General features: G+C 48.7%; 2 protein-coding genes and 1 long non-coding RNA gene across 29 annotated transcripts; 2 read left to right on the forward strand and 1 right to left on the reverse strand.

Annotated features, from left to right (window-relative positions):
- Positions 1-76,564: 76,564 nt before the first annotated feature.
- EYA2 (EYA transcriptional coactivator and phosphatase 2) lies at positions 76,565-337,741 on the forward strand. Of its 4 annotated transcripts, none has more exons than XM_058685842.1 (16): positions 76,565-76,657; positions 160,526-160,644; positions 173,940-173,985; positions 177,402-177,544; positions 185,542-185,658; positions 239,177-239,244; positions 240,875-241,052; positions 251,212-251,354; positions 258,295-258,378; positions 291,509-291,598; positions 313,237-313,295; positions 318,070-318,230; positions 323,518-323,632; positions 324,570-324,691; positions 330,069-330,169; positions 337,304-337,741. In XM_058685842.1, exons 2-16 carry the CDS (start codon positions 160,536-160,538, stop codon positions 337,382-337,384), a joined length of 1,617 nt encoding a protein of 538 aa, XP_058541825.1. In that variant the 5' UTR covers positions 76,565-76,657; positions 160,526-160,535; the 3' UTR covers positions 337,385-337,741. The 4 variants fall into 4 exon arrangements, with proteins under 4 accessions (XP_058541825.1, XP_058541824.1, XP_058541827.1 ...); XM_058685841.1 differs by lacking the exon at positions 76,565-76,657 and adding an exon at positions 76,986-77,172; XM_058685844.1 differs by lacking the exons at positions 76,565-76,657; positions 173,940-173,985 and having other exon boundaries at positions 160,560-160,644.
- Positions 337,742-350,647: 12,906 nt separating this feature from the next.
- Positions 350,648-477,128, reverse strand: ZMYND8 (zinc finger MYND-type containing 8). Of its 24 annotated transcripts, none has more exons than XM_058685868.1 (23): positions 475,926-475,998; positions 474,980-475,214; positions 466,016-466,086; positions 438,006-438,154; positions 430,200-430,343; positions 427,195-427,308; positions 423,905-423,997; positions 422,636-422,723; positions 420,129-420,184; positions 415,600-415,677; positions 414,436-414,551; positions 408,007-408,488; positions 395,419-395,559; positions 384,723-384,875; positions 381,395-381,904; positions 375,987-376,355; positions 373,552-373,742; positions 368,339-368,419; positions 365,188-365,266; positions 362,623-362,862; positions 360,556-360,701; positions 359,447-359,513; positions 350,648-352,367 (listed from the first exon to the last, which is right to left on the reverse strand). In XM_058685868.1, exons 2-23 carry the CDS (start codon positions 474,991-474,993, stop codon positions 352,228-352,230), a joined length of 3,522 nt encoding a protein of 1,173 aa, XP_058541851.1. In that variant the 5' UTR covers positions 474,994-475,214; positions 475,926-475,998; the 3' UTR covers positions 350,648-352,227. The 24 variants fall into 24 exon arrangements, with proteins under 24 accessions (XP_058541851.1, XP_058541842.1, XP_058541853.1 ...); XM_058685859.1 differs by having other exon boundaries at positions 430,200-430,418; positions 475,926-475,997; XM_058685870.1 differs by having other exon boundaries at positions 376,119-376,355; positions 475,926-475,994.
- A 1,953-nt stretch (positions 477,129-479,081) lies between these two features.
- Positions 479,082-482,474, forward strand: LOC131485884 (uncharacterized). Its single transcript, XR_009249055.1, has 4 exons — positions 479,082-479,552; positions 479,900-479,973; positions 480,723-480,839; positions 481,310-482,474. It is a non-coding gene; the product is annotated as an uncharacterized LOC131485884 (long non-coding RNA).
- The last annotated feature ends 94,242 nt before the right edge of the window (positions 482,475-576,716 follow it).

Consider the following 576,716-nt stretch of genomic DNA (forward strand, 5'->3'; position numbering starts at 1 on the left):
GTCAGCCGCATCCCCAAGAAAGATGGCTCGAGGCTTAGGCTTCCCGGTCCCAGACAGCCTCTTCCGTATCTTCACAATGAGGAAGCAAACTCTCCCACGTCCCTTTCTATCAGCTTCCTATAAGCTCCACCCTCGTGACCTAATCACCCCCAAAGACGCCACCTCCTCGCACCATTACACGATGGAACAGGGCTTTAACATATGAATCTGGGTGGAGACAAACATGTGGTTCATATTGGGGCACCCGGGAGCTCAGTCGGTGAAGCGTCCGACTTCGGCTCAGGTCATGATCTCGCGGTCCGTGAGTTCGAGCCCCGCGTCGGGCTCTGGGCGGACAGCCCGGAGCCTGGAAGCTGCTTCGGATTCTGTGTCTCCCTCTCTCTCTGTCCCTTCCCCCCTTGTGCTCTGTCTCTCAAAAAATAAATAAACGTTAAACAAATTTAAAACAAAACCTTTAGTTCACAAACATATTTCAGCCAAGCCAGGTGGCCGATTCAAGTGAATCCCGTGGCTTTTTTTTGAGCCTCTGTCAAAGGAGTTGGTTTTTCTCTCTCTCCAGACCAGGAGTTATAAGGTGTCAGGCTCAAGCCCGGTCAGCTATCTGGACATCCCGGTGGGAAATCCCACCTCAGAATCAAACCAGGGGAGACAGCATCTAGAGGAGAAATGGTCTGAGCACTTGGAAGCTGTGGCTGTGGCCATGGCCCACCCACCCTCCTGGACTTCTTAGTCATAAAACCTGATGGATTCTTGGGGAAATGGCCAGCTAATGCTGAATGGGTGCAGAGTTTGCATTTGGGGCAATGGAATGTTCTGGGAATGGATAGTGGTGATGGTTGCTCAGTAGTGTGAAAGGTACTTAATGCCACCGAATTGTCCACCTCAAAAATAGCTAAAATAGTTAAAATGGTAAATGTTATACGCATTTTACTGCAGTGAAAAAATGCCAGTAAACTCCCGTTTCGTTTAAGTCCGTTTGAATCAGGTTTTTACCTCTGACAACCACAAGGCCACAGTGGCACCAGCCTTCAGCATTTGGAAACATATCCGTCCTGTGTCCCATCCCCCCCCCGGTTCCACCGGCCCCCGTCAAAGCACCTGGGTGCCACGTGCTCATCTTGGTCACGTGGCTCATCTTGCCACGTGGTCACAGGTGTGTATTTACAAGGGCTCAGGTAGGAGAGCTCAAGTTCAGAGTCGTGACTCAGTAGGTCGGTGGCATTCAGGCAAACGATATGGGAGGGAGGCGGCTTCCCCACACATCCCAGTAGATTCACTCAACAAACAGCTTGCCCTGCAATCCACACCGCCCCCCCCCCCCGCCCCACCCCTGCCAGCCCCTGGGAGAGGCGAGCTCCCCCTCCCCGCGAGGCATGCTGGGCCGCAGGAACCTCTAAGGATTTCCCATCTCAAGGGAGTGTTCTCTCCTCTCCTACGAGGAAGCAGACCAAGACTGGGCCAGACAGCCGTCCCACTCACCCACCCTGCGTGGCCCTAAGTGCCTTCCCCATCGGATTATTTATCCCTTGGGGCAATTACATATGATTTCCTGATGACAGAGGTTGTCAGCTTCTGAGGCCCTGGTGGGGCAGGCAGTTGGGCGCTTCCCTCCCTCCCTCCTCACCTTGTCTGGCTCCCTTTCCTCAGCCTCCCCAGCCTCCACATGGTTATTAGAGGAATAAGCCGCATTTCGGGTCCAGCTGCGACATTTCTGATGGGTTGCTGCCGCCATTCTAGGAGGAGGATTCACCCTCCCCCTGCAGGGGCTGGGGTCGATCTGCCCCAGACGGCCTCCCCTCCAATTTCTGGAGCTATAATAGGTCATCTGTTCGTCCATCCATTCATTCAGGCTGCTGTAACCTATCTGCCCTCATTTCCTACCTTTTTGCTCTGATCTTGGGGGCTCCGTTCTGCTCAGTCTTTTCTGTTTCTCCAACACGCCCAGTTTCCCCCTCCCTCCCCTTTCCGGGCTGACCCCCCAGCCTTTGCACTGGCTGTGCTCTCTGCCTGGCACACCCTTCCTTCAGAGCCTCCCATAGCTGGCTTCTCCTCGGCCTCTGCATCAGAGATCACCTTGCTTGACCCCCTGACTAAGGTAGCCTTCACCCCACCCCTAGACATTTTCTGTCTACTCCTTTGTGGCATCAGCATTATCAGATCCTTTTCTCATTGATTTGCTGGCGTCCCTGCTTATGATCTGTCCATCCCAACCAGAGGAAATAGGGTCACAGGGAACACGGTCACTTCGTTTCTGGAGACCAGAGCTGGTTCCAGCTGGCGCTCCGAATCTTTGAGTGTCTTCCGCTGGGTCTCCCCAGAAGTTAACTCTGAGACGAGGATCTCAGCCCAAGGAGTGTGTTTGGGGTGTATGGGAAACAGCACTAGGGGTGGGGGAAGTGACATGGGAAAGAAGGCAGCCCCCTCACCCCCACCCCCACCCCCAAGCGGGTTTCCACGGTAGGCAAATGGAGCTAAATCTCTCAGAGGTACCCTCCCCCAAGGAGTGAGCAAGGTGGAGTGTTTTGTCCCAAACTCCCATCAGTCGTCAGTTGAGAGCTGCTCCCAGGAGGAGAGAGGGCATTGCCTCCTTGGTGCCTCCTACCTGCCATGTGCAGGGCAGAACTGGGCTCAGTGGCCTGAGAAAACCCTCTAGCAAAGAAATGCAGGCGGTTAGGTAAAGACCAAGATTACCCGGGGCGGGGCAGTGGGGAAGGTTGCGAGGCTGCAGCGTCTGCTAAGTGAAGAAGTGAAAACCACCAGACAAATGCAGCCCTTGGTTAATTCCATAAGCCTGAAGACCCACAACACATAAAGCATTAGATATGGAGCATTGGTTCATTTCAGTTGTGGCACAGGCCCCAAGGGGACCAGGGGCTCTCGGGGTTTGTGACGTGGAGACCTGAGGCTGGGGTGGGGGCAGGATGGGGGCACCTCCCTGAGAAAGCCACATGGAACCTGAGCCCTGTTTAATAACTCGGAGGAACCGCATTCCAGACAGTGGGAACAGCGTTCTGAAGGCTCAGAGAGAGGAGAGTGGTTTGTTCGAGAATCACTTCAGTAGCGTGTAAGTTTCTACAGTCCTCTTTCTCCAACCTCCTGCCCCACATCTCCTCGGAGTATCTAACAAACAGCTCAGCTCAACATGTCTGGAAAAATTCTTGGTTTTCTACTCCCAGCTCATCTCGATCAGTGGCACTTTCCCGGTTATTCGAACGTCACCTTGACAGAGAAAATCCCTCTGACCACCAGGATGAATGAACATGAAGTAATTCCCCTCCATGGCCACTTCCACCTCCCCAGCCTCCTGTGTTTGTTCATCGCTGGTGTCATTAGCTGACCAACTGTTCATGCTTAGTTTATCATCGGCCTCCCTGAGAGTCCAGATTTTTGAGATGAAAAGCACAGCTCCCTTCCCCGTGATACCTCCAGGGCACATACTTAGCGCTCAATCGATAGCTACTCAAATAAGTGAGCACATAAGCAAAAACATGATTTCTAAAGCAGTCCTTCTCCACCAGGGGTGATTTTCCCACCAGAAGACACGCAACAGTGTCTGGGGAGACATTTTTAAAAATCGTTGTCATGACTGGGATGTGGGTAATGTTAGCATCTCTTAGCTGGAGACCAGAGATGCTGCTGAACATTCTACAGTGCACAAGACAACTCCTCATAACAGAAGATGTCCTGATCCAAAAAGTCAGTAGTGCTGAGGCTGAGAAACCCTGGCTCCACCATTCTGCAATGTCAGGACTCTGACTTTGTGCCTCTGTGATTTTAACCTCCTGGTTGCAAAATGGTTGCCATGGCTCCAAGCATCATACTCATCATTCCAAGAAAAGTGAATTCCACCCCCCCCTTTGGGGAAAATCTTTCCTTGTATGGCCAAGTGACCACACTAGGTCACATGTTCATTCCTAGTCTAATCACTCTCTAAGGAAGATCGAGTTGCCATGATTGGCTTGGACCAACCGACTCATCTCATGGGGCTGGACCCAGGGCCTTGGAAAACATTCAGGGTTTAGAGGAGTGCCAAAGTAGGGGGACTGGCTGACGGGCAGTCAACTCAGCAGTGGTCTCTGCCATTGAAAATTATTTCATTTTTCTCTTCTTATTGTTCCTACCACCCAAAGCCCAAGCAGCCAACAAGTAAAAGACACTTTGTTCTCTCTCCCAGTTACTTCCCACCCAGAACGCCACCTTTGCTGACCTAGTCCCATTTCCTCAGCTCGCCGGGGAGAGGAGGGCCACTCTTCCCCGTCCCCCACCAGACTGCATTGGCTCCGAGTTTGCCTTTGAAGCCCGCTCCGTCAGCCACCCCTTCCAGGGTCCTTTCGACAAAGCCAGGCGCCCACGTCCTATCAGAAGTCTCTCGCTGGTCGGGCAGATCTACACCGCTGGTCGCATCGGCAACAACCTCCAAGTTCACCAAAGAGGCCTGGCTCCGGACGGGCAGGTGGGGGTTAAGCAGCCTGAGCCAGCCCACAAATGCCAGACAGCTGTGCACATCTTTGGAGCAGAGACGAAAAACAGATACTTAATGTATCTGGTTAGAAATGAGGATTTTCTGGTTCGGTTATGCCTGTCATTTTGAATGTGTCTCTTCTATTATTTACAGCATGTGTGCACCTGACCTCGTCAGTTTCACCCCGAGAGGCGACTCGGTGAGCCACCTTCAGAGGCTGACCCAGAGGCTCAGGGGGCCCCCTGCCCTGCCTCAACTTGCGAGGGCCAAGGCTGCGTGAAGATGTTCGGGCAGGAAAAGGTTAGGGAAGCCGCAGAGAACACTTCTCAACTCAGGGCACAGCCGAAGCAGACTGATGCCTCGATTCCACCCCCCTCCGCCTACACCCCCAAACCCACCGACGGCCCCATGATCCAACCAATACCCTGCCCCACGATCTCAAGGTCATCCTTGTTTCTCTCCCACTGCACATCCCGTCTCCGCATCTCCACAGCCCTCAGCCCGGTCCAAGCCACAGACCAACTTCCCGCAGCGTCTTCTCACTGGTCTCCTGGCTTCAGTTCCTGCCCCCTTTTCCGGCCCGTCTCCACGCAGCAGCCAGAAGGATCTCTACAAAAGCAACCAGATCAGGTCCCTGCCCTGCTTAAAATCCACCGACGGCTGAGCATTCGATCTGGAATAAAATCTGAATTCCTGCCTATGGCCTCAGAGCCCTGCACGGTTGGCCTGGGAACCTCCACTCCAGCCACAGCTCCTGCCCGCTCCCTAATTGCTGCAGGCCTAGTCCCGCCTCACAGCATAGAGGTCGCTGCCTCCCCGCCCAGGAAGCCTCTGCTCTCACACTCGCCCTGCCGTTTCCTTCACGTGGCTCACTCCTTGTCCCTCACATCTTTGCTCAAACAAATGAATATAGCCTTTTCTCCAGATAAACAGATGATACATAGATAGATAGATAGATGATAGATAGATAATAATATAAATAGATAGACGATAGTATAGATAGATGATAGATGATAGACAGATGATTGATAGATAGATAGATAGACAGATAGATAATAGATGATAGATGATAGATAGATACGATAGATAATAGATGATAGATGATAGTATAGATAGGCTGTCACGAGAAGTAAATGGGCCCGATATGAGTAAAACACTTAGAACAGTGTCTGGTCTGTGACGCATGCTCTGTAGCCCCCGTTCTTCCTTGGTGGTGGCTGTCGTTAGGGCAGCGATGTTCCCAGCTCCAAGTGATAGCTCACCACTGGTCTGACTTTGTTTCCTGATATTCCTGCCCCACGTGCACCTAAGGATCGCAGGGCGAGGCCCTCGTCAATGGGTCCTTAAAGGAAAGTCAGCCAGAGGAGAGCTGGAAAAACTTTGCTTTTCTTACCAACGGGCCATTTACAACTGTCATTACCCTTCATTCTCTCCTGCCTTCTTTCTCCCTTGAAATCAAGTGTGATGTCTGGAGTTGCAGCAGCCACCTTGCAGCCATGAGGCAAAAAGCTTGAGAGACATGCCAAAAAAAAAAAAAAATGCAAAACTGCGATGTCACATCGGACATCAGTGAGCTGGTGGGGACCAACACCAGCAGCTGTTTTTTTCAGATTTCTCATTATGTGGTCTCATTATTCTTAAATAAGAATATTTAAGGCATCAGTAGTCAGGTATTGTTACCTAAAGTCAAACCAATACAGGATGTTTGTCAATGTCTCTTTTTCTTTTCTCTTTCTTTCTTTCTTTCTTCCTTTCTTTTTTCTTTCTTCCTTCCTTCCTTTCTTTCTTTCTTTCTTTCTTTCTTTCTTTCTACCTCCAGTGCAGAAGGCTGAGTTATTCCTATTTTTCAGTTCCTGGCACATTGCCATTGGTCGAGGAAAGACCCTTCTTGATAGGTTAATAATTGGTTCCTTTTTATCTCATTCCCCACTTGTTTTCCTTTCCCTTTCACAGGCAGCCATTCTAGTGTGTTTAAGATGTATTTCTGGCTGGTATGTATTCATATAGCATTTGTATTATTTTGTGGACAGACATATTTTTATCTTGTACAAATGCTGTTGTGCTGTATCTCCTGCTTCTTGCACCAGGACTAGGTTCTTAGGATCCGCCCGTGCTGTGATGCGCATGGCTTGTCCGTTGTTCTAATTGCTGCTCAGAACTCCCAGGGCGCATCCGCATTTTATCCATCTTCTCCCCCTGAAACGGACATCCTGGTAACCTCCCTCGCCTCGCCTCGCCCCCAGTGCTGGAATGATGGCCTCATCCGAGGTCCTCTCGTGGATCCTGAAGATTTGTCTGGGATTGATGTCTGGGAGGCGAATGTTGGGTCCCCTGCTTTTGCCTATGGTTAACTGGACTCAGCAGCACATGTCTGGACTCCACAATGGCCGCATCAGATCACCCTCCTCCCACAAAACTTTGTTTTATCCATCTTTGATTACTTTTTGCATTGTGAGGTTCCATTGTTAGATTCACCAAAAGCAAAGGCTCTTTTTGGTCGGAGTTTTCTCTTCATGCAATTTCTCCCCTTGTCCTTTTCAAAGTTCTTCACCGTGAATTTTAATTTGTTGGGCCCCAGAGCCCAAGCACTTTGCAATTTTCCATGCTGCCTGTCTGACTCAAAACTCGTGCCTACAAATCCCGCGTGATAAGGATTTATGGAATATCCATAATTCGTGCATGCCCATTGTCAAGATGGGATCATTCCTCTTGATGGATTTTTTTCAAAACAATAGCCTTTTGAAGGCAAAGAAAAAGAGACTGAGAAGCGTGATGGACATCTGTTGTTCATGCCTGCCCAGAATCCAGTCCTTCTTCCATCCATAGAACCCCAGTTTTCACCTGGAGACTCCCTAGCCCCCCCAGTCGTAGTCTATGAGGACCCATCACTCTCCCAATCCAAGTTCTGGCCGGTCAGAGTACTTCACATCTCCAGCCACAGCGACTTGGTCAGTAGTTGGCAACTGACGGGGACCATCTGATAAAATTTTAATACAGGATATTAGCTGGAACATTTCAGAAAGAGGTGTTTCTGCTGAGGTTTCTAAGCTTGGAGAATCAGTCACGGAATGGCTGGAAGGCACCTTTGCCATGATATGGGAAAAGCCTGCTTGAAAGGGAAAGGAACGTTGAGAAAGAGAGAGTCAAAAATACATCAGGACACCGTCATCTTTTGACCTACTGGGTTCAGCTATGCCTCACACCTGTTACCTCCGTGTTTGTTGGTTTTGGGTTTTTTTCAGATCCATGGTCCAATACAGTCCCCTGTTTCGAACAAGACAGCTTGAGCTGGATTTCCATCACATGCAGCTGAAGAGCATCTTGAGTAACATGGTGAATGGTAAGCAGTTTCCCCCAATGCCTTTGAGAAACAACAAACAAACCCTGTCCAACAATCATCTGTGGGCCCTTGCTCACTTCTTGAACCTCATATCCTACCATTCTTTCCCTCGCCCACTCTGTTCCAGCTATCCCAGCCTCCTGGCTGCTCCTGGAGCACACCGGCTTGTCCCACCCCAGGGCCTTTGCACTGACTATTCCCTCTGCCTGAAGTGCTCTTCTGCCTGATTATCACACGACGGTTTCCTGCGCATGCTTCAGGACTCCGCTCAGACCCTGACTCCTCAGAGGGACTACCTCGGCAAGCCTCAGATGCTCTCCGCATCACTCTGCTTTTCAGGTTCGCACAGGACTCCTATGTGATGCCGTCCCATTTATTCAGTCCTTTACTTGGTCACTCCTTGTCTCCCCCAGTGGAGTTCAGCTGTATTTCCCACCACAGCCCTGATGTTTAGAACAATGCTTGGTTCACGGAAGATGCTCAATAAATATATTCGAAATCGTGAAGGAAGGAAGGTTGAGAGGGAGCGAAGAGGTGGGAAAGAAAGGAAGGAAGGAGGGCAGAGGGAGGGAGGACAGGAAATGAGGGGGGAGGGGGAGGGATGGGAGGTTAGGGTCACACAAATGCTCCAGCTTTAAAAGCCTCTTCCTTCCCCCCACCCCCAGACTTGGTCCAGAACCAAACTCAGAAACAAGAGCCTTTGAAATCCCATCTTGGAATGTCCCTCTGGCCTGCCACTTAATTAAATAAACCCATAATGAAATTTCTCCCCGTTGAGTCCATATTTAATAATTAATTGACCTCTTCAGCCCAGCCACACTCGGAGCCTCATCAATTATGCATCTTTCTCTTCTGCACTCAACACTTACCCCACCCCAGCCCCCCCCCAGAAAACAGGGCCCAAAACAGGACCGACTCAGAGTGGTCGGAGACGATGGGGGGTACCTCTGAGGGGTAAAGGTCTCCCACAGTGTTGACCTCCTGGGGACAGATAGGGAGGGGTGGGAGAGGGGCAGATCCAGTCTTGGGCCTGAAGCTCGAACGATCTGCGGGGCCCTCTTGAAGAAGACAAACTTGGAGCACTCAGGTGGCTCAGTCGGTTAAGGGTCTGACTCTTGATTTCAGCTCAGGTCATGATCTCATGGTTCATGAGTTCGAGCCGCATTGTCAGCACAGAGCCTGCTTGGGATCCTCTCTCTCTCTCTCTCTCTCTCTCTCTCTCTCAAAATAAGTAAACTTTAAAAAAGAAGACAAAATTACGAATATAAAATCAGGTATAAAGTAAATATTTACATAGAAAAAAGAAACGAATCACTTTCTTAAAAGCTGACACAAACCACAAGATCCAGCCGAAAAAAGCCCTTTTTTTATTAACTGCCTGGCACGCTTTGAGAGTCATCGAGTCAGTGAGTATTTAAGATTAGTTACTTCACGGGGTGCCTGGGTGGCTCAGTCGGTGAAGCGTCCGACTTCGGCTCAGGTCATGATCTCGCGGTCCGTGAGTTCGAGCCCCGCGTCGGGCTCTGTGCTGACGGCTCGGAGCCTGGAGCGTGCTTCAGATTCTGTGTCTCCTTCTCTCTGCCCCTCTCCCCACTTGTGCTCTGTCTCTCTCTGTCTCTCAAAAATAAATAAATGTAAAAAATAATAATAAATAAATAAAATTAATTTTTAAAAAGATTAGTTACTTTACAAGAAAATTTGAAATGCCTTGAGGTGTTGCAGTTCCCGTAGGAAAGAAACTTGGTGGCCATGGGCCCTTTTGACCACAGATGTCTTATAAATACCATGTTCCACAGAGAGAAAAGAAATGCGATTCATTCTTTCCTCTAGAAAGGTTGATTAGAAAAAGAAAAAGACATTTTGAAAGGTTTCCTTTAGCTCTGTAACCCATTATAGGTAATGTCACAGACTGCCTCAGTTTGCTAGGCCTGTCATAACAAAGCACCACAAAGTGACTGGCTTAACCAACAGAAATTGATTTTCCCATAGTGCTGAAGGTAGGAGTCTGAGATCAAGACGTCAGCAGGTCTGGTTTGTCCTGAGGCCTCTCTTCTTGGTGTATAGACAGCCGCCTTCTGCCTGTGTCCCCCGCCCCCCATGGTCTTCCCTTGTGTGTGTCTGTGCCCTGATCTCCTCTTCTTTTTTTTTTAATGTTTATCTTTTTCAAGAAAGAGATACATAAACAAAGTGGAGGAGGGGCAGAGAGAGAGGGAGACACAGAATCCGAAGCAGGCTCCAGGCTCTGAGCTGTCAGCCCAGAGCCCAACGCGGGGCTCGAACTCACAGACCGCGAGCTCACGACCTGAGCTGAAGTCGGATGCTCAACCGACTGAGCCCCCCAGGCGCCCCTTGGTCTCCTCTTCTTACGAGGACACCAGTCATATTGGATCGGGTCCCACCCTAATAACTTCATTCTAACTTCGTCACCTCTTCATTTTTTTTTTAATTTTTTTTTAACGTTTATTTATTTTTGAGACATAGAGAGACAGAGCATGAATGGAGGAGGGACAGAGAGAGAGGGAGACACAGAATCGGAAGCAGGCTCCAGGCTCTGAGCCATCAGCCCAGAGCCCGACACGGGGCTCGAACTCACGGACCGCGAGATCATGACCTGAGCTGAAGTCGGACGCTCAACCGACTGAGCCACCCAGGCGCCCCCTTCGTCACCTCCTTAAAGAGCCTTTCTCCAAATACAGCCACATTCTGAGGTCCTGGGCTCTAAGACTTCAACGTATGACTTTGGAGAGGGACATGATTCGGTACATGTCACAGGTGTTTGTTGAAGGGCTGTCAAGTTCGGGGAAAGCATTACCCAGTGTCTTTCCTACAAGAGCTAAGATATTTCAAGGCATTTCAAGTTTTCCTGGCGCAGTGACTCATCTCAAATTCTCACTAACTGATGACTCTGGTCAACCAGTTTGCGGATGATGTCCATCCTTGCACCGTGATGATGGCTCTGGGGCCGCAGTGGGTGGGAGGGGGTTTCTGGGAAGCCATTCTCATACCCGCAGGACAAGCAGTGACCTAACCGTGCCCAGAGATGGCTGTGAGCCACCCGGAATGTCTCATGTGGCCAACTGAATGCAAATCGCAGGCAAACCTCCCTTCAGCTAGACCCCTAACACACCACAGCCACCCCAATACCACACAGTAAAAGGGGAAGTATGCCGGGAAAGTCAAAGCAGAGAGAGACAACAGTCTTCAGGGACAGCAGTCGAACTATCACACTTTTGCGGATTTTACAAACGCGTGGCCCCCCTGACTGTGGCTCAGGGTTTTGGAAGGTGCCTGGGCAAGCGGTGGGCAGGTTTGAGTTTCATTAACTTCGCAGGAAATCCACCTCCAGGTGGGTCCGGGTCACGAGCTTCCCTTTCCTCAAACCCCACATGGTTCTGGCCCGGCCAGAGCTACAAAGACAGAGAGAAAAAGCAAATGGGGCTTTGTTTTTACAGCGGGAGGCATATTCATCTCCTAGAGCCGCTGCAGCAAATGCCCACAAACTTGGTGGCTTAAAACAACAGAAATGTACTCTCACAGCTCTGGAGGCCACCGGCCCAAAATCAAGGTGTTAGCAGGTCCACACCTGTCCTAAAGGGGAGAGTCCTTCCTTGCCTCTTCCCTGGCTTTGGGCGGCGTCCCCCAATCTCTGTCTTCCCCATGCTTCATCCCTGTGTCTCTGCGTCTTCTCTTCCTCTTCTGTCCCTTGTAAAAGCACGGGGCTCGGATTTAGGGCCTACCCTCATCCAGGAAGATGTCATCTTGACATCCTTATCTTAATTATATCTGCAAGACCCTTATAGCCGTCCTGGGGTTAGGACTAGGACATAACTGTTTAGCCGGGACCCTAGTCAACCCCCTACAAGGGTTCAACAATGTCCTCACCAGTCACGGCCTCAGGAGGGCAAGCCTAGACCTCAGTGTTTTAACTGAAACGGAAAGACCACCAACTCCCAACTGAAATCCCCCTAGTATAGTTCTGCTTTAGGGTCTGCCTGATTTCCAACACTTCCTTCCAGCACCTGTAGGTGAGGGCTCTGAAAACAAACACTCGAGGGGCAGGTTTTTCACCAACGGAGCAGAGCGGCCCAAACTTCACGGTTTACTAATTAACACGAATTAAACAGTTAATTAATTAATTAACTGTTAATTAAATTAAACGGTTTTGGGATGAGCACTGGGTGTTGTATGGAAACCCATTTGCCAATAAATTTCATATATTGAAAAAAAAATTAAAAAATAAATTAAACGGTTAATTCGCGTTTTACTAATTCACTTAATTTTTTTTTTTGCAAATGTATTTATTTTTTTAAAATCCAACCTCATCCAAAGCAATAATATCTATGCCAAATAGCCATGAAGGATTTTGATATGCCTCTTCAGTTTGCGTTTGTCCTAATACATAACACACTCAAATGATTAGAGGGTATTGATCTCTAGCTTTGTGCCCGGGGATCTGGAAGCCCTGGTCAATTAATCCTCGGGACAGGAACTTTTGTTATCATCCCATTTTACAGTTGAGAAAATTGAGGTACAGAAAGGGCAGGTAACTCGAGGCAGCAAATACAGGGAAAAAATGAGGAGCTGGTAGAGAAAGGGACAGAGAGAAGAGACAACAGCCCGACAGTCTGGTTCTTGGTATCGAAGGGGCGAGTTGGGGAGGTAGAGGAGAAAAGACGGAGAAAGGGGAGTCTCTGAGCCCGGACATGGAGAGGGAGGAGTGGCCGGTAGTCACAATGCAGAAGTCAGCTCTGCCAGACACGGTTTCCCTTTCAGCATCGGGATGGGTCATCAGAATTCTGTCCTATTGGTCAGGGCTGCCCTCAGTCCTTCAACATGAGACTTGAAGAAACAGACACTCAATAGGAGATGATGGGAATTATAAGGGGGGGGGGTTGGGCAGAGCCCCCCCACATTGCCCATGCAAATGACTCTTGCCAGATTGGTCGCTCCGCCCCCTCGCCCCGTCCAAGTTCGAACAGCCCAGGCTGCAGGCTGCCTCTGCCTGACATTCCCTTTGCCTTCCTCAACCCTCAAGCCTGTTTCTTTTTCTTTTCTTTTTCTTTCCTTTCCTTTTCTTTTCTTTTCTTTTTTCTTTTCCTTTCCTTTCCTTTCCTTTTCTTTTTTAAAGGTATGTTTCTCATTTACATCGAAGCCCACCACAGGTTGGCAGACAAATGTTTCTGGGACAGCAGCCCCTACTCTCTGGTGGCTCTGCCCTAATGAGCCCAGAGCTATTAACCCCCTCTGTGCCATAGTCCCCCTTTGCAGCGTGATGAAGGTTATGGACCGCTCCGTGGGATAATAATGTTTTTATTTTTTATTTTTTTAGTGTTTATTTTTGAGAGAGAAACACAGAGACAAAACGGGAGCAGAGGAGGGGCAGAGAGAGAGGGAGACACAGAATCCGAAGCAGGCTCCGGCTTCCGAGCGGTCAGCACAGAACCCAATGCGAGGCTCGAACTCACAAACTATGAGATCATGACCCGAGCCAAAGTCAGTCGGCTTTACAGACTGAGCCACCCAGGCACCCCTAATGTTTTAAAATGTAAAAAATAAAATACATAGGATTATAAAGGACACAAATTATATTGAAAGATAGTTATTAAACTATACTTTTCAATTTGTTACATAGTCACATGTATGCTTTATTAACACATTAAATGCGGCAAGTCTAACAGTGACCATAATTTCAAAGTAGTGATGAGAATAAACCCAGGGTCAGTAAACTATGACCACAGGCCACATTGGGTGAGCTGCTGCCCGTTTGTGTAAATAAAGTTTTATGGCACACAGCCACACTCACTTGGTCACATAATGTCTGCGGCTGCTTTTCTACAAGTAGTTGTGACAGAGATCACATGTCCTGCATTATTCACTACCTGCCTATTTACAGGAAAAATTTGCTGTAAACTGAATCTTTTCAAACAATATTCCCAATACACCTGCCACAACTGTCCTATAATATGAAAACGTGTGTAATTTCTCCCGGAGAAGAAGTTACAGGCTTTGCTGCGACTACTGTGAGTGCTTGACTATGTTGAAGGAAGAGATAATTTCCCATCAGAGGTGTGTGAAAATAGAGATGCAAGTTTTTAAATATCCAAATTCGGGGCCCCTGCTCTGGCACAGAAAGCCATAGATCCCTTGGGGGCCATCAGACCGATCCCAGAGTAATAAGTCCAGCCCTGTCCTAGGGCCTCGGGGTTCCCCTTCTCTGTCCTCTGCAGCCACAGCCCAAGAGGAAGGACAGCAGGTGTGGAGGACTCTGCAGAAGGTTCCATGACCCAGGCCCGAAGGTGACGTCCATCACTCCCACCACATTCTATTAGAACTCATCACAGGGTCTCATGCAGTTGAAAGGAAATAGAGCTGAGCAGTGTGTTTAACACAGATATCGGGGACAACAAGCCGCAAACAAACAAATACACGATATGTCAGATGGTGATAAGAGCTATGGAGACAAACAAAGCCCAATAAAATGAACAGGGAATTCTGGCAGGAATCGTGATTTTATTTTCATTTTTTGTTTGATTTATTTTTGAGACAACGCAAGTGGGGGAGGGGCACAGAGAGAGGGACAGAGGACCTGAAGCAGGCTCCAGGCTCCGAGCTGTCAGCCCAGAGCCCGACGCGGGGCTCGAACTCACAAACCGCGAGATCGTGACCTGAGCCGAAGTCGGGTGCTTAACCGACCTAGCCACCCAGGCGTTCTAGGAATCATGATTTTATACAGAGTTTTGTTGTTGTTGTTGTGTGTGTGTTTTCTAACATGTATCCATTTTTCAGAGACGGAGACAGAGCGCAGGCAGGCTCACCATTCGTGAGTTCGAGCCCCGCGTCAGGCTCTGTGCTGACGGCTCCGAGCCTGGAGCCTGTTTCGGATTCTGTGTCTCCCTCCCTCTCTCTGCCCCTCCCCTGCTCACGCTCTGTCTCTTTCTCTTTCTCTCAAAAATAATAAATAAATATTAAAAATTTTTTAATAAACAAATCATAAAAAATTATTTCCAAAAAGGCCCCACGGAAGAAAAGGCAACATTGAACAAAAATTTGAAGACAGTAGGCACGTGAATTTCTGGGGAACGATGTCGTAGGCGAGGGAAATAGCACGTTCAAGGGCTCCGAGTTAAGGGCGAGCGTGATGACTTTTGATCGTCACTGGGAGTTGTCTGCTCCTTGTCGGTCTCCCCAGCTAGAATGCCAGATTCATCCAGAAGGGACTTTTGTTTTTCGTTTGCTGCTCTTTCTTCTTAGCCTACAGCAGTGCCTACAGCACATACTAGGCTCTTTCTTGTGGAATGCTGCCTGAATGTGTCACTGATCAGCACATACCAGGGAAACTGAGCATGAAGAGAAGCCAAAGAGTCAACCTTGGGGCGAGGCCACTCAAGCCCTTAGGCCACGGTAGGGGTCAACATTTTATTCTTGGGGAATAGGGAATTATCGGAGGGGTTTTCGCTGGCAAAGGGAGGACCTCAGATTTTCATTCTGAAAGGATCACTCTGGCCGCTGCGGGTGAAAACCTGGCAAAGGGTCTGACGCTAAGGATATGGGTTCTGTCCAACTGGCCCCTGAGGCAGCCAAGTGACGTGGTGTCTTGAGAGAGAGAGAGAGAGAGAGAGAGAGAGAGAGAGAGAGAGACACCCCTGGTCCTGGATTTGCACGGCTGAGATGAGCCTCATATGGGGCCTTTGGAAATTACTCCCAAATGAGCTCTCCTCTCAGTCCCAAGGACCAAGGAGGGTGCTGAGGGGAGGCTCACCACCCAGTTAGACCTGTGGCCACATTACTGGTCCACCTCTGTCTGCAGGGCCCTAGGGAGCCATAACTGTACAGGTCAGTCCTGTAAACATCTTAGGAAGAACACAGTTTGCAGCTTGGTTGGTCTTTCAGAGGAAGGCAAGCGTGTTCAAAAAGGCTGACACAGGGGCACCTGGGTGGCTGAGTCGTGAAGCAGCTGACACCGGCTTAGCTCATGATCCCACGGTTGGTGGGTTCGAGCCCCGCACTGGGTCTGTGCTGACAGCTCAGGAGCCTGGAGCCCGCTTCGGATTCTGAGTCTCCCTCTCGATCTCTGCCCCTTCCCTCGCTCATACTCTTTCTCTCTCAGAAATAAATAAACAGTTATTATTGACACAGTTCAAAGAAAGCGTGCGCAATGGGACAGAATTTCAAAACCCCACGCAGCGTCTCACATGCATACCTGGAACAGCTTTTTTGCTGGAAGTGGAGGGGTCACTCAGCGCCACTGCGTGTCTCTTGGGGACAGCCCTAAACCGGGGTCCCCTGGTGGAGCTACCACCTGCCGGCTGTCCTCGGTGCTCGTCCCCACCCAAGAGCGAGGTCACGGGAGCCGAGACGCTCCCTGGAGCTCTAGGTTCCCGTCGGGAGGAGACTCTGGCCGCGACAAAGGAGTTAGGGGTTCCGGCCCGGCCCCCTCGCCCCCTCACTTTCTCCTGAACTCTCGCTCCCCACCTCCACCCCGCACCCCGCACCCCCCACCCCCAGCGGTAATGACCCCTCGACAGCTGCGCGCCAGCGAAGCAACCTCCCCCTCCCGGGGCCCCTGCCCTCCTCCGCGCCGCCTCCCGGGACAGGTTCGCACCTGCTCGGGGCCATTTCTCATCAATTAGGCCTTGGCAGCGCTCGAATGGGGCCCGGCGAGGGCGCGGCCCGCCGCCCCTCCCCGCGCCGCCCCTCCCCGCGCCGCCCGCGGCCTCTCCCGGCGGCGGCCCGCAGCCCACAGATGGCAGCCCTGGCGCAGCTGCCCGCCGGGCTCGCGGGGGCCACAATCGGCCAAGTGTTCGCAGCCCCCAGGTGGGGCGGGCGGGCCGGGCACACCTGCGCCGCGCAGATGGCGCCGCCCGCGGCAGCAGGCACCGGGGGCCCCCTCCGGGGACCGGGAGGCGGGGGGGGGGGGGGGGGGGGGGGGGGGGGGGAGGGACGAGAGCGGGGCCCGCGCTCCTTTCTGAGCTTGGAGTTGGGGGGGGGGGGGGAAGGGGCCACCGAGAAACTGACACCGGCCGGTGGGACCGAACCACGCCCTCTTCCCTCCACCTCCCTGGGCAGTGCGCTCCAGGACGCGTGGCCTCCCCAGCCGGCTTTGCTGCCAAAGGTGTGGGCCCCTTTCTGCAACCTGAATGCCCATCAGCAGGGGATTGGGTAGGAAATGTGTGCGGGACGGGGCACCGGCGCGCGGCCGTGAAAGAGGGGGTGCGGAGGAAAGGCAGGTCCCAAAGCAGCGATGCTCGGCATAATCCTCCTCCGGGGGGTCCAAGGTGCAATTCCGGCCCTATCCCTCTGGAGCTCCGCAAGCCTGGTCGGGTCACTTCTCTTCTCCAACATTGGTTCTTGTATGCGTAGAATGGCGTAACGGGGCTGTCGCGAGAGTTAAGTGAGATAGTGCCTTGGAAATGCCTGGCGTGGCACCTGGTATAGAGCGAGAACCTCATAAAGTATCTCTTCTTATTTCTCATTATAAAAACAGCACACACTCCTGGTTAAGAATTCACACTTTGGGGCGCCTGGGTGGCGCAGTCGGTTAAGCGTCCGACTTCAGCCAGGTCACGATCTCGCGGTCTGTGAGTTCGAGCCCCGCGTCAGGCTCTGGGCTGATGGCTCGGAGTCTGGAGCCTGTTTCCGATTCTGTGTCTCCCTCTCTCTCTGCCCCTCCCCCGTTCATGCTCCGTCTCTCTCTGTCCCAAAAATAAATAAAAAACGTTGAAAAAAAAAAATTTTAAGAATTCACACTTTATCCAATTACGTAAGATTCAAAGCTAAAGTGGCCAACACTTTCACCTCCACCTGGGATAACCAGTAGTGACTGTTTTGTGTTTTGTCCCATGACTTTTCCCACATTAAATGCACGTACGTGAACAGATTCCAAAAGCAAATGAGAGGCCGTGCAATTTCGTGGTTAGAATCTTGGACCCGTGGGGCCTGCATTCAAAAAACCCAACTCTGCTTTACCTACCCTGCTGTGTGTCCTGGGAAAATTGCTTAACTTCTCTGGGCCCTAGTTTCCTCATCTATAACCTTGGAGGAAGGTTGTGGGCCTCACCGACCAATGCACACAAAACACTTTGAACAGGGCAGAGAGAAATATCAGATTTATCGTGTGGATAGTGTTTTGTAACTTCTTTTTCGTGACATTTCTTAGACGCATTTCTGGGCCAGGAAAGTCGGAGCAATCCTATCCCTTTGTGCATATTTAAGCTGTCTTCTCTGAGGGGCTTTGGGGTTGGCTTCCCAACGGTACAGGGAACACCACTGCGTGGCACATCTTTGTGGCCGGCTGTGAGATTTTCTATAGAGTCAGGTCCTAGAGGTGGCGTTGTGGGCTAAGGCTCCATGTGGTTTGGTTGGACCAGGGCTGGGACCAGGGCGAGGCAACTGTAGGGACTCAGTCAAAGTTAAGAAGACACTCAAAAAAAAAACAACAACAACAACAACAACAAAAAAAAAACAGCTCAATGATCAAGATAAATCGTATGTTAATGCAATACAGTAAAACCTTGGTTTGTGAGCATAATTCCTTCTGGCAACGTGCTTGTAATCCAGAGCGCTTGTCTATCAAAGCGAATTTCAAGAAGCATCGGGTCAGTTGTGACCATGTGACCATCGGCTTCAGGTACTATTATTACTAAGACATCGCTCATTTATCAAGTTAAAATTTACTGGAAATGTTGGGGCACCTGGGTGGCTCAGTCGGTTAAGCGTCCGACTTCAGCTCAGGTCACGATCTCATGGTCCATGAGTTCGAGCCCCGCGTCGGGCTCTGGGCTGATGGCTCAGAGCCTGGAGCCTGCTTCTGATTCTGTGTCTCCCTCTCTCTCTGCCCCTCCCCCGTTCATGCTCTGTCTCTCTCTGTCTCAAAAATAAAAAAATAAACGTTAAAAAAAAAATTTAAAAAAAAAATTTACTGGAAATGTTTGCTCGTCTTGAGGGACCCTTCCGGAACAAGTCACCCGCAATCCATACTTGGATCCTGTGGCCGAAGGAAACGTGTTCCTCTATATGCGTCGTTTTATGTATTCTTTACCGGTAGTTTTTTTCTAGAACATTAAAATAGTTGAAAAAATATATTGAAAAGTTGAAAACCAGGCGTATCAAACCCACAGTATTTTACGTTTAAAATCTTTTTAAGCGTATTTATTTATTTTTGAAAGAAAGAGAGAGGGAGCCGCAGAGAGGGCGAGAAAATCCCAAGCAGGCTCCATGCTGTCAGCACAGAGCCTGATGTGGGGCTTGAACTCGTGAACTGTGAGATCATGACCTGAGTTGAGATCACGCGTCGGACACTTAACTGGCTGAGCCACCCAGGCGCCCCTGTTTAAATATTTTATTTATGCCCCAAACAGACTTTGTATCAGTTTTACTTTCCTGACTTGAATGGAAGCAAACTCATCACTAATATTTTCACAATCTACTTCTGGAAAGAAATGGGGGGGGTGGGGCTCAGGTTACCGCAGGCTCTGAGTGAGGCCTTATCTCAGATCTGCAATGCCCCCCCCCCTCCCCCCCAAGGCCCTGCATTCTCAGGAAAACCTTTCAGCTCTGGCGTAGACAAACTCTAAAAACCCCCGGAGGCGCCTTGGGGCAAGGAAAGCGGCTCCTGAATGGCCTAGATGTTGAAATACTGTCATTAGTGTCCCCTCACCCTTGGCAGCCAAGAGCCGCCCCTTGCCTCCACTTCCTTGTGAAGCTCCGAGGGGCCCCGTCCAGCCGGGGGACCAAGGCCAGGCAGTCACAGTCCCTGGAGCCCAGAGGGACGGACGTAGCGTAAACAAAGGGTTTCCAAGACCCTTTCATGTCTGTTACCATCTCACCACACTGTCCCCAGAGAGTTGGGAGCGCCTGGGCCTTGATAGACCCGGATATCAAAGGGTGTCTCAATCTTAGGTCCAAAGCAGTCGCAGTGGTAGACATAATAACGACACAGTGTTCACCACGCTGGGAATATTCTAGGTGCTTTGTATATACCGCCTCATTCAGTCCTCCTGGGGACCCTCTGAGGAGCTTTTTAGCGCCACTTTCCAGATGCAATAACTGAGGCCTACAGGGGGCCTCGTCCCTTGCCTAAGCTCCTGCATGTGGTGAGCAGCAACCTGGGATATGAACCCAGGGGCCCAGAGTCTGCTCTTCGCTGCTACACGGTGACCTTGTGCTCCTCAGCTTCTCCCGCTCCCAGAAAGTGGCCCCTTCAAGACAAAATGAAACAGAAAACACAACAAACAAACAGACAAAAAACCCCAAAAGATCCAGGCCCCGTTTCTAGGCCACTCCTGCCCAGTTCTTTCCACCACCGACTTCTCATCCCTCAAATACCAGAGACACTTGACATTTGGGTTTTCCCGGAAGCAGCCACCGAGACGAGTACAGGAAGGCTTGTCACGTATTTGAGACGGGGGAGGGGGATGGTGCACAGAGAAATGGGGAATGAGACCGGGAAGAGAAACAGGGGACACAGCATGTCTTCTCAGGCCAGGGACCGCATGGGCGACCACGGCTGGCTGCCTCGGTCACAGCCCTGAGGAATGGCCTGGGCGCACTCAGCCATTCTGCCCAAGGGGAGGGAGCTCGGGTGTTCGCACGCTAACACCTGAAAGTCCCTGTTTGAAAGCCGCTGGGGGGGGGGGGGGGTAAGGCCTTCCGTGTTTCCAGGGAAAGGGGCTCCCCGGCACAGAGGCAGATATCAGCAGCTCTAGAAGTTACCAGAGCACCCAGGGACCATTTTCCTGGTGCCTCCCATACTCCTCATCCCTTCTATCCTTGTGCATACAACGTGAGGAACTGAATGTTTGTGTCCTCCCAGAATTCGTATGTTGAAATCTAATCCCCAGTGCGATGGTATTTGGAGGGGGGGGGGGCCTCTGGGAGCTAGGCCATCATGCTGGAGGTTAGCGCCCTTCTGAAAGGGGCCCCCAGAGACCTCTCCCGCTCCCTGTCTCCGCATGGTGAGGCTGCAGTGAGACCTTGGCAATCTGCCCCGTGGCAAAGGGTTCTCACCAGAACCTGGCCAGGCTGGCCCTCTGGCCTCAGACTTGCAGCCTCTGGAACCATGAGAAATAAACTTCTGTCATTCCAAAGCCGCACAGCAGGTCGCACTTTGTTAGAGCTGCCTGAACGGGCTAAGACGGGAGAGAAGATGGGGAAGAGAAGGAAGCCAATGCAGCGTGTCACCAAGAAGGTTACCGCCACAGGCAACTTCATCCCACGGGGTCCTCTGGGAGGCGGCCCGGAACACCCCCCCCCCCCCCCGCGGGGAGAGGGAGCAGAGACATTTCTCCTCCAAACCCGATCTGCCTGTCATTGGATGAAGGCTGCTTCTGCGGGCGTGAACTCATCAGCGCCCTGGCTTGCCCTGCACAGGGGACACGCGGGCTCCCGGGGCCAGAAAAAGTGCAGGCAGAGAATTGCAGGCGTCTGCAGTGAACATTCTTTGGTGGGAGGTGGTCAGTTCAGGAGGATGTAGGGGGGCGGGTGGCAACGGTGGCTGCTCCAAATAGCTGACTCATCAGATGGAAGACCAGATGCCAGCCACCATTCATTGAGCACCTACTGTTTGCTCGTGTCACACTGAGTGATTTCCTTGTAAATTTTCACAGCAGAAGTTGCTCACTTAGTTGCTTGCCTAAAGCCACATACTGCTAAACAGGGCAGATTCCGGATCAAAACCCGGTCTGCCCGATTTGCCAGACCCGATATGTGTCCCGTCGTGCTGTTTCTCTGGATTTCTCTGCGTCCCGGAGATCCGTGATCCTCAGCAGTCTGGCCCATCGGGGAATGCGTACCAAAGCTCTTATGAGGGCTGAAGTGAATAAAATGCTAATCCTCATCAATAGATTAAACTGAGAAATTCTTAAACCAGAGATCTGCCTGCAATAAAAACAATTGGGTCGTTTCTTTGTAATTTGACTGCTCACATGAGCCCAGGAACCTGCCTTATAGCTTTACAAATCTGTGATAATTTCCTTCAACTTCTCCATTTTATTGCTGCCATTAAAATCCCGTTGTGTTCTTAAAGCAGAAAAAAAAATGATTAAAACAGATGTGGCTCTTAAAGTTACAATATGAATTTTACAACCCCAGGTTTTATGATACTGAGAGAAATTTCAGCCACCAGGGTCAGAGGCAAGAAAAGGGGGACCGGATTTCTGAAATGGGTTTGGGGAGGGGCGAGGGGTTCAGAATGACAAAGACAGCCAACAGGGCTCATTTCCTGATGTTTACTTCTCTCTCCAACCTTAGGGACCAACTGCAGAATGTCACAATGGCAGCACTTCCCCCCCCCCCCCCACCCCGCACCCCAGAGCCACGTCCCCACAGCTCCTCGGGTTTGGGGTTTCATGACACCACTTTCCCTCGCTCCGGCCTCCCTTCCCTTCCCACTCCTCCTCCTCGAGTCATACTTTCCGCTGAAAAATTCTGCCTCGGTCTTTTTTTTTTGAGACACTGTTCTGTCATACAGAGAGCATTGAGATGTGCAAGTTCTGGTCCCAGATCTTCACCAAATGCACCTTTTGATTTGGACAGATCAGTGAATTGTGTACTTCAATCCCTATTCTCCTTTGAGGGGCACCTGAGTGGCTCAGTCGGTTGAGCGTCCAACTTCGGCTCAGGTCATGATCTCGCGGTCTGTGGGTTCGAGCCCCATGTTGGGCTCTGTGCTGACAGCTCGGAGCCTGGAACCTGCTTCGGATTCTGTGTCTCCCTCTCTCTCTGCCCCTCCCCTGCTCTCATGCTCTGTCTCTTTCTGTCTCAAAAATAAATTTAAAACATTTTTAAAAATTATAAAAAATATATGAAATAAGCGATGGGACTAGCGAGGATTTAAAACAGCTATACTCAGTGCTGACAAAAATGTGGAGAAATGGGGATTCTTCTCTACTGCTGGTAGGAACGATACAAAGAATCATTACCAAGATGCTGAATGGACATATCCTTTGAATCAGCAGTTTTGCTCTCAGGAGTTTATCCGAAGGAAATAATCAGAAAAATGTGAGAAAATACCCACCGCATAAAGTCCGCGGGAGAGAAAAAAGAAGGCAAAAACATCTATAGAGTATCATCCCAATTTTATGTTTACAAAAATAACTGCATGGAAACTAATTGAAAGGAAAGCCCCAAAACGTTAAGCAGAAATGTCTTTGGTCGGGAAGATCGTTTCTATTTTCTTCTTTCTATACTTGAATGCTGGTCTCATTTGGCTCGGCCTTCAGGTCCCTGCGGAGAAGTCATCACATCATCAAGTTCCATCCGACCAGCTTCCTGGAAACAGCAAACCCTCGCCCCATCCCTCCCAGCCCTCCTTTCCCCTTACCTTGTTGTGTTTTCCTCACTGCCGGGCGCGTGCTGTACTTGTGTTTAATCATGTATCCTTCATCTGTGCCCCACCACTTAATGTCAAGTCCACGAGGACGGTCTCCCCAGCACCTAAACACGACCTGGCACAAAGGAGGCACAGAAACATGAATGCTAATTTGAGTGGATGGCTGCCATATGCAAATATACATACAAGGATAATCTACTCCAGAATTGTTTCTAATAGCGAAACGGCGAAAACGAACCAAATGTCTAATGGTAGGAAATTGGTTAGATGTAACACGGTACATCTATACAGTGAAGCCTATGTGCCACTTTCTCCCAGATTTTTAAATACGTACGTGTGTAAGCATGTTTGTGTGCACAGGATACCCACAAAAGCAACGCATGCTATTTGCAACAAATCAATCCAGGGAGATTGGCTTCAAAAGCAAAAGACAACCTCACACCCTGACATTCAGCTCACACCTGAAGCTATGGTAATTGGGTAGCCATCTCCCGTATACTCTTTTTGTCTGATGCTGATACAAGCAAATGCTAATATATGGTCATGTAAATAAGATCCCTGTCCTTTCTAAAATTTGACTAATCAACACACGATGGACGCCTCTGCAGGTTGATATACAACTTGTTAAATGATTACACTATGTCCACTAGAGCATTCAGACTGTTCCCAAATTGTTGCGTGTATAATCGATGCTGCAAAAAAACATCCTTGCCCATATGTCCTGATACATCGGTGATCGTGGTTATGGGGAGTGGGTTTCCAAATGTGGCATTTCTGGGTCAAAGTTTCCAAGCATTTTTAGTTTAGTAATACTGTCATAATACTTTTAATGTAATAATAACTTCATAATATTCTTGTTAATAATACTTTTTAATAATAGCTCGAAAAGCACCACAGCAACTCACATTCCACTAGGAATCATGACTATTTTTTCAGATCTTTGCCAACCCTGGGTGTTATTCATCATTTCACTTTTTGTCAACCAAGGAGTATAAAATAGTATTCTACTATTTAGATTTTCTTGACCGTCAGCAAGGTTGCAAATATTTTCATGCATATCGGTCATTCTGCGAATACCCTTGGCCCATTTTGCTATTGAACTGTGTATCTTTTCTTGTTGATTTCTAGAAGCTGTTTGTAGATGAGAAATATTGCATCTTTGCCCTGTCATTTTGTTGGGAGTTTCCTCCCATGCTACCCTGAGTACATATAAATATTCTTTGAAGTGTTTATTCAAATGTTTCTGTTACTTTTCTACATTTAGATATTTGATCCATCTAGAATCTTTTGTGTATATTATTTTTTAACTTTTTTTTTTTTTTTTGAGACAGAGACAGAGCATGAACGGGGGAGGGGCAGAGAGAGAGGGAGACACAGAATCGGAAGCAGGCTCCAGGCTCTGAGCCATCAGCCCAGAGCCCGACACGGGGCTCGAACTCACGGACCGCGAGATCGTGACCTGAGCCAAAGTCGGACGCTCAACCGACTGAGCCACCCAGGCGCCCCATTTTGTGTATATTATAAAGTAGAGCCTAACCTACCTTCTTATAAATGGATAGCCACTTACGGCAGTGCCATTATCCAATAAAACATCCTGTTTCTAGCAAATTTAAATGTTACCATTAAGTAAACAAATCAACGAATACATAAATATGTATAAACAAATATATATATTCCCTTATATAGTTTGATTAACAGGTGTATACATTTCCTGTGTATACCTAGACTAATTTCTGGAGTTTCTATAATGTCCTACTAACCTGCTTACTGCTTTTCCTTCTCTAGCTTCCTAGTAATACATCAGCCAGCTTCCAGCAGGAAACAAATGGCCCACTCAAGCCGGACTACATGGAAAGGTTTTTTTTTTTTTAATTCTTTTATGTTTATTAACTTACTTTGAGAGAAAGAGAGAGAGAGAGAGAGAGAGAGACAGAACCAGCAGGGGAGGGGCAGAGAGAGAGGAGGACAGAGGATCTGAAGCAGGCTCCATACTGACAACAGAGAGCCTGATGCGGGGCCTGAACCCACGAACCATGAGATCATGACCCGAGCCGAAGTCGGATGCCAAACCGACCGAGCCACCCAGGCGCCCCTACGTGGAAAGGTTAACTGAAGAGACTCTTTGCCAAGGGATGGGCAGGGTTGATAGAAGCCAACAAGGGGTAGAGCAGTAGGGGACTATGAAGGGGGGGCTGTTACTGCCCCTAGACCTGAAGGAGGAAGCAGAGGAATATGCATTTGCTGGCACGAGACCGTTGTTGGCGTCTCTTTCCAGCTACGTAAGACTTCACATGGGTAACTTGAAATCAGCCATGGTGGGAATATTTACACCAAGGATATTGGCAAACGCTAAACATCAGGGCTTCCTGACCCCAGAGCGTGATGTCCAACATTTACAAGCCCAGCACTGGGAGGAGGGAGGGTAGGTCAGAGAAGTCAGAGGAGGAAGGAAAAGCAGTCTGGAGTAGGAGGACATGACCCGCCCACCGCAGCCCTGCAGGGAAGGAACTTTGATCTTTTCCTACCCTCCGGCCTTTGCAAGTGCCTCCCACTGCCCAAACCCCACCACACGTCAGAGGACTGGGGAACAGCGGTCACAGTCAGAGGGGTCAGCTTCCAGGGGAAATCTGGGAGGGTGGTGAACAGAGGATCCAGGTGGAAATATCCAGCCCAAGACCCTCTGACCATCTGGAAAGACGGCCCGCCCCATCCCCACCTGAAGTCCTCATTTTCAAAAATTCCTTAGAGATTTTTCCACACACCCCCCCCACGCCCCCCCCAAAAACCTTGTTGAGATAAGGATTGGAATTTTATACGATTTAAAGATTAATTTGGGAAGGCTTGGCACTGTGAAATTAAACCTTCCCATTTGAAAACATCCGCCATTTAGTTAGGCTTTTGTTTTCCATCCTTTAAGCAAATCTTACGGTCGTTTCCGTATGTCTGATAGTTTTGTTGTTAAATTCCATTGTATTTTATTGTTCTGATCGCTGACGCAAATGAAAACTTTTTCTCCATTAATTTTTTATCTGGTTACTCCTAATAAAAAGACGAACTATTGACAGCTTCATATTGAGAACATATTCAAGTAATTTACAAGTAATCATTTATACATCCTCCTGTGAACAACATTTTTTAAGTCGCCTCTTTTGAGTTTTCTAAGCCTGCAGGGATAGCATCTGCAGATAAAGAGGTAATTTTCCCTCTTTATTTGAATATTTACACAACTTCTTTCACTTTTGTGTGTAATCACGTTAGCTGGAAACTCTAGGCAGTGACCATCCCGCCTTAGTTTTCATTCTGTTGGGGCTGATTCACGTTTCACGGTATCGCAGCACGGCTACTGTGAGTTTGTAGGAATTATTTCTGTTCTATTCCTGAAGTTTCTTTCTGGCCTCAGTCTTACTTGGGGTTTTTTTCCAGCAACAGCTGTGGAATTTTATCAAATGCCATTCCAGCATTTTTTTTATACAACCCCTGGTTTTCCTCACTTAATTTGCCAATGTAATGATGTAACGAATTACATTGTCAGATCTTCTAACGAGGAACTACTTCTGCTCCTGAAACAGACGTTATTTGCTCATGATCTATTATTCCTTAATACATCTCTGAATTCTATTTGCTGATGTTTTGTTGAGAACTGTAGCATCCCTATTCACAAGGAAATATGGTCTAGAGGTTTCCTAACTGTGCTATAGGAATAACAAACCTGGTCATTAAGATTCTTCATTGTCTTGATAAATGACTTGGGGCACTTGGGCATCGCTTTCTGCTGAAACACTTTGAATAACATTTTGGTATTTTTCTAACGACTTCGCTTTTGCCCGCAGTTAGTTGTTTTTTAATATTTCTGACCCCTTCTTCAGTCTATTTTGGTTATTCCCTCCAGATTTTCCATGGGTTTTTTTTTTCTCTCTCTCTCTCTCTCACAAGGGATTTATTTGCTTCATTTCTCCCACATTTTAGCTCCATGCTGTGTCTGTAGTGGTGGGGGACCTGGGGAAATCATTTCCCCTGGGTGAACCTCGGATTCCCAGTCTGAAGAAGAATATGCCTCACTCTCAGGGCAGTGATGTAGATAAAAGAGAAAAAAACAAGCCTGTAAAAGCACCGAGCACAATTCCTAACACACAGTGAGACCTTGGCAGTAAGAGTGTTAGTCTCCAGAAAATTCTTCAGAGAAATAGAAAATAGGAGATAGAGAGGGGTGTGTGTGTGTGTGTGTGTGTGTGTGTGTGTGTGTGTATGTGTATGTGTGTGTGTGAGAGAGAGAGAGAGAGAGAGAGAGAGAATCAGGAGTTGACTCGTGTGATCACGGAGACTGACCTGTCCCAAGGTCGCAGGGTGAGTCGGCAAGCTGCAGGTGAGGATTTAGCTCCGGTCCGTAGAGCCTCAGAAACAGCGTAGCCGAGGGTGTATGTACTTCCAGTCTGAAGGCTAACAGGCTCAAGACCCAGGAGGAGCTAATGTCTTAGTCTGAATCCAAAGGCAAGAAAAAGCAACGTCCCTGTTAAATGCCACCCCACTCTGGCTATGAGGCTGAGCATGTGAGGCAGAAAGAGGCCAATCAACAGAGTTTATTTTCCCGGCCCCAGTAATTCGGGGATGGACACATGACCCAAGACACGGAATGATACTCAAGCCTTAGAATTTGTTTGGAATTACTGAGGGAAAAAAGATCCTTTCCACTGGATTGGTTAAAACTGGCAGGAAATAAGCCGGGAGCTCCTGGAGGTCATCTTACCACCCCAAGCCTGCTGGAGAATGAAGCCAACAGAGGAGAAAATGGGTCAGAAAGATAGAGTGAGAACAAGTCCTTGGGACCTTCATCGAGCACCTGGATCTAGCCGAGCCTGAAGCCTTTCCTTTTGTACTTTATCCATTGTGTGAACCAATAAGTCAGTTTTAGTTGAGTTTCTGTCACTTACAACTAAAAGAGACCTGAATAACTCTGGGGGTAACCTATGAATTTATTCGCAGTTGATTTTTCGACCCAAGACATCCCCTCTCTCTGCTTCTACAGCCTTCAGTGCTTCCACCCTTGTGTCCCTCCCTAACCCCAGGGTCTGGGATTTGCCTCTCTCTTCCCTGTCTTCCTCAAGAGACTGTAGCTACTTGAACCCAGAAACCTACTTTTTTTCATTTCTGTGTCCTCTAAGCTAGTCTAGAGTCCAGAACCAGTGGTTACTGGGAATCTACAGTGTGGAAGCCCACTCTCAGCACTAATCCTTCCCGCCCCCTTAGGAAGGAGGTCATGTCATCCCCAAGTAACAGGTAGGGAAACCGAGGCACACGGTGGACAGTTTCTCAGCAATTTAGTAGGGGACAGGCCCCACATTTCAACCCAGGCCTTTCTGATTTCAAAGCACCAGTTGGTGGATGTTTGTTGAATGAATGAATGACCCCACAGAGCGACCTTGACATCAATCCTAATGAAATTTAACCTTGTTAGTTCTCACCCACAGATCCTGACGCTGGAGAACCTTCGGAATTTTGCTAAAACATGCCACAGGGTCTGGAATTTCCAGGACAGCTGTTCCACGGCTGAATCGGTACCTCCTTTTCAACAATTCTTCTGGGACCCCAATCCGCAGCCCCCTGGACCGCTGTTCTGAACAGCTGCCTCTTCCTCCTCCCTTGGCTAAACCCCGGCCTGTCTTCCTTCTGAAGCAGCTCTCGGGTTCTGTTTTGTTTCCTTTTGTCTTGGGGGGAGAAAATCTACTTCTCAAATCCCTAAGACCTTCATGCTGGGACTCCGGAAGACCTCAGCTTCCCTTCTCTGTGACGACTTCCAAACACCCCTGTCCTGAGTCCCCTGTTCCCTGGCTCTTGCCTGATGCCACCTTCTTTCCGGTTCCCCATGACAAACCGCCTCCGCTTCGGTCCTTACAGCTCCCACCAGAGGTCTCTGCAGAAGCCCTGCTATCCCCCTGAAGTCCTCCCCCCTCGTCCTCAAGCACTTGACCTTGCTCGGTCCTGCACCTTGGGAAGAGCGTTGGCCAAAAACAACCCCACAGGGAATTCTCCCGGTGTCCCCACACACTCCATAAATATTCACTGACTGGATGAAAGAACAAAGCCAACTAACCTGTGCTCAGGTCTGGAGGTTAATGACCAGACCCCTCAGATCACAGCCTCATTTGCGTGTCGTCAGGCACCCCCCAAACCTCCACCTGGAACCGGACAAGTGAGCGCCACGGCGGCCTGACATCCCCCCCTGGTCTGGGTTGGCAGGAGAACCCCCCTCCCAGCCCTCCCACCCCAAGCTGCCCTCGCTCCTCTGAGCTGAGGCCACCCTTCCTGCCTGCACAAAAATTCCTGCCTCACGTCTGCCCTTCCTCTCATGAAAATCTCATCCCCTCAAAGATAACACGAACAGGGGTAACGATAATAAGTGCTTGTTGTGTGCCAGTCACGTGTCACTCACTTCCCACAAACCCCTGTGAGGTGGAACAATTATTGTCTCCATTTTACAGACAAAGAAACTAAGGCCCAGAGAGATTAAGTCAGTTACTCAAGGTCACACAGCTGGTAAGTGATGGAGCCAGACAGTCTGACCCCAGAAGAGCCTCATATAACCACTAAACTATATAATAATAACTTCCCAACATTTCTGACTGTGACTCAGGGCAAAAAATACTTTTTATATCGTGGCCTAGTTCACACATACGCACTCACCCACAAAAGACTGGAACGAAAGTTTCACAAAGCAACACTTACTTTTATTATGTGTTACGCACTCTATTTCCTTGAAAATAAATGATGACCGTGACCCGGGGCAACGATCGGCGGTGCGTTTTCAGTGGATTAGAATTAGGTACACGCCACGTTTAAATATGCAATGCAGCTCTTTATTCAGCCTGAAATTAACATACACGACACCTTGACTTTAGCCAAGACCCGTGTCAGACTTCTGTCCCGCGGAACTAAAAGTAAATAAGTTGGTGTTGTTTCCAGCCACTAAATGTTGTGGTGATGTGTTACAGCAGCAATGAGACATCCAGACGGGTATTCAAGAGACTGGTAACAACCCTGGTGGCCTCTGGGAAGGGGGGAATAGCTAATCAAGGGAAAGGACTAAGAAATATTAAGTGAAAGTGTATACCGTTTGAATTTTGAACCAGGTGAACGTATCGTTTCCACACAAACAGGAGGTTTTAATGTTTGGGGATTCCCTTTAAGTCTCCCCTAACCACGATCTGGAAGCCACTGATAACACCTAATCCCGCTGGCAACATCAGGTAGGCGTCTCAGCATGAACCCCCCTTCTTCCGGCCAACTCTCAGACCTACCTCCCACTAGGAAAACTTTCTCAGCCGACCCCCTCCCCGTGGTACAGGTAGGTCTGGACTCCAGGGGTGAGCATGTGATCCAATCCGAGCCTTCTTCAGCCAGCCACGGTGATTGGCTCTAGAGTGGACATATGACCTCAGCCAAGCCGATGACGATATTTCCCCTCCTGAACCCGGGGAACGGTTGAGGATCTTCCAGATCTCCAAGGCGTAGCTTCCAAGAAGAATCTCCAGGAAGAAGGAATCAGAGTCCTTCAAACTGAGGAGATGTTGAACTAGTGACAGTAAATGTGGAGTTGCTGGGTCTATCTTAGCCACCAATTTGGGGAATACCCACTGGAAAGTGAAATTAAGACAGAGGAACAGAGGAATCAGAGCCAGGAGATGAGAAGTGATCCTGTCACAGTGACAGGACACCTGGATCCAGCTATGCCTGATGCTACATATAGCTCCATAGGCCAATTAAAAAAAAAAAAATCCCTTTTATGGCTTATGTCAGTTTGATTTTTTTTTTTTTTTTGGTCAATTACAACAAAAACCAAAACAACACAAAAACACTGATATACTCCTTATTTCACAAATGGGGAATCAGACCCAGAGTGGGCGCATGGCTCATCCAAGTGTCCACAGGGAGTCTGTGGCATAGCTGGGAACACAGTCCATTCCTGATTCTCTTTGGTTGCTTTTGCCACTGGTTCACAATTGGCCCTTCACGTCCCCCCAACCCCTCTATCATACCCCACCTCCCCACCCCCCAGCCCTCACACACACCTAATCCTAGAATCTGACCTGCTGTTCCCGTATCTTGGGAAAGAAGTGAGACATGCCGTTCAATGTAAAACAGAAAAGGTTTCATAAGGCGCCTCAAGTCTCCGGGTTTTAGGGGGCGACATGGAGATAATCCCCAAAACCCACACAGCTCATACTCAGCATGGACTTGAGATCCTAGGCTTGGATCTTGGTGCAAAAATCACATTTTGGGCATTGTGAAAATGTGTAAAACCACCAGGAGATGGGCCTGGATGACTCCTAAGCTGCCGTGGACACAAAGATGGGAGATGTTTTGCTGGTGGAGCAGGACCCTCGCAGGGGTGAGGGTGGCTGTGCCCATTTCTCCAGAATGTCAGGGATAAGAGAGACTCACCTGGAAAAAGGAAGACTTACACCTTGCGGAGGAACGAGGAGATGGTCCATTGTTTAAAAATAAATACAGTTCAGGCATTGACCAATCAGAGCAGACGCAGAGAACAGACCAACCAATCAGAACCCTCACCAGGCAAAATCAACATCTGCCTGAGAGCCCCGGGTAGCATCTTGCTGAGTGAGCGCCTTACTCTGCGCCAAGGCAGGGCTGTGCCCTTCACAGGCTTTAGCCGGGATGATCCTCACTCCCAGCAACGCTTTGAAGTAAGAGCCCTGTTGTGCCCCCTTTAACTGAGGCTCAGAAAGGTTAATTTGCTGGCAGGTAGCAAGGCTGGGCTTCAAACCCAGGATCCGAAGCCCCAGGCTGTACTGGCAGGGGCCCAGGGCAAGGAGAAAATGAGGGAACCCTTGTTAAAAAACTATTAAGGATTTCAAGATCATGACAGCAGAACACAAATCCAAGGGCAGGACCCTTCTAAGCGCGGGCCCCCCCGTGACTGTGCAGGGTCCCACACCCACGAAGCTGAGTCATGGCCGGGAATGGGCTTCCCTACAGCCACATTCGGAAAAGCACCTGCAGATGAGACCGGAGTGACTAACGTGCTTTGTCCCCAGGCTGGGGCCATCTGAGAAGGGATCTTGGCATAACAATGGAGTCTAGACCGGGGCTTCGCTATTTTTGTTTCATTATTGCCTCCCTAAGGAGACTTTTAGACACGTTTTTCCTAATTCACTTCTCCGTGGACTTTCAATGCCACAAATGTACCATAGATCTGTGTTTTACACATAAAAGGAATAAGTTTTGTTTTGTTTTGTTCTGTTTTGTTTTTGCCCCGCAAGAATTAATTTTCAACCCCTCGGAGGCAAAACTCCCTCCTTACCCCCTGTTGAGTATACGTAGTCAGGGATGAAAAAAAAATCATACTTTTTATGTCTCAAGCACAGATCTACACATGCTACATAAACAGATATACAAAATGTCCGTGGATTAAAATTTCATGGTGAGGAATGATTACAAAAAAAATATTTAAAGACTCCTTAGGGGGGCGCCTGTGTGGCTCAGTTGGCCAAGCATCTGACTTCAGCTCAGGTCATGATCTCGCGGTTGGGTTCGTGGGTTTGTGGGTTCAAGCCCCGCGTCGGGCTCTGTGCTGACAGTGCAGAGCCTGGAACCTGCTTCGGATTCTGTGTCTCCCTCTCTCTCTCTGTCCCTCCCCTGCTCATGCTCTGTCTCTCTCCATCTCTCAAAAATAATAAACATCAAAAACATTAAAGAAAAAACTCCTTAAGGTAGAAGTTAGAAGCTCCTTAGTAATAATTTTTAGAAGATCGAGAAACTGGTCTAGACCGGTGGTTTGGAATCGCCTAGCTAGACGTACATGGGCTCAAGTTGCAAGTATTACACGAGAGGTGGGTGGTCTCCGGGGGGCTCGTTGGGAAGAGGGGGCTTCTCTCCCTCTGGCTCTGAACATCAGCAAGCAGCTCAGAATGACCCGGTCACTAAAGTTAAGGTCTCACAATAGCTCACTGGCATATTTATTTGGCTTGTTGCGTGTTTTTTAAGAATTTGAACTCATCGCTAATATTTAAAAATTGGGATATCTTACATAAAATATAGATTTATGGCTCTTTATGAAAAATCTGAAGATCTGAAGACACTGGGACCCTATCTGTGCATATTAACAATTGACTGGAGTTGGTTAGTGATTGGCTCATTCAGAAACACTTAACCTCTCAGGGCGTCTGGGTGGCTCAGTGGGTTAAGCGTCAGACTTTGGCTCAGGTCATGATCTTATAGTGCGAGCTGGAGCCCTGCATCAGGCTCTGTGCTGACAACATGGAGCCTGCTTAGGATTCTCTCCCCCTCCCTGTCTCTCTCCCTCTCTCTCTGCCCCCCTCCACTTGCCTGTGTGTGAGCGTACACACTCTCTCTCAAAATAAATAAACCTACCAAAAAAACCAACAACAAAGAAATGCTTCACCTCTCTAATTTGCCACAGTCCACACCCTTCCTCAATGTTGAAGTCAAGTGTCTGTTCCATTCATCAATTTGTACATCGCATCAGTTTCTATATGGCTGACATATGTCATTTATTTATACTCCCTGTGTGGCCCTAGCCCTGGGGCAGAGCAGAAGGAAGGGACTATGGGAGGGAACGCAATTTCACTCCCACCCTTATGTCTATTTCTTAAGTAGTCTTCAGCAATTAATAATACCTTTTATCAAGCACCTGCCGTGTGCCAGGTACTGTATGAAGCACTGGGCTTCTCTGTCTAAAATAATTCTCCCCATATCTCTATGGAATATATATACTATGATTATCTACATTTTCTTGATTAGCAAACCTGAGCTCAGAAAGGTAAAGCAACTCACCCAAGGTCACACAACAAAGTAGTGGCACATTCTATTTACTATTCCTTTGTAACAAACCAACTCCAAGCTTAGTGATGTAAAAGACCCACCATTCCGTGGTCCTCACGTATACTGTGGGTCAGAAATTCAGAAAGAGAACAGCAGGGATGGCTTATCTGTCCTCCACAATGTCGGGGGCCTCATCCGGGAAGACTCGAAGGGATGAGCTGGTGGCCGGGACGGAAATCACTCACTCACCTTTTTGGCACTGGGGCAAGGCTGACTCCAACTCTCCACTCACTTGCCCACTGACTACAGCACCTACAGGTGGCCTGCCCTTCTGGTCGTCGTGGCCTCCCCTTGTGCTTGGGTTCGCTCACGGCATAGCAGCCTCAGGGAAGTGGAACTTCTTACATGAGGGCCCAGGGTTCCAGCAGGGAGACTCCAGCAAAGGAAAACCGCATGCCTTAGCCTCGCAAGTCCGGTGGTTTCACTTCTGCCATGTTCTATTAGTTAGAAGCAAGCCCCGAGCCTGCTGAGATTCGAAAGAAGGAGACATTGATCCCGGCTCTGGGGAGAAGGAGGGTAAAGTTATAGAAGAACATGTGAAATGGCAGATATTGTTGCAGCCATCTTGAAAAAAAATATAATCTACGACAGGGCACGACTGGGACATAGACTCAGGCAGGTGGCTCCAGAGACATTCTTCTTCTTTTTTTTTTTTTTATTCATTAAATATAATTTATTGTCAAATTGGTTTCCATGCAACACCCAGTGCTCATCCCAACAGGTGCCCTCCTCCATGCCCATCGCCCATTTCCCCCTCTCCCCCACCCCCCATCAACCCTCAGTTTGTTCTCAGTATTTAAGAGTCTCTTCTGGTTTGCCTCCCTCCCTCTCTGTAACTTTTTCCCCCTCCCCCTCCCCCATGGTCTTCTGTGAAGTTTCTCAGGATCCACATATGAGTGAAAATATACGGTATCTGTCTTTCTCTGCCTGACTTATTTCACCCAGCATAATGCCCTCCAGTTCCATCCACGTTGCTACAAAGGGCCAGATTTCGTTCTTTCTCATTGCCACGTAGTACTCCATTGTGTATATAAACCACAATTTCTTTATCCACTCATCGGTTGATGGGCATTTAGGCTCTTTCCATCATTTGGCCATTGTTGAGAGTGCTGCTATAAACATTGGGGTACAAGTGCCCCTCTGCATCAGCACTCCTGTACCCCTTGGGTCAATTCCTAGCAGTGCTATTGCTGGGTCATTGGGTAGGTCTATTTTTAATTTTTTTGAGGAACCTCCACACTGTTTTCCAGAGCGGCCGCACCAGTTTGCATCCCCACCAACAGCGCAAGAGGGTTCCCGTTTCTCCGCATCCTCGCCAGCATCTAGAGTCCAGAGACGTTGTTCTTAACCACGACAACACGATGCCTTACTAGGAGGTGGTAAGAATCAAATGAGAGAAAACACACAAGCTGCTTCGGACAGGGCATAGCACAATAAATGCCAACTCAGGGGCGCCTGGGTGGCGCAGTCGGTTAAGCGTCCGACTTCAGCCAGGTCACGATCTCGCGGTCCGTGAGTTCGAGCCCCGCGTCAGGCTCTGGGCTGATGGCTCGGAGCCTGGAGCCTGTTTCCGATTCTGTGTCTCCCTCTCTCTCTGACCCTCCCCTGTTCGTGCTCTGTCTCTCTCTGTCCCAAAAATAAATAAAAAATTAAAAAAATAAATAAATAAAAAATAAATGCCAACTCGGCAAAGCTTGCCTTCCTGATTTTGTTCACTCTCTTCAACTGCCCCTCCATCTGTGTGTTCCTTCACCTCTGACGCACCTGTCTCCACACTTCCGGAGACCTGGCATCCACTGGTCTCCCTCAGGAGAAAGACGGAAGTCAGCCAGCTCCTCGACAACAGCTCTGGAGGAGAATTGCTCTGAGGCCTCCCCCTGGGGACGGCTGGGCCATGTCTCTGAAAACCCGGGCAGGGCCAGAGAGCCATGCCCCAGCCCCAGGCAGCTGACCCAGGGAACTGAAGTTCAGAGTTGAAGAGTTCAAGCCCAGCACAGTTCATGAATGTTCCTGGGCCCCAAAGAGTAACCCGAGAAATTGTTTGTATCAGCGAGGAATGACTTAACTCTTGGCAAATCCTAGAAAACAGCCTCTTTTCCTGTTTCTAGGGGCCTTCCAAAGAAAAGAAACAGTTTAGGTTTTGTTCAGCTCTGTGGTTGACTGTAGACTCCCACCCATGCGGCATGGGGGACCTGTGGGTGAGGTCTCAGCTCCCAGGAGCAGCGGGAGGGAACATTCAGGGAGTGCAAACCAGACTGTTTGGTTTTCTCTGGCCAAGGGGGCCTCTGAGTCAGTTTCAGAGACCACCACAGAGTGGAAGGGTCTTCAACACGGATCCCAGAACCTCCACTCTAAACAGTACCTTCCAACCAAACAAGCCCGCTCCCCTCACCACCCCTGATCGGCCTCACCTATTCACTTACCACCACCTGGCCTTTGCACATGCTGAGCCACCTTCCCAGAATGCCCTCCCTCCCTCCCGTGGCTAAACAAACCCATTTGAACTCTCAGGACTCCGTTGGAGCTCTATGTCCACCACGTGAAACTTTCCCTGAAAACCACAGTCTGACAACAGCTTTTCTTTCTCTCCCTCAACTTTGCTACACAAAGTAATTCTTCATTCGTTAACCCAGATCATTTTTAGGGAGGCGGTTCTCAAGGCTTTTGGCCTCATGACCCCTTTACCTTCTTGAAAATTACGGAGGAGCCCAAAGGATTTTTGTTGACACTGGCTGTATCTATCGACTTTTACCGTATTAGAAATTAAAACAGAAATTTAGAAAAGAGTTATTAATTTATGTGAAAAGGGCAGTAACAAACCCATTTCGTGTTAACATCAGGGGGATGACATCATTGTATGTCATGTAACTTCTGGAAAACTCCACCATACACTTGCGAGAGAGTGGAAAAGGCAAATGACATCTTAGTATTGCTTGATCAAAACAAAAATAGTTTCGATCTTGTGGCCTCCCTGAAGGACCTGGTGGGGGCCCAGGATCACTGAAGCACACTGAGTGAGCATCACTGTATTAGGGTGTTTAGAGGTGCTAAGATCTCTCTCTCTCTCTCTCTCTCTCTTCACAAGCCTTCTTATCTTTTATCTATCATTGCATTTTTGGTGTAACTTCAGTATTTATTTTACTGGTCGGTTACCATTTAAAAAAAGTTAAATAGATAAGAATTGGAAAGGAAAAGGAAGGGAAGGAAATACCAGGGAACCAAGCATGGATTCTCAGTAAGGACTGTGTATAGCACCCTAAGTACTTTTCTGATACACTATTCCAGATACAGGCGAGGGTATAGATAGAGGCATAGAGGTGACTATGAATGCGGGTATGTATTTGTTACCGTAGATTCGGGCCATAAAATTTTGGAAAATAGTCTGTTACAAGTACTTTTATGGAGGTTCCTCAGTGGAAGGCAATGTTTAGCGAAGTGCGGGTCATTTTTCCCTCGTGCAAATGATGTTTTTGTTGCACACCACACGTGGATATGTTATTAAATAATGCTTTATTGGGGTACTTGGATGGCTCAGTCGGGTAAGCGTCCAACTTCAGCTCAGGCCATGATCTCACGGTTCATGGGTTCGAGCCCCCGTCGGGCTCTGTGCTGACGGCTCGGAACCTGGAGCCTGCTTCGGATTCTGTGTCTCCCTCTCTCTCTGCCCCTCGCCCACTCACACTCTGTCTCCCTCTCTCTCAAAAATAAATAAACATTAAAAAAAATAACACCTTATCACACACTGATAACATTAATAATCCCTGTCCAATTATCTTTCAATCCTTCTGATTACATCCAGGAGAGGGTCTCACTTGGGGGCGAGGATATCTTGAACACTCTCTAACATCTGCTAATCCATAACCAAGACAGAGATAGCTGCCAGCCCAGAGCTCTTAGCCAGCCACAGTGTCTAGGTGGGATCGAGCAACATCGTTTTGGTTTCATTAAAGATATATGTATATATAGTCACATCTATATAATGTTATGGTTACTGTCTATGTGTTACGGTGAGGCTGGTTTTCCATTTTGGGTAGAGAGCAACATTTCTTATTTAAATAAATGTATTACAGTAATCAAATAAGCTGCCTTAAAGGACTACCTTAAGGACGTAATTTTGCAGGTGGTGGGCATATCCAGCAAAAAGTGTGAGATGAAGGTGCTTACCGAGTGCTTGAAGTTCGAGAAATACTGGCGGGCTGGAAAGAGCCCTCGATGGGGTCGACGTGCGTGGGTTCAAATCTCAGCTCTGCCACTCACTGGTTTTGTGATTTGGGGCAAGTGAGCCAACCAGCCTGGGACTCACGGTTCCTTTGGGCTCTGAAAGTTTTCAAGGATCAAAGACACGCTGTGGTGACATCAGATGACCTCAGGTGAGAGAAGGAGCCCAACCACCATGTCCCATGCTCTGCTAAGCAAACACTTCACAGCCATGATCTGATTTGGGGCCCACACCAACCTTGAAATAAGGACATTACTTCTTTGGTTGAGGAAAGAAAGGCTGAGAGGAAACGCAGTGACCTGTCCAAGGTCACCCAGCTGGAGAGTGCAGAAGCAGGGATTTGACCCCAAGTCTGTCTGGATACCAAATCCATTTTGTTCCCGCTTTGCTTGCCCATCTCCATGGGGACAGTTACAGAAGTAGGCGTGGCCACCTGGTCAAGATTCCCTCCCTTCTGCCTCTTCCTCTCCTCATGTCACTGAACAAGGTGGGAAAAGTTGAGATCATTTTAATTACTCCTGCCATAACCATAGCTTATTTTCACTCGCTTTGTAATTTACACGTGAAATACAAAAAACCCGCAAAAAAAAACACCAGGGTCTTTTTTTTTTTTCCTTCTCTTAGTCCAAGAGATTAAGAAGACCGACGAAGTCCCTGTCTTAATATTGAGTTAAATATTCAGACGCTAGTTTGTAAGTTCAAACTCAAGGTTACATTTGCTAACCATGTAGTTGAATCGAATTCTTTGAAGGCAAGTTGCAGAATACGCATAAATCTGACAGAAAAGAACTTTCCCATCCCTCCCGGTTACACTGACATTTTTGAAGCCTTCCAGGTCCGACTTCACAAACAGCCAACAGCTTTCACCCTTATTTAGGTAACAGAATGTAATGGCCGGCTCAATGGTTTGTATTTTGACGTGCTCAAAATTGGCCTTTCTGTGAAGGTGTTATTAGGAGTGTGCGGCTTCTGATGGTACATTTAATTTTATTCCAGACTAAATACAAGAACGTTGGGACCATCACTTTAACTGCTCCCACCCAGCCAGTGATCTGAGTTTCCAATCCAGATTCCCACAAGGGAAGATTATCACCAGGCACAGCTTTTACATCAGGCCATCTCATAGAGGGAGAGGCATTCAAGGAGAGGGAAGGGCAAGGGGTGAGATCTGGAGCTGAGAGGGACCCCCACTGTATGAAAGGAGCTGCCAGGATGCCAAGGTGCCTGGGGCCGAGGGAGCCAGATAAGGCGGGGTCCGAGAGGTGACAGAGTTGGGTAGAAAAGGCCATTCTGGGCTTATTCTCCACGATAAGGATTTCCGGTTTTACTCCGAGGGAGATGGGAAGATGGGGAGCTCTGCATGGACAGACAGGATGATCCGTCTCAGGTCTGAGTAGGATCCACTTAGGAAACTGTGTTGACAATAGATCACGGCAGGGGGACCAGTGAGGATCCTATACAATGAATGAGCCATGGTGCAAGCCATTGGCGTGGCTCAGACCAGGAGTTAGCGTGGGGCCAGGCGAAGTCTGAAATGCCCATCGGACGCACGTAATAGCAGGTGTCGCGTAGAGGGGAGGGGACAGAAGCTGGAATGCAGGGGAAAGCCTGGGCTGGAGGTAAACACTGGGAGCTGTCGCTGTAAAGATTGTGTTCCAAGCTCAGAATGTGTTTACCGAATGACTAAAGGTTGCTGAGGGAAGACAAGCGTTTCGTTGGAAAGGAAATTTGAACTCTGAAAACTTAGAGCTTCTCAAGAAATTGAGGGGGTGTTCTCAGCCCAGGAGGAGGAAGTAGAACCCACAAGCTGTCACCCAACCGGACCCCAGCTCGAGGGTAGGGATTGCACACAGGCACCGGCATTCCTGGGGACTGTTTGTGTCCTCGCCTGCCACCCGATTCATCTGCTGGCATCCTAGTCCCCAAGGCGATGGCGTTAGAAGGTGGGCCTTTGGGAGGTTTAGACTGGGACTAGTGCCCTGTAAAAGAGGCCCCATGGAGCTCCCTCGCCCCCTCGGCCACGTGAGGTCACAGCGAAAAGGCACCAGCTGTGACCCCGGAAGCAAGTTCTCACCAGACGTGGCTACATCTGCTGGTGCCATGATCTTAGACTCCCAGCCTCCAGAACTGGGAGAAACACATTTCTGCTGTTTATAAGCCACGCTGTGTCTGGTATTTTGTTATAGCAGCCCAAACAGACTAAGACAGGCATCCGAGCCAGGGCAAACCACAAGCCCTGCTACAAAATAACACCAGACGTGTCTCTCGGAATTATAACTGAATCATAGGCCTCTGCCTCTTCTTTTTTTTTTTTTAAATAAAAATTTTTAAGTGTTTATTTAATTTTGAGAGAGAGAGAGAGAGAGAGAGAGAGAGAGACCAGGCAGGGGAGGGGTTGAGAGAGAGGGAGACAGAGGATCTGAAGCAGGCTCTGGGCTGACAGCAGAGGGCCGAACGCGGGGCTCGAGCTCATGAACTGTAAGATCATGACAGGAGCCAAAGTTCGATACTTAACCAACTGAGCCACCCAAGCGCCCCTGGTCTCTGCCTCTCCTTTAAAGTATTTTCCCCAAGGGGCGCCTGGGTGGCTCAGTCGGTTGGGCATCCGACTTCAGCTCAGGTCACGATCTCGCGGTCCGTGAGTTCGAGCCCCACATCGGGCTCTGGGCTGACAGCTCAGAACCCGGAGCCTGTTTCAGATTCTGTGTCTCCCTCCCTCTCTGACCCTCCCCTGCTCATGCTCTGTCTCTCTCTATCTCAAAAATAAATAAAATGTTAAAAAAATTTTTTTAAAAAAAGTATTTTCCCCAAGACCCTGATGGCTTCTGGTCTTCCCATCCCTCTGTAGGCCTTTCTTGCCAAGGATCTGGGTCAAAGGAAGCTCGCCTTTCATGGTTGATGGCTTCCCAGCCACTAATTCCTTCCACCCAGCATGCACACCCCTTTGCCACATGACTGCTTTTCACATCCAAAGGTTCTGCCTTTTCTCTATCTCTTTGAATCTGGGCATGACTTTGACTTCACCGATATAATGCAATGGAAACACCATTGTGTGAGTTCCAGAGCTTGGGTGCTCAACTGACTCGAAGCGTCTGCCTTCACCCTCTCGGAGAATTGAGACCACCTCGTCAGGCTGTTGGCTTAGCCTCGGGGGACGAGACGCTCCGGGGAGGAGAGCCAGGTGCCTCAGTCAACAGCCAGCCAGATGCGTGAGGGATGCTATTTGGGTCCTTTCAGCTCCAGCCAGTCTCCCAGCTTTACGCAGCCACATCGGGGCTTCAGCAAATCAGCTGAGAAACTGCCTCGCCGACCCGCAGAACCAGGAGAAAGAAGAAACCATTGTTGTATGTCAGTAAGGGTTGGAGTGATTTGTTACACAGCGGTAGATAGCTGATACACCCCTCCTAGCTGCCTTTTCCTCATCTGTGAAAGGGGAATAGTGGTCTCCATCCAGCAGAGTTATTTTGCACATTAACCAACTTACTGGATGTGGAAATGCTTGCAGTCTGTAAAAAAAAAAAAAAAAAAAATCAAATGTGTGGTTTTTGTTAATAAACCTAAAGATGTTGGTAAAATAATATCTGGGACCCCCTGGAAAGGAGACCTGAGAGCATTTTGGCACAGAAGATAAAGATAACAGCTAACACAAACAGAGTGTTTGGGCACATGCCAGGCACTGTTCTAAGCCCTTTCCGTGTATTAACTCATTTATGTTCATAATAAGCAAGTGTATGAGGTTGGACCCTGTTTTACAGATAAGGAAATGGGGTTCCCAGGTAACATGTGAGCTAGCCCAGGTGATCTGGTCCCCGAGGCCTTGAGATAAAAGGAGGGAGCAGCTCTAAGGAGGCCCATCCATAGAGACATTCTAGACTGAACGTTAACAGAAAAGGCTGTTTTTCCCCCAACTCGGATGGGGATCAGTCTCTGTGCAACTTCAATTCAGGAAGGTGTTGTTGTTGTTTTTAAGTCTATTTATTTTTGAGACAGAGAGAGTGAGCAGGGGAGGCACAGAGAGAGAGGGGGAGACAGAAGATCTGAGGCAGCCTCTGTGCGGACAGCACAGAGGCCGACGCGGGGCTCAAACTCACGAACCATGAGATCATAACCTGAGCCGGAAGCAGAGGCTTAACTGACTGAGCCACCCAGGCACCCCTCAGGAGGGTTTTTTTTATGGCAGGGCTTCTGGGATTTTATTTTCAAAAGCCGTAGCCCGTTGGCAGAGATTGGGATTTTTCTAGACCAAGAGGAGATTTCCCCCAGCTGGGTAAGAGAAGAGAGAATTGTCTGGGTTCTGGAGCCCCCGGGGTTGCTCCCTGCTCGCTGGCAATGCCCCAGGTTGTGGTAGGTCTCAGAGGAGGCTGCCACCCCTCTCCACACCTCTCATTTTAGCTCTGCTTCCCGGCCAAGGTCCCCTGCTCCAGGCAGGAAGGGGGCATCAGCCAACACATCTAAAGGGGCCACGTGAGCTGGGCCAATAGGTCCCTCGTGTGACCAGTGTGTACCAGTGACTGGTACTGCCTCAAACTGCAGAACCCCAAACCTTCGTATAGCCCAGGGGCATGGGCCCAATCAGCCCCGCTCGTGACACAAGTGAGGGGCTCACATGGGAAACACGGGGTAGTTAGGGAGCATTTCTAACTGGCTTACCACCTGCAGGCAAGCAGGGCGGCCAGATAAATACAGGATGCCCAGTTAAACCTGAACTTCAGAGAAGTAGCAAATGATTTCTTAGTGTAAGTCCCAAATATCACCAACAAGAAGTTAGCAGGGCAAGCTGGCCTGTTTTCAGTCCGTCTCTCTCCTGACCACCCTGCTCCCCACCCCTGCCCCCAATATTTGGGACCTATTTATACTAAACAGTTATTCATCTAAAATTCACATTAAAAATTTTTTTTAACTTCTGCTTATTTTTGAGAGACAGAGAGAGACAGAGTGTGAATGAGGGAGGAGCAGAGAGAGGGGGAGACACAGAATCCAAAGCAGGCTCCAGGCTCTGAGCTGTCAGCACAGAGCCCGACACGGGGCTCGAACCCGCGAACCGTGAGATCACGACCCGAGCCGAAGTCAGACACTTAACGGACTGAGCCACCCAGGTGTCCCTATCTAAAATTCACATTTAACCAGGCATCTTTTTTTTTCTTCTTTACTTTATTTTATTTTTATTATTATTATTTTTAATATGAAATTTATTGTCAGATTGGTTTCCATACAACACCCAGTGCTCATCCCAAAAGGTAACCAGGCATCTTGTATTTCTACTTGCTAAATCTGACAATCCTACTTCCAAGATTTTTAAAAAAAAAAAAATTTTTTTATAAGTTTATTTATTTATTTTGAGAGACAGAGCACATGAGCAGGGGAGGGACAGAGAGAGAGGGAGAAGGAGAGAGAATCCCAAGCAGGCTCCACGCTGTCAGCACAGGGCCCGACACGGGGCTTGAACCCACAAACCGTGAAATCGTGACCTGAGCCGAAATCAAGAGTCAGACAACCCACCGAGCCACCCAGGAGCCTCTGCAAGATTTTTACCATAACCACACGCTGCCCCATGTACTTTATGAGAATGAACCAACTGCTCTAACGTTCGCTTAATATTCGTGCTTTGAACCCATATACTTTTCATTTAGATAAAGTTATTCTTCAAAAGAACTTCATGTCACGAACAAAAACGGAACTATCACTTTAAGTAGTCGTCTCGGACAGAGGTAACTGAGAAAATGATGTTCAGCAAGAGTCAGGCAACATTATTGAATCTAGCTAAGCCCTCCTGCCTCCCCCGGGGCCTTTCCTCTCTGTTACCAAAGGAGATGGGTGCATGTTAGGGAAGTGTTAAGGACAGGCCAGTCCCCCAGGGAGACTTGGGACTTCAGAGAATTAGGGAGGGAATATATTTCTCTCCATGTGACTCAACGTTCTGGAGAGCCAGGTCCACATTCCAAACCCCCTGCTCGCCTACGACCATTTCGGCTGCACACACTTGGGGAAATACTGATTTACAGAACACAAAGGGATGCGGTGTGACCCCACTCATTCTTCCCGACCAGCAAGAAGGGCCTATATTTTCCGGTGTTTCTTTTTTTTTTTTTAATTTTTTTTAACGTTTTATTTATTTTTGAGATAGAGGCAGACAGAGCATGAACGGGGGAGGGTCAGAGAGAGGGAGACACAGAATCTGAAACAGGCTCCAGGCTCTGAGCTGTCAGCACAGAGCCCGACGCAGGGCTCGAACCCACGGACCGCGAGATCATGACCTGAGCCGAAGTCGGCCGCTTAACCGACTGAGCCACCCAGGCACCCCTTTTCTGGTGTTTCTAATGCAGCAGCAGTCACACCCCAAAGTCACCCAGCTAATCCATAACAGGATCTGGGAGGGGTGGGGGGAGGGGGTTTGCTCACATCGTGTTCCTCTCTGCACATACGCTTCTCCCAAGCCTCAGCGGAACAGGCTAAGAGGAAAAGGTCTGAATTAGTCTTTTGGGCTGTGTCTTCCCCATCTCTCCTCCCCACCACCCAACCCCCAGCCCTGCTCCCGAGTTATATAGCACTTGGAAAACTCAAAACGTCCAATTCCAGGGCAATACAAATTTCCAATTTTGTCCCCAGCAGACAAGAGATTTTGGTCTGAGTGTTTCCCACAATTTGCAACGATTTGCCTTATGAGATGCCCCAAATGCTTCTCTCTCCTGACAAGTAGGCAAAAGCCAGTTCATCTCTCGGGAGGGCCGGGTTTTAGCCCAAAGAGAAAACACTTGTGTGTTTCGCAAACACCATCCAAATCGAGTAGAGATGTTCCCATTTTCGTTTCATTTTTTTAAAAAATGCAATCAATTCCTTCTTTTTAAAAAAAATTTTTTTAATGTTTATTTATTTTTTGAGAGAGAGAGAGAGACAGCGTGTGAGCAGGGGAGGGGCAGAGAGAGAGAGAGAGAGAGAGGGAGACACAGAATCCAAAGCAGGCTCCAGGCTCTGAGCTGTCAGCACAGAGCCCGATGCGGGGCTCGAACCCACGAGCTGTGAGATCACGACCTGAGCCGAAGTCAGATGCTTAACTGACAGAGCCACCAGGCGCCCCTCAATTGATTCCTTCTTAATTTGAAATTTTACGTGTTATTAGAACAACTTTAAGCCTCCCCAACCCTTGGGGGAAACCCCCCCCACATCTTTCACCCATTTGTTTCAATACATACACACATTTCTTTCTGGTCTTGCTTAACCATTATCCATGGACGGTATGTCATTTGTGAGGGGAGGGGGTATACTACAGTGACAGCATTGTGATTTGCTTTTCTACACTTAAAATATTGGGTATGCCGGGGATCGGCCAGCTTTCTCTGTAAAGGGCCTAACAGTAAATATTTTAGGTTTTGTAGGCCGAACGGTCTCTGCGGCCGCTACTCAAGTCTGCCATCGTAGCACAAAAGCAGCCACAGGCCAGAGCAAGTGAGTGGGTGTGGCTGAGTTCCAATGAAACCTTTTTGCAAAAACGGGTTTTTGCAACCCCCGGGCCACAGGTTGCCAACCCCCCTGGGATACACTCGAAGTATGCAATATAGCCAGGCGATTAGAAGAGGGTTGGAACCAGGGGGCCCTGCGATCCAACTTGGGCTGTTCCAGGACGAGTGGTAAGATCTGGTTGTACAGCCCACATAACGTCCCTCTGCCCTGGTTTCTCATCTGTGTGATGGGAAGAGTAGGAGGCAGATCGCAGTGCTGGCCCCGCAGCCCAGAAAGGGTCCCGCAGAAACAGTGTCTGTTGTCATGATCTGCTCCGGCGAGAGCCAGCCTTCTTGTTTGCCTTCCATCCGTCTGCGTGTTAGTCCGTTGAGTAAATACGCTTTAATCTGCTCTGCTATGTGCCCCAGACTGTCTACTTTAAAAATCATTCAACACCCTTGAAGAGTTGGGGCTGAAGGGGGAGAAACTGATTTTCATTTCTGGACAAAGTGTCTGAGTAAACGTATGTCGTGGGGGGTGGGGGGGCAGCGTTGTTCAGAGACATCATCAACAGTGAAATGTGTGTGCTTAGGAAGAACTTTTCTCCCTCCCCCCATCAAGGACGAGTCTACTATAAGATGAGAACACATCGCAGAATCCTCTGGGAGGGGTCGGGTTTGGTAGGCCCGTCACCGGAAACGGGAGAAAAATAAATTCACAGTGGTCCTTCTAAACCAAACAGAGGAATTGGGGATGGGGAATCAAAGATGTCCTGTGGGCTCCGAAGTCCAAACGCACAGGTGAGCCTCAGCGGATATGAGACAAGAATGCAAAGCCATTGGGACCAAGACGATGACACCTGTCATCCTGGGGCAACATGGCCTCTCCTCTCTGCAATCCTCTGCAGACACAAGCACATCCTGATTTTGCCTTTTAAATCTTTGCTCTGGGGGCGCCTGGGTGGCTCAGTCGGTTGGGCGTCCGACTTCGGCTCAGGTCATGATCTCGCGGTCCGTGAGTTCGAGCCCCACGTCGGGCTATGGGCTGACGGCTCAGAGCCTGGAGCCTGCTTCCGATTCTGTGTTTCCCTCTCTCTCTGCCCCTCCCCCGTTCATGCTCTGTCTCTCTCTGTCTCAAAAATAAATAAACGTTAAAAAAAAAAAATCTTTGCTCTGTGTGGCCCCTTCCTCACATCCAGGACTTGAGAGGTATCGTCACTGGGTGGGGACAAAGCGTTTCTTAACTGAGAGAAGACGAGAAAAGCAGGCATCTGTGTCCTAATTTCCCACGCTTGGCTTCGGCCAGGAGAGGGGGGCCCTCGAGTCAGACAGGTGCGGGGAAGCCTAAGGAAAGAGAACTTCCACTGAATGCCCCCAGAAGGCTCTGGAAATGGGCTCTCTCTCTGGCTTCCTCTGCACCAGGAATGGTCACACTGTGGCACACATATCCCAGCTCTTCATTTCCAGGCCCACGACAGGCATCACTGATCAATCACCACATTTTTCCCCCTGATGAATCTGGATTTAGTCTCAGAATTCTCAACACAGTAAATCAGGCATGGACTCTGAATTTCTCAAAACTGATAGCTGTAGTCACCTAGATAGAGGCCTAGTGATTTTAATCAACTAAATAATTTATCTGAGCAACAAAAATTACTAACAGCCTACTGTATGCCGGGCACAGAGCTGGACACAAGAGTGAGTGCCGCTGGGAGACTCACGCTCGCCTCGCAGGGTCTGGGGAGAGCCTCAAAAAAGTCAAGGGGAAACTACAATGCAGTGGTTTGAGTGTGGGACGTGTGGAAAACACAGGGTTCTGGGGAAGTACAGAGGAGACGCCCAGCCCAGACTTGAGAACCAGGGAAGCTCCTCAGCTGTACATGAAAGATGATGAAGAATTAATCAAATAAAAGGGAAAGTTATTCTTGAGGAAATTTTAGTTGCAATTAACAGAAGCTTAGCTCATGTTGCCTTAAGCAAACAGGGAAGTACATTGGCTCGTGTGACCGAAATATATTCGGTCCATGTGAATGGAAATTCCCTAAGTAGTTGTCTTCAGGAATGGCTGGATCCAGGCGCCCAAGGGCTATCAGGAGGCTGTCTCTGTCTCTTGGATCTGCACTCCTCTGTGTAGCTTCATTTTCAAGCAGGGTCCCTTCTCACAGTGGCAGAGATCTCCGTGAGCAGCTCCAGGCTGACATCCTGTCTGCTCAAAACCCCAAGAGAAAGGCATCTTCTGACAGCACCGGCAAGTCCTGAGGTTGACTCCGGTGGGGCCAGACGTGGATCCTGTTTTCACCACTGTGGGTTGGTCAGTTCATGTGGACTGAGTCTGGGGAGGGTGAATACCCAAGGACACTGAAATGCCTTTACCGGGAGATGAGGGAATTATGCTGGGCCAGCAAAACATAGCTGATCTCTGCAGGAAGTAGGAAGGACAGGAACATTCTAGGCAGAGGCCCTGAAGACCAGCGAGAATCTGTGATGCTTTGGAGGAACTGGGGAAAGCTCAGGATATGAGATACTGCATCTGACCTTTTGCACTGTGAGAGATGAGTCTGGGAGGCCAGGCCAGCAGAAGCCAGGTCCCAAAGGCAGGTCCCGGGGTTTAACCTAAATCTCAAGGGGCAGCCGGAAGTCACTGCAGTGTTTGAAGAGAGGGCATGAAGAGTCTGAACTGCCTTCACCTTTGAGGAGTTAATAGCCTTGTGGGCAGTGGGGAGAGTGGGGGAAAGCATGGCTTTACAAGGTCAGATCTTGGGAACAACCCTGTCACGGCAAACCATGAAATTTGGTGATCGCATTTGCCGGTGAAATGTGCTCAGATGACATGTGCTCCTCCAACTGGTATAAAAACCCAGAGAAGGTTTTCCGGGCCAGGGTGACCCTCTAGTCACCATGTTCTTTGCTGGGATTCACGCAAGCGACTTCATTCCTCAGTTGAAAGAAGGGGTTACTCCTACCAAGGGCCATTGCCCCCCGACGTGCCTGCAATTATTTGCAAAATGTGCTCCTTGTGGCATGTGTGACCAAAAGCCCAAATGCTTCTAGAAATGGGCAGAGTTAACCCTACAGCAGGCAGGTCGCAGCTGTCTTCCACGGGAGGACAGATCCCCCCTTGGAAGGAGCCATGCAGGGCAAGCCTCAGTTCCGCTCCACAGACAGCGTCTGTGAGTCTGTTTCTACGCGTAGTTAAATTGCACAGAAAACAACGCGGAATTTGTCCCCGGGTTTCCCATTAGGGATACTATGAAGTAGAGGTGGAAGTTAATTGAGTTCGGAGTTCACTGTGTCATGTCGGGGAATTGGGACTTTGGCAAGCAGTTCGTGTGTAGCCTGTGTTTTGGGGGTAGCATTTTCACACGACCTCCCCTGGGGGAGAAGAGTTTTCTTTCAGCAGGACTGCAATCTTCAGAAAACAGGCTTCTGGGGCTCCCAAGGGGCCGTTCACCTACATTACCGGATAAAGGTCTCATTTGGCTTATAGGGACTTTCTTGGAATAGGGCATGCTCATGACATTCAAGAAAAGGTAATAAAAAACCCCTGCCTTTCAACAAGAGCCATAAAGTCCAGTGGTTAAGAGCAGGGACCCTGGAGCCAGACTGCCAGATCGCTCACAAGCTGGAGCCATGGCATGGATCCATTTCACCCTCGGGGCCTTGATTTTCTAATCTGTAAAATGGACTCTTCGGTCACACCTACCTCATAAACACAAGGTGAGGATTAGACAAATCAATATACACCAAGTGCTTAGAACATTGCCTGGTTCGGGGAGAGTGCTATTGAATTGTTATCTGTTCGTAACGAGCACTCTTGTGCTAGGACACAGTCCTTAGTTCTTTAAGTGCCCTATTTCATCATTCATCGTTAAAAAAAAAATAAAGATAAAAGTGAGGTGGGTGAGCAAAGTTGGATTTACCGTGAAGCTATTGAAATTAGCCATCAGGGCCCTCCCTCACATGACGTCTTCCCAAGCCCTGGGAGGGCCCTTGAAATAAACTCATGAGGGCATGTGTTGTGATATTTGTAAAAGTAAAACCTGTTTCTATCCCTACTCTTGCAAAGGGTTCCCAGAGGTATATAAGGCTCCACAATTTTGCCTACTGAAGACTCTGCTCTCAGGTGGATCCTTCCCGTGTGATGGCCCCTGCCCCCCCCCCCCACCCAGGATTCTAACATCTTCATAACTAGTGCTTCCCATGGAAAGAGAGGACTGCTCTTTCTCAAGATTTCTATAAAATTCTGGGACGGGGTCTCACTGGCTCAAATGTCCATCTTTGAAACAATGACTGTGGACAGAGGGACCAAATTCTCTGTTTGACCGGGCCTGTGTCAGGTGCTCACTGTGGGTACTAGGTACATCCCCACAACCACATGGTCTAATCTGGGGGAAAGGGGCTGGAGACCATGGTTTCCTGGGGCCAGGAAAGGCAAGGGACATAAGGGACATTTGGAAGGAGATGCAAATGTTTTATTTCCTGATTGTGCTGGTAGCTACACAGGTTTAGGCATTTATCAAAACTCACCAAACTGATAACTTAAAATGTGTGCATTATACCCCATTAAAGTTGATTTAAAAGACAACCTGCCTTGACAGTTCTCCGTCTGATTAGACTCTTATCTGAGCATCATTCAATGACATAATAAATTCTGAATATTTTTAAATGTAAGGTTTTTTAAATGTCCAGATTACCTTTTTTTAAGTTAAAGTTTTAAATATTTTTTATTTATTTTTGAAAGAGAGTGTGTGAGCAGGGGAGGGACAGAGACAGAGGGAGACACAGAATCTGAAGCAGGCTCCAGGCTCTGAGCCGTCAGCACAGAGCCCGACATGGGACTTGAATGCAAGAACCTCGAGATCATGACCTGAGCTGAAGTCGGACGCTTAACCGACTGAGTCACCCAGGTGCCCCTGGACTGTTTTATTTCATTGACTTTTGTTCTTTATTATTTTCTTCCTTCTACTTACTTTGGGTTTAATTTGTTTTTCTTTTTCTAATTTCTTAAGGTGGAATCTTAGGTAATAAAGTATAAATTTTACTTAGTTCTAATAAAAACGTTTGAAGACATACATTTGCCTCTACATACTGCTTTAACTGCATCCCGTACATTCTGATATGTTGTATTGTCATTATTATTCTATTCAAGATATTTTCTCATTTTTTCATGACTGCTTTCTTAAGAGGTGTTTTGTCTAATCCCCAAGGATTTCACAAATTTTCTAGATATCTTAGTGTTATCAATCTCCAATTTAATTCCTTGTGGTCAGAGAACATCACCTGTATGATTCCATCTTGGTGAACAGACTATAGTAAAGCTCGTCATGCTGAACATACAATCCGCACTTGAGAGGAATTTTATATTTTTTCATTGTTACGTAAATTTTCCATAGATATAAATTCAGTCAATGCGATTGATAGTGTTGTTCAAACCCTCCATGATTTCGCTAATTATCTAGTTGTTTTCTCAACTGCTGAGAGAGCTATATTAAAACCCACAATCATAATGGTAGAATTGTCTGTATCTCTTCTTGATTCTGTCAGGTTTTGCCTCATTCATTTTGAAGTTCTGTTACTAGACACATAAATATTTATGATTTTTATGTCTTCTTACGAAAGCGATGCTTTGATCATTTTGAAGTGTTCCTCTTTTTTTTTTTAAACTTGAGCCTTATTTTATTTCATTTTAGTCACCTGGTCTTTACCCCTCTCTGTGTCCAAATTTTCTCTTCTTATAAGGACACCAGCCCTTTTGGATCAAGGCTCACCCTGATGACCTGATTTTAACTTAATTGCCTCTTTAAAGACCTTATTTCTGAATACAGTCACACTGTGAGGTATTAGAGGGTAGAACTTCAACATCTGGGGAAGTTGCGGGGACATAATTCAGCCCGTAACAGTTGGCTGTATAAGTCTATTGGAATTTTTGCATTAACTTTTAGCTAGACTACTTTGCATTACTTTTTAGTGGTTGCTCTAGGAATTACACTGTATGTCCTTAATTTTTCATAGTCGACTTACAATTAGTACCAGTAATTATACCACTTCATGTAAAATGTAGACTATTGCAAGTGTACAGGTTCACATGCTCCCATCTTTTATGCTATAATTGTTATATGCATTAAGTCAACATAAATTATAAACCCAGTAAGACCGTGTTGTAATTGTCATTTAAGCAGTCGTATATATTATAAAGAAATGGAAAAGGGAAAAAGTAGAAACATAGTCTTTGGCAATCATCCAGCTTTTTTTTTTTTTTTAAGTAGGTTTCACACCCAATGCGGAGCTCAGCGTGGGGCTTGGCCTCACGATCCTGAGATCAAGACCCAAAATGAGATCAAGGGTCGGACAGTTAACTGACTGAGCCACCCAGGCGCTCCAGTCCAGCTCTGTACCATATGCAGTGGCCTTCGGTTTTATCTGAGGCACCAAGTTTCCATTTGGTACAGTTTCTCTTCAGCCTGAAGAACTTCCCTCAGCATTTCTTGCGAAGGCCTGGAGGCAAAACAAAGTCTTTGTTTTCCTTTGTCTGGTAACATTCTCCATTCTTGAAGGATATTTTCACCAGATATAGAATTCTAAGTTGACAGGTTTTTTTTCCCCTCTTTCACCATTTTATTTTTTTTTTTTTTTAATTTTTTTTTTTAACGTTTATTTATTTCTGAGACAGAGAGAGACAGAGCATGAACGGGAGAGGGTCAGAGAGAAGGAGACACAGAATCTGAAGCAGGCTCCAGGCTCCTAGCTGTCAGCACAGAGCCCGACGCGGGGCTCGAACTCACGGACCGCGAGATCATGACCTGAGCTGAAGTCGGCCGCTCAACCGACTGAGCCACCCAGGGGCCCCTCTTTCACAATTTTAAAGATGTTATTCTCCTCCTTCTGTGCTCTGTAGTTTCTCATGGGGTGTCAAACATGAATCAAGTCATTGCCCCTGTACATAATACGCTGTTTTTCTCTTGCTGCTTTCCTGACCCGCTCTTCAGTTCGACTTCAGTATGGCTTTTATCATCTTTATTCGTCTTGGTGTTCACCGAACACCCTGAATCTGTGAATTTGTGTCTTTCATCGCCTTGGAGACACGGTCAGCCAATCTCTTCACATTTTTTCCCCGCCTCATTCTGGCTCTCCTCACCTTCTCCCGATGTCTCCCATGAGATCAATTTCAGAGCGTGGTTTGAATCACCTGCAGGGTGAGGGGTAGGGAAGCCTTGTCAGCAACACAGATTCTCGGATCTTGCTCCAGACTTTAAATTAATCTCTGAGACTGAGACCCAGAGAATTGGAGATAAGTCCCTCCTGTGATTGCTATGCACCAGAGAGTTTGAGAATGACCCGACAGCATTTTACAGCCTTCAAGGGCAGGACCGTGTGTTAGTCATCTCTCAGATACTCCTGACTTGTTCCATGGTGCCTCATACCACACCTTGTACGTACATGTTTACTTGCATGTAATATTCATGCTAATACATGAATACATGGGCTTTATCCTTCACAATTCAAAAGGTATTTCTTATGCCAGTCTTTACTTCATCAGCAGGCCTTAAAGTTGAGGTGATCGTGGTTCATACCAGGTTAATTAGGACTCAGTTAGGTTTCTGGTTACAGAAACACAACCCTAACTGGCTTGCCCAGAGCAAAGGAAATTTGTCAGGCCATGCAACTGAAAAGCCCGGTGTTTGTGTCAGCTTTAGTCACGGCCAAATCCGGGGCACCAAAAACACATCACTGGTACCTTTTCTCTCTGGCTCTTACCTCCTTTTTTCCTTTGGGTTGTTTGTTTGTTTGTTTGTTTACATGCAGGTCTCTTCCCACTTTGAGATAAACACTGCTGTCAACAGTTCTGGGGTCCCATGGTCCTCATTCTTTTGTCCCCAAATGGAGCAACATTTCCCCAGAAGCTCCAAACAAAGCCCTGGAAAAGACTCTTATTGGCCTGGCTTGGTTGTGTGCCCATTCCTGAACCAGGTGCTGCAGCCAGGGAGATGGATGGCTCTGATTGGCCCTCCTGGGTCACATGGTCAGCCCCAAGGTAGAAGGGGCAGGACCATGAAATTGATGGTCCCTATGTGGGGGGAAAGGATGCTGAGCGTACAGAGTAACAGATGTCTCCTTCCACAGTTTTCAACATAATGGATATGAACTCCTGTCAATGCCTTTCAACTGAGAAACTTTAGAATCACATTTGTAAGATGGGCCCCCTTCTTACACCAGGGAGGTTAGAGCAAACTCCATAAACCAGTCACTCTCCACCTTGGCTGTAAGTCAAAATCCCCTTGGCATGTTTCCTAAAACTACAGATGCCTGGACCCCTCCCCAGACCTAAAGAAACGGAATCCCAGTGGGTGTGACCAGAGACAGTGTCTACGATTCGATGGACAGGGTGGTAATGGCTTTTCCCAGTCAGTGCACATTCCCCTTTCCTCTAGAAATTGCAGCTTTCCTTCTAAGCCCCCTTCCCCGAGATTACACCATGTGGTTGTGGGGATGTACCTAGTACTCACAGTGAGCACCTGACACAGGCCCGGTCAAACAGAGAATTTGGTCCCTCTGTCCACAGTCATTGTTTCAAAGATGGACATTTGAGCCAGTGAGACCCCGTCCCAGAATTTTATAGAAATCTTGAGAAAGAGCAGTCCTCTCTTTCCATGGGAAGCACTAGTTATGAAGATGTTAGAATCCTGGGTGGGGGGGGGGGGGCAGGGGCCATCACACGGGAAGGATCCACCTGAGAGTGAAGCCTTCAGTAGGCAAAATCAAGCTTAAGAGGGAAAGAGGTGATTCTAGAGATACTTGGGGCAGCCAACAAGAATGAGCCAACATGCTGAAGGTCCAGACAACTGAGGGTATCAGAGAAAACGAGGCTGGAGTCCTAAAAGCATCTCACTATAGTCTGTCTCACCTGCAGACTTGCTGCTGGGAGCTCGTCTAATCTTCCTGTGGAGAGAATTCAGTCTGAATTGCGTTTTTCTGTTGCCCGTGAACAGAATATAGCGAGGTTCTTCATTCATGTTCCAAAGCTTATCCATTCATTCAACAACCGTTTATTGGGTGCCCACGATGCCTCAGTACTATCTTCGATACTGGGGATACGGCAGTAATCAAAACACACAGACTCCCTGTCCTCATGGAGATTAGAGCTGGGAGGGGCGACAGGGAACCGATAACACTCATTTGCATACATGCATACATCATGGGGGATGGGGTTGGGGGTGTTCCAGGCTGCAGGAACAGCCGGTGCAAAGGTTCAGACAGACTTGGGAGCATTTTTTAAGAAACAGCAAGGAAGCCACTGTGGCCCAGGGAAAGTGAGTGAGAGACAGCGGGCTATGAATAAAGTCAGGGCCTTCGTGGGAGCCAGATTGAGGGGGTCTGCGGGACTCTTGTCAGGACCTTGGCTTTTCCCCCGGAGATGGAGGCTGTGGCAAGATTCTGAGCGGGGCGGGGGGGGGGGGGGGGGTCTTGGTTTTTGTAGCCTTGGGCAAGTCAGCTCTCTGAGCCCCATTTGCCTCATGTATGAAATGAAGGTGAATTCCATTAGGCAAACACCACAGCAATAACTATTGCAGGCAAGATCCACCCACGAATGCTCAAATCAGTGGGTGAATGTTTGCAGAGAAACGATACTTACATAGCTTTCAAGTATTACCCCCAAGCTCTTTGTTAATTACAAAGGGAAAACTAGTAACTTTATAGTGGAGAAACCCAGCAGACTCTCCCTGGACCAATGATCAAGGTTAACATCATCAGCAATAAGATATATCAACATCATGTAGTCTCTGATAAGGTGCCATGAGGTTGCAAATCACTTCTGTGGTGTTCCTGCCAAAAATTCACAAGGTCGATCTCATCATGAGAACACATCAGACTAACCCAAATTTAAAGACATAACTGACAGCTATTTGCCGCAAGTGCCAAAGCCACGAAAGACAAAAACGATAGAGAAATTGTCTCCAATTGGAGGAGATTGAAGAGACAAAACATCTAGATGCAATGTGCCTTCCCAGATTGTATTTGGGGACAGAAAAAGGGCAAGGGTGGGGACACTGGTAAAGATTTAAGAAGGTCTGTGGTTTAGTTAATAGCCTCGCACCGCTGTTAATTTCCTGAGCTTGGAGACTGATAGTGTACTATACTGTAGGTAAATTGTTGCCATTAAGGGAAGCTGGTTGAAGAGTATATGGGCAATGGGTGATGGGCATTGAGGAGGGCACCTGCTGGGATGAGCATTGAGTGCTGTACGGGAACCAATTTGACAATAAATTACATACATATTAAAGAGTAAATACTAGCTCTTACTATACAGAGATGATATGCAGACTGAACACGCATAAAGTCTGCAATTCGGTGCCAGATAAGCGTTCTACGCATGGTGGTGATTATTACTCCTGGCTCCTTCACATCTGCTATCAAACACTCGCTCACATGGCACCAAAGTGCTCACCACTGCATGGGGGCTTTTGCCCTCTCCTGCACTCAGCAGTGACTTCTCTGGGATTGGGTAAACAGGATTCCTCGCATCGGTCCTAAAAACCAAGAGTTTAAACAAAGGCAAAATGTGCCTTCTGGCTGCCTGCATCACTCCAATTATGAAATAGAAACCAGAGGTTCCTGAGCGTTGAACGCATTCGACTAACAGCCCAAGCCCCACTGCCCCCAGAAGCAGATGGCATAATTTATTTGAAAAGGTCTAAGAGGAAAAAGAAGAAAGCATTCACTCTCAGATTGACCTGCCAAAGTGCCGATGACAAAGAGGCCACATTTGGTTTTATCTTGGATCGTATTCTACCCTGAATCAGCGGTCTCTAAGCTTCTGAGCGGGCAAGATGTTTTGAAACAGCTCCCCCATATTTATTTTTTTACTTACAAATTATATACGCATTCTACTGTATTAACGTACTCTGTGAATGGTAAAGCATATAAAAAATGTAAAGAGGAAGTGATGAAAAATAATTACTGTGAAAAAAATTATTCAATGGCAAATTATTAGTATTTGGAGTTGAAAACAATGTGATTCAACAGCCTTCACCATTTTCAAATTCGTGACTTATAATTATAGGGTAAAGTATATATCAAGACTTGAATTTAATGGCTGTCCTAAATGAAAAAGTAGGCTCTTAAATACGTCTTCCCACTGGAAGAAGGGAATCACTGACAGTAGTTATTTTTATTTATTTATTTAAAAAAATTTTCATGTTTATTTTAGAGAGAGAGATATAGAGAGAGAGAGAATGCAAGCGGGGGAGGGGCAGAGAGAGAGAGAGGGAGACACAGAATCCAAAGCAGACTCCAGGCTCCGAGCTGTCAGCACAGAGCCCGACGCGGGGCTGGAACCCACGAACTGTGAGATCACGACCTGAGCCGAAGTCCGACGCTTAACCAACTGAGCCACCCAGGCACCCCCGTAAGCTGTTTTTTAAAAATGCTTTCCATCTTTCAATTTCACACACCAACTTTGAAAGGTTTTTGTTGAAATTTGTCTGGTTACTTCTATCTTTCCTGAGGTTAAGCTTTTGCTCTTGAAAACTAATTGAAAAATATTGAATTTTTACACTTTTAATACATGAGTTTGAAATCCACTGAAATGTTAGTTTGGGGTGGATTTTAATTATATTAGGAAATTCTGTTTCCAGGTCTTTGAAGTGTGTGCAGTTTTGAGCATTTATAAGAGATTTACATAATTCTGAAAAATGTAAATATGTCAACAATAATCCCTTAACAAGAATGTTTTCAAACATCTGTTTTCAAAATGTTCTCTCCAAAGTCCGATTTTCTTTCAAAAACAGTCCTTTTCTTCTTTCATTTTTTTAACTGCCACCTTTACCTTGAAGGCCTCGAGTAACTAGGTGGCTGACCCAGCTCCTTGTGGGGGGAGGAATGTGAACTCTGCTCTCTCCCTACGCTTGCCATATTCCTATTATCTGCTTCCCCAAGGAATCTCTTTGGCCACTCGTCCATTGCCATTTGGGAAGGGCTGGTTCAATTAAAAGGACAGTGGCCACAAAGCCCCCATCTGGCCCTCTCTCCATGGGGGAGCAGACAGGGAGACTAAGGGGACGTGCACACCAAGGTCTCCCAGACCACACACCACGGGACCGTGTGAGCTCCTTCCCCACAGCTGTCCTCCCAAGAGCAGACCGCATCACCAAGATGCATACCCTCCCATCCCAGGGGAGGTCAAGGGAGCTCGGACACACTGGCGAGCAAACACATGTGCACAGAGCCCTTCGTGGTTGGATGGAGCTAGAGGTAGAAAGAAAAGGGAGGTGGGCTATGGGCCACGTGACATTCCAACCAGATCACGGAGAAGTCCAAGAATGCGAAACCTGAATCCTCAACCTGGCACTCCAGGTCACCATGAAGGTATAGTTGTAAACGTAGGAGTCTCGAACATATTGTAGTTAAAATTTTGATGTTTCGACATATAGTTAAGTGGGCTCCTTTGTACAATTGTCCTGGGTCCCACAAACTGATGGGGGCTGTCGATGGGGACAAATTGGCATCACTCAGCTGCCTCTTCTACATGTGCAGTCACTCAGAAGGCCATTCGATGAGGCTCCCTTTGTCCCATGTAAGTGTCAGGCAAACTCTCACCAGGGCTCATAGTGTAAGAGATTTCTAGACAGCTGCTAACCTACAAGACAGCGCACAGGGTTTAGCCTCTCCCAGTTAGAGACCACGGTGCCCACGGACTCAGTGAAAGGTGGACTGGTGTAGATCTCAAAGTCCAGACCCACCAATATGAGATGATTCACTTTGGGGAACTGAGGAAGAGAAAAGTTCTCAGCAATTCCCAAAACCTAAAAACCCATCTCCAGGCCTGCTCTAATGACTTCCATGGCCAACATGAAGGCTATTTCAAAAAATATTGGTGGTGGGGGGCAGGGGGCGGGGAGAGTGAAAAGTTGTGCGAGAATGGAGAGGGCACCCAAATAGTTTCTAAGTAGCATTTGTTAATTTCTTACTGGCATAATTTAATTGATTTAGCTTCACACATCACAGAGGTAAATGAATGGGTGAAAGTGGGTTGCTTCTAAGCCCTCAGCATTGGAAAATGCCAGGTCTTTCCTCTGGACATCTCCAATACCCTAAGAAACCCAAGACTATCTCACACACAGTCAGAGGGACCACCACGGCCAACTGGAATATTAAGTGTTAGCAAAATGGAATTGCTTTCTTATTATTTTAGATTAAAATGATACTTAGAAATAGAAGGTCGTATGTTGTCTTCCAGACCCCAGTGGATGATCTGGCCTGCTCCACCTTGGCAACACTGCCCTAAGTCATGAATTCCGATTAGAGGTAACTGTAAATCCTAGGAGGACATTTCCTGCTCAAACAAATACCAAGCAATTACAGTTTCTAAGAAAGAAAGAAAGAAAGAAAGAAAGAAAGAAAGAAAGAAAGGAGAAAGAAAGAAAGAAAGAAAGAAAGAAAGAAAGAAAGAAAAGAAAGACAGAAAGAAAGAAAGAAAAGAAAGAAAGAAAAGAAAGAAAGAGAAAGAAAGAAAGAAAGAAAGAAAGAAAGGAAGGAAGGAAGAAAGGAAGGAAGAAAGAAAAGAAAGGAAAGAAATACAGAAAGAAAGAAAGAAAGAAAGAAAAGAAAGAAAAGAAAGACAGAAAGAAAGAAAAGAGAAGAGAAAGGAAAGAAATACAGAAAGAAAGAAAGAAAGAAAGAAAGAAAGAAAGAAAGGAGAAAGAAAGAAAAGAAAGAAAGAAGGAAAAGAAAGAAAGAAGAAAGAAAGAAAGAAAGAAAGAAAGAAAGAAAGAAAGAAAGGAAAGAAAGAAAAAGAAAGGAAAGAAATACAGAAAGAAAGAAAGAAAGAAAGAAAGAAAGAAAGAAAGAAAGAAAGGAAGAAAGAAAAGAAAGGAAAGAAATACAGAAAGAAAGAAAGAAAGAAAGAAAGAAAGAAAGAAAGAAAGAAAAGAAAGACAGAAAGAAAGACAGAAAGAAAGAAAAGAGAAGAGAAAGGAAAGAAAGAAAGAAAGAAAGAAGGAAAGAAAGAAAGAAAGAAAAGAGAAAGAAAGAAGGAAAAGAAAGAAAGAAGAAAGAAAGAAAGAAAGGAAAGAAAGAAAAAGAAAGGAAAGAAAGAAAGAAAGAAAGAAAGAAAGAGAAAAGGGACAGAAAGAAAGAAACAAAGAAGGGAAAGAAAGAAAGAAAGAAAGAAAGAAAGAAAGAAAGAAAGAAAGAAAGGGAGGAAGGAAATTCATTAATACATTTTAGTCACATACTTGGAAAGAAATTTAAAGAATTTCAATTCCTAGTGATGAATGTGGAGAAATAGAGGCAGGGTCACAGCAGAAACAGAAATTGCTATGGAGTCAGAGTACAAGCCTCCAGTTAAAAATGAGTATGTCTGAAGATCTATTGCACAACATTGGGCATTAACAATACTCTACCGTATACATGAAAGTTGCTAAGACAGTAGACCTTAAATGTTCTCACCGCAAGAAGAAATGGCAATCATGTGATGTGATAGGGGTGTTAGGTAAGGCCAGGGCAGTCAGCTCGTTGTGATACATGATCATCAAATCAACACATGGTACACCTTAAGCTTATACAATGTTATAAGTCAGTTACACCTCAGTAGCGCTGGGAGGAGAGTCAGTCAGGAGACCGGGACCTAATTCGCTCCAGCCTCTACCTAACGGTGTGATTGCCTCACCTCTCCTACTTATAAAATCAGAGGGTTAGACTCGATGTTCTCCAAGATGTGCATCACATTAAGAGCTGCAAATTCAAATTGTTATAGATCAGGGGGTAAAGACAAATGAAGGAAGAAGGCCAGGTGTGAGACACCGGGGTAGCGGTAGAGACTGGTTTAACTGAGGCAGGAATATGAGCCTCATGTTGATGGATGTTCCTTTTTTTCTTTCTTTTCTTTTTTTTTTTTTTTCAGGAGAAGCCAGGAATCCAGATGTTAAGTGAAATTTTCCTATTATTAATGGTGACATTTAACTGAAAAGAAAAACTTTTTTAAAACACTGTGGGGGATGGGGCGCCTGGGTGGCTCAGTTGGTTAAGTGTCTGACTCTTGATTTCAGCTCAGGTCATGATCTCACGGTTCATGAGTGTGAGCCCCGCATTGGGCTCTGCGCTGACAGCACGGAGCCTGCTTGGGATTCTCTCTCTCTCTCTTTCTCTCTCTCCCTTTGCCTCTCTCTCAAAATAAATAAACAAATATCTTTTTTAAATAAAAAAATATAAATTAAATTAAAAACACAGTGTGGGGGACAAACAAAATCCATCATGAAGTCAGTTGCTTTAGAACACTTTCTTTTTTTTTTCAACGTTTTTTTTTTTTATTTTTATTTTTGGGACAGAGAGAGACAGAGCATGAACGGGGGAGGGTCAGAGAGAGAGGGAGACACAGAATCCGAAACAGGCTCCAGGCTCTGAGCCATCAGCCCAGAGCCTGACGCGGGGCTCGAACTACGGACCGCGAGATCGTGACCTGGCTGAAGTCGGACGCTTAACCGACTGCGCCACCCAGGCGCCCCTAGAACACTTTCACACCTAACTGCATTTCAACTTCACCGGCACAGTGAGCTGGAAAGTACTTTATTTCGCCCTGGCCGGACAGACACCCTTCGTGTTTACATGCACTGAAGATGTTTATTTGCCTGGGAAGCGTCTCTCTAACAGAAACATTTGTTTTAACCATTGTGGCGAATCATCCATTTGCCTTGGGGGTGGGGGGGGGCCCAAGAACAGCCAAGTCTTTTCCCCCAGTAAACATCTCTCTAGGCTAGTTTATGATTTGTTTCTGTTAATGGGTGCACGGTCCTCTCGGATTGGACGGTGCCTGCCTGTCCAGGTGGGGTGCAAGTTTATATCCCACAACTGCAGATCTGGCACCTGATGGCGAGACCCTGAGAATCACAGTCGAAGTTCCACTCAATCCTAACAGGCGGTGTCCACATAAAGACCCGTTCTTCCCCCTTCTGCTTTCCCCCACCCGTCTTTCTCATCTGAGTCTGCTTCTAGGTCGACATTGCCGTGTTTTTGAAAGGATATCGGATTAATTCCTATCCTCCTTGCTTCACTCGATTTCATGCAAATGATTGATGCCTAAATGCACATTTCAAAGGGGAATCTTTTTTATTTGATCCTTCCATCTTAACTTTGCCCTCCGAGCATGCCAGAGGTACCCAGGGCCTCAATGTTTAATATAAGCTTACAAAAAAAAAGTTATGGGAAAAAAAGGAATCCAAATGATGGACTTGCTTTTTTTTTTTTTTTAATAATCAAGCAGGAATGAATTTTTCAAAATAATTGTCTAGAGGTGATTCAATTTCACACACTCTTTTAAATATGTATTTGTCAGTGCTATCTATGGCTTGAAGGGGCAATTTACAATTAGTGTATATAGTAAGCTCTGAATCATAAATAAAAACTCCAAGTTAGGCTTTTGTCATCTTTGCTGCAAAACTCCAGTTTGAAAATGAAATTCTAACCTCCTGATAAATCCTCTTTCTTCCCCCACCCAACTCTACCGTTTAAATAATTTCATCAATGGAAAGACAGAGGATTGTTCTTTAATAATTGCCTCCTAGAGATGTTGTGGCAGGCAGAATTTTAAGATGGTCCCCATGATCTCCACTCTCTAGTGTTGATGACAGAGAGTTCCCTCCACTAGTTGGGGGGGGGGGGCGCGGTGGCACTTGTGATTTGCTTCTAGCCAACAGAATTTGGCAAAGGCAATGAGATGTCAGTCCTTTAGTAATTTCATTATGTGGCAAAGGTGATCGATGTCATTCCTGTAATCGTGTGTGTGTGTGTGTGTGTGTGTGCACGCGCGTGTCACTGTGCAGCTAGCATGCACTAGAGTAAGAGATTATGGCCTTGAAGAAGCAAATATCTGTGTGTGAACTGCCTATGGTGATCTGGTTAGGACCACATGGCAAGAAACTGCAGGCCGCCTCCGGGAACTGAGGGGCGACCTCCAGCCAATGGCCTTTAAGGAGCTGGGCCCTCAATCATCCAGCCACAGGGAAATAAATTGTGCCAACCACCCGAATGAGCTTGGGCGGGGTCCTTCCCTAGTTGTTAAAAGCCTCCAGGTGAAAATGCAGGCTGGGCCCACCTTGACTGTAGCCTGGTGAGACATTGGGCAGAGGACCCACTTGAGCTGTGCCTGGACTCCTGACCCACACAAACTGTGAGCCAGTAAATGTGTCTTGTTTTAAGTCACTTAGTTTGTGATAATTTGTTACACAGCAACAGAAAGCTAATACAAAATCCATTTGTGAGTGCTTTTGCAAAATGGTCCAATCACAGAATTTTAACGCTGAGAGCCTTTAGTCCAACCCCTTCATTTTACAGAGGAGCAAGTGGAAATCAGATTCGGAAAGGTCACACAGCAAGTTGGTGACAAAGCCAGGAATCTGGAATCTTGCCTCCTAGAGAATGGATTTGATCAAAAATCACGTGCCTGGAAACAGAATCACAAGAACTGGCATTTGCATCAGCTGTTTTTTCTAACCTAAAATCATTTCTTTTTTTAATTTTTTTAAATATTTTTTTTAACGTTTATTTATTTTTGAGACCCAGAGAGACAGAGCATGAACGGGGGAGGGGCAGAGAGAGAGGGAGACACAGAATCCGAAGCGGGCTCCAGGCTCTGAGCCGTCAGCCCAGAGCCCGACGCGGGGCTCGAACCCACGGACCGTGAGATAGTGACCTGAGCCGAAGTCGGACGCTTAACCGACTGAGCCTCCCAGGTGCTCCAAATCATTTCTTTTTTTAAAATGAATGGTTTAGCAACTTATTTTTATTATCCCAGTAATATATTAATACATCATCATCGATTAAAAAATAAAAAAATACAAATAAAGTGAGGTTTCCCTTGATTTTTCTTTCACTCTTCCTCCAAAACCAATCCCCTTCCTTTAAGGAACCACTGATAATTAGTTTTATGTGTACATTGCTCCCCGAGTATATGGGGTAGTGGGGGGGGGGGGGACAAAGGGAGGAGGGGAAGAGAGTATTGTATTTTGTGGCATTTTTTTTTCACATAAATGAGATCAAAATTTACACATTTGTTTTATAATTCTTGTTCATTTAATGGTATGTCTTGGGAAGTTTTTATGAACATACGCCTCTATTTTATTCTTTTCAACTGCTGCATAGAGCTTTGTATCCTAATTTAGTTAACCAACCCCCTATTGGTTTCACTGGTTTCCAATTTTTGCTATTATAATACTTTGATGAAGTTCCTTATATGTGTTTCCCTGTGCCCCTACATGATTCTTTTTGTAAGATAGATAATAGAATTTGAATTTCTGAACCGAGGTATGCATACTTTAAATTTATCTGAATATATAAAATTTTAAAACATAAAAGAATATAAATATACATAAATTTAAAATGTAATAATGTACATAAAAATGTTCTAAGAAAGTTGAATAATTTGCGTATCTCCCGATACTTTGTGAGCATATCCGTTTCCTTACAACTTCACCCAAACTGGCTATGATTCATTTTTTCCATGTTTACCAGTCTGCAGGTACAAAAGGATATTTCAGTGTGTTTTATTTTGGATACTCCTGATTTTTAAGGAGGTTCAACATCATTTTCAATGTTTGTTGGACACTTCTACTTTGTGTTTTGGTTTTGTTTTTTTTTTTGAGGTTTATTTTTGAGAGAGAGAGAGAGCACGCATGCGTGAGCTAGTGGGGGAGGGGCAGAGATAGCCGGGGACAGAGGCTCCAAAGTGGGCTCTGTCCTGACAGCAGTGAGCCCAATGAGGGCTTGAACCCACGAACCATGAGATCATTACTTTATTCACTATTACTGGGTTGTCTTCTTAGTAATTTGTAGGAGCTCTTGGTAAGTGTATTCTGGACTATTACACTTTATCTGCTTTATTTTCAGCAGACGTTTCTTCTAAACTGTCCTTTGTCTATTAATTTGGCTTCTGGGACATTTTGCTGGGCACCTTGAAGCCTTTTAATTCATCAATTAAATGTAATTCAAATTCATCAATTTCTTCATTATAGACTTTGTCTTTTTGTTCGTTTCTTTATCTTGTTTGTTTGGTTCTGATTATTATTACTGTTTGAGTTTGCTGAGACATTCTGCCCTGCCCTGATTCTATAGAAATAGTCCCGTGTTTTTTTCTAGCATCTTTATGCTTTCTTTTTTTCTTTTTTTGTGTACCTTTCATTACGCATGGAATTTGTTTTAACGCCTGAAGAGAAGGGAGCGTGTTAGCCTTTCCTGATAGAGAAATTTGCTCCCACAGCATCGAGTAACCCACGCCTTCCCCACCGAGCAACGAATTTGCATAAATACATGCTCATTCCTGGGCTCCGTAGTTTATTACATGGATCCACTTGTCTTCTTTTAACTATTATGGCTTGTATTCATTTTCAAGATGTGCTGGTTGGACATTCTCTCTTTCAGAAGAATTATAGAATCAGCTTAGCACGTTCAAAATATAGTGACGTGAGTGTTGGCATGTTTATACGTAGCTGTATGTTTCCATGTATAAGCATGTGTATATATTCATGTGTATGTGTATACGTGGCTGTACGTATGGATACGCTTGTGTGTGGAGATGTGTCTGTGTATGAGTGTTGGTACCTGCCTGTGGATATGGCTCTGCCCAGTGAGGGGCCCTGAGAGCAGAGACAGAACGGCAGCAATACAGAGTGCACGCTCAGCACCCACCTCTTGGTTTCTAAAAATTATTTCCCACTCCAGATTTTTGGAGAAATGGCTAACTCCGGGACTGAGTCAAGACAACTGGAAGATGAACCTGAACATTCTGTTGAGCCAGAAAGGAAAGAGGTCCTTCCAAGAATGATGAGGCCATGTCAAGTGGGTAGAGAAGCCAAGGGGAAGAGGCTCCCACTGACTGGGACAGTCTGGACGCGAAAATAAATATGAAAGTAATGGACCAAGCCCATTGAATAAAAGAGTCTGAATAAGTAAGTTAATAAATTGAAAGTTTGATGAGGAACAGGTTGTGTACATAGTCTCAGAGTATTATCCCCCCAAAATACTTATTAATCATAAGGGAAAAAAGAGTCACTTGATAGTGGAGAAGCTTGGCAGATGTCACCTTGATTAAGTATCGGAGTTTAATATCACCGTTAATGGGACAAATTGGAAACATGTGCTGTAAAGAACACATCAGCACTTCCGTGGTGTTCTTGCCAAGGCGAAACCGAGTCTAATCATGAGAAAACATCAGATTAAGCTACATGAGGGACATTCTGCAGATAACATACTCTAATAGCATATTATACAATATATAATGAGACTATATTATAGTAAAATAAAAAATATATCTTATATGTATGTATCTTAAAATATAGATCTTTCCAGACTTACCTTATTTATTTATTTATTTATTTATTTATTTATTTATTTTAGAAAGACAGCATGCAAGAGGGGGGAAGTGGCAGTGGAGGTGGGGGCGGGGGAGAGAGAGAGAGAGAGTGCGTGGAATCTGACACGGGGCTCCCATGACCTGAGCCAAAATCAAGAGTCCCACGCTCAACCGACTGAGCCACCCATGCACCCCATTTCCAGATCTTTTTAATATATAAATTCTTCCTGACGGTTCTCTAAATATATACACGCATGTGTGTATACAAATATATTCTTGTTCAAACGTGTAGACATACTGTTGGGGACATTCTACAAATTGCATTTCCCATACATACAGATTCACCTCCTTAAGAACTCAAAAATATGGATATGCCAGGTCAGTTAGCCATTTCTGTTCGATTGCCAGTTAGTTCCTCCCCACCTTTTTAGTCTTGTAACCAACGCTCAATGAACATCTTGCCCATGCGCTCTGCAGACGCCTTTATGTGTTTCTGTAGAAAGGACACAGGTAACAGAATTCCTGGGTCACACTTTCCATTTTAATAGGTGTTTCCAAATTTCTCTCCTAAGCAGCTTACAAGTAATATTTCATAAGAGAAATCACAATGCAATCAAAACTCAATCACCTACAGAGGGTAATGTTGGATGTGGCAGAGACTGATGGCTGTCACTCAGCATCCGTTCTCCCTTTCCACCATGGCAATAGAATATTTAACTCGTCACTGTCTGCAGAGATAAAGCCTACATTTCCCAAACTCCCATGCAACTAGGCATGGACATCTCATTAAGTTCTGGCCAATAGGGTGTGAATGAAGGTGACGTGTTCCCTTACTAGAAAGAAATGAGCCCTACGGCTCTTTCCCCCCTTCCTGCTGGCTAAAACGCCAATGTCATAACTAGAGTTAGGGCAGCCATTTTGGATTGTGAGATGGAAACCACTTATTGATGATGGCAGAGGACGAAAACAAGGATCCCGGGTCCCAGCCATCGGCTGACTACCCAGACTTTTAAGTGAGGAAAGAATAACGTATTAAATAAATACCACTTTGCGGGGATGTCTTTCTGTCAGGGCAGCCAAACTGATATCCTAAATAATGCAGTCACTGAACGCCGGAAGAGAATCATCTGGTAAAGAAAGCAATCATTTCAAGTTGGGGGATCGAAAAACAATTTGATCTCCCCAACAATTCAGTGAGGAGGAAGTTTGTGTATTGGTATTTAGTTGCCATTAATGTTGTAGATTGTTAAAAATGCTTAGTGTACAACTCTCGCATTCCCCTCAGGATTTTCTTACAGTGTTGGAGAGGGCAGGCCAAGGGATCAACTCTGCTGAAGGAGCCGGGGAAAAAATGCCGTCCAAACCAACTGGGGTTTTGGCAATGAATATACATTTGTTCACCAGTTTAGCATTTGTTCAGATTCCACTGTTTTGAAAAATTAAGTGGTTCAGTATTTTAAATTTGTTCCTAAGCCCAGTGTAACAAATGACCTCTCTTCTCCTTAGGTTACTGAAAAGAATTTTCTTGTGTTTGTGGCTAATTCCTCAATGGCAGAGGCCCAGATGGGGGCCAGGAGGGATGCTTAGGTCGAAAATAAACATGGGGTGAGAGAAGGATCCTGGATTTCCTGTGGCTCATTCCGTTTTCAGCCGTCCATACTGCTACATCTGAGTTTGGGTGGTTTTTATATACTAAAACTATACCCAAAAGGGAGGAAATAATTTTGAATTACCAAAATTACAATTTACCAAACCTAGTTTTCCCGCCTGAGCTTGTAAGTTTCCTTTTCAAATCTATTGTTTTATTTCTTTTTTTTTTTTTTTTTTTAATTTTTTTTTTCAACGTTTTTTTTTTAATTTTTGGGACAGAGAGAGACAGAGCATGAACGGGGGAGGGGCAGAGAGAGAGGGAGACACAGAATCAGAAACAGGCTCCAGGCTCTGAGCCATCAGCCCAGAGCCCGACGCGGGGCTCGAACTCACGGACCGCGAGATCGTGACCTGGCTGAAGTCGGACGCTTAACCGACTGCGCCACCCAGGCGCCCCTATTGTTTTATTTCTAAGAATAGAATAACAAAAACCAGCCTTTGTTTTCAGATAAGTCATTGATCAATACCCAGTCCCATATAAGCTTAGCTAATTAAAGGCTAATTAAAAGCCTTTAACATTTTAAACTGCATTTCTAAATTTGATATTTTGGGTTTTCTTTGCAAGCACTTCAACTGTCCCACACTTGTCCTTAATCAATTCTTATAAATCTAATAAATGACGTTTATGCATCAAAACTTGAATCACCTTAAGGGTTCCAATGATTGCATATAAACTTAGCAAGAAAAAAAATTACACGTTTAAGCAATGATTCAACCACATTTTAACTGTAATCAACAAGTCTGACCAACATGTTATTCTAATAGTCTAAGTCTCTTAGACATAAGTCTCTTAAATTATGCAAATTACTAAATATGAACAGATTCATTCTTCACAGAAAAAATACCGATCCGATGATTTGACCTTGTCAAAAATGTTCACATTTATATCTGCTTGTATCTCAGTTAAAATATGCTTTCCGATAAAATTCCTTTCCGGTGTAGGACATTTCCATGATTGATATTCCTGGGGTTTAAGGATGCTTACCTTTCAAAGGAATTATTAATGGTAATAAGGTAATAACCCAGGTAATAAGGTGGCTGGGGTTGCCTCCAAGTGGATTTCTTAACCTGGGGTCTTTAACTCAGGGATTCTCTAACTAGGATGGGAAAAAGTATCTTTATTTTCACCAGCCTCTAACTGAAAGTTAGCATTCCCTTCAAATATGAATGTGGCAACAAACCACAGGAGCATTAACAGGACCTGTGACCCTGTTACCAACAGAAATCACAGATATTTTCATGGTTGTTAAAAACATCTCGAAATACCTTTTCCACTCAGCACCACTGCAAAGTTATGGAAGTTTTAGGCCTGCTGCTAGATCTTATTAGTAAATGTCTTAATAAAGAAACTCATGGGCGCCTGGGTGGCTCAGTTGGTTAAGCGTCCGACTTTGGCTCAGGTCACGATACCTTGGTTTGTGAGTTCGAGCCCTGCGTCGGGCTCTGTGCTGACAGCTCAGAGCCTGGAGCCTGTTTCGGATTCTGTGTCTCCCTCTCTCTCTGCCCCTCCCCTGCTCATGTTCTGCCTCTCTCTGTCTCAAAAATAAAAAATTTAAAAAAAACCTCGTATGTCTACAGCACAACATGAATATTTTTTATCATGGTAAAATGAAGTGGCTCAGGTCGTGATCTCACGGTCCGTGGGTTCAAGCCCCATGTCAGGCTCTGTGCTTAGTTTCAGGTTCTGTCTCCTTCTCTCTCTGACTCTCCCCTGCTCACGCTCTGTCTGTTCCTCTTACAAAAACAAATAAACACTAAAAATTTTTCTTAAAAAAACAAACTTGCTTTTAACATTCGTGTACAAGTCTTTGTGTGGATTCGTGTTTCCCTTTCTGTTGGGTGTCACGTGGGGGATATTTAACTTTTCGAGAAACTGCCAAACTGTTTTCCAAAGTGGCTGTACATTTTACATTCCCACTAGTAGGATATGAGAGTCTAATTTCTCCGCATCCTTGCCAACACTTGGCACAGTAGTCCTTTCAATTTTAGCCAATCAAATGGCTACGCGATGGTATTTCCTTATAGTTTACTTTGCATCACCCCGATAACTAATGTGTTGAGCATCTGTTTGTCTGTCTATCAGCCACCCGTGTATCCTCCCTTTTGAAGGGTTCGTTCCCAATTGTTTGCCCTTTTAACAACCGAGTGATTTGTCTTCTCACTATGGAGTTGTAAAAACCTTTGTATATTTATGATTCTTACATGGTCCGATGGATGTGTCGTATTTCTCCCACCATGTAGCTTCCCTTTTCTTTTCTCAATTTTGCCTTTTGAAGAACAAAAGTTCTACATTTTGATGAAGTCCAATTTATCAGAGGTTTTCTTTTAGAGGTTGTACCCTTTGTGTTCAGGAGAAGCTTTGTCCACCCCTAGGCTGCGGGGACTATCATCTAATGTTGCCTTTTAGAAGGTTTATAGTTTTAGGTTTGGGGTGAGTTTTTCTGTGTCACGTGAGCTAAGGGTCTAGGTAATTATTTTTGGTCATCAGTGTTCACTTTCCCAGCAGTTGTGTGTGCATCACATTTTTCTGTAGTTAGAAGCATTTTTTATTATTATTATTTTTTTGTGTGTGAGATGTCCCGAGACTTCGCCAGACTGCCAAAGAGGTCCCGGGCACATGCTCTAGGGATTCCAGCAGAGTAAGACATAAGGAAGGACTGACACCCAGGGAAAGTGCTCTTGGTATCCTTCCATGCAGGAATCCATTATATCAGCCCACGAGGTGTGCAGAGCCCCTTGCCCAGCGTGATATGGTTGCTTTAACAGCTAGAGATTGGGGCCAGAGCACTGAGTGGTGCATCACCAGAGATATGGACGGGATGCCCTGAAATGTACCAAGAATTGTTACGTCGATGATTTCATAACTTCAAGAAGTGTTGCTCACCACCCGTGGTCTGCTCTTGGAACTGCCTCCCAAGTGATTATTGATTACATTTCACGTGTGTTTGGTCCTCAGAACATCTTGAAGTCATCATGCTCAGGCGGGGTGGTCAACTGTCCCAGTTTGCCGGGACGTTCATGCTCAAAAGCATTCCACTCTCAGAAGGTCTCTAGACCTTTGAACTTGGACTGTGGAGATCTCGGATGTCTCCCCGTCAGTGTTTCTAAGATCACTGCCTCGATACCTATCAAAGACCGGTTGGCTCTGTTCACTATCAAAGACAGTACAGACAGCCAAAAGCAAGGAGAAAAGAGAAGCCAAATGTATTAAAAAGCCAGAAATCTTGTCATCCTATTTGCTTTTGCTCTCTAGGGGACAAGGAAAGGAAAGAGTGGCAAGGTTTTGAAGGAAAGCATAAGGAAGTGGCCTGGCTGGGAGACCATGCTTGGAGATTTATGGGTGGTTTTCACGCCAGAATTGATTTGAAAGCTGATCATGACAAAGGATCTGGGAAATCATCAAGGCATTTGCTCTGTTGTTGGATTTTACAATCAAGGGGCAAAGGCTCCGTCTCCTTCTCCTCTCACCTGGCACCTTCTCTGTGGTCTCCCAACTAGTCCCCAAAGGGAAACGCGGACTTCAGCCACCCAGGCTGCTCTCAGTCTGCTGTGAATCCTCAGGGCTTCGCCAATGAGCAAATTGAAAAAGAGAGCAGGAGAGAACTAGAGAAGAAAACCTTGCCCTTGAGTTCTGCTCTGGTTCTCCAGAAGAACGGGCTTCTTGAACGCCTTCCTTCCTGTTTGTTTCTTTCAGGGTGGGTGCAAAGGAAATGAGAAAAGGCAGCGTGACTCTGGCCATTTTGCGTGCAGAGCGGCAAGCCCAGGCCCTCTCATTTGTATCTGTCATTCATTCATCAACTTTTTCCTGGGTGCCTACTCGTACACCAGGCACTGTTCTAGGCACTGAGGATATAGCCATGAACAAAACAGCAAGTCCCCGCTTACATGGAGCTGACACTCTACATGGAGAGGCAGCTAGGAATAGATCGACAGGTAAATATGTGATGTAGTGTTGCAGTGTGATAAATGTGCTGAGTGAGAACAAGGGAGGGCAGGCCATGTGATGAGGATGCTATTTTGGACAGGGAGATCAGGGATCTGATCTCGGGGGTGGAGGGTGGGGAGACATTTGGCAGAGATCTGAAGGGAATGGAATGAAACCACCAGACTGTGTCGGGGAGGGGTAGTCTCGGCCAAAGGAACTGCATGGATAGGGGTCTCGATGTACCTCCCTACATGGGAATGAGTGTCTCCCGCTGAGCATCAGAGATCCTGAAATTCTGGTGCAGTATTTTAAATAGGAAGAATTGTAATTCATGACATGTCAACCAGAGCCCCCAATCAATTTCCTAAAATGGGACTAAGCACTTAAAATGCTGACCAAGAGGCGCCTCGGTTGAGCGTCCGACTTCGGCTCAGGTCACGATCGCGCGGTTCGTGGGTTCGAGCCCCGTGTCGGGCTCTGTGCTGACAGCTCAGAGCCTGGAACCTGCTTTGGATTCTGTGTCTCCCTCTCTCTCTGCCCCTCCCCCCCCCAAATAAATAAACATTAAAAAACAATTTTAAATGCTGACCATGTATCAAACTGGCCTAAGATGGTAAAATGCTGGAAGGCTGGTTTCCTGACCACCAAGCAATTGCTTAAGTTCGCAACAGATAGTTGATGTGTACGTGGTGACACGACCATAGCAGATTGTGTGTCCCCTTCTTTGCACGTTTCAAAACGTGATTCAGATGTTGTCTCAATAGCAGTTGAAATGTTTTCCTTACGGGTCCTACTGTCCTACACGTTATTCCAACAGAAATGCTACATGGAGTTTTGAGGATACAAATATGAGTTTTTTCTCTATAAAACTGGTCTCATGATTTTGAGAGTCATGCCTTCTATGAAGTTCAGGTATTAAATACAAAGAGGCAGGCTACTGGGAAACTATTGACCCGGGAGATATTCAAAGTAGGCCTGTTTTGTGCCCCCGGGTTATGGAGAGTGTAAGATTTTATTGATTTTATTTTATTTTATTTTATTTTAATTTTTTTTTTAACGTTTATTTATTTTTGAGACAGAGAGAGACAGAGCATGAACGGGGGAGGGGCAGAGAGAGAGGGAGACACAGAATCGGAAACAGGCCCCAGGCTCCGAGCCATCAGTGCAGAGCCCGACGCAGGGCTCGAACCCACGGACCGCGAGATCGTGACCCGGGCTGAAGTCGGACGCTTAACCGACTGAGCCACCCAGGCGCCCCTTTATTTTATTTTATTTTATTTTATTTTATTTTATTTTATTTGCTGAAGGGTTATTTTATATTTCACACGTGTGCAAAAAGCCCCCTACCTCACCCCCCACCCATATCCTGTATTGCCTCTTTTATAAGGACTCACAGGAACCCTTCTCTCCTGTACCAATATCAGGAATCAAAGTTCTGATTGCTTCACGTAGTTCTGTTCGTTTCTACCTTATAGGCCATGAGATTCATGAACACAGGGAAGCACTTTGACATTCATGGTTTTCAATCTTGACTCTGCGGAACTTTGTGGGTTGTTTTAAGACCCTTTACAAGTACCCACCGGAGAAAGCGATGAGATTGCGGCTGGGATCCCTCACTTCCTTTTTTCCGTACTGAGCTCCTGCGCGCGCTTGCTTTTGAACAAAAGAAAATTTGAAAGCCACTGATGTAATTGATCACATTTGCTCCTTTGCCTTGACTGCCAGGAAGTTCAGCATCTGATTTCTCAGTCTACCATTTGATAAGGGCTCAGCTCCTCCTAGCCCACATTTGGTATGCAAACCTCACCTTTGACTTTCTTTTCTTTTCCTCCCCATGTTCCCCTTTCACCTGCTTTTCCTGTGTCATTCTATTTATGTTTTTGCATGCTGCCTCAAATCCTTTTTGGAAAGAACCAAGGTTTAAATGAATGCATTAAAAAAAAACGGAGTACTTTTTCTTTGCAGGTGGGAAAGGAATGTGTATAGAAATAAAGCGTGATTTGGCATAGAGAATACACATATGTGTTTGTAGGATATGTATATACATGCGGGATACTTTGTGAAGTTTGTAGTTTTCCAAGTGAAGCTGGTCTTCTGGCTTCAGAGAACATTTACTTGGAAGACTCTGGGGGGAAAAAGTGATTTACTCCAGGGGAGGCATGCCTGTGGTCTACACTCCCAAAGAATCTGCTTTATGGTTTAGCATTTTCAGATTTCGTCTGGGATTATTTTGCTGGTCATTACAAAATGAGGGCAAATACTTAGCCAGAAAAAAAAAAATCAAAGGAAGGGACGGAAAGGGGGCGCTGTTACCCAGGAAGGCAGCTGCATTTTAGGTGGTCTTGAATTAAGAATCGGGAGGCTTACCTCCTATCTGGACTTCTGTCTCATCTGCTGTGAATCTGTGGTCTAGTCCTTACACTTAAAAGATGGGGACTCTCATCCTCTGCCCAACATTAGAATCACCCCGGGAGCTTTAAAAAATACTGATGCCTCAGTCCCTCCCCCAGAGAGTCTGGTTTAATTGGTCTGGGGTGGGGCCTCAGCATGGGGATTTTTCAAAGCTCCCTCGGAGAATCTAATGTGTAGCTGAGTGTAGTTAAGAACCACTGCCCTCAGAAAAGGAAAAAATAAAATTAATAAGTACCTGCCTCCTGTTTATCTCTCAAGGTGCTGGGGGGTATGGCTGTGATTTAGGAGATAATGGGCCAGATTCTGGTGAAGGGGTAAATGGTTTGAAGATTAACCCTTTGTATTCCATAGAGTACCCTTAGTTAAAGCGTTTGTTGACATTTCCCCAACGATCTGCAAGAAACCCAGCCTGACCTAGTGCCTGTGTGTGCGCGCACACACACACACACACACACCCTCTTACTGAATGCAATTCACTTGGTATTTTCTATGCTGGTCTATCCCATTCTATTCCTTTAGCAAAAAAAAAAAAATTCTTCTTACTACTACTGTTTAAATAACATCACATTAAGGCTCATGGGCCAAGAGAAATTAAACACCTCTGGAGAACATTAAGACCCTCAATTTACAATGACTTGGAGCTTTTTGCAAGATGCTGTGGGATGTGAAGTTGTGTGTACAGTAATAATATTCGTGGAGCGGCCCTAGAACCAGCTACAGTCAAGGTGGGAAGTGTTTTACAAGTATCATCTCAGTGAATTATCACGCTAATAATACAATATGAGTACGGCCACCTCCGTATTCGAGATGAGGAAAGCAAGGCCAAGTACATGTGTGTGTTCTGTTTCCAGGAAGCAGCAGTCGTCTTCATCTAGGAGCTACAGGTCTGGTGCTTGCCTGGGTCAGGGAAGGAGACCAGCCATGCTTAGTGAATACGCTTGCTTCCATTGACCATTCTGGAAGTAGAAAGAGGAGAATCAGCTCTGACCGGAGGTGGGTGCGGGTGTAGTGAGGCCTGCTGCACACCCAATTTGAGGGCCCTATTTAGGAAAAATAATACAAGTCCAGGGGCGCCTGGGTGGCTCAGACGGTTAAGCGTCTGACTTTGGCTCAGGTCATGATCTCACGGTTCGTGGGTTCGAGCCCTGCGTCGGGCTCTGTGCTGACAGCTCAGAGCCTGGAGCCTGCTTCCGATTCTGTGTCTCCCTCTCTCTCTGCCCCTCCCCAGCTTGTGCTCGCTCTCTCTCTCTCAATACTAAATAAATAAACTTGAAAAAAATTATTAAAAAAAAAAAAGAAAAAGAATACCAGTCAAAAATTAGGTCCAAAAGTGAGTATGTCTTTGAATTTAAGAAAATAAATCACAACAAATTCAGATTTTAAGAAGCTGAAAAATACCACAGCCATCACAAAATTCCCAACTCAACTTTTCTTCAGCTGGATCCCCAAAATGCCAGCGGCCACTCCCACACCACCTACTCAGGCAGGATCAAGTACTACAGTGGGGAACCAGAATGGAAAGAGACAGCGGTCTTTACTGATCGCAACTAAATGTCAATATGTTGACAGGGACCTAGAAATGTGTTCACAAGGTCACTTGTTCATCATGTCAAATGTACAAAATGGCAGAACCTTAGAAACGGACCCAGTCAGTGAGGGGCCCAGGAGCTTGAGTTTTATCAGCTTTCCTGTAACCCTCCAACTGGGGTTGCTATCTCTATACTGTATCGCAAGATCAAGGGCTTTGGGAATCAGCTGGACCTGAATTTCAGCCCTGGCTCAGCCACTTTCTGCCTTCTTTCAACTTGGACTTGATCATTGGTAAACTGGGCATACTTACAGCATCTACCTTTGGATCTCTTTGGGGGTTTAAATGGGGTAAGGATGGGGTGGGCGTCCTTGGGTGAGCTTGGGTTGCCAGATTTAGCAAAGACAATACAGGATATCCAGTTAAATTGGAATTTCAGAGAAACAATGAATAATTTTTGAATGTAAGTATTACCACCTGTTGCATAAGACAAATTTATACTAAACCTTACGTCTTGATTTTCTAAAATTCAACTTTATCTGGGCACCCGGTGTTTAAGGGGGAGCTTCACAAATGGCAGAAGTTGGTATTGTTTTTGGACTGAAGCATCCTAGATATCCCACAGTCAAGTGGTTGGGAGGGAGGGAAGAGCCTAGACCCAGTTCCCGACAGTTTATCGTGGGGAGCATTGACACAGGCCATCAGGATAGGGTGAAGTAAGTGGGGTACCTCAATTAGAGGGGGGGGCGTGGACGGGGCTGTGCCACTGACTTCGGGTGAGCCGGTTACGTTCTTGGGACCTCAGTTTCCCTATCTGTAAAGTGGGTGAAAGGTAGGCGAATGATCCCTGAACTCCCCTCTCCCACATATCACCAGCAATGGCCCTTCTCATAATTCAGTCGTCACCTCCTCGGAGAGGTCCCTCCTGACTCTTCTAAGATAACCGCCCCTGCGCCCCCAGCACATACTTGCCCCCCTCCATGACGATTCGAACTTTCCGAAATTCCCTTGCTTCTCTACTTGTTTGTTCATGGTCTATCTCCCCATGTGAATGTAAGTTCCGGAGGACAGAAAACGAATCCGTCTCGTTCTAGCTGAATCTCCCAGGAGCTGAACCCGGCGCAGCAGATGCTCAGGGCAGGCGGAATGAATGAATAAATAGGTGGGTGAATGAATGACTGTCGGCCGGACTGCAGAGGTGCCTTTCTCGGGGGCCGCGCCTGGGTCGCGGAGGGAGGAGGTGCGGGGCGTCGGGGGTGGGGGGCGGGGAGGAGGCTGCGCCCTCGCCTCGTCCGGGACCGGCAGGAGCGGGCGCGCTCGGCTGGGCTGCGGGCGCGGAGAGCAGCGCGGCGGCGGCGGCGGCGGCGGCGGCAGCGGCGGCAGGGCCGGAGCCCCGCGCCGCGCGTCCAGCCGCCGGGGGTGTGAGCCCGCAGAGCCCAGCGCCGCGCCTCGGCGCCCCCACGCGCCCACGCAGCGGCGCGGGGACCGGGCGGGGGCAGAGGGAGGGCCCGGCCCGGGGAGGGGAAGGGGCCGGTCCTCCCCGCGCAGGCGGCGGCCGCGGCAGCCCAGGAGGCGGAGGCAGCGGCGGCGGCGGAGCAGCACCGTGCCCGGCGCAGTCAGCCCGGCCGCGTCGGACCCGCGCCCGCCCGCGCCGGGGCGCCCTCTCCACTGCGCGCGGTGAGTACCTCCCGCGGCGCCCACCCCGGGGCGCCCGCCGGGCTCCGCCGGGCTTCCCCGGGCCCGGGCTGACGCGGACCCGTCCCCTCGCGCCTCGCTCGCGCACCCGCCGGGCCGGGGCCTCCGCAGCTGTCGGGGCGCTCGGGGGGCGCACGGGGCCCCCAGGGCGCCGCAGGCGTGAGGGCGGCGGGGGCAGCGGGCCGACTCCGTCTCGGAAAGCCAGGCTGCGGGTCTCAGTTTCCTTTTGCGCTGGGGGGAGGCGGGGGCGGGGGGGACAGCGACTCAAGTTTGTACTCCCGCGCGCGGGACAAGTGCATGGGCGCGCGGGCGGTGTAGATGCGGTGGGCTGCGTTTGGCCGGTTTCGAGGCCCGGGTCGTCGGCTGCGTCCACCCCCCTCCCCCTCCACGCCCCGTCCGAACCGGAGCGGCGCCGGGAGCCCAACGCGCGCCCCGGGGCGCTGTCTGCGAAGCCCCCGGGAAGGGGCGGGAACGGCCGCCGAGCCGCCTTCTAGCTGCATTTCTGTTCCAAAGTCCGGCTGCGCCCGGCCTGCGCAGGGCCGGCTCTCCGGGCTTTGTACCCGAGCGGGCGTCCTGGTGCCTGCCGAAGCCGGAGTCGGAAACTTAAAAAACTTTGCATCCATCCCAAGACTGTTGAGAAGGAGGCTAGGGTTTTGCTGTAATGGGAGAAAGCGGAGAAGGGAATTGTTTCTCAGCCATGCAGTCTGGACGTGAACCGGCCGTGCTGGCCGCAGATCCTTAAATATATATCCTGCCCCCCAAATAAATAGTCTATAAGCTCCAGGAATCTTAGGAAGGCTTGACTGGTAAAAATATTCGCGTCGCAAAATCCTCCGCGCGCCTTTCTCAGGGCTTGAAAGCGAAGCGCTTTGGCGGTGAGGATCCCGCTCCTCCCAAACGCAGTCAGTTAGCGTGCCTGCTGCTGGGCTCTGAATTATTTTTGAAAGGCAAGACTGATGCTGCATCTTTATGGATACCATTTTCTTTTCTCCCCTTTCCCCGAAACGCTACGTAGTCTTTAATTTTATATATATATACATACACATATATATGTGTATGTATATATATGCGTGTATATATACATATATATAACGTTGAGATATAAATCACCCTTGGTGCAGGTACCTTTTAATGACGAGGTGCAGCGAAATGAGCGAGCATCGGAGCCTGGTTGTTAGCATGAGCGGAGGGGAGGTAGAATGATTTACAAACATCAAGGAGGGATTTGAGTGCTGAATTATGTTTGAGTTACGGAGCTCCCTTCCAAAGGAAATTATAACCAGCGGACAATTGCTGTATTTCAAACCAAATCTGTTCCCTTCATGAGCCCTTTCTTGCTCGACTGCAGTTTTTCTGTGACCAGCGTATGAGTACTGAACTAGTATCTGCCTTTCCAGCCTGTGGGCCATTTAGGGAGGGGGGTGGCAGGGCGGGGAGACCCCCATTTAAAAATAATCTTCGTGCAAAGTCTCTCGGGCAACTTTTCCCCAAGAAATGTTCGTGTTTTCCACTTTTCTCTCCACATCTTTAAACCCCTTAAACATGATACTTCCTTGCATTTAGACATCCTCAGACTAAGGAAAGTACTGAGAGATGCATGTCATAAATGATAGTGTTTTGAGTCTTGCTTTTGACTGAGCATAAAATCGTGTTTTGTATGAAAAATCTCCTTGCCTTTGGAGGAAACTCTACATTTGGCACTTTTGGCCAATATGGCTAGATCCGAAAGGGCCTGCATTTTTGAAAGCCGTTCCTATGTCCCACACATAGTTGGTAGTTAGACCATTCTCCCGCTGGAACTCTAGCTTCGCCGTATTATTAACTATTTTATCTTAAAGGAGTTGGCGGTTTTCCTCTGCCCTGAACACAGCTCACCTCTGGGGTGGCTGTGTGAATGAGAATGCTCTATAAACAGATCAGTCTCTTTGCTAACGTTAAATAGCTGAAGGAAAGGAAAGGAAAGGAAAGGAAAGAAAAGAAAAGAAAAGAAAAGAAAAGAAAAGAAAAGAAAAGAAAAGAAAAGAAAAGAAAAGAAAAAGATGTTACCCTGATTCTTTGGGATTTTTAAAAACCAGATGCTTTCATCGCTTAAGTTCTAAAGTCTTCTTTTCATGCCTTTTGTGTCGTATTAAACACATCATAAAGAGCTATGATTTGTTGACTTGTTATAGGATTACCATTTGGCAAAAACACCCAAGACATGCTGTTTCAAATATGTGGTCTTACTTCTGCTTTAAATTGCAAGTACGAGATTGTAAAGCCTGTTCCAGACGGATAAATTGATAAAATGCTAGCTGCTGTTGGAACAAGGAGAAAGTCCCCAGCAAAAGCTCTCTGTGGGGCAGCGAAGTACATCTTGAATTGGGTGAAGCCAGATATGGGGACCCTGACAGTTTGTGAAAAGGTATACACGGTCCAGGCACGTCCACTTTAAGACGGTTTGGGTTCCCCCATGACAAGATGACTCCTTTCCCACAAAGAAAAACATTTCCTTATTTTTTCGGTTACTTTTCCAAAGATAACTTGTGTCTCGGGCGCGAGAGACCAGAGTTATGCAGAAATCCAACCGTAACCGGCTCAGAACGAGGTCTCACTCTTGCTCTCCTGCCACCAGATGTTTTTTAGGTGTCCTCAGCTGGAATGCCCAGTTTGAAACTAATTAGGCCAGCAATAAACTCCTTGTATAATAAAATCACGGGCCGTTATGGTGCCTAAGTGGGGTTCCCGGCAGCTCATGACAGATGCCTCTCTCCGCAGAGGGAGAGCCTGTGGCTGTCAGGAAGAATTTCTTGGGGGACAGGAACCTCCCCAAAGATGTTCTGTAAAGGGGAGAGTCGCCTAAAGATGTGTTCTCCTTATCTGTGGACGTGAAGCGGCTGGTTATTCAGTTACCTCCAAAGGCCGAACCTTCCAGCTCTTGCCAGGACTGGGTTTTGTTGGTGGAAGGAAACTTCTTCTTGTTCTTCTTTTTTTTTTTTTTTCTAGCTAGCTGCTCTCAGAAGCAGTTGGTGGAGTCTGCTGAAAAGGAATCTCTACAGAGAATTAACCCCAGAGTTGAGAAAACACAGCCTGTTGACAGAAGATACACACATACTCATGCACAGTCCCCACAGCGCCCTTCTCACTCCCCACCCTCCTCTCCCCCCCAGATCATAACAGCTTCCTGAATGGCCCACTCCCCACACCCCTTATTGTTGGTGGCAGTTCGCACAGTTCCAGACACACACAACGGAGAGAAGATTCTAGTAGGGGAAACATTAGCAGAGAATTGGCCGGAGACAATGCTTCGTTTTCACTCTTTGAAGATCTTAACTGGCCTAATGGTGTTTGACTCATGGACACCTCTTCTAATCCGAGGATAAACCCCCTCAATCAGGTGGCAAACACTTGAAGTGACTGGTTCAGACCCACTTGTCCCTGGAAATGAATCGGAGGGGCAGGAACTTGTTCTTCATTGCATGTGACTGAAAATCAATTTCAAGGTATGAAAGTATCTGCCAGGTGCATTTAGGGGAGAGAGGACGAAGGAAGCCACAGGCTTTTAAATTTACTTTTGCTGCTTTTTTCTCCTTATTTTTTTTTTCTCACTCCCATCCTCCTGGCGTCTTTGCCATTTCTCTCCACTTGCAAATTATATCCTTGTGTTTAATAATAATGATGAAACAGCTCGTATGCCAGGCCTGAATTCAGTTCTTGACATGTATTTTTAGGATGGGTTCTCACAACAACTCTTCGGGTTAGGTGGTGGTATTATTATTATTATTATTATTATTATTTATTATCACATCCCAACTTTGTTAAGGCAAGAATTGAGTTTCAAGTTACGTGACTCACGAGAGCCTGCAGAGGGAATGAAACCAGAATGGAGGCCTTCGGACCTCTGCGGACTGTGCGTTTCCCATGTGCTGTAAAAACCTTGGCCGAGAGGACATTTCTGCTTTCCTTTCCCTCAGAGATGCCAAATTGGGATGATCTGAAATGCATCGAGCCCCATTATTTTCTGACTCTGCCCTGATGTTTCGTCGTTGTTCTAAACGGAAGAAAAATCATATTAAGTAATTAGGAAACACCAATACGAGCCTTCCTGAGTCATGGTGTTTAGCAGGTTGTGTATGGGTCTATAAGGATGTCTATTTACAAGGGCTAATTTGCTTCGTTCCTCCGATACTATAATGTGACACATTTCAGTTCCTAAAAAGAGTCAATAAGTTTATAGGCAGTGGCAAAGCCCTAAAATGTTCCGGTAGGCGGTCCAAATGGAGTTTACCGGAAGGTGCTGGATCGCTATGGGTGGGTTCTTGTTTGGGGGGTGAGATCATAAACATTTGGAGAGCGAAGAATAATTTGGAACAGGTGGTCCCAAGAGTCAGGTAACTGGAGCGATTTATCTTTGCCACTTTGAAGGTTGAGGGAGGCCGTCGGTTGCCTGAATCTGAAACAAGCAGGCAGAGGGTCAGTGGGGTCTAAGAGGGCTCCCACTTTGGGACGGAGCGTGGCAGGATGGATGCGAGGGTCTGTGCATGCAGTCTGGGGTCTCTAGAAAGCAGGGTCTCTTTCTGTGGTCATCATCCTTTGGCGATCCTGGTTTAGGGCACTGATGTGCCTGCTCTTGCCTTTTTTGCAGAATCTCCCTCTGTGTTCAGATATATGCAGAAATTGAAAACAGGAACTCAGATGAATAGATAGCCAGGGGAGACAGGTTTACACCTCACCAGTTTTGAGCATGTGCACACAGTCACCTTTCTTTGCCTGAGAATGCTAATCTAGACAGATTTCAAAATGAACAGAGTGTTTCAAAGTAGTTAGAAATTATTTCGCCATTTGGTATCAGTGGTGTTGTGTCAATTGCACAGAAACGTGTGTGATTTCCATGGCACTGGATTTTTCCCCCTCTTTCCCTCCTCGGTGTCTAATATCGTTAGATTTTTTTAAACTCTGCATGTTCCCAGATGTAACGTATCTGTCCATACCTACTCACAGTCGTTCCGAGAGAGCTGTCAACTCCCCGCGAATTTAACTAGAGGAAAAATGATAAAATCGACATTTTTGTCCCCAAAGAATGAGGAACCGGAGGGTCTGACTACTGTATGAATACAGCAACTTAACTTTTGTCTCACATCAGCTGAATCTGTCAGTTCCCCTTTCTTTTCTATTCGTCTCCCAAGAATGGTCTTTCGTAACTGAAATGTGCAGCATATTATTAGCCAAAAGACATTTTAATTCCGTAAAGAAAAATCATGCCAGAGACGCAGCCGAGTCTGTTTCAGCCATTATTGTTTCTGTAGCGTGCATACTTTGGGTTTCATGGTAAGATGTGGGTTTGCCAAGAAAGAAAATTACAGCGAGAAACTATGTCGAAAACATATACACTTCTGTTTAAGAAATGGGAAAAACACGGAAAAATTCTGCACGGTAATTGCTTTAACGTGAGTTTTAAATGTCATTGTTTGACTTATGTCAAAAAGCCCCTCTTAGCTAATTCTCACATATGCTGTTACTGAATCGCTTACCTTAAAAATGGCAATGGTTGGGCTTAACTTTGATGCTCTTTGAGGCTTTAAGAGATATCCTTAGCCCTAGTGGAAACGTTCCAGATTTTTAGATTGTGCAGGCCATTTTTTTAAGGTTACTTAGATATCGATTTTATTTTCTTGACCCAAAATAAGAAAACATGGGGAATTCTCAAAAGCTTTTTACAGGCTGCTATTATGAGAAGAGAAGCCAAACCAACATGTATTAGGTCATGAGCTTGAAGTGCATAAATGAGCCTCATGAAGGTCACCAAAACAGAGCGAAAAACACCAGTTCTCCTTACCTCGGCCAACTCTGCATTCCTGTTGGTAGATGTGTTTGGTTGAAGTGGACACAAAAAGGGGGCTTCAAGGGACCACGGCTGAAGGATCTCAGTTTGATTTGGGTTCTGAGGATGACTGAAGACGTTCTTGGGGTAAAGCGAGGCGCGAGGGCTGGGATTCCCATCTCCTGTGGACCCCTCCCTCTCTCTGCTCTGGCAGACAAAGCAGGTCCCCCCCCCCCCACCCCCGCCCCATTCCGAAGCAGATTTTCATTCCTGGTTACTTGGATATGTGGAAACCAGGGGCCGAAATGCCTTTTGTTCCTTCTGGTCAGTTTCTTCACCTCCCATCCCCTTCCTATAGTCACGGCGTGGTTAAGGTATTTGTTGTTTCCAGAAGAGTTTTTTTGTTCCTATGAACACATATGTGGGTTTTTTTTGTTTTGTTTTTTTTTTTAGCATGTGGGGCTGTGTAAATCCACACCTTTAGGTCTTTGTTGATTGGCTGCTCCCGGAAATACACACAGACCGAGAGAGTGTCTGCTGTGTCCCCGAGTTGGGGACCAGCCTCACTGCGGATGGAAATCCCACGTAGGGAGAAAGCCTCCTTTCAGAAGAGACAGAGAGGGTGTCGATGCAAAGAGGCTGTTTTCTTTTCTGGGTGTGTATTATTTGCATGTATGGGGACTTTTGTTTCAGGGTGTTCTAGAAACATTAGTCTCTCCAGCAAAGGTATGAATGCCCTTCTTGGTTGGGAAGGTGGTGGATGGAAAGGAAAGCAGGAGGCGGATTCCTGCACCTCTGGCCTTTTGTGTGACTGGTACAGTAGAGGGAAGTGATAACTTGCGGCCGGGACGGTGTCATGTGACATGACAAGTTGTGACTTGCTGCTTGTGTTGTAAACAGAGTTTTGGCCCCATCCAGCCATGGAAAAGAAGGGAGCAGAGAGAGATTATTCACTCCTGGTCTGCCATGGGCCGGAGCTCTCTGGGGCTGTCCTCTTGCTTTAGAGACCACGCTCCCTGGAGACTTTAATGTTGGGATGTGCAGGGAAGGAGGGGAGAAGGAATGTCTTAAACTCAGCAAATGTCTGAAATGCTCCGAATGTCTTCCACGTGGCTCTGACGCCCACGAGAAAGGCAGAGTGTTAAAAGGACACAGAAGCAGGCTTTTGGGGAAGGGGACAGAGAAATGGGAGGGCTTTCAGAGGTTTGATCTAGAGTGGAGAATTTTCTGATACCTGGGGACCCCTGGAAGGCCTTCCTGGAATGTCTTTAGGAGCCTGATTTTGGAAGTGGCCTTTCCTGCATCTTGGCTGGCCTTTCTTTGTGCTTATTTTTAGCGAATTCGCTTTTTTGGTTTTTGTTTGTTTGTTTTTAAGAAAACATAAGACTTCTTTGGGGATAATAAGTGGTCCATATTTATCGAACACCTACTGTGTGCCAGGCACTGTGCTGGCTTAACAAAACACTTTTCTGTCTCCAAATAGCCTGAGATGGAAATGTGCTGTTATGATGATGCTGCTGACGTCTGATACAAAAATTGAACGTCAGGGAGGCGCAGTCACTTGTCCAAGGTCCTATGGCTCATGTCAGAGCCAGGATTGAACCCAGTTGTGATTCCTCATCACTGGGATATCCAGGCTGTCCCCCTGGTGTAAGAAGAACTACTTTTCCTCTCCAAGTCTGGCCTGGAGAGCGAGATTTTAACGTCAGTCTCCACTTGTTTTGGTTGGGGATATTAACTGATGGTCAGGTACAAAAGTTGGGCTCGGAAATAAGGGACATCTGCTGATTCTCACAGAATCTTGAGCCTGTCCTTGTAGATATCAAAGAAGGTTTACTGTTGAAATCCGTTGAAATGGTGGCCACATCTCTGCGATTAGCTGGTCTAAGCCATTGCCTGTGGCTGCTTCTGTGCTGAAATAGCAGAGTCAAGTAGATACTGCAGAGACCGCACGGCCCTTTTCAGAATACGTTTCCTGACCGCTGAGCTATTGCAATATGACAAGACAAATTTTGTTGACAAGGAAGAACATGCCCTTGGGACACTGCATGTACCGTTTCACTGATTTGTGATTCATGGAGTGCCTCCTGTTTTCCCGGTGATGGGGGAACGTTGCATTCATTCTGTCATTCATTTATTCGGTGGTATTTACGGAGCTGTGTTCTAGGTGCTGGGCTAATTACTAGGGATCCAGAGGCTAAAAGGACCCAGTCTGGTGCGTCCGATAGCAGGATCCCAGTGGATTTCCACCAATATCACACCGCCTCTTCTGTACCCTGGAGGATCCAGAGGGCAGTGATATGACTTCTTGGGTTCCCTAATATTTAATCAACAGGTTGGAGACAAAGACCCAAGTTTGCAGACCCTTACTCAGAGAAACCCTGCCTAATTCAGTAAGAGCAGAACCCCAGGGGCACGTGTGTGGCTCAGCGGTTGAGCGTCTGACTTCGGCTCAGGTCATGATCTCACGGTTCCTGAGTTCAAGCCAACGGTTTAAGCCCCACATCTGGTTGGCTGCCATGAGCACAGAGCCTGATGCGGATCCTCTGTCTCCCTCTCTGTCTGCACCCCTGCTTGCTTGTGCACGCTCTCTCTCTCTCAAAAATAAACATTAAAAAAAAAAAAAAGAGCAGAACACTGGCTTCTGTCCCTAGAGGTATGTCGGGCGGTAGGAGGGGCCCACTCTCTGCCCGAGACAGACCTTCCTTCTGCTTTTGTTAAGAGGCGGTGGGAAACAGGTGGGGCGGGGGGGAGTCAGGCTTCCTGCATTTAAGTCTTGACTCTGCCGAACAGCCTAGAGATTAAGAGCATGAACCCGGGAGCTGGGCTGCTTGGATTCAAATCCCTGCTCTGCATGAACCAACTGGTTAACTTTGGGCAAGTTACCAAACTTTTCTGTGCCTCGGTTTCTTCATCTGTAAAACAGAGCGGATGACTGTGTCCCTTCCTCAAAGAGTTGTGGAGGTCGCCTTAATAAAGATAAAGTGTTTGCCATAGTGCATGGCAAACAGGATGAGTTATGTCTGAGTTGTGTGGCTGTATTTATTGTCATTATAATGTTTTATTATTATTATTACTTACAAGCTGCATGAAACGGGTTTTCAGTTTCCTCTCCACAACATGATAACAACAGGAATAACTGCTTCAAAAGAGCATTGTGAGAATGTAAACGAGGCAATACGCATAGAACAGCTCGCTTTGCTAAGTGCCTGCCTCCCTGATGCTCAATCAGGTAGTTGTTATACTCAGGGCAGCCACTACTGCTCTTGAGATTATAGGGAATTGCATACTGGGCCATTGATAACCCCTTTACGCTATTGGTCAATTGAGTCCTGTTTCAATTTCAAGAGACGCAGGGCCGTGGTTAATAGTGCGGCCCCTGAACTCAGGCAGACCCGGTCTGAGAGCCTCAAGGCCACCACCACTCACGGACTGTGCCATCTGGGGCGAGGGGCTGACTCTCCCAGCTTCCCGGACGGTGGAGGCAGTGGTCGCTATTCACTGGGTGGTTTGAAGGTCAGAAGAAGTGACACCCGTAAAGCGTGGAGCAGGGTGTTTGGCACATAGTAAGCACTCAATAAATGGTAACTTGTATTATTATCATCATCCCCACTCCTTGCTGCAGCTACACGGCCAGGAAAGTACCGAACATTAGTAAATTTTAATTTGAAAATAAAAAAACACATTTTAAAACTGCCACACAGATTTAAAATAATATTCATTAAACAAAATTAAAATATTCTATTAAAGCCAGACTTTGGGCTCAGACCAAATTTTTATAACCCAAGCTTAAAGGCCAAGGAGTCCCCCAGCCACAATGGGGACATTGTGATTGAACTTGAGACTTCAACGCTGCTATTGAGCAGCCTTTGAAATGCACGTTTCCCCGTTAAAATAAAAGGGAAGTCATGGGAAGAAAAAAAAAAATGAGGTCCACACTCACCCCAACAAACCTTAATGAATTGAAAAAGAAAAACAAAAGATTTTTCATTTTTTCTTCTGCACTTCACCCTGCCAAAGACGCATGGCCCCCTCCTAACCCCAGCTTTGAATGGAACCGGCTTAGAATGTTCCAGATCTGATATGCTCGTAGGAGCTGAGCGAGTCTCAGTTCTGGTCTTCACCAGATTTTGCAGATGGTGGTGTATCCCTGACAGCTGGGGCTTGGGGGCCCTCCTGCCAGGGTTCAAATCCAGCTCTGACATTCCTTGATGTGCCCCACTCAGCTCTCCTGTGGGCTGAGCGGAGACAAACAGTTACTGGGACCGCGTCGGCCCGTGGTGAGCGAACGTACGATTTAAGTGTCTCTGCTGATGTTTAGCCTTGTGCGATTATGTGGTGAATGAAACTGCCCCAGACTTTTGGGACTTTGAAGAATTCGAGACTACAGTCTTGCCTTACTTAATCTGAGTTTCGAGTGAAAATGATCTCAGTATTCAGGGAGGGGAACGAGGAAGGGAAAACGTGGATTTAAAAATCCCCCACAGGAGTTTTGATGTGCCAGGCACTTGCACAAAGCTTCTAGAATCCTCTCAAAAAAAAAAAAAAATCCCATGACGCCCCGTATGTCTATGTCACAAATGGGGAAACTGAGGCTTGGACCACTTCAGCGGCTGCTCGGTGAGACTCGATTCCAGACTACAGGCCTGTTCCACTGCACAACCTGCAGCTTCCTGGAGCAAGCACACGGACAATCCAGAGACTTCTCCCTGACTGACCGGTGTTTTGTGTTCTAGTCCTACATTTCGGTTACATCTGTCAGCCTCTCCAAGCCTGAGTCATTGTGGCCTTTTCCCTGCCTTGCCGTTGAGAATGAACGGACTTTTTTTGAACAAGGACTTTTTTATTCTGAGTTTATTTTGAGAGAGAGAGAGGGAGGGAGGCAGAGAGAGAGGGAGAGAGAGAGAGAATTCCAAGGAGGCTCCACACGTGCCAGCATAGAGCCGCAGTGGGGGCTCGAACTCCCGAACCGTGAGTGGGATCATGACCCAAGCCGAAATCAAGAGTCAGACGCCTAACCAACTGAGCCAGATGGAAAAAGGTAATGGCAGCGGGCCGGGATATCCTCCTCCAGGGGACATTGTTTGAGAACCTGTGTGGTTTCTTGCCAACCAGGGGGGCACGGCCTCATCCTCAGACCGGGCCAGGCCCTTGGCTGGGATGTGGGGTCAAGAGGCCGCACTGTCAGAGGGTGGGCGGCTGTTGTAGAGGACTTGGGGTGGACTCCCCGCTCCATCACCCACCTGCCGTGTGACGCAGGGCAGAGGACTCAAGCCTCAGACTGTTCACCCGTGCGTGGGGCAGGTGCCGTCTGTGTCGAATTCGTCACGCAGCCTCAGTCCGCGGTGGACCGGACTCGTTCTGCGGTGCTGAGATACTATAGCACTGCTCCTCCTCCCCTCCGAAGTACTCAAAAAAGGAGCAAAAGTGAAGGTAACTTGCCCCGGGGAATCTTGGGAGTTTACACATTCGGGAAGAATCCACACGTCTCCAAAGGGCATTCTTTTTCTTAGCGGGGTCTTGTGGACCCTTTCCGCATTAACGTCACACGGGCACGAGTTTTTGTTGTTGTTGTTTGTTGTCTGTTTGTCTTGCCTTCAGCGTCCTGTCTTTATTTTCTTACGCCTTCGGAAAAGGTGTAACAAGGGTCTCAAACGAATGGTGTCACAAGGTGGAAATGGTTTAAAAATCAGGTGATTAAGGGGCATCTGGGTGGCTCAGTCAGTTGAGCGTCCGACTTCAGCTCAGGTCACGATCTCACGGTCCGTAGGTTCGAGCCCCGCGTCGGGCTCTGTGCTGACCGCTCGGAGCCTGGAGCCTGCTTCGGATTCTGTGTCTCCCTCTCTCTTTCTGCCCCTCCCCTGCTCACGCTGTCTCTCTGTCTCTCAAAAATAAATAAATGTAAAAAAAAATTCTTTAAAAAAAAAAAATCAGGTGATGAATCGCAAAAGTGGGCACAAAGGTACGGCAGAGTTCGTGAGTAAAGTTGAAGAAACGCCAGCCGGAAGATGTGAAATGCCCCCAAATTCGAGAACCTTCCACTATAGCCAGAAGAGCGGTTCTGTAACTCAGTTCTCGGGGGGGGGGGGGGTGGAATCAGATAGAGCAAACGAGGTCTCTCAAGGATGTCGTTAAAGCGTCTCAGGGCACCTGAGTGTCTGGGCACATTCAGTCTGTCATACGTCTTCGAAAGAGTAAGTTGCCTTCGAATGAATATAATGTCAATACAAATGACCTCTGAGTGCTTACTCGATGCTGGGATCTGTTTTTGAATGAGTATAGGCATCAGCTTATTTATTCCTTACAACAATTCTATAAAGGAAGAGCTATAATTATTTTCATTTCAGATGAGGAAAGTAAGGCCCAGAGAGGTTAAGTGACTTGTTCAAGGTCAGAGCCAGGCTTTGTCTGTTGCCTTTATTTTATTTATTTATTTTTTATTTAATTTATTTTTTTAATTTTTTATTATTTAAATTATTTTTTAAATCCAGGTTCGTTAGCATATAGAGCAACAATGATTTCCAGAGTAGATTCCTTACTGCCCCTTCCCCATTTAGCCCATCCCCGCTCCCACAACCCCTCCAGTAACCCTCAGTTTGTTCCCCATATTTAGGAGTCTCTTCTGTTTTGTCCCCTTCCCTGTTTTTATAGTATTTTTGCTTCCCTTCCCTTATGTTCATCTGTTTTGTCTCTTAATGTCCTCATGTGAGTGAAGTCGTAGGGTTTTTGTCTTTCTCTGAGTGATTTCACTTAGCCTAATACCCTCCAGTTCCATCCACGTAGTTGCAAATGGCAAGATTTCATTCTTTTTGATTGCCGAGTAATACTCCATTGTATATATATATATACCGTATTTTCTTTATCCATTCATCTGTCGATGGCCATTTGGGCTCTTTCCATACTTTGGCTATTGTTGATCGTGCTGCTGTAAACATGGGGGTGCGTGTGTCCCTTCGAAACAGCACACACACCTGTATCCCTCGGATAAATACCTAGTCGTGTAATTGCCGGGTCTTAGGGTAGTTCCGTTTTTCATTTTTTGAGGAATGGAGGTTGTCTTTATAACTCCTGCGCTCTCTGCCTCTTTAACTGCCGTAGAAAAAATCAAACTTACTTCTTTTTGACCTTCACTTAACAAGCCAACGAGTGAATTACAGACAGGCATGAGAGGGAGACACGGGACATGTTAGCCTTAGCCGTCATTTTTCTTTTTTTGTTTCACAAGGGTGTGTTCGCATATTCTATAGCTTCCGGTTCAGCATAAGGCTGAACCTGAGCTGGACTGTCAAGGTTCAGGTCCGGAGTCTACTAGTCTCATGACCTTGGCTTTATGTCAGTTCTTCTAGGTCTCAGTTTCCGTGTTCATGAAGTGAGTCCACGTCATAAGAGTGCAGAGAAGAACCCCCGATAACACAGCAGGTGTGATTGTTAAATGCCGTTTAGTCCCAGTTGAGGAGAAAGTAACTCTAGAAATCGTGTCCCCCCCGTGGAGCGTGAGCTCTCTGGCACAGTCTGGAGTGAGAGGGAAGGGCCCGTGAGGCTCACGCTGGAAAACAGCTCGGGTTTTTCCAGACGACTTAGGATGGGGCCCGAGACACTGGCTTTCCTCATCCCCATGTGAGAAGTTGACAGGACAAGTCCTCAGCAGGCAGCCTGGAAGTCAGAGCCGCCTGGGATCAGAACCTGCGCAGAAGAGGAAACTGAGGCCCCGGGGGAGGGGCTCTGCCCGGTCACATGGCCGGTCCGTGGCCGAGCAGAGACCCCCATCCGTGCGAAGTCCAGTGCCAACATAGGCCCTAATGTTGCTCATTTTTCTTCTTGGCCCCTCTCTCCTCTGGTGGCAAATGCCTTTTTCTTCAGAAGCGTCTGCCTGATCTTCAGTGACCAGATGGGCAGACTTTCTGGGCTTTGCCTGCTTTCACTTTCCTCCTCCACCTTCCTCCCCCACACCCCTGCCTCCCTTTACTCTCCAGTATGGGAAACTGAATTTCTTCCTTCGTTCGTTCGTTCGTTCATTCCAGAATACATAGAGAGTACCAGCTGCGTCGCAGGAACTACTCTGGACACGAGGAATACAGTAGAGAACAAAAACAATCAAAGTCTGCTTTCTCACAGCGCCGCAGCTAAGTGGCGAAAGACCAAAAATAAACGCCTAAATATGTAAAGTCCACAGAATGTCCCATGGTGATAAGTCTATGGGGAAAAATCAAGAGAAGGTGGGTAGAAAGTGCCTGGGGTGGGGAGGCCTCACTGAGCAGGTGGCCTCTGAGCACAGCACTGAAGAAGTGAGGGAGCCCTGCTATCTGAGGAAGAACTTTCTAGAGAGAAGCAGCAGCAAGTGCAACGCCTTGAGATGGGAGCTGCCTGGAAGCCGGTGTGGCCGGGGGCCAGCAAGCCGGGGGTGGGGGCAGATGAGGTCACAGCGGAGGGACCCAATCGGGTCCTGGCTTAGAATCCAGTGGCCGCTCTGTGTCAGTCAGGCTAGTCCAGAATCAAAATTAGCATCCGTTTTAAATGATTTTTTTAATACACAGGCCCTAAATCTGAAACCACTAATTGCAAACCCAGAGTTAATGAAGTGGGCAGGGTAGTTAGCTGGGAGGAATGTGGTCTCTGTGTTGCCAAGTGTTCTGTGTCTTTCAAAAGACCATGAAATCTGGATTTTATGAGAAACGCCCCAATTTTTAAGTCACCGCGAGGAACCCCCAGAAGACACACGCAGGCTGCCGGTACGTAAGCGACTATGCTCCCTCTAACACCACCGTGGACCTTGCAAATCGCCTTTCACTGAAAAGGCATGAAGCCTTTATCTCGCTGTCTCTTTTCTTTTTACCAATTCCTGACCAGAAGGATGCCAAGAGATGCTAAAAATTGTTTCCAGGAAAAAGGAGGACTCGAATCTCACGGGAACGGGGGCCGAGACTTCTTCCAAAGAGCAATCAGCTTGCTTCATTTTTATGTCTTTCTCAGGACGCTTTCCTGATCATCCCTCATTGTGGGTAATGACAACGTGGTCCAAATCTGTCCTCCTTCGGGTTTTCATTAGTTTCCTGATGATTATTATTTTGTCATCTGGGGTTGATTTAGGGGTGGTGAAATGTGTGCAGGTTTCACAATGGTTGTCAGCCACTGTTTAGAATGGCAAAGAACTTCTCATAGTGCTCACATTGCAAGGGGCGGGGGTGGTAGTTTCCAATGGCTACAGACGTGAAAGGGGGGGAGGGGGGTGGCCCTGCGGGCGACCACAATCAGGAGATTGGAAGGTGAGTCAGTAGGCTGGGGCGGCCAGGGCATAAGGCTGAGGAAGGCTCTCAGTGCTTTAAGGACCTGATGTGCCCAGGCTGACAGCACGGAATGCATAGTCTCCCTTCTTGATCCCAAAGCTGGAGTGAGGCAAAAACTCGGCCAAGGAGCCCCATAGCTGTTGAGATTGTTCTGGATGTAAGTAACAGAAAATTTCCGGGTTGGCTTAAGTAAAAGAAAATTTACTGGCTTGGGGAAGTGAAAAGTTCTGGGGAGTGCCGGCTTCAGGTATGGCTGGATCAGGAGTTCAAATGTAGGTGGTGGGTCCATCTCTTTCCTAAAGAATGTCCCTGTTTGGGAAGATTCTGTACTCTGTCATGTGCCACCTCTGGAGGTAGGGACAGAGGGGGAGAAAGGTAGGTTCCCAAACTGAAGTCAGCAACATTTGCCGGAAGTGGAGGGTGGACTGGTCCCTTGTGGACCCCCAAACTGCATCATAATGCACCTTTAGATCTGCCTTGCCCACTCCTCGTCTGTTGGACTACAGTGCCGTTTGTGAAATTTGTAGTTTTTCCAGGCACTGGGCTCCACCGTCTGGCATGTCACTCCTGTAAGGTCGGTACTTTTAAGACATGCTGCGGCTCTGCCTTCCATAGGCTCTTTCCCACGGCCCTAGAGGATTAGCCTTTATTTCACGTAAGGGTGTTCTGGGGAAGGTTATCTCTTCTCGTAGGTCTTGGACAAAATTAGCGCTGAGTATTTGGGAGAGTCCAGCCAAGCTTGGGAGATGCACCGGACTTTGGAGGAAAAATCAGAACTGACTCGGTGACGCTTGAGGCGGGCGGGGTGATCCCGGCTGTGCTCTGCTTATATTCCTGGGCCTCTGGTGATCAGCCTGTGTTTCCTTTCCTCCTCTGAGCTTTGCCCTCTGTCACGGCCCCCACTCAATCTCTCATGATCCATCCAGTGGCGATGCTGTGATGTCCGATGCAGCAAAATATTATAAGCTGGCAGCCAAGATGCGTCGTGTTTGGTCTGCAGAACATTTAAAACAGAAAATAGAGCCAGCGTTTGAAAATCTGGACAGGTCACACAAAAAGGCAGATTTCTGGCTTCCATTAAAAGCTCAGAAGATCTGGGGCGCCTGGGAGGCTCAGTCGGTTGAGCGTCCGACTTCGGCTCAGGTCATGATCTCGCGGTCCGTGAGTTCGAGCCCCGCGTCGGGCTCTGGGCTGACGGCTCGGAGCCTGGAACCTGCTTCGGATTCTGTATCTCCCTTTCTCTCTGCTCTTCCCCCACTCATGCTCTGTCTCTCTCTCTCTGTGTCAAAAATAAACATTAAAAAAAATTAAAAAAAAAAACCACTCAGAAGATCTGTCAACACGATGCCCACATTTCCAGCTGGCTGGATTTGGAAAACCTCTTTTAGGTGGATGGGTCTGACCTCACCACAGTCCTCACCCTGCCTTAGTGTCGCCCCAGCACTGGGGCTCAGGGTGAGTTGCCATTGACTGTTGGGCTGGCGCTGTGGGATGTCTTACAGTAAATTTAAGGGAGAAGGGAAGTCTCTCCTGTATTCAGGTCTCCATCAAAACTATGAAAACAGAATGTAAACCGAGTTGGTCACTATTAGGAACAAAATGAGGGAGAGCTTGTGCCTTCGGGTAAGTCAAGGCGTCTCGGCCTCGGCACTATTAACCTGTGGGGTTGGACACTTCTTGGTTGCAGATGTCAGTCCTGTGCATCCTGGGGTGGCATTTCACGTGTCCACATGTGAACCATTCGCCCTTTGGGAAGGAAGTAGGTCCCCGGGCACCAGGCACCCACCACCGGTTTGGTACAAAGAGTTACCGTAAGTGAGAAACACAGTTCTTGCTGTGAATTGTGCCCCAGCAGGCCTGCCTTTGGCAGTAAAGGTTATGAGTTGGCCGATTTGGGTTTAGTCGTAGGTAGATGTGCCAACCATTGAGGCCGTTTATGACTGCCTGTGTAAGATGTCATAGAAGGAATTCAGCACTGGATGAGAGGCTGAACCCTTTTAAAGAGTCTTTGGGGAGAATTTCTAAACTTTTAGTTGAGTGAGGCCATGGTGGATGCTACTTTCAATATTTTTGCCAACAGTACCAGGGGAGCATGGGCGGCAGTCAAGGCTTGTTGAAGAGTGGGGGATGGGAAGGAGGGACCAGAGGACCTCGGGTGTCTCCTCCAGCTCCAGTTTCGAGCTGCGGTTCAGAGAGCGCGTGGCCCCAAGACTGGTCCAGTATGTTGTCTCCCGCATCTCAGTAGCTCGTAACGGCGGTCTGGGGTGGAAACCCACGGGGGCCCGGATGCCCAGAGAGGGAGGTCAGTCCCCTGGGTTAGTGCTACGTCCGCTGTGTTTTCTCCTGGCCCTTCTGCCCGTGCCTCAACTCCTGTCGGGGGTCTGAAGCGCTGTCCCTGCCTGGGTTTTCTGTAATAACAATGACGGATGCCATCCATCCACCCGACACACGTTTGCTGAACACCTGCTGTGAGGCAGCCACTGTTCCGGGCCCTCGGCAAGCAGCCGAGAGCAAAACCCACCAGGTCCTTGGCCGCGTGGAGCTTGTATTTTTCAGGGAAGGCAATGGACAGTCAACAAGTACACAGTACACACACACACACACACACACACACACACACACACCGTGTGACAGACAAGTGCTGTGGAGAAAGCAGAGGTGGTAGGGAGGGGAGGGGAGATAGGGAGTGGGGGGGGAGCAGCAGGGAAGGCTGGTGGTTTTCATCTCATTTTTAAAAATTTTTTTAATGTTTATTTTTGAGAGAGACAGACAGAGCACGAGCAGGGGAGGGGCAGGGAGAGAGGGAGACACAGAATCCGAAGCAGGCTCCAGGCTCCGAGCTGTCAGCACAGAGCCCGACGCGGGGCTCGAACCCACGAACCATGAGATCATGACCTGAGCTGAAGTCAGACGCTTAACTGGGGCACTTGAGGCTGCGGTCGCATCGGTGGCCTCTGTTCTGAGTGAAGGTGAGGTGGGAGCCCCCAGAGGGCTCCAAGCGGAGGAGGCACGGAATCCAACACTTCGCAGCATCCCTCTGGCTGCCGTGAGAACAGGCTCCAAAGGCACTGGGAGACTGTTGAGGCGAGAGGTCCTGGTGACTTGGTTGAGGACAGGGTCAGGGAAGGGCCAGGAGAGGGAGACGAGCAGCAGGGCTGGTGGGTAGTTGGACTCGGGATGTATTTTGAAGGTGGAGTCAACGGGATTTGCTGACGGACTGGATCTGGGAAGGGACAGGGGTCCACCGTGACTCCAGGGTTCTGGGCCCGAGCATCTGGGAGGAAGGAACTGCTGTTTCCCGAGGCGGGGATGGGGGTTGGGAGGGAAGGTCGGGAGCACCTTCTGTGAACCTGGCCTTGAGCAGGTGCTTAAATGCACACCATCTCCTTCCATCCTCACGGGGGAGGGGGGGCGGTTCTCATCGCATCTTTGAGAAGGTGTGACAGCCACTTGAGGAGGTTAAACAGCGTGTCAGAAATGGCCCCCCTGGAACACGGCCAGGCCAGAAGTCCCTCCACCATCTGGGTCTCACCGTTTTCCTGGCTGTGCCATGTCTCCTCTTTGTTTTGAGGAAAGGAGCCAGAGAAACTGCAAAGCAACCACCCAAGGAGCCGAGTCCCTCTCCCTTGTCTGGAAAGAGCTGTCCAGTGGCTTCTCCAGGCACAGACGGGCTCTGCTTAATGGATCCATCGCTGGCCTCTTCCCGTGACAAATTCGCTGGATACACCCCTTGAAGATTATTTTATAGCAAACCCACACGTTTTAAAATATTTTTATTCCATTTATTTAAACTATACACACACACGTGCATGCACACACACACACACACACACACAATGCATCCCCCCACGTGTGTTGCAGCATTGTTTTTAATAGCCAAGATTTAGAAACAACCTGTGTCCACTGATAGATGAATGGGTAAAGAAATTGTGGGATATATATTTCCAACAGAATATTATTCAGCCATAAAAAAGAAGGAAATCTTGGGGCACCTGGGTGGCTGAGTCGATTAAGCATCCAACTGTGGCTCAGGTCACGGTTTGTGGGTTCGAGCCCTGTGTCGGGTTCTGTGCTGACAGCTCAGACCCTGGAGCCTGCTTCAAAGTCTGTGTCTCCCTCTCCGCCCTTCCCCTGCTTGCACTCAGTCTCTCACTCTCAAAAATAAATAGATAAACATTAAAAAAAAATGAAATCTTGCCATGTGTAAGAACATGAATGGACATCAAGGGCATTATGCTAAGTGAAATAAATCAGACAGAAAAGACAAATACTATATGATCTCTCGTATCTGTGGAATCTAAGGAACTCACACTTAAAAAAAAAATCAGTTGTCAGTAGCTTGGAAGGCCTTGGCTTTGTGCAGACTTAGGCTTAAATCCAGACTCTACACTTAATAGTTTACCTGCCTGCACCTCAGTTTTTTCATCTGTGGAATGGGTGCATTGAGAGTTCTCTAGGAATAAATGCGATACTACCCTTAAAGCACTTGGCCCAGAGTCTATACTTAGCAAATGGGGGGAATCTCAGAACTTTGAGAGAGGAAATTAGAAAGTCGAGTTTAATTCTAGATGAAGGCTGATTTTTTTCACCTTCAAAGCCAGGGTGGGCACAGGGGCTATGAAGCTTATCATGCCTAAGAGCTTTGTGGTTTGGCCTTTTCTCTTTTCTTTTCTTTTCTTTTCTTTTCTTTTCTTTTCTTTTCTTTTCTTTTCTTTTCTTTTTTCTTTTCTTTTCTTTTTTCTTTTCCTTTCCTTTCCTTTCCTTTCCTTTCCTTTCCTTTCCTTTCCTTTCCTTTCTTTTTCCTTTCCTTTCCTTTCCTTTCCTTTCCTTTCCTTTCCTTTCCTTTCCTTTCCTTTCCTTTCATTCCTTTCCCTCTCCTCTCCTCTCCTCTCCTCCCCTCCCCTCCACTCCCCTCTCCTCTTGAGGAGGGGGAGTGGGCCCTCTCCTCCCCTCTCCTCTCTCTCCTCTCCTCTCCCCTACCCTCCCCTCCTCTCTCCTCTCCTCTTGAGGAGGGGGAATGGGTCCTGGAGATAGGAGGCCTCTATCTGTGCTCTGGCCGTGCTCACCAGGCGGCCGGTCCTGGGCCATTTACTCGCTCTCTGGGCTCCCAGAGGAGCCGGCCTCAGCCCCACAGTCTCTTGCCTTGACTTGTCATTTGTCGAAAGCAGAACGGCATGTTCTCTCAACAAGCAAATCCCCAGATGTGAGCCCACTCGGGGCTGCCACGTTTTTCCTGATGAAATTCCTGACTTGGTGTGTTGTGTTTTTTTAAAAACACGCCCACTGCCTCCAAAAACCTCAGCCGGGGAAGAGAAACATTTCTCGCTGAATTACTGCTTTTTGAAACAGTGTCAAATTATGCCCCACTTTCATGGCCTAGATACGCCACTCTTTCCACTTAACTGCTTTTGCGGAGAAGGCTGCTAGATGACGGCTTGAAGGGAGGCCAGTTGTGGCATTCTACAGATGGGAAGGCTGAGGCCCCAGAGGCTGAGGGGGGAGCACGGATGCGCGGAGCTGGTCTCAGGGCCTCGGCCAGACCCAGAGCTCTGGATTCCTGGCCGGTGTTCCTCCTCCTTCATCAGAGGTCACAAACAGGCAGCCTGTGGCCACCTCTGCCCCCCAGATGTGCTTTCTTTGGCCTAAGCGCGTTTTGATTTAAATGAGTTGCCAGCGCTTAAAAACCAGGAGAGTCCGTATAAAAGCCCAGATTTCTGGCTTCTCCTGGACCATTGGGAGATCTGCATTCCTCCATGGTGACAATTGAGCGCCTCTGCCCGCCACAGTCCCCACCCCTCCCTCTAGCATCCCTGGACACTGGTGCTGAATGTCCCTTGCCATTATGGCCTTTCCATTCCTGGGTCTCCCTGGGTGGAATTAAGAGGAGAGTAAAATATCTCTTGAACTTGTGTATCAGAAACAAAGAAACAAAAATCAGGTGAAGCGGCTACTTGTTTAAAAGCTGATGGTACAGGGGCGCCTGGGTGGCGCAGTCGGTTAAGCGTCCGACTTCAGCCAGGTCACGATCTCGCGGTCCGTGAGTTCGAGCCCCGCGTCAGGCTCTGGGCTGATGGCTCGGAGCCTGGAGCCTGTTTCCGATTCTGTGTCTCCCTCTCTCTCTGCCCCTCCCCCGTTCATGCTCTGTCTCTCTCTGTCCCAAAAATAAATAAATAAACATTAAAAAAAAAAAAAAAAAAAAAAAAAGCTGATGGTACATACGAGCATTATTATTATTATTATTATTATGTGTTTTGCAGCAGGGAAGAAAATTCTTATGAATTTAATATGCAAACAGAATACATCAGTGTTGAAAATAGTCAGCCCCCTCCCCTCAGTAATACTGCCTTCCCCTTCTCTGCCAGATTTACATTCGTGACCCCCACACACCAGGGCCGTAGATCCCACTTTTTTTTTAAGGCAGAGTTAAACTTCTCTGACCTACATCTGCCCCACTTCTCTGAAACTTGAAATGCTATTAAACCAAATTAAGAAATTTTAAAAAGTTAAAATAATCTTTAATTGCTCAAGAAATGGCGTGTGTGTGTGTGTGTGTGTGTGTGAGTGAGTTATGTATGTGCCTGTATGTGTGTGTGCCCTGTGCACGTATGCGATATGTTGATTTATGGGATTCCCCCGGAGTTGGATGAAAGTGCTTTTTTCCCTGGCTCTGTGACTGGCATTTCTGGACTTTGCTGTAAATTTAAGCCAGGCTGTGAAGCCAGCTGGTTTTAACGGTATATCAGTGAGCTGGGCTAAGGTTGGATTAAGTCTGACTTTCCTTCTTTAGGGGACGTATTGGGGGTGGGCGCCGTGGAGAGAAGAGTTGGGGATCCCAAATTTTCAAAACGATCATCACTTTCTTTTTAGGATAGTTGACCAAGAGAAGAGGGGCTGACGCTTCCAGAAGGCCTGTCGTGTGTCCAGGCATTCATGTGGAGATCGTCTTTCTCCTTTCCAAAGTGAGCTCTGGAACTTTTTTTTTTCATACTGATGTGTTCATTTTTATGTGTGTTAGGGCAAAACATAGAGGGGTAACCTATAAACCCCATAAGTGAACAGTATTTCCTAGAATGAGGCTTGATTTATCGAAGGGGACAAGAGAGTCCATTTAAAGAAACATATAAATGGTTCAGGTGGTTTGTGGATGTGACAAATCACGAATGATGGATTTGGTGTAATTCTCACAGCACCTGGGAGTGGTCAGGTGGCCCGCCCACCCCTATGTTTGCAAAGCCTCCTAACACCTTGTACTTCCTCAAAGCACTTAAACTTGTCATTAAACACTTAATTGTGTAATCGCTTGCGTAAATCCGTCTGCCATTTCATTGTTGTGTTCCCAGCACCCAGCAGAATGGTGGGCACACAGCAGGTGCTCAAGATATAACCGGACACATACCTCCCTGTCCCCATTTCATAGATGAGGAAATTGAGGTTCAGAGGGACTAAGTGACTCGCTTAAGGAATCGAACGAAACCAGGATAGGGCAGAGTCAAGATCCGAACTCATGACTCTCAGGCTGCGTGAAGCTTGTGAACATTTTGTCAAACAGCAACACATAGGACTCAGGTCAGAGCATGACCGCTGGGCCGTCGCAAAGGCGAGGGACACGATGTGGGGCAGAGCAGTTCGTGAAGCGAGGCTGGTTCAGCTTACAGAACGGTCTGTTCTTTTCATTTTCTTTCCACTGAGGGTGCTGACATGTTTTCTTTTTTGACTGTAAAATGTCTCATTTGTTGTTTTTAAACACCTGACTTGACAGACCAAAATAGCAGCCCCTTTATGGTGGGTCCCCCAGGTCTTTCTTGTGTTTGAGATTTTCTAGTTGGTGGAACCCTGGAGTCTGAGAACCCTCGAGTTCAGTCAGGCTCCTCTTGAGATGGGAACGGGTCAGTCACGAAACCCTGGCCCCCTTCCCCTGCCACCTCTCTCAAGTTCACTCCATCGTCCGCCCCTTCTGGGGGGTGGCAGCAGGCGTGTCTCCCCCACTCCCGGCCCCGGTGACACAAACACAGAAACCGGGGCAGTGTCTCCAGGACTCCTCCTTAGACGGCTGCACGCGGCCGGGGCCTGCCCTTGCGAGCTGTCCAGAGAGGCCCAACCCCGCCATCCCTCTGGGAGAAGCAGGAGCTCCCCCGGATGCCTGTGGTTGACCGGTGAGTCTGCTCACTTATGTGGCCTCAGCACAATACAGATTTCCTTTTCTAGATCAATCCCGACCCCTCTCATCTGAAGGTTGATCCTAACTGCCTGCTACTGAGCAAGGCTTGAGAGTCTGCCCCTGTTGACCTCCAGCCACGTCTTCCCAGCTTGGAAGCTGGCCAGCTGTCCACACCCTGCCAGGACACCCAGCCGTGGCCAGACCTTGGCTGGCTTTTAACTAGGGAACTGCCCTGGGGTGGGGCGGCTGTGACAGCAGCCGGGGATGGAAACACCCGGGCCCTCCCCTCTAAGAGCTCGAAGACCAGCAGGTGAGACGGGACAGGCCCAGATGTTTAGTCAGGACTGCGTTCTGGGTTCTGTGCTGGGGGCTGGAGAATGACCACTTAACGCGTGCACCACACTTTACAGTTTGCAGAAGGCATGCGTGACTTATTCTCTCTCGTTTCCACGGTCAGTCCTCTGCGGCGGATGATGGCTGGCAGCCCTTTTGGCTCTGTTTTTCCTTTCTTTCCCTTCCTTTCTGGTTCCCCCTGCACCTTCAGGCCCTCCCCTCACTCCCCAGTTCGCGCTGTAGACCCGTGACCCGGTGTGGATGTGGACAGTCACAGCGTGCCATCCCTCCGCCCTCCAGGAGTGGTTCGGGCACCAGTAAGAGCCCAGCGGGAACTCGACTCTGGCGAGGCCAACCTGGGAGAATGTGGCCATCCCGCTGGGATCAAGGCCGCCGGGAGAAAACCCGAGGCACGAGTCAGAGGCGCACGAATCCTGATGACGTCACTTGAGCATCTGGACCCAGCTCTTCCTAAAGCTCGGTTGTAGAATGCCAGGAACACCACGGGTTATTGGATTATTTCTCATTTGCTTAAAAAAGTTTGAATGGACTTTTCTCCCACTTGCCGCAGACGAATACAGTTGGTTCCATTTACCGACTTGCCCTGCTTCCTCTAATTATAATAAAACTCCATTTCATTTTTAAAGCCCTCTTGAAAGCCTTTTCATAGCAGTTGGACTCATTTCTACGAGACGGCGTGGGCCTGATTTTGTCGATAAGGGATCTGAGGCACAGAAGGGGAGGGAAGCAGCTTAGCTCCTTTTCCTCTTAGCACCCTCCCCGATGTTCAGTTTGGGGAAGAACAGGTTTTAAGAACGAGGGCACCTGTACCCCCGGGGAGGGCAGTGCAAAGGGATTTGGTGCACAACCCAAGCCAGCTCACGGAGGCCTCTGACTGCATCACGGAGTCGCAGCAAGGTGAATACTAGCAGAACATCTCTGGAAGATAGGAGAGGAAAGAGTTGGCTGCAGCCACCCACGGGGAGCAGACTGGGGAAGGAGGGCGACTTTCGTTCTTCACTTTATACACTCTGCCGTACATTCTGAAAACTTACGAGGGGGCAAGGATTGTTTTACATTCAGATAAACAGCAAATCTTGCCATGTAACAGTAGCTGGCTTTCGTCTGAGCATCAGGTCGTGAATTACAAACCAAACATGGGAAAATACGCATCCGTGAGTGTGTACTAACAACAAATAGATAAGTAAATAAACAGGAGAAGGGGGAGGATTCTTGTCCACGGTGGAATGACGGGGGACTGGAAACGTGGAGGGGGACCCAGGTAAGACACACGTCATGGTACAGCCGTTACGGGAAAGACTGGTCCAGTATATCATACCCTGAGAGGGACACCCCATCACCTATGTTAACATTCCGGCCGAGAATGTGTGACCCGAATCTCTTCCGGAGGAAACAATAGATGAACCCAGCATGCAGACCATTCTGTTTCCCAGAAGGCACATTACTCTTCCAAAGGCCAGTGTCGTCAAAGGCAGAGGGAGGCCGAGGATGGATTCTACACTAAAGGTGCCTGAAGAGATGAGACTACAGTGCCGAATTCTAGACACAGACCTAGATGGGAGGAAAAAGTGCTAGGAGGGACGTTAGTAGTCAGTTGACAAACTGGAATACTGAGAGAGCATCAGGTAAGATTCTGCGTTGGTGTTGAGTTTGGCGCTGGTCCTGTGATCACCTAAGAGAATGTCCGTTCTTAGGCTGTAGACACTGAAGTATTTCACAGTAAAGGGCCATGATGTATGGAACTTACTCTTAAATGGTTCAGAAAAAAAAATTGATGAGTGAGTACGTGTGGGGGGGAGAGACAATGCAGTTGACACGTCATAGGAGATGTGATGCTAAACAGCAGGTGCATCTGGGCAAAAGATACATACATGTTCTTTGTACTAGTAAGTTTGAAATTCTTTCCAAATTTGAAAATTTAACTATGAATTTAATTAATTAATACCAGCAAAAACGATCTATATCTGTATCTCTATCTGTCTGTCTGTCTGTCTATCTATCTATCTACTCATCTATCTCATGATAAGAGTCATACTTGGCATTTATTGAACAGTTCCACAAGGCTACATTATGTCATTTGCTCCTCAGAGACCCCTAACATCTAGCATCTAAGTTAACATGCTCGTTTTCACAGAAGGTGAAACAGAAGCTCAGAGAGGTGAAGGTGCCCCCAAGCCCATGGCAATTCTGTAGTGAAAGCAGTGTTCTAACAGAAAGTCAGTCTCTCCCCAGAACCCACACTTCGCTCTACTAAACCGGTCAGTCCCAGAGCACGGAATTCCCTTCTAGGTGACGGCTTTTCACTGTTATGCCGATAGAACATTGGGTAGCCTTAAATCACTTAGCGATATTAAAAAAAATCTCATTTGCATTCCCTTTCAGTTCTTTTCAATCCAGAACATCTCAAGTTGGTGCTAGACGGTTGTAAACACCAAACCCTTGCTGATTCTCCCTGAGAAGAAAATACTATCACCAGGCAGGCAGCAGGCTCTGGAGGGGCCAAAATACAGCATCTTGCTTGTGGGTTCATCGTATTTATTCTTCTTATTTCCTTCTGTATTTCGGCAGCAGTATATATTTGTGATTTCAAAAATTTCCTTTGTAGCTGTATGAGTTGAAGTCTGAGTTTTATTTTTTTTTTTTATTTTTATTTTTTTTTTCAACGTTTATTTTATTTTTTTGGGACAGAGAGAGACAGAGCATGAACGGGGGAGGGACAGAGAGAGAGGGAGACACAGAATTGGAAACAGGCTCCAGGCTCTGAGCCATCAGCCCAGAGCCTGACGCGGGGCTCGAACTCACGGACCGTGAGATCGTGACCTGGCTGAAGTCGGACGCTTAACCGACTGCGCCACCCAGGCGCCCCTGAAGTCTGAGTTTTAAAAATCGAGTCAGTTCGGGGGCGCCTGGGTGGCTCAGTCGGTTCAGCGTCCGACTTCGGCTCAGGTCATGATCTCGCGGTTCGTGGGTTCGGGCCCCGTGTCGGCCTCTGTGCTGTCGGCTCGGAGCCTGGAGCCTGCTTCGGATTCTGGGTCTCCCTCTCTCTCTGCTCCTGTCCCTCCTGTGCTCTCTCTCTAAATAAATACTTAAAAAAATAAAAACAAAAAATAAAAACCGAGTCAGTTCAGAGAAAATATTGAGGAAGTGACAGGGACCCCGTGTTGGGGACATGGATGTGGCAGAGTGTGGGAAGGACAAAGGTTTGAGCAGCTGCAGCCGGGAACCCCTCTCCAGTTCATGATGTTTGGATCAAGGTTTCTCAACACTATCGTTCAGGAGGACGCTCACTGGATCTTTTATGTCACTCCTTTGTCCCTTCAAAGTTGTCACTGGAATAACCAAGCCTCATCTCTCTTGCCGATGCATGACATTTCCGTGATGTTTCATGCCCCGAGCTTCCAGAACCTGCAGGAATGAGGCATAGCAGAACGAGGCAAGAAGGTCAGAGGTGAGTGGGATTAGTAATCCAGGGCTTCTGTGACAACGTATGGTAACCTTAGTGGCCTAAAACAACAGAAACTTATTCTCTCTGGAGGTGAGAAGCTAAAAAGCAAGGTGTTAGCAAGGCCACGCTCCCCCTGAGGTTTGCCTCTTTCCAGCTTCTGGAGGTCACCGCCAGCCCTTGGTGCTCCTTGGCTTGTAGCCATAACCCTGCCTCTGTCATCATGTGGCCTCCTCCCTGTGTGTCTTCACATGCCCGTCTTCTTATAAGGACACCAGTCGCATGGGACGGAGGACCCACCCTCCTCCACTGTGACCTCCTCTTAACTGATTACATGTGCAAAAGACTCTTTCCAAATAAGGTCACATTCTGGGGTGCCGGGGTTAGGACTTCCACAGATCTTTCTGAGGGACATAATTCAATCCATAACAGAGGCTCATTCCAAAACTCAAGGAGTAGGAAAGAAAGATGGCTGGCTGGCCCTGCAGAAGCACGTCAGCGTGGCAAAAAGTACCATCCGTGAAATCAAAAGGTAAATGACAAACTAGGAAAGCATATTTGCAGCGCGTCTCCCAGAGAAGAAAAGAGGCTGGTTTTCCTGACGTAAAATAGAGTGCCTAGAAATTAACCAGGAGACAGTAACGATAATAATGTCTTAGAAAAAAATAGATACAAGGTAGGAGCAGGCAACTCACTGAGAAAGAAATGCAAGGGACTCTTAAATATGTCAAAAGATGTTCAGTCTCACTGAAAATGAGAGATATGCAATTAAAACCACACCCAGGAGGCTGGCAGCGATTCCGCAGTTTGCTAACGTACTGCTGGCGAGACTGTGGGGAAACAGACACTCTCATCTGCTGCTGGTCCGAGTGTGTATCCGGATGGTCCTTTTGGAGCTCCTTCCGGAGGCCGGCTTGGCAGGGTCGATCCAGATTACAAACGCACCCACCCTCTAACTTAGTGATCCCACCTCTAGGAATCCGTCACAGTTGTCCACGTGCAAAGTAGCACGTGCGAGTCTTTAGCCTGGCATTATTTGCAACAGCAGACATTTCGGAACAATCCGGATGCTCCCAGAGAGCACTGGTTCCGCAGGGTGTGGTCTATCCACAAAGGAATGCTGTGCAGGTGTCACACAGAATGCCACTAGTCTCTAGACACTAATTTGGTAAGAAGTTTCCAGAAAAATAATGCAAAAGGAAGTAATACAGTGTGCTGCGTTTTGTTGGGAAAAAAAAATAGGAGTGGGGTGAATAAGAATATACATTCGTATTTGCTTCTATTTACATAAAGAAATTTGGAAAGGAAACTAATGAGAGTGGCGGGGGGGGGGGGTGGGATGGGAAAGAGACTTTTTCACTGCACTCCTTTATAATTTTCATTTTTTGCATCATGTGGATACAGAACCTGGTTTTAAAATTACAAATAGGGGCACCTGGGTGGCTCAGTCGGTTAAGCATCCAATTCTTGGTCTCCGCTCAGGTCTCGATCTCAGGGTCATGAGTTTAAGCCCCACATTGGGCTCCACGCCAGGCATGAAGCTTATTATAATTTTTTTTTTTAATTGCAAGACCTTGGTAGGGGAAAGCTTACCATGGTCTGCTGTACATAATTGTTTTGCATGTCCAGAGAGCTTTATTTTTATTCTGGGAGAGGGCGTGCGCCATAGGGTACCCGAGACCAATAAATAAGGGCAGGGCGTCCTGTGGCCCGCGGTGGATAGACTAGCAGGGCACGGGGACCCCTGTGTCTTAGGCAAGGAAATGGGCTGCCTTTAACTGAAGCCATTCTCCTTTATTAGCTTTAAAAGTGCCAAGAAGTGCCTCAGAGAGGTAGCCCCCTACCCAGCCTGGCTGTCCTAAGTTGAGTCCGCCAACACATATGATGATCTGAAATGCAGCGAAGTGTGGGAACAGAGCTGGCGCTAAGCCTCCGGCCTCCATCAGGGAAGAACTACCCAGATGCTGGAGATGCGGAGGGTTTTGCGGCCGGACAGGTGCTCGGTGAATAGCGTGACATGGGAGCCCTCCTGGGATTTCCCGCTGCCACGGGGCGGTGGGGGGAGGCGGCGCCTTCAGAGCTGAATTCACGGCAGGCTCCGCCTCTAACTGAACACGTGACCTTGGGCAAGTCACTTAACTCTTTGAGCGCTAGGTTTTGTCATCTGTAAAATGGGTCTGTCGATAGTACCTCTCGGCTAGATCAAATGGGCTAAAGCAGTCAAGTGCACACAGCGAGAGTCTGAGCAATAGAACACTTAGAGTTACTGCGAATAATCTTGACGGGTGATACGTATGTCACGGTGGCGATGCGGTGAGCACGCTGTTCTAGGCTGTTCCCGTATATTTACTCCCTCCTGTGACTCTTGGAAGTGACTACTTTCAATATCCTCGCTTTACAGATGAGTGGACTGAGGTATAGAAGTTCAGTATCTTGCCTGAGGCCGCACAGCTCCGTAGCGGAGGCGGTGGGATTGGAACCCGGGTGGTCTCGCTCGGAGACGGCTCTTCTTGGCTTCGCCGTTCTGCGGAGCGAGTTCGGGGACAGGAGTTTGAATGAATGGCAAAAGGGGAGCCCAAAACCCTCAGCGACAGCCCGCCGAGGGCGTAAGTCTCCGATCGTTCCCGAGAGTGCTTTGGCCTCTCTGAAACTTCACGAGCTCTGTTTTTGTGACAAAAGTGAGGATGACGGTGGTAAACACCTGCCATTTATTGAGTACCTACTAGGTGCCAAACGCCCTGGAGAGCGCCCCGCGTGTCTCATTTTACCCCCAGTTGAGCCCTGTGCGGTAAGTACAGTTGTCCCCATTTTGTAGACGAGAAGACTGAGGCTCAGAATCGCAGGCAGCCGGTAAGCGGCACAGACAGAAGTGGATGCCGTGTCTCGTGGATCCCGGAGTCTGGGGATCCGTCACCGCCCCCTGGGCTGTGCCCTCGGGGCACGGTCTCCAGGATGGGGGCTCCTCCTCAGATGCCCGTCCGCTGCGCCGCTGGGCGCGTCAAATCCTAGTGCTTGGGGCGGTGATGTTGCATTTGCTCGTGGAAAATGGGCCTCGGTCGTGTCGGGGCCTCCCTTTCCTCCTCTGCCAGGTCAGGACGCGGATGGGAAGGGGGGCTTTCGGGGACTGTTTCGTGGAAGGGGTTCCAGGAGGTTGTGTGGCCCAGAAGCGGCCCTGAGCTGATGTCAGGAGCCCCTGCCTCTGCACTACGAGCAAATTCTTCTCTCCAACAAGAGCACTTTGTGTTCTGGCCCTGCCCTCCCACCCAGGCTACTTTAAATGCGGACCCTGCTGCCAACAGCTACTTTTAGCAAGGGCAGACTATCATAAGGAGAGAAACACGGGAGAAAATAGAAATATGGAGGCATTGTTCCTGAAGATTTGGAGCAGGCTCAGGGAACCGTGGGGTGGGGGAGGCCTGGAGACATGCTCTGCCATCACAAATAAGTCCTACAAAAAGAAATAAATAATAATAATAAAGTCACTTAAAGTCTCTCCTTAAAGTTGGAGGGAAGGGAGGGCTGGCAAAACGAACTCTCGGAGGGGAGGATCCCGTAGGCCTGCGGACCCTCGTGGGAAGGAGCCGGGAGAGGTTTGGAGAAGGAAATCGCCTTTGGAGGCTGGGAGGAGCACAGTGAGGTTCGTGGAGTGATGGTTAGCGAAGGATAGCAGGAGAATGAGTTCGTGGGTTGAGAGGGTAATGGAGAAGAGACCCTTTTTTGAGGAAATTAGAATTCTCAGGAATGAACCAGGACCATGGGATTGAAGGGCCCAGGGACAGTTCCAACTAGTTAGAGCTTCTGGTGTGGTAAGGAGGTTGCTTAGTGTGGTAGTGAGGGGACTGTCCCTAGAAGCATGCAAGCAGACCCTGGGTGATGTTACAGGGATGCCTGCTTTTTTGAGCTGGGACACAGGACGTGAGCCGAGGTTCACGAGCACTGGTTCAAGTGGCCAGGCCAAAGAGCACCGAGTGGTGAGGTTTTCATTCAGAAAGTGCAGTCGATGTTTATTTAAAGGGCTGTCCTTTGAGACTGCGCCTTTCCTATATTTGGGTGTTCCAGTGTCCTTTATAAAATTACCAGTTCATGGAATGTGAAAGTCTGGAAATACCAGGATTAGATAATATGCAAGTCTTTCCCACTGCTAAGATTCTGTGATTCTAAGAAAATATGCTTCTGATTTGGATGAAATAGGATAGGGCAACGAGTGTAAAATCAAGCCTAAAGCTGACACATCCAGAAATGGCCGTGTCAGCATATTATGTAGAGATGTGGGGATCATTACCAGAAAGCACAGTTAAGGAGAACGGGGATGGAGGTGAGATTTTTCTCTTAAACATCAATTTTGTATTATTATGTGAATTTTAATTTTTTTTAACGTTTATTTATTTTTGAGACAGAGAGAGACAGAGCATGAACGGGGGAGGGTCAGAGAGAGAGAGACACAGAATCTGAAACAGGCTCCAGGCTCTGAGCTGTCAGCACAGAGCCTGACGCGGGGCTTGAGTCCACGGACCGTGAGATCATGACCTGAGCCGAAGTCGGACGCTTAACCGACTGAGCCACCCGGGCGCCCCTGTGAATTTTAAAGCTACATGCATGTATTATACGATCTTAGATAAAAATAAAACACAAACAAAAGACAAATGAGTATTAGCTGCCATTCATTGGGTTCTGTGCTAAGAGCTTTTTTTATATTTTTGTGCTTAATGAATTCCATCTTAGGAGGAAACAGGCTCAGAGAGGGGGGGTTGACTTGCTTTGCTCCCCAGTGACAGTGACTGTCAGGTTTTTTTGACTCGAGAACCCAGGCCAGACTCATGCACACGATGCCTGCTTGTCCCTGGCCCCGGGTGACGCATCTGTGAGGTTTGGGGAGAGGGAGAGGATGGGGAGGTGGGTGATGCCTCAGAATGGACCAGAAGGTAACTGGAAGAGAGATGATGACCAAAAAGGAGGCTGTGCCTTGGTTTCCAGGTGGTCCATTAGGAGAAATTCTGCAGAGAAGGCACGGATCCACGTTAACAAAGAGCTAAGAAACAGTTGCACGTAACACTCTTGTCCTCTTCTCTTCTCACTTTGGCCGATGGGAGAAAAGCACCGTGAGAGAAAGGAAACTGTCTTAAAGAGTCTCTTCTGTGCCAGGCACCGTGCTCGGCACCTTATGTAAATCTCACGCCTTGTCGTCCTCCCCACGACCCTGAGAAATACTAGTAATCACTGTAGAGGTTACCCTGGGGTTTCTCAGCCTTGCACGGCTGATGTTGGGGGCCAGATAATTCTCTGTCGGGGGTGGGGACTGAGCGACGGAGGCTGAGCCTCTATCCACTAGATGCCAGGAGTATCCCCCACCCTCCCCAAGTTGTGACAGCCAAAGACGTTTCCACACGCTGTCCAGTGTCTCCAGGGAGGCAAGACCAGTGGCCTCCCATGACTGGGCATGTCCTGTATATTGTCTTTTATCATCTTGCTGACCAGCCATCATGGTGTCCGTTTTATAGATGAGAGAACTGAGGCCGAGAGCAGAGGAGAGGTTCGCCCAGGGTCGCATAGTTGTTAGTCGCAGAGCTGAGAGTTGGGCCAAGTCTTTCCAATACTGACCTTAGAAAACCAGCTGATGAAAATCTGGGCCTGGACTTGACCCCAGGTTGACCCCAAGCTGGAATTAAAAATGCAAATTGGATCTTTTCTCTCTCTTTTTTTAATTTTTTCAAAATGTTTACTCAGTTTTTGAGAGAGAGAGAGTGGAGGAGGGGCAGAGAGCGAAAGAGAGAGAGACACACACAGAATCCGAAGCAGGCTCCAGGTTCTGAGCCGTCGGCACAGAGCCCGACGCGGGGCTCAAACTCACGAACCGTGAGATCACCACCTGAGCCGAAGTCGGACGCTCAACCGACTGAGCCGCCCAGGCGCCCCTTGGATCTTTAATGGCCGTGGACATCGTAGAGGAGGTAATGGTGTTTCGTTAAGCTTTTGAAAGTAGGCTGAACAGCACCAGATGCCGATGAGGGTGTGGAGCATCGAGAACTCTCGTTCATTGCTGATGAGAAGGCAAAATGGTACAGCCGCTTGAAAGCCACTTTGGTGTTTCCATAAAACTAGACATACTCTCCCCATACAACCCAGCACGCGTGCTCCTTGATACTTACCCAGAGGCGCTGAAAACTTAGGTCCACACAAAACCCGCACCTGGATGTTTATAGCAGCCTCATTTATAATTGCCAAAACTTCGAGCAACCAAGATGGCCTTGAGTAGGTGAATGGACAAGTGATGCCGTGGCGTATTATTTAGCACGAAAGAGAAACGAGCTATCCTGCCGTGAAAAGACACGGAGGAACCTTGCCTGCATGTCACCAAGGGAAAGAAGCCGATCACACCTGTGTGATTCCAGCTACGTGACCTTGTGGAAGAGGCAGGGCTGCGGAGACAAGAAAGAAGATCTCTGGTTGCCGGGGTTCAGGGAAGAGGGAGGGGTGAATGGGCAGAGCGCAAGGGATCTTCAGGGCAATGACCTTACTCCGTGTGAGACCGTAGGGGTGGGTACATGTCATTCTACGTTTATCCAGACCCACGGAGCGTGCACCGCCAAGAGTGAACCCTAAGGTAAACTGTTGATCTTTGGGTGATTACAGCGTGTCCGTGCAGGTTCGTTGATTATAAAAAGTGCGCCACTCTGGTGGAGGATGTTGATGACTGGGGAGGCTCTACCCGTGTAGGGGCAGGGGTATCGGGGAATCTCTATACCTTCCTCTCAATTTTGCAGTGAACCTAAAACTTCTCCGCAAAAATTAAATAGGCTGGTGGCGTGGTGGCTGAAAGCATGGCCTCTGAGCCAAATGCCTTTATTCAGTCCACCTCCCCGCTTGGAAACCCCGGTGCGTTACTTAATGTCTCCGGGCCTCAGTTTTTTCCTCCGTAAAATGGGGGCTCATGGTAATAACTCTTCACAGGGATGTTGTGGGGCCTAAATGAGAGAGTGTGAGTAAAACAGTGCCTGGCAGGTGGATGGTTCCGCGTCAGTAACTGGGAGCTCTTATTCTTACTTGCAGGCTTTTAAATCTGTTTCACAGACTCAGATCTGGAACTCGGACCCCAGGGACGTGTTCCAGGGCACCGTTTCTGAAGTGGCTGACTCTGCTTCTTTGCAGTTGAGCCCTGGGGTTGCAATTTGGGTCGATTTTTCGCTGACCACCGAGCAATCATCTCCGGGCTGCAGGAATAGCCAGATTTGGCTCGAGTGTCCTAAGGAGGAACCATCCAAGCTGATCAAGCATTCGCCTTCCCCACCAATAGGAGTCTCCGGAGAATTATGGAAATATCTTTGCACATGGAAGAGATTAATTCGTGTGGCCACAAATAGCTCGAACACTGTGTCCTCAGCGCCGTGATCTCCTATCCCCTGAAATTTACTCAGGGTGCCAGCTCGGCAGCCAGAAAAGCCACAGGGCTGCCTTAACTACCCAGCACGCTTAGCTGGGGAACCTCTCAGGGATTGTCGGGGCGGGGAGGAGATTAAGTGGTCTGATTGTTTTTAATCTCACCCCTCCACACACACCATAGCCTACTTTTGCCCTCCCATACATCAGCCAAATGGAATTATCGCATGGCTCCCTGAATTCCCACCTCCAGGCCTTTGTCCGCCTAGTTCCCGGACTTGGTATACCCTCTTCTTATCCCCACGACCGCCTCCCAGTCTCCACGCGGGCTGATTATCATTTTCAAGGCTGGTGCCACCACTTTTGCCTCCCGCTAGCAGATCCTACATGGTTTTAGAGGGCGTGGGATCTGGAATAGAGTTTAAGCCTCCGCTCTGTGAAGGACAGGCAAGGGGCTTACTCTCTATGAACCTCAGTTTCTGCCCCAGTAGAGTGGGAGGGCCGATTGGTACCTTTGCCGTAGGATCCTTTGGGATGGGACAGGGCGTGCGGGGGCCTGGCACCTGTTAAGCATGTGGTGAGGGCTCTACCTGTTAGCTTGGGGTGGGTCCTGAAAGAGACCGTTTTAGCTAGCTGGAAGCATCAGGAGAGCATCCGAAGAGGCTAGAGGGGGTGGGGAGTGCCCAAGCAATCCCTAAGCAGCACAGCACAGCGCAGCAGCCTCCAGTTGGCTGGCCGCACCTCCAGGAATTTGGCTGGTAAGGAGGGAATGCGCCCGCATGGATTTAGGCAGCAACATTGGCAAGATCGGGTTGGCGTCAGTTCCTGCATCCATAGGTCTGCAAGGCTCCTCCTTCCCAAAAGCTCCTTTAAAGTCACGGGATCGACTCCCACTGGTCCAGTTTGCGTCATGAGCTTGTCCTGCGGCCAGTCATGATGGCCAGGGACGGGACGAGGTTCTGATCGGCCGGGCTTGTGCCATGTGCCCGCCCTTTCATAAATGACACTGTGGGATCTGGGAGCGGTCGGCTCCATCCGAATGATGTGGACAGAGAGCGAGGTCCGAGTGATTCTCCAAGGGAAAGTCAGGATGCCATTAGAGAAGAAAAGATGGACGCTGGGCAGTTACAGACAAGTGTCCACTGGACCCTCAAAGAAGATGGTTCGTTTGAACCTGATTGTGTAGACTGAATACGAGAGTTCATCAGGTAGGGTGGAGGGACTGGTGTGAGGGGAAGGGAATCTCGGGCAGAGGGAACAGCAGGAGCAAAGGCCCAGAGGAAAGGACTGTGGTTCAATTTGTGTATAAAACTCATTCATTCATCCGACACATGGTTACTGAGCACCTGCTATGTGAATAAACAAAAGTCCCTGGTTACGTTCTAATGATCCCAAGGGCAGTGATAGGAGACCAGACCAGAAATGCTGAGTGTGAGGCCAGGGAGGCCAGGGGGGAGGCTGTTGGCAGGAGAGGATAAGACTTAGCTGGGGCATGGAACACATTTCCCCCACATCACATCTCTGCTCACAGCCAAATCTGTACTAAGTAGAGCGAGTGCTTGAGGCAGATTTTCAAGCTCTTGTTTGATGGGCCCTCAGGACAGCCTGGCTCCCCCAGAACCTGAACCCTCAGTGCTCAGTGTACTCCTGGCTGTGTGATGTGCTTTACCTCTCTGGGCCTCGGTCTCCTCTGTTTTTTTATTTTATTTTATTTTAATTTTTTTTTCCAATGTTTTTTATTTATTTTTGGGACAGAGAGAGACAGAGCATGAACGGGGGAGGGGCAGAGAGAGAGGGAGACACAGAATCGGAAACAGGCTCCAGGCTCCGAGCCATCAGCCCAGAGCCTGACGCGGGGCTCGAACTCACGGACCGCGAGATCGTGACCTGGCTGAAGTCGGACGCTTAACCGACTGCGCCACCCAGGCGCCCCTGTTTTTTTATTTTTTATTAAAAAAAATTTTTTTATTTTCTTTAATTTTGAGAGGTAGAGAGAGACAGCATGTGTGGGGAGGGGCAGAGAGAGAGAGAGACACACACACACAGAATCGGAAGCAGGCTCCAGCCTCTGAGCCATCAGCACAGAACCCGATGCGGGCCCGAACTCACGAACCGCGAGATCGTGACCTGAGCCAGAGTCGGACGCTCAACCGACTGAGCCACCCAGGCGCCCCCTCAGTCTCCTCTATTAAATAGCTTCGCGATAGCACCTACCTCATGGGACCATGCTAGCAAAGTGCTTGGCACAAGGCTTGGCACATTGGAAATGCCCAATAAATGGCAATGTTATTAAGTCTTATTATTACCACGGCTGTCTTCAAGGCAGATCACCTCCTGATAATCACTGTCCTTTCTTGGAAAACGGGGACCACGATATCATGTACCTCAGTAGAGAGGTAAACCACGTAGCGGCCCTGTGACCTTGGGGAAACGATGTCCCCTCTTTGTACCTCAGATTCCTCATCTGAAAAAATAGAGCCGATGTTAGTACCTGCTTACAGGGCTGCTATATGAATTAAGCACGTTACGCTCAGTGCTTAAAAGAGTTCCTGGCACTTAGTACAGTCTCAGTATCTGTTAGATAAGTAAATGTAGGAATAGCGGTATATTTTTACTGAGTAGGAGTTGGAAGTGATAACTAAATAAGGTTATGACATGATAAAGGCTTATTTAAGTGGTGGCTGTTGTTGGTATCATCATTTTCCCATCAGATACTTTGAGGGGAAATGACAGCATTTACTTTGGGGGACAAAAGGAACACCATTTCCTCCCACAAAGGCGGATGCCTTTCTCCCGGAACACATGGATATTAAATATTGCTCCTTGGGTGGGGCGGAAAGACATCAATTGGAGAAAACTGCTCCAAACTCTGTTCAAGCAGGACAGGAGAATGAGACTGATCCCTCCCACTGACCCACTTCTCCCAGGATAACCACAGGGGCGTCCCCGGTCGGTGGCTCTCCAAATGTCGGTCTAGCTGCCTCTCGGTTTCCTATCGTGCCTGGAGTAATTTGTGGCTCCATTTACAAGAGTAAAGCTCTTGTGATCAGCCCCAATCGGGTCCCGGAAGCAGTGATGCCTGGAAAGTGGTTTGAAAAGGTCAGTTGAGGGCAAAGTCCAAAGTGATTTTAAGTGGCCCAGCTTAGCGTCGGGCTGAAAGGGGAGTCCTTTTAATTTATGACAGTCTTGCCCTGTGAAGAAAAAGACAACCCTGCTTTGGAGCAGTTTGATTGCAAAGTAATAAATCCCTTTGTGTATATAAAAGGTACAGATATACCTAGCTCATGTTTTCAAGGGGCAAAAACCTCTGATGGTTGGGGTACCGGGGTGAACTCAGGTACAGGAACCCACAGGAAGAACTTCACGGAGAATAAGGATTTTATATCCGTTCCACATTTTTAATTTACCACGATTTGATCCGACACTGCCTGACGGCCCAACTTCCAACGCTGTGTGACTTTGAGCAAGTTACTTTATCTCTCTGCGCCCCAGCCATACAACAGAAAGCATAGTACTAGAGTCTAGGATTGTTTTAAGAATTAAATGAATTGTTACATGGAAGGCAGTCAGAACAGTGCCGGGAACAGTGGACACACTTGGTAAGGGTGAGTTAACTTTTACCTTATACAGACTTTTGTTTGGGGGTTGGTGGTAATTTTCTGCCTGGCATACAGGAAAGTCAGTGTAGAGAACGGCCTTGTGGTTTGCAACAGAAACCTATAATTGCCTGTTTCTCCTTGGTGTTTTAGCCTGGTAGTCCAATGCACGGATTTCATCAGGACTTGATTTTTTTTTTTCTTTTTTAACCCAACCTTTCAGGACATGCTTCCAACAAGGCATTTTGGAATTCTTGAATTCCAGAGATTTTTCTGGCCACATCAGCTAACAGAGGAACTCTTCAAAACTGAGAAAAGCCTGCAAACCTCTGGTTAGAAAATCGACTCATTCATTCATTCATTCATTCTGCACATATTTCTTGTGGGCTTACTGTTTGCCAGATCCCTGCGCCAGGCTTCGCTACAAAGGGAGCCTGACGCAGTAAAGCTGGCTCTTTGGGGGAACCAGGCCCCGATTCAGGAGCTGTACGTACATCGATCCGTTTAATCATCATCACAATCCTGTGAGATAGATACAGATTTCATCCCATTTTACAGATGAAGAAATGGAGGCACAGAGAGGTTAAAGTAACCCCTGAAGGCACACAGCTGCTAAACAGAGTCCAGATTCAGACCCGGGCAGACTGGCTCCAGTGCCTGAACTCCTCTCTTTTTCTCTGCAGCTTTTGAATTAGGAAAAATGTCCCACCTCCCATAAATTCGCCATATGGTACAATAGACACCATGCACCTGTCACATGGATCCACCAGCTATTAAGTTTGCCACATTAGCTTTAGCTCTCTTTCTCTGTGAGTTTTGGTTGAGCTCTTTGCTTGTAGATATCCTGATTCTTCACCCCTGAATATTTCAATGTAGATAGTAATTATCTATTGCTGCATAACTGATTATCCCCAACTTTAATGGCTTAACGAAGCAAGTGTTTTCTTCGATCGTGGTGCTGTGGGTCGGGAATCTGGATGTAGCCTCGCTGGGTCTTCTGCTTCAGGCTGTGTCACTGGGCTGGACTCAAGGTGTCGGCTGGGACTGTTTTCATGTTAGACATCATTGTACTCACTCGTGGGCCTGTGGGTGGGAGGCCTTGGCTTCTTTCTTCGGGGGCCTCTTCATAGGGCTGCTCATGATACCCGGGTGGCTTCCCCCAAAGCAAGTCAGAGAGAAAGACAGAGAGAGAGACAGAGAGGGAAAGAGAGGGGGGACGAGGTACCAAAAAGGCAAGGTGGAAGCCACAGTCTTTTCTAACCTAAACTCAGAAGCGATATTTCACTTTGGCCGTATTCTCCTGGTCGCACGGACCAACCTTGTACCGCGTGGGAGAAGCCCTCCGTGGGGTTGAAGACCAGGAAACAGAGATTGGCGGGACCTCTTGGATGCGGGTTTAGCACAGTGGGTCTGTCCTACACAACCCCAGTACTCTGGTCACACGCAGGACCTTTGTTACTAACACTGTACGACTAGCTAAGTTACTCCACGGTCATAGCTCTCTGGTTTCTCCACACTGTCCTTCCGATCAGATCTTTTATTCAGTCCAGGACCCTGCTCTGCACTCACTAGCCCTGTCTCTTTAGTTTCCTTGGATCTGGGGCCGCTCCTCAGTCATTTATTTGTTTGCATGTTTTTGCTTTGTCTTTCTTTTTTGTTTTTCCTAAAATTTTTTTTTAACGTTTATTTATTTTTGAGACAGAGACAGAGCATGAATGGGGGAGGGGCAGAGAGAGAGGGAGACACAGAATCAGAAGCAGGCTCCAGGCTCTGAGCCATCAGCCCAGAGCCCAACGCGGGGCTCGAACTCACGGACCATGAGATTGTGACCTGAGCTGAAGTCGGACGCTTAACCGACTGAGCCACCCAGGCGCCCCTGCTTTGTCTTTCAAACCACTGACATTTTTTTAAACCCAGGACAGTTATTTTGCAGAACGTTCTCAGTTTGGACCTATTGGATGTTTCCTCGTGATTATTCAGGTTAAGCATCTTTTGTCGGGAATACTGCATGGGTGGCATTGTAGAAACTTCCCCTTGCAATCACTGCCCTGTACCACCCAGTGAGGAAGACGGTCCTAGAAGGAATAACTGTTCAGTGTGGTAGGGGATGCAGATAGCTAGGGGACAAGCAGGATACCACTGGGGCCCGTAGGGACATCCGACCTTAGAGGCCACGGGGCATCTAACCAAGTTTGGTTGGGGACAGGGCTTGGGAAGCCTTCCAAGGGCAGGTAACAGCACCAATGAGTGGATGAGTGGGCGTGACCCAGAAAAAAAGACAGGGGAAGTGTTCCCAGCGGGGGGAGGGGGGTGGGGGAGGAGGGACAGTGTGTGTGACAGCCTGGAGATGAGCCCAGCCAACTGGCAGAACTGAAGGAAGTTCTGAGAATATAGAGGGCAGTGGCACAGAGATGTCACTGGGGGGTGTGGCTGGGAAGGGGCAGCACCAGCTCACGTAGGGCCTGGTAAGTCATGTGGATCACTTACAGTCTTAGCTGCAGTGAACAGAATCCAATTCAGCCACTTTGAGCAGAAGTGGGGGAAGGGCCAAGGAAAAGGCATGGCGGCCACGCCATACTCGGACCACACCTGGGGGCTGCTCCAGGGGACGGTGACTGCCACCGCAGGTCCCAGACTCTGCAGACCCCTTCCTGCCCCTGGCAAGGATGTGGCTGCGGGAATATCTGCCCTTGCTGCTTCTGGAAGCTATCCGCCTTTGCCACCCCTGGGACGGATTCTGCGTGGCACATCACTTCTGTTGAGTCATGGGCTTTCCATCTAAGATTCAGGAGGAGGAATCTGATCGGTGGACGCCTGTTCCCATGTCTGCACCTTACTTGCAAGGGAGGCTGAGAAAGCAGATTTCTGGCACCTGCCTTGGGGAGCTTGGGCCTGTAATGCCAGAATTCGCCCAAATGGGAGGGGTGCCCAAAGGTAGTGCCAGGCACCAAGAGGGATGGTTGTCCGCTTCCTTATAGTGAAGAGTCTGAACATCATCTGTGAGCCCCAGGGCACTTTGGAAGGACTCAGAGCAGAGTGTGCAGTGGTCAGACCTTTGGAGGAGACAGAAGAGAGACAGAGGGACAGCTGTAGGCTGTGGGTCATCCCAGCAATATTTGGAGTGTGTCCTAAACTAGGTATTGGCCTTGGGATGGAGAGGAGGGATGGACGGAAAAGAAGTCTCAAAGATGGAGTCCCACCACCACCCCCCCCCCCCCGATTGTAGAAGTGAGAGGGAGCTAGGGAAGGGCAAATGATCTGATTTAGGGAACCAAAGCGCGCTAGGAGGTCAGAGTGTCTTTAAGAAGTGGGGTTATGGAGGTGGGGGCTGTGGTCTGGAATTTCATACATCCCCTTTTGGTGTTTCAGGCAGCACCAGGATGGGAACTGCTCCTTCCTGGACAAGTTCAATGGCATGGTTCAGATTCTGCCTCTCTGAGGACCCTGCAGCCCGGTGCTTGAGCTCAAATTCCAGTGCTCCTCAGCTGGGCAGGTCGTTTGAAGCATCTGTTTCCCCATCGTTAAAAAGGACACTGCTAGTACCTACCTCCTAGGGTTGATGGGAAGAGAAACCAGTTCACTGGGTCCTTGTAGACCTACCGTTCCAGGCCAGGCCCTGAAAGACTGCTGGGGTTTGGGGTCCGCTGACACTCCTTCCTTTGGTAACTTGCCTCGATTTCCCTTCGAGGAGGCCCTCACCCGCTGTCAGGCTGGCTGCATGCTTTTGCTTCTGTTCTGATTCTGTATCGCGTTGTTGTTTCATTGTTTGGAAATCCAAAATAACACGGGCTTTGTACGACAGTACGGTGTTGTATTTCGTTACTTTATCCGTTACCCCAGCGTTCCGTGATGAGCTTACACATCTGTCACCCCCCCCTCCCTGCCCCCGCTTCTGGATTGTGAGTTGCCGGTCGAGGTCCACTCCACGTTCTTGATGTGAAAGCACTTTGATTGTCCTTTGATTTGTCCTTCCCCACTGTCCGTTCACCTGGTTCAGGTGGGGCTGGCTCCCCTCCCCCCCCCCACCAGGGGCAGACATGGGACTCAAATTTGGCCAGGGAGTGCTCAGCATCACCTTGGTGACAGGGATTGGTCCAGGGATGGCACGTGACCCAGGCTGGGCCAATCAGAATGATACCTGGATTTTAGATGGTTCTAGTAGGACAAAAATACAGTAGTCCCCTCTCCACTCCCCGCCCCCCCCAATCCGTAGTTTCACTTTCCTGGGTTTCAGCTACCCGCCATTGGGAAAGCAGGTGATTCTGTCTCTGAATAGCCACAGAAGGTCAATAGTAGCCTAAGGTTATGTCACAACACCTAAGGCCATCCACCTCCCTTTATCTCATCAGATAGGCATTTTATCATAACACATTGTTACAAGAAGAAGGGTGAGTACAGAACAATGAGATAGTTTGAGAGAGAGGCCACGTTCACAGAACGTTATTATTACAGTATATTGTCAAAATGGTTTTATTTTATTATTAGTTGTTGTTAATCTCTTACTGTGTCTAATTTAGAAGTTAAAGTTTATCATAAGTATGTATGTTTAGGGAAAAAAACACATAGTATATATAGGGTTCAGTACTATCCACAGTTTCAGGCGCCTTCCAGGGGTCTTGGAATGGATTCCACCCCACCCCTGTGGATAAGGGGGAGTTGTTGGACTATCTTACCACTGGGGTTGAAAAGCTGGCAGGGTGGCAGGCCGAATGCACCAAAGACTATCTATCTGCCAACAGGTTGGGGGAGAGAATGCCTGAGAATGAGGCCAGCATGGAAGAAAGCAAAAATGAGAGAGAGAGAGGTAACGACTTTATTATGTTTTAAATTCCTTGATCAAGCTGTGTCTGAAGCTCGCTACTCCTAAGGTCCAGTGGATGCAAGTCAATAAGTTTCCCTTTTTACTTAAACCAATTTGAGCTAAATTTCCTGTCATTTGCAACGGAAAGGGTTCTGACTAATACATGAATCTTTCAGAGAAAGAGAATGATTTACCGTAAAGCCTTCCCACAGAAACTAATTTGTTTGCAGCAAAAGTTTGCTATGAGAAAGCAGGGCTGATATTCTTAGAAATCAGAGTACTTTGCTTTCTGCCCTGTATTTGTAAAAAATAGAGCAAGGGAGACTCTAGCTTTCGTACCTTCCGTAATGACTTTGCCTGTCCCAAGGAAGTTCAAGCCACTTTATTATTGCTCGTAAGTCTCCTAACCTCTCTAGGTCTGTTTCCTCATCGGTAACATGGATATATTATTAAGACACAAAGTTTGAGGGGAGAGTAAAACAAGATAATGTATGATAAGCATAAGGGACAGTACCAGTGTGTATAGTAAGTGTTCAATAAAACTTAGCCGTTCATAATTGTTATTCGATGAAAAACCTACAATGTGCCCAATGTTGTGCCAGGATCTGGGAGAAGATAACACGAGAAGAATGATATGCCTGCCTGAGTATCTCAGAAATCTTCATGAGGGAGAAAAGACTTGGTCTGGCCTTTCAAGGATGCACCCAAATTTAAAAACATCAATAAATAGATACGGGACTTCCTAGACAGAAGGGGCAGAGACGCCTGTCAACAATGTCATAATATAATAGGTGACATTTATTGAACACCGACTGTGTACCAGGAGTGGTCATAAGTGCTTTCCACGTGTCACCTTGTATGATAATCCTAACGGCCCTGGAGGTTGGGCATCGTGATTAACTGTTTCACAGGTGAGGACGCAGAAACACAGAGAGGTTAAGTCATATGCCCCGGATCTCTTTGGTCCTAAGTGGCGACCCAGGGTTGAATCCCCGCTGGGGTGTCTGGATCCAGAGCTCACGTGCCTAACCGTTCCGCCAACACTACTCTTGCTGGTTAAAAAATAAGTGAAAATAAGAGAGAACATCGGTTACTGAGGTCACACAGCTTGCAGGCACCGGGACAAAACTCGAAAGGTGCTAAGGATATAAATGAAAAGACCCAAAGATCTGGCCCTCAGGGGGTTAAACGCTTTGTTCTGTGGTCTGATGGCGGTAGGGGCTAAGCAAAAAAGACTCTGGGAGGGGAAGGCGGCAGGCAGCTGGTGGCCTGGGGGGCGGTGGCCAGCTGTCTCCCACTGACCAGGCCTCTCCCGGGCGGGCGAGGCCCCAACAGCTGTTGGGGGAGGGGGACGGCGCCTGCGGCCTGCAGAGCGAGCCAGTGACCCCGAGGTGAACGATGTGCCCGCTGGCTCCTCTGCCTCCTGACTCGCCATCTGTCTCACCACCTGGAAGTGCCATTTCTGGTCGCTCCCTTTCGTGTAAACGGGGAAACGGCCTCAGAAGAAACCAGAGGAGCTGTGTTCGGCGCCCCGATCTTTCCAAAGCCTGGAGCCTGCTGGCCACCAAGGTGTATTTGGCGGAGAAGGCCGGTCGGGGCCCCAGCCAGGGGACCAGCATGCCGGATGGTGCGGTGGGACAAGCTGGGCTTCGCGGTACCAGGTCCGGATCCGGGCTTTGCCACGAAGGGCCGCCTACCTTCGGGCAGGCCACCCCAGCATCACGTATGTCTTCTGTAAAGTGGGGTGGGCACAGACTCCAAGGAGGGGCTGGAAGGACTTAATGAGATGACAGAGGTTGTGCACAAGGCCAGGCGCCAAACTCATAGGTCCACATCCCGGCCCTGCCCCTCCCCCTTCTTAGCTGTGTGGCCCGGGCAAGCTCTTTAATCTTTCTGGAGCTCAGGTTCTAAATCCCTAAAGTAGGGTGATAATATCTATCTCCCCGGGCTATGGCGAGAAAAATGAATGCATAAAGCGTCTAGAACACTTCGGTAAGCACTTACTTACTAAGAGGCGGTTTAGCGTGGTCGTTAAGAGGAAGGCTCTGCCACCTGCCAGCTGTGTGGCCTAGAGCAAGTTGCTTCCCCTCTCTGTGCCTTGGTTTCCTCACTTGTAACATGGGGATGCTCATAGCCCCCGCCTCAAAGGCTTGTCATTGGTAAGGATTAGATGCAATGTTATAAAAGCCCTCGGAGCTTAGCGGTGAGGGCATGGTGGGCATCGCCTCTTAACATCTTGAAGGTGTGTGTCGATCTTAAAGTGATTGTGACTGGAGTGATTATTAACATTCCTTCTAGAACATTCCTCCCCAAGGAGCGCGCAGTGGATAGCCTTGAGGAAAGGCACCCTTTTATAACAGAAAGACCCTCTTAGAGAAAAGATGGGAATGGGGCACAGGGCTCACTAACATTTGGGGGCATTTTTTGCGTAGTCGGGAGAACCTGAGGGTTGAGTTCATCCAGCTCCAAACGGGGGTATCTCAAAGGCCTCCAGCAACCAGCTGCACATCCTTGGAGGCGTACTTACACAGCCAGGCGTGGGGAATGACATACCTGGGGCTCCGGGGCGAGACTTTCTGGGTTCACGTCCCCTCTCTGACCCTAACTGTGTGACTTGGGGCAAAAACAAGCTGTTTAACCTCTCCGTGCTGAGTTCCCCCATGCCCGACAGACCTGCTTCACAGGAAGGATCCTGTGAGTTAGTCCATAGAGAACAATGGTTTCGGATCAGGGGTGACTCCTCCCTGCAGGGGACATTTATCAGAGTCTCCAGATGCTTTTGTTTGTCACAGCGGGGGTGGTGGGGGGGAGGCTTCAGGCTTCTGGTGGGTAAAGGCCAGGGATGCTGCAGAATATCCTGCAATGCCCAGGATGACCCCACAACAGAGAATCATCTGGCCCCAAATGTCAGCAGAACCAACAGAAATCCTGACCTAGTATATGGGCCCTAGCAAAGCCTGGGTAAATAGTTGGTGCTCGTGTTTGTTGAATGACTGAATGAGCTTGGTCTCTCTAAGTCTCGGGTTCCCTCTCTGTCTCTCTCTTGGTATATATGTGTATATAAAGCATGTGTGTTTATATATATGTACATGTATATCTACATATACACACACACTATGCACACACACACACACACACACACACACACACATCCCTATACATATATATCACAGATTTGCCACGAGATTCAAGGAGACAAATGCACTGAAGTGCCCGGCTGGAGGCCTGGCCCTCTCCGGGCCTGGTAACTGTCATCAACTGTGGAGGGAATGTTGTAACCAGGAGGCACAGAGAGTCCAGATCTGAGATTTGGGCAGGATGGCTCCCCCAGGAGGCCGCCTTGCCTGAGCTCAGCATGAATTTCTTCTAGTTCAAGCTGTTTTCTCCCTGAAGGATTTCAAGGGTAACACATACCCAAACAGACAAAGCACGGTGCGCAGAAGGAAGCTAGAGTCACTTTGGTCGCTCGTGTTCTCCCTCCTCACTAATTTCTGAAGCTCTAAGAATTTTAAGGGAAACTTAATCCACATGTTGTTTCCTCCTGTGCATGTAATTCATCAAAATGCCTTTTCTGTAACAGAACCTCTCCGTGGCTTGAAGCCCTCCCCACGCTTTTGTTTTTATCTTTTTCTTTTCTCTCTGTCTCTTCTGCAGCCCCGGTCCTTCTCTTCTTGCTCATTAAAACGATGCCTTTTCTCTCAAGTACAGGAAGTTGACTTGTGCCAAAAACAAACAGGGTGGATGCTGAGAGCTTCCCGGGGTTAGCTTGGAGCCTCCGAACGCTGGGCCCTGAGCAGATTTCTGACCAGACGCCTCCTCCCTGTTCTGTCTTCTCCGGCTGGCCCCAGGGAGCCTCAGGAAGGCTGCGACAGGGAGGCGAGGGTGTGTGGCCAGAGATGCTTACTCCCGCCCCGAGGACGACGGGGGTCAGGGCTGGGGACGAGATGCCCAAAGGTCCCTTCCAGCGGCGGGCGTCTCTGATTCTGTGCTGGGTTTATAGGGGCTGTACTAGCTTCCAGCCCTTTGCAGCCTGGGTCTCCCCATCTGGGCTGTGGGGGAGTGAGGGGCCGTTCAGAGCGTAGGGGTGAGGAGCCTGTGAGCGGAGGGGCAGAGTGTGTGTTGGGCACCTAGCATGCACAGCAAGGGCTCAGGGCTTGCCAGCCACGGGCACCTATGCTTTTTCAAGGCCTTTTCTGAACCTCGCATCTTTATCTCCAAGACGGGGAGAAAAATGGCATCTACTCTCTAGCGTCGTTGGGAGGGTCCAACCAGCTCTTTGCTAAAGAATCCCGGGGGGACCTGGCATGGATACAGTGCCCAGAAACGTCGTTGTGTGTCTGCCTTGTCCTAGTCCGTTTGGGCTGCGGTAACAAATCGCCACAGTCTGGGTGGTCTGAACAACAGAAATCTATTTCTCACAGCTCTGAAGGCTGGAAAGGCCAAGATCAAGGCGCAGGCAGACTTGGTGTCTGGTGAGAGCCAGCTGGTTGTCCCCATGTCCTCACATAGCAGGAGGGCGAATGAGCTCTCTGGGGTCTCTTGTAACAGCACCCGTCCCGTTCTAGAAAGCGCCGCCCTCCTGAGCGCATCACCTCCCCAAGGCCCCGCCCCCAGATGCCCCCCGCCCCGCCCCCGTACTGGGGAGCATGCTTTCCACATACGGATTTTGGCAAGACACAAACATTCAGACCTTGTCTGACATGTCCCAGACCTTCCCCAGTCCCTGCCTACTGTGTAGTGAGAGGAGGTATCAGCTAAGGAAGGAGGGGAGCATGAAAGCTCGAGATGCTGTGTTTACCGTCTCCTGGCAGTTCGTTTGGTTCTTTATAAAGAACACGCCCCCTGCAGTTAGCAGTGGGAAGTTCCTCCCTTTCTCTGGGTGGCTTAGCCTCTCTGAGCCCCGGTTTACTCATCTGTAAAATGGGGATAATTATAGTACTTGCACCCGTGGGGTACTGTGGGCTAAATGGATCTCCTATGTCAAGTCCCTAGAACGGTGCCTGGCATTTCCTAAGTTCTGCTGGAGAGTTGACCACCTTGAGCCAGGGTGACTGGACCCCCATCAGCTATCTGATGGGTTTTTTAAAAGCTCAAGCTCCCTGTGGTTTTTGTTGTTTTTTTTTTTAATGTTTTTTTATTTTGAGAAAGAGAGAAAGAGAGCATGAGCAGGGGAGACACAGAGAGAGAGGGAGACACAGAATCCGAAGCGGGCTCCAGGCTCCGAGCTGGCGGCACAGAGCCCGACGCGGGGCTTGAACCCACGAGCCACGAGATCATGATCTGAGCCCAAGTCGGGTGCTCAACCGGCTGAGCCACCGAGGCGCCCCTCAATCTCCTGGTTTTTAACCAGCTTCCAGACACCTCAGAGAGTTCAGCAGCCTCTCCTACGCCTCGGTGCTTCCATTCTGCAGAAGGGGAATGATTCTGCCCGCCGTCTACCGCGTTCCCACAGATGCACCGCGTGGCGTTTTCCAAGGCCTGGGAGCCCTGCCGAAGTGCAAGCTGTCACAAGTGCTATTTTACCATCACCCACATTCTCCAGGGCTCTTGGGGGATGTGGGAAGCTTGGATTTGTGTGGACTTTTCATGACTCGTCTCCGGTCATCGTTAGGGCATTTGATGATTTTGGACGGGGCCTGCCTTTCACCTCTGTGGCCTGCTGGGCCCTTCTGGGTGTGTTGCACGAAGGGAATGCATCATTTCTCCTATTTGCCTAGTCAGCTTTTGTAGGAGGCTCATGCTACGACAGTTGTGTTTTGGTTAGGCTTTTCCAGCCTTCTGCAGGCTTCACGGCGGAGGGCGGAGGTGCTGAGACAATCCGTGCAAGCCGTCGGCTGCCAACCGTGCGCCCGGCGAGGTCTCACCTCGAGGAGACGCGGAGCTGACCTGCTCTGGCTTGCAGCTTGGCACTTGGGGTCTCGTGTGCCTGGGATGACGGCTGGCTCAGGGGCACCCAGAACCCCGAGCTTTGAGGGTCTCGAGAGTAAGCGTGGACCTTGGGATCTGTGTCCCGTTTCCCCAGTGCAAGTTCGTCTCCTAACCCCGAGATTGTTTGTCTCTAGAGCCTGCTTGTATTTGAACTTCTTCCTCCTTTGGACCTCGCCCATCGGGTCCCAGTAGGACCGTCAAACCCTCTGCCAAGACGGGCCATCAGTGGTGGGGGCTGCTCTCTCCTTACGTCTCAGCTCAAAACCCTGGGAGGTCTTGCCTGTGGAGACGGGGTGCGTGGCTTTGTGTTTTATTACTATTTATTGTTCTTGTTATTTTAACATTTATGGAGCACGTCTTAGCTGTGAACTCATTTCTTGAGCGTCACTGCGGTCGAAATCTCCCCAGGGTGCAGGGCCAGGGGTTACTTTGATTCGTTCTTGGCTTTTGCCCTATTTACTTTATTAAAAATATCGTTCTGCTTGGGTCTCCCTTTGTTCTAAGGACTTTCCTGCATATGGCCCTGGGTCCACCCTGAGCCCCTAAGCACCATTGTTTGCGTGTGAACCTCAGGATGCATGAGCAAACATTTTCTGTAGAGAGCCAGCTAGTAAATATCGTAGGCTTTGCAGTTTAATGGTCTCTGTCCCAACTGCTCTACCACAGAAATCAGTCCATGAATAAAACTTTATTTATGAAAACAGATGGCAGCTGGAACTTGGCCCGTGGCCATAGTTCCCTGGCCGCAGTGTAGATGATTTAGAAAAACAAGTAGGAACTTATCTTGAATTCTTCCCTGGATCTAAAATATAAGTCATTCCTACATTTCGGCCTGATTCTGACCTCACCGTTTGAGCCCCTAGAGCGGGGGCCCGCAAACTGTGGCCCCCAGGGCAGATCTGATCACCTGCCTATTTTTGTCAATAAAGTTTTGTTAGAACGTAGCCAGGCCCACTCACTTCTGCATAGTCTGTGGCTGTTTTCCCCCTACATTGGCAGAGTTGAGTAGTTGGGACAGAGACCTCTTGGCCCGCAAAGCCTAAAATATTTGCTGTCTGGCCCTTCGCAGAAAATTTTTGCTGACCCTTGCCCTAGGGAGTTGGGGAATGGCTGGAAAACACCCTTTTTTCCACATCCATGAAGAGTGTTCAGTTAGCCCTTCCAAACTCATCTCCTGAGGCCTTTGCTCCCAGGTTCTCGTGTCTCATCCTCCAAAGACCTTTTTTTTTTTTTTTTTTTTAAGTGGGCTTCACGTCCAGCACAGAGCCCAACACAGGGCTTGAGATGAAGACCTGCTGAGGTCAAGAGTCGGAGGCTTAACCGACTGGGCCATCCAGGTGCCTCAACTCAGCCACGCGTGTTAGATGTTCTTTCCTGGACCCTAAGCTTTTCCCACTTCTTTTGAACGCTTTTTGACCACGATCCTCAGAAACATGTCCATGGCAACCTTGTGATAACATAAAAAACGAAAACCGCGCGTGCGCACGGAAGACACATCCCACTGCCGGCACCACACAAAACCCACGTGTAAGTAAAAGTTTCAGGAGAGACGATAGTTACTACAGGCAATACGCTCTCGTGTTTTCCGTTCACACCCGTCAGGATAGGCCGGACTCTGCTGTGGTAACAAATAACCCCAGATCTGAGCGGCTTTAAATCAACAGACGTTAATTTATTGCTCCTGAGTCTTCTGGGGACTCTGAAGCCACAGGATATCACACACGGGGGCTCCAGGAATCTGTCCAGAAGGATCCCTTGTCATTTCCTTTAGCGCGTCTCGGGCCACAGCAACTCACATGACCGTAACTTTGAACAGAACGAAAAAGTGGAGCCCTACTGTGGACCCAGAAGATGAACCTGAGATATTTGATGAATAGCACTCATAACTACCATATTATTTCTCCCAAAGAGAAGGTTTTAAGCTGATTTTGGCACTTGAGACTCTGTTGTGCAGAGTGAAGGGCTTTGACTGGAAGTGTGCTTCATAAGGTGATCCCGAAAACATGCATGACCCTGCTTCTTTATGGGAAATCTGAAGTTAACGGGTAACACTGAAGAGTAGGGAGGGTTTAACGCTTTAGAAACTGTCCTGCTACGGGGGCGGCTGGGTGGCTCAGTCGGTTAAGCGTCCAGCTTTGGCTCAGGTCATGATCTTGCGGTTCACAAGTTCGAGTCCCACATCAGGCTCTGTGCTGACCGCTCAGAGCCTGGAGCCTGCTTCGGATTCTGTGTCTCCCTCTCTCTCTCTCTCCTCTCACACCCCCCCTCAAAAATAAATAAACATTTGTAAAAATTAAAGAAACTGCCCTAAGTGTGGGCATAAGCCAGGGCAAACATCACAGTTTGGATGTTCAGTAACATGTGACAGAAAACCCAATTCAAATTGGGTTAGCAAGTAAAGGGAACTTATGGGCTCAAGGAACTGAGAGTCCAGGGCTAGGGCTGAGTTCAGGTATAGCTGGATCAGGGCTCAGGTGACGCAGTCGGGATTCCGATTGCTTTCTGGCTCTCATCTTGGTTTTGTTCCCCTCCGCTTTTTTGGCTTGATCTTCAGGCGGTGCATGGAGTTAGGTGGTGGGGGTGGCTCCATCCCCACACCCTCTCAGGCACATAGTAGGTTGTCAGCAAATATTTACTCAATGAGTGGATTGCCTGTGATTGGCTTAAACAGTCGATGCTTTCAAGTATTAAGTTGCTGCCCATTTGAAGACTTGCGTTCACTCGTCTGCGCACCGCGTCGAAGGTCAGAGTGAAGCAGATGGCTTTGGTTGCAACCTCTTACTCGCCATGTGGCTTCGGGCAGGGGTCTCCGCTTCTGTTTGCCTCGGTTCCGCATCCGCACCGTGGAAGCTGAGAATAGCAGCCGCCTCATGGAGTCGCCGGGATGTTCAAACGAGATCGTAGTAATATTTGCCATTTTCCGACGGCTCCCCGAGAGCCAGGCGCGGCGCTTAAGAGATTTACATGGAGTGACTTACTGAATCCTCGTGACCACCCTTGACGTACGTGTGAGCATGACAGGCACCCGAGGAGAGCGTGACAGAGAGGCTGAGTGGCTTGCGTGAGGCGAGTGCTGGAGTCGGGGTGGGCAGCCAGCAGTCTGATTCCAGACTTGGGATTGCGCGCTTTTCTCCCCTACCGGTGCGGAGTGCTGAGCACAGTGCCTGGACTGTGCGAGCACTCGGTGATGGAAACAGCCATCAAGACACGAGGGTGGGACCAGGAGTTGTTTGCAAGGAGAAGTGAAGCCCAGTTCCCACCAGAGGCAGCCCCCACCCAGAGCTCTTGTTCTGAAGGGCGGCCAGCCCACGGCGTGGGGCCGAGCCCTGCCTGTCCAGCCACCACGGACCCCCCTGGGGCGGATGGTGCCCACACTTAATCTGCAGGAAGCTCGTGCCAGGCCAGCCCCGCCGGGGTGGAAACAGGGCATCCTAAGACTTCTACGGAAGAGGTTGCATTCCTACTTATTCTAAGATGCAGAACTCCCCACACTTCCCACACGTCACTCTGGGTGTCACTGCGCAGAAAATGGGACTTCATCAATATTTCTGATGCATGCTATTTCAGTTTTGCACAACTCCTATGATTCCATTTTCAAGTATCATCCCACTGAGAAACCCAATGTTCGAAGTCCTGAAACTCTGTTTTTTTTTTTCTTTTAATGTTTATTTGTTATTAGAGAGACAAACCGAGCGTGAGTGGGGGAGGGGCAGAGAGAGAGCGAGAAGGAGACACAGAATCTGAAGCAGGCTCCAGGCTCCAGGCACGGAGCCCGACGCGGGGCTCAAGCCCATGAACCACGAGATCATGACCTGAGCTGAAGTCAGACACTTAACCGACTGAACCATCCAGGCACCCCTGGAACTCTGGTTTTTTTGTGTTGTTTTTTTTTTAATGCTCTGACGGCATTATTTATGATATTCAAACTTGGAAAAATCAAAAGAGATAGCTGAGGCATAGCTTAATTAAACATAATGTTTTTCGTTATACAATTTAAATTATAATTAAACATTTGTAGCTTAGTGTTTGTCCAGTACTTAGCGTAACGTGTGCCTGTGTTTGATGCTTTATGGATGCTAATTCATTTCATCTTCCTGACGACCCCCTGAGGCAGGTGTACTGTTAACCCTGGGTTACACATGGGGAAACTGAGGTCCTGGGGCTCAGTAACCTCCCCCCTCTTAAGCTAACCCAGCTGGTAGGTGGGGCCCAGCAGCCATATCAGTAGCCACCGCACTGTGTCAATCTAGTTATGATACCTGACCCTAAGGAATATGATACCGTCATAGACAGTGTGTGTAAAAAAATCTCGAAATGTGATCTCCTATCCCTTTTGCCCTCCCTCACCACACTCCAGCTTCTCTTTTCTTCTTTCCATTCTTTAGACACACCCGGTTCGCTTCCACCTCAGGGCCTTTGCACATGCTGTACTGCTTTGCTTGGTTGCTCTTCCCTACTAATCCACCTCAAGTGTCTGCTCAAATGTCGCCTCCCCCAGGAAGCCATTTCTGGCCATTCTCTCTAGAATATGTGTGCCTCCCGCCGTTCATTGTTTGTCTCCCCCACTAGAATGTCAACTCCAGGAGGGCTGGGACTTTTTGTTGCTTACCGCCCCATCCCGCAAACAATGCTTGGCACACAGTAAAAGTTCAGTAAATCCTGTGGAAGGAGAGAAAAAGAGCAAGGGGGAGGGAGGGAGGGAGGGAGGGAGGAGAACAACGAAGGAAAATAAAATACGTAAATTTAGGAGCTTACGGTAAAGGAGCACCCCACACAGCTGTGTTTCTCTCTGCATCCCAACTTATTTTGACTTGCGGTTTAGAGACAAAAGATTTGTGTAGCAAACAGGCTCTGGGCAGTTGGCTCCCTTTGAGGGAAGGCATTCATATGATTTTTTGCCGCCTCTCTCCAGAAATACCACGCTGAGGAGTGACCTGTGTTAACACAAGAGCCGTATGTGAACAGATGCCCCTTCCCCCGCGTTGGTGAGCCGCTGAAGAAACTCTGCTGTTTCTCGGTGCTGTCCCCCCGACGCCACCTCGTTGTCCTCGTGGTCTCGTTCCCAGCCCTGAGCAGAGCTGTGAGTGCACCTCAGCCATCGCACGGGGCGACAGGCCCTGATGACACTAGGTTGTCAGTACGAGGCCTGCGCCGTGGCAGGGGGAGGCTGGACTGTGGTCTGTGGGCCGAACATCTTTCGCCAAGAACTTATTCTGCGTTCTTCCGTTTGTTTGTTTGCCTTGATCTGGGGGTGAGGAAGGAGCACGAACAGTACCTTCGGTTATTCTAAAGGTCAAACTGGAATGTCAGCGTGTCCTCTGGGCATTTTCTCAGCCGGAGTTGGCATTCTGGTGCTAGCTGGGTGAGCCAGGGAGAGGTGGGCTTTGCCTTTTATTTTCTCTTGTCATTCTTTGTCGCATTATTCATTTTCTTCAACACTTGTTCGTGCGGTCATCGTACATTTAATGAGCACCTACTATCTGCCAGCCAGACCCCAGCCTGGCATTTGGAGAAAATGGACAGGTATAAGAATTCCACGTCACCAGCAGCTTTTACACTCTTTTGGTTTCAGATTTCTTGCCACTCTTTTTTTCCTTATCGGTTTTATTTTTAATGACAAAAGTAATCAACGGGCTCATCCTGAAACACTGAGATGACACTGAGCTATAGAAGGGAAAATGCGGACATTCCCAGGTTCCCTCTTCCAACATGACCGCCATTAATTGTTGGATGTGTGGGCTTGCGAATGTGTTTTAGTGTATATGGAAATCATCCTGCGAGTTCATATACTTTTCTTTTCACAAAATGGGATCAGACTCTGCCCCACCACGTACCGTTTTCCACTTTTATACTGTGGACATCTTTCTTTGCCAACACATCTAGATCTTATCCACCTCCCTACTGATGGTGGCTCATTCGTGGATATAGCAGAATCCGCATTTTTCCCGTGTTGGCCACCAGTACAAGGATCAGCACACTTTTCGATAAAGAGACAGGCGGTAAATATTCATAGCTTCGCAGGCTCTTCAGTCTCCGTGGCAGCTACTCAACTCTGTGGTATGAAAACAGCCATAGACAGCATGTAAACCGAGGGACATGGCTGTGTCTCAATAAAACTTTATTTACAAATCAGGTGGTGGAACTTGGGGCCAACCTGTGACCTTTAGTCTTCCACGTTTTTCTCCATATTCCCGTGTTTCTAACCAGATGGATTTAAGTTTGGTTTGAATTGGTTTGGGGGTTAGTTTAGGGTTGTTTGGGTTTTTTTGGTTTTTTTTTTTTTTTGGAGGGTGGGAGGGTTTGGGGTAGGGAAGAAGAATGACTGATTTTTTTTTTTTTTTAAATAATGTATTACACATGCTTAGCCTCTTTTTTTTCTCCCTTTCAATGACATTCATAGAATAGGCTCCAGGACCACTGGTATACTTATTGCTTTGTTACAAGATTCCGTGGTGTGGGTGGATTGTCAGTATCGGTCAGCAGTGCTAGCTGCTGTAACAAGCAAACCCTGTCATCTTGGGGCTTAATTCAATCACAGCTGATTTCTCACTCGAGGACTGGTAGCAGTGTTCCTGGTAGACCATTGTCCTGATGCGGCCCACCAAGGACTCGGGCTCCTTCCATTGTGTAGCCCTCTGCCCTCCATGCCTCAGAGGTGAGTCAGATCGGCAGGCAAATGAGCAAAGAGAGAGAATGATCCAGCGTTAGAGTCTTTGCAGTCTGGGCCTGCACGTTGTGAATATTCCTCCCGCTTGTAGTCTGTTGCCCAGGACTCAATGATCGGCCACACCTAACTTTGAGATGGTCTGGGAAGCAGTCTGGTGTCCAGAAGGAAGAAAAACCAGGTTCCCATGAGCACAAAAGCATCTCTGCCTCAGGAATGACTTGACTGAGATAAGGCAGTCACAGCCTGGCCTGGAATGGACAGGGCCCACGTAAGTGCCACCGCGATGATCATAGACAAGGCATGCTGTGTGGTTGGGACACCGGAATGCTCTGAAGACGTGTTGTGGGCCCTTTGCCCTGCAGAGGACTGCACTTCTCCACCGCTTCTAGTCGTCTATCAGCTGGAAAGCTGCTTGTGCAAACTTGTTGGAACTTTGCTATCAAAATTAGTTCCAAAGGTGGTGGAGACTGAATATGGCCCTAAAATACCAGGTCCTAATCGCTAGAGCCTGAAAATGTTATCTTGTGGAGCAAAGACTCCTCGAAACCATGGCGGTCACGATGGAGACGGCTGGGCGGGGAGACAGAATATGCCAGGCTGCAGTAAAACTTCATGATTTCTGATGTATCCGAGTCTGTGTTTTCTATAATTGTGGGAAAAGCGTGACCGTGTGTGATTTTCCACTGATGGTGGGTGGTTGATTTGTCACTGATGGCAGCAGCACTGGAGAAATACGAGACAACATTCCCGTGAGGGACCCTCATTGATCCCTCACCGTCCAGCACCTAGTAGGTGTTCAGGAAATAAGTGTCGAATGGATACGTGCATAGGTGAAAAACAGATCTGATCGAGTCACGAAGACCTTTCTAATTACATTTGCATCTTTCACTGTGTGCGAGGAAACCCTTCCCCTGAGCTCGGAGTTTCTGAACCTCAGCACTATCAAGTTTTGGGCTAATTCTTTGTCCTGTGGAGCTATCCTGTGTATTATGGACGCCACCCTGCCCCAGTTTTGACAGCTGAAACTGTCTCCAGGCATTCATTGCCCAGTGTCCCCTGGGGACACAATGGCCCATTTTAGCCGATCGTAGTGAGTGCTGTCCCTCTGCAGAACTTACTCCTTCCCCCCGCTGCCTCAGTGTTCTCTCCTTCCTCTTGGCAGCTCTCTGCTGCTTGTATCCCGACACATACGTGCACACACACACACACACACACACACGTGCATGCACATTCGCATGTCCCTTGAACTGCTCCCACTCTGGCACATCGAAGTGTCCGAGAATAAAGGTTCTCTCTTACCCTCTCCCTCCTCTGCTGTCCATTTCCTGAACCTGGACCCCAGCTGCCATCGGGGACATCTCTCCTCTGTGAAGTCTCTGTTGAAGTCCCCTCAACATCAGCAGGAGCTCTGTGTGCAGAGGGATGGTGCGGGGGAATGTTGGAAACTTCTGGCCAGGCGTTTTGCTTTGCCTTCTCGTATCTCAAGAAGGGGCTGCGTGGAAGGAGTTGCAAGAAAACAGCTTTGAATAGGGCCCCTCTGGCCCCACCTGGCAGATGCAGGAGAGGAGAGGCAGCCTCAGCTCAGGGTGGAGGCTGCGATACATCCAAGTTTTGTTTTGATTTGTTTTTCCATCAGTATCATGCTGGGAAAATAATACTGACTTTGGCAACTGAGCACTGACTATACATTCCAACAGAGCGTTTGGCATGTATGTGCACGTTTCATCCCTCAACAACCCTGGAGGTGGGTTCTGTTACGATGATCCCATTTTACAGATGATGAAATGGAGACACCTCGTCGGAGAAACAGCTGGGGTTTGATCCCAGGACTGTTTGCTTCCAGGTAGTAATAATAAAAGTAGCTGAGATTGATTTATATGTTTGCCAAGTGCCAGGTACTGTCTAGACCGCTTTATGTGAGTTAATTTATTTAATGCTTCCTACCACCACGTGAACTACATGCCTTTATGATTCCCATTGATGAATGAGGGAACTGAGGCACAAAGAGGTTAAGGGACAGTACACTGGACAAACTGCATCTCCTGGATCAAATCCGGCCCACTGCCCGTTTTTGTAAATAAAGTTTTATTGACACGTGGCTGTGCCCATTCATTTACGTGTAGCTGCCTTCAAACTACAGCCACAGAGCTGAGCAGTTGCAAGAGAGACAGCGTGAACCACAAAGCCTAAAATATTTACAGAAATATTTTATGGCCCTTTTACAGAAAACATTTGGCAACCCCTGGGCTAGGACCTTCCCTGCTCACCATTCTGCCATCCAGCCTGCTGGATTCGAAGTGTATTTTGGAAGTTGAAACCAGTGAGCATTTTGGCAGCAACTGGAAAGAAAACCAGCATCCTAAGGAGGTGCTGCGGAGGTGCCCTCGGAAGGCTGAATTCTCATCTCCGTTATGTTTCTTGGAGATCTGGCTTAACATGACCAACAAGCTGGGGCATCTTCTCAGCCCTGGGAGAAGGGAGAGGGGCATAAAAAAAATCTAAGACTCCTTTCCCTGAGCTTATTTAACCCCAGACAAGCAAACAAATAAATGCAGAAGCTACTTTAGATTGTCTTAAATATAAAAAGAAAACTAAAATAAATTTGGAGAAAATAAAACAGGAGACCATGCCAGACCTAAGGGTTCTAGGTCTCGTACTGGCTGGGGAATTTTTTTAAATGCTGATGCCCAGGCCCCCCCCCCAAAAAAAAACTACCTGATTCCGTTGATCTGAAGTGGGGACTGGGCATGGGTTTAAAAAAGAAAATAAAACTCCCAAGGTGGTTCCAATGCGCAGAGAGGGTTCGAAGGTGGATCGCAGGCGATGGTGAGGCAATGGTCAGTGGATGGGGAGGTATCCTTTAGCTATGCCAGATGGACAAGTGGGAAGAGTGCTGAAGGCACAGGGAACAGCATGTGCAAAGGCCCGGTGGTGAGAAGGACTATGGTGCAGGGGGTTCAGCATGACCAGAACTTGGACTGCCAAGAATGGGTGGGGAGAGATGAGGCTTAAGGGCTGCCAGGGCCTGGGTCAGAGAGTTCTTAAACCAGTGTTGTTCAGACTTCGGGTCTTAACACATTAGTGGCTCATGAAATCAGTTCGGTGGGCCACAGCCAGCACTGGGGAGGAAAAAAAAGAAAAAAGAATAGAATAGAAAATACCTGCCTGTGTCACACATGAGGTCAGTGTGGTTTCTTGAGACTTTTATTTCAAGTTTTATAAAGGTGCACGCTGCACTGCATTGTAAAATGTGTTTCTTACTGTGAGTCTCAGTCAAAGATTTTTGAAAGCCACTGTTTTTAACCCCTGTGAAAGTTTGGAATTTAGCCTGAGGGCAATGGGGAGCCATTAAAGAGGTTTTAGTGAGGGCATGACAAGGTCAGATTTATGTTTAAAAATCTCACTCCAGGAGCTTGGAGAACACATTCGGGGGGTGGGGGGGTGGGCAGTGGAGGCTTGCGTGGGGGGCAGGAGGGGACGGAATCAGTCATCGGGGACTAAGGATGAGACCCACGGTTGCTTCTGGCGCACAGAAAGCCTGCAGGTCGCTGTTGGAGGGGTGTGCGCCCACACAGCAATGCCAGGGAGTACAGGGGCTGGAGGACTGGAAGGCTGCCTCCAACCCCTCCCTGGGGAGCCCTGGCCCCTACCTGGCACCTTTCCTGTGGCCCAGGTATTTCAGGCAGAGCAGACATTGGACTTTTTTTTAACACCCCCTCTCTGCTAAAAATGCTTTCGAGTATTACTAATTCTATACCCTCATGGCAACCCTCTTGGTAGGTGCTGTTATCCCCATCTTACAGATAAGGAAACTGAAGCCCAGAGAGGATAGAGTACTTGCCCATCGTCACCCACTGTCATCGAGTTGCAGGACTGGGACTCCAGAGTCTGTGTTTCCCAGCATCTGTAGCAGTTATGTGGGAGCCAAACTGCCTGAGTTTGAATTCAAGGGGTAATAATAGCCAGCTGTTTTCCTGAGGGCTCCGCGAGCAGGGCATTCGGTGAACTCTCACTACGCTTAGAGCAGTGACCCACTGGACTGCTAGATGCTCGATAAATGGTAGTTATGGGTGCTGCGACAAGGTTCCCCCACCTGATGGAGCAAGCAGCTCCGAACGCTGGGGTTCGAGTCCTGCCTCTGCCGTCTGCTCTGTGGGTTGCTGAAGTGTGGTGCCAGTGTCAGCTCTTGGGCACTCCAGGTCGGGGACTGGCACTGAGCCTGACCTGCGGTGGTGACACCCCTTTCTGAGGGTGAGCTCTTGGTCCTACCGATAAAGGTCAAACGGGGGTATAAACGCCAAGGCTGGGGTTCAGGGTCCCAGCCAGCTCGCTCTGGAGCAACTCAATCTCTTTCAAAGCGGCCAAGACACCAAAGTGTGGTTTCTCTCCTGGCCTGTCAAATCCTTAATCCCCTCCCCCCACCTCTGGAGACAGGTTAGGGCTTCAGGCCAAGTGGGGTCATCGAGGTCACACGAGGCACTCCAGAGCTTCGGGGGGGGGGGGGGGGGCTGCAGTGATAGCTCTGACACGGCCACCCCATGCTGCATGGCTCCTGAGTCTGACCTGGGGTACCTGCTTCACATCTCGTCTCGGAAAACTGTTTTCTTTGGCGAAGGATGGAGACAGGTGACCTCACCTGGTTAGTTCAGGCCCAGGCTTGTTCAGCCTCCCAAACATTTGGCCTTGGCCTCTTGACTTCCCTGGTTTGGCACAGCCTTGCCCGCCTTGGCTCCTGTCCTCCGTGCTGTTCCCTGCGAGTATGAGTGGCCCTTCTAGAACATGTTTGTCCAGTCAGGGTTGACAGACTTCTCAAGCTGCTGTCTGTTGACTTTTCTAAGAGCCTTCTGGCTGCCTGGCTGCTGTGGATGACTCTCCAACCTTGTCCCCTCTCTTGGGACGTGGAGTCAGCTAAGAGAGCAGGGGCGCTGGCCATGTTCACAGGATTGCGTCTGAAGAGAACGGGAGAACTGATTTCTATGGATATAACTCCTGGTGATCGTTCGGAGAATTTTAAATCGCAGTGTGCAAGCAAACCCTTCTTGACAACCAGGATGCGAATGAACAGGGCGAGGTCTTACAGTGTCTTAGGTTTTATTTATTCATTCGCTCAACAAATGTTTACTCAGCATACGTTCTATGCCAGGCTCTGTTCTAAGCACCAGGGATAGAGCAGGAAAAACCTAGTTACGATCTCTATCCTCCAGGCGTATATTAAGCTCTCAAGTAACACTGTCCAGTACAAATGTAATGCAGGCCACACGCCTAATTTTAAAATTTTGGTAGCCACATTTAAGAAATGTAAAAAGAAACAAAGGAAATTAATGTTGGTGATATACTTTATCCAATAGATTAACACTTGTTGTGATTTCAATATATAATCAATATTTTTAAGATTATTAATGCATTACCGTACGTTTCTTTTGGTACGAAGTCTTTGAGAGGTGCCGTGTTATTTGGCCACATCTCAGTTTAGACTAGCCACGTTTCAGTGGCTCCTGGCTACTGCCTAGGGAGCCTAACTGCAAAGCTAAGCATTGCACAACTAAAAAATCAGCTGATTTTTAAAAATTTTTTTTTTAATGTTTATTCATTTTTGAGAGAGAGAGAGACGGAGTGCGAGCAGGGGAGGGGCAGAGAGAGAGGGAGACACAGAATCGGAAGCCGACTCCGGGCTCCGAGCTGTCAGCACAGAGCCCGACGCGGGGCTCGAACCCACGAACCACAAGATCGTGGCCTGAGCCGAAGTCGGACGCTGAACCGACTGAGCCACCCAGGCGCCCCCAAAATCAGCTGATTATGAGTTGCAGTGGTCACGGATGCCGTGAGTAAAGAGTGAAGACTAATCCAGGAAGGGAGAGTGGCGGCAGTGGTGGTGGTCAGAGAAGGCTTCCTGGAGGCAGGGACGTTGTCACCTTTACGCAGAATCCTAAAGGTGGTCAGAGGGGGTGGGCATCAAAGGGGACAGCAGACCCCACGGTGGGTAGAGCCCAAGGTAGCAAGGAGCTTATTGCTTTTGACGGACAGCAGGTAGAACGCAGGTGTCACTGGGGGGTAGGGCAGGGAGGGGTGCGGTGGGACAGAGTGGCCGGAGCCGAGTCACCAAAGCACCCAGCACGGTGTCTGGTGCAAGGGGCGGCTGCACTGGTGACGACAGCTGGCGCTTGACTTCTAGAAGATCGGCTTGGCCAGTCGAGTCTCTGGTGAATGCCTCCGGGACAGCCCCCGCTGGTGGCCCAGCCGGCAGCCTTTGCCCCTCTTCCAGGCCAACAGAGCCCCCGTCTTGCTTGGTTGGCCACGTGCTCAGGCCCGAAGGATGGCTAGGCCCCCGTGATCCACTTCTCACCAGTGAGACCGAAGGGAATGTCCGCTGGAGGAAGCTGGTGGGGAGGCTCCTCTGAGACAGAATAAAGGGGGAGGGGGCGAGGGGTGGCCCCTGTTCCACTCCTTCCTGCTTTGGATAGTCAAGTCCTATTGCTTGGAGCTGTGGCTTGTGACGTCTGTGACCAAAGGGAGAGGCCAGGAGACGTGCAGAGGTGCTCAGGGCAGCCCTTGACATTGTTGGCCCTCCGAGGCCTCTGTCGCCTGCCGTCTAGTGCATCGGGGAGAATGTGCCAGAGTGCTGTATCTCCCGTCACCCTCTGGGCACCTCTCTCGGCCCCCGTGGCTCGGGTGAGCCAGACTCACAGCCAGGCTTTCTGGCTGTTTTTCGCCCCCATGCTGTACTGCCTCCGTTTTTAAATGCGCTGCTTTGGAAAAGTTCCCCCCTCCCTCCTCTCCCAGAACATCTAAAACAGGGTTTCTCAACCTTGGTAGTTTGGACGTTTCGAAGCAGATGACTCTTTGCTGTGGGACAGTTCTTTGCACCATAGGATGGTTGGCAACATCCCTGACCTCCACTCCCTAGACGTCAGTGGCACTTTGCCCAATTGCGACAACCAAAAATGTCTCTGGATATTGCCAAGTGACCCCCCGGGGGACAAAATTGCCCCCCCCCCAAGAACCTCTGCTCTGAAAGATGTGTCACCGCCAGCCACCTGCGCAGGTTGTTTAATCCTAGGTCCTCAGTTTTCTGTTCTGTGAAATGGGTGTGGTGGGGCACAATATGACTTCTCTCATGGGTTATTTTGAGGATTAGATGAACCCATATATGTAGAGCACCTCACAGAGTGCTTGGTGCATAGTGAGCTCTTTGATAATGTGAAGATTTGCTCAGACGTACCTCTGTCTTGTCTGTCTTCAGCTAACAGGAACTGCTACCTGGATTTTCCCAGCATGAGTGAATTCCGTGATCCACGGTGAAATCTACTAGGATGTTGGCTCTGGGAGTGGGGGGTGCCATCCGACTTGCCCCTCACGGGATTCCCAGAAATTACATGAGTACGTGGCACATAGTAGGTGCTCCATAGTGCTTATTGAATGAATAAGTCTTGTGAATCTCTGTAAAATAATTTTTAGTTCTCTCTGAAGGTTTCTCTCATTCTTTCTTCTCTTTGTATTTGTTTCTACTATTTTTTTTTTTACTTTTTTTTTTTTTTACTGGGTTTTGTGGGTTTTTTTTTTTTTTTTTACTTTATTTGTGCTATGACTGTGTTTTTACAAACACCAGAAAATTACAGATCCTGAGGATTCTTTAGCACTTCTGTCAGCTGGGCCAGCCTAACTCGGAGCCTCGAACCTGTTTTAGTAATCCCCTTGGTCTGTGTTAGCCCCACGACACGCCCTTATAAGGTTTAATATTTTTCCCAGAAGGTTCTGGCTGGGTATTAAATCTGGCCATAGGTAGATCTCAGCGGAGGGTGTGTGCTTAAGCCTGTTGAGTTCAGGCTTCAATTTGAACTTGGAAGTCCCTCCCCCTTTTTTGTACAAGTTCCATTATAATCCAATTTATTATTAAGCGCAAGAGAGAAGGAGATGAGGAGACTCCTACCTGTTCCCTGAAACTTAACCCTACAGCTGATTGGATGTTGGTCCATAAAAGTTAGGATATTGTTCCCATCTCTAAGCTAGTTTTATAAAATGTGTCTCATGTTCGTCCATCAGACTTGCCGATTTAAGGCACGATGTTAAAAAACAGATCAACTCAAGGGGTCTCAGGTTGACATGATAAATTTTCAGGCACTACGGTTCTCTGTGAAGAGCCAGTTCTCAGATTGTCACGGTGAGCTTGACCGAAACTCCGCTAACCACCCGGAGTGGGTGTCAGCTGGTATCTTTCTCGAGGGCCACCATTTTGAAAACTGTTTGGTTTCCATTCTTTACTGGCCCCCACTGTAGAAATCAACCTTCTACTTGTGTAAGTGTGTATGTAAGTCCTTAGAGGAGAGGTCCTTGACCACGGCGGTTCTGACCCCAGGGGACATTTGACAATGTCTGAGGACATTTTAACTTGTTACAGCTGGGGAGAGGTGTGCTACTGTTACCTAGTGAGGAGAGGGGCCAGGGATGCTGTGAACCAGCCCCCAATCCACAGGGCAGCCCGCACAGAAAAGAAGCATCCAGCCCCCAAATCTCAAGAATGCCAAAGCTGAGAAATCCTGAGACAGATGTTCGTTGCATCATTGGTTAAAATCACAAAACAAAACAAAACAAAACAACAAAAACGAAATGTGTAAATAACCTGAATGTCCATCACTTGGGAAATGGTTAAATAAACTTTGGTACATTATTTCCATGGAATGCTGTACCGATGTTAAAAAGAATTAGGTGGCTTTATGTGTACTGATTGCAAAGTTGTCCATGGTGTATCTTTTTATTTTCTTATGATTATTCTTTTATTTTAGAGAGAGAGAGAAAGAGACAGTGCGAGCAGGGGAGAGGGGCAGAGAGAGAGAGAAAGAGAGAGAGAGAAAGAGAAAATCTTAAGCAGGTCCCATGCTCAGTGCAGAGCCTGACATGGGGCTCGATCCCATGACCCGAGCCAAAACCAAGAGTCGGATGCTCAACCGACTGAGCCACCAAGATGCCCCTCCATGGTGTATTTTTAAATGGGAAAACAAATACACAACAATGTTTTGAAATAAATTAATATCTGCTTTTAGTAATATTAAGGAATTTTGTAGGCATGGTAATCGTATTGTGGCTACGTTTTCAAAAAGTCTTTTTTTTTTTTTGACACGTGCGTACTGAAATATTTACAAATGAAGGTGTATTATGGCTGGGATCTGCTTCCAAGTTCTGTGAGGGGACAAGTAGGTGGGGTAGAAATTGGACAGGATTGGCCATGAGTTGGAGTTGTTGGAGCTGCGTGATGGGCAGAAGAGATTCGTTGGAGGAGTATGGGTATTTTTGTGTATGTTTAGAATTCATAACATGAAGTTGCTACACACACACGCGCACACACACACACACATAAATGCATTGAAGAAAATCAGATAGGAGATGATTGATTGATTGACTGATACAGACATACATTTAGCTCCTTGTGACAGATAGCTGAAGTCATAATGGCATAAATAGTGTAGAAGTTCATTTTTCTCTCATACAAAAGCCTGGGCTGACACAGCAGCTCTGCTCTGCAAGGTCAGCAGTGGCCCATATTCCTTCCATCTTGTTACGTCACCCTGAGAGTGCTGCCCTTTTCCTCACGGCCCAAGATGGCTCTCTGTCACATTGCGTTCCTGCCAGTAGGAAAGGGGGAAAGGGCAAGGTCCCCCGGATTCCTTTAAGGACACGACCCGCATGTTGAATACATCACTTCTGATTCCATCCCGCTGACCGTAACTTAGTCACATGGTCACAAGCTAACTGCAAAGGAGGCTGGGAAATTCTCGGTGGCTGCATGCCCTTCTAAGAATCAGGAATTCTTTCACTGTATAAGAAGGGGGGAGAGAAGGAATACTGGAGACCACCTGATAAACTCTGCCACTGCGTACCTCAAACTGTGAACGAAGGTTAGCACAGACCAGTGGAGGAGACTCTTTTTTTTTTTTTTTGAAAGAGAGAGAGAGCATGAGCGGGGGAGAGGGGCAGTGGGAGAGAGAAAGAGAGTTTTCTTTTTAAATTTTTTTTTAACGTTTTATTTATTTTTGAGACAGGGAGAGACAGAGCATGAACAGGGGAGGGTCAGAGAGAGGGAGACACAGAATCTGAAACAGGCTCCAGGCTCCGAGCTGCCAGCACAGAGCCCGACGCGGGGCTCGAACTCACGGACCGCGAGATCATGACCTGAGCCGAAGTCGGCCGCTTAACCGACTGAGCCACCCAGGCGCCCCGAGAAAGAGAATTTTAAGCAGGCTCTGTGCTACAACCCTGGGATCATGACCTCAGTGGAAATCAGGAATCAGACGCTCCTCCTACTGAGCCACCCAGGCGCCCCTCTGTCTTTCTGTATCCTATGTCTATTCAGCTCTTTTACTGTGAACATATATTCCTTTTTCTTTTGTAAAAAGAATTCCTTATAAGAAATGCTGTTGCTAAATGACGCACGCACGGTCCTTGCGTAGGACACTGTGAGGCTGGAGGGCACCTAATGAGTATTCATTTCACTGCTCCTTATTGCTGACTGCTTAGTGCCCACAGCGATGACTGTACTAAAATGCCAAGGATGCGGCAGCGAAGAAGACAAAGTCCCCCTCCCTGGGAAGGTGAACAAATACATACACAGCGTGTTTTAAGAGCGTGATCAGAATTATAAAGACAAATACAGCAGGGTCAGAGGATAGAAGGGGGGGGGGGTGGAGAGGTTGGAACGATGAAGGAATGAATTTGATAGTATGATCAGGGAGAGCATCTCTGAGGAGGCAACACTTGAGAGAGAAAACACCGAAATGAAGCGAGGAAACGAGTCAGAAAGAGATGTGGGGAAGAGCATTTGTGGCAGAAGGAACAGCATGTGCAAAGCCAAGAAGTGGGAACCAGCCCGCTAGGTCTGAGTATTAGCAAAAGGGGAGCGTCCCTGCAGGACGGAGTCAGGGCAGAACTTCCAGAAGGTGCACTGGGAGGGGTGTCATGGGCCCACAAGGTGTGGGGCCTCGGGTTAGCCTTGTAGGTAGCTATTATGGCCGAAAGGTGTTTTCCTAATTATTGGCAATTATTTTCAAAATGTGGGGAAACAGCCCATGGAGACCGTGTAATGTGGCGGAATGAGATTTATGCCTTGTGACTGTCACTAGCTGTGGGACTGAGGCCATTTATTTAATTTGTTGACGCCGTCCTCGCGGGTAAGGGTGGAGATAAGAGTTCACTCGGTTTCCTCTTCTGTTCTGAGAGCTTCACAAGTAGAAAGTCATTCATCCTCAAAAAACCCTAAGCAGTAGGGACCATTTGTACCCCCATTTGACAGGCGAGAAAAGTGAGGCCGGGAAACCAAGCAGGATCCCAGACCACCAGCAGAGCCGGGATTCGAACCCAAGCACGTGGACAACAGCCTGCTTTGCCACTGCTGTTCCAGGTTCCCGCTGGCTTCACCCGCCTCATGGGCTGGTTGGGGGAGTGCAGTGAAGAAAGGTTTGTGACGGCCACTTGCAAGAACAAAGACGCTAAACAAATCTAGTAACATTATCGTAATGTTCTTCTTTCTTCTCTTTAAAAAATACATTTTTAAACATCTCTAAATCTCTAATGAAATCATTGATTCCGGCCACGAGCATTATTGGATGAAACCATTCGATCAGAGGTTTGTGGGGAACTTCGTGATGACAGAGGCAGGCCCGCTGGCCTCTATTAGTGTTAGAAGGAGACCCTCGACCTCATGCCCTTCCGGTGTGATGCAGCGGAGAGAATTCAGCACCACTCTGAAGCATTACTCCTCCCTCGTTAACGTGAACCTAATCCTCTGTTAAAGAGAACCTGTGGTCGAAAGAGAAAGAAGTGAACAATACCATGAGGAAGCAAACAGAAAACTCCAGAACGTGAGATACTCTACAAGACAACTAACCTAGTGTTTTCACCATGTCGGTAGAAGTGCTCTCCTTTTCATCTCCGTGACTCATTTATGTTATAACCGAAGTTTGTATCTTGGACTCTCCTTGACCTACTTCACCTATCCCGCTACCCTAAATCCCAGATCTTGTAAACCGGCCTTAAAAGGGCATTTGGAGACCACTGGGGAGATTGGGTACGAACTGCGTTCAAGAAGGCACAAAGAATTATTGTGCATTTTGTTAGATGTGATCATAGAGAGTGTCCAAATGCTTTAATGAAGTATGGCAGAGAGAAGAGGCTTCAAGTTCAAATTTGCTTTACCGGGGCGCCTGGGTGGCTCAGTCGGTTCAGCGTCCGACTTCGCCTCAGGTCACGATCTCGCGGTCCGCGGGTTCGAGCCCCGCGTCAGGCTCTGGGCTGATGGCTCAGAGCCTGGAGCCTGCTTCCGATTCTGTGTTTCCCTCTCTCTCTGCCCCTCCCCCGTTCATGCTGTGTCTCTCTCTGTCTGAAAAATAAATAAACGTTAAAAAAAAATATTTTTTTAATAAAAAAAAAAAAATGTGCTTTACCGATGTCACCGAAGAGAAAAATAAACAAATCCAAAACCTTGGAAGAGACATGTGTGGTAGAATCTCGAAAATTATTGAATCTGATAGGTGCTCAGTGATTTATTTTACTATTCTGTCTGCTTTTACATATGTTTGGGATTTTTCATTAAAAAAAAAAAAGCCTTCTCACCCTCACCATGAAACCATCTCACCAAAAGAGGAGAAAAGAAACCTCACTCTATGAAATTGCATAAAATTGAGCCAACCTCAAAACAAGAAGAAAAACGTTAAAAAAAACTTATAAATCAGTGCACAGCCCATTCCCTTTCAGGGTGACGATGTAATTAGAGACCAGTCATTAGGAAAGATTAATGTTAAGACATCTGCTGCTCTCCGTGGCAGATGGCAGGAGAACAGAACATTCAGAGTCAGACTTCCTGGTTTTAAGTCTGTCGCTGCCTCTTACAGTTGATTTCAGGCAAGTGACTTAAACGTCTTGTTTTTGCTCTTCTCGTCTATGAAATGGGATCTTCGTTCAGCCAATCTCACCAGGGTTATTGGGGAAGTTAAGGGAGCTCAAACACAAAAAGCACTCAAAACAGTGCCTGGCTTTTAGAAAGCATGTGAACTGTTACTATATGTCAGCTTCATGGGGGCACAAATAAGGATTTGGGTAGAATGAAGATATTCTAACGTTCGGTTCCTAGTATTCAGTGTCTCTTATCCTTTCTCCAGTGTTTTTACATTTCTGTTAATGTTTATTTATTTCTGAGAGAGAGAGAGACACAGCACGTGAGCGGGGGAGGGACAGAGAGAGAGGGAGACACAGAATCGGAAGCAGGCTCCAGGCTCCGAGCTGTCGGCACAGAGCCCGATGCGGGGCTCGAACCCACGAACGGCGAGATCACAACCTGAGCCGCAGTCGGACGCTCAACCGACTTGAGCCCCCCGGGTGCCCCATCCCCTTCACTCAAATTAAAACGCCCTCCTCTGTCAGAAGGAGTCTGAGCAGGAGTCTGTGCACGCTGTAAAATGGGTCCTACATTGTGATGTCCTGTGACTGGGTGAACAGAGGGAGAGGAACAGCCATGTGGTATCTAATGAGGGGGCAAGGGCCGTACCCTCAAAGCAAAATGTCTTCGCAGCTGAGGGAATTCTGCCCCTCGCCTGCTGCCTGGCTCTTGATGGGGGGCCCCAGGGCTCCCTGTGGCCTCCAGGTACTTGACATTCTCCAGCCATCACTGGCAAGGGCAGGCCTTCTCTTACAGTGAGAGTCTATGGTATTTTACTCTGTGCCTTGTTTTGTTGGTTGTGGGTTGGGGCTTTTTTTTTTTTTTTTTTTATGGCTCCGCATGAGAAATATTCTATAAAGTTTTGCATTTTGCTCGAGGGCTTTGCTGAACCCAACCCCAAATCTGCAGAACGTGTGTGGTCCTGTCTCCGTCTGTCACCGCACATTGGGTGCTTTTTTGAAGGTTGTCCCTTGTGGGCCTAGTAAATATTGGAAAACGCGTTATAAAACGCAGTCATCTGAACTTGAGTTATGTTAACACACAAGCAAACAAAAAAGCCAATCTCAAGAAGTCATACAACGTATGCTTCCATTTATAACATTCTCAAAAGGACATTTCAGAGATGGAAAACGGATTAGTGGTTGCCAGGGGGTAGGGGTGCCTGGGGGTCCAGGAGATGGGGCCAGACATACCTGCGAAGGCACAAGTTGAGAACTTTGTGGTGATGGAATAGTCCACTGTCTTCGTTGCTGTGGTGGTTACGTGCATCTACATGCGTGAGAAAGTGACACCGAGGTGCACACACACACACACACACACACACAGCACCAATGTCAATTTCCTATATTTGATATTGTACTAATAGTTATGTAAGATGTAATCACCTGGGGAAGATTGAGTGAAGGGTACCCAGGACCTCTCTGTACTATTTTTGGCAACTTCTTGTAAATCTATAATGATCTCAAAATAAAAAGCTAAAAAAAAAAAAAAGAAAAAGAAAAATAACCAAAAAACCAAATCCCATGGATAGAAAAGCTGGATTCCCAAAACAATGGCCCCTTGTTTTCACACACTGTCAGGAATGAGGGAAGCACAGTACAACTATCCCATCACCCATTTTTATTCTGCACCGCGTTCAAAAGATTGAGAATTGATCGAGCATGAGTGAGAGAGCATTTCCTGGGACTGAGATTCCAGACCCAGGCTGGTTTTCCTTTCTGACACACGGGTCCCTAGAACTTCACCTGCTTGGCTGGACGATGGTGCTGGTCGGACACGTTTGTGAAATGGCTGATGTCTTCCCAAGAGAGTTTTGGGCAAAAAGCTTTTAGATCAGGGAGTAGAAACCCTGCAAGGTGTGAAAATGAGACGTGGCCATTGGGAACATGAGCTAGATCAGCCCCTCCGAGGGGCAGTTTGCAGATGTCCTTTACAGTTTTAAAGGTAGACTCAGCAATTTTACTTCGGGGTTTGTGACATTGAATGGACATCAAGCTATTTTGTTATTAGAGTAAAGTGAGTCCTGGAACAGGATGCACAGATCTGTGGCATTGACAAAACAATACTGTGCGTTTTTAAGGATATACGCGGGTGTGGGTGTTTGTGTGTGTTTATGACTAGAGCAAGAGGATAGTCTTGGTGGGGGATCATGGCCAAAGGCAACTTTAATTTTACTTGAAATTTTAAAATGTATTGACAGGGGCACCTGGGTGGTTCAGTCGGTTAAGCAGCCGACTTCGGCTCAGGTCATGATCTCGCGGTCCATGAGTTCGAGCCCCGCGTCGGGCTCTGTGCTGACGGCTCGGAGCCTGGAGCCTGTTTCAGATTCTGTGTCTCCCTCTCTCTCTGACCCTCCCCCGTTCATGCTCTGTCTCTCTCTGTCTCAAAAATAAATAAACGTTAAAAAAATTTTTTTTTAAATAAATAAAAATGTATTGACAGATGTTTTGAGATATTACCTGGGTAGTTAAATTTTTATCTTATGAAAGAGAAGGTAATACAGTTACTTTCTCAGCAAGAGGAGACACATCTCCGCAACTATGCTATCCATGTGCCAGCCATCTGGGGCCACCCATTGATGAGTTCCACCTGAGACGGATGCAGATCCCACTCTAGAATGTCGACTCCGTGAGAGCAGGGAACTTGTATGACTCAACACTGGATCCCCAGTGCCTAGAACAGTTCCTGGCCTTCCAAAAAAACCCACCACCACCAACAATGTGAGATCAATTACCGAATGAGTAGTCACCTTTCTTTTTTGATGTGCAGTCTAGTCAGTTGTTGGGTCTGAATGATTGACAGCCTGACTCCGTGAAGGAAAGAATCAGTGAGTGAATGTAGCATCCACTGTGCCCTCCTTCATCTGCCTTCTCTCTAGCCTTTGCAAAGGAGACTGACAGTGCCTTGTTTGGGGAGAAGGTTCCCCAGGTCTCCTCACCCTTGGCCCCGCAACTTTTCTTAAGTGACACCTTCCCCAGTATAAGGGAGACAGGCTGGGGGATGGAGACGTGGACAGGAGGAGGGGGTTGTCCCCTCACCAGGGTAGCACATGGGGTCTTCCCCCATGGATGTTGAAGTTGGCCACAGAGACAGCAGCTCCCAAATTTCACCGACTAAACCTACAGTTTATTCCTATTCTACCTTTCACACTGAACGCTGAGGATGTGATGCGCGTGTCCCAGAACAGGGGTCAGTCTTCTCAGGCTGTGCTACTCAAAGGTCGTTTGTGGACCCGCACTGCCACCGGCTGTAGGTAGACACCTCCCAAGGCTCGTGTCCGGTGGGAAGGAGCATCTCTTCTCCAGAAGCCCCTCCTGGGCCTCTCATTGGCCCCACTGGCTCATGTGACCAACATCCCTGAGCCAGTCACTGTAGACTGAGGGGTAGGAGATGCTAATTGCCGGGCTCAAGGCCTATTGGTAGGGTCATCCCCACCCAAGCCCCATGGAGAGTCCGGAAGAGGCAGGCAGTTCCCCCAAAGAAAGAAGACATGCTATTGCCACACGACCCACCGGGTCAAAATGCCAGGACCCTGCTGCTCCCGCCCTGCCCCAGCTCCTCTTCCACGAGCTTCCAAGAGCTTCCAGAGGTTCCACTTTCTCCTCCTGCTTTTGAATCTCAAAGCAGGACCGCCAGAATCGCGTTGCAGTGCGTGCCTGTTATCAGATCATCTCGTTGTATGCCTTTAACTTATATAGTATGTTCGTTGTAGCTCAGTGAAGCGGGGGCAAGCAGGACCGCCAAGGGCATGACAGCCGGGCGGAGCTTAACAGCCTGAGAAGTGGAGTTCACAAACACCTTGTGTCGTCGGGACAGGAGCTTCGGGGCCACTTCTCCCTTCTGGGAGGGACTAGGGGGCGGTAGCATCCAGCATCCCGTGTGCTTCTGACCACGTCCTACTGTATGCAGGCCTAATGCTGAAAAGAAGAGTAAACCCAGAGTCTCGAACTCAGCGCCTAGAGGGGCCCGGCGGGTAACGTAAATGAGGGCAGCGTCCAGGGGAGTGACAGTGGCAGTGACCGGCAGTGTTGGGCGCAAATAGTAAATAGTACCCACTCAGTTAATGCTGGTTGGATGAACACAGTTATTCATACGGCAGGTCGTTCACGATACAAGAAATGTTTATTAAACAGCTGTCAAAGGCCAGGACCTGCAGGGGATTTGGGGAATGTAATGGTGGATAAAATACACAAAATCCTTGCTGTCTGGAAGTAAGTACACAGTCTGGTAAGGAAGACGGATGGAAGTTAAGTAACAGCCCAGCACCCACCCAAAAATTGGATGACTGATGTGTAGGGAGGGACACGGGCCTGTGGAGGCTGCCATAGGGCCTGGGTCCTCCCGAGGGAGCCTCCGGGGATCATGGTAGCTGAGACCTCTGAAGGGCGAGCGAGAGGGAATGGTGTTCCGGGCAGGGGGAACAGCATGTGCTAAGGCCTTGTGACAGGAGGGAGCGTGGAGGGAGAGAAAGGCCAGTGTGCTGGAAGGAGACCTCCCTCACCGGGAAGCCGGATCGAGGCTGTGTTCAGAAATCGGCCACATTCTGAAAACAACCAGAAGTTAGAAGCAAGGGTGTGGTGAGGGAGGCAGGTTCGGATTTGTGTTGTCGGAAGCCCCTGAGGCCACTGCCCAGAGGGCAAACTGGAGGGAGGCCAGGGTGGTCTCGGGGAGACGGGCACGGAGGGTTTGGTGGCTGTCCAGGGCAGAGACAGTGGTGGCTTGGGGCCGGCGATGCCTGTGGAGGCGGAGAGCAGTCCGTGCATTCCATGGATGTTTCCAAGGTGGAACCTAACAATACCTAGTGATGGATTGGATGTGAGGGCTCAAGGAGAGTGAGGAGCGGGGACAGTCCTGGGCTTCTGGTATGAGCAGCGCAGCCCCCCCGCCCGGCCCCCCAGATGGGGGAGACTGGGGCAGAGCCGCGTGGGCGATCAGCAGATGGATTCGGAATGAAATCAAATGGTGGTGGAAACATCCAGGTTTGGGCCACAGCTGTTGTCTATCCAGAAGCCTGTGATTGCTGTCGGCAGGTTGGGATTTCTAAGCCCTTGAAAGATGCTGGGGATCGGCCCTCTCTGAAGTCCCCTTGGCCGACTGGCCATCTGTCCTCTCCAGCCAGCAGGCAGGTCCACTGTTCTCAGCCAAGGTAGTCGGGGCACTCGGGGGGTGTGGAAAGGTGAGCCACCCACCCGCCTGGGGCCCCCCATCTGCTTTTGATCCCTCACAGCCTTTGAAGTCGCCCCTACCCCCCACCCTCCAGCTGTCATCTCTTGGGCCCTTCCAGCAGCCCCGTGCTCCCCCAGTGCTTCTCAGTCCCCAGGGACAGGGGTGGTGACAGGGGTAACAAATGGTGCAAGCCGCTGGCAGCAGCAGGCCACAAAGAAGGCCAGAGGGCGGGGGCTTTTGAATGCCTCTTTCTTCCTGCTCCTCTTGGCCTGGCTCCGAAGCAGCAGGGGTATCGGGGTTTTGCAACAGTGCAAAAGGGGGGGATTTTTTTTTAAATGAATCGCATGCCTTTGCTTCCTTCTCCTGCCTTCACGAAAGAGAAGCTAAGTCTTTCTCCTCCCCAGGGCTGTGTGAAGGCTGTCTGATTTCTCTCTTCCCTCCCCTGCAAGGAGAATAAGCTGGTCTCCTGTTTCAGGTCATCATGAGCAGGGGAGAAGGGGGAGAATGTGAGGGAAGCCTCCCCACAAACTGCAAGAGAATTCAACTCTGCCCATCAAACTACAGTAGGAATCAGTGGTTTCGAGATGACCCTCATGACAGTTCCTAGTATCTACCTGGAATGAAACTAACTGTGTCTTTTGTCTGGGTGGATGCCTTCTCTAACTTAATCTGCACGTAACCTGCCAGGGAAGGTGCTGTTATTTTCTCCATACTTGTGGATGAGGCTCAGAGAAGTTAAATAACTTGCCCAAGGTCATACAGCTGCTATGACACATAGCTGGAATTCGAACCCACGTAGCCGATGACAGAACCAGAGCTCTGACCAGGTGACTTTGTAGATATTGGAGTTGGTTGGGCCTTGGGTTCAGTTTTTGACCCAGTTTTACTTCCAGTTCTACTGTCCCTCGTTGAACATGGATGCAGAAATCCTCAACAAAATATTAGCAACTCAAACTCAGGAATATGTTAAAAGTATCATTCATCACAGTCAAGCAGGATTTAATCTAGGGATGCAAGGGTTCGGTATTCACAGATCCATCAATGTGATACGTCACACCAACAAACAGAAGGATAAAAACTATATAATCATCTCAGGAGATGCAGAAGAAAAGCATTTGGCAAAATTCAACATCTGCTCGTGATCAAAACTCTCAACAGAGTAGGATTAGACGGAACATACCTCGACATAATAAAGACCACAGCCTTTATTGAAAAACCCACAGCTAACATCTTGTTCAGTGGTGAAAAACCGAAAGCTTTTCCTCTAAGATCAGGAACAAGACGAGGATGTCCACGACCACCACTTTGATTCAGCTTCGTACTAGAAATCCTAGCCATAGCCGTCAGACAAGAAAAAGAACTAAAAAGCGTCCAAATTGGAAGAAAGAAGTAAAACTTTACTTTTGCAGTTGACATGAGAGTGTACATGAAGAAAACCAGGAGAGTCCACCAAAAAACCATTAGAACTCATCAACGAATTCAGTAAAGTTGCAGGATACAAAATTGATATGCAGAAACCTGCTGTGTTTCTATACACGAACAACAAAGTAGCAGAAAGAAAAAATTTAAAAACAGTCCCATTTACAGTTGCACCAAAGGAATAAAATACCTAAGAATAAATTTAGCAAAGGAGGTGAAAGACCTGTACTCTGAAGACTATAAGACGTTGATGAAAGAAATTAAAGATGACACAATGGAAAGATATACCATACTCATCGACTGGAAGAATTAATATTGTTGAAGTATTCATACCACCCAGTGCTTCAGATTCAGTTAGATATCACCTCACACCAGATGAACGGATAAAGAAGATGTGAAATAGATACACAATAGAGTATCACCCAACCATAAAAAAGAATGAAATGTTGCCATTCTTGCCGTGGATGGACCTAGAGGGTATTACGTTAAGGGAAATAACTTGGACAGGGAAAGACCAATAACGTCTGATTTCACGTATACGTAAAATCTAAAAAACAAAACAAACAGATCTTAAATACAGGGAACAAATGTGGCTGCCAGAGGGGAGGTGGGTGGGGGGCTGGGCAAAATAGGTAAAGGGGATTAAGAGATGCACACTTGCAGTTGTAACAGAAATAAGTCGCGGGGATGAAAAGTAAAGAATAGGAAATATAGTCCATAATATTGTAATATCGTATGGTGACAGACGGTGACCACACTTGTCCTCGGGAGCGCTGAGTAACATGTAGAATTGTCAAATCACTATGTTGTGTACCTGAAACCAATATGGCATTGTACGTAAACTGTACTCCAGTAATTAATTAATTAAAAGAAAATGCACAGACCCCAGGGCCAGCCCCCCTGGTTGTGAATCCTGGTTCTAGCAGGTCACTCTCTGAACCTCAGTCTCTTCATCTCTGCCCTCCTCATAGGATTAAATGAGGCGATATAGGCAAAGAGCTCTTGGCCCCGGACTAAATGCTTTTCAAGTGTTAATTATTTTTATTTCTGTTATCTGTAAAATGAGCACTATAATCAGGGCCAGGCTAAGAGCTTCGGAGGCCTCAAAACACCAAAAAGAGATCAGCCTCCCGCCTCTGCTGTCCCCACGTAATTCTTTTTTTCTTTTTTTCAAATTTATTTTTGAGAGAGACCGAGCATGCGCGGGGGAGGGGCAGGGAGAGAGGGAGACACAGAATCCAAAGCAGGCTCCAAGGCTCCGAGCTGTCGGCACAGAGCCCGATGCGGGGCTCGAACCCACGAACCGCGAGATTGTGACCTGAGCCGAAGACAGACGTTCAACCGACTGAGCCACCCAGGCGCCCCCGTTCGCATGTAATTCAATAATAAAACAATATGACCCCTAAAACCCAAATCCAAAACTCACCATGTGCTGAAATTTTAAAAGCTTCTAATGGCAGAACAGGGTAAGTTCACCCAACAGGAATGATCATGTTTCCTTGGTGCTTTATGTTGTGCTCAGACCTAAATCTATGTTTAGTTGTCCTGTTGGGAAGTAGGGGGCGGACAGTTCTGTCTCCCAGGATGATTGATAGAATTCCAGGAGGTAAATGGGAAAGTGATGGGGAAGACTGCCTGCCATGGGATAGGAGCTTGGGAAATGGGAGCTGGGATTAGAATTTTTGAAAGGGTGTTTTTCACTGCACTGCTCATAACTGCTATGCTTGTGGTTAATTGTTTGCTTCTGTAAAATCGCAGTACCCATTAAGCTCTCGCTGGCAGCACGAAAGAATAATTGTCAGGTTCCTAAATCAGGGTTCTGTTTTCTTTGTGAGCACTGGTATTCCTATTACTTTGGCTTTGTTAGTGATATTTATTTATTTTCCTCCAAAGGAGGACGTGTTTGAATTGCTGTAGGTAAGTTTGAAGTTTAGATCTTAAATTACCCAACAAAGACCTAGACTCTTTATTCCCTTTTGGAGTCAATACCATGCAGATTAGTTTTGGGAAAGGCAAACTTCCTGATTGTTATATCTTCATTCTTTTATCATTACAGTATGTTCCTCTAAATCTGTAGTAATGGTTTTTATTTGCAAATCTATTTGAAACTATGTCAGCTTTCTTTTATCTGGTGTTTGCCTCTTGTGAATTTTTACAGTTCTTTGCTCTGAGTCTTTGTGTGTTTTTATATTTAAAACGGGTATCTTGTAATAAGCCTGTAGTTCATTTTTTTAATGTTTAGTTATTTATTTTGAGAGAAAGAGAGAGAGCCCATGCATGCATGTGCACACAAGCAGGGGAGGGGCAGAGAGAGAGGGAGAGAGAGAATCCCAAGCAGGCTCCGTGTTCTCAGCCCAGAGCCTGACGGAGGGCTTGATCCCATGAACCATGAAATCATAACCAGAGCTGAAATCAAGAGTCGGGTGTTTAACCAGCTGAGCCACCCCGGTGCCCCAAAGCCGGTAGTCAGTTCTATAATCCAGTCTTGTAATATTTGTCTTTTAGTGGGAGTATTTATTCTGTAAGTGAAATGGACATTAAGTATTTAATTGCTGATAAATTGGAGTTTAGATCTCTTTTTTTTTTTCTATCCCTTCTCTTCTTTGTTTCTTTTTTTCTCTACTTTCTTCCTTTCTTTTGGGTTAAGTATTTTTATTAGTCCATTTTTCCTCTATTAGCTTGTTGGTATACATTTTTTATTATTATTCTGAGTAGTTACCCTAAAGATTGTAACATGCATCCTTTGTAAATCTTAAAGTTTACTATAAATCAGTGCTTGCACCACTTGTAGAAAAACGCAATGTCCTTAGAACATACAAACTTCATTTATCCCCCTCTAACTTACGTACTTATCCTTTTGTGTTGTTCTTCACCCTTTGCTGAATTTTCATGCTTCCAGACCATTCATTACACATCCACTAGTGGCAAATAATCTTATTTTGGGTCTGGTTAGTTTTTGTCTTTCGTTTTGAAGGCTTTCCTGCTGGCCTAGAATCCTGCATCAGCAGACAAACCTCCATTGTTTTTTTGGTTCCTATCCTACTTGCAGAGAAGTCTTACAATTCCTTCTTTAAAGATCATTTGCCTTTTATTCACTCTCTGTCTGCTTTTAAGAGAATATATTCTCATGTGTACAGTTTGACTGTGATACGCCCTGGAGTGTTTTCCTCTGTGTTTATTTTACTTCGGATTTGCAGAACTTCTTGATGGCATTGGCTTGATGTCTTTATCAGTCTTGAAAGGTTTTCTGTCAGTTTCTTGTTAAATACTGTTTCTGATTTGTTCTCTCTCTTCTATCGTTCTGTGGCCCCTATTACATGTATGTTAGACCTTTTCTCCACGTCCCATGTTTCTTTTATGCTTTTTTTAAATCTATTTTCCTTTCCGGCCCTCTTTCTGAGATTTATGTACTGACTTATCTTCCAGTTCATTAATCTTTTCTTTTGCTACATCAAATCTGTTGTTCAACTGCTGTATTGAGCTCTGAATTTCAATGACTGTATTTTTTGGTTTTCAAATTTTCATTTGGATTTTTTAAAAATACTCTAGATCTAAAGTAGCATTCTCCATTTAAACCTTGTTTCTTGATCATATTATCGAGGTGGTCAGGGAATCCCAAGTTTGACAGCTCCAATATCTGAATCTTATTGTGGGTTTGTTTTTTGTCTTGGTTCCTGATCATTTTGTCTTGTCTCCTTGCGTGGCTGATAATTTTTATTAAGTGCTAAACATTGTACGTGAAAAATTGTGGAAACCCTGGAAGGTAAGACCTTCGCCAAAAGAAAAGTTACTTTTCTTCTGCCAGCCAATGATGCTAGAGGCGAATCACTTTGATCCCATAAAGGATTATTGGATGACTTAAGATGACTTAAGATTGGATGACTAAACCATATTAAAAGGAGAATTCCAGATGAATTAAAGATTGAAGCATCTTTTAAAATTCTAAGTGAAAATAGAAATTCAGACAAATTAAAATGTAGACACATTTTAATATCCTAGAGTTACAGAAATAATTTTTACACCTAAAAATAAATTACTGGGCAAGTATATAAATTTTTTGTTCTGTAAGACACTGTAAATAAAGAAAACAGACAAATGAAAAGGTAAGAAAAGAAATTTACAGCATCTAACACTAGCAATAAACGAATACATAGACTCCACAAGGCACTCCAGCAAATCATCAAGAAAAGATAAAAAGAAAACCCAGTAGGGGCACCTGGGTGGCTCAGTTGGTTTAGCATCCGACTCTTGATCTCAGCTCAGGTCATGATCTTACAGTTTGTGGGGTCAAGCCCTGCATCGGGCTCTGCACTGGCAGTGTGGAGCCTGCTTGGGATTCTCTCACTCTGTCCTCTCTCCTGCTCAGGCTCTGTCTCTCTCTCTCTCTCTCTCTCTCTCTCTCAAAATAAATAAACAAACTTAAAAAAAAAAAAAAAAGAAAGGAAAGAAAAGAAAACCCAATAGAAAAGTGAGCAAGGATAAAACATACGAATAGACAGTTCCCAGAAACCCACGTGTCCCACAGTTACGTAACTCTGTGCTCAAATGCACTAGTAATCGTAGAAATACAAATTCAAACAACTGTGCTATCGCTTCCCACCCATTAGTTTGACAAAAAGTAGGAAGTTGGACAATGCTCCGTGTTAGCAAGAATTTATGAAACTAGAACACAGATGCACTTCTGGTGGGAATCTAGATTAGCACAGAAATTATGAGGACCAATACACCCAATGACAGATATCATCCTTGAATATATATATACATACACACATATGTATATGTTTTAAGAATGTGTGTGTGTAAACACATATAGAGATACATGTTTTAGATACATATTTTTAAATTTTTATTTATTTAAGTAATCTCTACACCCAACGTGGGGCTCAAATTCACAACCCCAAGATCAAGGGCCACGTGCTCCTCTGACTGAGCCAGCCAGGCGTCCCTAGTGTATATATATACTTTTTTAACGAAGATGTTCGTTGCAGCATTATTTCTAGGTAGCTGAGAGACGAACGCTCCTGGATGTTTATCACTAGGGCAATTCGTAAATACAGTAGAGTGAATACACAGTATGGAATTCTAACTATAATTATGCTTGATAACTATTCAGCAGTGGGTACCCATTATAAAATCACAGTGCAGACTGGAGAGAAAAAGCCCAATAAACAAGAAGAGATCTCATGCACAGCACTATCCATGTAAATTAAAACCCAATTCACGCATAAAACAATACGGTGTCATTGATAAGAAATGTTTTAATGTTTATTCATTTTTGAGAGACCGAGAGAGACCGAGCGTGAGCGGGGGAGGTGCAGAGAGAGAGGGAGACACAGAATCGGAAGCAGGCTCCAGGCTCCGAGCTGTCAGCACAGAGCCCGACCCGGGGCTCGAACCCATGAACTGCGAGATCACGACTGGAGATGAAGTTGGACACTTAACCGACTGAGCCACCCAGGTGCCCCATAGAGCATCATTTATAAGGAGACATATTTACATATTTCATTCATTAGAGTCATTGTCTCGGGTGGGATGGAAAAATGAGACTAAATGGGAAATTTTAAAAAATCTTGTTTGAAGGGGCCGCCCAGGTGGCTCAGTCGGTTGAGCGTCCTACTCTCGGTTTCGGCTCAGGTCACGATCTCACAGTTGCGTGAATTGGAACCCCACGTCAGGCTCTGTGCTGACAGTGCAGAGCCTGCCTGGATTCTCTCCCTTCTCCCTCTCTCTCTGCCCCTCCCCACTCACGCTGTCCCTGTCTCTAAATAAACAAATAAGCTTATAGAATAAAATAATGCAATAAAAATCTGTTTGAAGAAACTAATCACTCAATTATAGATTCCCCACCCCCACCCCCGCCCCGGTCTCTCTCCTTCCAAGTCCCTTCCATCTTTTTTTTCCCCTCCCGTCCTTCAGATGTTACTAGGATGACAGAATGAACACGATCCTGTGTCAGGTGCTGTGGGGGAAATAAAGGTGATTTCCATGTTGGCTTGACCACGTGAGGCAAAAGTCCAAGGTGAACGTGCCAAAAGCTTTCCTGGCAGTACTCTGCCCCAGCGTTAGAACTCCCAAGCACATTCCTGCTCTGAGCTCCTGAGGACGACAGGAGCACTCAATAAAATAAACAAGCCCTGTGACTGAGGCCAGAAGTCACAGTACTGCTCCTTTCCCCGTCAGGCAGATGTTTATCAGCGAACATAAAGGTACAAACTCTAGAAGCTTGTTTGTGTGGAATCCTCTCGTCAGATTAAAAAGTGTATGTAAAGTACTTCCTATGTGCACGTCCTGGGATAAGTGGCTGCTTTGTTCTTTTTTTATAATTATTAAGCGTTTCGGGCTCGCGAGGATGTGTAATAGCCACATAGCAGTGGTACGTCCAAACCCCCTGCTTACAAACTAAAACCGGGTTGGCCAGCTTTTCCTACAAGGTTCTTAAATATTTTCAGCTTTGCGGGTCCCTATCACACCTGCCGTCCTCAGAAGGTGCGGCGTGAGCATAGCCTTGGACAGTACAGTCAACCAACGAGCAGGGCTGGGTTCCAAGAAGACTTTACTTACGGACACCGTGAGCTTCACAGGTCACGAAATGTTATCCTGCTTTTGATTGGTTTTCAAACTGTTTAAAAATGTGAAAGCCATTCTTAGCCCCTGGGCCACAGGAAAAGATGGGCTGGATTTGGAAGGGCCATAATTTGTGTCGAGCCCTGAACCAAAATGTTACGAACTCACTGGAGGCCCGCGGGGTACCACGTCCCAAATGGCATCCCCCTGCCATCCCCCGAGTTACTCATTCTCTGAAATGTTTTTCATCCCATACGTACTGTTATCTGTGTATTGCATGTGTGTATATCCCTAAACGGTATATAGTATTGATTTGTATTCTTTTTAATGTTTATTTATTTTTGAGAGAGAGAGAGAGAGAGAGAGAACATGATCGGGGGAGAAGTAGAGAGAGAGAGGGGGAGACACAGAATCGGAAGCAGGCTCCAGGCTCTGAGCTGTCAGCACCGAGCCTGACGCGGGGCTCGAACTCACGGACCGTGAGATCACGACCTGAGCCGAAGTCGGACGCTCAACTGACTGAGCCCCCCAGACGCTGCTAGTATTGATTTGTATATTTTGCACTTCCTAGAAATATCATATTTTGGGTCCCTTCTGCCTCTTTGCTCAGTACTTTGTCGGTCTGTCCGTCGCGCTGTGTGGAGTCGTGCGTTAAGTCTTTTTCACCGCTGTATCACATTCTGCTGTCGGACCACACACTACCTGCATCACCACTCTTCCTCTGGGACTGAATGGACATTTAGATTACTACCTACTAAGGCCTTTCCTTACGGGGACCATCGCTTTTCATACTCCGCGTGACCTCTTCGGGGAGGTACTTTGAGAATCCCCTTGTCCAGACGAGAAAGCTTTTGACTTAGAGCAGTTTGGTAACTTTCTAAAGGCAGTGAAGAGCGAAACTGAAATCGGAACCCGTGACCTTTCCACGATGGAATCTGAGTTTATAGCCACTTTGCCACCAGTCCGTATGTTGTGTTCCGTTAAAGCGATGATAGCAGATCCTCCCCGACAATGACCTCACGATACTGATGTGCTATCGACAAACTCAGCCTCTCTCTGAGGACACCTTGAATCAGTGCCAGATACGTTGAGCCCTGTGAAAACAGCCAGGTACGGGATTGTGCACACACGAACAAGAAACCTCACTTCCTAACCACAGTGGGTAGGGACCGAGGAGGCATGAGCCCAGATACGGTGCAAGCACTGACCGGTTTTCGATTAAAAAATGCGAAAGACCCAGGAGATTTGTCCCGCGCTTTCCCTGCCCCCCGTAACATTTTATCAAAGTCGTGAGTAATTTGGGAGCTGGTGTTTCCTGTCTTGGTGGGGACCAGCATGATGGGCTGTGGAGTTTGGCCTGCCAGGAGGGACTCGGTGAGTGTCAGGGATGCCTTCCGCGCCTCTCTCCACCAGTCCACGTAGCACCGTGTCCGTTTTTGTCTCGAAGCTGCAGTCTCCTCCTCTCCCCAAGCCTCCGCTTTTGGGAATCCAAACCCAAACGTTCTCTCTCCGCCCGTGTCTCCCTTCCTCTGCTGGGAAGGCTCCCTAGCTCGTTCCAGCTCACTCAGATGACATTTAAAAGAGACCAGGATGTGATTTTTCTAATGGCAAAATACAGTATGAAGGAGGGGAAAGTTTTAATCAAGTGGGTGTATTCTCCGGAGGGGAGCAAGCACTTCATTTTAATTCCTTATTTCCCTTTGATGAAAAGTTTAGTGAATTTTTATTATGTAGAATTTATAAGACGGCTGGGTTTAGGTAATCAGCTTTAATATTTATACTCTTAGGGAAAGAAATAGGAATCATTAGTAAGCATGCATAATTAATGAATAAATTACATTTCCCTTTGTTTTCTTTCAGGTACAAGGAAATGCTAGAACTGGTGATCTCACCCAGCCTCACTGTAAACGGCGATTGTCCGGGTAAACTGAAGCTGAGCCGCACCGACGCCGATGTCTGGACTCTGAGTGACATAGAAGGTAGGCCTCCTGGCGTGAGTTTCGGCGGGACCTGTGTCGGTCCCCCCTGCCCCACCGCGGAAGTTAGTAAGGGACTGGCAGCCTCACGATGGCAGTTTCTCCTCCCGCCATCGGGATTGTTGCCTCTGGACCAAAAGAAACTTTGGCATGCCCTGCTGACAGCTCCCATCTAGTCGGTAGAGGTGTGAGCGTGCTGGTTCGCGTTCTGAACTTCCTGTCCCGAGAAACGCTGACACTTCCACCGCGGCTAAGAGTCAGTTTCGGGTGTGTTACAGGCCCCGGCCCTGGGTGGGTCCTGCGGGGTCCGGGCTCCAGCTCAGGAGTCTGTCCCTCAGCGCTGTCCCCACCCCCGCCCCCCAGCCATCCCGCATCCGGGCAGGCGTCTTGTTTACGAAGGTTTGACGCTGGGACCAGAACTCGTCTGCCTTTGGCTTTCAGGTTGGGTTGGAGTCAAGGAAGCAGAGGAGAGTTAAGCTGTTTAAAAAATTATTGGCAAATGGTGCAGCCGAACTAGTTTTCGCTAGAACAATTCCAGCTATTGTTTGCTCTGTTTGGGATCTGTCAGCCTTCCTGGGAGAGCTGGGAGTTAGCAAAAGGCATTACGCTATTATGTTTAACCATTGGGCTTAACCCTTTAGTCGGGCCCGCTTTCGGATTTGCCGCCGGTGTCCCGGGACCCCGGGCTGACTCTCCTTCGCTGTCTGTGTATGATGCCAGCTCAGGGGGCATCGATCCTGCATCCTGTCGTGGGAGACCAGAGCCTTGTGTCTAGTCAAATACAGCATCGCAAGGAATTTGCTTTTAAGCAACGCCAGGCTTCCACGAATAAGTCAACCAAAAGTACCACCAAGAGGGTCTGGGCTCCCCCACCAAACCACATGCTGGAGAACATGCCCTCATTCTTCGTGGCCCTTTGGAGTGTCCGTGTAAACTGTGCTCTTTGAGAGTTTGAGACAATTTATTAAGCCCTGTTGGAAGACAATCATTCTCTTCTGAGTAGAGGCACTGTTCGACCCAGGACCTCATTTCAGAGCCAGGCAAGCTAGGAGGAGGAGGAGGCTGCCGGGGGGAGGAAGATCCAAGGCTGAATCCCAGCCCCACTGCTCCCCAGACCGCTGGCCTCGGGCAAATTGTTTCACCTCTCTGAGCCTCCGTTTTCTTACCTGTCAAATGGGGGCATAATCACGACCCACTTCCTAGCCTGCTTACTGCTGCCTGGCACACCTTGGGCGCGTGGTACAGTGGCTGAACTTGCTATCCCATGGTCATTCTCCTCTGAATCAAATAACCACGGTGCGTGTAAAACCACGGCTGCAAACTGGCAGCTCGCGACCAAGTCTGGTCTTCAGGTATGTCTTTGTTTGGTGTACAACGTCCTTTAAATAAAAGTGAACTTGTACGAATCAGGAGAGTTCACATAAAAATCTGGATTCCTAGGGGCGCCTGGGGGGCTCAGTCGGTTAAGCGTCCGACTTCGGCTCAGGTCATGATCTCGCGGTCCGTGGGTTCGAGCCCCGCGTCGGGCTTTGGGCTGACGGCTCGGAGCCTGGAGCCTGCTTCCGATTCTGGGTCTCCCTCTCTCCCTGCCCCTCCCCCACTCACACTCTGTCTCTGTCTCTCAAAAATGAATAAACACTGAAAATATTTTTTGAAAACCTGGGTTTCTAGTTGCCTTTGAGATGCTGAGCACTTTAGACGTGCTGGGCCCACATTCCCACCTGGCTGCCACTAGCGGGAGCTGAGGGGCAGCTGTCCCTCAGATGGATCCCTGCCACTCCCTTCTGTCCTTAATTTTTGCGAGGCACATACTTAGCGCCAGGCCCTGTGGAAAGCAGTGTAACGGCAGATTAACCCTCCTCCTCCTCCCCTGTCACCAGCAGAGCAAATACGTGGCACTTGCTGTGTGCTAGATGTGACTGTACTCACTCACTGAATCCCCACAACCCCAGGAAGGGGGTAGCGTGATTAACCTTGTGTTACAGATGAGGAAACTGAGGCACAGAGGAGTCGAATGGCGTGATTGAGCTGACGCAGTTCAGCGACAGCCAAAATTTGAGCCTAGGTCGTCTGACTCCGAAGGCTGTTCTTCTTATCAGTGCACTATACCGTTTCTCACTGAATTATGACACCCCTATTAGGCTACGAGCCCATCTTACAGATGTGGAAGTTGAGGCACAGGGGGTTAAATATACAGTAAGCAACCCAGAGACGCACAGCTAGTGGTAGGGCCAGGAATCAGACTCAGGCACTCTGGCTCCGGGGTCTCCGCTTGGAAACTTCAGAATCACTTTCTGCCAAACCCTGAAGAGTCCTCGTGCCTCCGGTAATCGTTCCTGCACAGCGGGAGCACCCGCAGACACCCCATCTCTCTCCTTCTTTTGTGACGGGGAGCTGTCCGCACCCTCTGCCCTGCCCTGGATGGAGCAGGCTGGCTGCTGAGGCGAAGGCTTTGGGGCTGAGTGTTGGGGTGGGGGGAGGTTGCTCCCAAATTCAGAGCAGGCAGGGGCCGGCAGGGGCAGCTTACTCACACACACACACACACACACACACACACACACACACACCCTTTTCCTTCTCTTGCGATGGGCGGTGAGCTCCCCAGCTCCGCAGGGAACATTCCACCCTAGTTGTGGCCTCAAGTGCCAGATTCGGCCCCCTGGGCCCTTCTTTCGGTGACAGAGGCATTACTGAGTGACTGCAGGGACCCAGATCCAGGGAGGACCCCGGGGGGCATGAGCCACAGGGCCTACATTCAGGGGGCCTCTGGAGCGAATGTGGAGCCGAGAAATCCCCCAGTGGCTCCCACTGCCTCCATGGCTCTGCCTCTAACCATCTGTGGGTCCCTGGTCTCATCAGCCTCTTGGAGATTATTTGCCTCATCTGTTAAAGGGGAGTAATTATTCCACTGACCTCCCCGAGGTGATACGAAGATGAACTAGTTAAAACACGGAGAGGACTTAGCGTTTCTTAGAAAGTATAGAATAAGGTCTAATTTCCTTACCCTTGGCCACCAGGATCACCTTGTCTGTCCCTGCCAGCCTCTCAAAGTCACCTCCTCCCCGTCCCCTTTGCTCGGTGAACCGAGTCCTTGGACAGAGCCCTGACCTTGTTTCTTTTGCTGTAACTCAGGAGCGTGATTCTGCCCTCGGGGTGTTTGCACATGCTGTTCCCTCGGCCTGGTCTCCCCCTGTCTCTAGGACCATCTTCTCAGCCATCGTTTCTCATCACAGAGGTCTTTTCTATCACATGTAACCGTTCAGTCCCTCATTCGGCAGGTGTTTGTTCAGGCCGGCCTTGTTTTAAGGACTAGAAAGTCCGCACACAAAAGCCTCTCCCCTCCCGGAGCCTATGCCAGGGGTCTGGCAGGCAAGAGGCTGATAAAACAGTAAATAAGCAAAGTACACAGCATGTCGGACAGTGATACGCGCTGTGGGGCGGTGGGGGGGTGAGGGGGAGGAGAAGCAGGAAAGGGAGGATAAGGAATGCAGGGATGTAAGGACGTCCCTGGGAAGGTGACACCTGAGTAAAGACCTTCAGGAGATGAGAGAAGGCGTTCGTGTCCACGTGGAAGGAAGAGGAAACAGCAAGTGCAAAGGCTCTGGGGCAGCAGTGTTCCCAGAGCACCGGAGGGGCAATGAGGAGGCTAGCACGGCTGGAGCCCAGGGAGCAAGGCGCCGTGGGGGAGACGAGGTCAGAAAGATGGCCAGCTCAGACCTCCCCTGACTTCGAGAGCCACTGACAGCATTGTGGCTTCTACCCTGAGTGAGCCGGGAGCAATGAGAGGGTTTGGAGCAGGGGCGGGGCTGTGTGACCCGCATATTGATAGGAGCCCCCCCTCCGACTGGGGGTCAGGAGAACGCTGACGTGAGAACAACGGGGGGTCAGGACCGAATGGGAGCCCAGAGACCAGCCAAGAAGGTGTTACAATAATGCAGGTGAGAGGTGCCAGTGCCTTGGATCGGGGCAGGCAGAAGGGCTCAGATTCTGGGCCGCATTTGAGGGGAGAGCCGACAGAACACCCACCCACCCCCGTTTTGGGCCCTGCTGCCTGTCTCCAGCGTCCCACCCTCTGCCGAAGGCGCACGCGTGTTCTCTCGTTGTTCGTCAGGCTCCCAGCTAGAATGTCAGTTCTCGGAAGGCAGGCCTTGCCCACCCTCGTTGTCTGGGTTTCTCCCCCAGCTGAGAGCACGTGGGACACCGACACTTAGCAGGTGCTTCAGAAATCCTGGCCCAGCGAGTGAGGACAGAAGGTGAAGCACTCCCCACGACGGTGGGACGGCTGAATGGGCGCTCCCCTCTGTAGGCCCCACGCCCCGTACCCCTTGCCTAAAGCCCTTCCTTTTCCTCTGTTTTTCCGTGACACGTCAGTTCCGACTCCCCAGCTACCACATAAACACACGATCCTTATAAAGACTCGAAACATCAGACCACATCTCCCCGTGCTCAGTGTCCCCTCCCTTCCCCGGAGCCAACCACTGTTACCGCGTTTTGTGCGCAGGCTGAGACCTTTTTGTAAGCCCTCGCATTTGTACCGATTGTATTTATGTGACTTAGGTGTGTACGTTTATGTATATATATTTACAAAGGTACCTTTACTGTAGGAATTAACAGTGTCGCTGGAAAAACTTCTGGGACACAAAAGCTAGCGTGTAATACAGATTTGCTCTAACTTGCTCTGTTCGCTCAAGGCGCGTTAAGACATGATTTACCTCTTTTTAGCTTCACTGACTAATACGCTTAAGAATGACCCAGTTCATTAAGCCATGCCCGGTCCGTGAACATGAGGTTATTTGTAATTTTTTGCTCTTGCAATCAATGCTGCCGGGCTGTCGTCATGCAGGCTGTTATTTGAACACGTGCCCTCTTGCTCTGGAGGAGATGCTGGTGGTCATCAGCTTGTTTGATGCACCTGCTGTGCGTGAGGCCCTGGCGACCAGGGAGAGAACCGGACCCACCCGCAGCCTGCCTTCAGGGACTTTGCAGGTCACTGTGTTCCAGGGACCCTTTCTGCATCTCCCCACGGTCCCTGCACATCACATCCTACAGGGTTTGGGCTCAGCCGGGCCATATGTGTCTTCTCCCTGGGTGAATGTCACCCAATTCCTGTTCTCCCTGAGCCTGTCTCCTCACCTGGATGATGAAGATATGTTCGCTGCACGTGTTTGTTCGTTAAATTGTTCCAGAATGCCTGCCGTGAGCCAGTGCCTGGTGCAGGTGATGGGAATATAATGGTGAAGGAGACAGACCCCTTCCCAGAGTTCATGTTCTAATGGGAGAGGCAGGTATTTTTACACAAATATGGGACTTCAGATGGTGGTAATTTCTTTGAGGAAATAAAGCAGGAATGTGACAGAGGTGACCTGTATGCAGGCCAGGGTTTAGAAAAGCTTTAGCGCGATTATGTTAAAGCCTTTTGCAGAGTGCTCGATGCTTAGAAAACACTCGGTGGAGGTTAGCTCTGTGTCTCTCGCTCTTTAATGTGCATACACTCACCTGGGAACTTTGTTAAGTTGCAGATTCTGATCGGGCTTAAGGGTCTGCATTTCTGACAAGCTCCCAGGTGATGCTGATGCTTCCGGTCAACCAGCCACTCGGAGTAGCAAGGTGCTAGCTCTGTGGTTCTCAAATTCTTTTTCATCAAAGTCACCTTGCAAGTTTTGTTAGCACACAGATTGAAGGGCCCCACTGCTGGCTTTGCTGGTTGGGCCTGGGGCCCAAGAATTTGTGTTTCTAACAAGTTCCAGATAATACTGACGCTGCTGGCCCAGGGACCACACTTTGAGAACCAGATTTCTGCACTGGCTTTGAACCTGGTTGCATGCCGGAATCTCCTGGAAGGTTTAAAAAAAAAATGTCTAAGGCTCATGTCCAGATCCCACCCCCAGAAAATCTGATTTAATTGGTCAGTAGTGTGACGCAAGCAATGGGATTTTTCTAAAGCTCTCCAGACAAGTTTGTTGTGCACCCAGGGTTGAGAACAGTTGTTTTAGATGGCAGATTCCTCCAGGATAAGGACAGTTTTTTATTCCTATGTACATATTTAAGTTACTGTTCCTGATTAGCAAAGAGCTTAGTCTATGACTCATGGTAGATCCTTAAAAATTATTTATGGATGGATACGTGGATAGATTAATGGGTGGAAAGGTGGAGGATGGATGGATGGATGATGGATGAGTGGATGGAAGATGGGTGGTTGGGTAGAGGATGGATGTGTGGGTAGGTAGAGGATGGATGGGTGAATGGATGGATGGATAGGTGGATGGATGGATGTGTGGATGAATGGGTGGATGGATGGATGTGTGGATGGGTGGATGGGTGGATGGATGGATGGGTGGATGGATGGATCAGTGCATGGATAGATGTGTGAATGTGTGGATGGATAGATGGCTAGATGGATGGATGGATGGTGGGTGGATATGTGGATGGTGGATGGATGGATGGATGGATGGATGGATGGATGGATGGATATGTGGATGGATGGATAGATGGATGGATGGATGGGTGGATGGGTGGATGGATGGATGGGTGGATGGATGGATCAGTGCATGGATAGATGTGTGGATGTGTGGATGGATAGATGGCTAGATGGATGGATGGATGGGTGGATATGTGGATGGTGGATGGATGGATGGATATGTGGATGGATGGATAGATGGATGGATGGATGGGTGGATGAACACAGGATGGTCTTGAGGAATCACAAATAACTTTAGGCCAATGATTAGCTTTGAATCCTTAGTAAAATCTCCTTATTTCTGTATCTGTAAAATACAGATAATAACTTCCTCTTTGAGTTGTTATGGACACTGATAGAGGGAAGACTCATGCAGTCCTTAGCACAGCGCCTGGCTTATAGGAACCACTTGAGAAATATTAGCCATCATTCACTGCTATTCAAGGGAAAATTGGATTTGAATTGTATCCTGTCTTCTGGAAGGAGAGGAAAAAATGTTGCGGAACTAAGAAAGCAAAGCTGAATAGAGAAAACTTTTTCATTTAAAATGCAGATACATTTTGCAGAAGCCAAGGCTGTATTCTCGTTGTTTCCTCTGAGAGGTGAGACCATGCCCAGGGGACAAGCTGGGCTGTCCGCTCTCAGACCTCCTGCATCTCTTCTGTCCTGGGCACAATAGGGTCTGATTTCAAGTTCCCATCTCATGAGTTCCTGCCTGGAGCTGGCAGATTTCGATTCATCTCCTCCCCCCAGCCAGATTGAGCTGCCCAGACCTTTGCCAGAGCCCTCACCTGGTGAGAGGCGGATCCGCTTTGCCTCTCCCACCCTTCTGCCTTTCCCAGCTGGCTTCCTGGGGGCCTTAGCACCCCGAATGACCTCTACCTGCATGGAACAGAAATCACACTCTGGGGACGCCGGTGTATGGGGAAGGAAATTGCCAACCCTCTCCTTATGAAAAAGGGCACCGACTATTATTAATTATCAGATGCCTTCCCTGGATAAAGAGCTCTCACCCCTGGCCGTGTCTCCTGGACTTCACACATTCTCCAGCCATTGTCTGCTGTATGTTGGTAACACCTCTCCTGTTGCTTGCTTACTGATTTTTCTTTAAAACTGCTCCCTTTCCGTAAATTCATTTTAAGAAGATGACGTAACACCAGCTCCAGAAATGGAAAGTTAGGCCTTTGCCAGTCTTGCTGTGATTCGCATACGCGTTAAAAAAGTAAGTTGGTGATGATTTACATAGAAGAGTGTGTGTTCACATCTCCCCTAAAACCCTCGCGCTCTGGGATTTATGGGCCTTGTTTCTTTCAGTCCTCAGGAACACCCCTATGAGGGACAAATGACTTGTTCGCTGTCATGTAGCCACTCAGTGAGAGTCAAATTTGGGGTGAGCGCTTCTGGACTGCTGATACAGTGCTCTGTCCCGCTGTGGTTGTCCCTGGCCTGAGAGCACCTTAAACCCCCCACCCAAGGGAGATGAGCTGATTCAGTTTGGAGACTTGTACCTTTTGTAGCAAAGACCTGCCTCAAGACATCTTGCTCTAGGAATTGTCTCATCTTATGGGGATCATTTAGAAGTGGCCCCTGGGGTCCAATTAGGCAACATTATAGTGGCTGCTGCTTGCAGAATCATTAGCTTTTTAATCCTCCCAGTGAGAGTTAAAAAAAAAAGTGTCAACATTCAAATTGGGCTCCCGGATTTAAGTGGCTTAAGCAAGGGCCCCAGAGAACGGAAAGCTAAGAATAGCTCCTGGCGTGGAGCGGTTCCCACTTGGCAGGTGCCTGCCTCTTGCAGTCCTGGCAGGCACCTGGTTATGAGGTATTGCCCCATCTTGTGGATGTGAAAACCGAGGCTTAGAGAGAGGCAGTGACAGGCACAAGGTCACACAGTTATCCTGCTGCAGCGTCAGGATTCGTGTTTGGGTCTGACCCCTTTGAGCCCGTGTGCTTTTTGGGGGGAAGAACATGAAGTTGACATGTTACAGACATTTGGGTTGGAGATCTGGCCCACGGTAGGTGCATGAATGCACAAAAATGAATGAACAGAGTGTGAATGTCTCCGCACGAGTTCCTTCACACAATCATAGTCACACAGAAGTGTGCATTCACACGCACAGACCTAGCTTTGGTTGCCTTGATTGGATCTTATGTCTTGATCCTTTCCATTATCTCCCGGCCCCGTAGGCATTTGAGTTCGTGACTTCTCGAGTGAAGATTTATGGTTACCAACCCGGAACTGGGATACTTTTTAATAATTTGCAGTTCTTGCTTAGCCAGTAGTCCCAAACCCTCACCAGTCAGAAGTGTGGTTTCCTGGGCTGCATGTCAGCACCACCCGGCAGCTTTCTTGCCCTGCCGGCCTGGAGTCTGCGTTTCCACAAGAGCCCCAGGCGAGTCCCGTGGGGGCACTGCCCTATGCCAACCAGTTTCTTCCTTCGCAACTTGTTATAATTGCAATTAACTACTTACTTGGGCAATTCCTTATTTGCCATCCATCTTCCCCACTACACAGGACGTTCCTGACTGCTTCAGCTCACGGTTAGAACCCAGCTCCTAGCACACGCCTGGTGCGTGGTGGGCCGTGGAATAAGTGAATGGATGAATGAGTTGAGTGAGTGAGTGAGTGAGCTCATTCCAGAGGTTTTGGCCCTCTGTTTAGTTAATCCTTCTCCCTCCAGCCATAGGAAGCTGGGGAGGAAGAGGAAGAAGCTTAGAGTTTTAAATTCAGAAGGAAACGGAGGAGGAGGCTGTCTGTTGCTCCCCACTTGAGAGCCAGCTGTCCCGTTTTATGTACCAGCCACGTCTTCTGGGACCCATGGTGAGGCTTGGAGATGGGCTACACCGGGTCAGGTCATTACAGCTGCTTTCACCTCTGGCAACGTGGATGTAAGGCTCCCTCAGTGAGTCCTCCGTTGACCTCAACCCCATGCGTCATGGCAAGTTCAGTGGCACTAACGAGGTTGACAACAGGAGGCTGTGGTCAGTGGAAGGCCATCCCCATCTACCAGGCTCCAGATCCCACCAGTAGGAGAGTAAGCTGCTGCTGCTTCTGAATGTGGTGTTTTCACCACCCTGAAGACGCTGGGGACTCACTGGGTGTGGGGTCTGAGGGTCACCTGCCCCTTGTGCTGATGGCCCCATGTTTTTTTTTTTTTTATTGTTTTTGAATGTTTATTCATTTTCGAAAGAGACAGAGCACAAGGAGGGGTGGGGCAGAGGGGGTGGCGGTACACAGAATCCAAAGCAGGCTCCAGGCTCTGAGCCGTCAGCCCAGAGCCCGACGCGGGGCTCGAACCCACGAACCGCGAGATCGCAACCTGAGCTGAAGTCGGACGCTTCACCGACTGGGCCACCCTGGCGCCCCTTGATGGCCCCATGTGTTTGTGTGGGGCTCACCATGAGCAGTGTGACCTCCTCCCAGATTGCCAGTTTGCTTGTACTCCTGCTGGCCCCTCCGCCAGACTCTGTGAGACTCCGGCCTCACGCGGGGACTCGTGACCACAGTCCACCCCCTCGCTACCCCTCCGGCAAGCTGTGGCACCGCGGTCGTGCTGCTGTGCAGAGCATCGTTGCCTTCAGGCAGTGACACTGCGGGGCTGTGGGCAGGGTTGTTTCTGGGCTGCATGGAAAGCTCGGTGGCCTGGCCTCCCGCATCTCCACCCTCAGTGCGTCTGTCGCTCTCTGACTGCCATCGGGGAAAGCTGTCAAATACAATGGCATTCAGAAAGTGGTAACGCGAGCAGCCAGGAGATCACCGAAAGACGTCCCGGGCTACCCCGAGGACCCAGTTGTCCCCTGTGGCTTGAATGATGATGTTCACTCCGTCTTCCACCTGGGGGCTGGCGTCCCGTACGGGACCAGCCTGCCAGGCCCACTTACCAGTATGCAGGTGATATGTTCATACATATGTGCACACAGGCCTCCTGGTCCTTGTGACCTCTGAGGACATCAGCCTTGGACCACAGCAAGGATGCCAGAGGGACAGAGAAGCTCTCTGCTCCCGGCCAGGCCCTGACCCACCTCTGCGTCCAAGGCACTGAACTTCACCGTCCTTGACCCGGTCCCACCCAGGCCCCCTGAAGAAGGGAAGGAGCGTAAGAGCCCCACCTCGTCACGTCCCATCAGGATTCCCGACGAGGTGTATACCGTCCCTACCTGGGAAAAAAGGCAGAAGGGAGCAGGGCAGGGAGGGAGATCATTCCCCACGTAATGTACTCATTTCCCAGGTTTTCATTCCCCCAAGGGTCCTGGATGAAAAGTTAAATGTGATACCCGCCCAAAAAGATAAAAGCCTGTGTTTCTCAAAAGTCACGCAGTCTGCAGCAGGAAGATCTCTTGTACTGAATACCCGTGTCTCGCTTGCACAGTCTTCCCGGGGGGGTTGCTGGGGCGGGAAAGGGAGAGTCTTGTAGGTTTGCAAAGCAGGGGAGGGAGACCTGCCCGCGTGGGGAAGGCAGGTTACTCAACAATTCAGAGCAGAGGAAGCTGGAGTGAAGCAAATATGCAAATCACGGCACGGAGGTTGGGGCAGAAAGATGCTTCAAATTTACAGAACGCCAGGTTAATCCGAGCCCATAGGAATGTTTGTTTCCATAAGACGCGATTTTTATGAATATTTACATACTTATTTAAGAAATCATATTCGAAATGTTTAATTCAGTAACTTATGTATTACTAAACGCACTCAAAACATGGGCTTTTACCGCTAATGAGAACTGTGTCTGCCTCGGAATGAGACTGTTCATCCTCTAGTCCTGGGGGAGGGCGGGGACGGGATGCTGGAGGTCCTTCCTGTTCGGGGCAGCGAACCCCAACCAGGGAGATAAATGAGCATTGAGTGAGCAACAACTGGGTGCCAGGGGCTTTCCTTGGCATTAGACCACAGCTGTTCTGGACGCACAGTGAGAAATATATTTTTGCACTCCTCTTCCTCACACACGCACGTGTGCACACGCCTCACACAGCACGTTCTCACATCTATAACTAGAGCAGAAGTCTCATCCAACCCCTTCTTCCCGCGGGCCATCCAGGCTGGTACTGTCCATTTGGTTTTACCGTTTAGCTCGAGCCAGACTCTCCGAATGGACTTCGGGACTCGCCCACCCTCGATCCGGGGCTTTGGGACTCCGGCAGAACTTAACTCTGCCAGGGAAGCGGTTCAGGAAACAGGCTTGGGGCTCCCAAGGCGCTTGGGTTCAAGTCCCGGCTCCGGTGCCCGTGGGCCGTGCGGCTTGAGTAGGGCCCTTAGCCTTCCCCGGTTTCTTCATCTGTACGGTGGGGACGGTGACTTCGCCCACCTTGTAGCACCGTTGTGAGGTCTAAGAGAGGGCACGCAGGTGAGCAGTAGCACAGGACCTGGCCCGTAGTGACCTCCTAGGTGCGTGGTAGGTAGCTGGTGCAGTGACGAAGCTGTCGCGGGCTGCCGCGCCCTGGTAGCGAAGAAAAACCCCGGAGCCAGACGGCCTGAGCTCAGAGCACACATCCGCCCCTGATGACCCCTGTGGCCTTGGGTGAGTTAGTTAAACTGTCTGTGCCTCCAGCTCTTCGCCTGCGACATGGGGGTATGAATAGAACACTCCTCGTGGGGTGATTCCGAGGATTAACAATAACGCGTCCGAGTAACACGCTTAGAGCTTGGCGGGTAACAAGCACGGGGTAAATGTGTCTTCGTCTTCACGCATCCTTGTGAGATCAGTTTCCCCCCATTTCACAGCTGGGAACACTGAGGTCCAGAGACTCTGGGCAGGCTTCCCCCAGGTCTCGTTGATACCAAGTGGTAGAGTTGAAATTGCAAGTTCTGAGCCCCCCGTCCGGGCCTGAGAGAGGCTCAGAGTTCTGGGGACCCGAGAGCATTTCTCAGGAGGCACAGGGACGCTCCAGCCGCGTGCCCCAGTACGTAGGCACTGACCTACGCACCGGGGAGTGTGAGTGGGGAGGTTGGTGCGACCGGTGGGCACGTAATCTAGTATTGGCCTGGGCGTCACGGTGACGACGTTGAGTTTTCCTGTTAGAGATGACATAACGTGGTCCCCAGTGGACTGTCCACGTGTAAAATCGGCTTCTTGAAAATACCTCTCTTGGGCTGAATTCCGTCACCTCTTGCCTTATTGTCTTCCACTGATGGCTGGATGCTGTGTGCCGAGGGGCACGGTTGAATCAGGAGCTCAGGCCCCTTCTGTCTTCCTGCTGCACACTCTACCTGGAGCCTAGGAGATGCGTCAGCGTGTGGCTTCCCCTAAGTGCTGGGGCCAGCCCCACCTGAACCCCATGGGCTGAAACTGGGTGGTGGGGGGGAGGGGAAGAACGTCAAGATGATGTCATCAGGAGAAGAGAAATGGATGTTGGCCAATCAAAACCAACTGGTAGCCGTCATTCTTGGGTTCTCGGGGCTGTGCCGTTGAGGCAGGGAACGGGATAGTTCTCCATCCAGGAGTGGAAATGGCAGCAGCCTGGGAGTCAGGAAGCCTGGTCCAGGTCCCAGTTTGTGCTGCTGTCTAGTTATGGGGCCTAGCTCAAGAGTGTTCTTTCTGTCCCTTTGGCCTCGGTGTCCCCATCCGTGCACGGGGTAAGGGGGAGGGTTCTACCCCGATGTTTCAAGATGTTATAGACTCTTTACATGTGGTCCTTCAGTTAGTATCCGGAGATGAAACTCGCCCAGAGAGGGGTTTTGAGGAAGAAACGCTAAAACGTTGTGCCTCGAATGAGCTTTTGTGGTTGAGAAAGTCCCTAGCAGCAATTCTCCAAGGTTCTTCCCACTCAGGGGAGCAGCTAAAGTCAGAGCATTAGTGGATCATCACTCCGACAGCTAAAGCCCTTCCAATTTTTCTTTTCCCTCCAGGCATCACCGCATCGGCCCCTCCGAGCGTGTCTCCGCTCTTCGCAAGGTGAGCACCCTTGCCCGCCTCCTCTGCCTCCCTACCTTTCCCCTCCTTGTGGGGCTGAGGCTCTGGGGCCTGAATCCCCAGAGAGGAATCCCAGCACCAGCACTTACCAGCTGAGCCACATGACTCCACCTCCCAGGCCTCGGTCTCCCCATCTGGAAAAGGGGGAGACCGTCACGACGCCCGCCCCCTTGAAATGAGTTAAAACATGTTAAAAGGCCTTAGAATGAAGCCTGGAGCCGAGTGTCGAGTGTTGGCTCTTACTTCCTCCCTTCTTCTCTTTGTTCTTTGTCCGTCCTTCCTTCCCTTTCCCTCCCCTTCCTCCTTCCTTTCTTCTCCCTCCTTTTCACTCTCCCTCCTCTACTCTGTCCCTGCCTTCCCTCCCTTTCCTGCTGTCCCTGCCCACCTCTTGCCTTCTGTCCTCTGCCCAGTGAGTGGAGGAGACAGGCCAGTAAAGCAGAGACCCCCTCAGGTGGACGGGCAACATCAGTGTTGCACCAGAGGCGTGCGAAGGGCAGAGTGAGCTCCCTGATGGCCACGGCTTCCGGAGAGCCCTCGGTGGTCAAGGTGCTCTTGGCCTAAAGGGTCAGCTCCTCCGTATGTGGACACGCACCTCCCTTGACAACACTGGAGAAGCAGTTTGGAAGGAACACACTTTCTCAGCCTTCCTTTCCTTGCAGACATTTTGGGGATTGTTAGTAGCAACAGAGGTCTGTTCGATCCACCTAAACTCTTCTTTAAGGCAGTGGAATTGGAGAGTTCCACTCCTCTTTCTCTAGGTTTTCACCATAGCCCCAGATGAATCCGCAAGGGAGAAAGGGGTTCTGATGGGAAGCCGGAGTTGGTCGCCTGGAATTTCCACCTTCTCGATCGAAGGACAGGTGTAACTTGGGAGTAGGCTCAGATAAGGTTCTATGCTCAGCCCTGAGTCCCGAGTATCGGGACTCATGCTCAGGCGCGACAGAGAGCGAGAATGTTGGCAGCTGAGACGCCCTCCAGGACTGGTTCTGGCGTCTCCAAGTCCAGTGAGTTCCTCACGCACTTTGGAACAAGTTCCCCAACCCTTTATCAGCGTAGAAGTCAAAAGGAAAGGAGGGCAGGAGAACATCTTTTTGTAATTCCATAAACCTTTGTACCCATCTCACACCTGCTGTGAGGCTTCTTACATAGAAGGAATTCGGGAAAGGAAGAGATTTTAACTAACATGATATAACCAGGGGTACCTGAGTGGCTCAGTCAGTTAAGAATCCGAGTTCGGTTCAGGTCATGAGCTCACGGTTCATGAGTTCGAGCCCCGCGTTGGGCCCTGTGCTGACAGCTCACAGCTCAGAGCCTGGAGCCTGCTTCAGATTCTGTCTCTGTCTCTCTGCCCCTTCCCCTCTCGCTTGCTTTCTCTCTCTCTCTCTCTCTCTCTTTCTCTCTAGTAACATTTCAAAAAAAATTTTTTAAATAAATAAAGTGATGTAACCAAAATGGAATCCAGTCCAGAGTTGGGGATCTCATTAACATCTACTGGCAAGCTGGCTGGTTAGAGCAGGTGGGTACAGGATGTCGGGTGCAGAAGGCCCTAGTGTCCCCGTGTGTGAGCTAAAGAAAGAGACTGGCCCAGTGAAGTGGTTAAGGGTGCAGCCTCTGGAACCGGGTTCAAAGTCTGCATCAGCTGTGCAATCCTAGTATGTTCGTTCTGTCTCTGCCTCTGTTTTCTTGTCTGTAAAATGGGGATAAGGATAGTAACTACCTCCAGGGTCGTTGTAGTTGTATGAGGTTTAAAGGAGCCAGTCTACATAAAGGAATTAGGAAGGTGCCTGGCACGTAACGGGCACAAGAATTTTTAGCTGTTTTTATCACTAAAGGAGGTGGACCCGGTGGGGGCTGTTACAGACAGAGTGTGGTGGTTCAAGACGTGGCCACTACTCAAATTGGTTGGTAAAGCCACACAGGAGTGCAGACCTAGGCTTTGTAAGTGTTGGGGGGAGTGGGAGGAGGGGGGACGGGAAAAGAGAAACCTCCTGGTTTGAAACTGTTGGCAATGAATTCAGATTAAAGAAATAAATAACTGCATGAGCCAAAGAAATTATCCATTATCAGGGATCCATGGACTGTGCATGACCATCTTGTCCCCTTCTGCTAGAATAACCCCCCCCTTGATGTGACTTATCGCTGCTTGCAGGGCTGGGCCAATCTCAGTCTCTAAGTGAGAAGAGATGCAGTTTTGTGGTTGTAATTGTGAACCCTGGAGTCAGATTCCCGAGTTGAAATTCTAGATCCCCCGCTTTCTAGCTGTGACCTCAGGTCTCGGGGCTTTGGCTTCCTCTTCTTGAAAGTGGGAGTTACAAGAACCCCCCCCCCCCCCGCCCACCCCAGAGAGTTGATGTGAGCATCTGATGAGATATAATGCACGTATCGGGCCTGTGTGACACATTTCGAGCCTGTGGTAAGAGCACAGTGATTGGGAAGCACTCATTCATTATATTACAGATGTCCTAGTAAGTGGCCCTTTAAATCCCAGGCCTTCATGGAACCTGTTACTCACCATGGAGTGCAGAATCCATTTGTGTTCTTGGGTTGCGTGTAACGGAATATGGCCTCCAGCTGATGTTAGCCCAAAAGGACCTATCCGGAAAATCTGGGGCAGCTCCCTGTGTAAGTGAGAGTGGAATAATCAGGCCTTGAGAAAGACCAAGAAAAGGACAGCTTCTGGGATCCAAGCAATAGGAAGGAACGAAAAGTCAGGCTCCTCAGAGTGTAGCTGCTGGAATGAACTATTCAGCCCAAGACTTAAATTCCCGGGACAGGATCTGATTGGATGAATTCCGTCACGAGCCCACCCCTTGGCTAAGAGCAGGGCATCTTGATTGACAGCCGTGTCCCAGCTGCAGTCAACTGAAGTGGTGTCTGAGTTAGGACGGAGAGGAGAGGACAGATAGGCCTGTGCTGCAGTAGTCAGTGGTGTGGACCCAGTGACTTCACACAACAAAGGCTTGTTTCTTCCTCAAAGTTCCGTGCGGATTCGGTGAAACTCTCCGGGGCATCTCTCCTCTACACGCTGACTCAGGATCCAGGAGATATCCGTACCGTAGCTCTGACGTCTCAACCCTGACACTTGCTGCCAACAGAGGAGAGAGGGCAGGAGGGTCGCAGGGGATGGTTTTATTGGCCAGACCTGGGCATGGCTCATACATTCTACGGGGCAGAATCCGGTCGCGTGGTCGACCCTGACTGCAAGGCAGGCAAGAAATAAAACCTCCCTGGGGCCCAGGAAGGGGAAAAGGAAATGGGATTTGATGAACAGCTAAGTTGTCGTCTCTGCCCTGGAAGGAGTTAAATACCCAAAGGAAAATGATAGCCGTGACGCCGAGATAAGGGGGATGGGGTGGTAGCCTGGCTTCGGAGATGTAATCTTCTCTTTTTCCATGCAGGTCTTGTCCACGTGTCCTGCACAGCCAGCCTCCCACGGCCATGGCAGCCTACGGCCAGACACAGTACAGTGCAGGGGTCCAGCCAGCTGCCCCTTATACCACTTGCCCACCTCCGGCACAAGCCTATGGAATCCCTTCTTACAGTGAGTACCAGACCAAGCCCTCGCTCTCCCCCTGGGGTCCCCAACATTGTGGTCTTTCTTCTGTCCTGCTGCCTCCGTTAAATGCAAAATGACAAATGCAGCCAGCCTCATTTTGGAATGGGGATAGAGGGAAAGGACGGACACATTTAAATACGGTTCTAGTTCGACAGATTCTATCAAGGCCTCTTTTGCTTGCAAGAGTAAGAAACTTAACCCAAGCCAGGTTAGGAAAAATGGAAATGTAATGACTCTCATACGGGGAAATCTAGAGATACAGCTAACATCAAGTACGGCCGGACCCGGGTGCTCAGGGGAGGTCAGGCGTACCACAGCGCGCTCCAGATTCGGACGTTTTCCTCTGCGTTGGCTTTGATCCCACACGGGTTTTTCCCATGTGGCAGCAAAATGGTGCCCGTCCCTCCGGGTTGGCATCCTTTTAGCTCAGCACAGCCAGTGGAAGGAGAGCCCATCTTTCCCAGCGGCCCCACCAGAATCCCTAGCAGCCCTCGTTGGCCCAAATTGGGTCACGTGACAATGCTTCAAGCTAGTCATGGAGGTGAACATGAGAGAGAGAAGGAGGCCGAAGTGTGTGGATTGTATCTGAGGGAGAGATGGTTCTCGCGAAGGAGAGTAAGCGGATGCCGGGAAGGCAAAAACAACAGACCTACAGATCGTGACTGTCAGAACCTTATTGCTACAAATCAAAGAGTCTGTGAACCTGGCCCAGCATCCACCGCTCACCTGCCCCCATCTGTACGGGTCAGGGTTCTCCAGAGAGGCAGAACCAATGGGATGGAGATATCTATATCTATATCTATATCTATATCTATATCTATATCTATATATTGAGACAGAGAGAGAGACAGAGAGAGAGAGAGAGAGAGAGAGAGAGAGATGATAGGAACTGGCTCCCCCAGTTATGGAGGCTGGGAAGTTACAAGATCTGAGGTTGGCAAGCTGGAGACCCAAGAGAGCCCATGGTGGCATTCCAATTTGAGTCCAAAGGCCAGAGAAAAGGAGGGGTAATGGTATAAATTCTGGTCTAAAAGTAGGCGGGCCCAAGACCCAAAAAAGGCTGACTTTTCAGCTCCAGTCTGAAGACAGGAAAAGACTGATGTCCCAGGTCAAACACTCAGATAGAAGGAGTCACCTCTTACTTAGTTAGCCTTTTTGTTCTATTCATGTCTTCACTTGATTAGGTGAGGCCCACCCACATTAGGGAGGGCAATCTGCTTATTCAGTCTACAGATTCAAATGTTAGTCTCCTTCAGAGACACTCACACACAGACGTACCCAAGATAATGTTTGACCAACTGTCTGGGCAACTTGTGGCCCAGTGAGGGTGACACATAAAATTAACTGTCACACTGCCTATGGCTTATATTCATGCTAGTCCTTCCCATCTTAACTGATGTATCAACCCAAATCTCTTTTGGTAGCAAATGACAAAAATCCAGTGCTAATTAGCTTAAGGAAATAAGGGTGTTGACTGTAAACCATAGCTGAACAATCTTAGGGTATGAGCTTCAGGCAGGGCTAAATCCAGGTACTCAAGTGATGATATGAAGAATCAGTCTCTCTGCTTTCCTTTGGAAGGTTAACCTTCATTCTGAGACTTTCCCACTGTGGTGTCAAAGACAGCCCTCGCAGTTCCAAGCTGTACCTCCCCCCAAAAGAGAGCTTCTCTCGTCCAGGACTTCCTGTACCATCCCAGGGATTCCTCTGACTGGACTCCCAGTCACTGGGGCAGAGACACTGGGGCAGAGAAGATAGAATGCTCTGGATGGCCACATTTGGCCACATATCCACCCATGGAACCACGAGTCAGGTCAAGCTCATCCAAGAGAACCGAACTGAATGTAGGGCAAGGTAGTCCCCGGAGGAGGAAGGGACAGGTAGAAACCACAGATGCCTAGTGGAAAGGTAGTCAGGAGACCTGGCTTCTGGGCCCAGCTGCCTCTGACCTTCCCAGGCCTCGGTTTCGTCATCTGTTAAATGAACGTATCATCTCATCTTCCCAACTCGATGGTGTGGCTCAAGCGCAGAGACTGAGTCTTTCCTTTTTTTCCCTTCCTTTTCTCCCTCTCTACCTCTGCTCTGTTCTTGTGTTCATTCATTCATTCATTAATTCATTCACTCAGCATTGGGTCGTGTGCTAGGCACACAGAGGCCAACAAAGCAGAATGGGCCCTCTGTGGAGCTTACAGTCTGCAACAGAGGCTGAAAAGTAAAGGCCAGTGGGTAATGTGGGTATCTCTTTTAACCTATAAAACATGCTTAACATTTAAAAAATTAATTGCTAATTTTAGGAGCACTTAGGTGGCTCAGTTGGTGAAGTGTCTAACTTGATTTCAGCTCAGGTCATGATCTCATGCTCGTGAGATTGAGCCCATGTCTGGATCTGAGCCAAATGTACCTTGCTCGGGGTTCTCTCTCCCTCTCTCTCTCTCTACCCGTCCCCCACGCACATGCACATTCTCCCACGCACGTGCGTGCATGCTCTCTCTCCCTCAAAAGTAAATAAACATTTAAAAAAATAAACATTTACAAAAAATAAATCAATTGCCAATTTTAAAATGCGAAATGCTAATGTAAAAATTTACATTTCTGGGGTGCCTGGGTGGCTCAGTCGGTTAAGCATCTGACTTCGGCTCAGGTCATGATCTCACGGCTTGGGAGTTCGAGATCCACATCGGGTTGTGCGCTGACAGCTTAGAGCCTGAAGCCTGCTCCGATCTCTGTCTCCCTCTATTTCTGTCCCTCCCCCGCTCATGCTTTCTCTCTCTCTCTCTCTCTTTCAAGAATAAACATTAAAACATTTTTTTTTTAATTTAAAGATTCTCTCCATCTCTACCCCTGTGCCCCCCTCACACTTGTTCTCTAAAATTAAAAAAAAAAAAAATTATATATTTCTAACGTCTTTCAAAAGAGAGAGAGAGATGATCCGGCAGCACTGAGCCCACATTCTTTTTTGTGTCAGGAATAGGTGACTCTGAGTCAGGCTGTGCCCATTAGCCTAAATTTGTCATGCTCCCCACCCAGCCCACATGGCTCTCTTGAATTATCTGCCTGTCCCCCAAAGACGTTTGAGTTTGCACCTCCTGGCCTAAAGGGAGAAAAACATTTTAAGATTTACAAATCTTCGCGTGTTTCGAACTATGCTCTGTGATACGAGGAAGAGAAGTCAGTTATGAGGGAGAACGGGAGGAAGGCTTCATCTAGGCTCCAGCTTTGGGGAGGCCTTTTAGACAAAGAGCTGGTTCAGCATCCTAAGAACTGAGGCAGCCTCCAGGCAGGGGGGCCGCCCGTCAGAAGTCAGAAAGCCCCGAGATGGGAGGAATTTGGAGAGTCCCAGGAGCCCAATAGCCACAGCACAGTGAGGGATGAGGTGGGTGAGGCGGGCACCCACCCCGCGAGGCCTGGGAAGGATTTGAGGTTTTATTCCGAGCGAAACGGGAACTCGTTGGCAGGTTTATAAGCAGAGGGCTAAACGCTAGCTAGCTACAGTCTGGGTTTTTTTCCCAGATCGCGTCAGCCGCCGTGGGGAGCTTGGATTGGAGGGAAGGAAGAAGGCAGCAGGCAGGCTGGTCAGAGACTGAGGAGGAGTGCGGGGTGACAGTGGTGGCCCGGGGCAGGGCAGTGCATCGACTGAATAGACAGGGGGTGATTCTAGGGGTAGGAGTGGTGGGTCCTGTTGGGGCAACAGGCCAGGCGTTGGAAATAGTCACCGTCGCTGAGCTGCCGTCGCCTCAGTCCTCAATGTTCTCTGTCCTTGGGGGTAAAGAACCAGCTCAGGGTCCCCTAGCTGGTCGGTGGCATTAGACCCAAAGTAGCCTGGCCCTGGAGTCCAGTCTCTTCATCACTGAGCTCTAGTGCCTGAGCCTGCATCCCATAAATCCTAGGGGATTACCTGTGACAGTCCTCGGCCCACAGGTGTGGACATTGTTTCCAGCCCTCTGTCCCTCCTGTGCTAGAAGGCTTGTGATATAATCCCGCCTAAGCTACCCCACCTGGCTGACAGCCAGGGACACCGAAGCCGTATTATTTTTCGGCATAAAAGAGAAAACCGGCCCTGTGTCCAGACACAACGTGGCAGGTGGTACAAGCATATGTCCTGGGCTCACCGCCCCCCCCCCCCCCGCCACATACTGGTCCTGACACACTGGACAAGCCCCTTCAGTTTCCTGCTTCGCGCAGCGGGGGTGCTACTCGCCTCCTCGCCATTACTGTGAAGATAGACGAGGCTGTCTGTGTCAGAGGTCGGCCACCGTTGTCTGCAAAGGTCCGGATGGTCCTTCTGGCTCTGCGGACCCTAGAGTCCCTGTCGCAGCCATTCAGCTCCGCCACCATAGTGTGAAGGCAGCCGGACGATATGGAAACTGTGTGTCTGTGTCTGTGTTCCAATAAAGCTTTATTTACACAGACAGGAAGTAGGCCAGACTTGGTCCACAGACCGTGATTGGCCAACCCCTGATCTCTGCGAAGGGATCAGCTCACAGGGCTGGCCCAAGGGACATACTCAATCAAGACAGCAGGGTCTTGCCAGGCTGCCACACACACCTGGAATGTTCATGTCGCTGAACAATGACAGGTAGGATGAAAAGCCATTTTCCTTCACCTGTGCCTGCGCCTGAGCAAGCAGTGTTTGCTCATTGTCTGGACAAACCTTGTTGAATCTTGTTAGGAAGCTTTTTCAGTGCTCCTTGGCAAACAGCATTATTTACTTTTGTGCAAATAGCTTCAAGGAAGTGACACATTTGAGCAAGCTAGAGGGAAGAAGGTGAGCGGTATTGAAATTGTTTTTCCTCGATTTGTTACGCAACGTTTAAGACATCGGTAAAAGCCTGAAGACGAACACTACAAATACCACGAGCTGGAATCCAACGTAAGAGATAAAAAGCATAAAAGGTCATCTCCCTTTCTTCTCAGAGACACCCACATGCCTGGAGTTGATGTTTATCATCCCTCTGCATTTCTTTATGTAGACTAGGGGTCAGCAAACTTTTTCTGTGAAGAGCCTGATAGTAAATATTTTTAGCTTTGCAGGCCCTACAGTCTTTCACAGTCACGAAGCTCTTCCATTCTAATGCAGAAGAAGCCATCCTCCACAAACGAATGGATGTGTCTGTGTTCCGATAAAACTTCATTTGCAAAAAACAGGCATCAAGCCCCATTTGGCCCATGGGCCTATGTAGAGTATTGTTTTGCGTGTTTTACAACTTTATAGACGTTGTTTCTTTTAGTCTCTATTCTTTTGACACCTGCTTTTTCTGCCCACCCTTAGGTCTTATATGAAACTTATCCCTGTTTGTGCCTGTGGCCGTAGTTCATTCATTTTCACTCTGTGTAATATTCCATATTCCATTATTTGATTGTGCCACAACTCATGTATCTGTTTTTTTAAACTATTTTTTTTATTTTTTTGAGGGGGGAGGGGCAGAGGGGAGGGGGAGGGAGAGAGAGAGGGAGACAGAGATTGAGAGAGAATCTTAGCAGGCTCCACACCCAGCACGGAGCCTGACGCAGGGCTCGATCTCACAACCACGAGATCATGACCTGAGCCAAAATCGAGTCAGATACTTCACCAACTGAGCCACCCAGGGGTCCGTCATTTATCTCTTATACCCCAAACTTAATCACTTAAAACAACACTGGTAAACTATTTCTGGTGCTTCTGTGGATTGGCTGGGTAGACTCTCTCCTGGTCTCCCTGGGGTCTCTCATGAAGCTGCATTTGGCTGGCAGGTCGGCTGGCATGGGTCCCTCCACCTGCCTTTTAATCCTGTGCTTGCTCACAGCATGCTGGTGTCAGGTTTCCAGGAGGGCAGAGTTGGGGCGCATGAGTGGCTCAATCAGTTGAGCATCCCTCTCTTGATTTAGGCTCAGGTCATGATCTCAGGGTTTGTGAGATCAAGCCCCACATTGGGCTCATGCTGACTGCACAGAACCTGCTTGGGATTCTCTCTCCCTCGCTCTCTCTCTCTCTGCCTCTCCTCCACTCGTGCTCTCTCTCTCTCTCTCTCTCTCAAAATAAATGGACTTTAAAAAAAAAAAGAGGAGGGCAGAGGTAGGAGCTTCAAAGGCACTTGACAGCTAGTCTCCAGAACTCCCATCACTCAACCACTTCTATCAGTCGAAACAAGTTACAAGGCCAGTGGAGATTCTAGAAGTACAAAAATGGACTCTGCCTCTTGACAAGAGAACCTGGTCATGTTTTTCAGTCTACCCTAGAATATCTCAGTCTCTTAAAGAAGCAGAAGTCTTCCCCAACAGGAAGTGAACGTGTTGGCATCTGATGGTGGGTGACATTGGGAATTCAGGAACCAGGAAAAAGAATTCAATACTCTGAGCATATAATAGACTCCCCATGTCTGTCTTACAGAATCCTTTGATATCTTGTGTGTTGCTCAGAACAGTGGACCATCCTCCGTGCTGGGGAGGGCTTCCTGGGGGTAGAAAGCAGGGACGCTTCTCTTTTCCTTTGCTCCTCCGTGTTTTGGAAGCATTGTCTTCATTCGCGAGACTGAATGGGTGAAAAAGAAGGAACTGCCTTTACAAAACTGGAGCCAGAACTAGAAATATCCCTTAAAGAGATATAAAAAGGGACGCCAGGGTGGCTCAGTCAGTTAAGGGTCCAGCTCTTGGTTTCAGCTGAGGTCATGACCTCACCGTTCATGAGATCGAGCCCCGCGTTGGGCTATGCACAGACGGCACAGATTCCCTCTCTTGGGATTCTCTCTCTCCCCGTCTGCCCCGTCCCCTGCTTATGCTCGCCCTCTCACTCGCTCTGTCTCAAAGATAAATAAATAAGCTTAAAAAAGTAAAGAGATAGAAACATAAACAGCGTGGAGATACTATTTTACACCTGTTAGGTAGACAGAGATAAGCAGATTTTATTACATTTTCAATAAAAATACAATCTGTGGGCTACTGATGGTGGATCAAGCCGCTTGCCTCAGTACAGTCCCTTCTCCAGCCAGCTGCTCATGGAATCGGTGCCTGTGCTCTGGGGAAGCATGTCAGACTGTGGCTGAAGCAAACGACACATTTGTAACTGTGGCCTTTGGAGAAGCAGGTTCCTCCCACAAGAAGAGTGGAGAGTGTGTCTTAGATTAAGTGGCGGCATCTTTACAGAGGAAGGATGGTTCATTTAACACTCACCCCCAAATCTTGATGGACATTAACCACACATGGCCCTACTCTGTAGAGTAGGGGTTGAAAACTCACTACCCTGAGAGCCAGGCAGGGAGCATGAGGCATATACAAAATATGGGTCCCTCTTTTTTTTTTTTAATTTTTTTAATGTTTTTATTTATTTTTGAGACAGAGAGAGACAGAGCATGAGCAGGGGAGGGGCAGAGAGAGAGGGAGACACAGAATCCGAAGCAGGCTCCAGGCTCTGAGCTGTTGCACAGAGCCCAATGCGGGGCTCGAACCCACCAACTGCGAGATCATGACCTGAGCCGAAGTCGGATGCTTAACCAACTGAGCCACCCAGGCGCCCCAATATGGGTCCCTCTTGACCTGCCTTTCCCTTTCCTACTTTTGATAGGGTCCTAGCATGTGAAAAAAAAAAAAAAAAAGAGTACAACTGCAATGAAAAGACAGCACTGAAAGCAGACATTTATGTTTCAGGGACAGTGCAGTATCTATAGTGACCCCAGGGAACCTATGGGGATAGGCTGTGTCATCACATGGGAATGCAGGCATGGTGTTGCTAGACCATCTTGCTGTTCAAATGAAGCCATAAGTCCAGATTATTTGGTGAAATCTCCTGGTTTTTCAACAAAACCGACTAATTTCATATTTTCCTTAAAAATATGCAGGCCAAGCAAAATACGTTTATGGGCTAACTGTGCCTCACAAGCCACCGGTTTGCAGCTCCTGATTTGGAAACTGATAAAATTGTGTGCTCTCTTGGTTCAGACGCTCTTCTGCAGGTGACAAGGAAGCATCCTAATCATGTGTCCCCGGTGCCTCTTTTTCCTCCTTCCAAGGTATCAAGACAGAAGACAGCTTGAACCATTCCCCCAGCCAGAGTGGATTCCTCAGCTACGGCTCCAGCTTCAGCACCCCACCCACTGGACAGAGCCCGTACACCTACCAGATGCACGGTCAGTGTGGCGCTGCGGCCCCTTCCTGTCCACCTCCAAGGCACTGCCTGACTTAGGTGTCCAGTCATTCATTCGTTTGCTTGCCAGATTTATTGAGCGCCTACTATGTGCCAGAATCTATCTCCAGGAGTTAGAGCGGTGGACAGAAGAGAACAGATATGAGATCTGCCCTTATGGCAATTGCACGGCAGGAGGGAGAGATGGACAGTAAACAAGGCAACAAATAAACCAGCTAATTTTGGAAGAAGTTGAGTGCCGTGAAGCAAATAGACATGGAGTTTGGGTGGAGAGTGATGAGCAATTTAAGGGTCAGGAATGGTGAGATATACAACTGTAGATGGAGTCATGAGGGCAGACTCTGAAGAGATGACATGGGACAGACACACAAAGAGGTAGGAGGACTCGGCCATGTACAGGCCTGGAGGAAGAGCATTCCAGGTCGCGGGAACAGCCAGTGCGAAAGCGGTATGCGGGGCAATGTCTTGATGTGTTTGAGGCACAGAACAGAGACCAGCAAGGCTGGAGCAGGATTCAAGGGGTGTGGGAGGAGAGAGTGTTGGAGAGAGAACAGAGCCAAATGATGTAAGGTCCTGAGGGCTGTGGGTAGGAGTTGGCTTTGGTAAGTGTGACGGGACAGGCAAGTCCATTGTTGACTCAGACATGCCAGGTGGCAAGAGTTTGGGGCAGCCTAGTAAAGAAGCTGGTGTTCCAGGCAGAAGGTTCCGGGGCTCTGCATCACCCTACGGTGGCCTTAGAAAGGGCAGAAGACTCCAGGGTGTAACTTCACCCCACATACCCTAAGTAACTGGATTCCTGGATTCTTCTGTGCCCACTCTTTGACCTTCCTAGGGCCCCTTCTCTTCTTCGAGTCCCTTGGGAGCATATTGGGGCTGAAGCATGGAGTAGAGGGCTGGTGGCAGTCATGTGGGGGATCCGCATCCTGGTATTTTTTTCCTTCATGAAATCTGGTAAAAGTGACCGTCAAGGATTTGAAAAATAATATGCAAGAGTAAAGTAAAGGAGTAATGGGAAGTCCGTGGGCTAATGAGTGATTATACTTTTCTTTAAAAAAAAGAAAAAAACTATTCGCAAGTGTTGTCACTTTGTCTTGTAAATGTCTTATTAAACAATAAAGATGGATATCAAGGGCAGCCTTTCAGAGAAAAACCTGGTGAAGGGACAGCAAATGATCTTAGGCAGGGGGGTGTGTGGAGAAAGGGGCTGATGAGCATCAATGCCCACCCCTTGGAAAAGCTCCCATGTAAAGGTCTGTATCAGAGCTTGTTGGCGACACCATCAGCCAACACCAAACACTTGCCACGTGCCACACGATGTTGTTTGGATCGTCTTATACAACCTTCATGGCAAAGTGTTGGTGCTGGTATTATTCCCATTTTCTAGGTGCGGCAATTGAGGCATGGAGGGAATGATCGGTTTGCCCAACATCAAGGCAAGGAGTTTAGATTTTACTGCAAGTGCAGTAAACAGAATGTGTCGAATCTCTTAGGGGTCTGGCAGAATCCCATCCCCCAGGCTCACCCCCAAACCCTTGCTCTTCTCTGCTTCTGCTTTCGCCTCTGGCCCCCCACGGTAGCCTTCTGAGTCTCACAGAAGGGTGCAAGCTCCTGGGACCCATCTTCAAGTGGGAAGTGAAATTATGGCAACAGTCCTGATAATAAAGGCTTCTGAAGACACTGAACTTGGACTTGCATTTGGGTCACTCTCAAGCCAGTGTTTACTAGCTCTGCGAGTAGAGATGAGACCTACTGCCTCAGGACTTCTAAGGCCATGAAGGTTGAACAGCAAACACAGTCCACCCTCCCCCATTCTGACATCCTTCCCCACCCCCGCAGAAAAGTGGATTCAGTGACGTTAGGAGTGGCTCTCCATCCATCATTCTTTCACTGTGTATTATTGAGTACGAGTTCTGTGCCCGGCACCCTTTTAGGCACTGGAGACATGGCCAGCAACAGTGACAATCCCTCAGAGAGAAAACAAAGAATCAATTAACAAATAAACGGATTATTAACAGACTTTGACAGAGCTTGTGAAAGACAGAGACAGGGCAGTGTGATGGGCAGTGATGAGGGGCGTAGCGGTTGACATAACCCAGATGGATAGGGAGACCCGAGTAATGGAAAGGTACAAGCCACATGAGCAGCTGGAGGGTCTCCCAAAGGAGAAGCATGAGTCTGGGGGCAGTGAGTAAAGGGGATGAGATTGGAATGCAAAGAGGGGACCCACCCCCGCCCCAAGCCAGGACATATAGAATATGTCATTTCTTCTCTGGTCCTTATGGCAGCCCCATGAGGAGGGCACTATCACACCTGCTTTACACATGGTGAAAGCGAGGCCCAGAGAGGGGAAGTGATTTACTCAATATCACACAGCCAATAAGTATTCAGAGCTGGCATTCAGACTCGGATTTCTAGAATTCCAGAGCCTGTGCTGTTTCCTCCAAGTGCCATTTCCTGGACTCTCTCAGGATTCCAAATAGCATCCTAAGCTATGTGTATACCATACGCCATTCCCCTTAATCCTCCCAATAGCCCTGTGACCTACGGTCTATCATTATCCCCATCTTACAGATGGAGAAGCTGAGGCACACGTTGGTAAAGTAACTTGCCCAAGGTCACATGGCTATGGCGGTGGGATCTGAAGCCAGGCCGTTTCACTGCAGAGCCCAGGCATGCAACCCCCATACCATCCTGCCCTCCCCACTCTTGTAGAACCCTCTAGAAGACAATTCTCCATGGATGAGCACTTGCCTAAACCCTGCCTCGCCACCTCAATCCCCACCAGCCCTTCACAAGTCGAAAAACATCTGCTCTGTTCCCACCCAACCATGGGAATAATCCAGGTTATTTTCTTACCGTCCTTGCGGCCCAGATGCCAGAAGGGCTGTGACAGCAGCTGGACTTTGTCCCAATTAACTGCCTTCGGTCTCATGCTAATGGCCATAAACTGCTCTTGAGACAGCCCAGGCATTCTGCAAGCCTGACATATTCCTCCGTAAGTATTTTTTTCAAACACAAACACACAGAACGCTCACACACCATGCCCATGTGCTTCCTATTAACTATTTTTTTTTCAAGTGGTTCCAGAGGAGAAATAAACTCTGAAACTCCTCCGTGTGCGTTTCAGAATGGAAGACGTCAGTTCAGCTTAGCTTTTCAGATGAGGAAGGGAATGAAGAAAGGGTCTGAAAACACTCAGAGTGAAATTGGTCCGTGTGGAGAATCTGGGATGAGTCTTTTTCCTCTCTGGGAATTAAAATCATAATTTCGTCAAAGCAGAAAGAACCCAAGCAGGGACCAACCACCCCATCACTTTACAGATGAGTAAACTGAGGCACTGCCACAGAATGGCTTGTGTAGGGTCACAGAGCAAGCCGGATGCCTCCCTCTGGGTCCTCTACCTACTCTCATAAACTTCCAGAAACCTCAGCGGGGTCATCACCCCTCAAGGCTCTGGCCTGAGATCTGTATCTGTTTGGATAACACTGCCCCTCCACCAAATGTATAATAAACATAAGAGAGAAAAGTTCACAGCACTCGTCAGCCTTCGCTTGTTGTTTATTTTCTTTTTTTCAAGTTTACCCAAGAGTTTTTATAACTGAAATGTGTTTCTCATGGCTTTGATTTTTGTTGTTGTGTTTCTTTTTGCTTCTCCTGCTGAAACACTGCTACTCACAGAAACGGCTCCAAAGATTAAAAAGAAAACATCTTGAGCGTGTATTATAAGAACTTGCTGGTGCCTTGGAGGGACTCAGAGCCCCAGACCACACACCCCACGATTTGAGTGAGGCACTTGACTTCCTGTGCCTCGGTTTCCTCACCTGGGAACTGGCATCCTAGCAAGGGAGAGGACCTCAAGGGGCTCTCGGGGGGACGAAATGGAATGATTCCTGGGCACGTCAGATGAGGTCCGTAAAGGCTGGGTGCTCTTTTTCTCATTCCTGCTGTTTGTTTTGTAACATAGGTGTTAACATCGGTAACCCTGAAGTCAGGCGAAGTGAACTTCGCAGTGTTCCAGCATGTGGCCCTGAGCCAGCGTTCTTCCCCTCTAAAATTGGGTACTGATCATACTGATGCATGGCGTACTGTGATAATTAAATGAGCTGAGCTGTGTGTGTGTGTGTGTGTGTGAAGTATTTAGAGCAGCCCCTGGCACAAACTAAGTGCTCTACCAATGTTAGCTGTTGTTACCGTTGACCCCTTGAACAGTAGGGATTTGAACTGCGCGGGTGGGTCCGCTTACGTGCAAATTTTTTTTTCAATAAATCCAGCAGAGTCCTGTGAATGTATTACCTGTTCCGTGTGATTTTCTTAATAACATTTTCTTTTCTTAGCTTACTTTATTGTGAGAATACAGTACATAATATATAGGACACACAAAGTACGTGTTCATTGACTGTTATTGGTGAGGCAGCATAGACTATGAGCAGTGAAGTTCTCTTTTTATCGTTTTATTTTATTTTTGTCCATCATGATAAGTGTATTCCGCGGTAATTAAGTTCAAAAGTTATACAGGGAATTTCAACTGCGCGGGTTCCAGAGACAACGGAATTGCTATCTAACTTCAGGTCTGACGGTCTGTGTTCTTCCCAAGTTCACCTGTGTTTCCTGAATTCTCGGTTTTATTAAGGAGTCCTGGTAGAAGAAAAGAGGAATACTAATTTGAGACTGTTGACTCTTCCACATCAGCATAAACTCCCCTTCTGGTAAAAATCTGCCTTATATGGGGACTTGAAAATAGTCAGATCTCTTCAGTTCCTTCTGTATTCCTTCTGTATTCACCAAAGACCAGGGAACGTTAATACTGAAGCTCAGAACCCAACATGAGCCATTCAGGAACATGGAAGCATGTGATTCAGGGATGAGGGGGAGAATTAAAAGCCTAGCAGAAGGGTCTGGAAGCCAGTGATCTCAGCCAGAGACTTCAGGGACCGGTTTGTGTTGGACTTGTGAAACCTAGCAGTTTCTGGCACCGAAAGCTGTGTGACTTTGGACAAGCCATTGAACTCTCAAGATCTGTATCTCACAGCTCTGGTGCTCACAGATGCTCACTGAAAAGAGAGAGAGGTTGGAAAAGTTCATGGTCAGCTGCATCAAATACATTTGGTAAATAGTGTGCAGCACAAAATTAAGTAGATGTCTTTGCTGCAGGACTTCTCAGACCCTTTGCAGCCTGATGCACCTTGTGGCTCTTCAGGAGTGGAATTCAGTAGCCAGTCTTTCTGGGTAGATCTGGATAGGGACCTTCTCACAAAAGACTGCTCTGTTCTCAGCGGGAAGTCCTGGGCGTGATGGGCCTTAGAACCCTTTCTGGTAAAATTGTGTGATTCTCCAATTTAAAAAAAAAAAATGATGAACATGAATGTGTTCTTCTTTTCTGTATTTTATTTTTGCTGAGGTATAATTCACATACCATAAAGTTCACCCTCTTAAAGTATACAATGCAGTCCTTTTACTATATTCACAAAGTTGGGCAACCCTCCCCACTCTCTTAATTCCACATTTTCATTACAGTTTTTTTTAATGTTTATTTTTGAGAGAGAGAGACTGAGCAGGGGAGGGGCAGAGAGAGAGAGGGAGACAAGGAATCTGAAGCAGGCTCCAGGCTCTGAGATGTCAGCACAGAACCTGATGCAGGGCTCGAGCCCACGAATTGTGAGACCATGACCTGAGCCCAAGTTGGACGCTTAGCCAACGGAGCCACTCAGGCACCCCTCGTTACACCTTTTTTAAGGTTCCTGGACCCAATTCCAACAGGGGAGCCCCCCCCGCCTGACAACACCAAGCAATTCTTGGACACCAGCATGGCATCCAAGAATTCAACTCAATTGTGATACTGTCTACCTGGAGACCGCATCAGGTTCCACAGGTCAAGGGTTCGGTCCTACAAGACTACCCCACCCTCCCTTCAGATGCCAGTCACAAGCCCAGACTGTTACCTGTCCTTCTGACCGACCGGCTACAGACTGGAACTTCCAAGGACCCCTCCTTGGGTTTGATTAATTTGCTAGAGAGGCTCACAGAACTCAGGGAAACACTTACTTACATTTACCAGCTTATCAAAGGATATGAATCAAAAGCCAGATGAAAAGATACAAAGGGCAAATTTCTGAACAAAGGAGCTTCGGTCCTCATGAAGCTTGGGGCCTGGCTCAATGGCACATAAGAGGATTCTAGTTCCCCAGGCGTAGGAGCTCTCTGACAAGGTCAAAAAGCAGCTGTCTTGGGTTTTTATGGAGGCTTCGTATATAGTAATGATTGACTAAGTCATTGGCCCTTGGCTGATTCAACTTCCAGCCCCCTCTGTTGCTCCCTGGAGGTCGGGGTGGGACTGAAAGTTCCAACTCTTTAATCACGTGGTTGGTCCTCCTGGCGGTCAGCTCTCACCCTTGGGTGGGTGCAAAAGTTGCCTCGATTAATAACAAGACACCCATTTCACATTAATGGATCTGAATGTGTTTTCAGGAACTGTGGCTGAAGATCAGTATTATCTGAGAATTATATTTTGGTCATCTAAATGGTCAAATACACATTTCTTGTAAATCATTATATGATAACCCCAGAATGGAGCCCCATGCACATTAGCCATCATTTCCTATTCCCCTCCCTTTCTTTTGTGATAAAAAAAAAGTTACATTTAAACTTACTCTTCCTTTATATTATTTTTTGAGCAGTTCATGTATTTACCTAGTTTAAACATCTATAGAAATCTCTCTTCTACCCTTGTCCCACATCCATTCAGTTTCCAAAGCCTCAACGGTTAACCATTTAAACTAGGTTCTTGTGAGCCCATCCAGAATTGGGGTTTTTTGCAAGTATGAGCAAACATGAACACAGTCCATTCTACTTCATATTTCTATGACAAGAAGTCATTCATTCATGTTTCATAAGTAAGGAAACGATGTCAACTCGGTTTTCAAATGATAACTCTAAAGTTGCATTGGTTCGTTTGCTTTTCAGATTTTCTCCTTATCACTGGTTTTAAGCAATTTCATTTTTGATGCCTTGGTGCTGTTTTTTTTCATGATTCTAGGACTTTGGATTCATTGAGCTTCTTAATCTGTGAGTTTATAGTTTTTATCACATTTGGAAAAGTTTCGGCCATTACTTCTTCAAGTAGTTCCTCCCCACTATGTCTTCAAGTTCACTAACCTTTTCTTGTATAGTATCTGATCTGCTGTTAATTACACTCAGGGCATTTTTTTTTATCTTCAGATATTTGATCTCTATTTTTTTTAATCTTCCATGCCTCTGTTTAACATGCCCAGTCTTTCTAGTGGCTCCTTGAACAGACAGAACACAGTTATAGTAACTATTTTAATATGCTTACCTATTAGTTTTGTCATCTCTGTCATTTCTTGGTTATTTTTCACTGATTTTTCTCCTCATTACAGGTCATTTTTCCTGATGCTTTGCGTGCATAAGTTCTGATTGTATGCCCGACATTGAGAATTTTACCTTGTTGGATGCTGGACATTTTTATATTTCTATGAATATTCTTAAGCTCTATTCTGGGATGCAGTTAAATTACACGGAAACAGTTTGATCCTCTCTAGTCTTGCTTTCAGTTTTTTTAGGTCGAGCAGAGCAACATTTGGTCTAGGGCACTCTTGACCTAACAACATTTTCCCACTACTGAGGAAGTCTTTCTGTGTATTCTACCCAATGCCCCATGAATTATGAGGTTTTCCACTCTGGCTGGCAGGAATAAGAACTATTTGAAACTCTGTTATGAGCTCTGGGTATTGTTCCTTCTAATCTTTTCAAGTGGTTCTCCTCCAGCCTTGGTGGACACCCTAGGGGAAATGTCCACAAATCTCTGGAGCACTCTCGCAGTGCAGCTCTGTTTTCTGGAACTCTGCTCTGTGAATCCTACCCATTAGGCTTCCCTGGACTTGCAGTTCCTCTGTTCAGCTTAGAGAGACCACTGGGCACCTTCCTGGGCCCCTTCCTGGAAACCGGCCACAATGGGGCAATCATGTGGCTCATTCTTCGTTTCCTTTCTCTCAAAGGTTGCTGTCATTCATTGTCTGATGTCTGATGTCTTGGGAATCTAGTTTTTTAACTATTTCATGTGGGAAGGTAAATCTAGTCCCCACGACCCAGTCTTGGCCAGAAGTGCATGTACAACCATATTGGTTTGTTTGCACTTTTCCCCAGCACATATGGTAACAGCAGCTGAATGCAAAATACGTAACACTGGTAAAGACAACAAGCTTCTAGGAACACAGTTCTGTCCCTGGTGCCCTTTGTTCTTCGTCTGACTTCGGTTTGGCCGCATGCTCTGTTTTTGAAGAATTTCTTTTGCAATTTCCCCAATATTTGGTGCATTTTGCCCTGGTTTCCATAGTTCAACACTTCCAGTGTCTTTATACCCCCTTCTGTCAAGATACTTTGACCTCTTTTTTAAAGCTAAGTCCTCTATTTATTGTAGCACTTCTCTATTACTCTTTTTTATTGAGATTATTATTATTCTTGTTTTTATCAGTGCTTTGGTTACAAAGTTGTGTTGCTTTTGAGTAGTCTGCCCTAACCCTACTTTTTCCCATAAGCCCCATTATTTCAGTGAACAATTTTGCACAACACACAGCCTCTCAAGAAAGCTTTATCACATTATGGCAGTAACACTTGCATTTATTCTTATTTTCATAGGTAACATACATACACTGTCTTCTGCACTTTGCTTTCTTCATTAGCAACAGATATTGAAGAACTTTGTAAGTCCGTGTATAGAAAGGGCTTCCTCTTTTTTTTCACAGGTGCCTATCATTCTTTTGAATGATGTCCTGTAAATCATTTAATCAGTTCCTCATTGGGTGTCTACAATTACCACCAGTATGGCTATGAATAATCCTAAATGTGTCTCATTTCGTGTTTCTGCAAGGACATCTGAAGGGTAGGTTGTGCAGAAGAAGAATTCGGGGTTGAGGGGAAAGTCCCATTTTTAAAAATTGGTGGATTTTCCAAGCTACCTTCCGTAGGGATTCTACCAATCTAAACTCCCACCAGCAGTGTGTGAGAGTGCCGATCTGGCCAACCCAGTGTCATCTAGTTATTGGGCATTTTTTCCAATCCTATGCATGAAAAGCGGTTTCTTGGCATAATACTAATTTGTGTGTCTTATGAGGTTGAGCCTCTCTTCAAATCTTTAGCCAATTTGTGGTTACTTTTCTGTGAACCAGGAGATTAGATTTGAGACATCGTACAAGAGAAGAGTGCTGTGGTGCCAGGCATACTAATATTTAAGCATATGATAAAACCTTAGTAGCCACAACAGCTTGTTTTGGGTGTATGTGTAAACTGATTGACCAGTAGAGGAGAGCGTGCCATCCAGAAAGAGACAAAGCGTATCTAGGAATTTTGTACATGGGGCAGATGGGCATGTCAGTGGGGAAAGACGCAATATTCAGTGAATGGTTTTGGAACAATTCGTTAGCCATCTGGAGGGGGGAAATCCATTCTTTTTACTGCATATCATGAAAAAAATCCAAATGGGTTAACAGTTTATTTTTTTCCTTCAAAACTTTATTGAAATTCTAGTTAGTTAACATATAGCGTAATATCGGTTTCAGGAGTAGAATTTAGTGATTCATCACTTACATACGACACCCAGTGCTCACCCCCACGAGTGCCCTCCTTAATGCCCATCACCCATCTAGCCCATCCCCCCACCACCTCCTGTCCTGTATCAACAGTTTTTTGTTTTGTTTTGTTTTGTTTTTAACTTATTTCTTTAATTTACATCCAAGTTAGTTAGCATATAGTGAAACAATGATTTCAGGGGTAGATTCCTTAATGCCCTTACCCATTTAGACCATGCTCCCTCCCACAACCCCTCCAGTAACCCTCAGTTTGTTCTCCATATTTATGAGTCTCTTCTGCTTTGTCCCCCTCCCTGTTTTTATATTATTTTTGTTTCCCTTCCCTTATGTTCATCTGTTTTGTCTCTTAAAGGCCTCATATGAGTGAAGTCATATGGCTTTTGTCTTTCTCTGACTAATTTCACTTAGCATAATACCCTCCAGTTCCATCCACGTAGTTGCAAATGGCAAGATTTCCTTCTTTCTGATTGCAGAGTAATACTCCACTGTGTATAGATACCACATCTTCTTTACTGGATCAGCAGTTTAAATGTCAGAAGTCAAATCATAAAAGAACTAGAATGACAGTAAGCAAAATTTGTATAACCCTGGAGTAGAAAAAGCTTTTCTCACTGTGACTTAGAAGCTAGCCATCAAGGAAAAGACAGCAAGTTTAACTACAGATTGGTTGGGGGAGGGGGGGGAAGGGGGGGGCGTGGCAAAGAACACCAGAAGTAAAGTCAAAACAAAAGCAGACAAAACAGAAAACAAGTGGCAAACTGAGAAACATTTACATCGCAAATCATAGACACGCAGGTCGTTACTCTCTGCAAATGATTCTGCGGTTCTGTGGATTGAGCCTGCTCCGGGAGGTAATTCTTCTCAATGAAAGAGAGAAGTGAGTTAGTTGTAATGTTGCAGGGAGTGGTGAGCGGTCAGGCCGAGGGCAAGCTGAAAACTACGTGCCCGTCTGGCAGGGGTGTAGGTATCACTCGGCTTTCGCCCGTTGCTGCCACACGAGAATGGGATGCTGGGGAGGCTAAATCTTTCCATTTTCAGGGTAATCCCTGTAGCTGGATTTGACTGTGAAATCTCCTTCGTTTTCATTGTGGGCAAACTGATTTGTTTTGAGAGACAGAGAAAACAGAGCGTGAGTGGGGGAGGGATAGAGAGAAAGGGAGGCAGAATCCAAAGCAGGCCCCAGGCTCTGAGCTGTCAGCACAGAGCCCATCGCGGGGCTCGAACTCACAGACCACGAGATCGTGACCTGAGCCGAAGGCGGACACTCAACCCACCCAGCCACCCAGGCGCCCCTTGGGCAAACCGATTTAAGCACTCTCTTTAAAATACTTCATGAAGCAGACGAACGTGTATAAGGCTGGTCTTCATGACTCCATCTTGCAATCTGTTTCCATAGTTTCTTAACTGAACCCCGGGTGCTCAGAGAAAATCCCCAACCAGGTGGTGACTTGGGGACCCAGGAAGATCTCACCTCCTTCCATGCCCACCTCTGGCCTGTTTCATCAGTGAGGCATTTCCCGGAGGACTCAAGTGATGGGCATGGCCACAGCTGCCTTGGAGCCCAGTGGCCTCCTCCTGGCGAAGTGGGGTAATTTCCACATTTCTTCTTGGCCAGAGGCTGTCCCGGCCCAGCCAGTCTCCAAGTCTGCCTGGTCTCACTCTGTCAGTCGAGACAGGGGCCAGGCTTGGCATCCATGGGTTCCTGGCCTGAGGTCGGGTTTCCTGGTGTGAATCAGCAACTTTCCTGCACACGACAAAGTGGGTGAGGTTTCCCGATACATGTCAGCGTTCTTGCGCCATGCGGCCCCTCCACCCTGGCAGTCACCTTCTCGTCACCTTCACGGGGTTTGGCGGGCCTGCCACCTCCTGCTTGTGCTGACGCCCTCCGGATTTAAGACGTACGGAGTTTAAATGGGCAGTCTTTTCCTCTGACCACAGAACAAGATTTATTTAGTCACCCCCATCACCAAAAGTCGCTGGAGATGACCCTTGAAAGCAGCTTGGGTGATTGAGCCTTAGTTTTGGGGGCCAGAAAGGAGTTTCATCATCCACAGTTCATGAAGGGGCACCTGGGTGGCTCAGTCCGTTAAGCATCCGACTCTTGGTTTCGGTTCAGGTCATGATCTCACGGTTCGTGAGTTCGATCTTCGCGTGGGGCTCTGTGCTGACAGCTTGGAGCCTGCTTGGGATTCTCTCTCTCTATCTCTGTCTGCCCCTCCCCCTCTTGCTCTCTCTGTTTCTCTCTCTCAAAATAAATAAACTTAAAAAAAAACAACAACAATTCATGAAGGCAGTGCTGGCCTATAGGCTTCCTGCGATGATGGGAAAGTGTTGGATGTCTCTGCTGCCCAATATGGTGGCCACGAGCCACATGGGGCTGTTGAGCATTGGCCAAAACAGCTGAAGCAATGACATGTTTCTGTTGTTTGCTCTTAGTTATAGCAACCGTAAATGTGGCTGGTGGCCACCACGTCAGGCGGCACAACTGTAAGAGATCATTAAAAGGCAACTCTCCTGGTTAATGAGGGGGTCCGGGGAAGGCAGTTAGCAGGTGTTCCAGAACGAACGCTTGCATCCCACTAAAATCCATCTATTGAAGCTCTAACCCCAGTGCGACAGTATTTGGAGATGCCGCCTGTGGCCTGCAGTTAGGGTGAGATGAGGCCATGAGGACGGGGCCCCCCTGATGAGACTGGTGTCCTGTAAGAGGAAGAGAGAGACCTGTCTGTCTCTCCCCTCGAGCGCACCCCCTGAGGAAAGGCCGTGTGAGGGCATGGCGAGAAGGCGGCCGTCTGTAGGCCGGGAGGAGGGCTCTCGTGAGGAACCTAGTCAGTCGGCACCCTGATTCTGGACTCCCCCGCCTCCGGTAGTGGGAGAGATACGCGTCTGCTGCTTAAACCACCCGGTTTATGGGTGTTTTGTTGTAAAAGCCCAAGCTGACTGAGATCATCGGGTTTTTTTGAGACACGCAAAAGTGGAAAAGTTGAAAGCTTGGAACACTGTTTTATTTTTCTGTTTTGGAGGTATTCCACTGCCTTCTCTTCCTGCCGCCACCGCAAGAGGGGTTTTCGAGGCAAAGCTGCAGAACCAAGGGCCCCAGAAGCCACCCTCAGGGTCTGCATGTGGAACTGAGAGCTTGTGGGGGACCCAGGGCGGTGCCTTCAGATGCCATTATTGCAGCAGAGGTCAACGGAGCGGCTTTTCTGCGCACCAGGGTGGGGAAACAGACCATAATCGGACGATGGCACAACATAGGTAAAACTGCACTGGAACGTGCTAAGAGGCAAGGCCCAGAAGGCCTCCGCCGCTATCTGGCTCCAGGCCCGCTCTCTTCATTCTGCCACTGGTCACAAACCAACATGCCCCGGGAGCCCGGCCCACAGGGCAGTGTGTGGGGCTGGTTGGGGGAAGCCTGGGATGAACTGAGCATCCCTAGCCCTCCATAAGGAGGAGGCCCTACTCCACTAAGGCCGACTGGTGCCATACGGGGGTCAATTATTCCAAAGTAAACAAACAAACAGACCCAAAAGCCCGGAAATTAGAACTTCATAAGATCTTCCCCAATTTAAAACACTTCCATTGGGGGGCACCTGGGTGGCTTAGTCGGTTGAGCGTCCAGCTCTTGGTTTCGGCTCCGATCATGGCCTCGAGGTTTGTGGGTTTGAGCCCTTGATTCTCTGTCTCCCTCTCTCTGTGCCCCTCCCCTGCTCTCTCTCTCTCTCTCTCTTCTCTCTCTCTCTCTCTCTCTCTCTCTCAGAATAAGTAAACATTTATTTAAAACCACTTAAATTGGGGGCGCCTGGGTGGCTCAGTCAGTTGAGCAGCCGACTTCGGCTCAGGTCACGATCTCCCGGTCCGTGAGTTCGAGCCCCGCGTCGGTCTCTGGGCTGACAGCTCGGGGCCTGGAGTCTGTTTCCGATTCTGTGTCTCCCTCTCTCTGACCCTCCCCCGTTCATGCTCTGTCTCTCTCTGTCTCAAGGATGAATAAACGTTAAGAAAAAAAAATTTTTTTAATTAAAAAAAAAAAACTTAAATTGGTAGCAACAAATTAAAAAGAACTATTTCTGCCCATTGGCCACCATTCTGCTAACCCTGTTCTACATGGTGACCATGGAGAAAACTGATGTCAGGACGGGGGACTCTGAGCTCCTTCTCTAGGCCCTGCCCTCAAGGAGCAGATGTTCTGCGGTAGAAGACGGATGATAAATAAGGAAAACAAGTTCTATGGTATGTTGGGGGAAGAGGGAGAATTAAGGGAAAAACGAAAGAAGCCAGTGCTGGGTTTGTGATGTGTTTTTTGCCACAGAGTGGTCAAGGAAGGCTTCACAGAGGAGGAGAGTGAAGGGGTTTGAGCAGGAGTGTGGCATGATAAGTCTTGAGTTTTAACAGGCTTCCTCTGGCCACCACGTGGAGAACAGGCTGTGGAGGCAAAAGAAAGCACGAGACCAGCGAGGAGGCCAGTGCAGTGGTCCAAGCAAAGGAGGACAGGCCCTTGGCTTAGGGGTGACGGTGGCGGTGGGGAGACCTGGTCAGATTCTAGGTGTATTTTGCATGTGAAATTGACAGCAACTGCTGGTGGCTTGGCTTTGGGGAAAGAACCAGAGGTAAATGGAGGGCGAGGGAGATGGAGCCAGGCTCACACGCTGTCTGTCCAGCATGCAGCCTGTTCCAGAGGGGAAGCTCCGGGTCTGTGTCTCTCCCAGCCCAGGGAAGGAGCCTCACTTTCACACTCAGTTTCCCCCTGAAGGCTGTAGGGTCTGTGAGGGAAGAACACTTCTGTTGTTTTCTGCATCGTGTAACTGAATATCGTTAAACATTCGGTTAAAAATAATCGAAGCCCCGGGGGGCTCAGTCGATTAAGCCTCTGACTCTTGATTTCGGCTCAGGCCCTGATCTCGCGGTTTGGGGGTTCAAGACCCGCGTCGGGCTCCGTGCTGACAGTGCAAAGCCTGCTTGGGATTCTCTCTCTCTCCCTCTCTCTCCCTGCCCCTCCCCTGCTCGTGATCTTTCTCTGTCTCAAGAATAAGTAAATTTTAAAAAATAATCGAAGATATTATAGTATGGTATAATTCCAACCGAACGCACTACGGAAGCATTCTTGCAAATTTTAACCTACGTGAAAATGCTGGGGGAAAAAAAGACAAACAAACCCTTTGTATGTATGTGTGAAATGGACTGACGTACTGGGATTGGGGTTAGCCAGCCTCTTCTGTAAAAAGGGCCAGAGAGTAAATCTTCTAGATTTTGTGGACCTTAAGTCTCTGTTCCAATTGCTTGTAACTCTGCCATTGCAGCTTGAAGGAGCAGCCGTAGATAATACGGAACAAAGGGGCGAAGCTGTTTTCTGATACGTTCTTCTTAGAAACAGGTGGTGGGCTGGATTTGGCCCTCGGACTACAGTTCGCGGACCCCTGTGTCGTAGGATCAGATCATTAAAGCCAGGTCTTTAATGTGTGAATGAACGTCTGGCATATGCAGAGCCAGATGGGACTTGGGAAAAATCTGCCTTTTGCAGGACTGGTCCGTGCACTGAGCAACGCCTGGCTCCGGCCCACTAAATGCCATTAAGGTCCCCCAATAAAAGCGTTCCCGTAAATTTCCAAGCACCCCTATGGGCACTGCAGTGCCCCCGAGAACCCCTGGTCTGTGCGGCAGCAGGTACGGGAATGGGGAGAGGCGTTTGTGTTTGTCGTTCACTCAGCAAACATTCGTGAGCACCAGCCCTGTTGCAGGGAGCATACTAGGTGCAAGCCATACAGCCCTGAACGGACAGTCGAGGCCTGCCTGAAGGGAATTTGTGTCCCAACGAGAGGGTATGACAGTGTATTAGTCTGTTGGAGCCATAACAAAGTTCCGTAGACGAGGAGCCCCGAGCAAGAGATATTCATTTTCCTACCCCTTTGGAGGCTGAGAGGTCCCAGGCTGAGTGAGGTGCGTGCAGATTTGGTTTCTGGTGAGCACTCTCTTCCTGGCTTGAGGACGGCCGTCTTCTCACTATGTCCTCACACGACCTTTTCTGTGTGTGCATGAGGAGAGAAGACATCCCTGGGGGGTCTTTCCGTTCTTATTAGGACACCGGTCCTATAGGATTAGAGCCCCACGCATATGACCGCCTTTGATGATAAACACCTCCCTAGAGGCCCCATCCTGGAATACAGTTCCAGTGGGGGATAGGGCTCACCGTAGGAATTGTGGGTGAGGGGGGACACAATTCAGTCCACACCCGATGGTGAGCTAGGGAGTCAGCAAGTACCGTGATGAGCATTCCAAGGAGAATGAGCAGGGAGATGTGGTGAAGAGGGTCTGGGGAAGGAGGGTCCAGTTGGGGGGCGGGCAGGGCTGGGTCTCTGAGGAGGTGACCTAGAGCTGATACATGTAAATTAAGGCAAGCGGTCATGTGTCAGGCGTGTTCCTGCTGACAGGAGGCCAGCGGCTGGTATGTGAAGGGAAGAGGGGTGGAGGGGGGGCCAGAAGGTGGGGAGGCAGGACCGCACAGAGCCGTGGCGGAGTGAAGGCATTTGGATTTTGTCTTGAGAGCAGCGGGCAACCATTGGGGGGTTTAGAACAGGAGGTTGATCTGGTTTGCATCTTGGAAAGACCAGTTGGCTACTCTGGGCGGAGTGCACAATGCGGGGGTCATGGGAGCCAACGCCAGTATTCACAGAACTTGCCTCTAACAATGTCTGCCAGGTCCCAGCGGCCTGTTCAGAAAATTCTAGAATCCCAGCTTATCCTTGGACTCCCAAAGGAACAGAAACTCAGAGGGGGCTTTGATGTTTCTGCTCTGGTGTCATTTGTTTTTCATTCCTACTTCTGACATTTCAAGGAAATAGGCAGTGAGCCCACACCAGGGTCTGGGTCTGCAAAATTTGTTGAAAATGTGGCAGAATTGGCAGAATCAATCTCTCTGATTATTTTGGTGGGAGAGGAGGGGAAGAATGAAAAAGGAAACAACACTGAACCAAAAACCTACAGACACACAGAAATAGAGAGTCCTGTCCAAACTACCAGTCCCGCCTTGGTAATTTCTGAGACAGAAGTGGTAAGCAGCCTGCTCCCAGCCCCAGGCTGTCGGAACTTCTGCTCAGGAATTTAAAAAGATAACTAAAGGGGGCACCTGGGTGGAGCGTCTGACTTCGGCTCTCATCATGAACTCATGGTCCATAAGTTCGAGCCCCACGTCGGGCTCTGTGCTGACAGCTCGGAGCCTGGAGCCTGCTTCGGATTCTGTGTCTCCCTCTCTCTGCCCCTCCCCTGCTCGTTCTCTCTCTCTCTCTCTCTCTCTCAAAAATAAACATTTAAAAATCAAAAAAAATAATAATAAAATAAAAAGATAACTAAGGGAGGGGGGAATACAGCTTCAGGCAGGGAGCCATTGATAGCATGGGAGACAGACAGACCGACTCTGTAAATCCATCGTCACTCAGGGAGAAGCCACAAGTCAGCTGTGGGATACATAATTTGCACCCTTAGAGCAAATGCAACTTTTTCTACTCCCAAAAGTTTGGTTGGTGAAGGAAAACGTGGGAACTTTCATGGAATTTTCTCTGCTTTTTTCAGCACAGGGCTCTCTGTCTCTGTCTCTGTCTCTCTCTCTGTCTCCACATTATTTAACATTCAATACTGTCTTCGAGTCCTAGGCATAATCCTCCAGACCATAATCCACCTGCCTTTTTTACTGCTTTTTTTTTCATTTTTCATATATTTATTTTAAATCGCTTACGTAACACTAGTGTGTATCTTTCCGGGGAGGGGGGGGGGGGTTCCTCCCACAACTAGGGAGCCCATCTCCTTTTTTTTTTTAATTTTTTTATGTTTATTCATTTTTGAAAGAGAGAGAGACAGAGCACAAGCAGGGGTGGGGTGCAGGGGTGGGGCACACAGAATCCAAAGCAGGTTCCAGGCTCTGAGCTGTCAGCACAGAGCCCAACACAGGGCTTGAACTCCCTAATTGTGAGATCATGACCTGAGCTGAAGTCGGATGCTCAACCGACTGAGCCACCCAGGCGCCCCCCCCCATCTCCTTTTTTTAACAAATAACATCTTGCTGTACATCTTGTTTCACAATTTGCCTTTTGTATTTTTCACCAAATAAGACATTTTGGAGCACTTTCTTTCTTTTTTTTTTTTTAATTTTTTTAATCTTTATTTATTTTTGAGAGCGAGAGAGAGAGACGGAGCGTGAGCAGGGCAGGAACATACAGAGAGGGAGACACACAATCCGAAGCAGGCTCCAGGCTCTGAGCTGTCAGCACAGAGCACAACGTGGGGCTCGAACTCACGAACCGCGAGATCACAGCCTGAGCTGAAGTCGGACGCTTAACTTAACTAAGCCACTCAGGCGCCCCTGGAGCTCTTTCAAAGTCAGTTCATCTAAACCCACTTTATTCTATCTTCTGGCTTCCTAGTACTCCACAGAGAAAGCCAGGCACCCAGGTTCGAATTCTGACACCACCACTCACTAGGTGTGCGCCCTTAGGCAAATAACGTCTCTGAGACTTGTTTTTCTCATCTGGAGGTGAAGTCTGTAGAAGCAGCTGACCTCAGGGGCTACTGTTGGAGCTGGGTGCCGGGTGGTTCACGCACAGGGCTTAGGAGAGCGTCTGAAACAGTCCAGGCACTCGATTAGTGTTGGCTGTGATTCTTGCGGACCTACTATTTTCGCCCCTTCTGAAACTCTCAGTCTCTGTCCTTTTTCCGTCCCCGGGCGTAGTTGCTACCCTGGAGTATTGGTTGCCACACTTGAACTTTGGTTATTGGGCCACTGCTGTCCCTGCTACTTTGTACCGGGATCCGCATCTCTGCGTGTGTGTTTGTCTCCTTTTTGTGGCAGCCAGCCCCCCCTCCCCCCCCCCCCCCCGCCGGCCTCTTCAGCAAGCCTCACCGGCTCTTCCCAGACCTTGCATATCTGCTACTCCAGCCCTACATGGTGGTTTCTAAGAACCGGCTACTAAAAGGGATCATGCAACCCCCAAAACCATAGCCTGGGGTCATCCCAGCTGCTGCTACTTTTGAGCCCCAATCAGCCGCCTGACCTTTAAATTCTCCAGGCTTCTCCGACTGGTCTCATTACGGACCCCTGGGACCAACATAGGGACTGCAAAGACACACGGGAGGACTCCGCCTTAGGGGAGGGGGTGGGATTTGTGATCTCAGGGGGCCCAGGTTCTCAGAATCAGCTGTTGCTGCGGTTTTAACCTCTCTCCTGCCTTGTGACCTGCCCTGGGGTCATGAATCATGTGGACATTTGACATCGCACGTGGGAACAGCTGGCCTGGAGGGTGGAGGCAGGTTATTAAAAGGGAGGGGTGCTCATCTTCTGGTGTTTGCCCAGCACGGGACAGTAGCAGGGGTCACGTGGTCTTCTCTCTGGGCCTCGGCTTTCTCATCTGTAAAGTGGGAGAACCGAACTAGAAAGCGGTGGCTCCCAACCTTGGTTGATGACAGGCCACGCTAACACGGATGCTTTGCACGTCAGCCCAGTACGTGACTGGTTACAGAAACTCTGCAAAAACAACACGTCCTCATACTAGACTATTTTACCCTCCTATGGTTTCTATTTCACTGAAAAAAAGCAACGGAAGCAAAACGCAGTCCTCTTCTATTTCATTTAAAACGTTGCTGATCAGGACACATCCACAGGTTTTGCATCCCGCCAGTGGGTCGTGACATCCAGTTTGGGACTCTGGACGAGAGATCTCTTAAAACACTTGATCATGATGGCTCGGTGACAAGAGGGCTAGGTTATTTTTCTTTTAAATAACAATTTCTTGCATGAATTTAAAGGTATATATTCAGGGCACCTGGGTGGCTCGGTTGAGCGTCCACCTTTGGCTCAGGTCATGATCTCGCAGTTTGTGAGTTCGAGCCCCGCGTCAGGCTCTGTGCTGACGGCTCGGAGCCTGGAACCTGCTTCAGATTCTGCGCCTCCCTCTGTGTATGTCCCTCCCCTGCTCACGCTCTGTCTCTCTCTCTCTCTCTCTCAAAAATAAATATTTTTTTAAAATTTTTAAATAAAAGTTTATATGTTCATTGTAGAACCATTGGAAAATACTATAAAAGCACAGTAAAGAAATTTTTATTAATAATCTTTGTTCCCACCATTTGATGAAGCTGCTTTATCTTTGACTCCCCTGGTTCCTTTTAAGACTTTTTTTTAAGGTTGTGTTTTTAAGTAATCTCTATACCCAATGTGGGGCTCCAACTCACAGCCCCCGAAATCAAGAGTCACACTCTCCACTGACAGAGCCAGCCAGGCACCCCAAGATTTTTTTTAAATTGTTTTTTTAATGTTTTATTTATTTTTGAGACAGAGAGACGGAGCATGAGCAGGGGAGGGGCAGAGAGAGAGGGAGACACAGAATCCGAAGCAGGCCCCAGGCTCCGAGCTGTCGGCACAGAGCCCGACGCGGGCCTCGAGCTCAGGGACCGCGAGATCGTGACCTGAGCCGAAGTCGGCCGCTTAACCGACGGAGCCCCCCAGTCGCCCCCACACCAAGATTTTGATTTAGTGTATGTATAGTTGTGAGCGAATTAAGGTTATGTTGGATCCATAGACTTAGGTTTCGTGGATTTTTTTTAGCATTTTGTGCTTTTTCTCGCCTCATTCAACTTTCTTTGCAAACATGCTTTCAAGTAGCTTTGTGGTCCTCCCCTGAATCAGTGCACTGTAATTGATTTAACCACCTATAAGGACGGGCATTTAAGGAGCTACCAGCCTTCTCCTTCTCAAACAGGGACCAGCAAACCATAGCTGGCTGTCCAGCAGCTTGTGTTCATAAAGTTTTATTGGAACACCATCATACCCGTTCATGTTTGCAATATCTGCAGCTGCTTTCTCACCACCATGGCAGAGCTGAGTAGTTGCAACAAAGAAAAGGCCTGAAAAGCCTAAGATACTTACTCTTTGGCCCTTCACAGAAAAAATTTGCCGTCTCTGGTCTAATAGATGATGTATATTTATATGCCTTGAGCCGCGTTTGGCTATTTCTTCCTTCTTGAGGGCACGTATTGTTAAATGTATCAAAATGTAATTTGGCAAAACCCTGAGGTTTGGCTTGCTTTGGTTCCCAGAATGAAATGTAAATGATGGGGTTAAAATGAAGAAAAAAGACACTTCTTTTTATTTAATAGTGCTGTGGTTGGAGTGACCGTGTAATTTATTGTCTGAACCTGTACATTTTTGTCGGTATGCGAGGGAGCATCATTAATAATTATGCCAGGACAACAGCATAATCTAGGGTGGCCACGGGTCCGCAGGACACACCCTAGCCAGGGAGAATGCATGGAATCTTGTAGAAATCATGTTCAAATTATGATTCTGGAGAGAGAGTGTGGGGGTCCTGGTATTCCACTTACTGCTGTGTGACTTTAGACAAATCGTTGTGTGTGTGTGTGTGTGTGTGTGTGTGTGTGGTCTTTCGTGCAAGGCTCTTCTGCAAGTTTCTAAAACCCAGTTCGGACTAGGTTAGGATTTAGAAAGGAAATGTATTGGCTCGTGGAAGCCCACTGCCTTCAGGAGGAGTATAGCTGGCCTCAGGGACCCAGAACCACAGATGCAAACCTCTTGTACCTGGTTCTTTCCACTCATCTGTGTCCTTCTACCAGCTGGTTACACAAGGCTGGAACCACTGCTTTCTGTACCTTGGGACTTAACGCTTCTCAGTTTTTTTTTTAACCAGAGAGGAGAAGAGGCTTCCCTCCCCCCGCCCCACGCCCCAGCTTCAGAAATCCCAGAGAAGATCACTGATTGGTTCTTACACCAGTCACAGTGGTCAGGAATTGTGATTGGCCCAGCCTGAGTCACCTGCCCATCCCTGTGGTCCAAGGAAACAGGGGAAGATAGTGGGCAACCCAAAGCAGTAAGTAGCCCAAATTGAGTCCCTCCTGTCTGTCACTGAGCTAATGAATGGAGGTGGCTTTTTGAGACAAGAAGAGCCATTCATTGTTAAGTTTTATTGTCGGTATGCAGAGTGGCTGTGGAGAAATTGAACAGAGGCGGGGGATTCACACCCGAACTTTCTTTGAGGAGAGATTCTCATCATTTATACAGGTTCTGTGAGTTTAATTGACACGGTAGGTGTTTCACTCACTGTTAATGGCATTGACTAGGAATCCTACTGACTGTGGTCTCAAGGAGCAGAAGCAATCAGTGGTCAAGGGAGCGTGTGGCCTCTGGTGCCCGACTGCCAAGGTCTAGATTTCAGCTCTGCCGCCTTGGAAGGTATGTGGCCTTGGGCAAGTTACTTAACCTTTCTGGGCCTCAGCTTCTTCAGCCAGAAGGACAACAATAATCCCTGCTTAGAGGCTTGCTGTGAAGATAAACAGTATTTATGAACCACACAGAAGAGTGCCTGGCACATAGAGTGTGCTTAATAAACGTATGCTGTTGTGTTTGACGAATTCCGTTATTTTTTTCTAAGGAGTTCTTTATAACGTTAGATGGAGACCCAAGTCCATAGAGCATTTTTGGGGTCACTCAAGGACAAAGGAATAGAGGCCAAGAAAAAGCAAACGTCAAAACCTACGAGAGATGATGCAGGATTTCAGAACTGTACTTCTAGAAGGGAGGGGATAGATCATCTAGGTCATGGGTCAGAAACTTTCTCGAAAGGGTCAAGTAGGAAATATTTTAGGCTTTACAGGCCGCAGAGTCTCTCGCAACTACTCAACTTTGCCATAGACAACACACACAGGAATGGCATGTGTGTGTTCCGGTAAAACTTCATTTGCACCAACAGGTGGCCAGACCATCATTTGCCAACTCTTGTATAGGGTGATGTAGGCCAACCCATCCCCAGGTCTGGGTGAGTCACTGTGCCTGTCCTCTTTGTGTCTTTCTGGTTCAGTGCTAAAGCAAGTAAGAAAGTCTCTATCTGGTGCATAATAGGTCCTCAACACCTTCTGATCCCCGCAAATATTTATTTCATTTAATTTTTTTTTAACATTTATTTATCTCTTAGAGACAGAGAGAGACAGAGCATGAGCAGGGGAGGGGCAGAGAGAGAGGGAGACACAGACTCGGAAGCAGGCTCTGGGCTCTGAGCTGTCAGCACAGAGCCTGAGGCGGGGCTCGAACTCACGAACCGTGAGATCATGACCTGAGCCCAAGTCGGACACCTAAACGACTGAGCCACCCAGGCGCCCCTATTTATTTCATTTTAAAGTGAGAGAGAGCCTTTGGCAGGCCACGTATTTAGCTTGAACTAAGAACATTTATTCTCTGTATTTTCTGTTTTTCTGTTTTCATTATCAATGACAAGTGACATTGGTGTTTTGTTTACAGTAGTGATACGAGGCCTTCTTGCCAAATTTATTCAAATGAAAACAGGGAGTGATTTTATAGATGTTATGACTTAGAGAAAAAAGCTCAGTTTTGGGGGCACCTGGGTGGCTCAGTCTGTTAAGGGTCCGACCTCGGCTCAGGTCATGATCTCACAGTTTGTGAGTTCGAGCCCCACACCAGGCTCTGTGCTGACAGCTCAGAGCCTGGAGCCTGCTTCGGGTTCTTTGTCTCTCTCTTCCTCTGCACCCCCCCCCCCCCGACCCCGTACTCTCTCTCTCTCTTTCTCTCAAAAAAAATTGCGTTTAATGTTAAAAAAAAAAAAAAAAAGAAAAGAAAACACTCAGTTTTACAAAAACATCCGTCAGTCTGAAGTTGATTTCAAGGAAATATTAAGTAAAATGATAATACAGGTGATTTGAAGATGTGAAGAGGATCAAGACGTAGGGAGATGAGTGAAGTCTGGATACACAAAGCTGGTTCAATATCTTCCTTGCACAGATGGGGAACTGGAGGCTCAGAGACAGGCCGTGCTCTGCCCGGGGTACCCAGCTTCCCCACAGCAGGGCCCGGAGGCTTCCCCGGATTTTGCAGTCCAGAGGCCAGGCCCTCATACCCATGGCCCTGTCCCTGCCAAAGTTGGAAGGAGAACCGATGAACGCCAGCAAGTCCGAAAGACCACCTGTACAGGAGACCCCTCGTCCCTGGTTTTACTTTCCGTGATGTCAGTTACCCGTGGTCAGCCGCGGTCTGCAGAGGACCCCCCTCCCCGATGTCTGGTCAGAAGGTCAATAGTAGCCTAACGCTATGTCACAGTGCCTCACTGTATCTCACCACGCGGGCATCGTATCATCTCACATCATCACAAGAAGGAAGTGAGTGCAGTGGAGTAAGATATTTTTTTTTAATTTTTTTTTTTCAACGTTTTTTAATTTATTTTTTTTGGGACAGAGAGAGACATAGCATGAACGGGGGAGGGGCAGAGAGAGAGGGAGACACAGAATCGGAAACAGGCTCCAGGCTCCGAGCCATCAGCCCAGAGCCTGACGCGGGGCTCGAACTCACGGACCGCGAGATCGTGACCTGGCTGAAGTCGGACGCTTAACCGACTGCGCCACCCAGGCGCCCCATGTGGAGTAAGATATTTTGAGAGAGAGACCATGTTCACATGACTTATCATAGCGGGCTGTTATAATAATTCTATTTTATTATTAGTCGTTGTTGTTAATCTCCTAATGCACCTCATTTATAAATGAAACTTTATTGTAGGTGTGTACGTATGTTTGTGTGTATAGGAAAAAACATAGCCCATATGTACATCCACGGTTTCAGGCATCTACTGGGGGTCTTAGAATGTATCCCTCAAAGACAAGGGGGAACTACTCCATTAGTTTCCTAAGACTGCCATAAAGGTACCATAAACTGGGTGGCTTAAGAGAACATAAGTTCGTCGTCTCACGGTTCTGGAGGCTAGATTCTGAAATGAAGACAGTGGCAAGGCTGGTTCCTTCTGGAGGCTCTGGGGGAGAGTCTGTTCCATGCCTCTTTCCTAGCTTCTGGTGGCTTCTGGCAGCCCGCGGCCCTCTAGTCTCTGCCTTGGTCCTCCCTTGGCTCTGTCCCTCTGTTTGTACCCAGACTCCCCTCTTGTGATGAGGGCACCAGCCATCGCATTGGGGCCCACCCTCATCCAGTATGACCCCCTCTTAGCTCGATTACATTTGCAAAGACCCTATCTAAATAGGGTCACGTTCACAAGTACCGGGGGTTCGGAGTTGAGCGTATCCTTTTTGGGGACAGTTCATTCCACAGCATCACCCACCCGGGGTCCCAGCCTGAGCACCAACAGGCTTGGGGCCGAGAGCTGCGTTCTGTCCTGGCAGTGGCTGGGCTTTGCAAAAATTGAAACCACCCAAGCAAGAGAGGTCGGTCAAGGCCTCCGCTGTTCAGCTGGCTTGCATTAGTCTCAGTCTGACTGTGGCGGCAAAGGCGGCCCAGACCCCAGCAAGTTCGACAAGGAGAAGCTGTTGCCGGCAAAGGTCAGGGCTCACTCTTTACAGTATAAATATAACCGCCTTCCCGGCCACCGCCACCCCCAGCCACACAATATCTCTTTCAAAGATCTCCAAACACTGAAGCAGACCATACCAAATTGGCTTTATTGTTTTAAAACCGGCCCCTTCGGTCCGCCACCACCCGCCACCCCCTCCCCAAGGGGGAGGAAAATTCATAATAGATGTCTCTCCAGCGTGCGCCTCTGTTTTCTCCCCTAGGGCAGCTCGTGACCCTCGGGCAGTGACTCTAACAGTGTGTCCTCGTATCCAGCATTTGTTTGACAGATATTTAGTGACCGCTAGCCTCATCGCGGACCCCACGAATCAAAGGCCACGGTAGTGACCGAGCTACCCCTGGACGGGGGCTGCTGGGGACCAGGCGCCAGGCCGAGCGCTGTGCCTGCATTCGCTCCCTTGGTCCTGACTTCAGCGCTTGGGGCTAGTTCATTGCCACCTGACAGAGGAGAAAACTGAGGCTCTGAGGAGGGGGGAGTCACAAGTGTGGAAAGGGACATAGCCAGGATTAGGGCCACAAAAGGTAGCATTATCGTGCAAGGGAAGCCATTGTTGCCAGTCCCACAAGGTCGTGGGGGGTCTGTGAGCCTGAGCAAACAGACCGGGGCTTTATATGTAGTCCTGTTCTTTGATTGCAGGGTGTTTAATAACTTCTTCCGCTTGGTTCAAAATATGAGAGGATATTGTGGCAAATGCACATAGGAGCACACGTTTTTCCTTTCACCTCCTCCTCCAGGCAGCCTCGATCAGAAGCCTTGCCTTTATTGCCTCCGGTAGGTTCTACACCTCTGCTCACACGATCTCATGTAACCCTCGTAACCAAGCACGGGGGGTTCAGCACGTGGCCTCTGAACCCAGACCGCCTGGGTTCAAATCCCAGGGCTGCCGTTTCATACCTTGGCAAGAGGCAAGCGGCTGTGCCTCGCTGGGGCTCACTTTTTACGTGTGTAACATTCGGACCTTAGGAGTCTCCACCTCATGGGCCGTGCGGTTGCACGATCGTTGTAAGGATGAAATGAGTCGGAACGTGTACGAGCAGCCTGGCACAGAAGCAGCACCCTATGCTAATGAGCAGTATCATTATTCATGAGTATTACATCAGTCTTTGGTGGCTGTTGTGGCAAACTGCCACAGAATGAGTGGCCTTGAACAGCCCACGTTTGCTCTCTTACGGTCCTGGAGGCGAGAGGTCGGACATGGGTCTCAGTGAGCTGACCCCAAGGTGTCCACTGGGCTGGGCTTCTTCAGGAGGCCCCAGGGGAGAATCTGTCCTTGCCTTTTCCAGCCAGTAGAGGCGCCCGCGCTCCGGGGCTTGTGACCCCTCCCTCGGTCTTTAGAGCCACTCGGGGTCAGGTCCCACTCCTGCCACATCACTTTGATCTTCTGTGGTTATCTCTCTGACCCTCTCTCCTGCCTCCCCATTTTAAGGGCCCCGTGGTGACACTGCAACCCCCCCACCAATAATCCAGAACACTCCATCTTAAGTTTGGGTGATTAGCAACCTTAATTTCATCTGCAACCATGAATTCCCTTTGCCTCGCAACCTGACGTTAGTGATTTCAGGGATTAGGGTGGGTATCTTTGGGGAGTGGAGAGGCCTTATTCTGCTCACCACACACACTCACTCCCTCATTCACAAATATTTATTCTCAGTATTCACTGTGCACGCGGTTTGGGGTCCCAGCAGTGACAGACAAGATAAAAACTCCACCCTTGCAGAACTCCCATCCTACCAGGGGGACATAGACAATAAATAAGGTTCTTTTTTTTTTTTTTTTTTTTTTAAGGCGAAACTCATAATGTTTTGGACAGTGATGGATTCATGCGGAAAAATAGAGCAGGGGAAGGAACTGGTATGAAACTCGATTTAGGTAATGGGGAGGGGGCGCGGTCAGGGCTGGCCTTGCCAAGGCGGATTTGAGCAAAGCCCGCAGGAGAGGAAGGGAGCCCTCCACAAGGGTCCGGGGGAAGTGCGTTCCAGACAGAAGGAACAGCGCCTGCCAAGGAGGCAGGGGCACCTACAGGTCTCAGAAGCAGCGAAGGGACCAGGCGGCCAGAGGGGAGGTGATGGGGGAGAGAGGGGAGAGGTGAGGCCAAGAGCCGATGATGGGGCTGGAGCCGGCGGACCACTGTGGGGCTGCAGCTGGCTCCAGTGAGGTGGAAAAGGCAGGAGGAAGGACAGGGTCCCACTTGGGTTTGGTCAGACTTTGCCTGGGGCTGCTGTAGCAAAGAGCCACAAGAATCCAAGCCGGGGCAGCCACTCTGGAAAACAGTGTGGAGGTTCCTCAAAACATTAAAAAGAGAACTACCCTACGACCTAGCGATTGCACTGCTAGGTATTTATCCAGAGGATACAAAAATGCTGATTCGAAGGGACACATGCACCCCAATGTTTATTTATAGCAGCACTGTCGACAGTTGCCCAAAGTATTGGAAAGAGCCCAAATGTCCATTGACTGATGACCGGATAAAAATGTAGTATATATCTACACTGGAATATCACTCAGCCATCCAAAAGAATGAAATGTGCCATTTGCAACAATGTGGCTGGAACTAGAGGGTATTATGCTAAGTCAGTCACAAGACAAATATCATTATGACTTCACTCCCGTGTGGAATTTAAGAAACAAAACAGGTGAACATAGGGGAAGGGAAGGAAAAACGAGACGAAAAACAGAGAGGGAGGCAAACCATAGGAGACGCTTCAATACAGAGAACACACTGAGGGTTGCTGGCCGGGTGTTCAGTGGGGGGATGGGCTAAACGGGTGATGGGCGTTAAGGAAGACACTCGCTGGGATGAGCACTGGGCGTTATAGGTAAGTGAGGAATCGCTAAATTCTATTCCTGGAACCATTCTTACGGTATGTTTAACTAACTCGGATTGAAATAAAATTTAAAAATTAAAAAAAAAAAGAAAAAGTCATGCAGCTTTACCAGGGAGGTTGACACGTTGATTGATATTTGTATGCTTTCGTAGGAAACGCGTTGTTTAATACAGCCATTCTTTGTTTCCAAAAAAAAAGCAGAGCCGCAGAGCGAAACCCAAAGACTGGGTTTGTCTGGCAGCCGTGGAGGCCAGAAGTCTGAAAGCAAGATGCAGGAGGGCCGGGCTCCCTCTGACTCCTTCCTTGCTCCTCCAGCTTCTGGCGTTTCCAGGCGTTCCTTGGCTTGTGGCCGCATCCTTCCATCCTCTGTCTCCTCTCCGTGTCTCTGCGTCCTTCTCTATCTTTTATAAGGACTCTGTCATTGGACTTCGGGCCCACCCTCACCCAGGAGGATCTCATCCCTAATTCTTTTTTTTTTTTTTTTTTTTTTTTTTTTTTAATTTATTTTTGGGACAGAGAGAGACATAGCATGAACGGGGGAGGGGCAGAGAGAGAGGGAGACACAGAATCGGAAACAGGCTCCAGGCTCCGAGCCATCAGCCCAGAGCCTGACGCGGGGCTCGAACTCACGGACCGCGAGATCGTGACCTGGCTGAAGTCGGACGCTCAACCGACTGCGCCACCCAGGCGCCCCTCATCCCTAATTCTTAACTCGATTACATCTGCAAAGACCCTCCTTCTGAATAAGGTCATATTCTGAGGTTTTGGGGAGACAGGCGTGGGGGAGGTTCGGTAGGGGGTACAGTGCAACCAACCACAGGTTCTAGCAGTTTCTGCCATGTGGAGAGCGCCCTGTGGGCCGATGAGGGCTGGGCACAGAGAGACTCATGGGAGGAGATGACTGTCAGAGTCCAGGAGAGAGAAGGGACATGGCCCCGGTGCAGGGGAGGAGCTGGTCAGCAACTCGTTAGTGGCCCTGTCCTCACCAGGCTGGGAGATGGCTTCTGTGTCCCTAGGCAGGAAGGCCAAAGGTCAGCAGAGGGCCTCCTCTGGACCCTGCCACGCAGGAAAGGGTCTCACATGTACCGTGGGACAGATCGGCTGCTGCTTTTGCCTCAGGAATGCTCCTGGGACAAAGCCACAGAAGCCAGAAGAAACCCTGAGGGATGTGTGTGTGTCCGTGTTTATTGTGGTAAAAGGCATATAACATAAAAGGTATCATCTTAACCATTTTTCAGTGTATGTTACAATACCGTTAACTACACACACATTTTTGTGCAACAGATCTCCACAGCTTTTCCTCCTGGAAAACTGAAACTCTGTCCATTGAACACCCCTCACTCCCTCCCCCAGCCCCTGGCATCCAACATCCTACTTTCTGTTTTTAAGAGTTTGACTACTGGGCTGCCTGGGTGGCTCCTAGATCTTGGTTCAAGTCATGATCTCATGGTTTGTGGGACTGAGCCCCTCGTCGGGCTCTGCACTGACAGCATGGAACCTGCTTAGGATTCTCTCCCTCTCTCTCATGGCCTCTCTCTCTCCCCCTCTCTGTCTGTCCCTCCCCGACTCGTGCTGTCTCTCTCAAAAATGAGTGGATTAAAAAACAAGAAGTTAAAAAAAAAAGAGCTTGACTCCTCTGGATACCTCATAGAAGTAGAAATCATACAGCATTTGTCTCCTGAGTGGCCTTTTTAAAGAGCGAATAGAGACTTCTAGAAACAAGAGGGCAGGTGTGGATAAAACTCTGTAGCAGTGAGTTTCAAACATTTTTGGACCTAGACCAGGTATGGGGGCGACTATGACCTAATCTATCTCCTGCCTGTTTTTGTCCAGCCCAGGAGTTAAGAATGGTTTTGATACATTCAATGTATCCATTTGAAAAAATCAAAAGAAGAAGAATATTTCTTGCCATAAGATTTAGAATTTCAGTGCCCACAAATAAAGTTTTATTGGCACACAGTCACTAGCATCCATTTACACATTGCCCAAGGCCGCCTTCACGCTACAGGGCAGGGTTGAGTATTTGCAACACAGACCTTATGGCCAAAGCAGAAAATAATTACCATCTGGCTCTTTACAGAAAATGTTTGCCAGTCCCCTGATCTAGAGCCACAGCCAGAAATAAGCTATATTTTATCACGATGCAGGCACTCATGCGTGGACCTCGGTGAATTTCCTTGTGGGTCTCCCTGGAAGGGTATGCAGGGATCATCAGTTAGGGGTGTCTGCTGTGACCGTGGGAGGGAAGGTATGGGTTGGTACGACAGATCTCCCCCTTCTGTCTAGAAAGTGTTTCCCAGGGGCGCCTGGGTGGCTCAGTCGGTTAAGTGTCTGACTTCGGCTCAGGTCACGGTTCGTGAGTTTGAGCCCCACATCAGGCTCTGTGCTGACAGCTCAGAGCCTGGAGCCTTCTTGGGATTCTGTGTCTCCCTCTCTCTCTGCCCCACCCCCGCTTGCGCTCTGTCTCTCAAAAATGAATAAATGTTAAAAAAAAAAAAAAAACAATTAGGAAGTGTTTCCCAAACTTTGGGCACTCAAATATCTTATTCATGGTTTTGTCACATCTAAGTGCCACCTGTACTGTTAACTTGATTTTTGTTAATTTGCAGGCTTCTTTTGACTTTAAAGTTCATTGTAAAAAGCAAATTTATAGCACTGCCTTCGGTGGAAAGCCACCACTGTTTGCCATAAATGGAAAAAGTTGGTAAAAATAGTCACTGAAAATAAAAGGGAATTGTTAAATTCTAGCTAAGGCTCTGGACCTGAAACCTGTGCTCTCTTAGCTGAGATAGAGAGATTAGTGACGTCAGAGATTTTCCTCCTTGAGCTAGTAATATTTAATATTTAATACTGTGCCTGAGACACTACCTCATTAAATGCTCACAATTACTGTGTGATAGAGATTATTATCATGCCCATTTTACTGAGGAGGAAACTGAGGTACCGAGAGGGCACAAAACGTGTTCAAGGTCATTCAGATAACGAGTAGTGAGCTGGTAGGGGTCTGAGGGGTTAGCCCTCTCCTTCTTCCCTCTTTCCTTTCCCTCTTGAAGCATTTATAGTTTAAGCCTGATTAAGCATTTAAGCCTGATGATCGCCTGCCCCATATCCAGGTCCTCCCCATTCTTGTGGAGACGAGTCATCTAGAAGAGCAACGCATCCAGGTAAAACTAATCACTTCTCTAGTCTTCCCTATAGCCAAGGGTGGCCATTCGACATAAATCCAGCCAATAAAACAAAATGTGAAAACTCGAGCTTTCCGAATCATAGCATTCCTTCTTGATTCTCCCTTCTACTGCCTGCCTGGAATGTGGAGGGAAGGGCTGGAGGTAAAGCAGCCATCTTGTGACTGTGAGATGACAAGCATGGGGTGAAACCAGGACTTGGACCCAAGCAGTCTAGCTCAGAGTCCAAGCTCTTAACCTCTGATCTTAGCTGCTTGTGAGGTACGTTAAAAGAGAATAAAAAAAAGAGGATCATCTAAAATTATCTTTTGTCCCACCACTGGGGTTTCTGTCCCACTGTGGGACCCCTGAGGAACTTGAGACCCAAGTCTGCATTCTAACCCTGCCTCTGTTACAAATGCAACGATGACCCTGCTCATTCTGTCTCTGCCTCAGTTTCCCCATCTGTAAAGTACGGAACCTAGCCTATATTTGAGCTTCTAGATGGCAGGAACCATCCCATACCTCACAGGACCCATGGCCTCTGGCACACATCATCAGAGTTCATTAGCCACAAGCAACAGAGAACCCAGTGTCCTAGCTTTTCTCTAGGTTTCATCCCAGTGTTTGTCACCTCACAGTCACAGGATGGCTGCTTTACCTCCAGCCCTTCCCTCCACATTCCAGGCAGGCAGTAGAAGGGAGAATCAAGAAGGAATGCTATGATTCGGAAAGCTCGAGTTTTCACATTTTGTTTTATTGGCTGGATTTATGTCGAACGGCCACCCTTGGTTATAGGGAAGACTAGAGAAGTGATTAGTTTTACCTGGATGCGTTGTGCTTCTAGATGACTCGTCTCCACAAGAATGGGGAGGAAGTGGATATTGGGCAGGCGATCATCAGGCAACTATAAATGCTTCAAGAGGGAAAGGAAAGAGGGAAGAAGGAGAGGGCTAACCCCTCAGACCCCTACCAGCTCTTCAGGACTGTGACAAAAGAACGTCCGCCCTCCTCTTTCTTACAGAACTCAGTGCCCAAGAGCACAAATATTATATTTTTCCATAAAAGGGCTTTTCTGTGAACTCCTACACGTCGAGGCCACTTTTGTTTTTACTGGCAAACTTACTCCAGGGGAATGAAAAGTTCACCGCGGTGCAAATGTATATTTAAGTACGATGGGAGGCATAGGCAGGGAACCCATGGAAAGGGAATGCTTAAAAAGGGGAGGGCAAATGTTCAGCCTGGGAAGGTCACAAAGAAGTCTCAGGAAGAATGAACGTGTCAGTTGCCTTCCAGCGACAGCCAAGGACAGGAAGTGACCTTGGAGCCAATGTTATTTCTCCCCAGTCGCCCGTGGCCATGAGTACGGACCACATTTTTTTATGTGGCCTGCCAGGTCCCTTCCTACCTTGCCACAACTCACAAGGCAGTATTTCTGCTTTCATTTATGACCTGGCCCAACTTACCGTCTTCCCATCGCTTTCTGGCTGGGTGGCCTTGGGTAAGTTTCTTAATCTCTCTGTTCCACGATGTTCTCCTCTGTTTACTGAGCTGAGGATACTACCCACTTCATGGGATTATGAGAGTTAATGTATATATGAGGCTCACAGAGACTTTCCTGGCACATAAGAAGCTCTCAATTAATGTCATGGTTTCGTCACGATTGTCATCTTGGTCTTGCGTGAGTGGGTCAACAGAAGTCGACACCTTTTGGGCCCCTGGGGGCCTCAGTCAGTTAAGTGTCCAACCTTGGCTCAGGTCGTGATCTCACGGTTCGTGAGTTCGAGTCCCGCGTCGGGCCCTGTGCTGATGGTTCAGAGCCTGGAGCCTGCTTCGGATTCTGTGTCTCCCTCTCTCTGTCCCTCCCCCGCTCGTGCTTTGTCTCTCTGTGTCTGTCTGTTAAAAAAAAAGAAAGAAGAAGAAGTTGACGCTTTTCCTATCAGTGTTGGGCAGTTCTTGAGTGCCTCGTTTGTGCAATGGGCAGGAAGAGCAATTCAGTGTTACGAGGTTTTGGGATTCCAGTGAAGTTGTTCAGAGACCAAACTGTGTTTTTGGAGAGGCAGCCTTGGGGGGGCGCTCATGGGGCTTGATGGTGTGGAACGGAGCTGGGCACTGTGTGCGAGCATAGCTCTTCCCACAGGGGCTCTGCTTTGGGGCTTGGGGGGTTTTTGTTTGTTATTTAAAGTTTATTTTGAGAGAGAGGGAGAGAGCGCTCACGTGCGCTCACATGTGTGAGTCGGGGAAGGGCTGAGAGAGAGAGAATCCCAAGCAGGCTCTGCGCTGTCAGCACAGAGCCCGACGCAGGGCTCAGTCCCATGACCCGTGAGATCATCGCCTGAGCCCAAGTCAAGAGTCAGACATTCGACCGACAGAGCCACCCAGGCGCCCCAGATTTTGGTTTCATACAACCCCACGGGGGCACCCTTCACATCAAAGTCATTGGGGACTTACATAGGCATCGGGATTGTTGTCAACAGATGGCACTAAAGTGTCGTGAGAATGCGAAGGGCCTTCTTCAAGTGGGGGCTGCTTTCCATATGCTCATGTCCACACTTCTGTGAGCCACAGATCCTCAGGAACACTTCTTCTATTCATTCATTCATTGATTCATTCATTCAACAAATATTTGTTGACACCTACTGCGTCCTGAGCAAGGTTCCAGGTGCTCGAGATGCAATCAGGGAACAAAGTAGAACCAAAAAAAATCTATTTTTGTGACGGGAAGATAGATAAAACCAAGATAAGTGATAGAAAAAGTAAGCACGTTATATGGTAGGGTGGTAAATGCTGGCTACTGATGAAGAAGAGAGTGGTCGGGAGGGTGAGAGGTGTCCCAGAAGGGTGTACTCACTCGTCGGGCAGTTGGTGCTATGGGCTGGGGTGTCTCGATTCTCCTCCACGTGGCCTCTCTTCCTCCGTGTCTAGCCAGCTTCCTTACAGCATGGCGACTGGGTTCCAAGAAAGGGAGGGGGGAAACTGCCAGCCCTCCCAAGGCCTGGGCTTGGAAGTTCCAGAACATCACTTCTGCCATGTGTCATCACTGGTCACAGCAGGTCACAAGGCCAGGCCACATTCAAGGAAAAGGGAAAGAGGCCCCACCACCAGATGGGAGGAGGATAGGGGATCTGAGGGGATCTGCACAGTGAAGGAAACAATCAGCAACACTATATGGCAACTGACGGAATGGGAGAAGATATTTGCAAATGACATAGCAGTAAAGGGTTAGTATCCAAAATCTATAAAGAAGTTACCAAACTCAACACCCCTCCCCCCAGAAAACAAAGAATCCAGTTAAGACATGGGCAGAAGACATGCATAGACACTTTTCCAAAGAAGACATTCAGGGGCGCCTGGGTGGCTTGGCCGGTTGAGCGTCCGACCTTGGCGCGGGTCATGATCTCACGGTTCATGGGTTCGAGCCCTGCGTCAGGCTCTGTGCTGAAGGTTCAGAGCCTGGAGCCTGCTTCAGATTCTGTGTCTCCCTCTCTCTGCCCCTGCCCTGCTCGTGCTCTGCCTCTCTGTGTCTGTCTGTTAATGCCTACTGCGTTCTGCCTTAAACACTTCTTGCAAGTTTGTAGAGTAGCTGGAAGGCAGTGTTCGTATGGATTTGTCCCCAGAAGGAACTTTTGCCTGGACTGCCCTGTCCTTTACCTTAACTCCTTTTCTTAGACATCTACATAAGCGATGGGATTGCTGTCGAACCAAGAGAGCTTTCCTCCGGAAATTGGCAGGGCCCTGTCTTTGAGAGTTTTACTTGGCGTCTGCGGTGTATGAGGGTTTGGAAGGAGTGTTCAGGGTATGTGCTCGGCCGCTTTCACAGTGGTTCGATGGGACTGCAGTTGACTTCTCTCTTCCGTGACAGTCTGGATGTAAGCCACTCTGCAGAGTTAGGGACCCAGACCCCTTCCCTCTTGCTGTTCCACAGTGCCTAGGCTGCTGCCCTTATCCACATGACCCAGGACGGTTCACATCAGCTGTAGGCCAGCCAGAGGGAAAGGGAAGGAGGTGGAAGGCAAGACCCACGCCCTCCCTTTAAGGGCACAGCTCAGGTGTCGCAGGTACTCATGTGACATTGGCCAGATCTTAGACACTTGGCCAACCCAGCTGCAAGGGAAGTTGGGTGGCATTGTAGTATTGATTCAGGAGGGCCATGGGCCCGGCTAAAACTTGCAAGCTTTGTTACCATGAGAGAGGAGGAAGGAACGAACACTGGGGGAGGCCGTCAGGCTCTGCCATCCGAGGCTGTTGACAGAAACTAGCATGCAGATACGCCCGAGGCTAACCGTGACTAGGTTTCTCGTCCTCTCCACGCAGAGCAGTTGGCCGCGGGCTGCCCACTGGAGTTCCCAGCCCTGTCTGGGTACGAATGTCCAGTGTGTGGGCTCTGACCGAGGGCTTGTGTTAGGGGTGGATTGGATCCAAGCCCTCCCAGCCAAGTACAGACTCTAGGGTTTGTCACTATAAAATGTGTCACCACTTAAGTACCGACTGTGAAGGTGAGTTCAAGAGTTCAGCAGCTTGAGATGCTCCTGGGGCAGGTCCCAGCAGGTGTGAGCTGCGTCCTGGGGAAATGGAGCGAGCACAGGCTCCCGTCGGGGCTGGCCTGCCAGTTACCAGCTGTGCACCCGTACACGTGTTACTTAACTTCTCTGAGCTTCCGTTTCCGAATTTTTAAGAGGTCAGGGTTGGGCATGATGTCTGTCTCCCCCAGGTTATTGTGAAGACAGAAGTAACGTAAATTGGGGCAGCCGGTTCGTTTTCTAAAATTTATTTTGGGTATTTGTCGAAGAAGACGATTTTTGACTTTTCTAAGCTTAGATGCTGATGTCTTTGAATATCCCCTTAGACTGTGAGATCCTTAAAGCCAGGGACCATGTCCTGATCCCCATTGTGTCCTCAGTGAGTAATTATAAAGCATGCAAGCATAAATGAGTGAGTGAGTGAGTGAGTGAGTGAGTGAATGAATGAATGAATGATATGAGGCCCCTGGTCAAGGGGCAGCAAAGAGCAGTGTCCACAGGAACAGGGCAGGTCACAGTGAGGAACATGGGCTGAGCCAAAGAAAGATTGGGTGGCCCCTGCTGTAGTTTTCTCTCTTACTTTTGTTAGAGACACGAGCGCTGTGTCAATGTCCTATGGGTAGCAGAGCAAATCACCACAACCCCTGCTTCCACGGCCACATCTCCTCTCTGACGCCGACCCACCTGTCTGCCTCTTAGTAAGACCCCTGTGGTCACATTAGGCTTACTTGGGTAACCCAGGACGGTCTCCCCATCCCTTCTGCCATGTAACGTAACACACAGATTCTAGGGATTCAGATGTAGACATCTCTGGGGTGATTCCTCAGCCAACCACAGACACACAGAAACTTTTTTTTTTTTTTAATTTTTTTTTCAACGTTTTTTATTTATTTTTGGGACAGAGAGAGACAGAGCGTGAACGGGGGAGGGGCAGAGAGAGAGGGAGACACAGAATCGGAAACAGGCTCCAGGCTCCGAGCCATCAGCCCAGAGCCTGACGCGGGGCTCGAACTCACGGACCGTGAGATCGCGAGATCGCGAGATCGCGAGATCGTGACCTGGCTGAAGTCGGACGCTGAACCGACTGCGCCACCCAGGCGCCCCCCAACATTTTTTTAACTATAAGAAAGAAGGGGCGCCTGGGTGGCTCAGTCGGTCAAGCGTCCGACTTCAGCTCAGGTCAGGACCTCGCGGTTCGTGGGTTCGAGCCCCAGGCGAGCTCTGTGCTAACAGCTCGGAGCCTGGAGCCTGCTTCGGATTCTGCGTCTCCCTCTCTCTCTCTGCCCCTCCCCCGCTCACGTTCTGTCTCTCTCTCTCTCTCTCTCTCTCTCTCTCTCAAAAATAAATAAACGTTAAAAAATTGAAGAAGTAGAATAAAGGAAACAAAAATCTTAAAAATAAACTAAAAAAAAAGTAAAACTCTTCATTTTGAAGTACGTTTAGACTTACAGAAAAATTGCAGAGATAGTTCAGAGTTCCCAGAGGCCCTTCATCCATCCTCCCCTTCAATTTCCAGAACAGTAGTGCAGTGGTCAAAACCAGGAAATCGACAGTGCCCCGTGCTTCAGTTGAACTACAGACCTCATCTGAAGACCGCCAGTCTTTCCCCAAACACCCATTTTCTGACCCCAGGATCCCACGCTGCATTTAGTTGCTGTGCCTCTGTTGTGGCGGCCCCTCCAGGTCTTTCATGACCTTGACCTTTTGATGAACAGTAGTCAGGCATTTTGTTGCAAGTCCCTCGGTTTCGGTCTGATGTCTTCTCATGATTAGATGGAGGTTGTGCGTTTGGGGCAAGGAGACCACACAGGCCATGTCGTACCCCCTGTGCATGTTATCAGGGGCTACGTGATGTCAGTCTGTCTTACTACTGGTGATGTTGACCTTGATTAGCAGAGTCCATGCCCTGGAACCCGTGGGTTTCAGTGCTTCCCTTGTGCAAAGAGAGGGGGGAAAATAAAAACACAGAACGTTCAACAGGACACGTCGGCAGGCCTCGTCTGTCCCTTGGGCTGGCCTGATCTGTAGGATGCGCTCTGGAAAATGAGCACCCCCCCGCCCTGAGTTTCAGGACAGGCTCAGAAGCACCCACTGGTGATGGCGGGAGTAGGGGAGAGCAACACCCAAGTCCTGGGCCTTTGGAAATAATTTCAACTACAAAGATCGGAAGAGCTGGCCGGAGAAGGGGAAATAAATCCAGCAGAGATGAAAGGCCGAGGTCCGCAGCTGCTGGGTCCATCAAATCTTTAAAAGCAACGTGAGGTTTTAGGGCAAGGAGTGAATTATGGCCGTTAGGACCAAGGACAAGACGGCTTTGATCTGAAAGTGGGAGATCTCTGAAGGGAAGCTGCGGCCTTTGCATGCGTGGTTCCCACATCCTCCTGGGGTACTTTAGACGGACCGCTTGGAATTTACAGGTCTGCGGAAAGAGCCTGGCCGCTAATGGTAAACACTTGGAACGGGCAGCTTCGGGAGGAGCGGGGCGGAGTTGACATTCGGGGGGGAATGGGCCCGGTGCCCCTGCAAAGGTACCTGAGAATAATGTACCGTTTTACGAGGCTCTTTGCCCGTCAGTCGGACAGATGGAGGTTTTGTATCTTATGAGGCACTCGAGGATTGCCGTGGGAGGTCATTTCGGCGAGCACTTGACCTCTCTATTTGAAAAAAGTATCAATTTGGAGAAGGTTGTCTTTACTGCCAGGAAACTTTAGACTAGAGGCCGTCCTGTGGCTTTTTGGAGGCCCACCCTGTCACAAACCAGATGTTGGCCTCTGCTAGCCCAGGGCGAGGCCCCCGCCGGCAGCAGACCCGCCCCTCTTTGCCGAGCCCCGGCTACCAGGGAGCTAGGCAAGTGTGTTTGCAAGGCTCCGCATCACGGCGTAGCCAGGGGGCAAGCGGCTGGAATCGCAAACCGCAGTCAGAACATCTTAGCCATCTCTTGAGAGAGAGAAAGTGAGACGGGGGGCAGGAGAGGGGCAAAGAGGGAGACAGAGAGTCCCAAGCCGGCGGCTCAATCTCATGAACTGTGACATCGTGACCTGAGCTGAAATCAAGAGCCGGACGCTTAAAGGCGCCTGTGTGGCTCAGTCGGTGAGGTGACCCACTTCAGCTCAGGTCATGATCTCACGGTCCGTGAGTTCGAGCCCCGCGTCGGGCTCTGTGCCGACAGCTCAGAGCCCGGAGCCTGCTTCGGATTCTGTGTCTCCCTCTCTCTCTGTCCCTCCCCTCCTCACACTCTGTCTCTCCTCTCTCAACAATAAATAAAACCATTTAAAAAATTTTTTTAAAAAAAGAGTCAGACGCTTAACTGAACCAACCAGGTGCCCCCCACTGAAACTATTAATGAACTGGAAATTCCCCCAGCAGATTGGAGGTGGGGGAATGTTGAGGTGAAAAACAACAGGTCGCTGAGTCAGACAGCCCTGGGTTCAAATCACAGCAGGGCCATTTGCAGTCTCTGAGCTTATACACTGCAACTTGCTTGATCTCTGTAGGTGTCAGTCTTTCACGTCTTGCAAATCTTTCCTCAAATACCAAGCCTTCTTTGACCACCCCTCAGTACCTGAGTTCCCTAGCTCCAACCAAGTGAACGTGGTTTCCCGGTCTTGTCCATTGCTGGGTCCTTAGCGCTAGAACAGACTGGCACATAGTAGGTGTTCAATAAACACTGGTGGAATGATTGAAAAGGGATCACAATAGAGGCTACTTTGTTCTGTTCTCTTTGTTGAGTGGGGGATAAACTGGGATACGCAAGGGAAGGGACTTAGCATGGTTCCTGACACATAGTATGTGCTCAATAATCAAACCATTATCAAAGTCCACTCATTTACAATGTTTTATTCATTTGATATACAGTTATTGAATATTTGTTCTGTGCCAGGTCCTGGAAATAGTGCCAAGAGCAAGATAGACTTTCTTTTTGTTTCTGTTTTCTTCAAAACTTATTTTCGGAGAGCCTGCCACTTCCTGGCCCACTTTTCTAGAAACCAAGCATAAAGCAGCGAACAGAGACAAAGTCCCAGCTCCCATGAGTTTGCATCCTACTTGGGAAGGATGTGAACCATAAGCGTGTACCCAAATACATAAGATGGTTTCAGGGGTGTCAATTCTACCAAAAGGAAATAATCGAACCGGGATGACCTGCAAGGTGCGGCTGGACTGGGGGGAGGCTGGGAGGGTGGGCGTGCCACTGGGGTGGCCGGGAAATGTCACAGCCGAGCAGAGACCTGGCTGAGGAGGGGCAGCCAGCCGTGGGAGGGGCCAGAGCTTCCCGCTGTGGTCCCGGGTCCGGCAGCAACAGCGTCACCTGGGAGAGAAATTCGGGTCTCACCTGGAAGCCACACAATCCACTTTGTAACAGGACCCGCGGGTAGTTCCTCTGCACTTTAACGTTGGAGAAACGCTGGGCTGTGCGCACATACTCCAGGCAGAGGGACGAGTGAACGCAGAGGTCCTAAAGTGTTCCATATGTGGAACAGGAAGTTCCTAAATGTTCCAGGCAGAGGTGGGGTGGGGTGTGGATTTGCTAGGGCTTCTGTAGCAGAAGTACCCCAAAGGGGGTGGTTGAAAATGACAAGGCTGTATTCTCCTCCAGTTCTGGAAGTCAGAAATCCAAAATCAAGCTGTCAGCAGGGGTGGTTCCTTCTGGAGGCTCAGAGGGAGAATATGTTGCTTACCTCTGTCCCAGCTCCTGGTGGTTGCCAGCAACCCTTGTCATTCCTTGGCCTGGAGTCACATCGCTGCCTCCATCTTTACATGGCGTCTTCCCTCTGCGCCTGTGTCCAAATTCTTCTCTTTTTGTGAGGATACCAGTCATTGGGTCCAGTATGACCTCATCTTGACTTGACTACATCTGCAAAAACCCCTATTTCCAAATAAGTCGCATTCATAGGTACTGGGGCTAGGGCTTGAGTATGTCTTTGGAGGGGGACACACATCAACCCATCACAGGGCCGAAAGGTGGGGCTCGGTGAGGTCAGAGAAGAGGCAGGTCCCATCGGGCCCGTGGACCCCGTGAAGGGTTGTAAATGCACAGGGAAGCCAAGAAGGCTGTGACTGATCTGGAAAAGAGTTCCGGGCGGGAGGCGGGGCGGGGGGGCTATAAGGATAGCGGATTGAGCTGGGGTGGGGGCAGATGAAGGGGAATTAGCGAGCAAGCTAGGCGGTCCCCAGGCACAGACATGGTGGAATTGGAGAAATGGGGAGACTCATAGGGTTTTAAGGGGCCCTAGTCACAGAAATGGGGGGTGGTATTTAGATGGATGAAGAGGGGGAGGGGCACCAAGGATGATGATTCAGTCATCTGTCCTTTTAACAGACTTCTTTTTTTTTTTTTTTTTTTTTTTTTTGCGTATCTGGTTAGTGAAAAACGGGTCTGTTATCTCTTTGGGGAGGAGGGCAGTCATGTGAATACCCAGTGCTCTCATGGTGGCCAAGTGACAAGAGCATTTGCAACCTCTTGACTATACATCTGGCACTTTCCTCTCATCTGGCTCTGCTGAGTTGAGGTGCACATCCCTAAAGCAATCGCTGTGGTCAGGGGAGTGTGATGCCCTGACGGGTCCAGGCTGCGTCATACCGCACCCCTGCCAAATTTCCACCAGGGCGCGTCTGACCTCAGTGCCTTCCCTGGGCACTCGATCCGTGAACATCTCTCTCCGTCGTGCGTGACTTGTCTCAGAAGCTCTGATCTTTATGGCTTCCCGTTCCCAAGAATCCCTCCAGAGGAGATCCTCGGCAGGAACGACAGCACACGTGGTCTTGGGATCCACGTGACCCTCTCTGGTCTCTTTCCGCCGCGCTGAGTGGAGTCACACGGTCGGTCCTTCCCCGTGTTGTCACAGATCATGTCACTCGTCTGCTGGAAACTCTCCATGTGAGGCTTCCCCCTGCAGTCAGAAATACATGCCAGTGCCTCGCCGTGGCCTTCCCCCAACTAAACCCTGCCGTGATTCAGCCCCAGAAGACCTCCCTGAGCTCATCCTGCCCACTGCACACCCATTGTCTCCATTTCACACACAATGGCCGTTTTCGTATTACTCACACCGCAGGGCCTTTGCCCTTTGCTCTTTCCCCCGGCCTGAAATGCCCTTTCCCCAGATCTTCACATGGCTGGCTCCTTCCCTTCCATTTAGCTTCCGCTCTGGCTCCTTCCCTTCCATTTAGCTTCTGCTCGATCACCAACCTCCTCTAAGAAGCCCTCCCGCGCTATCAATCCCCCGCATAATTCCCACGAACAAATATCCACATTTAGTTCTGGAGTGCGCTCACGATTGCCCCTTGCCTTTTTCCCCAGCTGGCACCGCGCGTTGGATGTCTCTCCACCCCGGCACACGTGGATCCACATGTGTTGGCTTTCTCCTCTGCGGCATTGTCGCCCTTCTTGGCCCCCTTCTCCCCCATCTCTGCCCCGACATTATTCCTACTCGTGTGGCAGAGATGCCGTGACAGGGCAACCTATCTGAAATGGCATTCTCGGGAATGCAGATTGTTTTATTGCCGGTTAAATATGCTTTATGCTACCTGTGAATGAGGCCATTGTGACATTTAGCAACTGATTTGATTAAACACAGATGTGGGCTGGACTCCACATGGAGCCAGGATGCAAGAGGACAGGATCCGGGTGCATATTTGGGTTTTTTAAGATGGCAAAATAGATCACATGACTCACTGCCAGCAAAACAGATATGGACGCCTCCCTTCCTGGCGTATGGACTGAGTATCCCTGTTGGTTTTAGAACTGACAGACCAATCCAGATTCCCCCCCCACCCCAGATCCTTTGTTTTCATCTGGGATCTTCTGTTTGGCCCTATCCAAATTGTTGTAATTTGTTTTGGTTTTTTTTTTTTTAACCTTCCCCGGATGTTTTTATTCCCACGAATATAAAAAAAAAAATGGTGCGTCAATGAAACACTAACATCATTGACATCCTCACTAGTGATTATTAACATGCAGAGAATAATAGTCCAAGCTATCATTTGTTGAACATTTACTCTGTTGTGGGCTCTGCTCTTTTTATACACCGTGTCTTACAGAACCCTCCTAGTTAACCAAATAAACTACACTTAGTTCGATTTTACAGATGGGGAGACTGAGGCTTAGAACTCTCAACTACTTGTCCACAGTCACTGTGGTTAATAATCAATTACGTGTGGATTCATGGTCATCTTCTGCCCCTTCCAGGCTCTAAGCTCCAAGAAGACAGGTCCTACCTAGCTCTTTCTCAAAAGAGAAATCTTAGCACATCCTAGGCAGTCAGCAAATATGTACTCAATGAGGGAACACAGTAGGTAAAGGGCAGGGCCAGGGCTTGCCGGGTCAAGCCAGGTCTTTGCCTTCACAAAGACATCCTTCATCCTGTTGTTTTCTGGGCAAGGAAAAGAAACAGAGACATCAACCAGTGGAGATATGGGATTTGCTCCTTTCTGGAACCTGGGCCATGGTTGGGGTACTTGGGTGGGTGGGGCTTCATAAGAGGCTTACTTCTGTCTGTGGCTTTTCCATTTTACGCCTTACCCACAGGCTGCTTTTTATCTCACCCCCCTCCCCCCCGCCCCGTGACACATCCAGATGTTTCCACTTGCCGTCCTGGTATATTTTCAGCAATTTTATTTTTTTTTTTTTTATTTTTTTTTTTCCAACTTTTTTATTTATTTTTGGGACAGAGAGAGACAGAGCATGAACGGGGGAGGGGCAGAGAGAGAGGGAGACACAGAATCGGAAACAGGCTCCAGGCTCCGAGCCATCAGCCCAGAGCCTGACGCGGGGCTCGAACTCACGGACCGCGAGATCGTGACCTGGCTGAAGTCGGACGCTTAACCGACTGCGCCACCCAGGCGCCCCTCAGCAATTTTATTTTAACACTGGCATCGGTAAGACTTAATCAAGAGGGGTAAGGACTTGTTTTTGAGTTGACTATGGCCTCGAAACAGTAGGTCTCTTTGCTGTGGGGAAAGGACTCGCAAGATGGATCCCCAAGCATGTAACACTGACGAGGGGATGCTTCTCATTGGGATTATCCACGAGGCTTTCTTGGCACTGCTGGGGATGGCAGGCCAGACCTGCGGCGACAGGGAAGTCGGCGTGGCTGGAGAACCGAGGCAGGCGGTGACCTGTGCTGTTTCCCACAGCTGCTTGGGAGGCAGGGCCATGCGCTGGCTGGGAGCCCGGGGCTCGGGGTCAGGCTGACCTGGGCTTGAACCCTGCTGTGCCACTTCCTACTCGGACGGACTTCCTAGGGTTGTGCTGGAGATTAAGCAAGATACTGCTTGTACAGTGACCGGCCCTGGGGAAGGAAGGACGGGCTCAGTAAATGGAGGCCATTCTTATTACTTCATTATTATTTGTCCGAGTGCTGACGCCAGTAACCAAGAGGTTTCCGAGCTGAGCTGAGCCCCAGCAAAAGAGGAGAGGTGTTCATGGCGACGGCCACCATCTCCGTGGAGGGCAGAGGAAATCCAGAAGGCAGCAAGCGCAAGGGGGATGGGCAGAGTCACCGGTGATCAGAGAAGCGTGGATTCAAGACAAGTCAGATCGCATGTCAGTGCTGTTAGGACAGCAACACTTACAAGTGGAGTTATTCCAGCCGGTGGTGGGAGTGCAGGGATGGGGGCCCCTGGGCACTGCCGGTGGGAACGCGCTCCTGCAGTCAAGAGCTCTCGCCCAGCCCTTAGGGAGATTAGGTCTTACGACCTCGGGACCCGGCAGTCCCACCTCTGAGGCTACCTCCCATGGAGACTCACTCCCAGACCCACTCGGGGACGGTCCCAGGGTGTTCATGGCAGCCGGGCTGTGGTGGGCGGGGTGCCTTCCTGGAGGAGGAGGGGCAGGAGATACGGAGAAGGCACAAGAGGGAGGGCTGAGTGGTTGCCAGGGCAACAGGTGAGTGGGGGTGGCAGGGGGGTGCCTACAGCATTGTGGACGGAGCCCAAGAACTTAACCCTGGGCAAAAAACAACAGAGAACCCGTAGGGAGTGGGACAAACAGGACATACCCACAGCAACATAGACAGGTCTGAAGAACTGACCGATGAGTGAAAAAAACTGAGAAACCATAGGGGATGTAACACACAGAATTTACAAAAATTACACACTTTTGCAGGCACACGTAGAAACAGTAGGAGATGCATCAGACACGCAAGAGTTACTGGGAACGAAAGGAAACAAATTCTTTAAAAACAGGAGGTCTTGGGCGCACAGGTGAGGAGGACGTGCCATGAACTTGAATTAACTCAACAGTCAGCACCCAGCATTTTGCAGGAGGACAAAAGGGGATGGACTGATGTCAGCGACTGTCCACGCAGGCTCCCCGACACCGGCGGAGGCAGAGTTCCAGGGACGTAGAGAATCCCCGTCTCTCGCGTAGAAGATACACATCTCGGTCTGGAAGCTCAGTGAAAAGTGGATCTGACTTTATTTTCGGCCTTTCAGCATGAGTTCTGTTTTGAGCTACGGCTCCCCTGGGCTCGTGGGAAAGTTTCATGGTAGTCGTTCAGGGCTTTCCCCAAATTCTCCAGAATTTCGACCATGGTTGTGGTTAGATTACCCCCCGCCAGTGTGTTGTGGTGTCAGGGCCTCATCCTCCTCCGTCGCTGAGACCCAGGCTGCTGCCAACGTGTCCTTTCTCTTGGCCCGTGAGGCTCCTTCTAGTCTGGGGCCCTTCGTTGCCGTGTCCTTGCCACATTGTGGGCACAGGGATCTTACATCGTTCTATTTTCCTAGACCAGACGTCACAAACTGGAAACCCACAGGCCACCCCCTGCAAAATGTTTTTGATTGTTTTCTTTTTCTTTTGTCCCCACTAATTTGTATTTGTTGCCTACATGTAAAAATTGGGCAGTTTCACATGTAAATCCAGATTTGTTTACTTCTTTTGAAAAATCAGAAGCCCTGACATTAGACTCGTTTCTAGGTGACAGAAGTTGGCTGGAACTGAGTAGCATCGTATCAGTTTGGAATGCTTTTGGCTTCTAGTAACAGAAGCCCAACTAATGTTGGCCTAAACCATAGTGACATTTGTTGTGTATTTAGCAAGAAGTCTGACCCCAAAGTTGGATGGGCAGCTCATTTGTATCTTCAGGGACCAGGTTCTTTTCATCCTTCTACTCCTTCAGCCTCAGCATGGCAACCTTTTGCTTTTACGTTTGGAGCCTCATGTCCCAAAATGGCTGCTATAACTCCAGGCCTTACATCCTTACGTCATCCAGGGGTAGAACTGGCAGGGGAACAAAAGAAAGGTCTTTCCCAGAAGCCCCGTGGCCAGAACCTGATTACACAGCCCTCCCGGAACTGCAAGGGAAACTGGGAAAGCGAGGAAAAAAACTGGCAAGGAGAAAGGAACTGGGAATATCTGTGGGGAGCCAGACAGCACCTGCCACAAACTGCTGCCCCCCCTTAGGTAAAACTGTGCATTCCAGTTTGCCACAATCCCCACCACCCCCTAGTGTTTCCCAACACTGTCGCCATGCGTCAGTTGCCATTTACTTGGTGGCTGCACCAGCTCCTACCCTCACCTCCCTCTCCTGTTGGGCCCAGAAGGTTTTGAGGGCTGCCTGTCTCAGACTCCCTATTCATTCTCTTTTTCTTTCTCTACCCACCCCCTTGCCTTCCCTCTTGGCCTGCCCCGTTTCTCCAGCCAGGAAAATCCCCCATCCACCCATAAGAATCCTTCTTCCCTTGTCTTTCTTAAGCCGTTTTGCCTACCTCGATCTAATTCTTAGTTGGCCAACTGGGGCCAGTCCACAAACTCACTGGCCTGTGATAACCTAAGTACAGAACTGAGAGTAAGCGAGGGAGACTTTCCCAGCAGTTACGTACTAAATCCTGCGCCAGACACAACCCAGCACGCACTCCCAGGCTCGTCCCAGCACCGGGTGCAGACCCGTTCGGGACTTGTGGTGTCCCAAGTCCCATGCATGAGGCATGAGCTGTATGCTGGCTGGGCAACCGTATCTTTGTTAAACTGGCCCTTTGCCGACAGTTCGAGAAGCATTGGTCTGCGCCTCAAATCCTCCCAGATGCCAGGGCTTGAACTTCAGAACACAAGAGCTGGGATGACTCATTTTTGCTATTTCTTCCACATACCTCTGCATCCCGGCTCAGCACCCTGGACCCTGATGTGACTGGGAGAAGTCCCAGGTGCCCTGACCTGCCTCCCCTCCTCCCCTCATCCCAGCCTGGCTTTCCACCTCTCACTTGTGGTTATGTGGTGAGGAGTAGCCGGTGGAGGAAGGAAGAGTGAAACCAGATCGTCCACCTTGCAGCACCGTGGGAGGGCTTTCTCCGCAGGGACGCCGGGGAGAAATGTCCAGAAAGCGCACGCCTCTCCGCGTTCTCCTTGGGATCTCTCCATTAAACATCTCCGTGTCGATAGGGTTCCCGGTTGTCCAATCTGCTGTGTAAAACCTGCTGGGACGTCTGGTGCTGAGTTCGCGGGGAATTCTCCAGAATCAGGGCAGGCGCCGCCACCTTTACACAGTTAACCTCCCACCGTGGGGCAGTTTGGGTGCGGTGAGCACGGTTGCTTCCCGGTTTGCATGGAGTGCGTCCCCCTGGGGGCCCCGGCCCTCCGGACAGCAGTAATAAAGGAGGATGGATCTTCTCGCAGTGACAGCATTTGTAAGATCCCAGATGCCCCCCACATTGTAAGCGGCCCCCGCGCATGAGTGCTGCTTCGTGAGTTCAGAAAGTGGCACGCGTTGGCTGGGGCAACCGGGCCCAGCTGGTCCTCCCCGTGTTCAGAAGAGCCTTCTGCAGGGAACCTTGCAGCCTGGTTAGATGAAGCCAGAATGCTTCCAACAGAGGGAAAGAAGAGGATGGGAAGGGAACGTGAGGTTGTTGCCGAAGAGGTGGGTGCGAGGAATCCCGGAGACGCAGATTATCATCTCTGCTCTTGGGGCTCAAGGCATGGACTGTGCAGGAGTGTGGCAGACGGAAGGGTCCTGAACTTTCTGGGCCTCCCGGTCCCCTTCCTTTGCTGCTGCCTGGGAGGCTGGCTGAGGGACGGTGCCGGGAGGCGGTGGGAACAGCAGCTTTGATTTATTTTTAATAGGAATAAATTCACAAAACATTAACCATTTTAAGGCATGTGGTTCAGTGGCATTTAGTGCATTCGCAGTGTTGCGTGACCACTGCCTCGGTCTGAGTCCAAGATATTCTCATTCCCCCAGAAGGAAACCCCGTTACCCATGAAGCTGTCACTCCCCATTCTTCCCTGCCCCTCCATGTATCGGCCTATTCTGGACGTTTCATGTAAGTGGAAATCCGACAGTACGTGGCCTTGGGTGTCCAGCTTTTTCACTTACGATGTTCCCGACATTCATCCACGTGGTATCGCGCATCAGGACTTCCTTCCTTTCTTACAGCTGATATTCCATTGTATGGATGTGCCACATTGTGTTCATCCATTCATCAGCCCCCGGACGTTAGACGTGCTCTGCCTTTTGGCTTTGTGAGTAGCGCTTCAAGGAACGTTTGTGTCCAGGGTATTTTTGAACGTCGGGTTTCCACTCTTTGGGGTACGTACCCGGGAGGGGAGTTGCTGGGTCATACGGTAATTCTGCGTGGACCGCCTTCCACAGCCCCTGTAGATCTTACGCTCCTACCCGCAGCGCATAAGGCTTCCAGGTTTCTCCACATCCTCACCGATACCCGTTGTTTTCCATTTTGTACGGTTTGGGGTGGTTTTTTTGTCTTTTTATGGCCAACCAAGTAGGTGCGTCAAGAGCAGTTTCCAGCTCAGATGCGGCTCAGCGAGCATCGGAACGTTCCCAACACCGAGTTTCTGTAAACTAAGTGACACTATGTTAGAGGGTCGACAGCACCATTGAAGAAGTCACTATACAGGACAACGTGCAGTGCTGGGGACGTCTTTACTTGGCATGGAGGCCCACCCTGGGTGCCGTTTGCCCAGGACTTCACGTGTTCACTATGGGGAAGGACCAGGGGCTTTTCCTGAACCCAGTGTAAGACACAATAAAAATAAACCTCTAGACCTTGCATTCTGAGTGGGGGCCGTATCCCCCAAAAGGAACAAACACTGCTTCTCAGAGCAGGGGCGAAAACGTCTTACTCTTTTTGTGTTAAGCACAAATCTACACCAATAGCCTAAATAGATACGCGGTGTATCTACAATATTAAAATTTCACAGGAGAAGAGGTAAGTAGAGGGAAGCATTTCAAAAAGGATGGGCCAGTCATGAAAAAAGAAGAAAAAAAAAAAACTGGTTCAGAAACAATCAAATTGTTTTAAGAGTCCGGATTTTTTTAGTATCAGACTGAGCAAGACGTTAGAAGTTCCTACATGCCGTCTCCCAGGGTCTGTAGTCATCTCATCGGGAAGCGTTTGCGGACAGGGTCCAGTCCACAGTCCACATTTCGGTCGCGCTGTGCTAACACATCACTGCGTTTTGATCTGGAGTTATCGTACCTCTTTGGGTATCTATCCACTTGATCGTGTTCTGTCTCCTCCCTGAATGTAAGTAAGCATCAGCCTCTTACTTCCCGCCATATCTACAACGGCGCCTGACACAGGGATGCTTGGTTGGTCACTAGGACGTGTGTTGTTGACTAAACGGGTGAGTCTCCTCTTGAAATTGTTCTGCTGATGTGGTCGTTGTGGTCTGCAAATGTGACAGGGGTCCAGGCTCCTTACGTCTTGATGCTCAGCCATGCGATCCAGGAAGACCCTCCTTTGCAGGGAAAGGGAGGCCCCGCCCCTGCCCTTGAAGGGCACAATCGAGAAATCGCACCCATAAACTTGTTCCCCTCCCCTTGTCTAGAACGCGTCACATGGCCACGCCATCCACAAGGGAAGCTGGGAAAGGCAGTGTTTTATTCTAATCGGCTGTGTGCCCAGCTTCAAAGCGGAGACAGAAGGGGTGAATGGATATTGGGGGACCCCCGACGGGACCCGCCACCATCACCTTAAGACAGGATGTTTTCCTCGCCTTCCCCAGCCCTCCCATGGCACCCCGCCAACCAGATGGAGGCATGAAGCCGGTGTTTTGACATCCCAGCTCGAGGTGGGTCCGTTTGGAAAACCCCCGCAGAGACCACATATTGTGGCACGAGATTTCGGGGGCCGCGTGGCCCGTCCTCCCGGGTCCCGTCAGGCATGGGATGGACTTCTCCCTGCAGGGGCTCTGGGGGTGCCCTCGCCGCACCACGCGTTGTCCGGGCGTCCGTGCTCCAGATGCCCCTGGGTCACAAAATGAAAACAAACACGAGGCCGTTTGGGAGAAAGGATACCGACGGACAAGATGGAGGAGGGTGGCCTGTTTGTTTCCAGACCCGCCCTCAGTCGTCATTAGGTTGCCACGGAAGAAAAGGGAAATCAGAAGAGAAAACACTGTGGCAGCCAGGCGACTTCCTAGGGCAGGTGCGTTGCTCAGTTCAGCAGGTAGGGTCACCATGGTAACCATAACCCAAAAATGGCTTCGAACGGAAGAGGCCGGCCTCGACCTTCTGCTGGCCACGCCCGGACAGGCCACGGAGGACAGAATGGGCTGCCAGCGTGCCCCACTGTGGTGGACAGGTTCTGCGGTTTCTGGCCCTGGGACGGGCCCCCCACGTCACGGAGACTGGGAGAGGAGGCCCAGCTGTGGCCGTGTTCCTGTCCTCGCTCTCTTCACCTGGCTGCTCCAGCTCCTCCTGCAGAGATTAGTGTAGGTGCCACTTCCTCCAGGAAGCCTTCCCTGGCCCCGCCGCTCCCCAGCAGGCGTTCCAGAGCGCTTGCCGCCCCCCAGTGCGTGTTCTTCTCACCCGTGCATATGGATGTAGTTTATTTTGTAGATTTCGCTCTGGAGCCGTTTCAGTATTTGGTATAATTATAAAACACACTTGAAAAAGCAATTCCTAAAATGTGATAGCAAACTGTTAGAAACCCAAATGCATGTGGAATTGGTGGCATAACCATAGAGAGAGAAGAATTTATTTACCCATAGTTTTGCTTTTTTCTTCTTTTCTTTCTTCCTGATGTTTCAAGATTACTTTTTTTTTTTTTAGTTCCTTTTTTTTTTAAATTTCCTGTCTGTTTCAAGAACTGCTCGTACCCATCTTTTCAGAGTGTATCTGCTGTGACAGGCTTTCTTAGTTTTCCTTCATCCTATACCAATTTACTTTAAAAATCATCCAACTGAAAAAAAGAAAAAAGAAACAGGGGCACCTGGGTGGCTGAGTTGGTTGAGCATCTGACTCCTGATTTTGGCTCAGGTTATGATCCTGGGATCGTGGGATCAAGCCCCAAGTCAGGCTCTACACTAGGCATGGAGCCCGCTTGGGATGCTCAGGCTCTCTCTCTCTTTTTTCTCTCTCCCTATCTATCTGTCTCTTTTCTATCTCTGTCTCTTTCTCTCTCCCTCCTCTCCCCAGCTCATGCTCCCACTCTCTCTCTAAACTAAAAATGAATCATCCAACTGACCCCGTGGAGGAATTTTAGGGTATATAAGTTGTATCCCCAACAAAACAGTTTGCAAACGAAGCAGCAGCACAGAGTGATGTTGAAAACTCGGGTCAGGGAGCACCTGGGTGGCTCAGGCAGTCAGTCATCCAACTTCGGCTCAGGTCATGATCCCGCATTTCATGGGTTCGAGCCCCGCGTCAGGCTCTGTGCTGACGGCTCGGAGCCTGGAGCCTTCTTCCGATTCTGTGTCTCCCTCTCTGTCTACCCGCCCCCCCCCCCCCCCACCGCTTGTGCTCTGTCTCTTCCTCTTAAAAATAAATACGCATTTAAAAATTTTTTTAAAAAAAGAAAGAAAAGAAAACTCGGGTCAGACTGCCCAATTCCAGCCCCAGCAGCTGTCACCCACTCTCTGTGCTGCCTTGTGCACATCCCTTAACTTTTCTATGCCTCACTTTGTCCAGAATGCCTCACTTTGTCAGAATGTCACCTGACACACAGGCGTCCACTGATATTCCTGTAACCACCCCCTTCCCTCCCTGGGCTCCTGCCTCGTTGGCCTTTTTTTTCTCTGTCTCTAACCTCCCAAGCGCATCCCTCCGTTAGGACGTGTGTGCTCAGTGTTTGTGGACACCCCTCCCCCTGGCTGTTTCCATTGCTGGCTCCCTGTCATTCTACGTCTCAGCTCCAGTGTCACCTCACAGAGGGCTTGCCTGACCGCCCAGTCTTAAATGACAGCCCACTTGGGGCGCCTGGGTGGCTCAGTCGGTTGGGCGTCCAACTTCGGCTCAGGTCACGATCTCACGGTCCGTGAGTTCGAGCCCCGCGTCGGGCTCTGGGCTGACGGCTCGGAGCCTGGAGCCTGCTTCCGGTTCTGTGTCTCCCTCTCTCTCTGCCCCTCCCCCATTCATGCTCTGTCTATCTCTGTCTCAAAAATAAATAAACGTTAAAAAAAATTTTTTTTTAAATGATAGCCCACTTACTCACTAAATAGCACTTTCTAGTCATATCATCTTTAGTCCCATTTTACACATGGGGCAAGTGTTGCTCCGAGAGCCACAGTCATTTCATTTATTTATTCAGTTTACCACCATTCAGTGTATTTATTTACCACCTCACACCTGTTACAATGGCTGCTATCAAAAAAAAAACAAAAAAGAAGCGTCGAGAAGGATGTGGAGAATTTGGAACCCTGGGCACTGTGAGTGGGAATGTAAAATGGCGGACCCGCTATGGAAAACAGCAATAGGTTCCTCAAAAAATAAGAAGTCAGATCGCCATATGACCCAGTAATTCCACTTCTTTTTAATGTTTATTTATTTATTTTTAAAATCTTTTATGGTTTATTTATTTCGAGAGAGAGAGAGCAAGCATGAGTAGAGGAAGAGCAGAGAGAGAGGGCTAGAGAGAGAGCCTCAAGCATCTCCCTGATGGGGGGCTCGAACTCACGAACCGTGAGATCGTGACCTGAGCAGAAGTCAGACCCTAAACTGACTAAGCCACCCAGGTGCCCCAGAATGTTTATTTATTTTTGAGAGAGAGAGAGAGAGAGAGAGAGAGAGAGAGACAGAGCGTGAGTGGGGGAGGGGCCTGGGCATGTAACCGAAAGAACTGAAAGCAGGGTCCGAAAGAGGCATTTGTACGCCTGTGTCCTTAGCAGCATTATTGACAACAGCCAAAAGGCGGAAGCAATCCACGTGTCCACTGACAGATACATGGAAAAAGAACACGGGGGGGGGCGCCTGGGTGGCGCAGTCGGTTAAGCGTCTGACTTCAGCCAGGTCACGATCTCACGGTCCGTGAGTTCGAGCCCCGCGTCGGGCTCTGGGCTGATGGCTCGGAGCCTGGAGCCTGTTTCCGATTTTGTGTCTCCCTCTCTCTCTGCCCCTCCCCCGTTCATGCTCTGTCTCTCTCTGTCCCAAAAATAAATAAAAATTAAAAAAATAAAAAATAAAAAAAACGTTGAAAAAGAACATGGGGTGTATCTGTGCGATGGGATGTTATCCGGCCTCAAAAAGGAAGGAACTTCTGACACCTGCCACAGCATGGACGAACCTTGAAGACGTTACATTACGTGAACCAAGCTGTTTACAAAAGTACAAATCCTGGGTGTTTCTGTCTACGTGAGGTTTCCAGAGCAGTGACATTCATGGAGAAAGCAGAGGGATGGGTGCCAGGAGCTGAGGGAGGGGAGGAACGGGGAGTCACCGTTTAATGCGTATGCAGTCCTGGCTTCGCGAGATGAGAAACGTTCTGGGGACGGATGGTGGGGAAGGTCGCACAACCGTGTGAATGTGCTTCATGCCAGTGAACCGTAGGCTTGGAAATAGTTGAAATGGTAAGTTTTAGGTTATGTACGTTTACCGCAATTTTCTAAGTAAGTCTCTTTAATCGCAGTTGTGAAGGACAAGAATCTGTACTCTATGTGCTATCTTACTCATTGCTCACCGCAGTCCTTGGATGAAGGAGTTACTGTACTCGTCAGTCGACAGAACAGAGCGGCAGAGAGATTTGGTATACTGCCAAGGTCATGGCTCCGTCCCAGCCTGTCCGCCCTCAAACCACCCGTCTGCCAAATCTTTCTCCTCCCCGTCCCTCTCTGACTGCAAGAAACCTCACCTGTACCCATTCCTCCAACCTGCAGGCACAGCAGGGATCTATCAAGGAGCAAACGGGCTGACCAACGCGGCTGGATTCGGAAGTGTGCACCAGGTAGATGTCGCTCGCCACCACTCGTTTTCCCTGTTCTTTCCTTAAATCGCCCCCTTAACTCAGGGCATCCCAAGGGCCCACTCCTGCCCACCACCCCTGCCAGAAATGCAGTCTCTTACTCCCTGGGTTTGAAGACCACAGGAGTCAGGCTGTGCCAAAGGCCATCGGAAAGGTAACAGGGTAGAGACAGAGAAATTGGAATTATCAGCAGATTTCCAAGATGACATGGGCAATGTTATAGACTCCCTCTTGACCTGAGCCCGAGATGCCCGTTGACTGTTGAATCTCAAACCTGTGAATGCAAACGCATGTGCTCTCCTGCCAAACGTGACCTCCTCGAGCACGAGAACCCCTTGTCTTTGGTTCTGCGTTCCGGTGCCGAGTGCCCGGCACACAGTGGGGGCTTTATAAATGCTCGTTAAACCACACCAGGCCAACCCTGTAAAGGTGAATGCCGGCTAATAGTTTGATTGTCCTGGCTTCACTTAGAGAGTAAATTAAGAGTTAACCGGCTAAGGGTGTATGGGAAGTCTGTGTCCTGTTTGTACACCTCTTCTATAAATCTAAAATTATTTCAGAACCAAAGGCGAGCATGTTTTCAAGCTAGCATTAAAACAGAACTACCACGGAGTAGGTGAGCTATGGAATATTTAACGTATTTAAATACAAGGAACGCACTGTTTCTTCTTCAATGAGCTAAAGAATCTAAATGGTGTAAACCTTGGAAGATTTGAAAATTTGTTTCACACATCTCTTATATTATTTCCGGGGTACTATCTCCATGGATAAAACACTTGTGAGTAAAAGCCCTTTTTAAAAAGGTGTGGTTCTTCACCAATAGGAGCTTGTCAAAAACAGAGATTCTCTAAATACCACCCCCCAGAAATTCTGATTCCGTAGGGCTGAGGTGCGGCCCAAGAAGCCAAACTACCCGTGAGTCCCCGCAGGGTTGAGAAGGCTCGGTTTATGGTGATGGTGGGGCAGAACATTTGGAACAATGACTACCGTGGGAGAGCTGGAATGTCCGGTTGGTTTAAGCAAAGCTTGATAAAAAGGGGATTGGCATTCTTTTATTTGATGTCCCCAACTTCCTCATAGAAAATTCTGGATCCCTGATGCTGTATAAGTGCTGCTGTATTTGTACCCCTCATGAACATGTCACCTGGTCTCCTGGGTATGTGTGTAGGGTCTTTGTCCCTCATCCATTGGTTCGTTGATTTGTCTCGTATTTACTGAGTCCCCCTATGTGTCCAGCACTGTGCCGTGTGCGAGGGATACAGCGGTGATCAAGACAGACACTGACAGAGCCGCACCCACATCCCTTAGGATGCACCTGCTGACCTCCACGTGGCAGCCGTGGCAGCCCTAGGGTGGAGGGTGTCCCCAAGAACCAGTGACTAGGGCAGGAGGGAAGTGCCGGGGAACCCCCAACCATTTTCCCAAAAAATTGCACTCGCGGCCTTGTCTTGGGGTCTGCATCTGGGGAAAGTCCCTGTCCTCACAGAGCTTTTACTCTAGTGGGAGAGACGGGGACAGACACAATAGACACACACACACACACACACACGCACACGCGAGGCCCCTCACCACTGGCCTCCTCACTCACAGCCTCATGTGTTTCCCTTTCTAGGACTATCCTTCCTACCCTGGCTTCCCTCAGGGCCAGTATTCCCAGTATTACAGCTCGTCCTACAGCCCTCCTTATGTCCCGGCCAGCAGCATCGGCCCTTCCCCACTCTCCACGTCTACCTACGTCCTCCAGGAGGCACCGCACAGCGCCCCCAGCCAGAGTTCCGAGTTGCTTGGCGGTAAGTGCCGTCGCTGTCTCAGGGTCATTGGTGGCTGTGATCTGAGCTTTCATATGAAGGGCGGCCTGGACATAGGTCCCAGCTGTAATGAGCTGTAAGGAACTCACCCAAAAGCTAAATCCAGCCCTCACATATATTTTCTCGACTGGAATTTTTTAAAAAATTCTTTAAGAAGGAATTTTTAGATGTATGTCATCAAGACGTACGGGGATGTGCGTGCGTGTGTGTGTGTGTGTACGTGTGTGTTTCATTCCACCCATGTTTAAAATTTTATCTGAAAATCTCTTGAAAGCAGATCTGACCCTGTTTGCTTAGGTCCACATTCCTAAGTGACAACAGTTCACTGTTGTCTGTAATGTCTGCCCCATCAGACGGGGCACGCACAATTCCACGTCTGGCCAGTTTCCTTCAAGTTCATTACCTGCCTGGCCCAGGGAGGCACTGGAGTTGGTGATTTGTTGCCCGTCCATGATGTGCCAAGCACATATCTGCGTGGTCTTCTCATTTCACTTATTTATATGCCGATTCAACAAATATTCATAAAGTACCTGCGATTTTCCAGGTGCTCTTTAGTTTAGAAAGCAAAATAAAATGCAACGTAGACTTCTTGATTTTTTCAGACAGGAATCAGATAATCACATAAATACACAATTACAAACTGTGATAAGGAAACTCACAATCCCTACGAAAACAGGTTTTCAGTCACCTCCTCTTTGCCAGGTAAGAACAATGAAGATCCGGGTGATCAGTAACTTGCTAGTAATTAGTGGAGCTGGGATTTGAACCCAGGCCTGCTGGGTTCCGTGACCAGTGCCCCTGGATACTCAGTAGCCACACGTAGCTGAGATTATGTTCTCTAAAACCCATCTGAGAACAGAAGGGCAGCGGCCTTCAAACCTTGGTTCTCTCTCATCGAGAATTCTAGAATGTTTTAAAAAAATCCTCATACGTGTGCCTTTCCCATAGCATAACAGTCTTATTAGGAGTCCCTTTTACTGGTCAGGATGTTTTGGCTTCAAAAGATAGAGAATGCAATGCAAACTAGTTTAAGCAAAAAAAGGAATTTTTAGGTGTATGTCATCAAGATGTACAGGGATTCGGGGCTGGGTCCAGGGGTTCAGATGATAATGTTGGGACTCAGTCTCTTTGTTCCTCTGGCTCTGCATTTTCCTGGGTTCATTTCACCCTCAAGCAGGCCTTCCCATTGTGGTGGCAAAGATGGTCACCAGCTGCTCCAGGGTTCAGTCCTGCCTTCTTATCTACCCTTCAGAGAGAATCCCTCCTTCCTAACAGCTCCTACCAGAGGTCCCAGGTGATGCCCCCATTGGCCCAGCTTAGGTCACATACCTGTCCTCACACCAGTCTCCCTGACAGTGGATGGAATGCTGGATGGGACAGCAGACTTGGGTCTCGTGCCCACAGCCGGAGCTAGAGTTGGGTCATCCCCACCCAGGCCACGTGGACTGAGTGAGGGAGAGGTGGTCTCCCAAGGAAACCCAGAGCCCATTACCCAGAGGAAGACGGAAGAGACACGGGGTGGGCCAAAGTGACAGGTGTCCACTGCCTATGGAACCCATCTAGATCAGGAGCAACGTGTGGGAGAGTCCACGTGCTGGCCCTTGGGTGATGTATGTCCCTGTACAACTCACTCACCATTCTGTTGATTTCCTTCATTCCTTCCATAGATCTTCTACGCACATATCTTCTCTTTCGTGCAGTGGTTCAGGCATATTATCATTCAATGACATGACAGCAAGTGAATTAGAATGTCCAAGTGTAAAGAAGAGGTCATTGCGCTTTGTTCGCTTTTCTTTCCGGTGGGTTTTTCAGAACCCACTGATTTTTCTGGCTTGTAGAAGCTGAGCTGGCATGACAGTGTGTGGACAGTCATTCAATACATATTGGTTGATGTTTAGAACAAGAGCAAGAGTGGAGACTTCTTTTGTTCTTGGGGTTCTTGGTGCCGCTGTTGCTTTCAGCCCTTATAGTTTCCATCCCTGGGGACACGTTAATTATCCTTGGTTTGGTGACAAATAGAAACAACATAGCCAGGCATTTTTAAGTCAATTTTTAAGGAAGTTTAAGGCTGGAGCATTGATTTTGATCATTGTGATTTCATCACAGACTGTTTAATGAATGCATAGTACCTATGTAACAAGTTCCAAATCGCTTTCTTCGAAGGGGATGAAATTTAGCAAACTTTTCTTGGTGGCCAAGAATGTGGCCACTGCCAACTGGCTCCAGAGAGGAAATATAAGCAGGAAATCCTCACGTAGACGCCACTACCTATGTATAATTTGGAACTGGATTCCAAAGACTGACTTCCCAAGAATTTGGGGTATGTGGGAAGGGTATCTTTGTTCCCCCTCAAGAGCAAACATAAAGGTTCATTGTGTCTCTTTGAAATTTTTCTTTACTGTTTCCCCCTGTTCTTCATTTATCCTCTAGTCTAAGGTTCAACAATAAGTGCTTGAGATGGTTTTTACTGTGTGTCTAACAAGCTCACATAAAACCTAATGACATAAATAATCGTCAGCTATAACTGAGGTCTCTTGCCTCTTTTCCCCAGTGTCTGTTATAAAGGAAGGGCATGTAAGCGTGCATGTGTGCACATGCACACACGCACACACACACATGCACTCTCTTAAAATTTCCCATAAAACCCCACTTTTGAAATTATCCAGGATCTCCTTGAGTGGTTGGCTCCAAATTCCAGAGCCTCAAGAGGTTTATATATTACCGACAGATCATGCTCGCTCTCTGCATTGCCTGGATACAGTATCCTGATGCTCTTCTCCACCCCCAGCCCCCAGCCCAGTCTTCACTGACATGTATTAACAGTCATATGACGTCCCGACAATTTACAGATGATTGCAGGGCAATTTGCTGGTGTAGAGGGCAAAATCTGAACATACGATGTTACTCAAGAGAAAAGACAAATTGGTAGTGGTTGCTTAAGGACTTTTTTCTTTTCAGACTTTTAAGTATAATGCAGATCTTCTGAAAAGATAACTGGACAGACATTGGAGCTCCTGTCTCACAGGCCTTTGGACTCTAGGGCTCACGCCAGTGGGGCCCAACCCCTCCAGAGTCCCCCTACCCCTAGTTCTCAGGCCTTAAGTCTCAGACTGAATTATACCACTGACTTCCCTGGTTTTCCAGCTTGCAAACAACAGATTGTGGGACTTTGTGACCTCTATAACTGCATGAGCCAGTTACTATCATAAATCCCTTCATACACATACACACACACACACACACACACACACAAATGTATCCTGTTGATTCTGTTTCTTGGGAGAACACTGACTAATACACCATGGGTCAAAGAAAAGAAAAGGAAAATTTAAAAGTATTTTGAATGTAATGAAAATGAAAACACAACATGTCCAAAATTCATAGACTGTCATTTAAAGCAGTATATAAAGGGAAATTTATAGCACAAATGCTTGTGTTAGAGAAGAATAATTTCAAGCAAAACACCTCATCTTCCACCTTAAGAAACTAGAAAAAGAAGATCAGATTATCCTCAAAGTAAAAAGAAGAAAGGAAACAATAAAACCCAGAATGGAAATCAATGAAATGCAAAAACAGAAAATAGATAGGCTGATACAGGAAAAAAGAGAGAAGACACAAGTTGCTAATAAAATGAGAGCAGTGACATCTCTACAGACCCTACAGATATTAAAAGGATAGTAATGCAATTTTGTGAACAACATCATGCCAATAAATTCAACAACTTAGATGAAATGGACAAATTCCTTACAGGGCAAAAACTTCCAAAACCCCCTCAAGAAGAAATAGATGACCTAAACAGACCTATATTTTTAATAGACCTATATCTATTAAATAAACTGAATTTTTATTAGAAATCTTCCCACAAAGAAATCACCAGGTCCTGATGGCCTCACTGATTAAATCTACCAAACATTTAAGTAAGAAATACCAATTATACACCAATTTTAAGAAAATTGAAGAGGAAAGAATACTTTCTAACTTATTCTATGAGGTCAGCATTACCCTGATGCCAAAATTAGGCAAAGACATTATAAGAAAAGGAAACTATAGACCAATATCCCTCATAACAAAATTTCTAAACAAAATATTTAGCAAATCAAGTCCAACAATAAATGAAATAAGGATAATACATTATGACCAAGTGGGATTTATCCCAAGGATGTACAGTTGGTTTAAAATTTGAAAATCAATATAATTTGCCATATTAACTAACTGGAAAGAAAAAAAAAGATATCTCAATAGATGCAGAGAAAGTATTTGACAAAATTTATCATCTGATAAAATTCCAAATTAGGAGTAGAAGGGAACTTTATTAGAAAAAGACATGCTATGGACTGAACGTTTGTGTCCCCCTCCAGATTCATATGTTGAAGTCCTATTCCCCAAGGTGATGGTATTTGGAGGTGGGGATCTTTGGGAGGTAATTAGGTCACGAGGATGGAGCCCTCATGTATGGGTTAGCGCTATTATAAGAAGAGACACCCAGGGCGCCTGGGTGGCTCAGTCAGTCAAGCGTCCAACTTCGGCTTAGGTCATGATCTCAATGGTTCGTGAATTTGAGCCCCGAGTCGGGCTCTGAGCTGACAGCTCAGTCTGAAGCCTGCTTCAAATTCTGTGTCTCCCTCTCTCTCTGCCCCTCCCCTGCTCTCTGTCTCTATTTCTCTCAAAAATAAATAAACATTTAAGAAATTAAAAAAAAAAAAAAAGAGACACAAGAAAGATAACATCTCTCTTCTCCACCATATGTGGATATGGCAAGAAGGCAAGAAAACCAGAAAGAAGCTCTGATTAGGAACAAAATTGGCCAGTTCCTTGATCTTGGACTTCCCAGCCAACAGAAATGTGAGAAATAAATCTTTACTGTTTAAGCCATCCAGTCTGTGACCTATTTGTCATAGCAGCCCAAACTGACTAAAGTAAGATAGCTGCAAAGTGAGCTACCCCCAAGATCAGAAACAAGACAAAGATGTCCACTCTTACCAATTCTATTCAGCATTGTACTAAACATTCTAACCAGTGCAATAAGGCAAGAAAAATAAATTAAAATCTCCATATTGGATATGAAGCAAAACTTCATAAAGGGAGAAGAAGTAAAATGACATGATCACCTAAGTAAAAAATTGGATAGAATTTATTAAAAAGCTAGAACTGAAAAGTAAGTTTAGTGGGGCACCTGGGTGGCTCAGTTGGTTAAGTGTCCAACGTTAAGTCAGGTCATGATCTCACTGTTTGTGGGTTTGAGCCCCACATCAAGCTCTGCCCTGTCAGTGTAAAGCCTGTTTGGGATTCTTTCTCTCCGTCTTGCTCTTCTTCTTCCTGACTTACTCTCTCTTTCTCTCTCTCTCAAAATAAATAAAAATAAAAATAAAATAATAAATTATTTTTAAAAATAAATAAAAAGTGAGTTTAGCAAAGTTTCAGACTACTAAGTGAACGTATGAACGTGAGTTCTATTTCTATATAGTGACAACAAACAGTGGGAAATAGAATAGTTTTACATGCCATTTACATACAGTGTTATCAAAAAAAATATGGAATGCTTGGGGATAAATCTGACAAAAGATATGCAAGAGTTGTACACTTAAAACTACAAAGTTCTACTGAGAGAAGTTAAGACTTTAGTCAGTAGAAAGATACACCTTGTTCATAGCTCAGATTTAATATTGTTAAGATGTCAGTTCTCCACAAATTGATCTATATATTTAACACAATCTCTGTCAACATCCCACTCGTTTCTAGAGATTGGCGAGCTGATTCTGAACTTCATATGGAAATACAAAGGACCTAGAATAGCCTCAACAGCTCTGATATAGAAGAACAAAGTTTGAAGGCTAACACTACCTGATTTTAAGACTCATTACAGAGCCACAGTAATCACAACATACGGTTTTGATAGACAAGTATATCAATGAACCAGAATAGAGATTGCAGAAATAAACCCACATGTATATGGACAAGTGATTTTTTTTGACAAAGTTTCAAAGACAATTCAGTGGAGAAAGGATAATCTTCTCAAAAAAAGATTCTCTAACAACTGGATATCTATGTTCAGAAAAACTCAATCCGTACCTCACATGACATTAAAAAAAAAGTTGCATATGGGGTGCCTGGGTGGCTCAGTTGGTTAAGCGTCTGACTTCAGCCAGGTCATCATCTCATGGTTCATGAGTTCAAGTCCCGCGTTGGACTCTGTGCTGATAGCTTGGAGCCTGGAGCCTGTTTCAGATTCTGTGTCTCCTTCTCTCTCTGCCCCTCCCCCGTTCATGCTCTGTCTCTCTTTCTCTCTCTCTCTCAAAAAATGAATAAATGTTAAAAAAAAAATTTTTTTAAGTTGCGTAGAATAGACTATAGACCAGGGGCATCTGGGTGGCTCGGTCAGTTGAGTGTCTGGCTCTTGATTTAGGCTCAGGTCATGATCCCAGAGTTGTAGGATCGAGCCCTGTAGAGCCCTGTATCGCCCAGCATGCTCTCTCTCTGCCCCTCTTCCCAACTCATGTTATGTCTCTAAAATTAAAAATTAAAAAAAGAATAGACCATAGGCCTAAGTATAAAACCCTAAAACATCTATAGAAAACAGGAGAAAAATCTTTATGACTTTGGGTGAGGCAAAGAGTTCTCATATATGACACCAAAAACATCCAAAAATGAGGTGGATATATATTGGACTTCATGAAAATTTAAAACTTTTGCTCTTTAAAAAACACTGTCAGGAGAATGAAAAGACAAACCACCGTTTGGGAAAAAAATAATTGCAAAGCATGTATCTGATAAAGTAAGTTGTATTAGAGTCCTCCAAAGAATCAACCAGTAGGAGAGAAACGTAAGAGGAAATTTATTATAAGAAGTAGCTCAGATCAGCAAATCCCATGATTTGCCTTCTGCCAGCTGGAGAACCGGGAAAGCCAGTAGTGCAATTCAGTCTGAGCAAAAAGGCCTGAGAACCAGGAGCCCTAGTGCCTGAGGCAGGAAAAGGTGGACATCCCAGCTCACGAAGAGAGAGAATTCACCCTTCCTCTGCCTTTGTGTTCTGTTTGGGCCCCAGTGGAATGGGTGACCGCCCCCTCTCCCCACACTGGTGACGACAGATCTCTCCTCAGTCTACTGACTCAAATGCTAGTCTCTTCTGGACACACCCTCCTTGACACACCCAGAAATAATGTTTTACCAGCTCTCTGGGCATCACTTAGCCCATCGACTCGACACACAAAATTAACCATCACATATATGGATGCAGAATATATAAGGAATCCTCAAAACCGAAGACTAAGAGAACAAACAACTCAATAATGAAATGGACCAAATGTTTGAGCCGATGCTTTACCAAAGAAGATACAGGGATGGCAAAAAAAAAAAACAAAAAAAAAAAAGGTACACAATTACATAATTAAGAGGCTGATCATTAGTCATTAGAGAGGTGCAAATCCACAAGGAGGGACCACTGCGTGCCCCTTGGAATGGCTGTAATCACCAAGGCTGACCTTACCAAAGGGTGGCAAGGATGTGGAGCAGGTAGAACTCTCTCACCTGCTGGTGGGAATGTGAAATGGCACAACCCCTTTGGAAAACAATTCAGCGGTTTCCTAAAAAGTCCGACACAGACTCACCATACAACCTCGTGGTCACGCTGGTAAAAAGAAAGCTTACGTCCATACGGAGATTGACGTGTGAATGTTCATAGCAGCTCTGTTCCGTCCCCAAACTAGAATCCACCCACATGTCCATCCACAAGTGACCAAAGTCCAAGCGTGATGTATCTGTACAAGAGAATAGTACTCAGCAACACAAAGGAATGAACTATCAGTATACATAACAACATGGACCGAATCGCAAGATGATATTCTGGCTGAAAGAAGCCAGGCAAAAAAAGAATATATACCGTGTGATTCCATTTGTTTAAAACTCCAGAAAAAGCACACTAATTCCTAGCGAGACAAAGTGTATCGGTGGATGCCTGGGAAGTGGAGTAGGAGGGAGAGGTCACAAAGAGATTAATAAGGAGCATCTTGGAGGTCCTGTAAAAGCGTGAGAAGGAAGAAAGGGAAAAGTGAAATGACTCCAAGGAAGGTTTACATAAATTGCTCAGACTGTGACCTTCAACCTTGACCCTTCATTCTCAAGAATGTAGAAAGTTGGGGAAGGGGCTGCTTCTTTGGGATCGGGGAAAGGGGTACTCCTAATATAGTGGCTTCCCCCACACCTTATTTAGACAGTTCTTAGATGCCTGGCATTTTCCCTCTTTTTAAATAACATCTGCCTGGATTTTGATGGGCTCAACAGGTGTTTTCTGAGCCCCCATAGCCTTAGAACCACCAAGTGAATCCGGATAAACCTTATTTATGACTCATAAGCACCTGTGAACTTATCTACTGCCTGTTCCCCACCCTCCCGAAGAAAGTCTGCTTGCTCGATATGCGGGAATCTCTAATGCTGTGTCTTAGAACTGTTGGGGAGTTGGGGGTGGCCCCACAGTCCTGACAACTCAAAACCAAATCTTTTCTGATCATGTCCTTAGTCTGCTAAGAAGTTTTATAAATATTAAATAAACCAAGTTCAGCCCCTTGGGTTTTGGAGGGAAATCGTCCTTCCAGGGTAGGAAAAAAAAAAAAAAAAAAAATCAGTCCCTTGCCAAGTCTTTTTAGACAAAAGCATTTTCCTCCTAATGATCCAAGAACTGGCGATTATGGAAGGAGAGATGAGATCCACGGGATGCATCTGGGAACTAAAACAAGCAGCTGTAAAACGAGAGCGCGGGAGGGGGTGTCCTGTAAGGTTCCACGCCGGTTCCCGCTTCTGTCCCTCTCGCCAGGAGGGCTGGCCCGCCCACACTTTGGTTCTGCCTTTACCGCTGGTTTTGCAGGGTGACGCGGACTGACATCATCCCACTTTGTGAGTGAAATGAAGTCACTGCGCTTTCATAAAAAGCCACATATTTCAAACTCCTGTGCTTAACACACAGCCTGGATGCCGGCTTTGGGACCTGGGTCCCGGGAGGGTGTGCTGCTCACTCATGCGGGGCTGGCGGACAGTGGCCTGAGGGCGTGAGTGCGGCAGCCTCCCTGTGCAGAAGCACCACCTGAATGAAAGCAGCAGGTGATGCCCCCTGCCCTGCACCTCCTCACCGACCCCCACGTGTGTGTGGATGAAGCCAGAACTCGGTTCAGATCATTTCCTCACCGCCCTAAGTGCAGCCCCGTGTCGGGTGCTTTCGTGGATGTCATCTCCCTAATTCTCAAATCCACAAACGTCTTGACAAGTGAAGCTTTAAAGGGCTTGCTTTTTAAAAAAAAAAAAAAAAAAATTTATAGGTTTTTTAATTTATTTTGGAGAAAGAAACAGCACAAATGGGGGAGGGGCAGAGAGAGAGGAAGACACAGAATCCAGAGCAGGCTGCAGGCTCCGAGCTGTCAGCACAGAGCCCGACGCGGGGCTCGAACTCACGAACCGTGAGATCATGACCTGAGCCCAAGTCGGAAGCTTAACCCACTGAGCCGCCCAGGTGCCCCAGGGGCTTGCTTTTAATAGAGAATGGAGCAGGCCACATAGGGAGAGCAGCAGCATAGAGAATGCTCCCCACACACCTCCCTTTCACCCCAAGTTGGGGGTGAGGGGGTCTTCAAGATAGAAGAGTTTGCCGCCCTGCTCCACGCAGTTACTGACTTTCTTCCTTCTGTTCGTCTGGGGAGTCTCAGGCTTCGGGATAGAGAGAGTTGCAAACACTGTCAATACAGCTCCCCCAGTGGCCCACCCTCACTTCCCTAGATTCTGCTCAGGTGTCCCCTCATCCGCAAGGCCCTCGCTGACTGGCCCCATACCCGTTAGTGACCACCCAGCTCTCCCCGTCCCCAGCCCATTTGCTAATTCTCGGTAACACACGGCCCCACCTGGCATGCTACATACTCACTCACTTGTCTGTCTCATGCACCTCTCCTGTCTCTAGAAGCTGAGTGCTGTGAGAACCAGTACCTGGAACTCTGCCCACTCAGTGCATCTTCGCTCGATGAGTGAATGATTCTGAATAGGCAGCCTGAGGGACCCTGTGCTGCCTTTGGGACCTACCACTGTTGGTTCTGGTGTGATACTTCCTGGGAGGCGACACTCAGCAAAGCTTCTGATGTGTCCACCCTTCCCTTTCCGACACCAGGCGAATACAACACACACAACGGACCTTCCACGCCGGCAAAGGAGGGAGACGCGGACAGGCCGCACCGGGCCTCCGACGGGAAGCTCCGAGGCCGGTCGAAGCGGAGCAGCGACCCCTCCCCAGCGGGGGACAGTGAGATCGAGGTAACTCCAGACTGCCTGTTTGACTTGGTGAATGTAATCTCCAGCCGTGGCCGGAACGAGAGGCTGGGGGGCAGAGTTGTGTCCACGCACACAGGGGGGCTCTGGGTTCACAAAGCTCAGTAACAGAACAGGACCCTTGAGGGGAAAGGAGAGAATTGTGGGGGCCGTCAGGAAGCGCCGTGGACTGTCCAGGCTAGGAAAAGTCACCCTGGGGATAGTAAACAACTCTGGTAGACAGCCGCAGAATCACCTGGAGGCCTGTGAAAACCCAGCTTTCGGGGTCCCACCCGCAGTTTCCAATTTAGTAGATTGGGGGCGGGGCCTGAGAACTGGCATTTCCAGGGCATTTCCAAGGCATTCCCAGATGATGCTGATGCTACAGGTTGGGGAGCACACTCTGAAAGGCCCTGGTGAAGACACCAGTGGGCAGACAACCTTCCCAGCTGGGTCAGAGGGTTCTTAGCCTACTACGTATTACTGTCAGCTGGAGTGCTCTTTAAAATACAGGTGCCCTGGCCCCATCCCAGACTAATTAAATGTACATTGCAAGAGAGTTCTATAAGTTCCCCTCATGGCTCTGCTATGGCTTGAGGATTTACCTATCAGGAGACAGGAGGCTGGCTCAGCTTGCATCATTTCTACAATTCTGAGTTTCATAGAAGGTTCTTCGAACCGTCATTCTCAAGCTGCATCCCAGATCAATTAAATCCAATTCCCTGAGGGAGGGACCCAGGCATCGGTATTTTAAAGCTCCCCAGGTTATTTCCAGAGTGCAGCCCCAGCTGGTCTAAGGGATGTGCCAGTCTTTACTGTAACAAAGCCAAGCGTAGGATCGACCACTGGTCACCCACTGGCATTTTCGCAAACAAACAAAAAAGAACAGCATACATGAGAGAAGGGAAAGGGTACTAGTGGGGACAGAGGAAAAACAGATGCCCAAAAAACAGATGGAAGCAACTGATAGATATCTAGGGAGAAAAAAAAAAAAACGGGCAGGTTCGTTAGTTTGTACTTTGCAAAAGGCAGAAATAACAGGAGGGCCGATCTATTGGCTTGAGTGTGCCATGGGTATATGGGTAGTATTGGCAGAGTCTGGGTCCGGGCCAAGAAATTGAAATGTACCATCATCCCATCTCTGTTCATAGCCCTGTACAATTTATGCAGCAGCCACAAGGCTCAGTCCACAAACTCACATGTGCTGAGAAATACAATTTTCATCATCTCCTTAAAGTCATTGTGATTTTGACTCTGAGTCCCCATCCCATCAGGATGGTAAGAAATGCAGTGTCATTTGGGGGCGTGGCGGGGGGGGCCTTCTACCTGGAATTGTATGAGAATCTCAGGGCTCAGGTGGTCTCAGAACAGGGTAAGAACCTGTAACGGCCAGGGTTCGAGGTGATGGCTGCTTCCTTCCTCGTTGTCAGTACCTGCCGTGGCCCGTGAGAGCCCAGCCCTTCTCTGGCATGTCCATGCCATACATTGGCGTTGAAATCCTCGTCGAGGACCAGAACCTTGGAGCATAAGATACAATCCTTTGGTTGCAAGCAACAGAAACCAGTTCTGGTTACTTAAGCAAATGCGAATTTACCGGGAGGGCACAACAACATGGAGGGGGGAAGTGATAAAACCAAGGTTGGAAACAGCCGTAACAAAGACCAAGGAATCTAGGGAACCTTCCGGGTGCCGGCCCCTGCTGGAGAGTAAACCACGTGCGGTTCTAACGCCAGTTCACTCAATGTCTGATTCCAAGGAGACAGCCTCCACTGGCCTGACTCGGGTCTTGGGCTCACCCTTGATGGACAGCCCCACCAAGACAACAGAAAAGAAAACCAGGGTGCTCTCATCAGACAGGGACGGATGCTGGGGGCCCAAGCACAAATGGCCGCCACCAGGGGCTTTGAGATGTAGCCAGCGTTCGCTGGTAGGGCCTGTTTATGGCCAGCGTCTGTTCCGGCTGTCCCAGAAGGTGCTGCGTATTTTGAATACCACTCTTGTCTCCTCCCCTTGGTCAGCCGCCTGAGGTATTCCAGCGGCCACCCAGGCTGAGAACTTGACCCCCTGCGGACCCACCACAGAGCAAGCGTTCCCACTGCTCATGGGAGCACTCTTAGGCCAAGGGATTTGTTCTTGCTTTTCCTCTAATTCTTAGAGCCCTCTCCTTCCAACACCCAGGAGACTTTACAGCATCCCCTCAGCAGGACTTGGGCCTTTGCAAAAGACTAGAAGAGAATTTGTGTGCCTCCGCTCGTCTTTCGGTTTCCTGCCTCCCATTTTCCCGAGGGTTTCCTACAGCTTCAAGTTGCAGGATCTGTGGAAATCACAGGGTGGCACACACACGAATGTCTTGTTGTTGTTGTTGTTGTTGTTGTTGTTGTTGTTGTTGTTTCTACTATTCGGTCACTTAACACGGCTTCTGCTCTTGGTGGGGGCGGAGAGACATTTTCCACTGAACTGAGAAGACAGTGGGGGTGGCATGGAAGTCAGGGATTACGGGGCGACGTTATTCTGGAAACAGCTGCTTCTCGATTCCAGAGGAAAGTACCACTGGGCAAGAGCCGTTGAAAAGGTGTGAGCTGTGTTTCACTTCTGTGCTTAATGTCAGCATGGAGGGTTAGCACCACATCGCACCTCCTAAGGCTTTGGCAGTTTTGCTAATGACTGAAGCCCACGAGAGAGAAACGATGTGGGAGAAGTGGAAAGGAGGGAAATTCTGAGCGTATATTCGTTAAACTCCATCGACCGCAGGTGCCAGAACCCCACGTGAGCTAGCTTAAGTGGAAAAGCAGAATTTATTTTAGGGATACAGAGATTCTCTACCCCAAGGTGGGAAGAGCGGAGTGTCAGCAGGATGCTGGAACCAGAAGGAAGACAGGGCAAGGAAGAGCGTGTGCGCCTTCTCTCCGCACGCACTACAGTGCAGGTGCCCGGATGCCCAACCGTAGTGTCTTCAGCCCGCACAGGCGCTGGTTCCTGGGCTCTGCCCTCCTCCAGCCTCCCTCTGTTTCTGTCTGAAACCTGGTCCTGGCAAAGTGTGGGGTGGTCTTTCCATCTCTCACCGCTCTCTGCCACACTCCCTGCAGACTGGCCCTCCCTGAATCGCTTCTCGGCCTTTTGGCTAAGATCAAGTGCAGACTGGCCCTCCCTGCCCTTCAGATGGTGCGGCCTCCAACAGCCACTCAAAGATGGTGAATGTCTTTCTGGGTTCTGATTTCAAGTTTCCAAGGAAAAGCCTCTGGCCCAGTTGGGATTGGGGCTCTCTCTGGCCCAAACTATGATGGGCTAGGGGGGAGGGTCACTGCAAAACAGCCACCTGGAACTTACCCACCAAGGATCTAAGGCAGGGGAACAGAGTGGTAGGGAGGGGGGCAGACTTTCTTCTTCAGAGGCTATGTTGTAGATAAATGAAAGGGGTCTGCATTCAGTTTGAAAATACTCATTGATTTTTTTTTTAATTCCCTTACCAAAATCTCTCGCTTTAACTGATCCGACTAAGTTCATTTATTTTTTTTAAGTTCATTCATTTATTTTTGAGAGCGAGAGAGAGAGAGAGAGAGAGAGAGAGAGCTTGCATAAGCAAGGGAGGGGCACAGAGAGAGAGGAAGACACAGAATCTGAAAACAAGCTCCAGGCTCTGAGCTGTCAGCACAGAGCCTGACAAGGGGGTCGAGCTCACTAACCAGGAGATCATGACCTGAGCCAAAGTCAGACGTTTAACTAACCAGCCACAGTGGCTCCTGATCCATTGAGTTCAGATAAACTAGGACTTAGCCATTGAAACCCAGAAGCCCTCCTTAAAAACAATAGTTTTCAAATCTCTTTTTTTTACCATGACCCGTAATAAGAACTATACTTAATACAGTGACATACACACACATAAATGTAACTAGACCAAAAAACTCACAAAATCACACTCAGATCTGCCAAGTGCCTTGAAAACCCTTGCACTAACTGACCTTTTCCTCCTAGAGACCGCCCTCTGTTAAAGACATGGCGAATGCCCATGTTTAAATTAAGTACAGCCGTTCAGGGGCACCTGGGTGGCTCAGTCGGTTGGGCGGCCGACTTCGGCTCAGGTCATGATCTCACGGTCCGTGAGTTCGAGCCCCGCGTCGGGCTCTGTGCTGACAGCTCAGAGCCTGGAGCCTGTTTCAGATTCTGTGTCTCCCTCTCTCTCTGACCCTCCCCCGTTCATGCTCTGTCTCTCTCTGTCTCAAAAATAAATAAACGTTAAAAAAAAATTTTTTTAAGTATAGCCGTTCACCTCCAGAGAGGTTTCAAGGGTGCCCCATTCAAGATGACAGACTGAGTAGGTGCATCAGGCCCCCTGCTACCAACACCAGCTACACACGCAGTCAGGCCCTTTGCCCTTAAAGACCGTGATCACCGGAAAAATGACGGAAAGCAACAGTGTGAAAGATAAGGGCCAGAATAAGTTAATAGGATACATGACAGGTAATTTAAAAAACAGAAAAGAACTTTGGAAAACTCTCAGCAGTTTTCTTATAAAGATCCAGGGAGCTCTTGCGTCTATAAAATAAGCAGTGGGGGCTGTTCGGAAGGAAATACTCAGAGACAAAGAGTCATCGGAAATTTTTAAATGACAGAATCAGAAGTTTAATAGAAGGGTTGGAAGAAAACGTTTAAGAAATCTCCCAGAACACAGATCAAAAAGACAAAATTCTAGAAAATATTTTTCCTTAAAGTACAAGCAGTATCAATCAAAAAAGTCTAATTTGACTGTCTTCATGTAAAGAAATAAGATCAAAAATGCTTAGGTGCTGAGCAGTATGAATGAAGAAAGACCATACCTAGGTTTATCCTCACGGAACTTGAGGACTGCATGTATAAAGAAAAGATCTTAAAATATCCCAGAGAAAGGGCCCAAATGTCCATCACTGATGAATGGATAAAGAAGATGTGGTTTATATATACAATGGAATACTACTTGGCAATGAGAAAGAATGAAATCCTGCCATTTGCAACAGCGTGGATGGTACCGGAAGGTATTATTGCAGAGTGAAATAAGTCAGTCAGAAAGACAGATGTCATGTTTTCATTCATACGTGGAACTTGAGAAACTTAACAGAAGACCATGGGGGAAGTGAATGGGAAAAAATTAGTTACAAACAGAGAGGGAGGGAGGCGAACCATAAGAGACTTTTAAATACAGAGAACAAACTGAGGGCTGATGGTACAGGAGCAGGGGAGAGGGGAAAATGGGTGAGGGGCATTGAGGAGGGCACTTGTTGGGACGAGCACTGGGTGTTGTATGTAAGCGATGAATCACGGGAATCTACCCCCAAAACCAAGAGCACGCTGTCCACACTGTGTGTTAGCCAACTTGACAATAAATGATACTAAAAATAAATAAATACAATAAAAGATGGACGAGGAAAAAATATGAAAATAAAATATCCACAAGAGTGAAAAAGCAAAACCTACGAAGGACTAAAGATTCATGAAACATTACACTCCCCGTCGGTCACACGGGACACTATGAGATAATGGAGGAATTCTTTCAAACATCCAGAGGACTTTATTTTCCAATTGGAATTCTGTACCCACAGGTACCATAGAGCAAAATGAAGATAGATCAGAAAGGTAGGAATTCAGCACGGTTGCTTTCCAGACACCCTTTCAGAAGAAGCAGCTTCAGGATCTACTCAAGCAAAACAAGGAAGAAAACCAAGAGAGACCTGGGTTCCAGGAAACAGTCGATCTCGTCCGGAAATGCAGTATCAGGAAGTCTCAGGATGCTACCTATGCAGCAAGCCTAAAGATGACCCAGGCCACATTGGAGCATTCTGTCACTGAGGATGAACCTCTTTGCTACAGCAGGTGTGGCCGAATTTGAGACTCTAACGAAAGCACATCATTGGAAATGAGACAAAAATTAAAGCAGTTCGTAAACTCCTGCAAAAACAAAACATTATTCCAGACAGGCACGGTTCCTCTGTAGAACAAACTGGGATATGGCGTGGTTTTTAATCGGGAAGGAGCACAGGGAAGGACATGACCCTAGTGGTAGAAACAGTCTCCTGAAAGTGGCTCTGGGGTTAGGACGTTGGACACACAGAGAAGGAGGTGAATCCCAACATGGTACTTGGTTCTGCAGTGAACAGTGATCAGAGATGTGCATGCCCTTTACTGTTTACCAACCTTGAAAATCAACGTAGAAACAGAGCACAGAAGATCAAAGTACCTCTATGAAACCGAGCACACGAATCGGTTTATCCACGGTGGGAGTGCAAAAGTAAGCCTAACGCCGCTAAATGACAGAGAGGGGAGGAGGTGGGGGGAAAGGGCGAGAACACAACAACCGCCTTCCATGTGGGGTTTACTGCGTCAGCCCGGGAGAGTGTCCAAAGCGGATGGTCTTAGAAGTCGAGGGGCTCACCTACGTGAAAAGCGTAAAGTCCTGGAGAAATGCGGGAGATCGCCGTAAGCAAAACCCTCATCTTTCACATCACTAAGTCAAGAGCTGTTGTCTCAAGTCGGCCAGTCAGTAGGTAAAAAGGCATAAGTACGTTACGGAGGTTATCACCAGAACTGCTAAAAACAGGGGTGTTTAGAAGTAGTCGGGCTTAGGGTGAGCGGGTGAATGTAAAATGGTAGTACTTCATTTTTTCAAATGAGTTATATGATTTTTATTGTTGCTTTTGGACTGAGCTCCTCCACTTTTGAGCTTTTATGTGGAAGGCAGGAACAGGCTTCTTGGTTCTGGCATCTGAGGGTTTGATAGGAGCCCAAAATTGGCCCTCAGAATACACTTTACACGGCTGAAGTTGGATGGGGACCCAGTGACACATCGGTGAGTCACATGTTTTATAACTTAAAGATAATGGTTTTCAAGATTTCTTTCTCCTCCCAGGGAATTGATTTCTGCAGACATTAAGTCAGATGCAAGCAAATCCATTTGTCTTCCTCTTTTTCATCACAGCGTGTGTTCGTGTGGGATTTGGATGAAACGATAATTATTTTTCACTCCTTACTCACCGGGACTTTTGCATCCAGATACGGGAAGGTAAGAATCCATGTTGTGTCTTCTCTCTCTGTTTCTTTTTTTTTTTTTTTTTTTTTTTTTTTTCCCAACATGACAGTCTGTCCAGCTGGTTTGTCCTGGGAATTGTGGGGGCAGTTTATGAGACGGCTTCTCCAACAAAAGCTACCCCTCTGGGTCAGTCTGGGTTTGAGAGCTCCTATGGAATTTTCCCTCGACATGTGAAAATTTAATTAGCTTCCCCTTCTGTCGTCCCCCATGCCTTTCTTCCAACCCATGAAGCGTTCAGCATCCACTTGATCGGATATAAGCTCTTGGTCTGATACACCGCAGCCAAAAACAGTGATTTTAGCTAAAAAACGAGGCAGAGTGTTTTCCTTGTTCCCTGTTGTTTATCTTAGCGTCTCTGGCAGATGAATGTCATCTTCCTTCCGTGTTTCTGAGACGAGGGGCAGGCGTTTTGTCAGCTCCGGCTTGGACCTTCACGACAGCTTGGCAAATCTGTCACCGACAGATTATGTCGGGGAAGCATCCAGTTAGAACTCTGGGCAGATGCTATGGGCTGATCGGTGGTGAATGGAAGAAACCCCGAAACCACCTTCATAATGCGAAAACGAACCCAGCTGCTAAGACCCAAACCCTGCCGATTCTGTGCATCCGTCCTGCGGGCTTCCCGGCAAACCACATGTGGATGCCGTCTCTCGGGGGAGGCAGGTTGGGGGGGCAGGGGGGTGGAGGGACAGGGATTCAGAGAAAAGCTATCATCTCATCTACGCGTAGGAACCGTGAGACTCACCAGCGCCTGGAAAATATTTCTGTTTCTGTTTAGAGGCCAGAAATATGATTTGACATCACCTCATGGCTTTTCCAGCTGCTCGTGTGTTTTATGGGGCTTATAACAAGCTGGATGTGTAATTAGCAAGATAGATTTATCATCTGCCATTATGTTGTAAAGAATATAAAAATGGTGTTGGTGGTGCAGAAATCTCTTGCCACGTAGGAATGCCGCTAATACGTCTAGCAGGGCCTGCGGGAAATCCGACGTGCGTTCTTGGACAGAGCACAGCTTAGGCAGAGGGTGGAAGAGTCGAGAACTGCCGAAAGGACACCAGACCGGACTGGCAGGCGTTGCAAAAAGCTGAGCCGTCCCGCAGGGGCTATCGTAGTGGGTTACCCGCTAGGTCTGGGCGTTTTAGGGTTTTCCGAACCACCCCGGTAAAGTCACCACCCCCTGAAAGGCTTGCCTTCACTCGTCTTGCCCTTAGAGACGGCCCCCTGTCAAGCTCTGCGGCTGCGGGTAACAGTCCGGTTCTCGCGGGCTGTGTAGGGCTTTGTCATCATGGGGATGGTTTTTGTGTCTGTGTGTCACCACCGTTCCTGAAACCACGCCGTGGGTGTCCTCGAGACCAGGGCAGAGCCCAGAGCCCATGCCACCTTGTCATCCGTCACTGCCAGCTGCCTGTCTCCAGCCGTACCTCCTCAGCCCAGCCACCTTCACCTCCAGCTGTGGTGCTGGTCCCGTATAGGCGCCTGTAGAGGGACCATCCTACAACACAAACCTGCTCGTGTCACATCCCTCCCAAGGCTGTCCGTGAGCGGGCTCCTGCCCCCCTCTGCAGCCCAGTTTCCTGCCTCTCATCCTAAAGTGCTTTCTGTCCTCAAACCAGCCACCTACCCTCCCATCTCTGCTGGGGTTCTCCCAGGAAGGGCCGGATGCGGAGTGGAAAAGTGAGATGGGAAGGGAAGGCAGCCCATACAAGTTACCGCTGCAGGTGACCGGGGCTCAGTCCCACCGGGGACCCCTGGGAGACTCTGGAGAACACACCTCCGAGCTGACCCGCCAGGAGTGAGGGTGCTGGGATACTTCTCTGCCACTTCCCTTCCATCATAGCTTAAGGGCTTCCCTAGGGGATTACCTCCCTGCGCTTCCGGCCTGCCCCTGAGAAAGCCGTCCAGCAAGGAACCTCGAGACTAACAGTTGAAAGCCTCTGCGCCGACAGGAATGGCAACAGCTGAGAGGATGTGGGGAAGGAGCACCCTGGAAGCCTCTGCTATACTCTGGAATGTTCTAGCATGTTGTTTTACTAGCATAACTCTTACTTGTCTTTCAGTTCTCATTTTATTTTTTTTTTAATGTGTATTTATTTTTGAGAGAGAGACAGAGCGTGAGCAGCGGAGGGGTAGAGAGAGAGGGAGACAGAATCTGAAGCAGGCTCCAGGCACAGAGCCCAATGCGGGGCTCGAACTCAGACAGTGAGATCACGACCTGAGCCGAAGTCTGACGCTTAACCGACTGAGCCACCCAGGCGCCCCAGTTCTCATTTTAAATGTAGCTTCCTTCGAGAGGACTTGGCTAACCTTTATCTAAAGCACAGCTCTCCCCATAACTGTGTTTTTCATCTATAATTATGCACTCACTGTGTGTCTCCCTTCTAGGCTATATGTACCACGAGGGCAGGGCCCATGAACATTTTTTTACCTACTCAGCCAAACAATGCACGGGCCAGAATTGCTCAATAAATATCTGTTGCATGATTAAGTCAGGACTATCCTCTAGAAAAGCTACATGATGACAGGCATGTTTTTTTTTTTTTCTTTTTTTGCCTGTTTGGTTCATTGCTTTATCCCCAGCGCATAGAACAGTGCCCCCACTTAGAAGGCATCAAATAAATATTTGTGGAAGGAAGGAAGGAAGGAAGGAAAATAGTATCCAAACAAAAAACGCCTAGCTGGTGGCCGCTGACCAAATTCAGCCTGCGGACATTTTTGTTTGGCCCCTAGAGTGCTTGAAAAAATGTGAATTTGTTGCCAACATTTAAAAATCAGGAGATTGCATGGACCCAAACAGTCCAGATTTCCAACTCTTCTTCAAAAATTAGAGAATCTGGCAATCCTGCATTTTCGTGTGGCAGCCATCGATGGGAGCTGAGCAGCGACTGGCCTCTTGGGGGGGGGGGGTACCCTGTGCAGCCCACCCCACAGGCCCCCTTGGCCTGTTTAACCCACTTATGGGACCCTCCTTGGCCCCACTGGCATCTGACTTCAGTGTCTATCCTAGAATTTCAGAACCAAAGAAGGTCGGAGTTGGAGGGACCTAGGAGACCAACATGGCCAGTTACTCTCCATAGTACAGAAGGAGAAACTGAGGCCCAGAGAGAGTGAGAGTCGTTTTTCAGGCTCACTTGTCTGCCTCTGTGCCCCCAGGATGTCCAGGGGAAACAGATGAGAAGCTCTTGGAGCATCCAAGTCCCCTGTGCCATGTTCACTCCTCTTCTAGAACTCACCCCGCCCTCCCCCCGCCGCTCTCCCTTAGATGAGGAGTACTTTTTTTTTAATTTGCTAAATCCAGCCACCCCAAGAGGGACCCAAAGTGCCATGGCTTAAACAAGATGGCTGACTTCGTCCAGCTAGCAGTCCAGGTGTAAGCAGTTCAAGCCAGTAAGACTCCTACACAGCACCAGGCACCAAGGCCCTCTTTGTTCTCTGCCTTCCCTAGAAGTTGCCCTCATTGGCAAAATAAAACACAGCTCGCCCCCCGTGCGTACATTCCAGCCGGCGAGAAGGGGGCACAAGAAAAGGAGAATTTACCCCTCTTTATCTTATTTTTCCCCTTCTCTGTTAAGGGCCAGACTCGGAATGTGCCCATATCATTTCTTTTCACGTTCTGTTGGCTGGAACTTGATCACGTGGCCACATCTAGCTGCAAGGGAATCTGGGAGATGTAGTCTTGTCACATGCACCATTCAAGTTCAGGGATTCTGTTATTCTGAGAGGGAGAAAGGAAGGGAGGGCTAGCGTTTCCTAGCACAGAGTACCATGTAATAAGAGGAAGAACAACGAAAGGGAAAAATGTTGAGGAAAAAGAACCTAGAGGGCAACTGTATCTGTAGCTCCAAAGAGAGATCTGGGCTACAGCAATAAACTTGGAAGTGAGAGAAGTGTAGAGGACCCTAGAGGAACAGAAGTATGAACCACATTTTGCAGACAGAGTAACTAAGGCACAGGGAGGTTATGGAGTCAAGGTATTCATAATAGAAACAAAATACGTAGCCTTGACTTTTGGCCCACGACTCTTTCTCTTTGTGCTTTTCCAGAAGCTACAGCTATGTGGAACTCATTACTAACAGCTGGTAGCAAAGCAGGACTCAATTTGAAGCACTTTGTAGAGCGTGTAAGCTACAAAGGGAATTTATTGGATCGCAATAATTGAAAAACTCAGAGGGACTTGGAATTCAGGTTGGGCTGGATCCAGGAGCACAAGCAGCATTCTCGAGGCTTGGTCTTTCTGCATCCCTCGGCCGACTTCCTCCATACAGCGACTCTCTGTCAGCAATCCCATCCAAAAAAGGAGACCTACTTCCCAAATTCCAGCACAACTCTCAGGCTTGAATCTCATCGGCCTAACCTCTGGGGCTCTGATTTGCCAGCCTAGATCAAGCCCCAGCCTAGATCAAGAGCCCACGGCCACAGAGTGGAGGAGCGGGTCAGCTCCATCCCAGCCGAATGGATGGAATGGGAGAGGGACGCTTCCCAAAGGGAGACTGAAGTGCTCTTTCCAGAGAGGGTGAGGACAGGTACAGGCCAAGACACCCTGTACATCCGTGCCAAGGACCAGCAGCTCCCTGCTTATGGCCATGACACTGAGCACTGTACAGGAAGCAGAAACCATGCCAATTGTGGTCCCAGCCAAAGGGGTAACCTGCTGTTTACTTAGGGAAATAAGGGCAACAGAGCTCAAATGATTAAGGCCTGACTCAAAACAGAGCGTTTGAATTTTCAGACAGAAACTGGGCTCTCTTCCTGTTCCCAATCAGAGGCATGTGCTGCTCGAGGCTGTCCACTTCCTTTCCGTCTCTTCATACCCAGTGCTCAGTGCCAGAGCGTCCCTTTGGCAGAGCACCTCCCCCCATCTTGTGGATCCATTAGAAATTCCCTGGGGGCGCCTGGGTGGCGCAGTCGGTTAAGCGTCCGACTTCAGCCAGGTCACGATCTCGCGGTCCGTGAGTTCGAGCCCCGCGTCAGGCTCTGGGCTGATGGCTCGGAGCCTGGAGCCTGTTTCCGATTCTGTGTCTCCCTCTCTCTCTGCCCCTCCCTCGTTCATGCTCTGTCTCTCTCTGTCCCAAAAATAAAATAAAAAAAAAAAAAAAAAAAAAAAGTTGAAAAAAAAGAAATTCCCTGGAGAGCCGGAGCAGCCCGCAGTTGCCGCCTCTCCCCTCACCTCTCCTCCTCCCACTGGGCTCCCCTGAGGCCCCGAACTTTTTTTTGCAGCCCGGATTAGGCAGATGCAAGGTGTTCTGGAGCCTTTCTTTGCCTGTGGCCAGGAAGGGACTCTTAAGGGGGACTAATCAGCGTGGGTCGCCCCGGACTCTTCCTTTCGTGCCTTGCCTTCGAGACAGCTCCGTACCGATGGGAAACTCAACTCCAGGACCAGTTGTGTGTGCTTTTTAATAACAGCTTTCTTGAGATCTAATCCACGTGCTATACCTGTACGTTTCAGTCCGTACAGTTCAGTGGTTTTTAGTATGTCAGAGTCGCACAACCATCAGTAGCGTGTAATTGTGGGACATTTTCATCACCCCAAAGAGAAATCCGTGCTCCTCAGCAGGTACTCCCTATTTCCCCACCTCCCCCCACCCCTGCCCTGTCCCTGGCAACCACTAATCTACTTTTTGTCTCCATAGATTTGTCCCATCTAAACATTCCTTAGGAAAAAAAAAAAAAATCATAGCGCGTGGTCTTTTGCGGCTGGCTTCTTTGACTTAGCATCATGTTTTCTAGATCCATCCCGGTTACTGTGTGTACCAGTTCTCCATTCCTTTTCGTTGCTGGGTGATTCTCCGTGGTATGGGATGTGCCACCCTTTGTCCGTTCGTGCGTTGGCAGACGGCTGGGCTTGGGGCTGGTATGAATAACGCCACTGTGACCATTTGAGGGTGAGATGTTGCACAGACAGGGGTTTGCAGTTCTCTTAGGTGCGTACCCGGGAATGGTAACTCCAGGTTGAGCATCTTGAGGAACCCATCTTACGGTCCCCTAAGCAGCGTGTAAGGTTCCAATCTCTCCACCTCGTCACCAGCACTCGTCAGTGTCTTTGTGGTTATGTAGTTTTCCCAGTGGGGGTGAAGTGGGATTTTACGGTGGTTTTGATTGGCATGCCCCTGGTGACTAATGACATTGACTGATGACTAAGGGTGTTTTCATGTACTTCTTGGCCATTGGTGACATCTTCTTGAGAAAAGTATCTGTTCAGATCCTTCGCCCGTTTCTTCATCGGTTGATACGACTTTTTATCGTAGACTTCCGAGAGTTCTTTATATATGCTGGGTATATATGTGATTTGCAGTATTTTGCAATGGCAGATATGTGAGTTGAAAATACTTTTTTTTTTCCCCGCTTGGGTTTTTTCCCTTGGTTGATGGTGCTCTTTGAGGTATATGAAGCATTTCAGAGGAGAGGGATTGTAATTGAATTTGAGAAAAGGCAGCCAGAGAAGGAGGCCTCATGGAGAAGCTGAATGTCGAATAGACTTAAAGGAACAGGTAGATATGTGGTAAAAGAGCAGTGGAACGGCAAGTGCAAAGGCCCTGCGGCAGAAGTTTGCCTGGTGGATTTTAGGGACAACCAGGAAGCTAACATGGTTGGAGAAGAGCAAGCAAGGAGGAGGGTAATAACTCACCGGGCTTTTGCTCTAAAATGGAAGCCATAGAAGCTTGGACCAGAGAGGGGACAGGGTCTGAGTTATATTTCTAAAGAATCCCTCTGGTTGCCCCCCTGGGGAGGGTAGACCACAGGGGAGCAACATAGGAAAGCAGGGAGACCAGTGAGCAGGCTCCTGCAAGAGTCCAGCTGAAAGATGCCGGCTGTTTGGACCAGAGGGGTAGGGGTGGAGTGAGGGGAGTCTGGATATATGTAGAAGGCAGAACCAACCGCAAATAAAGAATGCAGCACGGCTCCTTCTTCTCCAACGTTGGGCTGTAGAGGTGTCCTCATTTCTGGCCCTGACCTGTCCACCCCCTATTGCCAACTAGCAAATTCCTCTTGAACAAATTCTGGTTTTTTTGCACAGTTTGCCATACGCCGAGCACTCTGCTGTGAACTCTCTTGTTTTAGAAGTTGGGCCTCACGTGCAGGTGTTGAGTTATTCGTGTTCTGTGAGCACACGAAGCCCCTCTCTTGTTTCACGGGGGTACGATGTGTGTTTCCTTTTATTTTTTTTTTTATTTTTTTTTAACGTTTATTTATTTTTGAGACAGAGAGAGACAGAGCATGAACAGGGGAGGGTCAGGGAGAGAGGGAGACACAGAATCCGAAGCAGGCTCCGGGCTCTGAGTGGTCAGCCCAGAGCCCGACGCGGGGCTCGAACCCACGGACCGCGAGATCATGACCTGAGCTGAAGTCGGCCGCTTAACCGACTGAGCCACCCAGGCGCCCCGTGTGTTTCCTTTTAGACCCACGCGGATCTTCCTCCTCCCCTCTCCCCATAGTTTACTGTTGTCGAAATATGTACTGCTTGTTTCTGTACATGTAGGGCATGTATGTAAACGGCCGTATTTAAATACCCGCGCTTCTCACTCGTCTCCCTCTGCTCTGTGGTTTTTTGATCTTCCACGAAGCCGTACATCCAGTCCTAGGGTTCTGACTCCGTGGTTCTCAACTGGAGGTGACTTGGCCGCCAGGTGACATCCGGCACTGCCATAACCAACATCCCGCAGTGCCCAGGATGCCCCCACGCCAGGGACTTACCTGACCCCAGGCGTCCGTCGTGCTGCGGTTGAAAAACCCTGCAAGTAACCGACGCCCTGAATTCCACGCTTACCTCCTCCCCCTCCCCACGAGGAGGACAGCCAGGCTCCCCCAGCCCCCCACCCGCACGGACAATGCTGTGACAAGCACCCTTGAGGGACTGCTACGGCTTTTACACGTTCTCTCTGGCGGAATCCCCACCACAAGCCTGTAAGGCATGGTGGCTCCTATTATATTCATTTCTGGAGAAACTGACGCTTTGAGAGGCGGCATGACTGACTGGAGTCGCAGTCACCCAGCTCGGAAGGGACAGGAGCCAGGACGCGGCCCGCTGCTTTTAGCCAGGCACCTAAACTGCGTCCCCAGGGGTCCACGTGAATGTTCTCAGGCCACTGGAGTGAAGTCTTCTGCTTGACTGTGAGCTGCAAGAACACACGGACCGGGTCTGACGTGTTCACAGCTTCATCCCCCGGCGCCCAGCAGCGCCGGGCGTATCTGCCTGACAAATGTTTGTTGAATAAACAAATAAGTAAATAGCTTGCGGGCAGGGAGTTCTAAGTGCGTATGATTTGCAGTCACTGCAGAAATGAGACTCCAGGGTGCCTGCCCCCTAGGGAACCGAGAGCCGCACGCGTGACAAGACGGGGGTTTATCAGCATCTGCCCAGAGCCACGATGATGGGTGGAGTATTGAGCAAGTGGCCCCTCTAGGGCAGGCTTGGGGCCAGGGACATTCTGGCAGGTGGGGGACCTGGGATGGAGCCCAGTGGCCCTTGATGCCTCTGCTGCCTGGGCACAATCCCATCCAGGTTTTCCCTCCACATCATCCCTTTAAAGGGCCGTGTCCCGCTCGGTCTGAAGAGATTCGAGGTTTCAGATGGGCAAGGCAGGGCCAAATGTGGCCTAAAGACAGGCACACTCTGGCCCCCTGGCATGTCTTTAAGTTCTCAACTCATTGCCAGTATTTTGAAATCTGGATAGTTTTCATGAAAATCTGGATGTCTCGTGTGTCAGTTAAGCGCCTGACTTCAACTCGGGTCATGATCTCACAGTCTGTGAGTTTGAGCCCTGCGTCGGGCTCTGTGCTGTCGGCATGGGGCCCACGTCGGATCCTCTGTCCCCCACCCTCCTCTCTGCCTCTCCCCGGCCTGCGTGCTCTCTCTCGCTCTCTCTGTCTCAAAAATAAACATTAAAGAAAAAAATACTTTTAAAAATCTAGATGTCTCACTTCTCTTGAAAACTGGGGCGTCCTGGCAACACGAGACCTAAGTTTTCAGAGAGCGGAGACCCCTCGCCAGGACGTGTGCACCTCGGCACCCCCCACGGGGTGGGGCCTTCCACGTGCGGCCGGACGGCGGGCTGTGCAGCGCTTCCTCTGTCCCCAGAGGCATTTACATTTGTGAGCCACCAACGCCAGGTCGTGCCCAGGGTGTGCGGGACGTGTGGGGGCAGAGATGGCCGGTCCCTGGCTCCCTCCGGCCGACCTCCAAGCTTCGTCGAGGGGTCCCAAACTGTGCCTTCAGCACCCTGTCTCAGAGACGCAGGCTGTCCCCTTCCCCGTGACCGTCCGTCTAGGGAATCTTCTGTGGCTGGGAGCTCCGCTCACTCTGCGTGGTTCAAGCCCCTTCCACCGGCACCACCAACCCCCTCTTCCAGGTCTGAACACCCTCCTGATGGCTCATAGCACCGCGGGGCTTGCCATTGGGACGCCAAAGAGGCTCATTTCTCACTGGGATTGCTTGGTGTTGGAATCGCGTCACTTCACCATTAGTAAGTGGCCAGGACGGAATTTTCATCAGAGCAGCGCTGTTAACGCCCCACCCTTGGCCCCCGCAGCCCTCCCCGTTCCTGTGGGCATGATGGCCTCCCCCTGAAAGTAGCTGTGACACTCTGGGGGTGTTCTTCACCGTCCCCCAGATGTCCCCACCCTCGTGGACTCGTGGACTTCCTTCCTCCGGCCCCACTTGCCTCCCGGGCCACCAGAACTTCCCAGCGGCCCCTCCCAGATAAACTGCTCGCACCTGAATCCTAGACTCAGGGTCTGCTTCTGGGGAGACCCGAACCGAGACACGGAGGGGGGTCTGAACGTTCAGACTTCTTCACGATCGGTTCTTACAGGAACGGCCACTCCTCATTGCCAGAACCCCGTTGTAACGAGCGTAAGCCCTCTTGGCGACCTGAAGCGTGGTCCAGGGACCGGCATCGCCGGGGAGCTCTTAAGACATTCAGGGTCTCGGGTCCCAGATGAACCAGAAAGGACATTTAAACTTGACTCCCAAGTGATTCCTTCACACATTAGTGAAGCAAGATGTAAGCCATGAACTCACTTGGTGACGACTTTTCTGGTGGATCCAGCCAGCCCGCCGGCCTCTCTGTACGTCTGGAAGAGGCTGGGCAGAGCGGGCCCGGCCAGACCTTGACTCCCCACACGTTCCCTCCCATGGCTCCCCTGTCCCCTCCGACCAGCCGCGGTCCTCCCCCCCACTCCTCAGCGGGTGTTATTACGTGATTCCGGCCCGGATTCCGGAATCCAATACCCAGCGCAGTGCCATCAGGATTCAATCAGATCAGGTTGGCGATACACGGCTTAGCCTGTCCGTTACTGCTTTACAAACTGAGAAGAAATAAAAAACCCCGGTTTTATGACCCAGCAGTTAAAAACTATTTGTAGAAGTTGCTATGGTTCAAATCAAAAGGGCCCTCCCTGGAGGACTATTAGTTAATTCAGAGGACCACGGATTCTTTCCTTTTCTTTCTTTTTGCCCCATCTACCTTGAGATGTAGCTCTAATTCACCTCTGTCGCTCAGACATCTAGAGCTTTCTATCCTTTGACAAACACAAGCCAAAGTGCTTAAGGACATCTGTTTATTTTATTTCTTTAATGAGAAAACCTTCCAATTTCTCCGGGCTCAGCTGTGTTTATTTACAGTGTGTTAGCCATGTGAGGCCAGCACCTTGGAAGTTTAAAGGCCTGGCGGGGCCCTCGCAGCGGCCTCCAGCTCTGGAATGGAGTCAGCCCTGCCCAAGGAAAACAGAGTCCTTGGAACTCTATAAAATGGATTTTCAAAATAAATACTGCCTAATTCACTCGGTAGATGTGGATTAAGTCAAGACGAATACAATTTGGAAAGGATTTTCTGAGGAAGTCGGAGATTTCTTTCCCCCACTGGGGGTTAAACCTTGTATTTAAATCTTTGTTTTTCCCCCTCCAGCTCTCTTTTCAGTGAGGTGAAAGGTATTTCATCTTTGTGGCTAATAAAGAAAGGAGGACTTTGATTGGCCTTCTCGAGCGGTGATTATTTTCTCTGTAGGACGAGGAATGGTGACTTAGTTAGCCGCTCCCGTCCATCCAGAAGGGCAGGAAGCAAACATCTGTGGTTGTCATTCTGGCGGGGGTGGGTGAGGAAGAGGCTGGAAATGCTTTGAAAGATGTCCTAGAGGTGAATGACAGCTGGGGGGGCCGTGGGCAGGGGATGGTACCCTTTGTAGATTTAATCCCCTGTAATAGTGTTTCCCTGAGCCAGCATGCCTCCATGCCAAGTGCCTTATGTATTTTAGAGCATTAAAGGATTATTTCCAACATAAGATATATTTTAGAGATGGTTTGGGGTTGTCAGAAAAGTGCTCATTAGCAGAGACTGTCTTTGAAGCCCTGTGCTCTCTGCTGCTTGGAGAGAGACCATTTCCTTACAGAGTCAACTCAGGCTGAGAGGTCTCAAGCTGGTTAAGACCCCCGATTTTCCGCCCACCAGATTTAACAAACGCCCGACTGCTTCCCAAGACTTCTTTTGCCAACTTTTCCCCCCCCGCCCCCTGCTTCTTTACTTCTACCCTTCAGTGAATGCTGATGGGGATCTGGGGGGGCGGGGAAAAAAAAAGTAATAATAATAAAAGGGATTTAAATCTCCTATGCAAAACCTACAACAGATTGTCGGTTGGGTTCAAGCAAGACACTCTTTGTCTTCTGTAAATATAGGGTTTGGTGCTCACAATGATAAGGAGTGAAAAAAAATCCTAGGCACCCTGCAAGCCAAAATAATGGGACCAATTTTCCCTTATGCTTAACTAGCAGGTTGGGAGGCTGCCTCCCCCATCGCCCCACCTGCACTTTTTACGGTACTAATTCCCCAACAATAGGGCTCTTGAGCTGTCCAAGGAGCGCTGGGATTCCCGTGGGCCTTCGGCAATGAGGGTGTCACACGGGGGGGGGGACGGCAGGAAGGTGTCAGCTTGGTTAGATGGGGGGTTGACTTTGACAGGGCCGTAGGAGGTTCCCACTGCCAGGCCTGCTCCCCACCCCACCGCACTTCCTCTGTGAGTTAAGGAACTCGTAGGTCCTCCTGATGGCAGAGGGGGAAAGCTCTGACCCAAGTCCCCCCATGGGGCCTAGTTCAAAGTAGAAATATGCGGCTTGAGAATCTCTTTGGAAATGCCCGCCAATGGACAAAGGGATAAACACGTAGTCGGATGTTCGTACAGTGGAATATTTTTCAGCCATATAAAGGCACAGAGTGCTGATCCATGCTTCCACATGGGCCGACCCTAAAAACATGACACGAAGTGAAAGAGGCCCGACACAGCACACACATGGTGTGGTTCCGTTTATAGGAAACATCCAGAATCGGTAAATCCATAGAGGTAGAACACGGGACGGGTGCTTGCCAGGGACTAGAGGGGAGTGGGGAACAGGGAGCCATAGCCTCATGGGTATGGCGTTCTCCTTCGAGCTGATGAAAATATTTGCGAACTAGAGAGGTGTCTGCTCCCCTGTAAAACTGGAGTATCATTCCTGCCCCACTGACCTCGACAGACGAGTCTGAGAATCAGGTGACTTTTCCCGAAGGGCACTGTGGGTGCTTTGGAGGGGACAAAACTGCCTGGAGCGGTAAGGTCAACATTTCTTACTTGAAAAATTAGAGGCTCTTTAAAAAATAATCTCTTCATTTGGGGTCAGGGTCACATTGGCCTCATAAGATGAGTTGGGGGTGTCGTCTCCTCTTCTGTTTCCCGGAACAGGTTGCGGAGAATCGGTGCTAATTTGGTAGAATTCTCCAGTGGAACCATCTGGACCTGGGGATTTTGTTTCTCGGGAGGTTTTCAGCCATGAATTCAATCCCTTTAATGCTTGCTGCTCGTTCATCCTGGACGAGTTTTGGTAGTTTGTGGTTTTCGAGGAAGTCGCTCATTTTGCTCATTGTCAAATTTATGTGTGTAAGAACTAAAAAAAAAAAAAAAAAAAGGTATTTACTTTTATGGTGACTTTCAGTCTGTCCTATAACCCATACCCAGAAGCCTTCAACTATAGGGATAAAAGCTATAAACCTTTCCCCCACGTGCATGGCACTGGGTCACGAGTCAGACCCTTGGTCCTCAAGACAAACCCACGAAGGCAGATGTGGTGATCCCCATTCTACGCAGAAGGACCCCGCCCCAGACCGCCAAGCTAGTAAGCAGCAGAGAAAGAATCAGACCAGAGCTCCAAAGACCATTCTGGGCCCCCCACCCAGCCCCTCCAAGCAGGCTACAGCCAATCACCAAGCCCCCAGTTCTAGGGCCAACTTTCAAACCTCCATCCAAACCAGTCACTCTCTGTGCCGGACATCATGGCGGCGGCGGGGGGAGGGACTCTCAGCCATATTTTTTGTTGCATTTTTAAAATTAGTTGCAGCATTTACATTTGGGAGATTTCAGGGGCACCTGGGCGGCTCAGTCAGTTAAGCATCCGACTTCGGCTCAGGTCACGATCTCACGGTTCGTGGGTCCGAGCCCCACGTCGGGCTCTGTGCTGACCACTCGCAGCCTGGAGCCGGCTTCGGACTCTGTGTCTCCCTCTCTCTCTGCCCCTTCCCTGCCCGTGCTCGGTCTCTCTCTCTCTAAAACGAATAAACATTAAAAAATTTAAAAAATATGAAATGGGGAGATTTCACGTAAAAATTCAGATTTCTGGGTCCTCTTGAAAAATCAGAAGGTCTGGCCATGATCCACAATCCCACGTGGCATCACTTGGCTGGAACTTCGTGGCAGCCGCTCCTGTAAACGGGCCAACTGGGCTCCAGTTTGCCACACTCCCCACCACTCCCTGTTGCCTCAGGCCAAATATCCGTTGTCAAGACTCTCCCTTGCACTGTTGTCTGTCTCCAGGAAGAGTGAAAAGGAAAGTTAAACATTTCTTGCAACAGGAGTCAGAGAACAAAAGACAACAAGGCCGTGTGTGTGTCACTTGGGCCGTGTGGTTGATTTAAGTGACCTGCTCAGTCTCTGTCAGTCTTGCTGGCTTTGGTGCCTCATTCACAGAATGAAGTCCAGGGGCCCCTGGGTGGCTCAGTCGGTTGAGCAGCCAACTTCGGCTCAGGTCATGATCTCACGGCTCATGAGTTCTAGCCCCACATCGGTCTCACGGCTGTCAGCCCAGAGCCTTCTTTGGATCCTCTCTCCCTCCCTCTCTCTCGTCCTCTCTCTCTTAAAAAAAAAACAAAACAGGATGAAGTCCAAACTCTGTGGGCTGGCTTCCAGACCCGTCTAGACCTAGCTCCTTCCGTCCTCTCCTGCCTCAGCTCTGAGACTCCCAAGTGGATGTTTTAGGCTCCAGCCTTGCTGGTACCCAAAGAAACCGCAGGCCTTTGTCCATGTTGTTCCCTCTTCCAGGAATGCTTTTCTCACTTGCCACCATTTGCCCAGCTAATGCTCACTCAGCCATCAGGTCTTATCCTGAATGTGTCCGCCTCCAGGAAGCTTTCCTTGACTGTCCTGAGTTAAGCATCCCTCCCGTGTGTGTTCCCTTAGCACCCTGCACTTGCCCCCTCCTACAGCATGTATCTCTGGATGTTTCATCACCTCATTACTTGTCTCTCTCCCCAACTCGACTTTACCCCCTAAAGTGCAAGGATGTTGTGTCTGTATCCCTACTTTCTAGCACAGCACTTTCAACGTGCCCCATAATCAGCCATCAAATCAGTTTGCTTTCAGTTGTAAGTAACAGAAACCCAACCCAAGCTGACTCAAGCAGAAAAGTGAATTCACTGGCTCTTCTAAAATGTTCAGGGCTCTGTTGGCTTCAGGCATGGCTGGATCCAGAGCCTCAAGCAACGTCAGCAGATCTGTTTTTCTTTCATTTGTGGTGGCAAAAATAGCCCATAGCAGCATAAGACCAACATTCTACCAGCTCAGTAACCCCGGTGAATGGACTATCTCTTGGTCAGTAGTTCCAACCAAGTCGCGGACAGAGCTGTCCTTGACCTGGCTCGAACCAGTCACCCCCGGGGGTTGGTGGGGTTAGCTCCCTCACAACTACACAGACAGGGCATGGTGAAATTCTGGCTCCCCCAGAATCACTCCTGATGCCGTTACCAGACGGTGGGCTGTGACTCTAGCCCAGCCACACTGGCCTCCCCAGTGGTAGTCAGACCTGCCAGACATACTCCCACCTTAGGGCCTTTGAACACTTTGTTCTCTTTATCTGAAATGCTCCTCTTCCCCCACGGCTTCCTCCCTCTCCTCCTGAAAATCTGCTCAAATGCCATCTTCTCAGCAGGAACCTCCTTAACCGTTGTATGAAATTGCCACGCCTCCTACATAGTCCACATACATGACGCAGATTCTTTGCTCTATTTTTTTCTGTAGCATTTACCACTGCCTGGCGGAAGCACAGAATGTGCACTGCTCAGCGCTGGGAGGCGCCACTTTCATGGCGGTGTGTGTGAATGGTGCCCCTAGAGTTATGCAGTGCACAACCTGTGCGGCCGTACACGGCATCCCTGCCGTCAAACGTACTACAAATCTTGTTTTGTTCATTTCTATAGCTATTTTGCTTGCCGGTGTACCCCAATGCCTGGAACAGTGCCTGGCACATAAAAGACACTCAGTAAATATTTGAGGAATAAACGATAGGATGGACGAGTGAGTTTCTGTCACTCTCAACAATGCTGCATCTTGACAGCTAAGTTGGGGTGTGAGGGAAGAGGAACCCTGTGTCCTGATGGAGGACTTCCAGCTGCTTCTCAGGGCCTCTGTAGGTGCTGGGAGTCCGGATGACAGTATGCCGAGTGCTCTGTCACCATTTAAGGGGAAATCGATTTTGCTACTCAAAACAGTTGTTTGTTCGCTCCTACCGTCCTCCTGCTCTTTTGGGGGGGGGTGGGGGGGGTGCAGGGTGGGTAGGACGCTTAGCATTGTTGGTCATGCCAGGACATACACCATCAGTGTTTGTAAGTTGGGTAGCCTCTCTGCAGACCGAAACGATGCCAGAATCGGCTCATGCCAGACGCCCTCGCTTTCCTGATCCTTGACACAAAGGAAACCTTTGGGCCGAGAGAGGACGGTCCAAACAGCCGACGTCACATGCTCTAGGGCTGAGTGGCAGGGGAGGAAAAGGTGGGATCGGAGCAGACCATCCTCGAGCCGAGTCCTGTCTCCACGGCCTTCTTTCTGCTTCTCCAACACAGAGCTTGGTCCTGCCCCATGGCCTTTGCACTTGCTGCTCCTGCTACCTAAGCGCCCCGCGGCCGGCTCCCTCGTTTCATTCCGGTCTTTCCTCAGCTCCTCAGAGAGACCTCCCTGCCCACCCCACCTCTAGCAGCCTCCCCCAAACACGCACAGGCACAGTCAGTCTGTCCTGCTCTCTCTCTTCCTCCCTCACCCTCCAGCACATCTCCGTGTTTCATTTTCTTTGGCAAACTGTATCCATCCCGTGGGCCAAAGCCGGTTCCCACCTGTTTTGTTTTGTTTTGTTTTTTCACATAAAATTTTATTGGAACGCAGCCATGCCCATCCATGTATATATTGCCAAAAGCTTCTTTTGTGCGGCAGCAACAGAGTTGAGACATGGTAGAGACCCTGTGGGCCAAAGAGCCTAAAATACTTGCTGTCTGGCCCTTTATAGAAAAGGCCACCTGGTCTAGAAAAGTTCGCCTCTGGTCTAGAACATGGGCTCTCGAGCCAGACGGCTCAAGTTCAAAAGCCGGCTCTCCTCCCTAGCCATGTGACCTCAGGCAAGTCATTCTGCCTCCCTGTGCCTCAGTTTCCACCGCTGTAGCCTGAGTATAGTATCAGTAATACGTCATAGCATCCCTGGGGAGGGTTAAGTGAGTTAATACATGAGAAGCGCTTGGCACTGAGCCTGCTACGTAGCAAACAGTCTATAGAATAAGTGAACAGTAAATATCCTAATAAAAATAACGATGAACAGATGAATAAATGTCTTTTGAGGAACCGCGTCTTTAGAAGCACGTGGCTGGCTGTATAAGAACATCCTCTGGGTGGACGATACGCGAAAGTAGCATGGTCACTGCTAATTATAATAAGACGAAGACGCCCAGCGTTGAGGACGCGTCGCTGGTGCCCAGAGGCAGTAGGCACTTGCCTGGTGGCCGGCCCTGATCTAACTCTTGCATGAACTTCCAGAAACGCACTGGTCTCCCATGCCATCAGATGGCCCTTGGTCCCGGACAGTGGCTCACTGACCTTAGGGTGACCGACTCGTAGGATCCTTCCAGAACCCTTCCAGTTTTAGCACTCGGAGTCCCAAGTCCCAGGAAAGCCCTCAATTTGGGCAGATCAGGACGACGGGCCCCCTGCTCCGTCCAGGACCTCCAGATCCACCTCTCTCTAATTTTTTGCCTTTGAATTCACATCCCAGAGAAAAACGCTTTAAAAGCTGCTGCTAGATACCGGGGCACCTGGGTGGCTCACTCAGTTAAGCAGCTGACTTTGGCTCAGGTCATGATCTCACGGTTCGTGGGTTCGAGGCCCGCGTCGGGCTCTGTGCTGACAGCTCAGGGCCTGGAACCTGCTTCAGATTCTGTGCCTCCCTCTCCCTCTGCCCCTCCCCTGCTGGTGCTCTGTCTCTCAAAAATAAATAAGCAGGTTAAGAAAAAAATTTAAAAAAAAAAAAAAAAAGCTGCTAGATACCTCCAGCAGAAAGAACATTCTTTTCCAAAGGATAAAAACAAATCAAGGAGTCTGAGTCCTTGGCTAAAACTCCCAAAGAGGAACCAGTTTAGAGACCTTTGTTCTCTTCGATTTGACCGTGATTTAAGCATTTGTAGTCAGTGTGGCTGGTCTTGTGACTCAGTGGTGACAGGATTTATCCTACAGTGCTTTGGGCAGTGTTCTTGTTAGTACAAATAGACCCCTTTGCTGAGCTAAGAAGATCTTTTCTGTTTTCTGTGTTCTCCTGTGGAACTGCCCGAAGAAGTCAAGTTGTTGGGGCTTTTTTTTTTTAAACTTCACTGTTTAAACATGCGAATCAAACTATTTTTTTCTTTACAACCCTCATTTTCTTGTCTTTCTCTTTTAAACAAGCTGATCTGTTTTCCAGGAGTTTCCAAGTAATTAAACCCAATTAAAATCATTAAATTCTTTCTTTAATGACAACTTGATTATTAAAAGCAAACCACAAGGAGGAGATTTAACTGGCAAAGCCTTCCATTGTGTGCTAATCCGTCCCTAACCTCTGGCTGACACTTCCTCGAGATAAACCCCACAGAATAGTGGGGCTGGTTTAATGAATAGCTTTAATTAATACTTTTCTGCCTTGTGGCAGAGTAATTATTTGTTCAGCTTGTAAACAGCTACTTGGCAGTGATTTTTTTTTTTTTTTTAAAGGCCCAGTTGGCTCGGAGGGTGCGATGGCTTTGATTGGTTTGGTGTGTTTGTGGTTTTCTTCTTTAAAAGTGGGGGAGAGGTCCCAGAATAGGTGTCAGGGCGCCTTGTCCTGAAGGTTGGGATGTCAGGCTCACACACACAGAAGAAAAGCAAGGCAGATGCAGGTCGCAAGCCGCCTGTGTTTGTGAACCGTCTCCAGAGTGGGCAGGTCTGCCCTTTGCCACAAAAGTCTACAGGCCCAGACAGGGTACCCAGCCAGCCACCGGCCTGGCTCGAGGCAGTCTGCTGCGATGATGGAGGGCCGCGACCACAAAATGCCAGGCCAGGCTCCCACCCTGGCCACCCCCCCCCCCCCCCCGCCTTCCCTTCAGGTGACAGTGGAGGCGACGCTGGGTGTGGCCAGTGAGGCCCCAGAGAAGTGATTCTGTGAATAAGAAGGACAAGCCTGCTGGGGGAGCGTGTCCCCAGCCTTGGCACCCATCTGAAGTGCTTTCCGTGCGTCCTCTCACCGACTCCTCATCACTTTAGGAGACAGGTGCTGTGGTTACCCCCCACGGCACCCAGACAGGGAGCGGGCACAGTGACGTGCCCAAAGCCACACACCTTCTAGTTAGGGAGGGCAGGAGCCCCGGTCACACACAGATTTGTAGGCAGGTGTCTGGCTTCCGTGATGGGATCACACTGCCCTTGGGGACAGGAAAGTGGCACCTTTCACTGTTGGGAGACTGAGATTGTGTGTGTGTGTGTGTTTGTTTGTTTTACTTTATTTTAGAGAGAGAGAGAGTGGGAGGGAGGCGCAGAGGGAGAGAGAGAATCTTAAGCAGCCTCCACACTCAGCACGGAGCCCAGTGCGGGGCTCGATCCTAAAACCCTGGGATCGTGACCTGAGCTGAACTCAAGAGTCACACTTCAACGGACCGAGCCACCCTGGTGCCCTGAGATTTTCATTGAATGTAGCTCATCATTAGTTAGAAAGCTAGTTTCATTAATAAGGTTGCCCACTCTATAAATACAAAGCTGATTGACTAAACACCAAGGACTGAGTTTTTTCATTATTTTTTAATGACTTAGAGCAGTGGCTCTCTACTGATGGTAATTTTGCCTCCCGGGTGCACGTGACGAAGTCTGGAGACATTTTTGGTTGTCACAACTGGGTAAGGGGTGTTACTGGCATCTAGAGGCAGGGGGTACCTCTCAGTGCCCTGCAGTGGACGGGACACCCCCCACGCCAAATCATGATCTGGCTCAAAATGTCAGCAGTACCAAGGATGAAAAACCCTGATCTGCGGACACAGGTGGGGGAGGGGCAGAGAAAGGGGGAGACACAGAACCTGAAACAGGCTCCAGGCTCTGAGCTGTCAGCACAGAGCCCGCCGCGGGGCTCGAACCCACTGACCATGAGATCATGACCTGAGCCCAAGTCGGACGCTCAACCGACTGACCCACCCAGGCGTCCCTACGTTGCTTTTATTTCTTTAGTTTATTTTTTATTTTGAGAAAGAGAGAGGGTGCACAGGGGGAGTCCAGAGGGAGAGGGAGAGAGCGAGAATCCCAAGCAGGCTGTGCACTGTCAGCACAGAGCCCGATGCGGGGCTTGATCTCACGAACCATGAGATCAGGACCTGAGCTGAAATTAAGAGCTGGACGCTCAACCGGCTGAGTCACCCAGGCACCCCTCATTTACATTGCTTATAATTAGTTAATTAAGTTAATTAATTATCTTAGTGATTTTGACTGTTAACCATGCCACCAGAAGGTTTTCAGAAACTCATGTAAGGTACTAAGAGTTCTCAACCAAGCATTAGCTATTGATGAACTTTGCATGAATATTTGAAGACCACTTCCCAGGTTCCCAAACATCTACCTCGATTTGTTACACAGGTTTTTTTAAGAAAATGCCTCGTGGGGCGCCTGGGTGGCTCAGTCGGTTAAGCAGCCGACTTCGGCTCGGGTCACGATCTCGAGGTTCATGGGTTCAAGCCCCACGTCGGGCTCTGTGCTGACAGCTCAGAGCCTGAAGCCTGTTCGGGATTCTGTGTCTCCCTCTCTCTCTCGCCCTCCCCTCCCCCCAGCTTGCACTCTGTCTCTCTCTCTTTCTCTCTCAAAAAATAAACATTTAAAGAAAAGAAAATGCTTCGTGAGGAGCACGAAGCAGGGTTAACTAATTTCACCATCCGAGAAGCTTCGTGCTACGAGACGCATTCAGAAATCCCCAGATGCCTCTTTAGAGCCACCAAGGCATCCCTCCCCTGGGAACAGTGCAAAGATGTGTCTGGAGCAGGAAGGATAAGCCAGCAGTCCAGGGGGCCTTGCATGTGGGACTGGGTCGGCTCAGAGACTGAACCTGGGGTTGGCACTTGGGATGTCAGAATCCGAGCAGCTTGGAGCCAAGGCTGTGGACTTCCCCGTCCTCTTCTAAAGAGGCCCTAAAGCTGGTCCGTTCTGACTCCTACAATGACATCCTAAAAAGTTATGGGCTGCCAAAGGGGCGGGGGCGGGGGCAAAGAAAGGATTCGGAGCCCGTCAGGGGCGGCTAACGTGATCTGATTTCCGATCTCCGCCAAGGTGTCTGGTTCCCGAGGCCTGGCCCTCAGGGCGGGGAGGAGGGCAGCTCAGAAATGAGGGATTTACCGGGGAACTTTGCTTTTCCATATCAAGTCCAGGAAATGAAAGGCACAGATGCCCAGAGGCAATAAGGGGAGATCCTTTCCCACCCCTGGGCCCTCCTTTTATCCTCTCTGGAGCCCAGCAGTTATTAGAAAGGCAAGCCAGCCTGAGACCCGAGGAAAGAGTCCGGGCTGTGATTTTTACACAGCGGCTACCTGTCATTCCTCCTAACTTTGCAAGTGTGATTTACTTACACAGACCGTTTATTTCGTTAAAAGTAGACATCGACAGTTTTAAAGCAGGCATTTACAAAAAGAAAAACCTGATTATAATGTGCCTTAAGCCTCTCTTCCCCCGAATAAGGTACTTTATGTTAATTCCTGTGAAGATGTGGTCCATGCGTTAAGTGCTTAAGATTTTGGATTCTTGGTGGGAGAGTCGTGAGTTTGAATCCCAGCTCTGCTGCTTATTAGCAGGGGGACCCTGGACAAGTCACTTTGTCCCTTTGCATCTTGATTTATCTGTAAAACAGGGAAGAGATCATTTGAGGAGGAAATGTGGTAATGCGTGGAAAGCTCACGTACAAGTGTACGTTTGTTTAAAAATAACTTACCTGAGCACCTGCTGTTTACCAGGCTGTGTTCCAGGCTCGGGGGCCATAGCAGTAGCTCTCACAGAGCTTGCCTTCTGGTTGAGGGAGAAGCGCCAAAAATCATAAATAAGAAAGATCATCCCAGATGGTGATAAATGCTATTAAAAGGAGCCAGCCATGAAAGCACCTGGGGGAAGGAGGAGTGCAAAGGCCCTGAGGCAGGCGCGGGCTTGGCAAGGTCAGGGAGCAGAGAGGTGGGTTGGAGAGGAAAAGTCGATGGTGGCCACTGAAAGATGTTAGCTAGTGGATTTTAAATGAAGACAACAGCTCGGCCCTCTGGCTGCCTCACAGACCACAGATGTGGGGGAGAGAGGAAGCTCTCTGTCTTTATCTATAGCCCAGCAGACAGATACACCTGCTCCTCCTCCCTCCCTCAGCATCTTCCCCTCCTGATAAGGAAGAGCCTGACGCGGGGCTTGAACTCACGAACCGCGAGATCATGACCTGAGCCGAAGTCGGACACTTAACCGACTGAGCCACCCAGGCGCCCCTCTCAAAATAATTTTTTTATTATTTTTTATTATTTATTCTTGAGAGAGAGAGAGAGAGAGAGACAGAGCATGAGCGAGGGAGGGGCAGAGAGAGAGAGGGGGACACAGACTCCAAAGCAGGCTCCAGGCTCTGAGCTGGCAGCACAGGGCCCGCCGTGGGGCTCGAACCCACAAGCGGTGAGATCATGACCTGAGGCGAAGTCGGGCGCTCAACCGACTGAGCCACCCAGGCGCCCCTCTCAAAATAAATTTTTAAAAAACTTTTAAGAAGATTTGCACTCAGGAGAAGAAAATCTGGAGCCAGCCTGTGGTAATAGAAGAACTGGGTTTTTATGGAGGGTTCATCGCATCGCCTTGATTGATTACATCATTGGCCATTAGTGATTGGACTCAACCGCTAGCCTCTCCCTGGAGGTCAGGGGGCTGCAAGCTCCAGCCCTCTAACCGCTAGTTGGTGCCCCTGGCAACCCAGCCCCCCTGTTTAGGCGCTTTCCAAAAGTCAGCTCGTTAACATAAACTCATTGTGGTTGAAAGAGGTCGGTCCTGAGTAACAAGATACCCAGTTCACCTTAGTTTCTCTTATCTCTCAGAAATCCCAGGGGTTTAGGAGCCAGGAAAGGGGACAAAAACCAAATATACATTTCCTGCTAAAGTATCACAGTGTATATCACGCTCCCAAGTACCGCCCCCTCCCACACAAGTGTTATGACCACCAGAAACTGCCAGGTGACTCTCTAGAAGGATGGGCCGCTCTCTCTTGAGAATCACAACTCGGTGCGTGAGATGACGATGTAGCCAGAAGGGCATCCAGTTGTAAATTTGTCATTGCTTGATGTGGAAGGCAGACCAGTGGCCCCTGAAGGATGTCTACGCCCCCGTCCCCAGGACCTGTGACTGTTACCTTCTGTGGCAGGTGTGATCACAAGGGCCGTTCCAAGAGGGAGGCAGGAGATAGGAGCGTGTAGTAGGAGATACGAGGACAGAAGGAAGAAGTTGGGGTGGGAGGGTGGGGGACCAGGGAGTGGAAAAAGACAGCCCCCGGGAACCTGATATTTCTGCTTACCTTCCGGTTACAGTGAGTGGAACGGATTTGCCGTTTACATCATGATAACAAGCTTGTTTCCAAACTAAATGCATTTAAGTTAAAAAAAAAAAAAAAAAAAAAAAGCGGGGACGGGTAACTGAATTAAAGGAAAACATCAACCCCGTTCCTCTGCGGTGCGACACAACCTGCAAAGGTGTTACGAGAACGGCCATGGTTTGGGAAATATTGCACAGGAATTTCCAAGCAGGGAACGTTTTCTGATGGAAGATTCTGGCCCCTGCTGCTTTTTGCTAATAATACCCAAGCACCAGGAGCAGGTGATAGCACATGTGTGATCCTGTAGGAGCCCTGGGAGGAACTCACTGTATTCGGATAAGGAAACTGAGGCCCAGGGAGGGTGAACATGTCATCCAAGGTCACATCCCTAAGGAATGGCAGCCCCCAGGATTTGAACTCGGGTCCCACTAACTCCATGATGGATGCTCTCAGTGGTTTTGCTTCGTGGAGCGCCTTGCCTGTGGCCGCTTGCGTGGATACCTTGTGCGGGTGGAGGCAACGTGTGGTGGCCATTTAGTGCTTGTGTGAAGGAGAAATTGATGCTCTGAGACCAGATAATAACCGGGACCTTGATTTATGTCCCCTTGGGGAGGGGCTGTCAGAGGTGCAAAACTGGGTCGTTGTGAAATGTGTAGAATTAGGGGCACCTGAGTGGCTCAGCCGGTTAAGCGTCTGGCTCTTGGTTTCGGCTCAGGTCATGATCTCACAGGTCGTGGGACGGAGCCCCCCGTGCAGAGCCCGCTTGGGATTCTCTCTCTCCCTCTCTCTCCCTGCCTCTTCCCAACTTGTGCATGTGCATGCACGCTCTCTCTCTCTCTCTCTCTCAAGATAAATAAACATTTTAAAAATCTGAAAAAAAGACGCACAGAATCACTTGAACTTGCCCACCGGACCCTGGCCATGTTGGAAACACCCAATTTCCCCACAGTCATGGGGAGGTGGCAAGCGGGGCCAAGAATTTTAGATTCTAAGTGACAAACACTCAACACACGTCAGTTTAGGCCAGAAAGGGCAATTGATCTGCTCCTGTAACCAAAATGCCCAGAAGTCGACTTCAGGAACAGTGGGATCCAGTCACCAAATAATTTTGTCTGAATCTGTGTGCGTCGTCACAGAGGCCCTGCCGGCATCCCCCAGCTCAGGTTTCACCAGCTCACCGGGGGTCAGAAGTGCCTTTTTCCCGGTGGTTACAGCTAAAGTCCCAGGGCCAGATCTCAGTGGCTCCCACTGGCCACACAACCATCCCTGAACGAGTCACTCTGGTTCTGGCCAGGCCTGGGTTACGAAATCATTCTAGGAGGCCAATATGGGTATTATTTTTACTCAAAATTAATAACTGCTTATTTACAGACACGAAAGTTCATTCCCAGAGAGATTAGGTATCTCCACAATATCATGCTGCCCCTTTTCTTAACCGGTTGGTGTTTTTTCAAAGTGTCTAATAAAGACCCTGTGTTGGGGGCCCCCAGGACCACCCTCGGGCTCGATGAGCTGCTAGAAGGACCCACAGGACTCAGAAAAGCTGTTATATTCACAGTTACAGTTTATTGCAGTGAAAGACTACAGATTAAAATCAGCAAAGGGAAAAGGCACGTGGGATAAAATCCGGGAGAACGTAGGCACCGCCTTCCAGACGTCCCCTCGCAGTGGAGCTCAGGCGACTCTGCCAGCATTGATGGGCCAAGAGTCGCCAAGCAGTGAAGCTCCCCTGAGCCCTGGTGTCCAGGGGCTTCCTGGGGCCCCTGCTGTAGGCACCACAGCCCTCAAGACTCCAGCCCCGCAGAACAAAAGCAGGCATTCACCGTGATCCCACTGTTAGCATAAACCGTCTGATCAGCCAGGACTGCCTGGCCCAAGGACTCAGAGCTCCTCTGTGGGGAGCCAGCCCAGCAAGGACCAGTCTGGAAGACAGACCCGAGGAACGCACAGGGTTCCAGCAACACTTGCCGAAGTTAACCCTTTCCTGCGCACACAGCCTCCAAATCTTCACAGCAGGGACCCCAAGGGAAACCCACGAAAGGGCTCAGCTCAAACCGAGACCACCAGCTGCTGGGCCTGGCACATCTGGATATTCCAGGAGCGACATCACACTTCGTCCCAGTCATGCAGCTGAACCCCGGAAGGCAGACACGTCCTCAGAGCACAGAAGCCGTAACGGGCATCACGGCATAACCGGAGGATTGTGGAATCTGGTGTCAGATCGGACCCGAGTTCTAGTCACAAAGCTGCCTCAAGAAGAAATGCACTTTATACCGTGACCCACCTCCGTCTCTCTCTCTCTCTCTCTCTCTTCTCTCTCTCTTTCTCGCCCCTTCTGTCTCAAACACACACACACACAAACACTCCACCCGAAATAGAAGCTCACCATTACTGTATATGACATGCTCTGATTTTCTGTTGTCTATTCTATGGATTGGCAAACTTTTTCTATAAAGATATAATAAATATTTTAGGCTTTAGGCTAGGCCCCGTGGTGACTACCAACTCTGCCACTGTAGCACGGAAGCAGCCATAAACACTAAGTGAACAAATGGGCACTGCTGTGTTCCAATAAAACTTTATTTACAAAAACAGACAGGGGGCCACAGATTCTCTTGTATTTCTTCCATTCTTTTTTTTTTTTTTTTTTTTTCTTTTTTAATGCTGGCCTTTAAAGTCAGCGTTCACTGAAGGGATTATAACCTGCACTTTGTAAACCCCGTTTGATCTAACGACCCATCTTGCAGATAACAAACACAAGAATTGAAATGACTTGGACAAGGTCATTTAGCTGGTGAGCGGTAGAACGGGCCTTGTTCATAAGCAGTTTGGCTGAGAGCCCGCTCTCTTTGCCTCTACCCCAAAGCACTCAAAGGTCACTTATTACTATTATTACTGAGTGAGCTGTGAAAGAACCCAAAGGACCAGAGTCACCTAAGGCATCAGGACAAGATGAGGCTGTGCCTTCCTTTTGTTCAAAGGGTTGTTGTGATTCCAGATAAATAGTGTGTGGGTCGGGGCACCTGGGTGGCTCAGTGGGTTGAGCGTCCAATTCTTTGATTTCAGTTCAGGTCGTGATCCCAGGGTCATGGAATCAAGCCCCACATCAGGCTCTGCCTGCTCAGGACTCTCTCTCTCTCTCCTTTGGCCCCTCTCCCCACCTCATGCACTCTCTCTCTCTCTCTCTCTCTCTCTCTCTTAAAAAAAAAAAAAAAAAAGTATGGATCTCACTTCTTTGAATTAAACACCTATTGGAACCAGGGCACCTGGGTGGCTCAGTCAGTTAAGTGTCCAACTTTGGCTCAGGTCATGATCTCATGGTTTGTGAGTCCGAGCCCCGTGTCGGGCTGTGTGCTGACAGCTCAGAGCCTGGAGCCTGCTTTGGATTCTGTCTCTCTCTCCCAAAAATAAATAAAAACATTTAATAAATAAATAAGCACCCATTGGAACCATCTATGACAAAAGTGCTACACTTTTTTTTTTTTGTAATGTTTTTATTTATTTTTGAGAGGCAGAGACAGAGCGTGAGTTGGGGAGGGGCAGAGAGAGAGGGAGACACAGAATCTGAAACAGGCTCCAGGCTCCGAGCTGTCAGCCCAGAACCCGACGTGGAGCTCAAACTCACGAACTGTGAGATCATGACCTGAACTCAAATCAGACGCTTAACCAACTGAGCCACCCAGGCGCCCCTAAAAATGCTACACTCTTAAAGCAGAAAACATGGAAGCTCAGGGAAGGGAATTCTATAGCGGACGGAGTTGTGATTCACTTAAACAACTTTTTGGTAAAAAAAAAAAAAAAAAAAACACACACTTGGGCTCCTTTGGAAATGAAAATGCTGCTTCCTAATCTATAGGGATTGGGAATTAGACCTCCAAGAATGTGGTTTAAAATGAGAAGCTTGTAAATGTGGGCACGATGGAGACACTTGGTAGAAAACAACTACTGTTTTTTTTTTTTTATGTTTATTTTAAAGAGAAAGCATGGGGTGGGGAGGGGCAGATAGAGGTGGGGGGGGGTGGCGCAGAGGATCCGAAGCAGGCTCTGTGCTGACAGGAGAGCGCCCAGCGCGGGGCTCAAACTCACAAACCGTGAGATCATGACCTGAGCCGAAATCAAGAGTCAGACGTTTAACGGACGGAGCCACCCAGGCACCCCCACGAGGCAGGTGTTAGCCCAGCCCTGGTGGAGAAAGTCCCCACAATCCGCCTCTCATTAGAGACCTTCCCCAAGAATGCGTAATAATTAGGTTTCCAAGCTGCGTCCAGGCCCACAGCATCTGCCTCGAAGCCGGATGCCAAGGCGTGGAGCCCCCGCGTCAGCCCCCTGAATGAACACACGCATAGCCCAGCCCTCCGTGTCTAATGTGAACCCTGGGAAATCTGCTAGGTCATTAGAACACATTGAGAAAATCCGCAGGGCCTTTGATTTGTGCCTTCCGTGGGAGAGAACCAGCCCCAAACTCTGAAGTCTAACAAAGATGACGTTCCATCCACCCAGCCCCACCAGCCCCCGCCACGGTCCTTTGGTGGACAAGGTACGAACTGAAGCCTGTTGTGGGAAAAAAAAAAAAAAAAAAATTCCTTTTCTCGGTTCTCCCTTCTGGTTTAAATGGATCATTTTTAAAAAACAATCTGTTTCTGCTGTTGCTTATTTAGGACATTAACCTAAACAAGCCGACTTTTTTTAATCCAAAGAGTGTGTAGTGATTAAGAATGGTTTTCAGGGGGCCCCTGGGTGGCTCAGTCGGTTAAGCATCCGACTTCGGCTCAGGTCATGATCTCACGGTCCATGAGTTCGAGCCCCGCGTCGGGCTGTGTGCTGACAGCTCAGAGCCCGGAGCCTGCTTCCAGTTCTGTCTCTCCCTCTCTCTCTCTGCCCCTCCCTCACTTGTAGTCTGCCTCTCTCAAAAATAAATAAACGTTAAAGAAGTCTTTTTTAAAAAAGTGGTTTTGGGGACACCTGGGTGGCTCAGTAGGTTACATATCCTACTTCGGCTCAGGTCACGATCTCATGGTGCGTGGGTTCGAGCCCCGCATCAGGCCCTGTGCTGACAGCTTGGAACCTAGAGCCCGCTCGAGATGTGTCTTCCTCTCTCTCTGCCCCTCTCCCACTCGCACTCTGTCTCTCTCACTCTCAAAAATAAATAAGCATTTAAAAAAAATTTTTTTGAAGTAGTTTTCATAAAATGTCATCTGATTTAGGGTGTTTCTGCTGGGCTCACAGAAACAGGTTCTTTGCTTAAGGGTTCGAGGAAGTGGATTGGGGGATTTTGACAATGACGAGTGCTTATGGAGTGCCTGCTGTATACCAGGCTGCATGTCCCCATGTGCTAGCTCATTTGAACCTCACTGCTTCCCAGGGTGGCAGAGGGACCAGAGCGGGTCTGAATGGGTCAGGGACCTGTTAGGAGCTGAAGAATATGGCACGAAGGCTTCCATGTTTTAGGCCTTGTTTGCCAAGGACACGTGCCGGATCAGACAGAGGATCCCCCTCCAAGCCGCACAGAGTGACCGAAGCCGACAGACCAGGGTGGTATGTTTGTGGGGCGTATGAGGGACGTATTCAGCGGGTAACACAGGATAAAACCGGTCATTTTCCTCCCGCCCCCACTCCGGATGTGTTTCACACTCCTTAACGCTGAGTCTCCACCAGTTTTTTTTGGTTTCTCAGTCTTTGCAATCCTGGAAGAACGTTTTCTACTTGGATACAGTGGTCTGGCCCTGGGTCACATTCTGTGTTACTTAACCGTTGTGCTCCTCTTGGGTTATTCCAGACTTTTCTACCCCTGAACCCCTAGTTCTTACCAAATTCATGGGAAAGAGGTCCCACCAGCAGAGTTCAAAACAATCTCCAGGCAGCATCCCAGCAGATTTTAGGAAAATCTGAAACAAGGAGAATTACCAAGGAATAGCTGGTATCCTAAAGGTTCTCCTCAGAAACATTTGGGTGTTTTAGGGGCGCCCGGGTGGCTCAGTCGGTTGAGCGTCCTACTTCGGCCCGAGTCAGGATCTCGCGGTTCATGGGTTTGAGCCTCGCACCGGGCTCTGTGCTGACAGCTCAGAGCCTGGAGCCTGCTTCGGATTCTGTGTCTCCTTCTCTCTCTGCCCCTCCCCCACTGGCACTATATGTCTCTGTCTCACAAAAACGAATAAAGGTTAAAAAAGGGTTTTTTTTTTTAATTTTGTTTTAATTTTTAATTATACTGTATGTGAATCCTCTCTCTTTCAAAACATTTTAGAATATTGTAGCTCATGTTAAAATTTACTTTCGTCCTTACCTTTAATTCCTGTCCCCTCCTCTCTGCCTTCCAGAAGTAATTAACTGTTAAGATTCTGGTACATCCTTTCAGATATTTATAAATATAGAAGTGCCTGTGGAAAATATGTAGTAGCATTGTATGTGTTTCTAGTAAATGCTAATAACTAATGCAGTATATAACTTTCAGAAAAGTGTTGCTTTCACTCAGTATTATGGGGGGCGTGTCCATGTTAATATGCAGACACGTGGTTCATTTCTTTCCATTGAATTTAGTTTTCCACCAAATGAATATACTGCAGCTTATATTTCTAGTAACCTTTGGCCGGACAGCTAAATTGTTCAATCTTTCGCTATTTACAGACAACTCCGTCTTGTTCATAGGTATGGCCTTTCTCTAGAGTAGACAATGAGAAGTAGAATTACTAAGTTCCCTTTTATTTTTTTTTAAGTTTATTTATTTATTTTGAGAGAGAGAGAGCATGCGAGCAGGGGAGGGGCAGAGAGAGAAGGAGAGAGAAAGAATCCCAAGCAGGCTCTGCGAGGAGCCCCAACTCACAAACCGAACCCCGAGATCCTGACCTGAACTGAGACCGAGAGTCGGACGCTCCACCGACTGAGCCTCCCAGGTGCCCCACGTTCCCTTTTATTTAGTTTTTTTTTTTTTTTTTTAATCCAGGAAATATACGCATATAGTTTAAAACTCATATAGTTCTACAAAGAAAAGTGTCATGAGAAGCAGCGGGGTCCTCAGTGGACCCCACCACACCGTTTCTTTCTGCCCAGAGGCCACAACCTTCCACTCTTGCTGATTCTTTCGGTATTTACCTCCAAATTTCTGAGTAGCCTGCTTATGGTACCACTCCTTGATTTTTTTTTTTTTCCTGTTTTAGGCATGCTCCCTGGCCTCCCAAGCTAGAAGATGAGAATTGAGCTCTCTTTTCTAGCCCCAGCCCCCATCGCACACACGCAGATTTTCTCTCCACATCCTGCCAGTATCGATAAGACACAATTCCAGCTTTATCGATACTGAGTATTTGCCTTCGTCTAACCATACAAAATACTTTTCACAGACAGACCCTTCCGCATACAGTAATTACTTTTCCTGTTTCGTGTGCTGGCCTGGGAGTTGACGTTTTCCTACATAAATCCTTTTAGCAGCTGAGTGTGGATGGCAGCTTCTCCCTTCTTGTCTAGCGTGCTGCGGGCTGGTCATCCGTGGTTAGGTGCACAGCCTTGCCAAGAAGGAATGTGCAGTTTTGCAGAGGTAAAATGGTTCGGGGATGAGTCATGCGTGGAAACCCCCCCAAAGTCCTTTCCCGGGTCACAGAACGATTCCCTGCTTGGCCCTGAAACGTTTGTTTTCCTTATCTTCCCTTCATTTTTCACTGAGCCCTCTACCCCGCCGCCTTCCAGCCAGGACCCAGAGTGCTAAGCTTTGGCTTTGGGGGCCCTAATGAGGTGTTTCACCTAATGGCTGCGTTCCTGGGCTTGATTCTTCACAGTTGTGTGTGTGAAGCTGACGTCACCAGCGACATGTTTTTCCCTTTTTCTTTAAGGGTCAAGAAGGGTTTACGTCGTTAATTATTTATTTTTTATAATAGAGGTCAGACAGCCGCCCGGGGAAAAATGCAAACAGGAAAAGAAGTGTATGGAGTGACAGGCAGCACAAGGTCCCCTGCATGCCTCCTTCAACCCCCGCCCCTCCAAGCCCTCCTCAGAAGCAGTTTTGGTCTGGGGCCACACGACGTGGGTTCAAATCCCCGCACTCCACCAGCTGCAGGGCCTTGAGCAAGTTACCCAACCGTTTGGGGCCTCCGTTTTCTCATCTGTAAAATGGGAAGATAATAATGCTCAACCCCTAAGTCTTTGTGGGAATTAAATGGATTCATTTGTAAAGTGGCACCGAGAAAGCACTTAATAGATACGAACCAGGAATATCACTAAGTGTTGTAGATCCTTTCAGACCAGTGGTTCTCAACCTTGGCTGCATGTTGAAATCGGGTAGGGAGCTTTAAACATCCCTGATGCCTGGACCCCACCCTCAGAAATTCTGATTTGATTGGTCTACGGTGGGGCCTTGAGCATCAGGAGTTTTGAATGCTCTTAATCGTGACGGCGTGCAGCCAGAGCCGAGAACCATCGTGCCCAGTATTTTTCATGTGCATCAGTTGGGATGGGTGAGGTTATGCTGCAGTAACAAACATCCCCTGAATCTCGTCTACTTCTCTTTCATGCCCATTCTGATCTGCTGCAGCTCTGACCCACATTGTCTTGCCTCTGGAACATTTAGTCTTGTGAACTGGGAAGAGAGAGCCTGACCAACCATGCACTCACTCTGAAAGCTTCTGGCCACAGCTGAAGCATGACTTCTGCCAACACAAGTCACATGGTCACATCTAAGTTCAACAGGGAGGGTATATATCAGGGGCCAGCAGACTTTTCCTGCAAAGGGTCAGAGAGTAAATATTTCAGTCTCTACAGGACACTGGGGCTGTGTGGCTCCTGCTCACCTCTGCCTTCAAAAGGCAAAAGCAACCACAGACAATACACTGTTTAAAAATGTAAAAAAAAAAAAAAAAAAAAAAAAAAAAGTCAGGGCGCCGGGGTGGCTCAGCCGGTTGAGCATCCGACTTCAGCTCAGGTCATGATCTCGCAGTTCATGAGTTCAAGCCCCGCGTCAGGCTCACCACTGTCAGCACGGAGCCTGATGCGGACCCTCTGTCTCCCACTCTCTGCCCCTCCCCCACTCGTTCACGCGCATGCGCTCTCTCTCTCAAATAAGTAAACATATATATTTTTTTAATGTAAAAAGCCGTTCTTAGCTCATAAGCCATACACAAACAGGCAGCAGGCCAGATTGGGCCCGTGGGGGTAGGGTACCAACCCCCAGTGAGGATCCCCCTCCTACAGGGCAAAGCTCCCCAGGAAGGGACCCCAAATATGGGTGATCAGTAATGCAGTCTACCATAGCACGTGCATAGAAAAGAGAGGGAGGGGGAAAGAAGGGACCCTTCATTGCACAGTTGGGTTTCACACATAACGTGGTGCGATCTGCTTTTGTTACTTAATACCTTGGAGGTAGATTCAAGTAATCTTAGCATGACTTCACTTTTTTAATCAAATGGGCTAGGTTTCCAGGGTATGGATGGACCATAATGGGGTTTAGTTTGTGTGCTCATTTTTCTTTTTTTTAAGTTTATTTCTTTATTCTTGAGACAGAGAGAGAGAGAGAGAGCAGGGGAGGGGGATAGAGAGAGAGAGAGCAAGGGAGAATCCCGAGCAGGCTCGCGGAGCCCGACGCGGGGCTCCATTGCACAAACCCTGAGATCAGGACCTAGAGAAATCAAGAGTCAGACTCTTAACTGACTGAGACACCCAGGGCACCCTGTGTGCTCATTTTTGTAATTAATCCATTTGCTAGATAACAGAGGGACTTCGTGTATCGGGAAGAGTAAGACAGCATCCGTAGAGAGATTGTCATAAAGGGAGAATCGACAGGCCGGCTCTCCCAGTGGGCTTACATAGTTTACGTTGCTTCCCCTGCAGTCGTCCGGGCCTCCCGGAAAGCAGGAGGGCCGGGAGGGAACCTTTGAAAACACATTGACACAGCCTAGGCCGCCTGTGAGCCCCTCAGAACCGACCTGGGCTGCCTGACAGGGGCGGGATGGGACGGGGGAGGCCCCGCTGGCGTGTGACTCTGTCCTTTCTTTCTACCAGGACACCACGACGTCCGTGCGCATCGGCCTGATGATGGAAGAAATGATCTTCAACCTTGCAGATACCCATCTGTTCTTCAACGACCTGGAGGTTTGGAACTGCCCGTTTTGTGTCATAGTCGCCGTAGTTGGTGGCCTGTGTCTGGTTTCAGGGGAAGAGACGCTGCTTCTTCTCTTTTCTGTGTTTCCTTTTTCCTTTGGAGGCTAGAAGCTTTTGCTGACAACCCCCAAGAAGCCACAAAACGGTGGCCAGCGCCAATTTATTGAAAACACGCTTGACCAGCTGATCTCCCCAGCTTCCCCCTGTGGCTAATGGGCGGCTCTCTGCCCTGGTGGTGACGTCCACGGCCGTTTCGCTGATCTAATAAAGACTGTGTAGTTTCTTCCTCCCGAAATTTGCTATTTAATAAGTTTGTTAAGGCAAATTAGTAAAGATCCTCCTGGGTCAGTAATAATGAGCAGCGGGCCGGCATGGAAGCTTTTAAAAGCAATTTACATCCCCCTGAAAACGTGTTTTACAAAGAGAGTGAGCGCAGACAGAGGGACCGTGCTTATTCAGTGTCAGCTCCTGGGCCCCGAAGCCAGTGGCGAAGGACACAGGGAAAAGGGGGAGGACAGCGTCAGAAATAAGTTTGAATCCTTTGTTTATACCCGGCCTGTGGCGGAAAGATTTGAGAAGAACTTCAAATAAAAAAACATATTTAAAATTGAACTATTAAAGCAAAGGCAGAGCAATAGAAAGCTAAGGGTAAGGCACTTATGCAAAAATATCTGGCTGAGGCCACCACCTGCAATTAAGTTCAGAGGTTAATCTCTGAGCTTCCTGGTAGCCAAAGCGAGGAGGGAAAGGTGATGCATTCCTTAGCTCTGATGAAAGAGCAAGCAGCTTTCACCAAGGTGAAGAAGGGTTCTTTGGGTTGATAAGAGGATTAATGTGGGGACCTTCTGGCTTTGAAAATTGTATTTGCATGATTGGTTTAACAGATTGAAAAAGGAAGTGAACCCAAAGTTATACTGCGTGTGAAAGAACACTCCTATTTATCTTAGCAGGGGTATTTTTTTCCTGGAATCAAAACGCCCTGGGACTAGCCTGTAAAGCAGGCCTATCAAGGCTATGAATTCCAGAACTGTCCTGGTGGGCCCAGAGCATGAGTCCTATTTACCATCAGGAAAGGATACAGGTTTTCCTTTCTGGTTTGCAGCCCTGGATCCCCAGAGGAGGAAACCCTTGCCGAAATGAACAATCTTGTGTTCCGTGCAGCCTAGGCAAGCCATTTGGGCCTCAGCCTTCCCATCTGTGAAATGGAATTGATGTTCTCTGTCCAACATCTATTTTAAAGAGAGGGTCTGTGTACAAACTCATCGACACATTGATGACAAAAGAGAACACTGGCACAGTGGGGAGTCCGTGAGCCATCAGACCCAGGACTGTCCCTTTAGCCAGATGCAATGTGCAGGCTCCCTTTACAATGACCTCTCGTGTCTTGGGGAAAAGAGGGAGCAGGGAGGGGGAGAGGGAGAGAATAAATGAGCAAAACAACAAAACAGACGTGGTAATTGAATTCAGCAAGGATTTATGGAGCCTAATATAATCAAGAGTGGGCTGCCTGCAAATAGCGAAGCCTGATTGGTTTTAGCAAAAGAGAAAAGGAATTTATTGGCTCTTGTACTTAGAAAGTCAAGGGTAGATTTGGTCTCTCACGATCTCCTCCTTAGAATGTTGGTTCCATGAGGGCAGGAACCACCGCTGTATCACCTTCAGTCCCCAGAGCTTCAGCAGTAAACAGCCAAACAAATCCATCCGTGAGAAAGTTCATTTAATGAAAAGGGTGTAAAGAAAAGAAAAGAATGAGATATGATAGTGAGTGATGGGCGACAGGCGGGTAGGGTTGGGGGGCAGCATTCTCGAGGGAGCCAGGGAAGGCTTCTCGGGAGGCAAATTAACACCAGACACACAGTAGGGGCTTTCTCAGCATCGGTTGAACCGGAGGCTCAGAGCCGGGCATTATGCTGGACTGACGTGTGTGTGTTTCGAGGCAATGTCTTCAGCCTTCCCCCTCTGCCGTTCCTCCTTGGCCCCGGAGTGGAAGTCACACCTCTTGGCGAACGGATTTCATGGCCAACTGGAGCTCCTAGGGAAGTCAGTTTGGTTTTCTTCTCTGAATTTTTTTCAAACCTGTCCCCAGTGCCAGAGGTCCCCAGGGCACCTCGGCAGAATTGCAACCACGCTAGCCGATGGAGAAGTTGAGACTCACAGGAGCGCAAACAGTTCGCTTGCTGGTGTGGGGAGCCCTGTGTCAGAATCCGGGGGGGTGGGCAGCCTCCCGGGGCTCCCCGAGGAGGCTGATGGGACTCGGGAGAGGTGCTTGGTGCCAGTGCCCGCCTGGACGGTGGGGTTTAGAAGACAGAGTGCAGAAGACCCCTTTCTGCTCTGAGCCTGCACTGCCGTCTGTAAATCGGGGTTGGCTCTCGCGTGTGGCTGTGGTTTAAGGGAAAGCTGCCTTTTGCCGGGCCCTCCTCTAAGTGCCGTGGATCCAGCAGCAAACGATACGCAACAAGATCCCCGCCCTCGAAGCACGGACCTTCCAGTGCGGGACGCGCAATATAAACAACTGAATATGTACCGTCAGACGAAGGGCCCCCACCGGAGACCAGCAGAGTCAGGGAGGAAAGGAGATGGTCCCGGGGCTAGGACTTCACTTGACGCAAGCAGGCCAGGCTTCTCTCCCGCTTGAGCAGACACCTGAACGAGGTGAGGGAGCCGTGTGGGTGTCCCGGCAGGGAGTGTGCTGGGCAGAGAGAACAGCAGGGCAGAGGCCTTGAGGCCTGGCCAAAGTTGGCAGGTTCCTGAAACAGGGAGGCTGGAGCGTCAGCAGGGGGGAATACGGTGGGCGGGGGGGGCCAAGGTGGGTGCATCCTGAGGCATTGGGTGATATTCTCAGGGTGACTGGAAGCCCCTGGAGGGTTTTGAGCAGGAGAGCTCCACCACCCGACCTGGGGTTCAGAGGCTCCCTGTGGCTGCCGGGGGAAAGCAGGGATCTGCATCTGGCCAAGTCAGGTGCCCGGACCCCCATGTGAATGCACTCGAGGGGAAGAATCGGAGGCGTAGGGGGACTGGCAGACACAGACTAGGTGTCATGTTCAGCTGCAGCTCAGGCTAGCCAGGGTACGCGTCCCGAGTCTAGGGCGGCCACCTGCTAATCAGCCCCGTCTGCTTTTGAGCCTGGCCCCACCAGTCCCTGGCTGTGTGCCCCGGGCAGGTTTCTCCCTCTCCTTTGGCCTCGGTCACCTCATCTGCTAAATGGGTAGAAGGGAAGCCCCTCCCTTCCAGGGCTGTAATGATGATGGGAGATAGATGGAAGCCGTCCGCACGGAGCCCAGCACGCTGTACGTGAGCCGTAAATGGGCCTCTGCCCTGCGTGTGCCACTGGGATCGGGGGGGGGGGGGGGGGGGGGGGGCCATGGTGGGAGGGCAATTTAAATAATCATTTATGCTACTGTGAGCTAGAAGAATACAGCTAGCTCGCCCATCTCTGGATTTTACAATGATTCAGAAACGGTACGCGCAATACAGAGATAGCTGGAGTCTGGGCGCAAATACCCACAAGTACCGCCCGCCTCTCTCGCGGCCACCTCGCCTTGGAGCAGGAGCTGCTCGTAGGGCCGTGAAATCCAGGGAAGGGACCCCCGTCCAAAATGTTGGCTGGGTCGCCGTGCAGGGTGTGGGCTTGATTGACGCCCGTGTGTTTAGGGCTCAAGAGCCATGGCGACCGTCCTCAGGACGCACTGAACTGCGCTCACCGTGAAAGCCCTTTCGTGGGGAGCCTCCCGAGCTGCCACTTCCTAGAGGGGTGCATGAGTCACGGCCAAAGCAGGTGCCGGACCCAGCCCTGCGGCCTCCATCCCAGCTGAGCAGAGAGCACACCCCTCTTGGGTTTGATGTGCAGGCTCAGGCTGCAGGGGAGGAGATGCCAGTTAACGTGGCCCCAGTATGAAAAACACATGGCAGGCCCGAACTAGACAAAGTACTGTCCTTACTTCTTCCGGCCTTCCCTCTTTGCCTGCTTCCTCCCTCCCCTGCTTCGATCTTAGCTTGCATTCTCTCTCTTCTCTCTCTTTTTCTCTCTTCTCCCCCGCCACAGAACCCAGCCCATCTGTTCTTTCCTTTTACTTCTCTCCCACCCCCTTCTTTTTTTCTTCCTTCCATTCTTTGTTCCTTTACCCATCCTCTGATCTCTCCCTCTCTCCGTCCATCCACCTGTATTTCCAGCCTATCATTTTCAGCCACCTGGCCCTTTTCCCTTCCATCCATCAATCCACCCCCCCCCAAGTCATTCACCCAACTATCCATTCTTCCATCTTCCCATCCATGTATTTTCCATCTTTCTTCTTTCCGTTGATTCCCTAACTTCCCTCCATCTGTCTTTCTTCCCTTCCTGTCTTCTGTCCATCCACATAGCCTTCCTTCTTCCTTCCTTCCACCTTGTATTCCTCCCATTAACATCTACTGCCCATCTGTTGTGGACAAGGGGCTCTGGTCACAGACATGAGCCAGATATGGCGCCCCTGTGCACCTCCTGGTAAGGGACACACACATAACACACCATCATAGAACAGGTGGGCTAGGACTGCTCTGATGAGCATTCCCAAGGTTGCTCAGCAGAAGCCCAAAGTAGGAAGTGATTAAGTAACCCTTCTGGCTGGGATGAGGGGAACAAGGGAACCATCAAAGAGGAGGAGCTACTTTAGCTGGGTATTAAAGAAAAAGTAAGGATTTGCTGCGGGGGGTTGGGGGGTGGGGAGATGGGGAGGAAGTACAGGAGAGAGACACTTGGGAGAAGAGTATTCCCAGGCCATGGAACAGTGTGTGCAAAGGTGAAGAGGCAAGATATGGATTTGCATGTTTGGAGAACATACAATACAGCAGAAGTTAATACTCCTGCAGACAGACCCCATTTTTATTAACTTGTTTCACCTTCATAGATGGAAATGTGCGTCAGAAGTACCAGCCAGTCACTTCAGCAACTTAGAGACAAAATCTGGCTTGCAGAATTTACAGCTTGAGGGTGATTGTTCAGGTCATACTCCCATCTGTTAAGGGTGCGTGAACCCCTGAAAATGCATGCAGCATAGTGTATGTGTACAAGTATGTCTCTAGAGAGGGTGGTGGGAAAATCCCATTACCCTATAGGGTTAAGATCCGCCCCAATATTAAACCTTGTAGCTTTGGGACATGCAGTAGTTCAGTCTCTTTTTCTATCTCCCTGTAACCCCAACGAAACCAAGAGAAGGCAAAAGGAAAGTATACTCAGAACTGAATTAGGACCCAGCTCCTTTGGGAAAAGATATTTTGGAGTGAATATGGGAGCCCTCGGAGCTCTCTGCCTGGGGCCAGGCTCCCTCCAGGTGTCAGCTGGGAGGCGGGGAGTACAGGTTGCCCCCCTGGCTAGTTCAAAGTGTTGCCAGTGGCAGGAAGAAAGCAGAATCCTGACCATTCCCCTGCCCCCACACTCATCCACGCTGGGGGACATCAGTACCCACAGGTGACAGCAGCAGCGACGAGACCCTGGCCTTTATACCGAAGCCAGTCTCTGCCTGTCCAAAGACTGGGTGACTGCAGGAACTTCCAGCAGGAAGAGAGACAGACGTCCCTTTCTTTGACCCACCCCAGAATGCATGTGGTGATTGGAAAAGTGAGCCTGGCAGAGAACCATGATACTCAGAGCAAACGCCCACAGAATAAGGTAGTGGTGGAGGCCCAGGCTTTGAAGATTTTGGTTTATACCCCGCTTTGCCACCCCCGAATGATCTTAGACACCGTGACTTCAACTTTCCGGGCCTCAGTTTCCATTCCTGTAAAATGAGAAGTAAAACACGTCTTGTGGATCGTTTTAAGACCAGAGCTGGAGTGGGTAAGGCCCTTATCCCGGTGCCCAGCGCCGGCTCCCTACGAGGGTTGGGTGTGCTGGTGCGCGGGGTGCCTGGCACGCGGTAAGTGCCCAAAATGGCGGCTGAGATGATGTCAGTTGTAACTGCACCTGCAGGATTGGCCGCGGTCTGTCCTGTGCCCCCGTGCAGAGCAGCGAAAGGTCTCCATCAAGTCTTAGAGACGGCCTGAGAGGTGGGAGTCGCCAAGGAGCAAGTCTAGATCCAGACCTGGGAATGGACCCACTGGGTGTTTGGACCTCAGCTTCAGGGACCTCTGGGCTCATGACTTTTTGAAATGACTTTGATGGGTACAAAAACCCAGAGGATGAGCTACACACTCCCCCTGTCCAGTGGGCCTTTATCAGAGGCAATAGGACGTAATGATTGAGAGCAAAGATTCCGGGGCCAGATGGCCTCGGTCCATATCTCAGCTCTGCACTTACAAGCTGTGTGACCTCAGGTAGGTTCCTTAACCTCTCTGTGCCTGTCATCATCTGCAACATGGAGGTAATAATAGCCACCTCATAAGATTACTATGAGAATTAAGTGAATTAATGTATATACAGCACCTAGAACATAATGGCACTACATAACTGATGGTGATTAGCATTATTTTATTATAACAATTTTTATTACCATTATGTGCATATAGAATCATCACCTACACGGGCGCCTGGGTCGCTCAGTCGGTTAAGCATCTGACTTCAGCTCAGGTCATGATCTCACAGTTCATGGGTTCAAGCCCCACGTCGGGCTCTGTGCTGGCAGCTCAGGGCCTAGAGCCCGCTTTAGATTCTGTGTCTCCCTCTCTCTCGGCCCCTCCTCTGTTCATGCTCTGTCTCTCTCTCTCTCTCTCTCTCTCAAAAATAAATAAACATTTAAAAAAAATTTTGTAAAGAATCGTCACCTGCAAAGGTGCCAGGAATTTGTGCACAACCATGTGTAGTCGTGTTTGTTTTCCCCCATTTTACAGATGAGGAAACTAAAGTTTAGAGAGGGTGAGATATTTGCCCATGCTCACGGCAGCTATGTTAAGCCCAAGATTCAAACCTGAATTTGCTGGGCTCCAAGGTCTGCACTCTTGAAAAAAAACAAATCTTCAAAACAAGAATTCATTATTCCTATTTCAAGATACTATAACTTCGATTAAAAATAAATTTGAGGTGGGGCGCCTGGGTGGCTCAGTCAATTAAGCATCCAACTCTTGATTTCAGCTCAAGTCGTGATCTCGCGGTTCAAGGGATCGAGCCCTGTGTTGGGCTCTGTGCTGACAGTGTGGAGCCTGCTTGGGGTTTTTTCTCTCCCTCTCTCTCTGCCCCCACCCTGCTCGCACACGCTCTCTCTCTTAAAGATAAATAAATTTCTTTAAAAAATGAAAAAGTAATAATAATTAATTAATTTGAGGAGCACCCGGGTGGCTCAGTCAATTAAGCATCCGACTCTTGATTTCGGCTCATTGTGATCTTACGGGATTAGGACCCGTGTTGGGCTCTGCACTGTACCCCTGCCCGGGATTCTCTCGCTCTCTCTCTGCCCCTCCCTTGCTCTCTCTCTCTCTCTCTGCCTCTCAAAGGAATAAATAAACATTAATTAATTTTTAATTAGAAAACTTAGGGTCACCTGGGTGGCTCATTTGGTTACACGGCTGACTTTTGATTTTGGCTTAGGTCATGATCTCACGTTTTGTGAGACTGAGCCCCACGCTGGGGTCCGTGCTGAGCATGAAGCCGACTTGGGATTCCCTCTCTCCTTCTCTCTCTGACCATCCTGCCCCCAGTCTCTCTCTCTTAAAATAAACATTTAAAAATAAAAAATAAAGTATTTTAAAAAGTAAAATGAATTTGAAAATCTAGAGCATTGTAGAATGGCTGAGGTTTTATAGGCAGTGTGATTAGGAGTGTTTCCAAATTCCAGCAAGAGGGCTCTCAGTTTGGGCACGAAAAAGACACGAAACAGAGGTAATTATAAGCAAAGGCCAGTGCGGTATGTGGGAGAGGATGGGCATTGTTACCGTTGTTACCATTTCTTCTCAAAGACAAGGCACTGGCAATGTTTGCAACCTCATTATTGTCAATACGGGTTTTTTTTTTAAGTTTGCGTTGAGAGAGAGAGCGAGAGAGCACGCGGGTGCAGGAGGGGCAGAGAGAGAGGGAGAGAGAGAGAATCCCAAGCAGGCTCCGCACTGTCAGCACAGAGCCTGGTGTGGGGCTCGGACCCACACACCATGAGATCGTGACTCAAGCCAAAAGCAAGAGTTGGACGCAGCTGAGCCACCCGGGCACCCCTTTCAGTGTGTCTCAACTGGACCCGAGGGCAGAACCTTCTTGCCAGGAGGATTCATTTGGAAATGGGAGGGAGGGTGCTGGTTGTCACCGGAAGGGGAAGAATTATTGACTGTTAGCAGGCAGGGCCCGGAATGCCAGATAACCCAGCAGTGAGGACAGCGTCCTGGATGAGGAACCAGCACACCCGAAATGCCAGCAGCACCTCGTTGAGAAACTCTGTGCTCAGCCCTTGAGAGCCGTCAGCCAGATGCACCGTATTTCTGGATCCCCTAGTGTCCAGCACAACCCAGGCCTCACGCTGCTTGCTTTGACTTGAAATGCCAAAAAAGAAACCACCAAAAAAAACCTCTCTGTGTGATAGCAAACGTATTTTCTTACTGAAAGTCACAGTCAAAACCATTTGAAAGCCAGTTCTCTAGAGCAGTCCCGTCCAGTAGATTTTTCTACAACGCTATAAATTTCTGTTCTGTCCAGTACAGTAGCCACTGGCCACGTGTGGGTTTGGGGCACTTGAAATAAGTCTAATGCCACTGAGGCCCTGAATGCTTATTTAATGTTACTTAATTTTAACTAATTTGAATGTAAATAGCCACCTGCGGCTAGTGGCCGTTACAGTGGACAGAACCGGACATTTACCTCGTTGTAGAAAGTTCTATCAGTGCCACTCTGGAGTTCTAAACTTACCAGACATGGCCTGCATTTTCAAGGACGATGATGATCATCATCTTAGCTGACGTTTCTGTACCAAACACTGTTCTGAACACTTTACATGTATTACCTCGTTTAATCCCCAACAGTTCCGGAGGCTAAAGTCCCCGACGGAGGTGCTGGCAGATCTCGTTGCTGGCGAGGACTCTCTTCCTGGCTTGTAGAAGGCCTCCTTCTCACTGTCTTCTCATGGCCTCTCTTCGGTGCGGAGACGGAGAACAGGGCTCTGTGGTGTCTCTTCTTATAAGGGCACTCATCTTATTAGATTGGGACGCCACCCTTATGACCTCATTTAACCTTGGTTACTTCCTTGGAGGCCCCATATCCAAACCCAGGCACACTGGGAGTTAGAGCTTCGACACGTGATTTGTGGCGGGGGGGATCGCAGACATTCAGTCATAACACCCATTTTACAGGTGAAGACACTGAGGCACAGAGAGGTTAAGTGAACAGCCCAAAGTCACACAGTTGGCAGTGGCAATATTTAGACCCAGCACTTACTCGCTGTGTTCCGCTGCCTTTCCCAGGGAGAGCAGCTGCCGTCTGGCTTGAGAAAGAAGATTCCAGACAGGACATCTAGACTCAACACAGTGCTGTAGATGATGGGTTCAAAGGGAAAGAGAAAGCAGAGAGGGTTGGTGTAGCCTGGACATGTGGAGAAAGACAAGCAAGGTCTGCCAGCAAGAGGAGGAGAAATTTCCGGCAGAGGGGCCACTGGCTGGCACAGTAGAGCCTGCGACTCTTGATCTCAGGGTTATAAGTTCAAGCCCCAAATTGGCCGTAGAGATTACTTTTTTCAATATCTTAAAGAGAAAAAGAGAGAGAGGGAGAGAAAGAGAAGTTCCCGACATAGAAGACAAAGACAGAAGTTCATCTATGAGTTAGCACATCATCTTCACACTGTAGACGCAAAACAAAAGTCACACAAATAACAACGGAAATCACAACGAACTGAGCTGGCACCCTCACTCCCCACCCTGAAGGTGAGCAGAGCAATAGACAAGGGGTCGGAATGCATTTCTACAAAGAAGGATGCAGGCCGGGGCTGGGGCTGAGTGGAGGACACAGACAGGAATAATAGTCACAGTGCCAGCTAAAACACACTGCATGCTGTCCAGAGGGCTTGCCTGCACTCATTCCTTTAGGCCTTACAGGGCCACGGACAGTAAATACGGTTACATATACCCATTTTAGAGATGGGAAAACTGAGGCACCGAGATGTTAACTTGCCCAGCTCTTGCCTGTATTGAGCTCCTGTGCCACACATCACACATGCATTTTCTCACTGACATCTCACAACAACCCTACAAAGGAGGGTTTTTATCCCTATTTTACAGATGAGGAAACTGAGGCCCAGAGAGTTCACAGAGTAAGGATAGTATGGAGATTTAATCCGAGGCCAAGCTGACTTCCAAGCTGGGACCTTTATCCTGCATGGGAAACACAGTTTTGAAATGAACTGAGTGGGTGAAGAAGGCATAAGATCAACAGAATGGAGGGGAGAAAAGTGTCCTCTGTAAGAAACAAGATTGACCTAAAGGTTTTTGGCTGAAAGTATCCCCCCCGCCCCGCCTACCAGGTTCAGGAGTGGCCAGGCAGGTGGGTGGGCTGGAGGGGGACGTTTTCCACGTGCTGCCAGAGCTTCAGGAAAGATCTTGCTAGAGGGACTCAGAAGTGTCTGGAACGTGGGCAAGCCGTGGCTGCTTGCCTGACGTGCAGGCCTGATCGCTAACGTCTGATTTATGGTGCTGCGGGAGCCATCAGGGAGAATAATATTTCACCATGTCAACGCTGAGCTGCTCTCCGAGGCATCCTGCCCAACCGGCCATTAATGCAGTGCAGCCCACGGCCTCCTTGGTGTTCTTCAGATAAGTTAAACATTTAGACAACACAAGAAAGACAGCCCGGGTTTCCCTCCCGGGGAGCAAGCCCCTCTCTGGCTAGTCCAGAGACAGCAGTAAGCAATCTCACTTAAAAATATACCTGCCCTGAAAGAGGAGGAGTGGCCAGGGAGTCCATCTGGCCTCTGACGAGAGTCGTTTTTCTACAGCAAATTTGTCAACACTCTCCTTTCTGCATTCGTGTCTCCAGGCAGCCAGGGACAGAAAGCCATGGGATCAGAGCTCGGCAGGGCAGGTGGGGAAACCCCAGCTGTCCCCAGCTTGATCATAACAGTTTTGATAAGTATTTGTCACTGCGTTTACTGGTGAGAACTGGACGGCAATGAGAATGCTGAGTATCGAAGTCTGTGGGATGGAAGCAAAGGGTGATCCGGCCTTAGGTCATATTTTCTATTAGAAAAACAGGAAAGTTACAAGAATTGGTCATTGAAAAGACCATGAAGGCAGATGATGCTTTTGGCAAGCACGAACGAGAAAAAAGTAAAAGAAAGAAAAAGAGGCAGACATGGATAAACAACATTCAGAATGAAAGGATGGACGTTACTCAGATTGAGGACAGATCCGGTTTTTTTTTTAATTATGAGAATACTGTATGATATTATACCAATGAACTTGACACCTAGATGAAGTTGGCACTTTCCAGGAAGATGGAAATTACCAGAATTAACCTCAGGGGGGATTTTAAAATAAATGAACCCATGGCTGTGAGACATTGGAACAGTAGTTAAGGAAGGACTCTCCAAAAATGGCACCAGGCCTGTTTTAAAAAGAGTTCCAGCAAACGTCAGGGAAAGGACAAACCCCATCCTGCACAAACTAGGAGCAAAGAAAAAGGTGAGATGCTCTCCTACACATTTTATGAGATGAGTGTCACCCTGAAGCTACACCTGGACTTTGAGCCCATGACAAACGGACAAATCGCTGTCGTTTTCATTGCTGATGAAAGGCAGGCTACCCCTGCAATCCCGCGGATACTTTCACCCATGCCCTGCGACTCTTCATGTAAGTCCCATTCGGGCCCTCTCTGGGCTTCCACTTCAGGCCCGTGGTGAAAGAAGGATCTGAACTATAATTGGGACCATTCATCAGGCCGTCATATGCCTTGTCACACACCTGCAAATGATGTGCTACCCAGGATTCATAATTTCCAAAAAGGAACCTGGAGACTTTTCTCTGTCACCTGACAAAGTCCCGAAGCAATGACACTCTGGGAGCAATGAGCACACCCAGCCCCCAGATCTTGGGCTCTAATGCTGTTTTCTGAGAAAAGAAGCCAGGGCTCCTTAGAGAAATGGCTGATTCTAGGGCTGGGGCAGGAAGTACATGTAATACATGTGGCCCGTCTTATGGTGCCAAAAATAAGTGCTCAAAAGACTCTACAGCGATGGAGGATGTCAAAGGGACACGGAGCTTCCTGGCGGAGTTCTCAGTGGCCAAAGCTGGGAACAATTTGACTACGAAAACAAGTTACGTGATACTGGATTCTAAGTATAAAACAAGGACCCACGGGTCCGTAATGACACAAATAATGATTAAACAAATAAATAAGTGGGGGAGGATAGACTAATATCTCGGGCAGAAAATTTTGAATCACTTATTCAGATACTCCACCCTCATGGAGGGGCGCCCGGGTGGCTCAGTCAGTTAAGCATCCAACCTCGGCTCAGGTCGTGATTTTTTTTTAATTTTTTTCAATGTTTATTTATTTTTTTGAAGGAGAGACAGAAGGGGGAGGCGGGCAGAGAGAGAGAGACACAGAATCCGAAGCAGGTTCCAGGCTCTGAGCGGTCAGCACAGAGCCCGACGCGGGGCTCAAACCCATGAACCTCGAGATCATGACCTGAGCCAAAGTCGGACGCTCAACCGACTGAGCCACCCAGGCGCCCCTCAGGTCATGATCTTTTGGTTCGTGGATTCAAGCCCCGCGTCGGGCCCTGTGCTGACAGCTCGGAGCCTGGAGCCTGCTTCGGATTCTGTGCCTCCCTCTCTCTCTGCCCCTCCCCTGCTCACACTCTGTCTCTCAAAAATAAATAAATGTTAAAAAAAATTAAAATCAAAGAGTACAGTATGGAAAGGGGAGGAGAGTGACTTTACGGCACAGGAACCTGACAGAGATGACCTGAGCCAGGTGATCAAGGTCAGCATGGGCAGCGTTAAGCCCTTTGAGAGGATGCACCCTTAGAAAAGGATGTGCAGCCCTCCTCGCCAAAACGTGCAACCCCAGTCTGACCATGAGAAAAACCACAGGCAGATCCCCGTTGAGAGGCATCCTACAAAACACCTGACTGGTTCTCCTTTAAACTGTTATCAACACCAAGGAAAGTGGGAGAGACTACCGCGGCCCTGGGGAACCTGAAGAGGTAGGATGACAAAAAGTGTAATGTGATGGCCTGGCTGGGATTCTGGAAGAGAAGAAGGACATTAGTGGAGAAGGCTAAGGGATTCTGAATAAAGGATTGACATGCGCTGGGCCGTTCTCCCTGGGGGGAGGCCACAGGCAAGGGCCACGGCCCCCAGCCGGAATGGCATGATCCTGAGGCCCCAGTGCCTCAAACAAACAAACAAAAAAAGAATTGACATTAGTTAATAACGATATAGTAATATTTGTTTATTGGTTGTGACAGGTACTCCATTCAAATGTTACCAATAAGGGAAACTGAGCGTGGGGTTTATGGGAACTCTCTATACTATATTCACAACTTTTCTGCAAATCTAAAATTATTCTAGAATTAAAAGCTTTGGGGTTAATCGGGGCACCTGGGTGGCTCAGTCGGTTGAGCGTCCGACTTCAGCTCAGGTCGTGATCTCACGGTTCGTGGGTTCGAGCCCCGCGTCGGGCTCTGTGCTGACGGCTCAGAGCCTGGAGTCTGCTTCGGATTCTGCGTTTTCCCCTCTCTCTGCCCCTCCCCTGTTCACGCTCTCAAAAACAAACATTAAAAAAAAATAATGAAGCAATCCCTATCAAAATAACACCAGCATTCTTCCCAGAGCTAGGACAAACAATCCTAAATGTGTATGGAACCAGAAAAAGACCCCAAGTTGCCAAAGCAATCTTGAAAAAAAAAAAAAAACTAAAAGTTTTGGTGTTAAGCAAGCTGCCTGAGATCACACTCCCAGAAAATGGCAGGGCTGGGACTGGAGACCAGGGAAGGGCATTTGAACACCATCTGCGAAGTCCAGGACGTAAGACCTCAACGAGTGTCTTCTGTCCCCCCACGCCCCCCCCCCCCCCACTCCCTGAGATGCGTTCGCGCACAGCGTCCTGACACGTTGGCGGGGTTTGACTGAGGAATGCAGTTTTCTGCTTTGCTTCTAAGTTGTCTCATCTGCAGAGCTGACCGTCCACGAGCCTCTCTTGATGGTGAACTCAGCTCCGTGTGATCATTCCTGAACCAGGCACAGAGTTCAGGCCTGTAGAATTCAAAATAGTCGTAACAGCAGTGATTATGCCAGACACGTAGGTGGCATTTTCGACAGGCAGAGGCACTTTTCAAAGTGCCTCGCCTGTACCGACTCATTTAATCCTCACAAGGCCCCGTGCACCGAGTGCTGTTCCGTAGCTCAGTTACCGACAGGAAGCTGAGGGTCAGAAAGATTCAATACCTGGTCCAAGGCCATTCGGTTAATCAGCAGCAGAGCCAGAGTTGGAACCGAGGGTCTGGAGTCTATGCTTTTAACTGCTGTACTCTCTGACCTTGCAAAAAATCAGCAAACAACGGGCGTTACCTACTGGATGAAAAAATAGATCGGCCGTTATATCAGCTGTAGGTTAGCCCTGGAGGCCCCACAAAGTGGAGAAACGGAGAAGTTACTGGTCCTGATGTGAGGTGGAGCTGGGACAGTTTTTGCAAAGAGAGGATATCAAGGAGCCTTTGCGGGCTTTTGGCAGATGGATAGAGAAGAGAAAGGCATTCAAAACAGAAGCAACAGTAAGTGCAAAGGCCCTGCAGCAGGAGCGTGTGGGTTGTTGAAGGAATAGCGGGAGGCTGCTACGTCTGCGATTGCAGTGGGAGATGGGGGCGGGGTGCAGACACGCAGGCTCAGAGACTTTGTGAGGACCGTGCATTTACTCAAAGGAAGGCAGGGGTGGAAGCAGGGAGGGAGAGGAGGTGACTGCAGTAGTCAGGGGTCCACAAACTTCGTCCGTAAAGAGCCACATAGTAGATACTTCAGGCTTTCCGGGCCACACGGTCTCTGTCTCGACTGTTCAGTTCTCTCATTGTAGGACAACAGCAGCCACAGACAGTACGGAAAGGAATGAACTTGGCCGTGCTGCACTAAAGCTTTATTCACACAGGTTGTGGTTTGCTGAGCCCTGATCTCGGTGGGAGATAATGAGGGCTCAGACCTGGTGGGAGCAGTGGAGGAGGCGGGAAGAGTCAGACTGTGGACATATATTGAATACATATTGACTTATTGTGGACGTATGTTGAGTGATTGTGGATATCCACTGAAGGGAGAGTCGGCAGGATTTGCTGACGAGGAATGTGAGGGGAAGCAGGGAGTCAGGGACTGTTCCAGGACACATGCAGGGTCCAGCCTGGTGTTGAACTCATAGTAGGTGATCAGTACATCTGTGGATCGAATCAGCAGTGCAGTTTTCCATGTGCATTCACCTCACCTTTTCTGGTGACGTGTTAAGTACCTTGAAGGCGAGAGCCACTTTTAATCCTGGAAACCTCCTTGCTCTTTTTTTTTTTTTTTTTTTTTAATGTTTAGTTACTTAGTTTGAGGGGGAGGGGGGAGGGGCAGAGAGAGGGAGAGAGAGAATCCCAAGCCAGCTCCGCGCTGTCAGCATAGAGCTCGACGTGGGGCTCGATCTCATGGACCGTGAGCCGAAATCGAGAGTCAGACACTTAACCAATGGAGCCACCCGGGCGCCCCTGAAACCTCCTGGCTCTTGACGCATGCATTGCCTGATGCAGTTCTGGGCCCATAGGAAGGGTTTTTACGAATAGTCTTCGGACAGGTGGCTCTTTGGGAGCACAGGCTCTGAAGGCGGCCGGCCTCCTGGGCCCCTCCTCCCCTCTCTGTGCAGCCTCGGGCATCGTATTCGTTTCCCTGCCCTCATAAATTACACAGACTGGGCAGCCGGAACTACAGGAACACTGTCTCACGGTTCTCCAGACCGGAAGTCCAAGATCAAGGCAGGGTTGGCTCCTTCTGGGAGCTGTGAGGTAAAGTCTGCTCCACCCCTCTCTGTCCTCGTGGCCACAGGGCATTCTCCCCGTGTGTGTCTGTCTCTGCGTCCATGCTTCCTCTTTTCATAAGGACACCGTCATAATTGGATTAGACCCACCACCCTAATGACCTCCTCTTCACTTGATCCTCTGCAAAGACCCCATTTCCAAATAAGGGCCGTTCGCAGGGCCTGGGGGTTAGGATTTCAACATCTTTTGAAGAATCATAATTCAGCCCATAAGAGGCAAGTTTCTGCACCTCTCCCCACCTCCACTTGCCCTCCATGAGATGGGGGTCAACTGTATCCCCTTTCATATATGCAACGTATTGAGCACAGCCTCTGGCGCGTTGGGGACTTAAATGTCCTTCAGTGTGAGGGGCGCCTGGGTGGCTGAGTCAGTTAAGCGTCTGACTTCGGCTCAGGTCATGATCTCACGGTTCGTGAGGTTGAACCCCACGTCAAGCTCTGTGCTGACAGCTCGGAGCCTGGAGCCTGCTTCGGATTCTGTGTCTCCCTCTCTCTCTGCCCTTCCTCTGTTCATGCTGTCTCTCTCTCTCTCTCTCTCTCAAAAATAAACATTAAAAAAAATTTTTTAATGGCCTTCAGTGTTAGATCCTGTCTCCTCCCCAGTGAGATATTTTCTGTTTTCAAAGGCAATGCATATGTGCATTATCCTTATGGAAAATGAGAGAGGAAGAGAGGGAGAGAGGGAGGGGGGGAAGGAATAGTCATTTCAGTAAGTTGAAAGCCTCCTTTGACCACTAACCCAATCCCAGTGCCTTCCCAGACAGAACTGCTGCTTCCAGTCAGATGTGTAAGCTTCCAGACCTTTCATTGTCCATCTATGTAAATATCCATATAAAATATCTTGTTTTGTTTTCAGTGGGTTTTTATAAATACAGTTGACCCTTGGACAACATGGGTTTGAATTGCATGGATCCACACATATGCAGACTTTTAAATAAATTTAGTACAGTACTGTTAATGCATTTTCCTTGCGATTTTTTTTTTACTTTTAATTTTTTGTAATGCTTATTTATTTTTGAGAGAGAGAGAGAGAGAGAAAGAAAGAATGCGAGCAGAGGAGGGGCAGAAAGAGAGACACAGAATCCAAGGCAGACTCCAGGCTCTGAGCTGTCAGCACAGAGCCCAACACGGGGCTCAAACTCACGAACCCTGAGATCATGACCTGAGCTGAAGTCAGACGCTTAACCGATGGAGCCACTCAGACACCCCTCCTTGTGATTTTCTTAATAACTGTTTTTTCTAGCTCACTTTATTGTAAGAATACAGTATGTAATACGTATCACATATAAACTATGTGATAATTGACTTTATATTATCAGTAAGGCTTCCAGTCAACAACAGCTATTAGTGGTTAAGTTTCGGGAGGGAGTCCAAAGTGATACGCAGATCTTTGACTACACAGGGATCAGTGCCCCAACCCCCGTGTTGTTCGTGGGTCTTTCACCCAATAGAACGTCTTAGAAATATTTCCGTGTGCTAACAGAAAAATCCACCTCATTCGTCTGAACCGCTGGGCGGGATTCCGCTGAATGGACATACCACGTTGCGTTTAGCGATGATCCGGTTGAGGCAACTTTAGGTGTTTTCCTGTTTCTCACCGGGATGGTGGACATCTTTGCACAAGACGATGTGTGGGTGTTTCTGTAAGTCAGAAAGCGTAAATTCCTTGCTGCTGGGATTGCACTGGGGCCCAGACCTCACCCAGGTCAAGGCCATGGGAACGCTTCCTCTGTCTTTGCTAGCAGGCCCCACTCGGACCCCCCAGGAGAGTCACACGTGACCCTGAAGAGGCCAGAAGCACCCTAGGCTGTGAAAAGCTGGTGCCCTCCACCGTACAGGCCCGCCCCCCATGCAGGAGAATTGAGGCGCATAGGATCTTCCTCCCCCAGAGCTCACTCCCCTCATTGCCGGCTCAGCCTCAGCGGGTAACTGGATCCAGGTCAGCTGGTGGAGTATGAGGTAGCGTCTAGCTGAGCGTCATGGTATTTTATTAAGTCCGAAATGTGATCGCTACTGTTGTCACACTTTAGCGCCCCCAACAATCCCCTTGCAAATGAGAAAACCAGAGCCTCCCACATACCTTTCCCCTGACATCAGGGAAAGCGGTGGGTGCCCCTGCCCAGGGGCCTGAGCCCGTGTGACCCCCGGAGCAGCTTTCGAGCCTCCGGCAAGGACTGGAGGGGGGCACGGGAGGTGTTTTTCCAATTTTAGGCAAAGCACTGGATGGGGGAGAAGTCTGCTACTAATTTTGTCTTCTCTGTGCCTGGGTCTTCGAAGTCCACGTTGGCTTTTTAAAGACAGTTTTCACTGACGTATCAGGATTGCTGTCCCAGGACCCTTCGATTGGTATACGAGGTCTGTGGATCAGAGGTCTCAAAGTAGGAAGCCCACAGGGGCCAGGTAACCAGGTGACGTGAAGGGAAGAAAACCCAGACGAGACTGTGGAGCGCTGGAAAGGGCTAAGGGTGGTTGGGACAGAGCAATGCAAGCCCTGCACTGCCAGAGTGTGTAAAGTCTCAGAGTAGCTGAAAATCTGGAAAGACAGAGAGTGAGAGCAGGAAGGGAGAGGACGGAGACGGGGAAAGAGAGGTCCCCTGAGTTCACATATTGGCTATTGTTCCCAGACAATTTTTCAAGCGTAGTGTGGGCTGAATGAGATACGTCTCCAGGCTGGCTTGCGAGCTCATCCCTAATCGAACTTATCAACACAGAAGAGAAGTTGTCAGCCTGGTGTCTTTACCCCTCGAGAGCAGCGCTGTCCACTAGAATTTTCTGTGCTGAGGCAAGTACGTGCACCGTGCAGTACAGCAGCCATTGCCTACATGTGGTTACTGAGCACTTGAAATAGGCCTAAGGAACTCAATTTTTTATGCGGTTGAGTTTAATTTGAACATACTATAAATAACCACGTATGGCCAACCACTCCAGTATTAGCATGACTATAAAAGCTTTCAAGTTGGGGTGTACCACGGTGCTCAACTACTTTAGGAAAGGACAGTCCCTCTTGGGGAGGGGGATCGATGATGCCTAAGGCCACCAAGCGTCAGTCAGAATCCCAGATACGTGGAAAGGAAGGAAATACGGAATGAGGAACAGTAGAGGTTTAGGTGTAAGCCAGATACCTGCCAGCTCAAGAGTGGTCACTCAGCGTCCCCAGTTTTTTTCCAGCACTCTCCAAAGAGCTTCTCAGTTGGGTTTGCCACTTGTCATCGCCATGTTCCTCACCGGTTCCCGCTTGCCCACGGTTGACCCCTAGGAAGCCGTACGGTGGGACCTCCCCCTGCCCTTCCCATCCAGGCGAGTCAGAGCACACACCGCTGCCTGTTCCCAGGCGTTGTCCCGGGGCCCACGGAGGCGTGAGGTCCTATGCGTCAGGACTCTGAGTCATGCTCAGTCACTGCCACTGAGCCGTGAGCCCGAGTGTGCCAGGGACTGTGGAGGCAAACCTCACCTCCCAGCAAACCCCTTTTCAATCCAAAGCCCTTTCAGGGCACCAGAGAGGGACCAGTGGCCACACTGGTTGTCCCAAGTTCCAGCCTCGATCCCCACAGGGTAGCCCGGGCTGCCCCAAATGCCACTGTCCCCGCCCCCACCCTGCCCCCGCATCTCCATCACAACACGCTTACCTCTACATATCTTAAAGAATTAATGAGGGAAGGGGTTCCCATCATCCCCCAGCAGAGCTCCTGTTCTCAAAGATAAATTCAAGCCCCGTCCTTATGTAAAAAGAGATCTGCTCAAAATAATAGAAACCGCTATTTCTTTCCCAGATGCTACCCCCTCAACAAGAGTCCAGAGGTGTTACCACCAACCGTTTTCTTAGAGGTCAAGCTCAGAGTCGCATGTGCTTGTCCTCTCCCTAGCAGTGTTTTCCAGGAGCCACCTGCCTCCTGAGATCACCCTGACACCTAAATGTGGACATTTTTAAATCTTAACACGATAATAAGAACAGTGGCATGCGTCCCCTTACCTGCCGTGTTCCAGCCACTGTACCAGACGCTTCCAGCACAGCCTCTCGCTTCTCCTCACGTCCGTCAACCCCGGGAAGGAGGTTCCCTTATCTCCCATTTCCCCATCCCACCTCTAAGGCTCAGGGTGGTTATGCCACTGGCTCAAAGTCACACAGCCGGGAAGTGGCTGGATCTAGGATCCAGACCCGGGCAGTCTGACTCCGGAGCCTGGGCTTCACCAGGACCGCAGCGGCGGGCAGAACACGCTCACCACTTGTGCCGCATCAGCCTGTCGCCTGGATGGACTTTATGCCGGAGGCAGAGGTGACCGATGGGCGTGCACTGCGCGGAGCTTCGTGGAGGGTGTTGTGTTGCCCGGTGGCCGAGTGACAGAACGGCCACTCCACTAGCTGGAGCCCAAGGGCCCATGGAGTCGTTTCCTGCAGCGGCTGTAACCAGTTACCACACACGCAGTGGCTTAAAACAACACCAGCGTGTTCTCTCACTGTTCTGGAGGTCAGAGGTCCAGAATCAGTGTCACTGGGCGAAAGACGTCAACGAGGCTCTGAAGGGAGAATCTGAGCGTCTGGTGGGCACCCTGTATTTCTTGGCCTGTCGCCTCTTCCTCCGTCTTTAAAGCAATCGCCCCAATCCCCTTCTCCCGTCTTCCCATATCCCTCTGCCTCTTACTCCCAAAGGCCCTTGTAATCACATTTAGGGCCCACCTGGAGAATCCCGACTGCTCTCCGCATCTCCAGACCTTAACCTTAATCACATCTGCGGAGGCCCTCTTGCCACATGAGGACCATGGGATTAGGAATGGACATTGGGCAGGGGGGTTGAGCATTACTCTACCCACCACAGTCAGGGTGGCCTGGTCTCAGCTGGGGCCGGGCCCAGGGGCTCAGATAACGTGACCACCACCCTCCCGACAGCTGCAGCCAAGGTCCCAGCAGAGTTCCCAGGGCTGGCTCTCCCATTGGTCCAGTTTAGATCACGTGCTCATCTTTGACGCAATCGCTGAAGCCGGAGGGCTCCTGGGTCTCTCTGATTGGTTGAGCCTGGGTCACGTGGCCATTTTCCTCACCGCCCCCCCCCCCCCCGGTCTTAACTCGCAGGTGTTCAGGTGTTTTCCCCAAAGAGAAGGGGGGGGGGGGGTGTGGGTGGTGGAATGACAAGCCCTCGGAATGGTGCCTGGCACGTAATAAGTACTCAATAAATGATGATCACATATCACCGGACCCAGAGGAGGACTGAGGAAGGGGGTACCTCCAGAAGCTAATGCTTGAAGAATACTAAGTTCACTCTGCGGATGAAGGCAGAGAGCATTCCGAGTGGAAGAAGATACCTTGGTTAAGGCAAAGGCTTCCACTATGGGGCCAGGGTGACCATATGTCCTAACATACAGGTAGAGAGGGGTGGTCCTGTTTTGTGCCTGTCCCTCCAATGTAATCTTCACAGCAGCCCCTTTGACTTGCAGAACTATCTTGGTTTGCATGATAAATTTTATGGTCACCACCCCCCCCCCCCCACCTTACACCCAACCTGCTCATTTATAAGGAAACCAAAAGCAAAAGAAGGGAAGAGACTTAACCGGAGGTCACCTAACCTTTAGTGGCAGAGCTCAGGCTAGAATCCAGGGCTGGTGACTCCCAGGGCAGTGCTCCCCCGCTCAGCTCTCAGAGGCTACAGCAGATTAACCAGCCATACCTCTCCCTGTCTTTCTCTTCGTGCCACATTCTCCGCAGGATTGCGACCAGATCCACGTTGACGACGTCTCATCCGATGACAACGGGCAAGATTTAAGGTAAAACTTTGGGGAGTCCAAAATGCCCCCTTTTGATTGGCGATCGAGCTTGCCTTTCTTTTTTTTTTTTTTTTTTTTTTAATTTTTTTTTTAAGTTTATTTATTTTTGGGACAGAGAGAGACAGAGCATGAATGGGGGAGGGTCAGAGAGAGAAGGAGACGCAGAATCTGAAACAGGCTCCAGGCTTCGAGCTGTCAGCACAGAGCCCGACGTGGGGCTCGAACTCACGGACCGCGAGATCATGACCTGAGCCGAAGTCGGCCGCTCAACCGACTGAGCCACCCAGGCGCCCCGAGCTTGCCTTTCACCAGGAAGCGGAGAGGAGGGGCGGGCTGGTTATCAGGCTGATGTGTGTGCCTGCCTCTGCCAGAACCCACAGGTTGCAGCCCAACCCCCACCCTGCAGACTCTTGCCCATCACCTCCAGTCACCAAGGTGGAGATTTCCACAGATTCTCCAGGACTCTGCTTATGTTTATCTCGCTGCATTTTTTTTTCCTACTTACTAGAGTAAGGCGTGCACATCGTAAAAAACTCAAACACCACCTGATCTAGCCTCCCAGAATCACCGCCACTAAGAGTTTGGCACCCCTTCATTAGCACACGTACAGTATTTACTATAAAAGTTGATCAGTCGATACTCAAAATATTTCTTGACTGAGTAAGAGGTATGTGTCTGGTTTCTAGGGGCAAACCCTCCTAGGACATGGATTCCAGAAATAAGGTACCCAAAACGAGACAGCTTTCAGAGGAATGTGGCTGGAATGTTCCAAGCCTGCCCCTGAGAAAACCTTATAAAAATGGAACCATAGTTAATCTGCACTTATCCAAAATTATCACAACCTAGTGCCTCTTGGCCTATCAGAAATATTATTAGACCGAATGACGCTTCGCTTAGGGGGCCAGTAACGTCGCTTAGTGTTTGCCTCTGTCTCACTCCAAAAAAACAAATCAAAGCTTCTGTGACTGGGCCCTGGGAGTCGGTTCGAAGCCCAGCACAACTAGGAGTGATAGGCCAGCACCTGCTTCGTATTAATTAGCCGTTCTGAAAATCCCTCACAATGAGGACTGGCAGGGAGCAATCCTCCAGTGCCAGCCAAGGTTTCTCTATTTGTGGAGTAAATAAACCGCAGATCAAGGTTAATTGTGTCCTTTCCATGACGTCACAGCTGGGAACCACTCTCCCCTTCACGGCGGTGAGCGACCAGAGTGCCGTTTTTATAAAGCTTCCCTGTAGCTGGCTGGCTTGGGGCAGAGAGCAGTGCTGCTCTGAACCGGGTTCCGTGCTGAGCTGTTTGGAACCTCACTTCCAGAACCCGCCATCCAAGGAGGTTTTCCCCCATAGAAACCAAGCTCTCCCATTTCTTCACTCAGGAAATCTCTTCTGAGCACTTGCTGTGTACCAGGCACCAAGCATCAAATGCCCTTTCTTTTTTTTCAGTGAACAACAGAAACGAACCTTGGTAATGCCCTTACTTTGCCCCATCACAGTTACCACGGGGAATAGATGCTCTTTTCATCATCCCCATTTGACAGTCGGGGAATAGGAGGCACAGACAGATTAAGTAACTTGCTGAACCTCACACAGCTGGTAAGGGGCGGGGGGTGCGGGATTCAGGGACGCCCTGCCCTGCCCTCCACCTCTTGGCAGAACATCCAGGCGTCTCCCCAGGGTTTCCTCTGAGTTCTTAGTCAATGTTCTTTTTCAAGACTAAGTTATCTGGTCTTCCCACACTCCCCAGCGAGGGGTCTGTAAGGCGGTGCCCTGGCTTCCCGTCGTAACTTAAAGGAAAACCTTTGCGATGTCCGGAGTCCTTGATGTCTTGCCAGTGAAGCAGGAGGGTGTCCCCAGATTTCTTACAGCAGGAACCCACTTCAGTGGCACAACCTTGACTTCCAAACAGAACAGTGATCCACGGAAGGAAAGGTATTGGCATTGGCACGTACATCAGAAATCTGAAGAAATGCAGAAGAGGCTCTGTTGACAGCTCGTCACGTGGTTGCCACTGAAGACCCGGCTGATGTCGGTGTCCTAGCCCCCGGAGATGCTGGCCAGCGAGCCGTGCTGAAGTGTGCTGCCACTGCGGGGGCCGGTCCTGTTGCTGGCCGCCTCCCTTCTGGAACCTTCCCTGACCAGATCCGGGCAGCTTCCGGGAGCCACGCCTTCTGGCGGCTACTGATCCCAGGGTTGACCGCCCGCCCGCCTCTCACGGTGGTCAGCCCTGGGATCAGTAGCCGCCAGAGGTGCTAACCTGCCTGCCATTGCTGTGTGTGTGACAGACCCTCCCCTGAGCCCCGTGGACATCGCCACCGCATCCAGCAACAAGGGGGCTCACGTGGCGGGCCCGGTGAGGCCCCGGAAAGCCTGCACGTTCGTGGCACCATCTCCCGTGACCACCCGCGGAGGCCATGCCTGATCTCGGCTCCTACAGAGACTTCTGAAGAGATCGAGAAGGAAGAGCAGGTCGCTGCTGGAAGGGCTGTGACTGAGGAGGAACTTCCGGGGGAACGGGCTGCTCTGGCTCCAGAGTTCGGGAGGCGCACAGCTGCCCTCGGTGCCCGTTCGGTGGCTCCCTGGTGAGGACCGCAGTGCTCCGCCCACCACCGGACACTGGCCTGCGGCTCCCACCGCTCCGGCCATCGAACGGGCAGGAACGACCCCGGAGGGATCGAAGGCTGTTCTTCCACAGACGGTTAAAGAGAAAATGGAAATGAGGTTGGCGGAAAATAACGTTTCTGAGAAAGAAGAAGGAGAAATTATCTAGCAAGAAGGGAATGTTTGCAGTAAAGAAGAGGAAGGACCACGTGGCAATTGAAGGGTGGCTTCTGGAAACGAGGGGACGTGACGGAGTAAAGTCATTTCTCCCGCTTCTCGTCGGGTTGCCTGCGTGCTGGAAAAGCGCCCCGCACGAGTGAGTCCCCGACACGTGGCTCCCCTGCTCCCGTGGTTGGATGTTGTCGGCCCCCTGTTGCCAGTTGGGTGTATTTCATTCATCTTTAACCCCTGGTCATCACCACCCAAGGAGGGCTGAAAGGGAGAAGAAGCAACAAACATGTCTGTGTAATGAAGCCATTCACATCTTTCATGGGAAAGAGAACGTTTTTGTCCGAACGGGTTATCAGGTCAGACCATGTTCTCCACGGGCTTTTGTACATTTCAGAAGAAACTATACTCACCCGTATTCTCACCGTCTCGAACCAACCGCTTCCTGACATCATGACTTCTTGCTTCCAGTGATATACACAGTCACACTCGCAGAAATGTCTGTGACAAATGGCACAGGTAGGTGTGTGTGTGTGTGTGTGTGTGTGTGTGTGTGTGTTCATATGAACCTGTGGGCACCGTCTCTTTCTGGCTTTTCACGCAGTGTGCTGTGGAGAACGCCAGAGTCTATATTCGAGGCCTTTTGGATTAAGTCGTCCGGCCCGCGTGCCCCAGGAAGTCCCCAAGGTGAAATTAGCTGATGAGTCCGAGACGTTCATCCCAGGCGTTTCTGTGGCTTCCACAGGCTTCCGCTCAAGGAAGGCTGAGCCCCAGGCACAGAACAGCAGCATGTGACGTCGCGCCGTGCTCCGGCTGTGCACACCGCAGACGCCCCACAGGGAGAACGACCCGGCCCCTCGTGCTCTTCAAATGCCCTTTGACCTCTGCCGCAGCAGCGGCATTGAAGTACCAGACGTGCGCAAGATACGGTTTCCAAGTGTCGCCTCACCCCTGCCGCAGCGCGTCTTGCTAAAAAATAAAATACCTTTCTCTCTCCGCTCTTCAGCTCATCACAGAAAATCTAGAAACAGCAACATAGTGCAAAGAGGAAAAACGTCAGCCAAACGCACAGCCTGAGACAGCTGTGGTGTCACACTGACCTGTTCTTTCTTTTCTAGAAAGAGACTCATTTTTTAAGCTTTGGGTCATACTATACGTATGTCCCTTGTCACGCTGCGGTTTTTCCCTGCGATGGTATGATTTTGCAAACCTCCAGCAGAGCTTCTGGCGGAGGGAGAGAAGACAGGGGGTTTTCGTCCTCACGTGCTGGTTGCTGCAGGTGGGGAGCGGCCCCCGCTTTCCGTCTGGGCTCCCAGCTGCCACTTCTGTCCTTAACTTTGTGACACCCTGGCTCCTCCCCCGTCCACGCGTGGAACTCGCTAGGCCAGCATATGCTTCATTCCGGGCGGAGGATCGCATCTGCAAAGCCAGCAATCGACTCTGCCTAATTTAACAAACCCAAAAAAACTAAAGGGCGCCTGGGTGGCTCATCTGGTGAAGCGTCTGACTTCGGCTCAGGTCATGATCTTGTGGTCCGTGAGTTCGAGCCCCGCGTCGGGCTCTGTGCTGACCGCTCGGAGCCTGGAGCCTGCTGCCGATTCTGTGTCTCCTCTCTCTGTTCCTCCCCTGTTCACACTCTCTCTCTCTCTCTCTCAAAAATAAAAATAAATTTTAAAAAACTAGAATATGGTACTTCCCTGGAAAGACAGGGAGATGCTCCCAGAGTGGGAAGGAGGGGTTAGCAGCCGGGCCTTACAGGGGGCACGAGACAGCACAGATTTGGGGATCGGAGTAGCAGGAGCTAACGTGTTTTCTTCCAGACTCTTCTCTCAGGATGAACTGGCCACAACCATAGTTTGGACTTCCCTTCTGGCGGCAGAAGGGGGGAGGGGGGCTTTTCCTAGCGTGGCCACTGCACGCAGGGGCCTTGGGGGGCCGTGGGGCCCGCGGTCTCCCGGCCAGGAGCCCCCGCCCCCCGCACACTGACCGCGTCTCTCGCCCCCTCTCGCAGCACGTACAACTTCTCCGCCGACGGCTTCCACAGCTCGGCCCCCGGAGCCAACCTGTGCCTGGGCTCCGGCGTCCATGGCGGCGTGGACTGGATGAGGAAGCTGGCCTTCCGCTACCGGCGGGTGAAGGAGATGTACAACACGTACAAGAACAACGTCGGTGGTGAGTGGGCCGGGGGAGGGCCAGCCGCGCCGTGCGGGGCGAGGGGGGGGGGGGGGTCTGCCCATGCTCAGGCCGCTGCCGGGACCCAGGCAGGGTCAAGGACGGCCACGGCCCCTTAGGCGTGAATGCGGCCTCCCTAGTGCGTTCTGCGGTGGGGGGAGGGGCGCCCCGGGAGAGGACACTACATCTCACCTTGACGGGGAGGAAGCTGAGAACAGATGATGCCGCCTGCCCAGGATCACATGACCACTGGGGGTGGGGGTGGGGTGGCCTCACCGCACGTCTTCACCAAGTGTGGTCCCCGCACCAGCAGCACCCGGAGACGTGCTGGACCTCGGCGTCTCGAGCCCTCCTCCGACCTGCCGAGTCTGAGGCTGGGGTGGGCCGGCCCTCCAGGCGACACTTGTCACTCACTGGAGCTGCAGGGCCGGTGGCTTGGCGCTTGCGGCTCAGACGGCCGGTCACCTTGGACGTCAGACTCTCGGGCCCTACTCTAGACGACTGAGTCGGAATCTGCATTTTGAACAAGATCCCCAAGTAATTTGTGGAAACATTGAAGCTGGAGACGGACTGGAGGCCACTGATTCTCATATTGGAACCACCGGAGGCATTTCCAGGTCTGATTTTCTTTCCTTGTTGAGAGAGAAAGAGAGAGAGAGAATCCCAAGGAGGCCCCGACTCCAGGTTCCATCTCACGGCCGTGACATCATGACTGGAGCCAGAGTCAAGAGTTGGACGCCAAACCGACTGAGCCACCAGGTGCCCCCGGTTCTGACTTCCGTGGCTGCAGCCTGGGTCGGGATCACAGAATTCAGGCTCAGGTGTGCAGCCAAGGGGACAGCCACCAGGGTCAGTAGCAAGAGACCATTGGTTGTCACGCTGAACAAGAAGTCTGGACGCGGCTTTGGGCAAGCTCTAGATCACTATTTCTAGAACTCTCTAGGCCAGTAGCTCTTAAGAGGAGGTGATGCTGCCTCTCCCCAAGAAGGCATTCGGGGGCGTTTCGATTGTCACAGTGTGTGGAACCAACCGCTGGCCCATAAAGGGAAGAGGTCTGAGCAGGCAGCCGATAGTGTTGCCATATACCCCGTGGCCCCCAGAGTGTCTAGGGCCCCCTCCCCCAGCCCCGGAAAGAATTTAGGGTCTCAAACTGCACAGAACCTATTTCCCGTCCCAATGCCTCCACTTTCTAGCTACCTCCCTGAGCCGTGGCATCTAAATCTGAGAACTGGGGATAAAACTAATTCTGTCTCCCTGGGTTATGGGAACGTCTGTTGTTAATGGGCACAAAAGTCATGACTCTGTGCCTGTGAGATAGGGGGCACTCAGAAAATGGGAGCATTTGTCCTTAGTTCCTTTCAGTTTTGCTTGGGAGTTTTTCGAATTCTTCTCTGCCTTCTGCTTTCTCCAGACGGACTGTCGGTTTTTGGGGACGGATTTTCTGTCTCGTCCGTGGCTGCAGTCCTAACGCAATTCTGGCAACAGCTAACGTTTGCTGAGCGCTTACTGTATGCCAGGCTCTGTGATGAGGGCTTGTCATCTAATATCTTATTTGCTCTTTACGAGACCCCCATAAGGTAAGTGCTTTTGTCCTCCATGTTGTGTAAAGGTGGAAACGGAGATCAGAGACGTTAAGTAACCTGCCCAGCGTCACACAGCCCAAGTGGCAGAGCCACCGCAACGGAGTGCCAGGCCGACTGCCTCACCACCTCTGCCCACACTCCGTGGCCTCTCACACCCAAGTCTGTGGACTGTGAGAGGGAAGCAGAGAGCAGCAGTCAGCCCTGCTTGCTCACCCACCCCTACGTGGAGAGAGGAGGGGAGCAGGTGTGCTTGGAATAGGGGAGACGGGTGGAGTCGGCCAGTAGGGGCCACCGTGGGCAGCCCTCCCCTTCCTTCCCCCCACCCCACCTCCAGTCTCTGCATGTTACTCCCCCTCACCTCCCCCCAGCTGTTCCCGCATCACAGAACTAGCCTGGGGAGGGCTGCAGCCCCCAGCCTGGGGCTCACCGCACACCCAGGAGCCCAAGGGTTTTGGAAGTTGTGCTCAGAAGAGAGACATCTGCAAGATACAGGGTGAAGACAGAAAATGCTTAACAAGGGGCGCCTGGGGGGCTCAGTCCATTCAGCATCCGATCATGATCTTCAGCTCAGATCATGATCTCGCGGTCCCTGAGTTCGAGCCCCCGTGTCGGGCTCCGTGCTGACAGCTCAGAGCCTAGAGCCTGCTTGGGATTCTGTGCCTCCCTCTCTCTCTGCTTCCTCCCCGCCCCCACCTCAAAAATAAATAAACATTAAAAAAAAATTAACAAGCCAGCCTCCAGGAGGCAGGGGCTGGGTTCAGAGAGAGGCCTTTGCCTGATTTCACACCTCCCTCTACCACATCCTGTTGTACCCCCCAGCGGGTTACTTAACCCCTCTGTGACTCAGTTTCCTCATGGGTAAGATGGGAACAATGACGCGGCCCAACTCATGGGATAAATGTCAGGATCGTGTGAATTAACACGCGGGAGACACTCAGATCAGGGCCGCCGCACCGTGAGCACTTCTTAAATGTTGCACGTGTCCGGGGAAGGAGAGCAAGTCTGAGGCAAAGCCCCAGGTAGGGGGCAGGCAGACAGAAGCTTGAAGCACGCTTCCTAGCAGGTGCCAAGTCGGAGTGGTTGACGGGCTGGCTACCCATGGCAGCTCCCGGGGGAAGCCTCTTGCGAAACATACGGCACCGCGCCCCTGAGAGTTTGCATTGTTATCAAGTGCCCCAGCTAAGGGGCCGTGGGGAAGGTACAGAGAGAAAGGAAAGCCAGGGGCCACCTGAAGCATTCCTGTCCCACTGAGTGCATGCTCCCTGGTGCAGCACCAACCATGCACCAGCCCCTGCCATACAGTACCTCCCAGGGGCTGGTACCATGGTGCTGAACGAAACCGGCTTGGTCCCTGCCCTCACGGAGCAGACGGCATGATGGCTGAAGCAGACGTGGGACACGTAATCACACAGATGCGTTTCGAATTATACCTGTGCCAAGTGCTGTAAAGAAGAGGTACAGTGTGTTGGCGGAGTATAACATAGAGCTGACCGGGATAAGCCTTCCAGAAGAAAGGACGCTGGAAATGAGTGTGAAGTATTTATGCAAAAAGGGAAGGTGTGGTCCAGGCTCTGAAATGAGGTGTGCAAAGGTCCTGAGACAGGAACAGACCTGATGTTCCAGGGGACAAAGAGGAGGCCACCGGGACAGGAATGGAAGGATGTCAGGGCAATGGCGAGAGGGGAGATTGGCAACCTCGCAGGCACGTGGACTGTGGAGTCTGAACTTCATCTTAAGGGCCTCGACGACTGACAGGATGATGATCGGGTTTAGAAACACCGTAGGGTGGGCTCTGGAGGTCTGCTGCCTGGCTGCCAAACCCGTCTCCATTATGTCCTCCCTGCGGTGAGCAAGTCCATCAACCTCACACAGCCTCAGTTTCTCTACCTGATTTACACAATGTTATATGCCCATTATATGTCCATTAAAAATAAATAAAAAGAGGGTCCCCCTCTAGGGTCATTGTGAAGATGAGCGAAATAAATCATGTTAAGAGCCCAGGACCCTACACATAGTACGCACTCAATAAATGTTAGTCATTTTTATTTCCTTATCCATTTTTTGTCTCCACTAATAACAGTATGAACTCAATCATCTGCATTTTTTGTTCATCTGTGTATGCAGTGCCTATTACAATACTGAGCACACAGAGGGAGCTCCTGAAGTCTTGGTTGGATGGATGGATGGATGGATGGATGGGTGGGTGGATGGATGGATGCAGGGATGCAGGGATGGATGGATGGATGGATGGATGGATGGATGGATGGACGGATGGACAGAGGGATGGATGGATGGACAGAGGGATGGATGGATGGACAGAGGGATGGATGGATGGATGGACAGATGGATGGATGGATGGATGGATGGACAGAGGGATGGATGAATGGATGGACAGATAGATGGATGGATGGATGGACAGAGGGATGGATGGACGGATGGATGGATGGATGGATGGATGGTTGGATGGGCAGAGGGATGGATGGATGGATGGACACAGGGATGGATGGATGGATGGTTGGATGGGCAGAGGGATGGATGGATGGATGGACAGAGGGATGGATGGATGGATGGATGGATGGATGGATGGATGGACAGATGGATGGATGGATGGATGGTTGGATGGATGGACAGAGGGATGGATGGATGGACAGAGGGATGGATGGATGGATGGATGGATGGACAGAGGGATGGATGGATGGATGGATGGATGGACAGATGGATGGATGGATGGATGGATGGATGGATGGATGGACGGATGGACAGAGCGATGGATGGATGGACAGAGGGATGGATGGATGGACAGAGGGATGGATGGATGGATGGATGGATGGACAGAGGGATGGATGGATGGATGGATGGATGGATGGATGGCTGGATGGGCAGAGGGATGGATGGATGGATGGATGGACACAGGGATGGATGGATGGATGGACAGATGGATGGATGGATGGATGGACAGAGGGATGGATGAATGGATGGACAGATGGATGGATGGGTGGATGGATGGATGCAGGGATGGATGGATGGATGGATGGATGGATGGATGGACAGAGGGATGGATGGATGGATGGACAGAGGGATGGATGGATGGATGGACAGAGGGATGGATGGATGGATGGACAGAGGGATGGATGGATGGACAGAGAGATGGATGAATGGATGGATGGACAGATGGATGGATGGATGGATGGATGGTTGGATGGGCAGAGGGATGGATGGATGTATGGACACAGGGATGGATGAATGGATGGAGAGATGGATGGATGGGTGGATGGATGGATGGATGGATGGACGGACGGATGGACAGAGGGATGGATGGATGGATGGACAGAGGGATGGATGGATGGATGGATGGACAGATGGATGGATGGATGGATGGATGGATGGATGGATGGACGGATGGACAGACAGAGGGATGGATGAATGGACGGACAGAGGGATGGATGAATGGATGGATGGACGGGCGGGCAGAGGGAGGGCTGGAAGGATGGGAGGGTGGATGGGTGGATGAATGGATCAATCAGTAGATGGGTTGATTGACCCATCAATCCCAAAATAAGATTAAAATCACTGGATTAAAGTTGTCCTTGGGTGTCATCTGATTTGAAACCCAGAGAACCAGTAGCTACACTCCCCTTCCCTAACCACTACCGCCCAGACTTCTAAAATAATAACTAGCCCATCTTTTCTTCCCTTGTCCATAGGCTTGATAGGAGCTCCCAAAAGAGAGACTTGGCTACAGCTCAGAGCCGAGCTGGAGGCTCTGACCGACCTCTGGCTGACCCACTCTCTAAAGGCGCTCAACCTCATCAATTCCCGGTAGGTGGGAGCCCCCTTTTTCCTTTGCGCCCCTGAACGTTCCCCGATTTGAGGGTGGTGGCTCCTCCATTTCCACACTTGGGAGAACTGGACTCTCCAAATTCTCATTTGCCAGCTTTCCAGACATTTGATAAAGCGGAGGTATTATCAGACACGAGGGACACCTAGTACCATAGCTGAGCAGATAGCTGCAGAGACTTCCCAGGGTCCAGCAGAGCCCGAACATGTGTACATAGGTCCATCTTGTCCCATCCACTCTTGCCCACAACACCCACCCTCTAAAAACCATCTTCTAGTAGACCGCAGATCATCTGGCACTTACGAGGTAAGGAGCGTCCAGTTTCATTCTGGGCCTCCCAGGAAGTTGCCTCTTGCTCCTAAATAAGGTCACCTGGGCCAGAGGACAAATTACCGTCTGTGCTCTAGCATCCCAGAATCTCGCGACGCCACACACAAATGGTCACAAAATGGCCACTGGCTCCATCCCGCTGATGCGTCTAGTTTGACACGCACTCTGGCCCCAGGATGGGAAAGTAATCCATGGCTCCCGGTTTCTGGATTCTGTAAAAATTTCAGAACTGGTAGGTGCTCCCCAGTGCACCCCAGCCCTCACCACTCCCCGTTGTCCTACACCTGATCCACATTAACTCTACATCACCGATAGGCAGCTGCAGCTGCTCAAGTGTGGGCCCCGCAGGACACGTTTCTCTAAATAAAAGTATTGCACTCGTGTTTCAGTGTGCCAGGCAGCCTCAGGCTTCAAGGAGAGGAACAGCTGAAAGATCCTTGGGCCCCACTCTCACATGAACATGACTTAGCCAGAGCTCCCAAACCCCACCAGAATGCCTGCCGACTCCAGGCTCAGGCTGCCGGGTGACCGGGCCCGGCCTGGCTCTACCTTGGTGTTCTGACCCACGGTCTTTTTCTCCGTCCTCAGGCCCAACTGTGTCAACGTGCTGGTCACCACCACTCAACTGATTCCTGCCCTGGCCAAAGTCCTGCTGTATGGACTGGGCTCCGTGTTTCCTATTGAGAACATCTACAGTGCAACCAAGACAGGTAGGGAGAACCCAGACCTCGGGGTGATGCACAGAGGGTGGGTGAGGTTAGCTTTCCATCCCTTGTGTGAAGGGCTTAAGGAAAACGGCATTAGGAAAGCTAAAGAACTTCCCTGTCCAGGGCCATGACTCAGATCCCCAGAACAATCCCACAAACCACGCGCTTCAACCTCAGCCTCCAAAGGAGTTGGTTAGGACCATATTCTAAAGTGTGTGTGTCAGTTAGGATACCTGCAAAGCTGCCGTAACGAATACACCCCCCAATACACGGGCTGACATCAGAATCAAAGCGTATTTCTCCCTCACGTGTCAACAGACCAGAGACGAGTGATCCAGTCTAGTGGGGCAGCTCTGTCCTGAAACTCACACAGACTCCCAGGTCGTTCCCATCTCATTTTTCCACCATCCCCTGTGGGTTTATTCTCATGTGTGTGGTCGAATCAGAATCCTACCACATTGTCATTCTGGCTTGTGGGGGGCGGGGGGGGGGGGGGGGTGCAGAGAGGAAGGAAAGAGATACACTGTACTTTTACTCACCTCCTGTTGGCCCCAGCTTAGTCACATGGCCATGACTGTTTGCAAGGGAGGCTGGGAAATGTAGTCCATAGCTTAGCGCCATGACACCAGGTAAAAGTCATGGAATTATGTTACTAAGAAGAGGGAAACAGTCCTCACCACAGCATGGCACAGTCTGTGATTTTAATTCTAGGTGGTTACAAGTCACCAAATAATCCTAACTCTAACCTTGAACCACACAGAGAGAAAATGTTTGGGGTTTTTTTTAATTCTCTTTTCAGGAGAGAGTCTCAATTTAGTGTTATCCTGCTTTAACACCTCTCTTAATACTTGAAAATCTCTGGGGCACCTGGGTGGCTCACTCGGTTGGGCATCCTACTCTGGTTCAACTCATGATCTCATGGTCCTTGAGTTTGAGCCCCACGTCAGACTCTGTGATGACGGCTCAGAGCCTGGAGCCTGCTTCAGATTCTGTCTCCCTCTCTCTCTGCCCCTCCCCCACTAGCACACACATGCACTCGTTCTCTCTCTCTCTCTCTCTCTCTCAAAAATAAACGTTAGGGGCGCCTGGGTGGCACAGTCGGTTGGGCGTCCGACTTCAGCCAGGTCACGATCTCGCGGTCCGTGAGTTCGAGCCCCGCGTCAGGCTCTGGGCTGATGGCTCGGAGCCTGGAGCCTGTTTCCGATTCTGTGTCTCCCTCTCTCTCTGCCCCTCCCCCATTCATGCTCTGTCTCTCTCTGTCCCAAAAATAAATTTAAAAAACGTTGAAAAAAAAATTTTTTTTTAAAATAAAAAAAATAAATAAACGTTAAAAAAATCTTTTTTTAATTTAAGTAAAATAAAAATAAAATACTTGAAAATCTCCATTACTAACAGAGAACAAGCCTTAGGCTTCGAGCTTCCATCAGATAAAAGAATTTAATAACTAGAAATTAACAGCATCATTTATCATCAGGGCAGGTAATATTGGTTTTCTTGGGGAGGGGGGTCTTCTTACATGACCTAAAACTGTATAATAATATAAAATAAATCTAGTTAGTTAAGATTTTTTTTAAGTTTATTTATTTTGAGAGGGAGAGCGTGCACATGTGTGTGAGTCACAGCAAAGAGCCCCACATGGAGCTTAATCTCATGAACCATGAGATTATGACCAGAGCTGAAATCAAGTCAGACTCTTAACTGACTGAGCCACCCAGGCACCCCAAGACGTTTTTAATTAGAAATTTTTACCCTTGTTTTCTTCTGTGGAAAAAAAAAAAATTATAGTATACTTCGGAAGCAATTTTCCCAGAGCAGTTTTTGCCTTTAGTGGAGTTCTAGATCTGAACGTTACGGAAAAGTGCCTTTCGATTTCAAAATCCTGGACGTCAGGCCCCGGGTGGCCATTAGAGCCTCTGCAACGGGACTTGGTGAGCCTGTCATTTTCTTTCTGCACAGTCTACTCGTGTGCCTTGGCAGCTTAGTTAGAACCTCTTTTTAAAATATTTTTTATCATGAGGTGCCAGGGTCGCTCAGGCAGTTGAGCGTCTGACTTCGGTTCAGGTTGTGATCTCACGGTCTCTGAGTTCGAGCCCCGCGTCGGGCTCTGTGCTGACCGCTCGGAGCCTGGAGCCTGCTTCGGATTCTGTGTCTCCCTCTCTCTGCCCCTCCCCTGCTCATGCTCACTCTCGCTCTCTCTCTCTCTCAAAACTAAATAAACATTAAAAAAAATAAACAAAATTGAATAAAATATTTTTATCTTTAATTATGGGAAAATACACATACAATTTACTATCTTAACCAGTTTTAAGGGTGCAGTTCAGTGGTATTAACCACATTCACGTCATTGTGTAACTGTTCCCACCATCCGTCTCCAGAACCCTTTCCATCTTGTAGAACCAAAGCTCGATCTGCATTAAACAGCAACTCCCCACTCCTCCCTGCTCTCAGCCCCTGGCGACCACCCTTCTACTATCCGTCTCTGCGAATGTGACTGCTCTAGGGACCTCATATAAGTGGAATCATAGGACACTTGTCTTTTTGTGATTGGCTTGTTGCACTTAGCATACTGTCCTCAAGGGTCATTTCCATGTGGTGGTAGGGGTCAGATTCCCTTCCTTCTTAAGGCTAATAGTCCGTAGTCTGTTACATGTACATATGACATTTTCTGTATCTACTCATCTGTCAATGGACGCTTGGTTGCTTCCATGTTTTGGCTGTTGCAAAATAATGCAGCTGAAAAAATTAAAAACAGAACTACCCTATGACCCAGCAATTGCACTACTAGGTATTTATCCAAAGGACACAAAAATGCTGATTCAGAGGGGCACGTGCACCCCAATGTTTATAGCAGCACTATGGACAATAGCCAAAGTCAATGTCCATTGACTGGTGAATGGATAAAGACGTGGTTTGTATATATATAATGGAGTGTTTGTGTATACACACACACACACACACACACACACACACACACACAGTGGAATATTACTCGGCTATCAAAAAGAACGAAATCTTGCCATTTGCAACTATGTAGGCGGAACTAGAAAATAAGTCAGTCAGAGAAAGACAAATACCATATGATTTCACTCATTTGTGGAATTTAAGAAACAAAACATAGAGGAAGGGAAGGAAAAATAAGATAAAAACAGAGAGGGAGGCAAACCGTAAGAGACTCTTAAATACAGAGAACAAACTGAGGGTTTCTGGAAGGGAGCTAGGTGGGGAGATGGGCTAAACGGGTGAAGGGCATTAAGGAGGGCGCTTGCTGGGATGAGCACTGGGTGTTAGAGGTAAGTGAGGAATCGCTACATTCTACTCCTGAAACCATTATTACACTATGTTAACTAACATGGATTTTAATTTAAAAATATATATATATATACTATGTATTTTTAAATGATAAAAGAAATATCAGCTTCAAAAAAAGAATGCTAAAGGCACAATTCAACTGTAAAAAAAAGTGTGTGTGTGTGTGTGTGTGTGTGTGTGTGTGCATGTGTAGTGATTCCATTCTATATTTAAATGAATTCGTTTAAGTAAAAATAGAAGTGTGAGTTGATTTTTTTCAAGATTACCTAACAGCGATTCCCAGATTTGGTCCTAACTGTTAATGGTAGTTCTGGAGTATTCGAGAAATTCTGGTCCAGGGTAGCACACGTCAAAAGACGATTCATGAACGAAGGATCCAGCCAGTGACCAGATGAGCATCCTGTGATAGAAGTTTTAAAGCCAGGTTTCATGTAACAGCATCTTTTTCCCGTAGATTTTGCACGAAAGCAATCTGTAACCCAGACGCATCTAAAATGTTTGTCCCGCCCATCGACTCTGTTTCCACGTCAGAGGCATTAAATCCCATCGGGGAAATGTTTTAGCCACTTGCTTCCCACCTGGGGAGCCTGAAGGTCAACGAGCTGAGGGTGATCCAGGTGGAGACCGCACAGAAATGTGGCCTCCAGCTCCCTGTTTTAACTTGAAAAGCATGATTTTTTCCCAACGGTCAGGTTTCTGCTCTGATGATGCCGCATAACAAACGCTCAGTGGCTCGCAGTGTGGATTTCTCCCTCATGGGTCTGGGGCGTCTGCTGTGGCTCCCCTATGCTTGCCTCCGGGTTCCGCTGTGTTCCATATGCGCCCTCACTGTGGGACCAGCGGCCATCAGGGGTACGTTCGTCTCATGACCGATGGCAGACGTGAAGGGGGCCAAGCCACACCACCCACACGCATTGCCCGTGGCAGGTCCCCAGCATTCTGGTGTTGGTCAGAGCAAGTCACGTGGCCGACCCAGTATCAGCGGGGTGGAGAACGGGCTCCACCTGCTGTAGGGAGAGGCACTGCACGGTGGTAACGTCACTCTGTTAACTCACAGTTGTGACTCACAGCTCTGCACCCGGCCTCTGCTCCCACAGAGGAGAAAGCAGGCACAGAGGGATTAACGGTCTGCCGCAGAGCTGAGTCCTACCTAGAGCAGGATAAGAGAGCGGCTCGGAGCTCAAGCAACTGGGGCAGGCAGCCTGGGTTCAAATCCCGGACTCTGTGCTTGCTAGCTGAGTGTCCCAGGCAAGTGACTTGACCTCTCTGTGCCTCAACTTCTCTGTCTGTAAAAAAACTGGATGATCAAAATACCTCTCAGCATAGGACAAAGGGGAATCGTGCGTGCACAACATCCAGCAGTTCCCCGCAGAGCACAAGTGCTCACACATAACAGTTGTTTTATTATTATTATTATTATTATTGTTATCGCTGCTATTGGCACTACTCCTCCAGTCCTTTTCAAGGCACTTCACGGGCCTCAGTTTCTTCATCTCTAAAACGGGAATTCCACTGCTTGCAATTTCATACGGATTGCCATCATAGTAAATGAATAACGTTAAGTCAGTGGTTCCCAAACGGAGCGGGGAAAAAGCAGTTTGCCTCCCAGGAGATATTTGGCAACATCTGGAGACATTTTTCGTTTTCCAACGGGAGGAGGTGCTACCGGGGAAGCTGCTGCACATCACAGCGATCGGGGCAGCACCCCCAGCACAGAGTTACCCAGCCCCACGTGCCAGCGCCGCCAAGGCTGGGAAACCCTGCTGTGGGAAGCCCTCGCACAGTGCTTGGGATACAGAGAATCCAGCGAGTGCGGCTACTTTTAGTCGTGCTGTTCTCGTTACTGTTCCTGCACCTGCTCACACATCAGGATGAGCTAAGATCCGAGTCCAGCTGCGGCTGCCCACGCAGCTGGGCGGAAGGGAACTACCAAGAGGTGGTCCTCACCGGGTAGCAAGGAAAACACGGGCAGGGGAGTCGCCCTGAGGCCCAAGTCTGTCCTTAGCGATTACGAGTCGCCACAGTCCTGGGTCCCCAGCGTCTTCTCTCTCTTTCCTTCCTGTGCGTGCAGGGAAGGAGAGCTGTTTCGAGAGGATAATGCAGAGATTCGGCAGAAAAGCCGTCTACATCGTGATCGGTGACGGCGTCGAAGAGGAGCAGGGGGCAAAAAAGGTACCTCGTCCGCCTCTCGGGCCACAGGGCCCTTTACCCAGATTTCCTCCACTTCCCAGGCAAAGGCTGGGTCCCCTCCTTCCCAGGCTCTTAGCTCCCAGGCCCCCTCCCATTTGCAATCGCAGAAGCATCCTGAGTAATTTCCTTCTGCAAATCCCCCTCGGTGCCTTTGGCTGCCGCCCCTGGTAGCCCTGGATGTTTTCTGGGACAACTGCTCGGGAGCCCGGAGACACTCTGTCAGGGCAGGCTGGTGGGGGGCTGGTGCACGTGTGTGCGCTTTACTTCATACTCACTGATCATATGTTCCAGGAACCCTTCCCAGTTAATAAAGACAGCATTAAGCTAATGAAAAAGAAAATCCTGCATTTGTGATCTCGGGCCCATGAGGAGAGGGGCAGGGGGCTCTGGTGGCCGCAGCTCTGCTGTTGGAAGAGAAACAGCTGCCAGAGCCCTGGGTCTGGACCTGTCAACAGCATCCCAGAGAGCCTGCCGCCCCCCACCCAGAGGCCTGGGAAGTGGATCGTTAATGTCACAGAGCTTAATTGGGAGGACCTGGTTTCCCCCTTCCCTCCCCAGCGACGGATTCCAAGGAAATGCAGAAACGTTCGGGGTCTTAGTGGACAAAGCCTGAAAAGAGAGGGAGGGCCCCTGGGGTCCCAGGAAAGGGGGCCGGGGGCGGAGCTAGAAGCCCCCCCACCCCCACCTGCAAGGTTCCTCCCCTTCCCAGCCCCTCCGGACTCCACCTTTAGGCCTCAGGCTTCAGCAGCACTTGTGAGGGAAGAATTCCCTGATCAGCTACCTCTCTGTTCCGTCCAGCAACTGCCTCCCCGCCCCGTCCATATTCGTTCCTCGGGGCCTGTGTGAGGGGTGGCTTGAAGGCGGACCCTCCAGCTAGTGCGTAAGCTCCATTAGCTGGGCCTCCGCCACCCGCCACCCGTGTGCCCGCAGCTGTCACAGTCACTGGGGAGCCTGCAGTGAGCAGAAGGGGCAGGCTCTCACCCCTCCCTCAGCTCACAGCCTGGGGGCAGGCATGTGTGTGAGGCGGTGGCCAGAGCTTTGGAGAAGACTAAAGCAGGGACTGCCAAGGGACCCTGGGGGCGGGACAGGTTGCAAGTGTGGTCAAGGTAGGCCTCGTGCTGGGGGTGACAGGAGAGCAAAGACAAGAGGAGGAGAGCTAGTGAGCCAAGTAGATCTCAGAGGGAAGGCAGCCCTGAGCCAAACTGACTGAGCCACCCAGGCGCCCCCTGAGCTCTCCTTTTTAAAGCACATTTCTTTAACTTTAAAAATGGATTGATTTAGGGGTGCCCGCGTGGCTCAGTCAGTTGGGCATCCGACTTGATTCCAGCTCAGGTCATGATCTCACATGGGATGGAGTCCCACGGCGGGCTGTGCGCTGACAGTGCAGAGCCCGCTTGGCGTTCTCTCTCTCTTCCTCTCTCTGCCCCTCCTCTGCTCCCATACCCCCCCCCCGATAAATAAATGTTTTAAAAATGAATTCATTTAGGGGCGCCTGGGTGGCGCAGTCGGTTAAGCGTCCGACTTCAGCCAGGTCACGATCTCGCGGTCCGTGAGTTCGAGCCCCGCGTCAGGCTCTGGGCTGATGGCTCGGAGCCTGGAGCCTGTTTCCGATTCTGTGTCTCCCTCTCTCTCTGCCCCTGCCCCGTTCATGCTTTGTCTCTCTCTGTCCCAAAAATAAATAAAAAACGTTGAAAAAAAAAAAAATTAAAAAAAAAAAAAAATGAATTCATTTAGAGAGAAAAATGTTAAGTAACTAATCGTGATGGAGGTGATAACACAAGAAATAACCAAAGCAGTAGCATGAATCACATGAATTATCACGCATGAGTGCTGTTCCAGAAACGCTGTGCCAGGTCAAGATAATGGTCTGTGTGATGAGACGATCCGCTGTCAGTGTCTCTGGCGCCCTCTCTCCAAGCTCAGACCTGAGAAGTCTGCCCTAAGCATGTGACCGTGATCAAAATAAAGTTTTGCTTCTATCACAGTTGGACTGGAGAACCAGCTTAGGCCTGTGGCCCCTGGCACCCCTTGCCTGCCATCCGGCCGTCACCCAGAGGACGACAGGGCCCTCCGTGGAGGTCCTGACACTTTCCTGCCTTCTCACAATCAGAGAGGGTCTGTTAGGACAGAGTAAGCAGTAAATGTTCTGAAATGAGCCCTTTCTCTCTAGAAATGAAATGCTAATGGACGATATAACCATGGTGTCCAAAAGGCCAAGGTCCGATGTCATCGGACAGAAATAAAGGGCAAGTTATTATGTCCTCACGATACCGTGTGCTTCGGTATGTAAATGTTCGGGCACACAATCCCAATGCTTGTGCCCATAAGTGCCGTGGCTGTGGGTGCGACCCGGCAAACGCAGAGGGACACAGGGGTGCAGTCTCGACCGTTCACAAACCAGGTCGGGTGCTGCTGTCCTAACGTGCTTTCTCCAAACTGCTGAGCAACTAACTCATGGAAAGATTCCGAATAGAACAAAATACAGGTTTCCCTTGATTTACCCATTGCGTTTCTGGAAATTCAGGTTTGCTTGAGACCATGCGCAAGCTACACTGTGTTTATATGTGACCTGTAAAACGTGGGGTCCAGTGATTACGTATGGGTTTCTCCTTGCTTGAATATGATAGCACATTCGAAAATCTCGAAAGTCAGGTCCAAGGTGTGTGAAAGGGGGTCGGACACGTGCGGGCCCCCCCCCCCCGCCCCCGCAGTGCCCCCAGACCACTAGGGGGGGTCAAAATTCACACCTCCGGAAATTTCCGCACTGACCCCTAGAGGGCAGGCTTTTCCTCCTTTGAGAACAGCTAGTCTGGGCTCACCTTCCTGTGCTGGGCCAGGCACCTCCCTGGCCTCACCCTCCCGCCAGCCCTGCCCCCGCAGAAAGATTGTGACGGGGAGTGCATATTCTACCCTAAATCCGAGCTCTGCCGTTTTCGGCTGTGTGGCCTTCGGCAGATGGCGCCCCCTCTCTGAGCTGCCTTTCCTTATCTGGAACAGCTGCTGGGAATCTGCACCCAGGGCTGAGCAGAGGAACCATGCGTAGTGAGTTCTCACCAGCCCGAAGCTCTGTTAGTATTCTGCACACGGCAGTGGGGAGGGGGAGGAAAGAGAACACAACCTTTAGAAATTCAGGAGAGCTTTCTCTCTCCGGGGGAGCCAGGGGAAAGAGAAAATACAAATGCTCATTTGCACATAATTGTGAAAACTCACCCAAATCTCTCCTTTGCTTGCTCCGAGCCCTTGGGAGAAGCACTTTGCTGCGACCTGCGACCTGCGGAGGAGGAGGGGGGTGGGGGGTCCCCAGCAGGGACTGGGCGGGAGCATCTCAGCAGGGCCGGTGCCTGGAGCGGGGCTGGGGTGGCCGGAGATGCCCGGCAGGTTCAACAGTAGAGAGGCCGCTCCGTCGGTCACGTAAAAACATCCACCGGCTTCCGGGACCCGGGTTCCTTCCGTGTTGTTGCTCTGCCGTTTCCGGTGCTGCTCTTGCCACCGCCCCTGTCCACACTGCGGCGACCGGGGAGGAAGAGGGGGAGGATGCCTCTTCCCCTGAAGGCCGCGGGCGGTCCCTGGGGGACCCCACGCTGCTCGCGTCCCATTGGCCAGATCTGAATCACGTGATCCCACCTGGCTCCGGAGCCCGCTGGGAGATGCAGCCTTTGTTCTCCGCCACCCTGTCCCTCGCTGAGAAAAAAGGAGGCCGCTTCTGCGAGAGAAGGGGGGGGGGGGGGGGGAACGGGTGATGGAGGCCGCTGGCAGTCTCCGTCGCCACGGGCCTGTGGCAGGGCTGTGACTGGCACCTCGGGGCGCCTGGCCTAACCCCGTGCCCTTAACCACTCCGCCTGATTACTGACCTCATCGTTTTACTTAATCCTCAACCCTCCCTGCAAAGTGGGTATCGTTTGCTTCAGTTTGCAGAGGACGTATCTGAGACCCAGAGAGGTTAATTAACGCACCTAAGGTCACACAGCTGTACACGCCAGCGGATGTGTGTTTTGCTCCAAATGCCAAGCGGGAAGGGGGTGGACCTAGGAGTTTCGAGCACTTCCCGCCCCCCCCCCCCCCCCGGAGCTGGTCAGACAAGAGTGAGAGGGCACACACACCCCTGTATACTGAGCTCCCCCCGAAAACCTCCGCCAGTGTCTAAAGCAGCAGCCCCAGCCCATTAGCGAGGAACGCTGTGCACCAGCCACTCTCCCGGCCTGATGGATGGGAGTCATTAGCCCAGGCTGCCGGACACCCGAGCAGCGTGAAATACGGCGACCGGACAAGGGGCTGTGACTGTTGGGGCTGACAGGGTTGTTAATATCTCCATTTTAGTGGGTCGTTTGTCTCCACCTCTCCACAAGTGATAAATCCACCTGTGCTCTAGGGCTGGGATCGAGGTGGCCGAGACGTTCTCTTCCACCTTTGCTCATTTCGGCCCAGAAAAATGAATTACACTCTTTAAGGGGAGACAGGATTGGCCGGGCAGGAACCAAAATCCATCTTTGCAGAGAAGGGAAGGTTTGGCTGAGGTGAGGAGGGGGTCGGGGAGCTGGGGCAACAGGAAGGCATTAAAGAAATGGCATCTGCTGCCCGTGATGGCTGGTGTTCTGCTTCCTTTGAGCGAAAGAAAAAAGGATGTGTTCACTGAGGACTTAGAGAAACTCACCTTGCCACTTCCCCCCTCCCTCCTCTTCACTCCTTCTGTGTGTGTTTCTTGAGCACCTACTATGTGCCAGGAGCCACGCAATGCAGTAGTGGACGTGACATTCCAAGCCCCAACTCACCTCAGGGCCTTTGCACTGGCTTTGTCTTCTGCCTCGACTACCCCAACACCCAGGTTTGCACATCCTTCTCGCCCCCAGGGGCCTGCTTAAGTGTCACTCCCTAGAGAGGCCTTTCCTGACCCAGCTGTCAGAATAGATGTCCTCCCCCAGCTGCTCTCTGCCCTGCCTCCCTGCTCTATTTCCATCACAGTGCTCACAAGACAAAACCATCTTGGTCATTTCGTGCCTCTGGATTTCTTATCCGTGGCTCCAGCGAGAACCCTGTGTATGCGTGCACCACCCCTGCAGGAGGCTCCAGGAAGGGCACAGCAGTGGACAGTCAGAGGCCCCGCCTTCGGGATGCTCTCCCCGTCTCAAGATCCTTCACTTAATCACATCTGCAAAGTCCCGTTTGCCGTGTGAGGTCACATATTCACGGGTTCTGGGGATTGGGACCTGGATGGACATCTTTGGGGGGCTATTATCCCGCCTGCCACAGTCGAGAAAGGTAAAGATCAACAATGATATAAAGAATTCGCAGAGTGATACGTGCAGAGTCCCCAGAGGCAGGGAAGGATTTGATGGGTTCCAGGACCCAACAGGATGCCTGTATAGTTTCTAGCCTGTGGATGTAGAATCTCAGAGGGCAGGACTCCGGGCATCGAAATGTTCATCAAGCACCATCTGTTCACTTTGTAAATAATTTAAGGCCAATGGCTGTCTGGAGGACGCTCAGAATCTCTTAGCTGCAGGTAGCAGAAAGCCCATATAATGACGAGTTAAACACTTGCTCACCTAACAACCTTAGAAGTAGATGTGCCCCAGCTTGTTTTTCGCCAAGCATCCCTATCTATCATCTTGCTCTGCCTTTCTAACCATCTTTGGCTTTTCTCGTTTCTGATTTGTTGCCTCGTGATCTCAAAATGGCTGCCACAGCTCCAGACATCACATGCTAACGTGACACCATCCAAATAGGATGGGAAAATAAGGAGGAAAGTCTCTTCTCCGGTGCCGCCCTCTAATCCTGGAGGAAAACCTTTCCCAGAAGCCCCTCGCCCCTTCCTCCTGGGCTTTCAGTGGGTCACAAGTCAGGAGGGATACAGGACACATCACTGGCAAACAGGGCCTGGCGTTGCCACAGCTTGCTTAGAAATCATAACTCATCCCCTAGGCCTGGGCACAGTGCTGCCAAATTCGGGGTTCCGGAAGCAAGAAAGGAGAGGGGCGTTGGGCAGGCAACAACTTTAGCCAATGATTAAATTGCCCAGCGATAGAAACGTACCCGGCCTTCTCCTCCGAGCCTGACATAACATCTCTGTGGCTCAGTCTCCTCATCTGTAACTCAAGACAGGGTGCCTCTCTCGGAGATCAGTGACCTGGTTCAGGGAGGTGATGCGTGTGACACGTTCAGCGCGGTGCCTGGCACCGGACAGATGTTAATGATTCTGTGATGACGGTGATTATGATGCTAATTAGTTCTGGCTTGCCGGTGATTGAACTTCGGTTAAATCCATTTTTTTTTTCTTTCTCGTCCCCCACTTGCGAAAGGTGCTTGTGTTTTTGCCTCCAGGTTTTTTGTTGGCTTGGGCGGCTTCAGGGAGCAGTAAACACAGAGCACTAGCCCAGGGTCTGACTCCGCAACGGTAGATTTAAGAGACTATTATTTGATTTTGTTTTAACGTTTATTCATTTTGGAGAGACAGAGAGAGAGTGCGAGCAGGGGAGGGGCAGAGAGAGAGACAGAGAGACAGAATCCAAAGCAGGCTCCAGGCTCTGAGCTGTCGGCACAGAGCCCGACGCGGGGCTGGAACCCGTGAACCGTGAGATCATGACCTGCACCGACGTTGGACGCTTAACTGACTGAGCCCCCCGGGCGCCCCTAAGAGACTATTATTTAAAACCCTGGGTATCACAGGCGGTCTCGCTGGGACCCGCTCGGTCAGTTTAGATGGAGATTAGCACACATCAGCGAGGGGTGAAAGTCGCAGGAGCACCGGTAGAGACTCTGATCGTGAAGTAGCAGGATCAAGGCCGGTGTTCTAAGAAGGACGGCTTTGTCACTGCGTGACTTCTTTCCGGGTCAGCGCACCGCCGAAGGCCACGCGGGTCCCGGGGGAGGGCAGAGCGTCAGACAGTCAGTGTCCCAGGCAGCACAGGCCCCGAGGGGAACAGAGACCGTGGCCGGACCGGTGGACCCTGGCCAGACAGGGGGTCTGCCTCCTGGCTCGGGAAACACCCACGGGCCACGCTGACACGGGTGGCCTTCTCACCGGGCTCCAGCTGTGGGCACAGGGAGGGGGTGGCCGGCGGGAGGCGCCGGGCGGGGCCATAACCCAGCGGCTGGCGTCCTGTGTTCCTTCTGTTCCAGCACAACATGCCCTTCTGGCGGATATCCTGCCACGCCGACCTGGAGGCGCTGCGGCACGCCCTGGAGCTGGAGTATCTATAGCAGGACCCCCGGCCTCGCCACCTGCCACCCCGGGTGCCTCCCACCCACCCGGGGCCCTCGCCTCCCCCCGCCTCCGCGCCAGATGCGGGACCCCGGGCACGGGCCCCGCGGCCGAGGGGACGTGCCTGGCGACCATCTCAGAAGCCGTCCTTGCAGTCCACGTGGGTCCTGAGACGCAGAGTGCCCGGCAGGGGCTTTGGCATATTTAACTTTGGAGGAAAGGGCCGGCTGGGAGTCCGGGCTTTTCCACAAGACTCAACGGAACAAAAGCGACTTATTGCTGATTTGGGGGAGGGCTGGCGGTGAGGAGGGGGACGGGCTTGGGTTTTACTTTTCCTTTTTAATTTATGGACTGATCTCACACGCTCTCGTGCCTGTGTTGTGGGTCTTCTTAGTCGTTGGCTGGGCTTGGTTTTCTGAACTGGCATGCGGAGCCGTGCTGCTCTAACTGAAGCGCTCTCGGCTCCAAGTTGTGCTTTGGGGGGACAATCATTCCTTGAACAATTGGTGAGGGAGGCGATTCGGGGCTGATGGGAAGACGGTTGCTTATCTTTGTTTTTAAGGCCCTAACCTGACGTCATGTGGACAGTGCACGTGCCTTATGCTGCCATCTTGTTTTCTAGGGGGAGGGGACCCTGGGGAGGCGGCGGTACTTTGTGACGGATAAAAGGCATTAAATAAACCCACGTTTACATTTTGAAGTGGGGTAGGGTGTCGCTACTTTATGACCGCTCTTCTTAAGGCCTCCATGACGTCTGTTGTCATAGGCTTTTGTAGACTTTGAGCCATCCCCACAGGAAGATGTTTGGGTGACACAGACAGACCTGCCCCTTAATCCTGACATTAACCACCTGGGTGGTCAACTACTTTTCTGCTGTTGTGACTAAATGTCCAAGGCTGGGTCTGACGGAAACTGGGAGGCCACAGTCTGTAAGGTAAGTGTGTTAGCCTGAATTCTAGAGGACTCAGGGCTCCCAGTGGTCAAGGACAGCATCTTCCTCATTCGGTATACTCAGTGCCCATAAGAGCCTGACACAGGTACAGCGTTTATTGAAAGTTGAATGATGGATGGATGGATGGATGGATGGATGGACGGATAGATAGATGGATGGACAGATGGATGGTCAGATGGGGGATGGATGGATGGACGGACGCATGGTAGATGGATGGATGGATAGATGGATGGATGGACGGATGGTCAGATGGGGGATGGATGGACGGATGGACGGACGGATGGTGGATGGATGGATGGACGGATGGATAGATGATGGATAGACAGATGGGTGGTCAGATGGGGGATGGATAGACGGATGGATAGACAGATGGATGGTCAGATGGGGATGGATGGATGGATGGACGGATGGTGGATGGATGGATGGATGGATGGATGGACGGATGGTAGATGGATGGATAGACAGATGGATGGTCAGATGGGGGATGGATGGATGGACAGACGGATGGTGGATGGATGGATGGATAGATGGATGGATGGACGGATGGTAGATGGATGGATAGACAGATGGATGGTCAGATGGGGGATGGATGGATGGATGGATGGACGGATGGATGGATGGTGGATGGATGGATGGATGGATGGATAGACAGATGGATGGTCAGATGGGGGATGGATAGACGGATGGATAGATGGATGGATAGACAGATGGATGGTCAGATGGGGGATGGATGGATGGATGGACGGACGGATGGTGGATGGATGGATGGATGGATGGATGGATAGATGGATGGATGGACGGATGGTAGATGGATGGATAGACAGATGGATGGTCAGATGGGGGATGGATGGATGGATGGACGGATGGATGGTGGATGGATGGATGGATGGATGGACAGATGGATGGTCAGATGGGGGATGGATGGATGGCTGGGTGGTGGATACCTAAGATTCATTGGCCCCAGGCTATCTTCACTGTTTCCCCAGCAGTATCTTGCAGCTCTTGAGAACAATCTTAGAGTAACTGGACTATACAGCACTCACAAACAAAAGCCCTTGGCCTCCCAGAAGTCTGGACATGACTCCAGAACCTCCTGACAGCCCAGTATAAGGACAGAGACCCAACAAAGTCCTCAGGTCAACCTCTGAGGCTGAAGGTATCTGCCTATCCAAGGGTTTTAGAAATCAGAGGGCCGCCATTGGGATTCCTTTCAGTTGCAAAGGACAAAAACACAACAAAGGGGCTTAAACAAAACACAAAACAGAACTCTCTGGCTTCCTTGACTGACAAGTTTCGGGATGCGTGACCTCAGTCACCCCCCACACTCCCATCCCAAATGCAGAACTCAAAAACTGGCTTTAAAATTTTTAATCCAGTCTTTTCTCTCCATCCTTGGACTCTTTAATTTGGTTTCATTTATAGGCAATAGTCCACATGCCTAGGGTAGGTTTCCATTGATGCAGCATTAGTTCCTAATGCTCACAGTTGGTGAGTTTGAGCCCCGCATCAGGCTCTGCGCTGACAGCATGGAAACCTGCTTGGGATTCTCTCTCTCCCTCTCTCTGCCCCTCCCCTGCTCGCACTTTCTCACAAATAAATAAACAAATAAACAAACAAACAAACACTTTTTCTAATGACTTAATTCAAAGAGGGTCAATTTCACTCATACGTTGAGATGCCATTTTCCACATCAGATCGAGAAACGTTTGGAAGCTGTAGGACTCCTAGGAGCAGAGGAGCTGTGGGCCCTTCGGACGCTGCTGGTGGAAGCTGAAATTAGCACTTTGCACAACTCCTAAAGAGGGAAAGGCGGCAATATTTATCCAACTTGTAAATCTTGTCAGCAATTCCGCTTCTGAGAATTTATCTACAGCTCTGTCTACGTAGGTGTGAAAACTCCATACAGACTTATTTTCTACAACACTGTTGGGAGTAGCAAAGAATGAAAACAACCCAAATACCCATCAGTGGTGAACGGGGTCAGATTACAATATGGCCACATAATGGAGTGCCGTGCAACCACGAAAAAGGACAAGAATATTCCTATGGATCTGTTTGGGAAGATCTCGTGGACACAGAAGTACAAAGGGCCAGTTTCGGAATGGCACGTGGCACTTTTTGTGTAAAAACGAGGAAAAAGTAAAACCTGCACGATCATATTGGCAGAAAGAAACTTGGGAAGAAGATATAAGAAATTAATAAAAAGCGACCCGTAGGGACTATCAGACATACGGGTAAGGGGTAGAGTGCCTTATTTATATATTTCATGCTGTGAATCAGTTACTATAAGACTGTCTTAAAGATCAGGGCGCGCCTGGGTGGCTCAGTCAGTTAAGCGTCTGACTTTGGCCCAGGTCATAGTCTCACGGTTCGTGAGTTCGAGCCCCTCATCGGGCTCTGGGCTGCCAGCTCTGTGCCTGGAGCCTGCTTCGAATTCTGTGTCTCCCTCTCTCTCTGCCCCTCCCCCACTCACATTCTCTCTCTCTCTCTCTCTCTCTCTCTCTCTCTCTCTCTCCTTCAGGAGTAAATAAACATTAAAACAATAAAATAAAAAAGAGATCACAGGATCTGTCCCGTGAAACATTTAGGGTCCAAAAAGCAGCCTCTTGTCCAGGGGGTAAACACTGAGGGTCTTTCTGGGGGTTGAGACTTTCTGTGACTCAGAATACCCCGGGGTGGGGTTGCAGGGTCAGCGATGGGGGTTTCTCTCCTCCTCAGACGCTGGTTGGAGTCCAGAAGGAAGCCTTGGGGTGATGCAGCAGAGTAACCAGAAAGGTGTGGGGGGTGCGTGGCCACATCCAAGCAGGTGGCCCTGGAGCTCAGTCCTGGATGGTGAGAAAATCCAGGGAAAGCACTCCAGGGGGAGACACAGGAAGTACACAGCTTGCGGGCAAGCAAAGCCTCGGACCTGGAGGGAAACAAGGGGAACCTGGAAAGACTGGAGCTGAGGACGAAGGTCATGGGGTGGGAAGGTAAGGCCCCGGCGGGTGTGGCTGGATCCTTTTGGTTCTGAATTTGGAGTTTTACTGGAGTTGGCATTTGATTCTCAATCCCATGAGAACACACCCGAGAGTTTTAATCAGGAGAGCGGCCTGATCTGATTTACATTTTTAAAAAATCACCCTGGCTACTGGGGGCGGGGGGGCCACGATAGTTTGGAGGGAGAAGGATGGAGGTAGGGTGTCCGGTCAAAGACAACTGGGGTTCCTCATAAACTTAAAGGAGACGTTTAAATTTCATTGTATAACCTACACACAGTTTCCTGCACAAAACTCAAGCGTGCATCTTGGTGTATTGTTACCTAGGATCACACCGGGTAACCACCACTCAGACAAGATGGAAGAGGTTTCCAGGCCCCCAGAAGGCTCCCTCGCGCCCTTCCCCCCCTCTACCCACATTCCACCGCTGTCCGGATTCCTGACCAGTCAGTCTCCCCACGGCGCTTTCAGCCCCCGTCGATGCCGGCTCAGCGCTGGTGAAGCTATGCCTGCCGGTGACCACCAGAGGGCAGTGCGACCCCACAGCTGGCCGGAGCCAGCAGGTGCCACTTCATTAAAAGCCCTGACGGGGCGCCTGGGTGGCGCAGTCGGTTAAGCGTCCGACTTCAGCCAGGTCACGATCTCGCGGTCCGTGAGTTCGAGCCCCGCGTCAGGCTCTGGGCTGATGGCTCAGAGCCTGGAGCCTGTTTCCAATTCTGTGTCTCCCTCTCTCTCTGCCCCTCCCCCGTTCATGCTATGTCTCTCTCTGTCCCAAAAATAAATAAAAAACGTTGAAAAAAAAATTAAAAAAAAAAAAAAAAAAAAAAGGCCTGAAAATGCAGGGCTGCCCTTGAAAAGATTCAGAAAGCACTGCCATCAGGCCGTGCCCGTGCTTCAGCGATGGCTTCGACGAAATGGCAGCGCCGTTGACATTGCGTCCAGGCCTAAGACTTGATCCACTGACCTGCCGCGGCCACGATGGGGATCCCAGCAGACACCTGTGTCTACGCGGAAAGGCAAAGGGACGCGACGGCGGCCACAGCCCTGCGAAGGGCAAGAACAAGCTGTTCCCATGTTTAATAATGTGCGTGTGATCAGAGTTAAAGCTGTTTGGGAAAAAAATGCCGGGATTTCTTTTTATATCCTGAAGTCCATTCAAGGGCAGTGCTAAGCCAAATACAGCCAGATACGGACTGTAAAATCCAGCAGGGAGTATTTGGCCCCAGATGAAGTACTTGGTAAACCCTGGCTGTGGGTGAGGTGCCCTTGCAGACCCCACCCCCTACTCCATGGGTAGCGGAGTTGGCAGAGTCCCTGGCCTCTTTGGTCGTGGCCCTCGGATCCTGCTGGCCACCGGGCGTGGTTGAATGAGAAGCTGCAAACGCAAGCCCGGCTTCTGACATCTATCAAGCACCTGCTCCGTCCCAGGCACTGGGCTAAGCAAGCCCTCGACCTGCATTAGCTCCTTCCAGTCTCACCACCGCCCGTGGCCCTGTCTGGAGACGAAGGATCGCGTGGCGATCGGGCCGTGGACACTGGGTTAAATCCCGGTTCTTCCTGTTACTATCTGCGGGAACTTCACCCTCTGGACCTCCCTCTTCAGCTGCAAAACGGGGGTGACAGTAGAACCCACCTCACGGGTCGTCGACAGCACCAGATGCACACAGACATGACCAGCACCTGGAACACGGGCTCTCGGACTTTTCTGACTGCGCTGCACAGTGAGAAGTCCATGTTCCATCAGACCGAGGACCGCGTATGGACGTGTACGTGTGTGTGAATACGAATGTGTATGCATCGTGTGTGTCTAAAATAGGTTTCACAAAGCGATGCCCACCCATATTACCATGATGCGTCCTGTTACATTCCATCCTGTTCAATTTCGCCCTTAAATGATGCAGGTCACGATGCACTAGATCAATTTCGCTCACAACCCATTGTTTGCAAAATACTAGGTTCGAACAAGGTTTGGCAAACGAAAGCTCATCATCCAATTAACTGCCGTCTTTGTAAGCCCCGTTTTACAGAGGGGGGAAACTGAGGCCCAGAGAGGTGTTGTGGCTTGCCCCTGACCTTGCAGCTGGAATGTGGCAGAGCTTGGACCCCAACCCAGCATCTCTGACTGCTAAATTAGTGTCCTTGGGTCAAGGTTGCCCACTGGTGGCTCACATTTAAAACTTGAGAGATTTAATTCAAGATCTACTTCTCTCCAGAAACAGTGGAGGATTATGCCAATCCTGAGCCTGCGTGCACACGTGGTCAGCCGGAGCCGCCCCGCAGCTTCCCCTTTTCACTGCGGCTCCTCGCCAGGCTCGCTGTTTACCACAGTCCCCGCCACACCCTGTTGTCTCCCCACCACACCATTTACCATCACACATGGCAGCTGTTTTTTTTTCCATAGTGAAGAGATGCTTTTCTATCAAAAGAGGATACGAAAAGGAAATTCCCTTCTGCAAAGCGAAGGGATGTCGGGACTCAGTTGTACAAGCTGTCTAGAACCCAGCTGACCTGGCCTTGGACCGGGCCAGGGGGGCAATGGTTTTCCATTAATATCACTCCCCGACGAGAGCCCTGGGCCAGATGGCAAAGCCAAGGGTTTGATCCCAGGCCGCGACTCTGGGTGAGAAATGACTCGTTCAGGTTCAACCATGGCTCCTCCTTCTGCTGAGCCTTCCCGAATCGAGAGGCTGGAAAGCTGAAAACTTCTGCAGGCTCCCTTACAGCCAGGGGTCTGGAGCACCGAAGGGTCCACAGATCAGTTGCGTTCACAAGAGACGTGTATTTGGTACTGTGTAAGTGTGTCAGTGGGAGAGAAGGGAGGCTGCACCCAGGGCATCCAGCCAGCAGGTGCAGGCCAGAGCAAAGCTGGCGCCCGGCAGGACCCAGGAGCTGGGCAGCTGCTACCAGACGGACAGCGATGCTTCCTGATCCTGCGGGAGGAGCAGCCCGGCTCCTCACCGCCCACCCTGTGGCCAGTCCCTCAGCGCGGCAGCCTCAGTCCTCCCTGCGATCCTGCAGACCCTCATGTGTCGCATCCAACCAGGGAAGCAGCCAGATTTGGCCCATGGGTTTGGGGTAAGAAATGTATTATGGGAGTTCGACCTTCTACAGGGGTCAGAGGAGTTCAGGAAGTGAAATTCTGAAAAGTGGCACCTGGAGTCACCAGTGAGGCATGTCCGGCTACCAAAGTGAGTCTGCGGAGAGGCTCCGGAAGAGAAACCGATTGGGGACGCTTGGCCTCTGCAGCCAAGCACCCGGGGTGGGCCAGATGTCAGAAACGAGACCTGGGCGCAGCGCGGAGGACAGCAGCGACACGCTGGAGCCCGAGGGCACACCTGCACCTGTCACCACCTGTAGCCACGGCGACCTTGCAAGAGAAGAGACGGCTGCTCCCCTTCCGCCTTCAAAATCTCACCCAAGTTCCTCTTTTGGTCAATTCTAACTCCACACCCTTCAAAGAAAGGGATTCTGGGAAACGTAGTTCCAGCCCCACCAGCTTGACTCAAGTCGCACTACGGACGGGTTTGCTCATGAGACCCTCGCGCTCTACCTGGCTGGGTGAATTCTGCTCTCGACAACTGACCTGACAGAGACTGCGGGCAATTCTGCGGTGGCGGCTATCGATGTTTTTGTCAACCCAAGGCCTTTTGTTTGCACAATTTCCTACCTTAGGAGCCTGCGGCCGAAGCAACCTGAATGAATCTCACCTTCCCGGCCTTCCTTGCAGTTGCAACGGAAGCATGTGACCTAGACTCAACCAATCAGATACAGCCAGCTGCAGACTCAGCCAATCAAATACCCTCCAAATGGTATTTGCATTTAGACCCAGGGCAACCTGGATTTACCTGATCCAGATGACGAAGCCATGGAATTCTGCGAAGTGCATTCCGAAGTGTGGGATGCAATCTAGCAAGGAGGCAGACGGGACATGACCCGTGCCACTGGTGACAGTTGTGATGTCTGGGCCCAGTGACAGTGACGGGAACGTCCTGCCATGTAACCTGGACGTTGTTTGTGGCTGTGCAATCTCCTAGCCAGTCTCTCTGGCCCTCCCTCCTGGAGATCTGTGAATCACATAATGCCCTTTTATAAACTCCTTTCCTGCTCAGATTACGTAGAGTGTTGTTTGCAACTAAAAACCTGACCACATTTAGGGGCACCTGGGTGGCTCAGTCAGTTAAGCGTCTGACTCTTGGTTTTGGCTCAGGTCATGATCTCATGGTTCATGAGTTCGAGCCCCACATCAGGCTCTGTGTCGACAGCTCGGAGCCTGGAGCCTGCTTCAGATTCTGTGTCTCCCTCTCTCTCTGCCTCGACCCCATTCACGCTCTCTCTCTCTCTCTCTCTCTCAAAAATAAATAAATGTTAAATACAACAACAACCCAATGCCCTGAACCCTTGAGTCTCAGTTTCCCAAGCTGTACTAGGAGCAGAACAATCCTCACCTCGTGGACAGTTGAGGGGAGTCAGGGAAAGGGGGCCCAGAAGGCATTTCGTAAACTGACCACGGTGCCCCAGACACTGGGGCAGTTTCATTCGATGGGTCACGGTGCTCATTCGGGAAGCAGGTGGTCCAGTTTGAACCCTGGCTCTGGCACTGACCTGCTATGTGACTGTGGGCAAGTCGCATTCCCCGTCCTGCCCCATGGAGTGATCAGAAGACCTAAAGATTACAGCATGGGAAACCTCAGCTCAGGGCTCAGCATGGGGGCGGGGGGAGGGGGGGTGAGCCCGCCCCAGTGATGCTGGAAGGTACATGGGTGATCTTTGCTTCCCTGGATTAAAGAAAGTAAATAGGGGCGCCTGGGTGGCTCAGTCGGTTAAGCAGCCGACTTCGGCTCAGGTCATGATCTCGCGGTCCGTGAGTTCGAGCCCCGCGTCGGGCTCTGTGCTGACAGCTCAGAGCCTGGAGCCTGTTTCAGATTCTGTGTCTCCCTCTCTCTGACCCTCCCCTGTTCATGCTCTGTCTCTCTCTGTCTCAAAAATAAATAAAACGTTAAAAAAAAAAAAAAGTAAATAATAATGTCGATGGTGTCCTGATGTGCCCTGGTATGAAAGTTGAAGTCTGGAAAACATTTCTATGTTTGAAACACAACTCTGATTAATGCCACCCAATTGTAAATTTAAAAACGGTTAAAAGGGCAGGAGGCGCCCGGGGGGCTCAGTCAGTTCCGCGTCTGACTCCGGATTTCAGCTCAGGTCGTGATCTCACGAACCGTGAGATCAGGCCCCGTGCTGGGCTCTGCACTGACATCAGGGACGGGGCCTGCGTGAGATTCTCGTCTCCCTCTCTCTCTGCCCCTCCCCCACTTGTGCCTGTGTGTGCAATCTGTCAAAAATAAACATTTTTTTGGGGCGCCTGGGTGGCGCAGTTGGTTGAGCGTCCAACTTCAGCCAGGTCACGATCTCGCGGTCTGTGAGTTCGAGCCCCGCGTCAGGCTCTGGGCTGACGGCTCGGAGCCTGGGGCCTGTTTCCGATTCTGTGTCTCCCTCTCTTTCTGCCCCTCCCCCGTTCATGCTCTGTCTCTCTCTGTCCCAAAAATAAATAAAAAACGTTGAAAAAAAAAAAATTTAAAAAATAAACATTTTTTTTAATGGTTAAAAGGGCAACGTTTGCTGTATTTTACAACTTTTTTTAAAGAAATCAATAACTGGGGCGCCTGGGTGGCGCAGTCGGTTAAGCGTCCGACTTCAGCCAGGTCACGATCTCGCGGTCCGTGAGTTCGAGCCCCGCGTCAGGCTCTGGGCTGATGGCTCAGAGCCTGGAGCCTGTTTCCGATTCTGTGTCTCCCTCTCTCTCTGCCCCTCCCCCGTTCATGCTATGTCTCTCTCTGTCCCAAAAATAAATAAAAAACGTTGGAAAAAAAAACTTAAAAAAAAAAAAAAAAAAGAAATCAATAACGTACTATACCAAAAATCATTGAATTACACACTTCAAGTGGGTAGATCGTACGGTATGTGAATTGCAACTCAATAAAGCTGTTAAACCACCCACATGGCTTCCCATCCCTTTTGGAGCACGGTGCAAACCCCAACTTCTCTCCCTGTCTCCCTCTCTGAGCTCATCGCCCCCCGCCCCCACCTGGGATCCCTCCATTCTGGCCTCCCTGGCCGGCCTTCCCCCCCCGCAAGAGGCCGGGTCCCCGCCTCAGGCCTCTTGCGTGCCTTCTTCCTTCTGCCCGGGATGTTAGCAGCTCTCGGCTCTGCCGCGCCTTAGGATCACTGAGCAGCCTTCCGTGACAGACGCCCAAGCCCCACCTCCGGGAGTGGGAGGTCGTTATTCCGGGATAGCAGGGAGGGTCTCACCAGTCACCGATTTCACATCTTGCTGGGTGCTTCTAATGATCTGCCAGCATTAACGACCGCTGCCCTCGTCGTCACGGCTCGGTACCCCTCCTTCAGGTTTCTGCTCGCCGTCCAGCTCCCTGGGGGGGGCCGTGCCCAATCACACCCTGCCTCCCTTACTCACCTGATGCAACACCGTCCCGCCTAGGACTGCATCCTATGCCTATTTGCTTCCCGTGGAGAGTGTCAGAGGGAGGAGCAGAGAGGCCGTTCGGTGCTGTGTCCTCAGTGCTTAGTTCATGCGGTGTCCGGGGAAGCAGCTGTCACCCGAATGAACTTTGGCCCAGCTTCTCTCTGTCCCCGGTGGTCCAGCTCGGGCTCTGTGGGGCTGCAGTTCTAGGCGGCGGCCACCAGGTGGCGAGAGTACCCAATCGCGTTCCAGGCCGCGGCAGCAGGCCCTGCCCCCACGCCAGGCCACTGGTCAAAGTAGCGAGGGCCATGGCCGTGGCCGTGGCCGTGGCCGCGGCGGACCCCACTGTGTCCTCCTTCTTCTCCTTTGTAGATTCAAAGTCATCGGGCATCGGCAGACACTCGACCGGGACCAAAGCCAGAGAGGAAGGCCCTGCAGCCCTGTCCTCCCAAGTCCTCCTCCTCTCACCTAGCCACTCACAGACCCTCTGGTGCAGCCTCGGGGACCCCGGGGCCACTGTTTGGGGACCGAGGACCCGAGGACCCGTGCACTGGAGGCTGTGACATGCTCGGTCTTCTTACATCCCAGGGTCACGTGTCCACAGGGGAACAAAGGGGCCCCAGACCTGAGCCTTAGGGAGCAAAGCCCGAGGCCTCAGGTTAAGTAGAAAAGGAAAACAACACAGCAGGTCGGGGGTCAGGTGCTGCCCGTTTCTGTTCCAAAAGGAAGGAAACCTGCCTCCCCGCGAGGGTCTGTAAATACAGACTGAGGGATGCGGAGGAGGGGGCCCTGGGAGAGCCAGCGAGGCTGGGAGCACACCCGTGGCTTTTCAAATTTGAGGCATGGACCTAGCCCCATAAATAGCAAATTCAACATTTTTTTTTTTAATTTTTTTTTCAATGTTTTTTATTTATTTTTGGGACAGAGAGACACAGAGCATGAACGGGGGAGGGGCAGAGAGAGAGGGAGACACAGAATTGGAAACAGGCTCCAGGCTCCGAGCTGTCAGCACAGAGCCCGACGCGGGGCTCGAACTCACAGACGCAAGATCGTGACCTGGCTGAAGTCGGCCACTTAACCGACTGCGCCACCCAGGCGCCCCAAATTCAACATTTTTTTAAAGGCACCGGTTTCTCTACCGCTGAGTAAGCCACGTTATCCTCTGGTGTCTCTCCTCTCTGGGAGGCTGCAGCGGCGACCGCTGGGGGCAGGGTCCGGGGGCCGAGGTGTCCCTGCTCAAATGTCACCCCAACTCTAGGAGCTCTGTAGCCTTCCAAGCTCTCGGGACACAGCAGTGACCGGATCAGCCTTCCCCTCACAGAGCTCACGTTTGAGTGGGAAGTCATAAATATGTATGAACTTTGCTCAAGGACATGAAAACCAGGAAGAGACAGAGGATAATGGGGGGAGGGGAGTGGCTGCTTCAAGAGGTGACGTCTGAAAGCTGATGCCAGCGACAGAGGGTGTGCCAGGCCAAGGGCACAGCAAGTGCAAGGGCCCCAGGATCCGAGGCTGGAGCTAAAAAAAAAAACGGGGCGACAGTGCGGTCCTGCTTACAGCCTCCGCCTCTTCCCCTAAAGGGGGCTGTGTCCCCCGCCCCTCTGTGGACTTCAAATGAGAAGGGAGGTGCCCATCCGTGCCCAATGAAAGGAAGCCGAACAAATTTTTAACTCAAAAAAAGACAATGCCCATTTACTGGAAAGAGCACTTTAATAGGAGTCCAATTAGAGTCTTTCACCAGCTCCATGGCCTTGAGCTACTTTTTTTTTTAATACTTATTTTGAAAGAGAGAGAAACAGAGAGAGATACTAAGGGCAAGGAAGGGAGGGGCAGAGAGAGAGAGAGAGAGAGAGAGAGAGAGAATCCCAAGCAGGCTCCGCATTGTCAACGCAGCGCCCGATACGGAGCTCGAACTCACCAACTGACCTGAGCTGAAATCAAGAGTCAGGCGCCTAACCAACTGAGCCGCCCAGGAGCCCCTGAGCTAGTTACTTCTTTGGGCCTATTACTAGACAAACCCATGGCGGGTGACATTAGGATGGTGAACAGCCCCTTCTGGCTTGGCTTACACCACACGAACGCGGTGGGCCACAGACCGCGGGACATCCGGTGCCCTCTACACCGAAGGAGCAGCCACGCCCCCACCTTGCAGCTCATCAGCCACGCGAAGCTCACAGCGTCTTCGTACCCACTGGTCCCCGTCTGGGACGCTCACCCAACTCATCTTCCCGCAGCCAAGCTCTTCGTTCTGACCTGGGGTCAAAGGTCACCTCCAAAGACAAGCCCCAGAACAGTCCCAGTGAGAGCAGCCACCTGTCGGCCCTCGGTCCTTTGAACATATCCCCATCGTGTTCCTTCCACAGCAGTGGTCAGCACACGGCCTGCGGCTTGACTCCAGCCCATTCCCTTCTTTGGTACGGCCCGTGAGCTGAGAATGGGGTTTACATTTTTAAATGGTTGAACAAGAAACATCTTGTGACCCAGGACAGTTAAATGACCGGGGTGTCCCTGAGCAGAGTGGGGGGGGGGGGGGGGGGGGGGGTCACACGCTCCCCAGGGAGCTCGCCTAAGCTCAGGCCCGCCATCCAAGCCACAGAAAGACCGTCGCCTCCCCTCTCGCTGTCTTGCTAAGACTGGTCAGGGTTTCCCCCTTGTTTCTCAGTCTCTGTCAGTAAATTCCAAGGAGCCGGGGCTTCCCGGGAAAAACGCCCACCGGGGGCCCTTCACTTCCAGTGTGCCCGCCGCCCGTGGGGATCCTTCCTGTGCTCTCACGGCCCCGACTCCTGTGCTGGGGCGTGCGAATCGGACACGGCCATCCCGACCGAATGGAAAACTGCGAAGTTGAGGACGACCGAGCCATTTTTCCAAAACAGTTTAATTAAAAAAAGGTGAAGAATCTGAAAAAACCGGGGGGAGGGGTGGAACCCAAAAAAGCACACCGTGGGAGTGCACTGGCTCAGTCACAAAGAAACGCCGTCATCGAAAAAGATATTTAAGTTTAATACAAATTTTATACAAAGAAAATGTGAAAAAATACTTCCATATGCTAAAAGCAATTAGGCTTCGCAAATAAGGCCAGCTAGGCTATTTTTTTTTTTTTGACACCTGCAATTCACAAATGTTCTTTCTTTTTCTTCTATACTCTCTTTTTAGTTCTTCTCTAATATGTATGGGGAACTAGCTGGAAACTGTACAATTCACATCCTCTTATCAACAATGAAGAGAAAGTAAACAGGACTAAAATATACAACAGAATGTACTGGAATGATACCGTACAGTTAATTTTCTCATATACATACATCACCTTTTTGCTTTGTTCAATGCGTTTTGTTCGACACAACATACAAAATGGTACTACCGTATACGTAGTGTGACATGTGACAGGGAGTGTGGCCGGCGTCTGGCATTCTCTCCCACTGCCTTTGTTTCATGCTTACATAAAAACGTAAAATCCCATCGTATAAATAATACATACATGCTTCATCCCGGACTCCCATGTCCTCTGCGTGCATCCTGCCTTTGAGTTTCTCACTTCCAAGAGGCACAGCATCTCTTACCAAGTATGTGTGAGTGTGTGTAAAAGGAACCACAAAGCAAAGAAAAGACTTCTCTTTGTTCCAGAGCTTAGGACGCCTAACACTTTCTCTGCTCTCTTCGGCTGAGTTGAGCGGGGCTTGCTTCTTCTGTGTATCTTCTGTAAACAAGGACCTGATTTCTTCCCTTTTCGAGTAGTCATTGCTGAAATCACACAAAATAAACTAGCTTCTCCCTGTCCTTCGGGGCCAGAGAGCTTGCATTTTATAACACAGTAGCGTAGTATTGGAAAGGGGCCAATGGCTTGACGTGATGTGCCCACGACGGCACAGATCCTGTGCCGAAAACTCCTGATTCCAATGCGCTGCATACAGACGTATGAATGAAAACGGCTCACTTTCCCCCGGGGCGTCCAAGGACGAGGGCCTGTGTGCCACGGCGATCCTGGGGCCTAGTCACCATGCCACAGGGACAGCCGGGCTGACCAACCATCCCTCCTCCTCCAACGTCAGAACATTCCTTTTGTGGTTGGGTGTTTCTTGTTTTTTTTTAATCGTTTTTCTTTTTCTTTCTTCTTTTTTTTTTTTTTTTTATAAGTTAAAGTCAATACAAATATAAAAAGGGGAAGGTACTCTAGGTTCAATGACATCCACAAATTGTACATTATTTACATCTAAAGCATAGATTTCGTGTGGGTCAAACAGTCCTCAGTCAATGCTAATGCCGGACGCACTGTAGTGTGGGCTGCCCTCCGTGTCGAGGGCCAAGGCCAAGTCGGGGGGTCTGGAATTCTCAAGTCTGAAGGAGGCTCTCCTGTCTCAGGTTTCCTTGCCGCTTCCTGTTGCCCTGGTGTCTGGTTTCTTCTTCCTCCACGGGGTGGGTGGCTTGTGTCGCGACTTGTCCCTAGTCCCAGAAGGTGTCCAGCCGAGACTCTTTCGGGAGGAGGCTCTTCGAACTGGCACTGGCGTTGTGCTCGGAGCGTGTGGATCCTCGCTTCTCGTCGCTGCTGCCCCAGCAACTAGACTTACTGCCCCGGGAATGGTCTGTGGAGGAGAAGCAACAAGAAGTGACGTTGAGCCTTCCCGCCACCTCCACCGCAGCAGAGCCACCCGGCCCCCTGCCCCGCGGCTCCCCTCCGGGCGGCCTCCCGCCGCCTCCCAGCACGCGTGGGTCTCTAGAGCACAACTGTACGGCCGGTTAGACAAACACAAGGGCACCACATCACAGAGAATCGAGATGGGTGATGAGGGCACCGAAGTGCCCAGGGAGGCACCTCTCACGCGGTACCTGGAACCGCAGACCCGCGGTCATGACAGAAGGACATCAAGCACTCAGGTGCTTCTGTGTCCACGCCGGCTGCTGGAAAAAGGCACCAAAATGTGGCGATATTTTTCCTTCCTCATATTAGAATTTCTTTGGTCAATTTACAGACAACTCGAAAAGCAGACCTATAACCAAACCACCTAAGGGAGAGGATCGAGGAGGAGGAGGAGGAGGAGGAGGAGGGGAAGGAGGAGGAGGAGGAGGAGGAGGAGGAGGAGGAGGAGGAGGAGAAGGAGGAGAAGGAGGAGGAGGGAGAGGCCAGAATGGTTATGTCCGGCTGGACACACACACACCCACGGACTCCCATCAGGGACAGGCTGCAGGGTCCCTGAAGGATACAGAACCAGAGTTAAGACCCAGGACAGCTTCGAGGACGCGTGACCACAAAAAGCTCAACAGTGGCTGAGAAGATCCGAGGCAGGTGAAGGAAGAGGCAGAGGAGGGAGTCCGTAAGCTGCCACGCAGCTCAGCTCAGGCCAGCACGGGTGACGGCAAGGGACCCGTCAGCATGCCAAGGCCCCATCAAGCCTGGGATCATCTGCCAAGTTCAGAGAGGCTGGGATGAAATTTTGTTTTTAAATTTCTGGAGGTGGGGTGGTAACATTCAAAGAAGCCAACGGTCAAGCTCAGGGACAGAATGAGAGTGAGAAAGGGACCAGATCAGAGCCGGGGAATGCCATTTCTTACCACCTGGTACCAAGGAACGTGTACACTTAGTCATGTGTTCCTGTTTTGGAAGACAAGTGGCAAAGAGAGAGAAAAGTCTCCAAAGTGATGTGTTCATTCAGGAGACTTCTCTTTGGCCATTTGCATCAGTGACCAAAAGGGGGCAGTATTCTGGCAGGCAGTCCTGAATCCACCTCCTCTTCCTGGTTCTTCCCTACCCGTGAAGCCTACGCGGATGGTTCTTCTCGAAGGTCTCTGGGAAGCAGTGCGCTCGGTCATCGTCCAACAGGACAAAAATCCCACAACGGTGCAGTCAGGTGAAGGCAGACACCGGACCGGAGCTCAGCACGGCACCTGCACCACGGACCGGGCCGGCCACCGGCCACGGGACCTGGGCCCTCACGCAGACGGGACAAGGGGCACTGGCTGGTTCGGCCAATCACCGCAGGGGAGAATCGGGACCTCTATGGACAAGGCCAAGGCTGATCCCTTCCACGAAGCACACCGTACACTCTGGCTCTCGTCTCCTACCGCGGTTTTCAGCGGCCACGAGAGGCCCAGCTGAGAAGAGCGGAGGCCAGAGCGAGACGCGCCACTCACAACGACAGCAGAAAACAAGACGACGACGCACGCACAGCCCGAGGATTCCGCGGGTCCCGGCCGCGTCGGTGAGACGGGGCCGTACTTCCCCTTCTGGGCTGGGTAGCCGGGGCATGGCCGGGGCGCGGGCGGGTTGCTTGCCACACAGCTGCCGTGGGCTGAAGAGACACGGCCCAGGCAGCCTCGGTGTCCGTCAGGGAGCTCAGGTCGCCACGAGCCAGGCACCCGCTACACACTCAGCACCGTTAGCCCTGTTCTCTCCGCGCCACTCTCCGACCCGACGCCCTCACAGCGACGAGGGCTTCTTGTCCTAATGGGCATTTTTAAACCACGAAAGGAGGGGGGGGGGGGGGGGGGGGCGGGGTCACTGGACGCAGCGCTGCATTACAGGCGGGAAGCGAGGTACCCAATGGCACAAAAGCAACTCTGTAGGCCACATTCTTCAGCACGTTGGAAACGCAATTCTCAGAACCACCAGCTCTGCCAACAGCCTAATCTGACCAGCAAAACCAGAGGTGCGAGAACCACACTAAGGCGGGAAACAGCACCCAAGGAATCCGGATTCTTTTGGGGGGAATGAAAACTCTACCGTAGCCAAGCCTGACGGAGGACAAGGCCGGGAGGGGAGGGCAAGGTAGGTGCCGCGGTGAGGACTGAGCAAGGGGCTACAGATGACGTATCGAGTGACCAACGTCCTCGGCCACGATGATGGGACCGCAATAAATAACATCTGGAAATGAAGAGCCAGAAATTAGTGATATGAAAGGAGTTGCAATAAAATAAGGGGTACGGTGAAGAGCTTGGTGGGGAAATCACGAAAGGTATGACAAGAGAAGGAAACAGGAACTGCAGGAGAGAGCACAGCCGTGCCAGAACGGAACCGTCATCATGGCACTCGCTGGGCCGGGCAACGCACAGCACGCTCAGGATGGCGGGCACCCGGACTGAAGTTCTCCGGCTTGGCCCACTGCCGAGCGTGGGGCGGTTAAGGGTCAGAATGCGCCTGTTCTCAACCTCGAGGAAGGGAAGTCACAGCGAAGCAGAGGGCGGTCTCAACACGGTGGGGGGGGGGGGGGGGGGGTGCAAGGGGGGGGGGCGCCGAGAGAGGGGTCCACAGTCGCTGTCGCTAGCGCTCAAATCCAGAACTAAAGCATGAGTGTTGTCCTTGACCCATGGAACCTCCAGAGCACAGAAATGGTGACATCCTTCATTTGGGAGGAAAGGGAGAAGAGCGGTCATCAGTGACCCCAACCCTCACCTTCATAAACCAGAAGTCAGCAAGCAAGGTCTAAAACTAACACTCAGAAATAGAAGCACAGGGAAATACATTATTTGTAAGGAGAGGGAAGTACCAGAGACATCACTGGGGACAGGGCCTAGGAACTGTCTCTGTGCTATAACTATACGCATGTTTTACTTCGAAATCTTAAAACTATTATTTATTGGGGGGGGGGGGGGGGTGTGCCCACAGAGAGAGAGAGAGAGAGAGAGGGAGAGAGAGAGAGAGAGAGAGGAGAGGAGAGAGAGAGAGAGAGAGAGAGAGAGAGAGAGAGAGAGAGAGAATCCCAAGCAGACTCCACGTTCTCAGCACAGAGCCCGATGTGAGGCTTGAACTCAGAAACCATGAGATCGTGACCTGAGCTGGAATGGAGTCAGATGCTTACCCGACTGAGCCACCCAGGCGCCCCTAAAATCTTAAAAGACAAGCAAATAGCAAGGAAGCACGTACCCCCACGGAACCTTTCTCCCGCCCCCAGACTCCTCACCACACCCTCCCGGCACCAGTAGGCACGGAGAACCCCGGTGTGTCCAAAGCCCTCTTTCCTCCACAAGGTTTCATCTGCACGGTCACCAACATCAAGAGCTGGCGGAAGTTAGACGTACGAGGAGTTCAAAGAGGACAGCGAACGAGTCAGCGTTTCTGCTCTGACACAAGTACCGGCTTGGGTGAGAAACAGAGGAAGGGGGAAGACAGAGGACACGGTCCTGACTGGGCCCCGGGCACCTCCATCTCCCTCCTGCTCACACTCTGGGCTGTCGTGGCAACACTTCCTGGAAAATGCTCCCTCTCCTCCAGTTTCCGACAGGGAGCACCACGGTGCTCCCCCTCGGCTAATATGCCTTCCGTCCCGCCTCGTCCCGAGTCCGAAACGCGGACGCCTCCTGAGTGCGGTCCCGGATGCACCTCTTCCTTTCGCCAAGACCCGTAGAGAAGGTCCCTCCTGCTGAGGACACCCTGGGATTCTAACCTTGTCTCTTTGCGAGACAAGGTCTCAAAACACCATTTAGACTTTAAAAGGTCCGCGGTTATTCAGGGCTTAGGGCTCGGTGGTGACCGGACCGAACGAGTCTTACGGAAACGTCTGCCTGGGCTGGGGAAGGAGGCAGGGCAGCCTGGAGGCCGTGCCGTTCGTTCAATATGGTGGCCACTAGCTCCGCGATGCTATTTAAATAAAGTAATATAAAATGTTAAATTCTATTCCTCAGTTACGTCAGCCACAGTTCAAGGGTCCGACAGCCATGTGTGCAGGCGACTACCACAGGGAACAGGGCGGATACAGAACCACGCCATCACTGCAGAATGTTCTAGGGGACAGCACCGCTCTAGGGGCAGATGCAGGGTGTCAAGGAAAGAAGCTGGAGGCACAGGAGGATATTTAAATGCCTAAGGAAGGAAGCAGCTGAACACGACATCTGGCTACGACAGAGGCTGGATACGGAAAGGCCGGCGAGGCTGGAGGAAGGCGTGAAGGAGGCCTGGGTGCTGGAAGGGGAGGCAGGGCCTGGCTGTGCTCCCCGGAAGGAACGGGCAATGCCACGTGCTGTCAGTGACATTGGAGGGATGGGCTGGGAGGTTGCGGAAGCTGCCCTTGTGGAGAGTGCAGACAGAGGCTGAAATGCAACAAATTTGGTAAGATGACCAGACAGATGGAAATGTGTGCTTCTGAGGTCAGCGGTCAAGATCAGCGTGTGTGGTGGAATGAGCGTGTCCCGAGGAGATAGATGGCTGGGGTCTGAGCAAGGCAAGGTTTTGCCAAATGGACATGTGGAGAAAACCAGAAGGTGTGGGAGACTGGGTTCCATTAGCGAGGGTGCTGCTGGGATGAGCCGTGGAAACCAAGCTGGGGAAGGAGGGAGGTGAGGAAAGGAAACCATTAGTAGATCTGGAAGCTGGGGCAGTGGGGAGAAGCCACATCTACAGCCCTGACTTTCCCCAGACATCGGTGCCTTATTAGCTGAGCCACACAAAATGGCCAACCGTTTTTGACTCACGATTTCCTAGGGGTCAACTTAAGTATTCCCAATGCAGCGGGTGAGAGCACATGTGGGGTCAGAGAATTCTGGACTGGAGTCCAGGCTCCAGTAGTTAAGTCACTGAATTACTTGTGCATGTAACTTAACTTCTCTGGGCCCCAACGCCCTCGTCTGCATAATGGGAACAGTAACTTGTCTCACCGAAGTTGGGAATAAACACAACGAAGTGTCCAACCGCTTCATGCTCTTCTCCTAAGCACCCATTAAATGCTCTTCTGACTTCCCTTAAAGCTCCAGAAGACAGGGGCGCCTCGGTGGCTCAGTCGGTTGAGCGCCCGACTTCGGCTCAGGTCATAATCTCATGGTCCGTGAGTTCGAGCCCCGTGTCGGGCTCTGGGCTGACCGCTCAGAGCCTGGAGCCTGTTTCGGATGCTGTGTCTCCCTCTCTCTCTGACCCTCCCTCGTTCATGCTCTGTCTCTCTCTGTCTCAAAAATAAACGTTAAAAAAATTTTAAAAAAAAAAAAAAAAAAGCTCCAGAAGACAGAGACAGGAGTTGTCTGCCTTGTTCACCCCTAAATCCTCAGCCCTACCACAGGACCTGGTCCCAGAGACACTCAACAAACTCTCACACGCCTCCAACCCTCTGCGAAAAGCCTAGCGCCATGCATCCTCCAAGAACCTAAAGCGGAATTCAGGATCTTGCCCTCCCTCCCTTCCCCGATCCTGCCCCCTCCCTGTCCCCTCCCCCCCATCCTGTCACCAAGGGACTCCTCCAAGATTATTTTCTCTGCCTCCACCCAACCAGTACCAAGTCACCAACATCTTCTGCCCTGGGCTAGGGAATACCTCGTCACCGAGAAGTGCAATTGGGCAGATCTCCCAGCCAGCATCCCGTCTGCAGTCCCCCTGGATGAGACAGATTCCATTCGGCACGCCACCCTGCAAAGTTCCCAGCTCCGTGCTTATCCCACCTCGCTGCTCAAAACCTCAACAGCGCCCCCTGTCGGAAGCCATGGTCCCCCTACCCTGGGCCTCGCTCACACCACCTGGGCAATTCTGACCCGTCCACAACCCTCCTACAGCCTGCATATTCCAGGTTTTTACTCTAAACTCATTTTAAACTTCAATAAAAAAGGAATTGTATATTGCTACCTAGACCGCGGGCAGAAAATCCATAATCCTCACCACAGGTAGAGGGCAGCTCTACAAATACACATAATGAAAACCAAACCGTAGTCTTAACGGCCAGGTAAGTCTTTGCGAAAAGGAGAAACTAGAAAATATCAAAGAGATGTGCAAGGCATCTTAGCGCCAAACTGAACTGTTCTCAGAGATTTAGTCAGGGGAATGAAGGCAAGGGAGAGGTAGGTTTTCAATAGGCGGTTCAAACGTATTTAATGCCAAGTTCTCATTCTCCCTCAAGTCAGCTCCTGCTACTCCCTCTTAGCCCCGCCCTCCATCTGAATTCCCCCTGGGGAAACCGTCCCCACCTATGCAAACAAAGGACATCAACTTCTTCCTTGGCGTGCTTAATACAGAGACAGGAAATAAAATTTTCGGCTTTCCGCTTAAGGGAATCATCCAAAGGAGAAAAAGATCCTGGAGCTAAGGGACCTTCAAGTAAGCAAATTGTCCTCAACGGGGGCACCCTCTTTGAACCCTCTGGAATCACCCAAAACTCGGAAGGATGCAGGAAAATGACCCTTTGGGCGAGAACAGAGGGTAGCTCAAACCCCACGTAAGAGGAAAAACTAAAAATTTCAGTCTCAGAAAACAGCCCAAAACAGCCTACTGGGTTATTCCCCAAGAAGAAAGGTTTCTACAGAAACATCATCCACCTAAAAAGTTTCTTTTCCCTAAAGGCTCAAGTGCCCTCATCCACTAACTGCGGATGCTGGGACCTCAGGAACAGAGTTCCAGATGGTTTAATTTACTGTGGTCATTTCCCTGAGGGCGGAAGAAATGCCCGAGCTACATGCACACCTCTACCCCACCCCAGGTCAGCAACAGAACCCTCTTTTATGTGGGACCCCCATAAATAAAACAAATGGAGGTAAATACTGATCAGTTTGGAGGGTGCCTGAAAGCTACCTTGCCCAGCCACTCCCTCGCCCCCCCCCACAATGACCTGCCCGGGGCACCCCCAAAGATCCCTAAGGATCCACAGTGGTTGGAAAACCACTGCCATAAACCCTTAAAGATCTCCCTGAGAAAATGGCTTCCCCTCTGCCCGTGAGGAATGTGAGAGCACCGTTCACCCACCAGGGGGCAACATACCAGAGCCTTGGTTGGAGCCTAAGAGAATGGAGGAGGGCGTCTCCCTGGAGCCAGAAAGGTCGAGGGTCTAAAAATACAAAAAGAGAGAGATGGACACAAGGCACGGGGGCCAATGTAGCCCCCCAGGGAAGCCCAGGGATCCATGGGGGTGCTCATCACTGCCCCCAAGGCACCTTTGTGCCCTCTGCCTGGTATGCTCAGGCAGGGGAGGCCAGGTCGGCTGGGGTGGCCCTACACCTGTGCTCTGTCTCCCAGAATGAAGAGGGTGGAACACAGCAATGGGGTGCGCCCTTACTCAACTCTACAGCCTTAGCTTCTAGAACATTCACTGTGCCCTCAACTTCCTTCACTGACCTACCTACCGTCCAGATTTGTGCCACATCCAAAAAGGAGGTATATTACTTCAAAACTATGTCAGCTCGCTCTCGTTTCACATTAACCTCTTACCAGGCTATATTGTCAATGAAATCAAAGGGTTTTGATGGCATAAGAACTTAATTCTTCTCCTAAGACACACTGAAATAAATACATGATGACTACGCATGTAAAACATGATCAATGTGCCACCGAAAATACCTTCTGCAGACGACCCATGTTGCATATGCCACACACTGGGAAGTAGGGGGTGCGACCTTTCCTGGCCAATATGGCGGCTACTAGCACCGTGTGACTGCTTGTATTTGAATTAATTAAATAAAATTTCAAAGTGCGAGAGTCTCTGCTCACACCAACCCCGGTCCAAGGGCTCAACAGCCACGTGTGGCTAGTGGATACCATACTGGGCAGAGCAGACACAGAACACTCCCATCATCACAGAAGGTTCTACTGGACAACACTGTGATAAGCTTTGAGAGTCCCCAGAGAGCAGCTGCCGAATCACACGAATGTCAACTCGGGCTCCGCGTCGCTCTGTCCCTGCCCGCATGCCCACTGGTGAAAAGGAGGCCTGCTAAGCCTGTCACCCCCACCAGCAGTCTGACTGCCCCACCTTGAAGACAGACCTCCCACAACATGGGACTTGCAGAGGAGACAGGCATGGGGACAGGTCCTGAGACGCCACCTGGCCCTAAGTGTTGGTGTCACTGGCCAAAGGCGAGCAGCTTACTCACCGAGCCGCTGTCCTTGCTTTTCTCCGTGGAAGGCTCCTTGTCTTTCGAGGTGCTGGCGGCATCCGTAGGGGCCGCCTGTGTGCCAGAAGACTTGTTTAGTGTTTCTGTGTTTACCTCGGCGTCTGCTTCCTGCTGAGGAGCAGTAGCTGGGGGGGAACGGAAGAGAGAAGCCACGTATAAGCTGAGGGCCACGGCTTCCAGAACCACAGGAAGCCGCGCACTGCACGAGGCCACGCCATCGCTCGGAACAACTCTGACCCGACCGCTGTCTGTAACAGAGGCACCTCTCCTCAGTCCCACCCAGGAGAACAGGCCCAAAGTGGCCAGGACTCCAAAGTTTTCCAGAAGCTGAAATTCCAGACATTGTGCGAAAATATGTGAATTTTTAGTAGTTCATTAATTCAAGTTTTGTTAAGTCATCCCAGACCCAAAAGCATGGCGGGAGAACAAATGAAGCCCGTCAGCAGAACCAGCCTAGAATTGGGATCTAGAATTACTCATTTCACAATTTCTAATTTTAGATCGATTTTATCCCCGTAGACTGACTTCCTTCCTTCCGAGGCAGGGCTGGGAAACCCATGTGAAAAACGACACGATGGCAAAGACAGAGTCTCTGGAGATGCTAGGAGCTTGGACAAACTGAAAAAGAGCATTTGAGAGGAATTTCAGAAGGACGGACGTTATAATGCCACAAAGAAAGGAAAACTGAAGGACATTTTGGCCATCTTGTCATAACAACAACAATGGGTCATCAGACACATTACAGAACGTAGGAGAATTTAACTCTACCGCTAGAAGAGATTTAAAGTAGCCATTAGGAAGACATCTCCCTAAAGGACAAAGGACCCAACAACGTATAGTTCAATACTGCCTTTTTAAAATAACGAAATACACAAGACCTCTCTAGAGCGAGAGCTGGCAACCCAGTGCTACTTGTTTTTGTGAATAAAGTTTTACTGGAACAAAGCCTCGCCCACCACTTACACCTTGTCTATGATTGTCCTCTCCCTAAATCAGTACAGTAGAGCAGCTTCAACAAATCGTAAAATATTTATCCTCTGGACCTTCACAGAAAGCATTTGCCAACTCCTGGCCGCTGGAGTGCTTCTCAATCGTGGTCACCTATCACCTTCCAATTTTTGCCAGTGTGAAAGACACACTGCCTTGTCGTATTATTCATGTATTTTTTTTTTTTAACGTTTTATTTATTTTTGAGAGAGAGACAGTGAGACAGAGAGTGAGCAGGGGAGCGGCAGAGAGAGGGAGACACAGAATCTGAAGCAGGCTCCAGGCTCCGAGCTGTCAGCATAGAACCTGATGCGGGGCTCCATCTCCTGAACAGTGAGATCATGACCCGAGCTGAAATCGGACACTTAACCGCCTGAGCCACCCAGGTGCCCCTATTATGTAATTTTAAATTAAATTCTTCAAAATGGAAAGTAATAAACTAATAAAGCTAATACTGTTTGTCAGAAATACAAGCTAACTGTAAAAAACTCTTGATTTCGGCTCAGGTCATGATCTCGCCGGGCATGGGACGAGCCGGGAGTCGGGCTCTGTGTTGACAGCATGAAACCTGCTTGGAAGTCTCTCTCCCTGCCCCTCCACCGCTCGTGCACGCAAACATATTCTCTCTCTCAAAATAAACCAACTTAAAAAAAATAATTAAAGAGCAGGATTTCTCAGTATCAGCACGACTGACATTTAGGGCCAGATCATTCTTCGGCCCGGGGGCGGGAGGGGGGCCCGTCTGGCGCACTGCGCGGGGTTCGGCGGCAGCATCCCTGGCCTCTGCCCTCCGGGGGCCGGCGGCCCGCCCCTCGGTTAGGATGACCACACACGTCTGTGGTCACTGCCGGCGTCTCGGGGTGGGGACCAAAATCACCGCACCGAGAACCGGTGCCACATGAAACGACAGTCCGGGCAAGTAACAGAAGGAGGCCCCACGTTCACAACAGCCGTGCCTCAAGCGTTCGCCGGGCGCGCGCACGCTGCCCGCTCGAGCGTGACGGTCACGGTCGTCCGGCGAGACCGGCCAGGGCCCGGGCAGGCGGCGCGTGGCCGTACCTGACTGCGTACAGGACTTCATGTGCTCGGGCCAGTGGGCCTGCTGGCAGGGGTAGTCGCAGTAGCTGGTGTTCCAACAGCAGTAGAAGATGGCCTCCTTCTTGCAGTTGGCGCACCACTGCTTCTTCTTGGTCTCGTCCACCGCCTGCTGCTTCTCCAGCTCCAGCTGCTTCTTCACCTCGGCGATGAGCCGGTCCCGCTCCTGCTCCAGGCTCTGCCGCATCTCCGCCATGGTCAGCTCTGACGGGCGAGGGGACAGGACGTGGGCTGCATCACTAGTCGTCGTCGTCCCCCCCCCCCCCCCCCCCCCTGCCCGGGGCTTGGAGACTTTCACACCAGATCGGAAAGGGAGTCCAGCACGGGGATTCCAACAGACACGGGTGCGGGTCCTGGCTCGGAGGGGGCTCATTTGTGCAACACACCCCCCCCCCCAACAGGCGAGTAACCTAGCCTCGCCGAGCCCCAGTATCTGCATCTGCAAACCGAGCGTTCGTCACGTGATCAGACAGAGCTGCGCGGTGAGAGAGAACGCCAGGGTGCCTAGCACGCAGGGAGCCCGGAGCCCCACGGGGATCCGGGGGGAAGTCGTCAAATAAACCCGTGACCCAATTTCCACGAAGCCCACTCTGAGTTTTGTCACCAGCATGGACTTTTCTAGCAACCAAATACTACAAGGCACCTCGTGTTGCACCCTGGATCAACTCACTTCACCTTCATACTAATCCTGGGAGACCAGCTCTAACCAGACCGTTCCTTTCGGGGGCGCCCAGGCGGCTCAGTCGGCCAAGTGTCGGACTCTTGCTTGCGACTCAGGTCATGATCTCATGGTTCCTGAGTTGGAGCCCCATGTGGGGATCCCTGCTTGGGATTCCTCACCCCTGCCCCCCACCCCTCCTTCTCTCTCCAAAATAAATAAATAAGCTTAAAAAAAAAAAAAAAAAAACCCTTTCATAGATGAGGAAACTGAGGCATACAGCCAATAAGGGCACAGCTGGCACTAGAGCTCAGACACACTTTCTATTCGGTGAGCTCAGTGGCCATGGAGTAAATCTACCAGACAGGCCGTTGTGACTCGCTCTGACCGATCAACTACCAAAGTGCTCAGTCCGCTGGGGCTTCTCTAATTTCACTTCAGATAGGAAAGTTCCCATGCCATTCACCCCGGGGAGGGGGTGGCCTGCACACCAAAAGAAAAGTAAATGATCCCGCTAAAATTCGTTAAGATTCTCTTACTGAAAATTACAAACAAAAACAAAACAACAAGCACACATGCACACGTCTAAAAAAAACACCAGGAAAAGAAAATTACCCCCTTGCACTTGTGTTAGACGCCAGCTTTCTGTCCCTTTAACTAGAAGCCTGCAGACCAGGGGCACGTTCTGGCCAGCCCGCAGGTACTTTTTTTTTTTTTTTTTCCTCCAAACATGCAGCTAATTATTTAAAAATGGAGAGATATTCTGGGGTGTCTGGGCGGCTCAGTGGGTTGAGCGTCCGACTTCAGCTCAGGTCATGATCTCACGGTTCGTGAGTTTGAGCCCCAAAAGTCGGGCTCTGTGCTGACAGCTCGGAGCCTGGAGCCCGCTTCAGATTCTGGGTCTCCCTCTCTCTCTGCCCCTCCCCCACTTGTGCTCTGTCTCTCTCTATCTCTCAAAAATAAATAAATGTAAAAAAATTTTTTTTTAATGGAGAGATCCTCCATAAAAGTAACAAGCAGCCACAACACCCGAGTAAACCTCCTGCGTGGCAACAAGCAGAGAAGCAGAGGGCTCCCTCCTCCCAAGGGCGGCCTCGTAAGGTAAGTTTGCGATGCACGATTTCAACGTGTGTCACCTGTGACAGGGGGCACACCTGGGCCTGCCCCCGTGACGAGGGAGACACGATGGCCTCCAGCATTCTGGCTCTGAGGCTGACACTACATGAGGGTCTCAAGGGAAGTGCTCTACCTTTGGGGGGAAAGCCTTTCACAACAGGGACACACAACGATAGGCCGGAAACAGCACTCAGTCTGCACCAACCAGCAAAGTAGCTTTCTCCGCAGTGCGGGCCACACACCAAGTGTTTGAGAATCTGTGAAAATGCCCAACATTCCATGCTTCGGAGGGAAGGTCTGGACCCAGAGTGCCCACGCCCGAATCGCAGCTGTGTAACTCTGAGCAACTTCCTCAACATGTCTGTGCCCCACTTGCTTTTACCTAAAAACGGGATAGCAGAGCTTTTTCACCAGAAGGGTTTCCGTGAGAATTTGGATCCGTGGCAAAGTACTTAAAACGGTTGCTGAGTCAGAGCTCAGTAAACAGGAACAGCTACGGCTGTTGCTGCTGCTACTCCCGCTACTGATGTTGGTTATTTTGAAAAGAAAAGAAGGAACCCACTCCCCCCAACACCTGCTCTTACACCTCGTGTCCACGGGTTAGACTCTCCAGGGTTCTGTGGTCTCCCCAGCAGCGGGACATCACATCCCCAAGCCTACTTTTGACTCCATTCACGCCGGCACCTGCCTCCAGAGCTGCGGGGAAGTTCACACCCAAAAGCGCCCTCGGCGCAGGCCAGTTCACCAGGACTTACCCAAGTTGTGTTTCATTTCCGAGAGCTCCTGTTGGTGCAGCCACTGCAGCTTCTCGATCTCGATCCTCAGCCTGCGAATCTGGAATGAGAGAGAGTAAGACTCTTAGAAGGCGTGTCTGGATGGCGTTCACCGACAGGGCTCACCAGCTGGAAGAGTCAACGCCACGCGGTCAAGTGAGGCGTAAGCAGCTGGACGCTGCAGTACAGAGAGGTGGGCACCAGTGGGTTATCCCAAATTCAGGAGGAACTCTGCTTCCGAAAACGAAATGCAGCTGACCCTTGAACAACGTGGGAGCGGGAGCCGGGGCATCCACAGGCCATGCCGTCAAAAAATCTACATGTAACCTTGGGCTCTCCAAAAACGTAACAGCCTACTGTTGACCAGGAAGCCTTCCCCAAAAACATAAACGGCTGAACATAGATGTTGTGTATATTAGATAATGTATTCTTACCATTGGTAAGTTCGAGAAAAGAAAATGTTAAGAAAATCACAAGGTAGAGAAAATGCATTTTACAGTACTATACTATATAAAAACTCCACATAAAATGGACAAGCACAGTTCAAACCCGCTTTTCAAGGGTCAACTATAGAAGTTGTCTGTCTTTTCCAAGAAATCCCGGCTCCAGAAAAAGCCACTTAAAGTAAAAACAAGGCGGGAGGAGGGTGCCTTGCCGGCTTAGTTGCTAGAGCATCCAACTTTTGATCTTGGGGTTGTAAGTTCAAGTCCCATGTTGAGCACAGAGTTTACTTTAAAAAATGAATGAATGAATAAAGTAAAAACAAGGAACAGATTTTCATAATAAATAAAAAAAATAATAACAGATAAATGAAAGGCTTGATTAGAACTTTGGTCCTTGGGAACGCAAGCTGGTGCAGCGACTCTGGAAAACAGTATGGAGGTTCCTCAAAAAACTAAAAATAGAACTACCCTACGACCCAGCAATTGCACTACTAGGCATTTATCCATAGGATACAGGTGTGCTGTTTTGAAGGTACACATGCACCCCCATGTTTATAGCAGCACTATCAACAATAGCCAAAGTATGGAAGGAGCCCAAATGTCCATCGATGGATGAATGGATAAAGAAGATGCGGTGTATATATACACACACACACACACACACACACACACACACACACACACACACACACAATGGAGTATTACTCGGCAACCAAAAAGAATGAAATCTTGCCATTTGCAACTACGCGGATAGAACTGGAGGGTATTATGCTAAGCGAAATTAGTAAGAGAGACAAGTATCATATGACTTCACTCATATGAGGACTTTAAGAGACAAAACAGATGAGCGTAAGGGAAGGAAAACAAAAATAATATAAAAACAGGGAGGGGGACAAAACAGAAGAGACTCATAAATATGGAGAACAAACTGAGGGTTACGGGAGGGGTTGTGGGAGGGGGGATGGGCTGAATGGGTCAGGGGCACCAAGGAATCTACTGAAATCATTGTTGCACTATGTGCTAATTTGGATGTAAATTTTAAAAAATAAAAAATAAAATTAAAAAAAAAATTTGGTCTTAAAAAAGTGAAACTAAAGCAAATAAAGTTAGCAGTGTTTGATCTCTTACCTAACATTTTTTTAAAATTTTTTTTAACGTTTATTTATTTTTTTTTTTTTTTATTTTTTTTTTCAACGTTTTTTATTTATTTTTGGGACAGAGAGAAACAGAGCATGAACGGGGGAGGGGCAGAGAGAGAGGGAGACACAGAATCGGAAACAGGCTCCAGGCTCTGAGCTGTCAGCACAGAGCCCGACGCGGGGCTCGAACTCACGGACCGCGAGATCGTGACCTGAGCCGAAGTCGGACGCTTAACCGACGGAGCCACCCAGGCGCCCCTCTTACCTAACACTGTAGATGGAATCTATAGTTATTCACCTGAAACTCCAAAGCCTAACATCTCTGGAAACCAAAGGGTAATTTTGGAGGGAGGAGTTAAATTCATTTGGAGGGGAAAAATAAACTCCGCCTGAACATGGGCCCTATTTACAGTGTTTGATAACCACAGTGGCTCTCCACCACGGTGACTTTGTCCTCCCCGCTCCCTCCACGACACTGCAAGATCTGCAGACTTCTGAGGCTGTCACAATGGAGGGGTGCTACTGCCAATAGGGTAGAAGCCAGGGACCTGCCAAGCACCCTACGATGGACAAGACAGACCCCGTAACAGAGAATCATCTGGCACAAATGTCCGAAGTGCCGAGGTGGAGAAACCCTAATTTGTGTGAACAAGCATATTTCACAGCACAAATGTTGTATTGTTTGGGGCGGATAGCTGCATATTACCTTTTCAAATTCTGAAAAATTCTGGCACATATCTGGACCCCAAGGTTTCAAGTGAGACATTACGGATCTGTGTTTTCAACCACATACCGATCCTTGGTCTCATCATAGAGATGGGCACATGAGCAAAATATCCCGGGAACTCACTGATTCCTTCGGGACCTTTCTCAAAGCTTTATATGCACATTGTTCTCTGCTGAAAGCCTATTAGGACACCTTCGTGGGGGAGATTTTCTCTTCTTCTGAGTGCCGGCCCTCACAGGTCAGTGGCTTGCATGGAATCTCCCTGTCTCCAACATCACTTTCGATGACCTCAAGAAGTTCTTTCACTTGTCATTTCACCTGGTGACCCTTCCGCACCTGGCTTACAAAGAATTAGCCTAGCCTAAGAAGTCAGTTCAAAGAGATCTATTTTTACAAATGGTCACTTCCTAAGTGGACATTTTCATGTTTTAACCGCTTTATTCCCTAGGCAACCACACAATTGTGGAGGCTTTCAGCACGCAAATCCTAAGACAACAAGGATCCCTTGTATAAAAATGCCCAAACTTACAGAGAGCCAGGAGACAATTATACATGGGGCCCAAGGAGCTGATTAATCTCAGGGTTCACTAGGGGGTTAACTCAGGCTCCAGTATTGGCCCTTTGACTAGAAGTGACCGGATCACACAAAGCTGTGTGCATCCCCACCACAGAGCCAGCCTTGTGACTCAGTAAAGAAACGCCCTTCCCAACAAACACAATCAGCAGAGCGCCCTGGAGGGACTTCCAGAGAAGCTGCTTCCTGGCACCATTTTACAGCAGCCCGTATAACATTCTTAGCAAATAAGGAATGTGTCATCTCTGACCTCGGCTATTGTGCTCCCAGTAGTGTTTTTAGAAAGATCGTTGTAGATTTCTGTCATCGTTCCTTTTATTGCATCCATCATCTGAAAGATAAAAACAGAAACAATTCAGGTGATCGCTTCCCTGAGGCTTTTCTAGATGACATACATCTAAAACCTACCCAATACAAAGCAGTTGTTCTCAACAGGGGGCAATTCTGTCCCTCACAGGACATTTGGTACTTGTGGTTGTCAGGACTGATGGGGGGGGGAAGCAGACTATTGGCATCTGGTGGGTGCAGGCCAAGGATGAGCTATATACGCTATGTAGACAGAACAGCCCCCATAACAAAGAATTATCCAACCCAAAATGTCACTGGTGCCAAGGTCGAGAAACTCAGGTATAATCCAGGGTAGGAATACACAAAGCTAGTTTCTGTAGCCAGAGGCTAATCTGGAGAGGCTGAATTTGGGCCCCAGGCCTGTTTGCTTTGGCCAGCACTATGGGTTCAAGGGAGGAATTGTTTCCTTTTGTGACTGTTGTTTCTAAATTCCTTCCCCTTTAAAAAAAAAAAAAAAAAAAAAAAAAAAAAGTCTTATTGAGATCTCATTCATCTACCAATGGACCCATTTACAGTGCACAAATCCATGGCCTTTAATAGATTCACAGTTGTACATCCATCCCCACAGTCCATTACCCCAAAAAGAACTCGGATACCCCTTAGCTTTCACCCCCCCAAAGGTCCCCATCGCCCCCCACCCCCGACAACCACTGATCTGCTTTCTACACGGATGGATGTGCTTCATCTAGATATTTTCTATCTATGGAGTCACACAACACATGGTCTTTGATGACCGCCTTCTTCCACTTAGTGCAGAGGTTTCGCGATCTGTTTGGGTCACAGACTGGGTCAGTCCTTCGTTTTTATGGACGAATTAACCCAGCCCACTGTGTGGCGATAGCTGGTTCGGTATTTGAAGGACTTTGGTCAGGGCTCCCTCCCATTGCCTGTCCAGTGTGCCATCTTCCTTTTCTTTAACTCTCTGAGCCCTGAAGGCATCAGCAAGTTGGTGACACCAGCTCAGGTCCACGTGGCAGGCACCTAGTTCCCTGCTGACTGAATGTGTCTGCAGGATGATTTTTCTCCTGCCTACCACTTGCTGGCTGATTCCCCGCCCCTCCCCCCGGTCACAGGACAAAGAGGAGAGGACAGGAGACCAAAGTAGGCCTCGGGGCCTGGCCTGGCTGCAGCAAAGTCTCCACTGTGTTTTGCAATTTGCTCCAATCCAACAAGAAGGCATGACAAAAACCACCCTCGTATCTGATGCCCGAGATCTCTTCCCACCATCACCCACTCTCTGAGCCTCAGTTCCCCCATGTAGAAAACAAGGGTAAAGACAGTGGGCCCGTGTAGGGTGTACACAAAGATTAGGTGAAAAACCCATGTGGAGACAATGGTTCAGTATCTGCCACAAGGCAGGTATTCAGAAAGAAATACCTGTTCATCTTATTTTTACAGGGAAAAAAAAAAAAAATCCACATGTGCTGTAATTAATAAACTGCCAAACCCCAAAATGATAACCCCCAATTCACCCCAAAATGGGAGGAAAACAAATACAATCACCGTTGGGATTTCTACTCCTCACTTGTTTTGGGGGCCACACATGGACACGGCCAGGAAAAACACTTCGCGCTCCCCAGTCGTCCTGTATGGGCCTCCCCGCCCCGCTGCACCAACCATGTCAATTTAAAATATTAAGGCTAAATTGCTTTACAAGAAAACTTTAGAAAGTGGATGAAATTCAATACATTCCTAATGCAATGGTTACATTCCATTTGAAAGAAATCATGGATCTGTGGACGGATTTTCACTCTTTCTTCCAAATATAGCAAAGGACTCAGCATTAATAAAAGAGCATCCTTCTGCCAACACACACAGATCTGGGTGTTCAACTCTGGGTCACCTCGGAGGCAGGAAAGTTCATCAGCTCCAAAAATATGTCACCGTGCTCGTTTTCTTAACTGCGAAGAAAATGTCTATCACAAAGTTCATTCCTCGATATTGTGGTAAGAGCAAAGGGGAAGCCCAAGAAATAAAGACAGCTGCAGGAGCTCAGAAAACCAGCTCAGTGCAAACCACTCGCCAGGTCCACTCGGCAGGCCTCAGTTTCCTCATCTGTCAATTAGGCAAGTTGGACCCAATCAATGGAAGGTGCTGGTAAGGCTAAACTTAGCAGAACAAGAGACCATTTAGGCACACCAGACACCTTTTGAAATCAGGAATGAAAAAGATCACTCCTTTTCCATTCCTCCGTAAACCTGCATACCACATGAGGAAAAAGTCTCAGTATGGTGCCACTGTGCACCAAACACTTTCGTGACACTCTCTCCTTTTAACCAAAGGAAAACAAACTTGGGCTTCAAGCCTTGACAAGGAATGGTTATCCGAGAATGGTATACCCAATTTTAGTTTCACTCTTTCGGTCAATTTAAAGAAAACTATATTAAATTTAAATAAAAATATTAAATCAATATCTACCAGTAGGTGGACAGGGAAGACTAAAATCTTAAGAATGGCAATAGATCATCACCCCTTGAATCCTTCCTCTTCTGACACTTAGGGACTCTATAACAATTCATGCATTTAATTCAAAAGGAGGACAAACATACTAAATTAGAGCCAAAGTTGGGGCGCCTGGGTGGTTCAGTCGGTTAAGCGTCCGACTTCGGCTCAGGTCATGATCTCACAGTTCATGGGTTCGAGCCCCGTGTCGGGCTCTGTGCCGACCACTCAGAGCCTGGAGCCTGTTTCAGATTCTGTGTCTCCCTCTCTCTCTGACCCTCCCCCATTCATGCTCTGTCTCCCTGTCTCAAAAATAAATAAATGTTTAAAAAAAAAAAAAAATTTAAATAAGAGACAAAGTTATCCCCAAGACTGGTACTGATTCTCTCCGTAGACAGGGGGGTTGGGGGGAGGGTCAGATAGGGTTGTTGAAAAAGGCACGTGCAAGAACAATCAGTTCATGGACACTGGACATCTGTGGTCAGTAGGCTTCCCAGGTATTCACAAACTGGCTCAAAGCCACTCTTTAAGATCCTGGCTGCTACTATTCAAATCCCAGCTCAACCATTCAGACTGTGCAACCCCACTGAGCCTCAGTTTTCTCATCTATAAAACAACGATGATACCAGTATCTACCTCATCAATTTATTATGAAAGCTAAGTAAATACCATATAAGCATAACACTTATAGCAGGTTTCGAGCCAGAGCAACACCATGCAAACACTATCCAGTACTTGGACCATCTTGCCTAGCGTGAAAGACAGATGGCTCTCAATGATCCCAGGTGCTCTGGCGTTTGTGACCCTGTGTAACCCCCTCCCTTCCAGTGTGAGCTGGCCTAGTGACCTTCTAACCGATGCAATATGACAAAGGTAACAGGCTGTCACTTCTGAGATCAGGTTACAGAAGACTGACTTCCATCCTGCTAACGGGTTTTTTCTATCACTGGCTTTGAGGAAGCAAACTGCCAAGTATGAAGGCCCCCATGGCACGAACTGACGACGGCCTCTGGCCAAGAGCCAGCCTGGACCTGAGACCCTCAGCCCAACGGCCCTTGAGGAAGTAAATCCTGCTCACAACCACCTAAGTCAATCTGGAAATGGGTCCTTTCCTGGTCGAGCCTTCGGATGAAACCTCAACCCTAGCAAACACCTTGAGAGGAATCTGCCAGAGGCCCTAAAGCAGAGGACCTAGTTGAGCCCTGCCCAGACTCCTGACCCCAGAAACTGTGAGGAGAAATGGGAACTGGTTTGAGTTGCTATGTTTTGTGCTCATTTGTTGGGTAATGATACCGGACACATCTCAATGGAAGGAATAGGAAGAAAATGACCAACAAAAACACACTGGTAGAAAATTATAAATGTCACTGGTCATCCAGAACTAAAGGAGAGTCCACCTTTAACACAATATAATAAAGCAAGTCTTGGGGCGCCTGGGTGGCTCAGTCGGTTGAGCGGCCGACTTCAGCTCAGGTCACGATCTCACGGTTCGTGAGTTCGAGCCCCGCATCGGGCTCTGGGCTGATGGCTCAGGGCCTGGAGCCTGCTTCTGATTCTGTGTCTCCCTCTCTCTCTCTGCCCCTCCCCCATTCATGCTCTGTCTCTCTGTCTCAGAAATAAATAAACATTAAAAAAAAAAAAATTAAAAAAAAAAAAAAGCAAGTCTTTATCATGGCACTTCAAGAATTCTAGAAACAGCGATCCTCCGTAATGGTCACCCATGCTCTCTATAAACCTGAATAGTGTACTCATTAGTAACTAACTAATCATTTACTCCTTAGTGAAGAGTAAATTATTATTACTGCCTACTTAGTGATATACTAAACACTCTGCCTAGATTATTCCTCATTAACTACTATTAATAGCCCTTCACGGTAGTAAGCCCAACACAGAGAAGTTAGGCACCAGCATGCATTCATTTAACGACCCTGCAGCAACACCTACTGTGAGCCAGGCACCGTTCTAGGCCCTGGAGGTAAGCAAAACAGACAAAACCCTGGCCTCGTGGTTATTCCGCTATCGAGCGGTCTGTGGCTATGGACCCACGTATCACTCCAGAGCAACCTCATGTGACCTTGAGAACAGCTCCTGGTTGTATTTGCCTGAATTCAACGAGCAAAAAAGCACCTGGCAAATGAAGAGGAAGAGTCTGCACTGAGCGAACAACCAGCAGTGAACTCAGGGGGTGGGTGAGTCGGGAGGGAATCCACCCCTCCCTAGTCCATCTTGGTGTGGGTTTCATACCTTACATACCTCCTGCCTAAGACTCGTGTCACTTCATTCCACATGGCTTTTGAATCATAAACCAACTCCATGGTCTGTTATCAACTGACGGAACAGTAACCTGTCCCAGAGCTTAAGGAAACTGTCTTCACGAGTGGCGTGACTTCCGCAGGGTAATTCTGCCGCTGTGTCATTTTCCTGCTCTGTACTAACTTTAGAATCTAAGCACTCAGAACAAGATGCAGCCCATTCTAGATTTCTCTGCTTAGATCCAACTTTAGAGCCAAGTGGAAGAATCTGGGCTTGGAGATCTTCACTTCAAACAGGGTCTTCCCTCCAAAACATCCCATAAAGCCTGCAAGGTCGTGATTCTCCAGGCTCCCATCCGGAAGCTGGTCCTCTGACACGCCCCCCCCCCCCCCCCATCCCCCAGGTGCCATGGGCACTCACTTTGCTAGTGTACTTGGCAATGTCCGCAGCAACATCAGCGGAGGCAGTGGCGATGGGCAGGTCTGCGCTGACTGAGGACGCAAGGGTGCTCGTGGCCCCCGAGCTGGTGACCAGAGGCGACGACTGGGTGCTGGTCACCAGGGTGATGGTGGAGGTGGATGGGCTCTGTGTGATCTCCTTCTGCTGCACAGCTAGGAAAGGAAAGGGTCCTGGTCACCCCACCGCCACGGGAAGAGCCCGACCCAGCACGAAGCTGCACAGAGGGAGTGAAGTCCCCGATGTGTGCCCCTTGAGCTTTTGTACTTTCAAATGACAAACATCCTCCCCTTGACCAGACTCTAACTAGGATCCTCTAAGCCATTTCTGGGACCAAGCCTCAGGCAAACACAAACAACTTTTCTAACAGCTCAAGGCCACATCCCTAGGATGACCCCAGGCCCCATTAAAGTGCCTGCCTGAGAAAGTTCAAGGCTGCCATATAAATTTACTGTTTGTTACAGCAAACCCCCTGTGGCCCATCTCCCAGGGAGGGTAGGAGCCTAACTTTGAGAAGCAGCAGTTAGCAGCCCCACATGGGTTTCACATGGACCAACCCCCATTTCCCATTTTTTGTAAAATTCCACTTCCCTGACTCTATTGGAGGTCCTCACTCGGCCCCTTCCCTACCCCCGTCCGTTTTCCCTTTAAAATGCCTCATCACCTCTGTACAAAGTAGGGTTGACTTCAGTTTAGGCTGGACTTTTTCTCCCTATCGTAACAGTACATACTGATTAAAACCCATCCTTACCACTTTAACTAGTATCCAGCTTTGTTCACCTTTGACACAAGACAACCTGGAAATTGAGAACCATACCATCAATGGGCCTCTCAACTCCAGCACCTCAATTCCCCTGGGGAAGCTCGTAATGCTGACGGGGTGCGAAGACAGAAAACACTGGAACTAGTCATCCCGACCTCAAATATCCTAGATTTAGTTCTGCCCCACTAGCTCTTTAAAATAGCAGGAGCAGGGGCGCCTGGGTGGCTCAACTGGTTAAGCGTCCAACTTCGGCTCAGATCACGATCTCGCGGTTCATGGGTTCGAGCCCCGCGTCGGGCTCTGTGCTGACAGCTCGGAGCCAGGAGCCTGCTTCGGATTCTGTCTCCCTCGCTCTCTGCCCCTCCCCCACTCGGGCTTTCTCGCTCTCTCTCTCTCTCAAAAATGAATAAATGTTAAAAAAAATAAAATAAAAAATAAACAGCAAGAGCAATCTAGCTGCATTCCCACTGGACCTGTCCAATCTGTTACTCTTACCTCCAACCACCCCTCCCCGCCCCGTCTTCGAAGGGATTCTTTGGGGCTCTTCAAGACCTGGCCACCTTTCAACCCACATCCTGCTGCTACTCTTCACAGCTCTACTCGCGAGGCTGCGCTCGGTACGTGAGGGTTTCAACCAAAGACCCCAATCTCCAAGGATCTAGATGCGGGCTTCCCTAGGAAACATGATCTGCATCAGTGCTCAAAAAAACGAGGCAACCTGGTACTCCTGTGCACGGCACCAGATGGAGCCTCCTGCATGGCTTGGCCGTGGCGGCGGGGGGAGGGGGTGTCGGGCGGCTTTGATTACCCAACTTCGGCAACTGCTTCTTGACTGATGCCGGCTCTTCTCCACGGGGCTAATCCCTAGTTCTCTGCTACTAGGGTCTCACACTGAAAGCACTCTTCCCAAGGTAACGCCAAGAGGCTGACGGACGTGCACGAGAAAACTTACGCAAAGATATTCATTGCAGCACTGCTCACAACAGAAAAAAAAACCTGGGAGCAATCTAGATGCCCATCCGTAGGGGAATACTTGATTTACATCCACTGTGGAATACTATGCAGCAGTCCAAAAGAATAACGAAGAGCTCTGTGCACTAACATGGATGAACCTCCAAAACATGCTGATGGGTTAAAAAAAAAAAAAAAAAAGAAAAGAAAAAGAAAAAGAAAAAGAAAAAGAGGGGGGGAAAAAAAAGCAAGTATGGTACCATTTTTATGTTTTAAAAAAAAGAAAAAAAAAGTCCTATTTTTCATGAAGATTCATATATATGTAAATATATATGCGTACATGCATAAAAAAGGGCTTTACAGTGAACAGTGGCCGCTGAGAAAGGGTGCAGGATGAAATGGGAAGTTCAATCAAGACAACAGATCTGGGGGTAAGTATTTTACCCTTTCCTAAGAAGCCTATACGCACGTATTGTTCAGAAACGAAAAATAAATAAATAGGAGGGGAAAAAACGAGCTGCGAGACAATTTTTAAAAACGATGCCAGATGGAACGCGTGAGGCCTTCAAGGTGCAACGGCCGGGAAACAAAAAGGAACGGAAAAAACAAAACCACTCTCTCTCTCCTGTCGATGTGGCGAACAGGGAGCGGGCGCCACGAGAACAGAAGGGGGCGTGCGTGGTACCTTTCACAGCCTGTCTGGTCTGATATCTCGTCCCCTGGGAGCACTGTGGCTGCTGCTGGCTCTCCTGTTGGCTCTCCTGTTGGCGCTGTATCTTCTGCATGTGCCACTTTTGGGAAGACGTTTGAAACTTACTTGACGAGTTCCACACGACCCGCTGCACGGCCGGGGCAGTCTCCTTCGGTAAAAGCGGCCTCTGCTTTTTCACCGGGCTTCCCGTGGCGGCGGCGGCCGGGGCCGTGACGGTGGACGTGGTGCTGGTGGTGGCCGGGACACCAGCCGTGGGAGTTTGGGAGGAGGAGCGGGTGAGGAGCGGAGTTTCGGGCGGGGACTGGCCGCCCGCCGTAGTGGATGGTGGAGCTTTACCTACGACTAAAGCCAATGCGTGAAAACACAAACAACACACAAACAAAAGAACGGTGGATTGGACTCAGGTTCACGTGCAGGGCCTCTAGGCCAGCAGGCTCTGGGTAAGACAAGCCGAGGCCAGCCAGGAATGCCCGACAAATTCAGCGTGGCGGGGACACGCCGATGGAGGTGCCCGTCTCACCGTACCCGCTTAGGCCACTTCTGCACGTCTGTCTCAGAGGGTCAGCCCCTTCTCGTGAGCACATGCCCACCTCTGAGACTCTCATCTGGGCCTCTGGGGTAAATGGGAACGAGGCACAGCTCCTGCCCTCAAGTTGCCCAACGACAAGTGGATGAGCAGAGTCACCGCACGAGGCTCGTTTTACAGACAGAACCGGGTAAGCACTTTGTGAGAGAACCAACCAAAGTCAATCTGGAGATGAAGAGAATCCCTTTGGCTAGGGAACCTCTAAAGCATGCACCCCAAAGGATCGGATGGCTTCCCGTAGGTCAAAGCACTGAACAACACGAAGTCACCCAGAGAGAAAAGTATCCCTTAACCTCCGACTCCCTCCAGGACTAAGTCCCAGGAAGCTGCTAATGGCCTCGACACCTAACCCTAAAGGTAACTCCAACCCGAAACCAGAACCTCCCCAACACAATGGTATTTATCGTGAAGTTAGGAGACTTGCCTTCTTTGTTGTTGCTGTTGTTTCATTAAGTGTTTTGTTTTGTTTTTTTAATCGTGATGCCAGTACAGGTAACATACACAGCGTTAGGTTGGCTGCAGGTGCACAATATAGCGATTCAACAACTGTACACAGTGCTCAGTGCTCGTCAGGGTGAGTAGATGCCTTACGTGTGTGCTGGTCAAATCTACATCTAAGATGAGTTTCATTTTTGTATTAAGAGTAAGTGGCTTTAAATAAAAATATAAAGTCAATGATTATACACAAGCAGGACTTGGGAAGGGCCAAAACAGTGAATGTGAATGAGAAGTTTGGAAAAAGCTGCTTCGTGGAGTCTGTCTTAGGGTGGGGGTGGGGGAGGGGAGGCCTGCAGGGAGGGGGTAGGATGTCCAACAGGCGGAAGTGAGAACTGGGAAGGTGACAGCATCAGCCAAGGCGTGTTTGGGAACAGGCAGCACTTGGGTCAGTGAGGGCAGGCAGTGAGGAGTGGCAGGAAGGCAGGTTAGAGCCGGAAGCACTGAGCAGCGTAGAAGGAGGGGCCACGTGGTGCTCATTTGTAAAAGGGTTGTCACTACAGAGACGCCAGCCACCAGGGAGGTGGGTTTGCCCCCCAGAGAGGATGCCTGGGGATCACACACAGAACACAGGCAATAAGTCACCACCCCGATCTTAGACAATGTGCCTCGACATGAACGCCTCTTCAGGAACCTGTCTGTCTTTTTAGATTTCTAGAACCTGGGAAAGACACGACCTTGACTGTTCTAGGGAGGCTTTTCAGTACACTGGGTTTTAGGAAGTCCATCTCCTAAAGGAGAGGGAGAGGAAAAACAAAAACAAAAACAAAAGCCAAGCTGACTTTCCGGACCTGGAGGTGGGGGTCATCACGTCTGGCTGGCCCTCCGTCCTCCTGCTCCTCCGGAGAGGAGAGCCTAGCCAAGTTCACAGGCAAGTACACAGGAACAGCCAGAGGGGGAGCTCTGGGATGACCCTTCCCTGGGATGACATGATGTGGCAGATACTGGACACAGTCCCTGCACTCTCCAGGCGGAGAGGTGGCTTTGAACCCAGTTTCTCTATGACCCCTGCACCGGGGCAGTACCCTGGTGGGGTTTCTCACCCACATGCCTCCCTTTGCTTCCGGGTGACCAGAAAAGCAATACCGTTGTTGACGACAAGCTAGCCTAGTCCCCTTTCCTCAGACACAGGGCAACCACAAAAAGGTCCTTTTCTTTCTACCACTTTTCGGAAGCAAACAGCTGGCCTCACAGGTGGCTTGGCGGCCCCTCTGTTCCAAATGAAACACTGGAGTGTGCAATCTGAAAAGATGCTGGGCTCGAAGCACTCAGACACTCAACTATTTTGATTCCTAACAGATTCTGATGGTTTGGGGCAGGGGGACAGGCCATAAGAAATTCCATTTGTCCTAGAAATTTGAAGCGTATAATCAAATGACCTATAGCCCAAAAAAGGGTGAGTCTCTTAAGGGCCAATACTCCAGAAGCTGTCCCTACTTATTAAACTACTTCTTCTAGACTTTGGTCGCTGTCTAGTCCCTAAAGGGCAGGCTTTTAAAGAGAAGAATGGAAATTACTGATGTTTTACGGGAACCACAGCAAGGTCTCGAAGTAAGCTCTCTCTTTGCCTCTATTCTGACATCACCAGCCACAAAGCTGTTTTGCTAGCTACGTCTCCAGATTCTATACGTGAGCTTCATTCCCAGCTGAAGGGGAGCTGGAGGTCACCACGGCTCACTCCAAAATACCCTTCGGCTAAACACACGGTTGAAAACATGCTCTACTGCACAGTCTGGTACAAAGTCGATCCTTCAAGACCCAAACTACCATCGAGAGGCTCTAGATTTTAAGACTGGTAGGTCTTGGGGCGCCTGGGTGGCTCAGTCGGTTAAGCGTCCGACTTCGGTTCAGGTCATGATCTCACACTCCGTGGGTTCGAGACCCACGTCGGGCTCTGGGCTGGCAGCTCAGAGCCCGGAGCCTGCTTCGGATTCTGTGTCTCCCTCTCTCTCTGCCCCTCCCCTCATGCTCTGTCCCTCTCTGTCTCAAAAATAAAATAAAACATTAAAAAAAATTTAAAAAAAAAGACTGGTAGGTCTTTGTCCCAACCCCCAGGATAATGCACGAACTGAATTAAGTTTCAGAATCATCTTCAGCTTAATTACAACCACTATATACTTGGGGCCTCTTGAAGGTATTTCCCTCAGACATCAGTGCAAGAACAGCTGTATTTCGCTTAATCGACTGGGATGTTTATTTTTTTTGGGGGGGGGGGGGGAAGGGTGGGAGGGGAATATGAGATCTTTTAAGGGGCTGTATTTCCCTTTTTGCCTTGACTGCTCTATTTCCCTTTTTGCTTTGACTGCTAGGAAGCTCACAGCCAAAATGAATGCTCAACTTCGCTAACACTGAAGACCGAAACAGTACATGGTTATGTGCATAAACCTTCCCGGACCTCTTACTATTCTACCTTCCTCTTTTACAGACTTCTGTATCTTCGTTTTGTTTCATGGTTAAATATTCTTGTCAATCTGTTACAGATCCTTTCTGGAAGAGGAAGAGGCATAAAACCAATCAATCAAAAGACAGGTTCCGGACATTAAGGAACAGTACCCAAATATTCCCCCCAAACCACGTGGAATATGGAAAAGATGCTACTCTCCTACTGTTTTCTGCCACATCTGCCTCAAACCCCAATCCACAACAAAGTCGGATTTTTTGGAGGCCACCCCCAAATCCACGGGGACTCAGGACGGTGTGCTGTTCTAGCCTCCCTGCCCCTTTCAATCACTTCTCTTTCTCCCTCCACCGCACCATTCAGACACGGTTCATCAGTGAACTGCAGAAATTCTCTCTCCCCAACAACTGAGGCTCCGTGGCACAGAAGAAAGATTCTCAAGGCCCACTCCCGACATGCTTTATGCAGCCAGCCTCCGAAATGCTCAGGGGGTGTAGAATCACCTCTGACTCAAGAGTTTGGTTGGGAAGTTAGCTCCTGTCAAAAGTTGGCCCAGGTCAGAAATTAAACCTGACTAGCCCTTCAGGTGCTCACAAAGTCCAGAAGGTTTTATGGCTACGATTTCCAGTGTGTCCGTAGGCAATGTTTTTCCTGGGCCCTAAATTAATTCTTCTTTCCCTTTCTTGGGCACGTTGGAATCCCCTTACACCCACTTGCCAAACCAGCTAAAAAAACATGCTGACTGCCTTGTCCACGGGAAGGACACCCTTCACATCATTCACACGCTCTTCCTGGAGGGCTTGTCAACATGCCTGGGCTGCGCCAGGGGAGGGTGGCCACTGCGGGTTCGGTCTGTGGCAGCGGCAATGGGGAGCACCCCTGAGACCAGGTGATGGTTTTCAGCCAGAGATCTGTGCCGCCCAGGGGGCAAATGGCAATATCAAGACATCTTTGACTGCCACCAGTAGGCAGAGGCTATTGGCATCCAGCGGGCAGAGGCCCGGGAGGCTGCCAAACATTCTCCAACACACAGGACAAAGAACTACACGGCACAAGATGCCAACAATGCCAGGGCTCAAAGACCCTGGACTCAGGTCGGATAAACACATATATGGTGGCACCTCAATTCAGGTGCCCACCATCCAGTGCCCTCTCCCTGTCTAGGGTCCCAAGAAGCACTCGGTATTCGGGTACCATCTCCCCAGATGGTCTCAGATTCCAGTAAGAAAATGCACCATGAGGCACCTGGGCAGCATGAAGGGAAGAACAGGAGCTGAACTCATCAAGATCTCTGAATTAAACACTTCTAACAGGGGCACCTGGGTGGCTCAGTTGGTCATACTTCGGCTCAGGTCATGATCTCATGGTTCATGAGTTCAAGCCCTGCGTCAGCCTCTGTGCTGACAGCTCAGACTCTGGAACCTGTTTCGGACTCTGTGTGTGTGTCTCTCTCCCTGCCCCTCCCCAACTCATGCTCGCTCTCTCTCTCTCTCTCTCTCTCTCTCTCTCTGTCTCTCAAAAATAAACATTAAAAAACATTTTTAACAAAAAAATGAAAAATAAACACTTCTAACAATTCCAACCTTGTCAAATGTCTATATGTTGACAAACATTTTAGGGAAACAAGTGAGCTTGGGCAAAAAAATGGCCCGACTGCTAGAAACACCTACCGTTTTTTATTTTTCTGAGCTCAAAATCAACCACATTGGGCGAAAGGCGGGCAGGCCTGGAGTCAGTCCTGGACCTGATCACTGACTTAGCCAGGTGACCTCGAGCCAATCGAAGGTCTGCTCTGGTGCCCCCCTTTGTGATGTCGGAGAGCCACGTAACTTCTGGAAATACCAACACAAGGGGGTACTCTAAGCCAAATCAAGAAACCGAAACTGGTGGGGGTTCACTTACCATCCTGCTTGGGAGATGTTTCTTTGGGTTCCTTCTTATTTTTTCGACCCTCCCGCCCAGTATGGTCTTCTCCTAAATCTATGACAAGTTCACTTTCTGAATCGGAGTCCAGGCCCAAATGTACTGTTGGGGAATCCGTCTCATCTTTCCCCTTCAGTTTATCCTTTGCAGGGTGAGGGGAGGCTTTTGCTTTTTCGGAGAAGTCCTTCTCAGGCTGGGGGCTGGCCTTTTCCTTGACCGAGCCGGGATCTGCTTTCTCGCTGGCCGGTGATGTGCTTTTCAGCTCCTCCTTAGTCTCCACTGGGTTTGCCGGTTTGGGTTTTTTTTTGACAGCCGATGGCTCTTTGTCCACCCGACTACCCTCTTTGTCTTCTGTGCCTTCTGGCTCATTCTTGGACTTCTGTTCATCATCACTGATATACTCACTATCACTGCTATCGGACTTCTCTGAATCTTCCGAATCGCTGTGCTCCACAGCCGTGTAAACGTCTTCTGAGATTTCATTTATGCCTGAATTCAAAGAGAAAACCCAGCATGTGGCGTAGTCACAAAAAGAGAAGAGCAGGACCCCAAACGCAAACATTTTCCACGCCAAATGCTGGAATAAAATGCAACATTTCCAATTGCATCCCCCTGGCCTGGTGGGGTTAGCAGCGAACGGCATCTAACAAATGCCAACTGGGGTTTGCAGAGGGTTTCGGTTACTGACACTCGAAGATGACAAGGGACCAGACAACATAAATTTTACATTTATCCGGAGCTGCGTCCTTGCGACACCGATAACTAACTGGGCCCTGGAGACTGGGAGGGGTGGGGAACAAAGGAGATGAGCTTTTAAAATGGATCCACTTTACAGATTAGAAAACAGAGGCCCAGAGAAATCACTTACCCTAAGGCCCAAAGAAAACCAAGACAGAGGCAAGGCCGGAACCCTGGGCACTCCTGACGGACCACCAGCACTGTCGCCACCAGTTCCCAAAGCGTTCAAGTCCTCGTCGCTTTGAGTCCAGAGCTCAAAGAAGTAAACCAAAGCCTTGAGGCAGAGGTCGCCAGCTCACAGCCTACAAACCGGATCTGCATCTGGCCGGCACACGTTTTACTCAGGGGGCCACGGTCTGGCCCAGCGGCTATTTTGTCGTTTGTCTGTTTCTCACTTAGAACGTGTTGCCCGATTCACAAAGCAGGAACCCTCACACCGAAATCAAGGCAGCAGGCTTGTGTGGAAGAAAACGCAAGATCTGGCCGCTCTGGGTCACAGGCCTGCAAGGCAGCAGCCGGCTGGAGCCACGAAGCCACTGGCCCCTTCCGGCAGGGACACACCATCTCCAGGTGACCGGGCTGCCCCACCCTCCCTCCAACGCCCGGTGCTGACGCAGAGTCCCTGCCGCCTTGTCTATCCTGGTCCTTCACGGACGGCGGAGTCAAGACCAAAGTCACACGCTTCCACGTCTCTATCAAAATGCAAAATGACAGACCAGCGGGGTGTTTCACAGACACAAACAAAAGTGGGCGAAAGCACGTTCCATTCAACCCACTGACGTGTCTTGCTCCCAGTAAGGAGCGTCGTCCGGCCACAGGTTAATGATACCGTATCTTAAAATTTTGAAAAGAGGGAAACTCAAATCTGTACCGCCTTCCTTCTGGGGCAACGGTCACCGTGAGTGGGGTCACCATTGAGACCCAGACACAGAAAGGAAACTTGCAAACAGACAAAAGCCACGAGCAGCCCAGGGCACCAGATACCAGCAGACTCCTCTCAGAAGTAGACCAGCCTCCGTCAGGGCTCCCTCAAAAACAGGAGAAGCCAAAAGCCAAAAACCCAGACCTGGTCTTAACTTCTGGGTCCTGAGGCTTATGCTACCGTAGCCAGATACGAGGTCAGATACGGTCAGATACGAGGACAAGTGTGACCACAAGTGTGATAAGGAAAGCTTGCATACCGGAGCTCAAAAGACACGAATTCAAACCCTGATCTTGCGCCTTTATTCACCTGGTGACCCTGAACTAGGGACCTACCACTCTGAGCCTCAGTTTCTCCATCTGCAAAATGGGATTGAAAATGGTATCGACCTTGGGGCGCCTGGGTGGCGCAGTCGGTTAAGCGTCCGACTTCAGCCAGGTCACGATCTCGCGGTCCGTGAGTTCGAGCCCCGCGTCAGGCTCTGGGCTGATGGCTCGGAGCCTGGAGCCTGTTTCCGATTCTGCGTCTCCCTCTCTCTCTGCCCCTCCCCCGTTCATGCTCTGTCTCTCTCTGTCCCAAAAATAAATAAAAAACGTTGAAAAAAAAAAATTTAAAAAAAAAAAAAAAAAAAAAGAAAATGGTATCGACCTGTCAGGGCAATCTGTGCACCGTGCGTGCTACAGTGCGAGGTATGCAGGAAACAGTCAGTAAACAGAAATATTAAAATTCTTATTAACGTTAATAATAAATTAAGGAGCCGGCCCAGCTGCATGCAAGGACCCAAGGCAGATACTTAAATGGCCAGCAAAATTACAACCATTCCTCCTCTGGCCCTTCTGGATGACTCCTAACCACAGCTTAGTCCTTCTAAGGTCCAGAGCACCCACAGACACTCTCAACCTCACCCTAGCGGGGCTCTCTCTCCTGAGGCCAGCCATCCCCTGCTTCTTCACAAACACCCTCCTGCTTTTGTTTACTTAGTCCACAAACATTCCGGAGCACCTACTATGTACACAAGACCAAGTACCTTGGAGAACGTCAATGCTTATGAGACAACCTCCCTGCCCTCAAGGAGCTTCCAGTCTAGCTTCCGGTGGAGAGGGACACCCCCCACACAAAGTGACCACTGATGTTCCCCAGCAATAAAGTGCCACAGGAGGGGGCAGATAGGGAGGGAGGGCAGTCAGAGGAGACTTCCTGGAGGAGGGGATGCCTGAGCTCAGCCTTAGGGAAAGAATTCAGGTAGGCGGTGTGAAGGCAGGCAGCACGGGGAAGAGGAAGGCAGGCAACAGGTACAGAAGCAGGATGCGTGTGCCAGGTGGGGAGGGCCCGGTCTGAGGCAGAAGGCTTTGTGTCGGTTGTTTGTGGGACGAACTGGACTTGACGGTGAGCCACTGACGTGTGCAGACGGCGAGCGTGGGGGCAAACTCAGGAAGACCCTTCCGCTTTCAAATTTCCCTACCACCTGCACCTCGAGGCTGCAGGCTACCACAACCAGAGAATAAACTGGGTGGATTTCAAAGAACCCTTGTGAACAAGTCACGAGCCGACCCGAGAGGCTCCGCCGTTGGGGAAACTGGCTTCATCCGGGCGGCGACCCTACAAAGAGTTAACGGTGACGATGCGAGAGCAAACCAAAGGACGTACCTAACTGTGCTTTGCAGCTCTCTATGGTCTTGTCGAGATTCAGCTGGAATCTGCTGCGGATCTGCCGCTTGGGCGAGAGGAGGGGGACGGGCGCGGTCTGCTGCTGGACCGACTCGCTCAGCTCCTTTAGGTCCATCTCGGCCTTGCTCCGATCTGGAAGACAGGGTCGCACCCTCATCAGACACGCGCTGGACGGAAGAACACGCAGCACTCCTCACTCAGCTTCCTTCTCGCACACACACGTTGGGAGAGCACGGCGGGGAGACAAACCCCAAAAACCTTGCCCCCACATCATCTGCTCAACGGTGGGCTGGTAATAGCCCGCCAACACGCGTGTCTGCTGAACGGTCGCTGGGTGGCTTTCAATATTTACAACACACAGCCCCAGCCAGACGGTTGTCTGTCGAACTCCGCGTCATTAGGGATCCCGAAAGCCAAAGGTTACAGTAATATGGTCAATCTCCGTGTCAACAGATAAAGTCACACTGCATCTGGCCAGAGTGTGCTTTTAACTCCAGGTCCAGACCCGAGAGGACCCGTAACCAACAGACGCTGAGTGCTGCCTCCCTGCCCCCGTCCCCCCAGAGCACACATACACATAACTGGGGGTCCGGCTTTTTTACCACGGAGACTTTGCTGCTCACTCCTGCCCACCTAGACTGGAGTTCAAGTCAGAGAAGTGGGGTAAATGTCAGACAGGCAGACCTTACAGCCAAGCTGCTGTGCTCCTTTGTGGCTCAGACACCCATCTGAAGACAGGTGAACAGATCGGCCCTGGATACTAAACCTCTGTCTTCTGGCTCAGATACGGCCCAAGTTCCTCACCCTAATCCCAGGCAAAGGTCTCTGATGGAGGACTCAAGGCCAAGGGTCTGGCCACCCTCCCCGCTTCCGCCATGGGCTCCTTACATGACCAACTGGACCAGATTCCAAGGGTCTGTAAGCTTGCATTGCTGACATTCCTTTCGCCCCACCTCCTCCAGCGTCCCCCAAAACAGAAGAAAGGGACAAAATGAAGGCAGCTGCACAGGCCCAGGAAGCAAGGAGACTTCACAGGCAGGGATCAGTAGCTGCCACCTGCCTGCCACCCCTGGCATCCCCCTGCCTCTCCAACTGACCCTAGGCACAGAACGCAGAGCATATGCCCTGCCCTGGCCAATCCCAGAAAACCAACGTAACATCTATCAAGGACAAAGATGAGAGGCCACCTCCGAGCCCATTGCCACCACCTATGAGCTCACTCTCAGGCTTCCTCCACCCCCTGCTGTCCCCACCCCGACACATCTATGCCCACCAGGCTGTGAAAGAAGCCCAGTGTATACAGTCTGAGGGCTGGGCCACAAGGGCTGCTCAAAACCTTCACTCACTGCTCGTATCCATTTTCCAACATGACCCACACACCTTCCCCGTCACGCAGGAACGGGGCAGTCCCTCGACCCTGCACACCCAGAGATCCGTTCAAGTCAGCAGAGGTAGGCAGCCTGCCCTGAACCCCTCGCGACCCTCTCACAGCTGACGAGAGCAACAGACTGCTCTGACTTAATTTTACCACCGTAATGAGGTCACTACCAAGGGGAGATTAGGATTAGTTAGGGCCCTTTCCCCATAACACACTCGGGGCAGCCCTCAGGAAAATGTCAGAAGTGAGTTGCTCAAAACAAGCAGATACTATCCTTGTCCTACGAGAAAAGGCTCTAAGGCTCTAAAAACATATCCACCTGTGAGCGTGTGTGTACACGTGTGTGAGCATCCGTGTGCATTTCTTTGTACGGGACTGGAGATGCGCACGGAGAAGATAGGGTGAAGGCACGGGGTATTTCGGAGCAAGGGAAGAATATTCCTGCAAATTTACTGGAGATGCACCTTACAAAGAGAACAGAGACTAATAATGACAACAATAAAACGGCAAGGGGGAAAAGGAGGACGACCAAGGAAACAGAGAAAGAAAAAAGATCCAATTCAAGAACAAGCACTATGAGAACGACTTAGGGATTTCAACAGTTAAGTGGTGAATGTGACCGGGAAGGGAAAGGATAGGAAGCCGGTCTCATAACTTCCACTCTCAGAAATGAGAAAGGATACTGGGTGCCTAAGGGAAAAGGCAGCTTTTCAAGTATGAAGTTGTAAAAGAAATTAACTCACAAAAATACTTTCCATCAGTGTCCTCAATGAACACTCGACACCGCAGTTACCAAAAAAAAAACAAAAACAAAGAAACAAAAAAACGAAAAAACAAAAACAAAAAACACCATCTACTACACCAGGAGTCAGCAAACTTTTGCTGTCAGAGAGCAAATTGGGCTCTGCAGGCCATACAGCCTCTGCTACCAAAGTCACCATAAACAATATGTGCACAAATTGATGACACTGTGTTCTAATAACACTTTATTTACAAAAACAAGTAGGGGGCCAGATTTGGTCCAAGGCCTGAACGTTTGCCATTTCCATCTGTAGTGCACTAACTGATAATCTTGGCTGCAAACTGAAATCAACAGAGCTTTAAACAAAAAAATCCTAACGTCTCGGTCCCCCTCCCCGAAAATGTGAATTAACTAGCCTGGGGGAAGGCCTGGACACTGGCCGTTTAAAAATAACCCAGAGAGGGGCACCTGGATGGTTCACTCCACTAAGCGATTGATTTCAGCCCAGGTCATGATCTCGTGCAGATCGTGGGGTCCGAGCCCCATATCCGGCTGGTTGCTGTCAGCACAGAGCTCACTTCTGATCCTCTGTCCCCCTTTCTCTCTGCACCTCTCCTGCTCATGAGCTCTTTCTTTTAAAAATAAATAAACATTACAAAAAAAAAAAAAAAAAAAATACCCCAGATGGGGCGCCTTGGCTGGCTCAGTCAGTAGAGCATGTAGCTCTTGATCTCAGGGTCATGAGTTCAAGCCCCACATTGGGCATAGAGCCTACTTAAAAAAATATTAAGATTTTATTGTTTTGGTTTTTTTGTTTGTTTGTTTTAAATATTAAGATTTTTTAAATGGGGGGGAGCACCTGGGTGGCTCAGTCGGTTAAGCATCCAACTTTGGCTCAGGTCATGATCTCACAGTTCATGGGTTCAAGCCCCACCCCACGTTGGGCTCAGTGCTGATGGCTAGGAGCCTGCTTTGGACTCTGTGCCTCTCTCTCTGCCCCTCCTCTACTCGTGCTCCGTCTCTCAAAAATAAACATTAAACAAAAATTTTTTTGTAATTAAAAAAAAAAGATGAGGGGCGCCTGGGTGGCGCAGTCGGTTAAGCGTCCGACTTCAGCCAGGTCACGATCTCGCGGCCCGTGAGTTCGAGCCCCGCGTCAGGCTCTGGGCTGATGGCTCGGAGCCTGGAGCCTGTTTCTGATTCTGTGTCTCCCTCTCTCTCTGCCCCTCCCCCGTTCATGTTCTGTCTCTCTCTGTCCCAAAAATAAATAAAAAGCGTTGAAAAAAAAAAATTTTTTTTAAAAAAAAGATGATTCTAACTGGCCGCTAATACTGAGAACTGCTGCCATCAGTCTTCTTTTTAATATTCATTTATTTTGAGAGACAGAGAGAGAGAGAACTCAAGACCATGTAAGAGGGGCAGAGAGAGAATCCCCAAGTAGGCTCCACGCTGATAAGAGGGAGCCTGACACATGGGATCTGAGCCAAAATCAAGAATCCGACACTCAACCGACTGAGCCACCAGGCGCCCCAGACCAATCTTCTCTGTGAGTAAAGAAAATGCCTCCTGATTTGCCTTAACCTTTGTGTTAACAGTATCACTTTTCTAAACCTTAGGATTCATAGAGACCTACAAACTCATCAGAATAATCGTGTGTGTGTGTGGCTGTGTCTACAGTAAATGCAATCTCTTAACTTTAGCCTTTAAAAGACTGGACTCGGAAATTCTCATAATTAAGAGGAATGAAGAAACAGTACCAGCACGTTATTTTACAGTTCAGGTTTCTCCAGTCAATAAGCTGAGGTAATGTGGCTCCTAACGAGAAACCACCCGAAGCCGGGGTTGGGGGGTGGGTCCTGGGATCAGACCTTCAGGAGTTGAGCCACATCCAATTCTCGTTCTCGAATTTTCAACCGCATTTTGACTTTCTTCTCCTCCACAGGGAGAAGACGAGAGCTTCTCTTTCTCATTTAGCGGACAGTCGCTTATCAGGATTTCTTCCACCCCTGCCCTTCTATATCGGGAATATCTTCAGAATCCACCTTTGCTGCCAACATTTTGAACTTTCCGGCTGATACGAAGACAGCTTCGGCTATAAATGGAAACCAGGAAGAAGAAACACCAACGCTGGAGAAAGGCACGATCTTACATTTCTGGAGGAAGCATAAATCAGAACCACCTCTTTGCAGGGCAATTTGGCAACATCTCTCAAAATGTCAACTGCACATGGCCTCTGACCCAAGATTCTGCGTCTAGGAATTCATCCTATGGCTCTACTCCCACATGGGTAAAAAAGGGTCTTCGTTTCAGCTGTTTGCAACAACAAAACAACCTAGAGTCGATAAATAAGGTGCCTGGGTAAATAAATTAACAGTTCACCTTGAAATAGAATGAAATACAACCACTAAAAAACAACTAGAGATCTTTATGTGCTGATATGGAAAAGCCAGCCTGTTTAATGACAAAGAAGGTGACAACCAGTAAAAGATATCCGCATTGGTGTGGGAAGAAAAGACGGAAAGGGAACACAGATACGAACATATGTGTTCTTGGGGGTTCTCAATGTTGGCGCTAGTGATATTTGGGGCTGGATAAGCCTTTGTTGTGGGGGGTGGAGGTGGGGGGCTGGGGGCTGTCCTGCACCTTGTAGGACGTTTAGTACATCCCTGGCCTCCATTGCCAGTAGCACCCACATCCCCGTTGTGACAATAAAAATGTTTCTAGGGGCGTCTGGCTGGCTCAGCTGGTGGAGCGTGGGACTCTTGATCTCAGGGCCGTGGGTTCGAGCCCCACATTGGGCATAGAGATTACTTAAAGATAAAAGCTTAAAAAGAAAAAGTCTCCAGGGGTCCCTGGGTGGTTCAGTTGGTTAAGCGTCCAACTCTTGAGTTTCAAGTCAGATCATGATCTCATTGTTTGCAAGCTCGAGCCCCGCATCCAGCTCTGTGCTGACAGTGCAGAGCCTGCTTGGGATTCTCTCTCCCTCTCTCTCTGCCCCTCCCCAGTTCCCGCACGCTCACCCTCAAAATAAGTAAATGTAAAAACAAAAAAAAAAATGTGTCTCCAGGCAGTGCCACATGTCCCCTTGGGGAACAGAAATCACCCAGGTTGAAAATCCCTGGTATATAACGTAGAAGAACTCCCCAAGAAGACTAAAATGAGGTAACCGTGGTCACCTGTCAGAAGGGACAGACAGGTGGTTACAGACAGGTTGGCTTTTCATTGAACATCCTTTGGGCTTTTGAGACTTCTCACCATGTGCATGCACTACTTATAACCACAAAATTAACTCTGTACAAGCAAAACACAGTTTCATTTTCAATGAAAAAGAACTCGATTTTCTCTGTTCAAAAGCTGGAGTTCCAGGAGCCACAAAATGGCGGCTCCTTCAAGGGAACAATACCATCCGGACCAGAGACCCTGGCAAAAGTTCTCTCATCCATCAAAAGCCAAGAAGAGACATTCTTCATCTCATCCACTGTTTTAGAAAGAAAAAAAAAACGGCCACAAGAGGGAAGCCTCAGCCCCCAGCTCTGTATCCATACTCTCAAAGGATGCCTGACTTCAAGGTATCATTTGACACAGGGAAAGAAAGGAGGCCTCCCATCAGCGACAGCGGAGGAATAAACAAGCAGAAATGCCCCGGGTCTGACAAGTTCTCATTGCTCTGTCAGCGTCTCTGACAGAGCATCCAGGCACATTTGTGTCGCAAACAGGACTGCTGAACTGCTGGGTTTGTTCAGCCCAGAGCAAACACCCTGTGCGACAGGAGGAGACGCGATTCCCAGAGAAGCAAACAGGAGTCTAGAAGAAGAAAAGAATCAGGCCTTCCTTCCTCCTCTTGTGCTTATTTATGACTTATGTCTCATACGGTCAAAGAAAGGGACTATTAACAATCCACCAGGCTTCAGCTCCTTGCTTTACAGCAGAGAGAAGGCCCGAGACAGCAAACGAGACAGCAAACGAGGGGCCTGTGCATTAGCAAGTCAGGTGAGAAGTCTCTGAGGGAAGCCTTCCCCTCTGTCATGCACCAAAATTAATTTTTTTTTAAATTTTTTTTTTTCAACGTTTTTTATTTATTTTTGGGACAGAGAGAGACAGAGCATGCACGGGGGAGGGGCAGAGAGAGAGGGAGGCACAGAAGCGGAAACAGGCTCCAGGCTCCGAGCCGTCAGCCCAGAGCCCGACGCGGGGCTCGAACTCACGGACCGCGAGATCGTGACCTGGCTGAAGTCGGACGCTTAACCGACTGCGCCACCCAGGCGCCCCTACACCAAAATTAATTTGAATAGTTAAGTATCCAACTGATGACCGATGGCTGGTTTTTGTACTTTGGGTTGGATTTATGTGTTTTGGCCAACTAGAGTTATTTTTATTTTTATCATTATTTTACATTTTTTAACACTTATTTATATTTGAAAGAGAGAGAGACAGAGCCTGAGCAGGGGAGAGGCAGAGAGGGAGGGAGACACAGAATCTGAAGCAGGCTCCAGGCTCTGAGCTGTCAGCACAGAGCCTGACGCAGGACTCGAACCCATGAACTGCAATATCATGACCTGAGATGAAGTCGGACACTTAACCAACTGAGCCACCCAGGCACCCCAGAGTTTTTATTTTTTTTTTAATTTTTTTTTCAACGTTTTTTATTTATTTTTGGGACAGAGAGAGACAGAGCATGAACGGGGGAGGGGCAGAGAGAAAAGGAGACACAGAATCGGAAACAGGCTCCAGGTGCCGAGCCATCAGCCCAGAGCCTGACGCGGGGCTCAAACTCACGGACCGCGAGATCGTGACCTGGCTGAAGTCGGACGCTTAACCGACTGCGCCACCCAGGCGCCCCAAGAGTTTTTATTTTTAATGCAATTGATTGGCAACTTCCAAAAATGAGGAGAGTTCATATACAAAAGTGGATTTGCATTTTTCTTGGAACTTGAGAGTCTGACAACCCAGGTTCAACTTGTGGGAGCTGCATCCGTCAGAAAGGCACTCTGTCCTCCACGGCGCTGCCCATTCGAAATCTTCACCTTACCCCCTCGCCCCTACAGCTAGGCCAATTTATCAAACAGCGTGACAAGCGCAGTGTCGAGGGTCCCTCCAACATCAAAACACGGCTCCGTCTTGCAGCGCGTCCGCTCACATATTTTGGCTCAAGGCACAAACTACGAGGCAGACAGGCCTGAGCCCACAGGCCAACCCTGACCACGAATCTTATGCGATGCTAGGTAGAGGACTTTGCTTCTCTGTGCCCCAGTGTCCACTATCTTTGAAATGGGGCTATCATCTACCTTGAAAGTTGCTGTCAGGGGCGCCTGGGTGGCTCAGTCGGTTGGGCGTCCGACTTCGGCTCAGGTCATGATCTCACGGTTTGTGGGTTCGAGCCCCACGTCAGGCTCTGTGCTGACAGCTCAGAGCCTGGAGCCTGTTTCGGATTCTGTCTCCCCCTCTCTGTGCCCCTCCCCTGCTCCTGCTCTGTCTCTGTCTCTCTCAAAAAAATAAACATTGGGGCGCCTGGGTGGCGCAGTCGGTTAAGCGTCCGACTTCAGCCAGGTCACGATCTCGCGGTCCGTGAGTTCGAGCCCCGCGTCGGGCTCTGGGCTGATGGCTCGGAGCCTGGAGCCTGTTTCCGATTCTGTGTCTCCCTCTCTCTCTGCCCCTCCCCCGTTCATGCTCTGTCTCTCTCTGTCCCAAAAATAAATAAAAAACGTTGAAAAAAAAAAATTTTTTTAAAAAAAATAAAATAAACATTAAAAAAAAAAATTAAAAAAAAAAAAAGAAAGTTGCTGTCGTTTTTTTTAATAGTTTTTAGATTTCAGAGAGTAAAACTTGGGGAGGGGCGGGCGATAACAGTTCTGGGTGTTTTAACACCTGCCAGATAGGTGGCAGAGCATCAGAATGGAGAGCCACGTCCTCTGCCAAAGAATCCCTCTGTGATTTAGAATCAAGCCCTCCCCCACCCCAAACCCCACAATCACTCACTCACCTGTTTGCCATTTCTCTAATTTTGCTCTCTTTTTTTTTAATTTTTTAACGTTTTATTTTTGAGACAGAGAGAGACAGAGCATGAATGGGGGAGGGTCAGAGAGAGGGAGACACAGAATCTGAAACAGGCTCCAGGCTCTGAGCGGTCAGCACAGAGCCCGACGCGGGGCTCGAACCCACAGACCGCGAGATCATGACCTGAGCCCAAGTCGGGTGCTCAACCGACTGAGCCGCCCAGGAGGCCCTGCTTTTTTTTTGTTTGTTTGTTTTAAACGAAATTCCCTTTGGTTAGATATCATAATGTCATCATCCTCCCAGACCCAAAAAGCCCCATAGAAAGCACCTGCCCCATCCCTGGACAACCTCTTGAGGATTATTTAGAATTTCCCTCCACCCTCTGACTTTTTCCCTCTACCATCTGATTTCACACTTCACCAGTCCCTCTCTGATCCTCTCCCGGTTAGGTAATTGAACCCGAAGCCCAAAAAACGCCCACATCCCCAATGCCTTGGTTCCCACTGACAAAACAAGTGTCCCAGCACAGGAGGAGATGGGGGACATGGGGGGGGGGGGGGGGGGAGGGGGCGGGGTCTTCTGTACAGGGCAGCCTCTCAGGCTCCACCATGCCCACCCGCCAGAACGCACGACAGGGAGAAATCTCTCACTGCCGCCGTGGGTAAGCCAAGCGGAAAGACCCACGGCGTCATGAGAACACTCAAGACCACTTGGTTCAGGGAAGGAGCTATTCTCGCCACTCACGACGGGCAGAGAGGACACAGTGAGAACGCCCCAGCACAGTGTTCCTTTTCGGGGTGTGGAGGCGGAAGGAGGGCGTGAGGAAGCAAGCCGCAACGCTGAGCTCCACGAACGTTCCAAAGTAGCAAATGGGTCCCCTTTCATTCGAGCGAGGAGTCCCCACCAGCCACGGCCCTGACCGCTGTACCACACGCAGTCCGTGCTAATAGGTGAGCCAGGGTGGGCCAGGCTCTGGCCTCCCTGCAGACACGGGCTTGCTCCAGTCCCGCCACCTGCCTGGCACCTGGAACTCTGCAGTCCTGGGCACCTGGAACCTCCTCTCCAGACCTTAGTTTCTCCGCCTGAAATGGCATTGCAGGACAAGACAAACCTGGAGGGTCCTGGCCACCAGGGGCTAGGGGTTCACGTGCGAGCATCGCTCTGCACAGGTGGCTGTCCCCCTCTTCCCAAAACCCTGTATACTCGAGCCCCACCCCCAGCTGTGACAACCAGACATTGCCCAGTGTACCCCGGATGGGAGTGAGGGAACCATCTCTGGAGAGGACCACCTGACATAGGCTATTCTCCACACAGCACCCAGAGAGGTCCTTCTAAAGTGCTCAGTTCACATCCCTCCTCTGCTCAAAGGGCTCCACACCAGGGTCCGTGGGGTCCACAGGGTCCCAGTGCTCCGGGACCTCATCTCCTCACCTTCTTCCCCTCACCCACTGGGACAGGCTACCTGGGCCTCCCTGCCATTCCTACCACATCCCTGACCCCTAAGGCCCTAATTTTTTGTTCCTCCTCCCAGTATGGGCAAGGCTGGTTTTTCTTGTCATGCAAATCGAGGCTTAAATACCACCTCTCCTAGGTAACTCAGTGTCTCTTAGTGTCTGACTCTTGGTTTCGGCTCAGGTCAGGATCTCATGACTCCTGAGCTGTGCAGGGATTCTCTGTCTCCCTCTCTTTCTGCCCCTCCCCTGCTCACACTGTCTCAAAAATAATTAACATTTCTAAATAAATAAATAACGGCACACACACATAAATACATACCACCTCTTAAGAGGCCTTCCCCCAACGCTGCCTTTTCCAGACCAACACCATTCTAGGCATCTCTCTCCTTACCATTTATTGTCTCTCACTTTCTAGAACCAAGCTCGGTACAAGAGCAGGGCCCTTGCTCACCACCCTCTGCCCTGGGTCTAAAACAGCACACAGCATGTAATAGATGCTCAATAAAAATCAAGAATCCTGACGCAACGAATCAATGAAATGACTTCGTGGTTGGGTATTTAGCATTTCTGGTGCCAATTTTTGCTAAAGGCTTTGCCCGAAGGCAGTGCTCTTGAAACAACTGACAGAACTGCGATGGGGGGAGGGGGACCCTACTAAGTCAGGGATAAAGATGGGCATTTTCTTTTTTTTAATTAGAAAAGGAAAACTAAGGAAACAATGTATCAGAATATATTGCACATAGGAAAGGTAAATATTGATTCATAAAGCTCGACTTGCATCAAGTGTGCGCATGTATAAAACTTTAAATGTATATACATACACACACACACACACCTGCATCAGAATTGGGTTACTTTTGTAAAAAACAAGAAAACGTTGTAAACACTGGCCTAAGGTCTGTCAGGATAAAACAACTCTGCATATCAACAAGCCCCAGGAAATCCCTTACTTGCTCCTTTTACCGATCTCCCTTCATCTTTGTCCACTATATTGCACAGAGAGAGGTTTTGTTCAGAGCTCAAGAACCACACCCAAAAGAGGACATCACAACTTGCAAAAATATGCACAGGTGCCACAGAGAGAGGCTCCCAAAACCCCCCACTGACCCAAGTTAAGATTCAGGATGCTTCCAGTGGTAGACGTTTTGTCCGTTTTCGTCGTGATGGGCGTGGACGCTTGAGGAGAGAAGGTTTTCGGGCTGCCGGACAAACTCCCTGCTTGTCCCGTCTTGGCAGAGGCTGGTGAAGCTGAAAAAGGATGTTCATTGTTAAAAGACAGATCTACAAATGAATAAACAAATAAAACTTGTGTTTGTCGGGGGAGAGGGGAGAAATCGTATTTGATTTCAACAAGGCCCCCAGAAGTGCCCAGATGGGGCGCAGCAGGAAGGGTCGGCCATTTATGTCAAGCACAGGCTTTAACCCAATGTTAAGCCGTGAAGGAAGAAGGCCTCCCCAGTCATTCTATTAAGCACAAAGCTCTAAGACAAATCGGCTAAGCTGCCACTGAAATTGGTTTGGCCCATTCACGGGTGTAAATCTCAAAATAAATAGCGATTAAAGCGGCCCCCAGCACGGTCCAGATGCAGAGACGGGAGCCAGGCTTACAAATGGCATGCCATCCGTTTATAGGAGATGTGGGAGCTGGCTCGCACAGCCAATGCACCTGCCGTGGGCCAAGTCGACCCCTTGGGAGATCTCTGGCTTCCCATTTCAAAGGTTCCGTGATGCAGAATGAAGCCAAACTCAGCACCAGATGGAGCGAGGGCGTCACTGGTCAATGATCTCCCTCCTTACTATGTTCCAAACTTTTACAGGAGGATAGAAAATCATACCTAAGCCCGAGTCTTTTAAAAATACCATAGGGCGCCTGGGTGGCTCAGTCGGTTAAGCATCTGACTTCGGCTCAGGTCATGATCTCACATATCATGGGTTGGAGCCCCGCGTCAGGCTCTGTGCTGACAGCTCTAAGCCTGAAGCCTGCTTTGGATTCTGTGTCTCCCTCTCCCTCTCCCTCTGCCCCTCCCCCACTCGCTATCGATCTCTCTCTCTTCTCAAAAAACATTAAAACAAATTTTTTAAAAATAAACTTTTTTTTTTATTTTAAATACCTTAAAGCTACCTCCATACTGCTCTCCTAAGCCTCATCCACTGAATGTGGGCAGGACAGAAAGCAAACCACGTAACAACACAAGGGTGTTCAGATGGGCCATGCGTCCTGGAGATCCTGCCCCTTTGCCTACACAGCCTGCCGTTATGGGGACTGTCCTGTTACAGAGCTCCTAGAGACAACATAATGGCCAGCCCTGCTCCGATGCACAGGAAAACACGGACTCCGCCGTGATCTGATCCTTAAGGGAAAGTTGTTGATGGCAATGGCGTTACAAATCAGGACGTCCCGGGGACTTCAAACAGTGCTCACGCTGGCAGATGGTCACCTCAGTTTCCTCACCTGCCAAATGGGGGTAGAGTCAAAGTGAGGACCCAATGGGTGAAACTCAGCCAGTCAGTATGCAGGGCTCCCTCGGCTCTAGTGCAAGGACCTACCAAAGCTACCTTTAATGGATAGAGGGGGAAAGACTAGACACAGGGAGGATGGAGGCAGGCACGCAGCGAGAGCCAGACCCCAGGTGTGAAGTCCACCTTGGCAGCTGACTTGATGGGCGTCCTTGGGCACAGTCCCTGAGCTCCGTGAATCTCCTTTCCTGGTAGCCTCAAAGAGAGACACTGATAATAAAATACAAAAGGAATGGTAAAAAGCACCCACCTCATCAAGTTGTAAGGATCTAGTACGTTAATCATCAAAACAGCGGCTGGCATCAGAGAAGCACTGTATTATTATTTGCTATTAGTATAATATCACTTCCTATTTCCCCGTTAACCTCGAGGGCGTTGGGTTCAACCACCTAAACCAGCAGTTGTCAGCCAGGAGTGATTTTTTTTTTTTTAATTAGGTAGGCTTCACGGCCAGCGTGGAGCCCAACATGGGGCTTGAACTCACAACCTTGAGACCAAGACCTGAGCTAAGATCAAGAGTCAGACGGCTAACTGACTGAGCCCACCCAGACGCCTGGCAGCCAGGACACGCTGGGCAATGTCTGCAGACAATTTTGGCTGTCACAACTAGGGCAGGGGAGGGTGCTACCAATATCTAATAGGTGTAGACCAAGGATGCTGCTCGCCCCTGCCCCACCACCAAGACAAATAATCTTTGGTTCCAAACACCTATAGAGCAGAGGTGGATCAACTCACAAAGGGATGAAACAGGTGTGTCTGTGGGGAACCTCATCTGCAGACGAGATGGGGAGCTGGCAAGGAGATTAGCTAATCCACGTCAAGTGGTCCTTAGCAAATGCTCACTCAATGCTCCACATTATTTTGAGAATCAAGTTTTGTTGGTGGTGGTTTTTTTTAATACTAATTAACTTAGTTTCACTGTAAGAATGAGCAAATGCCCGGCCCTGGGCACACAACACTCTCTCAAAGGAGAGCTTCAAGGGGCACCTGGGTGGCGCAGTCGGTTAAGCGTCCGACTTCAGCCAGGTCACGATCTCGCGGTCCGTGAGTTCGAGCCCCGCGTCAGGCTCTGGGCTGATGGCTCGGAGCCTGGAGCCTGTTTCCGATTCTGTGTCTCCCTCTCTCTCTGCCCCTCCCCCGTTCATGCTCTGTCTCTCTCTGTCCCAAAAATAAATAAAAAATGTTGAAAAAAAAAATTTAAAAAAAAAAAAAAAGGAGAGCTTCAATTTACTGTCACTACCACTGTTCCTGTAACCAGGTACCATAACAACCAGCAGAATTAGAGTGCTTGGTACACACACACACACACACACACACACACACACCCCACACAAAATAAGAATCATCAAAGATAAAGGCATTTCCAAAGATTTAAGTATTACCAATAAAATCTTTAGTATTCGGATTTTATTTTTCGTTCATTCGTATTCTATCTGCTTCCTTCCAAAAGAGATTTGCAGGGGCTGAAAACATCAGTGTCATACATTCTCTGCGAGGACTAAAAACCAGTGCCTCTCTAACTGTATTCTCTCACGTGACCAGCAAACAGGGGTAGCAGGAAGGGTCTTACACCAGTCAAGGTACTGCGTAGACTGCGAGGAACTTTGTCAAGAAAGTCTGACCCAAAAGGGTAGGCAGAAGTAAAAACACACACAAAGGTGCTGTCACACACAGAACTCAAGCACGTGGGTCCGCATTTCCCTGCTTCATAACAGCTCATGTTAAAAAAGGAAGGAAGGATGGGCGCCTGGGGGGCTCAATCGGTTAAGCGTCCAACTCCTGATTCCAGGTCAGGCCGTGATCTCGAGGGTCGTGAGTTCGAGCTTCGCATCAGGCTCTGTGCTGACAGTGCAGAGCCTGCTTGGGATTTTCTCTTTCTCTCTGTCCCTCCCCTGCTCATGCAGGCTCCCTCGCACCTGCTATCAAATCAATATTTTAAATCTAAAAAAAAAAAAAAAAGGAGGAAAGGGAAGCCAGCAGGCAGTCTCACAGAGCCCTGCCCCCTTGTGGTCCCTACAGGGAAACTTAGCAACAACACAGGCAAAGTCGTTATTTTTGCAATTCTGTAGTTAAAACATAACGGGAAAAACAAGTCTTTAATTTCACAGGCACATAAAGTTTCCTCTGTTAATAAAATGTAAGTATTGAAGGTTTAAGAACTATGTTCTAAATTTTTTAATTTAAACATAGCACCTGGATATGGCAAGAATAAAGGTGTTTGGAGAACACTGGCTCCCCAGGGAGACGAATCTGGTTCACTCTCCATGCAGCCACCAAAGGGCAGGGACCCCCTCACGGACATCTGGGACTAAAATGCTTCCTTCCTGTAAACAGGGAAGGGACAGCATGGGGTCACCTAGCAACCCTGGGTTCCAATACGCAGAACTCTCCTTGGGGAACACGATGGCCCCTGTCCACCCCGGAGTGCCACACGTCCCCCCTCCCCAATTTGTGAAACACTATGTACCTGCCTCGACCTCCCCATATCAGTTAACGCTATGACCACTCACCTAGATGTTCAAGGCCAAACACGTCTAAACTGCCCTAATTCCTCCCTTGTTCTCCTGCCCCAATTTACCCCACTCTTCAGCCAGGCCCCTCCCTGCACACCGCTTCCAAAATATACCCCCAAACTCCCCCTGGTCTCCATCCCCGCTGCTATCAGCCTAATGCACACATTCTCAAAGGGGGTTCTGGAGAACAGGGGGGTGAAAAACTCTCTTACTCTTTTTATGTATAAAACAGACACATGCAGTACATAAAAAGAAATCAGTACTTTGAAATTTCATGAGGGTCCCTTCCTAGGTATAAACCCAAAAGAACTGAAAAGCAGTACTCAAATCTTGGTACACCAACGTTCATCGCAGCACTATTCACCACGGTTCAAAGGTGGAAACAATCTGAATGTCCATCGACGGATAGACAAACTCTGGAGTCCTCGGTGGAACGTTTACTGAGCCATAAAAAGGAATGAAGGTCTGATGCATGCTGCATCATTCACTGAAAACATACGCTCTGTGAAAGGAGCCGACACGAAAGCCACATTTTGTATGATTTGGCTTAAATGTAATACCCAGAGCAGGCAAATCCATACAAGTCGTGTGCAGACTGACGGTCACGAGGGGTCGGTGGCCAGGGAGTAGAGGAGTGCTTAATTACTCCACGGGATTTTATTTTGGAGTAATGGAGATGTTCACTTTCAAATGGTTAATTTTAGGTCATGTGAATTTCATCTCCATTAAGGAAAAAATTCACAGGAGACTGTTGGGGGGGGGGGGGGGGGGTTAGGGAATGTCTAAAATGGCTCCTTATGGGATGAGAAAGAAAAAAATGGCTGCTAAATACTGCCCGTGCCTATCATTTCCCACCAAGACCCTGTAAGAGCTCCCATGGGCCCCCCACCTCCTGCCACTGCACCCCTATCCTGGGGCACCCTCCACACCACAGCCAGGTACACAAACCACAGCTCCATCTAAAACCATCCAGAGGCAGGGTAACTGGCTGGCTCAGTCAGTAGAGCACATACCTCTTGATCTCAGGCTTGTAAGCTCAAGCCCCCACATTTGGGTGTAGATACTTAAAATTAAAACCTTAAAAATAAATAAATAAATAGATAGATAGATAGATAGATAGATAAATAAATAAATAAATAAATAAAACTATCCTAGAGGTGTCCTATCCCCCAGAATAAAATCCAACCACACATGCGACCTTTCCTTTCCTCATTCAGGAATCTCCAGCCACACGACCTTTGTGCTGTTCCTCTAAGATCAAATCTGCTCCTAACTCAAGCCTTGACACTCCAAGAATTCCCCAGGAAAGGCCCCCACCCCCACCCCGATCATACTGGCTGGTAACCCTCCAACACCACCCTCAAAGCCTTTCCCCTGCTGGCCTCATCCAAGGGGGCCAAGTGCCTCTTTTTACCATCTCCCCTTTGCCGTGAGCAGTAAGCTCCAGGACAGCAGGGTCCCTGCCAGGCACCTGGGATGCGGCCCGGTGTCCGAGAAATTTACAGAATGAGCAAATACATCAGATCATTAACTGAAGAATGAGGTTTCCATTTCTCTTCTCACCACAGAGGTCAGGATAAGCAATAAAGAAGCAATAAGAGCAACCAAAGAAAACCTTCTTCATAAAAAGACAGCCGTTTCTGTTTAAATACTCTCGATATTATGCAGCGACTACAAACAAGGTATGCTAAAAGAATGATTAACAATCCAAAAGAAACACATAAATGAGCATCTGGCGGGGGGGGGGGGGGGGGGGGGAGACAAATGGTCAATAAACATGTGAGATACAGATACAGATGAATAAAGATAGATGTGGATACATTTATCTCCACCCTACATCTTTTTCGCATACGTGATTACCTTGTTTCAAAAAATAACACCTAGTGTTGAGGGAAAGGGAATACTCACTGGAATCGTAAAACCTTTTTAGCACAGCAATTAGGTGATGCTGAAATTACCCAAAATTAAATTTATAAATCACACGGACGGTAAGGTCCAATGCTGAGTTCACCCCCTACATATACGTGTCATGTGCCCCAGACACAATATGCACACCAGAAGGTTCACTGCAACAGTATTTATGACAGCAAAAAGGAGATGGCGTATAAATGTCTGTTAACTGAAGACTAGATAAGTGAATTAATTAATACCATACACCCCTAAAAAAGAATGACACAGATCTGCACAATCTGACAAGGACTGGTCCCCGAAGGTATGTGTGTGGGAAAGAGAGAGGTAAAAATCAAGTGTGTACAGAAGTGCCCACAATATGTGTAAATGTTTATCGAAAACACACGCATAGCTTCAAATGAGTGTATACATATTTTTGGTAGTAGCATACTCCACAGAGTATAAGAGAGGCACAATGAGGAGAAAGTTTCGGGATGTAGGAGAAAACAAATGACCTTTTTTACATCCGTTTATACTGCTTTAATACTGCTAGATTGTGTTTTATCTTAATTTTAACCATGTAGGGTCACCAACGTTAAAAAAAAAAAAAAGTCAAATAGAGTTATTTAGATGATGGGTCATCTTGCCCGTTTAAAACTACCTCTACTGTGGTTTCTGTTGTGGGGGAAAATCTTTAAAACAGGTGTAAAAATATATTTCTTAATACAGATACATGTAAATGAAGGGGGCGGGGATTTTGGAATTCTCAGACTCCAGTGAGTTTCAACGGGTATGTTCTCGAAAACATGAACTCTGGCTTTGTATATGGCCACCGGGACAAAAATGTGGAACAGCAGGCTAGCCAAAAACACCTACAACTTTGGGAATTAGAAAGCTAGAAGAGATGTCCATACATAAAATGTGCATTAAGAAAACAAATCAAAACCTACCCGTTCACACGACTTCATAAAACCAAGTTTCTTCCCCTAAGAAATGTTTCCCAAATGCCTTCATTCACATGCCCCCAATCATTTCTGTCATCTGCACGTGCTGTTTACACACTACTGACAACTACAACTATATGGATAAGCAGAAAGGTGTCAAGGAAAGAATCCTCCCTCGAAAGGAGCAGAAGGCTTAGTGTGATCCATTCGACCACAGAACATTACGATGGCAATTATCAATGGGATTTATACATTTAAAAACCTTGACTTGAATTTAAGTCATGGTCCCAGGTTTGTGGGTTCGAGCCCTGACACAGGATTCCTCACTGAGTGTGGAGACTGCTTGGGATTCTGTCTCTCGGCCTCTCTCTGCCCCTCCCCTGCGCGCGCGCGCACACACACACACACACACACACACACACACACTCTCTCTCTCTCTCTCTCTCTCTCTCTCTCTCTCTCTCTAAAATTGAAAAAAAAGGAGGGGGCACATGGGTGGCTCAGTAGGTTGAGTGTCAGACTCCTGATTTTGGCTCACATCATGATCCCAGGGTCATGGGATCGAGCCCCATGTCTGGCTCCACACTGACCATGGAGCCTGCTTAAGATTCTTCTCTCTCTCCGTTTGCCTCTCTCCCCTGCTCACGTGTGCATGCACGTGCGTGCGCGCGCGCGCGCACACACACACACACACTCCCCCTCTCTCTCTCTCTCTCTCTCTCAAAATAAATAAATAAATGTTAAAAAACTAAAAGTTTTAAAAAAACCTGAAGGAACACCCAATTGGTCTGTGGGTTGTTTTTTTTCTGAGAGAGACAGAGAGTGAGCAAGTGACCATGAACAGGGGATGGGCAGAAGAGAGAGAGGGAGACAGAGAATCTGAAACAGGCTCCAGGCCCCGAGCTGCCAGCACAGAGCCCAATGCGGGGCTCAAACTCACGAGCCACAAAATCATGACCTGAGCCGAAGTCAGACGCTTGACCGACTGAGCCCCCCAGGCGCCCCAGGAACACCCAATTCGTAGCCCTTGTTACCTCTCGGGGTATGATTATGTGCTATGCTATTCATTACACAATATTAAAATTTGAAAGCAATAGTTTACATTCAGGGAAAAAAAGGACACAAAATGCGATGTAACATATTGAAGAGCTTCAAACCTGAACATGAAGCATCAGAACTTTGCTCTCAGTGCTAAAAGTCCAAAGCACGGCACGTCAACATCAGGGTTCTCAACAGAAACTGCAGGGGCAACTACGCCCCCAGGGGCAACGTGGCGGTGCCTGAAGACACTTTCAGCTGCCCTCACTGTGGGCAGGGGCGTGCTAAGGGCATGAAGCGAGTGGAGGCTGGAGTGATGCTATATACCCTGAAGTGAGTGCACAGGGAGGCCCAACCAGGCCATCGTCCAGCCCAAGCCAGCAGGGCAGAGATCGAGAAACTCGATTTTAAATCATGCTCGACATTTTCAAAAGCAAAAAGACATTTGGAAATGCTCGTTTCGATTAAGCTTTGACACGGATGCAAATCCTTTTGTAAAGCCGTAAATCTTGCTCAAAGGAAGAACTAATCGCCTTTGAAGTCACAAATAATTGAATCAGATTTTATACTTTGATGTACAATTCACAAGTGCGGACCAAAACCCATCATTTATTACCTACGTTTATAGGATCCTGGCCTGTGCTAAGTGCTATTCTGACTCCATGAAACAGGAGTCTTAGAATTAAATTAGCAAAAAATGCCCCTTCCCTCCCACGCACCCCGGCACTCTGGAGGGGCAGGGGCAGAGGAGCTAGTGATTCTGCGCCAAACTTCGTCTACTTATAAAGCTTCGGAAACAACCTCCATCTTCAAAGGGCAGTAGCTTGCACAACTCTTGGTGGCTTGCACAGATGAGCCACACAGCAGAGCATCACTGGACAGTCTACGACAGGACAGAAACTCCTATTTTGAAGGACTATGTACCATGAAAAATATTCAGAACACAAGGTTAAGCTTAAAAAACAAAAAACAAAAAACAAAAAACAAAACCTCAGGTGCCCGGATGGCACTATTGGCGGAACATGAGACGCTTGATCTTGGGGTTGTAGGTTCAAGGCCCACAGTGGGCGCAGAGCTGACTTAAAAGGGGGGGGGGGGGGGGGGTGCGTGCCCAGGTGGCTCAGTCAGTTGAGCATCTGACTTCAGCTGAGGTCATGATCTCATGGTCCGTGAGTCCAACCCACATCGGGCTCGCTGCTGTCGGCACAGAGCCTGCTTCGGATCCTCTGTCTCCTCTCTCTCTGCCGCTCCCCTGCTCGTGCTCTCTCAAAAATAAACAAAACATGGGGCGCCTGGGTGGCTCCGTCGGTTGAGCGCCCGACTTCGGCTCAGGTCATGATCTCGCGGTCTGTGAGTTCGAGCCCCGCGTCGGGCTCTGTGCTGACCACTCAGGACCCTGTTTCGGATTCTGTGTCTCCCTCTCTCCCTGACCCTCCCCCGTTCATGCTCTGTCGCTCTCTGTCTCAAAAATAAATAAACGTTAAAAAAAAAATTTTTTTTTTAAATAAAACATCGAAAAAGAAGAAGAAGGAGAAAAAGAAAGAAAAAAAATCTCAAAACTGTCTACAACAGATACTGCAAACCAGGCAGTCTGTGGAGGCACTTGGTGCAGCCCACAGATATTTTAAATTTGAGCCAATATGTAAAAGTTGGGGCAGTCCACATTTAAAAAAGTATCTGAGGCTTCTCTTGAACCATGAGAATAAGGCAACAGAGCCCACATTCCCACTTGGCAAGAACCAGCAGGAAGGCCCCCACGGCCCTTCAGAAAAGGCATTCCTCAAGAGCATTCTGACAGGTCAGGTGGTGGTCTGTTAGTGGGGTGTAAGGAGTTCGCATCAGAAGAGTAAGGACCGCTGGGGTGGGTACATACAAGCACCCACCCGCGTGTCATCAGGAAGAGTGTTATTATTTCTGCTCTGTGTTGTTCAGCCCAGTGACCACACTTCTCAGTCTTGCTCATCTCCATACCTGCCTGACCCCCAGAAATGTCTGTTTTCAACTTAATAGTATGACTCCTAAACCAACACAGAAAAACGTCCTGGAAAGCAGCTCTTCCTGCCCGCGCGTCCTGTCCCCATGCTTTAATAAAATCACCTTTTTTGCACCAAGAAAAAAGAAAAGTATAAGTCCTGGAAACAAGTATCTAAGGGCTGACTGGGAGGTGGAATGATCTGTGACTTCAGTTCTATAAATAACAAGTATTGTATGACAAGGATGTACTGTTATGACAAAAGGAGTATACAAAGACGTTTTCCCTTCTCCCTAAACAGTAACCCCCAGTACAGCTACAAGACCGAAGGACTGTTAGTTCAGAGGGTGCTGACAACCCCCGGCGTTGTAACTCGTAGCCGAATACATATTCATGGCTGAAGTCGAGGTCCTGCAAGCAGATATCGCCAAAGGCATTGATTTAGGCCAGGACGTCTAGATCAAGGGGGAGGCAGGACAATCACTGAGAATATAAACCGCTTTGATCCATATCCAGGACACCATGAGCAAAAGGCTTCTGGCTGAGCAAAGTACTCCTGAGAAAACTAAATCAAGTTCTATAGATTACAGACACCTGACTGAGTTCCTCCACACGCCTGCGAAACAAAAGGAAGGTTTCTAAACTCTCATAAAAGTTTTAGTTAATAACTGATTTCAGTGTGTAGCTTTTATGTTGCTGGCTACAAAATTTTTATTGCTAAAACTAATACTTTTCTATCCTATGACGATTTTTTTTTTTTAAACGCTATTTTGGATAAATCAAAATCTCATCTCAATGATACCCTCCCTGTGGGGCATTTCAGTAAATATTCCACTTCTCCTTGTACCAAACGCTATTGTCGCTGCTGACAGCAGAGGGCAGTAGAGTGCAATGAAAAGAAAATGGATGTAGCATCAGGATCTAGCTGTGGGCACAGGCGCCTCCCTCCACTCTCCAGAGACCTCAATTTTGCCCCCTGTAAAACGGGGAAACGGACTCAAGAGTTTCTTCTAACTTGGTCTATAACAGAAGTTAGCAAAAGGACCCATGGGCCAAATCTAGCGTACCGCCTAGTCTTATGTTGCCTACAAGGGTTACTTGCCATTTGCAAATGGTGGAAAAATCCCGAAGGGTTACTAGAGTTCATGAAACACACAAATCATATGAAATTCAAATTTCTGGGTCACAGCCACATATTGCCTATGGCTATTTCATTAATACAACAGTGCTGAATAGCTGTATAGTTGTGAGGGACAAAGAGCCACAAAGCCCAAAATATTTACTATCTGGCTCCTTACAGAAAAGGGAACATTGGGGAATCACCTTCTCTACACATAGTACTCACTGGCTGCCTAACTCATAATCCCCAAATGATCCAAGCACATACTGGCAACAGGATCATATTTTGGAAAAAAGGACTTTAAGGGGCGCATGGGTGGCTAAGTCAGTTAACGGTCCGACTCTTGAGTTTGGCTCAGGTCGTGTGATCTCACAGTTCACGAGATCCAGTCCTGTGTCTGCCTGGGATTCCCTCTCTCTCTCTGTCTCTCTCTCTCTCTGCCACTCCCCCGCTCACACTCTCTCAAAAATAAATAAACACTTATAAATACATGTTAAAAAAATAATAGGGGCACCTGGGTGGCTCAGTCGGTTGAGTGTCCGACTTCAGCTCAGGTCATGATCTCACAGTTCGTGAGTTCGAGCCCCGCATGGCGCTCTGTGCTGACAGCTCACAGCCTGGAGCCTGCTTCCAATCCTGTGTCTCCCTCTCTCTCAGTCCCTCCCCCATTTGCACTGTGTGTGTGTGTGTGTGTGTGTGTGTGTGTGTCTCAAAAATAAACATAAAAAAAAGAAAAATGAGAGTAAACCCATTTCCTTGTGGAAGTAATAAATCTCCTAAGTATTTAACAGACAACCAAATAATATTTGGGTACAAAGAATCCAATTTAAGTCACCATTCCTTTCCTCACACTGGACCAGCACCCCCTCGCATCAGCTCTCCCAATCCGAATCTGAATCTGAATCCATGTAGGCATTTGCTGAGCAACCACCAGTAAGAAATAAGGTAGCAGCCAACATCTTTGCAACACTTACTATTTCTGGCCCTGTTCCGACCCTCTGTGGACACGTCTTCATTTAACCCTTAACAAGAACCTATGGGTCAGGTCTGTTATTATGTCACATCACAGGTGAGGAAACTCAAGCACCATTAAGTACCTGGCCTAAAGCCACGCGGCTAGTGAGTGGGAGAGTTGGGATTTGAGACCAGCAGCCTTATTCTTAACCACTCGCCATTCTACAGCCAAGTGTCAATCAGGGCAACCAACCTGTAAGGAGCGCTCTGGGGAGAGCACACGTTGTTATTGCCGACCTTACCTGTCGCGCTAACACTGGACCGCTAAGTATCGTGAAGGTATAGTTCGGATAGAAAAACAGTCTTTCGATTGAAGTAACATTCCTGAGAAACAAACTCTTACGGGAAGTTTTGCTGTGATAGCCCAAGAGGCGTCTGCTCTCAACTCTCAAGGATTTCTGGCCACCTCTGCCCCACTGTGAGGAAGGACCTCCATCTGGCCTTTGGGGACCGATTTTCTCCGTTCTTGATTCCTAACAGCAAAAATCCCTCTGGGTCACCCATTTAAAATTTTAAATGTCCTCCACTGGAGCAAAACCCCATAGAGGTCCCTTTGATTCTGAGACGCTGGCCAGCCAGAACCCGACAGGTGTGGTCCCGATGGAAGCCCTCCGTGGCAGGGGACCACCCCCCCCCCGCCCCCCGCCCGCCCCCGCCTCTTCCTCTTCCTCTTCTTCCGCGGCTGACCTGTGCTCTTGTCCAGGAAGTCCATGGACTCCTCACTGGCGCTGAAGTGGCTCGACGTGGCCTTCTTCTCGGCGTCCTGCTCCACGTCGGAGCCCGTGTGCACGGAAGAGTTTGTGCTCATGGGGGAGCGTGGTATATCGGACAAGGAGATCCGACGGCCCGTGCCCCCGCTCAGCATGGGCTTGCTCATCAAGATCTTGGGGGACGCCGTCATGTCGAAGTTGAGCTTGACCTTCTCCTGCTTGTCTATCTTGGCGGCACCTGCGCTGGGATTGCTGGGATCGAGCAGCATTTGGTACTGGCTGTTGGGCGTGTACGGTGTCCTGAAGGGAGAGTAGTTAAAAACCCCGAACTTCCTGCGGATGTTCTCCACATACACCTCCATCTCTTGCATTGCACTGTTGAAGATGCTTTTCGTCTTTTTCACAGAAAAAGGAATTTCTTTGGACATGAGGTAGCAATTATTTATTGGAACCCAGGCCCTAGGAAGTGCAGAAGAGAGAGTTGAAGTCAACTTTGGTCCTTACAGAGATCCTTTTATTTATTTATATATATTTTTTTTTGAGGTTTTTTAAAAATTGGTTTTATTGCGGTAAGTTTAAGAGTACCACACGCCCCATTAACGTAGGCACGGCTTTATTCATCGTAACGGAAATTTTATGCCCGATGAGTCTACCCCCATTCTACACTCTGATTCTATAAATCTGACTATTTTATTAAATACCTCCTCTAAGCGGAATTCATGCAGTTATTTTGTCTTACTGTGCCTGGCTGATCTCCCTTAGCGTCGTGTCCTCCAGGCTCAGCTATGTTGTCACATCATTTTTAAGGCCGAATACTATCCCATGAGATCTATCTACCACGATTTCTTTATCTGTTCATCTGTCGATGGACATTTAGGGTGTTTCCAGAATTTTTTTCCTTAACGCAAACCAAATTAGCCTGGTATATCTGTCGACATTCTTAACTACATACTCCATTCTTTAAAAATGACTTGGGGGGCACGTGGAGGGCTGAGTCAGTTAAGTGTCCGACTTGGGCTCAGGTCATGATCTCGTACTTTGTGGGTTTGGGCCCCGCTTTGGGCTCTGTGCTGACAGTTCAGAGCCTGGAGCCTGCTTTGGATTGTGTGTCTCCCTCTTTCTCCCTCTGCCCCTGCCCTGCTCATGCTCTGTGTGTGTCTGTCTCTGTCTCTCTCTCTCTCTCTCTCCCTCTCTCAAATAAACATACGTACATACATACATACATAAGACTTGGTTTGGGGGCTCCTGGGTGGCTCAATCGGCTGAGCATCTGACTCTTGATTTCAACTCAGGTCATGATTCCAAGGTCATAGGATCGAGCCCCATGTTGAGGTCCATGCTGACTGTGGAGCCTGCTTATGATTCTCTCTCTCCCTCTCCCTTTGCCCCTCCCCCGCTCATCCACTTGTTCTCTCTCAAAACAGAATTTTTTTTTTTTTAATTTCTCTCTTTTGAGATAGAAAGAGCACAAGAAGAGGAGGGAGAGGCAAAGAGAGAGGCAGAGGCAGAATCCCAAGCAGGCCCCACAATCGCAGCACGGGGCCCAATGCAGAGCTCCAACGTATGAACCGTGAGATCATGACCTAGGCTGAAATGAAGAGTCAGAGGCTTAACCAACTGAGCCACCCAGGTGCCCCCCCCCAAAAAACGTTTTAAATGACTTGGTTTGAATGGTTAACACATGATTAGCCGTTCACACTTAACACACATGTTCTTACGACATGTTCTTATGACAGAATGTGAACAGCGATCTTCACTAAAACATTAAAAAGCTCATAGACTTAGTCATTTTAATCCAGTAAAAGAATAATAAATCCCCTCTTGGCTCTGGGTGAGTAGAGAGTAAGGAAACATCACTGCTTCCAGGACAGCACCTCCAAAGAAAGAACTGGTCCCGAAGCCCACTCCTCTGCGTTCACACACAGTTTTCGTATCTCTCGTAAAACTGGGGTTCTACGAGGCACTAGACGGAAACACCGGAAAACCGTAAACCTGAAAGGAGGTGCAGGGCTTCGATGTGAGAGAATTCATGTGGAAACTAACCAAAGGACGGCCTCCACCCCCCATTCTCGGCTGGTTCTGCCTGCCTGCCTCCAACCGCCCACATCCCAGCATGCTCTGCAGAGACCTCACGAAGCCATGAGCTGTTTTTCTGGGATTAGTGACCGAGCGGACGCAGGCAGGAGAGGGCAGTATAGCCTACCACTGCTCCGGGGTTTGGACAGGAGGCGGACCATATGACATTCGATTCCCCAGCCTCCATCCCGTATGTATAGCTGGGAATCCGGCGGGAATGAACATTCCCAAGGAGGCCTTTTGGATTTCAAAGACCATAAAGTCAAGCCAGACACAAAGTGATGGGAGCAAAGTGGGCTGTGGGGAGGTAGAAATGCCACAGCCAGTCCAACGCAAGCACCGTCTACATGGGAGCGTCACAAGTGCCCGTGCAGGAATCTGACCCCCACACTGCCGAGTCTTCCAGCATTTGAAAGAGAAGCAAAAAATATGGACTACTTAGATTACATTCTACCCACGTTTTAACAGCTGGAATCTCGTTCCTATTTTGAAGAGAAAACGGCCCGGAGAAATAAAAGCGTGTGCGTGGGGTGAAATTCAGGGCACAGGATGGAGGTTTGCAACTCATGGTGATAACTAGGTCGTGACACAAACTAAAACCAAACACCCCAAAAATATCTAACTGCTCTCTCAGCGTGCTGTAAATTACCAGCTTCTCATCACCCCAACTAGCTGCTGTCATCCTGCAGAGACCTGAGGAACCACAAGAACGAGGCAGGGCAGGAGACAGATGCCCTCTGGGTGAGAGTCCGCGGCCATTACAACTGGGGGAGCAGGAGTCTGGACGAGACAGGACGGCTCTGAGGAACAGCCGGGGTCCCCCCGCCGCTCCTGGACAAATGACTTCCCTTTCCCTGAGCTGGCCTCCGCTCTGTCATCGATAAAATGGAGGCTGAGCCCTTCCCGGGACGGGGTCAAGGGGAGCACATGAAATGCACCTAGACCAGTCCCCGCAGCACCAGGAGATCACCAGCCAGCTGGCCGCGGGCCACTGTCACTGTGTCCCCTCCCGCCCGCCTTCTATCTGGGGTCAGGGCCTTAACTGTCTCCTGCCAAGGTCTCAAGCACCTTCAATGAAGGTACCTGCCAGTGATTTCAGGACCTGGTTTCTCTTCCTTAAAGCAGGCCCAGGGCACAGTTGAAGGGAAACTTGATCTGCTTCACAAAAGAAAGCCTCTGGGGTCAATGTCCTGAGAGGCCACAGAGTCGCAGGGCTGAGCTACACCCTACTTGGGGCCTCAAGGTTTCTTCTCAGTCAAATGGGAATAAATCCACAGCTGCAAAAAGAACTTGAAACAGTGCCTGGTGCATAGAAGGCACTCAATTCGTGCCAGCTCGCTCTTGTGCGTTTAATAAGATATCTCCTGGATTTTTGTAGAGTATCGTGAGTGTGAGTGTGTGTGTGTGTGTGTGTGTGTGTGTGTCTGTGAAATCAAATCCCAAGAAGGCAAACATTCTTAAGGGACAAAAAAGCACGCCAGGAGACTATTCCGAACATGCCTTGATCTGGACAAAAGCCTCCCGGGACCTGCTCCAGTATTTATTAACTTAACGATGAACACGTGACGGGCTGTGACATTTCTTACTCTGTTCTCCTGACCTACTTTGCTTGCACAGGACCAGGCTGCTGTTTTGCTCCACAGCCCCAGAGCTGCTCCCGGAGAAAGAGCCTATCCATTCTCTTTAGCCTCCGCGCTGGGCTGCTGGGCGTGGCCAGTTCTGCTTTGAGAACGTCTTCTAGGGGCACCCGGGCGGCTCAGTCGGTTGAGCGTCTGACTTTGGCTCAGGCTATGATCTCACGGCTTGTGAGTTCGAGCCCCGAGCCCCGTGTCGGGCTCTGTGCTGACAGCTCAGAGCCTGGAGCCTGCCTCGGATTCTGTGTCTCCCTCTCTCTCTGCCCCTCCCCTGCTCGTGCTCTGTCCCTCTCTGTCTCAAAAATAAATAAAACATTGGGGCGCCTGGGTGGCGCAGTCGGTTAAGCGTCCGGCTTCAGCCAGGTCACGATCTCGCGGTCCGTGAGTTCGAGCCCCGCGTCGGGCTCTGGGCTGATGGCTCGGAGCCTGGAGCCTGTTTCCGATTCTGTGTCTCCCTCTCTCTCTGCCCCTCCCCCGTTCATGCTCTGTCTCTCTCTGTCCCAAAAAATAAAAAAATTTAAAAAAAAAAAAATAATAAAAATAAATAAATAAATAAAACATTAAAAAATAAATAAATAAATAAATAAATAAAAATAAAAAGAACATCTCCTGGGAGGAAGGGATGCTCCTCCTTTCAGGTTTCCCCCAAGCTCTCAGTGACTTCATTCCTGCACCCCCTAACCCATCCCCATGGAGTGCCCTTAATCGCTCCCCGTAAGGGGCTCCCCTCACCCAAAACGAGCCAACAGCTGGGCACATTCCCTCTGAGGGAACAAAAGACAGAGGGGGTTAGACAAACGTCATGGGCATCAGACATGGGCCGCTGGCTTTTTTCACCAATGCAGGGGCCCAGCTTCCACGACAGCTCCCACCCAGAACCAACCTACACCGTCCAGTTCTGGGGAAATGGTCTCTGGAACAGGGCTGGCAGAGCTCATGCCCCCCAAGACCGTCCAGAACTGACAGGCAGGAGTAAGATGTCCATGCAGAGTGGGCTCAGCTAAGAACAGAATCCAAGACTCTTAAGAGTCTGGGACGTATCTGGTACATGGCGGCAGGCACGGATCTCCCCCACCCACCTATATCCCCAGTATATCCACACTGGGTTATATTACAGAACGAGAATAATCCCGAAGCATCAAGATGGTTAACTCTTGGCATGTACAGCCTGACACGAATTCTTCTTGCCCTTCAAAGCAAAGGCAGAATCTGACCACAGCCCGTGTGATCCAGACCCTGCCCCCTTCCCCACCCATCACTTACCATCCTCTCCTCCCCTCTCCTGTCCAAACCACACTGTGTCCCAGCTCTCCCCAAGAAACAGCAGGCTGGCTCTGTCCCTCCACCCAGATCTTCTCTAAGCCCCCGCCCTGAGATCACCTTGCCTGTGTGTTTACTTGGGTATTTACTTGGGTGTCTTTCCCACTAGGATGCCAGCCTTCGGGTGGGCAGGGACGATGTCCTGCTCACTCCCGTATCCCCAGCATCCAGCACGTGGCCTGACCCACGGCAGCACCAAAAGGTTTCCAGCAAAGTGTCCAAAATCAAATAGAGCAAAAGACTTCCTATCAAACCCAGGACCATCCCAGCTAATTTCCACTTTGCCTCCAGACAAAGGATTCCTAGTAAATGATTTCACAGATTACCAATCACTCTTCTGTCTTTATTTGCAAGGCAACAAGCAAAGTGAACAGAGCAACAGCTCTGACTCGGGTGTTTGATATTATACACCGTACTTTCTGTATATTCTATCGGTGTGTATAATTTTTAGGATACATCTTTTTTCAGGTTATTTATTTATTTTGAGAGAGACCGCGAGCTGGGGAAGGGCAAAGAGAGGGAGACAGAGATCACAAGCAGGCTCCAGGCTGGCAGCACAGAGCCAATGCAAGACTCGAACTCACGGACTATGAGATCATGACCTGAGCTGAAATCAAGAGTCAGACGCTTGAACGACTGAGCCACCCAGGCGCCCCCAGAGTTTTAAGTCTTCTCCCCCAACACACTCAAACACTTTTTCAAACCGCTTGGTAGCCGCCTGGAAAGGGTTTTGCCTCATCTGATCCTCACATAACTTGCTAAAAGAGAACATGACTGCTGCTCATCTGGGTCCACCTGCTGTTCTCAAGCCCACAGGATAGGAGACTGCTAAGAGCTAGAACAATTCACTTCCCTCCGAGCGAGGGAGAGGGGAGGGCAGAAAACGCTGGGTGGGGGGAGGGCTACCACCTGTTAAAACAGCCACCTCTTATAATGTCCTATTTGGCTTAAGAGAAAAAGGCAACAGGAGAGAGAACCACCCAGCACAATGATAAGAGATTCATTTACTGGCAATCTGTGGAAATACTTCTGATCCCTGAAAGCATTATTTTGAAAAGCAATTTGTGCGGTGGTTCAATTTACTCCACGAAATTTAAAAAGAACAGCACCACTTAAAATAGCCACGGAAACTATTCTGGTGCCAGCTTCATCAACGCAACTACGAAAGCATGATTGTTCTCTTCACATACCTGAAAAAAACGAAGCCCACACACATTATCAGCCAGAACGCAGCACAGGGCAGTATTTTTAACTACAAGATCACTGGTTGGTGTCGCGACAATAAACGACGCGATAATACCTCCGCCCCCTGCTTGCGTCACAGTTATCGAAGGTTCAGTTAAAGCTGTACATTTGCAGCCAGTTTTGACTCCCACCTGTCATGTTGTCCAAAGAAACGAGCATCAACCTGTCCGTCTTTATCCCTCAGAGCTTTTGCAGGCCAGAACGGAAACCCCTTCAGTTTTGCCCAGACCAAAGGATGTGGATTGCTCTGGGAAAAGAAAAACAAAATCCAGAGTTTGTACGTATTGGACAGCAAGACGCGCCATATACAAAGCTTGCCGTATGTGCAGAGACAGCCAGGCCACCAGCTGAACAGGAGCAGTTCCACGCAGGGTCTCCCAAATGGGCTTCCCTGGGAGGGCATGAGGCCAGGAGGCCTGGGCGAAGCTGGTTCTGGGGTGAACGGAGAAAACAGGGAAGAACGAACCACAGACGAGATGAGGCTGGAACACTGGCTTGAACACACCGCCCTTAACCTAGGTGGCCGTGAGCAAGAGTGTCCACCTCTCCCTGCGACATGGAGACAACGATGCCTACACCCTCTGTTAAGCTGGAGGATTAAATGGGCATTGTATCCAGCATTTAATAAGGGCAGTATGAGCCGCCTTTGTTCTCTCTTGAGGGCTGCAACTCTTCAGGGGCTTCATCTCCAAAGGCAGGAAGAGACGTAAACTATGTTTCACTTTTCCACGTTACTTGCCCAATCTCGCCCCCCAGTAAACTCCAGCCCTACCTCCACTCACCCACCAGCCCACCCTGGGAACACCCTTCTCTCTGCAGAACACTGGTTTGGAAAATACAGATGGATGAAGAAAACAGGGTGATTTATCTCTTCCCATCTCCCCACCCCAAACCGCCCACTTGGGAAACACCATAGAGCCAATCCAGAGGCGTACTTCCAATTCTCTCAAAACAGGTTCATCAAAGAACACACTTCATTATGACTCTCACTACCTCACTGCCTTCTCCCTAATGAGCCCCATTTTGCTCTCTAGCCTGCAGTCTGCCCGCGGTTAATAAACCTAGGAAATCACAGTGCTCCCTCTGGCACATGGATTTTCAGCCCCAGATGTTTATTCCACCTGGATTACTTTCACTCTGCCATTACTTTACTGGTTTAAAAAAAAAAAAAAAAAAAGTTATTTAAAATCTTCTCCCAAAGTTTCATCAAATAAGCCACCCAGAAAAGGGGGCCTTGGGTAGTCCTCTAAGGCACGAGTTCTGAAAATGAAGTAAGGAAAGGAAATACAACTCACACAAGGCTCACAGAACCAGTTATCTCGTTTCTGGCAAGCAGCTAGGTAACACTCTGGACATACTTCAATTTCATTCATCTGTAAAACAAAAATATGTTAGGATATGTCACGCAAGGGGCCTCACATCTGGAGACGCTCAAGGAATGCGAGAGGATATTAGCAGTTAAGATTAGCTACACCAAGTCCCTCAGTGGGGAACACCTCGGAGAAGAATCCAATCACCTCTCACCAACCCCCGAGATCCCACCCAGCCCGAGCCACCACCACCCCTCTCTGGACCACATCTGGACCAGCTTCCCACTCTTGTTGCCACTGCAGTCCAGCCCCCAAGACACAGCGCCCAGACCCATCTTGCTCATCGTCCACACCTTGTACATCTGACGGTTGGCTGTTGCAAATGGAATCTAGGTGGTACAGGACGGTCCCCGGAACAAAGAATTCTCCAGAGTAAATGCCAGTAGTACAAGGCTGAGAAACTAACAAGGAAATAAATCTAAACTCCAGATCAGCTCCTTCAACACCAAGTGTGACCAGGCCTAGGCCGACCTGTCTGAGCTCCCCCAACACCTCCAGCTACCCCGGCTTCTGCTCGCTGTGCTCAATTCCCACCCAGCTCTGGTCACATCATCCAGGGCAGGTGGTATTTTGTCTAAGTGGACCACAATCTATAAATTATGTAATTTACCGACCGTCCTTCTCTGTGAAAAAATACATTCCTCTAGGGGACCTAAGTACGACTTAGAACCCACAAGCCCCTTTCTTGGATCTCAATTCAGCCTCCACCATTTACTAGCTCTATAACCTTAGGAACAGTTGCTTATCTTGTCTGTGCCTCCATTTTCTCATCTACAGAATGGGCATGTGAGCAATACCTACCAAATAGACAACGATTATAGGAGATAAATGTAAAACGTGTTAGGTGACACAGTGATCAATACACTGGTTAACATTTATCAGAGATCTACGCTGGGATCATCAAAGTGTTCTACAGGTACTAATTCATTCATTCTTTACATCCTCCAGAGGCAGGCCTGCTCTTTCCCCCATATTACGGATGGAAAAAATGAAATCCCAGAAAGTCAAGAAACCCGCCCAAGGTTCTCTGCAGCAAAGGGGCAGGACCAGGATTTGAACCCAGGCAGACGTGCTCCAGAGCTGACGTGTTACACCTGTCATTGCCCTGTTCGTTCCTATTCTCTTCCCATCATCAAAAGACTTGTTTTTCTCTTTATCTCTGCATCATGTAAGGTGTCAGATACTCAGCAGGTGCTCAATATACTACTAAATAATAATTTTATGAATATAATTGACTAACTCAAAGGTCAATGGATAAATGACTGAATAAAGGAGCAAAAGAATAAATAAGTAAGAAAGAAAGTGGTGGCATATATTTCCTGTTCCTACTCACTCTACTTATGGGCTATTCTGAAGGTACTGGCAAGAACAAAGTGGTAACATAAGGTCCAGGGCAGCCCTGGCATCGAAGCCCACACAGCGGCAATGTATCGCCAACAGGTAGATTTAGAAATGCCGACTCTTGATTTCAGATACTCAGCAGGTGCTCAATATACTACTAAATAATAATTTTATGAATATAATTGACTAACTCAAAGGTCAATGGATAAATGACTGAATAAAGGAGCAAAAGAATAAATAAGTAAGAAAGAAAGTGGTGGCATATATTTCCTGTTCCTACTCACTCTACTTATGGGCTATTCTGAAGGTACTGGCAAGAACAAAGTGGTAACATAAGGTCCAGGGCAGCCCTGGCATCGAAGCCCACACAGCGGCAATGTATCGCCAACAGGTAGATTTAGAAATGCCAGGCACAGAGTACCTGCGTCCAGTAAATTCCACCTGGGGGTAACCCGCTGATTAAACACGTAGGCTTTAGCTCCCAAATCCAGGAAAACAAAGGAATCCCCAAGGGGAAAGCAGCTGGACAACTCACTCATACAAAACTCTAAACCAACAATGAACATATCAGAAACAGTATATCATCACTTGTCATCAGAAACGTGCAAACCAAGGGCACCTGGGTGGCTCAATCAATTAAGTGTCTGACTTAGGCTCAGGTCATGATCTCGCAGTTTGTGAGTTCAAGCCCTGTGTCAGGCTCTGTGTTGACAGGTTAGAGCCCAGAGCCTGCTTCAGATTCTGTGTCTCCCGCTCTTTCTGCCCCTCCTCTATTCACACTCTGTCTCTCTCAAAAATAAATAAAATCTTTAAAAAAAAAAAAAAAAAAAAGGCGGGGGGGGGGGGGTGCGCCTGGGTGGCTCAGTCGGTTAAGTGTCCGACTTCAGTTCAGGTCATGATCTCACAGTTTGTGAGTTCAAGCCCCACGTCGGGCTCTGTGCTGACAGCTTGGAGCCTGGAGCCCGCTTCGGATTCTGTGTCTCCTTCTCTCACTGCCCCTCCCCCACTTGTGCTCTGTCTCTATCAAAAATAAATAAACGTGTAAAAAAAAAAACAACAACAACCATGCAAACCAAAATCACAGTGAGATGCCATCTTGCAGGGAAAACATAGATACACATATTTTTTGAATTATAACTTCCAAAACTGGAAAGGACACAGAAAAACTACCCAGGTTGTTATAAATGTTGCTACAACTTTTCTAGAAATCAATCAGGAAATACCTACATAAAGCCTTTGCTATGTGTATAGTCTCAGACCTCGTAGATGCCTTCCTAACAATTATACTAAGAAAATCATCGTAAAAGCCATGAAAAATTCTGTTCTTCCTGTGTATTTAACTATCTGGGAAAACACTCTTAAGTGAAAACATTGATTATAAAACTCTCTCTATAAAAACATTTAGAAAAAGGGGCGCCTGGGTGGCTCAGCCGATTAGACAACCGACTCTTGATTTCGGCTCAGATCATGACCTGGTGGTTCGTGAGTTCAAGCCGCACATCTGGTTCCACACCATGATGGTATGGAGCCCGCTTGGGATTCTCTACCTCCCTCTCTCTCTGCCCCTTCCGTGAACAATCACTCTCTCCCTCAAAATAAATAAATTTTTTTCTAATTAAAAAAAATATGTAGGGCACCTGGGTGGTTCAGTTGGTTAAGCATCCGACTTCAGCTCAGGTCATGATCCCGCAGTTCGTGAGTTCGAGCCCCACATCAGGCTCTGTGCTGACAGCTCAGAGCCTGGAGCTTGCTTTGAATTCTGTCTCCTTCTCTCTCTGCCCCTCCCCACGTGTGCTCTGTCTCGCGCTCTCTCTCTCTCTCTCTCTCCCTCAAAAATAAATCAACATTAAAAAAAAATTTTTTTTTTAATAAAAAAATATATATGTAGAAGGGTGCCTGGGTGGTTCAGCTGGTCAAGCCTCGACTTCAACTCAGGTTATAACTTCACTGTCCATTAGTTCAAGCCCCACATTGGGCTCTGTGTTCACAGCTCAGAGCCTGGAACAAATTCTGTGTCTCCCTCTTCCTCTGCCCCTCCCCCACTCATGCTTGCTTGCTCTCTCTCTCTCTCCCTCTCTCTCTCTCTCTCAAAAATACATTTTAAAAAATTTTAATAAGTAAGGGGCACCTGGATGACTCAGTTGGTTAAGTGTACAACTTCGGCTTGGGTCATGATCTCATAGCCTGTGGGTTCAAGCCCCACATCAGGCTCTGTGCCGACAGCTCAGAGCCTAGAGCCTGGAGCCTGCCTCAGATTCTGTGTCTCCCTCTCTTTCTCTCTGTGCCCCTCCCCAACTCATGCTTTGTCTCTATCTCTCAAAATTAAATAAACATTTAAAAATTTAATAAAGATATGCAAAAATGGCAGTATCCTAAGGTATCCAAATGTTTCCCTTACAAATGAATGAATGAGTGAAGTGCACAAGAGGCTGAAATCTGCTATAGCTCGGTTTCTCAACTCATGCACTGGGGTCTAATAAATTCTGCTCCCTGACTATCCCGCAACCACTGGGGCCTCAGGGTAGGCCCAGGAGGTTCACTTCTTCCACACCATCAAAACCATGGGTATTTCTTTTTTTTTTTTTTTTTTTAAATATATGAAATTTACTGTCAAATTGGTTTCCATACAACACCCAGTGCTCATCCCAAAAGGTGCCCTCCTCAATACCCAAAAACCATGGGTATTTCTAAGAGGAACTGACTTCTAGGACTCTGCAGGCCACTCCCTGAGAAACAGTCAAAACCTTTCCCCCAAATACCATTAAAACCCAAACATCTTCCACAAGAAGACTAAAAGGGGCCTGGCCCAACGCCTCGGACTATGGGGTGAAGAAATTAAGAGCCCCATCTACACAACCAAGAAAACTCAAGATGCCTGAATAATAAAAGGTCATTTGCACCTCTTGAAGATCACGGCTAAGATAGCGCTGATTTCTTCCGGCATATGGGGCGGGGGTGATCCCCTCTTTGTCACTTTTACGGGGGCACCGTCTATGCCTCAACAAATTCCAAAACAGCTACCATTACCCACTAAGAGATTCTGCAAATGGAAATCAGCCACGCCAGCCCCTCACTCTGGGTGCATTTAAAACAGGACAGTGAGAAACACATACCTCATGCTCACAGATTTTGATGACTACTTTCGCTATTTGGGTCAATTTGTGATTTCCTAAGGGAATAAGAAAATAATGATTAATTCAAATGGAAACACATTTGTAACACGCGGCTTTGGGAGTACACTTCCCCTAACAACCTTTCAACTTGCTTTTCCCCAGGATTAAGCTTTTAAAGGCTAAAACACAGGATTCTGGATCCTAATATCAGTTTAACTTATGTGACTTTTCCCAGAAACACTGACCAGTCTTTGGTGCCTCAATGTTCTCTCTGAAACTGAGCAATTTGTGTGGGATTCCTACAGTTCACAGATGAACATTTGGAAGATGCTTTTATATTCAGAAGGCTCCAATTAGTGGAAAGGAGCCTTATTCACCCATTGTTCCAGACTCCAGCCCATGAAGGGCAACAGAGGAGAGAAAATAATTAAATGAGTAGCTCTGCTACGTCTCGTGCCTCAAAATACATTTTCTTATTAACTCAAGAAGCCTTATCAGGAAGCAGGTATGAATGTTCCCATTTCATTAATAACTATGTCAAGGCTCAGGAGTCGTTGTTTACACGGGACTACTTGGCTAATGAGTTGAAAATCTGCCCCAGATCTAACTCTAAATCCCTCACCTTTGCTAAACCAGAAGACAGGATGGCAAAAAACAAACAAACAAACAAACTGTGCTTTCTTCAAACATTATGGTGTTTTCAGAAAGCATAAACTTGTTGACAAAAAGATGTCACACACACACACTCCTCGATTTCTGGCTTGCTTTAAAAACTCACAAGATCTGATAACTCTGTCCAGTGGTGACCCCCTCAGACCAGAAAGGAGTTCCCATTCTCTAGTCTCTACTCTCTGCTTGGCCAATGGCCAACCTGGCTTGTGCTTATTTTTCTGCCACCTAATCTCATCCACTTGTTTACACGATCTTACCCAGCCTTTCTATATATTTGACTTAATAATCTTTACACAGATTTTCAACCAAGTGCCCCTTTGCCTCTTTCTCCCCTCCCCACACGTCTGGCCCTGCTCCTGAGCTAATAATGTAAAACACGTGCTTTTAACAGACATCCACCCACTCATACATCTTCCCTTACACATGAGCTAACCATCTACACTAGGACTATACAGGAAGAAGGCAGGGCTTCTGCTCTTAAAGATCTTACATCCTTAAAAAAAAAAGAGAGAGAGAGATCTTACATCTTGGTGAGGAACTCAAACGAATAAAAATAGCACCATCCAGGAAGTGTGATAAATGCTACCATGGGGAAGCACAGGTCCTGTGAGATCTCCTAACAACAGCACCTTCTGGGTCACAAGGGAAGGCACCTCAGAGAACTGACAGGCTGACACTGAAGGACATGAGGAAGTCATCAAGGCAGTGTTCTAGCACAGAACAAGAGGAACAGAAAGGGGCAGGACACGGAGAGCTCTACGTGGCCAGAGGGTAGACAGAGAGGACTGTGGGAGAAGGTAGGGCAACATGAAGGGTGCCACGAGAGGAGATTTTAATGGAAATTCTCTTCCATTCTGTCCAGAAGATTCAATCCACAAAAACGCAACTGACACAACTTTATCCAGAATACAAAGACCTCCTAAAATGCAATAATAAAGACACAGACCACCCAGTTTTTGAAATTGGCCAAAGATCTGAATACGTATTTTCCCAAAAAAGATATACAGATGACTGATAAACACATGAAAAGGTACACGATACCGTTAGTCATAAGGGAAAGGCAAATGACCACCACCGTAACCGCTCATACCTTCAAGAATGGCTAAACTTAAAAAGACAGACAATACCAAGTGCTGGAAATGGGGAACAACTAAGACTCTCCCACAAGTGGCTAAAAGAGGGTAAAAGGATACAATCGCTCTGCAGAAAGTTTGCCAAAATGCCTCGTAAACAGAAATATAAACCTACGGAGCAGCCCTACCACACCTACATATTTACCCATGAGTAATGAAAATGTGTATCCACACAAAGACTTGTACAAGAATGTTCGCGGCGGTTTTATTCCTAACAGCCCAAAGCGGAAAACAACTCCAATATCCTTCAGTATCGACAAAGGGAATGGATCAATAAATTGTAGGTGGATACCACGAAAAACCACTCACAGCAATAAAAAGGAACAAAACCACTGAGACAAACATGCATTAGCCACCCCGCCCCCCCCCCCAAAAAAAGCTACACTGCATGAAATTATCCAGACACAGAAGAATGCACTAGGACTCCATTTACATAAAATTCTAGACTATGTAAAACTAATCTATGAGGACAGAAAACACAGAGGAAGGTGGATTTGCTGGTACAGGGGAAGTGGATTATCAACTCATTATCTTGAAATGCAGAGTCCCCACCATCCCCTACTGATAAACATTAGCAATCTGTACACAAACGTTCTCAGTGACTGGCCCTGGCACACGAGAAAAAAAAAAGCAAGATTTTTCTGGAAAGGTGGGAGAGCGGGCATGACACGCTCTTGTGTAGGAGCCGTCTGAGCCACTCACCTCCATTATAAATGATGCAGTTGTGCAAAATCCACTTTGCGTCGGCCAGGAAAGCTTCTGTACAGCCATACATTTTCTTTTTAGCATTCTGGGGAGAAAAAGCCAAGGAGTATAATAACCCACGGGTCTATACAAGCTGCAGCCAATTAACACCTGCGTCCCCACATCATTTTTTTTCCTTTCTCCTCTCCCCCGCGCATTATTTCCTTCGCAGTCATTTGCCAAATTAACGAATGCGTTTACCCATCTCCCAAGATGCTATCATATTTGAGATCTATAATCCTATAAAAAGGAAGTCACCGAATTCATCACAGTAACTTGAATTTTGGCCTCTTATATAAGCAACTGTCATTTATCCAGCAGCCCTTTCCAATGAACCAGGATATTTTATATATGTTTATATGTTTATGATTAATTGTAATAGTCTCACGTGAGCCTTGTGATGGGAGAACTTAATGACACATTTGATATCATCCCAATTTTACATACACGGATACTAAGGTATGGTGATATTAAGGAACTGATTCAAAGCTCCAAAGCTACTAATTTATGGAGCTAGGATTCCAGCCCTGTCTTTTTTTAATGCCTTCTTTTTCTAAATACCATAAGGGTGTGTGCAACTTTCCAAAACAGGTTTGACTCAGCATTTAGTGGTCAGCAATAAAAACAATACAATGTTTTCTCCGGATCCATGCTTTTCTTTATCCATATTTTGGGGCCAAAAATTTGAAAATCAGCACCAGAGTGATGTGCATAATCTAAAGTGTTCCGAGAACAATTTTCGGCATGGAACTCTAGCCTGAACTCTTAAAAAGCATCTTCAGGCATTAAAGACATATCCGTATCAGTAGAGTAAGTTCTAGGGAGTCACGTCTTTATCAGCAATCTGAAGGTTTTCCAAACACTTCATTTTCTCTTTTCTCCTTCCTTCTGCCCTCATTAGCACCTCTGAGGGAGAGAGGAGTAAGCAGGCCTCAAATCAAGCAAATCACTAATTCGTAGAAGTGTGACTTTTTCAGGTATAAAGCTGCAATCACCAGCAGAAGTAACATTTGGAGCTGATCAGTAGCATCCGGCACTCCACTGCAATCCTTGGAAGAATGTTACAGAAGTTATGGGATCAATGGTTCTTCCATCCAAATAAAAATGGCGCAGGGGAAAGGTAGAGAAACCATCTAACTTGAGATGGGGCACAGGAAGTGAGGAAGGGTCGTTAGGCATCTCGATAATTCAGGGCTACAACGGTGAGGTTCTTGGATGAAGGCCAACCTTTTCCAATGTACAAAGATCCATAGGATGGAAGATGTATTCCGCGTAGTCGGGATGCTGTTCCAATGGAACAGGCTTCTGGAATGCATCCGTCTATAAAAGAAAGAAAAGAGGTACACACACACACAAACCCATCATTACTGAAGAAGACAGAGTATTAATAGCAACAAAGTACTTTTCAAATGGAGACAACTTTTCAGAGGATACAGTTCTAGGCGTTTCCATACAGGAATGACCTTAGGGAGTACCAAGCTGGTTCAAGTTCTAGTTCTGAATGGTCATCAATCATCATGGGAGCTGTTCTGGTTTTGTGGTTTGTTTTGTTTTCAATATATACCCAAATTAACAGGTCCTGTCCTCTTCTATTAAGATCAACAAGAGAACACACACATCAGCTACTTTGAACGTGAATGGTGAATAAGGCTTATCAATGTCCTGCAAAAATCCTGCAAAACGGACTGTCAGTGAAATCTAGTCACACCTAGGGATGACACAGTAAATAAAGTCCCCCTAAAGTGGCAACAGATATTTTACACTTGGGGGGAAAATTCAGACACTGAGATTTTGCTCCCCTGTTAAGAAGCCAAATTACCCACAACACAGGGACCATGTCAACATTTTTCACATTGATCCATGTTCTCTTAAGCCCTACATGAATCAGCTCAAAATGCAAGGCCCGGTTTGTTGATGGGTGGTGTTACCAATATTTAAAAATCTAAAAGAGGGGTGCCTGGGTGGCTCCATCGGTTAAGCATCTGACATCAGCTCAGGTCATGATCTCACTGCTCATGAGCTTGAGCCTCGCATTGGGCTCTGTGCTGACGGCTCCGAGCCTGGAGCCTGCTTCGGATTCTGTGTCTCCCTCTCTCTCTCTGCCCCTCCCCCTCCTCCTGCTCTGTCTCTCTCATCTCTCAAAAATAAATAAACGTTTTAAAAAAAAATTTTTCTTTTGATAAAAAAAATTTTTTTTAATAAAAAAAATTTTTTTAATTAAAAAAAAAAATCCAAAAGATTTGAAATGCCTGCCTGGCTTGGTCAGTGGAGTATGTGACTCTTGATCTATGGGGTTATAAGTTCGAGCCCCACACTGGGTGTAGAAATTACTTAAAAGTAAAATCTTGGGGCGTCTGGATGGCTCAGTCAGTTGAGCATCGATTCTTAATTTTGGCTCAAGTCACGATCTCACTGGTTCATGAATTCAAACCCTCCATCGGGCTCTGTGCTGACAGTGCAGAGCCTGCTTGGGACTCCCTGCCTCTCCCCTGCTCATGCACGCATGTATGCACGTGCGTGCTCTCTCTCTCCCTCTCTCTCAAAAGTAAAATATATATATTTAAAATTAAAATCCAGGGCACCTGGGGGGCTCAGTCGGTTAAGCTTCCAACTTCGGCTCAGGTCATGATCTCACAGTTCACAAGGTCAAACCCCTCGTCGGGCTCTGTGCTGACAGCTCAGAGCCTGGAACCTGCTTTGAATCCTGTGTTTCCCTCTCTCTATGCCCCTCTCCTGCTCACTCTCTGTCTCTCTCCCTCTCAATAATAAAAATATTTTTTAAAAAATAAAAATAAAATCTTAAGCTCTTAAAAATCAATCTGTCAATATCTAAAAGATTTAATGAAACACCAAATGATACTCAAGCAAGGCATCTGAAAGGGCTACCATTTGCTGTCATGGGAGCCCTCTTTTGCCCAGAAGGAAAGTGTCTGGCCATTCCAAGTTAAAAAAGATGCTTCAATATCATCAGCAACTTTCTGCCCTGATTGATTTTACATCAAACAATTTATGTGAGAAATTAACGCCTTCTTCGATTTTTCTTTTTGGCTTATAATTCTACAGTGTTGAGAAGTCCACATGAATCTATTCTTTTTGTAAATAGTCCTCAGCAGATATCATTTAGCCTATGAAAAAGCAGGAAGTAATTCCTTGTCACTCAACATAAAAACGACTCTACAGTTAAAAAAAAAAAAAAAAAAAGAACTGTTTTTCTTTCCAAACTGAGGCCATCCAGGCTTTTGCTTCCATTGAGAGAGATTTTTGTTAAAGAGACAGATACCCAATTTAGCAACACCCAATTGGCACGCTCTGAATTCCTGTCATGGTATCGAATTTCAGAATCTAATCTCAAAACAAAAGCTTGGAGGTTTGTTGTTGTTTTTAAGAAATGAGGCCACAGGGGCTACACTCAATGCCCTGAGTTTCAACCTGGCCGTATATTCACTTGACTTAGAAAGCAGACTCTGGAGAGTTTAACAAAGGGTCACGACTAGCCCATACGGTGCCTTTGTGCAAATCAGAAAAGGAAAACCCTACCCTCAACTTTCTCTAGATTCGTCTGTTCGTAGAATGTCCTAACATGGTGATGATATGGGCACAACGTATTTTTAAGAACCAGGCATTTTACCACCGTCCTCCTGAAAAAGGTCACATGAAAAGTAACACCAGGGGCGCCTGAGTGGCTCAGTCAGTTAAGCGTCCAGCTTCAGCCCAGGTCATGATCTCAGGGTTCGTGAGTTGGGGCCCCGTGTCGGGCTCTGGGCTGACAGCTCAGAGCCTGGAGCCCGCTTCGGATTCTGTGTCTCTCTCCCTCTCTCTGCCCTTCCACTGCTTGCACTCCTGTCTCTCGCACGGTCTCAAAAACAAACATTAAAAAAAAATAAAAAATAAATAAAAAAAAGTAACACCACCGTGGGTGTGTATGATGTGACCAGGCCTCTGGGGAAGGGAAGCATTGGTAAACAGTGCGTGCCGGCTAAATGTGGCACCCCTGCTTTCCCATCTGGATTTTCTTTAAGGGGCACGGGTTGTACATCAAATCCCATTTCAAAACTGAAGGAATTTAACCAAATTCTCCACCTCTTGACAGGTTGCATTTTACTTGGAGGTTCCATCATCAGACCTTGACTCTAAATAAACCGGCTGTACTGCATGCTGTCGTTGAAATGGAATTTTACTAATTCCCGAGGGAAGAAACACAAAAGCTCCTTACCTGATGGGGTATGGGTATGAGGCTTCACTTCACAACCAATCAGAATTTTAAATTCCCCACCAACTTTCTACTGTATGCCATTTCCCGATTACACTCCCTGGGGACACAGAGTGCTCACCAGAGAGAATTAACCGAACGTCGTCATACCTCGTATTTAATTTACAGGTATTTGAACCGGGCACCTAAGAAGGCCCAGAGTTCGCACAGGTGGCTGGAAAGCAGAGACCACTCAGAATGTTAACAGAAAATAACAAAAGGCACTATTTCCCACTTATGCTTGTATCAAGAGGAACTTTCTTCTTACCCCTGGCTGTTTCATTTTCTGAATGGCAAATTTGAGCAGGTAGGAGAGCTGTTCAATGGTGAGCATTGTCATGGCTTTACTCTGAGTCTCGATGCATTCTGCTACTGTAATCTTCTACAAGTCAAAATCACACAAACGTCCGGTTAGAAAAAAGTTACTATCCCCATACATAGTTCCCTTTCCTCCCTTTTACGTGTTCCGATAGGCACATATAAAAAGAAAAACAATCCTTTCCATCCAAACCAAGATTGGTTGTTTCACTTGAGAAGGACCCCAATCTACCCGATCATACACTGAATCGGTAGATAAAAATTAAGAGGCACATCAATCCACTGATGACCTTATCTGGGAAGGGTTTTGCACTCTTCATGAAGAGGACCTAATCAGAGAAAGATGCAAGTAGGCAGGGACCTGAAAAATCACGATTACGGTTGTGAGTTCTCAAGAAGGGGATGTGAAAAGGAAAGACCACTGACGGTTCCAGGGTATCTCTGTACACAATGAAATCAGTCACTTAATTTGATCCCCTGAGGGTTCCAGGCTACCTTTCAGGAAACTGATGAGGCATTACACTCAATGACATCACTGATGGAAAAAGGACAGTCTTCTCCGTAGAAACAATCCAAGGGGTGGCAGTGAACTAAATATAAATATGGCTTCATTCTCTGTCACCACGGATGTGAACCCACTCAGGACATTCTAGGCAAACTACGCAAGGCGCACAGTCTCGTTGTCTGTCTCCATGGGAAATAAATGTCATCTTGAAAGGGAAATTCCCATCAAAGAAGAGGCCCAGAGAAATGTCTGAAACCAGACTCTGCTATGTAAATCTGGTACCATATCCCAGAGTCAGACTCCTTATGTAGCAGCAACAACAAAAATAGCAAATTCTGATGATGTCAGGAAACACTCTTTAACCATCTGTGTAGGGAGAGCTGAGAAAAGTTTTCTCCAATTAATCTTGATTTAGTTTTCATCCTTTATATCTCTGGATCCTCCAAAAGGAACTTTCAGATGTGTCTGGTTGGTTGTCGAGGAAAAGGGCAACAGAAGAGTTGCTCAGAAGCTGAAAACGGTATGTGACGCATGTATCTAACTGCTTAGCTCCCAGAGCCTGAAACAGCCAGTCTTTCCAGTTGACTGCACTGCCAATGCACCCCTGGAAGAAATGTGTGGCCCGAAATCTTAGACACAGAACACCTGTTTGTTTGAATTGCTGTGTGTTTCCAGGTAACTATCCATGGCGAACAAATTCACTTGTCCTCCATCCCCAATCCCTCTCTCCTGGCTGGCAGTGCCTGGTTCCCACAATATAGATTCCAAGTGGCAGAGAGGCATTTCCAAGATTTTTCTGCATGAGGACCGATCCGATCCTGACCAATGAGTGAGGCCAAGGGCAAGTCAGCTGGAGGCTGAAGGGCAAAGTCCTTCTGCTTGATTTTAAAAAGGGATGAAAAGAGAAAACACTCCTCCCCTTAGAGGGATTTTTGTCTAGACACAAGTGATTAAAAAAAAAAAAACCCCAGCAGCCATCCTATGGCCATGGGGGACATATCGCCTCAACAATGAAAACAGAAAGAGTCTGACTATGAACAAACCCTGGCCTGGCCCTGCCTCTGGGCTCTTTCTACGCAGGAAAATAAATCCCACATGTTCCAGTCCACAGTCATCAAGATCTATCTGCAGCAAAAGCCACTCTCATTTCTGGAAAATTATTAAACAATCGGGAAGGGTGGGTCAAGACACAAGGACGCGGATGAAGGCCCCGCTGCCCACCCTGAATGTACCAGAACCAGGTGGAGTCCCACAACAAGAGGGCCTCGCTGACCAAAGCACGTCCGACACGTCGCCCCGTCTTGAGGGACCCAACGGGAGCCTGCCGCCATCTTTCACAATCTTAGCCACAGAACACCATTAAAACGTCATCATCGTAGCGATCTGATGTCGAATTTCTTTTCAAGTATTTATTTTTCTCTTTTCCCAACACAAAAGCAGTATCACCACTATTGATAAAGCTTGCTTTTTCTCCTCCCTAAAGATCTCGTTGTTTGAGACCGAGCTCTAATATACCTTCGAACCGAAGTGACACTCTGCATGAAATGACTCTGCAGATGACATCACTTGCAGCATTTTGAAAAAGCATCGTAACTGCAAGTCGCCAAGAAAAGAAGCCACCTCAGATTTGAGGAGAACAGTAATAATGGTGTTAACGAAAAGCATTTCGGCTTTCCGACCCGGATGCATGTTCCTCACGGGGCTCCTACTCTGGTTCTGCGCCCACAGCACCCCCTGCCTGAAGGCAGCTCACTCTTCCCTCCCTGCGCGCCATTCTCAAATCTTAGGGAGACCTTCCCGGGCCTCTTCACTTGAAACAGAAAACGCCCTCCACCCTCCCTACTCCCCATTCCTCCTCTTTGATTCCTTTCATTGGGTTTTCGTCCTCTTCTCCTGAAAAGCTTGTAATGTGTGCCCCTTTTTGCTCCCTGCCGAATCCCTAGCACCCAATGGGCACTGCAGAAACAGCCGTGGCGTGCCTGGGAGCATCAGATGACAGCCATAAGCAGCATGCGACCCACAGTGGTCTTCTGGGCTCGGCTACCACCGATGATTCAATGAGGCAGCAGGAGACGCCATCCAAGATGAGGAGACCCCCGCGTGCGATCTTTTCAAGACGTGTGAACGGTTAACGGTTTAGGACTTAACTTCTGAAATGTTCGTTACGGGAGAATTCGGAGAAGGTTCCAGATCCCAGAGTGATCCAAAGACCCAGGAAGAATCAAAACCGATACTCAGTGCAATTGTTTTTCCAAAAAGCCGCACTGCTGAGACCCCTGCCAAAGCTGGTCCCCAAAGGGGGGTGACCAGGATAGAACAAGGGGAATGCAAGAAATTTCTTTTTTCTTTTTTTTTCCATATCTGGATGATTTGAAACTTTTAAAATCAAAGGAAGAAAGAAAAAGGAGAGGAAATGAGGCAGAGAATGCATTCGTTCGTCAGGAACTAACCTCACATTCAGGACAAAACCAGTCCCCCTCTGGTTCCGATGTCAGTCTCAGACACTTAGCGTGATAAACCCGGGGACAGAGCTCACAGCAAAGGACTTGGCCTTCCCGGTGACAAACCCAGCAGTAGAAATCATTCCGTCCATCCTGCGGTACAACATCAACAGGGTCTGTGGTGAGTGGCTGCTTCATATAGTAAAACGGACCATGTCTTAGTTCTGACTGAAATGTAGGCAAGAGAGACAGGTTCAGTTTCAAAACACATGCGCATTCGCAAAAGGAATTTGAACAAATACGTCAACAACAACAAAAGAAAATCACAGCATTTCCCACATTCATTACAAAGCTATCTTGGGTTACTCTACTAAATACACAGTTTGCAGCTCGTTAGATACTAAGATACTTTCCTTTTCTCCCTCTCTCCTCTATTGGCAGAAGCCATAGATTGAAAAGCTGGTGTCTGACCAGAGTTAGCCTACCCTAACAGAAGAGTTACAATGGCTACGACCTAGGCATACCCAGGTTGAAATCTGATCTCTACCAGCTGCATGACCCTGGGCAAATCTCTTCATCTCTCAGCTTCAATTTTCTCATCTGTAAAATGGGGATGATAATACCCAATTTCACGGAATTCTGGTTGGGATTAAACGAGACGATATAACAACATATGCATTTAACACACTGCTGCCTTTACTAATATTACTAACACAGGTATGGAAGTCTAAACAAAGCCAACAAATGTATGGCAATTCACCCTAGGATTCTTTGCACAGGCTTCTGGAGAACAGATCAACTGAATTTAAGTCACAGAAAAAAAGGGGAGGGGGGGGATTCATTTTTTATGTCTACCCCCCACAATGCATAAAGTATTAGAGCCAATCAGAGGCTTCCTGAAGCTATGATTCTTGAACATGGTTATGTCCTCAAAACACGAGAAATGTCTCCCTAATAATAAATTATAGAATCCAGCAAAGACATACTCCAAACATGTAAGATCACTCAGAAGAAACTTATCGGGAAAACGTCTATCGGAAATTAGTAACAAATACAGTATTTCAGAAGTACTATGAGAGAGTCTGGTGGTGACCCAGTAACTGCCTACGTGATCTTCTTAAAGATCCTCAACCCACTTGGAGCCTCGATTTCTATGGATAATAGCTAATCTCCACAACCACAGCACCTATCTCTGACAGTGAGCTTCTTTCTTTCCCTCCTTGTCAGCAAAACATTACCGTTTTCCTCCACAAAGATCTCATATGCTGATTAAAGCTGCCTAATTTCTGTTGATACTATGAATGGGATTTTTTCTACTCTCTTGTCTAAGTAGTTATTGTTGGTACATAGAAATGATGTTGGATTTTTCCAATCCTGACCTCACAAATAACTGGTTCTTAGTTTACTGATTAAAAGTAGTATCTTCTCGGGGCGCCTGGGTGGCTCAGTCGGTTGAGCCTCTGACTTCAGCTCAGGTCATGATCTTGCAGTCTGTGGGTTCGAGCCCTGCATCGGGCTGGGCTCTGTGAGGACAGCTCAGAGCCTAGAGCCTGCTTCGGATTCTGTGTCTCCCTCTCTCTATGACCCTCCCTTGCTCATACTCTGTCTCCATCTCTCTCTGAAAAGTAAATAAACATTAAAAAAAAATTTTTTTTAGTATCTTCTCTAAGCAACATCTGTTTTGTCTATTCATCTCTAATATTTTTATACTACTTTTCTTTTTTTCCTAATTTATATGAGGCCCTCATTTTATCCCGGGACCCTCCCCCCCACCCAGGATAATTCCCAGAACTGTCAAGATTACAAGCAGTTGTGTCTTGTTCCTGGTTTTTATTATGAGGTTTTAACGTTCTCAAAATGCCTGCTATTTCTATACTCCTTGATAAAGAGCCTCCCAGATGCTTCCTTAGCAGATCTTTTTTAATCCATCCTTCTAAGCCTCCCCACTCTCATTTCTACTAAGGAAACAACTAAGATTTTTAAGGATGATTGCATAATATTTGAGCCCCGTTCTTTCCCTAGTTCAGGTCTGGTGCACTGCTCTATACTTGGGTTTCCAGAGAATAACACCGTTACAATATTCTCTCCAGACCGCATACTCAACATACTATCATACACGCTATATTCATTTTGTCCTCACGACCACCCAGAGAGGGACGCAGGACACACACAGCTACTCTTACCGAAGAGCTGAAAAAACTAGGTTGAAACAACTCCTCTGGCCCCCAGGCCCAGATCAGGGGTCTCACAGCGCCCTCTCTCACCCTGATTCCCTGTATAAGACGATGCCGGGTGAGGAGAGACTCTAATGCCCAAGTGACCCCCTCACAGAACATTCTCTGTAGTTCAAAAATACCTTCTGTTTCATGCAAAGAGCTGGAATGGGGAGGGGGGGATCGGAAAACAGCTAGGAACTCCACAGAAGGGGACATACAAGCAGAACGCCACCTACAGCGGGGGCTCGCACCCTCACTGCTGTCGTTCGGGCCAGAAAACTCTTTGTGGGATGGAGCTGTCCTGTGCACCGTAGGATGTGTGGGAGCATCCGTGGCTGGATGCCAGGACCCCATCCACACAACTGTGAGGATCAAAAAGGTCTCCAGACATTGCCAAACGTCCCTCGGGGGTAAAACGGCCCTTGGTTGAGAACCACAATGTACAACGTTCGCTATCTGCCTAGGAAATGGTTGTGTGCATTTGGGGCAGGAAGACAGGGGTGGAGGGGGGTGGGGGACGGGGGAAGGGGAGGAGAAGCAGGACGACAAGAGAGAAGAGGTAGGTGGGGAGTGGGAAGAGGGGGAGAAGATCCTCGTACTGAAAGATAAGCCTCACATATCAAGCAAGCACAACTATTTCCAACCCGAGGTCTTTCAGAACGCCTTTGTGGCTTTTGCCACATAGCAGTAAGCCATAGCTCAGCGCCCGACTTCCTTTCAGCAAGTTAATAATAGGACAGGAAGAGTCAATCTACACAAAACTGGAAGGATCGAAAGGCCAGCTAATCTCCCTAACTGGTAGCCCAGGTCCTTCCTGTCTAGCAGAAGCCCGGGATGGCCACTGGTGAAGCGAAGCTTCCTCCCGCCCCAAGTCCTCACCCCCACCCCACAACTGGCTGGGAATGGATGTTCCTGGGGGGGAATCACGGGGCGGGGCGGGGTGCCAGGCTGCTCCAAACGCTCTGCAGGCTATTCCCTCGTTCCACAAGCAGCAGCTGTATTGCTGAGAACGGGCTGGCCACTAATCTCAATCAGATACCTGCCTCATCTGCTGTTTCCTGCTCCATACAAACAGGCTGATAACAAATATGGAACATTTGAAAGAGGAAAAGCGAACCATTCCAGGTGAAAGGAGTTATGATTTTCTCCCCCTATGTATAAGGTGTGTTACCAGCCTGCTAGTAAGGTTGCAACCTATGTTCTTATAGGATAGCTGCAGGCTGTGTGAGCAAATGTTATTTCCCTGCTTCTTCCACAGGCTGATTAACAAGAAAACAGACGGGCTCATGAACTCACTTCTAGAACACCTCAGTCTTATACCAGTGACCCAAAACTTCTACAAAGGGTTCTGTGAAGACAGTTCATAGCTGAGGCTCTGCAGGTCATGGGATCTCTCTCTAGCACAACTGCTCGAGCCGGCCACAGTAGCAGAAAAGCAACCGGAGACAGTATGTAAATGAATGAACGTGGCTGCGTGCCAATAAAACTTTATTTACAAGAACAGGCTCTGGGCCCACCCGGCTCACAGGCGGTAGTGAGCTGACACCTGGTCTGTGTAAACCGGAAAAGGGGTACGCCGGCTGTGTGGGAGCACAGAGTACATGTGGGACCATGGAGGGGCCTCAAACACGAAACCCCACCTGGAGCACAGAGGTAACATATGTAAGTGAAAAGAGTCCTTGTTCCAGCTTTTATTCTTCAGCATTTAAAGCACAAACAGTGCTCTAAGGAAAAACTGCCCGGCCCTGGAGTGTGAGGAATGTCACTGGCATTCAGCCTGGACGCTGGCGAGACAGCAGGGAGAGGCAGAACTTGGCCCCTCTTAAGCAGCAGCCCCAGGACAGCTCCAGTGATCGGGGCAGCGAGGCAGGTACACTCTCCCAGTGCTGCCTGGGCTGAGGGAGAAGCCAGCAAGCCTACAACCCCCTTCACAGTCCCAACTATTAATACACTGCCCCAGCCCAACAAGGGACTTCCGGAGTATGTTTAAGTTCTTAAGACAATGCGCGGGCCCGAGAAAGTTAAGTTCTAGCCCACCCATTTATGGTATGTATATACCCTGTGCTCGGGGCCAGTGAGGAGGAACCCCATCGTTTCTCCGCCATAGTTGATGAAAGATATACCCAATCTGTTAGCAGATTATTTCTCAATCCTTTAATGATGGGGGAAAAATAAAATAAAAATAAACCTCCCAAAAGGAGTCTTCAAAGTCAGATGTCCTGAGAACTGGAAGTTCGAATGGTATTTTTCAGTAAAGGCCCTAATGTCATTTGAGGGAAGATATTTCTTGGGCCATCTACTGCAGGACGCTTGGCAACCTAACCTTCTTCCACAAAACGCCAGAGCATCCTTCCAGGCTTTGGGATGGAGAAAAAACACCTACATGTTTTCAAACCGTTCCTACAGGGCAAAACCACTGGACCAAAGAGCCATAAAAAATGAACTGTAAGCCCTAAATACTTTCTTCCCTAAAACCAAAGGGTGTTTTAAAGTTCCTCTTGCAACTCCCTAAAAGTACTGAATTCCTAATACATGAAAAATGAGTGAAACAGGGTCCAACCTTAAAAACTCAACCCCCATCTCCACTTGGTAATAAAAGGTCTCTACCAAAAATGGAAAAATATGGGGGCAGGGAGGGTGTTTCTATAAGGCCAGAGAGGATTTATTTTTGGAACACAAAAAAGAAAGCAGAAGAAAAAGAGAGGAAGGGGAGAAGAATCTTGACATGTGCCAAAAACCAAACACACTTGAACACTTAAGAGAACTAGAGGCAGAAGGAATGAGCAAAGCAAGTCGGGTGTCACGCTGCGGGGAGGGGTGGGGAGTGTGGAAAACTACAGCCCACAGGCCCTGCGTCTAAAGGAGCAAGCTCTACTCCGCTCCAGCTGTTGCTGGATTTTTCTGAGTTTTTATAAGAACCCAAAAATACAAGTTGTTATTTGAAATCTCATGATCTTCAAATGTTGGTGACTAAGAAATTATATTATTGGTAAAACCCAGCACTCGTGGACCTACAATTTGCCTTTAATGCCATAATTCTGTAATGCTATAAAATTCTAAAATGAAGAAAGAGAAAAGGGAAAGTGCCCAGAAGAATTTTTTTTTAAGGAATTTAAGTTCCCCTTAAGGAAAAACAGACTGTGCGTGAGGGAGGCTGTTGCTACTATGCAAATACCAGATGCTAGAATGAATTATGGGGTCAAGGTTCAAGAATTTCATTTCTTTACAGTTAAGCCCGTTTCTCTTTCGCCAACTCCTGACGGTTGGGCCCCAGGGAGTTTTAGATCTGAAAAACCTACAATCAACCTTATAATGTTCCCAATCCAAACCCCTATTTCACAAGGTAACTGAAGCTCAAAGCTAGGAAAGCAACTGACGAGGTCCCAGAGTGAATTTCCCGGATGCAGTGAGGCTAGAGTCCGACCTCTGGGTCAGGACACTTCCTCTGTGCAACAGTCCTGTAAACTCTCCTATCAATACTGAAGATTACAGATTATTCAGGAGCGTCACCGTGTCCCGTGTCCAGCTACTCGGGGTCTCCTCTTTTCTACGTCTAGAATGCACTGTGCATATGCGAACCTCCACCCTGTGGCTATTTCTCAGGGAAACATGGACCGACAAACGTGTTAAGAGAAATGGTACACATGGATGGGGAAGGGAGAGAAGAAAACGTGTGGACTGCCCAAGCTGATCGGCTTCCAGAAAGAGAGTTACGAGCCAGTTCCTTAAAAGACAGGTAGGAATTCAAAAAGCATGATGCGTGTGTGCACACACAGAGACAGGCCGAAGGAGAAGGCTTTCTGCACAGAGGGGACAGTATCTTCCTTGAGGCGTCCTGGTATCCGATAAGGGAGGGTTTGCCCAGGAAGTTCAATTACTAGCTAAATTAAGGTTTGGGGATTATCTGTGGCCTTGGGGTTTCGTTTTCAGTCTTCATTCCCAGCAGCTATGGGATGGCTCCCGGGTGACAGAGATGGTCGCCACTGCTTTAAGCCAGACCGGCCGACCTGAGCTCGAATGCAACTTCTAATTTGCTCAGAGGCCTTGAGGAGACAACTTAACCTCTCTGAACCTCGATGTTTTCATCTGCAGAAGGGAGATAATTACAGCCCTTTCTCACAGGAGGATTATAAACATTAACACAGAAAAATGCTTACAACAGGGAGTGAGTCAACACTGTTTTTATGATTATTATTGCCAATACTGGCCTATCTTTCTCAATCCCCCTAAAAATGTATTTAGGACCCATCTGTTTCTTCTCTTTGAACAGGATTCCCAACTCATTAGATTTGCACTATCCAACCCAGGAAAAAAAAAAAAAAATCAGTCCCTGGGTCACATTTGCAGGTAGGTGCTCAGTGGCCACACATGGCTTGTGGCAATCATACCGAACAGCCCAGTTCTAGAACACTTCTACAGCTGTCGTTTCTCGATTTCACACATGGTTTGTGTGATTATTCCACTTCGTGTCGAGCCTGGCTTAATTTTTATTATTATGATTTGCATCAGTGGGCTCAGTTCATCCCAACAACCCTGTGCAATCAGGAGCAGGACCTTCATTCCCATCGGTAGATGAGAAAAGCAGGCACAAAGAGGTTAACTTGCCCACAGCCACACGGCAAAGGCAGAGCTGGCATTACGCTATGTAATTTTGAGAATGGAAATAGATTAGTGTGCAGAAATGTACCCCTCTCCCAGTTCTGGGCATTCAACCGTTGCTAGGTTTCTTTCCCATGAAAGTAACAACCTTGTCTTATTCAACCTCCAATCCCCAGGGCCCACGTCAGCACTCCATAATGCACAAGATGGATGAATACATCCCAAGGAATCCCTGCTGAAATGGTATCAGAACCCCTGGGACATCCTGTTTCTTCCGATACTAGGAGACTGGACCCCAGGGTCCACTAAAGCAGCTCTCATTTTTTTGTATCAGAAGAATATCTAGCTTGCATTCGAGAATTTTAAAACTAGGTTTCTTAAGCAAGATCCAAGATGGCTCATGGATATTCCTATCTCATTGATAGGTCCTGGCTGCAGAAGGAGGCTGGGGTCTAGAGAAGACTCGTGCCGCCTGGGGTCTACACGCAATGAGACCAACGGGTGACCAATCACCAAAGTGGAGAGTGGACAATGGGTAGAGACAGCAGCTGTCTTACCGCAGACCTAAACCCGTTATTTTACAGATGAGAAAGCTGAGACCAGGAGGGAGCCTGCCTTAGCCACACAACCACCTCGAGGCAGAGCTCAGAACCATCCTACCAGCCTGGCCTAGCAGGAAAAAAATCCTCAGGCCACGTGGGGAAACAGCCCTAGAGTGCAAAAACAAAATCCAAGGAAAATCCCCAAATCCTAAAGCACAGTATCCTTCATCTCATCTGGGTCACTGCCCTGTCCCCAAGACAGATCTGCAAAGCTAACAGAAACTGCTACACAGACCCATTTTGGGCTGTCCTTCTTGTCCTATGCAAGTGACAGCTGCAGCAAGGCAGCCTGCTAAATGCCAAGAACAGCGGCTGTCAGAAACCCCCGGAAAGCTGAAACGCTTCCCACTACAGCCTTTGTCCTGCTGGTGTGGACACCATTCCCAGCGGCCCTTTACCTGCTCCTTATTGTTATTGTTCAGTAAGCCGGGTTTCTTTTTCTTTTTAATGGGGCTTGTTGATGTGTCCTGTGGCGAGTGGCCATTGGAAGAATGCGGAGGGCTGGGGAACTTTCTTTTCTGGGCTGTTCTCTCTGTGGAGCCAGGATCTGAAAGAGACACACAGGACCACATATTTTAAAGCAGTCAGGGAGGCCCAGCCCCCACAGGGAGCGGGTGTGGGTGTGGGGGGGGGCACAGCGCATCTCGTCCCCGGGCCCAATGCCATTTTAGTGGTCCTCCTCCTAGAAGACACTTACCCCGGCTCTTCGGTTAACTGGCTCAAAGGTCAGACCGTCTTTCTTCGGCCTACATACCATTTGTTAACATTTTAATTCACTGCCAAAATATAAAAGCGAGAAACTTCACATAACAACCTAGGCTTCTGGCTTCTCTTAAAAAACAAAAACAGGGGCGCCTGGGTGGCGCAGTCGGTTAAGCGTCCGACTTCAGCCAGGTCACGATCTCGCGGTCCGTGAGTTCGAGCCCCGCGTCAGGCTCTGGGCTGATGGCTCGGAGCCTGGAGCCTGTTTCCGATTCTGTGTCTCCCTCTCTCTCTGCCCCTCCCCCGTTCATGCTGTGTCTCTCTCTGTCCCAAAAATAAATAAAAAACATTGAAAAAACAAAAACAAAAACAAAAACAAAAACCAGATCAGGGCCTGTAGGGCCTGATACCACCAGATGGATCTGCATCCCCGCAGGCCACTTTTGGGTGGAAACGTGCTCTCCCTTTGGCCAAAATCCCCATTGTGTCCCCACCGACCAGGCCACGACCCAGCCGCCAGGAGTTGTCGCACAGGCACGGGTGCCCTGTCCGCATCCCAAAGAAACACTTCTTCTCCTGATGGCAACAAGCAGAAAACCGTGAAAGATCGACCAACCAGCCCACACGCTTCAAGAAACTGAAGGCGCACACACTTCTTTGCGGAAGAGGCCAACATTTACGGTGTCGTGCTTGCTACTCTCCTCCGAAGAGATGGACATAAATGACACGTTCGCTGATTCGCATCTGAGCCGGGCCAGCCTCACCCTCGCCGATTCAGTCCTTTCCGTCTTTACTCTCCCAGCATCTCATTTAAACACAGACACGTCCACCACCACCCACTCTTCACCTGCAAGGCCTTGGATCCGTTCGTTCCATGCCCGACGGCTGTCTCATGAGCGTAGGGACGAAACGATGGCGCAGCGTGACGCGCCTTACGTTCTGAGAAAGATGTTACAGGCACGAGGAGAGACGGTGCGTGAGAGCAGAGGTGACGGGGTGGGGTGTGGAATCCAGAACGACGACTACCCCCAAAGGTAACCTGACGACGCTCCTCCTCCAGATCTAACTTGCGGGCGAGCCCCAGCACGCGGGCCGTGCCATGCGTCACCGACCTCCGAGTGTGGACAGGGGCCACTGGGGCAGATGAACATGGTCCAGGATGGATACAAGCAAGGCCTCCGGGGGCGGGGCGGGGGGGGCGGGGTCCTTTGAATGAAAGGCAGAGCATCTTCCAATAGGCTCGTTAAAGGAGACCGTGAACTGCTTTTGCAAAATCCAGTCCACAGGATGGAACTCTCCATTCTCACCGGGCAACTTCAGAAAAATCCTGAATAAGCGTTCAGCATTTGGGTGCTGCGCCGAGACACAGCCCCGCGAGGAAATTAAATGTTAACCACAGGCACCTTGAGGGAGAACAGACCCCAGAGCTTGGAGGACCATCCCACAGACATCAAAATGGAGGCCCAGAGAGAGCCAAACGGTTGGCCCAGAGGCACAGCATAGCTAGTTAGCGGGGAAAACTCACTGAAAAGGTGCCGCCTGGGACTGGCATTCCCCCAGAGGGAACCTCCTCTCTCTCAGGCCCACAGAGATCCGCACCCCACTCCACCCTCACAGTAAAGAGTCTCTCACCTTCCCCACCTAGTCTTTGGCTCAACAATGTCCTCCTAGAAACACATTCCACAGATACAGTCATAGGAAGCAGAGTACCCGCAAGAAAATTCAACTGAGAGGCACTGGGTGTTGTACCCAAGCCTGGAAATGACTTACACGTCCACAAATTAAGGACTAGTCTAATACCATACCACGGCCATATGGTGGGATATCCTTTTTTATTTCTTTTATTTATTTTTTTAAGTAACCTCTATATCCAACATGGGGCTTGAACTTACAACCCTGAGATCAGGAGTCACATACATGCTCTTGAGCCAGCCAGGCACCTCTCATACAGTGGAATATTCTGCAGCCCTTAAGAATAAGAAGGCACCTTGGGGCGCCTGGGTGGCTTAGTCGGTTGAGCGTCCAACTTTGGCTCAGGTCATGATCTCATCACAGTTGGTGGCTTTGAGCCCCACCTCAGGCTCTCTGCTGACAGCTCAGAGCCTGGAGCCTGCTTCCAATTCTGTGTCTCCCTGTCGCTCTCTGCCCCTCCCCCGCTCACGCTCCAGGTCTGTCTCAGAAATAAATAAAAATGTCAAAAAAAAAAAATTTTTTTTAAAGACACTTCTACACAAACGGATGCATGACCATCTCCAAGCTTCTGCATTAAGTTAAAAAAAATCAACACATCTCTAAGCACCGTTAATAGACAACACACCCCAAAAAAGATGTCATATATCTAAGTTCGCACAAGCCTAGAACATTCTGGATGAACACAAAAGTATTACAGAGCTCGAAACTGGAACTACTGGTTGCCTCGGGGGAAGAAAACATTCAGGGCATGGGGGAGGGATTATTTTTCACGGTGCACCCTTGTGTACTTTATGTATCATGAGTGTAGACTATCAAAATAAAACTTAAACTGAGGTATTCAGGAGATTTAGTTTCACATAAAAAGCAGCAGGTGCAAACCAAAGCCAGTAATGAGCAAATGACGACGGCCCGATTCAGGATTTTAAAAAGGTCACCAGATAGACACCGTTGGGACCAATCACCACAGGCTTGGAGGGACCGCAGGAAGGAGTTTTGGGGGTTGGTGAATGTGGACCTGATAAACCCAAATAACCTTGCTCAACTGTCAGAAAATGTGCGTTTAGAAAAGGTGTTTTGGGGGCCACAAGGAAATGCATCCCAAACAAAATGGCACCTGGGCCAGGCCAAAATTGAAAGCAATTAGGCAAAGCTTTGGGTATTTGGGATGTTTTTGTTTCATCTGTGGGTAGATTTTTTTTTCTTTAACGTTTATTTATCCTTGAGAGAATGCAAGCGGGGGAGGGGCAGAGACAGAGGGAGACACAGAACCTGAAGCAGGCTCCAGGCTCTGAGCCATCAGCTCAGAATGCAGTGCGGGGCTGGAACTCACGAAGTGCGAGATCATGACCTGAGCTGAAGTTGATGTTTAACCGACTGAGCCACCCAGGCGCCCGTTGGAGGGTAGACTTTTTTAAAGAAGAAAGTACATGAGCAAAGACACATCAGTGGAAAAGTTAGGGGCACATTCAGGAAAAACAAGTTGTGCGTTTCCATGTTTCTTAATGGAACGCACTAGATTTTTGGAAGGGAGAGCTCTTCCCCATCATAAGGACCACCTGGGCACCCTGCCGCTCGCTGCCAGTACTCCCACACACAGTGACAACTAAAAGCACCCCCACATACTTCCCAAACACCCCCAGAGGGGGTGGGACTGGCCTCCTGAAGAATCACCGAGCTAGAACACAGAAGGCAGCTAACAACAGTCAGCCTTTGACAGCCAGAAAGGGCACCAGCCCTTCCTTGGGCGTCTAAGTTACCCACCTGCGGCTGAGGCCCCCTGGGACGACAGATCCCAAAGAGTAGTCCCCATACTAGCAGCAGTGACATTACCTGGGAATTTGCAAGAAATGTACATTCTCAGGCCCCGCAGATCTGCAGAATCAGACACTCTAGCCTAGGGCCTGGTGGTCTGTGGGGTAGCAAGCCCTCCAGAGAACCCGGATGCACACCCCAGGGTGTGTGTGTAGGGGATGGAATCTAAGTTCTCAAGTCTAGAGAACCCTGTTCCACACCGGTAAGCCCAGCTCCTCTCCTGCCCCACCGCCACCTGTGGGCTTGGTCTGGGTCTGGGGAAACAGCAGCCAAGCAAGGAGGCGAGGCAAGACGAGGAGATGCCAGGCCGGTCTCTCTTCCACTCAGACTCCATCTGCAAAATGGCACAAGGGAGGAAGGGGCCAGACCAGAACTTCTCACCTGGAGCCTGGAAAGTGCTTCAGGGACCCATGATCCACAAGCCACAGTTCTGTACAAGGACACAACTTCCTGGCAAAGGGGGGGGGGGGGGGGTTGGAGGGCCACACCTACTTCACCTTCCTAAAGATATCACCAACACTAAAGATTAAAACTACAGGACTAGAGGACCTTAAAGTCCATTCTGAAGGGCGCCTGGGTGGCTCAGTTGGTTACGTGCTCGACTTCGGCCCAGGTCACGATCTTGCGGTTTGTGAGTTCGAGCCCCACGTCGGGCTCTGTGTCTTCCTCTCTCTCTGCCCTTTCCCCTGCGTACGCTCTCAAAAATACACATCAAGAAAAATTTTTAATAAAAAAAGTAAAGTCCCTTTTGAACTTTCCAATTCATTAATTCCATGAGAAAGAAGGGAGAAACACACACATAAGCAACTTAAGCCAGACTGAGTTTTGTCCCAGCCCAGCAGGAACCGAAAGGGGGAAACAAAGATCCTGCTCAGCGAGGCGGGGTCTGACCCAAGGCTGCCCCTACCTAAGAGCACCCCAACCTTCTAATCCCAGCAAACCATCAAAACCCCAATTCTGTTCCTGACTACAAACACACCGACTCCCTCCAGAGTTAACGAGAGATCAGCGGCTGTGTCCAAGGGGCAGGAGTTTAATAAGCTCTAAGCAATAGACACATCTGTCAAAGGCAGAGGCTGTCAGTGAGACTCGTAGGGAGAAAACTGCAAAACACCAACTGCATTCACGGTCCTTGGGAGGGAGGAGGCAGGTCAGCACTCTGACGTACAAACACGTACAAACACGTAGGCCTCAGGTGGTGAGCGAATGGGGGGTGTGGACTTCGCTGTAGTCATGGCAACAAAGCCTCTTAAGGACCTCTTCCAGAAAGCTGACTCAAGTTGTTTTTTTTTTTTCCTCCTTCTTTAATGATTTAATTCTGACAAGGACTTATTGCTAAACACATTTCATCTATAAACTTGGAAGGATGACAAAGAGCTACCACAGACTGAATCACCAGGGAAATGGTTCACCCTTGATCTGGAAGTCCTTTCTGTGAGTAGCACGGCCTGTGAGTCTTCTGCCTTGGCTCACCAGCCACCCTCCACGTCCTACCCCCTCCGCCAGCCCCAAAATAAGTCTGGTTCTGAAGGAGTTAACGTGGGCGAGGGAGAAGAGCTCCTCCAGGCAAAAGACGGAGCAGTGACTCAGGAGAACAGCTTGGCATGAAGCAGGAAACAGCAGAACTTTCCCCTCCTGTGACATCCGCTGAAATCTTAATAATAAGAGAAGGCCTACTGCGTATCGGGAACCAAGCCTGTGATTAGATCCTTCTCCAACCTGTGTCTGGTGAACCACCAGAAACAATCCTGCTCAGCCCTTCCCAGATGTCCCCTGACTTAAGGGACATGGTACTTCAAGATAACCCCGCCTCTTAGCTTTCCCGAGCCACGAGGATTAACAGCTAAGGCTTTCTCTTACTACACACAACGTAGGTGGCGCTGTTCAAAATGGCTGTGGGGTACTTCTCTAGAAGTCGCTTTTGCTCAAGATGACCCAAGTGGCAGGGCTGGGATTTGAACCCAGGCAGTGGTTCGACTCTGAGGCCCGCACACAGCCTCACACAGGGAGAGGCGGTCCTCAGCTCTGCAAGATGGACTCCTAACACAGGGTTGGATGATGGGATGGGGTTGTGTTCAACAAGGAGCACTCCAGGGGTGCCTGGGTGGCTCAGTCGGTTAAGCGTCCGACTTCGGCTCAGGTCATGATCTCGCGGTCCGTGAGTTCGAGCTCCGCATCGGGCTCTGTACTGACAGCTCAGAGCCTGGAGCCTGCTTCAGATTCTGTGTCTCCCTCTCTCTCTGACCCTCCCCTGTTCATGCTCTGTCTCTCCCTGTCTCAAAAATAAATAAAACGTTAAAAAAAAATTTTTTTTTTAAAAACAAAAAAAAAAAACAAGGAGCACTCCGGAACAAGGACAGCAGAAAACCGTGTTTGTCCGACTAACGATGCGCGCCTTCTCTCAAAGGCAGTCCCCAGGAAGCATATTCACCTCCCGGTATTCCAATGGTGGCACCAGAACGTGGCCCAGGCCACAAAATAGGCTGCGGGTGGGGAGCCTGTGTGGTCATCTCCCCTCCCCCGCAGTCCTTTCCAATCTCCATCCAGGCTGGCCAGACCCGGGCACACCAGGCACCCCCACCCCCACCCACATCCGGCACCTGAGTCACAGCCCTCAACATTCTCCAGAGCCTAGGAAATGACACACCATGACAGGGAATTGTGTCCTCTGGAGAGAGAAAAGGGCCCCAGCTGAAAGGCCAAACGCTTCCCCATGAGGATCAGCCTCATGGTGTGTTTTGGTGGGTGTTAAATTTCCGGAATGTGGACAGTGAGCCTGTGGGGCCTGAATGAGGAAAAACCCAACCAACAGGCAGAGATGGGCATCGTGGGCCACACAGGTAGGATGGCCACAAGTTGGCCACCGCACTCGGAAGCCGGGGCACGCATTCTGATAAAACGGGTTGCAGATCAGGGAGCCTGGGTGGCTCAGTCGGTTGACGGTCCAACTTCAGCTCAGGTCACGATCTCATGATTCGTGAGTTCGAGCCCCACGTCGGGCTCTGCGCTGACAGCTCGGAGCCTGGAGCCTGCTTCGGATTCTGTGTCTCCCTCTCTCTCTCTGCCCCTCCCCGACTCACACTCCGTCTCTCTCTGTCTCTCAAAAATGAATAAATGCTTAAAAAAAAAATTAAAAAACAACAAAACAGGCCGCAGATGGTGCAGGCAGGGTGCCACAGTGGTTAGGCCCAGAGGTGCAGCTTAAAGAAGCTACTTAACCTCTCTGTGCCTCTATCCTTCTGGAGGGTGGAGATCATGGTACCTTGAGGAGTTACAAAAGGATTAAAGAAGTTCAGGCCTGGCAGAGTAAGCACTCCATAAATGATAGCTGTTTTGTCAAACCGGCAATCATCCCTCCTCCTCCTCCTCCTCCTCCTCCTCCCCCTCTCCCTCCTCCATCCCCAACCCTCCTGCTGCAAAAACAGACCTTGTTTTCTCAGAGGAGCACATTAAGGTCAGAGTTATGGAAACGCCAGCCTATAGAACACGGACACGGAACGGGCCCAGGACAGGACTTCTCCACCTCCGGCTTGCCCACCTTAGCCACGAAGGCAGGGCCGAAAGCAGAGGCCTGCGCTGGCCGGGGCTCGGAGGGTACTCGCGGCCAGCGCTCTCGGTCACAGCCGGCCCTCTCCACAGGCCACTGCAAACATGGTCACTCGCTGCTCTCCCAGAAGACGGCAAAGCACAAACATGGTTAATCGTCTCCACGTGTTGCCCCGAGACCCAGAGCAGGTACCCAAACAGGCCTCCCTCCCCAGGAACCCGGGAACCCTAGGGCCTTTTCCTGCTGGTAGGTACATCATCATGAAACCAAAGCCTGGAAATGTCCCTCACCCAGAGCAGAAATGAAAATGGGGCGCAGTGGACGGGGATGAGAAGGGGGTAACATTTTCCTTACAGCAGACAATACCCAAGCCACGAGCGAAAACGACTAATCTGGTCACACGCTGAATGCCCAGAACCACAGAACCCTCGAGACAAGGCTGCAGCCTGCCTGAGGGGCCTCCTCCGGAAAGGCCACCGGGGTTCTACAAGTTCTCCCTGCCTGAGAATGTGAACTTCTCACCCAGACTGGGAAAAGGAAGACCGACTCGGAAATGAGGCCGTGGAACAAAAGGGTCATTCTCAACCTGGGGAAAAGGTCGTCCATCCCGAGTGCCTCGGGGGCAAAACAAACCAGGGCCGGGTAACCCCGGGAAGGGGCACTTACCTGCCATCGAGAGAGCTGGGCTGCTCTGAGGGCCTCCCTTCTCTTTGAAAGAGAACAGAGGCTCACACACGGCAGACATTCCTGCTTCCGGATCCTCAGCAGCCTCTCCCAGGGGGAGGAGGAAGAAGCAAAGAGGACAGGCTAAGAGTCACCACTTACCAGGCCAGCTCCTGTCTCGGACGCACTAGGTGGCCCAGCGCGGCAAGGACACCCTCACCTCTCTGCGGTCAGGCAGTCTGAGGCAGGGGCCGCGCCTGCTTGTCCCCGTGAGGCTTTCGGCTCTAATTTATCACCCTCGATAGCCAGCAGCCCGGCTAGGCTGGAAGCCTGCAGAGTGCACAGCATCGAAGGGCCATTGATTTCACCGGATGCGAATAAACACAACAAATTGCCGTTGTTCTGCTGGCTACATGAGACCACCGGGAGGGAACGTGGCGCTTTGCAACGGGAAGGTGTTTTTAGGCGTTTGTTTACTTTCAATAATTTTCATATTAATTAACTTTACTTCGGACGTGCCTCTCCCAGAAATGAGAAAGCCATCTTGCCAACACCCCGGGGCTCGGCTCTCTCTCTCCCGACATAATGCAGGGGTGCTGACGGAGCGGCACATTCATATGTAAAAGGTGAACCTCTAAACGCTGCCGGGCGGGCCAGAAATTGCTGCCATCTAGGGAAAAGAGGCTGATTTACAAATGAATTCACTGTTGTGCCCTCCACAACTGGAGGCAATCGCAACCACCCAGCCCTTTCCTCCCCCTCAGCCGGGAAGAGGACTTCTGGAAAAACGACAACATCGCAACAGGAATTTCCTGGTTCGAGAATGCCAAGCTCTTTCAAATTTCACAAAGCAGGAGGAGGCAGGGCCCAGCCCCGCGCAAGAAACCGCGGCACCCCACCCCACCCCCCTCCAGCGGGCCCAGGCCCAAAAGGCTGAGTGCGTCTGACGGGTGTACATATTTGAGGCCCTTAACTCTGCCAAGTCACCACAAAGAAAGTGTGGAGTTGAAAGTAACCAGTTGCCTTTGGCCTTTGCTACGTAGCTGGCCGCGGGGAAGGGCTCCCAGGAGGAGCAGTGCTGGCGCGGAAGCCGTCTGCATTATTTATCCAGGCTGAGCTGGGTCCCACCCCCTGGCCCAGCTCAGGTTCTAGAAAGCTCAGGTGCTGGTGGGTGGCTTTCAAACTGCAACTGGGGAATTACAGCCATCAGAAGCCAATTCAGGTAAAAAGGCGGCTCTGCCCGCAGCGGGCTGAGAGAAGAAAAGGGAAATAGAGAGGCTCGGGTGGGGCGGAGGGAAAAGGTGCCACTGGTAACCGGGCAGCGTTCCTCACACGCCCTGGGCGTGGGTCTGGCCTCTCGAAGGTCACTTTCGTGAAAACAGGAAAAGTCTCTAGAAGATGCTGGGGAAGAGGGGACAAGGCCCTGGACAGTCACCTCATCGTGGTCCTTTGAGGAAGCAGAGATTTCAGACCCAGAACGCCCCCCATACTGCGCTGGCTCTAAGCATGTATCCTGTGGCCTGGCCTCCCCTCGCCCCATCCCACCCCACCCCCGGCTCTCAGAAGGGCACAGGATGACACATCGGCACAGCCAAGGGAATGGGAAGCAACTTCGATGCCACCAGCAGGAGACTGAGATGCAAAAAATCATCGTGCAGCCAGAAAACGGAATGAAGAGGAGATCTCTTCATGTACTGACACGTAAGAAAATCGAAGTCAAAAAAGGCCAGAAAGAGACCGGAATGGAAGAAGTAGGGGCTGTGTAGGCTCTGGGTCTGCAAAGGCCCTGGGGGAACAACCAGGACAGAAGGGAAACACCGGGTTCATCTTTCAGTTCTTTCTGACCCTGTTCGGGTATTAAACTATTTAAGGTATTTTCAAGAGGCTATGCAATTATGGATGAAAATGGCACTTAGGGAGCTCTCACTCCATGCCACGTACTGCCCTGCTCAGGGGCCACATCTGCATCTCCAGGGCCCAGCATACAGGAGGACCTCAGAACATGCCCCCAGCACCTATCCGGTGCCATTTTTAGGGGGCTCAGGTGTTTAGAACAATGTGAAGCAGGAGTCCTCGACAGGTCTCCCCCGGAGACACTCAGCAGAGTCAGGAAACATTTTTGGTGGTCACAACTAGAAAAAGAAAGAAGTCACTAGAAGCATTTAGTGCACGGGCACCATGGATAGTGCTAATAACCGCCCTACAGCGCACAGCACAGACCCACAGCAGAATGATCAGGCCTAAAACGTCAACAGAGCCGTGGCTGAGAAATTCAGGGCTAAAGAAGCTTCCAGTGAGCTGCCAGGCAAGTCCAACCTTGTGTAAATACACCACCCACAGAGGCATCTGCACCCACTAGGAAGGAAAATGATGCCTAATGTTTCACCTGGTGGCCCTGACTGCACATTTCAAACAGAAGAAAACAAAGGAACCAGTCGGTCAACAGTCACTGAGGAACAAGACAACTAGGCTACCCGGGAGATGGTCAGCAGAAGGTCCCTGCCCTGGAGGGAAGACTGCCAGAGAAAATAATAATAGTAATGTGATTGTATTAAAAATGCCTTTCGTTGACCACTTATCTGGGAGGCACTGTTCTAAACACAAACAGCAATTTACTTACCCCTCACCATGGTTCTGTGAGAAGGTAGGTACTGAGTATCCCCCTTTTACTGATGAAGAAACTGAGGCCCGGAGAAAAACAGGCCCATGATGAAGGGGCTGGTAAACAAAGAATGAATATGGAATATATTCAGTAAGAACCGGGTTGATTACACACAGGCAAAAAGCTGCTGAGCAGGAGAAATACCAGGAGTTTGTGAATAATACACGTCAGGAGAGAGGGTGTAGCCAGGAAAATATTTCTCTAGTTTCTTCCCAAACAGGGCTCGTGTGATTCACACCTACCATTTATTGAGGCGCTACCTGATGGACCCCCTGGGGAATCCCCTGAGCGTAGGCATGGTGTTTCTGCACCCATTTGATAGACGCGGCACAGAAAAGCAAAGTCACTTATGTGCTCAAAGGCTCAAAGACATGCTGGGGACTCCCCTGCGGCTGACTCCCGCTCCAAAGTCCCGAACTACACCAGTCAAGGGTCTTTCTTCCCTGTGGTCGTCAGCACCACCTTGTAATTCTCTTATCACTGAGGGCATGCTGGGTGTGGGCGAGCGTCAAGCCAGCTCTATGGTTCGGTGTGTGGGCTCCACAGCCCTACCACGAGGTCTGATAGCAAGAGGTACCAGCTGTGTGTCCTCTGGCAAGCTCCTCGGCCTCTCTGTGCCTCAGTGGATTCAGCCAGGACAATGAGGATCTTTCTAAAAGGGTTCAGAATTACACGAGACAATATGTGCCAAGTGGAGGTGTCACATGTCACAGGCACCACCAGTTATGACTATTATCGTTCCCCAATGGGGGAAAGAGGAGCCAGGGCAGAGAGAAGACATTAGCCCAGAAAGCTCAAGCCAGTTTCCCCGAATCCTTCTGTACCTTCACCTCGAATTCGCACCAGACTAGCTCTTCCCAGAATGTTTCTGGGAAAAAGAAAAAAAAAAAAGTGTGCAATGAAGAGAGACCCCAACGTTCACGGGCTGGCACAGGTTCAACCAAGCCAGGCTCAAAATCCCTGCAGGGCTCAGGATTTCCTCCCGGAGAAAAGCAGAACAGTCCAGGTGGCCCTCGGAACTGCCCTGGAACTCCTCCTTCTCACCCCTACTCAAACAGGGCTCTTGAAGCCTGGGAGAGAGCCGGCCTCAGAGTCCTAGCTATCCGCGGAATGTATTAAGGATGCTCAACCGCACAGGTTAGTTAGAGCCTACATGGTGCCTGACACACAGCGAGCGCTCTGCAAAGAAAGGGTGTTCCCTGCCCGTCTTCTGCCCGTTCACGTTCAGTCCCACCGCCACAGCCGCCACCTTGATCCGAGCACCAGGGCTCCTGACTTGCCCTCTACGGCAGGCGGCCTTCTTCAAACCTAAATAAGACGAGGCAGCCCCCGAGTAAAACCCGCCGAGGCGGCTCGCTGGGCGCGCCCAACATCCCATCCAGACTTATTGCCGCATTTGGTCCCGCTCACTTGTCCTCTTCCGTCCACTGAACCCAACCACAATGGCCTCACACGAGCCAAGTTCACGTACACTCGCTGCCACTTCCCTCTAGAATGTTCTATGTGCAATCTTCCCGTACCTGGCAACTTCAGCTTTCGGCTCAAACATCACCCTCCAGCCCCCTTATCATTCTGAAACGTGGGTTCGGGTATGTGTGTGTGGGTGTGGGTGTGGGTGTGTGATCGCGATTGACTTCACTGAGATTACCTCTAGCTGAAAACTGTCGAAAATTATTTTCTTCTTTTGCTGTTTCACTTTTTTTTCTAATCTCCTCCAGAATGTGAGCTCCATCTGGGCAGTTCTTTGTCATAGCCCCGTGCATGGCACGGGGCCCGGCTCTGGGCTTGGCTCAAGAGGCATCACCACGGACACACATCTGACCAGGTAAATGAGCAACGGAACAGTGTTAACAAAGCCCCGAGGTGACTCACAAGAAACTCCCGTTTTTCTTCCCTGGTCTAAGAATTTCTCCCTGCAGTCCAAGAAGACGGGAGGGTTGTGAGGTCAATAGGGAAGATTGCTCAAAAGGGAACCTGGCCATCTCAGGGTGCGAAAGAGAAACACCAGAACACTAGGGGGGAAATTCCCTTCTCGACAGGTACTCAGCCATTCTTTTTTTTTTTAATGTTTATTTATTTTTGAGACAGAGAGAGACAGAGCACAAGCAGGAGAGGGGCAGAGAGAGAGGGAGACACGGAATCCGAAGCGGGTTCCAGGCTCTGAGCCGTCAGCGCAGAGCCCAACGCAGGGCTCCAACCCACAGACCGTGAGATCATGACCTGAGCCGAAGTCGGATGAGCAACCGACTGAGCCACCCAGGCGCCCCTCAGCCATTCTTGTTTCTTGCCTGAAGAGTCCATTTCTCCAAAAGTAGGGGATTAAGTAAGGATTTATATGCCAAACAGGATGGGGCCATGCAGCTAAACACAATTACTGAGAAACCAGAGGGGGGAAGAAACTCAGGAGGTTTTCACAAGCCACCTACTTCCCAACTCTGCATTCTTCTCAAGGAGAGACAGTCTCAGAATCATTTAGCGTTAAAAAGGAGGGATGACTTTCTCCAGGGAAAACACGCTCCCCACTGGGAGACCCCCCAGTGTGATGACCATTTAACCAAATTTTTTAGTCCAGATTCTTTGCCCTTTTTCTCATCAGACCCTTTTAAGTCTGAGGATCTCTTTTCAACGCCTCCCTTAATCCTCGCCAGGATGCACCGATTCTGTCCCTGCAATCGGATGCCAGGGCCCGCGGGGAGCACTTCCCTTAGTGAAGGCAGCAGTATGGGCCTGGCTGGCTCATCTTCCCTCCATCCCACTCCTGGGCCTGATTCAAGAGAAACCAAATCTGCTCTGTCTGGTTTCCATCTTCGTTCTCTCCGGCCGCTCAAAGCGTCAGCATCTCAACAGCCTGGAGAGGAGTCTAGATTTTAAAGATAACATATTTGTCAAGCAATCCCCACCGATTACTAGGGTGTCCGGTCCCAACTCAAGGAACAGCAACCTGGCTTGAAAGACAGTCCCCGGACTGCCGAGTGGGGATAGGGGGTTATTGAAGACGGTTAAAGAGGTCAAGGACAAACCCACATCAACCTTATTAGGAAGGGGGCTCTAGTGACAGCTGATGTAATTACCCAGTGACCCAGATGGGGAGGAATCGCCAGGACATCAGTCTAGGGGTGGCTACAGCCATGGCCTGGGCCAGTGGTAGCCCACTGAAGGACCATAGGGTGAATTCGATCCGCTCACAGCTGGCTGATACTTTTACAACTTTAGTTATCAGTATTTTTAAATTGGGTGAAACCACATCTAGAATAAATCCAGATGACTATCTTCTCTTAAAACAAAACAAGGGGCGCCTGGGTGGCTCAGTCAGTTTAGAATCTGACTTTGGCTCAGGTCATGATCTCATGGTTCCTGGGTTTGAGCCCTGCATCGGACTGCACGGACAGCTCAGAGCCTGGAGCCTGCTTCGGATTCTGTGTCTCCCTCCCACTCTGCACCCTCCCCTGCTTGTGCGATCTTGAGCACAGGCATTCCCTCTCTTTCTCTCTCTCTCATAGATAAATCAACATTAAAAAAAAAAAAAAAAGCAAACAAAAACAGAATATCTGGCCACACAGGGTCCCCGTTTCCACATGAAACAATCCTCCAGGCTGACCCCCCCCCACACACACACACACACCTTAGGATGGAACACAAGATTCCCCATATACCAAGGTCTCCATTATTCCTTAATTGTCAAGATAATTAAATAATCTAACCTTGAAAGTCTCTTCAAGGCAGAGTAGAGCAGCAAAAGGCAAGAAGGCAAATACTGGGGTAAGAGAGAAAGGGCGCCTTGCTGGGACAGCCAAGCTCTGGACCGTTCAACCCCGTCATGGTACCGTCTTGGCATTCCGTCAAGCAGGAATTGCCACCCCAAAATACGTCTCTTTGGCACAAGGATTAACTCAGGCTGGTTATTTTCAAGAAACTGCAAACTCGAGAGCAGCTCTGAAAACCAAATCAAAATCACCCTTTTGTAAGGAGACATTTACATGTGTAAGAAAAATCTCCATCTGTAAGAACGTCTTCCTAGCCGGACCAAGAAGATGAGAAAGACTAACTCTCTAGAAACTCTTATCAATGGAGAAGACAACAACTTAAATCTGCATAACGACCTGACCCTTGTTTGCTGTGCTTTTCCTGGTGACTCGCATAACGGATTCCCCGCCCCCAACCTCTTTTGTCTTTAGCCGAAGACGGTATTTAAGGTGATGGCTTTGGCCATTGTGGGGAGTTACTCTGTTTTTCTGGGTCTCCCTCATGTACACAGGAGATGTATGCATTGTTAAACTTCTCTTTGTTTTCATCCTGTTAATCTGTCCCGTATCAATTAAATTATTAGACTGGCCTAAGAATCTAGAAGAAAAAAAGAGAAGTTTTCTGCCCCTAGAATAGAAGTTTGTTTATATTTTTACAAGAGGGGTAAAGTGCAAATGAAAATATACCAAACCCTTAACACTGGTTACACCTGGCTACAGATTTTTTTAGCTTTTTCTTCGTATATTTTGGCTTGTTGGAAATAAGATAGGGAAGCTGAAGAGACGCCATTTTGGAAAGGCTCCACCCCTGCTGTGTCTCTGCCAGCCCCCCTTTCCTCCCGTTCCGTATTTCACATCTGAGTAAACCCAAGAAGCTATGTTTCCACTCCAGGGGGAAGCATGAAAACGAGTCATTCTGAGTTTCGTCCTAGGCCCCCACACACCTCATACCATCTAAGAAGAACCGAGCTCGAGGACGTTGGCTTCCAACAAATCTTGGTTGACACGGGCATCCCTACCCCTGCCTTCAGTGGCTTATGGAACACCACCTATTGTTCACCTGACTCTCTGATGGACTCCTACCCTGGATTCCTGAAGGAACATGGACCTTGGACCCCTTTCCAATGCAAACCCCTAACTCACCTCTCCCTTTCTGAGTCTCCCGGATACACCGCCTGCTATACTCTACCAGTCATGCTATTCAGTTAATTCTGCTCTTGCTTCCTCCTAGCTCATGTTTGATCTCTATCCTGCAGGAAGCCAAGGATCCTCTTGGCTTGTCCTGCGGGACCCTCTCCGGGTCCTGGAATGGCCTATGTCTCAAAGAGGCAGTGCCTTTATCGTTTGAAAGGAAAATCCAATAATCCATTTTCTTCCCTTAATTAGTCTGTAATCCTTGGAAGAGATTCTTTTTTCTAAAAACAGTTATTGAGCAGCTACTCTAAATCGCTAGCACCAGGTTGGTCAGAGTTGAGAGGGAGACCTGGTGCCCATATCCGTCTACTGACACACAGGTCAGTGAATTCTACGATGCAGGGTTGATTTGGGAGGCTGGGGAGAGGGTGGCCAGCATATCCTATGGTATTTGTCCCCAACCAGTATTCCAAGATGCCAAAGGGCCTGGCAAAAAGGCAGTTCAGTGGAGCGCGAATAAGAAATGCCCACCGGAAGGGCACCTCGGCTCAGTCGGTTACGTATCCTACTTCGGCTCAGATCAGGATCTCTTGGTTCGTGAGTTCGACCTGCGTGAATTCCTGGCTGTCAGGGCACAGCCCGCTTCAGATCCTAGGTCTCCTTCTCTCTCTGCCCCTCCCCCGCTCCCAAGGTGCAGGTGCTCGGTCTCTCTCAAACATTACAAAAAAAAAAAAAGAATGCTAACCTGAGAACACAGGGAGCCGGCCATGCTCTCTCTTTTCGAAAAATGGGAGGCCCCCAGGAGGTTTGATCAAGCAAAACTTCAGTTCTGATGTAATTGTTTATTCAGCATATTCTGGGCTGCGCCAATCCCTGACTGGGTTATTTTCACCAACAGCATCCAGCACGGCACCCGCCAATGTATGAAAGCTACACAGCAGCCCTGTCGGATAGAACTTTCTATAATGACAGCAATCGCCTCGGCTACACGTGGCTACCAGGTGACTGAAATGTGGCCAGTGCAACTATAGTTTTAATTAACGTAAATTTAAAGAGCCACATATAGCAAACAGCATAGCTGTAAGGCACTCTGTATTAAACAGACGAGAGCCGGCGTGGAGTCAGCAGAACACCTCAGAATCTTCCACCCATCCGTATTTGAGGAATTTGCCAGGTGTCTTCAAGGCGTAATGCCTGATGCCTAGAAACAGGTGCATGGCCTTGTCTTTGATTCCTCCCTTAGCCTGGCTTGGTAATTCTCAAGCCTTTAGTGTGTGTAAGAATGCCTGACCAGAGCTGATTAGTGTACTTTCATGGACAAATTTAAGGGACTTTCCAGGGTGATTTTGACGTTGGAAGCTAAAGGGCTCCAATGAAGGAGGACCAGAGTGAGGAGGGCTTTAGCTTAGTCTGGAAGGATCTGTAAAGGTGTGCCCCAGCAATGAGCAGGAGAGGAACTAGCATATCCCAAGACAGACACTCGGGCTGGAAGGCTGTATAGGGCAACAGGCAGGTTCCACAGGGACGCTGACCAGAGCCTGGAAAGGACAGGGAGGGAGTAGGGCCTTGAATCTCTGCTCAAGACTGTGGGCTTAAGGAGCCCTTGGAAACTTAAAGCAGGAGAGCAAGACAATCGGACTTGTGTTTTGGAAAGGGCCCTACCAGAAGTGGTATTAATGCATCGGGAAGGAAAGAAATCAGAGGGAAGGGGGGCATTTCAAAGAGTGCTGTATCCCTGGGGGGAAAGAAAGACAGGCCACCAATCGTTTCAGGGAGAGCAGACATCTGAGCTTGGGTAATTATTTCCAGGCACGGATTATGCTGGAAACAAAGCCACCCTCTCTAGCTGAAAGGCTGTTTTTACTTCGTTCTCCAGGATAAAAGTTCTATCCATCTGATAGACAAAGTCAAGCCATTCACTCATTCGTTCAAAATAAATATTTATTGCACAGCAACCAGCACAGGCACACTGGTAATAAAATAGGCAGAGGGCACAGCAGGATCAACAAAAACAAAAGGCAAGACCCACCCTCATTTGGAACGCTAGACTCAGGGGGGTTGGGAGGTTAGGAGAGAGGAGAGGGGAGGATCTCCCAGGTCTGAGCAAAGACCCCGTGGCTCTGGAACCTAGAAGGTAGGTGTGTCCCAAGTAAGACAGAAAAGGGGAACACAGGGAAAAGCTGAAACGGTAGGCAGGCGGTAACACATGCGGATTTTAGGGTTGTGATCTTCATCCGAAACTACGGAGAAGGCACTTTAAAGTAGGTTAAAAGAGAACAGGAAAAGAGTTTAAAGTAGGAAGTGGTAGTCAGAAGGGATGTTCCTTTCCGAAAGATTGGGGGGGGGGGGGGGCGCGGGACAGAGACAGTGGGACCAGTTAAGAGACCTACAGAATGGTATTTAGGATATAATATTGTAAGAAAATGACACCAAAAAAGGCAAAAGGACAGAAGAATTAGAATAAGTCCCCTATCTCTGGCCTAGCCAACTGGCAGAATACTAGCTTATCGGACAGGGTAGAGAAGCAGGTGTTTTGCTGGGGTGGAGCGGGGAGGGCAGGAGAGCAGGTTGAGATGGGACCTGCTGAGTTTGAGACACCCATGAACAACAGGTAGGGAGGTCAGGTAGGCAGCTGGCCCTCTCCGCCTCATGACTCAGGAAAAATCTAGGTTGGAAATAAAAAATGTGTGAGTCACAAAGCTACGGATGTGGGCGAGATCACTCAGGGAAAGAACATGCTGGGAGAGAGGACAGGGCCAAGCTTTCCACAACGCCAACATTTAATGGCTGAAGAGAAGCGAGGGTGCCAGGGAAACAGGAGGAGAACGAGGACAGCGGTGGCAAAAAAAAAAAAAAAAAAAAAAAAGCCAAGGAAGAGATGTTTCCAGGAGAAGAATGAACAGCAATGGCCCACACACCTGTCAGATCAAGGTAAATGAGTCCCGAAAACCTCCACCAGAAAAAGCAACATGGAGTCTGCAGGAAGCTCAGTGACAAAAGTGACAAATGGGCAGGTGAGGAAACCAAGACACAAATAAAGACGCTTCTCCTAAGAAACCTGGCGTGGAGGAAGAGGCCAGAAACAGGAAGAACTACTAATAGAAAACATGCAGGCTTGGGAGAGACTTTAACGTGTTGAGAAGTCGACGCGTCCATCAAAAGGTTAAACAGAAGTGCCCTAGGACCGCGGAACCCCACGCCTACCTAGGTCTATAACCAAGAGACATGAAAACATACACCCACACAAAAACTCACACAAAATCGTCACGTCGGCATCATGCAGGGGAGCCAAAACACAGAAACAAGTCGAATGTCTACTAACGGATGAGTGGACGATAAAAATGTGGTATATCCACGATACAGCATTATTCGGCCATAAAAAGGAACGTAGTGCTAATCTAGGCCACAATGTGGCTGGGTCTTGAAAGCATTATTCTAAGGAAAAGAAGTCAGACCCAAAAGGTCCTATGCTATTATGATTTCATTTAGATGAAAACAACCAAAATAAGTAAATCCACAAGGATAGAAGGTAGATTTGTGGTTGCCAGGACTGGGGTAAGGGACAATGGGGAGTGATTACTAATGGGGGGCGGGGGGGGATTTCTTATTGGGATGAGGAAAAGGTTAAAAATCGATTGCACCACACTCTAAACATATTAAAAACCACTGAAGTGTCTACCTTAAGATGGAGAATTGTACACTATGTGAATTATAGCTCAATAAAGTTTTTGTTTTTGTTCTTGTTTTTAAAGGTCTGTGAAATGCCGGGTTTCTAGGTTCCCAGGAAAGCTGGAGGTGGGTAGAACGAACTTGGGGTGGAGGTTTGGAGGGCCCTGTAATATTGCACTCAACTCCCACTGTGAGACGTGGGCTTTCCAAACTTGCTCTCCCCCAACCCCGAAGGTCGATGGTGAAGAACCAACCACCAAGGGAGCAAACCTATTTGAAAGTTTCAGGAGGAAAAAAAAAAAAGCCAGGATCTCTAAAAGGCCTCAGACCTGGAATGAGAGTTCTACAGGCATCTGGAGAAAGAAAAGGAGACAGTTCTTTATCAAAGTTGAAAACAGTCTATCTTATATCACAGTCTTATAGAATAACAAGAGTCACATAAACATAAAGCATGGGTCAGGCTTCAAAACGGGGCAAAAAAACCCACCTGGGTGGCTCAGTCGGTTAAGCACTGACTTCGGCTCAAGTCATGATCTCACGGTTTGTGAGTCTGAGTGAGCCCCATGTCAGGCTCTATGTTGACAGCTCTGAGCCTGGAGCCTGCTTCCCGATTCTGTGTCTCCCTCTCTCCCTGTCCCTTCCCCTGCTCATGCTCTGTCTCTCTCTCCCTCTCTCTCTCAAAAATAAATAAACGTTTAAAAAAAAAAAATTCAAAATGCCCCCCCAAAAAAGCGGGGGGGGGGGGGGGCCAACACAAAGTTTTCCACAAGTGAACCACAAAAACTAAATTGCACAGACGGGGAGACAGGATCCCATGAACAGATGCATGGCGGATGCTCCGCTGGCCGAGAGAAGGTAGATTTCTCATTTGGAAAGTCATTATCCAACATCTTCAGAGTTCTGGGACGTTTTAAGCCTTCTTGGGAGAGGAACAATCTGGTAGTTATCTACCTCACAAATAAATGTCTTCCGCTGCAGGCTATCCAAGAGCCAGAATAGAGTTAAAAATACTGATGCTCATTTTTTTTTTTTCAAAAGAAAATTCTCAGCATTTTCTGCATCCTACTGTGATTTAAGAATGTTTTTGGTTATATTTTCTCAAAGAGTTTCCTTGGGGGAAAAAAAAAATGACAGAAGGTCTCTATCTCATTGCCATCCTCATAAACAATCCCTTTGTGAAACAGTCTTAATTTACATACAACAGTGAGAACCAGGATCCTGTACTAATTCAGGTCTGGGGCTGGTTAGCAAATTGCTATAATTGTCTATTCTCTAACATCCTGTCTCAGAAAACATATCCCTAACCCAGGCAAATCTCAGCAAGAATGATACTGTCAAGATTTTAATATCTCGGGCTTCCGCTGAATCTGTGCACGGTTTCCAAGCGGCTCTTTCCCTCGTGCGGGTGACATTACACAGACATTTTTAAAAATGATTTCAGCTCCGGCAGCCTGGCACCCGCACACACCACAATCGTTACCGCAGAATCCACACACGGCAGAAGAAGAGGCGACGCGGCCCGAACAGGGGAGCCTTTGTACGGAGACGTGAACTCACGGAGACCATCATCTTTCAGACTTCAGATCCCTGGCCTCGGAGGGGTTTGCTCTGAGTCATGCACAGTGTGGCCAAAATCCTGCAAGGAGCTGTGCTGTGACCAGTCTCGTGCACAGAATGCAAACTGACAAGCCACTCCTGACCCAGAGATGTGTTGCCGGGTTCGTGCGTGGTCTTTGAGAAACTGGCCTGCACAAACCGCATTTCAAAGTCAGGCATTCTTACAGGGGGGTGGAAAAATCCTGGCAACACCGTTGAGCCAATATTCCTGCTGGTCAGCAGTCAGAGGGATGCATCCTCCCCTATTACTGAAGGAAGGCACTCTCCTGTTCAAAGGCCCTGGCACCCCTAGGTGCAGCCAGCTAATCTCACTCATCTACCTACAGACATCTGACCTGGCATCCTTGGGATGGAGCTCACGGCTATGGACACAGGTTTAAACCCAAAGATCAAACCCGACCCCGGTTCTCCACTTCGCGACTCCATGAATCCCGCCGCCCCTCAGTTTCCTTCACTGTAAAATGGGAGTAAAAGAACAACACAGCGTGATTAGAAAAGTCAAATGAAGTAATTTGCATAGAATACCAGGCACCTAATAAGTACTCAGAAAACATGAAACAGGTAAACACACCTGGTATCTTCTCAGCAGATCATTATCCTCGGACACAAATGTCAACCTGACATCCTGAGAGCTCGAAAGCTTGGTCTCCAGAGAACTAGAACACTCCGGTAAATGCCAAGGCTGGGGTAATGGCAATGACTGGCTTGGGAATTACTCAGTTAATAAATGAGTACGTGTCATGGGTGTACAAAGTGAAATTCAGTTAGAGAATCTGAAGAGACGTATGGACTAGATGTCGGGATAGAATTAAAGAACCGACGGCCAATTATTGGAGTTTCCAAGTTTCCCAAGCAGAGTGCAGTTCACGGCCTGCTCTCCACCTGCAAGTGGGAAAGAATGGTGTCGTTTCTCAAGATGCCCAAATGGCCATATCGGCTCCTGAGGAATTATCTCCTCGCTGGTGGGGGCAGGTGGTGGGTTCAGGGGTCCAGACACCAGCCCTTCCCTGGCCAAAGGGCAGATACATGACACAAGATGAGCGACTCTCCCAGAGGACTTTGCCCTCTCTTGACCCCGAGGAGACTGTGAACTGGCTCTGTCCCCAGAACAGCCCCGGACCTCCAGCCTTCCCGTCAACCCCATGAGCCAAGTGACCCCCTTCCAGTCCATCGTTTTCCTGCTCCAACCCACTAGAATCGACTTCCGCGGCTCACGACCAAAAAAGCCCAACCGAGTGACCGACCGAGTGATGTCGTTTGGGGACTGAAGAGAAGCGGGCTGGAGAACTAAGTACGTGTCCGATGGACTGAGAGATAATTAGGAGTGAAAGGAGAGACAAGCCTTTGTCCCAGTCAGCCCTTTCGAGCACGCCATTTTGACTACACTGACCTCAGCTCTCAGAATCTGAGCCGGACATCTGGGTGGCTCAGTCTATTGGGTGTCCAAGGACTCTTGATTTCAGTTCAAGTCATGATCTCATGGCTTGTGGGATCGAGCCCCATACTAGGCTCTGTGTTGACAGTGTGGCGCCTGCTAGGGATTCTCTCCCTCTCTCCCTCTCCCTCTCCCTCTCTCTCTCTCTCTCTCTGCCCCTCGCCCACTCACTCACGAGCTCTCTCAAAATAAATACATAAACATGAAAAAAAGGAAGAAAAAGAATGTGAGCAACCCAGTAGTGTAACTTCAGGCCTCTGTGAATGCGACTTATTCACCTGACCCAAGGCTCTAGACACAAGAGCAGCCAGTCACCTGGCCACCCAACCCTGGAAGACAGGAGCTCAGTTCCACACAAACAAAGCCATCCAAGGCAGTCCTGGGAGGGCAGAAAGGTCTCCCTCAAAACGAGGTGACCCCTTCCATTCCCGCTCATGGTTTCCTCACCACAGCAAGGGCCCCAAAGGCCCTGGGAAAATCAGGCCAAACCGGCTGCAGACGAGCTTTCTTCAAATGTCATAGAGGCCCAGAGGATGGCAACCCTATCCCAAGCCTGCCTGTCGGGAAGCCTACAATTCGTCACAGTCTGGGCTTGGTTTCCCCATCTGTCTCCACACCCCCTTCCCTAGAGGTTCTAACTGGGGGACGTCATAGAACGTGGTAAGTAGGGCTTTCACCTGACAGGCTTATCAATCCAAGCTCATCCCTCTCTTCCTGCTGGATGTAATCCTGGCTAACATTTCTGAGCACGTGCCATGCCCCAGTTCTGAGCGCCCCGTGTGCGTGAGCAAATTTAATCCTTCACCACAGCTCTCTGGCTTTACCCTCCCCATGGATAAGAGGAGACTGAGCCACAAAAAATAACCCAGCTAGGCAGGGGGCAGGCCAGAGTGTGAACCCAGGGAGTGTGGCTCCAGAAGAGGTTTTTTTTAAGCCTCTAAGCCACCCTTCCCAGCTTCTCAAACGGAAGGGGTGGTTGAGCATAGCGGTCTAGGACCTGGGGAGAGAAGGAGACTACATTTCAGCAGAGAAGACCATCAATGAACAAATAAATAAGGGGGCACCTTGATGGCTCAGTCGATCAAGCATCCAACTTCGGCTCAGGCCACGATCTCGCGGTTCGTGGGTTCAGGCCCTGCATAGAGCTCCCTACTGCCAGCACAGAGCCCACTTTGGATCCTCTGTTCCCCTGTCTCTCTGCCCCTCCCCTGCTCACACCCGATCTCTCTCTCAAAAATAGATAAACATTTAAAAAAAAAAAAAAAAAAGGTACAAGGTCATGAACAAGGATTATGAAAAAACTCTGGAATGAGCTTGAGGAACCTTCTGGAACACCATAAATGATCAAGTCTCTGGATCTGGGTTGTGGTCCCACAAGTGTTTAAGTTCACCAAGCTGTACATCAATGATAAGATTTAAAATGTACCAGAAAATAGTAACCAAATGGCAGATGGTGAGAGACAGCTTTCTCAGTACGGGAGTGAAAAAGTTATAGACAAGAGGGGAGAAGTCTGGAATGATCCACGTGGTCATGGCTCACAATTTGAGACAAGCGTACAAACTCATGTTTAGTTTAACATAGACACAGAGGAAAATCTTTCTAGATGTGTGTATACATACGGGTCAGTATACACGGTCTCCTTGCTCTGTCGGCCGAGAGGACCAAAAAAAGACAAAAAAAGACATCTCCATAGCAACAAGCACACTGAGGACCCAGAGCTTGGTTTCCAATGCTACTCTCCAATAAAAGGAACCAGAGTGCCCTGGGGAAATGGCTAACTCTAGGGACGAGGCGGAAAATATACAAGATGAGCCTAGCACATCTTGTAGTGGCCAAAAGTAATTAAGGGTTCGGTCAATCAAACAAACCCCACTGATGTCAAAGGGACACAGGAATCACCTGAAAGAGTGCTCAATGGCCAAAGCTGGAACCTTTTTTTTTTTTTTTTTTTTTAAGATTTTATTTTTAAATAATCTCTACACCCACGGTGGGGCTTGAACTCACAACCCCGAGATCAAGAGTTGCACGCTCCAACTGCACCAGCCAGACACCTCCTAAAGCTAGAACATCTTGATCAACAAAATAACTAAGAAGTATCAGACTACAACCCAAGGTTTAAAATAAACGAGTCCATGGACGTCTGGGTGGCTCAGTCCATTAAGCGTCCCACTCTGGATTTCGGCTGGGTCATGATCTCGTTATTTGTGAGATCAAGTCCCAAGTCCCAGTGCAGAACCTGCCTGGGATTCTCTCTCTCCCTCTCTGGCCCTCCCCGACTCACTGTCACATTCTCTCTCTCCCTCTCTCTCAAGATAAATAAACTTTTAGGAAAAATAATAAATAAGGAAATTTTTTTTTAAAACAGCAATAATAATTTGAGTCCATGCTGCGATAAATGACTGAGTAACAAAAAACTGGGAAGTAACAAATAACTCTCATACAGAATTCCAAATAATTTGTGTACATGCTCTGGCCTCAAGGAGGTAGAGTATACTCACCGCCCACTAGGTGTGGGTGGGCTTCATGATTTCATTAATAAAGAGCATAGCACAAGAGGGTGGTGAGCTAACAAACCTGACCTCAGCCAGGTGGTCAAGGTCAACGTCACCAGCCATAAACCACATCGGTAACATGTACCCTTGATGTGATGTGCTGAAAACAGTACTTCACTCTGTGGTCCTCCTCCCCCAAAGCTTGCAATCCCAGCCCACCAGAGTCTAGTTACAGGGGAAACATCAGATAAATCCCAGTCGAGGGGCAGTCCACAAAATACCTGAGCAGTACTCCTCAAAACTATCAAGGTCATCAAAAACAAGGAAAGTGTGAGAAACTGGGACAGCCAAGAGGAGACCAGGAGCCACGATAACTACACATAACCCGGTTTACTGGGTGGGATCTCAGAACAGGAAAGCGACGTCCGCAGAAAAACCAAGGGAAGCCAAACAAAGTACAAACTTACAGACTCATTAACTGTGCCAAATGCACCATGCTAACGTATGATGTTAATAATGGGGAAAAGCTATCTGGGTGCGTGTGCGGGTATGCGTGTGGGGAGTAGGAGGGGTGACACGGGAACACTTGTCGCTGTCTTCCCAACTTTCCGGAAATCTAAAACTGCTCTAAAATTAGAAACCACTTTTAAAAATATAACAGAAAACGATGGAATGGCTCCTCTGAACTGGATAAACCCCGAAGGCCTCCGGGAAAGGACGTCTGAGATCAATCTGAGAGATGAGAAATAGCCAGCAAGACCCAGAGTAGCATGTTCCCAGCGAAGGACACGGGACACACGGGGCCCCAAGAGGGACCGGAGGGGAAGGAGGCAGGGCTGCTCAGAGTCAGGGAGAGAAATGGTAGAGGGGAACAGAAGGTCACAGGATTCAAGAAGGCAGGTGGCCTGACCCAGGTAGGTAGGTCATGGCGACCTCCAACTGGAGCCTGGGAGCACTGGGAGGTCAGTGGAAGGAGTTAGCAAGATGAGCAAGATCTGACCTGTTTTCTAAGAGCGCCCTAGCTGCTGCAGGGGCAGGGACAGGGCCAGAGTGGGGCAACGAGAGCAAGGGACAGTGGTCACCCCAGAGTGACCACTTCAGGCGCCACAGTCATTGGAGACGCGACCTGGTGAAGATGTGGGAGCCCCCAGGAGGTCTGTGAAGAAGGTAAGGGGTGGGGAGGCCTGAGCAAAGTGAGCCTCCCACCCAGGCTGACGACCCCAAGTCTGACGCTTTTGGAAAAGTCTCCACAACGAGGCTATGGGACATTCCAGGCGTGGAGTGTCCAGGGAGAAAGAGCCTCCTTGGTGGCAGAGCCTCGCCTCGGTTCGACCACATCCTACATTTGCTCCCTGTGAGATGCTGTCATTCAGAGCCTCAGTGTCCTCATCTGCAAAGTGAGAACAACACTTCCCACCTCCTAAGGGGATTGGAAGAAAGCTCAACAAGAAAAGACTTCTGGTACAAACTGTCAGTAAGCATTATTTCTACAAGAAATGCCCAAGGTGGAAAGAATCTCAGAATCCTATCCAACATCCCATTTTAAAGATAAAAATGTGGGGGTGCCTGGGTAGCTCAGTCGGTTAAGCATCCGACTTTGGCTCAGGTCATGATCTCACGGTTCATGAGTTCAAGCCCCACGTCGGGCTCTGTGCTCACAGCTCACAGCCTGGAGCCTGCTTAGGATTCTGTGTCTCCCTCTCTCTCTCTGCTCCTCCCCCGCTCATGCTCTGTCTCTCTCTCTCTCTCTCTCTCAAATAAACATAAAAAAAATGTTTTTAATAAATAAAGATAAGAACGTGGAGGCACAAAGACTGAAACTGTGCAGGTGAAGAGCTTAGTGAGGACAAAGTCACCCCCACCCTGGCCCACCCCACCCCCCACCCTACCCGGACCCATTCTCTGGGCTTTCTCCACACGTTCCATTCTGACCACAAGGGAACTGGGAGAGGCTCCCTCATCAACAACCGTCTCAAAACACCTCTTCAGGAAAGTTCTGAAAACTTGCTCAAAACTCCCCCACAGTTCTCCATACCATTATAGGTGCTGCTAGCCCAGGACAGGGATGGCAGGGGGTGAGGGGGTTGATGAAGGGCCCCGCAGACTAGGCCCAACCTCCCGAAATCCTGGGTCTGCTCCAACCCCCAGGCACACTCAAGCAGCCTGGCCTCCTCACCATCCCCACCCCTGAACCATGCTGGGCCCCCCCCTATCTGTCAGGCATAGCCCCAACAACGGCCAGCTTCCACTTCCAGAGTCACTATCTGACCCTCATTTTGCCCAAAATGACAGGGGTATCTTATAAAAATAAGCTTTGATTTTCAGGTGCCTCTAGGGAGCCACTTCTTCTTATGCTCCCTAGCTGCAGTCTAGAAAGATCTAGAATCTTCCTGGCAGTCTGCAATAACCTCTCCAGCCTTTCTCACCTCCCCTATAACCCTCAGCTCAGAGCAGACATTCAATGACTTGTTGAAGGAATAACACCACCTTGGTACAACCATTAAGTTTGTAGATTAGCATTTTCATCAATCAAAGATGTGGAAAACATCACAGTAGCTCCTTCGTAAAAAACAGCCTGAAGGCAGAAGTGAATAACTACTTTCTTCTGGGAAGCCTCGTACAATCTCACACAGACCAAATGAAAAGCACCAATCTCACAATTAGAAGATTTTGAAGAGTCTGATGCAGGACTCTGAACTAAAACATAAACCCATGGTTGCTCTAATTTGCTAAATTTTGTCCTAAATGCAAAGGTTGGCCCCAGCATTCCAGAAAGTCCTACATTTCCTCTGTATCTCTAACCAAGACCACCGTTTTTCAATGAAGTGGGCCGACTCTTTCACTTCTGTGATTCCAAAGAGGCCTGTTATTAAAATCAGAAACCCAGCAGCAGCTGGATACTCCCATTGCTTCTAGAACACGCTCTATTTAAATTCTGAATTCCTGAAAGTCACCCTGCAGAGAGGAGCCAGCCCCTCCCCCTCAGTCATGACACACACATAAAACTTAGTTGGGACAGGTCGGTTTACCTATACAGACACACAAGGGAAAGGGAATCAAAAGGAGGGGAATTCTCCACAAATTAGGTCCATCCATCAAAGGTTCCTCCTCTCAAAATCAGAGGAGTGTTAACAGCCTCGGATCCGAAAGCCACACTTCGCTGCACTCCCAACAACTAGAAAAAGAAATTCCAATTTCCTCCTCTGCTCTGGAATAGATAATACAAGATTTTTACTCACCTTTGGAGCGAGTAGAGATGTCCATGCCCTCTACCACCTCCTGTTCTGTTTTTATTTCCTCTTCAGCCAAGCTGAAACAGAGCAAATTAGGTTCACGTTTAGGTAGACTGAGAACTTGCCCCATGGGGGCAGCTATTTAGAAGTTCTAACAACAAACCGGCATTTAAGCCAATCCCCCATCCTTATGCAGGGCTGGAGGGCGGGGGGGGGGGGGGGGGGGGGGCAAGAAACCCACGTTGGATTTCAAACAAAAGTGTTAAGACTCCTAAAGGGGTTTTTCAAACCACTAGGTTGTTCTTTTTTTAAGTCAAATTACTATTCCAGTTGTCATGCTGTTGAGGGATGCAAAAAAAAAAAAAAAAAAAAAAAAAAACCATTTTTTTTTTTAGACACACAATTACAATCTGCCCCTGAGGGCCAATGAGAACCCAGCCAACAAGTAAACAAGTGTCTTGTTGTTAACACTGGGTTCAGGTTAGAGGTGGTTCACAGGGTACCCTGAGTTCTGATCTCTGAATTCTGCAAGGCAGGGAGCATTACACAGACCTCTCGGCTAAATCTTAGGATTTCTCGATGAGGCAGGAACGTGAAAAAAATATATAGGTGAAATTGCAAAGTGAAAAAATATGCCCAGGTTAGAAGCAAAAAGCCTGGTCTCAGAACATTCATTCAAAACACTAGCACTTGTCCCAGGAATTGGGCTTGGGGTACCCACACTCCCATCCCCTGGATGTTTCCTCTCAGTAGCAGGCATGGCTCAGAGAAAGCATTCAGCACTCTTGAGCTGTGACTAATTATCCTCCACCACAAAAGTGGAATGAGGAAGGATTATTTAAAAGACAGGCTGAGTTGGGGGTTGGGGGGGAGCAGTCCCCTTGGCTGGGAAGGTCTAGCAGACTCTTCTCTCACTCTCTCGGCAGGAACTCCTGTTGAACAGAGTGCAGACCATTTCATGTGTTCCGGAACCACACACACATACACACACACACACACACACACACACACACACACACACACACCTCCCAGGCAAGCCAGTAGAGTTCTGCTTTAGCAGGTGCAAAATGTTCGAGGTGCTGGAACTTCCCAAGCACTCAGGGTGACCATGAAGTGATATGAATCCGAGGAAGTACTTTAGCTGCAATCCCATCAGCCTGTGGTTCACCATGAAGAAATGGGTGCATCACCAACTGACATGGCTGGAATTTTCCATTTGGAAGACTCAAAGCCAGGACTGGAGGGGAAGGCTGAGTGAGAGAGGAAGGATCAGAATGTCCCTTCTGTGCTCTGTGGCCTGAGACTGTGACAAAAGGGGAGTCCAAAATGGCCTGGAACTTCAGGATCCACAGAAATGGATTTAGGAGAGGGCCATGTCTGATAAGGGAAGAGGGTTCAGGATAAGAACCAGACAGAAAGGAAGAAATTATGGCCCAGAAGAAAATTAGAAGAACTTGCACACCTCAAACTTAACTAGTCCCAGCAGAGAGAATAAAGAGAGGTAGTTTGAAATTGGTTGGAATATTAACACACTTTGCTCACTGATATGGAACCTATTAACAATTTCACTTATAGCATCTGCAGAGAAAGCCCGCGACACAAATTCACCAAAGAAACAACGGGCATGTTGTCACAAACGGTTTCCATCAAAAACAGACTCTTCGATGTAAACACTTCACTAACATGCAATATTCCAGGGTGATTTGTGGAAGGTGATTTCAGCACGTTTACCTTTTTACTCCCAACTTCAGAGACAGACATTCTCAACAGGGAAACACAGACACTCTGCCTGCAACCACACACGTATTGTCCAAATGGATACTGCTGACAGTTTCTTGCTTGGGGTGCCTGGAAATACATTTGCGTAAAACACCCAGAGCAGCTCTCAGAGATGATCTGAGTTGAGCTGATCAACCCAAAGAGAACAAACAGCAACCTTGATCTTTCTAACAACTGGAATCTGTTTCCCTCTCTAGCATGAAGTAGGTGAAATCCTAAACTCACTGCCACTGATCCCCTATTTTGAGTGACAGAGAAAACACTCAGCTGGGATCCAACCAAAATGTACAGTGAGAAAACGATTATGCAGAATAGAGCCCCCAAAACCCACTTGAAGGATTTCTGCGGTGACAAAAACATTCAAAGGTGTATCGATCATGGAGGAGGGACTGCGTTGAAGAGAACAATTATTTGGCCTCCTACAGCCCAGAGGCGCAGAGTACTTCAGGCAGGGATGCTGTTGAGAAGCTAGGAAAATGCAAACTAGTTATGTGGTGGCTGTTTGCTGCTGCTGCGGGGGGGGGGGGGGGGGGGGGGGGGCGAGTGAAGTTGTTTTATCTTTATCTTTCCAGTATTACCAGTGGGCACCATATTCACCCCACTTTACCAGCAGCATCACCAGCTTCAGCCAAGGATTTTTAAGCATGATTTCAGAAAACCCATCTTTTTCGCAGACCAGCAAGCCGCCCTTTCAAAGGGAGCCCGTGCACGCACTTGCAACGCACACAGACATACAATAACTGGCGTTTGACTAAAGGAAATTGCAGTGTCTATGCATTAAAAGGGAAAAAACTTCATTTACAAGAGCAAAGACCAGAATGCAAAATGAGTCATTTTGAACAGCCACATCTAAAGGGACTTCCTTTTTTCTACACCACTGATCTCAGTTTTCTTGGTTGTTGTTCTGTTTTGTTTTGTTATTTTATTTATTTATTTATTTATTTATTTATTTATTTATTTTTTGGTTTAGTGTGAAGCACCAGTATGTTGTTAGGGGGAAAATTATGAATATTACATCAAAAGCTCTGTACCTGTCTGAATGCCCCCCCACAGACCGTGGTCAATTTAGGTTAAAAACTGTTCAGTCATTTGGAGGAGAAAAAAAAAAGTCAAATACTAATGGTTAAAAAGAAAAGCCAGCTGCACCCGGGGAAAAGACTTTGAACTCTTGTCATTAACACATGAAAGTCTTAAAAAATATACAGCATCTTTCCTATCTGCTAGCTTCCAGCAACCCCGATTATTTAAATCAAAAACAATGGAACAACAAGTCCTTGTTTAAAACTGACATTACTTTTTTTTTTTTTTTAAGGTCCACTGAGGAGGCAGGGGGCCAGCTAAAGAAAAGGGTAAAAAATGAGCTGAAAACCCAAACTACAGCCTTTCACCCCAACAGGAAAATACACCATCAACTAGTTGTATAGGATATATATGTTCCCACCGCTTTCACTCACGGTTACCCTAAGTCACTTGCCTGTGGATTTCACAAACTGATACATTTCAGGCAATTAAAGAAGAAACAGCAGCAGCTTCTGCAAATACAACCAAGACTTTCCCATCCGGTCCCAGAAAGAATAAAAGATTTCTCCCCCAGTGCCTGAGCAAGAAAACCTCGGCTGACTTCTTAACCTGCATGCACTGGAAAAGAGGAATTAAAAAGTTGAATATGAAGCGCTGAACCTCCAGGATGTTTTAAGCCTTCTGATTATTAATTCTGAGGACTCAAGGCTGGTCCGTAATTCCCAGGAATGCCATCCCCTCCACACTTCCAAAAGAGAGAGAGAAAGAAAAAGAGGAAAAAAAAAAAAAAAAAAAAGCCTGGATACACAATGCCCGGATCTTTCTTTTCCCTAAGTGCCCCTACTATTTGACTTTTAACCAAGAATATCTAACCCATCTAGAATATATAACCAGCATGCACAAGACTCTGGTTCTACAGATGAGGATCATCGCACAGCAATTCAAGAATCATGCATCATTCGGAAGGGCTTTTCCTTTAGGTTTTTACTTTCATTCAAAATCCCAAACTGGTCCAGGCTGTAAGGAAAATGTAATCCCCAAGACACAACATCTTCCTCTTCTAGATCGCCAAATGTGAATATCAAAATAAGAAAACCATGCTTCCCTAAGTCTGCAATTAATTTTTTTTTAAATTGGGGGGGGAGGGAATGGTTAGCAGAGCAGCTTTATTTATATAAGCACTCACCTAAAACAGGCAGAGTCATCGGTAGCTAAGCTATTTATGCAGGATTCTTAAAATGGCGTCTTGCAACACTGCCTCATTCCTGTATTGAGGCTAAAATGGTAGCAGTTTGTTCAATAGCTGTAGCTCCTGTTGAAGCAGCCCTGCTAGTTTCAAAGCCACCTTCCTAAATATCTGAACTAGGAAAAGCTCAACCAAAGGACACCAACAACCCAACGTTTAGCAGCTTAAAAAAAAAAATCTGCAATGACAGGGGGAGTTTGTGAAGTCACAGGCTCCTAAGGAAAACCCTTTCCTTTTAGAGCCTGAGCCTCCAAACAGGAGGCTCTGAGGTGAGGCCCCCTGGCCCTCAAATTAGGTGGGTGGGAGGTTAGGAATGACACAGCCCTAAGGAGCCGTCAACTGCCGACAGACAGACAGGTGTCCGTACAAACGCAAAAATGCTAAAAGGGAGCAAGCTGGGGAGGGGGGGAGGAAGCCCATTCCCCCCTTCTGGATACATCAGAAACCAGCTTTGCATCCCTACCAAAAAGGAGCTAGGTAGTAAAATGAAAGTGTTTCAAGGACAGCAGTCACCTGAAAAGCCAAGCCAAAGGGCCACACCCCTGTCTGAGGCCAAGGTAAAATAAACAGGCTGTTTAATCAGCCTGAAAACGGCCACCAAATCCCCAGCCAGTCCTAAGACAGTTAACCTCCAGGAAAGACAATCTGAGTCTGCAGAGCAAAACAGCAGTCAAACAGTGCCCCTTAGCCAATGCACGGATACTCACACATCGGATTTTTGTCCACCCCCAACAGAGCCCTGAAAATTAACAATGGGTTTTGCAAAACCCGCTTTCAGAGGCCAAACGAACAGCCTCATAGTGGATAATGTAAATTTACTGTTGCAGGTCTGAGAATTGGCCTCGCAACTCTGGTGCTGAGTGGGGAGTTTCAAGGTGACTGCTTTGTAGCTCCAGGGGAGAAAGGACGGCATGGTGCCCAAGGCTGTGCCGGGGCAAGGACGGGTGGTTGGCTCCTCGCCGGCCGGTAGGTAGGTAATCTTGATGAGGAGGGACAGCCTGGCGGCGACGCTTAGCTGCGTGCTGACATGGCTCCCGCCTGCTTGTTTATCTGTAAGGAGAGTGGGGAGTGGGGGGAAGGGCAGCCCAGCCTTAGCGACCCAGCCAAGGGTGAATCCTCACTTGTTTCGCGTTTAAGAACCAGGAGAGAGAGGACTTCTACACGGATGCCCTTTCTAAACCTCTGCTGCGGGGTGGCGAAGACACTTGTGCACGTTATCTTTCTTTTCAGGGTCAACCAGACAGAGGCAAAGCCAGACCTAGGGCCTCTCGGCTGACAAATGTTGCCTGTGCCACAGGAGAGGAGGAGAAAAGAAGGCCAAAGAAACAAAGAGATCACACATTTTGAAGTGGTTGGACTTTTTAAAAACCTACCTTTGCCTCCAGGGTTTTCTGGGTTACTGTCATCCTGGCTTTTTAAAAAGGGACCCCGTCCCCACCCCCCCCCCCCCCCCCCGCCATTTAAGACCTGAAGAAGTTTCCCCACTGTTCTCCCAGGGAAAGAAAGGGGGGAATGTTTTGTTTAAAAGAAAAGGGGTTACAAGAGAGAAAGAAGGAAAGAAAGAAAAAGCCATTGTTTTCATCCCTAATTTATAATCCAAGAGGCCCCATTGTTTCTTTCTTTCTGACTCAAATCTTTGGGCTGTTAATTATAAAAGTAACCGGACTCCGCTCCAACAGGCTAACTATGTTCTTGCGCAGCCATTAGAAAAACTCTGTAGAAAGTTTACTGAGTGATTATATATAATTAATTCCTAGTTACAGACGGAACACTGACCATTTTCTGGAGCAAGCACTCACTCCCCCTCCCCCAACGTGAATGCCACTTAATTTCCCAAAGCAGAAAGTGAATCCATCCTGGAGGGTCTTGAAGGAAAAAAAAGAGAGAGAGAGAGAGAGAGAGAAGAATCAGCTGCAGTGTGTCTGTGTTTGTTCCTCGCAGCTGTGCGTCCTCTTTGGGGACTGAGGAGGCAGAAGGAAAAAGGAAAACAACCCAAGTTCCGTACCTCCCTCTGAAATTTATAACCGTGGCAGAAAGATCACTCTACCTTGATGTGAAAAAGAACAAGGGAGGGGGAGGGAATGCCCCAGGAATGGAATGTAGGAGACTCTTCAGCTTGGCGGATCAGCTTCTCCTAAAAGGAACAAAGCTGGTAGAAACTTCCAGAAGGCCCGTTCTCAGTCTGGCCACTCCAATTGTCAATCTGTAACCTTCCCTCCAAGTCTATTGGTTCAAAGCTGCAGAGAGGAGCCCCATTGGGCTGCTCTGTAAGCCAGCACTGCTGTCCCTACCTAGTCCTGCTGCAATGCAGACATTTCTTTTTTTCCCCCTTAGTGAAGCTGGAAAATAAGCTACTTTGGAAACAATTAACTTTTTACAGACTCATGCTTGGTGGTGGCCACAGTACCAGAGGAAAGTGGCCAGCCTGGTCCAGGGCCGGGAACCTGCTGGGGCTGCACACTTGAAAACAGACCTTGGAGCTTTTAGAGGATGAATGCCTTGCCCTTAGGTTTTCTTCCAGTCCAACAAACACACCATTATGCAAACGTCGAAGGCACCAAACCAGGAGTCTTGTGATTAGATATTACTTCTAGGGAGGCCACAAGAACCTCAATATGTAATTTCCATTTACAGCCAGAAGATAAGAACAAAGAAAATAGCTAAGTGTCTGGACTTATTTGTGCGGGGTGGCAGCACTATTCAGTTTTATGTACATAACATCATTAACTGCCTGCACTTCTTAACTCTAAAAAGCTGGCCTTACACAGCCTTTCCTTAACTTAGAAATTGGTACATTTCTCGTTATCAAATGAGCCCTTTTCCAACTGATGCTACAAGGTGGGTGGGTGGCTGGACGCTGAACTGAAAGGAAAAAAAAAAAAAAAAAAGATCACGGACTCCATAAAGTTGGTGTCACACAACAATTGAATACATTTCCAGCATTTACAGTCATGCTAGACTGGTCTTCAGGCTGGAAACCTGTGTAGTGAACTTCGGGGTAAATTCTGAAGCTAACGCTAAACAGTCCACTTTTTTCACTCTTAAGTTCCAGCTGCAGCATTAAGAGATCAGGGGAAGTGTAAGAAGTGAGAAATAAATCCTAAGTAAAAGCGAGCAAGCATACAGATGTGTGGGGTCAGGCTGGGGAAAAGGCCAAATCTGTTGTGCAGTGTGAGTAGTCCTGAATCAAACCAAGTTTGGTGGTGGGTGGGATTTTACACTACAAGTCAGTCTCCTAAAACATTAATACTGCCACCCCCACCGCCACCCCCACCCCCACCCCCACCCCAGGCTGCTGCCTCACCAAGGTTTAAGGCTCTGTGCCTCTAAGAAGCAGCACTTTTTGTTACATTTCACAAGCAGATCACCTACCCAGAGTTCTAGCTAATATCCAAACAATCCCAATTAAAGGTCTCCTCCCAAGTCACAATGAACTGAACATTTCTCCCCTGTCTGAGGGTAAACAGGAAGTGTGATCTCCAATCCTAGCAGCAGGTTATCAGGAAAAACAGTGGAATTCAAACAGTCACCTAAAATCAAGACACCATTAAAAAGCCCTTCTTTGGTTCCTGCTAATGAAAAGCCCCCCAACTGCTGTAGGCAAGACCCTCTGCCACAAACAGACCCCAAACGTCCGCCAAACTCTTTATACATGGTCACAGAGGAAATGGATTTGCTTTACTTACCCAACAAATGTTCAAGCAACCGTCTCATTTTTTCCACAGTTAAGAAGAGAGAACAGGCAGGCAGATTTGGGACTTGATCAAAAAGGAAATTTTCTTTTTTTTAAACAGTTACATGGGATTATTAAACGCACACACACACAACGACAACACAACCCAACAACTGAATATGGAATGCTGTCATGAGCCACAGACATGATTTTATTTCCTCTGCACTCCATCACAGAGGAGGACAGAGGATGATACAATGTAAGAGAGGGAGAGCAAAATGAAAACAAGGATAAAAGATACATTAGTTCCTTGAAAATCATGCAAGAGTAGAAAGCTAAGGGATTCGAAACGAGTCCTCAGATTTATTGCAGGATGTTGTCCAACCTCCCTCCCCCTCTACACACACCCCCCCCCCATCCCCATCCCTACTCCAAAAACTTCCTCCAAAGCCTAGAAAACACTTTCAGAAACATTTGCTGGCTGTAGGCTGGCTTGCAGAAGAACACTCTGTATCAACAGAAGTCAGGAAAAAAGGCTGAACAATGTAGTTTCAAGTGAGGAAACCCTGTAGGGAGAGAAAAGACCATGTAGAGACTCACTACCACCCACCTAGGCCCCAGGAGCTAGGAGCTCTCCTTAGCACTGCTCTGCTCAGGGCTTGGTTCTTTTTAAAACACACGTCCTCTCTTGTCAGAACTTACTCGAGCCTTCCCAGAACCTCTTTGGAGAGGTAAACTTGCCTGCTGTGCTGTCATGAGCTCTCCTTAGAGAGGAGCCTGCTTCTTACCTTCCATTTTCTTCCCCCAGCAGGCATGTGACACAAGAGAAGACAATAGTGCGGGGGGGGGGGGGGGGGGGCTGCTCAGAGAGAGGGAGAGAGAGAGAGAGAGAGAGAGAAGGAGAGAGAGGAGGAAAAGAAAAAAAAAAAAGGGGGGGGGAAGAAGAAGAAAAAAAAAGCTTCTTTTTTGGCATTCCAGGATCTAGCTTCAAACTATTCCAGAAACACCATGTCCTGGTGGAAGAAAAGGTGTGCCAGGCCTTTGCCAGTTTGCAAAATCAAGCTATGGCTAATGGCTACTTAGCCATGTGACCCAAGAAAGCAAAAAAATTCTCTCTAAACAGTTCCAAGTTAACCTAAGTGCTGTGGGGGTAAGTGTGGCACGGCCAGCCACAGAGAAATCACACTGCTCGCCCACAATTCGGATGTCTCAGAGGGAGGGGGAGAAAAGATGGTTAAAAAGTCCAGCTTACCTCTGTGGATGCATTGTTAACACTGTGTAATGTCAATACTTATAAAACATGGAGGACAGGCTCCTAGTTCTCACAGAAAAAGGGTTTGGCACTTCGGCTTGATGATCTGGCCGCCTAATAAAAGCTCATCCCCGATTGGCTGCCCCGGCAAATCGGAGTGTAAGGCCGCCCGGGATTGGCTGAAACACTTCCTGAGCGATTATCTTTGTGAGGCTCTGGTGAGCCAAGAGCCATCCTGTGCATAGAAAAAGACAGGCTAAGCTAGGCCTTTTGCAGCAAGAAAAACTTGGGAAAGGGGCCCCCAGACGCACTTCTCCCACACCCTGGCTGGGTTTCCCGGCACGGGCGAACCAGTGCAGCCAGCCTGACCTGCTCCAGCAAAGCCTGAGGCCCGGATGCCACGGGGAAGGGAGTTTTTGGGGTGAGCTGAAAGGGCTCACCCTCACCTGCCCCCACAGAAGCGGCTCTCGGCTAGGAGGGAGCCTGGCCCTTTTCTAGAACAGTCCAGCAGGATGGTTTTCCTCCCCCCCCACCCCGCCCCGCGGGGGAAGGGGGGTGGGAAGCAAAGGCGAGGAGTGGGGAGCCCCAGGAAAGCAGCCAAGGGGGCACGCAAGCAAGAGGGGTTGGAGGAAGGCCTCTGAGGAGCTGAGGGGGAAAGAGGACAGGCGAGCCCCCCACCCCACCCCAAGAAATCGCTAAAGGGCAGCCCTGGCTCCTGGGGGTGGGGGGACAGGGGATCGGGGCTGCTGAGCAGAGGAGGGAAACAGAATGGTCAGGTTTGCATAGTCATTGTCAAAACGCCTCCTGGAAAAGCAGGCCAGAGAGCCGGCCATTCCCGGGCGGAGAATCTAACTTCTCACCCCCCTCGGCCAGCACTCAAAGGAAAACCAAAATGGGCTCCTGCCTCCCTGCCAGGATGCCAACGGGCCCCCCTGTCCGTCCTTACCCTAAGAAAAGCCAAATGCGCTCCTAGCAGGCCACATGCCTAGATCTACAAACTTCCCTTCCCCTCCCGGCCCCCTCCCCCACCACTGAGGCCTGCTAAACCTGTCAGTTAAACAAAAATCTGACTTCCGTATTAGTCTGCAATGCCTTCAGCTTCCTGCCTATTAACCCTCTCTCGGACTCTGGGCCTGGCTGGGAAAAACTAGGCCCTGAGATCGCAGAAAAGGCCTGTGGAAAAATACCAGCTGCGGCTCTCCCGGCAGATGCAGAAAGAGAGAGAGAGGGAGAGAGAGAGAGGGTGAGCCGCTGTCTCTCGCCTTTGCTTCCCAAGGAGGCGTGTACCTTCTGAATCCAGGGCACAGGCAGTGCCTCTCGGTCTGAGAAGCCATTTAAATCCAGAGGGAGAAAGAAAGATGTCAAGCCCAGCGAGGGAACAAGAACCCCCATTATGAGCCAGGCCTACACCCACAGCTTAGCCCTTCCTGCCACAATCATTCCTGTATGTATGTTCTTGGGGAACCGGCCCTCGGTGGGCAGACAAATCCCATGAGCTTTATAAGGATTCTTGCTTAAATTTATTTCCACAGAGAACGGCTTCTTTTCGTCCCCTAAGGCAGATGGAACAGCTATTTCACACACAGCCCTACTCTTGGCAGTCCCCCACCCCCATCTCTGGCACTGTTCCCCAGTAAAATATTAACTAGTTTTTCGGAGCTACTTATAATTCCATCCATTTCGATAGTATTAGGAGGTCTCTTGCCTGTTTCCTCCCGAAGGCTGCCTTTGTAGTTGGTCTGTACCCTGAGAAAGAAAAGGCAAATGCAAAACGATCTGAAAATGTCCGTGCTTGCTTGGTTGCAGCTTTTTTTTTCCTTTCCCTCAAAGACAAGGTGCTTCATTAACAAGATTTTTTTTTCTTTTTTTTTTTTTTCAAACACCAAGCTAGAACAACAGAAGCTAAACAAACACCATCCTTTAGAGGCTGGAGAAAGCTTCCAGAGGTGATGCAGCCATATGCCAAGAAGTAAAACTAGGGCCCAGTAAAGTCTCCCGTCTCCTCCTAAAATTAGGACTCGGTGGGCTTTCCTGTCCCACACGGTCCGTTCCCACAAAGAAAACATAGCGCCGATTGCCTGCTCTCCCTGCCCCCCGCCCCCCCACATGGACAACAGATGCCCACCTCGCGCACATCAATTCTTCCTGGCTGGGAATCTTCTATAGACACACAGGAACAAGCCAGGAATCCAAACACACTGTACTGCAGGGTCAGGGCCCAGGCTCCGTGAAAAGGGAGGGGATTTTGTTGCTGTTGTGTATGAGGCCGAAGAGGCCAAGATGCAGGGAGGGACACCCCGACAAGGGTCCAGCACTCAGGACAACAAGCCTGGGCCTCGCTGCAAGGGAGGGGCCCGCTCCCCACGCGTACAGGGAGACCAAGTGGGGGACAAGAGGTGGAGGCCGGGGCTAATCAGACTGTGCTGTCCCTCCCGGCCGCGTGGGCAGCGGCCCTCTGCCACCATCCCATAGGGAACCCGGTCTGCCTCTGCAGGTGCTGATTTGGGGGGGGACGGGCATGTCTGTGGTGGATCTCGTGTGCCACTAGCTTCACGATGAGGAAATGAAATATGCCACTGGTGCGCGTGGTGGATTTTAACCCAGGATTAAAGCTTGTTGCATAAGCAGCTGTGGCTTCCTCCCCGCCTCCCCACCCACCCCCCCCCCCCCCACCCCCCCCCCGATCACTTGATCACTTGAAATGTTTTCTGGGGCAAAGAGCAGGAAGCTGCTGGCTTTTTCTGCCAGCTCTGCTCCGTTTGAGGAATGCTGTTGGTAGGTCTGAGGTTATCAGAAAGACGGCGATTTGGCTGGGGACGAGACAAAGGTATGGTGGCAGATGGAATCCTGGGAGGCACAGGGATTGAAAAGGAAGCCCCGGGCAGGCCTACTAAGGGCCAATCCTGGACTCGATGGAATGTGGCCGATACGCAGGAAATAAAGAAACCGAATGTTGCCAGCCTCCATCTAGAGATCATTCAGTGGCCCTTCTCAGACACCCCCTGCACAGAGTAGCCCCAACAGCGAGGGCTGTTCACCCTGGGCCTGCCACGGTGCTAAATCAGCGCTTTGCACTGACTGACTCCGTGAGGCAGGGAGCATTGTTAGAGATCTGGAACCGAGCCCAGAGAGGTGAAGTGAGCTGCACAAGGTCACACAGCTGGCAAGTGCCAGAAACCGGACTTCCAACCCAGTTAGGACTCCACATCCCTAAATTCTGTACCTTCACCTGCCTCTAAAGAAAGGAACAAAAGAGAAAGCGAACCCAGCAGAGCAGAAACAAGGCTAAAATCTACCAAGAGCAACTGACTGATCGGTGTTTTCTTTTAGGAGACCGACTCCACTGAGAAGTTTTAAGTACTGAAGGATAGAGGTGGGATACCTTCAGCTCAGACTCATTTAATGCCCGGAGAAAGCTCCTCTCTCCCTACAAACCTCCACCAAGATGTTAAGGGGAACTCTCTGCCATCTCTAAAATCAGGTTTTTAGGGGCGCCTGGGTGGCTCAGTCGGTTAAGCAGCCGACTTTGGCTCAGGTCATGATCTCGCGGTCTGTGAGTTCGAGCCCCGTGTCAGGCTCTGGGCTGACAGCTCAGAGCCTGGAGCCTGTTTCAGATTCTGTGTCTCCCTCTCTCTGACCCTCCCCCGTTCATGCTTGGTCTCTCTGTCTCAAAAATAAATAAACGTTAAAAAAAAAATTTTTTTTAATAAAATAAAAAAAAATAAAATCAGGTTTTTATATTCCTTGAAATCAGTGGTTCTCAATGAGGGGTGGTTTTGCTCTCACCTCCCCCCTCCCCCCGCCAGGGGATATATGGCAATGTCTGGAGACTTCTGGGTTGTCACATTTGGGGGGAGAGGTCCTAGTGGCATCTAGTGGGCAGAGGGGAGACCAGGGACGTTGCTAACCATCCCCCAACAAGGATCTATGCTATCCACAACGTCCACAGTGCTGAGGTAGGGAAACCTTGGCTTGAATGCAAAGGAAGAAAAAAATCCAAGCACCCAACCACCGTGGAGCTGGATGGAAAAGCCAGGACAGGCCTAAACAAGCAGGTTCCAAGGTGATATGAATAAGCAATGAACTAATAAAAATAGACTAAAACATGTCTCTCTTACTATTCCCAGGGGATGGAGAGACTCAGAGAACAGAATCAGGCTCACAGAAGCCAGGCAGAGTGTGTCGGTGATAAAGCTGGCCTCAAAGCAGAGGAAGGGCTGACCCGGCTCCCTTCCCCAGGCACCTCGCCGCCGAGGCCTGGCCTCATGGAAATGGCTCTCCGCTCCCGCTGGCCAGCAGCCAGGCCAACAGCAGCCTCGGCAAGCTGCATCCCCAGATAGCCTCTTCGAGGACTAGGAAAGTAAGTGTACTTGGGAGTTATCTGCCTTAAGCTAGCAGCAGGCCGCCCCATCCGTTAGGGGAGGCGGGCGGGATTGAGGCAGGGAAGTGTTTTAAATATCTTTTGTTTTGTTCCTTTTCGGCCAATCGGAACCGAGGCCAACTTCGGGCAGGGTGACAGAGGGCTCACCTTCAGATCATGGAGCTGAAGGAGTCATGTTACAGCCACAAAGAGGTAATTAGGACTTGTCCCTACCTTGGAGAAAAGGTGCCCTCTGGAAGGTCTTTTTTTTTTTTTTTACTTCTTTCTAGGAGAGACTGGCAGGATTAAAAAAAATGGACGGGGGTGGGAAGGGCAGGTGGAAAGGGCTGGGGCGCGGTGGGGGGGGGGCGGGTGGTTCATGACCATCAGGCAGATGGCCTCAGTGTGGGTAGCGCGAGACTTAAAGGATGCAGGAAGAAAATGCAAGTCAGAAGGAAGATTCAGGACCTGCCCTCACCTGCTCTTTTTACTTCCTAGTAATTACCGTTACGGAAAGAAGAGCGCATACTTATTGGCTGTTTGTTTCTTTCTCCCACTAGACCCGTGGCGATGTCGGGAGACGTTTTAGGTTGTCCGATCTGGAGGAAGGGTGGGTGCTACTGAGATCCAGAAGGTACAGACCAGGAATGCTGCCAAACACAGGGCAGCGCCCCCCCCCACACACACACACACACACAACTGAGAACTAGCCAGCCCCAAGTATCCCTAGTGCCTTGAGGCTGAGAAAGCCTGCCCCAAACTGAGAGCTTCACCAAGGCAGAGGCTTGTCCGAATTCTTCACCACGGTGCCCTCAGTCTAACGCTGTGTGTCAGAGCTCAATTAATTAAACACCATTTCCCACCAGGACAGGTGCGCTAGTCTCCTATCCGAGCCCCCTGTATCTGCCCTTGGCACATGCTTGTGGGGAGAAGGATGTGTGGGAAGAAACTGGGGATTTGTACACACACACACACACATACACACACAAAGAGGCTGCAGGCCTTTGAAAAGAAGTCAGACCTCCGCCCTCCTCTGCTCAAAAACCGTCAACAGATCCCACCTCATTCAGAGTAAGAGCCCCAATGCTAAAAATGGCCCACTGGACCAGTGCCCTGTTCCTGATCCCTGACTCCTTGTCAGGCCTAACCTTAGCCTCGGGGCCTTTCCCCTTGATCTCCCACAGCCCCTCCCCCTAGCCCACCTTCCTGGTCCCCAAACCACCTAACACAAGCCCTTTTCCCTCCTCAGGGTATCAGCCTTCCCGCCTTCTCTTCTGCGTACCCCCTCCCTGCTCCCTCCCGGATGCCTCCCCATCAGAACCCTGGCTCCGTGGCCAGCCCTCTTTTTACACTTTAACCTTTTCCCTTTCTTTCCACATCAAGAGGCAGGACTGTGCAGTGATTGAGTACGTGGCAGCTGGCCTCAGACTGTCTGACGTCTGGGTGTGAATCCAGCTGTCCCACTGGCCTGGGCAGCTAGGCTGGGCAGCCTTGCTTGAGGTATGAAATTCTTTGGGACTTGATTTCCTCATCTGTGCAATGGGAGCCATAATAATACTGATAATAATACCCACCTGGAAATTCACTGACTCCGTGTGGTCAAGCACGGGTAGCCACACACACAGTGAGCACTCATGCGGTTGCAATTAGGATTTCCCTCTGCTCACTCTTAAAAAGGTAATTTCTGAATGCCTCCAAGTCATTTCCTTTTCTCAACATCGAACGTCCCAAAGAAGCACAAGGATACATCCTGGTAGCTGACACGTTCTAAACATTGTCAGCTACTGTTCTAAGCAATTTCCATAAACTAACCAATCACCCTCACAAACCTGTGTGCAATGGGCACCTTAGAGTCATCAACCCATTTCCCAGATGAGGAAGCTGAGGAAGTATTCATAGCCTCCTTCTCTTTCCATCTCCTTCTGCCTGCTCCTCACTTTTTCCTCAACGCCTTTCAATTATTTACCCAGAAATTGCCGTGCCATCAATAAGGGACTGATTGAGTAAACGTGGTCCTGCCCTACAGACAGAAGACTCTACAGCTGTGGCCCAAGAATCTGGGAACTCTTACGTACCGATACGAACACTCTCTAAGACCCATTCTTGAGTTGAAAAACAAAACAAAACAAGAACGGTATGTGAAATATGTCATTTAAAAAAAAAAAATAGGCAAACCTCTGTGTCTTTTCCTGCTTATTGGGTTTGCTTATTGGGGAGCTGGCTCAGTTGGGAAAGCATGCGACTCTTGATCTCGGGGCTGTGAGTCTGAGCCCCACGCGGGGTGTACAGATTACATATATACACATGTTTGCTTATTATGCACTGAATTTCTTGGAAGCATACTTAAAAAATTGCTAACACTTTGCATCCAAAGGGTCCTGGGTGGCAAGAACGGGAAGGAGATTTTTTACTGCTGTCTCCTTTGAATTTCAACCACGCGAATGTACTACTTCTTCCAAAATAAATTAGTAAATGTAATAGAGTATTAGGAAAATTGTGGAAGACTATGAAATAGGCAAAAAAAAAAAAAAAAAAAAAAAGATTAATGGGTAGCTTGTTCTGGTGCGTTGGGTTACCTGCACTTTTGTTTCTGAGCTTTTCACAGCTCAGCCACTGGTAGAAAACCAATAGTAATGCAAAAGACGCTTGTCCATAGACATGCAAATTAAGTCCCTGGAATGCGATGGATTACTGCCTGGTGGATCTGGGGGAGTTTTGCTAGTTTTCGCATCTATTCATAAATGCATGTCAGCATGCCTTGTATGAGCCCTGCTCCGACTCCGTCTTTGAATCGGTCGTCCGATCATCGTCCGTGCGTCCTCATGAATAATGAGTTACGTAAAATACATAAAACAGGTTCATTTTATATTTGTATGTAGCTGGTTAAAATGAATTATTTTAAATCATAATTTCTTTTAAAAGAAAAACAATGGGGCGCCTGGGTGGCTCAGTCGGTTAAGCGGCCGACTTCGGCTCAGGTCATGATCTCGCGGTCCGTGGGTTCGAGCCCCGCGTCTGGCTGTGTGCTGACAGCTCAGAGCCTGGAGCCTGTTTCGGATTCTGTGTCTCCCTCTTTCTCTGACCCTCCCCTGTTCATGCTCTCTCTCTCTGTCTCAAAAATAAATAAATGTTTAAAAAAAAAATTTTTTTTTAAATAAAAGAAAAACAAGTCCTCATTCACTTCCAAGAACAAACTCCAACTTAGTCTTGGGTCCACTGTTTGTGCGTTGACCTCATGCTAACATCTGATGCTGAACACCTCAGAGTTTCCAAAACACTTCCCTGCCCAGCGACTGCTGCTCTGACTGCTGGAGCTCCTCTCCCTCCAGACTCTGTTCCCTCCTGGCCCTCAGGCTCTTTATCTGGACCAGCCTGTTGGGGGCAGGGTGGGGGAAGGGGTCCATTCCAAGCTTCCTCTCTAAGGAACTTGAGGAAGTTAGTTCGCCTTTTCGGGCCTCAGTTTCCAAGTCTGAGAAACGGGATTATAGTCCTTGCATCAGACATTGTGAGGATGATTTGACACAGGCACAGAGTACGTGCTCAAGAAAGTTAGATGATTTTTCTTTCCTTGAAACCGTATCTACCACAGCAGATTCTCCCCTGAACCTCAGACCTTCTAACTCCTGGGCAAGCATTTTCTTGTTGTTGATTCAGGCAGTCTACAAATAGGTTGGAGCACTTCCTCTACCCCTGAGCACCAGATTGTCTCTTGCTCCTGTGTTCAAGGACTGAACAAAGGAGGTAATGAACAATTAAATAAATACATGAATAAGATTAAAAATAGCATTAGGTGACCAGCAGAAGAGCCGCCTGTGGAATGCACTGAAGGCCGAGTGCCCAGGCTGCCCTGTGGTTGGGATGAGGGCTGTTTGGGGTGGTTGATTCTGCGGACCAGGCCGAGGAGCCCTGCGGAGGGACTAGTTTGAGGGAGTCAAGAAGTTGGGTTTGCTGTGCTCGGTAAGAGGTCCCAGCAGCCCCCACGCTAGAGGCCAATGCTATGTTATGAAGAAAAGCAGGGTGAGGGTATAGAGAAGTGACAGGATGGGGGTGTCTGCTTTAGACAGGTAGAAAGGGCTCCAGTGAGGCTGTGACATTTGAGCTGAATGAAGGAGATAAGAGCCTTCCTGGTGGAGGTAATAGCATGTACAAAGGCCCTGAGGCAAGCCTGAGCTTGGTAACTTGGTGTTTCTGAGGAACAAAAAGAGGCCAAGTGTGGCCGCTGTGAAAGGAGGTGCAAAGGAGTTGCGCATGGAGGTAAAGGCAAGGCCATGGTCACTATTCTGTGTGCAACCCTTCCATTACTCGGACTGAAAATATTCCAGAACGTTCTTTTACCTTCCCATACACCTGCCAAACAAAGCATTTCAAAACACATGTTGGCTACGATCACTTTTCCTGATGTTTTCAAAAAACCTTCAGCAATTCTCCACTCATCAATGCAACCCAGACTTAGCCTATCGGGACCCCTTTATCTGATTCCACACTTGACTTCCCCCTCACCTCCCTCTATTGTTCAGTGAATCTGGCAAGCATGCCCCAAGTAGGCCCCACCTTGGTTCCTTCTCCCGGTATCTCTTGTTGGAATAACACCCACCCTTCAAATCCCAGTGTCCTTCCTTCTTTCTAACCTGGGAGCCTTCCTGGCTCCTTACCTCCTACTCCACCAGAGCACATACCCCCCCTCCACGCCCTGCCCATGGGACTTAGCGTGGGGGCTGCTGGGACCTCTTATTGAGCAAAGCAAACCCAACTTCTTGACTCCCTCAAACTAGCCCCTCCGCAGGGCTCCTCGGCCTGGTCCGTAGAATCAACCACCCCAAACAGCCCTCATCCCAACCAAGGGCCAACCTGGGCGCTCGGCCCTGAGTGTATTCCAGACACGGCTCTTCTGCTGGTCACCTAATCCCTCTGATGGGTGCCACCGCCCTGCTCATAGGACTGCTACTGTCTCTCCCCAGTGGTTCTCAATCACTCACTATAGACTTGCCTGGGAATTCTGCTCTAATTCTCCCGGAGTGTGTGTTTTACCTCCCAGGGAATCCCACTGTGCAGTCAAGGCTTTGAATCCTGTTCCAACTGGTCTCCTGCGGGAGGGACCAGATTAACAAGACATCACCTGCCTTCCCAAAGCCCTCTATGGGCAGCACTATTCATGATAGAGCCGAAAGGTGGGCAACCGCCAATGGTCCATCCACGGATGGATGGACAAATGGAGAAATACCGCACACAAGGGAACGTTGCTATTATTCAGCCGTAGAACGGAATAAATGCTCTCTGTCAAGGAAGCCAGTCAACGAAAGCCACATATTGTTTGATTTCGTGTCTACGACGTGTCCAGAATAGGCAAGTCCAAAAGAGAGTCTCACTTAGGATAAAATCCCAAATCCCCCACAGGGCCTTCCTCTCAACTCCTACCCATTTCCTTCCCCCCTGCTCCCTCCACTCCGGCCACCTGTCTGCCACCTGGCTGTTTCTCAATGCAACTTTTGCTTTTTGGGGTCTCTCTTTTGACCTTGAAGCTTAGAGGTATTCGTATCTCGCTATTTATTTATTTATTTATTTATTTATTTATTTATTTTTATGTTTATTTTTGAGAGTGGGGACGGGCAGAGAGAGAGGGAGACACAGAATCCAGAAGCAAGCTCCAGGCTCCGAGCTGCCAGCACAGAGCCCGACACAGGGCTCGAACTCACAAACCGGGAGATCATGACCTGAGCCGAGGTCAGCCGCCTAACCGACTGAACCATCCAGGCACCCCTGTATCTCGCTCTTAAGTCTCTCTTGTTATGTTTTAAACTCCAGGAGTGTAGAACGGTGTCTTACAGATCATGGGGCCCCTTCAGCAGCACCATGACTATTAAGATAACTCAGTGCTTGATGAATGACTAAGGAAACAACGGATCCATTCATTCATTCCACATGGTTAGATCCACTTTCTGGCATCATGCCAAGCCTTCATACCTTCCTATTTTCTTTTCTTTTTTTTTTTTAAGTAAACTCTACCGCCAACACGGGGCTTGAACTCACGAACCCGAGATCAAGAGTCGTATGCTCTACGGACTGACCCAGCCTGGTGCTCCTATACCTTCCCATTTTGAATCACAGCCTTTCATTCACCTGCTCAAAACCCGCTGATGGCTTCCCGAGACTTTAGAACAGGAGTCTATAAACTGTGGCCCTCGGGCCAAATCACCTGCCCCACCACCTGTTTCCCTCTAGCCCTGGAGCTAAGAATGTTTTGTTTTGTTTTGTTACATTTAAAAATAGCCGGGGAGCGGGCGGTACCTGGGTTGCTCAGTTTTTTAAGCCTCCAACTTTGGCTCAGGTCATGATCTCACGGTTCATGAATTTGAGCCCCCATCAGGCTCTGTGCCTGGAGCCTGCTTCGGATTCTGTGTCTCCCTCCCTCTCTGCCCCTCCCCCACTCACACTCTGTCTCTCTCTCTCTCAAAAATAAACATTAAAAAATTTAAAAAAATAAAAATAGTAAAAGTAGTTGGAAAAAGGGGTACCTGGCCAGCTTAGTGGGTGAAGCGTGCGACTCTTGATCTCGGGGTTGTGAGTTTGAGCCCCACATTGGGTACAGAGAGTACTTAAAAATGAAATCTTTGGGGCGCCTGGGTGGCGCAGTCGGTTGAGCGTCCGACTTCAGCTCAGGTCACGATCTCGCGGTCCGCGAGTTCGAGCCCCGCGTCGGGCTCTGGGCCGATGGCTCGGAGCCTGGAGCTTGCTTCCAATTCTGTGTCTCCCTCTCTCTCTGCCCCTCCCCCGTTCATGCTGTGTCTCTCTCTGTCTCAAAAATAAATAAACGTTAAAAAAAAAAAATTAAAAAAAAAAAAAATGAAATCTTAAAAAAAAAAAAATGTTGAAAAAAACTAATAAAACTTTGGGGCACCGGGGCCAGGCTGGCTCAGTAGGTAGTGCATGTGACTTTCAACCTCAGGGGCGTCGGTTCAAGCCCCGCGTGGGCATGGAGCCACTAACTAGATAAATAAAAGTAACTTGTCACATAAATTATATGAAATTCGAATTTTTTAGTGTCCGTAGTAGAGTGTTACTGGCACAAAACCACAGGCTCTCATTTATTTGCTGTCTATGGCTGCATTTGTACTACAAGGGTAGGGTCGAATAGCTGCCAACAAGAGACCATACGTGGCCCTCAAAGCCCAAAACATGGACTATCTGGTCCTTTACAGAAAACCTTTGCAACCCCCCCCCCCCCCGCCCCTTTCAGAAGAAAATCCTGTCTCTGAACAGGGCCAGCAGAGCCCTATGTGGGCCGATCCCCTGTTCTCTGAGCTCATCTCAAGAGACTTCCCTCCTTCCCTGTGTTGTGGCAACACCGGCCTCCTTTTCTCAGCTCGTCCAGTATTTTCCAGGCTACTTCCCACCTCAGGTCCTGTGCCCCTCCCATCTGGAACGCCTTCATTCGCAACAAAGAAGCGCCTTGTGTCTTTGCCGGCTTATTTTTTATCTGTAGACAAAGGCAGGGACTTTGTGTATCCATTCGCCAGTATTCCCTGGGCCAGCACAGGCCTGGAGAGTAGTAGTTGCTCAATAAGTATTTGTGCACGGACTCGCATTTTCTTCTTAACACAAGATCTACAAAACATCTCCAGCAGATCCACCATGGCCCTAATTTGGTTTTGCACAATCAGGTAGAACGGTATGAAGTTACAATTTGTACATGAATTTAAAAAGTCGCACTACTGAAACCGGTAATTTCATCCATGGCGATATGTAGAAATATAAATCAACTAATTCGCCCCCTCAACTGTTTACTGCACTCCAGCCACCCTGACCCACTTTGGAGTCCTCAAAATGTGCTGGTTGTCGCCTGCCAAATAGAGCCCACCCCTCATGGACTTTGCACGTGCTCTTTCACTTTGGATCCAGGACCAAATGTCTCCTCCTCCAGGAGTGCCCCTGGGGTCACATCTTGTCACAACAGTGGTTTCATTACCTTCCCAGCACTTAGCAGCACATTCAAAAACTAGGTGTTGTGTTCGCTTTTCAAGGAAACTTTTCTTATCCGCTGTCGTGACCCCAGCATCTAGAGCTGGTCTCGCACTGGAGAATCACTCAATGTTTGCTCACTTGAGTGAATGCAATCACTTGATCTCCTGTACATACTTTTTAAGTAGTTTGCTTAAGACCGGGTACAAAAAGATGCCCAACACGTACTTGCTAAGTAATTGGAGTGACTTCTGTGGGCTTTGGCCTCCTCCTACAGCCACCCCTGCCTCCATCACCCTCCTCATTGTCATGACGACATCATCAGCACCAGCACGGCACTTTGGGAGCTTTCCCAGGTCAGGCATCGTTCTGAGCACATTTTATGTATTAATTAGCTCAGCCAAGAGCTCTGTGAACCAGGTACTACTCCCGCCTTCATTTTACAGATGAGGAAACTGAAGCACAGAAAGATTAAGGTAAATTGACCCGTCTGAAAAAGCAAGACGTTCATAAGAAAAACGAAGTCCAAGCCCTCTCGGCCTCTAAAATTCCAAGAAAGGACTACTTTGGACAAAGGGGACCAAAACAGACAGGAAACGCCAAGGCAATCAGGAACCGATTTAGCAACAACAACAAAAAGACACCAAGGACAAAGAAATCTCAGACTCGGGGCGGACTTGACCAAAACTCAACTCCCAGGAGCTCTCAGGTCACCAATCTCCCTCCCGGGTATTTTCCTTTGCAGCTCTGAAGCCCCAAACCTGGGCGTCACCCTTGACCTCTCCCTCTCCCAGCTCCCACCCCGGAGCCTTGCGGGATTTACCTTCGCAGCCTCTTCCACTGCCGACCCCGGCCGCGTAGCTCCATTCTGCAGAGCTCGTGGCCAGCTCCAGAGCCACCATTATCTGTTATCTGGGCAGGAAGGGAACAGCCTCCCACCAGCCCCCAGGCCCCAGTCTGATCCCATCCCCCACCCGAAGCAGCCCGAGGGAGCTTTTGAAATTTCAATTTGGGCCCGGACACACACCCCTCCCCACCCCCACTTGTAAACCCCTTCAAAGGTTTGCCATTGTTCTCAGGCGAAAGTCTCGAATTCTTAACTGAGCTTTAGGGGGCCTGCAGGATTCCCTTCTGCAGCTTCCTCTCAGGTCTCTGACTTCCGGCCAGATCCCAGCCTGCTTGGAAGGCTCTTGAAGCCAGGCTGGCGCGGTCCAAATCCTGACCCTGCCACTCACTCACTGTGTGACCTTGTGCAAGTAACTTAACCTCTCTGGGCCTATAAAACGTGGATAACACCTCCCAGAGTGTCCTCAGAATTAAATTAGTTCCTGTATGGGGCGCCCGGGCGGGTCAGTCGTTAAGCATTCGGCTCAGGTCCTGAGTTTGAGCCCCACGTTGGGCTCAGAGCTGCCTGCTTGGGATCCTCTCTCTCTCTTCCGCCCTTACCTTGCTCTCTCTCACTCTCTGTCAAAATAAATAAACTTTAAAAAAATAATTAAATTAGTTCCTAGAGTAAAAGAAATTATTTAGCGGAGTTTGGCTCAGCTATCACTGCTATTAGTACAAAATTAATTTCAGGGTAGGCTTCATGGGCCCACTTCCCAAATGAATCAGACACTCCTACCTTACTGTATGTTGCCCTCGTGGTGTTCGTGGCATCATCATTTAATACCTAATACGTGTTTAATAACTGAGTTTATATTCCTATGATTGATTTCTTACTTACTGTCTGTTTTGTCCAATCCCGTATCTCTCTGGCATAGAGCAGGTGCTCAAAAGTAATTTGGTGAATGCTGAAGGGGAAATGGCTGGATGAGTCAACTGCCAGGATGCCCAGATCGCTAATTTTCAAGTCAAAGAAATTAGGAAAGCTGAACTTCCATGAGGATGCACGAAAACTGCAGCCTGGTGGGGGTATCCGGGTTACGAAAGGAAGCGACAGTGATTGACAAGCGAAATTGGGTGTGGCCCATAGGAGCTGCCCCCAGGCCCTGCTCAGGCTATACCACAAGGTGTCCCTTTGGAACCAGAGCTGCTGAGGAGTCAAAGTCCCCTGGCTGATGTGGCGGGCTACCCTGGGACACGTGGCTGCAGAAACCGCCTGGTTGCTAAGCCTTCCCGGCATTGTCCCTTCTCGCTGCTCTTACCCACCCGTTCCGTGCACCAGCCCCAGGAGCAGACTTACCCTGATGCCTCTAGTCCCGGGTTTACCCCAGGCCTCCACCGGCTTGACATCAGAAGCCCTGTACAGTGGCCAGACTTAGCAAATAAAAATACAGGGTGCCCAGTTAAATTTGAATTTCAAATGAACGAACAATTTTCTAGTCAGTCTGCTCTCAGTTAACTTTCTGTTTTGGAGCCCTGAGCTCTGGAAGGGCTCCTGAGCCCCCCTCCTTCCCTGAGCCTCTCCAGTGTGTTTCTGCCTCTGGGTTAGGGAATTAACAGTATCAGCCATGTAGGGAGGGGTTAGATACTACAGGTCTGACAACCTAACCAGTAAAAGGGTGTCTCAGTTGGTTTAGTGTCCGACTTCCGCTCAGGTCACGATCTCACGGTTTGTGAGTTCGAGCCCCGAGTCGGGCTCTGTGCGGACAGCTCGGATCCCGGAGCCTGCTTCCGATTCTGTGTCTTCCTCTCTCTCCGCCCCTCCCCTGCTCATGTTCTGTCTCTCTCTCTCAAAAATAAATAATAAACATTAAAAAAGAAACTAAAGGGAAACAAAAGAACAACGAGTATGGCCATTCTTCTCCTCCGTTTTTCTGGACTCCATCTCCTAGGGTCCTCACCACAAACCCTTCTCAGTTACGCAGCAAGGATGAATGAACCCATTTTACAGAGGAGAAATTCAGGTGGAGGGCCCATAAGCAAAGCCCCCAGTCTTTAGGATTCTCAGGCTAAAGCTCTTCTTGAATCTGTATCAGATGTGAATGTGCAGTAGGCTAGAAGCTACAGAGGGACAGGGACCTGTCTTTGGTTTTGGTGGTGGGCCCGTGGAGCCCAACACGGTGCCTGGCCCTTAGTGGCCACTGGATACCTGTTTATGGAACGAATGAATACAAACCCAGCAGAGTCTCCACGATATGATAAGAGGGCGAATGCTCTTGTGCGCTCTCTCCGTCTCCCCCTTCCTCTCTCTCTCTCTCTCTTTCTCTCCCTCTCTCTCTCTCTCTCTCTCTCTCTCTCTCTCTCTCCATGTTCTGGGTCTTGAGCCCAGGTCTGCCTCCCTGTGTTTTCTCCACAAAACCAACTGTATGGAGGGCGGGGAGGGGGGTGGTTACGCTTAAGCAGCTTCCTGGTTTTTCTTCGGAGACGAAGCAAAATGACAAAACGGAGCTTCAAAAGGAAAGAAACATGACCAGGGAATGTCAAAACAGCCTCACTGGTTGTTTTCTTGCTGGGGAGAATGGACTTCAAGAACTCAATGCAACACCGTTGCATTCGGTAGTCATTAAACAGCTGCCATACCTTCCCATTTGCTGGCAAATTGCCCTGAAACAAAAAGGGAATAAATGAATATCCAGGAGAAAAGGATTTTCCAGGGTATCTGAGGAGATGTGTTAAATCCAACCCAGAGAACCCTATGAGAATATGGAGCCACAGGACGGACTTGCTGATGACCTCCCTTGGAGAATCAGTCACCAGGGAAACAGGCACCTGCTAGGCCTGTTCATAGTTGCCCCCACCTGGACCTGAAGCCCGACATGAACGTTGGGAGTCTGACTCAGGGAATTATTTTCTATTTCCCACTGATGTTTTCTTTTATCGGTGGTAGGGATGAGATGGCCATGAGGGGTGGTATAAAAGTTGAGAGTTTGAGACCCATTGAATCAGGACCTGGGCTCTTTGTAACTAACCGGAAGTGACCGGCAGCCATTTTCAGTAAGTTCTCACCTTTGGGATGCTTCCCCCATAACCAATGCCAGCCTGGTCACGGGTCTCAGTCTGACCAGTGGGCATTGCTGTGTGGACTTCCCCTAACAGGCTCTGCTGGAGAGGCCCTTCAGCTTCTCAGAGAGGCCTTATCCGGAGATGGCCAGCCCCACCCAGCAGTCTACGAAGTCACGCTGTTGTACCCAGCACAGCGGTTATCAGCAATCACATCACGTCCTCCTCCTATTTATTGACTTGGCTCTCAGTCTCCCAGCTGGGCCATCAGCACCAAAGACCGGATGCTGCCTGACTAGTTCTCTCTGGACCCCCAGCCCCTCAGCAGGCACCAAGGCAGGATGAATACTAGTAATTAAATGATTGCCTGCTAACTATGCCCGCTAACAGCTTTCAGATTTTTTTTCATAGATGAAGCCATTGAACCCTCACAGCATTGTGAGACAGGTAGCTTGATTAAGATGCTTTGCACTGGCTGTTCCCTCTCCTTGGAATGCCCTTCCCTCAGATGTCCACAGGACTCACCCCCTGTCTTCATTCAGGACTCTGCTCAAATGTCACCCACTCAGAAGCCTTCCCTCGTGCCCTCCCGAAAGCAGCACCCTCACTCCCATACCCTGCTGTTAGGGACTGAACTGTGTTCCCCCCAAAAAAGGGATGTTCAACACCCCAGTAGCTCAGAATGGGGCCATTTTGAAAATAGGATCTTTACAGAGGTAATCAAGTGAGAATGGGGTCATGCGGGTGACCTAATCCAATATGACTGCTGTCTTTTTGAAAATTTTTTTTAAATGTTTATTTTTGAGAGAGAGAGACAGAGCATGAACAGGGGAGGGTCAGAGAGAGAGGGAGACACAGAATCCGAAACAAGCTCCAGGCTCTGAGCAGCCAGCACAGAGTCCAACGCGGGGCTCGAACTCACGGACCGGACCGTGAGATCACGACCTGAGCCGAAGTTGGACGCTTAACCGACTGAGCCACCCAGGCGCCCCTGACTGCTGTCTTTACATAATAAAGAAATTTGGACACAAAGACAGACAGGCACAGAAGAAAGACAATGTGAAGAGTCGCCAAGGAAGTCATGTGAAGACACAACATTGGAGTGAAGTATCTAGAAGCCAAGGAAAGCCAAAATTGCCTGAAAACCAGCAGCAGCTAGAAAGAGGCTAGAGCTCTACGGGTTTAGGACGAGCAGCGTCCAGCCCACAGTTTGGTTCCAGACTTCTGGCCTCTAGAGCTGTGTGGGACCCAATAAATCTCTGCTGTTTCAAAACACCCAGTTTGGCCCAGTTTGCAGTACTTTGTTACGACAGTCTTAGGACACAGATACACCTGCTCTATTTTCCTTTCTTGCTCTGATCACCACCTGCCACTGAATGTATTCATTCATCTATTTGCTCCCAGCGCCCACAAGGAACACCAGTCTCAAGATTTGCGCATCTGTTACAAGGCCTGGCATTTACGTGTTCCTTCAAGAAGTGTTTATTGAGTGTCTACTATGTGCCAGCTCCTGCTGTAACTGGGGGGATGCAGCTGTGAGTGCGATAGACAAACACAAAGATCCTTGGCTTTTTAAAGCTAATGGTCTAGTCAGAAGAGATAGATACTAGGGAGGCCTGGGTGGCTCAGTCACTTAAGCGACCGACTTCGGCTCAGGTCATGATCTCGAGGTTTGTGAGTTCCAGCCCGGTGTCGGGCTCTGTGTGGACAGCTCAGAGCCTGGAGCCTGCTTCGGATTCTGTGTCTCCCCCTCTCTCTGCCCCTCCCCGGCTCCCACTCTGTCTCTCTTGGTCTCAAAATCAAAGGAACATTAAAAAATTTTTTAAAAAGCGACAGATAATAAACAAAAAATGGTGGTGAGCACTGTGGAGAAAAATATAGCAGGAAGGGAGGTGGGGAGTTGGGGCGGGCGGCGGTGATATTCAGGGTAGACAGAGGCCGCCTCCGGAGGGAGGAGACAGCTGAGTCAAGACCTGAACAAGGTGAGGGAGGAGGCATGGGGGTGTCTGAGGAGCTCATTGCAGAGAGGGCAGTGGTTCCCAACCTGGGCGATTTTGACCCACAGACTACGTTTGGCAATTTCTGGAGCTCTGGAGGTGAGCGTCGATCGTCGCACAGTCCACAGCCCGAGGCCAGGGGGTCCGGCGGTGAGAAGCCCCGTCCTGAGGGTCTCCTGTGCGGGTGTGTGTGTGTGGGAGTTGGGTGCTGGAGGAACCGCAGGGAGCTTGCTGTGCCGGAAGGTTTGGTTCCCTGGGAGGAGACAGCGGTGGCTGAGGTCAGAGGCACCGAGGAACAGGAGGGTCTTTTAGGCTGTTTTAAGGAGCTCTGTTTTTATCCCAAATAAGACAGGAAATCACTGGAAGCTTCTCAGCAAAGAAAGACAGGCCGACATGTTCTAAATGGTTAACGTGGCAGTGGGGTTGGAAACAGATGGACCGAGGCGGGGACGAGGGCCAACTGGGGAGACCAGCGAGCAGGGGGTTGGAATATTCCAGGCCTGAGGTGAAGGTGGCTGGCTCGGGGAGAGGGTGGAGGCTGTGAGGTGGGAAGAAGGGGAGAGATTCTGGATCTCCTTGGAAAGTTCAGCTGACAGGGTTTGTGTGGGTGGGAGAGGCATGGGTGGCTTTAGGGGTTTCTGGCAGCTGGGAGCACAGAGGTGGGGTCAGCTGGGACGGAACAACTGCAGGAGGGCAGTGGGGACAGAACATGGGAGGGGATGATGAACTAGTAGTCGTCCAGGTGCAGCTGTCCCGGAGGCAGTTGGGTAATGGAGTTCAGGGGGAGCTTGCGCTGAGGGCATAAGTGGGGACCCTATCATCATAGAGAGGGTATTGAGAGCCACAGTACAGGGGTGCCTGGCTGGCTCAGTAGTTAGAGCATGCAACTCTTGATCTCAGAGCTCAGAGTTCAAGCCCCATGTTGGGTATAGTTGCTTAAAATAAAATCTAAGAAAGAAGGAAAGGAAGGAAGGAAGGAAGGAAGGAAGGGCCACAATACAAACATATCACTTAGAACTGGGGGTTCTAGGGACAAGAGGATGGTCCAAGGGCCAATATCTAGGGCTCCCCATAGCTAGAATGTTTGGCTACAGCAAGCCAACAAAGATGACAAGAAGTTCCCAGGGACGTGGGAGGAGAACCAGGACAGGGGTGTCCTAGAACCTAGGAAGAAAGTGTCTGAAGGGCAAAGGCATGACCACCTTGTCAAATGCTCCTGACTGGTCAGGTTGGATGAGGCCTGAGTGCTGACCACCGGACCTAGGAATATGGCGGTCACTGGCAAATAGGTCATTAACACGCAGAAGCAGGCGATAAACCTTTGTTGATGGGATGTCTCAGATGACCTCAAAAGATTGCCACTCTAAGGCACGCGAAAGGAGCAGAGGAAGGTGTGGGTTCAGGTCTGGCCCAGGCATTTTTTAATTGGGTGACCTTGGACAAGTTCCTGTCTGCCCCAGTGACCCCCAACAGTGTCAGGGTAAATGAGATCATGAAAAGTAAAGAGCTTCTCAGCCTTGAACACTGTGAAGTACCTTATAAGGGCCAGGGGTGATTGTTGCCAACTGAGCATTTATGGGAGACTCTCAAGGTCGGTCAGCTTCTGCTGACATCATTCCACAGAGAACAGATTGAGAATTCTCAACTTTTCAAGAATGGTGCATCCTGTTAATACAAGGTCTGAACTTTACTGCTTCCTGACAAAGATAGAATGCATAGAGTATATTAATTGAACATTTATTGTGAATAGGAAATGCATGTACACTGTAAAGAATTACAATACAGAACTTTTTTTAAAGTACAGAAATTTAGGGCGCCTGGGTGGCTCAGTCGGTTGAGCAGCCGACTTCGGCTCAAGTCATGATCTCGCGGTCCGTGAGTTCAAGCCCCGTGTCGGGCTCTGTGCTGACAGCTCAGAGCCTGGAGCCAGCTTCAGATTCTGTGTCTCCCTCTCTCTCTGCCCCTCCCCTGCTCATGCTCTGTCTCTCTCTGTCTCAAAAATAAATAAACATTAAAAAAATTAAAAAAATAAATAACTAAGATAAAGTACAGAAATTTATCCAAGGAAAAACTAAGTCTCCTTCCATCCCTGACCCTCTGATGCCCTCCCTAGAGGCATTGACGATTACCAGTTAGCAGAAAGCGTCTGGACGGGTCCAACACCTTATCTCCCCCTCCTCTCTCTATCCACACAGACAACAGCGAGTTACCCACACTGCTCTGCTCCCTGCTTTCGGCACTCATCAGTCTTTCCTGGAGAACTGTTCCCTATCCATACCCATAGGCCTGTTTGATTCTTTTTAAATGCTTGATTATTTATTTAACCATCTCCTATTGATGGACATTTGGGGTTATTTTCGGTCTTTGGCTATGACGAACAAGGCAACAATAAATACACTTATTCATCTGTCTCGGGCAAGGGTTATCCATAGGAAAAATCTCTACAAGTGGAATTGCTGGATCCATGGGTCTCTGTGTATTTGAACCTTGGTGAAAATGTATGCAAAGGTGTGTGTCTGTTTAAAATTTAATATAATTGTCAGGGCGCCTGGGTGGCTCAGTCGGTTAAGCGTCCCACTTCGGCTCAGGTCATGATCTCGCGGTCCGTGAGTTCGAGCCCCGCGTCGGGCTCTGTGCTGACAGCTCGGAGCCTGGAGCTGGCTTTGGATTCTCTGTCTTCCTCTCTCTCTCCCCCTCCCCCACTCACACTCTGTCTCTCTCTCAAAAATAAATAAACATTAAAAAAATTTTACTAAAAAAAAAAAATAAAATGTGACATTATTGTCACGTTACTAATGTGCACGCTTCTCAGCTATGTATGCCAGAAGCTACGTGAAGGCGATTTTTTAGGGGTTTCATTTTGTGTGCATTGGGATGGGGCAGATTTTGGCTGAGTACTCGAGGAGGAAGCCCCCAGCCTGAGGCTGGGCATTCTAAGGAACAGATGGGCCCTCCTTCTGATAGAACTGGGGCCCTCCTGCTGGTAAGACAGCAGGAGGGACAAGATTTAACCATTCATTAGCAGAAGGGATAGACCTAGAGTCAAACGGGGAGAGATGAAGTCAGATGTCAATAGGAGAATTGAATTACTAGTTTTTATTTTTTTATTTATTTTTTAACGTTTTATTTATTTATTTTTTTAAAAAAATTTTTTTTTCAACGTTTTTTATTTATTTTTGGGACAGAGAGAGACAGAGCATGAACGGGGGAGGGGCAGAGAGAGAGGGAGACACAGAATCGGAAACAGGCTCCAGGCTCCAGGCTCCCAGCCATCAGCCCAGAGCCTGACGCGGGGCTCGAACTCACGGACCGCGAGATCGTGACCTGGCTGAAGTCGGACGCTCAACCGACTGCGCCACCCAGGCGCCCCACGTTTTATTTATTTTTGAGACAGGAAGAGACAGAGCATGAACAGGGGAGGGTGAGAGAGAGAGACACACACAGAATCCGAAACAGGCTCCAGGCTCTGAGCGGTCAGCCCAGAGCCCGACGCGGGGCTCGAACTCACGGACCATGAGATCGTGACCCGAGCCGAAGTCGGCTGCCCAACCGACTGAGCCACCCAGGCGCCCCAAGAATACTCTGTTTTAATAAGATACTGGGTGAGCTTGGATGTCCAGGTTTATAGCAAGGGTAACATGTGTTTTACTCTCCAGCAGCCAGGCGCTGGGCAAAGCATCGTCGGCTCATGTAAATGTCAGAATGATCCCTTAAGATTGGAGCCATTGTTGTCTCTATTTAAAGATGGGGAAACTGAGGCTCAGAAAGGTTCATCCAGTGTCACCCAGCAAGTAAAAGGCAGAATCAGGCTGTGAATGCTCTTCTCGCTGACGCCAAGGGGCAGGGCGTGGGCGCTCAAGTGGCCAGAGGTGGAAACATTTTCTGCCTGAGAGTCTGTGCCCTGCTGCAGGGACGAACCTTGGTGGTCTTACCCTAAGAGAAATAAGCCAGACACAGAAGGACTAATGCCGTATGACCCCACTTCTAGGAGGTACTTAGGCAAATTCACAGCCACAGAAAGTAGAAGGGTGGTTACCAAGGCCTGGAGGAAAGGGGGAATGGGGAGTTAGTGTCTCAGGGGTGTGGAGTTTCCTTTTGGAAAGGTGCAAAAGCTCTGGAGAAGGACAGTCGTGATGGCGGTGAAACAATATGAACGTACTTAATCCACGGAACTGTATACTTAAAATGGTAAAAATGGTAAATTTATGTTACGTATGTTCTACCACAATTACAAAAGAAGCCCGGGTGGGGGGATGGGTGAAATAGGTGGAGGGGGTTAAGAGGTACAAACCTCCAGGTATAACATAAATGAGTCACCCGGATGCAAAGCACAGCATAGGGAATACGGTCAACACTATTGTAACAACCTCGTATGGTGACCGATGGTGACCATACGTAATTGCAATGAGCATTTTGGGATGTACACAAATGTCAATTCACTAGGTTGTGCACCTGAAACTAGCTAGTTCTGTAATATTGTGTGTCAAGTATAGTTCAATTAAAAAAAATAAGCCCGAGTCAGCCTTGCCTCTTTTCTGTGTGTGTGACTGTGCCCCCCCCACACCCCCAACAGACCCTAAGGCCTCACTTCGACTTTTTTCTTTTTTAAGATTTTATTTATTTATTTTTTAATGTTTATTTTTGAGAGGGAGAGAGAGACAAAGTGAGCAGGGGAAGGGGCAGAGAGAGAGAGGGAGACAAAATCCAAAGCAGGCTCCAGCTCTGAGCTGTCAGCACGGAGCCCGATGCTGGGCTTGAACTCATGAACCGTAAGATCATGAGCTGAGCTGAAGACGGAAGCTTAACCGACTGAGCCCCGCAGGTACTCTTGTTTATTTTTTTGTTATTTTTTACTTATTTATTTAAACATTTTAACATTTACTTATTATTGAGAGATGGAGAGACACAGAGCATGAGCCGGGGAGGGGCAGAGAGAGGAGGAGACCCAGAATCCGAAGCAGGCTCCAGGCGCTGAGCTGTCAGCACGGAGCCCGATGCGGGGCTCGAACCCACAAACCGCGAGATCATGACCTGAGCTGAGTTAAGGTCAGAAGCTTAACCGACTGAGCGCCCTAGGCGCCCCTCCCGGCTCTCACTTCTGAATAAACTGGAGTCCAGCTTCTCCTGGGAGTCCTCCCTGCACCCTGTGGAACAGGAGCCCCAGCCACCCCAGATATCTCCACCTGCTGGGTGGTCCAGCCAGTCTGCCTGGCAGACCCACCTCCGCCTCTAGCCCTGGTCAGGCCACAGTCTGTTCTCCACGACAGGTGATCATCAGAGCTCCTCCCTCCTTGGCTCAGAATCCTCCTGGGGCTCCCGCCCCACTTGGGGTGAGGTCTGAGTCTTACCCACGACTCTGGAGTCAGTGATGGGGATGTTTCAGAACTAGGTGCAGCGGCCGGTGCACAGCACTGGGAACATACTACGTGCCACTGAATTGCTCTCTTCAAATGGTGAATGTTTTGTTGACTTTCACATCAATAAATCATTCACAAAAAATGTTCGAAAGCTGACTGCAGCCCGGCTGAACTAGCAAGATTTTGCAGTGTAAACGGGGAGCCATTTAACCTAGAATTCTAAAAAGAACCAGACGGTAATAAACCCCTCGAGAATGAAGTTTGCACTGATTAAGAAACACACCATTTTTTTTTTTTTCTTAAGTAAGCTCTATAACCAATGTGGGGCTTGAAGTCAAGACCCTGAGATCAAGAGTCCCATGGTCTACCAACTGAGCCGGCCAGGCGCCCCAGAAACAGAACCCATCAGCATGACCCCCGGGGCCCTACACAATCTGTGCCCCCAAGCCCTACTCTCTGAGCTCAACTCCCTCCCACCCTCTCCAGCTCACCCTGCACCTCTCTCTGTCTGTCTTTACATCACAACCCCTGGGGCCCCAGGGCCTTTGCACTGGTCACTCGCTCTCTTGGCTTCTCTTCCCTTCCCTCATACGCTTCTAGACATCCCTGCCCTCACTTCGTTACGTCTCTGCCCAAGTGTCACCTCCCTGACCACTCACTCTGTTTACAACAGCACCCCCCGACCCCTACCCTATCATTCTACTGTCTCACCTGTTTTGCTTCTCTCTATATACTCACAGCTATGGGCTGGACGGCATTCCCTCCCCAACTCACATGTTGAAGTCCTAACTCCAGTATTTGTACATATGACTTTATTTGAAGACAGGGTCTTTACAGAGGTCAGAACGTTAAAAGGACCTGTGTCCTTATCAGCAGAAGACATTCGGACACAGGGACTGACATAGGGAAAGACAATGTGCAGACGAGACGGCTGTGTGCAGGCCGAGGAGAGAGGCCTGGGACGCGTCCTTCCCTGAGCGCCCTCAGAAGGAAACAGCTTTGCCAACAGACACATTGATCTTGGACTTGTCGTCTGTTACAAGGGTGAGACGGTTCATCTCTGAGGCTTCAGCCACCTGGTCTGTGGCACCAAGCGAAGGCACTTGTCACGACCTGTCCTGCACTGTATCTGGGTACTGTCTGTCCCCTCACCTGCTCCACGGGCCTCAGGGATTTCTCCCTGTTTCAATCACTGCTGTGGCCCCAGGGCCGAGGTCGGTGTATGGCAGGTTGCAGGGGTGGGGGGCGGGTATGTGTTTCTACAAGTGCTGAATTTCTGGGGCAGTAGCCTGTCAGGGGCAAGGGAGCCGTAGGGGAGCCGTGAAAAATGGGGGACAGGGCAGGGAAACCATGTGGGCTTATTCCCGTCTGGTCTCTGTATCCTCCGAATACATAGAACTCTGTGACGTTTTACAGGGGAGAGAATCGAGGTTCAGAGAGGGGAAGTGTAGGAGCTAATTAACGACCCTCAAAGATATCAGAACTGGTAAATGTTACCTTATCTGGAAAAGGGGCCTTTGCAGGCGTGATTCAGCTAAGGGTCTTGAGATGGGGAGACTGCCTGGAAGGACTCCCCGCAGCCGGTGGGTCCTGGGTGAAATCTCACGGATCCTTCCTTGTAAGAGAAAGGTAGTGGGGGCTTTGAGGACAGAAGAGAAGGCAATGTGGCCATGGAGGCAAAGACCGGAATGATGTGGCCACAGGCCAAGGAAGCTGGAAGGAGCAAGGAACGGGAAGGAATTCTCACGGAGCACGGACCTGCTCCGTGGCACTGATTTCGGGTCTCTGGGCTCCAGGACCGTGAGAGAATAAATTTCTGTTATTTTCAGGCCAAAGAAAAATGAAAAGCAATGCAGCTCCGGATAAGGAGTCTGAGAATCTTCCCCGTCTTCCGCGCCAACCCTGGACAGACCCACCGTCTTCTCTGGCCGGGACTTCCACACACGGCTCCCTTCCCGGTCCACTGATGTCCATCCATGTCCCCCAGCCACTGTACCTTCTCCACGTGCAGTCAGAGCCACCCTACGGTCATGTCTTCTCTCACCTGAAAACCCTTCCAAGCTTTCTCACTGCACTTGGGGGTTTCTTCCAAATTCTTTTTTTTTTTTTTTAAAGTAACCTCTACACCCAACATGGGGCTTCAACTCACGAGGACCCTGAGATCAAGAGTCACATGCTCTGACGGCTGAGTCAGCCAGGTGCCCTGGATCTCTTCCAAAATTCCTAAGGCATCCTGCAAGGCCCAGCCTCCTCAGGGTCCAGATCTGAAATGCTTGCAGGGGCCCCCTACAGGGTAAGGAGCGAGTCAGGCTGCACTGCAGAGGTCAAAACCAGACCTACGGCCCTACTCCCACTCCCACTGTTCTTACTCAGAAATGTGGGCCGAAGATGGCCAGACCTTATGATTTTTGCAAAGTCTGGAAGTCCAGATTTTTATGGAAAACCACTTTAAAAACACAACCCACAACACTAAAGTTAGTCCATGTTTAAAACCCATGGAACAGGCAAAAATCTGCAGAGCTGCTCCATGGACTGTGTCCGGCCCATGAACCACTGGTTCTTGACCTTGGGGCCAGCTACTGTGAGTCCTGCTGGCCTCTCTCAGACTGCCGTGTCTCCAGCTACTTTCAGTTTCAATTTTAGTTCCTGAAACTGGGCCCAGGCTGCTTCCGTCTGCGTGGCCTTCTGGCTCTTTGCTTTGAATAATGCTGCACTTGGCTTCCCTTTGAGCCTGGCTACTACTGACTCATCCACTTCTTTTTTTAAAACATTTTGTTAAAAAAATTTTTTTTCTTAATGTAATCTCTACCCCCAACATGGGGCTGGAACTCATGACCCTGAGATCAGGAGTCATGTGCTCTACCGACTGAGCCAGCCAGGAACCCCCGATTCATGTACTTAACTTCAGTGCTATTATCCCAGAAGGGCCTTCTCTGGCCGCCCCCCAACTAGGTTAGCAACACCACCCGTCCCCAAGTTTTAGTCACCCTTTACTCCTTTTCTTTTTCTTCCTAGTGCTTACCTCCTTTGTTGAGAATAGATTCACGGGGGAGATCATTGGTGGAATGTCATTCTGCCCATCCCAGGCCCTCTGAAGTGCACAGACCTAGGGTGCCTGGCTGGCTCAGTTGGTAAAGCACGAGACTCTTGATCTCGGGGTCGTGAGTTCGAGCCCCAACATGCGGTGTAGAGTTTACTTAAAAAATTGAACAAAAACCCCCTAATTAAATAAATAAATTAGGGGCACGGACTTGGCTGAGCACAGACCCCATGTGTGGCACACATACCTCAGATCTGTGTGGCCGCGTGACTAAGGTGTGGCCAGAAGGAGAGGTGATCTGACATCACAGGACCAGGAGGTGGCAGACTTGGACTGGAATCTAGGGCTGTCTGATTCTTCCGGGCGGGGCTGCTGCTTCCCTGGATAAGGGAGGAGCTGAGAACCGGTGCGGATTCCCTCCGGGGCCGCTGGGTCCTCGCCTGCTTGAGTGTCTCCAGGCTGCAACCAGGACGAAGGGATGCCCTGGCACCGACTACACAGACGAACCTGACACCCCGCGGAGAGTGAAGCAAGAAGATGGAAAGGGACGGGACGCCTGGGTGGCTCAGCCGGTTGGGCGTGCACCTTCGGCTCCGGCCGTGATCTCAGGGTTCATGAGTTCGAGCCCCACGCCGGGCTCTGTGCTGGCAGCTCAGCGCCTGGAACCTTTCTGCTTCTCCCTTTGTCTCTGCCCCTCCCCCGCTCACACTCTGTCTCTCTCTCTCTCTCTCTCTCTCTCAAAAACAAACATAAAAAAGTTCAAAAATGAATGAACATCAGGGCGCCTGGGTGGCTCAGTCAGTTAAGCGGCCGACTTCGGCTCAGGTCACGCTCTCACGGTTTGTGAGTTCAAGCCCTGCGTCCGGCTCTGTGCTGACAGCTCGGAACTTGGAGCCTGCTTCCCATTCTGCGTCTCCCTCTCTCTCTCTCTCTCTGCCCCTCCCCGAATCATGCTCTGTATGTCTCTCTCTCTCTCAAAAATAAACATTTAAGAAAATTAAAAAAAAAAAAAGGAAGATGGAAGGGACTGAATGAGGCACTGAGTCACCCTGCACAGGGACCCTGAGGCAGGGCTCCCGGTCAGGCTAGACTGAAATCAACATGCCTTCCTGCTCTTGGGCTAAGACAAGTCCGTGAGTGAGCCACCTGCTCCAGAAAATACTGGCCATAGCTTACTTATCAAGGTTAATAAGTTGCTCCTCAAGGCTCCCTTTCAGGACCCTGTGCTCACCAGTCCAAAGCTATTGGGTCCCTGCCTTACAAGACCTGTCTCACAAGCACCCAGTTCTAGGCCTCCAAACCCTGTGGGTGTCCTCCCCTGCCTTCCCCCTCCTGAGACACCAGGGACTGTCTCCAGGTACTTTTGCTTGAACAACAGGTTTTTCTAGCGACTGTTGGGAGCAAAAGGGCTGACATTCCAATGTCTGTTTCAGGGCAGCCTGGCTTTTGCTCTTCTGGAGCTACCTGACTTAGAAAGAAACATATCCGGGCAAGTTGATGCTGATGTCGGCCTATTAAGCATAAATCATACACCGTAAAAGTGTCCTGAGAAACCCCTTCTCGACCCCGCAGTTGAGAGTGGATACTGTGTCTCAGCTGGTCCCACTCTGCCAGCTCCCCCTTTTCCACAGGAACAAAAGAACTATTTCTTTGAGCTCTAGATGAAGCCGTTGTTTAGCGGTAAATTGAATGCAAAATGCACAGCTCTGACTTTTAATCCCCAGGCTCACATGGGAAGGTGTGGCCGGGGGCGACCAACTCCTCCTGGTTTGCCTGGGAGAGTTTTGGTTGGTGTGGGGTGGTTGTTTTTTTTAAGATTCTATTTTTGAGTGATCTCTACACCCAACGTGGGGCTTGAACTCCCAAGCCTGACACTGAGAGTCGTGCGCTCTGACTGAGCCAGCCAGGAGCCCCTGTTTCAGGTTTTTATCTTTTAATTATTTTAATTACGTTTTATGTCTTAAAAGTTTATTTCTGAGAGAGAGAGAGAGAGTGGGGAGCACGGGGGAGGAGACAGAGAGAGAGGGAGAGAAAGAACCCCAAGCAGGCTCCACCCTGTCAGCACGAGAACCCGACGCAGGGCTTGAACTCACGAACCGTGAGATCACGACCTGAGCCGAAACTAAGAGTCGGGTGCCTAACTGACCGAGCCACCCAGACACCCCTGTTTCCATTTTTTCAAACTGAACATCCCACATCCTAAGAACCCCTCGGTCCCAGAACGGTTGGTCAGCCTATAAAAGGGTATCTCTGGGAGAGGCACACTGGGACCAAGACTGACCCAGGGGCCACTGGGGATAAGAGTCCTTGACTCCCTTCCTTGCAGCCACATGCTCGAGTGGGTTGGTGGACAGCCTCCATTAGAAAATTTCTATCGGTGCAGAATGGGCAGAATAGTCCTGGAAGGAGGCACAGGAAGGTGGCTTCCGGGGATGAGAGCCTGGGTTGTGGGTTTCAGGCAAGGAAGGGACACTTTACTCTTTGCTCTTTTGATGCCTTTGGGTTTTTACTATGCAGATGTACGCCTGCTTAGGAAAATGCACCTATTTAGAAATAAAATGTTATTTAGCACCCTTTTCTTTGCAGAAGGTGCACATCTATGCGTTTGGGTAAGTCAAAGGGACTCAGCATGAGGGTTCCCTACTTTGTCTCTGTAACTACGCTCAACCTGCATGTGAATTCTCCAAGTTAACGTGCTTTTCTCTACATTTCTTGAGTGCAGACATGGGCTACGGGATACCTTTGTTTTCTCCATAGTCCCCCTGAACTCACATCTACGTCCTTAGTGCTAACTGCTCTCTGATTTATTTCTTTGAAAAGTTTGCCTTGGGGCGCCTGGGTGGCTCAGTCCCTTAGGCATCTGACTTTGGCTCAGGTCATGATCTCAGGGTTCATGGGTTTGAGCCCCACATCCGGCTCCGTGCCGACAGCATGGACCCTGGACCCTGCGTGGGCTTCTGTGTCTCCCCCTCTCTGCCCCTCCCCCGCGTGTGCTCCCAGGGGCTCTCTCTCAAAAATAAACAAATAAACAAAAGAAGAGAAAAGTTTGCCTTAAAGGCCCAGAATCTAAACTTCTTCCAGTGCCTATACAACAAGCCCACTGTAAATTGCTTATTAATAATTAACTCACCTCCCTGGCATGCATTTATATGTTTAGACATTAATTTGTTCTCTGCTTAAGGAGAAGACAATTCTGTTGCTGTAAGAAGTTGTAGGTTTTTGGTAAGTCCGCCTGGGCTGGCCCCTCCCTCCTTCAGAGACCTGCTAGGGACTCAGAAGGCAGCCTCTTGAGCAAGGCTGGGACAGGGGGAGGCCAGCGAGGCCCAGGGCCCCACATTTAAGGAGGCCAGGTGCGGGCTCTCAGGCACCCACTCTGGACTCGTGAGTGTCTCCTTAAATGCTGGTTCTGGAAGCCTCGGAGGGGCGGGGGACAGGTACTAGCCCTACTTTTCAGTAGAGGGCTGATGAGTCCTGGCTCTGTGACTGACCAGGAGGTGGCAGGTGCAGTGATATTTAATGTCCCAGAGTCCCTGGGTCTTCAGCTACGAGGTGGGGTTCTTGGTGAGGATTAGGGGCGCTCCAGCATACTGCAAACGCCCCCCTCTTTGCTGTCCCTTTTACCATTTCTGCCCAGGGCCAAGCCCCAGGCCAGGTGCTTTCTGTAGTTTATTTCTTCCTAACTGACACGGGAGAAAATGAAGAACCAGGCTGGGAGGGCAGCAGAGGCTCTGAAGCCAGGCCTCTCTGACCCTCATTACCCAAACACCGGAGGCTTTATTATAAACGGCAAGATGATGCTTTCAGTGTGGTGCTGTTCAGTCCTCACTGGGCATCCGTATCACCTGAGGAATCTTTAAAAGCACAGATGCTTCCCCAAATCCTGGATTAATTGGTCTGGGGACAGGACTAGCCACTGATACACTTTTTAAGGAGCTCAGCTAATTCAAATGTGCAGCCAGGTTGAGAATCGGCGTTCTTGGAACTAAAAGCTTTAGATTAGCTCTAAAGAGAACTTGAAGGGGCATTTACAAAAACGTTTTATTTATTTTTGAGAGGCAGAGGGTGAGCAGGGGAGGGGCAGAGAGAGAGGGAGACACAGAATGTGAAGCAGGCTCCAGGCTCTGAGCTGTCAGCACAGAGCCCAGTGCAGGGCTTGAGCTCATGAATCATGAGATTATGACCTGAGCCGAAATCCAATGCTTAACCAAATGAGCCACCCAGATGCCCCATCAAAGGGGCATTTTTTAAAAGATTGTATTTTAGGGGCGCCTGGGTGGCACAGTCGGTTAAGCGTCCGACTTCAGCCAGGTCACGATCTCGCGGTCCGTGAGTTCGAGCCCCGCGTCAGGCTCTGGGCTGATGGCTCGGAGCCTGGAGCCTGTTTCCGATTCTGTGTCTCCCTCTCTCTCTGCCCCTCCCCCGTTCATGCTCTGTCTCTCTCTGTCCCAAAAATAAATAAAAAACGTTGAAAAAAATTAAAAAAAAAATAAAAGATTGTATTTTATTTGTTATTTATTTATTTTTTTGCTGTTTATTTTTTTTATTATTATTTTTTTTTAATGTTTATTTATTTTTGAGACAGAGAGAGACAGAGCATGAACAGGGGAGGGGCAGAGAGAGAGGGAGACACAGAATCTGAAACAGACTCCAGGCTCTGAGCTGTCAGCACAGAGCCCGACGTGGGGCTCGAACTCACGGACCGCGAGATCATGACCTGAGCCGAAGTCGGACGCTTAACCGACCGAGCCACCCAGGCACCCCCTGTTTATTTTTGAGAGAGAGAGAGAGCACATGCTCAAACAGGGTTCAGGGCAGAGAGAGAGAAAGGCACAGAATCTGAAACAGGCTCCAGTCTTTGAGCTGTCAGCACAGAGCCCAACATAGGGCCTGAACTCATGAACCATGAGATCATGACCTGAGCTGAAGTCGGATGCCCAACGGACTGAGCCACCCAGGCGCCCCTCTAAGATTTTATTTTTAAGTCATCTCTATGCATAACGTGGGGCTCAAACTCAGAACCCTGAGATCAAAAGTGGAATGCTCCAGTGACTGGGCCAGCGGGGTGCCCCTCAAAGGGGGCGTTTCTGAATTTCAGCTACCAAAGAGTGGTGCATGTGTATACACACATCACCACCAACTCAGGATTGTAGCTTTGCAGCCGGTGAGACAATGTGGGTTTCCCCAACCCCCCCCCAGTCCCAGCTCTACTCCTCAACAGGTATGCATTGGGGGAAATCTCGTTACCTCCCTAAATCCACCTGAGCACTCTCCGAAACATCTTAAGCACTGATCGAGGGACACAGGGTGGAGCTTAATCAAAACATCTGAGTTGGGGAGCAGGGGGGTGCGGGTCAGGGCTGGGTAGGGCTGAGAATTTGCATCCCCGGCGGCAAATTCCCAGGGGCCGCTGCTGATGGTCCAGGGGAAACACTTTGAGAACCGCTGCTGTGAGCTGATCGTAATTAACAACCCTGATGAGGTTCACCAAGGCCCCATTTCAGATCAATCCTCAGTGCCTGCCAGCTGCCTCTCATGGCATCCTCACAGCAGTGGGGTCTCATCATCACCATTATTTCTCGGAGGTGATGACGCAGGCTCCCAAGCGCGAAAAGGCCGCGTCCCGGGTCACAACAGGCCAAAAGCGGCGGAAGTGTGGGTTTAACCAGAACTAGAAGCAGGACAGGACCTGTGCAGTCGACTTCCTGGCAGACACCACAGCAAGCTCTCCGACCACCTGCTTGAGCTCGCATCCAAAACCACGCGGCACACCCCGGGCTGCAGCCGCCAGAAGCCTTCCTGCCTCCCACGCGGGGAACACCAGCGCCTCGCAGAGAGCCTGCGTTCGCCTCCGTGGAGGCCTGGCGCCCCCTGGTGGCCGTTCGGGGAACAGCGCCGCGCCGCCCAGGCTGGGCGCTCTGCTGTCTTGAGTGAGTCATCGGCATTCTTCGGCCTCCTTACTAACATGGAAAATATTATTCAGTCCATTCCTTCCTCAGAAAGAACTCCGGGTGTTGAAAAGGGGTGGGGACTTTAGAACTGAGGAATGTAAAGGAAGGGCGGTGGACCGGGCCCTGGGGAGCTCAGGGGGCTGGGGTAAAAGGGTAAAGATGGGGAAAGCACAGCTGAGAACAATCCGGGCTTTCACCTTTTGACCTTCCCAAGATTCCTGCTGAGGAATTTCCAGAACCCAACCTCCAGGAGCAGTTGCAAAAGGCCGGTGTGTTGTCTCCGTGCCTGTGCCTGCTTCCAGAGCTGGTCCATTTCTTCTTTCATTTATTCATTCAATGGATATATGGTTTTGAATTTTATTTTTTCTTTTTTAAAATTTACATCCAAATTAGCATCCAGTGCAACAGTGATTTCAGGAGTAGATTCCTCAGTGCCCCTTCCCCATTTAGACCACCCCCCCCATAACCCCTCCAGTAACCCTCCGTTTGTTCTCCATATTTATGAGTCTCTTCTGTTTTGTCCCCCTCCCTGTTTTTAGATTATTTTTGTTTCCCTTCCCTTGTGTTTATCTGTTCTGTGCCTTAAAGTCCTCATGTGAATGAAGTCCTGTGATATTTGTCTTTCTCTGACTAATTTCACTTAGCCTAATACCCTCCAGTTCCATCCACGTAGTTGCAAATGGCAAGATTTCATTCTTTTCGGTTGTCAAGTAATACTCCATTGTATGTATATATGACATCTTCTTTATCCATTCATCCATCGATGGACATTTGGGCTCCTTCCATACTTTGGCTATTGTTGATAGCGCTGCTATAAACATGGGGGTGCATGTGCCCCTTCGAAACAGCACACCTGTATCCCGTGGATAAATACCTAGCAGTGCAATTCAATGGATATATATATATTTTTAATTTTTTTACATTTATTTATTTTTGAGACAGAGAGAGAGCATGAACAGGGGAGGGTCAGAGAAAGAGGGAGACACAGAATCTGAAACAGGCTCCAGGCTCTGAGCTGTCAGCACAGAGCCCGACGCGGGGCTCAAACCCACGGACCGTGAGGTCATGACCTGAGCCAAAGTCGGACGCTTAACTGACTGAGCCACCCAGGCGCCCCTCAATGGATATTTTTAAGAGCCTACTATGTGCCTGCACTTTTCTAGGTGCTGGGGATACAGAAATAAACAGAACAGACAGGATCCCTGCCTCCGTGGATGCTTTCCCACCAGAGAATGAATGAATGAATGAATGAACACATGGAGGAAAATGAGAAAAGGGGTGGGGACCTCAAAGGGAAGATGACATTTAAGCAAAAACTTGAGGGAGGCGAGGGAAAGAGGCAGATATCTGGGGGAAGAACGTTCCAGGAAGACAGAATGGTAAGAGCAAAGGCCCTGGGGCAGGAGCCAGTATGTATGTTTGAGCACATGGACCAGGTTCTTGAAAATAAAGTGGGATCTATTTTATATTAGCTAGGATCGACTTGTTCTGTTATTAATTACACTAGACCGACTCACTGTCAAAACCAAATACTTATTTCAGCCTGATCAGGGCGGGTTGAGGAGAGCACAGGAGGTGGGAAAGGGTGAGTTAGTAGCAATAAACAAGGCTTGGAGAGAGTTTACTTTAAATTTTTTTTTTTTTTAACGTTTATTTATTTTTGAGACAGAGGGAGACAGAGCATGAACGGGGGAGGGTCACAGAGAGAGGGAGACACAGAATCGGAAACAGGCTCCAGGCTCCGAGCTGTCCGCACAGAGCCCGACGCGGGGCTCGAACTCACCGATCGCGAGATCGTGACCTGAGCCGAAGTCGGACGCTCAACCGACCGAGCCACCCAGGCGCCCCAAGAGTTTACTTTAAAAAAGAGGAGAGGGGCACTTGGCTGGTCTCAGGGTCATGAGTTCAAGCCTGTTTTGGGGGTAGAGTTTCCTTAAAAACAAAACAAAACAAAACAAACCCTAAAAACAGGAAGGGGTCCAAATGGATAAGAAATACTAAGACTCATGTGCATGTTGACTTTGAATGGCCATAGGTTTTGGGTCCTGAAACTGCTCGCTGTTTGTTCGTTCTTTCTTTCTTTTTCTTTCTTTCTTTCTTTCTTTCTTTCTTTCTTTCTTTCTTTCTTTCTTTCTTTCTTTCTTTCTTTCTTTCTTCCTTCCTTCCTTCCTTCCTTCCTTCCTTCCTTTTTCTTTCTTTCTTTCTCTTCCTTCCTTCCTTCCTTCCTTCCTTCCTTCCTTCCTTCCTTCCTTCCTCTTTCTTTCTTTCTTTCTTTCTTTCTTTCTTTCTTTCTTTCTTTCTTCTTTCTTTCTTTTCTCTCTTTCTCTTTCTTTCTTTCTTTCTTTCTTCCTTCCTTCCTTCCTTCCTTCCTTCCTTCCTTCCTTCCTTTTTCTTTCTTTCTTTCTCTTTCTTCCTTCCTTCCTTCCTTCCTTCCTTCCTTCCTTCCTTCCTCTTTCTTTCTTTCTTTCTTTCTTTCTTTCTTTCTTTCTTCTTTCTTTCTTTTCTCTCTTTCTCTTTCTTTCTTTCTTTCTTTCTCTCTTTCTCTCTCTCTTTTTCTTTTAAGTGTTTTATTTATTTATTTTTGACGGGGAGGTCAGAGAGAGGTGAGAGACAATCCCCAGCAGGCCCTGCACGGTCAGCCCAGAGCCTGACATGAGGTTTGATCTCACGAACCACAAGATCATGACCTAAGCCTACCAGCGTCTGTGTCTCCATCTGCTTGTGCAGTGGCTCCTGGGAGCATTGCCTCCAGTGACACTTCCGTCTCCTCAATGTCCTTGACCTCTACCGTGAGGTCTGAATAGCCAGGCCCGAGCTGTAGCAGCGTCTGAGTGCCATGCTGTCGCCCTCCCATGCTGCACATGGTTCTGGAGGCTCTGAAGGCAGGAGAGCAAGGGCACAGGAGCGTCCTTGTCAGGCCCACCAACCCTAAGGCCAAGGGGGAGATTGCGTAAAAATAAAGTCTTGTCTTTAAGCGGAGCTTGGAGGATGAAGAAGGAGCTGGCCACATGAAGGCTCTGGACAAAGTCTCTCAAGCAACGTGCCTCCGGAAGGGAATTTGAAAAACCAAGATGGCGGGGGCGGGGGGGGGGTGTGCAGCTAGACTGATTGGAGTACGATGAAGGAAGCCGAGAATGGATGAGGTGAAATCCGAGGCCAGGGGCAAATCGTGGAGGATCTTGAAGTCCCTGGAGAAGAGTGCGGGTCTTATCCTGGTTGTTTTGGAACACCCATGGCGAATTTTAAGTAAGGGTCTCTGGCACGGCTGGAGTTTTCAGATTCACCTAATTGCTGGGTGGACAGGTATTCACAGTGGAGCCAGAGTGGAGGCAGGGAGACCAAGCGATGGTGGGTGGTGGAGAGGGCGATGGGAGCCAAAGCCCACAGGGATGCTACTCCTGGATGGGAAATGAGAGAAAACAGAGACTGAGAGCTGCTCCCTACTTTTGTGCTTATCAAAGCCCAATAGAAGGGAGCAGATTTTGGCGGGGCAAGAGGCAATCAAAGATTCTGTTCTGCACCATTGGCAATGGCTAGAGATGCTACTCTACAGATCTGGACGCGCTCAGGGGACAGGAGACATAACTGGGGACGTCATCAGCTTTGAGATGCCATTTAAAATCTTGATACTGGGGGCGCCTGGGTGGCTTAGTTGGTCGAGCGCCGACTCCAGGTCACAATCTCATGGTTTGTGAGTTCAAGTCCCGCATCAGGATCTCTGCTGTCAGCGAGGAGCCTGCTTCAGAACCTCTGTCCCCCTCTTTGTGCCTCCCGTGCTCCTGTTCTCTCTCCAAAATAAATAAACCTTTAAAAAAGAAATAAAAGTAAACTCTTGATACTGAACAAGATCCTCTAGAAAGAGGGCGGTTCCCAGGGCGGCTGAGTGGTTCAGTCAGTGAAGCAAGTGTCCAACTCCTGACGGCTTTTATGTATATATGTATAATGTGTGTGTATATATGTGTACATGTATATATGTGTGTATATATGCGCATATTGTGTATATGTATACGTGTACATACGTATACGTGTATATGTGTGTATATATACACATATATGTATATACACGTATATATATATGTATACATATATACTCATGTATATATATGTATACATATATATATACATACACATATATATTTTTAGGGAAGAGAAGGCTTTATTGATAAATAAGTTACAATGAAATAGATAGAGTGATGGTTTGTTGGGGAATAAAAACTCAAGCAGAATCTCGGTCTCTCTCCAGCCTGGCTCTAGCCTTCAGCTTACAGGTCAATGTGGATGAGGAGGCCTGTGTGCACATGCTGGGCCTTCTGGGCCCTTGGGGGCCTCTGTCTTCCTGGCCAGGCGTTCAGGCACTGTCTTAGACCCACCACCCCTGAGAGGAGCAGCAGCCTTGACTCTGGGCCCCACGTTGGCCCCTTGGGCAACAGCCTCTTTAGGGACCTCGCTTTCCTTCTGTTTGGCTGGAGAAGCGTCACTAATCTTGCCCTTGGGAACCGTGGATTTTGAACTCTGACTCCTAGCTTTTGTGTTCATGTGGGCCTCACCGTCTGGCTTCTCCTTGTGCCTTTGACCTTGGACTTCCCACTGGAGCCAGGGGCACTAGGAAGGGTCTGGCTGGCCTTGTCGGGCTGCTGGGAGGCCTTCCTGGCCTCACTCAGTCTTGCCTCTTGGTCTTTGGTCTGGCTGCCTTTCTTGGGAGCCTTCTCGGCTGCACCTGGTTTGGGAGAAACCTTGTCCTCACTTCTCCTGGCTTCATGGGTCCCCTTTTCACCTCACCTGGGTTGGGAGGGTCCTTCTTTGCCTCCGTTGGTTGTTTGGGGCCCTTCTCCTTGGCCTCACCAGGCCTCCTGGGGGCTGTCATGGTGGATGTCTTCCCTGGTTGGACTTTCCTTTTGTGCTTGGGAACTCAGTTAAGCTGCCCGAGGCCCCAGCATGGGGCTTGAACTCACGACCCCAAGATCAAGAGTTGCACACTCCACCGACTGAGCCAACCAGGTGCCCCCCAATAAATCTTTATAAAAAAAGAAGAGGGGGTTCCTGGGTGGCTAAGTTGGTTGAGCATCCCACTTCGACCCAGATCATGGTTTGAGCCTTGTGTCGGGCTCTGTGCTGACAGCTCAGAGCCAGGATCCTGCTTTGGATTCTGTGTCTCTCTCTCTCTCTCTCTCTCTCTCTCTCTCTCTCTCTCTCTCTCTGCCCCTCCCCTACTCATGCTCTGTCTCTCTCTCTCTCTGTCTCTCTCTCTCAGAAATAATCATTAAAATATTTATTTATTTATTTATTTAATTTATTTAAATTTACATCCCAGTTAGTTAGCACATAGTGCAACAATGATTTCAGGAGTAGATTCTTTGGTGCCCCTTCCCCATTTAGCCCATCCCCCCCTCCCACAACCCCTCCTGTAACCCTCTGTTTGTTCTCCATATTTATGAGTCTCTTCTGTTTTGTCCCCCTCCCTGTTTTTTATATTATTTTTGCTTCCGTTCCCTTATGTTTATCTGTTTTGTATCTTAACGTCCTCATATGAATAAAGTCCTATGATATTTGCCTTTCTCTGACTAATTTTGTTTGCCATAATACCCTCCAGTTCCATCCACGTAGTTGCAAAGGGCAAGATTTCATTCTTTTTGATTGCCGAGTAATACTCCATCGTATACATATACCACATTTTCTTTATCCATTCATCCATCGATGGACATTGGGGCTCTTTCCATACTTTGGCTATTGTTGATAGCGCTGCTATAAACATGGGGGTGCGTGTGTCCCTTCAAAACAGCACACCTGTATGCCTTGGATAAATACCTAGTAGTGCAGTTGCTGGGTCGTAGGGTAGTTCTATTTTTAGTTTTTTGAGGAAGCTCCGTACTGTTTTCCAGAGCGGCTGCACCAGCTTGCATTCCCACCAACAATGCAAAAGAGATCCTCTTTCTCTGCATCCTCGCCAACATCTGTTGTTGCCTGAGTTGTTAATGTTAGCCCTTCTGACAGGTGTGAGGTGGTATCTCGTTGTGGTTTTGATTTGTATTTCCCGGATGATGAGTGATGTTGACACATGATGTTTTTTTCACGTGTCGGTTGGCCATCTGGATGTCTTCTTTGGAGAAGTGTCTATTCATGTCTTTTGCCCATTTCTTCACTGGATGATTTGTTTTTCGGGTGTTGAGTTTGATAAGTTCTCTATAGATTTTGGATACTAACCCTTTATCTGATACGTTGTTTGCAAATATCTCTCTCATTCTGTTGGTTGCCTTTTAGTTTTGCTGATTGTTTCCTTTGCTGTGCAGAAGCTTTTTGTTTTGATGAGGTCCCAATAGTTCATTTTTCTTTTATTTCCCTTGCCTCTGGAGACGTGTTGAGTAAGAAGTTGCTGTGGCCAAGATCAAAGAGGTTTTTGCCTGCTTTCTCCTCGGGGATTTTGATGGCTTCCTGTCTTATGTTTAGGTCTTTCATCCATTTTGAGTTTATTTTTGTGTATGGTGTGAGAAAGTGGTCCAGGTTAGTTTTTCTGCGTGTTGCCATCCAGTTTTCCCAGCACCACTTGCTGAAGAGACTGTCTTTATTCCATTGGGTATTCTTTCCTGCTTTGTCAAAGATTAGTTGGCCATACGTTTGTGGGTCCATTTCTGGGTTCTCTATTCTGTTCCATTGATCTGAGTGTCTGTTTTTGTGCCAGTACCATACTGTCTTGATGATTACAGCTTTGTAATACAGCTTGAAGTCTGGGATTGTGATGCCTCCTGCTTTGGTTTTCTTTTTCAAGATTGCTTTGGCTATTCGGGGTCTTTTCTGGTTCCATACAAATTTTAGGATTGTTTGTTCTAGCTCTGTGAAGAATGCTGGTGTTATTTTGACAGGGATTGCAAAAATTTTTTTCTTTAATTTTTTTTTTTTTTAACGTTTATTCATTTTTGAGACAGAGAGAGACAGAGCATGAATGGGGGAAGGTCAGAGAGAGAGAGGGAGACACAGAATCTGAAACAGGCTCCAGGCTCTGAGCTGTCAGCACCGAGCTCCACGCGGGGCTCAAACCCACGGACCACGAGATCATGACCTGAGCCGAAGTCGGACGCCCAACCGACTGAGCCACCCAGGCGCCCCCAAAAATTTTTTTCTTAAATAAATAAAAAATAAAAAAAGGAAAAAAGAACCCTAAGGGTTATAGCCTCCATTATCAGGGTACCAAGAGAATTCGCTCAACTATATCTAAGAAATGTTTTAGGTCAATAAAGTAATAATAATGACCATTGAGGGAAGAACAATAATATTAAATTAATAATACTCACTGAGTACATGATTAGTGTGTGGGTTCCATCGCTGTACAAAGACTGAAAAAAGAAGAGTAGATTTTTATCTCTCACTTAATGGTCCATATACTCCACGAGGCCAACAGCTCTGTGGGTGGCTCTAACTTGTTGCTCAGTATCTTCAACATGTGGCTTTCACCAGGAGGACCAAGACAGCTGCCTCAGCTCCCAGGAGGGAACAGAGAGGCAAGGCGCTCTCTTTCCCTTTCAAGGTCTTGATCCCGGAAGATGCCTCATTGGCCAGAACCTCATCACATGGTCGCATTTGGCCGCGAGGAAAGCTGGCAAATGTAATCTTTATTTTGTTAAAGTTTATTTATTTTGAGAGAGAGAGAGAGAGAGAGAGAGAGAGAAATTGTAAGTGCGAGTGGGGGAGGGGCACAGAGAGAGAGAAGTGGGGGTGGGAGGAGAGAGAATCCCCAAGCAGGCTCCACGCTGTCAGCACAGAGCCCGCTGCAGGGCTCGATCCCACCACCCTGAGATCACGACCTGAGCCCAAATCCAGAGTTGGAAGTTCAACCCACTGGGCCACCCAAGCGCCCCTGGCGAATGCGATCTTTAATTGGGCGGCCCGGGGCTTCCTTCCGGTCACGTCTGGCAAAGAGGAGTCTGTCCTCATTACTAGCAATGCAAGTGCACATTTTACGTTTACACACATAGTCTTGTGTCACGGGGCTCATTTGGTTTCTTTTTTTTTTTTTTTTTTCACTGCATTTGCAAGATCGATTCACGTCTCTATGAAAAACTAGTCCGTGCCTTCCAGGGGCTTTCCCAGACTGGGTGCATCAGGCATATTTAACCAATGCACTCCCCTAGCGAGGCGCCCCCACCCCTGCCTCCATTGCCGTGGGCATCTGCGTGCACGTGTCCTGGGGACCGGATGAGCTGTTCTGTGGACTCCATCCCCAGGAGAGGAGGCGCCCGGTCATGGGGACGTGGGTGGCACGGAAGGCTGGGTTGCCTCCCACAGAACCGCTCCCAGTCTTTACTCCCACCAGCTGTCGCGGGGGTTTCCGTAGTCTCCCACAGGTATTTTGTTCATCTGCGTTACACCTGGAGTTGGACATCTGTTGTTTTTGCCAGGCTATATCCATTCTTCCTTATTCCGGTCACTGGACCCTAGGTTTCTTTTGGGGGACCATCGCTAATCTCAACCCACCTGATTCAGATGGCTGTGGCCTTGCTGGCTCACCTTCTAGTCGATATGAGTGGGCACTGGCCAATCAGAATCTTGCAATTCCCAGTCATTCAGGGGAAGGCAGGTGACTGACGCTAAGCCAAATCAGAGCCGACTCAGGACTTCTACTGGGACTGTTGGGGGAAAGGTGCCCTCTTTCCCTGGGAGTGTCTAAGCCGGTAAGTCAGGAGCTGCTGGAGGCCATCAGTGCTACTGTCTCAGGGGGAAAGCTGCTTGAGGGTGAAGTCTTTGCAGAAGAAAGCATCTGAAAGATGACTAAATCATGATGTTGTTGTGTGTGCCCCTGGAACCAACCATGCCTGAAGCAGGTATACAGTGAAGCTTATAATTCATAAGCCAATGAATGTATATTGTTTTTTTTTTGAAATTTTATTTTTATTTTTATTTATTTTTCAGTATATGAAATTTATTGTCAAATTGGTTTCCATACAACACCCAGTGTATTCTGTTTTTTTTTTTTAAAGTTTTTAATTTATTTTAAGTAAATTCTATACCTCATGTGGGGCTCGAACCCACAACCCTGAGATCAAGAGTCACACACTCCTCTGACTGAGCCAGCCAGGCCCCTCTCATTTTCTGCTTTTTAAATTTTTTATTATTTTTTAAAAATTTTTGATTAAAAAAATTTTTTAATGTTTATTTATTTTTGACAGAGCATGAGTGGGGAGGGGCAGAGAGAGAGGGAGACCCAGAATTCGAAGCAGGCTCCAGGCTCTGAGCTGTCAGCACAGAGCCCGATGCGGGGCCCGAACTCATGGACCACGAGATTATGACCTGAGCTGAAGTCAAATGTTCAACCGACTGAGCCACCCAGGCACCCCTAATTTTGATTTTTTAATGTTTTTGTTTGAGAGAGAGAGAGAGCAAGCTGGGGAGAAGGGCAGAGAGAGAGAGAGAGAAAGAGTCTTAAACAGATTCCACGCTCAGCATGGAATCCAACACAGGGCTTGATCCAACGACCCTGGCATCATAACCTGAGCTGAAATCAAGAGTCGGACACCCAACTGACTAAGCCACCCAGGCACCCCTATGTTTTTTTTTAAGTAGCCTCCACACCCAGCATGGGGCTTGAACTCAGAACCCTGAGATCAAGAGTTGCACACTCCACTGACTGAGTCAGCCAGGAACCTCATTCTCTGCAGAAGCCTATTTGAGTTGGGCTAAGGAAAGCCATGACCAAGAGAATTCAGACTAACTACCCCACTGCCAAGCACATCGTAGGTCACAGAAGAAATGTTTGTTGAATGAATGAGTCCATGTGTGGGAATAAATTAGACATCAGAAATAGCCACCCAGTGTTATATGCCCCCACGAGTTCTCCAGGAGTTCAGATGAAATAGTACTGGGAAGGCCCATTAATAAGAAAATGGGCCTCAAAAAATCCCTTTTTTTAAATTCAAATCTTCAGGCGAAGATATATGTAAGCTCATTCACCATAGTTTATTTTTGTTCCTTTCGCTTCCAGACAATGACCAATCGCTTCCTCGTTAAACGAGGAAGGTATCTGACACCCCCCCCCCCATCATCCCCCTACAGGGATGGAAATGAGACGAGCAGGTATAAGACTTTCTGTTCTGCAGCTTTTCCAGGGATGTTTCCCTTTATGCTTGTTTTTACGGAGAGTGTGGTACTGAGAGATCCTAAGAGTGAGCACATTAGTGCCATCCATTCTTTCTATGTGTATTTATTTATTTAAATAATCTCTACACACAATAAGGGGCTTGCTTGAACTTGTGACCCCAAGATCAAGAGTCTATGCTCTTCATTTTTTTGTTTTAGAGAGAGAGAGAGAGAGAGAGAGAGAGAGAGAGAGAGAGAGACCCCAAGCAGGCTCCCCACTGTCAGCACAGAACCCAACTCGGGCCTCGACCCCAGGAACCCTGAGATCATGACCTGAGCCGAAACCAAGAGTTGGGACACTCAGCTGACTGAGCCACCCCAGGCTCTCCTGGCCTTTGGATTTTTTTTTAAAAAAAGATTTTATTTTGGGGGCACCCGGGTGGCTCGCAATGGAGCCTGCTTGGAATTCTCTCTCCCCATGTTTTCCTCTCCCTCACTGGCATGCTCTCTCTCTCTCAAAGAAAACAAAAAAAAAGATTTTATTTTTAAGTAATCTCTGCACCAAACGTGGGGCTTGAACTTACAACCCCCAAATCAAAAGTTGCATGTTATACTGTCTGAGCCAGCCATGTGCCCCGTGCCTTTGGATTTTTCGCTCATAAACAAAAGTAATACATAGAGAAAAAAAAAGGAATACGTGTAGTTTATTTTTTTAATGTTTATTTTTGAGAGAAAGAGAGAGAGCGTGAGTCGGGGAGGGGCAGAGAAAGAAGGAGACACAGAATCCAAACAGGCTCCAGGCTCCAAGCTGTCAGCACAGAGCCTGATGCAGGGCTCGAACCCACAAACCATGAGATTGTGACCTGAGCTGAAGGTGGACGCTCAACCAACTGAGCCACCCAGGCGCTCCAATAGTGGAAGCTTCTTTGCTCACTCTGCAGCAGTGCAGGAGAGATTAAAAGTGCCTGACAATTGTCAGTGGGATGTCCAAGTCCCTACAGAATTCGGGGATCCCTGTATAGTCCTGGGTAAGAGGAGGAAAAAGCCACCTGGGTGATACAGGTGTAATTGGCCCCTCGTGGCACTTAGGTGACTTGGGTGGTCCCTTTGAAGGTCAGCCTCTGTGATGGGAGCCTGGAGGGGAGGGTCTGATTTGTTTTTATCTCTATTTTTAAGCCCCAAATTTCCAATTCATTAAAAAAGAAACCTGGGGGCACCAACTCTCAAGGAGCCCATTAAGGTTTGACTTTGGGGAATTGGCTTTTGAACTGCCAAGCAAAATGAAATCATAAATATAATTATGTCATTGTACTGTTGTGTCTAAGTAGCTTAAGAAATGAATCTGTGAGAGTTGGGGGGAGGGGGGCTACAAACAGCGGACAACCTGATTCAGAGTGGCTTGTATTTTCTCCCAAAACAAGGAATCTGGAAGTAGGTAGCTGCTGTTGCTGGTTGAATGGTACCAGGGTCAGATGCTCTGTGATCCCCTTGGCCTTCAGCTCATGGTGCAGCAACATGGCTGCTGTAGCTCCAGGCATCGCGTCAGTGTTCAAGGCAGGAAGAGGTAGGGGAGGGGCTGGAGCCAGTCGCATCTGTCCCTTCTATCAGGAAAACGAACATATTCCTGGAAATCCACCAGCATAGTTGGCAACGAGCTGCAGAGGAGCTTTCCAGCTTCTAAAACAGGAGGAAGAGGAGAGTCAAAGGTTGGGAGCAGTTGCTGGCTTAGCCTGCCGGCTGGCTGTGTCCGCCACAAGAAAACTCAGAAAACCCACAGTGTTTGGAATATTGAAATCTCTTGTCCTTCCTTCGGGTCTTGCACCTAAATGATGGACGCTGAAATAATTTTTCATGGCTGTGTACACCCACAGGAGACCTAATAGTAATTCACTACGTGAGTTATTAAGGGTTATTAAAATGCAGTATTCATGAACTAAAATTAGCCAACTTATCCACACCCGTGTTCTGCCAAGTCCATCTGGCTACCGCTCGGTGCTTGATGGCCTTGCCTTTGCATAAGTAGCTGAAATTCGTACAATTTAAGGAAAAGACACTTTGTTCTTGGTGTTATCTTGAATTCGTTATGGTTCTCAACAGCAGCTTCTATTTCCTGTGGACTAAAAGGTATTACACCCCATCGCGGGTTGAATTGTGCCTTCCCAAAAGGTAGGCTCAAGTCCTAATCCTCTGCTTGTGAATGTGACCTTATTTGGAAATAGGGTCATTGCAGATGGAATCAAATTAAAATGAGGTCACTCTGGATGAGCGTGGGTCCTAATCCAGTGACTGGAATCTTTAGAAGAAGAGAAAACAGACCTTCGCGCGCCGCTTATGGGAATGTAAAATGGGGCAGCGGCTGTGCAAAACGGTTCGGCCCTTCCTCCAAAAGTTAAATATAAAATTACCAATTTTACGGTAATTTTGACCATACTATGGAATTATGACCAATTCCACTCCTAGGGATAGACCCCAAATAATTGAACCCAGGTATTCAAAGAAATACCCGTACGAACAAATGTTCGTGGCACCACTATTCACGAAAGCCAAAAAAGGTAGAAACAACCCCAATGTCCCTCAGCTGATGAATGGGTAAACGGAAGGTGTTATATTCGTACACTGGCCCATTATCCAGGCTCGAAAAGGAAGGAGGTGCTGATACCTGTGGATCAAGTGTGGATGACCCTTGAAAACACCTCGCTAAGTGAAAGAAGTCACACGCCTCCTGTAGGACGTCGTTGGTATGGAGTGCCCAGAATGGGTGAATTCACAGGAAAGGAAAGCTGATTAATGATCGCCAGAGGCCAGAAGGAGAGAGGCATGGAGAGTGACACAAATAGGCACAAGGTTCCTTTTAGGGTGATGAAAATATTTTAGGCCCAGGTGATGAGCTAGGTAGTGGTGATACAACGCTACGATTGTGCTAGAGATCACCGATGGTTAAATTTACGCCATGTGAATTTCACCTACATTTTGAAGAAGGAGGAGCAGGGGGAGGAAGGAAAGAAAAAGAAAGACCCATGAGAGTTATTGCTTGCGGCCATATGAAAAAAATCCTTATACATTTCTATACGGTTACAGCCTTCGGGCAGGATCTTTTAACATTTTTTTAAAGTTTTATTTATTTAAGTAACTTCTACACCCCGTGTGGGGCTCGAACTCACAACACCAGGATCCCACGCTCCACCAACGGAGCTAGCTAGGCGCCCCAGTATCTTTTAACATATTTACGTTTCTACGGGATGGCTTCCACTCTTAGGAACCGATGGATATAGGTGAGGGAAGGTTTACATGGTATCATTCACAGTGGCAAACATAGTGAACAAAGCAGGTGCCTGGCTGGCTCAGGCGGTAGAGCACGCGACTCTTGATCTCGGGGTGGTGAAGTCAAGCCCCACGTTGGGTGCGGAGCTTACTCAAAAGAAAAAAAGCAAACAAAAAAAGGATTTAAAAAATGGCAAAGCAAATATTAATCCTTAGGGAGTGGTTGAATACATCATGGTACGGCCACACCACAAAATAGAAGCACCCCACCCCACCCCCCCACCCCATACTATATTGCACAATCACTGACGTGCTTTCTGCCAGGTGACCTGGAGGGATTTCTGCCACTGTTAAATGAGAAAAGCAAAGTGCAGAAAAATGAGGATAACATGATGTCATCTATACAAACTCCTGTGTATTCGGTATAAATCTACATGTGTCTCTATGTGTGTTTGTGTATCTATCCGTGTCCAAACACATAGGGGTACATGACTTCGTATAAAATTACGTATACCCCTATCTTTATAGGGGTATATGAACTAGAGGCGAGGAAGGGAGAGGAAAAGGAGAAAAGGTGGGAGCAGGAGCTAACCAGAAAAAAGGAAGAGAAACAGGACGATTTCCCTAGAAAAGGAAACCCGCCCAATACATACGATATGGTCACCCTTATGATTGCATGCAAAATTATGCACGTGTGCATAATATGCACGTATAAAAACTTTCAATCATAAACTTACTTTTAATGCATCCTAATGAATCAAACAGAACTAAACACAGAATTAGAATTACTATTGCCTTGGCTTCCTCATTATCAATTAATCCGTGATGCCTCGTTCGTGCGGAATGTAAAGCTGCGTATTTGCATGAACGATGTTTCTGGTGTATAATTTTCCACTTATCTGGCATTATAATATGTATGCGTTAGGATTCAAGTATGAATTATTCAGCATCTCCCCCCAAATATATCCCGAATCTTCCATATTAATTTATGTGATTAAATAATTAATATAAGTACTTACAGCATCCCTGCCCCCAAAAGAAAGAGCATTCAGTCTTCGCCTCCGGGGCAACTGAGGTCCTCAAAGGAGATGGCCTTTGCCCACTGGTTTCCCCGGACTTTTATGACGCGGAGAATGAACTAGGAGACAGAGGGGAAGCTAAGGAGCAGATGTCTGTATTTTCACCCGCTGGGCATTCGTCAAAGGGACCACCCCGCCTACATCGCCATCCCATTTGGTTCCTCTAGGGCCACGTCTGGGATCAACTCCCGCTGTGGATGCGCGCCACGGGCCTACCCAATCAGAGGACATTATTCATCTGGCCACTGTGATTGGTTCAGGGCTGGACACATGACCCGAAGCTGGACCAATCAGAGGATTCACTAACTACCCTGGGCTGCTGAAACTGTCAAGGGCGCGCTCCTTTCATAGAACTGTCTTCGCCACCGCCCGGAGAGAGGCAAGCCCGTCCAGGGAGAGGCAGCGCAGGAGGGAGTGAAAGATTCTGGTGACCAGGTTCTGCCAGGGGTGGAAGACGGAATTACTTTGGACATTTTATTTCAGTGCTTCAAGTCGTAGTAAATAGTCTCCCCAAGTTAAAAAAAATTTTTTTTAACTCAGTTTGAGTGTGATTCATTCACGGTTGCAAAAGGGGTCTCAAGTCAAGGGGAGAAAGGATGAAGAGCTAGACCAGTAGTGTTCAAACCTCGATGCGGAACACCTAAGCCTTGGTGCCTCAAACACAGATTCTGACCTAACTGGCTGGTGGTATGGCCTTAGCATCCAGATTTTTAAAAAAGTTATATTTATTTATTTTCAGAGAGAGAGAGAGAGAGAGAGAGAGAGAGAGAGAGAACTCCATTAGGGGAGGGGCAGAGAGAGAGAGAGGGAGAGAGAGAATCCCAAGCAGGCTCCAAGCTGCCAGTGCAGAGCCCAACACGGGGCTTGAACTCATGAATGCAAGATCATGACCTGAGCCAAGATCAAGAGTCGGATGCTTCACTGACTGAGCCACCCAGGTGCCCCCCAATTTTTTTTAATATTTTATTTTTGGGGCACCTAGGTGGCTCGGTCGGTTTAGCGTCCAGCTTCGGCTCAGGTCATGATCTCACAGTCGTGAGCTGGAGCCCCAACTCGGGCTCTGTGCTGACAGCTCGGAGCCTGGAACCTGCTGTGGATTCTGTGTCTCCCTCTCTGCCCCTCCCCCATACACACACACTCTCTCTCTCTCTCTCTCTCTCTCTCTCTCTCTCTCAAAAATAAATAAATTAAAAAAAAAAAGATTTTATCTTTAAGTAATCTCCACACCCAGGGTAGAGCTCAAACTCACAACCCCAAGACCAAGAGTCACATGTTCCACTGACTAAGCTAGCCAAGTACCCTGGCATCCAGATTTTTCTAAACTGTCAAGATGTGCAGCCAAACTTACGAATCAGTCAGCCAGGTTAGGTGCTTCTCCTTTTTCTTTCTTTTTAATGTTTTTTTAATGTTTATTTATTTTTGATAGAGCATGAGCAGGGAAGGGGACAGAGAGAGGGAGACCCAGAATCCTAAGTAGGCTCCAGGTTCTGGGCTGTTCGCACCAGAGCCCGGCGTGGGGCTTGAACCCACAAACCGTGAGATCATGACCTGAGCTGAAGTGGGTTGCTCAACCGACTGAGTCACCCAGGCGCCCCGAGAACCTCTCGTCTAACAGGTTGAGAGGAGGGAGGAGAAGAGCTTAGGTGAGGGGGTGAAGGCAGGGCTTGGTAAACCAGGAGTTGGAGCCGTTGAAAGGCATGGGGTGGGGGTGAGGGGAGGCCAGAAAAGACAGGGACTTCTAATTAGTATGGCTGGGAATTTCTTTCAATGTTATTGAGAGATATGTATGGGAAATGCAGCTCCTTTTTAATGTCTTTTGGCTGTTGAACTGTTTCCTTTTTTTTTAAGTTCATTTAAAAAATTTTTTTAGTAATCTCTACACCCAACGTGGGACTTTAACTCACGATCCCGAGATCAAGAGTCCCATGCTCCACCGACTGAGCCAGCCAAGTGCCCCCGTTGAACTGTTTCTTGAATATGACATCTCCAAGGCTAAACCCACATGGGTCTCTGAGTTTGTGAAGCTTTGCAATTGTCCAGCTACTCTCCACTGTTGTCACTATTTTTTTTTTTTTTTTTTTTTTTTTGGTCCATGAGAAAGTGAACACGGGTGAAGGGCCACGGAGATTTTGCCCCATGGAGTGGGTCACAGTCCAGAGAGTTAGCTTCTGTGGAAATGAGGAAGTCGAGGGGTGTTGTGGACCCAGAAAAAATGGTTTACCCTGCAGAGACAATATTTTGTTTTAATGTTTATTTATTTCTGAGACAGAGACAGAGCATGAGGGAGGGGCAGAGAGAGCGAGGGAGACACAGAATCCAAAGCAGGCTCCAGGCTCTGAGCTGTCAGCCCAGGGCCCGATGCGGGGCTTGAACTCACAAACCGTGAGATCATGACCGGAGCCGAAGTCGGTCGCTCAACCGACTGAGCCATCCAGGCACCCCTACCCTGCAGAGACAATATTAATTGATTTAGCACCCCAGCAAGTACTGTTTTGTATTGTTTGTGGTACTTTAATTCTTCATCTGAGCTCTCTCCAGACTCGTGGCACATTCATCATGGGCAGGAATCTTGGGTTCTGGTTTTTTGTTTTGTTTTCCCTTTATTCTTTCTTTCTTTAAATATTTCCTCAACATTCACCATGTGTCAAGCCCTGTTTGAGGCTCTGAAGATACAGCTACAAGTCAAACCAGACCATAGCAAAGATAGCTGGTTGATGGCTAGTAGCCGTTTTCTCCCTTCTTTCTTTAATAATAGAACTCATGAGTTTCAGCCGGCACAAGATTGTCCAGTTGATGACTACATACATTTCTGAGCCTTTTTTTTCCTTTTGGATCTAAGTGTTCACGTAACTGAGCTCTGAGATGTTCGTGTGAGTTTATGTGAGATGTGAGCAGAAATGATGTATGCTCATTTCAGTTCATGCCCTTAAGAGGAATGGATATGTTCCCTCTTTGCCCTTTCTCCTGCCTTTTACCATTGGCTGGGATGCAGATGTGATGGCAGGAGCCAGTGCAGCTACCTTGGACACAGAGATTGAAACTCTGTGTTGAGTTTGCCAATGCTAGTAACCTAGAACCACCTAAGTCTGGATTGGTAAGTGAGAGAGAAATAAACTTGATTTTTTCTTTTTGAGCCAATAAACTTAAGGCCTTTTTGTTATAGCAGCCAAGATCTAGTACCCAAACTAATAAGTCCCTAATCTCCACCTCTAGTGGAGGCAATTAAAAACAAAACAGGGAGAAGTGCTGAGACAGAGATAATCTCTTGTTGAGGTGGGGCTATAAATTAGGTCATGCACAGCATAGGCTGGGATGCTGGTGACAGATCAGTGATTAAAACAGTAAAACATCCCCAAATCAAGGCAAAACTCTGCCCAAATGGATCTTACAATCTAGTGGGGAGAGATATATTGTCTCACAAAACAAGAAATCCAGAGATAGGTGACCTGGTGCTAGTGGATACAGAGGTTCAATACTGTCTTCAGGGACCCATACTCTTTCCATCTCTTCGTTATGCTGTCCTTACAGTGTAGACCCTGTTCCCAGTGTTGGAACATCACAGTTACAATATGGCTGCCACAGCTCCAGGCATCACGCCACGTGCACATTATCCTAGTGGAGTAAAAGAACAGGGACTGTTTCCTTTCACACAGCTGTTCTTTTTTTCTCCTGGAAGGAAAACTTTCTCAGAAGTCCCCAGCGGATTTTAAGTCCCATTTTCTAGAATTGTATCACATTCCTGAGAAAATCACTGGCAAAGGGGAGGGGGAGGAGACAGCCGCGACTGGCTGAAGCTGGTGGTTTTCAAAGTCTTAAATATTATTAATGACGTGGTTACATTGATTGATGTTTGCTGTATTAGAAGTTAAAACTGAAAATTTTATTAAAAAAAAATTTTACAGAGACAGACAGAGCATGAACGGGGGAGGGTCAGAGAGAGAGGGAGACACAGAATCCGAAGCAGGCTCCAGGCTCTGAGCCGTCAGCACAGAGCCCGACGCGGGGCTCGAACTCATGAACCATGAGATCATGACCTGAGCCGAAGTCGGAGGCTCAACTGACTGAGCCACCCAGGCGCCCCAAAACTGAAGATTTTAAACATACGTGATCATTGGTTCATTTAAAATTATCCTTTAGGTGTTACGTTAGGGGCGCCTGGGCAGCTCAGTTGGTTAAGTGTCCCACTTCGGCTCCGGTCATGATCTCACCGTTCGTGAGTTCGAGCCCCGCGTCGGGCTCTGTGCTGCCAGCTCAGAGCCTGGAACCTGCTTCAGATTCTGTGCCTCCCTCTTTCTGCCCCTCCCCCACTCGCACTCTGTCTCTCTCTCTCTCTCAAAAATAAATACACGTAAAAAAATTTTTTTTAAAGGGGCGCCTGGGTGGTTCAGTCGGTTAAGCGTCAGCTCGGGTCATGATCTCACAATTTGTGAGTTTGAGCCCCACATTGGGCTCTTTGCTGACAGCTCAGAGCCTGGAGCCTGTTTCAGATTCTGTCTTCTTCTCTCTCTGTCCCTCCCCTGCTCACACTCTTTCTCTCTGTGTCTCTCAAAAATAATAAGATAAACATTAAAAAATTTTTTTAATTAAAAAAAGGTAAGTTAAATAACAATTTTTTAAAATGAAAAATGGCATTTTTTTCCCACCTGAACAAACAAAACTTAGTGGAGGGGCGCCTAGGTGGCTCACTAGGTTGAGCATCCGACTTCGGCTCAGGTCATGATCTCACAGTTCGTGGGTTCGAGCCCCGCGTCGGGCTCTGTGCTGACGGCTCAGAGCCTGGGGCCTGCTTTGGATTCTGTGTCTCCCTCTCTCTCTCTGCCCTCCCTTGCTCACACTCTGTCTCTCTCTTCTCTCTCTCAAAAGTAAACATTAAAAAAAATTTTTTTAATTGGTGGAAAAGTGAAATTGTTTTACATTTTTCTTTATCTCTTCAATGTCTGATTTAATAGAAGAAGCCAGATTCTCATTTCTCCTTCTGCATTCAATCCATCGTGATATGTTGTTTTGCTTGAAACGCAGAAAGAAATTCTGGCCTCACAGAGATACGTTATCACAAAAAGGAGGGTCCGGTGGATCCCCTGAAAAGGTCTCAGGGACTCCCAGTGGCTCTTGGACCACGCTTTGGAAAACCACTGGCTTAGCTCAATCAGAACTCACTCCTGGGCTATGGAGGGGCTTACCCCCACCCCTAACTCCACTCGGCTCAGCCTCCCTGTAAACGCACGGTTGTTTCCATTCCTGAACAAAACCACAGTTCTCTTAGCAAACAGAAAGGAGGGTAGTGGCTGTTGCTTTGGCAGCCCGTAGTGTTTGCCACAAAGCGCTTTAAGGTGGTGGTTTGTAAACTTATCTGACTGCATCTCATGGGAAGAAATACATCTAACATACGCTTTGCACATGCACACTACAGGAAGAAAAGTCTTATAAAATACTTAGCCTTGCAACATGCAGTGCCTTCTGATATTTTCTATTCCTTTTATTCTATTTTCTTTCATTGGAAAAGAAAAGTGCCGGCCATAACCCATTACATTCATTTCATGACTCACTAGTGGGTCATAATCCTCAGTGTGAAAAATACTGCTCTCCAGGGACTTGTTGATTGATTGGATGGAGGGGTTGGACTGAGGTATCTGAGAGGAGGGAATTCAATAGGAATTGCCTCGAAAGTTGACCAGGGAAATTCCCTGAGATGCCCATGGTGACCCTGCCTTTTTTCGTACTGCGTATGTTAATTCCTTTATGTTTAGCAGGGGGAAGAAGGCTCAACCCAAATAGCCGTAAGTTAAAAAGAAGGAGAAGGAGAAGGAGAAGGAGAAGGAGAAGAAGAATTTATTGACTCACAGAATTGGAAAGCCCAGGAGTGTCATGAGCTTCAGGCATAGCTGGAACCAGGTATTGCTCAAACGGTGAGTATCTATCAGTCTCCACCTATAAACTCTGATGCCTTCCATATTGGCACCAATCTCAGGAAATAGTGGTCCCCTTCAGCTTTCCGACTGCAAAAACCATGAGGGCAAGAAAACTACATCTTCCTGGTAGTTCTAGAAAGATGTCCTAGTGCTGGTGCTTATTGGCCAAACCTGAGTCGTCTGTTCACCTTGGGAAGGTGATGTTGAGGTTAGCCACATCTGAATCACATGGGATCGGGGTGGATGGACAGTGGCTCCCCAGTGGAGAATTAAAAACCTGTTGCTTTATGAAGGGGATAGGATTACGATCAGGCAAAACCAGCAGATGTTCACTACCCCAAGCTCCATGAGGGAAAAGGAAAATGTTGGGTCTTGACCACCATTATATTCTCAGTGACTGGTACAGACTAGGCTCAGAAAATACTTGTTGTATGTAAAAGGACTATTTTGTTTGTGTGATAGAGTACCCTGGGCCACTTTGCATGTTTCAAAAGGGAAAAGAAGTAAGGATACACAGATCAACAGAAGAGAATAGAGAGGCCAGTTTGGACTAACATATATATGGCCAACTGCTTTTCAACCAGAGCAGTAAGATAATTCCATGAGGGAAAAAAACCTTTGTTTTTCAACCAATGTTCCTGGAACAATTGGATATTCATACTGAAAAGAGTGAACCCAACTCCTACCTCGCACCATACGTGAAAAATATTCAAGATAGATCAGAGAACTAAATATAGAAGCTAAAATTAGAAGCTCCTAGAAGAAAGTATAGGACCCAGTTGAGATGGGCAAGGATCTTTTATCTTGAAAAAATTTTTAATCAATTAATTTATTTTGAGAGAGCGAGCACAAGTGCGGAGGGACAGAGAGAGAAGAGAGAGAGACTCTCAAACAGGTTCTGGACCGTCAGGGCAGAGCCCAATGCAGGGTTTGAACCCATGAGCCATGAGATCATGACCTGAGTTGAAGCTGGCCACTTAACCGGCTGAACCACCCAGGCTTTTTCCCATTTTTAATTTAATTTTTTATAAGATTATTTTCCTTACCATACGTATTTATTTATATTTAAACATTTTAAAATTTTATTTTAGAGAGTGTGGACACGAGTGGGGGAGAGGGGCAGAGAAAGAGAGACAGAGAATCTTAAGCAGGCTCCATGCTCAGTGTGGGGCCCGACTCAGGACTGAATCAATCCACTGCGGTCAGCAGGGAGCCTTCCTGGGATCCTGTCTCCCTCTCTCTGCCCCTCTCTCCTACTTGTGTGTACTCTCTCTCTGTCTCTCTCTGAAAAATAAGTAAACACTCAAAGAAACAAACGAACAAACAATACAGATATCTGACAAAGGAATTGGATCTAGAATATGTAAAGAGCTCTTACAATTCAATAACGTGAAGATAAGATGTCCAGTAAGCACATGAAAAGATACTCAACTTCATTAGTCATCAGAGAAATACAAACTAAAAACCGTAAGTAAACACCACCACACGCCTATTAGAATGAGGTTTTTAGGGGCGCCTGGGCAGCTCAGTTGGTTAAGTGTCCCACTTTGGCTCCGGTCATGATCTCACCATTTGTGAGTTCGAGCCCCACATCGGGCTCTGTGCTGATAGCTCAGAGCCTGGAACCTGCTTCAGATTCTGTGCCTCCCTCTTTCTGCCCCTCCCCCACTTGCACTCTGTCTCTGTCTCTCTATCAAAAATAAATAAAAACAGTTAACAAAATGAGTTAAAAAAACAAACAAACAAACAATACTCAGTGATGTCAAGAATGTGGAGTAGCTGGAACTTTCCTTCATTGTTGGTGGCAATGCAAAATGGTACAGCCACTTTGGAAGAGAGTTTGGCAGTTTCTTATATATATTTGTTTCTAATTTTTAGGAAGAGGGAGAGAGAGAGAGAGCATGAGTGGGGGAGAGGGGCAGAGGGAGAGAGAGACAGAATTTCAAGCAGGCTGCAGCCTGACTCAGGGCTTGACCTCACGATCCTGAGATCATGACCTGAGCCGAAAGTAAGAGTCAGACACTCAACTAACTGAGCCATCCAGGCACTCCTAGCAGTTTCTTATAAAGTTAAACATACAGTTAACATATGACTCAGCAATCCTACCTAGACATTCTGTATCTTTAAAAAAAATTTTTTTTTTAATTTTAAGATCAAGACCTGAGCTGAGATCAAGAGTCAGATACTTAATGACTGAGCCACCCAAGATATTTTATATCTTTTTTTTTTTTTAATGTTTATTTTTGAAGGAGAGAGACACAGAGTGTGAATTGGGGAGGGGCAGAGAGAGAGGGAGACACAGAATCTGAAGCAGGCTCCAGGCTCCGAGCCGTCAGCACAGAGCCCGACGCGGGTCTCGAGCCCACAAACAGCGAGATCACGACCTGAGCTGAAGTCGGACGCTTCACCGACTGAGCCACCCAGGCGCCCCAAGATATTTTATATCTTGATTGTGATGGTGGTTACATGACTATATACGTTTTGTCAAAACCTATAGAACTAAAAAGGATGAGTTTCACTATGTGTAGATTAGACCTCAATAAACCTGATAACTTAATTTTTTTAATTAAAAAAAAATTTTTTTTAAGTTTTAAGTAGGCTCCATGCCCAACGTGGGGCTTGAACTCACAACCCTGAGATTAAGAGGCACATGCTCTACTGACTGAGCCAGCCAGGTGTCCCTGATGACATGAAACAAACAAACAAACAAACAAACAAACAAACAGCTGAAAATAACAAGGAATTGTGATGATGCAGAGAAACCAGAATCCACCCGTGTTGATGGTGGAGCGATACAACATATAATGATACCAATAGAAAATATGAAAATATAACCCAGTACAACCAATTTGGAAAACTTTGACGATTTCTTATATACTTGATCTTAGCCAAAAGGCCGAGAAGCGATGGTGATTTCTTATAAAGTCAAACACACAACTAACATAACACAGCAACCCTCCCTCGTAACTATGTACCCAAGATGAGCACGTTTGTCCACGCAAGCGTGTACAACAAAGTTCATAGCAACTTTTTTCATCGTAGCCCCAAACTGAAACCAACCTGAATGCCCATCAGTTGGTGAACGAATCAACAAATTACGATGTGTTAACATAGGGACTTTATTTCGTTCACTTCTGTCTCCCTGGGAACTAGAATGACTGCCTGCCTGGGACATAGTAGGCTGTTTTATGATGTGATTCTAAACTTTGAATGAACAGCATCTATAATCATAGGATTATGTAAATATTTCCCACTGCAGAACAACTAAGCAACGGGACCAACTGAAAGGGAAATAGATCTTCCTCTCTGGTTCCTTCTTCCACCAAGTGGCCCTGATCCCAGGGCTCCTATTAAATCCCCCACTGTCCCAAGGGTAGGGTGGTACCTTTCTACCAACAGGGTGCTGAAGCTGACACGTCCCAGCTCACAGAAACTCATTGTACACACCTCTTCCCTTTTCCGTGCTCAGTGCCCTCCTGTTGGCAGCTTGAAATTGGCCACGGTGGGAGTATTTACATCTCCAAATTGGAACACACGACAAATCAGGGCTTGTTTCCAAAAACCAGTTGGTCGTTCACCAGCACACCCCTGTTTCCTGCTGTCCCTAATCCCTGCCTGCCTCTTGGTCTTCTGGTTTCTCAAATGTTCCATAACTTGTGGAACCAACTCCCCACACCAAATTCCCACAGTGAGTATGTAAAATCCTTGCTGATAGAAGAGACACATTTATTCTATTTTATTTTATTTTATTTTATTTTATTTTATTTTATTTTATTTTATTTTATTATTTTTTTACCTTTTGTTTTGAGAACATCTAGGTCTTTAGCCATACAATTTGGGTGGAACAAAAAATCGACTTTCTTCTTTATGGCAGTTTTCATACAGCCCGTTGACTTCCTGTTCTAATTTCTTGTTCTTGTGTCTTCCTGGGCCTGCTGCCCATATGTCACGCATTCTTAGGTTCATTCCACCATCTCTCACACACCATGCCTTTTTGCTTGTTTTGGTTTCCATTTTCATTTTTCTGGCACACATCTTGAATTCATTTTTGTTGGAAGGGTTATGCTTGTTTGATATGGAAATGTGGGTCTAAAGCACTTAGAAAAAATTTCGAAGCACTTTTTGCTGAAAAATTTTAGCTCCATATTCCGAAGAATTCCCTTGCTCTGATATTCCCACACCCTAATTTGGTCTTTGGCCATTTTTATTCTATTTTCCGGCACATTCACGGATATACAGTTTTTTCGAGCAACTATATTTTTAATGTCTAGAACCCTTTTCCCGTTGTCTGATTGTTTCCTTTTCCTGACAGCCTGTTCTTTAAATAAAGTTAGAGGGGCGCCTGGCTGGCTCAGTCAGTAGAGCATGTGACTCTTGATCGCAGGGGTGGGAGTTCGAGCCCCACGTTGGGCATGGAGCTTACTTGAAAGAAAGAAGGAAAGAAAGAAAGAAAGAAAGAAAGAAAGAAAGAAAGAAAGAGAGAGAGAGAGAGAGAGAGAGAGAGAGAGAGAGAGAGAAAGAAAGAAAGAAAGAAAGAAAGAAAGAAAGAAAGAAAGGAAGAAAATTAGAGATAACTATGCTTGTATCTATAGACAAAATGTAGCAAGGAGAAGAGATTTTTGCACAAACAACATTGCAACAACAGAACAGAATAATAACCATCTTGTGGGCATATTGTGTCGGTGAGGTAGGAAAACAGACACTGGCATACATCTCTGGGGGCAACCTTTGTGGGGCAATTTACCAATACGTATCAAAAGTACTCTGAGGGGTTTGGCTGGCTCAGGTGTACAACTTGTGACTCTTGATCTCAGGGTGTGAGTTTGAGCCTCATGCTGAACACAGAGCCTGCTTAAAAAAAATAATAATGGGGCACCTGGGTGGCTCAGTTGGTTGAGCATCCAACTTCAGCTCAGGTCATGATCTTGTGGTCTGTGAGTTCCAGCCCCACATCGGACTCTGTGCTGACAGGTCGGAGCCTGGAGCCTGCTTTGGATTCTGTGTCTCCTTCTTCCTGCACTTCCCCTGCTCTCTCTCTGTCTGTCTCTGTCTCTCTCTCAAAAATGAACATTAAAAATTATTTTTAATAATAAAATAAAATCTTTGTAAAGTTTATTTATTTATTTTGAGAGAGAGAGAGCGAGAGAGAGAGAGAGAGAGAGCAGGGGCAGGGGAGGGGCAAAGAGAGAGGAAGAGAGAGAATCCCAAGCAGGCTCCATGCTGCCAGCACAGAGCCCTATGTGGGGCTTGAACTCACGAACTGTGAGATCATGACCTGAGCTGAAATCAGGAGTAGGACACTTAACTGACTGAGCCACCCAAGGGACCTGTCTTTTTTTTTTTTAACATTTATTTATTTTTGAGAGAAATAGAGACAAAGTGCAAGCTGGGGAGGGGCAGAGAGAGAGGGAGACACAGAATCTGAAGCAGGCTCCAGGCTCCAAGCTGTCAGCACAGAGCCGGATGCAGGGTTCGAACTCAGGAACTTCGAGATCATGACCTGAGCTGAAGTCGGACGCTTAATCGAGCGAGCCACTCAGGCACCCCTAAGATTTTATTTTTAAGTAATCTCTGCACCCAACATGGGTTTTAAACCCACAACCTTGACATCAAAAGTCACATGCTCTACCAACTGAGCCAGCCAGGCGCCCTTCATTTTGCTTTTGGAAACTTATGAATGTTTTTTATTAAAAAACTAAATAGAGGGATGCCTGGGGGGCTCAGTCGGTTGAGCATCTGACTTCAGTTCAGGTCATGATCTCATGGTTGGTGGGTTCGAGCCCCGAATTGGGCTCTGCACTGGAAGTGTGGAACCTGCTTTGGATTCTCTCCCCCCTCTCTACCCCACCCCACTTTCACCCATGTGTGCACGCACACACACACAGACACACACACACACACACACACACACACACTGTCTCTCTCTCAAAATAAATAAACTTAAGAAAACTAAATAGAAAAAATTAAATAGAAAAAATTAAAGCCAGAATAGATTGCTCGTTTATTATGTGTCAAGTTCCATGGCGGGGGCCTTTTATACATCACCTTATCTAAACCTCAGGCTGAGAAGCAGTAGTAAAAAACCGAATTTACGGAGGGAGAGACTGATGCTCAGAGAAGTTAAGTTACACAGGTTAAGTTGTGACTCTGTGATTTGAACACGGGTATGTCTGACTTGAGACCTTTGCTCTCAACACTAGGCTGACCGAGGCAGTTAACATTTAACAGCATCCACGTCTCACCTCCCTTTTGCATATTTTATTTTCATTTTCCTGTGTCCCCACCCAGTCCCTGCCCAAATGAATACATAATCATTGTAGGGAAGTTTCAATTTTCTACTTTATAAGTAATATTTCTTTATTTTTTTCCTTCCTTCCTTCCTTCCTTCCTTCCTTCCTTCCAAAAACTTTTTTGAGGGGGAATGCAGGCTGGTGCAGCCACTCTGGAAAACAGTATGGAGGTTCCTCAAAAAACTAAAAATAGAACTACCCTACGACCCAGTAATTGCACTACTAGGCATTTATCCAAGGGATACAGGTGTGCTGTTTTGAAGGGACACATGCATCCCCATGTTTATAGCAGCATGATCAACAGCAGCCAAAGTATGGAAAGAGGCCAAAAGTTCATCGATGGATGAATGGATAAAGAAAATACGGTATATATATACAATGGAGTGTTACTCGGCAATCAAAAAGAATGAAATCTTGCCATTTGCAACTATGTGGATGGAACTGGAGGGTATTATGCTAAGTGAAATTAGTCAAAGAAAGACAAAAATCATATGACTTCACTCATATGATGATTTTAAGAGACAAAACTGATGAACATAAGGGAAGGGAAGCAAAAATAATATAAAAACAGGGAGGGGGACAAAACAGAAGAGACTCATAAATATGGAGAACAAACGGAGGGTTACTGGAGGGGTGATGGGAGGGGGGAGGATGGTCTAAATGGGTAAGGGGCACTAAGGAATCTACTCCTGAAATCATTGTTGCACTATATGCTAACTAATTTGGATGTAAATTAAAAAAAAAATAATAAAACAAGTTAAAATTTAAAAAAAGCAAAAAAAAATATGTATCCAGCCAAAAAAAATTTTTTTTTAATGTTTATTTTTAAAGGAGACAGAGACATGGGGTGCCTGGGTGGCTCAGTCGGTTGGGCGTCTGACTTCGGCTCAGGTCACGATCTCGCGGTCCGTGAGTTCGAGCCCCGCGTCGGGCTCTGGGCTGATGGCTCAGAGCCTGGAACCTGTTTCGGATTCTGTGTCTCCCTCTCTCTCTGCCCCTCCCCCGTCCATGCTCTGTCTCTCTCTGTCTCAAAAATAAATAAAACGTTAAAGGAGACAGAGACAGAATGTGAGTAGGTTAGGGGCAGAGAGAGAGGGAGACACGGAATCTGAAGCAGGTTTTGGGCTCTGAGCTGTCAGCACAGAGCCCGACGTGGGGCTTGAACTCACGAGCTGTGAGATCATGACCTGAGCCGAAGCGGGATGCTCAACCGACTGAGTCACCCAGGCACCCCTATTTTTTATTTTTTAACGTTTATTTATTTTGAGAGAAAGAGCTCACAAGCAGGGAGGGGCAGAGAGAGACGGAGAGAGAGAATCCCCAGCAGGCTCCATGACGTCAGCATGGAGCTCAAACCCACCGTGAGCTCATGACCGTAGCCAAAATCAAGAGTGGATGCTTGACTGACTGAGCCACTCAGGCGCCCCCTAGAGGAGGGAGGTGGAATCTGTCTCAAAAGCTTGCCACGTGGACAGAGAAGACAACTTCCATGATGGTGGCTGATAAGATGCCTCCAAGGTAGGCATCAAACAAGCGTGATTAATCTTGCTTTAACTTCCATATGAATTGATATTTAAGAAAAAGTGGGACCCAATTCATCGTTCCCTCTTTAGAAATAGGAACAGGCTTGCATTAGTTTCCTGTGGCTGGGGTGACAAATACCCATTATAATCTTGGCTGAAAATGACAGAAATTGATTAGGTCACACTTCTGGAGGCTAGAAGTCTGAAAGTAAGTGTCTGCAGGTGTGGTTCCTTCTGGAGGCTCCGAGGGAGCCTTTGCTCCAGGCCTGCCTCCCAGCTCCTGGTGGTCATTAGCAATCCTTGGTATTCCTGGCATGTGACTACATCGCTCACTCGGATACCCTGCCTCTGTCTTCATGCGCTTTCTCTGTGTGTCTGTCTCTCCTGTAATAAGGACTTGGGCCCGCTCTAATCCAGTTGAACTCATCGTAATGATACGCTACCCAAAAATACAGCACCTCGACACACTGGGTGTTTTTTTATGTCTATTTATTTTCGAGAGAGAGACAGAGTGTGAGCGGGGGACGGGCAGAGAGAGAGACACACACACAGAATTCAAAGCAGGCTCCAGGCTCTGAGCTGTCAGCACGGAGCCTGACTTGGGGCTTGAACTCACCAACTGCGGTATCATGACCTGAGCTGAAGTCGGACACTTAACCGACTGAGCCACCCAGGCGCCCCAGGATGTTCTTTTTTCTTTTTTAAAAAAAATTTTAATAATGTTTATCTTTATTTTTGAGACAGAGAGAGACAGAGCATGAACGGGGGAGAGGCAGAGAGAGAGGGAGACACAGAATCGGAAGCAGACTCCAGGCTCTGAGCTATCAGCACAGAGCTCAACGCGGGGCTCGAACTCGTCCACCGTGAGATCATGACCTGAGCTGAAGTCGGACGCTCAACTGACTGAGCCACCCAGGTGCCCCTCTGGGATTTTCTTTTTAAGTAATCTCTCCCCCGAACGTGGGGCTTGAACTTGCAACCCCGAGATTAAGAGTTGCACACTCCACCGACTGAGCCAGCCAAGCATTTCGGGTGTGACAGTATTAATATGCACTCCATTTTTTTCTTTTATATTTATTTACTTATTTTGAGAGAGATAGAGACAGCACACGCAGGGGAGGGGCTGAGGGGAGAAAAAAGAGAGAGAGAGGAGAAAGAGAATCCCAAGCAGGCTCCGCACAGAGGCTGATGCAGGGCTCCAACTTATGAACTGCGGGATCACGACCAGAGCAGAAATTATGAGTTCCTCACTTGGGGTGCCCGAGTGGCTCGGTGGGTTAAGCGTCCGCCTTCGGCTCAGGTCATGATCTCCCGGTTTGTGGGTTTGGGTCCCGTGTCGGGCTCTGTACTGAAAGCTCAGACAGCCTGGATGGAGCCTGCTTCGAGTTCTGTGTCTCCCTCTCTATCCACCCCTCTCCCTCTCGCACTCTGTCTCTCTCAAAAATAAATAAACATTTAAAAAATTAAAAAAAAAAAAAAAAGCCTGTGGCTTAACCGACTGAGCCCCTCAGGTGCCCCTGAATTCCATTTTTCTAAAATCCTAGCTTCTGCTCTATGGTCGGTGCATAGAAGGACAGAAGGACGGAACTGAGAGGTTATGTTAGTGAACACTCTAGAAAGTGCAGTTCTTTCCCCTGGAAGCAGAAATACTTGCCTGCCTATTATTTAACAGAGCGCTCCGTAAGATTATGTTGTGATGGCTGTTGATTCTAAAATGTGGGCAGCCAGCATCTGCCATACAATTATGTCAAATCACAGCATCCTGATTGTCCTCCAGGAAAACTCTCCCTTCTCCATCTCCATCCACGCAGTTTGGAGGAGCCCAGTCCATTCTTTGGCTCTACGAGTGGGCACGTGACCATGGTTCAGGAGATGAACCCATGACCGAAATTGAGCCCATCAGAGCCTTTGAGATCCAGTCCTGGCAGGGTGGAGGCAGGGGGTGGGGTGGGGCGGGGGTCGCCATTTCTCAGCCTTTTGGTTAAGATCAAGCAGAGATTCAGTCCTGGGCTTTTGCTGGAGTCGTTAGCACTGAGTGCCCGAATGCCTGGGTTATCAAACTGAATATAAAAAGCTGGAGCTCCAAGTCCCCCTCCCCCCTGCCCCCCACCTCCCCACCAGGGAGGGATAGGTTCCCTGGGTAGGAGGTCAAAACAAGGGACATCAGGGCCAAGGGATCGAGAAGGTAGGCTCCCAATGACATTGTCTGAACTCCTAGATTCAGCTGTACTTGAACTCAGTCCGTAATCCTGACTACCAAGGATAAAGCAAAGAACTCTCTTTCAACCCAGTGTGAGCTGAGTTTCTGTTCTTTGCAACTAAGAGAGTCTTGGCTAACCAAACATTCCTTCAGTTTCCTTGGATTTCCAGTTTATGGCTGGAAGGTGAATGAGAAGAGAGCGTATGCTAGTGAAGTATGGAAAAAGGGGGACCTTTCGGGTTATCTGATTCTATGGGGTTCTGTGCCCGGCTTTGTCTTTGAGCTATTTTGCAACTCTGCAATTTGTCCCAAACTGATAATAATGCAAATGTTCCTTGCCCATAGAGATGCAAATGAATTCTGTCCATTGGAGACCCAGTTGGTTTGCACCCTAAGCAAGAGATAGTTCCAAACATCACATGTTGCCCTGCGGACATTGATCCGTTTTGTCTCTATTAGCAATTTCCTTTCAGCGTTGCTGAACTGCCTAAAAAGAAGTCGTCTTTGGATTCTCCTTTGATTCAATATTAACATTTTACTGGGTCCTTTATTAATTCACTAGTTAAGTAAAATCTTTGACAGACATTTGCTTTATTATTATTTTTTTTTTAGCTTTTTAAGTTAACGCTGCATCCAATGTGGGCTCGAACTCATGACGCGGAGATGGAGAGTCACACGCTCTACTGACCGAGCCAGGCAGGTGTCCCCCCCAATTTATCTTTTACAGTGGGGGGCTCACTGCTAATGAGAAGCAGAGAGGGGTGGACTGGTGTGTGGGGGGCTATTTTAGATCAGGTGGTGGAGAAGGCTTCTCTGAGAAGGTGGCATTTAAGCAAAGATGTTGGGCCTCAGTTTTCTCACCTATAAAATGGCCTCTAGGCCCTCCGGGACTTATTTCCAATGAGTTTGTTGATTCTTCTTTCAATTGAAAGGGTATCTCTGCACTGATCTCATTGACAGTTTCTTCTTACAGCCTTTTTTTTTTTTTTTTTTTTTTTTGTGATCAGTAACAACAGAAGCCAAATCCTGTCTGTTCATTTAGCCAGCTCAGTATCTATTTTGCACGCCCCTGGTAATGGCATCCCAGTTCTCTGTTGGGGAGCCAGCCCTTCTCCACCCTTAGAAACCACTACGTGGCCGTGCCTGGGCAGCTCAGTCGGTTCCGAGTCAGACTTCAGCTCAAGTCATGATCTCCCTGTTGGTGAGTTCAAGCCCCACGTCGGGCTTTATGTTGACAGCTCAGAGCCTGGAGCCTGCTTCGGATTCTGTGTCTCCCTCTCTCTCTGCCCCTCCCCTGCTCGTGCTCTCTCTCAAAGAATAAATAAACATTAAAAAAAAAGAAAAAGAAGCCACTATGTGGTTTGGGAAGACCCTACCCCACGATCCAGGAGTGGGCATGTGACCCAGGCCTAATCAATGAAAGCATCGTCTCTCTGGCCAAAGTGATTGGCTTGGAGTGATTCAGGCTGAGCCAATGAGAGCCCACCTCAGAAGTTTTCTTGGAAGATTTGTCAAAGGGATTTCCTTTTTTCTTTCTTTCTTTTTTATTGTTTATTTATTTTTGAGAAAGAGGGATAAAGACAGAGCACGGGCTGGGGAGGGGCAGAGAGAGAGGGAGACACAGAACCTGAAACAGGCTCCAGGCTCTGAGCAGTCAGCCCAGAGCCCGATGCGGGGCTCGAACTCACCAACCTCGAGATGATGACCTGGGCCGAAGTCAGACGCACAACCCACTGAGCCACCCAGGCACCCCAGGATTTCCTTTTTCCATTGGGGTTGCTAGGCTGGTGGGAAGGAACCTGGAAGTGACGTGTGGAGAAATCTTCGAGGGTGAAGCTAACATGGAAGAAAAGACCTAAGAGGACAGAGAGACTGGATACTGACAGCCAGGAGCCCTTGGAGTCACCTACGTCTGATATCGCCCCAGCGTTTTGTTTAAGCGAGTTTAAGTTGGGCTTGTATTTCTTACAAATGTGACTCCCGACTAATACCTCAAATCATTATAGCAAAAAGCTCTAACTGCTTCTAATATAGGATCAGTGTACCCAGATTATCTTCCTAATAATTTTGTTATTCCTTAGTATATGGATACCTTGGAGTTAGTCTTTGGAATCAGAGAGATCTGGGTTCAAATGATATCTCCACTGCTTACTCTATGGATGAGCTTTTTGAATTTTGATCAAGCATACGAAACTGTTCATCTGGTATCTCTAGGCTTGAGGTATGGGAGTCACAAGCCAGACAAAATATTGCCATGCCGGTAGACTAGAGGAGAAGTTAACTTTTCTGAATCTCAGTTTCCTCACCTGTAAAATGGGTGCAAACATATTTTCAATATTTTTCAGTATTGCTGTATGAAATATTGCTATCTTGTTATTATTACTTTTTGCTGTGGATGGGATCAAGAATCCTTGTAGATTGAGACTCCCTTTCTGTAAATTGGCACTTTCTTCATTTATTTGTACACCATATTTATTTTTTTTTTAACTTTTTAAAAATGTTTATTTGTTTATTTTTGAGCGAGAGAAACAGGATGCAAGCAGGGGAGGTGCAGAGAGAGAGGGAGACACAGAATCCAAAGCAGGCTCCAGGCTCTGAGCTGTCGGCACAGAGCCTGACGTGGGGCTTGAACTCACAAACCGTGAGATCATGACCTGAGCTGAAGTCAGACCCTTAACCGACTGAGCCACCCCGGTGCCCCTATACACCATATTTATTGATCAGCGACTATATGTCAACTCAGAGGAAAGGGAGTTCATGTCCAAATCCCAACTCTACCACTGCTTAGCCTTGGCCAAGTGACTTAAGCCTTTGAGGCTTAATTTCAGGCAAGAAGGGTGAGAAAATCTACTTCAAAGTGAAAAGAAGAGAGAAAAACAAGCAACAGGGAAACTAAAAACCTAAGGAAAAGGTTAAAGAGGAGAATGACGAAAAAATTACGAGCATATAGTAGGCATGTCGTGGCTGTCTGTCCCCCCGCCCCTGTCCTCTCTCTGAAACACAGACCAGAACCACGCTCTGTGTTTGAGATGTTCTTCCTCTATTGCTGCTTCCTTTCTCCTTAAATATCCTTTCCTCTGGACAGGATGTTCCTGAAGGAGGCCACGAGGCAGAACATCTCTGCTAACTTTAGTTTGCTATTTTCAGCCTCAATTTGTTCCTGGACACATCAACCACGGACAGAGGAGCCTCTTCGGGCTGGACATTTCTCGCATGGTGCACTAGCGTTTTGCAGGACTTAAAAGCTTAGTTTCACTAACATCTGAGCCTTGAAACCCCGGTGTGCATCTGGGTTAGGGTGCCTCCTCTGGTCTAAAAAACCCTAAACTGCAGAAGGAGGGCATGATGAAGCTCTTTTCAGCATTCTTTTTATTTTATATTTTTAATTAAAAAATTTTTTTTTGTTTTTGCATTATTTGTTTTTAAAGTTTATTTATTTATTTTGAGAGAGGAAGTGGGGGAGGGAGACGGAATCCCAAGCGGGCTCCACACCGCCAGTGCAGAGCCTGATGCGGGACTTGAACCCACGAAGCCGTGAGATCATGACCTGAGCCGAAACCAGGAGTCGGACGCCTACCCGACTGAGCCACCCAGGCACCCCTGCATTCTCTTTTCGATGGACATATAGGGAAAACAACCACCACCCCCACCACAACAAACCTTCCCTCCCCGCCACCAAGACCCTCCTCATAACTGTCCCCCCAGGGGACTGAGAAGCTGGGGCATTTGTCCACTGATTCCTGTATCACATTGGTTGAGGATGGCCCCTGGCGGCATGAAGTCCCTGACACTTTTTCTGGTGTGTGAGTGGAGAGGCCGGGAGCATACCAGCACATTCTGCCACGGTGGTAGCTGACCTCAGAGGTGGGCCAAGAGGATTTGGGATGGGGTCCTAAGAGCATCAGCTACAAAGAAAATATACCTATTGGCTGGTAGAACTGGGAATACGGGGGAAAGTCTGGTTTCAGGCAGTGCTGAGTCAAGGACCTCGAGTCATGCCAACAGGACCTGGGTTCTCACCAGCTTTTAGTCCTTTTCACACAATGTTGGCTTTATTCACCACAGTGGCTCATAATCCTACCTGTCCGGGAGTCCCAGTAGAACAGAATGCTTTTTCTTGTTCTTCTTTTTTTTCAGTTTATTTATTTGCTTTGGGAAAGAGTGAGAGACAGCAGGAGAGGGGCAGAGACGGAGAGAGGGAGAGAGAGAATCCCAAGCAGGCTCCCTTCTGTCAGCGCAGAGCCTAGTGTGGGGCTCGAACCCACGAGCTGCGAGATCACGACCTGAGCTGAAACCAAGAGTTGACACGTAACCGACCGAGCCCGCTCCTTCTCCCTTCTCCTGTTGAAATAAACTATATTTTAAAAGATTTTATTTATTTATTTTTAAAAAGAGTTTATTCTTAAGTAATCTCCACACCCAATGTAGGGCTCGAACTCACAACCCCAAGATCAAGAGTCACATGCCCCGCTTTGGGTGAGCCCTGGTTCTCTCTCTACCTCTCTCTCTCTACCCCTTGCTTACTCGCTCCCTCTCCCTCTCTCTCTCTCTCTCTCCAAAAAAGGCATTTATTCTCATGCTAATGGGTCTACAAGTGTCAGCTGGGCTCAGCTGGCCAATTCTGCGCCAGGCTGCAGGGGCACTGGACCGGGTCGGCCCCACGTGTCCTCCTCCTCCTTGGACCAGTGGCTGCTTGAGACGTGTTCCTCTCAAGGCTCCCACAGGAGTTCCACGGGCCAAGTCAAACGGTGCAAGACACGACGGGCTCTGCTCTGCGCACAGGACATTTGCCAACGTTCTATTGGCCAAAGCACGTCACGTGGCCAAGCTCAGCTGTGGGACCAGGAAGTGCGCTTCAACCGCAGTGGGAGGCCTTGCAAAGTTACTTGGCATTCACGGGTTTGTGAAAAGCGGCTCTAGGTATTATTTCCGTTATTCTGCAAATCTCTTTGTTCAGTTAAGGCCTTATGGACGTTCATCCAGGTCTGTAGGGATGGGTCTAACTGGTTCTTTTTACTTATTTACTTTTTACTTTTTAAAAATATTTATTCCTGAGAGGGAGAGGGAGAGACAGAGCGTGAGTGGGGAAGGGGCAGAGAGAGAGGGACACATAGAATCTGAAGCAGGCTCCAGGCTCCAAGCTGTCAGCCCAGAGCCTGACGCTTGACCAGTTCGAACTCTTCGAACCTCGAGATCATGACCTGAGCCTAAGTCGGACGCTTAATTGACTGAGCCACCCAGGTGCCCCTAACTGGTTCTTTTTAGTATTTGTACAAAATTGCATAGTTTAAACATGCCACAATTTATCAGCCACTGTACTAATGAACTAAAGATCTATGTTTGCTATTTCAAGTATTTTGCCTTTTTTTTTCTTTTTGCTTCAAACATTCTGCAATAAACATCCTAGTATGTATGTTCGTGTATGTGCTTTTTTCTATAGCACAAGTTGACAAACCAAATTCCACAGGCCAAATCCAGCCCAGCATGTATTTTTGCAAATAAAGTTTTATTGGAACACAGCCAAATGCATTAATTTACATAATAGCCATAGCTGCTTTCCCACTACTCTGGCAGAGGCGACTCATTGACACAGAGACTGGATGGCCCACAAAGCCTAAAATGTTTACTATCTGGCTCTTTACAAAGGAAATTTTCTGACCCTGGTTTCATAAGAGAATCCCACAGTGGGAATGCTGGTTAACAAGAAAAGGGTATGAGTTTTTAAATTTTTAATAGATACTGACATAATTATTTTCCAGTAGTTAGGATATTCACTCTTCATTAATTTTAAAAGTTATACATGCTTGTTGTAAAAATAAAATCAAATACAGAAATGTATACAGAAGAAAGCACATTCCTCTTCTGCAATCACTGTTAGCAGTTTGGTATAGTGGGTCCAATCAGTACAACGAAGCAGACACGCAGTTCCTGCCTTCCTTTTTCTTTTTTAAGTTTATTTATTTATTTTTGAGAGAGAGAGAGAGAGAGAGAGAGAGAGAGAGAGAGAGTGCAAGCAGGGGAGGGGCAAAGAGAGAGAGGAAAAGAGAGAATCCTTTTTTTTATTATTTTTTTTTTACATTTATTTATTTTTGAGACAGAGAGGGACAGAGCATGAACGGGGGAGGGTCAGAGAGAGAGGGAGACACAGAATCTGAAACAGGCTCCAGGCTCTGAGCTGTCAGCACAGAGCCCGATGCGGGGCTCGAACTCATGGACCGTGAGATCATGACCTGAGCCGAAGTCGGTCGCCCAACCGACTGAGCCACCCAAGGCACCCCAAAAAGAGAGAATCTTAAGCAGGCTCTATGCTCAGTTTGGAGGCTGATGTGGGGCTCAATCCCACGACCCTGGGATCATCACCTGAGCTGAAATCAAGAGTTGGATGCTTAATTGACTGAGCCTACCAGGTGCCCCCTTCTTTCCTCTTTTTAAGACAAGAATGGGGGGAACCTGGGTGGCTCGGTCAGTTAAGCGTTTGACTTCGCTCGGCTCAGGTCATGATCTCGTGGTTTGTGAGTTCAAGCCCCACATCGGGTTTTCTGCTGTCAGCACGGATCCCACCGCAGATCCTCAGCCTCTCTCTGTTCCTTTCCCCCCAATGTTTTTAATAAACATTAAAAATATTTTAGAAGATAATAAAGCACGAATGGGATCGGATCATTCCTATAACTATGACCCCCCAAATAATTTCGTATTATTCTGCCCTCTTTCTGATGGCTCCTATCCAAAGAGGTGACTGCAGGTGTTTGGACACAAAAGTCCTAGTGGCCAATGCCCTCACAGAATTTCAGAGAACACCCTCAAAGTAGACTTTCAAGTCAACAGATTGAAACTTTGAATATGTGTTGTCTGAGAAGCTAATAGTCACGTGTTTTGATGTCCTATGTCCCCGAAGAGCCATTTTCATATGACTCTTGTGCTTCAGACTGTTCAGTGGCTTCCCAGTTCACTGAGTTAAAGATTCAAAATGCTTACCGTGGCCTGCAAGGCCCTCTGTGCCTTGGCTCTCAGCCAGGCTTCTCATGCCCATTCTCCCCCTGGTCCCTGCCTTCTTTCACTTCCTCTCAAAGTTGCACCAAGCCCTCTCAGGTCTTATCCTGGGTTAGTCAGAACTCTTTCGGTCACAGGGGACAGAAATCCCATTCACATTGGCCTGTATGTAAAGGAGGATATTGGCCCGTGCACCTGAGAAGTTCCAGAGAAGGCCGGAGTAAGGAGTGGATGCCTCTAGTCTCCATTGGTTGCCCCAGCCTCTGATGTCTTATCTTCATTCCTGGTCTCTCCCAACGGGACGTGAAGTCCTCTTTAATCTTTTGTCCTGATTAGCCACCCTAGTGGAAAGAGGATTCTCACTTCCTCCCAACTGCTCTAGAAAAGGCCCTTGAATCAGCCGAGGTCAGGTGACCATCCCCAGACCAATCGTTGGGACCCGTCATGCGGGATGCACTGATTACGCAGTCCTGGGTCTCGTGCCTCCCATCTTCCCCACCAGAACAGGAGGCACGATCCGCCCCACGCGAAACTCGAGTCCTGCAGTCAGGGAGCTCCCCAAACGCAAGCCAAGGTGCTGTTACCCGGAGAAGCAAGATGGCTGCTGGTGAGCAAAACAGCCGTTGTCCAGGGCAGGCCCTTTCTACCTGTTGTTCCCACTGCCGCAACGCCCTCCTCCCACTTTTCACTGTGACAAGGTTGTTCTTCACAGTTTGGGTAGAGGAGACAAAAGACTGAAAATGGCACAGATGTCTGGGGTGCCTGGGGGGCTCAGGTTGAGCATCCAGCTTTTTTTTTTTTTTTTTTTTTTTTTAAATTTTTTTTTAACGTTTATTTATTTTTGAGACAGAGACAGAGCATGAACGGGGGGGGGGGGGGGCAGAGAGAGAGGGAGACACAGAATCGGAAGCAGGCTCCAGGCTCTGAGCCATCAGCCCAGAGCCCGACGTGGGGCTCGAACTCATGGACCACGAGATCGTGACCTGAGCTGAAGTCGGACGCTTAACCGACTGCGCCACCCAGGCGCCCCAAGCATCCAGCTTTTGATAGCGAAAGCCGTGATCTCTCAGTTTGTGGGTCGAAGCCTTGTCTCAGGCTCCATGCCGACAGTGCAGAGCCTGCTTGGGGTTCTGTCTCTCCCTCTCTCTACCCCTCTTTGCTCGGTGCGTGCGCATTCTCTGTCAAAAAATAAATAAACTGAAAAGAAAAAGAAAAGGGCACAAGTGTCTATTACCATAATAGACTGGCAGGAACAGTGATTTTCAACCCCGGGGTTTTAGGATCAGCTGCGGCACCTGGGAATTTGTTAGAAACGCAAATTCTCAGGCCCCACCCTTGGTCTATTGGGTGGGCCCAGCCTCTGGGTTTTAACAAGGCCTCGGGTGATGTTGCTCAACAGTAAGTTTGAGAACCACGGGGTTAGAATATTAACGCTCACACCCACAGTGGAAAGCTATTGGATACTTTTGTTGCAGAAACCATTTTCTTAGAGGCTTAGAACTTGAAGAAGTTGCTCATCAGTTACAAAAGCAGCAATCCTGTTTTGGGTGCTGAACTTAATTATTCAGGTTGTTTTGTGCCCCCGCACCTGTAGCTTCTGTGGCACAGCGGGGAGGCTCTCTTAACCTCCACTCAAAACTCTTCTCTCTTGCCTGGAGGCCAGAGCTAAAAATGAGATTATCCAGCCCTTCTCTCCTTTGAAGCTATGTAAGAGGAAGCGTGCTGAGGGGTTACTGGAGAAGCTTTCATTCCCCTCCCACAGCATCAATAGGGATAGATACAAACAGCAAGGCCTTTTTCCCTCCCTCCTCGTTCTTGTCTGGAACACGGATGTGATGCCTGCAGCTGCGTAGCCACGTTGTAACCAGGAGATGAAAACCAGCATGCTAGGGGCGCCTGGGTGGCTCAGTTAAGTGTCCGACTCTTGAATTGGGCTCAGGTCAGGATCTCGCGGTTTGTGGGTTCGAGCCCCGCGTCGGGCTCTGTGCCGGCAGCTCGGAGCCTGGAGCCTGTTTCAGATTCTGTGTCTCCCTCTCTTCTCTGCCCCTCCCCCACTCATGCTCTGTCTCTGTCTCTCTCTCTCTCTCTCTCTCTCTCAAAAAATGAATAAACATTAAAAAAAATTTTTTTGAAATAAACAAATAACACTTAAAAAAAATGCTAAAGATGCTGTCGCAGGAAAGTAGAAGGAAACTGAGGAATTGCTGGACACCAGCCCTGGACTGCCACCTCCTGGCTTCTCATCTTGGGAGAAAAATAATCCTGCTTCGTTCAGGCCCCTGTAGGTTGGGCTGTCTGTTACTTGCAGCAAACACATTCCTAACACGCGTACACAGGGTTTGGGGCCAATGGTCTTATCAGGTCCTGTTTGAGATCTTAAGAATAAAAAGGGCAAAAAAAAAAAAAAAAAAAAAAAAAGAATAAAAAGGGCAAATCTATTGACTCCAACATACAAAAAGAAAAAAAAAACATAAAAAAATTAATGACTATAAGACATACTATTATCGTAGCATTATAAATTGTGAAATTCAGTCTTCATAAAAACGCCCCTATACATGCAAAGCTATTTGTCAGTTAGATTACCTCACTTTGCAAACATGCAAAGTGCCGTGTGGTAATTGCCTACAAGCCGTGGCCCATGGCAAATTCAATGAATAATAATCTAATAAATTACAAAACTAATGTCAAAATTTTCTCTAACAAAAACTTACGTTGATGCAGGATATGGGTATATTTGCAAATCTCTTGTAACACACAACTTTTTTCTTGTCATATGCTAAGTGTGCTTTTCAAGATCATTGTAGGACATCTCTAGAGTCTGATAACATTTATTAGACTTTAAGCCAATTGATTATCCAAGCTTCTAAGATAAGAAAACTTCCAGGGGCGCCTGGGTGGCTCAGTTGGTTAAGCGTCTGATTCTTGATTTCAGCTCAGGTCAGGATCTCATGATTCATGAGTTGGAGCCCTGCATTGGGCTCTGCACCTTAAGCTGCACGGCCTGCTTGGGATTCTCTGCCTCCCTCTCTCTCTGCCCCTCCCCCACTCATTCTCTCTCAAATAAACATAAGAAAGAAAGAAAGAAAGAAAGAAAGAAAGGAAGGAAGGAAGGAAGGAAGGAAGGAAGGAAGGAAGGAAGAAAGAAAGAAAGAAAGAAAGAAAGAAAGAAAGAAAGAAAGAAAGAAAGAAAACTGCCAAAATGAGGGGCACCTGGGTGGCTCTGTTGGTTAAGCGTCCAACTCTTAGTTTCGGCTCAGGTTGTGATCTCACGGTCTGTGAGTTCAAGCCCCACTTGGGGTTCCTCTCTGCCCTCCCCTTGCTCACTCTCTCTGTCTCTCTTTAAATAAACTTAAAAAAATAAATACAGAAAAATAAAAGAAAACTGCCAAAATGAGATTTAGGAGCAGGTAAATCGAGCTATCACCTCTGTCGTTTGAAACATTGACCCCCTAGAGGAGATACTGTGAATTGTCCCTAATCTCAGTGCACTGCTAGTAATCCTCTGCTATTTTGCATTGCTCGCCACTCAGAGCCAAAATAAATCATGTCTGATGGATAGCTTTGTATGATTTTTAAATTATGTGCGTGTGAACAGAATGTATTTTATTTATTTATTTTGATAGTGGCAGTAGTTATACACGCGGAGGCAATGGCCCAAACTCAGAAATGTAAGCTTAAAATGGGTGAATTATACTGTGTGTGAAGTATATCTCAAGTAAAGCTGGGGAGAAAAAGAAAAAAAAATATTTTTAAAATGTCAAGAAGGGCTGCCTGGGTGGCTCAGTCAGTTAAATGTCGGACTCTTGATTTTGGCTCAGGTCATGATCTCACGGTTGTGAGTTCGAGCCCTGTGTCAGGCTCTGCACTGACAGTAAGGAGCCTGCTTGGGATTCTCTCTCTCCCCCTCTCTGCTTCTCCCTGCGTGTGCACATACATTCTCTCTCTCTCTGGCTCTCAAAATAAATAAATAAACATTTAAAAAAATTTTAATGTAAAGAAAAAGGTGTCTATGTGTATTAGGATTCTCCAAAGAAACAGAATCAGTAGGAGAGGTATGTGTGTATATTACTATATTACAATATATTTGGATATACGTATATAATCTCTTTATATAAGGAATTGGCTCCCGCAAATATTGGAGGTTGGCAAACCCAAAATCTGCAGAGTCAATGTCCTTGTTCAACTCTGAAGGCCAGCAGGCTGTGATAGATCCAAGAGAAGCTAATGTCCTAGCTCAAAGGTCATCTTTTACTTTATCCAGACCTTCAATGATTGAATGAGGCCCACCACATTATGGGGGCAATCTGCTTTACTCAGTCTGCTGATTTAAATGTTCAAGGCATCGGGGCGCCTGGGTGGCGCAGTCGGTTAGGCGTCCGACTTCAGCCAGGTCACGATCTCGCGGTCCGTGAGTTCGAGCCCCGCGTCGGGCTCTGGGCTGACGGCTCGGAGCCTGGAGCCTGTTTCCGATTCTGTGTCTCCCTCTCTCTCTGCCCCTCCCCCGTTCATGCTCTGTCTCTCTCTGTCCCAAAAATAAATAAAAAATGTTGAAAAAAAAAAAATTAAAAAAAAAAAAATAAATGTTCAAGGCATCTAAAACACACTCACAGAAACACCCAGAAAAGTACTTGGCCAGTTTTCTGGGTACCCTGTGGCCAAATCAAGTTGACACATAAAAGTAACTGTTTTACCACGTATGTATTACATCAGCACAAAAGTGAAACAAATAAGGAAGCTCTTTGCATGATATGCCTGTTACTTTTCTTTTATCATTGAGAAAGTTATCCATGTATATGGAAAATATTCAAACTGTAACAAAATGTTGCATGATTAAAAAGTTCTAGACCCTCTGACTGGAGTCATTCGCTCTTCCTGATTTCTTGCGTGTCCTTTTGAAATATGTTATGCTTATACAAGCATAACTATAACTGTGTGTGTGTGTGTGTGTGTGTGTGTGTGTATGTGTGTTTGTACATGGAGGACATTAAACCAATGTGTAAAAATCATTGGTCCTAAAGCATCACACTCCATAGCGCAAGATCCAGAGCCTGGCCTAGAGGGCGTAGATAATAAGGGTCCCTTGCAAAGTATAGAAAGCCTTCCCCTTCCTTCTCTCATAACAGGATCAGGCATCAGGTTCGGAGTCCTTGTTGGAAAGGGAGACATGTTTAGAACAGCAAGAATATCAGGCTTTGAACCAGGGAGAGTTTAAGGGAATCAGTGTAATTAAAAAAACATTTTTTTTTCGGGGTGCCTGGGTGGCTCAGTCGGTTGAGCGTCGGACTTCAGCTCAGGTCATGATCTCACGGTTCGTGGGTTCGAGCCCCGCGTCGGGCTCTGTGCTGACAGCTCAGAGCCTGGAGCCTGCTTCGGATTCTGGGTCCCCCTCTCTCTCTGCCCCTGACCCACTCGCATTCTGTCTCTGTCTCTTGCAAAAATAAATAAATAAAACATTAAAAACAAAACAAAACAAAACATTGTTTTTCAATGTTTATTTTTGAGAGAGAGAGAGACAGTGTGCGTGGGGGAGGAGCAGAGAGAGAAAGGGAGACACAGAATCTGAAATAGGCTCCAGGCTCTAAGCTGTCAGCACAGAGCCTGATGCGGGGCTCGAACTTGGGAACAGCAAGATCATGACCTAGGCTGAAGCTGGAACTTAACCGACTGAGCCACCCAGGCGCCCCTAAGGGAATCAGTTTATAGTTTTTCCCCTTTTATATCTTTTCTGCCAGCTTTTGTTCTCACTGCCCTCTGCCCAGTGTCCCCTCTGTCCCTTTACAAAGGACAGTCACGCTTCTCCCCAATCTTCTTTTCAAATAAAATCTTATTAAAATTTTATTTGATTACTATTAAATAAAACCTTATTTCATTACTTAATTTTAATTAAAAAAATCTTATTATTTTTAGGCATGCCTGGTTGGCTCAGTTGGTGGAGCATGTGACTCTTGATCTTGGACTGGTGAGTTCGAGCCCCGTGTTGGGCGTAGAGATGACTTAAATACATTATAAAATACATATATGTATTTGAAGATTTTACTGGCAAAGAGGGTCAAGTAATATTTCCATTCTATTGTTCATGGCTTATTTATTTATTTTTAAAATGTGTATTTATTTATTTTGTTTTTTCTTTTTTCAACTTTTTTTTTTTTTAAACGTTTTTTATTTATTTTTTTGGGACAGAGAGAGACAGAGCATGAACGGGGGAGGGGCAGAGAGAGAGGGAGACACAGAATCGGAAACAGGCTCCAGGCTCCGAGCCATCAGCCCAGAGCCCGACGCGGGGCTCGAACTCACTGACCGCGAGATCGTGACCTGGCTGAAGTCGGACGCTTAACCGACTGCGCCACCCAGGCGCCCCGTTTCAACGTTTTTTTTATTTTTTATTTTTTTATTTTTGGGACAGAGAGAGACAGAGCATGAACGGGGGAGGGGCAGAGAGAGAGGGAGACACAGAATCGGAAACAGGCTCCAGGCTCCGAGCCATCAGCCCAGAGCCTGACGCGGGGCTCGAACTCACGGACCGCGAGATCGTGACCTGGCTGAAGTCGGACGCTTAACCGACTGTGCCATCCAGGCGCCCCTGTATTTATTTATTTTGGAGAGAGAGAGAGCGAGAGAGAGCAGGGAAGGGGCAGAGAGAGAGGGAGACAGAGCATCCAAAGCAAGCTTCATGCTGTCAGCGCGGAGCCCGACGCGGGGCTCGAACTCACCAACCGTGAGATCATGACTTGAGGCAAAACCAAGAGTGGACCGCCCAACAGATCTAGCCACCCAGGCGCCCCATATTGTTCACGGCTTTTTAAGAACAGATGATGGTGGAAAACAAACTATCATGATATTGATGTTCTTTGGGGATCATTTCAGTGTGAAGAAACTGTTTTAAGATGTCAGTATTTATGGAGTGCAAACATGACACCCTTTTCAGCTGTTTAAAAAATGGGATTTAGGAAAAAATGTACAAGTATCTACCTAGTGTTTTGAAAACGACTGGAGAAAACGAGCGACGAAAAGGCTCGGGGACAACGAAGAAGGGAAGAGGGAGGCTCGTGGCTCAGGTTTCTGGCTCAGTGGAGTGTGATGGAGAAGAGAAAATCCGAGGGCTGAGGGCCCGGAGGGGAAAGAGCGGGCAGTGGAGGGGAACGCATGGGAGGAGGGCCTGAGCCCACACCTGATTCTGACTAAGTCAGGGGGAGGGTGCTGAGCCGCCCCGGACACAGGCGTGGACAGGCAGAGAGCAGGCCCAGGGAGCACTCCCGAGGCATCCTTGCACGCTACCTGCCACGGGGTAGACCACGGCTGGGCTCAAGGTGGCCCTGCAGCGAGGCTGGTGGCAGGCCCTGGCCGGGCCTGGGTAGAGGTCGTAGCAGAAGCTTGGGGACGTCTGCAGCACTGGGCCAAGGTGGAGCCCAGCTCATAGCATACATTTGGGCAGCAGATGCCAAGAGAAAGCCTTGGGATGGGACCCAGCCAGATGCCCTTTGGAGGATACCCACCAGTCCCAAGTTAAAGACCAGCTTACATGCAGGGTCGACACAGTTAGGCAGATCGTGCACTGCACAAAGCACCAGGCTGAAGGGGACTAAAATTCAGCTTTTGCTCTGATCAAGAAGGAACTTTTTTTTTTTTTTTTAATTGCCTTTTAGAGGAGAGCTTTTAAAAGCTTACCTGAAGACCTCCCTCCATAGGCTGGGGCAGATGGCCTACAAAAACGTGTATACACTCGACATTCTTTATAAAAATTAAAAAAAATTTTTTTTTACTGTTTATTTATTTTTGAGAGAGAGAGAGAGGAGAGAGAGAGACAGGGCGGAGTGGGGGTGGGGCAGAAAGAGAAGGAGACACAGAATCCGAAGCAGGCTCCAGGCTCTGAGCTGTTAGCACCGAGCCCCACGTGGGGCTTGAACTCACGAACTGTGAGATCAGTGAATATTTTTGCTTGTGCTTCACCCATAGGCAACAGCATGCCGTAGAGGGCTTGTCCCTGCTCCGGAGAGCCAACTGTTCAAAATTCAGGAATTTTTTTTTTTTTTTTTTTTTTTAAGATTTTATGTTAAAGTGATCTCTATACTCAACGTGGGGCTCAATGTTTCAGCCCTGAGATCACGAGTTGCATGCTCTATCAACTGAGCCAGCCGAGCACCCCCCAAATTTAGGAATCTTAAGAGCCAGTTGTTAACACGTAGGTTGCTCGAAATCAGTTATGGTGGAAATATTTCCACCATGGGAGCTGGCAAATACTACAAACCAGGATGTTTTTCCTCTCCTGGAAAGCCCTTTACCAGCAGCATAGCATGAAGGGTTCCAAGGGTCAGGAGTGGGAGAGAACGGCCAATTAGCACCAAGAAATCAGAACAGGCTTTGGCCGGGACTTGTAGGTCAGGGAAGGAATTGAGATCTGGACAGCTGATTGACTCCCCCCCCCCCCCCCGACCCCCCGAAACGATGGACCCTTTGAATAAAATCAGGGCACTCTCGGGGTGGGGATCCTTAACCATATAAGGTACTCTTGTCACTCTTGGTTTAATACCCAAATAGGCTGGTCACTAGGATAGAGCTATTGCCTAGAGCTGAGGTCAGAGATTATTACACAAGGTCAAGGTTTCCTCCCCTGTTTGCAGTAGTGATCAAATAGGAAAATGAATGCAGATATTTGCCAAAGCCTAAAATAGCCTCTCCAGATATTAGGCGAATGTTGGAAAATGCCCGCATGATGATTTCCGCTATGATAATCACCACCCTTGCGAGGCAAAAATCAAATCCTTCTTGGTCCCGGCACAGCAACATGGCAACATCCAGCATTTCAGCCCAGCGTGACCTTATCAGCCATCGTTTTGTGCCCCCAGGAAAGGAAAGATACAGAATTAGGAAAAACAAAAAGTCCCCACCATTATCGATGACTGTACTTGTGGAGGTTAAAGAGGCGGTTTGTCCTCATATAATTGCGAACTTGGTTATTTTAATAGCAGAAATCTCAGGAATAATCATCCACATTTGGGGATAAGCACACTTGATATGAAAATCTAGGAAGCAGAATGTATCTGATTCATGATTCTCTTTTCTCACAAGATCTCGGGGACTTTCCATCCAGGTCCTGGCACCCTCCCTCCGTTGTCCTGAGGACATCCAGACAGGACAAAGAATCCGTCCCCCTTTTCTTCCCAGATTCTTCCTCAAGGGCCCCCCAGCCCCTGCACTGGTAAATGCTAGCAGCTGTCTCTTGATGTGTGAGTTGTCCCCATGCAGTAGGGACTCAAAGGCAAGCCAGTCCTGGGGGAGAAAGCAGGCATCAATTTGGGCAGCTCTGAAATCAGAGCCATAAAATGAGACTTCTGCTCCGAGAGGGGCTGCCCCCCCCGGGCAGCGGTAAGCAGGGCTTCCCAAACCTGAGTTCAAGGTGGGTTCAAATGTCCCCTCTCATCATGAGAGGTAGGCAGGGGGTGGTTCCTGACCAAGGAGGCCACTCAAGACAGACGGCTTTGCTGTCGGTGGGACTAGCACTGTGTGCGGCTGCTGTGGGTCACAGTCAGGCTCTTGCTTCCTTAATGCCAACCACAAGGGAACACGCGGCTGGGAGACCAGAGGCAGGAAGGGAGGGACGCCCGAACTCATTACCCTGCAGAAATCAGGTTAAAGTGCTTAACTAGGGGGACCTGGATGCCGAGGGGTGAAGTGATTTCCAGGCAGCCCCATCCCCTCGTTTCCTTTTCCCTCCTCCCTCTCCACTTTGGAAGCTCCCACCACTCGGATGAAACCCTCTGCAGAGAGACTGGAGATATGAATTCTCTGTGCTTAGCACGGACCGGGGGCCCAGGCCCGCCATTGAGACTTTCACCTCGCCTCCCGTAGGCCAGAGCGTTCACGGCCAAGGCACCTAGAGCACATGTCAGACTTATCCCATCTGAGGGCTGAGCACCATGTTGCTGAGGGCTGCTGGTGGGACAAGGCCCCAGCATTACTGCCCGCCCTAGGTGAGGTCCAGAGGATGTTCCCAGGTGGGGAATCGCAGGTACATGTAGTAGAACCCCCCCGATCTTGGTGGCTCATGTATCCCGGTCTGTCTCCCGTTTTTACGGGGGTTGGGGGGTGCGGGGGGCGGCTCAGGAAGCTGCCACCATCTTGAGCACTGCCGATGACCCAACTAGAGAAAAAGAAAGCTGCCTGGAGAATCCCGGATCTACAATTAAATGCTCTAACCAGAAGGGATCCGTGGCTCCGGCACATCACTCATTGGCCAGAATTACTCACGCGGCCCCACCCAACTGCAGGGGGAGAGGAAGTGCCCTCCTACCTGAGCCTGGATGGCAGGGAGCTGCTTACTCTAAGTACCAAAACTTCCCACTGGCTCCAGCCATTACAGGGTAAAATGCAAGCCTATGAGCATTGCATACGTAAGACTTCCTTTAAAAAAAAAAAAAAAAAATTTGTTTGATTTTATTTTTGAGCGAGAGACAGAGCACGAGTGGGGAGGGGCAGAGAGAGGGAGACCCAGAATCCGAAGCAGGCCCCAGGCTCCGAGCTGTCAGCGCAGAGCCCGATGCGGGGCTCGAACCCACGAACCGCGAGATCATGACCTGAGCCGAAGTCGGACGCTCAACCGACTGAGCCACCCAGGCGCCCCTGGACATAAGACTTTCTGAGACCCGTGTCCTCTCAATGTCCATTCTTGAAATAATCACATAATTTAGCTATTGGGCCCCACATTCCTGCCTCGAAACTCTCGGTTGAGCTGAGAACTGACCATCTTCTGTGGATGGAGTCGTGCTTTTACCCCAGTGTCAATGGGGCCTACCCCTCTAGAGGAGTCAGGAACCGTGTCTGTCCTATACCCCTAAAATCTCCTAAAGCTTTCTACCACTCCCTTACGCACTTCCCCTCCGACACCCACACTGTTTCCTTGCTCCTCCTCCAGCAGCCCAGGCTTGCACACACCCCATGGCCTTTGCACTGTGCTTTTCTCTGTCTGCCCCAAACACTCTCCTTCCAGAACTCCCTGGGGCTCCCATGCTTTCCACCCCCACATCCATGCCTTTTGTCTTGGTACCAGTGCGCATCCTCGGGAGTCAAGCGTGGAACCACAGTGGTGCCTGGCTAGCTTAGTCGGTGGAGCGTGTGACTCTTGATCTCGGGGTCATGAGTTCGAACCCCACGTTGGGTTCGAATTTTTTAAAATAAATCAGATGGTGGAGCCACAAAATGGGGATTCAGGGACATAGATTCCCAAATCTTCACGTGGAGGAGATGTTCCTCTGATCAGGAATTTACAGGAGCAAGAATTAACCGTCTATTGTGCCAAACCACCAAGATTTGGGACTTCTCTATCAACGACCCTGACAGTACCCTAATAAGTGAGCTTGTTCACGTTCAGGGGTGAAATGTTTGCAAGCCCACCTGTCTACAGTTCTCCCATTGGAAGCCATGTTCTCCAGTCAGTTTTCTCAGAGGTGAAAGTGATCATTTGTCCTCCCTAGGACACCTACATTTGTCCTTCAATGTATTCTGCATTTGGATGAGGGCAGAGGATGTTGCTTATTAATCGAGACTCCTAAAACACACGGGGCACCTGGGTGGCTCAGTAAAAAAAAAAATCTTTTTAAAAAATGTTTTAAAATTTAGTTTTGAGAGAGAGAGAGAGAGCACGAGCAGAGGAGGGGCAGAAAGAGAGAGGGAGACACAGAATCCGAAGCAGGCTCCAGGCTCTGAGCGGTCAGCACAGAGCCCAACATGGGGCTCAAACTCATGAACTGTGAGATCATGACCTGAGCTGAAGTTGGACGCTCAACCAACTGAGCCACCCAGGCGCCCCTTAAGAAAGCTTTATGCCCAACATGGGGCTTGAATTCATAACCCTGAGATCTAGAGTCACACACTCTACTGACTGAGCCAGCCAGGAACCCTGAAACTGAACTATTAAAAAAAAAAAAAATTTTTTTTTTTTTAGATCTTTATTTATTTTTGAGAGAGAGAGACAGACAAAGTGCGAGCAGGGGAGGGGCAGCGAGAGAGGGAGACACTGAATCTGAAGCAGGCTCCAGGCTCTGAGCTGTCGGCACAGAGCCCGACGTGGGGCTCAAACCCACAAACCGTGAGATCATGACCCGACCTGAAGTCGGATGCTTAACTGACTGAGCCACCCAGGTGCCCCACAATGGCTAACCTTCTTAACAGAGCAATGGTTCCACATTCTTAGCCACTAGGGCTTCTGATTTGAAAGCCTTGCCCTAAACTTGTTTCAATCTAACTTTGATTCAGAAATGTTCCGATTACGTTTCCATTGCAGCTCCGTTAATCAGTGATGGTGATCAGACATAGTGAAAGAAGGAAATAGCAAGCAATTCTCTGGCCGCTTTCAAACAGGCCAAGAGTTCTAACAAACACTCATGGTGACACAGGGCTCTTACCTCCTTGGGGCTTTCAACCTATAGTCACACCCTGAAACATCACCCAGACACTGCTCTTAGAAATTGTATGTTTGATCTCCCTCCCGTGAGGAGGGCCATATGTACTCAGAGCTCTCAAGTGACTTCCTCCTAGAAAATAGAGCTTTCAAACTGCATGAAGCTTGGGTCCAAAAAACCGTGACTGGTAAAAACCAACCACGTTGCCCATAGACTCTATAGCCACACGGTCGTGTCCTATGTATTGTTATGTCATGTTATATTATAGTATTTTTTCATGCTGTTCTGTACTGTTTCATATTGTGTTTTATTTTGTTTGTTATCTACCTTCTAAGAATTAAAACTCCCCGAGGGCAGGGGTCTGGTATCGTTGCCTATGTATCCTCAGTATCTGTGTGAGTGTGACAGCAAGTGTTCATGATATGTTTTTGGAATGAATATATGAGTGATCTGTTTAATATCCAAAATCAAGACATTTAAAGGAAAAAGTCTGAATTCACGAAAGTCTGGATTGTTAAAGTGGAAAATAGGAGTTATACTGGTTAAGTATGCTTTAATAGGGGAATAGTTATATAAATTATGGTAGATCCATGTTCCGGATTACGGGATCATTGAGAATATGTTAGGTTGAATGCAACAGAAAGTGTAATACTGACCGGCTGAGGGGATCACTGGAGGCAGTTGTTCATAATCTTGCAAGATCTATGGTAACATGGGCCTCGGTTGTGTTTGGTTAGGGGCTTGGTGATTTCATCAAGCACAAGGTTTCCTTCCAGTTTGTCTGCTGTGTCTCCCATGGCAGCAGCTAGAAACAAAAGGTGGCTCCTAATCCCACGATCCCAAGATGGCTGCCAAAGGGTCCACAGTTAGGATTCTTCAGTCACGTTCCAAGAGGAAGATAGAGGAGCACCTGGGGGCTCAGTCGGTTAAGTGTCTGCCTTTGGCTCGGGTCATGATCTCACCGTTTGTGAGGTTGGCTCACATGGATTAATCTGGGTCTGTGCTACATGCGCATTTCCAGAGCACAGGCTGTGTGGGGCGAATGTGGTGACCAGAATGAAAATTGAGGCCTTTTCCAAAGGAAACGGAACAAAGATATGATCTATTTTCTGTGGTCAGGTGATTACATTTATGGAAAACAAAAGAAAACAAGAAACAAAAGAGCCCACACTATTTTCTATGCTCACGTACGTATCTGCATAAATACGTACTAAGAACCTGGAAGGATCCAATGCAAACTTTCAGTAGTGGTTACTTCTGGGGAGCGTTCCCAAGATTGGCAATTGTGTGGTCAAGGGCTGTTTTGAGTTGACCCGGGAAAAACGATCCTCCATCAGAGGCAATTCTGCCTTCCAGGGAACATGAGGCAGCGTCTCCAGATATTTCTGGTTGTCCAGCGGAGGCTGGGGGAGGGGAAGAGTGCTACTGGCATCTAATGGGTGGAGGCCAAGGATGCTGCTTGACAGACGGAGCCCAGAACAGCCTTCACAACCAAGAGATATTGAGCCGAAAATGGCAACAGTGCCAATGTTGAGAAACCCTGGTCTAGAACGTTTTAATTTTTATAAGGAGATGGGATTCAAATATTACTTGCAGAGCCAAAAGTTGATTTTTTTTTTAAAGGATGTAGTGGATATTGTGATGTGCTGTCCACATAGCCCTTCAGGACCAGTCACTTATTCTCCCAGCTGCCGGGAGCCTTGGCTGCTGCTGACTCACATTTCTGGTGAATTCTCCAGAAATTGCCCTTAGCTAAAGGAAGCTGTGCTAAGATTATGAGTCCACTTCAAGAGCAGGCTTTATCCTTGAGAAACCTCAGCACTCTGGACACCTTGGGACAGTACTTGTTTGTCGTGGGAGCCATCCTGGGCACTGTGGGATGTGTGGCAACACTCCGGTCTTTCCCGCTGGATGCCCAGTAGTACCCCTCCTCCAGCAACAACAACCAAAATGTCTCCAGACATGGCCAGGTGCTCTCTGGGGACAGAATTGGCTCCCCTCCCTGCATCAAGAGCCCATGCCTGGTTGGAGCCCCTGGGTGGCTCAGTGGGTTAAGCGTCCAACTTCGGCTCAGGTCATGATCTCATGGCTCATGGGTTCGAGCCCCACATCAGGCTCTGTGCTGACAGCTCAGGGCCTGGAGCCTGCTTCAGACTCTCTGTTTTCCTCTCTGCCTCTCCCCCACTTGTGCTCTGACTCTCTCTCTCTCTGTCTCAAAAATAAAAAAAAATAAACATTAAAAAACAAAAGAAAAAGAAACCAATGCCTGGTTGATGCAGGCATGCAAAGGCCCGGCCCCCCAGCCTCACTTTAGAACATCTCTGAGGGCCATCCCAGCTTTATGGCCCCGCAAGGGACTGACTGAGGCCTTCACTGCAACTGCCTCATAATTCAATTTCTCCCTGTGCACCCCCTTGCTCCCCTCACCCCTTCACGGGTGTTAAGCACTTCCCGGTAAAGGATCTATCTGCAAATCTCCCTCCCAGAAGCTGTTCCCTGGGACAACAGGTTCAGGACTGAGATCAAGGTGCAGGGGGCTTAAGTGACTTGTGGAAGGAGCCACTGCAGGTTAGAAGGAGCTAAGACCGCAACCTGTCTCCCTATTCCAGAAATGCTCATAAGCATTAAACTTCACGACCTTCTTTTTTTTTTTTTTTTAATTTTTTTTCAACGTTTTTTATTTATTTTTGGGACAGAGAGAGACAGAGCATGAACGGGGGAGGGGCAGAGAGAGAGGGAGACACAGAATCGGAAACAGGCTCCAGGCTCCGAGCCGTCAGCCCAGAGCCCGACGCGGGGCTCGAACTCACGGACCGCGAGATCGTGACCTGGCTGAAGTCGGACGCTTAACCGACTGCGCCACCCAGGTGCCCCTAAACTTCACGACCTTCTTAACATTGGGCTCTGCTGACACCACAGTGAGCCTCACTTTCCCCTCCCCACTCCTCCCCCATGTGTGTTTCTATAATTGACGGAACAGAAGAAGAATGCACAGAATGTAAAACCTGATGGCATTAACTCCATTCCTTTTTCTTTGTGGCTCCTAAGCTACACACCTTATGGACGTGCTTGCCTGTGAGTTCTTTCAACTAGTTGATGGAGCAGCAAGTCCAGACATGTAGACATTTCAACCACAAGTAATTAGCACGACTGCTGAAAGGCCACCTGTTCAGCAGACTTTTTCCTTTGGATAAAAGTATGGATGTGAGATAAAAGGCCCATATGCACGTCACGGTTGGGACGAGGTCATTCCTCAGCGAGAGCGTCCATTTCTAACAATGTGGGACAGTTAGGGAAGTTAGAAGGCCACGGTCTGCTGTGAGAGGTCTTACTATAGCAATAATTAAGACAAATAAGATGCATTATTTTAATCATTATATAATATATACTAATAATAAACATTAATTGAGCCATTGCTAAATGCCAGGCACTTTAAAAAAATTTTTTTTAATGTTTATTTTTGAGAGAGAGAGAGAGAGAGAGAGAGCGAGAGCAGGGGAGGGGCAGAGAGAGAGGGAGACACAGAATCGGAAGCAGGCTCCAGGCTCTGAGCTGTCCACACAGAGCCCGATGCAGGGCTTGAACTCACCATCCACAAGATCATGACCTAAGCTGAAGTCAGCTTAACCGACTGAACCATCTAGGTGCCCCTGTCAGGCACATGTTTTGCATATACATATACATATACATATACATATACATATACATATACATATACATATTTCTGTATTCTATTTTCATATATTATTAAATATATTATATACTGTATTATATTCGTATGTATTTTGCATATTATATATACTACTTATATGATATGTAATATGACATGTATCATATATCTATGAGAGAGGTATTATTGTCTTGGCTGCTGAGGAATCTGAGGCACAGAGAGGTTAAGTAACTTGCTCAAATTCCCACAGCTCTTAAGTGGTAAAGCCACTCCAGCCTGCATGACTGCCTATAATTTTCAAAAGCTATGGTTGGAGCACATTCATTCAATTGAATTCATTTATTAGGAAGAGAGAGAAAAAAAACCAACAACTGTCTTTCTCCCTTCTTCCTAGCATATAGTAGGTCTTTAAAAAATAATAAAAGTAAATAAATTGCATGGTCTTTGTCTTAAACTGGTATGTTCAAGCTGGTCAACCAGGTTCATTTAAGGAATGTGTATAACGCTGAAAATGTATTTTTTTTAATTTTATTTTCTATTTTTTAAAATTTACATCCAAATTAGTTGGCATGTAGTGCAACAATGATTTCAGGAGTAGATTCCTTAGTGCCCCTGACCCATTCAGCCCATCCCCCCTCCCACAACCCCTCCTGTATCCCTCAGTTCTCCATATTTATGAGTCTCTTCTGTTTTGTCCCCCTCCCTGTTTTTATATTATTTTTGTTTCCCTTCCCTGTGTTCATCTGTTTTGTCTCTTAAAGTCCTCATATGAGTGAAGTCATGATTTTTGTCTTTCTCTAATTTCACTTAGCCTAATACCCTCCAGTTCCATCCACATAGTTGCAAATGGCAAGATTTCATTCTTTTTGATTGCCGAGTAACACTCCATTGTATATATATATATACCGTATTTTCTTTACCCACTCATCCATCGATGGACTTTTGGGCTCTTTCCATACTTTGGCTGTTGTTGATGGTGCTGCTATAAACATGGGGGTGCATGTGTCCCTTCGAAACAGCACACCCGTATCCCTTGGATAAATGCCTAGTTGTGCAATTGCTGGATCGTAGGGTAGTTCTATTTTTAGTTTTTTGAGGGTCCTCCATACTGTTTTCCAGAGTGGCTGCACCAACTTGCATTCCCAACCCCGAAAATGTATTGGTGTTCATCATAGCTGCAAAGGAACATATAATTATGAATTAGTGATGTGTTTTCAAGCATTGTAACCGGCAACTTTCTTGTAACACCTCGGTATATTATTCAGCTACTGATCCTTCTAGTAGTGTCCTACTTCTTTTTTCCATTCGTGCGTTATATGCGAAAAGTTGGGGAGTTGATCAATTACTCAGTGTTTAACACCCTCTGCAAGGCATGTCTCTGTTGAAGGAGGGTCACTCCTCTCTGTACTCAGAAACCCTGCCTTGGGCTTTGTATGGGTTTGTTTTTGCTCTACCCCTGACGGGCAGGATCTGATCAGGTTGAGCTTCCTGTAGAATAATTCACAGAAAAGCTATTTATGGCTTCGTAATCTTACTGATCTGAAATAGCAACTTAGGGTAAAGGAAGAGTGTGGAGGAAGTGGAGCATAGAGAAAAGAAAGAAAGAAAGAAAGAAAGAAAGAAAGAAAGAAAGAAAGAAAGAAAGAAAGAAAGAAAGAAAAGAATAAAAGCCTAAGGTGATGGCCAGGCTAGATGTCCTTTATAGGAAGAAAGTGTTCAAAATCACAGGCTGAGTAGCGTATTGTATTTGATGTTACTTATTTTATTTTTTAAATGTTTATTTATTTTGAGAGAGAGAGAGAGAGAGAGTGTGCGAGCAGGGGAGGGGCAAAAAGAGAGGGAAAGAGAGAATCCCAAGCAGGCTCCACACTGTCAGTGCAGAGCCCGAGGTGGGGCTCAGACTCACAAACCATGAGATCATGACCCGAGCCGAAACCAAGAGTCAGATGCTTAACCGACTGAGCCACCCAGCACCCCATGATGTCACATGTTTTAAAATCTAACAGAGGAAGTTAAAAAACAAAACAACACTTGGTTCTGAGATTGAAAACTTCCTCCCTCCCTTTTAAGTTTATTCGAGAAGTTTAGCAGAGTGGCCTGGAGTCTGATTGCGTAGGTCCAAATCCTACCTCTGCCCCTTCCCAGTTTACCCGTAAAGGGTTACCTGAATTAATACACGTAAAGGGCTTAGAAAAGTGCCTGGCTCTCAGTAAACACTCACAAATGCTATATAATATTATGATAAATAATAATTTGAGTGATCATTGTTTTACAGGGACACTTCTCTTCCTCCATTTCAATTCATCTAATATTGGCTTAGTTCTTTCTAGATGCCCAGCCTTGCTTTCCACTGGGTACAACTCAGTTGTGGATAACATGAGGATAACATATTGTGCTTGGGGTTGAATCTACTGGAGCCGCTATTTATTTATTTATTTATTTATTTATTTAATGTTTATTTTTGAGGGAGAGAGAGAGAGTGAGAGCTGGGGAGGGGCAGAGACAGAGGAACAGAGGATCTGAAGTGGGCTCTGTGATGACAGCAGTGAGCCCGATGTGGGGCTTGAACTCATGAACTGCGAGATCATGACCCAAGCCAAAGTCAGACGCTCAACTCACTGAGCCACTCAGGCACCCCGGAGTCGCCATTATTATTTGAGTTGTATGTTGGGCTGCGAAAGCCAGTAGGTCTGGGGCATGAAGACTGAGCACTCAGATGAGCCTATGCTATCTAAATAGTGATGAGTCTGATCAACACGGTTCTCTTACAATGTGAGACGTGAACAGATACCAAATTTACTACTTTACGGGATTGAATAGCGTCCCTCAAAATTCATGTCTACCTGGAACCTAAGAATGTGACCTTCTCTAGAAATAGGGTGTTTGCAGACGTTAGCAAGTTAAAACAAGGTTGTACTGGATGAGGGTGGACCCTAAGTACAACTTGTAAGAAGAGAGAAATTTGGACAGAGAGGCACAGACACACAGAGGCGAAGGTCACCCCAAGATGGAGATAGAGATTGGAGGGTCGCATCTACAAGTCAAGGAATAATAAGAACCACCAGCACCAACCGGAGGCTAGTGGTGGCCAGGAAGGATTCTTTCTTGGAGACTTCGAAGGGAGCACAGCCCCGCCGACACTGTGATTTCCGTCTTCTGGCTTCCGGAACTGTGAAAGAATACGTTTCTGTTGTTTAAAACCACCAAGTTTGTGGTAACTTGTCATTGCAGTCCTACAAAACTCACATTCATAGTGAGAGAAATGAAAGTTAACATTACACTGACAGGCCATTTTTAACCTGCTGCTCTGATAAGGATCAAAAAGTCTGATAGCAGGGATGGCTTGGGGATATATATATATATATATATATATATATATATATATATATACTTTTTGAATTCTGAGCCCTGGTAAATTACCTATTTGGAAAACAAAATAAAAATTTTCATTTTTTTTGTATTAAATTTATTTTTTAGGGGCGCCTGGGTGGCTCAGTCGGTTAAGCGTCCGACGTCAGCTCAGGTCACGATCTCGCGGTCCGTGAGTTCGAGCCCCGCGTTGGGCTCTGGGCTGACGGCTCAGAGCCTGGAGCCTGCTTCCGATTCTGTGTCTCCCTCTCTCTCTGCCCCTCCCCCGTTCATGCTCTGTCTCTCTCTGTCTCAAAAATAAATAAAAAACCTTAAAAAAAAATTAAAAAAATATAATAAATTTATTTTTTAACGTTTATCTGTGTTTGAGAAAGAGACAGAGAGAGAGAGACAGAGTGCGAGCTGCAGAGGGGCACAGAGAGAGGGAGACACGGAATCCAAAGCAGGCTCCAGGCTCTGAGCTGTCAGCACAGAGCCTGAACCCATGAACCATGAGACCATGACCTGAGCCAAAGGCAGATGCTAAACTCACTGAGCCACCCAGGTGCCCCCAAAATTTAAATTTAAAAAAGTGAACAAGTTGAGGCACCCCGGCTGGCTCAGCGGGTAGCGCCTAAGACTCTTGATCTCGGGGTTGTGAGTTCGAGCCCCGCACAGGGCATAGAGTTTACTTAAAATACATAAATACAGAAGTAAGTAACTAGATAAATAAAGTATTAAAAAAATTAAAAAGTGAGCAAACTGCCATCACTAACGCATATATTCTTTGCACAACCAGTGAGCTAAGGAAAGGCTTTTATCTTTCAATGGTTGGAAAAGAAAATCCAAGAAATAATTTTTTGACGCATGAAAATTCTATACAATTCATGTTTCAATGTCCACCAGCAAAGTGAATGGAAAGTCAGCCACACTCATTCCATTGTGTTTTGGGTCTACAATGGCAGAGTTGAGACACCGAGGAAGATCCGTAGAGCCTAAAATATTCATGTGGCCCTTTGCATAAACAGCTTTTGGATGCCTGTTCTAAAGAACCAAGTAATCATTTGCATGCCGGTAGAAATAGAAGGGGTTATTTAATAGCAAATGACCCTCCCATGAGGACTTTTTTTTTTTTTTTAAGTAAACCCTACACCCAACGTGGGGCTTACAGTCCCCACCCAGAGATCAGAAGTCACATGCTCTACCAACTGAGCCAGCCAGGTGTCCCCCGTAGAGGACTTTCAAAAATTAAGCAGCTCATGAAAACCTCAAAAGTAAACAGAATTTTTTTGCTTCATCTTAAAGAACATCAGAAAATCTGGGGCTTCTGTAAACTTTAGTAAGACATAACCCTTCCTGTCTGGGTCTCCCCTTTCTCTAAGCCAGTGAGGCCATGGGGATGGGAACGTATCCCGACCGCCTTTCCTTTATCTTACTGAAAATTCAAACTAGTTGGCTAACAGAAAACCAAAATGACCTGGAACTACATTTAACTTTTACTAAGTTTAAATCCAAGCTTTCTGGTTTTGTTATTTCGATAATGGGAAGAAGAGGACTTTATCATCAATAAAACAGGTATAAAAAGATACCTGATTCCTTGAAAGTTCAGTTCTGGGTTTATGAGAGAAAAGAGACTCGTGTAAAAAGTTAGTCATAATAACACGGTCAGTAGCTGCATTTTTCAAACTTTTGGACAACGATCCAGAGTAAAAAAGAAATGTTATATTATGACCCGGTACACATGTGTTTACACACATACTGAAACAAAAGTATTGATTTTAACATATGTCATTTAGTGCATTCTGGTACTTTCTATGTCATTTCATTAAAGAAAACTATTAAGAGGTTTTATTTATTGGGGCACCTGGGTGGCTCAGTCCGTTAAGCATCGGACTTTAGCTCTGGTCATGATCTCGTGGTTCGTGAGTGTGAGCCCCATATAGGGCTCTCTGCTGTCAGCACGGAACCTGCTTCGGATCCTCTGTCCTGCTCTCTCTCTGTCCCTCCCCTGCTTGTGCTCTCTCTCTCTCAAAAATAAATACACATAGGGGCGCCTGGATGGCGCAGTCGGTTAAGCGTCCGACTTCAGCCAGGTCACGATCTCGCGGTCCGTGAGTTCGAGCCCCGCGTCAGGCTCTGGGCTGATGGCTCGGAGCCTGGAGCCTGTTTCCGATTCTGTGTCTCCCTCTCTCTCTCTGCCCCTCCCCCGTTCATGCTCTGTCTCTCTCTGTCCCAAAAATAAATAAAAAAAAAAACGTTGAAAAAAAAAAATTTAAAAAAAAAAATAAATAAATAAATACACATTAAAAAAAATATTTTATCTATCTATCTACCTATTTAAAGTTTTATTTATTTAAGCAATCTCTACACCCAACATGCAGCTGCTCAGACTCACAACCCCCAGATCGGGAACCACACACTCCACAGACTGAGCCAGCCAGGTTCCCCCTACTATTTTCTATTCCATTTAGGTCTAGTCTAGTCTGCTTATAAATAAAATATTAGTCATGACCCAGAAAGTTAATTTTATAACCTGCTAATGTATTGAAACCTGAGGTTTGAAAAACACTGGTCTATGTTCTTTAGAATCGTGGTCAAGGAGAATGGTCCCAGAAACTTGTTCAAATTAAATACAAGCAAACAGGATGGCTATATAATCATTAAAATAAATGTGGTAAAGGTCTATGTGCTGATGCAGAAAGTTGTCCCCAGAATATATTTGCAAGTTTATAAAACTGGGTTATAAATAGCACAGTATTAGGTGGGACCCTATAGTTGCAGGCGACCACACACACACACACACACACACACACACACGCACACACCCCTCCATCCCACCTTCCCATGGCTTCAGGAAAAAGGCGATAACTGTCCATACTTGAATCACAGTTCCTTCCCCTACAGTTGGTCTGTAAGGATTGTAGGTGGGCGAAAAACACTTGACACAGGAAAATTAGGGCTAGTACTATCCAGAGAAGAGGGAAACCAATGCTATTAAAATTCAGTAAAAAATAAGCACAATATGATCTAGCTGGTGTTTACGATGATTTTTTTTTCTTTTTAGAGAGAGAGCACAAGTGGGAGAGAGGGGCAGAGGGAGAGAGAGAAAGAGAGAGAGAGAGAGAGAGAGAGAGAGAGAGAGAATCCCAAGCAGGCTCTGCACTGTCAGCACAGAGCCTGATGCAGGGCTCGAACCCGTGAACCATGGAATCATGACCTGAGGTGAAATCAAGAGTCAGACACTTGAAAGACTGAGCCACCCAGGTTCTTCTTGCCTTCTTTTCTTTGGATGGAAATATTGTTATTGCCTTTTAAAATATACTGGTTAAAATAAAATAAAATAAAATAATATAATATTTTGGTTCTAAAAGCAAGACATTCGTGGTAAAAAGTGCAAATGATACAGAAGGGAATAAAGTAAAAGGTGAGCATTCTCTTGTTAACCCCGCTCTTTAGAGGTCTACTGTTAACAAATCACTAGGTACTTATCCCTCCCAATATTTTTGCCTAAATCATCTTAAACATGGGGTGCCCGGTGGCTCAGTTGGTTGAGCATCCGACTCTTGATTTTGACTCAGGTCTGCTCCCAGGGCCGGGGGGTGGAGTCCAATGAGGGCTCCAAGCTGAGCACAGAGCCTGCTTGGGATTTCTCTCTCCCTCTTTCTCTCTGCTCCTCCCCCGCTTGAGCGCTCGCTCTCTCTCTCTTTCTTTCTCTCTTTCTCAAAAAATAAATAAATAAACACGAAAACTCTATACATTTGCCCAACCCCAGTCTTCTCACCGTTCCCAATCTCCGTGATTTCCCAAAGATTACTGTCAGCATTTTCTTGATCACATCTGCAAATTGTTTCAGTCCTTGGGAATGTAATTCATCAGGTTTTAAAACGTTTTGACAAGGTGAATAAGGTAACAAAGCCCCACAGTTGAATGTTTTCCCAGGGCCTTCTGAACCTCTCCCCTTCGTGTACGATTTTCCTCTGATTACTTCTCCTTTCGTCTGTGTTTACATTTTGTGATTTCTTAAAAATGAGTTCCTAGGCAACACAGAGACCGAGGGTGGTTGTGGTGTACCCTGAACCAGGACTTGGGGACCCAGGCTGCTGGGTGGCCCTGCCCAAATCTGCTCAACAGTAGTAGACGTTCATTTTTCAGTCTACCTGGCAACACTTTTCGCTCTCCGGAAACTGCACGCCAACTTTCCTGGGGGATTTCCCCTCTCCCACTTGGTCTCTCTGGTTCCAGGGGGGCTGACCCCCATCCTTGAGCTCCAAGAATAAGCAAGTGACTCAGATCTGCCCGGACATCAGCATGGCTCATCTCAGGCCCCTGTGATCTGCTCAGAGATGGGCATGTGACCCAAGGCAGTCCAGTGAGAGTCAGCTCTGGGATGTTTACTAGAAATACTGGAAAAGAAGTGCTCTTTTTTAACCAGGATGTGATGGGGAGTAGGGTTGCATCTGCTATGGGCCACTGGATGGGAAGGCCTATGAAAGAATGAAATCGTACAGTGTCGGTGGGACAGTGGTGAGCTTAGCTGCCTTCCAAGAATGAAGTCAACACATAGGAGATAAACCAGGAGATGAGGAGAGAGTTCTGACTTACTGTCCGGATCCATCCATACCTGAACCTGTTGCTACCTATGACCCTTGTAGTCAGGTGAGCCTGTGAATTCTCACAGTTTGATTTGGGTTTCTGTCACTTGCTGTCAAGAAACCTGATTAATATAATGTCCTTGGCTGAGCCATTTCATCCGTTGTCTCGGTTTCCTTATCTGTAAACAAAAGGAGGGGGGTAGCAATCAAAGGAAGAAAATTTTTTAAAATAAAATGTTTATTTATTTATTTTGAGAGAGAGAGAGAGAGAGAGAGAACTAGTGGGGGAGGGGCAGAGAAAGAGGGAGAGAGAATATCAAGCAGGCTCTGTGATGTCAGCTCAGAGCCTGACTTGGGGCTTGAACTCACAAATGGTGAGATCACGACCTAAGCCGAAATCAAGAGTCGGACACTTACCCAACTGAGCCACCCAGGTGCCCCAAAGGAAGCAATTTTTTGGAAAGCAACAGGGATAGAAGGATAGAAAGGTTATACCAATTTATACTACTGCTAATAGGGTATGAGAATACCTACTCACTTCCTCACTTTTTTTTTTTTGTCTTTTTTCATATTAAGAGAACTCCAATTTCTTTAAAATTTTTTTTGATGTTTAATTATTTTTGAGAGAGAGGCAGAGTGTGAGCGGGGAAGGGGCAGAGAGAGGGAGACACAGAATCTGAACCAGGCTCCAGGCTCTGAGCTGTGAGTAGAGTCCTACGTGGGGCTGGAACCCATGAACCATGAGATCATGACTTGAGCCGAATTCGGATGCTCAACAAATTGAGCCACCCGGGCACCCCAAGGGAACTCCAATTTCTAATCTAGTATATTGTCACTTGGAATAAAAGTTAAATTTCCCAGCTTCCCTTGCAGTTAGGTATAGTCACATGACTAGGCTCTAGCCAAGGAGATATAAGTGGAAGTGAGTGGAGGAGGGGCTTCCAGAAAGGAGAGTGTGTGCTCTTCTCTTTCTCCCCCTGCATCCCACTGCCTGGGATGCAGATATGACAGATGGTGCTCCAGCCAACGTTGTGAGACGTGTGACTTTAAGAATGGAGTGCTGGATGGGGCGCCTGGGTGGCTCAGTCGGTTAAGCGGCCGACTTCGGCTCAGGTCATGATCTCACGGTCCGTGAGTTCGAGCCCCGGGTCGGGCTCTGGGCTGACAGCTCAGAGCCTGGAGCCTGTTTGGATTCTGTGTCACCCTTTCTCTCTGCTCCTCCCCCGCTCATGCTCTGTCTCTCTCTGTCTCAGAAATAAATAAAAACATTAAAAAAAATTTTTTTTAAAAAGAATGGAGTGCTGGATAAGCAGGCACATGGACAGAAGCCAGGTCCCTGAGGAAAATGGACCCACGGTACCAGCTCTGGCTGACCTGCAGCCTTCTTTTACATCACAAAAGAAATACACTTCTATCTCACTCAAGTCACCAATGTGTCACGTGTCTGTGGCTTATATTCCAAACCGGAGTCTCGTTGACAGTGCTGTTTTCCCTGCACCCTGGGCAACACACTTTTTCATTTTGAAAGTCGGATAGATAGATGCAAAAGCAATGCCACTTTATCGCTTTGAATTCATGTCTCCTGAACGTTGATCTTCTTTTCATACGTTTATGAGCCATTTGTCCCTTTTTTGCCCGTGTGCTGTCTCTTCTCATTTATTTCTTGACTCCAGGCTCAGGCTGCCCCTTCTCTGTGGTTGTAAAATGCTTGCCAGCAGCTCCTGCCTTCTATCTTGTCTTCTCGGCAGCCTCGGCAGGGTCACCACCACTTTCCAGGATTATGCCACCAAAGTGTGGGAAATGTCAAGGGAACAAGAAGACAAGCCACAGCCCGGGAGAAGACGTTTGCCAAAGACAGACACTAGCCTCCCCCCGAGCCCGGCCCCCTTATCCACAAGGGATCCCTTGCAAGCCTGCCAGCCAGTGCCTAAAACCACAGATAATACCGAACCCTACACATGCCATGTTTTTTCCCGTACGTACGTTCGTAGGAGAAATTTTCATGTATAAACTAGGCACAGCGAGGGATGAACGACAACAACTGGTAATTACAGGGCAATTACAGCAACACACTGTACTAAAAGTCATGTGAATGTGGTCTCTCTCTCAAAATACCTTATTGTACGGGACTCACCTTTCTTCTTGCGGTGATGAGAGATGATTAAATGTCTACGTGCTGGGATGAAGTGAGGTGACTGTCATAGCTGTTGTATGTAGTGTTGCATGTATGTATGTAGTTGTATGTGCTCTTGACTTTCCGAGGCTCGATGGGGAGAGGACCGTCTGCTTCCGGGCTGGGGTTGACCTGAGGTCGCTGAAGCCAGGGAAACTCAAACTGAGGATAAAGGGGGACCACTGTTCTCTCGTAAAAGACTAGTATCCGAAATATACAAAGAACTCTTACAAACCCCACAGTGAGAAAACCAAGAACCGGATTTTTTTTTTTTTATTAAATTTTTTTTTTTAACGTTTATTTATTTTTGAGAGAGAGAGAGAGACAAAGCATGAATGGGGGAGGGTCAGAGAGAGGGAGACACAGAATCCGAAGCAGGCTCCAGGCTCTCAGCGGTCAGCACAGAGCCCGACACGGGGCTTGAACTCACGGACCACGAGATCGTGACCAGAGCTGAAGTCGGACGCTGAACCGACTGAGCCACCCAGGCGCCCCAATAAATTGTTAATTAAAATAATAAACATTAATAAAAATAAAAACGAAAACATGCAAAAGACCTGAACACACACCTCTCCAAAGAAGATCAACAGATGGCAAATAAACATACGAAAAGATGCTTTTTATATCCCATGTCATCAGGGAAATACAAACTAAAACCATAAGTAAATATCACTACACAGCTCCTAGAATGGCTATAATCGAAAACACTGACAACACCAAATACTGGCAAGGGAGCAGGGCAAGAGGAACTCTCATTCACTCCTGGCAGGAATGCGAAAATGGTTTAACCACTTTGGAAGACAGATGGCAATTTCACGCAAAACTAAGCATACTTTTACCATACGATCCGACCATTGTACTCCTTGGTTAAATCCAAATTAACTGACATTTACGTCTACGCAAAAACCTGTACACAAATGTTTAAAGCAGTTTTATTCATAATTGCCAAAACTTGGAAGCAACCAAGGTTTCCTTCAGTAGGTGAATGTGTTCTATCCATACAGTGGACTATTATTCAGCACTAAAATGAAATGACTCAGGGTGCCTGGGTGGCTCAGTCAGTTAAGCGTCCGACTGGCTCAGGTTCTCATGGTTGGTGAGTTCGAGCCCCACACGGGGCTCGCTGCTGTCAGCACAGAGCCTGCTTCGGATCCTCTGTCTCCCTCTCTCTGCCCTCCCTCACTTGCACTCTCCCAAAAAAACAAACGAACAAATGAAATGAAATGACTTATCCAGCCATGAAGAGACATAGAGGGATCTTAAGGGCATATTACTAAGTGAAAGAAGCCAATGAAAAGGCTACTTGCTGTGCCATTCCAGCAATATGACATTCTGGAAAAGCTAAAACATTCTGGAGACAGTAAAAAGATCTGTGGTTGCCAGAGGTTGGGGGAAAGGAGGATAAATAGGTTGAGTACAGGGGATTTTTAGGGCAGTGAAACGACTGTGTATGATACCGTAATGGTAGATACGTGTCATGACATATTTGTCTAAACCTATCGAATCTACAACACCAAGAGTGAACTACTCTAGGGGCACTTAGGTGGCTCAGTTCGTTAAGTGTCTGACTCTTGATTTCGGCTCAGGTCATGATCTCACGGCTTGTGCACTTGAGCCCCGTGTCAGGCTCTGCCCTGACGTGGTGGAGCCTAGGTGGCATTCTCTCTCTCCTTCTCTCTCTGTCCCTCCCCTGCTCTCTCTCTCTCTCTCTCTCAAAAATAAATACATAATAAACATTTTTAAAAAACAAAAAACTTAAATGTTAAAAAAAAAAGTGAACTCTCGTGTTAACTACAGACTTTGGTTGTTAAGGATGTATCGGTGTGGGTTCACTAATCCTACAAATATACCATTCTGGTAAGGGATGTTGATAGCAAGGAAAATGTGTGTGTGGGAGGGGGAGGGTTAATATCGAACTCTGTACTTTCCACTCAATTTTACTGTGAATCTAAAACTGCTCTTTTTTTTTTTTTTTTTTTTTTTTTTAATTTTTTTTTTTCAACATTTCTTATTTATTTTTGGGACAGAGAGAGACAGAGCATGAACGGGGGAGGGGCAGAGAGAGAGGGAGACACAGAATCGGAAACAGGCTCCAGGCTCCGAGCCATCGGCCCAGAGCCCGACGCGGGGCTCGAACTCACGGACCGCGAGATCGTGACCTGGCTGAAGTCGGACGCTTAACCGACTGCGCCACCCAGGCGCCCCTAAAACTGCTCTTAAAAAAAAATAAGAGCTATTTATTTATTTATTTATTTTTTATTATTTTTTTTTTTTAATGTTTTTAATTTATTTTTGGGACAGAGAGAGACAGAGCATGAACGGGGGAGGGGCAGAGAGAGAGGGAGACACAGAATCGGAAACAGGCTCCAGGCTCCGAGCCATCAGCCCAGAGCCTGACGCGGGGCTCGAACTCACGGACCGCGAGATCGTGACCTGGCTGAAGTCGGACGCTTAACCGACTGCGCCACCCAGGCGCCCCAAGAGCTATTTAAAAAAAAAAAAATAATAAAGGAATTGGCTCTGACTGGACCAGATTGGGTCACATGTCTCTAGCTGATCAATGAGTGTAGTTGGGTCACGTGCCTCTCTCTGATCAATGGAGCATATTGATTGATTGGACCCAGGTGCCTGTCCCTCTCTGGAGCCAGTGGAGTCAGCCCTCCCAAAGCGCGTGGAATGGGGGAGGGGAGGGATAGCACTTGAGAAAGAAAGAAAGAAGTGCTTGTTTCTGAACGAGAGGAAAATGGTTATCGAGAGGATAAATCAATAGACATCGACTATCCTAGGCAAAGAGCAGAATCAAATCTTATAATCAGGCAGAGTAGCAAGTCCAGAGGCCCGGAGGCCGTAAAAGATATGGAGCTTGTGGGCAGACCGAGTGACGCATTCTCTTTTAGGTGTCTAATTAACTCACATTCGAGTCAACAACTTCATTAATTTACTGGGCACCAAACAGGGGCCAGATCCTATGTTTGGAGCTAAAGAGACTTTTGTGAATAATAACTCAGTGGACAAGTCCATTAATTTTCAAAGGCTTACTTAATGTTTATTCAATGAACGTTTAGAAGACCATGTAAATTTCACCACTCCAAAATTAAATTATATATGGCCTAATTAGAATACCCATAATCCTTCCCGATCACTGCAATTTCAGAGAATTTAAGGATTTAGAGGAAGCCAGATCAGTCACATGACTCACCATGACCCTCCCCAGGCTCCCAGGACTCATGGCTAACTTTTGACCTTGACTAACTGTAGCGACCACTGAAAGGGAAGAAAGTGCCCACCAAGAGTTGTCCATGGTTACTCTTGAATAGCTGGACCCCAAACTATGTGCGTCAATCTGGAGATTTTGTAACTGTTCAAAAGAGTGGAACATGAACTGTAAATTGTTTTTACATAGCCTTCAGAAAAAAAGGCTTTTTACATAGCCTTTTCAAGTCAACAAAACCAACTCTTTAATATGATGCGTGAAATGAAATACAAACTTCTTTTAGTCTGAATTTTAGTCTCTGGACACTTTGAAGTGGTTTTGTTGGTTTTTTTAGACTTTTGTGCACCAATACTGAATTGCTCCACTGCTATTTGAGATAAAAAGAAGGCAACGTCAATTTGTCTGCTCCCCCCACCCCACATTGTTCCTGTTTCTATTTTAAAGAGATGCTTACCTGGGGTGCCTAGGTGGTTCAGTCAGTTAGGTGTCCGACTTCGGCTCAGGTCATAATCTCACCGTTCGTGGGTTAGAGCCCCGCATTGGTCTCTATGCCGACAGTTCAGAGCCTGGATGGAGCCTACTTCGGATTCTGTCTCCCTCTCTCTCTGCCCCTCCCCTGCTCATGCTCTCTCTCTGTCTCTGTCTCTCCCTCAAAAATAAATAAACATTAAAAAAAAAAAAAACATTTAAAGAGATGCTTACCTGATTTAGATAAAGGTGTGTCACATCATTAACTCTTTCAGTTAATTTACATTATTTATTTTTTTTAATTAACGTTTATTTATTTTTGAGACAGGGAGAGACAGAGCATGAACAGGGGAGGGTCAGAGAGAGGGAGACACAGAATCTGAAGCAGGCTCCAGGCTCTGAGCTGTCAGCACAGAGCCCGACGCGGGGCTCGAACTCACAGACCGCGAGATCATGACCTGAGCCGAAGTCAACCCTTAACCGACTGAGCCACCCAGGCGCCCCAGTTAATTTACATTATTAAGCACTTAATATGTACTGGGCACTGTGGAAAACACGAAAGAAATGGACACTACAGGCTGTCCATTAAGGAATCAAGATTCAGTCTGTGTGATCCTTTTTTTTTTTTTTTTGAAGTTTCTTTATTTATTTTGAGAGAGAGAGCTTATGCACATGAGTGGGGGGGGGGGGGGCGCAGAGAGAGAGAATCCCAAACAGGTTCCACACTGTCAACACAGAACCCAATGTGCGGCTTGAACTCACAAACCATGAGATGGTGACCCGAGCCAAAGTTGGATATTTAACCAACTGAGGCACCAGGCGCCACCAGTCTATGTGATCTTAAGCCCATTACTTAACATCTCTCAGCGTCTGTTTCCTGAACCATCAAGTAAGGATGAAAGATCACTCTTGCAAGGGTCTTATTTACTCATTTATTCAGCCAGTCCAGGGTGAGTTTCTGCTCTGTGCCCCACACTCTTCCAGGAAGCAGGGACACAGAACAGCGCTAGGAACTGTGCAAGGTTTTCTGTGGGCAGGGAAGCTGGGCTGCAGGCAGGAAGTATTTGTATGTGAGCATTTCTGGTATATTACCTAAAGCCAGCACAGAAGAAAAGAAAAGCATCTCCTAAGGCCAGTGTATTATTCGTTGCTTATTGCTAGGTAACAAATTGCTTCAAAAGTTAGCAGCTTGAAACAATGAATAAATCTAAGCTTTTATCTGGGGCTTTCAGTGGGTTCAGGATCCAGGAGGGTTTGGCTGGGTGGTTCTCATCAGGGTCTCTGAGCTGCTGGCAGGCAGGCTGTTGCTGGGGCTGTCTTCCCCTGAAGGCTCACTTAGGGCTGGAGGACTTTTCTGAGCTGACTCACGTGGTTGTGGGAGGAAGTTTCGACCTCTCGCTACGTGGGCCTCCCTGGAGGGCTCTCTGAACATGGCGGCTGGCTTCCCCTCTACGCAAGTGACTTAAAACAGAGAAAGACAGAGAGAGCAGCTAAGACAGAAGTCTTTAATAACTTCAGAAGTGAGGGTGTATCATTCACTTCTGGGGAATTCTCCGATTCATTCAGACCACCCTGGACAATGAGAGGGTGGGGGCCACACCAGGGTGTGATGGCCAGGAAGTAAAGACACGTTGGGTGCCATTTTCGACTCCGGCTACCAAAACGCCCACAATTTTTTTGTGATTCCTTTTCTCAATTTATTTATTTATTTATTTATAAACAATTTTTTTTAACGTTTATTTTTGAGAAACAGAGTGTGAGCAGGGGAGGAACAAAGAGAGAGGGAGACACAGAATCCCAAGCAGGTTCTGTGCTGTCAGCACAGAGCCCGACGTGGGGCTCAAACCCACCAACTGTGAGATCGAGACCTGAGCTGAAGTCACAGACACTTAACCGACTGAGCCACCCAGGCACTCCTCATTTTATTTACGTATTTATTTTTAAAGTAAGCTCTACACCCAATGTGGGGCTTAAACTCGCAACCCTGAGATCAAGGGTCACAGGCTCCACAGACTGA

The sequence above is a fragment of the Neofelis nebulosa genome, chromosome 9 (genome assembly GCF_028018385.1).
Source record: "Neofelis nebulosa isolate mNeoNeb1 chromosome 9, mNeoNeb1.pri, whole genome shotgun sequence".
Lineage (NCBI taxonomy): Eukaryota > Metazoa > Chordata > Mammalia > Carnivora > Felidae > Neofelis > Neofelis nebulosa.

Bases quoted from the DNA above. Each gene is read 5' to 3' on its own strand.
- EYA2 (XM_058685842.1), top strand. From the start codon at position 160,536: ATGCTAGAACTGGTGATCTCACCCAGCCTCACTGTAAACGGCGATTGT. The intron at 251,355-258,294 runs GTAACTCCAGAC...TTTTCATCACAG, and splicing joins CGGGGGACAGTGAGATCGAG to CGTGTGTTCGTGTGGGATTT. The intron at 291,599-313,236 runs GTTTGGAACTGC...CATTCTCCGCAG, and splicing joins TGTTCTTCAACGACCTGGAG to GATTGCGACCAGATCCACGT.
- ZMYND8 (XM_058685855.1), bottom strand. The intron at 373,743-375,986 runs GTACCACGCACG...TTCCTTTCCTAG, and splicing joins GACCAGACAGGCTGTGAAAG to CTGTGCAGCAGAAGGAGATC. The intron at 360,702-362,622 runs GTACGGCCACGC...GTTCCCCCCCAG, and splicing joins GAAGTCCTGTACGCAGTCAG to CTACTGCTCCTCAGCAGGAA.